Source organism: Pristiophorus japonicus, chromosome 5 (assembly GCF_044704955.1).
Source record: "Pristiophorus japonicus isolate sPriJap1 chromosome 5, sPriJap1.hap1, whole genome shotgun sequence".
In the NCBI taxonomy this organism is placed as follows: Eukaryota; Metazoa; Chordata; class Chondrichthyes; family Pristiophoridae; genus Pristiophorus; species Pristiophorus japonicus.
This window is the reverse complement of record NC_091981.1, coordinates 290,168,696-290,683,930: the sequence shown is the minus strand read 5'-3', so window position 1 is coordinate 290,683,930 and position 515,235 is coordinate 290,168,696. Positions and strand designations below refer to the sequence as shown.

At 51.3% G+C, this 515,235-nt stretch overlaps 1 protein-coding gene across 1 annotated transcript; it reads right to left on the bottom strand.

Annotated features, from left to right (window-relative positions):
• Positions 1-241,398: 241,398 nt before the first annotated feature.
• On the bottom strand, positions 241,399-514,434 carry lrrc24 (leucine rich repeat containing 24). Its single transcript, XM_070880255.1, has 6 exons — positions 514,246-514,434; positions 498,476-498,654; positions 489,352-489,517; positions 482,959-483,237; positions 476,367-476,535; positions 241,399-243,505 (listed from the first exon to the last, which is right to left on the bottom strand). Exons 1-6 carry the CDS (start codon positions 514,432-514,434, stop codon positions 242,481-242,483), a joined length of 2,007 nt encoding a protein of 668 aa, XP_070736356.1. The 3' UTR covers positions 241,399-242,480.
• Positions 514,435-515,235: the final 801 nt, after the last annotated feature.

The following is a 515,235-nucleotide window of genomic DNA, read 5'->3' as shown; positions in this document are numbered from 1 at the left end:
TGGAGTATAATGTGGGAAAATGTGAGGTTATCCACATTGGTCGGAAAAATAAAAAAGCAAATTATTATTTAAAGGGGAGAAATTAGAAAAAGCTGTGGAACAGAGGGATATGGGGGTCCTTATACATGAAACACAAAAAGTTAGCATGCAGGTACAGCAAGTACTTCGGAAGGCAAATGGAATTCTATAGATATGTGAAGAGAAAAAGATTAGTGAAGACAAATGTAGGTCTCTTGCAGTCAGAATCAGGTGAATTTATAATGGGGAACAAAGAACTGTCAGACCAACTGAACAAATACTTTGGTTCTGTCTTCACGAAGGAATACACAAATAATCTTCCGGAAATACTAGGGGACCGAGGGTCTAGCGAGAAGGAGGAACTGAAGGAAATCCTTATTAGTCAGGAAATTGTGATGGGGAAATTGATGGGATTGAAGGCTGATAAATCCCCAGGGCCTGATAGTCTGCATCCCAGAGTACTTAAGGAAGTGGCCCTAGAAATAGTGGATGCATTGGTGATCATTTTCCAACAGTCTATCGACTCTGGTCAGTTCCTATGGACTGGAGGGTAGCTAATATAACGCCACTTTTTAAAAAAGGAGGGAGAGAGAAAACGGGGAATTATAGACCAGTTAGCCTGACATCGGTAGTGGGGAAAATGTTGGAATCAATTACTAAAGAGGAAATAGCAGCGCATTTGGAAAGCAGTGACAGGATCGGTCCAAGTCAGCAGGGATTTATGAAAGGGAAATCATGTTTGACAAATCTTCTAGAATTTTTTGAGGATGTAACTAGTAGACTGGACAAGGGAGAACCAGTAGATGTGGTGTATTTGAACTTTCAAAAGGCTTTTGACAAGGTCCCACACAAGAGATTAGTGTAGAAAATTAAAGCACATGGTATTGGGGGTAATGTGTTGACGAAGATAGAGAACTGGTTGGCAGACAGGAAGCAGAGAGTCGGGATAAACGGGTCCTTTTCAGAATGGCAGGCAGTGACTAGTGGGGTGCCACAGGGTTCAGTGCTGGGACCCCAGCTATTTACAATATACGTCAATGATTTAGATGAAGGAATTGAGTGTAATATCTCCAAGTTTGCAGATGACACTAAGCTGGGTGCAGTGTGAGCTGTGAGGAGGATGCTAAGAGGCTGCAGGGTGACTTGGACAGGTTAGGTGAGTGGGCAAATGCATGGCAGATGCAGTACAATGTGAGGTTATCTACTTTGGTGGCAAAAACAGGAAGATCGAATATTATCTGAATGGCGACAGATTAGGAAAAGGGGAGGTGCAACGAGACCTGGGTGTCATGGTACATCAGTCATTGAAAGTTGGCATGCAGGTACAGCAGGCGGTGAAGAAGGCAACTGGTATGTTGGCCTTCATAGCTAGGGGATTTGAGTATAGGAACAGGGAGGTCTTACTGCAGTTGTACAGGGCCTTGGTGAGGCCTCACCTGGAATATTGTGTTCAGTTTTGGTCTCCTAATCTGAGGAAGGACGTTCTTGCTATTGAGGGAGTACAGCGAATGTTCACCAGACTGATTCCCAGGATGGCAGGACTGATGTATGAGGAGAGACTGGATCGACTGGGCCTGTATTCACTGGAGTTTAGAAGAATGAGAGAGGATCTCATAGTACCATATAAAATTCTGACGGGATTGGACAGGCTAGAGGCAGGAAGAATGTTCCCGACGTTGGGGAAGTCCAGAACCAGGGGTCACAGTCTAAGGATAAGGGGTAAGCCATTTAGGACCGAGATGAGGAGAAACTTCTTCACTCAGAGAGTTGTTAACCTGTGGAATTCTCTACTGCAGAGAGTTGTTGAGGCCGGTTCGTTAGATATATTCAAGAGGGAGTAAGATATGGCCCTTACGGCTAAAGGGATCAAGGGGTATGGGGAGAAAGCAGGAAAGGGGTACTGAGGTGAATGATTAGCCATGATCTTATTGAATGGTGGTGCAGGCTCGAAGGGCTGAATGGCCTACTCCTGCACCTATTTTCTATGTTTCTTTGAATGTTGGCCTTTATTGCAAGGGGGGTGGAGTATAAAAGTAGGGAAGTCCTGCTACAACTACAGGGATTTGGTGAGACCATTCCTGGAGTACTGCGTACAGTTTTGGTCTCCTTATTTAAGGAAGGATATACTTGCATTGGAGGCAGTTCAGAGAAGGTTCACGAGATTGATCCCTGAGATGAAGGGATTGTCCTATGAAGGAAGGTTGAGAAGGTTGGGCCTATACTCAAAGGAGTTTAGAATAATGAGAGGTGATATTATTGAAACGTATAAAATTCTGAGGGGGTTGACAGAGTAGATGCAGAGAGGATGTTTCCATTCATGGGGGAATCTAGAACTAGGGGGCATAGTTTTAGAATAGGGGGTCACCCATTTAAAACTCAGATGAGGAATTTCTTCTTTCAGAGGGTTGTGAATCTTTGGAATTCTCTACCCCAGAGAGCTGTGAAGGCTGGGTCATTGAATATATTTAAGGTGGAGATAGACAGATTTTTGAATGATAAGGGAATCAAGAGTAATGGGGAGCGGGCAGGAAAGTGGAGTTGAGGCCAAGATCAGATCAGCCATGATCTTATTGAATGGTGGAGCAGGCTCAAGGGGTCAGATGGCCTACACCTGCTCCTATTTGTTACGTTCTTATTACAACAGTGACTACACTGCAAAAGTACTTCATTGGCTGTAAAGCGCTTTGAGACCTCCAGTGGTCGTGAAAGGCGCTATATAAATGTAAAACTTTTCTTTTTTGAAAGTTACTATTAAATCTGCTTCCATTGTCCTTTCAGGCAGTGCATTCCTGATCACAACAACTCGCTGCGTAAAATAATACCTCCTCAACCCACCTCTGGTTCTTTTGCCAATTATTTTATTTTATATCTGTGTCCTCTGGTTACCAACTGTTCTGCCACTGGAAACAGTTTCTCATTATTTACTCTTGTCAAAACCCTTTATGATTTTGAATACCTCTATTAAATCTCTCCTGAACCTTCTCTGCTGTAATCCCAGCTTCTCTAGTCTCTACTTAACTGAAGTTCCTTGACATTCTTCCCGGTGTGGTGCCCAGAACTGGACACAATACTCCAGCTGGGGCCTACCCAATATTTTATAAAGGTTCAGCAGAACTTCCTTGCTTCTGTAATCTGTTCAACTTGTGCTGCCACCTTCAAAGATTTGTGCACAGACACCCCCAGGACTCCCTGTTCCTGGAAATGCTTTAGAATTGTACCATTTACTTTCTACTGCCTCTCCTCATTCTTCGTACCAAAGTGCATCACTTCACACTTCCCTGCACAAAATTTCATTTGCCATGTGTCTGCCCATTTCACCAGCCTGTCTGCCCTCTTGAGGTCTGTTAACGATCCTCCTCACTGTTTATTACAGTTCTGAGTTTCGTATCATCTGCACACTTAACCAATCCTCTATCCATGCCATGTGATGTCTCCACAAGATCCTGCAAATCCCTTGGGAGGACAGACGCACAAACATTAGCGTCCTCGTCCAGGCCAACATCCCCAGCATTGAAGCACTGGCCACACTTGATCAGCTCCTCTGGGCAGGCCACATAATCCGCATGCCAGACACGAGTCAAAGGCGGGCAGAGGAAACGTTACAAGGACACCCTCAAAGCCTCCCTGATAAAGTGCAACATCCCCACTGACACCTGAGAGTCCTTGGCCATAGACCGTCCTAAGTGGAGGAAGTGCATTCGGGAGGGCGCTGAGCTCCTCGAGTATCGTCGCCGAGAGCATGTAGAAATCAAGCGCAGGCAGCGGAAGGAGCGTGCGGCAAACCAGGACCCCTGCCCAGCCTTTCCCTCAACGACTATCTGTCCGACCTGTGACAGAGACTGTGGTTCTCGTATTGGACTGTACAGCCACCTAAGAACTTGCTAAGAGTGGAAGCAAGTCTTCCTCGATTCCGAGGGACCTGCCTATGATGATGATCCATGCTAACACATTACCTCCAATCCCATGAGCCCTTACCTTGCATAATAACCTTTCATATGGCACCTTATCGAACGTCTTTTGGAAATTCAAATATATTACATCCAGTGGTTCCCCTTTATCTACCCTGCTAGTTACATCCTCAAAAAACTCTTAATAAATTTGTAAACACGATTTTCCTTTCATAAAATCATGTTGACTCTGCCTAATCATGTTGCCAGGGTCAAGGATGTCACTGAGCAGCTGCAGGGCATTCTGGAGGGAGAGGGTGAACAGCCAGAGGTCGTGGTCCATATCGGTACCAATGACATAGGTAGAAAGAGTGATGAGGTCCTGCAGGAAGAGTTTAGGGAGCTAGGAGAGAGATTAAAAAGCAGGACCTCAAAGATAGTAATCTCTGGATGACTTCCGGTGCCACGAGCTAATGAGTACATAAATAGGAGGATAGAGCAGATGAGTACGTGGCTGGAGAGATGGTGCAGGTGGGAGGGCTTTAGTTTCCTGAGACATTGGGACCACTTCTGGGGGCGGTGGGACCTGTACAAGTCGGACAGGTTGCACCTCAACAGCCGGGACCAGTATCCTCGTGGTGGGGGGGCGGGTGTTTGCTGGTGCTGTTGGGGAGGGTTTAAACTAGCTTGGCAGGGGGATGGGAACCTGAAATTAGATTCAGTAGGGAGAGGAGTAAAGCTGGAATTAGAAAACAAAAATAAAGAAAGTGAGTTTGAAGGAGAGAGGAAACAAGCAGGAAAAAAAGGTTTAAAAAAAACAAATTCAAAGGCACTTTATCTAAATGCACATAGCATTTATAACAAAATAGACGAGTTGACGGCACAAATAGAGACAAATGGATATGATCTGATAGCCGTTCGAGATGTGGTTGCAAGGTGACCAGGACTGGGAATTAAATATTCAGGGGTACTTGACAATCCGGAAGGACAGACAGAAAGGAAAAGGAGGTGGGATAGCTCTATTGATGAAGAATGGAATCACTGCAATAGTGAGAAAGGATATTGGCTCAAATGTTCAGGATGTTGAAACAGTTTGGGTGGAGATAAGGAATAATAAGGAGAAAAAAATCACTGGTGGGTGTAGTCTATAGGCCCCCTAACAGTAGCAGCTCTGTTGATCGGAGCATAAACCAAGAAATAGTGAGGGCTTTTAAAAAGGGAACAGCAATAATCATGAGTGACTTTAACCTTCATATTGATTGGACAAATCAAATTGGTCAGGGTAGCCTTAAGGAAGGGTTCATAGAGTGCATAAGGGATGGGTTCCTTGAGCAGTATGTAATGGAACCAACCAGGGGGCAGGCTATCTTAGATCTGGTCCTGTGTAATGAGACAGGATTAATAAACAATCTCCAAGTAAAGGATCCCCTCGGAATGAATGGTCATAGCCTGATTGAATTTCAAATTCAGACGGAGGGTAAGAAAGTTGGATCTCTAACCAGTGTACTAAGCTTAAATAAAAGAGACTATGAGGGCAGAGTTGGCTAAAGTGGACTGGGAAATTAGATTAAAGTGTAGGACGGTTGATGATCAGTGGTGTACATTTAAGGAGATATTTCACAACTCTCAAGAAAAATATATTCCAGTGAGGAGGAAAGGGTGTAAGAGAAAAGATCGCCACCGTGGCTAACTAAAGAAATAAAGGACGGTATCCAATTAAAAACAAGGGCATACAAAGTGGCCAAAACTAGTGGGAGGACAGAAGGTTGGGAAGCTTTTAAAAGCCAGCAAAGAATGACTAAAAAAATAAAGAAAGGAAAGATATAGACTATGAAAGTAAACTAGCACGAAATATAAAAACAGATAGCAAGAGTTTCTATAGGTATATAAAAAGGAAAAGGGTGGCTAAAGTAAATGTCCTTAAAGGACGAGACCAGGGAATTAGTAATGGGGAACATGGAGATGGCAGAAACTCTGAACAAATATTTTGTATCAGTCTTTACGGTAGAGCACATAAACAATATCCCAACAGTGGATAGTCAAGGGACTATAGCTGGGGGGGAGGGAGGAATTTAACACAATCACAATCACTGTGGAGGTGGTACTCAGTAAGATAATGGGACTAAAGGCAGATAAATCCCCTGGACCTGATAGCTTGCACCCTAAGGTCATAAGAGAAGTAGCGGCAGGGATAATGGATGAATTGGTTGTAATTTACCAAAATTCCCTGAATTCTGGGGAGGTCCCAGCAGATTGAAAAACTGCAAATGCCCCTATTTAAAAAAGGAGGCAGACAAAAAGCAGGAAACTATAGACCAGTTAGCCTAACATCTGTGGTTGGGAAAATGTTGGAGTCCATTATTAAAGAAGCAGTAGCAGGACATTTGGAAAAGCATAATTCGGTCAGGCACAGTCAGCATGGATTTATGATAAGGAAGTCATGTTTGACAAATTTGCTGGAAGTCTTTGAGGATGTAATGAACAGGGTGGATAATGGAGAACCAGTGGATGTGGTGTATTTGGACGTCCAGAAGGCATTTGACAAGGTGCCACATAAAAGGTTACTGCACAAGATAAAATTTTACGGGGTTGGGGGTAATATATTAGCATGGATAGAGGATTGGCTAACGAACAGAAAACAGAGAGTCGGGATAAATGGTTCATTCTCGGGTTGGCAATCAGTAACCAGTGGGGTGCCGCAAGGATCACTGCTGGGACCCCAACTATTTACAATTTATATTAACGACTTGGAAGAAGGGACCGAGTGTAACGTAGCCAAGTTTGCTGATGATGCAAAGATGGGAGGAAAAGCAATGTGTGAGGAGGACACACAAAATCTACAAAAAGACAGACAGGCTAAGTGAGTGGGCAAAATTTGGCAGATGGAGTATAATATTGGAAAGTGTGAGATCATGTACTTTGGCAAAAAAAAATCAAAGAACAAGTTATTATTTAAATGGAGAAAGATTGCAAAGTGCTGCAGTACAGTGGGACCTGGGGGTAATTGTGCATGAAACACAAATGGTTAGTATGCAGGTACAGCAAGTGATCAGGAAGGCCAATGGAATCTTAGCCTTCATTGCAAAGGGGATGGAGTATAAAAGCAGGGAAGTCTTGCTACAATTATACAGGGTACTGGTGAGGCCACATCTGGAATACTGCGTGCAGTTTTGGTTTCCATATTTAAGAAAGGATATACTTGCTTTGGATGCAGTTCAGAGAAGGTTCACTAGGTTGATTCTGGGGATGAGGGGGTTGACTTATGAGGAAAGGTTGGGCCTCTACTCATTGGAATTCAGAAGAATGAGAGTTGATCTTATCGAAACGTATAAGATTATGTGAGGGCTTGACAAGGTGGATGCAGAGAGGATGTTTCCACTGATAAGGGAGACTAGAACTAGGGGGCATAATCTTAGAATAAGGGGTCACCCATTTAAAACTGAGGTGAGGAGGAATTTCTTCTCTGAGGGTTGCAAATATGTGGAATTTGCTGCCTCAGAGAGCTGTGGAAGCTGGGACATTGAATAAATTTAAGACAGAGATAGTTTCTTAACTGATAAGGGAATAAGGGGTTATGGGGAGCGGGCAGGGAAGTGGACCTGAGTCCATGATCGGATCAGCCATGATCGTATTAAATGGGGGAGCAGGCTCGAAGGACTGGATGGCCTACTCCTGTTCCTATTTCTTATGTTATGATTTTGTAGGTACCCTGATATCAACTTCCTCAGCCATGCCCTCTGCCTCCATAAGACCTCCTTTTTAGTCCCTAATCAGCCCCTCCGTTCCTTTGATTTCCCGTTTACTATTTATATGTTCATATAAGTCTTTTGGATTCCCTTTTATGTTACCCGCTGAAAAAGCTAGGTGGCAGTGTGAGCTGTGAGGAGGATGTTAAGAGGCTGCAGTGTGACTTGGACAGGTTAGGTGAGTGAGCAAATGCATGGCAGATGCAGGATAATGTGGATAAATGTGAGGTTATCCACTTTTGTGGCAAAAACAGGAAGGCAGAATATTCTCTGAATGGTGACCGATTAGGAAAACGGGAGGTGCAACGAGACCTGCGTGTCATGAAACATCAGTCATTGAAAGTTGGCATGCAGGTACAGCAGGTGGTGAAGAAGGCAAATGGCATTTGGCCTTCATAGCGAGAGGATTTGAGTATAGGAGCAGGGAGGTCTTACTGCAGTTGTACAGGACCTTGGTTCGGCCAAACCTTGAATACTGTGTACATTTTGGTCTCCTAATCTGAGGAAGGACATTCTTGCTACTGAGGGAGTGCAGCGAAGGTTCACCAGACTGATTCCCGGGATAGCAGGACTGACATATGAAGAAAGACTGGATTGACTATGCTTATATTCACTGGAGTTTATAAGAATGAGAGGGGATCTCATAGAAACATATAAATTCTGACAGGATTGGACAGGTTAGATGCAGGAAGAATGTTCCCGATGTTGGGGAAGTCGGAAACCATGAGTCACAGTCTAAGGATAAGGGGTAAGCCATTTAGGACCGAGATGAGAAGAAACTTTTTCACTCAAAGAATTGTGAACTTATGGAATTCTCTACCACAAAGTTGTTGATGCCAGTTCGTTAGATATATTCAAAAGGGAGTTAGATGTGGCCCTTACGGCTAAAGGGATCAAGGGGTATGGAGAGAAGGCAGGAATGAAGTTGTAAAAATGATCAGCCGTGATCATATTGAATGGCGGTGTAGGCTCGAAGGGCCGAATGGCCTACTCCTGCACCTATTTTCTATGTTTCTATGAATTGAACCCATAACCTTCTGACTCAGAGAGTGCTACCCACTGAGCCACGGCCGGGGTAAAGTCTCTCATGTCATCTCAGGTCAAAGGGGGCACCCAGAAAGTGATTGCAGAAGGACCTGGATCAGAATTAAACCAATAACCAGGGTCCAAACATGTCAGAGCCCAGGACACCGGCAGGCACATCAGCTGCATTCGATTGTAATCGACTTGTCTGTTTATTGTTTGTTGAGTCCAGGCTCTGTTTACAAGCATCCAGTTTCCTTATTGGAAGGGGCGAAATAACAACAGAAATAACAAGTTAAAGTGGGAGCAGGATGAGGAATTCTCGGCAATTCCTGGCTGGGGGGGATCCTGAATATAGAAACAAAGAAATTTCGCTGCTTCAGAGAAATCTGAGCAACTTTCACTCACCGGCCCCTCCCTGCAAACCCCACGCTTCAATGCAAAGCGCACTCGTTGGATTTTGTGCCTCGGTCTTACTGCAGATTTTCTCTCCCGTTTGTGTAGTTGCTATGCACTGAATAACGCCGGGGGCAGCTCCGAGCTCCTTCCGCGATCCAACAGAGCAGCAACTGGGATCGGCGTAGAGACAGCGCCCCCTGTGGACAGAGCGGGCACAGCGCCCCCTGTGGACAGAGCAGCCACAGCGCCTCTTGTGGACAGAGAGCGGGCACAGCGCCCCCTGAGGACAGAGCAGGTAAAGTGCCCCTGCGGACAGAGTGGGCACTGCACCCCTGTGGACAGAGAGTGGGCACAGCGCCCTCTGTGGACAGAGCGGGCACTGCGCCCCCTGTGGACAGAGAGCAGGCACAGCACCCCCTGAGGACAGAGCAGGTAAAGTGCCCCTGTGGACAGAGAGCGGGCACAGCGCCCCCTGTAGACAGAGCGGGCACAGCGCCCCCTGTGGACAGAGCGGGCACAGTGCCCCTTGAGGACAGAGCAGATAAAGTGCTCCTGTGGATAGATCGGGCACAGCGCCCCATGTGGGCTGAGAGCAGGCACAGTGCCCCCTGTGGGCCAAGAGCGGGCACAGCACCCCCTGTGAACAAGGCGGGCAAAGTGTCCCCTTTGGATAGAGAGTGGGCATAGCGTCCCCTGTGGACAGAGCATGTAAAGTGCCCCTGTGGACAGAGCAGGCACAGCGCCCCCTGTTGTCAGAGAGTAGGGACAGCACCCTCTGTGGACAGAGTGGAAACAGCGGCCCCTGTGGACAGAGCGGGTACAGCGCCCTCTGTGAATAGAGAGCGAGCAGTCTCTCCTGTGGACAAAGCAGGTAATGGGTTCCTGTGGTCTGAGCAGGCACAGCTCCCCCTGAGGACAGAGAGCAGGGACAGCGCCCCCTGAGGACAGAGAGCGGACACAGCGCCCCCTGTGGACAGAGCGGGCACAGCACCCCCTGTGGACAGAGCGGGCACAGAGCCCTCTTTGGACAGAGAGCGAGCACAGCGCCCCCTGTGGATAGAGAGTGAGCACAGCACCCTGTGCAGACACAGTGGCATTTCACCTGTGGGACACAGCGCCCCTGTGTCGCTACAGTGGTCACAGTGCCCCTGTGTGGACACAGAGGCACTTCACCTGTGGAGTCAAAGCTCTCCCATGTGGCTCCGAGTGGCATCTCACCTTTGGGGCCACACCTGTGGTGTGACAGCATTACCTTACCAGTGGGGTCACTGCACACCCCAATATGGCTCTAAGCAACATATCACATGCCGAGAGACGTGGCCCCTCGTGGAACAGGGCACCATCTCATTTAGAATCATCACGCCATTGTGTGGATCCAAGATCCACGTGAGGGTCGAGGGAGATAATTACTCACCAATCTGCAAAGAGGAGTGAGGTAAGGTTAACCACAATTTAATGCCCTTTATTAGCGATGTACTGAATAGCATCCGGATATTCTGCAAGAACTGTGACGCTCCTTTTCACAGATGAGATTGTGCAGTTGATGGACTCACACAGGGATTTGTTGTACTTGACTCACCGTCTTCATGCTGGCGTGTATCCCATGTGCAGAATTATGGCTTTTCACAGCTCAAGATGAGACATTGAAGATATTAATTGGAGGATAACAAGGGGGATCAAGCTCCAATTGTTGATTATGCCATGGGTGCCAACTTCAGCCTGGTCCCATCCAAAAACAAAGCGGTGGAGTCACAGCACCACCTGTGTGGTTCAGAGTGATTTCTCCCACACAATTTCTGAGGCGGATTGGCAGAGGCTGGGAACTGGTCCACTAGAAAATATCCCATGGAAGAAAAACCATAGAAAAAAAAGGGTCTCACTCTCAGAAAACATTGAATACAAAGACCCTTTTATTCATTCTCAGGATGTGGGCAACATTTATTTATTCTTGAACCACTGCGATCCTTGTGGTGAAGGTTCTCCCACAGTGCTGTTAGGGCAATGCATTTGATGTGGTGTACATGGACTTCAAAAGGCGTTTGATAAAGTCATCATCATCATAGGCAGTCCCTCGAAATCGAGGAAGACTTGCTTCCACTCCAAAAGTGAGTTCCCAGGTGACTAAACAGGAATTACAGTCTCTGTCACAGACGGCCATTGGAGGAAAGGATGGGTGGAGAGTCTGGTTTGCCGCACGCTCCTTCCGCTGCCTGTGCTTGGTTTCTGCATGCTTTCGGCAACAGGACTCGAGGTGCTCAGCACCCTCCCGGATTCTCTTCCTCCACTTAGGGCAGTTTTTGGCCAGGAACTCCCAGGTGTCAGTGGGGGTGTTGCACTTTATCAGGGAGGCTTTGAGGGTGGCCTTGATAAAGTGTGACATAATAGGCTTGCCAACAAAATTGAAGCCCATGGAATAAAGGGACAGGGGCAACATGGAAATGAAATTGACTAAGTGACAGGAAACAGAGTGTAGTGGTGAACGGTTGTTTTTCAGACTGGAGTTGGATCTGGGACCACTGCTTTTCTTGAAATATACTAATGACTTGGACTTAGGTGTATAGGGCACAATTTAAAAATTTACAGTTAACACAAAACTTGGAAGTATAATGAACAGTGAGGAGGATAATGATAGACTTCAAGAGGACATAGGCAGGCTGGTGGAATGGGCAGCTGAAATTTAATGCAGAAAAGAGTAAAGTGATAATCAATATAAACTAAAGGATACAATTCTAAAGGGAGTGCAGGAACAGAGAGACCTGGGGATATATGTGCACAAATCGTTGAAGGTGGCAGGGCAGGTTGAGAAACTGGTTAAAAAAATATATGAGATCTTGGGCTTCATAAATAGAGGCACAGAGTACAAAAACAAGGAAATTATAATACAAACATAGAAACATAGAAAATAGGTGCAGGAGTAGGCCATTCGGCCCTTCGAGCCTGCACCACCATTCAATAAGATCATGGCTGATCTTTCACCTCAGTACCCCTTTCCTGCTTTCTCCCCATACCCCTTGATCCCTTTAGCCTTAAGGGCCACATCTAACTCCCTCCTGAATATATCCAACGAACTGGCCTCAACAACTCTCTGCGGTAGGGAATTCCACAGGTTAACAACTCTCTGAGTGAAGAAGTTTGTGGAAATTTACTTTTAGAAGTTACATTTCCTGTTAAATGTACCCTTTTGTAATAAAACAAAATGGAGTCTCGGTTCTCCCAGAAGCCTCTGCAGCAGACAGCCTGCTTCTGCATAAACATACTAACCTTGACTGATAGCTGACTAAATTAAGAAAAGCAGGAGCCATCTGTGTGAGTGAGGGAACCTTGAATATATTCCCCCAGCCAGAGGCTTAACCACCAGATAACAGAAAAAATGTCCTGCTGTACTACCTACTAATAATTGTTGCTATGCTAAACCTTAGAAGTACTAGATAAAGGTTATATAGATATGTAAAGACTAAAGCAAGGATGTGGTGTTAATTAAGTGATTGAAGAACTCCTTATCTGTATTTGCTGACCGCAAGTGCAGAACTGACAGATGTGATGGAACCATAATTTGTTTGTTCTTCTGTATAAAGATATTGTGATTTTGTACCACTGTAGAAGTCTTCGCTCAGCCTTTGACTGAGTGAGGCTTTTCCTTGCAGCAAGTAAAACTTATTAAAGGAACATATACCGGAGCTGTTTGTGTCAGAGTCTTATATTGAGAGTTGAATTGAGAGTCGAGATTTCGACAGTTACTTCTTGGAGGCACCACAGAGATCGCTTACCCTCTACTTTATGAGTAAACAGATGCGAGCATAGTGCCTCTTCAGTGAAGGGCTTAACTGATCAGAATAAGGTGAGCCTTTTGCTCGCAAAGGGTTTCTTTACTGTTGAATCGCATATGTAATCTGTTGTCCACAGTGGAAGTACTGCAATCTACGAGACTCAACATTTAAGAGCTAAAGTTATTTTTATAATTATTTCCTTCTCAGCTTGTAGGCAGAAGGGATCTGATCCTGAAAAATCCGATCTGGAAACAGCCCGGGGAGATTTTCATTAGTAAAAGGTAAAAAGATCGCTATCGATCGATGATCCTTGTGCGATAGGATCAGGGTCCTTGTGCGATAGGACCATAAATTTTAGATAAGTTAAGGACTCAGTCTGTAATGGCGTATAACGCAGACTGAGAATTGACTATATGTTTAGATAAAGTTTAAGGCTATGATTTGTATACCCGTGTGGATGTTGTTTGTCTTAATTGTCCTTGTTATACTGTTGTGTTCAGTACTTTTCGCAATTAACGAAACGGGAAGAGTCACTAGGGAAAATTGTGATTCGGAAAAACAAAAATTGATTGAGAAAAGATACAGTAACTGATTGATCAACTAGAGTTTGGTTCGCGTCAACATATCTCACACACCCAGACTGAGCCCGAATTAAGAGCCTTTTCAGGCCATGTGACGGCTAGGAGAAGTGGGCGTAGAGAACTCGCTTGACCGAAAGGATTGTGAGATCAAAAACTGAAAAATCTTAATCATCCAGAATGGGTGCTGGAGCAAGTAAAACATCACTAAGGGGCACACCAGCCTATTTTATGCTCCAGAATTGTGGTCAGTCTTCAATTGCTCACCTAAAAAAATGGGTAAAATGGACCATTTCCACCCGATGGTTCATTCAATTTAGAAAGAATAATATGTCTGGAGGAGTGTCTTATAGACAGAGACCCAGGTAGAAGAGGTAAAAAGAAAGTAATAGAAAAGGCCTGGGTTCCGATTCTTCGAGCCCATGTAAAATTAACAGAGGAAGTAAATCAATATTCAAGAAAAGAAAAAAAAGGAAAACCTGATCCAAAAATAGAGCTGACCAAACAATAAACTTTGTTGAATGAAGAGAGACTGTTGTGAATGTCTGTCTTTGAATGAGAGTGCTTGTGTGATTTTTTTTTTCACTGCGGAATTTTTCATGTGTCTAAAAGCCTGTTTGGAAAGGTGGTGGAGTTGCCTGTTTGTTTTAGCTCCACCCATTTTTTCAAACAGAGTGAAGGTATTTTTAACCCTTCGTAGTGTTGCCCTGTATGTGAGAGGTTTTAAAAAAGTGTGAACCTTATTGAATTACATTTTAAGTTAGAAACGCAGGTGTGGATTTATTCGGATAAGTTCAGGAGCTAGGAAATGCACAAAGGATAGGTCTGTTGAGCAAAAGATAAAAATACATGATCCCGGTGGTTTAAAAAAAAAAGAGAATTTATTTGACACGCTCACTTACTTGTCGAAAGAAGAATGCAATCATTCATTACATTGGGTTGAAAGACATAAATTTAGTCTAGGAATGAGATAAAGAACAGGGAAGGGAAGTTGTAATGCCTTTTTTTAAAAAAAAAGCCTGCATGGGTCTCTCGAGGCTGCAGGTTAGGGTAGTACACTCCCATTTTCCTTTGTGTAAAACCTTGACGCGAAAGCTTCTAGCTCAGTAAGAAGATTTTTAAATAAAAGATTGGCAGTACAATATTTGAATTGGGATTTTGAGATATTTCAGGTGATTCTCCTTGATAAACATTTTGAGTGTATTGGAAAAATTTTGGGTTTGGAAGCCTTTTAATAAAATTACACAACTTCTGCGCCAGAAGCTGTAGCTTAAAAGGTTGTAATTTATGAGACACTGTATCATAAAATTGAAGTTACAGAGCAAAGGATTGGAGTTTTTGATGTTCAGCTTCTAAAATAGAAGTTGGGCACACAATTATAAAACAAGTACTTTACATTCTGTGATCTGTGAATCACTATAAGCATAAATGAGAAGTCCGTGTAACACACCGATTTTCCCGGTTCAGAAGCCCAGTAGTGACAAATGGAGGTTTGTCCAAGACCTACGAGTTGTGAATGAATCTACTATATTCTCACAATGCTTAAAGAAGGATTTGGAATGAAGTATTCCAGAATGCTTTCCAGAATCTTAAACAGTCCCTCATTTCAACCAGCCTTGGGATTACCGGATTACACTAAGCCATTCAACTTGTTTGTCCATCACAAGTCGGGTTTTGCACAACCTGTTATGACTCAGTTACATGGAGACAGGCAGCGACCGGTAGCGTATTTCAGTCCCCAACTAGATCCAGTGGCACGCGGACTACCAGGATGTCTTCCCTCTTTGGCAGCAGCTTATTACGCTGTACAACAGGCTCAGACAATAACTCCAAATCATCAGACTATTTTGTATATCCCACACTCTGTCTAGATTTTACTTACTAAATGTGCCACCCCACACCTAACTTCTGTAAGAACCACTAAATATGAAGTTGAACTGTTAGCAAATCTGAACCTTATCATTAAAAGATGTACTACCCTAAATCCAGCCACTTTACTCCCCATGGAAGAAGACGGCGAACCCCATTCATGCGAAATGGTGACCGAATTAGTAACTAAACCATGTATCGACTTAACACATATACCAATATGTAACCCTGATCTAGTATACTATGTTGACGGATCAGCCTTACGAAATGATAGGGGCCGACCTAAAGCGGTTTATGCAGTTGTAACCCAGTTTAATGTTGTCGAAACAGCTTCTCTTCCAGATTCCTTTTCAGCCCAACAAGCCGAATTATTTGCATTAACTCGAGCCTGCATGCTGGCTGAAGGCCAAACAGTTAATATCTACACTGACTCCAGGCATGCCTTTGGGGTAACGCATGACTATGGATAAATTTGTAAAATTTGCGGGTACCTGATTTCTTCAGGAACCACCATCAAGAATGCAGAACAAGTAGAAAATCTTCTGCGAGCCATTCAATGCCCTTTGAAACTTGCCATTATCAAATGCCAAGCACATACAGGCCAGTCGAATGAGGTGGCACTTGGGAATGCCAGAGCTGATAATGCAGCTAAGTCAGCAGCTCTGTCAAAAGGGGGGATGCAGGTGTCATTGTTTCCACTAAGAAAAAATAATTGCTCAGATCCGCCACCTATTATTAATGATGTGCTGGCCTTTCAGTCGCAGGCCAGTACGGAGGAGGTGTTGACCTGGATCAATGTTATAAAAATTCAGAAGGAATATGGGTTCACCACGACGGCCGCGTGGTGGCGCCCAGATCCTTACTTCCATGGATTGCCCGATGGGTTCATACATTCACACATACAGGCAGAGGGGGGATGGCAGATTATATTTTGGTAACTTGGTATGCACCAGGTATTTCATCAATTGCAAAACAAATCTGTGAAAATTGTGTTACCTGTCAGACAATGAATCCAGGTAAGACAGAAAAAGTAGGATCTGCCTCCCACCCAAATCCAATGGGGCTTTTTGTACATTTACAAATGGATTTTATTGAATTACCTGTGTGTATGGGATTTAAGTATATATTAGTTATTGTAGATGTGTTCTCTAGATGGATTGAAGCCTTTCCATGTAAAAAGCCCGATGCCACTACTGTCGCTAAATTTTTGTTAAAAGAAATCATACCGCGCTTCGGAATTCCAGCTAAGCTATCTAGTGATAACGGGTCACATTTTACGGGAACTGTTAAAAAAGGAATGTGTAAAGCATTATAGATCAACCAACGTTTTCATTGCAATTATTATCCACAATCAGCTGGATTTGTTGAAAGATATAATGGAATGCTTAAAAAATAAGCTGGCGAAATTATGTAATGACACTGGACTAAAATGGGTAGAACTGCTGCCCTTAGCCTTGATGGTAATGCGATCTGCAAGTAACAGAACAACAGGTCTGTCACCGCATGAGATAGTTATGGGACGTCTCCAACGACCACCTTTTACTGCACCGTTTACTGCAAAACAAATGGGCATCCATAAAATGGAAGAAAATATGTTGAATTATTGTATTGCACCAACCAAATGTATTTCCAGCTTTCATTCACAGGTAAAAGAAGCCCAAGTCAAACCAGCGGAAGGGAAGTGTCATAATCTGGAGCCCGGACAATTCGTTTACCTCAAAATCTTTAAAAGAAAAAGCAGCCTACTACCAAGATTTGAAGGATCATACCAGGTCCTGTTGACAACTAATACTGCAATCAAGGTAAAAGAAAGACCAACATGGATCCATGCGTCCCATTGCAAAAGGGCACCCGACAAGGAGGAATGAATAAGGAACTGTATGGATTATAGGGACTGATAGTGCTGTGCTCAACAGGGTTGTGCCTTGTGTCATAGTACCAGGGGTACGGAAACACGAACAAAGGGAACTACTGGAAAATGTATTTATGGCAATGAGTCATAAGTATGCTCAAGAAAGGAACTTGTCTGACTGTTGGATTTTTCCCATGGACCTGTCCACTCCAAAGGGGGTATTCCCCTCAGATCCGTCCCCTTTAATGAATCAGAAATGGCAAAATGGTTAATAGTGCAAAATAGGACAAACCTAACCAAGGTGTCAGAAACGAAGGATCTAACAGAATGGAGGTCAGCAGGATATAATCTTACAACCTTCCAGGGATGGTATCAGCCAAAATATAATAATAGCCATCAGCCACCCTTCCTAATTATTACTCCCGGAAAAGGAAATCCTGAAGGTATAATATGCTTAGTAAGTGATGAAACTAAAGGACCAAAAGTGGGACACAGCAAGTGTCCCCAAATGACTAAATGGCAAGCCACGACAAATCACACTGACGGGAGAAAGATAGCAACCTTTAACTGGACTATGGTCCATAATAAAACCTCAGGTAAAAGGTGGGACCACTCGAGTATGGATGGCACGGAAGGACCAGAGACTGACGTCCTATAATTGCACTTACTTTATTTGTGGCCATAAAGCCTACCCATGGTTACCAGTCAACGAGATGGAGTCCTGTTACTTAGGATATGTGATACCCTTTATTAGGGCAACAAAGACTCTAAGGGATGCCTATGGAAGTCATAGACCTAAACGGGATTTGACATGGTTAAATGGAATAGTCAAGGTAATGATATCACCCTATGGAATAGCATCGAACGAATGGCAGTTACGGGAACTAGCTAATTTAGTAGAATCAGTAGTCAACACAACTTCCCAGGCCTTCGAAAGGGTAAATGATGAAATGGTAGCCATTCGAACGATGGCTCTCCAAATTCGTATGGCCTTAGATTATCTCCTAGCCAGAGAGGGAGGGACATGCGCGTTAATTGGTGAAGAAGGCTGTACGTATATCCCGGATAATTCAGAAGAGATCAGAAGTCTAGCTGAATATATTAGGAAAAAGGTGATAGAGTACAAACAAACTATTGGCCAGGGAGGTACCACCTTGTTGAATTGGGTATCTGGATGGCTGGGATCCCTAGAAAAATCCTTGGTACAGGGTTTGACCATATTCTTGCTGATAATCTTTGCTCTATACCTTTTGTTTGTATTAGTTAAGTGTTGCTGTGCCAGGTTAGGAAAAACAGTGTTACCAACCGAGACCACTGCTCGGGTTATGGTAGCAACAACTACTGAAGGCTCTTGTTTGGAAATGGAAATAGAAACTGTGCAAAATTAGAATGGATTAAGTTGTCCTTGTAAAGGACAAAAGGGGGAATGTGGAAATTTACTTTTAGAAGTTACATTTCCTGTTAAATGTACCCTTTTGTAATAAAACAAAATGGAGTCTCGGTTCTCCCAGAAGCCCCTGCAGCAGACAGCCTGCTTCTGCATAAACATACTAACCTTGACTGATAGCTGACTAAATTAATAAAAGCAGGAGCCATCTGTGTGAGTGAGGCAACCTTGAATATACTCACTCAGCCAGAGGCTTAACCACCAGATAACAGAAAGAATGTCCTGCTGTACTCCCTACTAATAACTGTTGCTATGCTAAACCTTAGAAGTACTAGATAAAGGTTGTATAGATATGTAAAGACTAAAGCAAGGATGTGGTGTTAATTAAGTGACTGAAGAACTCCTTATCTGTATTTGCTGACCGCAAGTGCAGAACTGACAGACGTGATGGAACCATAATTTGTTTGTTCTTCTGTATAAAGATATTGTGATTTTGTACCACTGTAGAAGTCTTCGCTCAGCCTTTGACTGAGTGAGGCTTTTCCTTGCAGCAAGTAAAACTTATTAAAGGAACATCTACCGGAGCTGTTTGTGTCAGAGTCTTATATTGAGAGTTAAATTGAGAGTCGAGATTTTGACAAGTTTCTCCTCATCTCAGTCCTAAATGGCTTACCCCTTATCCTTAGACTGTGTCCCCTGGTTCTGGACTTCCCCAACATCGGGAACATTCTTCCTGCATCTAACCAGTCCAGTCAGAATTTTATGTTTCTATGAGATTCCCTCTCATCCTTCTAAACTCCAGTGAATAAAGGCCCAGTCGATCCAGTCTCTCCTCATATGTGTAAGGGGTTTTCACAGGGTTGTTGTGCCTTGGGTGTATCTCTCTGGGCTTCTGCCCTCACAGCTTATGCCTGGCCTGTGAGGTACTCTGAGTGCCGCAAGAGCACCCCTGGAGAGACTGTGTCCACAGCTTATGAAGGGGGTTTTGAGACTCGTGCGTCCCCACAGCTTATGCCTAGCCTGTGAGGCACCTGTGAGTGTCAAACACTCCTAACCCCTTCTTCCCTAGCCTGTGACACACAGTTGAGCGTTTTCGAGGCGCTCCTAGCTTCCCTTACACGGTTCTGACATAAGACTCACGATCAGGAGATGTAATACAATAGAACTGAGACAAGGTCCAAGAGGAACTTTAGGCTTCCAATTTATTTGACAAGGTGTAACTCAACAAACAGCAATACACCAACAAAACAATCCCCCTAAATCCCACTAAAACGGACCCAACGAAAATCTTTACACCAGTTTAGCAGTACAATGCCCAACCTCCCACCTTTCCTGGCCTAACTGAGTTGGGAGTTCTGGGGACCAGAGGTTATACTCACTACTGTGCCTTTCGCAGTCTGGTGGTTTGTTTCTTCTATCTTCGGTGTCTTCGGACACTGGTTTTCCTTCAGTGTCGAGAGGCTTGCTGGTTGTGGTTGTTGGATGACGAGGGCAGGGAAAATCATCACTTCTTTCTTCACTACGTCAGAAACCCCTTTTTTTATAGCCAGATTATCCAGTCCGCCTCTCCTGCTGAAGTCGATTCTTCTCATTGGTGGACTTTTTGATTTTGAAAAATGCAGCAGTTTTAGATTAGGGTTTTTTTTTCCACTGATGTTAACCTACTCAAGGTTTGAGTGGGTGTTGATTGCATTGGCCTCCTGTAGCCATTGTGCTAGTCTGGCCTGAGCCAGATATTTCTATGCCTGATGAAAAAGGTGTTGGAATGTGTATATGGCATTGTTTAAATGCTAATGTTTTCAAGGGGCAAGTTTCGAGGGTATACAGTTCCCAGACAATTTGAATAGTTCCAATGTCCAAACTGGCCCTTTTGATATTGACCCCACCCCTTTTCTTGCAGACCCAACATACACATTTAAAAATCCCAAATTCGATTAAAGTTCGTAGTTTCTTCCATGTACACTTTAGGATTTCAAACTTTCTGGTAGATAGTTCCAAATTAAATTCCCTTTCCTATGAGTCCATAGTGGGGGGGGGGGGTTATCCATGAATGCACCCCCTTTTATCCCCTGCAGGCCTCGTCTGCCTCTATAAAAATCATTTGTGTCCCAAAGTTTTCCTTCCATCGGTTTCAATTCACAGCACAGACTGATCCCACACCCTTTTCCTTCTGGGTAAAATGAGGGGGTTTTTGTCCTCCCCTACATATGTCAGACCAGCCATCCCGGGAATCAGTCTGGTGAACTTTCGCTGCACTCCCTCAATAGCAAGAACGTCCTTCCTCAAATTAGTAGACCAAAACTGAACACGATATTCCAGGTGAGGCCTCACCAAGGCCCTGTACAACTGCAGTAAGACCTCCCTGCTCCTATACTTAAAACCCCTAGCCATGAAGGCCAACATACCATTTGCTTTCTTCACCGCCTGCTGTACCTGCATGCCAACCTTCAACGACTGATGTACCATGACACCCAGGTCTCGTTTCACCTCCTCTTTTCCTAATTTTTCGCCATTCAGACAATATTCTGCCTTCGTGTTTTTGTCCCCAGAGTGGATAACCTCACACTTATCCACATTATACTGCATTGCCATGCATTAGCCCACTCACCTAACCTGTCCAAGTCACCCTGCAGCCTCTTAGCATCCTCCTCATAGCTCACACTGCCACCTAGTTGAGTGTCATCTGCAAACTTGGAGATATTACACTCAATTCCTTCATCTAAATCATTAATATATATTGTAAATAACTGGGGTCCCAGCACTGAGCCCTGCGGCACCCCACTAGTCACTGCCTGCCATTCTGAAAAGGGCCCTTTTATCCCAACTCTCTGCTTCCTGTCTGCCAACCAGTTCTCTATCCAAGTCAGTCCATTACCCACAATACCACGTGCTTTAATTTTGCACACCAATCTCTTGTGTGGGACCTTGTCAAAAACCTTTTGGAAGTCCAAATACACCACATCCACTGGTTCTCCCTTTTCCAGTCTACTAGTTACATCCTCAAAAAATTCCAGAAGATTTGTCAAGCATGATTTCCCTTTCATAAATCCATGTTGACTTGGACCAATCCTGTCACTGCTTTCCAAATGCACTGCTATTTCATCTTTAATAATCGATTCCAACATTTTCCCCACTACTGATGTCAGGCTAACCGGTCTATAATTATCCGTTTTCTCTCTCCCTCCTTTTTTAAAAAGTGGTGTTACTTTAGCTACCCTCCAGTCCATAGGAACTGATCCAGAGTCGATAGACTATTGGAAAATGATCACCAATGCATCCACTATTTCTAGGGCCACTTCCTTAAGTACTCTGGGATGCGGACCATCAAGCCCCGGGGATTTATCGGCCTTCAATCCCATCAATTTCCCTAACACAATTTCCCGCCTAATAAGGATATCTTTCAGTTCCTCTTCTCACTAGACCCACTGTCCCCTAGTACTTCTGGAAGGTTATTTGTGTCTTCCTTCATGAAGACAGAACCAAAGTATTTGTTCAACTGGTCTGCCATTTCTTTGTTCCCCATTATAAATTCACCTGAATCTGACTGCAAGGGACCTACGTTTGTCTTCACTAATCTTTTTCTCTTCACCTATCTATAGAAGTTTTTATGTTCCCAGCAAACTTCCTCTCATATTCTATTTTCCCTTTCCTAATTAAACCCTTTGTCCTCCTCTTCTGAATTCTAAATTTCTCCCAGTCCTCAGGTTTGCTGCTTTTTCTGGCCAATTTATGTGCCTCTTCCTTGGATTTAACTATATCCTTTATTTCCCTTGTTAGCCACGGTTGAGGCACCTTTCCCATTTTATTTTTTACTCCAGACAGGGATGTACAATTGTTGAAGTTCATCCATGTGATCTTTAAATATTTGCCATTGCCTATCCACCGTCAACCCTTTAAGTATCATTTGCCAGTCTATTCTAGCCAATTCATGTCTCATACCGTCGAAGTTACCTTTATAAAACACTGGTTCGGCCTCAACTGGAGTATTGTGTCCAATTCTGGACACTGCACTTTAGGAAGGATGTGAAGGCCATAGAGAGGGCGTAGAAAAGATTTGCAAGAATGGTTCCAGGGATGAGGGACTTCAGTTATGTGGATAGACTGGAGAAGCTGTGGTTCTCCTTGGAGGAGAGAAGGTTGAGAGGAGATTTGATAGGGGTATTCAAAATCATGAGGAGCCTAGACAGAGTAGCTAGAGAGAAACTGTTCCCATTGGTGGAGGGGTCGAGAACCAGCGGACACAGATTTAAGGTGATTGGCAGAAGGCGACATGCGAAAATAATTTTTACACAGCGAGTGGTTATGATCTGGAATGCACGGCCTGAAAGGGTGGTGAAGGCAGATTCAATCACAGCTTTCAAAAGGGAATTGGATAAGTATCTCAAGGAAAATAATTTGCAGGGCTACAGAGAAAGGGCGGAGGAGTGGGACTGGCTGAAATGCTCTTACAGAGAGTCGGCACAGGTTCAACGGGCCGAATGACCTCCTTCTGTGCTGTAACCATTCTATGATTCTAGGGAGGAAATTCCAGGATTTTGACCCAGCGTCGATGAAGGAACGGCAATATTACACAGGATTACACAGGATATATGGCACAAAACAAGCCATTCGGCCCAACCAGTACATCCCGGTGTTTATGCTCCACTCCAGCCTCCTCCCGTCTTTCCTCATCTAAATCTATCAGCATAACCCTCTATTCCTTTCTCCCTCATATGCTTGTCGAGCCTCCCCTTAAATGCATCTAAACTATTCAATTCAACCATTCCCTGTGGTAGTGAGTCCCATATTCTCACTCTTTGGGTAAAGAAGTTTCTTCTGAATTCCCTATTGGATTTCTTGGTGACTATCTTTTATTGATGGCCTCTAGTTATGCTCTTCCCCACAAGTGGAATCATTCTCTCCGTATCCACTCTATCAAAACCTTTCATAATTTTAAAGACCTCTATTAGGTCAACCTTCGGCCTTTTATTTTTCAAGAGAAAAGAGACCCAGACTGTTCATCCTTTCCTGATATGTATACCCTCGCATTCCTTGTAAATCTTCTCTGTGCCCTCTCCAGTGCCTCTATATCCTTTTTAAATTATGGCGACCAGAACTGTACGCAGTACTCTAAGTGTGGTCTAACCAAGATCCTATACAGGTTTAGCATAACTTCCCTATTTTTCAATGCTCTACCTCTAGAAATAAACCCTAGTGCTTGGTTTGCTTTTTTACGGCCTTGCTAACCTGTGTCGCAACTTTTAGTAATTTGAGTATTTGTACTCCGAGATCCCTTCGTTCCTCCACCCCACCCAGACTTGCAACCTCCCAGTAATAAGTGACCGCCCTATTATTCATATCAAAATGTAATACCTCACATTTATCTTGAACTTAATTTGTCAACTATATGCCCATTCTGCAAGTTTATTAATGTCCTCCTGTAATTTGTTGCAGTCCACCTCAGTATTGACTATCCCCCCCTAATTTGGTGTCATCCACAAATTTAGAAATTGTGTTTTTCATTCCAAAGTCTAAATCATTAATACAAATTGGGAACAGCAGTGGTCCCAGCACTGATCCTTGTGGAACACCACTACGCACTGTGCCACTGTGAATAGCTACCCTTTACCCCACTCTCTGCTTTCTGTCTTGAAGCCAGCTAGCTATCCATTCTGCTACTTGCCCCCTGACTCCGCATTCTCTGACCTTGTTCATCAGGCTATTCTGGGGCACCTTATCGAAGGCCTTTTGAAAATCTAGATAAATTACATCTACTGCATTACCCTGGTCTACTCTCTCTGTTACCTCTTCAAAAAATTCAATGAGGTCGGTCAAGCAAGACTTGCCCTTTTGAAATCCATACCGATTATTCATTATTATATTTTTGGTTTCTAGATGTTCTTTTATTTTCTCCTTTAGTAAGGATTCTTTTATTTTTCCTACCACTGATGTTAAGCTGACTGGTCTATAATCCCCTGGACATGTTCGTTCCTCCTTCTTAAATATAGGTATTACGTTAGCTGTCCGTCAGTCCTCTGGCACTACACCTTTTTCTAACGAATTATTAAATATGTGTAGTACTGCCTCTGCTATCGCTTCCCTCGATTATTTTAAAATGCCGTGGATGCAATCCATCTGGACCAGGGGCTTTATCCTCTTTGAGTTTGATTAGTTTATTTAATATATCCCCTCTTTCTATTTTAAATGCGTTTATCTCATTACTAATCTCATCATCCAATGTCATGTCCCCCTGTTCTATCTCCCTGGTAAATACTGAAGCAAAGTAATTATTTAACATTGTTGCCATCTCTGTATCTTTATCTGTGGTATTATCCTGTCTATCCCTGAATGGGCCGACTCCCATCCCAACCTTTCTTTTTTTATTGATGTGCCTGTAACATATTTTACTATTTTGTTTTATGTTCCTTGATATATTTCCGGATGATGTGCAACTTGGAGAGGAGCTTTCACGTGCTGGTGTTCCAATGTGTCTGCTGCCCTTGTCCTTCTAGGTGGCAGAGGTCGCAGGTTTGGGAGGTGCTGTCGAAGAAGCCTTGGCGAGTTGCTGCAGTGCATCTTGTAGATGGTACACACTGCAGCCACGCTGCGCCGGTGGTGGAGGGAGTGAATGTTTAAGGTGGTGGATGGGGTGCCAATCAAGTGGGCTGCTTTGTCCTGGATAGTGTCGAGCTTCTGAGTGTTGTTGGAGCTGCACTGATCCAGGCAAGTGGAGAGTATTCCATCACACCCCTGACTTGTGCCATGCAGGTGGTAAAGTGACTTTGGGGAGTCTTAAAATTAAGAATGAGGCCAATCAGCCCTCGAGACTGTTCCGTCATTCAATCCTGTCTTGGCTCCATATCCTTGGCTGGAGTGAGGAGGTGAGCCACAGATACTCAGCCTCTGACCTGCTGTCGTAGCCACAGCTGGTCCAGTGCAGTTTCTGTTCAATGGTGACCCCCCAGGATGTTGATGGTGGGGCACACAGATATGATTGTTATTTATATAGATTTCCAGAAGGCATCCAATAAGGTTCCACACAAAAGATTAATGGCAATAATGAGAGCATATGGATTTTGAGGTAGCCCTGTCACTTGGGTTGGAAACTGGTTGAGAGGTAGGAGACCGAGAGTGCGGATAAAGGGGATGTACTCATATTGGCAGGACTATTATCTGAATGGTGACAGATTAGGAAAAGGGGAGGTGCAACGAGACCTGGGTATCATGGTACATCAGTCATTGAAGGTTGGCATGCAGGTACAGCAGACGGTTAAGAAAGCAAATGGCATGTTGGCCTTCATAGCGAGAGGATTTGAGTACAGGGGCAGGGAGGTGTTGCTACAGTTGTACAGGGCCTTGGTAAGGCCAGATCTGGGGTATTGTGTACAGTTTTGGTCTCCTAACTTGAGGAAGGACATTCTTGCTATTGAGGGAGTGCAGCGAAGGTTCACCAGACTGATTCCCAGGATGGCAGGACTGACATATCAAGAAAGACTGGATCAACTGGGCTTGTATTCACTGGAGTTCAGAAGAATGAGAGGGGATCTCATAGAAACGTTTAAAATTCTGATGGGTTTAGACAGGTTAATGCAGGAAGAATTTCCCAATGTTGGGGAAGTCCAGAACCAGGGGTCACAGTCTAAGGATAAGGGGTAAGCCATTTAGGACCGAGATGAGGAGAAACTTCTTCACCCAGAGAATGGTGAACCTGTGGAATTCTCTACCACAGAAAGTTGTTGAGGCCAATTCACTAAATATATTCAAAAAGGAGTTAGATGTAGTCCTTACTACTAGGGGGATCAAGGGGTATGGCGAGAAAGCAGGAATGGGGTACTGAAGTTGCATGTTCAGCCATGAACTCATTGAATGGTGGTGCAGGCTAGAAGGGCTGAATGGCCTACTCCTGCACCTATTTTCTATGTTTCTATGTGAGAAGTGATTGTTCTGCGGCTTGAAATTCATCATATTTGTTAATGACTGAAGGAATAGAGGCGGCGAAATTGCACTGTCAGGCAGTCCCTCGAAATCGTGACATCGTCTCCACAAACTCTCGGTGCACCCCCCTCCCCTGGGAAAAATGAGTTCTTGGGTGACTGAACAGTCCAATACGGGAACTACGGTCTCTGTCACAGGTGGGACAGACAGTGGTTGAAGGAAAGTGAGGGTGGGGAGTCTGGTTTGCCGCACGCTCCTTCCGCTGCCTGCGCTTGCTTTCTGCATGCTCTCGGCGACGAGACTCAAGGTGCTCAGCGCCCTCCCGAATGCTCTTTCTCCTCTTAGAGCAGTCTTTGGCCAGGGAGTCCCAGGTATCAGTGGGGATGTTGCACTTTATCAGGGAGGCTTTGAGGGTGCCCTTGTAGTGTTTCCTCTGCACACCTGGGGCTCGCTTGCCGTGTAGGAGTTTCCGAGTAGAGCGCTTGCTTTGGGAGTCTTGAGTGCTTGTGGGCGGTGACCTTCTGGGGCAGGGGCTCTTAGAGCCTGGCACAGAAGTCCCGCCCCCACCGTGGAATTGCCCTTATCGCCCCTGAAAGGAAGCGGAGCGCAATTTCCCGCGCTCCACTTCCTTTGGGGGCAGTAACCGCTGAAGGAAATGCTGCGCGGATGCTCGACGTAGCTCTGACACGCTTCAATGCCCCTCCCCTTTGATTAAAGGGGTGGGTGACTGCTCAGTCTGCACGGCCTCTGACGGCCTCAACTAGATCACCAGGGCAGCGGGCAATCGGGCGAGCAGCACGGCACCCAAGGGGGAGCGCCAGGCTGCAAGTCGAGAGTCGGCTGACAAAAAAAGCTGGCGGCCCGGGGTGCTGGCACCCTCCTCTTTAAGCAGCACCCCGAGAGCGGATGTCTGCAAACCTCGCGGCCCGCAGGGCAATTTCCCACGCGGGGCGTTAAGGGGTCGGCGATGACGTCATCGCCGGTGGCCCGAGGCGATGTACGTGGCAGCGTGGCAGCGTGGCAGCATCTCCACAAACTCTCGGTGCACCCCCCTCCCCCGGACAAAAAGTATCTTGCCGCCCCGGAGGTGCTAACGGGGCTACAAAAAGGGGCAATTTCACCCCAAGAGAGTTGAATATCCAAGCTGCAGGTGACAATGTTAGGAGGCACCGTGAGAAATGCAGATGGGAACAGAAAGTTGCAAAGGGACATAGACAGACTGAGTGAGTGGGAAAAACTGGCAGACGGAGTTCATTGTGGGCAAGTGTGAGGTCATCCGCTTTGGACCCAAGAAAAATAAATCAGACTACATAAGAACATAAGAACATAAGAATTAGGAACAGGAGTAGGCCATCTAGCCCCTCGAGCCTGCTCCGCCATTCAACAAGATCATGGCTGATCTGGCCGTGGACTCAGCTCCACTTACCCGCCCGCTCCCCGTAACCCTTAATTCCCTTATTGGTTAAAAATCTATCTATCTGTGATTTGAATACATTCAATGAGCTAGCCTCAACTGCTTCCTTGGGCAGAGAATTCCACAGATTCACAACCCTCTGGAAGAAGAAATTCCTTCTCAACTTGGTTTTAAATTGGCTCCCCCGTATTTTGAGGCTGTGCCCCCTAGTTCTAGTCTCCCCGACCAGTGGAAACAACCTCTCTGCCTCGATCTTGTCTATCCCTTTCATTATTTTAAATGTTTCTCTAAGATCACCCCTCATCCTTCTGAACTCCAACAAGTAAAGACCCAGTCTACTCAATCTATCATCATAAGGTAACCCCCTCATCTCCTGAATCAGCCCAGTGAATTGTCTCTGTACCCCCTCCAAAGCTAGTATATCCTTAAGTAAGGTGACCAAAACTGCACACAGTACTCCAGGTGCGGCCTCACCAATACCCTATACAGTTCCAGCAGGACCTCCCTACTTTTGTACTCCATCCCTCTCACAATGAAGGCCAACATTCCATTTGCCTTCCTGATTACCTGCTGCACCTGCAAACTAACTTTTTGGGATTCATGCACAAGAACCCCCAGGTCCCTCTGCACCGCAGCATGTTGTAATTTCTCCCCATTCAAATAATATTCCCTTTTACTGTTTTTTTTCCCAAGGTGGATGACCTCACATTTTCCGACATTGTATTCCATCTACCAAACCTTAGCCCATTCGCTTAACCTATCTAAATCTCTTTGCAGCCTCTCTGTGTCCACTACACAACCTGCTTTCCCACTAACCTTTGTGTCATCTGCAAATTTTGTTACATTACACTCTGTCCCCTCTTCCAGATCATCTATGTATATTGTAAACAGTTGTGGTCCCAGCACCGATCCCTGTGGCACACCACTAACCACCGATTTCCAACCCGAAAAGGACCCATTTATCCCGACACTCTGCTTTCTGTTTGCCAGCCACTTCTTGATCCATGCTAATACATTTCCTCTGACTCCGCGTACCTTTATCTTCTGCAGTAACCTTTTGTGTGGCACCTTATCGAATGCCTTTTGGAAATCTAAATACACCACATCCATCGGTACACCTCTATCCACCATGCTCGTTATATCCTCAAAGAATTCCAGTAAATTAGTTAAACATGATTTCCCTTTCATGAATCCATGTTGCGTCGGCTTGATTGCACTATTCCTATCTAGATGTCCCGCTATTTCTTCCTTAATGATAGCTTCAAGCATTTTCCCCACTACAGATGTTAAACTAACCGGTCTATAGTTACCTGCCTTTTGTCTGCCCCCTTTTATAAACAGAGGCGTTACATTAGCTGCTTTCCAATCCGATGGTACCTCCCTAAAGTCCAGAGAACTTTGGTAGATTATAACAAATGCATCTGCTATAACTTCCAGCATCTCTTTTAATACCCTGGGATGCATTTCATCAGGACCAGGGGACTTGTCCTCCTTGAGTCCCATTAGCCTGTCCAGCACTACACCCCCTAATGATAGTGATTGTCTCAAGGTCCTCCCTTCCCACATTCCCGTGACCAGCAACTTTTGGCATGGTTTTTGTGTCTTCCACTGTGAAGACCGAAGCAAAATAATTGTTTAAGGTCTCAGCTATTTCCACATTTCCCATTATTAAATCCCCCTTCTCATCTTCTAAGGGACCAACATTTACTTTATTTTCTGAATGGTGAGAAACTGGGAATTATAGAGGAGCAAAGATATTAACAAAAATAAAGACTTGCATTTATATAGCGCTTTTTACAACCGTACAATGTCCCAATGCACTTTACAGCCAATGAAGTACTTTTGGCGTTCAAACAAATGCTGGAAATCTCAGCGGGTCAGGCAGCATCTGTGGAGAGAAACAGAGCTAACGTTTCAAGTCGATGACCCTTCGTCAGAACTGGCCATCAACCTGAAATGTTAACTCTGTTCTCTCTCCACATATGCTGCCTGACCCGCTGAGATTTTCAGCATTATCTGTTTTTATTTCAGATTCGAGCATCCGCAGTATTTTGCTTGAGTACTTTTGGAGTGTAGTCACTGTTGTAATTTGGAAACGTGGCAGCCAATTTGTGCACAGCAAGCTCGCACAAACAGCAATGTAATGATGACCAGATAATCTGAGTTAGTGATGTTGATTGAGAGATAAATATTGTCCAGAACGCCCCTGCTCTTTTTCGAAATACTGTCATGGGATCTTTTGCATCCACCTGAGGGCAGACGAGATCTCAGTTTAACGTCTCATCTGAAAGACGGCAACTCCGACAGTGCAGCACTTCCTCAGCATCGCACTGGAGTGTCAGCCTAGATTTATGCGTTCAAGTCTCTGGAGTGGGATTGTGAACACACAGCCTTTTGACTCAGAGGTGACAGTGCTACCCAATGAGCAACAGTGGATACAACCAAGTTAGGGAATCCAAGTACACAAATCATTTACAGCGAGTGCACAGTTACAAAAAGCAATGAAAGAAAGCGAATTGAATGCTCCCTTTATCTCAAGGGGGCTGGAATACAATGTGCTTCACCAGTGCAAAGCCCTGGCCAGACCCCATGTGGAATATTGCATGAAAATTCTTGGAGTGGGTGCAGTGCAGATTCACCAGAACGATACAGGGGTTAGAGGGTTAAATTATGAGGCCAGGTTGCATAAACGGCCTCGAGGTTAGAAGAGTGAGGGATGATGTGATTACGGTGTTTAAAAAGTTAAAAGGATTCAATAGGGGAGATATGGAGAAACTGTTTGATCTGAAGGGGACAAAAATGAGACAAACTTGGATAGTATGCACCTCTTTTCGCCCGGACGTGACGCCATGACCGACTCCTGTGAAATTGCACAGCAGTTTAGCGGTGGTTCTACCTGATATCGCCTCGCCCCTGTCACGATCGCCCCGCCCCTGTCACTATCGCCCCGCTCCTGTCACTATCGCCCCGCCCCTGTCACTAACGCCCCGCTCCTGTCACTAACGCCCCGCTCCTGTCACTATCGCCCCGCCCCTGTCACTAATGCCCCGCTCCTGTCACTATCGCCCTGCCCCTGTCACTATCGCCCCGCCCCTGTCACTATCGCCCCGCTCCTGTCACTATCGCCCCGCCCCTGTCACTAATGCCCCGCTCCTGTCACGATCGCTCCGCCCCCTGTCACTATCGCCCCGCCCCTGTCACTATCGCCCCGCCCCTGTCACGATCGCCCCGCCCCTGTCACTATCGCCCCGCTCCTGTCACTATCGCCCCGCCCCTGTCACTAACGCCCCGCTCCTGTCACTATCGCCCCGCCCCTGTCACTAATGCCCCGCTCCTGTCACTATCGCCCTGCCCCTGTCACTATCGCCCCGCCCCTGTCACTATCGCCCCGCTCCTGTCACTATCGCCCCGCCCCTGTCACTAATGCCCCGCTCCTGTCACGATCGCTCCGCCCCCTGTCACTATCGCCCCGCCCCTGTCACTATCGCCCCGCCCCTGTCACTATCGCCCCGCTCCTGTCACTATCGTCCCGATCCTGTCACTATCGCCCCGCCCCTGTCACTATCGCCCCGCCACTGTCACTATCGCTCCGCTCCTGTCACTATCGCCCGCCCCTGTCACTATCGCCCCGCCCCTGTCACTATCGCCCCGTTCCTGTCACTATCGCTCCGCTCCTATCACTATCGCCCGCCCCTGTCACTATCGCCCCGCCCCTGTCACTATCGCCCGCCCCTGTCACTATCGCCCCGCTCCTGTCATTATCGCCCGCCCCTGTCACTATTGCCCCACCCCTGTCACTATCGCCCCGCCCCTGTCACTATCGCCCCGCACCTGTCACTATCGCCCCGCTCCTGTCACTATCGCCACACCCCTGTCACTATCGTCCCGCCCATGTCACTATCGTCCCGCTCCTGTCATTATCGCCCCGCTCCTGTCACTATCGCCCCGCCCCTGTCACTATTGCCCCGCTCCTGTCACTAACGCCCTGCTCCTGTCACTATCGCCCCGCCCCTGTCACTATCGCCCCTGTTTCTATTGCCCCGCCCCTGTCACTATCGCCCCGCCCCTGTCACTATCGCCCCGCCCCTGTCACGATCGCCCCTGTCACTATTGCCCCGCTCCTGTCACTATCGCCCCGCCCCCTGGCACTATCGCCCCGCTCCTGTCACTATCGCCCCGCTCCTGTCACTATCGTCCAGCTTTTGTCACTATCGCCCCGCTCTTGTCACTATCGCCCCGCTCCTGTCACTATCGCCCCGCTCCTGTCACTATTGCCCCGCTCCTGTCACTATCACTCCTGTCAGTATCGTCCCGCTCCTGTCACTATCGCCTGTCCCCTGTCACTATCGCCCCGCTCCAGTCACTATCGATCCTGTCACTATCGTCCCGCTCCTGTCACTATCGCCCGTCCCCTGTCACTATCGCCCCGTTCCTGTCACTATTGCCCCACTCCTGTCACTATCGCTCCTGTCACTATCGTCCCGCTCCTGTCACTATCGCCCGTCCCCTGTCACTATCGCTCCGGTCCTGTCATTATCGCCCCGCTCCTGTCACTATCGCCCCGCTCCTGTCACTATCGCCCCGCCCCTGTCACTATCGCCCCGCTCCTGTCACTATCGCCCCGCTCCTGTCACCATCGTCCCGCTCCTGTCACCATCGCCCAGCTCCTGTCACTATCGTCCCGCTCCTGTCACTATCGTCCCGCTCCTGTCACTATCGCCCCGCTCCTGTCACTAACGCCCCGCTCCTGTCACTATCGCCCCGCCCCTGTCACTATCGCCCCTGTCTCTATTGCCCCGCCCCTGTCACTATCGCCACGCCCCGTCACTATCGCCCCGATCCTGTCACTATCGCCCCGCCCCTGTCACTATCACCGCTGTCACTATTGCCCCGCCCCTGTCACTATCGCCCCGCCCCTGTCACTATTGCTCTGCTCCTGTCACTATCGCCCCGCTCCTGTCACTATCGCACCGCCCCTGTCACTATCGCCCCGCCACTGTCACTATCGCCCCTGTCACTATCGCCCCGCTCCTGTCACTATCGCCCCGCCCCCTGTCACTATCGCCCCGCTCCTGTCACTATCGCCCCGCTCCTGTCACTATCGTACAGCTCCTGTCACTCTTGCCCTGCTCTTGTCACTATCGCCCCGCTCCTGTCACTATCGCCCCGCTCCTGTCACTATTGCCCCGCTCCTGTCACTATCGCTCCTGTCACTATCGTCCCGCTCCTGTCACTATCGCCTGTCCCCTGTCACTATCGCCCCGCTCCTGTCACTATTGCCCCACTCCTGTCACTATCGCCCCTGTCTCTATTGCCCCACCCCTGTCACTATCGCCACGCCCCGTCACTTTCGTCCCGCTCCTGTCACTATCGCCTGTCCCCTGTCACTATCGCCCCGCTCCTGTCACTATCGCCTCTCTCCTGTCACTATCGCCCCACCCCTGTCACTATCGCCCCGCTCCTGTCACTATTGCCCCACCCCTGTCACTATCGCCCCGCCCCTGTCACTATCGCCCCGCACCTGTCACTATCGCCCCGCCCCTGTCACTATCGCCCCGCTCCTGTCACTATCGCCACACCCCTGTCACTATCGTCCCGCTCCTGTCACTATCGTCCCGCCCCTGTCACTATCGCCCCGCCCCGTCACTATCGTCCCGCTCCTGTCACTATCGTCCCGCCCCTGTCACTATCGTCCCGCCCATGTCACTATCGTCCCGCTCCTGTCACTATTGCCCCGCTCCTGTCACTAACGCCCTGCTCCTGTCACTATCGCCCCGCCCCTGTCACTATCGCCCCTGTCTCTATTGCCCCGCCCCTGTCACTATCGCCCCGCCCCTGTCACTATCGCCCCGCCCCTGTCACTATCGCCCCTGTCACTATTGCCCCGCTCCTGTCACTATCGCCCCGCCCCCTGGCACTATCGCCCCGCTCCTGTCACTATCGCCCCGCTCCTGTCACTATTGTCCAGCTCTTGTCACTATCGCCCCGCTCTTGTCACTATCGCCCCGCTCCTGTCACTATCGCCCCGCTCCTGTCACTATTGCCCTGCTCCTGTCACTATCACTCCTGTCAGTATCGTCCCGCTCCTGTCACTATCGCCTGTCCCCTGTCACTATCGCCCCGCTCCAGTCACTATCGATCCTGTCACTATCGTCCCGCTCCTGTCACTATCGCCCGTCCCCTGTCACTATCGCCCCGTTCCTGTCACTATTGCCCCACTCCTGTCACTATCGCTCCTGTCACTATCGTCCCGCTCCTGTCACTATCGCCCGTCCCCTGTCACTATCGCCCCGCTCCTGTCACTATCGCTCCGGTCCTGTCATTATCGCCCCGCTCCTGTCACTATCGCCCCGCTCCTGTCACTATCGCCCCGCCCCTGTCACTATCGCCCCGCTCCTGTCACTATCGCCCCGCTCCTGTCACCATCGTCCCGCTCCTGTCACCATCGCCCAGCTCCTGTCACTATCGTCCCGCTCCTGTCACTATCGTCCCGCTCCTGTCACTATCGCCCCGCTCCTGTCACTAACGCCCCGCTCCTGTCACTATCGCCCCGCCCCTGTCACTATCGCCCCTGTCTCTATTGCCCCGCCCCTGTCACTATCGCCACGCCCCGTCACTATCGCCCCGATCCTGTCACTATCGCCCCGCCCCTGTCACTATCACCCCTGTCACTATTGCCCCGCCCCTGTCACTATCGCCCCGCCCCTGTCACTATCGCTCTGCTCCTGTCACTATCGCCCCGCTCCTGTCACTATCGCACCGCCCCTGTCACTATCGCCCCGCCACTGTCACTATCGCCCCTGTCACTATCGCCCCGCTCCTGTCACTATCGCCCCGCCCCCTGTCACAATCGCCCGGCCCCTGTCACTATCGCCCCGCTCCTGTCACTATCGTACAGCTCCTGTCACTATTGCCCCGCTCTTGTCACTATCGCCCCGCTCCTGTCACTATCGCCCCGCTCCTGTCACTATTGCCCCGCTACTGTCACTATCGCTCCTGTCACTATCGTCCCGCTCCTGTCACTATCGCCTGTCCCCTGTCACTATCGCCCCGCTCCTGTCACTATTGCCCCACTCCTGTCACTATCGCCCCTGTCTCTATTGCCCCACCCCTGTCACTATCGCCACGCCCCGTCACTATCGCCCCGATCCTGTCACTATCGCCCCGCCCCTGTCACTATCACCCCTGTCACTATTGCCCCGCCCCTGTCACTATCGCCCCGCCCCTGTCACTATCGCTCCGTTCCTGTCACCATCGACCCGCTCTTGTCACTATCGCACCGCCCCTGTCACTATCACCCCGCCCCTGTCACTATCGCCCCTGTCACTATCGCCCCGCTCCTGTCATTATCGCCCCGCCCCCTGTCACTATCGCCCCGCTCCTGTCACTATCGCCCCGCTCCTGTCACTATCGTCCAGCTCCTGTCACTATCGCCCCGCTCCTGTCACTATCTTCCCGCTCCTGTCACTATCGCTCCTGTCACTATCGTCCCGCTCCTGTCACTATCGCCTGTCCCCTGTCACTATCGCCCCGCTCCTGTCACTATCGCCCGTCCCCTGTCACTATCGCCCCGTTCCTGTCACTATTGCCCCACTCCTGTCACTATCGCTCCTGTCACTATCGCCCCGCTGCTGTCACTATCGTCCAGCTCCTGTCACTATCGCCCCGCTCTTGTCACTATCGCCCCGCTCCTGTCACTATCGCCCCGCTCCTGTCACTATTGCCCCGCTCCTGTCATTATCGCCCCGCTCCTGTCACTATCGTCCCACTCCTGTCACTATCGCCCCGCTCCTGTCACTATCGTCCCGCTCCTGTCACTATCGCCTGTCCCCTGTCACTATCGCCCCGCTCCAGTCACTATTGCCCCGCTCCTGTCACTATCGCCCGTCCCCTGTCACTATCGTCCCGTTCCAGTCACTATTGCCCCGCTCCTGTCACTATCGATCCTGTCACTATCGTCCCGCTCCTGTCACTATCGCCCGTCCCCTGTCACTATCGTCCCGTTCCTGTCACTATTGCCCCACTCCTGTCACTATCGCTCCTGTCACTATCGTCCCGCTCCTGTCACTATCGCCCGTCCCCTGTCACTATCGCCCCGCTCCTGTCACTATCGCCCCGCTCCTGTCACTATCATCCAGCTCCTGTCACTATCGCCCCGCTCTTGTCACTATCGCCCCGCTCCTGTCACTATCGCCCCGCCCCTGTCACTATCGCCCCGCTCCTGTCACTATCGCCCCACTCCTGTCACTATCGCCCCGCTCCTGTCACTATCGCCCCGCTCCTGTCACTATCGCCCCGCTCCTGTTACTATTGCCCCGCTCCTGTCACTATCGCTCCTGTCACTATCGTCCCGCTCCTGTCACTATCGCCTGCCCCTGTCACTATCGCCCCGCTCCAGTCACTATTGCCCCGCTCCTGTCACTATCGATCCTGTCACTATCGTCCCGCTCCTGTCACTATCGCCCGTCCCCTGTCACTATCGTCCCGTTCCTGTCACTATTGCCCCACTCCTGTCACTATCGCTCCTGTCACTATCGTCCCGCTCCTGTCACTATCGCCCGTCCCCTGTCACTATCGCCCCGCTCCTGTCACTATCGCCCCGCTCCTGTCACTATCATCCAGCTCCTGTCACTATCGCCCCGCTCTTGTCACTATCGCCCCGCTCCTGTCACTATCGCCACGCTCCTGTCACTATCGCCCCGCTCCTGTCACTATCGCCCCACTCCTGTCACTATCGTCCCGCTCCTGTCACAATCGCCCGGCCCCTGTCACTATCGCCTCGTTCCTGTCACTATCGTCCCGCTCCTGTCACTATCGCCTCGTTCCTGTCACTATCGTCCCGCTCCTGTCACTATCGCCCGTTCCTGTCACTATCGCCCCGCTCCTGTCACCATCGTCCCGCTCCTGTCACCATCGTCCCGCTCCTGTCACTATCGCCCCGCTCATGTCACTATCGCCCTGCTCCTGTCATTATCGCCCCGCCCCTGTCACTATCGCCCCGCTCCTGTCAATATCGCCCCACTCCTGTCAATATCGCCCCGCTCCTGTCACTATCGCCCCGCCCCGTCACAATCGCCCCGCCCCTGTCACTAACGCCCCGCTCCTGTCACTATCGCCCCGCCCCTGTCACTATCGCCCCTGTCTCTATTGCCCCGCCCCGTCACTATCGCCACGCCCCGTCACTATCGCCCCGATCCTGTCACTATCGCCCCGCCGCTGTCACTATCATCCCTGTCACTATTGCCCTGCCCCTGTCACTATCGCCCCGCCCCTGTCACTATCGCTCCGCTCCTGTCACTATCGCCCCGCTCCTGTCACTAACGCACCGCTCCTGTCACTATCGTCCAGCTCCTGTCACTATCGCCCCGCCACTGTCACTATCGCCCCTGTAACTATCGCCCCGCTCCTGTCACTATCGCCCCGCCCCCTGTCACTATCGCCCCGCTCCTGTCACTATTGCCCCGCTCCTGTCACTATCGTCCAGCTCCTGTCACTATCGCCCTGCTCTTGTCACTATCACCCCGCTCCTGTCACTATCGCCCCGCTCCTGTCACTATTGCCCCGCTCCTGTCACTATCGCTCCTGTCACTATCGCTCCTGTCACTATCGTCCCGCTCCTGTCACTATCGCCTGTCCCCTGTCACTATCGCCCCGCTCCTGTCACTATCGCCCCGCTCCTGTCACTATCGCCCCGCTCCTGTCACTATTGCCGAGCTCTTGTCACTATCGCTCCTGTCACTATCGTCCCGCTCCTGTCACTATCGCCTGTCCCCTGTCACTATCGCCCCGCTCCTGTCACTATCGCACCGCTCCTGTCACTATCGCCCCGCTCCTGTCACTATTGCCCCGCTCCTGTCACTATCGCTCCTGTCACTATTGTCCCGCTCCTGTCACTATCGCCTGTCCCCTGTCACTATCGCCCCGCTCCTGTCACTATTGCCCCGCTCCTGTCACTATCGATCCTGTCACTATCGTCCCGCTCCTGTCACTATCGCCCGTCCCCTGTCACTATCGCCCTGCTCCTGTCACTATCGCCCGTCCCCTGTCACTATCGCCCCGCTCCTGTCACTATCGCTCCTGTCACTATTGCCCCGCTCCTGTCACTATCGATCCTGTCACTATCGTCCCGCTCCTGTCACTATCGCCCATACCCTGTCACTATCGCCCCGTTCCTGTCACTATTGCCCCACTCCTGTCACTATCGACCCGCTCCTGTCACTATCGCCCGTCCCCTGTCACTATCGCCCCGCTCCTGTCACTATCGCTCCTGTCACAATCGCCCGTCCCCTGTCACTATCGCCCCGCTCCTGTCACTATCGCTCCCGTCCTGTCACTATCGCCCCGCTCCTGTCACTATCGCCCCGCTCCTGTCACTATCGTCCCGCTCCTGTCACTATCGCCCCGCTCCTGTCACTATCGTCCCGCTCCTGTCACAATCGCCCGTCCCCTGTCACTATCGCCCCGCTCCTGTCACTATCGCTCCGGTCCTGTCACTATCGCCCTGCTCCTGTCACTATCGCTCCTGTCACTATCGCCCCGCTCCTGTCACGATCGCCCCGCTCCTGTCACTATCGCCCTGCTCCTGTCACTATCGCTCCTGTCACTATCGTCTCGCTCTTGTCACTATCGCTCGTCCCCTGTCACTATCGCCCCGATCCTGTCACTATCGCCTCACTCCTGTCAATATCGCCCCGCCACTGTCACTATCGCCCCGCTCCTGTCACTATCGCCCCGCTCCTGTCATTATCGCCCCGCTCCTGTCACAATCGACCCGCTCCTGTCACTGTCGCCCCGCTCCTGTCACTATCGCACCGCTCCTGTCACTATCGCCCCGCTCCTGTCACTATCGCCCCGCTCCTGTCACTATCGTCCCGCTCCTGTCACAATCGCCCGGCCCCTGTCACTATCGCCCCGCTCCTGTCATTATCGCCTCGCTCCTGTCACTATCGTCGTGTTCCTGTCACTATCGCCCTGCTCCTGTCACTATCGCCCCGCCACTGTCACTATCGCCCCCTCCTGTCACTATCGCCTCGTTCCTGTCACTATCGTCCCGCTCCTGTCACTATCACCCCGTTCCTGTCACTATCGTCCCACTCCTGTCACTATCGTCCCGCTCCTGTCACTATCGTCCCGCTCCTGTCACTATCGCCCCGCTCCTGTCACTATCGTCCCGCTCCTGTCACTATCGCCCGTCCCCTGTCACTATCGCCCCGCTCTTGTCACTATCGCTCCGGTCCTGTCACTATCGCCCCACTCCTGTCACTATCGCCCCGCTCCTGTCACTATCGCCCCGCTCCTGTCACGATCGCTCCGCCCCTGTCACTATCGCCCCGCTCCTGTCACTATCGCCCCGCTCCTGTCATTATCGCCCCGTTCCTGTCACTATTGCCCCAGTCCTGTCACTATCGCTCCTGTCACTATCGTTCCGCTCCTGTCACTATCGCCCGTCCCCTGTCACTATCGCCCCGCTCCTGTCACTATCGCTCCTGTCACAATCGCCCGTCCCCTGTCACTATCGCCCCGCTCCTGTCACTATCGCTCCGGTCCTGTCACTATCGCCCCGCTCCTGTCACTAACGCCCCGCTCCTGTCACTATCGTCCCGCTCCTGTCACTAACGCCCCGCTCCTGTCACTATCGTCCCGCTCCTGTCACAATCGCCCGTCCCCTGTCACTATCGCTCCGGTCCTGTCACTATCGCCCCGCTCCTGTCACTATCGCCCCGCTCCTGTCACTATCGCCCCCTCCTGTCACTATCGCCTCGTTCCTGTCACTATCGTCCCGCTCCTGTCACTATCACCCCGTTCCTGTCACTATCGTCCCACTCCTGTCACTATCGTCCCGCTCCTGTCACTATCGCCCCGCTCCTGTCACTATCGTCCCGCTCCTGTCACTATCGCCCGTCCCCTGTCACTATCGCCCCGCTCTTGTCACTATCGCTCCGGTCCTGTCACTATCGCCCCACTCCTGTCACTATCGCCCCGCTCCTGTCACTATCGCCCCGCTCCTGTCACGATCGCTCCGCCCCTGTCACTATCGCCCCGCTCCTGTCACTATCGCCCCGCTCCTGTCATTATCGCCCCGTTCCTGTCACTATTGCCCCACTCCTGTCACTATCGCTCCTGTCACTATCGCCCGTCCCCTGTCACTATCGCCCCGCTCCTGTCACTATCGCTCCTGTCACAATCGCCCGTCCCCTGTCACTATCGCCCCGCTCCTGTCACTATCGCTCCGGTCCTGTCACTATCGCCCCGCTCCTGTCACTAACGCCCCGCTCCTGTCACTATCGTCCCGCTCCTGTCACAATCGCCCGTCCCCTGTCACTATCGCTCCGGTCCTGTCACTATCGCCCCGCTCCTGTCACTATCGCCCCGCTCCTGTCACTATCGCTCCTGTCACTATCGCCCCGCTCCTGTCACTATCGCCCGCTCCTGTCACGATCGCCCCGCTCCTGTCACTATCGCCCTGCTCCTGTCACTATCGCTCCTGTCACTATCGTCTCGCTCCTGTCACTATCGCTCGTCCCCTGTCACTATCGCCCCGATCCTGTCACTATCGCCTCACTCCTGTCAATATCGCCCCGCCCCTGTCAGTAACGCCCCGCTCCTGTCACTATCGCCCCGCTCCTGTCATTATCGCCCCGTTCCTGTCACAATCGACCCGCTCCTGTCACTGTTGCCCCGCTCCTGTCACTATCACACCGCTCCTGTCACTATCGCCCCGCTCCTGTCACTATCGCCCCGCTCCTGTCACTATCGTCCCGCTCCTGTCACTATCGCCCTGCTCCTGTCACTATCGCCCCGCCACTGTCACTATCGCCCCCTCCTGTCACTATCGCCTCGTTCCTGTCACTATCGTCCCGCTCCTGTCACTATCACCCCGTTCCTGTCACTATCGTCCCGCTCCTGTCACTATCGTCCCGCTCCTGTCACTATCGCCCCGCTCCTGTCACTATCGTCCCGCTCATGTCACTATCGCCCGTCCCCTGTCACTATCGCCCCGCTCTTGTCACTATCGCTCCGGTCCTGTCACTATCGCCCCACTCCTGTCACTATCGCCCCGCTCCTGTCACTATCGCCCCGCTCCTGTCACGATCGCCCCGCCGCTGTCACTATCGCCCCGCTCCTGTCACTATCGCACCGCTCCTGTCATTATCGCCCCGCTCCTGTCACTATCGCCCCGCTCCTGTCACTATCGCCCCTTCCTGTCACTATCGCCCCGCTCCTGTCATTATCGCCCTGCTCCTGTCACTATCGTCCCGCTCCTGTCACTATCGCCCCGCTCCTGTCACTATCGTCCCGCTCCTGTCACAATCGCCCGTCCCCTGTCACTATCGCTCCGGTCCTGTCACTATCGCCCCGCTCCTGTCACTATCGCCCCGCTCCTGTCACTATCGCTCCTGTCACTATCGCCCCGCTCCTGTCACTATCGCCTGCTCCTGTCACGATCGCCCCGCTCCTGTCACTATCGCCCTGCTCCTGTCACTATCGCTCCTGTCACTATCGTCTCGCTCCTGTCACTATCGCTCGTCCCCTGTCACTATCGCCCCGATCCTGTCACTATCGCCTCACTCCTGTCAATATCGCCCCGCCCCTGTCAGTAACGCCCCGCTCCTGTCACTATCGCCCCGCTCCTGTCATTATCGCCCCGTTCCTGTCACAATCGACCCGCTCCTGTCACTGTTGCCCCGCTCCTGTCACTATCACACCGCTCCTGTCACTATCGCCCCGCTCCTGTCACTATCGCCCCGCTCCTGTCACTATCGCCCCGCTCCTGTCACTATCGTCCCGCTCCTGTCACAATCGTCCCGTTCCTGTCACTATCGCCCTGCTCCTGTCACTATCGCCCCGCCACTGTCACTATCGCCCCCTCCTGTCACTATCGCCTCGTTCCTGTCACTATCGTCCCGCTCCTGTCACTATCACCCCGTTCCTGTCACTATCGTCCCGCTCCTGTCACTATCGTCCCGCTCCTGTCACTATCGCCCCGCTCCTGTCACTATCGCCCCGCTCCTGTCATTATCGCCCCGCTCCTGTCACTATCGCACCGCTCCTGTCACTATCGCCACGCTCCTGTCACTATCGCCCCACTCCTGTCATTATCGCCGCGCTCCTGTCATTATCGCCCCGCTCCTGTCACTATCGCCCCGCTCCTGTCACTATCGCCCCGCTCCTGTCACTATCGCCCCGCTCTTGTCACTATCGCACCGCTCCAGTCACTATCGCCCCGCTCCTGTCACAATCGCCCGGCCCCTGTCACTATCGCCCCGCTCCTGTCATTATCGCCTCGCTCCTGTCACTATCGTCCCGTTCCTGTCACTATTGCCCTGTCCCTGTCACTATCACCCCGCCACTGTCACTATCGCCCCCTCCTGTCACTATCGCCCCGTTCCTGTCACTATCGTCCCGCTCCTGTCACTATCGTCCCGCTCCTGTCACTATCGCCCCGTTCCTGTCACTATCGTCCCGCTCCTGTCACTATCGCCCCGCTCCTGTCACTATCGCCCCGCTCCTGTCACTATCTTCCCGCTCCTGTCACTATCGCCCGGCTACTGTCTCTATCGCCCCGCTCCTGTCACTATCGCCCCGCCCCTGTCACTATCGCCCCGCTCCTGTCACTATCGCCCCGCTCCTGTCACTATCGCCCCGCTCCTGTCACTATCGCCCCGTTCCTGTCACTATCGTCCCGCTCCTGTCACTATCGCCCCGCTCCTGTCACTATCGCCCCGCTCCTGTCACTATCTTCCCGCTCCTGTCACTATCGCCCGGCTACTGTCTCTATCGCCCCGCTCCTGTCACTATCGCCCCGCCCCTGTCACTATCGCCCCGCTCCTGTCACTATCGCCCCTCTCCTGTCACTATCGCCCCGCTCCTGTCACTATCGCCCCGCTCCTGTCACAATCGCCCGTCCCCTGTCACTATCGCCCCGCTCCTGTCACTATCGCCCCGCTCCTGTCACTATCGCCCCGCTCCTGTCACTATCGTCCCGCTCCTGTCACTATCGCCCCGCTCCTGTCACTATCGTCCCGCTCCTGTCACAATCGCCCGTCCCCTGTCACTATCGCCCCGCTCCTGTCACTATCGCTCCGGTCCTGTCACTATCGCCCCACTCCTGTCACTATCGCCCCGCTCCTGTCACTATCGCTCCTGTCACTATCGCCCCGCTCCTGTCACGATCGCCCCGCTCCTGTCACTATCGCCCTGCTCCTGTCACTATCGCTCCTGTCACTATCGTCTCGCTCCTGTCACTATCGCCCGTCCCCTGTCACTATCGCCCCGATCCTGTCACTATCGCCTCACTCCTGTCAATATCGCCCCGCTCCTGTCATTATCGCCTCGCTCATGTCACTATCGTCCCGTTCCTGTCACTATTGCCCTGTCCCTGTCACTATCACCCCGCCACTGTCACTATCGCCCCCCTCCTGTCACTATCGCCCCGTTCCTGTCACTATCGCCCCGCTCCTGTCACTATCGCCCCGCTCCTGTCACTATCGCCCCGCTCCTGTCACTATCGTCCCGCCCCTGTCAGTAACACCCGGCTCCTGTCACTATCGCCCCGCTCCTGTCATTATCGCCCCGCTCCTGTCACTATCGCCCTGCTCCTGGCACTATCGCCCCGCTCCTGTCACTATCGCCCCGCTCCTGTCACTATCGCCCCGCTCCTGTCACTATCGCCCCGCTCCTGTCATTATCGCCTCGCTCATGTCACTATCGTCCCGTTCCTGTCACTATTGCCCTGTCCCTGTCACTATCACCCCGCCACTGTCACTATCGCCCCCCTCCTGTCACTATCGCCCCGTTCCTGTCACTATCGCCCCGCTCCTGTCACTATCGCCCCGCTCCTGTCACTATCGCCCCGCTCCTGTCACTATCGTCCCGCCCCTGTCAGTAACACCCGGCTCCTGTCACTATCGCCCCGCTCCTGTCATTATCGCCCCGCTCCTGTCACTATCGCCCCGCTCCTGTCACTATCGCCCCGCTCTTGTCACTATCGCACCGCTCCAGTCACTATCGCCCCGCTCCTGTCACAATCGCCCGGCCCCTGTCACTATCGCCCCGCTCCTGTCATTATCGCCTCGCTCCTGTCACTATCGTCCCGTTCCTGTCACTATTGCCCTGTCCCTGTCACTATCACCCCGCCACTGTCACTATCGCCCCCTCCTGTCACTATCGCCCCGTTCCTGTCACTATCGTCCCGCTCCTGTCACTATCGTCCCGCTCCTGTCACTATCGCCCCGTTCCTGTCACTATCGTCCCGCTCCTGTCACTATCGCCCCGCTCCTGTCACTATCGCCCCGCTCCTGTCACTATCTTCCCGCTCCTGTCACTATCGCCCGGCTACTGTCTCTATCGCCCCGCTCCTGTCACTATCGCCCCGCTCCTGTCATTATCGCCCCGCTCCTGTCACTATCGCCCCGCTCCTGTCACTATCGCCCGGCTCCTGTCACTATCGCCCCGCTCCTGTCACTATCGCACCGCTCCTGTCACTATCGCCACGCTCCTGTCACTATCGCCCCACTCCTGTCATTATCGCCGCGCTCCTGTCATTATCGCCCCGCTCCTGTCACTATCGCCCCGCTCCTGTCACTATCGCCCCGCTCCTGTCACTATCGCCCCGCTCTTGTCACTATCGCACCGCTCCAGTCACTATCGCCCCGCTCCTGTCACAATCGCCCGGCCCCTGTCACTATCGCCCCGCTCCTGTCATTATCGCCTCGCTCCTGTCACTATCGTCCCGTTCCTGTCACTATTGCCCTGTCCCTGTCACTATCACCCCGCCACTGTCACTATCGCCCCCTCCTGTCACTATCGCCCCGTTCCTGTCACTATCGTCCCGCTCCTGTCACTATCGTCCCGCTCCTGTCACTATCGCCCCGTTCCTGTCACTATCGTCCCGCTCCTGTCACTATCGCCCCGCTCCTGTCACTATCGCCCCGCTCCTGTCACTATCTTCCCGCTCCTGTCACTATCGCCCGGCTACTGTCTCTATCGCCCCGCTCCTGTCACTATCGCCCCGCCCCTGTCACTATCGCCCCGCTCCTGTCACTATCGCCCCGCTCCTGTCACTATCGCCCCGCTCCTGTCACTATCGCCCCGTTCCTGTCACTATCGTCCCGCTCCTGTCACTATCGCCCCGCTCCTGTCACTATCGCCCCGCTCCTGTCACTATCTTCCCGCTCCTGTCACTATCGCCCGGCTACTGTCTCTATCGCCCCGCTCCTGTCACTATCGCCCCGCCCCTGTCACTATCGCCCCGCTCCTGTCACTATCGCCCCTCTCCTGTCACTATCGCCCCGCTCCTGTCACTATCGCCCCGCTCCTGTCACAATCGCCCGTCCCCTGTCACTATCGCCCCGCTCCTGTCACTATCGCCCCGCTCCTGTCACTATCGCCCCGCTCCTGTCACTATCGTCCCGCTCCTGTCACTATCGCCCCGCTCCTGTCACTATCGTCCCGCTCCTGTCACAATCGCCCGTCCCCTGTCACTATCGCCCGGCTCCTGTCACTATCGCTCCGGTCCTGTCACTATCGCCCCACTCCTGTCACTATCGCCCCGCTCCTGTCACTATCGCTCCTGTCACTATCGCCCCGCTCCTGTCACGATCGCCCCGCTCCTGTCACTATCGCCCTGCTCCTGTCACTATCGCTCCTGTCACTATCGTCTCGCTCCTGTCACTATCGCCCGTCCCCTGTCACTATCGCCCCGATCCTGTCACTATCGCCTCACTCCTGTCAATATCGCCCCGCTCCTGTCATTATCGCCTCGCTCATGTCACTATCGTCCCGTTCCTGTCACTATTGCCCTGTCCCTGTCACTATCACCCCGCCACTGTCACTATCGCCCCCCTCCTGTCACTATCGCCCCGTTCCTGTCACTATCGCCCCGCTCCTGTCACTATCGCCCCGCTCCTGTCACTATCGCCCCGCTCCTGTCACTATCGTCCCGCCCCTGTCAGTAACACCCGGCTCCTGTCACTATCGCCCCGCTCCTGTCATTATCGCCCCGCTCCTGTCACTATCGCCCTGCTCCTGGCACTATCGCCCCGCTCCTGTCACTATCGCCCCGCTCCTGTCACTATCGCCCCGCTCCTGTCACTATCGCCCCGCTCCTGTCATTATCGCCTCGCTCATGTCACTATCGTCCCGTTCCTGTCACTATTGCCCTGTCCCTGTCACTATCACCCCGCCACTGTCACTATCGCCCCCCTCCTGTCACTATCGCCCCGTTCCTGTCACTATCGCCCCGCTCCTGTCACTATCGCCCCGCTCCTGTCACTATCGCCCCGCTCCTGTCACTATCGTCCCGCCCCTGTCAGTAACACCCGGCTCCTGTCACTATCGCCCCGCTCCTGTCATTATCGCCCCGCTCCTGTCACTATCGACCCGCTCCTGTCACTGTCGCCCCGCTCCTGTCACTATCGCCCCGCTCCTGTCACTATCGCCCCGCTCCTGTCACTATCGCCCCGCTCCTGTCACTATCGCCCTGCTCCTGGCACTATCGCCCCGCTCCTGTCACTATCGCCCCGCTCCTGTCACTATCGCCCCGCTCCTGTCACTATCGCCCCGCTCCTGTCACTATCGCCCCGCTCCTGTCACTATCGCCCCGCTCCTGTCACTATCGCACCGCTCTTGTCACTATCGCACCGCTCCAGTCACTATCGCCCCGCTCCTGTCACTATCGCCCCGCTCCTGTCACTATCGCCCCGCTCCTGTCACTATCGCCCCGCTCCTGTCACTATCTTCCCGCTCCTGTCACTATCGCCCGGCTACTGTCTCTATCGCCCCGTTCCTGTCATTATCGCCCCGCCCCTGTCACTATCGCCCCGCCCCTCTAACTATCGTCCTGCTCCTGTCACTATCGCGCCGCCCCTGTCACTATCGGCCCGCTCCTGTCACTATCGCCCCGCCCCTGTCACTAACGCCCCGCTCCTGTCACTATCGCACCGCTCCTGTCAATATCGCTCCGGTCCTGTCACTATCGCCCCACTCCTGTCACTATCACCCCGCTCCTGTCACTATCGCCCCGCTCCTGTCACTATCGCCCCGCTCCTGTCACGATCGCCCCGCTCCTGTCACTATCGCCCTGCTCCTGTCACTATCGCTCCTGTCACTATCGTCTCGCTCCTGTCACTATCGCCCGTCCCCTGTCACTATCGCCCCGATCCTGTCACTATCGCCTCACTCCTGTCAATATCGCCCCGCCCCTGTCAGTAACGCCCCGCTCCTGTCACTATCGCCCCGCTCCTGTCATTATCGCCCCGCTCCTGTCACTATCGACCCGCTCCTGTCACTGTCACCCCGCTCCTGTCACTGTCACCCCGCTCCTGTCACTATCGCACCGCTCCTGTCACTATCGCCCCACTCCTGTCACTATCGCCCCGCTCCTGGCACTATCGCCCCGCTCCTGTCACTATCGCCCCGCTCCTGTCATTATCGCCCCGCTCCTGTCACTATCGCCCCGCTCCTGTCACTATCGCCCCGCTCCTGTCATTATCGCCCCGCTCCTGTCTCTATCGCCCCGCTCCTGTCACTATCGCCCCGCCCCTGTCACTATCGCCCCGCCCCTCTAACTATCGTCCTGCTCCTGTCACTATCGCCCCGCCCCTGTCACTATCGGCCCGCTCCTGTCACTATCGCCCCGCCCCTGTCACTAACGCCCCGCTCCTGTCACTATCGCACCGCTCCTGTCAATATCGCTCCGGTCCTGTCACTATTTCCCCACTCCTGTCACTATCGCCCCGCTCCTGTCACGATCGCCCCGCTCCTGTCACTATCGCCCTGCTCCTGTCACTATCGCTCCTGTCACTATCGTCTCGCTCCTGTCACTATCGCCCGTCCCCTGTCACTATCGCCCCGATCCTGTCACTATCGCCTCACTCCTGTCAATATCGCCCCGTCCCTGTCAGTAACGCCCCGCTCCTGTCACTATCGCCCCGCTCCTGTCATTATCGCCCCGCTCCTGTCACTATCGACCCGCTCCTGTCACTGTCACCCCGCTCCTGTCACTATCGCACCGCTCCTGTCACTATCGCCCCGCTCCTGTCACTATCGCCCCGCTCCTGTCACTATCGCCCCGCTCCTGGCACTATCGCCCCGCTCCTGTCACTATCGCCCCGCTCCTGTCACTGTCGCCCCGCTCCTGTCACTATCGCCCCGCTCCTGTCACTATCGCCCCGCTCCTGTCACTATCGCACCGCTCTTGTCACTATCGCACCGCTCCAGTCACTATCGCCCCGCTCCTGTCACTATCGCCCCGCTCCTGTCACTATTGCCCCGCTCCTGTCACAATCGCCCGGCCCCTGTCACTATCGCCCTGCTCCTGTCATTATCGCCTCGCTCCTGTCACTATCGTCCCGTTCCTGTCACTATTGCCCTGTCCCTGTCACTATCACCCCGCCACTGTCACTATCGCCCCCTCCTGTCACTATCGCCCCGTTCCTGTCACTATCGTCCCGCTCCTGTCACTATCGTCCCGCTCCTGTCACTATCGTCCCGTTCCTGTCATTATCGCCCCGTTCCTGTCACTATCGCCCCGCTCCTGTCACTATCTTCCCGCTCCTGTCACTATCGCCCGGCTACTGTCTCTATCGCCCCGCTCCTGTCACTATCGCCCCGCCCCTGTCACTATCGCCCCGCCCCTCTGACTATCGTCCTGCTCCTGTCACTATCGCCCCGCCCCTGTCACTATCGGCCCGCTCCTGTCACTATCGCCCCGCCCCTGTCACTAACTCCCCGCTCCTGTCACTATCGCACCGCTCCTGTCACTATCGGGCCGCTCCTGTCACTATCGCCCCGCTCCTGTCACTATCGCCCCGCTCATGTCACTATCGTCCTGCTCCTGTCACTATCGCCCCGCTCCTGTCACTATCGCCCCGCTCCTGTCACTATCGTCCCGCTCCTGTCACTATCGTCCCGCTCCTGTCACTATCGTCCCGCTCCTGTCACTATCGCCCCGCTCCTGTCACAATCGCCCGTCCCCTGTCACTATCGCCCCGCTCCTGTCACGATCGCTCCGGTCCTGTCACTATCGCCCCGCTCCTGTCACTGTCGCCCCGCTCCTGTCACTATCGTCCCGCTCCTGTCACTATCGCCCCGCTCCTGTCACTATCGCTCCTGTCACTATCGCCCCGCTCCTGTCACTATCGCCCCGCTCCTGTCACGATCGCTCCGCTCCTGTCACTATCGCCCTGCTCCTGTCACTATCGCTCCTGTCACTATCGTCTCGCTCCTGTCACTATCGCCCGTCCCCTGTCACTATCGCCCCGATCCTGTCACTATCACCTCACTCCTGTCAATATCGCCCCGCCCCTGTCATTAACGCCCCGTTCCTGTCACTATCGTCCCGCTCCTGTCACTATCGTCCCGCTCCTGTCACTATCGTCCCGTTCCTGTCATTATCGCCCCGTTCCTGTCACTATCGCCCCGCTCCTGTCACTATCTTCCCGCTCCTGTCACTATCGCCCGGCTACTGTCTCTATCGCCCCGCTCCTGTCACTATCGCCCCGCCCCTGTCACTATCGCCCCGCCCCTCTGACTATCGTCCTGCTCCTGTCACTATCGCCCCGCCCCTGTCACTATCGGCCCGCTCCTGTCACTATCGCCCCGCCCCTGTCACTAACTCCCCGCTCCTGTCACTATCGCACCGCTCCTGTCACTATCGGGCCGCTCCTGTCACTATCGCCCCGCTCCTGTCACTATCGCCCCGCTCATGTCACTATCGTCCTGCTCCTGTCACTATCGCCCCGCTCCTGTCACTATCGCCCCGCTCCTGTCACTATCGTCCCGCTCCTGTCACTATCGTCCCGCTCCTGTCACTATCGTCCCGCTCCTGTCACTATCGCCCCGCTCCTGTCACAATCGCCCGTCCCCTGTCACTATCGCCCCGCTCCTGTCACGATCGCTCCGGTCCTGTCACGATCGCTCCGGTCCTGTCACTGTCGCCCCGCTCCTGTCACTGTCGCCCCGCTCCTGTCACTATCGTCCCGCTCCTGTCACTATCGCCCCGCTCCTGTCACTATCGCTCCTGTCACTATCGCCCCGCTCCTGTCACTATCGCCCCGCTCCTGTCACGATCGCTCCGCTCCTGTCACTATCGCCCTGCTCCTGTCACTATCGCTCCTGTCACTATCGTCTCGCTCCTGTCACTATCGCCCGTCCCCTGTCACTATCGCCCCGATCCTGTCACTATCGCCTCACTCCTGTCAATATCGCCCCGCCCCTGTCATTAACGCCCCGCTCCTGTCACTATCGCCCCGCTCCTGTCATTATCGCCCTGCTCCTGTCACTATCGACCCGCTCCTGTCACTGTCGCCCCGCTCCTGTCACTATCGCACCGCTCCTGTCACTATCGCCCCGCTCCTGTCACTATCGCCCCACTCCTGTCACTATCGCACCGCTCTTGTCACTATCGCACCGCTCCAGTCACTATCGCCCCGCTCCTGTCACTATCGCCCCGCTCCTGTCACTATCGCCCCGCTCCTGTCACAATCGCCCGGCCCCTGTCACTATGGCCCCGCTCCTGTCATTATCGCCTCGCTCCTGTCACTATCGTCCCGTTCCTGTCACTATCGCGTGCCCCTGTCACTATCGCCCCGCCCCTGTCACTATCACCCCTGTCACTATTGCCCCGCCCCTGTCACTATCGCCCCGCCCCTGTCACGATCGCTCCGCTCCTGTCACAATCGCCCCGCTCCTGTCACTGTCGCACCGCCCCTGTCACTATCGCCCCGCCCCTGTCACTATCGCCCCTGTCACTATCGCCCCGCTCCTGTCACTATCGCCCCGCCCCCTGTCACTATCGCCCCGCTCCTGTCACTATCGCCCCGCTCCTGTCACTATCACCCCGCTCCTGTCACTATCGCCCCGCTCTTGTCACGATCGCCCCGCTCCTGTCACTATCGCCCCGCTCCTGTCACTATTGCCCCGCTCCTGTCACTATCGCTCCTGTCACTATCATCCCGCTCCTGTCACTATCGCCTGTCCCCTGTCACTATCGCCCCGCTCCTGTCACTATTGCCCCGCTCCTGTCACTATTGCCCCGCTCCTGTCACTATCGTCCCGCTCCTGTCACTATCGCCCGTCCCCTGTCACTATCGCCCCGTTCCTGTCACTATTGCCCCACTCCTGTCACTATTGCCCCACTCCTGTCACTATCGCTCCTGTCACTATCGTCCCGCTCCTGTCACTATCGCCCGTCCCCTGTCACTATCGCCCCGCTCCTGTCACTATCGCCACGCTCCTGTCACTATCGTCCAGCTCCTGTCACTATCGCCCCGCTCTTGTCACTATCGCCCCGCTCCTGTCACTATCGCCCTGCTCCTGTCACTATCGCCCCGCTCCTGTCACTCTCGTCCCGCTCCTGTCACAATCGCCCGGCCCCTGTCACTATCGTCCCGCTCCTGTCACCACCGCCCCGCTCCTGTCACTATCGCCCCGCTCCTGTCACCATCGTCCCGCTCCTGTCACTATCGCCCCGCTCCTGTCACTATCGCCCCGCCCCTGTCACTATCGCCCCGCTCCTGTCACTATCACCCCGCTCCTGTCACCATCGTCCCGCTCCTGTCACCATCGGCCCGCTCCTGTCACTATCGTCCCGCTCCTGTCACTATCGCCCCGCTCCTGTCACTATCGCCCCGCCCCTGTCACTATTGCCCCGCTCCTGTCACTAACGCCCCGCTCCTGTCACTATCGCCCCTGTCTCTATTGCCCCGCCCCTGTCACTATCGCCACGCCCCGTCACTATCGCCCCGATCCTGTCACTATCGCCCCGCCCCTGTCACTATCACCCCTGTCACTATTGCCTCGCCCCTGTCACTATCGCCCCGCCCCTGTCACTATCGCCCTGCTCCTGTCACTATCGTCTCGCTCCTGTCACTATCGCCCGTCCCCTGTCACTATCGCCCCGATCCTGTCACTATCGCCTCACTCCTGTCAATATCGCCCCGCCCCTGTCAGTAACGCCCCGCTCCTGTCACTATCGCCCCGCTCCTGTCATTATCGCCCCGCTCCTGTCACTATCGACCCGCTCCTGTCACTGTCACCCCGCTCCTGTCACTGTCACCCCGCTCCTGTCACTATCGCACCGCTCCTGTCACTATCGCCCCACTCCTGTCACTATCGCCCCGCTCCTGGCACTATCGCCCCGCTCCTGTCACTATCGCCCCGCTCCTGTCATTATCGCCCCGCTCCTGTCACTATCGCCCCGCTCCTGTCACTATCGCCCCGCTCCTGTCATTATCGCCCCGCTCCTGTCTCTATCGCCCCGCTCCTGTCACTATCGCCCCGCCCCTGTCACTATCGCCCCGCCCCTCTAACTATCGTCCTGCTCCTGTCACTATCGCCCCGCCCCTGTCACTATCGGCCCGCTCCTGTCACTATCGCCCCTCCCCTGTCACTAACGCCCCGCTCCTGTCACTATCGCACCGCTCCTGTCAATATCGCTCCGGTCCTGTCACTATTTCCCCACTCCTGTCACTATCGCCCCGCTCCTGTCACGATCGCCCCGCTCCTGTCACTATCGCCCTGCTCCTGTCACTATCGCTCCTGTCACTATCGTCTCGCTCCTGTCACTATCGCCCGTCCCCTGTCACTATCGCCCCGATCCTGTCACTATCGCCTCACTCCTGTCAATATCGCCCCGTCCCTGTCAGTAACGCCCCGGTCCTGTCACTATCGCCCCGCTCCTGTCATTATCGCCCCGCTCCTGTCACTATCGAACCGCTCCTGTCACTGTCACCCCGCTCCTGTCACTATCGCACCGCTCCTGTCACTATCGCCCCGCTCCTGTCACTATCGCCCCGCTCCTGTCACTATCGCCCCGCTCCTGGCACTATCGCCCCGCTCCTGTCACTATCGCCCCGCTCCTGTCACTGTCGCCCCGCTCCTGTCACTATCGCCCCGCTCCTGTCACTATCGCCCCGCTCCTGTCACTATCGCACCGCTCTTGTCACTATCGCACCGCTCCAGTCACTATCGCCCCGCTCCTGTCACTATCGCCCCGCTCCTGTCACTATTGCCCCGCTCCTGTCACAATCGCCCGGCCCCTGTCACTATCGCCCTGCTCCTGTCATTATCGCCTCGCTCCTGTCACTATCGTCCCGTTCCTGTCACTATTGCCCTGTCCCTGTCACTATCACCCCGCCACTGTCACTATCGCCCCCTCCTGTCACTATCGCCCCGTTCCTGTCACTATCGTCCCGCTCCTGTCACTATCGTCCCGCTCCTGTCACTATCGTCCCGTTCCTGTCATTATCGCCCCGTTCCTGTCACTATCGCCCCGCTCCTGTCACTATCTTCCCGCTCCTGTCACTATCGCCCGGCTACTGTCTCTATCGCCCCGCTCCTGTCACTATCGCCCCGCCCCTGTCACTATCGCCCCGCCCCTCTGACTATCGTCCTGCTCCTGTCACTATCGCCCCGCCCCTGTCACTATCGGCCCGCTCCTGTCACTATCGCCCCGCCCCTGTCACTAACTCCCCGCTCCTGTCACTATCGCACCGCTCCTGTCACTATCGGGCCGCTCCTGTCACTATCGCCCCGCTCCTGTCACTATCGCCCCGCTCATGTCACTATCGTCCTGCTCCTGTCACTATCGCCCCGCTCCTGTCACTATCGCCCCGCTCCTGTCACTATCGTCCCGCTCCTGTCACTATCGTCCCGCTCCTGTCACTATCGTCCCGCTCCTGTCACTATCGCCCCGCTCCTGTCACAATCGCCCGTCCCCTGTCACTATCGCCCCGCTCCTGTCACGATCGCTCCGGTCCTGTCACTATCGCCCCGCTCCTGTCACTGTCGCCCCGCTCCTGTCACTATCGTCCCGCTCCTGTCACTATCGCCCCGCTCCTGTCACTATCGCTCCTGTCACTATCGCCCCGCTCCTGTCACTATCGCCCCGCTCCTGTCACGATCGCTCCGCTCCTGTCACTATCGCCCTGCTCCTGTCACTATCGCTCCTGTCACTATCGTCTCGCTCCTGTCACTATCGCCCGTCCCCTGTCACTATCGCCCCGATCCTGTCACTATCGCCTCACTCCTGTCAATATCGCCCCGCCCCTGTCATTAACGCCCCGCTCCTGTCACTATCGACCCGCTCCTGTCATTATCGCCCTGCTCCTGTCACTATCGACCCGCTCCTGTCACTGTCGCCCCGCTCCTGTCACTATCGCACCGCTCCTGTCACTATCGCCCCGCTCCTGTCACTATCGCCCCACTCCTGTCACTATCGCACCGCTCTTGTCACTATCGCACCGCTCCAGTCACTATCGCCCCGCTCCTGTCACTATCGCCCCGCTCCTGTCACTATCGCCCCGCTCCTGTCACAATCGCCCGGCCCCTGTCACTATCGCCCCGCTCCTGTCATTATCGCCTCGCTCCTGTCACTATCGTCCCGTTCCTGTCACTATCGCGTGCCCCTGTCACTATCGCCCCGCCCCTGTCACTATCACCCCTGTCACTATTGCCCCGCCCCTGTCACTATCGCCCCGCCCCTGTCACGATCGCTCCGCTCCTGTCACAATCGCCCCGCTCCTGTCACTGTCGCACCGCCCCTGTCACTATCGCCCCGCCCCTGTCACTATCGCCCCTGTCACTATCGCCCCGCTCCTGTCACTATCGCCCCGCCCCCTGTCACTATCGCCCCGCTCCTGTCACTATCGCCCCGCTCCTGTCACTATCACCCCGCTCCTGTCACTATCGCCCCGCTCTTGTCACGATCGCCCCGCTCCTGTCACTATCGCCCCGCTCCTGTCACTATTGCCCCGCTCCTGTCACTATCGCTCCTGTCACTATCGTCCCGCTCCTGTCACTATCGCCTGTCCCCTGTCACTATCGCCCCGCTCCTGTCACTATTGCCCCGCTCCTGTCACTATTGCCCCGCTCCTGTCACTATCGTCCCGCTCCTGTCACTATCGCCCGTCCCCTGTCACTATCGCCCCGTTCCTGTCACTATTGCCCCACTCCTGTCACTATTGCCCCACTCCTGTCACTATCGCTCCTGTCACTATCGTCCCGCTCCTGTCACTATCGCCCGTCCCCTGTCACTATCGCCCCGCTCCTGTCACTATCGCCACGCTCCTGTCACTATCGTCCAGCTCCTGTCACTATCGCCCCGCTCTTGTCACTATCGCCCCGCTCCTGTCACTATCGCCCTGCTCCTGTCACTATCGCCCCGCTCCTGTCACTCTCGTCCCGCTCCTGTCACAATCGCCCGGCCCCTGTCACTATCGTCCCGCTCCTGTCACCACCGCCCCGCTCCTGTCACTATCGCCCCGCTCCTGTCACCATCGTCCCGCTCCTGTCACTATCGCCCCGCTCCTGTCACTATCGCCCCGCCCCTGTCACTATCGCCCCGCTCCTGTCACTATCACCCCGCTCCTGTCACCATCGTCCCGCTCCTGTCACCATCGGCCCGCTCCTGTCACTATCGTCCCGCTCCTGTCACTATCGCCCCGCTCCTGTCACTATCGCCCCGCCCCTGTCACTATTGCCCCGCTCCTGTCACTAACGCCCCGCTCCTGTCACTATCGCCCCTGTCTCTATTGCCCCGCCCCTGTCACTATCGCCACGCCCCGTCACTATCGCCCCGATCCTGTCACTATCGCCCCGCCCCTGTCACTATCACCCCTGTCACTATTGCCTCGCCCCTGTCACTATCGCCCCGCCCCTGTCACTATCGCCCCGCTCCTGTCACTATCGCCCCGCTCCTGTCACTATCGTCCAGCTGCTGTCACTATCGCCCCGCTCTTGTCACTATCGCCCCGCTCCTGTCACTCTCGCCCCGCTCCAGTCACTATTGCCCCACTCCTGTCACTATCGCTCCTGTCACTATCGTCCCGCTCCTGTCACTATCGCCTGTTCCCTGTCACTATCGCCCCGCTCCTGTCACTATTGCCCCGCTCCTGTCACTATCGCCCCTGTCTCTATTGCCCCACTCCTGTCACGATCGCCCCGCTCCTGTCACTATCGCCCTGCTCCTGTCACTATCGCTCCTGTCACTATCGTCTCGCTCCTGTCACTATCGCCCGTCCCCTGTCACTATCGCCCCGATCCTGTCACTATCGCCTCACTCCTGTCAATATCGCCCCGTCCCTGTCAGTAACGCCCCGCTCCTGTCACTATCGCCCCGCTCCTGTCATTATCGCCCCGCTCCTGTCACTATCGACCCGCTCCTGTCACTGTCACCCCGCTCCTGTCACTATCGCACCGCTCCTGTCACTATCGCCCCGCTCCTGTCACTATCGCCCCGCTCCTGTCACTATCGCCCCGCTCCTGGCACTATCGCCCCGCTCCTGTCACTATCGCCCCGCTCCTGTCACTGTCGCCCCGCTCCTGTCACTATCGCCCCGCTCCTGTCACTATCGCCCCGCTCCTGTCACTATCGCACCGCTCTTGTCACTATCGCACCGCTCCAGTCACTATCGCCCCGCTCCTGTCACTATCGCCCCGCTCCTGTCACTATTGCCCCGCTCCTGTCACAATCGCCCGGCCCCTGTCACTATCGCCCTGCTCCTGTCATTATCGCCTCGCTCCTGTCACTATCGTCCCGTTCCTGTCACTATTGCCCTGTCCCTGTCACTATCACCCCGCCACTGTCACTATCGCCCCCTCCTGTCACTATCGCCCCGTTCCTGTCACTATCGTCCCGCTCCTGTCACTATCGTCCCGCTCCTGTCACTATCGTCCCGTTCCTGTCATTATCGCCCCGTTCCTGTCACTATCGCCCCGCTCCTGTCACTATCTTCCCGCTCCTGTCACTATCGCCCGGCTACTGTCTCTATCGCCCCGCTCCTGTCACTATTGCCCCGCTCCTGTCACTATCGCTCCTGTCACTATCGTCCCGCTCCTGTCACTATCGCCTGTCCCCTGTCACTATCGCCCCGCTCCTGTCACTATTGCCCCGCTCCTGTCACTATTGCCCCGCTCCTGTCACTATCGTCCCGCTCCTGTCACTATCGCCCGTCCCCTGTCACTATCGCCCCGTTCCTGTCACTATTGCCCCACTCCTGTCACTATTGCCCCACTCCTGTCACTATCGCTCCTGTCACTATCGTCCCGCTCCTGTCACTATCGCCCGTCCCCTGTCACTATCGCCCCGCTCCTGTCACTATCGCCACGCTCCTGTCACTATCGTCCAGCTCCTGTCACTATCGCCCCGCTCTTGTCACTATCGCCCCGCTCCTGTCACTATCGCCCTGCTCCTGTCACTATCGCCCCGCTCCTGTCACTCTCGTCCCGCTCCTGTCACAATCGCCCGGCCCCTGTCACTATCGTCCCGCTCCTGTCACCACCGCCCCGCTCCTGTCACTATCGCCCCGCTCCTGTCACCATCGTCCCGCTCCTGTCACTATCGCCCCGCTCCTGTCACTATCGCCCCGCCCCTGTCACTATCGCCCCGCTCCTGTCACTATCACCCCGCTCCTGTCACCATCGTCCCGCTCCTGTCACCATCGGCCCGCTCCTGTCACTATCGTCCCGCTCCTGTCACTATCGCCCCGCTCCTGTCACTATCGCCCCGCCCCTGTCACTATTGCCCCGCTCCTGTCACTAACGCCCCGCTCCTGTCACTATCGCCCCTGTCTCTATTGCCCCGCCCCTGTCACTATCGCCACGCCCCGTCACTATCGCCCCGATCCTGTCACTATCGCCCCGCCCCTGTCACTATCACCCCTGTCACTATTGCCTCGCCCCTGTCACTATCGCCCCGCCCCTGTCACTATCGCCCCGCTCCTGTCACTATCGCCCCGCTCCTGTCACTATCGTCCAGCTGCTGTCACTATCGCCCCGCTCTTGTCACTATCGCCCCGCTCCTGTCACTCTCGCCCCGCTCCAGTCACTATTGCCCCACTCCTGTCACTATCGCTCCTGTCACTATCGTCCCGCTCCTGTCACTATCGCCTGTTCCCTGTCACTATCGCCCCGCTCCTGTCACTATTGCCCCGCTCCTGTCACTATCGCCCCTGTCTCTATTGCCCCACTCCTGTCACGATCGCCCCGCTCCTGTCACTATCGCCCTGCTCCTGTCACTATCGCTCCTGTCACTATCGTCTCGCTCCTGTCACTATCGCCCGTCCCCTGTCACTATCGCCCCGATCCTGTCACTATCGCCTCACTCCTGTCAATATCGCCCCGTCCCTGTCAGTAACGCCCCGCTCCTGTCACTATCGCCCCGCTCCTGTCATTATCGCCCCGCTCCTGTCACTATCGACCCGCTCCTGTCACTGTCACCCCGCTCCTGTCACTATCGCACCGCTCCTGTCACTATCGCCCCGCTCCTGTCACTATCGCCCCGCTCCTGTCACTATCGCCCCGCTCCTGGCACTATCGCCCCGCTCCTGTCACTATCGCCCCGCTCCTGTCACTGTCGCCCCGCTCCTGTCACTATCGCCCCGCTCCTGTCACTATCGCCCCGCTCCTGTCACTATCGCACCGCTCTTGTCACTATCGCACCGCTCCAGTCACTATCGCCCCGCTCCTGTCACTATCGCCCCGCTCCTGTCACTATTGCCCCGCTCCTGTCACAATCGCCCGGCCCCTGTCACTATCGCCCTGCTCCTGTCATTATCGCCTCGCTCCTGTCACTATCGTCCCGTTCCTGTCACTATTGCCCTGTCCCTGTCACTATCACCCCGCCACTGTCACTATCGCCCCCTCCTGTCACTATCGCCCCGTTCCTGTCACTATCGTCCCGCTCCTGTCACTATCGTCCCGCTCCTGTCACTATCGTCCCGTTCCTGTCATTATCGCCCCGTTCCTGTCACTATCGCCCCGCTCCTGTCACTATCTTCCCGCTCCTGTCACTATCGCCCGGCTACTGTCTCTATCGCCCCGCTCCTGTCACTATCGCCCCGCCCCTGTCACTATCGCCCCGCCCCTCTGACTATCGTCCTGCTCCTGTCACTATCGCCCCGCCCCTGTCACTATCGGCCCGCTCCTGTCACTATCGCCCCGCCCCTGTCACTAACTCCCCGCTCCTGTCACTATCGCACCGCTCCTGTCACTATCGGGCCGCTCCTGTCACTATCGCCCCGCTCCTGTCACTATCGCCCCGCTCATGTCACTATCGTCCTGCTCCTGTCACTATCGCCCCGCTCCTGTCACTATCGCCCCGCTCCTGTCACTATCGTCCCGCTCCTGTCACTATCGTCCCGCTCCTGTCACTATCGTCCCGCTCCTGTCACTATCGCCCCGCTCCTGTCACAATCGCCCGTCCCCTGTCACTATCGCCCCGCTCCTGTCACGATCGCTCCGGTCCTGTCACTATCGCCCCGCTCCTGTCACTGTCGCCCCGCTCCTGTCACTATCGTCCCGCTCCTGTCACTATCGCCCCGCTCCTGTCACTATCGCTCCTGTCACTATCGCCCCGCTCCTGTCACTATCGCCCCGCTCCTGTCACGATCGCTCCGCTCCTGTCACTATCGCCCTGCTCCTGTCACTATCGCTCCTGTCACTATCGTCTCGCTCCTGTCACTATCGCCCGTCCCCTGTCACTATCGCCCCGATCCTGTCACTATCACCTCACTCCTGTCAATATCGCCCCGCCCCTGTCATTAACGCCCCGTTCCTGTCACTATCGTCCCGCTCCTGTCACTATCGTCCCGCTCCTGTCACTATCGTCCCGTTCCTGTCATTATCGCCCCGTTCCTGTCACTATCGCCCCGCTCCTGTCACTATCTTCCCGCTCCTGTCACTATCGCCCGGCTACTGTCTCTATCGCCCCGCTCCTGTCACTATCGCCCCGCCCCTGTCACTATCGCCCCGCCCCTCTGACTATCGTCCTGCTCCTGTCACTATCGCCCCGCCCCTGTCACTATCGGCCCGCTCCTGTCACTATCGCCCCGCCCCTGTCACTAACTCCCCGCTCCTGTCACTATCGCACCGCTCCTGTCACTATCGGGCCGCTCCTGTCACTATCGCCCCGCTCCTGTCACTATCGCCCCGCTCATGTCACTATCGTCCTGCTCCTGTCACTATCGCCCCGCTCCTGTCACTATCGCCCCGCTCCTGTCACTATCGTCCCGCTCCTGTCACTATCGTCCCGCTCCTGTCACTATCGTCCCGCTCCTGTCACTATCGCCCCGCTCCTGTCACAATCGCCCGTCCCCTGTCACTATCGCCCCGCTCCTGTCACGATCGCTCCGGTCCTGTCACGATCGCTCCGGTCCTGTCACTGTCGCCCCGCTCCTGTCACTGTCGCCCCGCTCCTGTCACTATCGTCCCGCTCCTGTCACTATCGCCCCGCTCCTGTCACTATCGCTCCTGTCACTATCGCCCCGCTCCTGTCACTATCGCCCCGCTCCTGTCACGATCGCTCCGCTCCTGTCACTATCGCCCTGCTCCTGTCACTATCGCTCCTGTCACTATCGTCTCGCTCCTGTCACTATCGCCCGTCCCCTGTCACTATCGCCCCGATCCTGTCACTATCGCCTCACTCCTGTCAATATCGCCCCGCCCCTGTCATTAACGCCCCGCTCCTGTCACTATCGCCCCGCTCCTGTCATTATCGCCCTGCTCCTGTCACTATCGACCCGCTCCTGTCACTGTCGCCCCGCTCCTGTCACTATCGCACCGCTCCTGTCACTATCGCCCCGCTCCTGTCACTATCGCCCCACTCCTGTCACTATCGCACCGCTCTTGTCACTATCGCACCGCTCCAGTCACTATCGCCCCGCTCCTGTCACTATCGCCCCGCTCCTGTCACTATCGCCCCGCTCCTGTCACAATCGCCCGGCCCCTGTCACTATGGCCCCGCTCCTGTCATTATCGCCTCGCTCCTGTCACTATCGTCCCGTTCCTGTCACTATCGCGTGCCCCTGTCACTATCGCCCCGCCCCTGTCACTATCACCCCTGTCACTATTGCCCCGCCCCTGTCACTATCGCCCCGCCCCTGTCACGATCGCTCCGCTCCTGTCACAATCGCCCCGCTCCTGTCACTGTCGCACCGCCCCTGTCACTATCGCCCCGCCCCTGTCACTATCGCCCCTGTCACTATCGCCCCGCTCCTGTCACTATCGCCCCGCCCCCTGTCACTATCGCCCCGCTCCTGTCACTATCGCCCCGCTCCTGTCACTATCACCCCGCTCCTGTCACTATCGCCCCGCTCTTGTCACGATCGCCCCGCTCCTGTCACTATCGCCCCGCTCCTGTCACTATTGCCCCGCTCCTGTCACTATCGCTCCTGTCACTATCGTCCCGCTCCTGTCACTATCGCCTGTCCCCTGTCACTATCGCCCCGCTCCTGTCACTATTGCCCCGCTCCTGTCACTATTGCCCCGCTCCTGTCACTATCGTCCCGCTCCTGTCACTATCGCCCGTCCCCTGTCACTATCGCCCCGTTCCTGTCACTATTGCCCCACTCCTGTCACTATTGCCCCACTCCTGTCACTATCGCTCCTGTCACTATCGTCCCGCTCCTGTCACTATCGCCCGTCCCCTGTCACTATCGCCCCGCTCCTGTCACTATCGCCACGCTCCTGTCACTATCGTCCAGCTCCTGTCACTATCGCCCCGCTCTTGTCACTATCGCCCCGCTCCTGTCACTATCGCCCTGCTCCTGTCACTATCGCCCCGCTCCTGTCACTCTCGTCCCGCTCCTGTCACAATCGCCCGGCCCCTGTCACTATCGTCCCGCTCCTGTCACCACCGCCCCGCTCCTGTCACTATCGCCCCGCTCCTGTCACCATCGTCCCGCTCCTGTCACTATCGCCCCGCTCCTGTCACTATCGCCCCGCCCCTGTCACTATCGCCCCGCTCCTGTCACTATCACCCCGCTCCTGTCACCATCGTCCCGCTCCTGTCACCATCGGCCCGCTCCTGTCACTATCGTCCCGCTCCTGTCACTATCGCCCCGCTCCTGTCACTATCGCCCCGCCCCTGTCACTATTGCCCCGCTCCTGTCACTAACGCCCCGCTCCTGTCACTATCGCCCCTGTCTCTATTGCCCCGCCCCTGTCACTATCGCCACGCCCCGTCACTATCGCCCCGATCCTGTCACTATCGCCCCGCCCCTGTCACTATCACCCCTGTCACTATTGCCTCGCCCCTGTCACTATCGCCCCGCCCCTGTCACTATCGCCCTGCTCCTGTCACTATCGTCTCGCTCCTGTCACTATCGCCCGTCCCCTGTCACTATCGCCCCGATCCTGTCACTATCGCCTCACTCCTGTCAATATCGCCCCGCCCCTGTCAGTAACGCCCCGCTCCTGTCACTATCGCCCCGCTCCTGTCATTATCGCCCCGCTCCTGTCACTATCGACCCGCTCCTGTCACTGTCACCCCGCTCCTGTCACTGTCACCCCGCTCCTGTCACTATCGCACCGCTCCTGTCACTATCGCCCCACTCCTGTCACTATCGCCCCGCTCCTGGCACTATCGCCCCGCTCCTGTCACTATCGCCCCGCTCCTGTCATTATCGCCCCGCTCCTGTCACTATCGCCCCGCTCCTGTCACTATCGCCCCGCTCCTGTCATTATCGCCCCGCTCCTGTCTCTATCGCCCCGCTCCTGTCACTATCGCCCCGCCCCTGTCACTATCGCCCCGCCCCTCTAACTATCGTCCTGCTCCTGTCACTATCGCCCCGCCCCTGTCACTATCGGCCCGCTCCTGTCACTATCGCCCCTCCCCTGTCACTAACGCCCCGCTCCTGTCACTATCGCACCGCTCCTGTCAATATCGCTCCGGTCCTGTCACTATTTCCCCACTCCTGTCACTATCGCCCCGCTCCTGTCACGATCGCCCCGCTCCTGTCACTATCGCCCTGCTCCTGTCACTATCGCTCCTGTCACTATCGTCTCGCTCCTGTCACTATCGCCCGTCCCCTGTCACTATCGCCCCGATCCTGTCACTATCGCCTCACTCCTGTCAATATCGCCCCGTCCCTGTCAGTAACGCCCCGGTCCTGTCACTATCGCCCCGCTCCTGTCATTATCGCCCCGCTCCTGTCACTATCGAACCGCTCCTGTCACTGTCACCCCGCTCCTGTCACTATCGCACCGCTCCTGTCACTATCGCCCCGCTCCTGTCACTATCGCCCCGCTCCTGTCACTATCGCCCCGCTCCTGGCACTATCGCCCCGCTCCTGTCACTATCGCCCCGCTCCTGTCACTGTCGCCCCGCTCCTGTCACTATCGCCCCGCTCCTGTCACTATCGCCCCGCTCCTGTCACTATCGCACCGCTCTTGTCACTATCGCACCGCTCCAGTCACTATCGCCCCGCTCCTGTCACTATCGCCCCGCTCCTGTCACTATCGCCCCGCTCCTGTCACTATTGCCCCGCTCCTGTCACAATCGCCCGGCCCCTGTCACTATCGCCCTGCTCCTGTCATTATCGCCTCGCTCCTGTCACTATCGTCCCGTTCCTGTCACTATTGCCCTGTCCCTGTCACTATCACCCCGCCACTGTCACTATCGCCCCCTCCTGTCACTATCGCCCCGTTCCTGTCACTATCGTCCCGCTCCTGTCACTATCGTCCCGCTCCTGTCACTATCGTCCCGTTCCTGTCATTATCGCCCCGTTCCTGTCACTATCGCCCCGCTCCTGTCACTATCTTCCCGCTCCTGTCACTATCGCCCGGCTACTGTCTCTATCGCCCCGCTCCTGTCACTATCGCCCCGCCCCTGTCACTATCGCCCCGCCCCTCTGACTATCGTCCTGCTCCTGTCACTATCGCCCCGCCCCTGTCACTATCGGCCCGCTCCTGTCACTATCGCCCCGCCCCTGTCACTAACTCCCCGCTCCTGTCACTATCGCACCGCTCCTGTCACTATCGGGCCGCTCCTGTCACTATCGCCCCGCTCCTGTCACTATCGCCCCGCTCATGTCACTATCGTCCTGCTCCTGTCACTATCGCCCCGCTCCTGTCACTATCGCCCCGCTCCTGTCACTATCGTCCCGCTCCTGTCACTATCGTCCCGCTCCTGTCACTATCGTCCCGCTCCTGTCACTATCGCCCCGCTCCTGTCACAATCGCCCGTCCCCTGTCACTATCGCCCCGCTCCTGTCACGATCGCTCCGGTCCTGTCACTATCGCCCCGCTCCTGTCACTGTCGCCCCGCTCCTGTCACTATCGTCCCGCTCCTGTCACTATCGCCCCGCTCCTGTCACTATCGCTCCTGTCACTATCGCCCCGCTCCTGTCACTATCGCCCCGCTCCTGTCACGATCGCTCCGCTCCTGTCACTATCGCCCTGCTCCTGTCACTATCGCTCCTGTCACTATCGTCTCGCTCCTGTCACTATCGCCCGTCCCCTGTCACTATCGCCCCGATCCTGTCACTATCGCCTCACTCCTGTCAATATCGCCCCGCCCCTGTCATTAACGCCCCGCTCCTGTCACTATCGACCCGCTCCTGTCATTATCGCCCTGCTCCTGTCACTATCGACCCGCTCCTGTCACTGTCGCCCCGCTCCTGTCACTATCGCACCGCTCCTGTCACTATCGCCCCGCTCCTGTCACTATCGCCCCACTCCTGTCACTATCGCACCGCTCTTGTCACTATCGCACCGCTCCAGTCACTATCGCCCCGCTCCTGTCACTATCGCCCCGCTCCTGTCACTATCGCCCCGCTCCTGTCACAATCGCCCGGCCCCTGTCACTATCGCCCCGCTCCTGTCATTATCGCCTCGCTCCTGTCACTATCGTCCCGTTCCTGTCACTATCGCGTGCCCCTGTCACTATCGCCCCGCCCCTGTCACTATCACCCCTGTCACTATTGCCCCGCCCCTGTCACTATCGCCCCGCCCCTGTCACGATCGCTCCGCTCCTGTCACAATCGCCCCGCTCCTGTCACTGTCGCACCGCCCCTGTCACTATCGCCCCGCCCCTGTCACTATCGCCCCTGTCACTATCGCCCCGCTCCTGTCACTATCGCCCCGCCCCCTGTCACTATCGCCCCGCTCCTGTCACTATCGCCCCGCTCCTGTCACTATCACCCCGCTCCTGTCACTATCGCCCCGCTCTTGTCACGATCGCCCCGCTCCTGTCACTATCGCCCCGCTCCTGTCACTATTGCCCCGCTCCTGTCACTATCGCTCCTGTCACTATCGTCCCGCTCCTGTCACTATCGCCTGTCCCCTGTCACTATCGCCCCGCTCCTGTCACTATTGCCCCGCTCCTGTCACTATTGCCCCGCTCCTGTCACTATCGTCCCGCTCCTGTCACTATCGCCCGTCCCCTGTCACTATCGCCCCGTTCCTGTCACTATTGCCCCACTCCTGTCACTATTGCCCCACTCCTGTCACTATCGCTCCTGTCACTATCGTCCCGCTCCTGTCACTATCGCCCGTCCCCTGTCACTATCGCCCCGCTCCTGTCACTATCGCCACGCTCCTGTCACTATCGTCCAGCTCCTGTCACTATCGCCCCGCTCTTGTCACTATCGCCCCGCTCCTGTCACTATCGCCCTGCTCCTGTCACTATCGCCCCGCTCCTGTCACTCTCGTCCCGCTCCTGTCACAATCGCCCGGCCCCTGTCACTATCGTCCCGCTCCTGTCACCACCGCCCCGCTCCTGTCACTATCGCCCCGCTCCTGTCACCATCGTCCCGCTCCTGTCACTATCGCCCCGCTCCTGTCACTATCGCCCCGCCCCTGTCACTATCGCCCCGCTCCTGTCACTATCACCCCGCTCCTGTCACCATCGTCCCGCTCCTGTCACCATCGGCCCGCTCCTGTCACTATCGTCCCGCTCCTGTCACTATCGCCCCGCTCCTGTCACTATCGCCCCGCCCCTGTCACTATTGCCCCGCTCCTGTCACTAACGCCCCGCTCCTGTCACTATCGCCCCTGTCTCTATTGCCCCGCCCCTGTCACTATCGCCACGCCCCGTCACTATCGCCCCGATCCTGTCACTATCGCCCCGCCCCTGTCACTATCACCCCTGTCACTATTGCCTCGCCCCTGTCACTATCGCCCCGCCCCTGTCACTATCGCCCCGCTCCTGTCACTATCGCCCCGCTCCTGTCACTATCGTCCAGCTGCTGTCACTATCGCCCCGCTCTTGTCACTATCGCCCCGCTCCTGTCACTCTCGCCCCGCTCCAGTCACTATTGCCCCACTCCTGTCACTATCGCTCCTGTCACTATCGTCCCGCTCCTGTCACTATCGCCTGTTCCCTGTCACTATCGCCCCGCTCCTGTCACTATTGCCCCGCTCCTGTCACTATCGCCCCTGTCTCTATTGCCCCACTCCTGTCACTATCACCACGCCCCGTCACTATCGCCCCGATCCTGTCACTATCGCCCCGCCCCTGTCACTATCACCCCTGTCACTATTGCCCCGCCCCTGTCACTATCGCCCCGCCCCTGTCACTATCGCTCCGCTCCTGTCACCATCACCCCGCTCCTGTCACTATCGCACCGCCCCTGTCACTATCGCCCCACCCCTGTCACTATCGCCCCGCCCCTGTCACTATCGCCCCTGTCACTATCGCCCCGCTCCTGTCACTATCGCCCCGCCCCCTGTCACTATCGCCCCGCTCCTGTCACTATCGTCCAACTCCTGTCACTATCGCCCCGCTCTTGTCACTATCGCCCCGCTCCTGTCACTATAGCCCCGCTCCTGTCACTATTGCCCCGCTCCTGTCACTATCGCTCCTGTCACTATCGTCCCGCTCCTGTCACTATCGCCTGTCCCCTGTCACTATCGCCCCGCTCCTGTCACTATTGCCCCGCTCCTGTCACTATCGATCCTGTCACAATCGTCCCGCTCCTGTCACTATCGCCCGTCCCCTGTCACTATCGCCCCGTTCCTGTCACTATTGCCCCACTCCTGTCACTATCGCACCTGTCACTATCGCCCCGCTCCTGTCACTATCGTCCCGCTCCTGTCACTATCGCCCCGCTCCTGTCACCATCGCCCCTGTCACTATCGTCCCGCTCCTGTCACAATCGCCCGGCCCCTGTCACTATCTCCCCGCTCCTGTCACTATCGTCCCGCTCCTGTCACTATCGCCTCGCTCTTGTCACTATCGCCGCGCCCCTGTCACTATCGCACCGTTCCTGTCACTATCGCATAGATCCTGTCACTATCGTCCTGCTCCTGTCACTATCGCCTCGTTCCTGTCACTATCGTCCCGCTCCTGTCACTATCGCCCGTTCCTGTCACTATCGCCCCGCTCCTGTCACCATCGTCCCGCTCCTGTCACTATCGCCCCGCTCCTGTCACTATCGTCCCGCTCCTTTCATTATCGCCCCGTCCCTGTCACTATCGCCCCGCTCCTGTCAATATCGCCCTGCTCCTGTCAATATCGCCCCGCTCCTGTCACCATCGTCCCGCTCCTGTCACCACCGCCCCGCTCCTGTCACTATCGCCCCGCTCCTGTCACCATCGTCCCGCTCCTGTCACTATCGCCCAGCTCCTGTCACTATCGCCTGTCCCCTGTCACTATCGCCCCGCTCCTGTCACTATTGCCCCGCTCCTGTCACTATCGCCCCTGTCTCTATTGCCCCACCCCTGTCACTATCGCCACGCCCCGTCACTATCGCCCCGATCCTGTCACTATCGCCCCGCCCCTGTCACTATCACCCCTTTCACTATTGCCCCGCCCCTGTCACTATCGCCCCGCCCCTGTCACTATCGCTCCGCTCCTGTCACCATCGCCCCGCTCCTGTCACTATCGCACCGCCCCTGTCACTATCGCCCCGCCCCTGTCACTATCGCCCCTGTCACTATCGCCCCGCTCCTGTCACTATCGCCCCGCCCCCTGTCACTATCGCCCCGCTCCTGTCACTATCGTCCAGCTCCTGTCACTATCGCCCCGCTCTTGTCACTTTCGCCCCGCTCCTGTCACTATAGCCCCGCTCCTGTCACTATTGCCCCGCTCCTGTCACTATCGCTCCTGTCACTTTCGTCCCGCTCCTGTCACTATCGCCTGTCCCCTGTCACTATCGCCCCGCTCCTGTCACTATCGCCTCTCTCCTGTCACTATCGCCCCACCCCTGTCACTATCGCCCCGCTCCTGTCACTATTGCCCCACTCCTGTCACTATCGTCCCGCTCCTGTCACTATCGCCCCGCTCCTGTCACTATCGCCCCGCTCCTGTCACTATCGCCCCGCTCCTGTCACTATCGCCCCGCTCCTGTCACTATCGCCCCGCTCCTGTCACTATCGTCCCGCTCCTGTCACAATCGCCCGGCCCCTGTCACTATCTCCCCGCTCCTGTCACTATCGTCCTGCTCCTGTCACTATCGCCTCGTTCCTGTTACTATCGTCCCGCTCCTGTCACTATCGCCCGTTCCTGTCACTATCGCCCCGCTCCTGTCACCATCGTCCCGCTCCTGTCACTATCGCCCCGCTCCTGTCACTATCGTCCCGCTCCTTTCATTATCGCCCCGCCCCTGTCACTATCGCCCCGCTCCTGTCAATATCGCCCTGCTCCTGTCAATATCGCCCCGCTCCTGTCACCATCGTCCCGCTCCTGTCACCACCGCCCCGCTCCTGTCACTATCGCCCCGCTCCTGTCACCATCGTCCCGCTCCTGTCACCATCGCCCAGCTCCTGTCACTATCGCCTGTCCCCTGTCACTATCGCCCCGCTCCTGTCACTATTGCCCCGCTCCTGTCACTATCGCCCCTGTCTCTATTGCCCCACCCCTGTCACTATCGCCACGCCCCGTCACTATCGCCCCGCTCCTGTCAATATCGTCCCGCCCCTGTCACTATCGCCCCGCCCCTGTCACTATCGCTCCGCTCCTGTCACCATCGCCCCGCTCCTGTCACTATCGCACCGCCCCTGTCACTATCGCCCCGCCCCTGTCACTATCGCCCCTGTCACTATCGCCCCGCTCCTGTCACTATCGCCCCGCCCCCTGTCACTATCGCCCCGCTCCTGTCACTATCGTCCAGCTCCTGTCACTATCGCCCCACTCTTGTCACTATCGCCCCGCTCCTGTCACTATAGCCCCGCTCCTGTCACTATTGCCCCGCTCCTGTCACTATCGCTCCTGTCACTATCGTCCCGCTCCTGTCACTATCGCCTGTCCCCTGTCACTATCGCCACGCTCCTGTCACTATTGCCCCGCTCCTGTCACTATCGATCCTGTCACTATCGTCCCGCTCCTGTCACTATCGCCCGTCCCCTGTCACTATCGCCCCGCCCCTGTCACTATCGCCCCGCTCCTGTCACTATCGCCCCGCTCCTGTCACTATCGTCCAGCTCCTGTCACTATCGCCCCGCTCTTGTCACTATCGCCCCGCTCCTGTCACTCTCGCCCCGCTCCAGTCACTATTGCCCCACTCCTGTCACTATCGCTCCTGTCACTATCGTCCCGCTCCTGTCACTATCGCCTGTTCCCTGTCACTATCGCCCCGCTCCTGTCACTATTGCCCCGCTCCTGTCACTATCGCCCCTGTCTCTATTGCCCCACTCCTGTCACTATCACCACGCCCCGTCACTATCGCCCCGATCCTGTCACTATCGCCCCGCCCCTGTCACTATCACCCCTGTCACTATTGCCCCGCCCCTGTCACTATCGCCCCGCCCCTGTCACTATCGCTCCGCTCCTGTCACCATCACCCCGCTCCTGTCACTATCGCACCGCCCCTGTCACTATCGCCCCACCCCTGTCACTATCGCCCCGCCCCTGTCACTATCGCCCCTGTCACTATCGCCCCGCTCCTGTCACTATCGCCCCGCCCCCTGTCACTATCGCCCCGCTCCTGTCACTATCGTCCAACTCCTGTCACTATCGCCCCGCTCTTGTCACTATCGCCCCGCTCCTGTCACTATAGCCCCGCTCCTGTCACTATTGCCCCGCTCCTGTCACTATCGCTCCTGTCACTATCGTCCCGCTCCTGTCACTATCGCCTGTCCCCTGTCACTATCGCCCCGCTCCTGTCACTATTGCCCCGCTCCTGTCACTATCGATCCTGTCACTATCGTCCCGCTCCTGTCACTATCGCCCGTCCCCTGTCACTATCGCCCCGTTCCTGTCACTATTGCCCCACTCCTGTCACTATCGCACCTGTCACTATCGCCCCGCTCCTGTCACTATCGTCCCGCTCCTGTCACTATCGCCCCGCTCCTGTCACCATCGCCCCTGTCACTATCATCCCGCTCCTGTCACAATCGCCCGGCCCCTGTCACTATCTCCCCGCTCCTGTCACTATCGTCCCGCTCCTGTCACTATCGCCTCGCTCTTGTCACTATCGCCCCGCCCCTGTCACTATCGCCCCGTTCCTGTCACTATCGCATCGTTCCTGTCACTATCGTCCTGCTCCTGTCACTATCGCCTCGTTCCTGTTACTATCGTCCCGCTCCTGTCACTATCGCCCGTTCCTGTCACTATCGCCCCGCTCCTGTCACCATCGTCCCGCTCCTGTCACTATCGCCCCGCTCCTGTCACTATCGTCCCGCTCCTTTCATTATCACCCCGCCCCTGTCACTATCGCCCCGCTCCTGTCAATATCGCCCTGCTCCTGTCAATATCGCCCCGCTCCTGTCACCATCGTCCCGCTCCTGTCACCACCGCCCCGCTCCTGTCACTATCGCCCCGCTCCTGTCACCATCGTCCCGCTCCTGTCACCATCGCCCAGCTCCTGTCACTATCGCCTGTCCCCTGTCACTATCGCCCCGCTCCTGTCACTATTGCCCCGCTCCTGTCACTATCGCCCCTGTCTCTATTGCCCCACCCCTGTCACTATTGCCACGCCCCGTCACTATCGCCCCGCCCCTGTCACTATCGCCCCTGTCACTATCGCCCCGCTCCTGTCACTATCGCCCCGCCCCTGTCACTATCGCCCCTGTCACTATCGCCCCGCTCCTGTCACTATCGCCCGCCCCCTGTCACTATCGCCCCGCTCCTGTCACTATCGTCCAGCTCCTGTCACTATCGCCCCGCTCTTGTCACTTTCGCCCCGCTCCTGTCACTATAGCCCCGCTCCTGTCACTATTGCCCCGCTCCTGTCACTATCGCTCCTGTCACTTTCGTCCCGCTCCTGTCACTATCGCCTGTCCCCTGTCACTATCGCCCCGCTCCTGTCACTATCGCCTCTCTCCTGTCACTATCGCCCCACCCCTGTCACTATCGCCCCGCTCCTGTCACTATTGCCCCACTCCTGTCACTATCGTCCCGCTCCTGTCACTATCGCCCCGCTCCTGTCACTATCGCCCCGCTCCTGTCACTATCGCCCCGCTCCTGTCACTATCGTCCCGCTCCTGTCACAATCGCCCGGCCCCTGTCACTATCTCCCCGCTCCTGTCACTATCGTCCCGCTCCTGTCACTATCGCCTCGCTCTTGTCACTATCGCCCCGCCCCTGTCACTATCGCCCCGTTCCTGTCACTATCGCATCGTTCCTGTCACTATCGTCCTGCTCCTGTCACTATCGCCTCGTTCCTGTTACTATCGTCCCGCTCCTGTCACTATCGCCCGTTCCTGTCACTATCGCCCCGCTCCTGTCACCATCGTCCCGCTCCTGTCACTATCGCCCCGCTCCTGTCACTATCGTCCCGCTCCTTTCATTATCGCCCCGCCCCTGTCACTATCGCCCCGCTCCTGTCAATATCGCCCTGCTCCTGTCAATATCGCCCCGCTCCTGTCACCATCGTCCCGCTCCTGTCACCACCGCCCCGCTCCTGTCACTATCGCCCCGCTCCTGTCACCATCGTCCCGCTCCTGTCACCATCGCCCAGCTCCTGTCACTATCGCCTGTCCCCTGTCACTATCGCCCCGCTCCTGTCACTATTGCCCCGCTCCTGTCACTATCGCCCCTGTCTCTATTGCCCCACCCCTGTCACTATTGCCACGCCCCGTCACTATCGCCCCGCTCCTGTCAATATCGTCCCGCCCCTGTCACTATCGCCCCGCCCCTGTCACTATCGCTCCGCTCCTGTCACCATCGCCCCGCTCCTGTCACTATCGCACCGCCCCTGTCACTATCGCCCCGCCCCTGTCACTATCGCCCCTGTCACTATCGCCCCGCTCCTGTCACTATCGCCCCGCCTCCTGTCACTATCGCCCCGCTCCTGTCACTATTGTCCAGCTCCTGTCACTATCGCCCCACTCTTGTCACTATCGCCCCGCTCCTGTCACTATAGCCCCGCTCCTGTCACTATTGCCCCGCTCCTGTCACTATCGCTCCTGTCACTATCGTCCCGCTCCTGTCACTATCGCCTGTCCCCTGTCACTATCGCCACGCTCCTGTCACTATTGCCCCGCTCCTGTCACTATCGATCCTGTCACTATCGTCCCGCTCCTGTCACTATCGCCCGTCCCCTGTCACTATCGCCCCGTTCCTGTCACTATTGCCCCACTCCTGTCACTATCGCTCCTGTCACTATCGTCCCGCTCCTGTCACTATCGCCCGTCCCCTGTCACTATCGCCCCGCTCCTGTCACTATCGCTCCTGTCACTATCGTCCCGCTCCTGTCACTATCATCCCGCTCCTGTCACTATCGCCCGTCCCCTGTCACTATCGCCCCGCTCCTGTCACTATCGCCTCTCTCCTGTCACTATCGCCCCACCCCTGTCACTATCGCCCCGCTCCTTTCACTATCGTCCCGCTCCTGTCACTATCACCCCGCTCCTGTCACGATCGCCCCGCTCCTGTCACTATCGCCCTGCTCCTGTCACTATCGCCCGTCCCCTGTCATTATCGCCCCGTTCCTGTCACTATTGGCCCACTCCTGTCACTATCGCACCTGTCACTATCGTCCCGCTCCTGTCACTATCGCCCGTCCCCTGTCATTATCGCCCCACTCCTGTCACTATCGCTCCTGTCACTATCGTCCCGCTCCTGTCACTATCATCCCGCTCCTGTCACTATCGCCCGTCCCCTGTCACCATCGCCCCGCTCCTGTCACTATCGCCTCTCTCCTGTCACTATCGCCCCACCCCTGTCACTATCGCCCCGCTCCTGTCACTATCGCCCCGCTCCTGTCACTATCGTCCCGCTCCTGTCACTATCGCCCCGCTCCTGTCACTATCGCCCCGCTCCTGTCACTATTGCCCCGCTCCTGTCACTATCGCCCCGCTCCTGTCACTATCGTCCCGCTCCTGTCACAATCGCCCGGCCCCTGTCACTATCTCCCCGCTCCTGTCACTATCGTCCCGCTCCTGTCACTATCGCCTCGCTCTTGTCACTATCGCCCCGCCCCTGTCACTATCGCCCCGTTCCTGTCACTATCGCATCGTTCCTGTCACTATCGTCCCGCTCCTGTCACTATCGCCTCGTTCCTGTCACTATCGTCCCGCTCCTGTCACTATCGCCCGTTCCTGTCACTATCGCCCCGCTCCTGTCACCATCATCCCGCTCCTGTCTCTATCGCCCTGCTCCTGTCACTATCGCCCCGCTCCTGTCATTATCGCCCCGCCCCTGTCACTATCGCCCCGCTCCTGTCAATATCGCCCTGCTCCTGTCAATATCGCCCCGCTCCTGTCACCATCGTCCCGCTCCTGTCACCACCGCCCCGCTCCTGTCACTATCGCCCCGCTCCTGTCACCATCGTCCCGCTCCTGTCACTATCGCCCAGCTCCTGTCATTATCGCCCCGCCCCTGTCACTATCGCCCCACTCCTGGCACTATCGCCCCGCATCCTGTCACTATCGTCCCGCTCCTGTCACCATCGCCCCGCTCCTGGCACTATCGCCCCGCATCCTGTCACTATCGTCCCGCTCCTGTCACCATCGCCCCGCTCCTGTCACTATCGCCCCGCTCCTGTCACGATCGTCCCGCTCCTGTCACTATCGCCCCGCTCCTGTCACTATCGTCCCGCTCCTGTCACAATCGCCCGTCCCCTGTCACTATCGCCCTGCTCCTGTCACTATCGCTCTGGTCCTGTCACTATCGCCCCGCTCCTGTCACTATCGCCCCGCTCCTGTCACTATCGGCCCGCCCCTTTGACTATCGTCCTGCTCCTGTCACTATCGCCCCGCCCCTGTCACTATCGGCCCGCTCCTGTCACTATCGCCCCGCCCCTGTCACTAACGCCCCGCTCCTGTCACTATCGCACCGCTCCTGTCACTATCGGCCCGCTCCTGTCACTATCGCCCCGCTCCTGTCACTATCGCCCCGCTCCTGTCACTATCGTCCCGCTCCTGTCACTATCGCCCCGCTCCTGTCACTATTGCCCCGCTCCTGTCACTATCGCCCCGCTCCTGTCACTATCGTCCCGCTCCTGTCACAATCGCCCGTCCCCTGTCACTATCGCCCCGCTCCTGTCACTATCGCTCCGGTCCTGTCACTATCGCCCCGCTCCTTTCACTATCGCCCCGCTCCTGTCACTATCGCTCCTGTCACTATCACCCCGCTCCTGTCACTATCGCCCCGCTCCTGTCACGATCGCCCCGCTCCTGTCACTATCGCCCTGCTCCTGGTACTATCGCTCCTGTCACTATCATCTCGCTCCTGTCACTATCGCCCGTCCCCTGTCACTATCGCCCCGATCCTGTCACTATCGCCTCACTCCTGTCAATATCGCCCCGCTCCTGTCACTATCGCCCCGCTCCTGTCACTATCGTCCCGCTCCTGTCATTATCGCCCCGCTCCTGTCACTATCGACCCGCTCCTGTCACTGTCGCCCCGCTCCTGTCACTGTCGCACCGCTCCTGTCACTATCGCCTCGCTCCTGTCACTATCGTCCCGCTCCTGTCACTATCGCCTCGCTCTTGTCACTATCGCCCCACCCCTGTCACTATCGCCCCGTTCCTGTCACTATCGCATCGTTCCTGTCACTATCGTCCCGCTCCTGTCACTATCGCCTCGTTCCTGTCACTATCGTCCCGCTCCTGTCACTATCGCCCGTTCCTGTCACTATCGCCCCGCTCCTGTCACCATCGTCCCGCTCCTGTCTCTATCGCCCTGCTCCTGTCACTATCGCCCCGCTCCTGTCATTATCGCCCCGCCCCTGTCACTATCGCCCCGCTCCTGTCAATATCGCCCTGCTCCTGTCAATATCGCCCCGCTCCTGTCACCATCGTCCCGCTCCTGTCACCACCGCCCCGCTCCTGTCACTATCGCCCCGCTCCTGTCACCATCGTCCCGCTCCTGTCACTATCGCCCAGCTCCTGTCATTATCGCCCCGCCCCTGTCACTATCGCCCCACTCCTGGCACTATCGCCCCGCATCCTGTCACTATCGTCCCGCTCCTGTCACCATCGCCCCGCTCCTGGCACTATCGCCCCGCATCCTGTCACTATCGTCCCGCTCCTGTCACCATCGCCCCGCTCCTGTCACTATCGCCCCGCTCCTGTCACGATCGTCCCGCTCCTGTCACTATCGCCCCGCTCCTGTCACTATCGTCCCGCTCCTGTCACAATCGCCCGTCCCCTGTCACTATCGCCCTGCTCCTGTCACTATCGCTCTGGTCCTGTCACTATCGCCCCGCTCCTGTCACTATCGCCCCGCTCCTGTCACTATCGGCCCGCCCCTTTGACTATCGTCCTGCTCCTGTCACTATCGCCCCGCCCCTGTCACTATCGGCCCGCTCCTGTCACTATCGCCCCGCCCCTGTCACTAACGCCCCGCTCCTGTCACTATCGCACCGCTCCTGTCACTATCGGCCCGCTCCTGTCACTATCGCCCCGCTCCTGTCACTATCGCCCCGCTCCTGTCACTATCGTCCCGCTCCTGTCACTATCGCCCCGCTCCTGTCACTATTGCCCCGCTCCTGTCACTATCGCCCCGCTCCTGTCACTATCGTCCCGCTCCTGTCACAATCGCCCGTCCCCTGTCACTATCGCCCCGCTCCTGTCACTATCGCTCCGGTCCTGTCACTATCGCCCCGCTCCTTTCACTATCGCCCCGCTCCTGTCACTATCGCTCCTGTCACTATCACCCCGCTCCTGTCACTATCGCCCCGCTCCTGTCACGATCGCCCCGCTCCTGTCACTATCGCCCTGCTCCTGGTACTATCGCTCCTGTCACTATCATCTCGCTCCTGTCACTATCGCCCGTCCCCTGTCACTATCGCCCCGATCCTGTCACTATCGCCTCACTCCTGTCAATATCGCCCCGCTCCTGTCACTATCGCCCCGCTCCTGTCACTATCGTCCCGCTCCTGTCATTATCGCCCCGCTCCTGTCACTATCGACCCGCTCCTGTCACTGTCGCCCCGCTCCTGTCACTGTCGCCCCGCTCCTGTCACTGTCGCACCGCTCCTGTCACTATCGCCCCGCTCCTGCCACTATCGCCCCGCTCCTGTCACTGTCGCACCGCTCCTGTCACTATCGCCCCGCTCCTGCCACTATCGCCCCGCTCCTGTCACTATCGTCCCGCTCCTGTCACTATCGCCCCGCTCCTGTCACTATCGCCCCGCTCCAGTCACTATCGTCCCGCTCCTGTCACAATCGTCCAGCTCCTGTCACTATCGCCCCGCTCTTGTCACTATCGCCCCGCTCCTGTCACTATCGCCCCGCTCCTGTCACTATCGCTCCTGTCACTATCGTCCCGCTCCTATCACTATCGCCTGTCCCCTGTCACTATCGCCCCGCTCCTGTCACTATTGCCCCGCTCCTGTCACTATCGATCCTGTCACGATCGTCCCGCTCCTGTCACTATCGCCCGTCCACTGTCATTATCGCCCCGTTCCTGTCACTATTGGCCCACTCCTGTCACTATCGCACCTGTCACTATCGTCCCGCTCCTGTCACTATCGCCCGTCCCCTGTCATTATCGCCCCACTCCTGTCACTATCGCTCCTGTCACTATCGTCTCGCTCCTGTCACTATCATCCCGCTCTTGTCACTATCGCCCGTCCCCTGTCACTATCGCCCCGCTCCTGTCACTATCGCCTCTCTCCTGTCACTATCGCCCCACCCCTGTCACTATCGCCCCGTTCCTGTCACTATCGCCCCGCTCTTGTCACTATCGCACCGCTCCTGTCACTATCGCCCCGCTCCTGCCACTATCGCCCCGCTCCTGTCACTATCGTCCCGCTCCTGTCACTATCGCCCCGCTCCTGTCACTATCGCCCCGCTCCAGTCACTATCGTCCCGCTCCTGTCACAATCGTCCAGCTCCTGTCACTATCGCCCCGCTCTTGTCACTATCGCCCCGCTCCTGTCACTATCGCCCCGCTCCTGTCACTATCGCTCCTGTCACTATCGTCCCGCTCCTATCACTATCGCCTGTCCCCTGTCACTATCGCCCCGCTCCTGTCACTATTGCCCCGCTCCTGTCACTATCGATCCTGTCACGATCGTCCCGCTCCTGTCACTATCGCCCGTCCACTGTCATTATCGCCCCGTTCCTGTCACTATTGGCCCACTCCTGTCACTATCGCACCTGTCACTATCGTCCCGCTCCTGTCACTATCGCCCGTCCCCTGTCATTATCGCCCCACTCCTGTCACTATCGCTCCTGTCACTATCGTCTCGCTCCTGTCACTATCATCCCGCTCTTGTCACTATCGCCCGTCCCCTGTCACTATCGCCCCGCTCCTGTCACTATCGCCTCTCTCCTGTCACTATCGCCCCACCCCTGTCACTATCGCCCCGTTCCTGTCACTATCGCCCCGTTCCTGTCACTATCGCCCCGCTCCTGTCACTATCGTCCCGCTCCTGTCACTATCGCCCCGCTCCTGTCACTATCGCCCCGCTCCTGTCACTATCGTCCCGCTCCTGTCACAATCGCCCGGCCCCTGTCACTATCTCCCCGCTCCTGTCACTATCGTCCCGCTCCTGTCACTGTCGCCTCGCTCTTGTCACTATCGCCCCGCCCCTGTCACTATCGCCCCGTTCCTGTCACTATCGCATCGTTCCTGTCAATTTCGTCCCGCTCCTGTCACTATCGCCTCGTTCCTGTCACTATCGTCCCGCTCCTGTCACTATCGCCCGTTCCTGTCACTATCGCCCCGCTCCTGTCACCATCGTCCCGCTCCTGTCTCTATCGCCCTGCTCCTGTCACTATTGCCCCGCTCCTGTCATTATCGCCCCGCCCCTGTCACTATCGCCCCGCTCCTGTCAATATCGCCCTGCTCATGTCAATATCGCCCCGCTCCTGTCACCATCGTCCCGCTCCTGTCACCACCGCCCCGCTCCTGTCACTATCGCCCCGCTCCTGTCACCATCGTCCCGCTCCTGTCACTATCGCCCAGCTCCTGTCACTATCGCCCCGCCCCTGTCACTATCGCCCCACTCCTGGCACTATCGCCCCGCATCCTGTCACTATCGTCCCGCTCCTGTCACCATCGCCCCGCTCCTGACACTATCGCCCCGCATCCTGTCACTATCGTCCCGCTCCTGTCACCATCGCCCCGCTCCTGTCACTATCGCCCCGCTCCTGTCACGATCGTCCCGCTCCTGTCACTATCGCCCCGCTCCTGTCACTATCGTCCCGCTCCTGTCACAATCGCCCGTCCCCTGTCACTATCGCCCCGCTCCTGTCACTATCGCTCCGGTCCTGTCACTATCGCCCCGCTCCTGTCACTATCGCCCCGCTCCTGTCACTATCGGCCCGCCCCTTTGACTATCGTCCTGCTCCTGTCACTATTGCCCCGCCCCTGTCACTATCGGCCCGCTCCTGTCACTATCGCCCCGCCCCTGTCACTAACGCCCCGCTCCTGTCACTATCGCACCGCTCCTGTCACTATCGGCCCGCTCCTGTCACTATCGCCCCGCTCCTGTCACTATCGCCCCGCTCCTGTCACTATCGTCCCGCTCCTGTCACTATCGCCCCGCTCCTGTCACTATCGCCCCGCTCCTGTCACTATCGTCCCGCTCCTGTCACTATCGCCCCGCTCCTGTCACTATCGTCCCGCTCCTGTCACAATCGCCCGTCCCCTGTCACTATCGCCCCGCTCCTGTCACTATCGCTCCGGTCCTGTCACTATCGCCCCGCTCCTTTCACTATCGCCCCGCTCCTGTCACTATCGCTCCTGTCACTATCACCCCGCTCCTGTCACTATCGCCCCGCTCCTGTCACGATCGCCCCGCTCCTGTCACAATCGCCCTGCTCCTGGTACTATCGCTCCTGTCACTATCATCTCGCTCCTGTCACTATCGCCCGTCCCCTGTCACTATCGCCCCGATCCTGTCACTATCGCCTCACTCCTGTCAATATCGCCCCGATCCTGTCACTATCGCCCCGCTCCTGTCACTATCGTCCCGCTCCTGTCATTATCGCCCCGCTCCTGTCACTATCGACCCGCTCCTGTCACTGTCGCCCCGCTCCTGTCACTGTCGCACCGCTCCTGTCACTATCGCCCCGCTCCTGCCACTATCGCCCCGCTCCTGTCACTATCGTCCCGCTCATGTCACAATCGCCCGGCCCCTGTCACTATCGCCCTGCTCCTGTCATTATCGCCTCGCTCCTGTCACTATCGTCCCGCTCCTGTCACTATCGCCCTGCTCCTGTCACTATCGCCCCGCCACTGTCACTATCGCCCCCTCCTGTCACTATTGCCTCGTTCCTGTCACTATCGTCCCGCTCCTGTCACTATCGCCCTGTTCCTGTCACTATCGTCCCGCTCCTGTCACTATCGCGCCGGTCCTGTCACTATCGCCCCGCTCCTGTCACTATCGCCCCGCTCCTGTCACTATCGCCCCGCTCCTGTCACTATCGCCCGGCTACTGTCTCTATCGCCCCGCTCCTGTCACTATCGCCCCGCCCCTGTCACTATCGCCACGCCCCTCTGACTATTGTCCTGCTCCTGTCACTATCGCCACGCCCCTATCACTATCGGCCCGCTCCTGTCACTATCGCCCCGCCCCTGTCACTAACGCCCCGCTCCTGTCACTATCGCACCGCTCCTGTCACTATCGCCCCGCTCCTGTCATTATCGCCCCGCTCCTGTCACTATCGCCCCGCTCCTGTCACTATCGCCCCGCTCCTGTCACTATCGCCCCGCTCCTGTCACGATCGTCCCGCTCCTGTCACTATCGCCCCGCTCCTGTCACTATCGTCCCGCTCCTGTCACAATCGCCCGTCCCCTGTCACTATCGCCCCGCTCCTGTCACTATCGCTCCGGTCCTGTCACTATCGCCCCGCTCCTGTCACTATCGACCCGCTCCTGTCACTATCGCCCCGCTCCTGTCACTATCGCCCGGCTACTGTCTCTATCGCCCCGCTCCTGTCACTATCGCCCCGCCCCTGTCACTATCGCCCCGCCCCTCTGACTATCGTCCTGCTCCTGTCACTATCGCCACGCCCCTGTCACTATCGGCCCGCTCCTGTCACTATCGCCCAGCTCCTGTCACTATCGCCTGTCCCCTGTCACTATCGCCCCGCTCCTGTCACTATTGCCCCGCTCCTGTCACTATCGCCCCTGTCTCTATTGCCCCACCCCTGTCACTATCGCCACGCCCCGTCACTATCGCCCCGATCCTGTCACTATCGCCCCGCCCCTGTCACTATCACCCCTGTCACTATTGCCCCGCCCCTGTCACTATCGCCCCGCCCCTGTCACTATCGCTCCGCTCCTGTCACCATCGCCCCGCTCCTGTCACTATCGCACCGCCCCTGTCACTATCGCCCCGCCCCTGTCACTATCGCCCCTGTCACTATCGCCCCGCTCCTGTCACTATCGCCCCGCCCCCTGTCACTATCGCCCCGCTCCTGTCACTATCGTCCAGCTCCTGTCACTATCGCCCCGCTCTTGTCACTTTCGCCCCGCTCCTGTCACTATAGCCCCGCTCCTGTCACTATTGCCCCGCTCCTGTCACTATCGCTCCTGTCACTTTCGTCCCGCTCCTGTCACTATCGCCTGTCCCCTGTCACTATCGCCCCGCTCCTGTCACTATCGCCTCTCTCCTGTCACTATCGCCCCACCCCTGTCACTATCGCCCCGCTCCTGTCACTATCGCCCCACTCCTGTCACTATCGTCCCGCTCCTGTCACTATCGCCCCGCTCCTGTCACTATCGCCCCGCTCCTGTCACTATCGCCCCGCTCCTGTCACTATCGCTCCGCTCCTGTCACTATCGCCCCGCTCCTGTCACTATCGTCCCGCTCCTGTCACAATCGCCCGGCCCCTGTCACTATCTCCCCGCTCCTGTCACTATCGTCCCGCTCCTGTCACTATCGCCTCGCTCTTGTCACTATCGCCCCGCCCCTGTCACTATCGCCCCGTTCCTGTCACTATCGCATCGTTCCTGTCACTATCGTCCTGCTCCTGTCACTATCGCCTCGTTCCTGTTACTATCGTCCCGCTCCTGTCACTATCGCCCGTTCCTGTCACTATCGCCCCGCTCCTGTCACCATCGTCCCGCTCCTGTCACTATCGCCCCGCTCCTGTCACTATCGTCCCGCTCCTTTCATTATCGCCCCGCCCCTGTCACTATCGCCCCGCTCCTGTCAATATCGCCCTGCTCCTGTCAATATCGCCCCGCTCCTGTCACCATCGTCCCGCTCCTGTCACCACCGCCCCGCTCCTGTCACTATCGCCCCGCTCCTGTCACCATCGTCCCGCTCCTGTCACCATCGCCCAGCTCCTGTCACTATCGCCTGTCCCCTGTCACTATCGCCCCGCTCCTGTCACTATTGCCCCGCTCCTGTCACTATCGCCCCTGTCTCTATTGCCCCACCCCTGTCACTATCGCCACGCCCCGTCACTATCGCCCCGCTCCTGTCAATATCGTCCCGCCCCTGTCACTATCGCCCCGCCCCTGTCACTATCGCTCCGCTCCTGTCACCATCGCCCCGCTCCTGTCACTATCGCACCGCCCCTGTCACTATCGCCCCGCCCCTGTCACTATCGCCCCTGTCACTATCGCCCCGCTCCTGTCACTATCGCCCCGCCCCCTGTCACTATCGCCCCGCTCCTGTCACTATCGTCCAGCTCCTGTCACTATCGCCCCACTCTTGTCACTATCGCCCCGCTCCTGTCACTATAGCCCCGCTCCTGTCACTATTGCCCCGCTCCTGTCACTATCGCTCCTGTCACTATCGTCCCGCTCCTGTCACTATCGCCTGTCCCCTGTCACTATCGCCACGCTCCTGTCACTATTGCCCCGCTCCTGTCACTATCGATCCTGTCACTATCGTCCCGCTCCTGTCACTATCGCCCGTCCCCTGTCACTATCGCCCCGCCCCTGTCACTATCGCCCCGCTCCTGTCACTATCGCCCCGCTCCTGTCACTATCGTCCCGCTCCTGTCACTATCGCCCCGCTCTTGTCACTATCGCCCCGCTCCTGTCACTCTCGCCCCGCTCCAGTCACTATTGCCCCACTCCTGTCACTATCGCTCCTGTCACTATCGTCCCGCTCCTGTCACTATCGCCTGTTCCCTGTCACTATCGCCCCGCTCCTGTCACTATTGCCCCGCTCCTGTCACTATCGCCCCTGTCTCTATTGCCCCACTCCTGTCACTATCACCACGCCCCGTCACTATCGCCCCGATCCTGTCACTATCGCCCCGCCCCTGTCACTATCACCCCTGTCACTATTGCCCCGCCCCTGTCACTATCGCCCCGCCCCTGTCACTATCGCTCCGCTCCTGTCACCATCACCCCGCTCCTGTCACTATCGCACCGCCCCTGTCACTATCGCCCCACCCCTGTCACTATCGCCCCGCCCCTGTCACTATTGCCCCTGTCACTATCGCCCCGCTCCTGTCACTATCGCCCCGCCCCCTGTCACTATCGCCCCGCTCCTGTCACTATCGTCCAACTCCTGTCACTATCGCCCCGCTCTTGTCACTATCGCCCCGCTCCTGTCACTATAGCCCCGCTCCTGTCACTATTGCCCCGCTCCTGTCACTATCGCTCCTGTCACTATCGTCCCGCTCCTGTCACTATCGCCTGTCCCCTGTCACTATCGCCCCGCTCCTGTCACTATTGCCCCGCTCCTGTCACTATCGATCCTGTCACTATCGTCCCGCTCCTGTCACTATCGCCCGTCCCCTGTCACTATCGCCCCGTTCCTGTCACTATTGCCCCACTCCTGTCACTATCGCACCTGTCACTATCGCCCCGCTCATGTCACTATCGTCCCGCTCCTGTCACTATCGCCCCGCTCCTGTCACCATCGCCCCTGTCACTATCATCCCGCTCCTGTCACAATCGCCCGGCCCCTGTCACTATCTCCCCGCTCCTGTCACTATCGTCCCGCTCCTGTCACTATCGCCTCGCTCTTGTCACTATCGCCCCGCCCCTGTCACTATCGCCCCGTTCCTGTCACTATCGCATCGTTCCTGTCACTATCGTCCTGCTCCTGTCACTATCGCCTCGTTCCTGTTACTATCGTCCCGCTCCTGTCACTATCGCCCGTTCCTGTCACTATCGCCCCGCTCCTGTCACCATCGTCCCGCTCCTGTCACTATCGCCCCGCTCCTGTCACTATCGTCCCGCTCCTTTCATTATCGCCCCGCCCCTGTCACTATCGCCCCGCTCCTGTCAATATCGCCCTGCTCCTGTCAATATCGCCCCGCTCCTGTCACCATCGTCCCGCTCCTGTCACCACCGCCCCGCTCCTGTCACTATCGCCCCGCTCCTGTCACCATCGTCCCGCTCCTGTCACCATCGCCCAGCTCCTGTCACTATCGCCTGTCCCCTGTCACTATCGCCCCGCTCCTGTCACTATTGCCCCGCTCCTGTCACTATCGCCCCTGTCTCTATTGCCCCACCCCTGTCACTATTGCCACGCCCCGTCACTATCGCCCCGCCCCTGTCACTATCGCCCCTGTCACTATCGCCCCGCTCCTGTCACTATCGCCCCGCCCCTGTCACTATCGCCCCTGTCACTATCGCCCCGCTCCTGTCACTATCGCCCCGCCCCCTGTCACTATCGCCCCGCTCCTGTCACTATCGTCCAGCTCCTGTCACTATCGCCCCGCTCTTGTCACTTTCGCCCCGCTCCTGTCACTATAGCCCCGCTCCTGTCACTATTGCCCCGCTCCTGTCACTATCGCTCCTGTCACTTTCGTCCCGCTCCTGTCACTATCGCCTGTCCCCTGTCACTATCGCCCCGCTCCTGTCACTATCGCCTCTCTCCTGTCACTATCGCCCCACCCCTGTCACTATCGCCCCGCTCCTGTCACTATTGCCCCACTCCTGTCACTATCGTCCCGCTCCTGTCACTATCGCCCCGCTCCTGTCACTATCGCCCCGCTCCTGTCACTATCGCCCCGCTCCTGTCACTTTCGTCCCGCTCCTGTCACTATCGCCTGTCCCCTGTCACTATCGCCCCGCTCCTGTCACTATCGCCTCTCTCCTGTCACTATCGCCCCACCCCTGTCACTATCGCCCCGCTCCTGTCACTATTGCCCCACTCCTGTCACTATCGTCCCGCTCCTGTCACTATCGCCCCGCTCCTGTCACTATCGCCCCGCTCCTGTCACTATCGCCCCGCTCCTGTCACTATCGTCCCGCTCCTGTCACAATCGCCCGGCCCCTGTCACTATCTCCCCGCTCCTGTCACTATCGTCCCGCTCCTGTCACTATCGCCTCGCTCTTGTCACTATCGCCCCGCCCCTGTCACTATCGCCCCGTTCCTGTCACTATCGCATCGTTCCTGTCACTATCGTCCTGCTCCTGTCACTATCGCCTCGTTCCTGTTACTATCGTCCCGCTCCTGTCACTATCGCCCGTTCCTGTCACTATCGCCCCGCTCCTGTCACCATCGTCCCGCTCCTGTCACTATCGCCCCGCTCCTGTCACTATCGTCCCGCTCCTTTCATTATCGCCCCGCCCCTGTCACTATCGCCCCGCTCCTGTCAATATCGCCCTGCTCCTGTCAATATCGCCCCGCTCCTGTCACCATCGTCCCGCTCCTGTCACCACCGCCCCGCTCCTGTCACTATCGCCCCGCTCCTGTCACCATCGTCCCGCTCCTGTCACCATCGCCCAGCTCCTGTCACTATCGCCTGTCCCCTGTCACTATCGCCCCGCTCCTGTCACTATTGCCCCGCTCCTGTCACTATCGCCCCTGTCTCTATTGCCCCACCCCTGTCACTATTGCCACGCCCCGTCACTATCGCCCCGCTCCTGTCAATATCGTCCCGCCCCTGTCACTATCGCCCCGCCCCTGTCACTATCGCTCCGCTCCTGTCACCATCGCCCCGCTCCTGTCACTATCGCACCGCCCCTGTCACTATCGCCCCGCCCCTGTCACTATCGCCCCTGTCACTATCGCCCCGCTCCTGTCACTATCGCCCCGCCCCCTGTCACTATCGCCCCGCTCCTGTCACTATCGTCCAGCTCCTGTCACTATCGCCCCACTCTTGTCACTATCGCCCCGCTCCTGTCACTATAGCCCCGCTCCTGTCACTATTGCCCCGCTCCTGTCACTATCGCTCCTGTCACTATCGTCCCGCTCCTGTCACTATCGCCTGTCCCCTGTCACTATCGCCACGCTCCTGTCACTATTGCCCCGCTCCTGTCACTATCGATCCTGTCACTATCGTCCCGCTCCTGTCACTATCGCCCGTCCCCTGTCACTATCGCCCCGTTCCTGTCACTATTGCCCCACTCCTGTCACTATCGCTCCTGTCACTATCGTCCCGCTCCTGTCACTATCGCCCGTCCCCTGTCACTATCGCCCCGCTCCTGTCACTATCGCTCCTGTCACTATCGTCCCGCTCCTGTCACTATCATCCCGCTCCTGTCACTATCGCCCGTCCCCTGTCACTATCGCCCCGCTCCTGTCACTATCGCCTCTCTCCTGTCACTATCGCCCCACCCCTGTCACTATCGCCCCGCTCCTTTCACTATCGTCCCGCTCCTGTCACTATCACCCCGCTCCTGTCACGATCGCCCCGCTCCTGTCACTATCGCCCTGCTCCTGTCACTATCGCCCGTCCCCTGTCATTATCGCCCCGTTCCTGTCACTATTGGCCCACTCCTGTCACTATCGCACCTGTCACTATCGTCCCGCTCCTGTCACTATCGCCCGTCCCCTGTCATTATCGCCCCACTCCTGTCACTATCGCTCCTGTCACTATCGTCCCGCTCCTGTCACTATCATCCCGCTCCTGTCACTATCGCCCGTCCCCTGTCACCATCGCCCCGCTCCTGTCACTATCGCCTCTCTCCTGTCACTATCGCCCCACCCCTGTCACTATCGCCCCGCTCCTGTCACTATCGCCCCGCTCCTGTCACTATCGTCCCGCTCCTGTCACTATCGCCCCGCTCCTGTCACTATCGCCCCGCTCCTGTCACTATTGCCCCGCTCCTGTCACTATCGCCCCGCTCCTGTCACTATCGTCCCGCTCCTGTCACAATCGCCCGGCCCCTGTCACTATCTCCCCGCTCCTGTCACTATCGTCCCGCTCCTGTCACTATCGCCTCGCTCTTGTCACTATCGCCCCGCCCCTGTCACTATCGCCCCGTTCCTGTCACTATCGCATCGTTCCTGTCACTATCGTCCCGCTCCTGTCACTATCGCCTCGTTCCTGTCACTATCGTCCCGCTCCTGTCACTATCGCCCGTTCCTGTCACTATCGCCCCGCTCCTGTCACCATCATCCCGCTCCTGTCTCTATCGCCCTGCTCCTGTCACTATCGCCCCGCTCCTGTCATTATCGCCCCGCCCCTGTCACTATCGCCCCGCTCCTGTCAATATCGCCCTGCTCCTGTCAATATCGCCCCGCTCCTGTCACCATCGTCCCGCTCCTGTCACCACCGCCCCGCTCCTGTCACTATCGCCCCGCTCCTGTCACCATCGTCCCGCTCCTGTCACTATCGCCCAGCTCCTGTCATTATCGCCCCGCCCCTGTCACTATCGCCCCACTCCTGGCACTATCGCCCCGCATCCTGTCACTATCGTCCCGCTCCTGTCACCATCGCCCCGCTCCTGGCACTATCGCCCCGCATCCTGTCACTATCGTCCCGCTCCTGTCACCATCGCCCCGCTCCTGTCACTATCGCCCCGCTCCTGTCACGATCGTCCCGCTCCTGTCACTATCGCCCCGCTCCTGTCACTATCGTCCCGCTCCTGTCACAATCGCCCGTCCCCTGTCACTATCGCCCTGCTCCTGTCACTATCGCTCTGGTCCTGTCACTATCGCCCCGCTCCTGTCACTATCGCCCCGCTCCTGTCACTATCGGCCCGCCCCTTTGACTATCGTCCTGCTCCTGTCACTATCGCCCCGCCCCTGTCACTATCGGCCCGCTCCTGTCACTATCGCCCCGCCCCTGTCACTAACGCCCCGCTCCTGTCACTATCGCACCGCTCCTGTCACTATCGGCCCGCTCCTGTCACTATCGCCCCGCTCCTGTCACTATCGCCCCGCTCCTGTCACTATCGTCCCGCTCCTGTCACTATCGCCCCGCTCCTGTCACTATTGCCCCGCTCCTGTCACTATCGCCCCGCTCCTGTCACTATCGTCCCGCTCCTGTCACAATCGCCCGTCCCCTGTCACTATCGCCCCGCTCCTGTCACTATCGCTCCGGTCCTGTCACTATCGCCCCGCTCCTTTCACTATCGCCCCGCTCCTGTCACTATCGCTCCTGTCACTATCACCCCGCTCCTGTCACTATCGCCCCGCTCCTGTCACGATCGCCCCGCTCCTGTCACTATCGCCCTGCTCCTGGTACTATCGCTCCTGTCACTATCATCTCGCTCCTGTCACTATCGCCCGTCCCCTGTCACTATCGCCCCGATCCTGTCACTATCGCCTCACTCCTGTCAATATCGCCCCGCTCCTGTCACTATCGCCCCGCTCCTGTCACTATCGTCCCGCTCCTGTCATTATCGCCCCGCTCCTGTCACTATCGACCCGCTCCTGTCACTGTCGCCCCGCTCCTGTCACTGTCGCACCGCTCCTGTCACTATCGCCCCGCTCCTGCCACTATCGCCCCGCTCCTGTCACTGTCGCACCGCTCCTGTCACTATCGCCCCGCTCCTGCCACTATCGCCCCGCTCCTGTCACTATCGTCCCGCTCCTGTCACTATCGCCCCGCTCCTGTCACTATCGCCCCGCTCCAGTCACTATCGTCCCGCTCCTGTCACAATCGTCCAGCTCCTGTCACTATCGCCCCGCTCTTGTCACTATCGCCCCGCTCCTGTCACTATCGCCCCGCTCCTGTCACTATCGCTCCTGTCACTATCGTCCCGCTCCTATCACTATCGCCTGTCCCCTGTCACTATCGCCCCGCTCCTGTCACTATTGCCCCGCTCCTGTCACTATCGATCCTGTCACGATCGTCCCGCTCCTGTCACTATCGCCCGTCCACTGTCATTATCGCCCCGTTCCTGTCACTATTGGCCCACTCCTGTCACTATCGCACCTGTCACTATCGTCCCGCTCCTGTCACTATCGCCCGTCCCCTGTCATTATCGCCCCACTCCTGTCACTATCGCTCCTGTCACTATCGTCTCGCTCCTGTCACTATCATCCCGCTCCTGTCACTATCGCCCGTCCCCTGTCACTATCGCCCCGCTCCTGTCACTATCGCCTCTCTCCTGTCACTATCGCCCCACCCCTGTCACTATCGCCCCGCTCCTGTCACTATCGCCCCGCTCCTGTCACTATCGTCCCGCTCCTGTCACTATCGCCCCGCTCCTGTCACTATCGCCCCGCTCCTGTCACTATCGTCCCGCTCCTGTCACAATCGCCCGGCCCCTGTCACTATCTCCCCGCTCCTGTCACTATCGTCCCGCTCCTGTCACTATCGCCTCGCTCTTGTCACTATCGCCCCGCCCCTGTCACTATCGCCCCGTTCCTGTCACTATCGCATCGTTCCTGTCAATTTCGTCCCGCTCCTGTCACTATCGCCTCGTTCCTGTCACTATCGTCCCGCTCCTGTCACTATCGCCCGTTCCTGTCACTATCGCCCCGCTCCTGTCACCATCGTCCCGCTCCTGTCTCTATCGCCCTGCTCCTGTCACTATTGCCCCGCTCCTGTCATTATCGCCCCGCCCCTGTCACTATCGCCCCGCTCCTGTCAATATCGCCCTGCTCCTGTCAATATCGCCCCGCTCCTGTCACCATCGTCCCGCTCCTGTCACCACCGCCCCGCTCCTGTCACTATCGCCCCGCTCCTGTCACCATCGTCCCGCTCCTGTCACTATCGCCCAGCTCCTGTCACTATCGCCCCGCCCCTGTCACTATCGCCCCACTCCTGGCACTATCGCCCCGCATCCTGTCACTATCGTCCCGCTCCTGTCACCATCGCCCCGCTCCTGACACTATCGCCCCGCATCCTGTCACTATCGTCCCGCTCCTGTCACCATCGCCCCGCTCCTGTCACTATCGCCCCGCTCCTGTCACGATCGTCCCGCTCCTGTCACTATCGCCCCGCTCCTGTCACTATCGTCCCGCTCCTGTCACAATCGCCCGTCCCCTGTCACTATCGCCCCGCTCCTGTCACTATCGCTCCGGTCCTGTCACTATCGCCCCGCTCCTGTCACTATCGCCCCGCTCCTGTCACTATCGGCCCGCCCCTTTGACTATCGTCCTGCTCCTGTCACTATCGCCCCGCCCCTGTCACTATCGGCCCGCTCCTGTCACTATCGCCCCGCCCCTGTCACTAACGCCCCGCTCCTGTCACTATCGCACCGCTCCTGTCACTATCGGCCCGCTCCTGTCACTATCGCCCCGCTCCTGTCACTATCGCCCCGCTCCTGTCACTATCGTCCCGCTCCTGTCACTATCGCCCCGCTCCTGTCACTATCGCCCCGCTCCTGTCACTATCGTCCCGCTCCTGTCACTATCGCCCCGCTCCTGTCACTATCGTCCCGCTCCTGTCACAATCGCCCGTCCCCTGTCACTATCGCCCCGCTCCTGTCACTATCGCTCCGGTCCTGTCACTATCGCCCCGCTCCTTTCACTATCGCCCCGCTCCTGTCACTATCGCTCCTGTCACTATCACCCCGCTCCTGTCACTATCGCCCCGCTCCTGTCACGATCGCCCCGCTCCTGTCACAATCGCCCTGCTCCTGGTACTATCGCTCCTGTCACTATCATCTCGCTCCTGTCACTATCGCCCGTCCCCTGTCACTATCGCCCCGATCCTGTCACTATCGCCTCACTCCTGTCAATATCGCCCCGATCCTGTCACTATCGCCCCGCTCCTGTCACTATCGTCCCGCTCCTGTCATTATCGCCCCGCTCCTGTCACTATCGACCCGCTCCTGTCACTGTCGCCCCGCTCCTGTCACTGTCGCACCGCTCCTGTCACTATCGCCCCGCTCCTGCCACTATCGCCCCGCTCCTGTCACTATCGTCCCGCTCATGTCACAATCGCCCGGCCCCTGTCACTATCGCCCTGCTCCTGTCATTATCGCCTCGCTCCTGTCACTATCGTCCCGCTCCTGTCACTATCGCCCTGCTCCTGTCACTATCGCCCCGCCACTGTCACTATCGCCCCCTCCTGTCACTATTGCCTCGTTCCTGTCACTATCGTCCCGCTCCTGTCACTATCGCCCTGTTCCTGTCACTATCGTCCCGCTCCTGTCACTATCGCGCCGGTCCTGTCACTATCGCCCCGCTCCTGTCACTATCGCCCCGCTCCTGTCACTATCGCCCCGCTCCTGTCACTATCGCCCGGCTACTGTCTCTATCGCCCCGCTCCTGTCACTATCGCCCCGCCCCTGTCACTATCGCCACGCCCCTCTGACTATTGTCCTGCTCCTGTCACTATCGCCACGCCCCTATCACTATCGGCCCGCTCCTGTCACTATCGCCCCGCCCCTGTCACTAACGCCCCGCTCCTGTCACTATCGCACCGCTCCTGTCACTATCGCCCCGCTCCTGTCATTATCGCCCCGCTCCTGTCACTATCGCCCCGCTCCTGTCACTATCGCCCCGCTCCTGTCACTATCGCCCCGCTCCTGTCACGATCGTCCCGCTCCTGTCACTATCGCCCCGCTCCTGTCACTATCGTCCCGCTCCTGTCACAATCGCCCGTCCCCTGTCACTATCGCCCCGCTCCTGTCACTATCGCTCCGGTCCTGTCACTATCGCCCCGCTCCTGTCACTATCGACCCGCTCCTGTCACTATCGCCCCGCTCCTGTCACTATCGCCCGGCTACTGTCTCTATCGCCCCGCTCCTGTCACTATCGCCCCGCTCCTGTCACTGTCGCCCCGCTCCTGTCACTATCGCACCGCTCCTGTCACTATCGCCCCGCTCCTGTCACTATCGCCCCGCTCCTGTCACTATCGCACCGCTCCTGTCACTATCAGCCCGCTCCTGTCACTATCGCCCCGCTCCTGTCACTATCGCCCCGCTCCTGTCACTTTAGTCCTGCTCCTGTCACTATCGACCCGCTCCTGTCACTATCGCCCCGCTCCTGTCACTATCGTCCCGCTCCTGTCACTATCGCCCCGCTTCCTGTCACTATCGTCCCGCTCCTGTCACTATCGCCCCGCTCCTGTCACTATCGCCCCGCTCCTGTCACTATCGTCCCGCTCCTGTCACAATCGCCCGTCCCCTGTCACTATCGCCCCGCTCCTGTCACTATCGCTCCGGTCCTGTCACTATCGCCCCGCTCCTGTCACAATCGTCCCGCCCCTGTCATTATCGCCCTGCTCCTGTCACTATTGCCCCGCTCCTGTCATTATCGCCCTGCTCCTGTCACTATCGACCCGCTCCTGTCACTGTCGCCCCGCTCCTGTCACTATCGCACCGCTCCTGTCACTATCGCCCCGCTCCTGTCACTATCGCTCCGGTCCTGTCACTATCGCCCCGCTCCTGTCACTATCGCCCCGTTCCTGTCACTATCGCTCCTGTCACCATCGCCCCGCTCCTGTCACTATCGCCCCGCTCCTGTCACGATCGCCCCACTCCTGTCACTATCGCCCTGCTCCTGGTACTATCGCTCCTGTCACTATCGTCTCGCTCCTGTCACTATCGCCCGTCCCCTGTCACTATCGCCCCGATCCTGTCACTATCGCCTCACTCCTGTCAATATCGCCCCGCCCCTGTCACTGTCACTATCGACCCGCTCCTGTCACTGTCGCCCCGCTCCTGTCACTATCGCACCGCTCCTGTCACTATCGCCCCGCTCCTGTCACTATCGCCCCGCTCCTGTCACTATCGTCCAGCTCCTGTCATATTCGCCCGGCCCCTGTCACTATCGCCCCGCTCCTGTCATTATCGCCTCGCTCCTGTCACTATCGTCCCGCTCCTGTCACTATCGCCCCATTCCTGTCACTATCGTCCCGCTCCTGTCACTATCGTCCCGCTCCTGTCACTATCGCCTCGTTCCTGTCACTATCGTCCCGCTCCTGTCACTATCGCCCCGTTCCTGTCACTATCGCCCCGCTCCTGTCACTATCGCACCGCTCTTGTCACTATCGCACCGCTCCTGTCACTATCGCCCCGCTCCTGTCACTATCGCCACGCTCCTGTCACTAGCGCGCCGCTCCTGTCATTATCGCCCCGCTCCTGTCACTATTGCCCCGATCCTGTCACTATCGCCCCGCTCCTGTCACTATCGGCCCGCTCCTGTCACTATCGCCCCGCTCCTGTCACTATCGCTCCGGTCCTGTCACTATCGCCCCGCTCCTGTCACTATCGCCCCGCTCCTGTCACTATCGCTCCTGTCACTATCGCCCCGCTCCTGTCACTATCGCCCCGCTCCTGTCACGATCGCCCCACTCCTGTCACTATCGCCCTGCTCCTGGTACTATCGCTCCTGTCACTATCGTCTCGCTCCTGTCACTATCGCCCGTCCCCTGTCACTATCGCCCCGATCCTGTCACTATCGCCTCACTCCTGTCAATATCGCCCCGCCCCTGTCAGTAACGCCCCGCTCCTGTCACTATCGCCCCGCTCCTGTCATTATCGCCCCGCTCCTGTCACTATCGACCCGCTCCTGTCACTGTCGCCCCGCTCCTGTCACTATCGCACCGCTCCTGTCACTATCGCCCCGCTCCTGTCACTATCGCCCCGCTCCTGTCACTATCGTCCAGCTCCTGTCACATTCGCCCGGCCCCTGTCACTATCGCCCCGCTCCTGTCATTATCGCCTCGCTCCTGTCACTATCGTCCCGCTCCTGTCACTATCGCACTGCTCCTGTCACTATCGCCCCGCCACTGTCACTATCGTCCCCTCCTGTCACTATCGTCCCGCTCCTGTCACTATCGCCCCATTCCTGTCACTATCGTCCCGCTCCTGTCACTATCGTCCCGCTCCTGTCACTATCGCCTCGTTCCTGTCACTATCGTCCCGCTCCTGTCACTATCGCCCCGTTCCTGTCACTATCGCCCCGCTCCTGTCACTATCGCACCGCTCTTGTCACTATCGCACCGCTCCTGTCACTATCGCCCCGCTCCTGTCACTATCGCCACGCTCCTGTCACTAGCGCGCCGCTCCTGTCATTATCGCCCCGCTCCTGTCACTATCGCCCCGATCCTGTCACTATCGCCCCGCTCCTGTCACTATCGGCCCGCTCCTGTCACTATCGCACCGCTCTTGTCACTATCGCCCCGCTCCTGTCACTATCGCCCCACTCCTGTCACTATCGTCCCGCTCCTGTCACCATCGCCCCGCTCCTGTCACTATCGTCCCACTCCTGTCACAATCGCCCGTCCCCTGTCACTATCGCCCCGCTCCTGTCACTATCGCTCCGGTCCTGTCACTATCGTCCCGCTCCTGTCACAATCGCCCGGCCCCTGTCACTATCGCCCCGCTCCTGTCACTATCGCCCCGCTCCAGTCACTATCGTCCCGCTCCTGTCACAATCGCCCGGCCCCTGTCACTATCGCCCCGCTCCTGTCACTATCGCTCCTGTCAGTATCGTCCCGCTCCTGTCACTATCGCCCCGCTCCTGTCACTATCGCCCCGCTCCTGTCAGTATCGTCCTGCTCCTGTCAGTATCGTCCCGTTCCTGTCACTATCGTCCCGCTCCTGTCACAATCGTCCCGCTCCTTTCACTATCGTCCCGCTCCTGTCATTATCGCCCCGCTCCTGTCACTATCGTCCCGCTCCTGTCACTATCGCTCGTCCCCTGTCACTATCGCCCCGCTCCTGTCACTATCCCTCCGGTCCTGTCACTATCGCCCCGCTCCTGTCACTATCGCCCCGCTCCTGTCACTATCGCCCCGCTCCTGTCACCATCGTCCCGCTCCTGTCACTATCGCCCCGCTCCTGTCACTATCGCCCCGCTCCTGTCACTATCGCCCCGCTCCTGTCACTATCGTCCCGCTCCTGTCACTATCGGCCCGCTCCTGTCACTATCGCCCCGCTCCTGTCACTATCGTCCCGCTCCTGTCACAATCGCCCGTCCCCTGTCACTATCGCCCCGCTCCTGTCACTATCGCTCCGGTCCTGTCACTATCGCCCCGCTCCTGTCACTATCGCCCCGCCCCTGTCACTAAAGCCCCGCTCCTGTCACTATCGCACCGCTCCTGTCACTATCGGCCCGCTCCTGTCACTATCGCCCCGCTCCTGTCACTATCGTCCTGCTCCTGTCACTATCGCCCCGCTCCTGTCACTATCGCACCGCTCCAGTCACTATCGCCCTGCTCCTGTCACTATCGCCCCGCTCCTGTCACAATCGCCCGGCCTCTGTCACTATCGCCCCGCTCCTGTCATTATCGCCTCGCTCCTGTCACTATCGTCCCGTTCATGTCACTATTGCCCTGCCCCTGTCACTATCACCCCGCCACTGTCACTATCGCCCCCTCCTGTCACTATCGCCCCGTTCCTGTCACTATCGTCCCGCTCCTGTCACTATCGTCCCGCTCCTGTCGCTATCGCCCCGTTCCTGTCACTATCGTCCCGCTCCTGTCACTATCGGCCCGCTCCTGTCACTATCGCCCCGCTCCTGTCACTATCACCACGCTCCTGTCACTATCGCCCCGCTCCTGTCACTATCGCACGGATCCTGTCTCTATCGCCCCGCTCCTGTCACTATCGCCCCGCTCCTGTCACTATCGGCCCGCTCCTGTCACTATCGTCCCGCTCCTGTCACAATCGCCCGGCCCCGTCACTATCGCATCGCTCCTGTCACTATCGCCCCTCTCCTGTCACTATCGCCCCGCTCCTGTCACTATCGCCCCGCTCCTGTCACTATCGTCCCGCTCCTGTCACTATCGCCCCGCTCCTGTCACTATCGCCCCGCTCCTGTCACTATCGTCTCGCTTCTGTCACTATCGCCCTGCTCCTGTCACAATCGCCCGGCCCCTGTCACTATCGCCCCGCTCCTGTCACTATCGCTCCTGTCAGTATCGTCCCGCTCCTGTCACTATCGCCCCGCTCCTGTCACTATCGCCCCGCTCCTGTCATTATCGTCCTGCTCCTGTCACTATCGCCCCGTTCCTGTCACTATCGTCCCGCTCCTGTCACAATCGTCCCGCTCCTTTCACTATCGTCCCGCTCCTGTCACTATCGCCCCGCTCCTGTCACTATCGTCCCGCTCCTGTCACTATCGCTCGTCCCCTGTCACTATCGCCCCGCTCCTGTCACTATCGCCCCGCTCCTGTCACTATCGCCCCGCTCCTGTCACTATCGTCCTGCTCCTGTCACTATCGCCCCGCTCCTGTCACTATCGCCCCGCTCCAGTCACTATCGTCCCGCTCCTGTCACTATCGCCCCGCTCCTGTCACTATCGCCCCGCTCCTGTCACTATCGCCCCGCTCCTGTCACTATCGCTCCGCTCCTGTCACTATCGGCCCGCTCCAGTCACTATCGCCCCGCTCCTGTCACTATCGCCCCACTCCTGTCACAATCGCCCCGCTCCAGTCACTATCGTCCCGCTCCTGTCACTATCGCCCTGCTCCTGTCATTATCGCCTCGCTCCTGTCACTATCGTCCCGTTCCTGTCACTATTGCCCTGCCCCTGTCTCTATCACCCCGCCACTGTCACTATCGCCCCCTCCTGTCATTATCGCCCCGTTCCTGTCACTATCGTCCCGCTCCTGTCACTATCGTCCCGCTCCTGTCGCTATCGCCCCGTTCCTGTCACTATCGTCCCGCTCCTGTCACTATCGGCCCGCTCCTGTCACTATCGCCCCGCTCCTGTCACTATCACCCCGCTCCTGTCACTATCGCCCCGCTCCTGTCACTATCGCACGGATCCTGTCTCTATCGCCCCGCTCCTGTCACTATCGCCCCGCTCCTGTCACTATCGGCCCGCTCCTGTCACTATCGTCCCGCTCCTGTCACAATCGCCCGGCCCCGTCACTATCGCATCGCTCCTGTCACTATCGCCCCGCTCCTGTCACTATCGCCCCGCTCCTGTCACTATCGCCCCGCTCCTGTCACTATCGCTCCTGTCACTATCGTCCCGCTCCTGTCACTATCGCCCGTCCCCTGTCACTATCGCCCCGCTCCTGTCACTATCGCCACGCTCCTGTCACTATCGTCCAGCTCCTGTCACTATCGCCCCGCTCTTGTCACTGTCGCCCCGCTCCTGTCACTATCGCCCTGCTCCTGTCACTATCGCCCCGCTCCTGTCACTCTCGTCCCGCTCCTGTCACAATCGCCCGGCCCCTGTCACTATCGTCCCGCTCCTGTCACCACCGCCCCGCTCCTGTCACTATCGCCCCGCTCCTGTCACCATCGTCCCGCTCCTGTCACTATCGCCCCGCTCCTGTCACTATCGCCCCGACCCTGTCACTATCGTCCCGCTCCTGTCACCACCGCCCCGCTCCTGTCACTATCGCCCCGCTCCTGTCACCATCGTCCCGCTCCTGTCACCATCGGCCCGCTCCTGTCACTATCGTCCCGCTCCTGTCACTATCGCCCCGCTCCTGTCACTATCGCCCCGCCCCTGTCACTATTGCCCCGCTCCTGTCACTAACGCCCCGCTCCTGTCACTATCGCCCCTGTCTCTATTGCCCCGCCCCTGTCACTATCGCCACGCCCCGTCACTATCGCCCCGATCCTGTCACTATCGCCCCGCCCCTGTCACTATCACCCCTGTCACTATTGCCTCGCCCCTGTCACTATCGCCCCGCCCCTGTCACTATCGCCCCGCTCCTGTCACTATCGCCCCGCTCCTGTCACTATCGTCCAGCTCCTGTCACTATCGCCCCGCTCTTGTCACTATCGCCCCGCTCCTGTCACTCTCGCCCCGCTCCAGTCACTATTGCCCCACTCCTGTCACTATCGCTCCTGTCACTATCGTCCCGCTCCTGTCACTATCGCCTGTTCCCTGTCACTATCGCCCCGCTCCTGTCACTATTGCCCCGCTCCTGTCACTATCGCCCCTGTCTCTATTGCCCCACTCCTGTCACTATCACCACGCCCCGTCACTATCGCCCCGATCCTGTCACTATCGCCCCGCCCCTGTCACTATCACCCCTGTCACTATTGCCCCGCCCCTGTCACTATCGCCCCGCCCCTGTCACTATCGCTCCGCTCCTGTCACCATCACCCCGCTCCTGTCACTATCGCACCGCCCCTGTCACTATCGCCCCACCCCTGTCACTATCGCCCCGCCCCTGTCACTATCGCCCCTGTCACTATCGCCCCGCTCCTGTCACTATCGCCCCGCCCCCTGTCACTATCGCCCCGCTCCTGTCACTATCGTCCAACTCCTGTCACTATCGCCCCGCTCTTGTCACTATCGCCCCGCTCCTGTCACTATAGCCCCGCTCCTGTCACTATTGCCCCGCTCCTGTCACTATCGCTCCTGTCACTATCGTCCCGCTCCTGTCACTATCGCCTGTCCCCTGTCACTATCGCCCCGCTCCTGTCACTATTGCCCCGCTCCTGTCACTATCGATCCTGTCACTATCGTCCCGCTCCTGTCACTATCGCCAGTCCCCTGTCACTATCGCCCCGTTCCTGTCACTATTGCCCCACTCCTGTCACTATCGCACCTGTCACTATCGCCCCGCTCCTGTCACTATCGTCCCGCTCCTGTCACTATCGCCCCGCTCCTGTCACCATCGCCCCTGTCACTATCGTCCCGCTCCTGTCACAATCGCCCGGCCCCTGTCACTATCTCCCCGCTCCTGTCACTATCGTCCCGCTCCTGTCACTATCGCCTCGCTCTTGTCACTATCGCCCCGCCCCTGTCACTATCGCACCGTTCCTGTCACTATCGCATAGATCCTGTCACTATCGTCCTGCTCCTGTCACTATCGCCTCGTTCCTGTCACTATCGTCCCGCTCCTGTCACTATCGCCCGTTCCTGTCACTATCGCCCCGCTCCTGTCACCATCGTCCCGCTCCTGTCACTATCGCCCCGCTCCTGTCACTATCGTCCCGCTCCTTTCATTATCGCCCCGTCCCTGTCACTATCGCCCCGCTCCTGTCAATATCGCCCTGCTCCTGTCAATATCGCCCCGCTCCTGTCACCATCGTCCCGCTCCTGTCACCACCGCCCCGCTCCTGTCACTATCGCCCCGCTCCTGTCACCATCGTCCCGCTCCTGTCACTATCGCCCAGCTCCTGTCACTATCGCCTGTCCCCTGTCACTATCGCCCCGCTCCTGTCACTATTGCCCCGCTCCTGTCACTATCGCCCCTGTCTCTATTGCCCCACCCCTGTCACTATCGCCACGCCCCGTCACTATCGCCCCGATCCTGTCACTATCGCCCCGCCCCTGTCACTATCACCCCTGTCACTATTGCCCCGCCCCTGTCACTATCGCCCCGCCCCTGTCACTATCGCTCCGCTCCTGTCACCATCGCCCCGCTCCTGTCACTATCGCACCGCCCCTGTCACTATCGCCCCGCCCCTGTCACTATCGCCCCTGTCACTATCGCCCCGCTCCTGTCACTATCGCCCCGCCCCCTGTCACTATCGCCCCGCTCCTGTCACTATCGTCCCGCTCCTGTCACTATCGCCCCGCTCCTGTCACTATCGCCCCGCTCCTGTCACTATCGCCCCGCTCCTGTCACTATCGCCCCGCTCCTGTCACTATCGCCCCGCTCCTGTCACTATCGTCCCGCTCCTGTCACAATCGCCCGGCCCCTGTCACTATCTCCCCGCTCCTGTCACTATCGTCCCGCTCCTGTCACTATCGCCTCGCTCTTGTCACTATCGCCCCGCCCCTGTCACTATCGCCCCGTTCCTGTCACTATCGCATCGTTCCTGTCACTATCGTCCTGCTCCTGTCACTATCGCCTCGTTCCTGTTACTATCGTCCCGCTCCTGTCACTATCGCCCGTTCCTGTCACTATCGCCCCGCTCCTGTCACCATCGTCCCGCTCCTGTCACTATCGCCCCGCTCCTGTCACTATCGTCCCGCTCCTTTCATTATCGCCCCGCCCCTGTCACTATCGCCCCGCTCCTGTCAATATCGCCCTGCTCCTGTCAATATCGCCCCGCTCCTGTCACCACCGCCCCGCTCCTGTCACTATCGCCCCGCTCCTGTCACCATCGTCCCGCTCCTGTCACCATCGCCCAGCTCCTGTCACTATCGCCTGTCCCCTGTCACTATCGCCCCGCTCCTGTCACTATTGCCCCGCTCCTGTCACTATCGCCCCTGTCTCTATTGCCCCACCCCTGTCACTATCGCCACGCCCCGTCACTATCGCCCCGCTCCTGTCAATATCGTCCCGCCCCTGTCACTATCGCCCCGCCCCTGTCACTATCGCTCCGCTCCTGTCACCATCGCCCCGCTCCTGTCACTATCGCACCGCCCCTGTCACTATCGCCCCGCCCCTGTCACTATCGCCCCTGTCACTATCGCCCCGCTCCTGTCACTATCGCCCCGCCCCCTGTCACTATCGCCCCGCTCCTGTCACTATCGTCCAGCTCCTGTCACTATCGCCCCACTCTTGTCACTATCGCCCCGCTCCTGTCACTATAGCCCCGCTCCTGTCACTATTGCCCCGCTCCTGTCACTATCGCTCCTGTCACTATCGTCCCGCTCCTGTCACTATCGCCTGTCCCCTGTCACTATCGCCACGCTCCTGTCACTATTGCCCCGCTCCTGTCACTATCGATCCTGTCACTATCGTCCCGCTCCTGTCACTATCGCCCGTCCCCTGTCACTATCGCCCCGTTCCTGTCACTATTGCCCCACTCCTGTCACTATCGCTCCTGTCACTATCGTCCCGCTCCTGTCACTATCGCCCGTCCCCTGTCACTATCGCCCCGCTCCTGTCACTATCGCTCCTGTCACTATCGTCCCGCTCCTGTCACTATCATCCCGCTCCTGTCACTATCGCCCGTCCCCTGTCACTATCGCCCCGCTCCTGTCACTATCGCCTCTCTCCTGTCACTATCGCCCCACCCCTGTCACTATCGCCCCGCTCCTTTCACTATCGTCCCGCTCCTGTCACTATCACCCCGCTCCTGTCACGATCGCCCCGCTCCTGTCACTATCGCCCTGCTCCTGTCACTATCGCCCGTCCCCTGTCATTATCGCCCCGTTCCTGTCACTATTGGCCCACTCCTGTCACTATCGCACCTGTCACTATCGTCCCGCTCCTGTCACTATCGCCCGTCCCCTGTCATTATCGCCCCACTCCTGTCACTATCGCTCCTGTCACTATCGTCCCGCTCCTGTCACTATCATCCCGCTCCTGTCACTATCGCCCGTCCCCTGTCACCATCGCCCCGCTCCTGTCACTATCGCCTCTCTCCTGTCACTATCGCCCCACCCCTGTCACTATCGCCCCGCTCCTGTCACTATCGCCCCGCTCCTGTCACTATCGTCCCGCTCCTGTCACTATCGCCCCGCTCCTGTCACTATCGCCCCGCTCCTGTCACTATTGCCCCGCTCCTGTCACTATCGCCCCGCTCCTGTCACTATCGTCCCGCTCTTGTCACAATCGCCCCGCCCCTGTCACTATCGCCCCGTTCCTGTCACTATCGCATCGTTCCTGTCACTATCGTCCCGCTCCTGTCACTATCGCCTCGTTCCTGTCACTATCGTCCCGCTCCTGTCACTATCGCCCGTTCCTGTCACTATCGCCCCGCTCCTGTCACCATCGTCCCGCTCCTGTCTCTATCGCCCTGCTCCTGTCACTATCGCCCCGCTCCTGTCATTATCGCCCCGCCCCTGTCACTATCGCCCCGCTCCTGTCAATATCGCCCTGCTCCTGTCAATATCGCCCCGCTCCTGTCACCATCGTCCCGCTCCTGTCACCACCGCCCCGCTCCTGTCACTATCGCCCCGCTCCTGTCACCATCGTCCCGCTCCTGTCACTATCGCCCAGCTCCTGTCATTATCGCCCCGCCCCTGTCACTATCGCCCCACTCCTGGCACTATCGCCCCGCATCCTGTCACTATCGTCCCGCTCCTGTCACCATCGCCCCGCTCCTGGCACTATCGCCCCGCATCCTGTCACTATCGTCCCGCTCCTGTCACCATCGCCCCGCTCCTGTCACAATCGCCCGTCCCCTGTCACTATCGCCCTGCTCCTGTCACTATCGCTCTGGTCCTGTCACTATCGCCCCGCTCCTGTCACTATCGCCCCGCTCCTGTCACTATCGGCCCGCCCCTTTGACTATCGTCCTGCTCCTGTCACTATCGCCCCGCCCCTGTCACTATCGGCCCGCTCCTGTCACTATCGCCCCGCCCCTGTCACTAACGCCCCGCTCCTGTCACTATCGCACCGCTCCTGTCACTATCGGCCCGCTCCTGTCACTATCGCCCCGCTCCTGTCACTATCGCCCCGCTCCTGTCACTATCGTCCCGCTCCTGTCACTATCGCCCCGCTCCTGTCACTATTGCCCCGCTCCTGTCACTATCGCCCCGCTCCTGTCACTATCGTCCCGCTCCTGTCACAATCGCCCGTCCCCTGTCACTATCGCCCCGCTCCTGTCACTATCGCTCCGGTCCTGTCACTATCGCCCCGCTCCTTTCACTATCGCCCCGCTCCTGTCACTATCGCTCCTGTCACTATCACCCCGCTCCTGTCACTATCGCCCCGCTCCTGTCACGATCGCCCCGCTCCTGTCACTATCGCCCTGCTCCTGGTACTATCGCTCCTGTCACTATCATCTCGCTCCTGTCACTATCGCCCGTCCCCTGTCACTATCGCCCCGATCCTGTCACTATCGCCTCACTCCTGTCAATATCGCCCCGCTCCTGTCACTATCGCCCCGCTCCTGTCACTATCGTCCCGCTCCTGTCATTATCGCCCCGCTCCTGTCACTATCGACCCGCTCCTGTCACTGTCGCCCCGCTCCTGTCACTGTCGCACCGCTCCTGTCACTATCGCCCCGCTCCTGCCACTATCGCCCCGCTCCTGTCACTGTCGCACCGCTCCTGTCACTATCGCCCCGCTCCTGCCACTATCGCCCCGCTCCTGTCACTATCGTCCCGCTCCTGTCACTATCGCCCCGCTCCTGTCACTATCGCCCCGCTCCAGTCACTATCGTCCCGCTCCTGTCACAATCGTCCAGCTCCTGTCACTATCGCCCCGCTCTTGTCACTATCGCCCCGCTCCTGTCACTATCGTCCCGCTCCTATCACTATCGCCTGTCCCCTGTCACTATCGCCCCGCTCCTGTCACTATTGCCCCGCTCCTGTCACTATCGATCCTGTCACGATCGTCCCGCTCCTGTCACTATCGCCCGTCCACTGTCATTGTCGCCCCGTTCCTGTCACTATTGGCCCACTCCTGTCACTATCGCACCTGTCACTATCGTCCCGCTCCTGTCACTATCGCCCGTCCCCTGTCATTATCGCCCCACTCCTGTCACTATCGCTCCTGTCACTATCGTCTCGCTCCTGTCACTATCATCCCGCTCCTGTCACTATCGCCCGTCCCCTGTCACTATCGCCCCGCTCCTGTCACTATCGCCTCTCTCCTGTCACTATCGCCCCACCCCTGTCACTATCGCCCCGCTCCTGTCACTATCGCCCCGCTCCTGTCACTATCGTCCCGCTCCTGTCACTATCGCCCCGCTCCTGTCACTATCGCCCCGCTCCTGTCACTATCGTCCCGCTCCTGTCACAATCGCCCGGCCCCTGTCACTATCTCCCCGCTCCTGTCACTATCGTCCCGCTCCTGTCACTATCGCCTCGCTCTTGTCACTATCGCCCCGCCCCTGTCACTATCGCCCCGTTCCTGTCACTATCGCATCGTTCCTGTCACTATCGTCCCGCTCCTGTCACTATCGCCTCGTTCCTGTCACTATCGTCCCGCTCCTGTCACTATCGCCCGTTCCTGTCACTATCGCCCCGCTCCTGTCACCATCGTCCCGCTCCTGTCTCTATCGCCCTGCTCCTGTCACTATTGCCCCGCTCCTGTCATTATCGCCCCGCCCCTGTCACTATCGCCCCGCTCCTGTCAATATCGCCCTGCTCCTGTCAATATCGCCCCGCTCCTGTCACCATCGTCCCGCTCCTGTCACCACCGCCCCGCTCCTGTCACTATCGCCCCGCTCCTGTCACCATCGTCCCGCTCCTGTCACTATCGCCCAGCTCCTGTCACTATCGCCCCGCCCCTGTCACTATCGCCCCACTCCTGGCACTATCGCCCCGCATCCTGTCACTATCGTCCCGCTCCTGTCACCATCGCCCCGCTCCTGACACTATCGCCCCGCATCCTGTCACTATCGTCCCGCTCCTGTCACCATCGCCCCGCTCCTGTCACTATCGCCCCGCTCCTGTCACGATCGTCCCGCTCCTGTCACTATCGCCCCGCTCCTGTCACTATCGTCCCGCTCCTGTCACAATCGCCCGTCCCCTGTCACTATCGCCCCGCTCCTGTCACTATCGCTCCGGTCCTGTCACTATCGCCCCGCTCCTGTCACTATCGCCCCGCTCCTGTCACTATCGGCCCGCCCCTTTGACTATCGTCCTGCTCCTGTCACTATCGCCCCGCCCCTGTCACTATCGGCCCGCTCCTGTCACTATCGCCCCGCCCCTGTCACTAACGCCCCGCTCCTGTCACTATCGCACCGCTCCTGTCACTATCGGCCCGCTCCTGTCACTATCGCCCCGCTCCTGTCACTATCGCCCCGCTCCTGTCACTATCGTCCCGCTCCTGTCACTATCGCCCCGCTCCTGTCACTATCGCCCCGCTCCTGTCACTATCGTCCCGCTCCTGTCACTATCGCCCCGCTCCTGTCACTATCGTCCCGCTCCTGTCACAATCGCCCGTCCCCTGTCACTATCGCCCCGCTCCTGTCACTATCGCTCCGGTCCTGTCACTATCGCCCCGCTCCTTTCACTATCGCCCCGCTCCTGTCACTATCGCTCCTGTCACTATCACCCCGCTCCTGTCACTATCGCCCCGCTCCTGTCACGATCGCCCCGCTCCTGTCACTATCGCCCCGCTCCTGTCACTATCGGCCCGCCCCTTTGACTATCGTCCTGCTCCTGTCACTATCGCCCCGCCCCTGTCACTATCGGCCCGCTCCTGTCACTATCGCCCCGCCCCTGTCACTAACGCCCCGCTCCTGTCACTATCGCACCGCTCCTGTCACTATCGGCCCGCTCCTGTCACTATCGCCCCGCTCCTGTCACTATCGCCCCGCTCCTGTCACTATCGTCCCGCTCCTGTCACTATCGCCCCGCTCCTGTCACTATCGCCCCGCTCCTGTCACTATCGTCCCGCTCCTGTCACTATCGCCCCGCTCCTGTCACTATCGTCCCGCTCCTGTCACAATCGCCCGTCCCCTGTCACTATCGCCCCGCTCCTGTCACTATCGCTCCGGTCCTGTCACTATCGCCCCGCTCCTTTCACTATCGCCCCGCTCCTGTCACTATCGCCTGTCCCCTGTCACTATCGCCACGCTCCTGTCACTATTGCCCCGCTCCTGTCACTATCGATCCTGTCACTATCGTCCCGCTCCTGTCACTATCGCCCGTCCCCTGTCACTATCGCCCCGTTCCTGTCACTATTGCCCCACTCCTGTCACTATCGCTCCTGTCACTATCGTCCCGCTCCTGTCACTATCGCCCGTCCCCTGTCACTATCGCCCCGCTCCTGTCACTATCGCTCCTGTCACTATCGTCCCGCTCCTGTCACTATCATCCCGCTCCTGTCACTATCGCCCGTCCCCTGTCACTATCGCCCCGCTCCTGTCACTATCGCCTCTCTCCTGTCACTATCGCCCCACCCCTGTCACTATCGCCCCGCTCCTTTCACTATCGTCCCGCTCCTGTCACTATCACCCCGCTCCTGTCACGATCGCCCCGCTCCTGTCACTATCGCCCTGCTCCTGTCACTATCGCCCGTCCCCTGTCATTATCGCCCCGTTCCTGTCACTATTGGCCCACTCCTGTCACTATCGCACCTGTCACTATCGTCCCGCTCCTGTCACTATCGCCCGTCCCCTGTCATTATCGCCCCACTCCTGTCACTATCGCTCCTGTCACTATCGTCCCGCTCCTGTCACTATCATCCCGCTCCTGTCACTATCGCCCGTCCCCTGTCACCATCGCCCCGCTCCTGTCACTATCGCCTCTCTCCTGTCACTATCGCCCCGCCCCTGTCACTATCGCCCCGCTCCTGTCACTATCGCCCCGCTCCTGTCACTATCGTCCCGCTCCTGTCACTATCGCCCCGCTCCTGTCACTATCGCCCCGCTCCTGTCACTATTGCCCCGCTCCTGTCACTATCGCCCCGCTCCTGTCACTATCGTCCCGCTCCTGTCACAATCGCCCGGCCCCTGTCACTATCTCCCCGCTCCTGTCACTATCGTCCCGCTCCTGTCACTATCGCCTCGCTCTTGTCACTATCGCCCCGCCCCTGTCACTATCGCCCCGTTCCTGTCACTATCGCATCGTTCCTGTCACTATCGTCCCGCTCCTGTCACTATCGCCTCGTTCCTGTCACTATCGTCCCGCTCCTGTCACTATCGCCCGTTCCTGTCACTATCGCCCCGCTCCTGTCACCATCGTCCCGCTCCTGTCTCTATCGCCCTGCTCCTGTCACTATCGCCCCGCTCCTGTCATTATCGCCCCGCCCCTGTCACTATCGCCCCGCTCCTGTCAATATCGCCCTGCTCCTGTCAATATCGCCCCGCTCCTGTCACCATCGTCCCGCTCCTGTCACCACCGCCCCGCTCCTGTCACTATCGCCCCGCTCCTGTCACCATCGTCCCGCTCCTGTCACTATCGCCCAGCTCCTGTCATTATCGCCCCGCCCCTGTCACTATCGCCCCACTCCTGGCACTATCGCCCCGCATCCTGTCACTATCGTCCCGCTCCTGTCACCATCGCCCCGCTCCTGGCACTATCGCCCCGCATCCTGTCACTATCGTCCCGCTCCTGTCACCATCGCCCCGCTCCTGTCACAATCGCCCGTCCCCTGTCACTATCGCCCTGCTCCTGTCACTATCGCTCTGGTCCTGTCACTATCGCCCCGCTCCTGTCACTATCGCCCCGCTCCTGTCACTATCGGCCCGCCCCTTTGACTATCGTCCTGCTCCTGTCACTATCGCCCCGCCCATGTCACTATCGGCCCGCTCCTGTCACTATCGCCCCGCCCCTGTCACTAACGCCCCGCTCCTGTCACTATCGCACCGCTCCTGTCACTATCGGCCCGCTCCTGTCACTATCGCCCCGCTCCTGTCACTATCGCCCCGCTCCTGTCACTATCGTCCCGCTCCTGTCACTATCGCCCCGCTCCTGTCACTATTGCCCCGCTCCTGTCACTATCGCCCCGCTCCTGTCACTATCGTCCCGCTCCTGTCACAATCGCCCGTCCCCTGTCACTATCGCCCCGCTCCTGTCACTATCGCTCCGGTCCTGTCACTATCGCCCCGCTCCTTTCACTATCGCCCCGCTCCTGTCACTATCGCTCCTGTCACTATCACCCCGCTCCTGTCACTATCGCCCCGCTCCTGTCACGATCGCCCCGCTCCTGTCACTATCGCCCTGCTCCTGGTACTATCGCTCCTGTCACTATCATCTCGCTCCTGTCACTATCGCCCGTCCCCTGTCACTATCGCCCCGATCCTGTCACTATCGCCTCACTCCTGTCAATATCGCCCCGCTCCTGTCACTATCGCCCCGCTCCTGTCACTATCGTCCCGCTCCTGTCATTATCGCCCCGCTCCTGTCACTATCGACCCGCTCCTGTCACTGTCGCCCCGCTCCTGTCACTGTCGCACCGCTCCTGTCACTATCGCCCCGCTCCTGCCACTATCGCCCCGCTCCTGTCACTGTCGCACCGCTCCTGTCACTATCGCCCCGCTCCTGCCACTATCGCCCCGCTCCTGTCACTATCGTCCCGCTCCTGTCACTATCGCCCCGCTCCTGTCACTATCGCCCCGCTCCAGTCACTATCGTCCCGCTCCTGTCACAATCGTCCAGCTCCTGTCACTATCGCCCCGCTCTTGTCACTATCGCCCCGCTCCTGTCACTATCGCCCCGCTCCAGTCACTATCGCTCCTGTCACTATCGTCCCGCTCCTATCACTATCGCCTGTCCCCTGTCACTATCGCCCCGCTCCTGTCACTATTGCCCCGCTCCTGTCACTATCGATCCTGTCACGATCGTCCCGCTCCTGTCACTATCGCCCGTCCACTGTCATTGTCGCCCCGTTCCTGTCACTATTGGCCCACTCCTGTCACTATCGCACCTGTCACTATCGTCCCGCTCCTGTCACTATCGCCCGTCCCCTGTCATTATCGCCCCACTCCTGTCACTATCGCTCCTGTCACTATCGTCTCGCTCCTGTCACTATCATCCCGCTCCTGTCACTATCGCCCGTCCCCTGTCACTATCGCCCCGCTCCTGTCACTATCGCCTCTCTCCTGTCACTATCGCCCCACCCCTGTCACTATCGCCCCGCTCCTGTCACTATCGCCCCGCTCCTGTCACTATCGTCCCGCTCCTGTCACTATCGCCCCGCTCCTGTCACTATCGCCCCGCTCCTGTCACTATCGTCCCGCTCCTGTCACAATCGCCCGGCCCCTGTCACTATCTCCCCGCTCCTGTCACTATCGTCCCGCTCCTGTCACTATCGCCTCGCTCTTGTCACTATCGCCCCGCCCCTGTCACTATCGCCCCGTTCCTGTCACTATCGCATCGTTCCTGTCACTATCGTCCCGCTCCTGTCACTATCGCCTCGTTCCTGTCACTATCGTCCCGCTCCTGTCACTATCGCCCGTTCCTGTCACTATCGCCCCGCTCCTGTCACCATCGTCCCGCTCCTGTCTCTATCGCCCTGCTCCTGTCACTATTGCCCCGCTCCTGTCATTATCGCCCCGCCCCTGTCACTATCGCCCCGCTCCTGTCAATATCGCCCTGCTCCTGTCAATATCGCCCCGCTCCTGTCACCATCGTCCCGCTCCTGTCACCACCGCCCCGCTCCTGTCACTATCGCCCCGCTCCTGTCACCATCGTCCCGCTCCTGTCACTATCGCCCAGCTCCTGTCACTATCGCCCCGCCCCTGTCACTATCGCCCCACTCCTGGCACTATCGCCCCGCATCCTGTCACTATCGTCCCGCTCCTGTCACCATCGCCCCGCTCCTGACACTATCGCCCCGCATCCTGTCACTATCGTCCCGCTCCTGTCACCATCGCCCCGCTCCTGTCACTATCGCCCCGCTCCTGTCACGATCGTCCCGCTCCTGTCACTATCGCCCCGCTCCTGTCACTATCGTCCCGCTCCTGTCACTATCGCCCCGCTCCTGTCACTATCGCCCCGCTCCTGTCACTATCGCCCCGCTCCTGTCACTATCGCCCCGCTCCTGTCACTATCGGCCCGCCCCTTTGACTATCGTCCTGCTCCTGTCACTATCGCCCCGCCCCTGTCACTATCGGCCCGCTCCTGTCACTATCGCCCCGCCCCTGTCACTAACGCCCCGCTCCTGTCACTATCGCACCGCTCCTGTCACTATCGGCCCGCTCCTGTCACTATCGCCCCGCTCCTGTCACTATCGCCCCGCTCCTGTCACTATCGTCCCGCTCCTGTCACTATCGCCCCGCTCCTGTCACTATCGCCCCGCTCCTGTCACTATCGTCCCGCACCTGTCACTATCGCCCCGCTCCTGTCACTATCGTCCCGCTCCTGTCACAATCGCCCGTCCCCTGTCACTATCGCCCCGCTCCTGTCACTATCGCTCCGGTCCTGTCACTATCGCCCCGCTCCTTTCACTATCGCCCCGCTCCTGTCACTATCGCTCCTGTCACTATCACCCCGCTCCTGTCACTATCGCCCCGCTCCTGTCACGATCGCCCCGCTCCTGTCACAATCGCCCTGCTCCTGGTACTATCGCTCCTGTCACTATCATCTCGCTCCTGTCACTATCGCCCGTCCCCTGTCACTATCGCCCCGATCCTGTCACTATCGCCTCACTCCTGTCAATATCGCCCCGCTCCTGTCACTATCGCCCCGCTCCTGTCACTATCGTCCCGCTCCTGTCATTATCGCCCCGCTCCTGTCACTATCGACCCGCTCCTGTCACTGTCGCCCCGCTCCTGTCACTGTCGCACCGCTCCTGTCACTATCGCCCCGCTCCTGCCACTATCGCCCCGCTCCTGTCACTATCGTCCCGCTCCTGTCACAATCGCCCGGCCCCTGTCACTATCGCCCTGTTCCTGTCATTATCGCCTCGCTCCTGTCACTATCGTACCGCTCCTGTCACTATCGCCCTGCTCCTGTCACTATCGCCCCGCCACTGTCACTATCGCCCCCTCCTGTCACTATTGCCTCGTTCCTGTCACTATCGTCCCGCTCCTGTCACTATCGCCCTGTTCCTGTCACTATCGTCCCGCTCCTGTCACTATCGCGCCGGTCCTGTCACTATCGCCCCGCTCCTGTCACTATCGCCCCGCTCCTGTCACTATCGCCCCGCTCCTGTCACTATCGCCCGGCTACTGTCTCGATCGCCCCGCTCCTGTCACTATCGCCCCGCCCCTGTCACTATCGCCACGCCTCTCTGACTATTGTCCTGCTCCTGTCACTATCGCCACGCCCCTATCACTATCGGCCCGCTCCTGTCACTATCACCCCGCCCCTGTCACTAACGCCCCGCTCCTGTCACTATCGCACCGCTCCTGTCACTATCGCCCCGCTCCTGTCATTATCGCCCCGCTCCTGTCACTATCGCCCCGCTCCTGTCACTATCGCCCCGCTCCTGTCACTATCGCCCCGCTCCTGTCACGATCGTCCCGCTCCTGTCACTATCGCCCCGCTCCTGTCACTATCGTCCCGCTCCTGTCACAATCGCCCGTCCCCTGTCACTATCGCCCCGCTCCTGTCATTATCGCTCCGGTCCTGTCACTATCGCCCCGCTCCTGTCACTATCGCCCCGCTCCTGTCACTATCGCCCGGCTACTGTCTCTATCGCCCCGCTCCTGTCACTATCGCCCCGCCCCTGTCACTATCGCCCCGCCCCTCTGACTATCGTCCTGCTCCTGTCACTATCGCCACGCCCCTGTCACTATCGGCCCGCTCCTGTCACTATCGCCCCGCCCCTGTCACTAACGCCCCGCTCCTGTCACTATCGCACCGCTCCTGTCACTATCGTCCCGCTCCTGTCACTATCGTCCCGCTCCTGTCACAATCGCCCGTCCCCTGTCACTATCGCCCCGCTCCTGTCACTATCGCTCGGGTCCTGTCACTATCGCCCCGCTCCTGTCACTATCGCCCCGCTCCTGTCACTATCGCTCCTGTCACTATCGCCCCGCTCCTGTCACTATCGCCCCGCTCCTGTCACTATCGCCCCGCTCCTGTCACTATCGCCCCGCTCCTGTCACTATCGCCCTGCTCCTGGTACTATCGCTCCTGTCACTATCGTCTCGCTCCTGTCACTATCGCCCGTCCCCTGTCACTATCGCCCCGATCCTGTCACTATCGCCTCACTCTTGTCAATATCGTCCCGCCCCTGTCATTATCGCCCTGCTCCTGTCACTATCGCCCAGCTCCTGTCATTATCGCCCCGCCCCTGTCACTATCGCCCCACTCCTGGCACTATCGCCCCGCATCCTGTCACTATCGTCCCGCTCCTGTCACCATCGCCCCGCTCCTGGCACTATCGCCCCGCATCCTGTCACTATCGTCCCGCTCCTGTCACCATCGCCCCGCTCCTGTCACTATCGCCCCGCTCCTGTCACGATCGTCCCGCTCCTGTCACTATCGCCCCGCTCCTGTCACTATCGTCCCGCTCCTGTCACAATCGCCCGTCCCCTGTCACTATCGCCCTGCTCCTGTCACTATCGCTCTGGTCCTGTCACTATCGCCCCGCTCCTGTCACTATCGCCCCGCTCCTGTCACTATCGGCCCGCCCCTTTGACTATCGTCCTGCTCCTGTCACTATCGCCCCGCCCCTGTCACTATCGGCCCGCTCCTGTCACTATCGCCCCGCCCCTGTCACTAACGCCCCGCTCCTGTCACTATCGCACCGCTCCTGTCACTATCGGCCCGCTCCTGTCACTATCGCCCCGCTCCTGTCACTATCGCCCCGCTCCTGTCACTATCGTCCCGCTCCTGTCACTATCGCCCCGCTCCTGTCACTATTGCCCCGCTCCTGTCACTATCGCCCCGCTCCTGTCACTATCGTCCCGCTCCTGTCACAATCGCCCGTCCCCTGTCACTATCGCCCCGCTCCTGTCACTATCGCTCCGGTCCTGTCACTATCGCCCCGCTCCTTTCACTATCGCCCCGCTCCTGTCACTATCGCTCCTGTCACTATCACCCCGCTCCTGTCACTATCGCCCCGCTCCTGTCACGATCGCCCCGCTCCTGTCACTATCGCCCTGCTCCTGGTACTATCGCTCCTGTCACTATCATCTCGCTCCTGTCACTATCGCCCGTCCCCTGTCACTATCGCCCCGATCCTGTCACTATCGCCTCACTCCTGTCAATATCGCCCCGCTCCTGTCACTATCGCCCCGCTCCTGTCACTATCGTCCCGCTCCTGTCATTATCGCCCCGCTCCTGTCACTATCGACCCGCTCCTGTCACTGTCGCCCCGCTCCTGTCACTGTCGCACCGCTCCTGTCACTATCGCCCCGCTCCTGCCACTATCGCCCCGCTCCTGTCACTGTCGCACCGCTCCTGTCACTATCGCCCCGCTCCTGCCACTATCGCCCCGCTCCTGTCACTATCGTCCCGCTCCTGTCACTATCGCCCCGCTCCTGTCACTATCGCCCCGCTCCTGTCACTATCGTCCCGCTCCTGTCACAATCGCCCGTCCCCTGTCACTATCGCCCCGCTCCTGTCACTATCGCTCCGGTCCTGTCACTATCGCCCCGCTCCTGTCACTATCGCCCCGCTCCTGTCACTATCGTCCCGCTCCTGTCACTATCGCCCCGCTCCTGTCACTATCGTCCCGCTCCTGTCACAATCGCCCGTCCCCTGTCACTATCGCCCCGCTCCTGTCACTATCGCTCCGGTCCTGTCACTATCGCCCCGCTCCTGTCACTATCGCCCCGTTCCTGTCACTATCGCTCCTGTCACCATCGCCCCGCTCCTGTCACTATCGCCCCGCTCCTGTCACTATCGTCCCGCTCCTGTCACTATCGCCCCGCTCCTGTCACTATCGTCCCGCTCCTGTCACTATCGCCCCGCTCCTGTCACTATCGCCCCGCTCCTGTCACTATCGTCCCGCTCCTGTCACAATCGCCCGTCCCCTGTCACTATCGCCCCGCTCCTGTCACTATCGCTCCGGTCCTGTCACTATCGCCCCGCTCCTGTCACTATCGCCCCGCTCCTGTCACTATCGTCCCGCTCCTGTCACTATCGCCCCGCTCCTGTCACTATCGTCCCGCTCCTGTCACAATCGCCCGTCCCCTGTCACTATCGCCCCGCTCCTGTCACTATCGCTCCGGTCCTGTCACTATCGCCCCGCTCCTGTCACTATCGCCCCGTTCCTGTCACTATCGCTCCTGTCACCATCGCCCCGCTCCTGTCACTATCGCCCCGCTCCTGTCACGATCGCCCCACTCCTGTCACTATCGCCCTGCTCCTGGTACTATCGCTCCTGTCACTATCGTCTCGCTCCTGTCACTATCGCCCGTCCCCTGTCACTATCGCCCCGATCCTGTCACTATCGCCTCACTCCTGTCAATATCGCCCCGCCCCTGTCACTGTCACTATCGACCCGCTCCTGTCACTGTCGCCCCGCTCCTGTCACTATCGCACCGCTCCTGTCACTATCGCCCCGCTCCTGTCACTATCGCCCCGCTCCTGTCACTATCGTCCAGCTCCTGTCACATTCGCCCGGCCCCTGTCACTATCGCCCCGCTCCTGTCATTATCGCCTCGCTCCTGTCACTATCGTCCCGCTCCTGTCACTATCGCCCCATTCCTGTCACTATCGTCCCGCTCCTGTCACTATCGTCCCGCTCCTGTCACTATCGCCTCGTTCCTGTCACTATCGTCCCGCTCCTGTCACTATCGCCCCGTTCCTGTCACTATCGCCCCGCTCCTGTCACTATCGCACCGCTCTTGTCACTATCGCACCGCTCCTGTCACTATCGCCCCGCTCCTGTCACTATCGCCACGCTCCTGTCACTAGCGCGCCGCTCCTGTCATTATCGCCCCGCTCCTGTCACTATTGCCCCGATCCTGTCACTATCGCCCCGCTCCTGTCACTATCGGCCCGCTCCTGTCACTATCGCCCCGCTCCTGTCACTATCGCTCCGGTCCTGTCACTATCGCCCCGCTCCTGTCACTATCGCCCCGCTCCTGTCACTATCGCTCCTGTCACTATCGCCCCGCTCCTGTCACTATCGCCCCGCTCCTGTCACGATCGCCCCACTCCTGTCACAATCGCCCTGCTCCTGGTACTATCGCTCCTGTCACTATCGTCTCGCTCCTGTCACTATCGCCCGTCCCCTGTCACTATCGCCCCGATCCTGTCACTATCGCCTCACTCCTGTCAATATCGCCCCGCCCCTGTCAGTAACGCCCCGCTCCTGTCACTATCGCCCCGCTCCTGTCATTATCGCCCCGCTCCTGTCACTGTCACTATCGACCCGCTCCTGTCACTGTCGCCCCGCTCCTGTCACTATCGCACCGCTCCTGTCACTATCGCCCCGCTCCTGTCACTATCGCCCCGCTCCTGTCACTATCGTCCAGCTCCTGTCACATTCGCCCGGCCCCTGTCACTATCGCCCCGCTCCTGTCATTATCGCCTCGCTCCTGTCACTATCGTCCCGCTCCTGTCACTATCGCACTGCTCCTGTCACTATCGCCCCGCCACTGTCACTATCGTCCCCTCCTGTCACTATCGTCCCGCTCCTGTCACTATCGCCCCATTCCTGTCACTATCGTCCCGCTCCTGTCACTATCGTCCCGCTCCTGTCACTATCGCCTCGTTCCTGTCACTATCGTCCCGCTCCTGTCACTATCGCCCCGTTCCTGTCACTATCGCCCCGCTCCTGTCACTATCGCACCGCTCTTGTCACTATCGCACCGCTCCTGTCACTATCGCCCCGCTCCTGTCACTATCGCCACGCTCCTGTCACTAGCGCGCCGCTCCTGTCATTATCGCCCCGCTCCTGTCACTATCGCCCCGATCCTGTCACTATCGCCCCGCTCCTGTCACTATCGGCCCGCTCCTGTCACTATCGCACCGCTCTTGTCACTATCGCCCCGCTCCTGTCACTATCGCCCCACTCCTGTCACTATCGTCCCGCTCCTGTCACCATCGCCCCGCTCCTGTCACTATCGTCCCACTCCTGTCACAATCGCCCGTCCCCTGTCACTATCGCCCCGCTCCTGTCACTATCGCTCCGGTCCTGTCACTATCGTCCCGCTCCTGTCACTATCGCCCCGCCCCTGTCACTAAAGCCCCGCTCCTGTCACTATCGCACCGCTCCTGTCACTATCGGCCCGCTCCTGTCACTATCGCCCCGCTCCTGTCATTATCGCCCCGCTCCTGTCACTATCGTCCTGCTCCTGTCACTATCGCCCCGCTCCTGTCACTATCGCCCCGCTCCTGTCACTATCGTCCCGCTCCTGTCACTATCGCCCCGCTCCTGTCACTATCGTCCCGCTCCTGTCACTATCGCCCCGCTCCTGTCACTATCGGCCCGCTCCTGTCACTATCGTCCCGCTCCTGTCACAATCGCCCGGCCCCTGTCACTATCGCCCCGCTCCTGTCACTATCGCCCCGCTCCAGTCACTATCGTCCCGCTCCTGTCACAATCGCCCGGCCCCTGTCACTATCGCCCCGCTCCTGTCACTATCGCTCCTGTCAGTATCGTCCCGCTCCTGTCACTATCGCCCCGCTCCTGTCACTATCGCCCCGCTCCTGTCAGTATCGTCCTGCTCCTGTCAGTATCGTCCCGTTCCTGTCACTATCGTCCCGCTCCTGTCACAATCGTCCCGCTCCTTTCACTATCGTCCCGCTCCTGTCATTATCGCCCCGCTCCTGTCACTATCGTCCCGCTCCTGTCACTATCGCTCGTCCCCTGTCACTATCGCCCCGCTCCTGTCACTATCCCTCCGGTCCTGTCACTATCGCCCCGCTCCTGTCACTATCGCCCCGCTCCTGTCACTATCGCCCCGCTCCTGTCACCATCGTCCCGCTCCTGTCACTATCGCCCCGCTCCTGTCACTATCGCCCCGCTCCTGTCACTATCGTCCCGCTCCTGTCACTATCGGCCCGCTCCTGTCACTATCGCCCCGCTCCTGTCACTATCGTCCCGCTCCTGTCACAATCGCCCGTCCCCTGTCACTATCGCCCCGCTCCTGTCACTATCGCTCCGGTCCTGTCACTATCGCCCCGCTCCTGTCACTATCGCCCCGCCCCTGTCACTAAAGCCCCGCTCCTGTCACTATCGCACCGCTCCTGTCACTATCGGCCCGCTCCTGTCACTATCGCCCCGCTCCTGTCACTATCGCCCCGCTCCTGTCACTATCGTCCTGCTCCTGTCACTATCGCCCCGCTCCTGTCACTATCGGCCCGCTCCAGTCACTATCGCCCCGCTCCTGTCACTATCGCCCCACTCCTGTCACAATCGCCCCGCTCCAGTCACTATCGTCCCGCTTCTGTCACTATCGCCCCGCTCCTGTCATTATCGCCTCGCTCCTGTCACTATCGTCCCGTTCATGTCACTATTGCCCTGCCCCTGTCACTATCACCCCGCCACTGTCACTATCGCCCCCTCCTGTCATTATCGCCCCGTTCCTGTCACTATCGTCCCGCTCCTGTCACTATCGTCCCGCTCCTGTCGCTATCGCCCCGTTCCTGTCACTATCGTCCCGCTCCTGTCACTATCGTCCCGCTCCTGTCACTATCGGCCCGCTCCTGTCACTATCGCCCCGCTCCTGTCACTATCGCCCCGCTCCTGTCACTATCGCCCCGCTCCTGTCACTATCGCACGGATCCTGTCTCTATCGCCCCGCTCCTGTCACTATCGCCCCGCTCCTGTCACTATCGGCCCGCTCCTGTCACTATCGTCCCGCTCCTGTCACAATCGCCCGGCCCCGTCACTATCGCATCGCTCCTGTCACTATCGCCCCGCTCCTGTCACTATCGCCCCGCTCCTGTCACTATCGCCCCGCTCCTGTCACTATCGTCCCGCTCCTGTCACTATCGCCCCGCTCCTGTCACTATCGCCCCGCTCCAGTCACTATCGTCCCGCTCCTGTCACAATCGCCCGGCCCCTGTCACTATCGCCCCGCTCCTGTCACTATCGCCCCGCTCCTGTCACTATTGCCGCGCTCCTGTCACAATCGCCCGGCCCCTGTCACTATCGCCCCGCTCCTGTCACTATCGTCTCGCTTCTGTCACTATCGCCCTGCTCCTGTCACAATCGCCCGGCCCCTGTCACTATCGCCCCGCTCCTGTCACTATCGCTCCTGTCAGTATCGTCCCGCTCCTGTCACTATCGCCCCGCTCCTGTCACTATCGCCCCGCTCCTGTCAGTATCGTCCTGCTCCTGTCACTATCGCCCCGTTCCTGTCACTATCGTCCCGCTCCTGTCACAATCGTCCCGCTCCTTTCACTATCGTCCCGCTCCTGTCACTATCGCCCCGCTCCTGTCACTATCGTCCCGCTCCTGTCACTATCGCTCGTCCCCTGTCACTATCGCCCCGCTCCTGTCACTATCGCTCCGGTCCTGTCACTATCGCCCCACTCCTGTCACTATCGCCCCGCTCCTGTCACTATCGCCCCGCTCCTGTCACTATCGCCCCGCTCCTGTCACCATCGTCCCGCTCCTGTCACTATCGCCCCGCTCCTGTCACTATCGCCCCGCTCCTGTCACTATCGTCCCGGTCCTGTCACTATCGCCCCGCTCCTGTCACTATCATCCCGCTCCTGTCACTATCGCCCGTCCCCTGTCACTATCGCCCCGCTCCTGTCACTTTCGCTCCGGTCCTGTCACTATCGCCCCGCTCCTGTCACTATCGCCCCGCTCCTGTCAATATCGCCCCGCTCCTGTCACTATCGCCCCGCTCCTGTCACTATCGCCCGGATCCTGTCTCTATCGCCCCGCTCCTGTCAATAACGCCCCGCCCCTGTCACTATCGCCCCGCCCCTCTGACTATCGTCCTGATCTTGTCACTATCGCCCCGCCCCTGTCACTATCGGCCCGCTCCTGTCACTATCGCCCCGCTCCTGTCACTATCGCCCCGCCCCTGTCACTATCGGCCCGCCCCTGTCACTATCGCCCCGCCCCTGTCACTATCGCCCCGCCCCTGTCACTATCGGCCCGCTCCTGTCACTATCGCCCCGCTCCTGTCACTATCGCCCCGCTCCTGTCACTATCGCCCCGCTCCTGTCACTATCGCACCGCTCCTGTCACTATCGCACCACTTCTGTCACTATCGCCCCGCTCCTGTCACTATCGCCACGCTCCTGTCACTATCGCCCCGCTCCTGTCACAATCGCCCGGCCCCTGTCACTATCGCCCCGCTCCTGTCACTATCGCCTCGCTCCTGTCACTATCGCCTCGCTCCTGTCACTATCGTCCCGCTCCTGTCACTATCTCCCCGCTCCTGTCACTATCGTCCCGCTCCTGTCACTATCGCTCCGGTCCTGTCACTATCGCCCCGCTCCTGTCACTATCGCCCCGCCCCTGTCACTAAAGCCCCGCTCCTGTCACTATCGCCCCGCTCCTGTCACTATCGCCCCGCTCCTGTCACAATCGCCCGTCCCCTGTCACTATCGCCCCGCTCCTGTCACTATCGCTCCGGTCCTGTCACTATCGCCCCGCTACTGTCACAATCGTCCCGCCCCTGTCATTATCGCCCCGCTCCTGTCACTATCGCCCCGCTCCTGTCATTATCGCCCTGCTCCTGTCACTATCGACCCACTCCTGTCACTGTCGCCCCGCCCCTGTCACTATCGCACCGCTCCTGTCACTGTCGCCCCGCTCCTGTCACTATCGCACCGCTCCTGTCACTATCGCCCCGCTCCTGTCACTATCGCCCCGCTCCTGTCACTATCGCCCCGCTCCTGTCACTATCGCCCCGCTCCTGTCACTATCGCACCGCTCCTGTCACTATCAGCCCGCTCCTGTCACTATCGCCCCGCTCCTGTCACTATCGCCCCGCTCCTGTCACTTTCGTCCTGCTCCTGTCACTATCGCCCCGCTCCTGTCACTAACGCCCCGCTCCTGTCACTATCGTCCCGCTCCTGTCACTATCGCCCCGCTCCTGTCACTATCGTCCCGCTCCTGTCACTATCGCCCCGCTCCTGTCACTATCGCCCCGCTCCTGTCACTATCGTCCCGCTCCTGTCACAATGGCCCGTCCCCTGTCACTATCGCCCCGCTCCTGTCACTATCGCTCCGGTCCTGTCACTATCGCCCCGCTCCTGTCACTATCGCCCCGCTCCTGTCACTATCGTCCCGCTCCTGTCACTATCGCCCCGCTCCTGTCACTATCGTCCCGCTCCTGTCACAATCGCCCGTCCCCTGTCACTATCGCCCCGCTCCTGTCACTATCGCTCCGGTCCTGTCACTATCGCCCCGCTCCTGTCACTATCGCCCCGCTCCTGTCACTATCGCTCCTGTCACTATCGCCCCGCTCCTGTCACTATCACCCCGCTCCTGTCACGATCGCCCCACTCCTGTCACTATCGCCCTGCTCCTGGTACTATCGCTCCTGTCACTATCGTCTCGCTCCTGTCACTATCGCCCGTCCCCTGTCACTATCGCCCCGATCCTGTCACTATCGCCTCACTCCTGTCAATATCGCCCCGCCCCTGTCAGTAACGCCCCGCTCCTGTCACTATCGCCCCGCTCCTGTCATTATCGCCCCGCTCCTGTCACTGTCACTATCGACCCGCTCCTGTCACTGTCGCCCCGCTCCTGTCACTATCGCACCGCTCCTGTCACTATCGCCCCGCTCCTGTCACTATCGCCCCGCTCCTGTCACTATCGTCCAGCTCCTGTCACATTCGCCCGGCCCCTGTCACTATCGCCCCGCTCCTGTCATTATCGCCTCGCTCCTGTCACTATCGTCCCGCTCCTGTCACTATCGCACTGCTCCTGTCACTATCGCCCCGCCACTGTCACTATCGTCCCCTCCTGTCACTATCGTCCCGCTCCTGTCACGATCGCACCATTCCTGTCACTATCGTCCCGCTCCTGTCACTATCGTCCCGCTCCTGTCACTATCGCCTCGTTCCTGTCACTATCGTCCCGCTCCTGTCACTATCGCCCCGTTCCTGTCACTATCGCCCCGCTCCTGTCACTATCGCACCGCTCTTGTCACTATCGCACCGCTCCTGTCACTATCGCCCCGCTCCTGTCACTATCGCCACGCTCCTGTCACTAGCGCGCCGCTCCTGTCATTATCGCCCCGCTCCTGTCACTATCGCCCCGATCCTGTCACTATCGCCCCTCTCCTGTCACTATCGGCCCGCTCCTGTCACTATCGCACCGCTCTTGTCACTATCGCCCCGCTCCTGTCACTATCGCCCCGCTCCTGTCACTATCGCCCCGCTCCTGTCACTATCGTCCCGCTCCTGTCACCATCGCCCCGCTCCTGTCACTATCGTCCCACTCCTGTCACAATCGCCCGTCCCCTGTCACTATCGCCCCGCTCCTGTCACTATCGCTCCGGTCCTGTCACTATCGCCCCGCTCCTGTCACTATCGCCCCGCCCCTGTCACTAAAGCCCCGCTCCTGTCACTATCGCACCGCTCCTGTCACTATCGGCCCGCTCCTGTCACTATCGCCCCGCTCCTGTCATTATCGCCCCGCTCCTGTCACTATCGTCCTGCTCCTGTCACTATCGCCCCGCTCCTGTCACTATCGCCCCGCTCCTGTCACTATCGTCCCGCTCCTGTCACTATCGCCCCGCTCCTGTCACTATCGTCCCGCTCCTGTCACTATCGCCCCGCTCCTGTCACTATCGGCCCGCTCCTGTCACTATCGTCCCGCTCCTGTCACAATCGCCCGGCCCCGTCACTATCGCATCGCTCCTGTCACTATCGCCCCGCTCCTGTCACTATCGCCCCGCTCCTGTCACTATCGCCCCGCTCCTGTCACTATCGTCCCGCTCCTGTCACTATCGCCCCGCTCCAGTCACTATCGTCCCGCTCCTGTCACAATCGCCCGGCCCCTGTCACTATCGCCCCGCTCCTGTCACTATCGCTCCTGTCACGATCGCCCCGCTCCTGTCACGATCGCCCCGCTCCTGTCACTATCGCCCCGCTCCTGTCAGTATCGTCCTGCTCCTGTCACTATCGCCCCGTTCCTGTCACAATCGTCCCGCTCCTTTCACTATCGTCCCGCTCCTGTCATTATCGCCCCGCTCCTGTCACTATCGTCCCGCTCCTGTCACTATCGCTCGTCCCCTGTCACTATCGCCCCGCTCCTGTCACTATCCCTCCGGTCCTGTCACTATCGCCCCACTCCTGTCACTATCGCCCCGCTCCTGTCACTATCCCTCCGGTCCTGTCACCATCGTCCCGCTCCTGTCACTATCGTCCCGCTCCTGTCACTATCGGCCCGCTCCTGTCACTATCGCCCCGCTCCTGTCACTATCGTCCCGCTCCTGTCACAATCGCCCGTCCCCTGTCACTATCGCCCCGCTCCTGTCACTATCGCTCCGGTCCTGTCACTATCGGCCCGCTCCTGTCACTATCGTCCCGCTCCTGTCACAATCGCCCGGCCCCGTCACTATCGCATCGCTCCTGTCACTATCGCCCCTCTCCTGTCACTATCGCCCCGCTCCTGTCACTATCGCCCCGCTCCTGTCACTATCGTCCCGCTCCTGTCACTATCGCCCTGCTCCTGTCACTATCGCCCCGCTCCTGTCACTATCGTCTCGCTTCTGTCACTATCGCCCTGCTCCTGTCACAATCGCCCGGCCCCTGTCACTATCGCCCCGCTCCTGTCACTATCGCTCCTGTCAGTATCGTCCCGCTCCTGTCACTATCGCCCCGCTCCTGTCACTATCGGCCCGCTCCTGTCACTATCGCCCCGCTCCTGTCATTATCGCCCCGCTCCTGTCACTATCGTCCTGCTCCTGTCACTATCGCCCCGCTCCTGTCACTATCGCCCCGCTCCTGTCACTATCGTCCCGCTCCTGTCACTATCGCCCCGCTCCTGTCACTATCGTCCCGCTCCTGTCACTATCGCCCCGCTCCTGTCACTATCGGCCCGCTCCTGTCACTATCGTCCCGCTCCTGTCACAATCGCCCGGCCCCGTCACTATCGCATCGCTCCTGTCACTATCGCCCCGCTCCTGTCACTATCGCCCCGCTCCTGTCACTATCGCCCCGCTCCTGTCACTATCGCCCCGCTCCTGTCACTATCGTCCCGCTCCTGTCACTATCGCCCCGCTCCAGTCACTATCGTCCCGCTCCTGTCACAATCGCCCGGCCCCTGTCACTATCGCCCCGCTCCTGTCACTATCGCTCCTGTCAGTATCGTCCCGCTCCTGTCACTATCGCCCCGCTCCTGTCACTATCGCCCCGCTCCTGTCAGTATCGTCCTGCTCCTGTCACTATCGCCCCGTTCCTGTCACTATCGTCCCGCTCCTGTCACAATCGTCCCGCTCCTTTCACTATCGTCCCGCTCCTGTCATTATCGCCCCGCTCCTGTCACTATCGTCCCGCTCCTGTCACTATCGCTCGTCCCCTGTCACTATCGCCCCGCTCCTGTCACTATCCCTCCGGTCCTGTCACTATCGCCCCACTCCTGTCACTATCGCCCCGCTCCTGTCACTATCGCCCCGCTCCTGTCACTATCGCCCCGCTCCTGTCACCATCGTCCCGCTCCTGTCACTATCGCCCCGCTCCTGTCACTATCGCCCCGCTCCTGTCACTATCGTCCCGCTCCTGTCACTATCGGCCCGCTCCTGTCACTATCGCCCCGCTCCTGTCACTATCGTCCCGCTCCTGTCACAATCGCCCGTCCCCTGTCACTATCGCCCCGCTCCTGTCACTATCGCTCCGGTCCTGTCACTATCGCCCCGCTCCTGTCACTATCGCCCCGCCCCTGTCACTATCGCCCCGCCCCTGTCACTAAAGCCCCGCTCCTGTCACTATCGCACCGCTCCTGTCACTATCGGCCCGCTCCTGTCACTATCGCCCCGCTCCTGTCACTATCGCCCCGCTCCTGTCACTATCGTCCCGCTCCTGTCACTATCGCCCCGCTCCTGTCACTATCGCCCCGCTCCTGTCACTATCGCACCGCTCCAGTCACTATCGCCCCGCTCCTGTCACTATCGCCCCGCTCCTGTCACTATCGTCCCGCTCCTGTCACTATCGCCCCGCTCCAGTCACTATCGTCCCGCTCCTGTCACAATCGCCCGGCCCCTGTCACTATCGCCCCGCTCCTGTCACTATCGCTCCTGTCACGATCGCCCCGCTCCTGTCACGATCGCCCCGCTCCTGTCACTATCGCCCCGCTCCTGTCAGTATCGTCCTGCTCCTGTCACTATCGCCCCGTTCCTGTCACAATCGTCCCGCTCCTTTCACTATCGTCCCGCTCCTGTCATTATCGCCCCGCTCCTGTCACTATCGTCCCGCTCCTGTCACTATCGCTCGTCCCCTGTCACTATCGCCCCGCTCCTGTCACTATCCCTCCGGTCCTGTCACTATCGCCCCACTCCTGTCACTATCGCCCCGCTCCTGTCACTATCCCTCCGGTCCTGTCACCATCGTCCCGCTCCTGTCACTATCGTCCCGCTCCTGTCACTATCGGCCCGCTCCTGTCACTATCGCCCCGCTCCTGTCACTATCGTCCCGCTCCTGTCACAATCGCCCGTCCCCTGTCACTATCGCCCCGCTCCTGTCACTATCGCTCCGGTCCTGTCACTATCGGCCCGCTCCTGTCACTATCGTCCCGCTCCTGTCACAATCGCCCGGCCCCGTCACTATCGCATCGCTCCTGTCACTATCGCCCCTCTCCTGTCACTATCGCCCCGCTCCTGTCACTATCGCCCCGCTCCTGTCACTATCGTCCCGCTCCTGTCACTATCGCCCTGCTCCTGTCACTATCGCCCCGCTCCTGTCACTATCGTCTCGCTTCTGTCACTATCGCCCTGCTCCTGTCACAATCGCCCGGCCCCTGTCACTATCGCCCCGCTCCTGTCACTATCGCTCCTGTCAGTATCGTCCCGCTCCTGTCACTATCGCCCCGCTCCTGTCACTATCGGCCCGCTCCTGTCACTATCGCCCCGCTCCTGTCATTATCGCCCCGCTCCTGTCACTATCGTCCTGCTCCTGTCACTATCGCCCCGCTCCTGTCACTATCGCCCCGCTCCTGTCACTATCGTCCCGCTCCTGTCACTATCGCCCCGCTCCTGTCACTATCGTCCCGCTCCTGTCACTATCGCCCCGCTCCTGTCACTATCGGCCCGCTCCTGTCACTATCGTCCCGCTCCTGTCACAATCGCCCGGCCCCGTCACTATCGCATCGCTCCTGTCACTATCGCCCCGCTCCTGTCACTATCGCCCCGCTCCTGTCACTATCGCCCCGCTCCTGTCACTATCGCCCCGCTCCTGTCACTATCGTCCCGCTCCTGTCACTATCGCCCCGCTCCAGTCACTATCGTCCCGCTCCTGTCACAATCGCCCGGCCCCTGTCACTATCGCCCCGCTCCTGTCACTATCGCTCCTGTCAGTATCGTCCCGCTCCTGTCACTATCGCCCCGCTCCTGTCACTATCGCCCCGCTCCTGTCAGTATCGTCCTGCTCCTGTCACTATCGCCCCGTTCCTGTCACTATCGTCCCGCTCCTGTCACAATCGTCCCGCTCCTTTCACTATCGTCCCGCTCCTGTCATTATCGCCCCGCTCCTGTCACTATCGTCCCGCTCCTGTCACTATCGCTCGTCCCCTGTCACTATCGCCCCGCTCCTGTCACTATCCCTCCGGTCCTGTCACTATCGCCCCACTCCTGTCACTATCGCCCCGCTCCTGTCACTATCGCCCCGCTCCTGTCACTATCGCCCCGCTCCTGTCACCATCGTCCCGCTCCTGTCACTATCGCCCCGCTCCTGTCACTATCGCCCCGCTCCTGTCACTATCGTCCCGCTCCTGTCACTATCGGCCCGCTCCTGTCACTATCGCCCCGCTCCTGTCACTATCGTCCCGCTCCTGTCACAATCGCCCGTCCCCTGTCACTATCGCCCCGCTCCTGTCACTATCGCTCCGGTCCTGTCACTATCGCCCCGCTCCTGTCACTATCGCCCCGCCCCTGTCACTATCGCCCCGCCCCTGTCACTAAAGCCCCGCTCCTGTCACTATCGCACCGCTCCTGTCACTATCGGCCCGCTCCTGTCACTATCGCCCCGCTCCTGTCACTATCGCCCCGCTCCTGTCACTATCGTCCCGCTCCTGTCACTATCGCCCCGCTCCTGTCACTATCGCCCCGCTCCTGTCACTATCGCACCGCTCCAGTCACTATCGCCCCGCTCCTGTCACTATCGCCCCGCTCCTGTCACAATCGCCCGGCCTCTGTCACTATCGCCCCGCTCCTGTCATTATCGCCTCGCTCCTGTCACTATCGTCCCGTTCCTGTCACTATTGCCCTGCCCCTGTCACTATCACCCCGCCACTGTCACTATCGCCCCCTCCTGTCACTATCGCCCCGTTCCTGTCACTATCGTCCCGCTCCTGTCACTATCGTCCCGCTCCTGTCGCTATCGCCCCGTTCCTGTCACTATCGTCCCGCTCCTGTCACTATCGGCCCGCTCCTGTCACTATCGCCCCGCTCCTGTCACTATCACCCCGCTCCTGTCACTATCGCCCCGCTCCTGTCACTATCGCACGGATCCTGTCTCTATCACCCCGCTCCTGTCACTATCGCCCCGCTCCTGTCACTATCGGCCCGCTCCTGTCACTATCGTCCCGCTCCTGTCACAATCGCCCGGCCCCGTCACTATCGCATCGCTCCTGTCACTATCGCCCCTCTCCTGTCACTATCGCCCCGCTCCTGTCACTATCGCCCCGCTCCTGTCACTATCGTCCCGCTCCTGTCACTATCGCCCCGCTCCTGTCACTATCGCCCCGCTCCTGTCACTATCGTCTCGCTTCTGTCACTATCGCCCTGCTCCTGTCACAATCGCCCGGCCCCTGTCACTATCGCCCCGCTCCTGTCACTATCGCTCCTGTCAGTATCGTCCCGCTCCTGTCACTATCGCCCCGCTCCTGTCACTATCGCCCCGCTCCTGTCAGTATCGTCCTGCTCCTGTCACTATCGCCCCGTTCCTGTCACTATCGTCCCGCTCCTGTCACAATCGTCCCGCTCCTTTCACTATCGTCCCGCTCCTGTCACTATCGCCCCGCTCCTGTCACTATCGTCCCGCTCCTGTCACTATCGCTCGTCCCCTGTCACTATCGCCCCGCTCCTGTCTCTATCGCCCCGCTCCTGTCACTATCGCCCCGCTCCTGTCACTATCGTCCTGCTCCTGTCACTATCGCCCCGCTCCTGTCACTATCGCCCCGCTCCAGTCACTATCGTCCCGCTCCTGTCACTATCGCCCCGCTCCTGTCACTATCGCCCCGCTCCTGTCACTATCGCCCCGCTCCTGTCACTATCGCCCCGCTCCTGTCACTATCGGCCCGCTCCAGTCACTATCGCCCCGCTCCTGTCACTATCGCCCCGCTCCTGTCACAATCGCCCGGCCCCTGTCACTATCGCCCTGCTCCTGTCATTATCGCCTCGCTCCTGTCACTATCGTCCCGTTCCTGTCACTATTGCCCTGCCCCTGTCACTATCACCCCGCCACTGTCACTATCGCCCCCTCCTGTCATTATCGCCCCGTTCCTGTCACTATCGTCCCGCTCCTGTCACTATCGTCCCGCTCCTGTCGCTATCGCCCCGTTCCTGTCACTATCGTCCCGCTCCTGTCACTATCGGCCCGCTCCTGTCACTATCGCCCCGCTCCTGTCACTATCACCCCGCTCCTGTCACTATCGCCCCGCTCCTGTCACTATCGCACGGATCCTGTCTCTATCGCCCCGCTCCTGTCACTATCGCCCCGCTCCTGTCACTATCGGCCCGCTCCTGTCACTATCGTCCCGCTCCTGTCACAATCGCCCGGCCCCGTCACTATCGCATCGCTCCTGTCACTATCGCCCCGCTCCTGTCACTATCGCCCCGCTCCTGTCACTATCGCCCCGCTCCTGTCACTATCGTCCCGCTCCTGTCACTATCGCCCGGCTCCTGTCACTATCGCCCCGCTCCAGTCACTATCGTCCCGCTCCTGTCACAATCGCCCGGCCCCTGTCACTATCGCCCCGCTCCTGTCACTATCGCCCCGCTCCTGTCACTATTGCCGCGCTCCTGTCACAATCGCCCGGCCCCTGTCACTATCGCCCCGCTCCTGTCACTATCGTCTCGCTTCTGTCACTATCGCCCTGCTCCTGTCACAATCGCCCGGCCCCTGTCACTATCGCCCCGCTCCTGTCACTATCGCTCCTGTCAGTATCGTCCCGCTCCTGTCACTATCGCCCCGCTCCTGTCACTATCGCCCCGCTCCTGTCAGTATCGTCCTGCTCCTGTCACTATCGCCCCGTTCCTGTCACTATCGTCCCGCTCCTGTCACAATCGTCCCGCTCCTTTCACTATCGTCCCGCTCCTGTCACTATCGCCCCGCTCCTGTCACTATCGTCCCGCTCCTGTCACTATCGCTCGTCCCCTGTCACTATCGCCCCGCTCCTGTCACTATCGCTCCGGTCCTGTCACTATCGCCCCACTCCTGTCACTATCGCCCCGCTCCTGTCACTATCGCCCCGCTCCTGTCACTATCGCCCCGCTCCTGTCACCATCGTCCCGCTCCTGTCACTATCGCCCCGCTCCTGTCACTATCGCCCCGCTCCTGTCACTATCGTCCCGGTCCTGTCACTATCGCCCCGCTCCTGTCACTATCATCCCGCTCCTGTCACTATCGCCCGTCCCCTGTCACTATCGCCCCGCTCCTGTCACTTTCGCTCCGGTCCTGTCACTATCGCCCCGCTCCTGTCACTATCGCTACGCTCCTGTCAATATCGCCCCGCTCCTGTCACTATCGCCCCGCTCCTGTCACTATCGCCCGGATCCTGTCTCTATCGCCCAGCTCCTGTCAATATCGCCCCGCCCCTGTCACTATCGCCCCGCCCCTCTGACTATCGTCCTGATCCTGTCACTATCGCCCCGCCCCTGTCACTATCGGCCCGCTCCTGTCACTATCGCCCCACTCCTGTCACTATCGCCCCGCTCCTGTCACTATCGGCCCGCCCCTGTCACTATCGCCCCGCCCCTGTCACTATCGGCCCGCTCCTGTCACTATCGCCCCGCTCCTGTCACTATCGCCCCGCTCCTGTCACTATCGCCCCGCTCCTGTCACTATCGCACCGCTCCTGTCACTATCGCACCGCTTCTGTCACTATCGCCCCGCTCCTGTCACTATCGCCACGCTCCTGTCACTATCGCCCCGCTCCTGTCACAATCGCCCGGCCCCTGTCACTATCGCCCCGCTCCTGTCATTATCGCCCCGCTCCTGTCACTGTCACTATCGACCCGCTCCTGTCACTGTCGCCCCGCTCCTGTCACTATCGCACCGCTCCTGTCACTATCGCCCCGCTCCTGTCACTATCGCCCCGCTCCTGTCACTATCGTCCAGCTCCTGTCACATTCGCCCGGCCCCTGTCACTATCGCCCCGCTCCTGTCATTATCGCCTCGCTCCTGTCACTATCGTCCCGCTCCTGTCACTATCGCACTGCTCCTGTCACTATCGCCCCGCCACTGTCACTATCGTCCCCTCCTGTCACTATCGTCCCGCTCCTGTCACGATCGCACCATTCCTGTCACTATCGTCCCGCTCCTGTCACTATCGTCCCGCTCCTGTCACTATCGCCTCGTTCCTGTCACTATCGTCCCGCTCCTGTCACTATCGCCCCGTTCTTGTCACTATCGCCCCGCTCCTGTCACTATCGCACCGCTCTTGTCACTATCGCACCGCTCCTGTCACTATCGCCCCGCTCCTGTCACTATCGCCACGCTCCTGTCACTAGCGCGCCGCTCCTGTCATTATCGCCCCGCTCCTGTCACTATCGCCCCGATCCTGTCACTATCGCCCCTCTCCTGTCACTATCGGCCCGCTCCTGTCACTATCGCACCGCTCTTGTCACTATCGCCCCGCTCCTGTCACTATCGCCCCGCTCCTGTCACTATCGTCCCGCTCCTGTCACCATCGCCCCGCTCCTGTCACTATCGTCCCACTCCTGTCACAATCGCCCGTCCCCCTGTCACTATCGCCCCGCTCCTGTCACTATCGCTCCGGTCCTGTCACTATCGCCCCGCTCCTGTCACTATCGCCCCGCCCCTGTCACTAAAGCCCCGCTCCTGTCACTATCGCACCGCTCCTGTCACTATCGGCCCGCTCCTGTCACTATCGCCCCGCTCCTGTCATTATCGCCCCGCTCCTGTCACTATCGTCCTGCTCCTGTCACTATCGCCCCGCTCCTGTCACTATCGCCCCGCTCCTGTCACTATCGTCCCGCTCCTGTCACTATCGCCCCGCTCCTGTCACTATCGTCCCGCTCCTGTCACTATCGCCCCGCTCCTGTCACTATCGGCCCGCTCCTGTCACTATCGTCCCGCTCCTGTCACAATCGCCCGGCCCCGTCACTATCGCATCGCTCCTGTCACTATCGCCCCGCTCCTGTCACTATCGCCCCGCTCCTGTCACTATCGCCCCGCTCCTGTCACTATCGCCCCGCTCCTGTCACTATCGTCCCGCTCCTGTCACTATCGCCCCGCTCCAGTCACTATCGTCCCGCTCCTGTCACAATCGCCCGGCCCCTGTCACTATCGCCCCGCTCCTGTCACTATCGCTCCTGTCAGTATCGTCCCGCTCCTGTAACTATCGCCCCGCTCCTGTCACTATCGCCTCGCTCCTGTCAGTATCGTCCTGCTCCTGTCACTATCGCCCCGTTCCTGTCACTATCGTCCCGCTCCTGTCACAATCGTCCCGCTCCTTTCACTATCGTCCCGCTCCTGTCATTATCGCCCCGCTCCTGTCACTATCGTCCCGCTCCTGTCACTATCGCTCGTCCCCTGTCACTATCGCCCCGCTCCTGTCACTATCCCTCCGGTCCTGTCACTATCGCCCCACTCCTGTCACTATCGCCCCGCTCCTGTCACTATCGCCCCGCTCCTGTCACTATCGCCCCGCTCCTGTCACCATCGTCCCGCTCCTGTCACTATCGTCCCGCTCCTGTCACTATCGGCCCGCTCCTGTCACTATCGCCCCGCTCCTGTCACTATCGTCCCGCTCCTGTCACAATCGCCCGTCCCCTGTCACTATCGCCCCGCTCCTGTCACTATCGCTCCGGTCCTGTCACTATCGCCCCGCTCCTGTCACTATCGCCCCGCCCCTGTCACTAAAGCCCCGCTCCTGTCACTATCGCACCGCTCCTGTCACTATCGGCCCGCTCCTGTCACTATCGCCCCGCTCCTGTCACTATCGCCCCGCTCCTGTCACTATCGTCCTGCTCCTGTCACTATCGCCCCGCTCCTGTCACTATCGCCCCGCTCCTGTCACTATCGCACCGCTCCAGTCACTATCGCCCCGCTCCTGTCACGATCGCCCCGCTCCTGTCACAATCGCCCGGCCTCTGTCACTATCGCCCCGCTCCTGTCATTATCGCCTCGCTCCTGTCACTATCGTCCCGTTCCTGTCACTATTGCCCTGCCCCTGTCACTATCACCCCGCCACTGTCACTATCGCCCCCTCCTGTCACTATCGCCCCGTTCCTGTCACTATCGTCCCGCTCCTGTCACTATCGTCCCGCTCCTGTCGCTATCGCCCCGTTCCTGTCACTATCGTCCCGCTCCTGTCACTATCGGCCCGCTCATGTCACTATCGCCCCGCTCCTGTCACTATCACCCCGCTCCTGTCACTATCGCCCCGCTCCTGTCACTATCGCACGGATCCTGTCTCTATCGCCCCGCTCCTGTCACTATCGCCCCGCTCCTGTCACTATCGGCCCGCTCCTGTCACTATCGTCCCGCTCCTGTCACAATCGCCCGGCCCCGTCACTATCGCATCGCTCCTGTCACTATCGCCCCTCTCCTGTCACTATCGCCCCGCTCCTGTCACTATCGCCCCGCTCCTGTCACTATCGTCCCGCTCCTGTCACTATCGCCCCGCTCCTGTCACTATCGCCCCGCTCCTGTCACTATCGCCCCGCTCCTGTCACTATCGTCTCGCTTCTGTCACTATCGCCCTGCTCCTGTCACAATCGCCCGGCCCCTGTCACTATCGCCCCGCTCCTGTCACTATCGCTCCTGTCAGTATCGTCCCGCTCCTGTCACTATCGCCCCGCTCCTGTCACTATCGGCCCGCTCCTGTCACTATCGCCCCGCTCCTGTCATTATCGCCCCGCTCCTGTCACTATCGTCCCGCTCCTGTCACTATCGCCCCGCTCCTGTCACTATCGCCCCGCTCCTGTCACTATCGTCCCGCTCCTGTCACTATCGCCCCGCTCCTGTCACTATCGTCCCGCTCCTGTCACTATCGCCCCGCTCCTGTCACTATCGGCCCGCTCCTGTCACTATCGTCCCGCTCCTGTCACAATCGCCCGGCCCCGTCACTATCGCATCGCTCCTGTCACTATCGCCCCGCTCCTGTCACTATCGCCCCGCTCCTGTCACTATCGCCCCGCTCCTGTCACTATCGCCCCGCTCCTGTCACTATCGTCCCGCTCCTGTCACTATCGCCCCGCTCCAGTCACTATCGTCCCGCTCCTGTCACAATCGCCCGGCCCCTGTCACTATCGCCCCGCTCCTGTCACTATCGCTCCTGTCAGTATCGTCCCGCTCCTGTCACTATCGCCCCGCTCCTGTCACTATCGCCCCGCTCCTGTCAGTATCGTCCTGCTCCTGTCACTATCGCCCCGTTCCTGTCACTATCGTCCCGCTCCTGTCACAATCGTCCCGCTCCTTTCACTATCGTCCCGCTCCTGTCATTATCGCCCCGCTCCTGTCACTATCGTCCCGCTCCTGTCACTATCGCTCGTCCCCTGTCACTATCGCCCCGCTCCTGTCACTATCCCTCCGGTCCTGTCACTATCGCCCCACTCCTGTCACTATCGCCCCGCTCCTGTCACTATCGCCCCGCTCCTGTCACTATCGCCCCGCTCCTGTCACCATCGTCCCGCTCCTGTCACTATCGCCCCGCTCCTGTCACTATCGCCCCGCTCCTGTCACTATCGTCCCGCTCCTGTCACAATCGGCCCGCTCCTGTCACTATCGCCCCGCTCCTGTCACTATCGTCCCGCTCCTGTCACAATCGCCCGTCCCCTGTCACTATCGCCCCGCTCCTGTCACTATCGCTCCGGTCCTGTCACTATCGCCCCGCTCCTGTCACTATCGCCCCGCCCCTGTCACTAAAGCCCCGCTCCTGTCACTATCGCACCGCTCCTGTCACTATCGGCCCGCTCCTGTCACTATCGCCCCGCTCCTGTCACTATCGCCCCGCTCCTGTCACTATCGTCCTGCTCCTGTCACTATCGCCCCGCTCCTGTCACTATCGCCACGCTCCTGTCACTATCGCACCGCTCCAGTCACTATCGCCCCGCTCCTGTCACTATCACCCCGCCACTGTCACTATCGCCCCCTCCTGTCACTATCGCCCCGTTCCTGTCACTATCGTCCCGCTCCTGTCACTATCGTCCCGCTCCTGTCGATATCGCCCCGTTCCTGTCACTATCGTCCCGCTCCTGGCACTATCGGCCCGCTCCTGTCACTATCGCCCCGCTCCTGTCACTATCACCCCGCTCCTGTCACTATCGCCCCGCTCCTGTCACTATCGCACGGATCCTGTCTCTATCGCCCCGCTCCTGTCACTATCGCCCCGCTCCTGTCACTATCGGCCCGCTCCTGTCACTATCGTCCCGCTCCTGTCACAATCGCCCGGCCCCGTCACTATCGCATCGCTCCTGTCACTATCGCCCCTCTCCTGTCACTATCGCCCCGCTCCTGTCACTATCGCCCCGCTCCTGTCACTATCGTCCCGCTCCTGTCACTATCGCCCCGCTCCTGTCACTATCGCCCCGCTCCTGTCACTATCGTCTCGCTTCTGTCACTATCGCCCTGCTCCTGTCACAATCGCCCGGCCCCTGTCACTATCGCCCCGCTCCTGTCACTATCGCTCCTGTCAGTATCGTCCCGCTCCTGTCACTATCGCCCCGCTCCTGTCACTATCGCCCCGCTCCTGTCAGTATCGTCCTGCTCCTGTCACTATCGCCCCGTTCCTGTCACTATCGTCCCGCTCCTGTCACAATCGTCCCGCTCCTTTCACTATCGTCCCGCTCCTGTCACTATCGCCCCGCTCCTGTCACTATCGTCCCGCTCCTGTCACTATCGCTCGTCCCCTGTCACTATCGCCCCGCTCCTGTCACTATCGCCCCGCTCCTGTCACTATCGCCCCGCTCCTGTCACTATCGTCCTGCTCCTGTCACTATCGCCCCGCTCCTGTCACTATCGCCCCGCTCCAGTCACTATCGTCCCGCTCCTGTCACTATCGCCCCGCTCCTGTCACTATCGCCCCGCTCCTGTCACTATCGCCCCGCTCCTGTCACTATCGCCCCGCTCCTGTCACTATCGGCCCGCTCCAGTCACTATCGCCCCGCTCCTGTCACTATCGCCCCGCTCCTGTCACAATCGCCCGGCCCCTGTCACTATCGCCCTGCTCCTGTCATTATCGCCTCGCTCCTGTCACGATCGTCCCGTTCCTGTCACTATTGCCCTGCCCCTGTCACTATCACCCCGCCACTGTCACTATCGCCCCCTCCTGTCATTATCGCCCCGTTCCTGTCACTATCGTCCCGCTCCTGTCACTATCGTCCCGCTCCTGTCGCTATCGCCCCATTCCTGTCACTATCGTCCCGCTCCTGTCACTATCGGCCCGCTCCTGTCACTATCGCCCCGCTCCTGTCACTATCACCCCGCTCCTGTCACTATCGCCCCGCTCCTGTCACTATCGCACGGATCCTGTCTCTATCGCCCCGCTCCTGTCACTATCGCCCCGCTCCTGTCACTATCGGCCCGCTCCTGTCACTATCGTCCCGCTCCTGTCACAATCGCCCGGCCCCGTCACTATCGCATCGCTCCTGTCACTATCGCCCCGCTCCTGTCACTATCGCCCCGCTCCTGTCACTATCGCCCCGCTCCTGTCACTATCGTCCCGCTCCTGTCACTATCGCCCCGCTCCTGTCACTATCGCCCCGCTCCAGTCACTATCGTCCCGCTCCTGTCACAATCGCCCGGCCCCTGTCACTATCGCCCCGCTCCTGTCACTATCGCCCCGCTCCTGTCACTATTGCCGCGCTCCTGTCACAATCGCCCGGCCCCTGTCACTATCGCCCCGCTCCTGTCACTATCGTCTCGCTTCTGTCACTATCGCCCTGCTCCTGTCACAATCGCCCGGCCCCTGTCACTATCGCCCCGCTCCTGTCACTATCGCTCCTGTCAGTATCGTCCCGCTCCTGTCACTATCGCCCCGCTCCTGTCACTATCGCCCCGCTCCTGTCAGTATCGTCCTGCTCCTGTCACTATCGCCCCGTTCCTGTCACTATCGTCCCGCTCCTGTCACAATCGTCCCGCTCCTTTCACTATCGTCCCGCTCCTGTCACTATCGCCCCGCTCCTGTCACTATCGTCCCGCTCCTGTCACTATCACTCGTCCCCTGTCACTATCGCCCCGCTCCTGTCACTATCGCTCCGGTCCTGTCACTATCGCCCCACTCCTGTCACTATCGCCCCGCTCCTGTCACTATCGCCCCGCTCCTGTCACTATCGCCCCGCTCCTGTCACCATCGTCCCGCTCCTGTCACTATCGCCCCGCTCCTGTCACTATCGCCCCGCTCCTGTCACTATCGTCCCGGTCCTGTCACTATCGCCCCGCTCCTGTCACTATCATCCAGCTCCTGTCACTATCGCCCGTCCCCTGTCACTATCGCCCCGCTCCTGTCACTTTCGCTCCGGTCCTGTCACTATCGCCCCGCTCCTGTCACTATCGCCCCGCTCCTGTCACTATCGCCCCGCTCCTGTCACTATCGCCCCGCTCCTGTCACTATCGCCCGGATCCTGTCTCTATCGCCCCGCTCCTGTCAATATCGCCCCGCCCCTGTCACTATCGCCCCGCCCCTCTGACTATCGTCCTGATCCTGTCACTATCGCCCCGCCCCTGTCACTATCGGCCCGCTCCTGTCACTATCGCCCCACTCCTGTCACTATCGCCCCGCTCCTGTCACTATCGGCCCGCCCCTGTCACTATCGCCCCGCCCCTGTCACTATCGGCCCGCTCCTGTCACTATCGCCCCGCTCCTGTCACTATCGCCCCGCTCCTGTCACTATTGCCCCGCTCCTGTCACTATCGCACCGCTCCTGTCACTATCGCACCACTTCTGTCACTATCGCCCCGCTCCTGTCACTATCGCCACGCTCCTGTCACTATCGCCCCGCTCCTGTCACAATCGCCCGGCCCCTGTCACTATCGCCCCGCTCCTGTCACTATCGCCTCGCTCCTGTCACTATCGCCTCGCTCCTGTCACTATCGTCCCGCTCCTGTCACTATCTCCCCGCTCCTGTCACTATCGTCCCGCTCCTGTCACTATCGCCCTGCTCCTGTCACTATCGCCCCGCCACTGTCACTATCGCCCCCTCCTGTCACTATCGCCTCGCTCCTGTCACTATCGTCCCGCTCCTATCACTATCGCCCGTTCCTGTCACTATCGCCCCGCTCCTGTCACTATCATCCCGCTCCTGTCACTATCCCCTGGCCCCTGTCACTATCGCCCGGCCCCTGTCACTATTGCCCCACTCCTGTCACTATTGTCCCGCTCCTGTCACTATCGTCCCGCTCCTGTCACTGTCGTCCCGCTCCTGTCACTATCGCCCTGCCCCTGTCACTATCGCCCGGCCCCTGTCACTATCGCCCTGACCCTGTCACTATCGCCCTGCCCCTGTCACTATTGCCCGGCCCCTGTCACTATCGCCCGGCCCCTGTCACTATCGCCCCGCTCCTGTCATTATCGCTCCGGTCCTGTCACTGTCGTCCCACTCCTGTCACTATCGCTCCGCTCCTGACACTATCTTCTCGCTCCTGTTACTGTCGCCCCGCTCCTGTCACTATCGTCCCACTCCTGTCACTATCGCCCGGCCTCTGTCAGTATCGCCCCGCTCCTGTCACTATCGCCCCGCTCCTGTCACTATCGCCTGGCCCCTGTCACTATCGCCCGCTCCTGTCACTACCGCCCCGATCCTGTCACTATTGTCCCGCTCCTGTCACTATCGCCCTGCCCCTGTCACTATCGCCCGGCCCCTGTCACTATCGCCCGGCCCCTGTCACTATCGCCCGGCCCCTGTCACTATCACCCCGCTCCTGTCACTATCGCCCCGCTCCTGTCACTATCGCTCTGCTCCTGTCACTATCGTCCCGCTCCTGTCACTATTGCCCGGCCCCTGTCATTATCGCCCAGCCCCTGTCACTATCGCCCCGCTCCTGTTACTATTGCCCTGCCCCTGTCACTATTGCCCGGCCCCTGTCATTATCGCCCAGCCCCTGTCACTATCGCCCCGCTCCTGTTACTATTGCCCTGCCCCTGTCACTATCGTCCCGCTCCAGTCACTATCGCCCAGCTCCTGTCACTATCGCCCAGCTCCTGTCACTATCGTCCCGCTCCTGTCACTATCGTCCCGCTCCTGTCACTATTGCCCGTCCCCTGTCACTATCGCCCCGCTCCTGTCACTATCGCCCGGCCTCTGTCAGTATCGCTCCGCTCCTGTCACTATCACCCGGCCCCTGTCACTATCGCCCTGCCCCTGTCACTATCACCCTGCCCCTGTCACTATCGCCCCGCTCCTGTCACTATCGTACAGCTCCTGTCACTATTGCCCCGCTCTTGTCACTATCGCCCCGCTCCTGTCACTATCGCCCCGCTCCTGTCACTATTGCCCCGCTCCTGTCACTATCGCTCCTGTCACTATCGTCCCGCTCCTGTCACTATCGCCTGTCCCCTGTCACTATCGCCCCGCTCCTGTCACTATTGCCCCACTCCTGTCACTATCGCCCCTGTCTCTATTGCCCCACCCCTGTCACTATCGCCACGCCCCGTCACTATCGCCCCGATCCTGTCACTATCGCCCCGCCCCTGTCACTATCACCCCTGTCACTATTGCCCCGCCCCTGTCACTATCGCCCCGCCCCTGTCACTATCGCTCCGCTCCTGTCACCATCGACCCGCTCTTGTCACTATCGCACCGCCCCTGTCACTATCACCCCGCCCCTGTCACTATCGCCCCTGTCACTATCGCCCCGCTCCTGTCACTATCGCCCCGCCCCCTGTCACTATCGCCCCGCTCCTGTCACTATCGCCCCGCTCCTGTCACTATCGTCCAGCTCCTGTCACTATCGCCCCGCTCCTGTCACTATCTTCCCGCTCCTGTCACTATCGCTCCTGTCACTATCGTCCCGCTCCTGTCACTATCGCCTGTCCCCTGTCACTATCGCCCCGCTCCTGTCACTATCGCCCGTCCCCTGTCACTATCGCCCCGTTCCTGTCACTATTGCCCCACTCCTGTCACTATCGCTCCTGTCACTATCGCCCCGCTGCTGTCACTATCGTCCAGCTCCTGTCACTATCGCCCCGCTCTTGTCACTATCGCCCCGCTCCTGTCACTATCGCCCCGCTCCTGTCACTATTGCCCCGCTCCTGTCACTATCGCTCCTGTCACTATCGTCCCGCTCCTGTCACTATCGCCTGTCCCCTGTCACTATCGCCCCGCTCCAGTCACTATTGCCCCGCTCCTGTCACTATCGATCCTGTCACTATCGTCCCGCTCCTGTCACTATCGCCCGTCCCCTGTCACTATCGTCCCGTTCCTGTCACTATTGCCCCACTCCTGTCACTATCGCTCCTGTCACTATCGTCCCGCTCCTGTCACTATCGCCCGTCCCCTGTCACTATCGCCCCGCTCCTGTCACTATCGCCCCGCTCCTGTCACTATCGCCCCGCTCCTGTCACTATCGCCCCACTCCTGTCACTATCGCCCCGCTCCTGTCACTATCGCCCCGCTCCTGTCACTATCGCCCCGCTCCTGTTACTATTGCCCCGCTCCTGTCACTATCGCTCCTGTCACTATCGTCCCGCTCCTGTCACTATCGCCTGTCCCCTGTCACTATCGCCCCGCTCCAGTCACTATTGCCCCGCTCCTGTCACTATCGATCCTGTCACTATCGTCCCGCTCCTGTCATTTTCGCCCGTCCCCTGTCACTATCGTCCCGTTCCTGTCACTATTGCCCCACTCCTGTCACTATCGCTCCTGTCACTATCGTCCCGCTCCTGTCACTATCGCCCGTCCCCTGTCACTATCGCCCCGCTCCTGTCACTATCGCCCCGCTCCTGTCACTATCATCCAGCTCCTGTCACTATCGCCCCGCTCTTGTCACTATCGCCCCGCTCCTGTCACTATCGCCCCGCTCCTGTCACTATCGCCCCGCTCCTGTCACTATCGCCCCACTCCTGTCACTATCGTCCCGCTCCTGTCACAATCGCCCGGCCCCTGTCACTATCGCCTCGTTCCTGTCACTATCGTCCCGCTCCTGTCACTATCGCCTCGTTCCTGTCACTATCGTCCCGCTCCTGTCACTATCGCCCATTCCTGTCACTATCGCCCCGCTCCTGTCACCATCGTCCCGCTCCTGTCACCATCGTCCCGCTCCTGTCACTATCGCCCCGCTCATGTCACTATCGCCCCGCTCCTGTCACCATCGTCCCGCTCCTGTCACCATCGTCCCGCTCCTGTCACTATCGCCCCGCTCATGTCACTATCGCCCCGCTCCTGTCAATATCGCCCCACTCCTGTCAATATCGCCCCGCTCCTGTCACCATCGTCCCGCTCCTGTCACTATCGCCCCGCCCCTGTCACTATCGCCCCGCTCCTGTCACTATCGCCCCGCTCCTGTCACCATCGCCCCGTGCCTGTCACTATCGTCCCGCTCCTGTCAATATCGTCCCGCCCCTGTCACTATCGCCCCGCCCCTGTCACAATCGCCCCGCCCCTGTCACTAACGCCCCGCTCCTGTCACTATCGCCCCGCCCCTGTCACTATCGCCCCTGTCTCTATTGCCCCGCCCCGTCACTATCGCCACGCCCCGTCACTATCGCCCCGATCCTGTCACTATCGCCCCTCCGCTGTCACTATTATCCCTGTCACTATTGCCCTGCCCCTGTCACTATCGCCCCGCCCCTGTCACTATCGCTCCGCTCCTGTCACTATCGCCCCGCTCCTGTCACTAACGCACCGCTCCTGTCACTATCGTCCAGCTCCTGTCACTATCGCCCCGCCACTGTCACTATCGCCCCTGTAACTATCGCCCCACTCCTGTCACTATCGCCCCGCTCCTGTCACTATCGGCCCGCCCCTGTCACTATCGCCCCGCCCCTGTCATATCGGCCCGCTCCTGTCACTATCGCCCCGCTCCTGTCACTATCGCCCCGCTCCTGTCACTATCGCCCCGCTCCTGTCACTATCGCACCGCTCCTGTCACTATCGCACCACTTCTGTCACTATCGCCCCGCTCCTGTCACTATCGCCACGCTCCTGTCACTATCGCCCCGCTCCTGTCACAATCGCCCGGCCCCTGTCACTATCGCCCCGCTCCTGTCATTATCGCCCCGCTCCTGTCACTGTCACTATCGACCCGCTCCTGTCACTGTCGCCCCGCTCCTGTCACTATCGCACCGCTCCTGTCACTATCGCCCCGCTCCTGTCACTATCGCCCCGCTCCTGTCACTATCGTCCAGCTCCTGTCACATTCGCCCGGCCCCTGTCACTATCGCCCCGCTCCTGTCATTATCGCCTCGCTCCTGTCACTATCGTCCCGCTCCTGTCACTATCGCACTGCTCCTGTCACTATCGCCCCGCCACTGTCACTATCGTCCCCTCCTGTCACTATCGTCCTGCTCCTGTCACGATCGCACCATTCCTGTCACTATCGTCCCGCTCCTGTCACTATCGCCTCGTTCCTGTCACTATCGTCCCGCTCCTGTCACTATCGCCCCGTTCCTGTCACTATCGCCCCGCTCCTGTCACTATCGCACCGCTCTTGTCACTATCGCACCGCTCCTGTCACTATCGCCCCGCTCCTGTCACTATCGCCACGCTCCTGTCACTAGCGCGCCGCTCCTGTCATTATCGCCCCGCTCCTGTCACTATCGCCCCGATCCTGTCACTATCGCCCCTCTCCTGTCACTATCGGCCCGCTCCTGTCACTATCGCACCGCTCTTGTCACTATCGCCCCGCTCCTGTCACTATCGCCCCGCTCCTGTCACTATCGTCCCGCTCCTGTCACCATCGCCCCGCTCCTGTCACTATCGTCCCACTCCTGTCACAATCGCCCGTCCCCCTGTCACTATCGCCCCGCTCCTGTCACTATCGCTCCGGTCCTGTCACTATCGCCCCGCTCCTGTCACTATCGCCCCGCCCCTGTCACTAAAGCCCCGCTCCTGTCACTATCGCACCGCTCCTGTCACTATCGGCCCGCTCCTGTCACTATCGCCCCGCTCCTGTCATTATCGCCCCGCTCCTGTCACTATCGTCCTGCTCCTGTCACTATCGCCCCGCTCCTGTCACTATCGCCCCGCTCCTGTCACTATCGTCCCGCTCCTGTCACTATCGCCCCGCTCCTGTCACTATCGTCCCGCTCCTGTCACTATCGCCCCGCTCCTGTCACTATCGGCCCGCTCCTGTCACTATCGTCCCGCTCCTGTCACAATCGCCCGGCCCCGTCACTATCGCATCGCTCCTGTCACTATCGCCCCGCTCCTGTCACTATCGCCCCGCTCCTGTCACTATCGCCCCGCTCCTGTCACTATCGCCCCGCTCCTGTCACTATCGTCCCGCTCCTGTCACTATCGCCCCGCTCCAGTCACTATCGTCCCGCTCCTGTCACAATCGCCCGGCCCCTGTCACTATCGCCCCGCTCCTGTCACTATCGCTCCTGTCAGTATCGTCCCGCTCCTGTAACTATCGCCCCGCTCCTGTCACTATCGCCCCGCTCCTGTCAGTATCGTCCTGCTCCTGTCACTATCGCCCCGTTCCTGTCACTATCGTCCCGCTCCTGTCACAATCGTCCCGCTCCTTTCACTATCGTCCCGCTCCTGTCATTATCGCCCCGCTCCTGTCACTATCGTCCCGCTCCTGTCACTATCGCTCGTCCCCTGTCACTATCGCCCCGCTGCTGTCACTATCCCTCCGGTCCTGTCACTATCGCCCCACTCCTGTCACTATCGCCCCGCTCCTGTCACTATCGCCCCGCTCCTGTCATTATCGCCCCGCTCCTGTCACTATCGTCCTGCTCCTGTCACTATCGCCCCGCTCCTGTCACTATCGCCCCGCTCCTGTCACTATCGTCCCGCTCCTGTCACTATCGCCCCGCTCCTGTCACTATCGTCCCGCTCCTGTCACTATCGCCCCGCTCCTGTCACTATCGGCCCGCTCCTGTCACTATCGTCCCGCTCCTGTCACAATCGCCCGGCCCCGTCACTATCGCATCGCTCCTGTCACTATCGCCCCGCTCCTGTCACTATCGCCCCGCTCCTGTCACTATCGCCCCGCTCCTGTCACTATCGCCCCGCTCCTGTCACTATCGTCCCGCTCCTGTCACTATCGCCCCGCTCCAGTCACTATCGTCCCGCTCCTGTCACAATCGCCTGGCCCCTGTCACTATCGCCCCGCTCCTGTCACTATCGCTCCTGTCAGTATCGTCCCGCTCCTGTAACTATCGCCCCGCTCCTGTCACTATCGCCCCGCTCCTGTCAGTATCGTCCTGCTCCTGTCACTATCGCCCCGTTCCTGTCACTATCGTCCCGCTCCTGTCACAATCGTCCCGCTCCTTTCACTATCGTCCCGCTCCTGTCATTATCGCCCCGCTCCTGTCACTATCGTCCCGCTCCTGTCACTATCGCTCGTCCCCTGTCACTATCGCCCCGCTCCTGTCACTATCCCTCCGGTCCTGTCACTATCGCCCCACTCCTGTCACTATCGCCCCGCTCCTGTCACTATCGCCCCGCTCCTGTCACTATCGCACCGCTCCTGTCACCATCGTCCCGCTCCTGTCACTATCGTCCCGCTCCTGTCACTATCGGCCCGCTCCTGTCACTATCGCCCCGCTCCTGTCACTATCGTCCCGCTCCTGTCACAATCGCCCGTCCCCTGTCACTATCGCCCCGCTCCTGTCACTATCGCTCCGGTCCTGTCACTATCGCCCCGCTCCTGTCACTATCGCCCCGCCCCTGTCACTAAAGCCCCGCTCCTGTCACTATCGCACCGCTCCTGTCACTATCGCCTCGTTCCTGTCACTATCGTCCCGCTCCTGTCACTATCGCCCCGTTCCTGTCACTATCGCCCCGCTCCTGTCACTATCGCACCGCTCTTGTCACTATCGCACCGCTCCTGTCACTATCGCCCCGCTCCTGTCACTATCGCCACGCTCCTGTCACTAGCGCGCCGCTCCTGTCATTATCGCCCCGCTCCTGTCACTATCGCCCCGATCCTGTCACTATCGCCCCTCTCCTGTCACTATCGGCCCGCTCCTGTCACTATCGCACCGCTCTTGTCACTATCGCCCCGCTCCTGTCACTATCGCCCCGCTCCTGTCACTATCGTCCCGCTCCTGTCACCATCGCCCCGCTCCTGTCACTATCGTCCCACTCCTGTCACAATCGCCCGTCCCCCTGTCACTATCGCCCCGCTCCTGTCACTATCGCTCCGGTCCTGTCACTATCGCCCCGCTCCTGTCACTATCGCCCCGCCCCTGTCACTAAAGCCCCGCTCCTGTCACTATCGCACCGCTCCTGTCACTATCGGCCCGCTCCTGTCACTATCGCCCCGCTCCTGTCATTATCGCCCCGCTCCTGTCACTATCGTCCTGCTCCTGTCACTATCGCCCCGCTCCTGTCACTATCGCCCCGCTCCTGTCACTATCGTCCCGCTCCTGTCACTATCGCCCCGCTCCTGTCACTATCGTCCCGCTCCTGTCACTATCGCCCCGCTCCTGTCACTATCGGCCCGCTCCTGTCACTATCGTCCCGCTCCTGTCACAATCGCCCGGCCCCGTCACTATCGCATCGCTCCTGTCACTATCGCCCCGCTCCTGTCACTATCGCCCCGCTCCTGTCACTATCGCCCCGCTCCTGTCACTATCGCCCCGCTCCTGTCACTATCGTCCCGCTCCTGTCACTATCGCCCCGCTCCAGTCACTATCGTCCCGCTCCTGTCACAATCGCCCGGCCCCTGTCACTATCGCCCCGCTCCTGTCACTATCGCTCCTGTCAGTATCGTCCCGCTCCTGTAACTATCGCCCCGCTCCTGTCACTATCGCCCCGCTCCTGTCAGTATCGTCCTGCTCCTGTCACTATCGCCCCGTTCCTGTCACTATCGTCCCGCTCCTGTCACAATCGTCCCGCTCCTTTCACTATCGTCCCGCTCCTGTCATTATCGCCCCGCTCCTGTCACTATCGTCCCGCTCCTGTCACTATCGCTCGTCCCCTGTCACTATCGCCCCGCTGCTGTCACTATCCCTCCGGTCCTGTCACTATCGCCCCACTCCTGTCACTATCGCCCCGCTCCTGTCACTATCGCCCCGCTCCTGTCATTATCGCCCCGCTCCTGTCACTATCGTCCTGCTCCTGTCACTATCGCCCCGCTCCTGTCACTATCGCCCCGCTCCTGTCACTATCGTCCCGCTCCTGTCACTATCGCCCCGCTCCTGTCACTATCGTCCCGCTCCTGTCACTATCGCCCCGCTCCTGTCACTATCGGCCCGCTCCTGTCACTATCGTCCCGCTCCTGTCACAATCGCCCGGCCCCGTCACTATCGCATCGCTCCTGTCACTATCGCCCCGCTCCTGTCACTATCGCCCCGCTCCTGTCACTATCGCCCCGCTCCTGTCACTATCGCCCCGCTCCTGTCACTATCGTCCCGCTCCTGTCACTATCGCCCCGCTCCAGTCACTATCGTCCCGCTCCTGTCACAATCGCCCGGCCCCTGTCACTATCGCCCCGCTCCTGTCACTATCGCTCCTGTCAGTATCGTCCCGCTCCTGTAACTATCGCCCCGCTCCTGTCACTATCGCCCCGCTCCTGTCAGTATCGTCCTGCTCCTGTCACTATCGCCCCGTTCCTGTCACTATCGTCCCGCTCCTGTCACAATCGTCCCGCTCCTTTCACTATCGTCCCGCTCCTGTCATTATCGCCCCGCTCCTGTCACTATCGTCCCGCTCCTGTCACTATCGCTCGTCCCCTGTCACTATCGCCCCGCTCCTGTCACTATCCCTCCGGTCCTGTCACTATCGCCCCACTCCTGTCACTATCGCCCCGCTCCTGTCACTATCGCCCCGCTCCTGTCACTATCGCACCGCTCCTGTCACCATCGTCCCGCTCCTGTCACTATCGTCCCGCTCCTGTCACTATCGGCCCGCTCCTGTCACTATCGCCCCGCTCCTGTCACTATCGTCCCGCTCCTGTCACAATCGCCCGTCCCCTGTCACTATCGCCCCGCTCCTGTCACTATCGCTCCGGTCCTGTCACTATCGCCCCGCTCCTGTCACTATCGCCCCGCCCCTGTCACTAAAGCCCCGCTCCTGTCACTATCGCACCGCTCCTGTCACTATCGGCCCGCTCCTGTCACTATCGCCCCGCTCCTGTCACTATCGCCCCGCTCCTGTCACTATCGTCCTGCTCCTGTCACTATCGCCCCGCTCCTGTCACTATCGCCCCGCTCCTGTCACTATCGCACCGCTCCAGTCACTATCGCCCCGCTCCTGTCACTATCGCCCCGCTCCTGTCACAATCGCCCGGCCTCTGTCACTATCGCCCCGCTCCTGTCATTATCGCCTCGCTCCTGTCACTATCGTCCCGTTCCTGTCACTATTGCCCTGCCCCTGTCACTATCACCCCGCCACTGTCACTATCGCCCCCTCCTGTCACTATCGCCCCGTTCCTGTCACTATCGTCCCGCTCCTGTCACTATCGTCCCGCTCCTGTCGCTATCGCCCCATTCCTGTCACTATCGTCCCGCTCCTGTCACTATCGGCCCGCTCCTGTCACTATCGCCCCGCTCCTGTCACTATCACCCCGCTCCTGTCACTATCGCCCCGCTCCTGTCACTATCGCACGGATCCTGTCTCTATCGCCCCGCTCCTGTCACTATCGCCCCGCTCCTGTCACTATCGGCCCGCTCCTGTCACTATCGTCCCGCTCCTGTCACAATCGCCCGGCCCCGTCACTATCGCATCGCTCCTGTCACTATCGCCCCTCTCCTGTCATTATCGCCCCGCTCCTGTCACTATCGCCCCGCTCCTGTCACTATCGTCCCGCTCCTGTCACTATCGCCCCGCTCCTGTCACTATCGCCCCGCTCCTGTCACTATCGTCTCGCTTCTGTCACTATCGCCCTGCTCCTGTCACAATCGCCCGGCCCCTGTCACTATCGCCCCGCTCCTGTCACTATCGCTCCTGTCAGTATCGTCCCGCTCCTGTCACTATCGCCCCGCTCCTGTCACTATCGGCCCGCTCCTGTCACTATCGCCCCGCTCCTGTCATTATCGCCCCGCTCCTGTCACTATCGTCCTGCTCCTGTCACTATCGCCCCGCTCCTGTCACTATCGCCCCGCTCCTGTCACTATCGTCCCGCTCCTGTCACTATCGCCCCGCTCCTGTCACTATCGTCCCGCTCCTGTCACTATCGCCCCGCTCCTGTCACTATCGGCCCGCTCCTGTCACTATCGTCCCGCTCCTGTCACAATCGCCCGGCCCCGTCACTATCGCATCGCTCCTGTCACTATCGCCCCGCTCCTGTCACTATCGCCCCGCTCCTGTCACTATCGCCCCGCTCCTGTCACTATCGCCCCGCTCCTGTCACTATCGTCCCGCTCCTGTCACTATCGCCCCGCTCCAGTCACTATCGCTCCTGTCAGTATCGTCCCGCTCCTGTCACTATCGCCCCGCTCCTGTCACTATCGCCCCGCTCCTGTCAGTATCGTCCTGCTCCTGTCACTATCGCCCCGTTCCTGTCACTATCGTCCCGCTGCTGTCACAATCGTCCCGCTCCTGTCACTATCGCCCCGCTCCTGTCACTATCGCCCCGCTCCTGTCACTATCGTCCCGCTCCTGTCACAATCGGCCCGCTCCTGTCACTATCGCCCCGCTCCTGTCACTATCGTCCCGCTCCTGTCACAATCGCCCGTCCCCTGTCACTATCGCCCCGCTCCTGTCACTATCGCTCCGGTCCTGTCACTATCGCCCCGCTCCTGTCACTATCGCCCCGCCCCTGTCACTAAAGCCCCGCTCCTGTCACTATCGGCCCGCTCCTGTCACTATCGCCCCGCTCCTGTCACTATCGCCCCGCTCCTGTCACTATCGTCCTGCTCCTGTCACTATCGCCCCGCTCCTGTCACTATCGCCACGCTCCTGTCACTATCGCACCGCTCCAGTCACTATCGCCCCGCTCCTGTCACTATCACCCCGCCACTGTCACTATCGCCCCCTCCTGTCACTATCGCCCCGTTCCTGTCACTATCGTCCCGCTCCTGTCACTATCGTCCCGCTCCTGTCGATATCGCCCCGTTCCTGTCACTATCGTCCCGCTCCTGGCACTATCGGCCCGCTCCTGTCACTATCGCCCCGCTCCTGTCACTATCACCCCGCTCCTGTCACTATCGCCCCGCTCCTGTCACTATCGCACGGATCCTGTCTCTATCGCCCCGCTCCTGTCACTATCGCCCCGCTCCTGTCACTATCGCCCCGCTCCTGTCACCATCGTCCCGCTCCTGTCACTATCGCCCCGCTCCTGTCACTATCGCCCCGCTCCTGTCACTATCGTCCCGCTCCTGTCACAATCGGCCCGCTCCTGTCACTATCGCCCCGCTCCTGTCACTATCGTCCCGCTCCTGTCACAATCGCCCGTCCCCTGTCACTATCGCCCCGCTCCTGTCACTATCGCTCCGGTCCTGTCACTATCGCCCCGCTCCTGTCACTATCGCCCCGCCCCTGTCACTAAAGCCCCGCTCCTGTCACTATCGCACCGCTCCTGTCACTATCGGCCCGCTCCTGTCACTATCGCCCCGCTCCTGTCACTATCGCCCCGCTCCTGTCACTATCGTCCTGCTCCTGTCACTATCGCCCCGCTCCTGTCACTATCGCCACGCTCCTGTCACTATCGCACCGCTCCAGTCACTATCGCCCCGCTCCTGTCACTATCACCCCGCCACTGTCACTATCGCCCCCTCCTGTCACTATCGCCCCGTTCCTGTCACTATCGTCCCGCTCCTGTCACTATCGTCCCGCTCCTGTCGATATCGCCCCGTTCCTGTCACTATCGTCCCGCTCCTGGCACTATCGGCCCGCTCCTGTCACTATCGCCCCGCTCCTGTCACTATCACCCCGCTCCTGTCACTATCGCCCCGCTCCTGTCACTATCGCACGGATCCTGTCTCTATCGCCCCGCTCCTGTCACTATCGCCCCGCTCCTGTCACTATCGGCCCGCTCCTGTCACTATCGTCCCGCTCCTGTCACAATCGCCCGGCCCCGTCACTATCGCATCGCTCCTGTCACTATCGCCCCTCTCCTGTCACTATCGCCCCGCTCCTGTCACTATCGCCCCGCTCCTGTCACTATCGTCCCGCTCCTGTCACTATCGCCCCGCTCCTGTCACTATCGCCCCGCTCCTGTCACTATCGTCTCGCTTCTGTCACTATCGCCCTGCTCCTGTCACAATCGCCCGGCCCCTGTCACTATCGCCCCGCTCCTGTCACTATCGCTCCTGTCAGTATCGTCCCGCTCCTGTCACTATCGCCCCGCTCCTGTCACTATCGCCCCGCTCCTGTCAGTATCGTCCTGCTCCTGTCACTATCGCCCCGTTCCTGTCACTATCGTCCCGCTCCTGTCACAATCGTCCCGCTCCTTTCACTATCGTCCCGCTCCTGTCACTATCGCCCCGCTCCTGTCACTATCGTCCCGCTCCTGTCACTATCGCTCGTCCCCTGTCACTATCGCCCCGCTCCTGTCACTATCGCCCCGCTCCTGTCACTATCGCCCCGCTCCTGTCACTATCGTCCTGCTCCTGTCACTATCGCCCCGCTCCTGTCACTATCGCCCCGCTCCAGTCACTATCGTCCCGCTCCTGTCACTATCGCCCCGCTCCTGTCACTATCGCCCCGCTCCTGTCACTATCGCCCCGCTCCTGTCACTATCGCCCCGCTCCTGTCACTATCGGCCCGCTCCAGTCACTATCGCCCCGCTCCTGTCACTATCGCCCCGCTCCTGTCACAATCGCCCGGCCCCTGTCACTATCGCCCTGCTCCTGTCATTATCGCCTCGCTCCTGTCACTATCGTCCCGTTCCTGTCACTATTGCCCTGCCCCTGTCACTATCACCCCGCCACTGTCACTATCGCCCCCTCCTGTCATTATCGCCCCGTTCCTGTCACTATCGTCCCGCTCCTGTCACTATCGTCCCGCTCCTGTCGCTATCGCCCCGTTCCTGTCACTATCGTCCCGCTCCTGTCACTATCGGCCCGCTCCTGTCACTATCGCCCCGCTCCTGTCACTATCACCCCGCTCCTGTCACTATCGCCCCGCTCCTGTCACTATCGCACGGATCCTGTCTCTATCGCCCCGCTCCTGTCACTATCGCCCCGCTCCTGTCACTATCGCCCCGCTCCTGTCACTATCGCCCCGCTCCTGTCACTATCGTCTCGCTTCTGTCACTATCGCCCTGCTCCTGTCACAATCGCCCGGCCCCTGTCACTATCGCCCCGCTCCTGTCACTATCGCTCCTGTCAGTATCGTCCCGCTCCTGTCACTATCGCCCCGCTCCTGTCACTATCGCCCCGCTCCTGTCAGTATCGTCCTGCTCCTGTCACTATCGCCCCGTTCCTGTCACTATCGTCCCGCTCCTGTCACAATCGTCCCGCTCCTTTCACTATCGTCCCGCTCCTGTCACTATCGCCCCGCTCCTGTCACTATCGTCCCGCTCCTGTCACTATCACTCGTCCCCTGTCACTATCGCCCCGCTCCTGTCACTATCGCTCCGGTCCTGTCACTATCGCCCCACTCCTGTCACTATCGCCCCGCTCCTGTCACTATCGCCCCGCTCCTGTCACTATCGCCCCGCTCCTGTCACCATCGTCCCGCTCCTGTCACTATCGCCCCGCTCCTGTCACTATCGCCCCGCTCCTGTCACTATCGTCCCGGTCCTGTCACTATCGCCCCGCTCCTGTCACTATCATCCCGCTCCTGTCACTATCGCCCGTCCCCTGTCACTATCGCCCCGCTCCTGTCACTTTCGCTCCGGTCCTGTCACTATCGCCCCGCTCCTGTCACTATCGCCCCGCTCCTGTCAATATCGCCCCGCTCCTGTCACTATCGCCCCGCTCCTGTCACTATCGCCCGGATCCTGTCTCTATCGCCCCGCTCCTGTCAATATCGCCCCGCCCCTGTCACTATCGCCCCGCCCCTCTGACTATCGTCCTGATCCTGTCACTATCGCCCCGCCCCTGTCACTATCGGCCCGCTCCTGTCACTATCGCCCCACTCCTGTCACTATCGCCCCGCTCCTGTCACTATCGGCCCGCCCCTGTCACTATCGCCCCGCCCCTGTCACTATCGGCCCGCTCCTGTCACTATCGCCCCGCTCCTGTCACTATCGCCCCGCTCCTGTCACTATTGCCCCGCTCCTGTCACTATTGCACCGCTCCTGTCACTATCGCACCACTTCTGTCACTATCGCCCCGCTCCTGTCACTATCGCCACGCTCCTGTCACTATCGCCCCGCTCCTGTCACAATCGCCCGGCCCCTGTCACTATCGCCCCGCTCCTGTCACTATCGCCTCGCTCCTGTCACTATCGCCTCGCTCCTGTCACTATCGTCCCGCTCCTGTCACTATCTCCCCGCTCCTGTCACTATCGTCCCGCTCCTGTCACTATCGCCCTGCTCCTGTCACTATCGCCCCGCCACTGTCACTATCGCCCCCTCCTGTCACTATCGCCTCGTTCCTGTCACTATCGTCCCGCTCCTATCACTATCGCCCGTTCCTGTCACTATCGCCCCGCTCCTGTCACTATCATCCCGCTCCTGTCACTATCCCCTGGCCCCTGTCACTATCGCCCGTCCCCTGTCACTATTGCCCCACTCCTGTCACTATTGTCCCGCTCCTGTCACTATCGTCCCGCTCCTGTCACTGTCGTCCCGCTCCTGTCACTATCGCCCTGCCCCTGTCACTATCGCCCGGCCCCTGTCACTATCGCCCCACTCCTGTCACTATCGCTCCTATCACTGTCGCCCGGCCCCTGTCACTATCGCCCTGACCCTGTCACTATCGCCCTGCCCCTGTCACTATTGCCCGGCCCCTGTCACTATCGCCCGGCCCCTGTCACTATCGCCCCGCTCCTGTCACTATCGTCCCGCTCCTGTCACTATCACTCGTCCCCTGTCACTATCGCCCCGCTCCTGTCACTATCGCTCCGGTCCTGTCACTATCGCCCCACTCCTGTCACTATCGCCCCGCTCCTGTCACTATCGCCCCGCTCCTGTCACTATCGCCCCGCTCCTGTCACCATCGTCCCGCTCCTGTCACTATCGCCCCGCTCCTGTCACTATCGCCCCGCTCCTGTCACTATCGTCCCGGTCCTGTCACTATCGCCCCACTCCTGTCACTATCATCCCGCTCCTGTCACTATCGCCCGTCCCCTGTCACTATCGCCCCGCTCCTGTCACTTTCGCTCCGGTCCTGTCACTATCGCCCCGCTCCTGTCACTATCGCCCCGCTCCTGTCAATATCGCCCCGCTCCTGTCACTATCGCCCCGCTCCTGTCACTATCGCCCGGATCCTGTCTCTATCGCCCCGCTCCTGTCAATATCGCCCCGCCCCTGTCACTATCGCCCCGCCCCTCTGACTATCGTCCTGATCCTGTCACTATCGCCCCGCCCCTGTCACTATCGGCCCGCTCCTGTCACTATCGCCCCACTCCTGTCACTATCGCCCCGCTCCTGTCACTATCGGCCCGCCCCTGTCACTATCGCCCCGCCCCTGTCACTATCGGCCCGCTCCTGTCACTATCGCCCCGCTCCTGTCACTATCGCCCCGCTCCTGTCACTATTGCCCCGCTCCTGTCACTATTGCACCGCTCCTGTCACTATCGCACCACTTCTGTCACTATCGCCCCGCTCCTGTCACTATCGCCACGCTCCTGTCACTATCGCCCCGCTCCTGTCACAATCGCCCGGCCCCTGTCACTATCGCCCCGCTCCTGTCACTATCGCCTCGCTCCTGTCACTATCGCCTCGCTCCTGTCACTATCGTCCCGCTCCTGTCACTATCTCCCCGCTCCTGTCACTATCGTCCCGCTCCTGTCACTATCGCCCTGCTCCTGTCACTATCGCCCCGCCACTGTCACTATCGCCCCCTCCTGTCACTATCGCCTCGTTCCTGTCACTATCGTCCCGCTCCTATCACTATCGCCCGTTCCTGTCACTATCGCCCCGCTCCTGTCACTATCATCCCGCTCCTGTCACTATCCCCTGGCCCCTGTCACTATCGCCCGTCCCCTGTCACTATTGCCCCACTCCTGTCACTATTGTCCCGCTCCTGTCACTATCGTCCCGCTCCTGTCACTGTCGTCCCGCTCCTGTCACTATCGCCCTGCCCCTGTCACTATCGCCCGGCCCCTGTCACTATCGCCCCACTCCTGTCACTATCGCTCCTATCACTGTCGCCCGGCCCCTGTCACTATCGCCCTGACCCTGTCACTATCGCCCTGCCCCTGTCACTATTGCCCGGCCCCTGTCACTATCGCCCGGCCCCTGTCACTATCGCCCCGCTCCTGTCATTATCGCTCCGGTCCTGTCACTGTCGTCCCACTCCTGTCACTATCGCTCCGCTCCTGACACTATCTTCTCGCTCCTGTTACTGTCGCCCCGCTCCTGTCACTATCGTCCCACTCCTGTCACTATCGCCCGGCCTCTGTCAGTATCGCCCCGCTCCTGTCACTATCGCCCCGCTCCTGTCACTATCGCCTGGCCCCTGTCACTATCGCCCGCTCCTGTCACTACCGCCCCGATCCTGTCACTATTGTCCCGCTCCTGTCACTATCGCCCTGCCCCTGTCACTATCGCCCGGCCCCTGTCACTATCGCCCGGCCCCTGTCACTATCGCCCGGCCCCTGTCACTATCACCCCGCTCCTGTCACTATCGCCCCGCTCCTGTCACTATCGCTCTGCTCCTGTCACTATCGTCCCGCTCCTGTCACTATTGCCCGGCCCCTGTCATTATCGCCCAGCCCCTGTCACTATCGCCCCGCTCCTGTTACTATTGCCCTGCCCCTGTCACTATTGCCCGGCCCCTGTCATTATCGCCCAGCCCCTGTCACTATCGCCCCGCTCCTGTTACTATTGCCCTGCCCCTGTCACTATCGTCCCGCTCCAGTCACTATCGCCCAGCTCCTGTCACTATCGCCCAGCTCCTGTCACTATCGTCCCGCTCCTGTCACTATCGTCCCGCTCCTGTCACTATTGCCCGTCCCCTGTCACTATCGCCCCGCTCCTGTCACTATCGCCCCGCTCCTGTCACTATCGCCCGGATCCTGTCTCTATCGCCCCGCTCCTGTCAATATCGCCCCGCCCCTGTCACTATCGCCCCGCCCCTCTGACTATCGTCCTGATCCTGTCACTATCGCCCCGCCCCTGTCACTATCGGCCCGCTCCTGTCACTATCGCCCCACTCCTGTCACTATCGCCCCGCTCCTGTCACTATCGGCCCGCCCCTGTCACTATCGCCCCGCCCCTGTCACTATCGGCCCGCTCCTGTCACTATCGCCCCGCTCCTGTCACTATCGCCCCGCTCCTGTCACTATTGCCCCGCTCCTGTCACTATTGCACCGCTCCTGTCACTATCGCACCACTTCTGTCACTATCGCCCCGCTCCTGTCACTATCGCCACGCTCCTGTCACTATCGCCCCGCTCCTGTCACAATCGCCCGGCCCCTGTCACTATCGCCCCGCTCCTGTCACTATCGCCTCGCTCCTGTCACTATCGCCTCGCTCCTGTCACTATCGTCCCGCTCCTGTCACTATCTCCCCGCTCCTGTCACTATCGTCCCGCTCCTGTCACTATCGCCCTGCTCCTGTCACTATCGCCCCGCCACTGTCACTATCGCCCCCTCCTGTCACTATCGCCTCGTTCCTGTCACTATCGTCCCGCTCCTATCACTATCGCCCGTTCCTGTCACTATCGCCCCGCTCCTGTCACTATCATCCCGCTCCTGTCACTATCCCCTGGCCCCTGTCACTATCGCCCGTCCCCTGTCACTATTGCCCCACTCCTGTCACTATTGTCCCGCTCCTGTCACTATCGTCCCGCTCCTGTCACTGTCGTCCCGCTCCTGTCACTATCGCCCTGCCCCTGTCACTATCGCCCGGCCCCTGTCACTATCGCCCCACTCCTGTCACTATCGCTCCTATCACTGTCGCCCGGCCCCTGTCACTATCGCCCTGACCCTGTCACTATCGCCCTGCCCCTGTCACTATTGCCCGGCCCCTGTCACTATCGCCCGGCCCCTGTCACTATCGCCCCGCTCCTGTCATTATCGCTCCGGTCCTGTCACTGTCGTCCCACTCCTGTCACTATCGCTCCGCTCCTGACACTATCTTCTCGCTCCTGTTACTGTCGCCCCGCTCCTGTCACTATCGTCCCACTCCTGTCACTATCGCCCGGCCTCTGTCAGTATCGCCCCGCTCCTGTCACTATCGCCCCGCTCCTGTCACTATCGCCTGGCCCCTGTCACTATCGCCCGCTCCTGTCACTACCGCCCCGCTCCTGTCACTATTGTCCCGCTCCTGTCACTATCGCCCTGCCCCTGTCACTATCGCCCGGCCCCTGTCACTATCGCCCGGCCCCTGTCACTATCGCCCGGCCCCTGTCACTATCACCCCGCTCCTGTCACTATCGCCCCACTCCTGTCACTATCGCTCTGCTCCTGTCACTATCGTCCCGCTCCTGTCACTATTGCCCGGCCCCTGTCATTATCGCCCAGCCCCTGTCACTATCGCCCCGCTCCTGTTACTATTGCCCTGCCCCTGTCACTATTGCCCGGCCCCTGTCATTATCGCCCAGCCCCTGTCACTATCGCCCCGCTCCTGTTACTATTGCCCTGCCCCTGTCACTATCGTCCCGCTCCTGTCACTATCGCCCAGCTCCTGTCACTATCGCCCAGCTCCTGTCACTATCGTCCCGCTCCTGTCACTATCGTCCCGCTCCTGTCACTATTGCCCGTCCCCTGTCACTATCGCCCCGCTCCTGTCACTATCGCCCGGCCTCTGTCAGTATCGCTCCGCTCCTGTCACTATCACCCGGCCCCTGTCACTATCGCCCTGCCCCTGTCACTATCACCCTGCCCCTGTCACTATCGCCCCGCTCCTGTCACTATCGTACAGCTCCTGTCACTATTGCCCCGCTCTTGTCACTATCGCCCCGCTCCTGTCACTATCGCCCCGCTCCTGTCACTATTGCCCCGCTCCTGTCACTATCGCTCCTGTCACTATCGTCCCGCTCCTGTCACTATCGCCTGTCCCCTGTCACTATCGCCCCGCTCCTGTCACTATTGCCCCACTCCTGTCACTATCGCCCCTGTCTCTATTGCCCCACCCCTGTCACTATCGCCACGCCCCGTCACTATCGCCCCGATCCTGTCACTATCGCCCCGCCCCTGTCACTATCACCCCTGTCACTATTGCCCCGCCCCTGTCACTATCGCCCCGCCCCTGTCACTATCGCTCCGCTCCTGTCACCATCGACCCGCTCTTGTCACTATCGCACCGCCCCTGTCACTATCACCCCGCCCCTGTCACTATCGCCCCTGTCACTATCGCCCCGCTCCTGTCACTATCGCCCTGCCCCCTGTCACTATCGCCCCGCTCCTGTCACTATCGCCCCGCTCCTGTCACTATCGTCCAGCTCCTGTCACTATCGCCCCGCTCCTGTCACTATCTTCCCGCTCCTGTCACTATCGCTCCTGTCACTATCGTCCCGCTCCTGTCACTATCGCCTGTCCCCTGTCACTATCGCCCCGCTCCTGTCACTATCGCCCGTCCCCTGTCACTATCGCCCCGTTCCTGTCACTATTGCCCCACTCCTGTCACTATCGCTCCTGTCACTATCGCCCCGCTGCTGTCACTATCGTCCAGCTCCTGTCACTATCGCCCCGCTCTTGTCACTATCGCCCCGCTCCTGTCACTATCGCCCCGCTCCTGTCACTATTGCCCCGCTCCTGTCACTATCGCTCCTGTCACTATCGTCCCGCTCCTGTCACTATCGCCTGTCCCCTGTCACTATCGCCCCGCTCCAGTCACTATTGCCCCGCTCCTGTCACTATCGATCCTGTCACTATCGTCCCGCTCCTGTCACTATCGCCCGTCCCCTGTCACTATCGTCCCGTTCCTGTCACTATTGCCCCACTCCTGTCCCTATCGCTCCTGTCACTATCGTCCCGCTCCTGTCACTATCGCCCGTCCCCTGTCACTATCGCCCCGCTCCTGTCACTATCGCCCCGCTCCTGTCACTATCGCCCCGCTCCTGTCACTATCGCCCCACTCCTGTCACTATCGCCCCGCTCCTGTCACTATCGCCCCGCTCCTGTCACTATCGCCCCGCTCCTGTTACTATTGCCCCGCTCCTGTCACTATCGCTCCTGTCACTATCGTCCCGCTCCTGTCACTATCGCCTGTCCCCTGTCACTATCGCCCCGCTCCAGTCACTATTGCCCCGCTCCTGTCACTATCGATCCTGTCACTATCGTCCCGCTCCTGTCACTATCGCCCGTCCCCTGTCACTATCGTCCCGTTCCTGTCACTATTGCCCCACTCCTGTCACTATCGCTCCTGTCACTATCGTCCCGCTCCTGTCACTATCGCCCGTCCCCTGTCACTATCGCCCCGCTCCTGTCACTATCGCCCCGCTCCTGTCACTATCATCCAGCTCCTGTCACTATCGCCCCGCTCTTGTCACTATCGCCCCGCTCCTGTCACTATCGCCCCGCTCCTGTCACTATCGCCCCGCTCCTGTCACTATCGCCCCACTCCTGTCACTATCGTCCCGCTCCTGTCACAATCGCCCGGCCCCTGTCACTATCGCCTCGTTCCTGTCACTATCGTCCCGCTCCTGTCACTATCGCCTCGTTCCTGTCACTATCGTCCCGCTCCTGTCACTATCGCCCGTTCCTGTCACTATCGCCCCGCTCCTGTCACCATCGTCCCGCTCCTGTCACCATCGTCCCGCTCCTGTCACTATCGCCCCGCTCATGTCACTATCGCCCCGCTCCTGTCACCATCGTCCCGCTCCTGTCACCATCGTCCCGCTCCTGTCACTATCGCCCCGCTCATGTCACTATCGCCCCGCTCCTGTCAATATCGCCCCACTCCTGTCAATATCGCCCCGCTCCTGTCACCATCGTCCCGCTCCTGTCACTATCGCCCCGCCCCTGTCACTATCGCCCCGCTCCTGTCACTATCGCCCCGCTCCTGTCACCATCGCCCCGTGCCTGTCACTATCGTCCCGCTCCTGTCAATATCGTCCCGCCCCTGTCACTATCGCCCCGCCCCTGTCACAATCGCCCCGCCCCTGTCACTAACGCCCCGCTCCTGTCACTATCGCCCCGCCCCTGTCACTATCGCCCCTGTCTCTATTGCCCCGCCCCGTCACTATCGCCACGCCCCGTCACTATCGCCCCGATCCTGTCACTATCGCCCCTCCGCTGTCACTATTATCCCTGTCACTATTGCCCTGCCCCTGTCACTATCGCCCCGCCCCTGTCACTATCGCTCCGCTCCTGTCACTATCGCCCCGCTCCTGTCACTAACGCACCGCTCCTGTCACTATCGTCCAGCTCCTGTCACTATCGCCCCGCCACTGTCACTATCGCCCCTGTAACTATCGCCCCGCTCCTGTCACTATCGCCCCGCCCCCTGTCACTATCGCCCCGCTCCTGTCACTATTGCCCCGCTCCTGTCACTATCGTCCAGCTCCTGTCACTATCGCCCTGCTCTTGTCACTATCACCCCGCTCCTGTCACTATCGCCGCGCTCCTGTCACTATTGCCCCGCTCCTGTCACTATCGCTCCTGTCACTATCGTCCCGCTCCTGTCACTATCGCCTGTCCCCTGTCACTATCGCCCCGCTCCTGTCACTATCGCCCCGCTCCTGTCACTATCGCCCCGCTCCTGTCACTATTGCCGAGCTCTTGTCACTATCGCTCCTGTCACTATCGTCCCGCTCCTGTCACTATCGCCTGTCCCCTGTCACTATCGCCCCGCTCCTGTCACTATCGCACCGCTCCTGTCACTATCGCCCCGCTCCTGTCACTATTGCCCCGCTCCTGTCACTATCGCTCCTGTCACTATTGTCCCGCTCCTGTCACTATCGCCTGTCCCCTGTCACTATCGCCCCGCTCCTGTCACTATTGCCCCGCTCCTGTCACTATCGATCCTGTCACTATCGTCCCGCTCCTGTCACTATCGCCCGTCCCCTGTCACTATCGCCCCGTTCCTGTCACTATTGCCCCACTCCTGTCACTATCGCTCCTGTCACTATCGTCCCGCTCCTGTCACTATCGCCCGTCCCCTGTCACTATCGCCCCGCTCCTGTCACTATCGCTCCTGTCACTATTGCCCCGCTCCTGTCACTATCGATCCTGTCACTATCGTCCCGCTCCTGTCACTATCGCCCGTACCCTGTGACTATCGCCCCGTTCCTGTCACTATTGCCCCACTCCTGTCACTATCGACCCGCTCCTGTCACTATCGCCCGTCCCCTGTCACTATCGCCCCGCTCCTGTCACTATCGCTCCTGTCACAATCGCCCGTCCCCTGTCACTATCGCCCCGCTCCTGTCACTATCGCTCCCGTCCTGTCACTATCGCCCCGCTCCTGTCACTATCGCCCCGCTCCTGTCACTATCGTCCCGCTCCTGTCACTATCGCCCCGCTCCTGTCACTATCGTCCCGCTCCTGTCACAATCGCCCGTCCCCTGTCACTATCGCCCCGCTCCTGTCACTATCGCTCCGGTCCTGTCACTATCGCCCTGCTCCTGTCACTATCGCTCCTGTCACTATCGCCCCGCTCCTGTCACGATCGCCCCGCTCCTGTCACTATCGCCCTGCTCCTGTCACTATCGCCCTGCTCCTGTCACTATCGCCCCGCCACTGTCACTATCGCCCCCTCCTGTCACTATCGCCTCGTTCCTGTCACTATCGTCCCGCTCCTGTCACTATCACCCCGTTCCTGTCACTATCGTCCCACTCCTGTCACTATCGTCCCGCTCCTGTCACTATCGCCCCGCTCCTGTCACTATCGTCCCGCTCCTGTCACTATCGCCCGTCCCCTGTCACTATCGCCCCGCTCTTGTCACTATCGCTCCGGTCCTGTCACTATCGCCCCACTCCTGTCACTATCGCCCCGCTCCTGTCACTATCGCCCCGCTCCTGTCACGATCGCTCCGCCCCTGTCACTATCGCCCCGCTCCTGTCACTATCGCCCCGCTCCTGTCATTATCGCCCCGTTCCTGTCACTATTGCCCCACTCCTGTCACTATCGCTCCTGTCACTATCGTCCCGCTCCTGTCACTATCGCCCGTCCCCTGTCACTATCGCCCCGCTCCTGTCACTATCGCTCCTGTCACAATCGCCCGTCCCCTGTCACTATCGCCCCGCTCCTGTCACTATCGCTCCGGTCCTGTCACTATCGCCCCGCTCCTGTCACTAACGCCCCGCTCCTGTCACTATCGTCCCGCTCCTGTCACTAACGCCCCGCTCCTGTCACTATCGTCCCGCTCCTGTCACAATCGCCCGTCCCCTGTCACTATCGCTCCGGTCCTGTCACTATCGCCCCGCTCCTGTCACTATCGCCCCGCTCCTGTCACTATCGCCCCCTCCTGTCACTATCGCCTCGTTCCTGTCACTATCGTCCCGCTCCTGTCACTATCACCCCGTTCCTGTCACTATCGTCCCACTCCTGTCACTATCGTCCCGCTCCTGTCACTATCGCCCCGCTCCTGTCACTATCGTCCCGCTCCTGTCACTATCGCCCGTCCCCTGTCACTATCGCTCCGCTCTTGTCACTATCGCTCCGGTCCTGTCACTATCGCCCCACTCCTGTCACTATCGCCCCGCTCCTGTCACTATCGCCCCGCTCCTGTCACGATCGCTCCGCCCCTGTCACTATCGCCCCGCTCCTGTCACTATCGCCCCGCTCCTGTCATTATCGCCCCGTTCCTGTCACTATTGCCCCACTCCTGTCACTATCGCTCCTGTCACTATCGTCCCGCTCCTGTCACTATCGCCCGTCCCCTGTCACTATCGCCCCGCTCCTGTCACTATCGCTCCTGTCACAATCGCCCGTCCCCTGTCACTATCGCCCCGCTCCTGTCACTATCGCTCCGGTCCTGTCACTATCGCCCCGCTCCTGTCACTAACGCCCCGCTCCTGTCACTATCGTCCCGCTCCTGTCACAATCGCCCGTCCCCTGTCACTATCGCTCCGGTCCTGTCACTATCGCCCCGCTCCTGTCACTATCGCCCGCTCCTGTCACGATCGCCCCGCTCCTGTCACTATCGCCCTGCTCCTGTCACTATCGCTCCTGTCACTATCGTCTCGCTCCTGTCACTATCGCCCGTCCCCTGTCACTATCGCCCCGATCCTGTCACTATCGCCTCACTCCTGTCAATATCGCCCCGTCCCTGTCAGTAACACCCCGCTCCTGTCACTATCGCCCCGCTCCTGTCATTATCGCCCCGCTCCTGTCACTATCGACCCGCTCCTGTCACTGTCGTCCCGCTCCTGTCACTATCGCCCTGCTCCTGTCACTATCGCCCCGCTCCTGTCACTATCGCCCCGCTCCTGTCACTATCGCCCCGCTCCTGGCACTATCGCCCCGCTCCTATCACTATCGCCCCGCTCCTGTCATTATCGCCCCGCTCCTGTCACTATCGCCCCGCTCCTGTCACTATCGCCCCGCTCCTGTCACTATCGCCCCGCTCCTTTCACTATCGCACCGCTCTTGTCACTATCGCACCGCTCCAGTCACTATCGCCCCGCTCCTGTCACTATCGCCCCGCTCCTGTCACTATCGCCCCGCTCCTGTCACTATCGCCCCGCTCCTGTCACAATCGCCCGGCACCTGTCACTATCGCCCTGCTCCTGTCATTATCGCTTCGCTCCTGTCACTATCATCCCGTTCCTGTCACTATTGCCCTGTCCCTGTCACTATCACCCCGCCACTGTCACTATCGCCCCCTCCTGTCACTATCGCCCCGTTCCTGTCACTATCGTCCCGCTCCTGTCACTATCGTCCCGCTCCTGTCACTATTGCCCCATTCCTGTCACTATCGTCCCGCTCCTGTCACTATCGCCCCACTCCTGTCACTATCGCCCCGCTCCTGTCACTATCTTCCCGCTCCTGTCACTATCGCCCGGCTACTGTCTCTATCGCCCCGCTCCTGTCACTATCGCCCCGCCCCTGTCACTATCGCCCCGCCCCTCTAACTATCGTCCTGCTCCTGTCACTATCGCCCCGCCCCTGTCACTATCGGCCCGCTCCTGTCACTATCGCCCCGCCCCTGTCACTAACGCCCCGCTCCTGTCACTATCGCACCGCTCCTGTCAATATCGCTCCGGTCCTGTCACTATCGCCCCACTCCTGTCACTATCACCCCGCTCCTGTCACTATCGCTCCTGTCACTATCGCCCCGCTCCTGTCACTATCGACCCGCTCCTGTCACGATCGCCCCGCTCCTGTCACTATCGCCCTGCTCCTGTCACTATCGCTCCTGTCACTATCGTCTCGCTCCTGTCACTATCGCCCGTCCCCTGTCACTATCGCCCCGATCCTGTCACTATCGCCTCACTCCTGTCAATATCGCCCCGTCCCTGTCAGTAACGCCCCGCTCCTGTCACTATCGCCCCGCTCCTGTCATTATCGCCCTGCTCCTGTCACTGTCACCCCGCTCCTGTCACTATCGCACCGCTCCTGTCACTATCGCCCCGCTCCTGTCACTATCGCCCCGCTCCTGTCACTATCGCCCCGCTCCTGTCACTATCGCCCCGCTCCTGTCATTATCGCCCCGCTCCTGTCACTATCGTCCCACTCCTGTCACTATCGCCCCGCTCCTGTCACTATCGTCCCGCTCCTGTCACAATCGCCCGTCCCCTGTCACTATCGCTCCGGTCCTGTCACTATCGCCCCGCTCCTGTCACTATCGCCCCGCTCCTGTCACTATCGCTCCTGTCACTATCGCCCCGCTCCTGTCACTATCGCCCGCTCCTGTCACGATCGCCCCGCTCCTGTCACTATCGCCCTGCTCCTGTCACTATCGCTCCTGTCACTATCGTCTCGCTCCTGTCACTATCGCTCGTCCCCTGTCACTATCGCCCCGATCCTGTCACTATCACCTCACTCCTGTCAATATCGCCCCGCCCCTGTCAGTAACGCCCCGCTCCTGTCACTATCGCCCCGCTCCTGTCATTATCGCCCCGTTCCTGTCACAATCGACCCGCTCCTGTCACTGTTGCCCCGCTCCTGTCACTATCACACCGCTCCTGTCACTATCGCCCTGCTCCTGTCACTATCGCCCCGCTCCTGTCACTATCGTCCCGCTCCTGTCACAATCGTCCCGTTCCTGTCACTATCGCCCTGCTCCTGTCACTATCGCCCCGCCACTGTCACTATCGCCCCCTCCTGTCACTATCGCCTCGTTCCTGTCACTATCGTCCCGCTCCTGTCACTATCACCCCGTTCCTGTCACTATCGTCCCGCTCCTGTCACTATCGTCCCGCTCCTGTCACTATCGCCCCGCTCCTGTCACTATCGTCCCGCTCCTGTCACTATCGCCCGTCCCCTGTCATTATCGCCCCGCTCTTGTCACTATCGCTCCGGTCCTGTCACTATCGCCCCACTCCTGTCACTATCGCCCCGCTCCTGTCACTATCGCCCCGCTCCTGTCACGATCGCCCCGCCGCTGTCACTATCGCCCCGCTCCTGTCACTATCGCCCCGCTCCTGTCATTATCGCCCCGCTCCTGTCACTATTGACCCGCTCCTGTCACTGTCGCCCCGCTCCTGTCACTATCGCCCTGCTCCTGTCACTATCGCCCCGCTCCTGTCACTATCGCCCCGCTCCTGTCACTATCGCCCCGCTCCTGGCACTATCGCCCCGCTCCTATCACTATCGCCCCGCTCCTGTCATTATCGCCCCGCTCCTGTCACTATCGCCCCGCTCTTGTCACTATCGCCCCGCTCCTGTCACTATCGCACTGCTCTTGTCACTATCGCACCGCTCCAGTCACTATCGCCCCGCTCCTGTCACTATCGCCCCGCTCCTGTCACTATCGCCCCGCTCCTGTCACAATCGCCCGGCCCCTGTCACTATCGCCCTGCTCCTGTCATTATCGCTTCGCTCCTGTCACTATCATCCCGTTCCAGTCACTATTGCCCTGTCCCTGTCACTATCACCCCGCCACTGTCACTATCGCCCCCTCCTGTCACTATCGCCCCGTTCCTGTCACTATCGTCCCGCTCCTGTCACTATCGTCCCGCTCCTGTCACTATTGCCCCATTCCTGTCACTATCGTCCCGCTCCTGTCACTATCGCCCCGCTCCTGTCACTATCGCCCCGCTCCTGTCACTATCTTCCCGCTCCTGTCACTATCGCCCGGCTACTGTCTCTATCGCCCCGCTCCTGTCACTATCGCCCCGCCCCTGTCACTATCGCCCCGCCCCTCTAACTATCGTCCTGCTCCTGTCACTATCGCCCCGCCCCTGTCAATATCGGCCCGCTCCTGTCACTATCGCCCCGCCCCTGTCACTAACGCCCCGCTCCTGTCACTATCGCACCGCTCCTGTCAATATCGCTCCGGTCCTGTCACTATCGCCCCACTCCTGTCACTATCACCCCACTCCTGTCACTATCGCTCCTGTCACTATCGCCCCGCTCCTGTCACTATCGCCCCGCTCCTGTCACGATCGCCCCGCTCCTGTCACTATCGCCCTGCTCCTGTCACTATCGCTCCTGTCACTATCGTCTCGCTCCTGTCACTATCGCCCGTCCCCTGTCACTATCGCCCCGATCCTGTCACTATCGCCTCACTCCTGTCAATATCGCCCCGTCCCTGTCAGTAACGCCCCGCTCCTGTCACTATCGCCCTGCTCCTGTCACTATCGACCCGCTCCTGTCACTGTCACCCCGCTCCTGTCACTGTCACCCCGCTCCTGTCACTGTCACCCCGCTCCTGTCACTATCGCACCGCTCCTGTCACTATCGCCCCGCTCCTGTCACTATCGCCCCGCTCCTGTCACTATCGCCCCGCTCCTGTCACTATCGCCCCACTCCTGTCATTATCGCCCCGCTCCTGTCACTATCGTCCCACTCCTGTCACTATCGCCCCGCTCCTGTCACTATCGTCCCGCTCCTGTCACAATCGCCCGTCCCCTGTCACTATCGCTCCGGTCCTGTCACTATCGCCCCGCTCCTGTCACTATCGCCCCGCTCCTGTCACTATCGCTCCTGTCACTATCGCCCCGCTCCTGTCACTATCGCCCGCTCCTGTCACGATCGCCCCGCTCCTGTCACTATCGCCCTGCTCCTGTCACTATCGCTCCTGTCACTATCGTCTCGCTCCTGTCACTATCGCTCGTCCCCTGTCACTATCGCCCCGATCCTGTCACTATCGCCTCACTCCTGTCAATATCGCCCCGCCCCTGTCAGTAACGCCCCGCTCCTGTCACTATCGCCCCGCTCCTGTCATTATCGCCCCGTTCCTGTCACAATCGACCCGCTCCTGTCACTGTTGCCCCGCTCCTGTCACTATCACACCGCTCCTGTCACTATCGCCCTGCTCCTGTCACTATCGCCCCGCTCCTGTCACTATCGTCTCGCTTCTGTCACTATCGCCCTGCTCCTGTCACAATCGCCCGGCCCCTGTCACTATCGCCCCGCTCCTGTCACTATCGCCGCGCTCCTGTCACTATTGCCCCGCTCCTGTCACTATCGCTCCTGTCACTATCGTCCCGCTCCTGTCACTATCGCCTGTCCCCTGTCACTATCGCCCCGCTCCTGTCACTATCGCCCCGCTCCTGTCACTATCGCCCCGCTCCTGTCACTATTGCCGAGCTCTTGTCACTATCGCTCCTGTCACTATCGCCCCGCTCCTGTCACTATTGCCCCGCTCCTGTCACTATCGATCCTGTCACTATCGTCCCGCTCCTGTCACTATCGCCCGTCCCCTGTCACTATCGCCCCGTTCCTGTCACTATTGCCCCACTCCTGTCACTATCGCTCCTGTCACTATCGTCCCGCTCCTGTCACTATCGCCCGTCCCCTGTCACTATCGCCCCGCTCCTGTCACTATCGCTCCTGTCACTATTGCCCCGCTCCTGTCACTATCGATCCTGTCACTATCGTCCCGCTCCGTTCACTATCGCCCGTACCCTGTGACTATCGCCCCGTTCCTGTCACTATTGCCCCACTCCTGTCACTATCGACCCGCTCCTGTCACTATCGCCCGTCCCCTGTCACTATCGCCCCGCTCCTGTCACTATCGCTCCTGTCACAATCGCCCGTCCCCTGTCACTATCGCCCCGCTCCTGTCACTATCGCTCCCGTCCTGTCACTATCGCCCCGCTCCTGTCACTATCGCCCCGCTCCTGTCACTATCGTCCCGCTCCTGTCACTATCGCCCCGCTCCTGTCACTATCGTCCCGCTCCTGTCACAATCGCCCGTCCCCTGTCACTATCGCCCCGCTCCTGTCACTATCGCTCCGGTCCTGTCACTATCGCCCTGCTCCTGTCACTATCGCTCCTGTCACTATCGCCCCGCTCCTGTCACGATCGCCCCGCTCCTGTCACTATCGCCCTGCTCCTGTCACTATCGCTCCTGTCACTATCGTCTCGCTCTTGTCACTATCGCTCGTCCCCTATCACTATCGCCCCGATCCTGTCACTATCGCCTCACTCCTGTCAATATCGCCCCGCCACTGTCACTATCGCCCCGCTCCTGTCACTATCGCCCCGCTCCTGTCATGATCGCCCCGCTCCTGTCACAATCGACCCGCTCCTGTCACTGTCGCCCCGCTCCTGTCACTATCGCCCCGCTCCTGTCACTATCGCCCCGCTCCTGTCACTATCGTCCCGCTCCTGTCACAATCGCCCGGCCCCTGTCACTATCGCCCCGCTCCTGTCATTATCGCCTCGCCCCTGTCACTATCGTCGTGTTCCTGTCACTATCGCCCTGCTCCTGTCACTATCGCCCCGCCACTGTCACTATCGCCCCCTCCTGTCACTATCGCCTCGTTCCTGTCACTATCGTCCCGCTCCTGTCACTATCACCCCGTTCCTGTCACTATCGTCCCACTCCTGTCACTATCGTCCCGCTCCTGTCACTATCGCCCCGCTCCTGTCACTATCGTCCCGCTCCTGTCACTATCGCCCGTCCCCTGTCACTATCGCCCCGCTCTTGTCACTATCGCTCCGGTCCTGTCACTATCGCCCCACTCCTGTCACTATCGCCCCGCTCCTGTCACTATCGCCCCGCTCCTGTCACGATCGCTCCGCCCCTGTCACTATCGCCCCGCTCCTGTCACTATCGCCCCGCTCCTGTCATTATCGCCCCGTTCCTGTCACTATTGCCCCACTCCTGTCACTATCGCTCCTGTCACTATCGTCCCGCTCCTGTCACTATCGCCCGTCCCCTGTCACTATCGCCCCGCTCCTGTCACTATCGCTCCTGTCACAATCGCCCGTCCCCTGTCACTATCGCCCCGCTCCTGTCACTATCGCTCCGGTCCTGTCACTATCGCCCCGCTCCTGTCACTAACGCCCCGCTCTTGTCACTATCGTCCCGCTCCTGTCACTAACGCCCCGCTCCTGTCACTATCGTCCCGCTCCTGTCACAATCGCCCGTCCCCTGTCACTATCGCTCCGGTCCTGTCACTATCGCCCCGCTCCTGTCACTATCGCCCCGCTCCTGTCACTATCGCCCCCTCCTGTCACTATCGCCTCGTTCCTGTCACTATCGTCCCGCTCCTGTCACTATCACCCCGTTCCTGTCACTATCGTCCCACTCCTGTCACTATCGTCCCGCTCCTGTCACTATCGCCCCGCTCCTGTCACTATCGTCCCGCTCCTGTCACTATCGCCCGTCCCCTGTCACTATCGCCCCGCTCTTGTCACTATCGCTCCGGTCCTGTCACTATCGCCCCACTCCTGTCACTATCGCCCCGCTCCTGTCACTATCGCCCCGCTCCTGTCACGATCGCTCCGCCCCTGTCACTATCGCCCCGCTCCTGTCACTATCGCCCCGCTCCTGTCATTATCGCCCCGTTCCTGTCACTATTGCCCCACTCCTGTCACTATCGCTCCTGTCACTATCGTCCCGCTCCTGTCACTATCGCCCGTCCCCTGTCACTATCGCCCCGCTCCTGTCACTATCGCTCCTGTCACAATCGCCCGTCCCCTGTCACTATCGCCCCGCTCCTGTCACTATCGCTCCGGTCCTGTCACTATCGCCCCGCTCCTGTCACTAACGCCCCGCTCCTGTCACTATCGTCCCGCTCCTGTCACAATCGCCCGTCCCCTGTCACTATCGCTCCGGTCCTGTCACTATCGCCCCGCTCCTGTCACTATCGCCCCGCTCCTGTCACTATCGCTCCTGTCACTATCGCCCCGCTCCTGTCACTATCGCCCGCTCCTGTCACGATCGCCCCGCTCCTGTCACTATCGCCCTGCTCCTGTCACTATCGCTCCTGTCACTATCGTCTCGCTCCTGTCACTATCGCCCGTCCCCTGTCACTATCGCCCCGATCCTGTCACTATCGCCTCACTCCTGTCAATATCGCCCCGTCCCTGTCAGTAACACCCCGCTCCTGTCACTATCGCCCCGCTCCTGTCATTATCGCCCCACTCCTGTCACTATCGACCCGCTCCTGTCACTGTCGTCCCGCTCCTGTCACTATCGCCCTGCTCCTGTCACTATCGCCCCGCTCCTGTCACTATCGCCCCGCTCCTGTCACTATCGCCCCGCTCCTGGCACTATCGCCCCGCTCCTGTCACTATCGCCCCGCTCCTGTCATTATCGCCCCGCTCCTGTCACTATCGCCCCGCTCCTGTCACTATCGCCCCGCTCCTGTCACTATCGCCCCGCTCCTTTCACTATCGCACCGCTCTTGTCACTATCGCACCGCTCCAGTCACTATCGCCCCGCTCCTGTCACTATCGCCCCGCTCCTGTCACTATCGCCCCGCTCCTGTCACTATCGCCCCGCTCCTGTCACAATCGCCCGGCCCCTGTCACTATCGCCCTGCTCCTGTCATTATCGCTTCGCTCCTGTCACTATCATCCCGTTCCTGTCACTATTGCCCTGTCCCTGTCACTATCACCCCGCCACTGTCACTATCGCCCCCTCCTGTCACTATCGCCCCGTTCCTGTCACTATCGTCCCGCTCCTGTCACTATCGTCCCGCTCCTGTCACTATTGCCCCATTCCTGTCACTATCGTCCCGCTCCTGTCACTATCGCCCCGCTCCTGTCACTATCGCCCCGCTCCTGTCACTATCTTCCCGCTCCTGTCACTATCGCCCGGCTACTGTCTCTATCGCCCCGCTCCTGTCACTATCGCCCCGCCCCTGTCACTATCGCCCCGCCCCTCTAACTATCGTCCTGCTCCTGTCACTATCGCCCCGCCCCTGTCACTATCGGCCCGCTCCTGTCACTATCGCCCCGCCCCTGTCACTAACGCCCCGCTCCTGTCACTATCGCACCGCTCCTGTCAATATCGCTCCGGTCCTGTCACTATCGCCCCACTCCTGTCACTATCACCCCGCTCCTGTCACTATCGCTCCTGTCACTATCGCCCCGCTCCTGTCACTATCGCCCCGCTCCTGTCACGATCGCCCCGCTCCTGTCACTATCGCCCTGCTCCTGTCACTATCGCTCCTGTCACTATCGTCTCGCTCCTGTCACTATCGCCCGTCCCCTGTCACTATCGCACCGCTCCTGTCACTATCGCCCCGCTCCTGTCACTATCGCCCCGCTCCTGTCACTATCGCCCCGCTCCTGTCACTATCGCCCCGCTCCTGTCATTATCGCCCCGCTCCTGTCACTATCGTCCCACTCCTGTCACTATCGCCCCGCTCCTGTCACTATCGTCCCGCTCCTGTCACAATCGCCCGTCCCCTGTCACTATCGCTCCGGTCCTGTCACTATCGCCCCGCTCCTGTCACTATCGCCCCGCTCCTGTCACTATCGCTCCTGTCACTATCGCCCCGCTCCTGTCACTATCGCCCGCTCCTGTCACGATCGCCCCGCTCCTGTCACTATCGCCCTGCTCCTGTCACTATCGCTCCTGTCACTATCGTCTCGCTCCTGTCACTATCGCTCGTCCCCTGTCACTATCGCCCCGATCCTGTCACTATCACCTCACTCCTGTCAATATCGCCCCGCCCCTGTCAGTAACGCCCCGCTCCTGTCACTATCGCCCCGCTCATGTCATTATCGCCCCGTTCCTGTCACAATCGACCCGCTCCTGTCACTGTTGCCCCGCTCCTGTCACTATCACACCGCTCCTGTCACTATCGCCCTGCTCCTGTCACTATCGCCCCGCTCCTGTCACTATCGTCCCGCTCCTGTCACAATCGTCCCGTTCCTGTCACTATCGCCCTGCTCCTGTCACTATCGCCCCGCCACTGTCACTATCGCCCCCTCCTGTCACTATCGCCTCGTTCCTGTCACTATCGTCCCGCTCCTGTCACTATCACCCCGTTCCTGTCACTATCGTCCCGCTCCTGTCACTATCGTCCCGCTCCTGTCACGATCGCCCCGCTCCTGTCACTATCGTCCCGCTCCTGTCACTATCGCCCGTCCCCTGTCACTATCGCCCCGCTCTTGTCACTATCGCTCCGGTCCTGTCACTATCGCCCCACTCCTGTCACTATCGCCCCGCTCCTGTCACTATCGCCCCGCTCCTGTCACGATCGCCCCGCCGCTGTCACTATCGCCCCGCTCCTGTCACTATCGCCCCGCTCCTGTCATTATCGCCCCGCTCCTGTCACTATTGACCCGCTCCTGTCACTGTCGCCCCGCTCCTGTCACTATCGCCCTGCTCCTGTCACTATCGCCCCGCTCCTGTCACTATCGCCCCGCTCCTGTCACTATCGCCCCGCTCCTGGCACTATCGCCCCGCTCCTATCACTATCGCCCCGCTCCTGTCATTATCGCCCCGCTCCTGTCACTATCGCCCCGCTCCTGTCACTATCGCCCCGCTCCTGTCACTATCGCCCCGCTCCTATCACTATCGCACCGCTCTTGTCACTATCGCACCGCTCCAGTCACTATCGCCCCGCTCCTGTCACTATCGCCCCGCTCCTGTCACTATCGCCCCGCTCCTGTCACAATCGCCCGGCCCCTGTCACTATCGCCCTGCTCCTGTCATTATCGCTTCGCTCCTGTCACTATCATCCCGTTCCAGTCACTATTGCCCTGTCCCTGTCACTATCACCCCGCCACTGTCACTATCGCCCCCTCCTGTCACTATCGCCCCGTTCCTGTCACTATCGTCCCGCTCCTGTCACTATCGTCCCGCTCCTGTCACTATTGCCCCATTCCTGTCACTATCGTCCCGCTCCTGTCACTATCGCCCCGCTCCTGTCACTATCGCCCCGCTCCTGTCACTATCTTCCCGCTCCTGTCACTATCGCCCGGCTACTGTCTCTATCGCCCCGCTCCTGTCACTATCGCCCCGCCCCTGTCACTATCGCCCCGCCCCTCTAACTATCGTCCTGCTCCTGTCACTATCGCCCCGCCCCTGTCAATATCGGCCCGCTCCTGTCACTATCGCCCCGCCCCTGTCACTAACGCCCCGCTCCTGTCACTATCGCACCGCTCCTGTCAATATCGCTCCGGTCCTGTCACTATCGCCCCACTCCTGTCACTATCACCCCACTCCTGTCACTATCGCTCCTGTCACTATCGCCCCGCTCCTGTCACTATCGTCCCGCTCCTGTCACTATTGCCCCTTTCCTGTCACTATCGTCCCGCTCCTGTCACTATCGCCCCGCTCCTGTCACTATCGCCCCGCTCCTGTCACTATCTTCCCGCTCCTGTCACTATCGCCCGGCTACTGTCTCTATCGCCCCGCTCCTGTCACTATCGCCCCGCCCCTGTCACTATCGCCCCGCCCCTCTAACTATCGTCCTGCTCCTGTCACTATCGCCCCGCCCCTGTCAATATCGGCCCGCTCCTGTCACTATCGCCCCGCCCCTGTCACTAACGCCCCGCTCCTGTCACTATCGCACCGCTCCTGTCAATATCGCTCCGGTCCTGTCACTATCGCCCCACTCCTGTCACTATCACCCCACTCCTGTCACTATCGCTCCTGTCACTATCGCCCCGCTCCTGTCACTATCGCCCCGCTCCTGTCACGATCGCCCCGCTCCTGTCACTATCGCCCTGCTCCTGTCACTATCGCTCCTGTCACTATCGTCTCGCTCCTGTCACTATCGCCCGTCCCCTGTCACTATCGCCCCGATCCTGTCACTATCGCCTCACTCCTGTCAATATCGCCCCGTCCCTGTCAGTAACGCCCCGCTCCTGTCACTATCGCCCCGCTCCTGTCATTATCGCCCTGCTCCTGTCACTATCGACCTGCTCCTGTCACTGTCACCCCGCTCCTGTCACTGTCACCCCGCTCCTGTCACTGTCACCCCGCTCCTGTCACTATCGCACCGCTCCTGTCACTATCGCCCCGCTCCTGTCACTATCGCCCCGCTCCTGTCACTATCGCCCCGCTCCTGTCACTATCGCCCCGCTCCTGTCATTATCGCCCCGCTCCTGTCACTATCGTCCCACTCCTGTCACTATCGCCCCGCTCCTGTCACTATCGTCCCGCTCCTGTCACAATCGCCCGTCCCCTGTCACTATCGCTCCGGTCCTGTCACTATCGCCCCGCTCCTGTCACTATCGCCCCGCTCCTGTCACTATCGCTCCTGTCACTATCGCCCCGCTCCTGTCACTATCGCCCGCTCCTGTCACGATCGCCCCGCTCCTGTCACTATCGCCCTGCTCCTGTCACTATCGCTCCTGTCACTATCGTCTCGCTCCTGTCACTATCGCTCGTCCCCTGTCACTATCGCCCCGATCCTGTCACTATCGCCTCACTCCTGTCAATATCGCCCCGCCCCTGTCAGTAACGCCCCGCTCCTGTCACTATCGCCCCGCTCCTGTCATTATCGCCCCGTTCCTGTCACAATCGACCCGCTCCTGTCACTGTTGCCCCGCTCCTGTCACTATCACACCGCTCCTGTCACTATCGCCCTGCTCCTGTCACTATCGCCCCGCTCCTGTCACTATCGTCCCGCTCCTGTCACAATCGTCCCGTTCCTGTCACTATCGCCCTGCTCCTGTCACTATCGCCCCGCCACTGTCACTATCGCCCCCTCCTGTCACTATCGCCTCGTTCCTGTCACTATCGTCCCGCTCCTGTCACTATCACCCCGTTCCTGTCACTATCGTCCCGCTCCTGTCACTATCGTCCCGCTCCTGTCACTATCGCCCCGCTCCTGTCACTATCGTCCCGCTCCTGTCACTATCGCCCGTCCCCTGTCACTATCGCCCCGCTCTTGTCACTATCGCTCCGGTCCTGTCACTATCGCCCCACTCCTGTCACTATCGCCCCGCTCCTGTCACTATCGCCCCGCTCCTGTCACGATCGCCCCGCCGCTGTCACTATCGCCCCGCTCCTGTCACTATCGCCCCGCTCCTGTCACTATCGCCCCGCTCCTGTCACTATCGCCCGGCTCCTGTCACTATCGCCCCGCTCCTGTCACTATCGCACCGCTCCTGTCACTATCGCCACGCTCCTGTCACTATCGCCCCACTCCTGTCATTATCGCCGCGCTCCTGTCATTATCGCCCCGCTCCTATCACTATCGCCCCGCTCCTGTCACTATCGCCCCGCTCCTGTCACTATCGCCCCGCTCTTGTCACTATCGCACCGCTCCAGTCACTATCGCCCCGCTCCTGTCACTATCGCCCCGCTCCTGTCACTATCGCCCCGCTCCTGTCACAATCGCCCGGCCCCTGTCACTATCGCCCCGCTCCTGTCATTATCGCCTCGCTCCTGTCACTATCGTCCCGTTCCTGTCACTATTGCCCTGTCCCTGTCACTATCACCCCGCCACTGTCACTATCGCCCCCTCCTGTCACTATCGCCCCGTTCCTGTCACTATCGTCCCGCTCCTGTCACTATCGTCCCGCTCCTGTCACTATCGCCCCGTTCCTGTCACTATCGTCCCGCTCCTGTCACTATCGCCCCGCTCCTGTCACTATCGCCCCGCTCCTGTCACTATCTTCCCGCTCCTGTCACTATCGCCCGGCTACTGTCTCTATCGCCCCGCTCCTGTCACTATCGCCCCGCCCCTGTCACTATCGCCCCGCTCCTGTCACTATCGCCCCGCTCCTGTCACTATCGCCCCGCTCCTGTCACTATCGTCCCGCTCCTGTCACTATCGCCCCGCTCCTGTCACTATCGTCCCGCTCCTGTCACAATCACCCGTCCCCTGTCACTATCGCCCCGCTCCTGTCACTATCGCTCCGGTCCTGTCACTATCGCCCCACTCCTGTCACTATCGCCCCGCTCCTGTCACTATCGCTCCTGTCACTATCGCCCCGCTCCTGTCACGATCGCCCCGCTCCTGTCACTATCGACCCGCTCCTGTCACTATCGCCCCGCTCCTGTCACGATCGCCCCGCTCCTGTCACTATCGCCCTGCTCCTGGTACTATCGCTCCTGTCACTATCGTCTCGCTCCTGTCACTATCGCCCGTCCCCTGTCACTATCGCCCCGATCCTGTCACTATCGCCTCACTCCTGTCAATATCGCCCCGTCCCTGTCAGTAACGCCCCGCTCCTGTCACTATCGCCCCGCTCCTGTCATTATCGCCCCGCTCCTGTCACTATCGACCCGCTCCTGTCACTGTCACCCCGCTCCTGTCACTGTCACCCCGCTCCTGTCACTATCGCCCCACACCTGTCACTATCGCCCCGCTCCTGGCACTATCGCCCCGCTCCTGTCACTATCGCCCCGCTCCTGTCATTATCGCCCCGCTCCTGTCACTATCGCCCCGCTCCTGTCACTATCGCCCCGCTCCTGTCATTATCGCCCCGCTCCTGTCTCTATCGCCCTGCTCCTGTCACTATCGCCCCGCCCCTGTCACTATCGCCCCGCCCCTCTAACTATCGTCCTGCTCCTGTCACTATCGCCCCGCCCCTGTCACTATCGGCCCGCTCCTGTCACTATCGCCCCGCCCGTGTCACTAACGCCCCGCTCCTGTCACTATCGCACCGCTCCTGTCAATATCGCTCCGGTCCTGTCACTATTTCCCCACTCCTGTCACTATCGCCCCGCTCCTGTCACGATCGCCCCGCTCCTGTCACTATCGCCCTGCTCCTGTCACTATCGCTCCTGTCACTATCGTCTCGCTCCTGTCACTATCGCCCGTCCCCTGTCACTATAGCCCCGATCCTGTCACTATCGCCTCACTCCTGTCAATATCGCCCCGTCCCTGTCAGTAACGCCCCGCTCCTGTCACTATCGCCCCGCTCCTGTCATTATCGCCCCGCTCCTGTCACTATCGACCCGCTCCTGTCACTGTCACCCCGCTCCTGTCACTATCGCACCGCTCCTGTCACTATCGCCCCGCTCCTGTCACTATCGCCCCGCTCCTGTCACTATCGCCCCGCTCCTGGCACTATCGCCCCGCTCCTGTCACTATCGCCCCGCTCCTGTCACTGTCGCCCCGCTCCTGTCACTATCGCCCCGCTCCTGTCACTATCGCCCCGCTCCTGTCACTATCGCACCGCTCTTGTCACTATCGCACCGCTCCAGTCACTATCGCCCCGCTCCTGTCACTATCGCCCCGCTCCTGTCACTATCGCCCCGCTCCTGTCACAATCGCCCGGCCCCTGTCACTATCGCCCTGCTCCTGTCATTATCGCCTCGCTCCTGTCACTATCGTCCCGTTCCTGTCACTATTGCCCTGTCCCTGTCACTATCACCCCGCCACTGTCACTATCGCCCCCTCCTGTCACTATCGCCCCGTTCCTGTCACTATCGTCCCGCTCCTGTCACTATCGTCCCGCTCCTGTCACTATCGTCCCGCTCCTGTCATTATCGCCCCGTTCCTGTCACTATCGCCCCGCTCCTGTCACTATCTTCCCGCTCCTGTCACTATCGCCCGGCTACTGTCTCTATCGCCCCGCTCCTGTCACTATCGCCCCGTCCCTGTCACTATCGCCCCGCCCCTCTGACTATTGTCCTGCTCCTGTCACTATCGCCCCGCCCCTGTCACTATCGGCCCGGTCCTGTCACTATCGCCCCGCCCCTGTCACTAACTCCCCGCTCCTGTCACTATCGCACCGCTCCTGTCACTATCGGGCCGCTCCTGTCACTATCGCCCCGCTCCTGTCACTATCGCCCCGCTCCTGTCACTATCGTCCCGCTCCTGTCACTATCGTCCCGCTCCTGTCACTATCGTCCCGCTCCTGTCACTATCGCCCCGCTCCTGTCACAATCGCCCGTCCCCTGTCACTATCGCCCCGCTCCTGTCACGATCGCTCCGGTCCTGTCACTATCGCCCCGCTCCTGTCACTGTCGCCCCGCTCCTGTCACTATCGTCCCGCTCCTGTCACTATCGCCCCGCTCCTGTCACTATCGCTCCTGTCACTATCGCCCCGCTCCTGTCACTATCGCCCCGCTCCTGTCACGATCGCTCCGCTCCTGTCACTATCGCCCTGCTCCTGTCACTATCGCTCCTGTCACTATCGTCTCGCTCCTGTCACTATCGCCCGTCCCCTGTCACTATCGCCCCGATCCTGTCACTATCGCCTCCCTCCTGTCAATATCGCCCCGCCCCTGTCATTAACGCCCCGCTCCTGTCACTATCGCCCCGCTCCTGTCATTATCGCCCTGCTCCTGTCACTATCGACCCGCTCCTGTCACTGTCGCCCCGCTCCTGTCACTATCGCACCGCTCCTGTCACTATCGCCCCGCTCCTGTCACTATCGCCCCACTCCTGTCACTATCGCACCGCTCTTGTCACTATCGCACCGCTCCAGTCATTATCGCCCCGCTCCTGTCACTATCGCCCCGCTCCTGTCACTGTCGCCCCGCTCCTGTCACAATCGCCCGGCCCCTGTCACTATCGCCCCGCTCCTGTCATTATCGCCTCGCTCCTGTCACTATCGTCCCGTTCCTGTCACTATCGCGTGCCCCTGTCACTATCGCCCCGCCCCTGTCACTATCACCCCTGTCACTATTGCCCCGCCCCTGTCACTATCGCCCCGCCCCTGTCACGATCGCTCCGCTCCTGTCACAATCGCCCCGCTCCTGTCACTGTCGCACCGCCCCTGTCACTATCGCCCCGCCCCTGTCACTATCGCCCCTGTCACTATCGCCCCGCTCCTGTCACTATCGCCCCGCCCCCTGTCACTATCGCCCCGCTCCTGTCACTATCGCCCCGCTCCTGTCACTATCACCCCGCTCCTGTCACTATCGCCCCGCTCTTGTCACGATCGCCCCGCTCCTGTCACTATCGCCCCGCTCCTGTCACTATTGCCCCGCTCCTGTCACTATCGCTCCTGTCACTATCGTCCCACTCCTGTCACTATCGCCTGTCCCCTGTCACTATCGCCCCGCTCCTGTCACTATTGCCCCGCTCCTGTCACTATTGCCCCGCTCCTGTCACTATCGTCCCGCTCCTGTCACTATCGCCCGTCCCCTGTCACTATCGCCCCGTTCCTGTCACTATTGCCCCACTCCTGTCACTATTGCCCCACTCCTGTCACTATCGCTCCTGTCACTATCGTCCCGCTCCTGTCACTATCGCCCGTCCCCTGTCACTATCGCCCCGCTCCTGTCACTATCGCCACGCTCCTGTCACTATCGTCCAGCTCCTGTCACTATCGCCCCGCTCTTGTCACTATCCCCCCGCTCCTGTCACTATCGCCCTGCTCCTGTCACTATCGCCCCGCTCCTGTCACTCTCGTCCCGCTCCTGTCACAATCGCCCGGCCCCTGTCACTATCGTCCCGCTCCTGTCACCACCGCCCCGCTCCTGTCACTATCGCCCCGCTCCTGTCACCATCGTCCCGCTCCTGTCACTATCGCCCCGCTCCTGTCACTATCGCCCCGCCCCTGTCACTATCGCCCCGCTCCTGTCACTATCACCCCGCTCCTGTCACCATCGTCCCGCTCCTGTCACCATCGGCCCGCTCCTGTCACTATCGTCCCGCTCCTGTCACTATCGCCCCGCTCCTGTCACTATCGCCCCGCCCCTGTCACTATTGCCCCGCTCCTGTCACTAACGCCCCGCTCCTGTCACTATCGCCCCTGTCTCTATTGCCCCGCCCCTGTCACTATCGCCACGCCCCGTCACTATCGCCCCGATCCTGTCACTATCGCCCCGCCCCTGTCACTATCACCCCTGTCACTATTGCCTCGCCCCTGTCACTATCGCCCCGCCCCTGTCACTATCGCCCCGCTCCTGTCACTATCGCCCCGCTCCTGTCACTATCGTCCAGCTCCTGTCACTATCGCCCCGCTCTTGTCACTATCGCCCCGCTCCTGTCACTCTCGCCCCGCTCCAGTCACTATTGCCCCACTCCTGTCACTATCGCTCCTGTCACTATCGTCCCGCTCCTGTCACTATCGCCTGTTCCCTGTCACTATCGCCCCGCTCCTGTCACTATTGCCCCGCTCCTGTCACTATCGCCCCTGTCTCTATTGCCCCACTCCTGTCACTATCACCACGCCCCGTCACTATCGCCCCGATCCTGTCACTATCGCCCCGCCCCTGTCACTATCACCCCTGTCACTATTGCCCCGCCCCTGTCACTATCGCCCCGCCCCTGTCACTATCGCTCCGCTCCTGTCACCATCACCCCGCTCCTGTCACTATCGCACCGCCCCTGTCACTATCGCCCCACCCCTGTCACTATCGCCCCGCCCCTGTCACTATCGCCCCTGTCACTATCGCCCCGCTCCTGTCACTATCGCCCCGCCCCCTGTCACTATCGCCCCGCTCCTGTCACTATCGTCCAACTCCTGTCACTATCGCCCCGCTCTTGTCACTATCGCCCCGCTCCTGTCACTATAGCCCCGCTCCTGTCACTATTGCCCCGCTCCTGTCACTATCGCTCCTGTCACTATCGTCCCGCTCCTGTCACTATCGCCTGTCCCCTGTCACTATCGCCCCGCTCCTGTCACTATTGCCCCGCTCCTGTCACTATCGATCCTGTCACTATCGTCCCGCTCCTGTCACTATCGCCCGTCCCCTGTCACTATCGCCCCGTTCCTGTCACTATTGCCCCACTCCTGTCACTATCGCACCTGTCACTATCGCCCCGCTCCTGTCACTATCGTCCCGCTCCTGTCACTATCGCCCCGCTCCTGTCACCATCGCCCCTGTCACTATCGTCCCGCTCCTGTCACAATCGCCCGGCCCCTGTCACTATCTCACCGCTCCTGTCACTATCGTCCCGCTCCTGTCACTATCGCCTCGCTCTTGTCACTATCGCCCCGCCCCTGTCACTATCGCACCGTTCCTGTCACTATCGCATAGATCCTGTCACTATCGTCCTGCTCCTGTCACTATCGCCTCGTTCCTGTCACTATCGTCCCGCTCCTGTCACTATCGCCCGTTCCTGTCACTATCGCCCCGCTCCTGTCACCATCGTCCCGCTCCTGTCACTATCGCCCCGCTCCTGTCACTATCGTCCCGCTCCTTTCATTATCGCCCCGCCCCTGTCACTATTGCCCCGCTCCTGTCAATATCGCCCTGCTCCTGTCAATATCGCCCCGCTCCTGTCACCATCGTCCCGCTCCTGTCACCACCGCCCCGCTCCTGTCACTATCGCCCCGCTCCTGTCACCATCGTCCCGCTCCTGTCACTATCGCCCAGCTCCTGTCACTATCGCCTGTCCCCTGTCACTATCGCCCCGCTCCTGTCACTATTGCCCCGCTCCTGTCACTATCGCCCCTGTCTTTATTGCCCCACCCCTGTCACTATCGCCACGCCCCGTCACTATCGCCCCGATCCTGTCACTATCGCCCCGCCCCTGTCACTATCACCCCTGTCACTATTGCCCCGCCCCTGTCACTATCGCCCCGCCCCTGTCACTATCGCTCCGCTCCTGTCACCATCGCCCCGCTCCTGTCACTATCGCACCGCCCCTGTCACTATCGCCCCGCCCCTGTCACTATCGCCCCTGTCACTATCGCCCCGCTCCTGTCACTATCGCCCCGCCCCCTGTCACTATCGCCCCGCTCCTGTCACTATCGTCCAGCTCCTGTCACTATCGCCCCGCTCTTGTCACTTTCGCCCCGCTCCTGTCACTATAGCCCCGCTCCTGTCACTATTGCCCCGCTCCTGTCACTATCGCTCCTGTCACTTTCGTCCCGCTCCTGTCACTATCGCCTGTCCCCTGTCACTATCGCCCCGCTCCTGTCACTATCGCCTCTCTCCTGTCACTATCGCCCCACCCCTGTCACTATCGCCCCGCTCCTGTCACTATTGCCCCACTCCTGTCACTATCGTCCCGCTCCTGTCACTATCGCCCCGCTCCTGTCACTATCGCCCCGCTCCTGTCACTATCGCCCCGCTCCTGTCACTATCGTCCCGCTCCTGTCACAATCGCCCGGCCCCTGTCACTATCTCCCCGCTCCTGTCACTATCGTCCCGCTCCTGTCACTATTGCCTCGCTCTTGTCACTATCGCCCCGCCCCTGTCACTATCGCCCCGTTCCTGTCACTATCGCATCGTTCCTGTCACTATCGTCCTGCTCCTGTCACTATCGCCTCGTTCCTGTTACTATCGTCCCGCTCCTGTCACTATCGCCCGTTCCTGTCACTATCGCCCCGCTCCTGTCACCATCGTCCCGCTCCTGTCACTATCGCCCCGCTCCTGTCACTATCGTCCCGCTCCTTTCATTATCGCCCCGCCCCTGTCACTATCGCCCCGCTCCTGTCAATATCGCCCTGCTCCTGTCAATATCGCCCCGCTCCTGTCACCATCGTCCCGCTCCTGTCACCACCGCCCCGCTCCTGTCACTATCGCCCCGCTCCTGTCACCATCGTCCCGCTCCTGTCACCATCGCCCAGCTCCTGTCACTATCGCCTGTCCCCTGTCACTATCGCCCCGCTCCTGTCACTATTGCCCCGCTCCTGTCACTATCGCCCCTGTCTCTATTGCCCCACCCCTGTCACTATCGCCACGCCCCGTCACTATCGCCCCGCTCCTGTCAATATCGTCCCGCCCCTGTCACTATCGCCCCGCCCCTGTCACTATCGCTCCGCTCCTGTCACCATCGCACCGCCCCTGTCACTATCGCCCCGCCCCTGTCACTATCGCCCCTGTCACTATCGCCCCTCTCCTGTCACTATCGCCCCGCCCCCTGTCACTATCGCCCCGCTCCTGTCACTATCGTCCAGCTCCTGTCACTATCGCCCCGCTCTTGTCACTATCGCCCCGCTCCTGTCACTATAGCCCCGCTCCTGTCACTATTGCCCCGCTCCTGTCACTATCGCTCCTGTCACTATCGTCCCGCTCCTGTCACTATCGCCTGTCCCCTGTCACTATCGCCACGCTCCTGTCACTATTGCCCCGCTCCTGTCACTATCGATCCTGTCACTATCGTCCCGCTCCTGTCACTATCGCCCGTCCCCTGTCACTATCGCCCCGTTCCTGTCACTATTGCCCCACTCCTGTCACTATCGCTCCTGTCACTATCGTCCCGCTCCTGTCACTATCGCCCGTCCCCTGTCACTATCGCCCCGCTCCTGTCACTATCGCTCCTGTCACTATCGTCCCGCTCCTGTCACTATCATCCCGCTCCTGTCACTATCGCCCGTCCCCTGTCACTATCGCCCCGCTCCTGTCACTATCGCCTCTCTCCTGTCACTATCGCCCCACCCCTGTCACTATCGCCCCGCTCCTTTCACTATCGTCCCGCTCCTGTCACTATCACCCCGCTGCTGTCACGATCGCCCCGCTCCTGTCACTATCGCCCTGCTCCTGTCACTATCGCCCGTCCCCTGTCATTATCGCCCCGTTCCTGTCACTATTGGCCCACTCCTGTCACTATCGCATCTGTCACTATCGTCCCGCTCCTGTCACTATCGCCCGTCCCCTGTCATTATCGCCCCACTCCTGTCACTATCGCTCCTGTCACTATCGTCCCGCTCCTGTCACTATCATCCCGCTCCTGTCACTATCGCCCGTCCCCTGTCACTATCGCCCCGCTCCTGTCACTATCGCCTCTCTCCTGTCACTATCGCCCCACCCCTGTCACTATCGCCCCGCTCCTGTCACTATCGCCCCGCTCCTGTCACTATCGTCCCGCTCCTGTCACTATCGCCCCGCTCCTGTCACTATCGCCCCGCTCCTGTCACTATCGCCCCGCTCCTGTCACTATCGCCCCGCTCCTGTCACTATCGTCCCGCTCCTGTCACAATCGCCCGGCCCCTGTCACTATCTCCCCGCTCCTGTCACTATCGTCCCGCTCCTGTCACTATCGCCTCGCTCTTGTCACTATCGCCCCGTTCCTGTCACTATCGCATCGTTCCTGTCACTATCGTCCCGCTCCTGTCACTATCGCCTCGTTCCTGTCACTATCGTCCCGCTCCTGTCACTATCGCCCGTTCCTGTCACTATCGCCCCGCTCCTGTCACCATCGTCCCGCTCCTGTCTCTATCGCCCTGCTCCTGTCACTATCGCCCCGCTCCTGTCATTATCGCCCCGCCCCTGTCACTATCGTCCCGCTCCTGTCAATATCGCCCTGCTCCTGTCAATATCGCCCCGCTCCTGTCACCATCGTCCCGCTCCTGTCACCACCGCCCCGCTCCTGTCACTATCGCCCCGCTCCTGTCACCATCGTCCCGCTCCTGTCACTATCGCCCAGCTCCTGTCACTATCGCCCCGCCCCTGTCACTATCGCCCCACTCCTGGCACTATCGCCCCGCATCCTGTCACTATCGTCCCGCTCCTGTCACCATCGCCCCGCTCCTGGCACTATCGCCCCGCATCCTGTCACTATCGTCCCGCTCCTGTCACCATCGCCCCGCTCCTGTCACTATCGCCCCGCTCCTGTCACGATCGTCCCGCTCCTGTCACTATCGCCCCGCTCCTGTCACTATCGTCCCGCTCCTGTCACAATCGCCCGTCCCCTGTCACTATCGCCCCGCTCCTGTCACTATCGCTCCGGTCCTGTCACTATCGCCCCGCTCCTGTCACTATCGCCCCGCTCCTGTCACTATCGGCCCGCCCCTTTGACTATCGTCCTGCTCCTGTCACTATCGCCCCGCCCCTGTCACTATCGGCCCGCTCCTGTCACTATCGCCCCGCCCCTGTCACTAACGCCCCGCTCCTGTCACTATCGCACCGCTCCTGTCACTATCGGCCCGCTCCTGTCACTATCGCCCCGCTCCTGTCACTATCGCCCCGCTCCTGTCACTATCGTCCCGCTCCTGTCACTATCGCCCCGCTCCTGTCACTATTGCCCCGCTCCTGTCACTATCGCCCCGCTCCTGTCACTATCGTCCCGCTCCTGTCACAATCGCCCGTCCCCTGTCACTATCGCCCCGCTCCTGTCACTATCGCTCCGGTCCTGTCACTATCGCCCCGCTCCTTTCACTATCGCCCCGCTCCTGTCACTATCGCTCCTGTCACTATCACCCCGCTCCTGTCACTATCGCCCCGCTCCTGTCACGATCGCCCCGCTCCTGTCACTATCGCCCTGCTCCTGGTACTATCGCTCCTGTCACTATCATCTCGCTCCTGTCACTATCGCCCGTCCCCTGTCACTATCGCCCCGATCCTGTCACTATCGCCTCACTCCTGTCAATATCGCCCCGCTCCTGTCACTATCGCCCCGCTCCTGTCACTATCGTCCCGCTCCTGTCATTATCGCCCCGCTCCTGTCACTATCGACCCGCTCCTGTCACTATCGCCCCGCTCCTGTCACGATCGCCCCGCTCCTGTCACTATCGCCCTGCTCCTGGTACTATCGCTCCTGTCACTATCGTCTCGCTCCTGTCACTATCGCCCGTCCCCTGTCACTATCGCCCCGATCCTGTCACTATCGCCTCACTCCTGTCAATATCGCCCCGTCCCTGTCAGTAACGCCCCGCTCCTGTCACTATCGCCCCGCTCCTGTCATTATCGCCCCGCTCCTGTCACTATCGACCCGCTCCTGTCACTGTCACCCCGCTCCTGTCACTGTCACCCCGCTCCTGTCACTATCGCCCCACACCTGTCACTATCGCCCCGCTCCTGGCACTATCGCCCCGCTCCTGTCACTATCGCCCCGCTCCTGTCATTATCGCCCCGCTCCTGTCACTATCGCCCCGCTCCTGTCACTATCGCCCCGCTCCTGTCATTATCGCCCCGCTCCTGTCTCTATCGCCCCGCTCCTGTCACTATCGCCCCGCCCCTGTCACTATCGCCCCGCCCCTCTAACTATCGTCCTGCTCCTGTCACTATCGCCCCGCCCCTGTCACTATCGGCCCGCTCCTGTCACTATCGCCCCGCCCCTGTCACTAACGCCCCGCTCCTGTCACTATCGCACCGCTCCTGTCAATATCGCTCCGGTCCTGTCACTATTTCCCCACTCCTGTCACTATCGCCCCGCTCCTGTCACGATCGCCCCGCTCCTGTCACTATCGCCCTGCTCCTGTCACTATCGCTCCTGTCACTATCGTCTCGCTCCTGTCACTATCGCCCGTCCCCTGTCACTATAGCCCCGATCCTGTCACTATCGCCTCACTCCTGTCAATATCGCCCCGTCCCTGTCAGTAACGCCCCGCTCCTGTCACTATCGCCCCGCTCCTGTCATTATCGCCCCGCTCCTGTCACTATCGACCCGCTCCTGTCACTGTCACCCCGCTCCTGTCACTATCGCACCGCTCCTGTCACTATCGCCCCGCTCCTGTCACTATCGCCCCGCTCCTGTCACTATCGCCCCGCTCCTGGCACTATCGCCCCGCTCCTGTCACTATCGCCCCGCTCCTGTCACTGTCGCCCCGCTCCTGTCACTATCGCCCCGCTCCTGTCACTATCGCCCCGCTCCTGTCACTATCGCACCGCTCTTGTCACTATCGCACCGCTCCAGTCACTATCGCCCCGCTCCTGTCACTATCGCCCCGCTCCTGTCACTATCGCCCCGCTCCTGTCACAATCGCCCGGCCCCTGTCACTATCGCCCTGCTCCTGTCATTATCGCCTCGCTCCTGTCACTATCGTCCCGTTCCTGTCACTATTGCCCTGTCCCTGTCACTATCACCCCGCCACTGTCACTATCGCCCCCTCCTGTCACTATCGCCCCGTTCCTGTCACTATCGTCCCGCTCCTGTCACTATCGTCCCGCTCCTGTCACTATCGTCCCGCTCCTGTCATTATCGCCCCGTTCCTGTCACTATCGCCCCGCTCCTGTCACTATCTTCCCGCTCCTGTCACTATCGCCCGGCTACTGTCTCTATCGCCCCGCTCCTGTCACTATCGCCCCGTCCCTGTCACTATCGCCCCGCCCCTCTGACTATCGTCCTGCTCCTGTCACTATCGCCCCGCCCCTGTCACTATCGGCCCGGTCCTGTCACTATCGCCCCGCCCCTGTCACTAACTCCCCGCTCCTGTCACTATCGCACCGCTCCTGTCACTATCGGGCCGCTCCTGTCACTATCGCCCCGCTCCTGTCACTATCGCCCCGCTCCTGTCACTATCGTCCCGCTCCTGTCACTATCGTCCCGCTCCTGTCACTATCGTCCCGCTCCTGTCACTATCGCCCCGCTCCTGTCACAATCGCCCGTCCCCTGTCACTATCGCCCCGCTCCTGTCACGATCGCTCCGGTCCTGTCACTATCGCCCCGCTCCTGTCACTGTCGCCCCGCTCCTGTCACTATCGTCCCGCTCCTGTCACTATCGCCCCGCTCCTGTCACTATCGCTCCTGTCACTATCGCCCCGCTCCTGTCACTATCGCCCCGCTCCTGTCACGATCGCTCCGCTCCTGTCACTATCGCCCTGCTCCTGTCACTATCGCTCCTGTCACTATCGTCTCGCTCCTGTCACTATCGCCCGTCCCCTGTCACTATCGCCCCGATCCTGTCACTATCGCCTCACTCCTGTCAATATCGCCCCGCCCCTGTCATTAACGCCCCGCTCCTGTCACTATCGCCCCGCTCCTGTCATTATCGCCCTGCTCCTGTCACTATCGACCCGCTCCTGTCACTGTCGCCCCGCTCCTGTCACTATCGCACCGCTCCTGTCACTATCGCCCCGCTCCTGTCACTATCGCCCCACTCCTGTCACTATCGCACCGCTGTTGTCACTATCGCACCGCTCCAGTCATTATCGCCCCGCTCCTGTCACTATCGCCCCGCTCCTGTCACTGTCGCCCCGCTCCTGTCACAATCGCCCGGCCCCTGTCACTATCGCCCCGCTCCTGTCATTATCGCCTCGCTCCTGTCACTATCGTCCCGTTCCTGTCACTATCGCGTGCCCCTGTCACTATCGCCCCGCCCCTGTCACTATCACCCCTGTCACTATTGCCCCGCCCCTGTCACTATCGCCCCGCCCCTGTCACGATCGCTCCGCTCCTGTCACAATCGCCCCGCTCCTGTCACTGTCGCACCGCCCCTGTCACTATCGCCCCGCCCCTGTCACTATCGCCCCTGTCACTATCGCCCCGCTCCTGTCACTATCGCCCCGCCCCCTGTCACTATCGCCCCGCTCCTGTCACTATCGCCCCGCTCCTGTCACTATCACCCCGCTCCTGTCACTATCGCCCCGCTCTTGTCACGATCGCCCCGCTCCTGTCACTATCGCCCCGCTCCTGTCACTATTGCCCCGCTCCTGTCACTATCGCTCCTGTCACTATCGTCCCGCTCCTGTCATTATCGCCTGTCCCCTGTCACTATCGCCCCGCTCCTGTCACTATTGCGCGGCTCCTGTCACTATTGCCCCGCTCCTGTCACTATCGTCCCGCTCCTGTCACTATCGCCCGTCCCCTGTCACTATCGCCCCGTTCCTGTCACTATTGCCCCACTCCTGTCACTATTGCCCCACTCCTGTCACTATCGCTCCTGTCACTATCGTCCCGCTCCTGTCACTATCGCCCGTCCCCTGTCACTATCGCCCCGCTCCTGTCACTATCGCCACGCTCCTGTCACTATCGTCCAGCTCCTGTCACTATCGCCCCGCTCTTGTCACTATCACCCCGCTCCTGTCACTATCGCCCTGCTCCTGTCACTATCGCCCCGCTCCTGTCACTCTCGTCCCGCTCCTGTCACAATCGCCCGGCCCCTGTCACTATCGTCCCGCTCCTGTCACCACCGCCCCGCTCCTGTCACTATCGCCCCGCTCCTGTCACCATCGTCCCGCTCCTGTCACTATCGCCCCGCTCCTGTCACTATCGCCCCGCCCCTGTCACTATCGCCCCGCTCCTGTCACTATCACCCCGCTCCTGTCACCATCGTCCCGCTCCTGTCACCATCGTCCCGCTCCTGTCACCATCGGCCCGCTCCTGTCACTATCGTCCCGCTCCTGTCACTATCGCCCCGCTCCTGTCACTATCGCCCCGCCCCTGTCACTATTGCCCCGCTCCTGTCACTAACGCCCCGCTCCTGTCACTATCGCCCCTGTCTCTATTGCCCCGCCCCTGTCACTATCGCCACGCCCCGTCACTATCGCCCCGATCCTGTCACTATCGCCCCGCCCCTGTCACTATCACCCCTGTCACTATTGCCTCGCCCCTGTCACTATCGCCCCGCCCCTGTCACTATCGCCCCGCTCCTGTCACTATCGCCCCGCTCCTGTCACTATCGTCCAGCTCCTGTCACTATCGCCCCGCTCTTGTCACTATCGCCCCGCTCCTGTCACTCTCGCCCCGCTCCAGTCACTATTGCCCCACTCCTGTCACTATCGCTCCTGTCACTATCGTCCCGCTCCTGTCACTATCGCCTGTTCCCTGTCACTATCGCCCCGCTCCTGTCACTATTGCCCCGCTCCTGTCACTATCGCCCCTGTCTCTATTGCCCCACTCCTGTCACTATCACCACGCCCCGTCACTATCGCCCCGATCCTGTCACTATCGCCCCGCCCCTGTCACTATCACCCCTGTCACTATTGCCCCGCCCCTGTCACTATCGCCCCGCCCCTGTCACTATCGCTCCGCTCCTGTCACCATCACCCCGCTCCTGTCACTATCGTCCAGCTCCTGTCACTATCGCCCCGCTCTTGTCACTTTCGCCCCGCTCCTGTCACTATAGCCCCGCTCCTGTCACTATTGCCCCGCTCCTGTCACTATCGCTCCTGTCACTTTCGTCCCGCTCCTGTCACTATCGCCTGTCCCCTGTCACTATCGCCCCGCTCCTGTCACTATCGCCTCTCTCCTGTCACTATCGCCCCACCCCTGTCACTATCGCCCCGCTCCTGTCACTATTGCCCCACTCCTGTCACTATCGTCCCGCTCCTGTCACTATCGCCCCGCTCCTGTCACTATCGCCCCGCTCCTGTCACTATCGCCCCGCTCCTGTCACTATCGTCCCGCTCCTGTCACAATCGCCCGGCCCCTGTCACTATCTCCCCGCTCCTGTCACTATCGTCCCGCTCCTGTCACTATCGCCTCGCTCTTGTCACTATCGCCCCGCCCCTGTCACTATCGCCCCGTTCCTGTCACTATCGCATCGTTCCTGTCACTATCGTCCTGCTCCTGTCACTATCGCCTCGTTCCTGTTACTATCGTCCCGCTCCTGTCACTATCGCCCGTTCCTGTCACTATCGCCCCGCTCCTGTCACCATCGTCCCGCTCCTGTCACTATCGCCCCGCTCCTGTCACTATCGTCCCGCTCCTTTCATTATCGCCCCGCCCCTGTCACTATCGCCCCGCTCCTGTCAATATCGCCCTGCTCCTGTCAATATCGCCCCGCTCCTGTCACCATCGTCCCGCTCCTGTCACCACCGCCCCGCTCCTGTCACTATCGCCCCGCTCCTGTCACCATCGTCCCGCTCCTGTCACCATCGCCCAGCTCCTGTCACTATCGCCTGTCCCCTGTCACTATCGCCCCGCTCCTGTCACTATTGCCCCGCTCCTGTCACTATCGCCCCTGTCTCTATTGCCCCACCCCTGTCACTATCGCCACGCCCCGTCACTATCGCCCCGCTCCTGTCAATATCGTCCCGCCCCTGTCACTATCGCCCCGCCCCTGTCACTATCGCTCCGCTCCTGTCACCATCGCACCGCCCCTGTCACTATCGCCCCGCCCCTGTCACTATCGCCCCTGTCACTATCGCCCCTCTCCTGTCACTATCGCCCCGCCCCCTGTCACTATCGCCCCGCTCCTGTCACTATCGTCCAGCTCCTGTCACTATCGCCCCGCTCTTGTCACTATCGCCCCGCTCCTGTCACTATAGCCCCGCTCCTGTCACTATTGCCCCGCTCCTGTCACTATCGCTCCTGTCACTATCGTCCCGCTCCTGTCACTATCGCCCGTCCCCTGTCACTATCGCCCCGTTCCTGTCACTATTGCCCCACTCCTGTCACTATCGCTCCTGTCACTATCGTCCCGCTCCTGTCACTATCGCCCGTCCCCTGTCACTATCGCCCCGCTCCTGTCACTATCGTCCCGCTCCTGTCACTATCATCCCGCTCCTGTCACTATCGCCCGTCCCCTGTCACTATCGCCCCGCTCCTGTCACTATCGCCTCTCTCCTGTCACTATCGCCCCACCCCTGTCACTATCGCCCCGCTCCTTTCACTATCGTCCCGCTCCTGTCACTATCACCCCGCTGCTGTCACGATCGCCCCGCTCCTGTCACTATCGCCCTGCTCCTGTCACTATCGCCCGTCCCCTGTCATTATCGCCCCGTTCCTGTCACTATTGGCCCACTCCTGTCACTATCGCATCTGTCACTATCGTCCCGCTCCTGTCACTATCGCCCGTCCCCTGTCATTATCGCCCCACTCCTGTCACTATCGCTCCTGTCACTATCGTCCCGCTCCTGTCACTATCATCCCGCTCCTGTCACTATCGCCCGTCCCCTGTCACTATCGCCCCGCTCCTGTCACTATCGCCTCTCTCCTGTCACTATCGCCCCACCCCTGTCACTATCGCCCCGCTCCTGTCACTATCGCCCCGCTCCTGTCACTATCGTCCCGCTCCTGTCACTATCGCCCCGCTCCTGTCACTATCGCCCCGCTCCTGTCACTATCGCCCCGCTCCTGTCACTATCGCCCCGCTCCTGTCACTATCGTCCCGCTCCTGTCACAATCGCCCGGCCCCTGTCACTATCTCCCCGCTCCTGTCACTATCGTCCCGCTCCTGTCACTATCGCCTCGCTCTTGTCACTATCGCCCCGTTCCTGTCACTATCGCATCGTTCCTGTCACTATCGTCCCGCTCCTGTCACTATCGCCTCGTTCCTGTCACTATCGTCCCGCTCCTGTCTCTATCGCCCTGCTCCTGTCACTATCGCCCCGCTCCTGTCATTATCGCCCCGCCCCTGTCACTATCGTCCCGCTCCTGTCAATATCGCCCTGCTCCTGTCAATATCGCCCCGCTCCTGTCACCATCGTCCCGCTCCTGTCACCACCGCCCCGCTCCTGTCACTATCGCCCCGCTCCTGTCACCATCGTCCCGCTCCTGTCACTATCGCCCAGCTCCTGTCACTATCGCCCCGCCCCTGTCACTATCGCCCCACTCCTGGCACTATCGCCCCGCATCCTGTCACTATCGTCCCGCTCCTGTCACCATCGCCCCGCTCCTGGCACTATCGCCCCGCATCCTGTCACTATCGTCCCGCTCCTGTCACCATCGCCCCGCTCCTGTCACTATCGCCCCGCTCCTGTCACGATCGTCCCGCTCCTGTCACTATCGCCCCGCTCCTGTCACTATCGTCCCGCTCCTGTCACAATCGCCCGTCCCCTGTCACTATCGCCCCGCTCCTGTCACTATCGCTCCGGTCCTGTCACTATCGCCCCGCTCCTGTCACTATCGCCCCGCTCCTGTCACTATCGGCCCGCCCCTTTGACTATCGTCCTGCTCCTGTCACTATCGCCCCGCCCCTGTCACTATCGGCCCGCTCCTGTCACTATCGCCCCGCCCCTGTCACTAACGCCCCGCTCCTGTCACTATCGCACCGCTCCTGTCACTATCGGCCCGCTCCTGTCACTATCGCCCCGCTCCTGTCACTATCGCCCCGCTCCTGTCACTATCGTCCCGCTCCTGTCACTATCGCCCCGCTCCTGTCACTATTGCCCCGCTCCTGTCACTATCGCCCCGCTCCTGTCACTATCGTCCCGCTCCTGTCACAATCGCCCGTCCCCTGTCACTATCGCCCCGCTCCTGTCACTATCGCTCCGGTCCTGTCACTATCGCCCCGCTCCTTTCACTATCGCCCCGCTCCTGTCACTATCGCTCCTGTCACTATCACCCCGCTCCTGTCACTATCGCCCCGCTCCTGTCACGATCGCCCCGCTCCTGTCACTATCGCCCTGCTCCTGGTACTATCGCTCCTGTCACTATCATCTCGCTCCTGTCACTATCGCCCGTCCCCTGTCACTATCGCCCCGATCCTGTCACTATCGCCTCACTCCTGTCAATATCGCCCCGCTCCTGTCACTATCGCCCCGCTCCTGTCACTATCGTCCCGCTCCTGTCACCATCGTCCCGCTCCTGTCACCACCGCCCCGCTCCTTTCATTATCGCCCCGCCCCTGTCACTATTGCCCCGCTCCTGTCAATATCGCCCTGCTCCTGTCAATATCGCCCCGCTCCTGTCACCATCGTCCCGCTCCTGTCACCACCGCCCCGCTCCTGTCACTATCGCCCCGCTCCTGTCACCATCGTCCCGCTCCTGTCACTATCGCCCAGCTCCTGTCACTATCGCCTGTCCCCTGTCACTATCGCTCCGCTCCTGTCACCATCGCCCCGCTCCTGTCACTATCGCACCGCCCCTGTCACTATCGCCCCGCCCCTGTCACTATCGCCCCTGTCACTATCGCCCCGCTCCTGTCACTATCGCCCCGCCCCCTGTCACTATCGCCCCGCTCCTGTCACTATCGTCCAGCTCCTGTCACTATCGCCCCGCTCTTGTCACTTTCGCCCCGCTCCTGTCACTATAGCCCCGCTCCTGTCACTATTGCCCCGCTCCTGTCACTATCGCTCCTGTCACTTTCGTCCCGCTCCTGTCACTATCGCCTGTCCCCTGTCACTATCGCCCCGCTCCTGTCACTATCGCCTCTCTCCTGTCACTATCGCCCCACCCCTGTCACTATCGCCCCGCTCCTGTCACTATTGCCCCACTCCTGTCACTATCGTCCCGCTCCTGTCACTATCGCCCCGCTCCTGTCACTATCGCCCCGCTCCTGTCACTATCGCCCCGCTCCTGTCACTATCGTCCCGCTCCTGTCACAATCGCCCGGCCCCTGTCACTATCTCCCCGCTCCTGTCACTATCGTCCCGCTCCTGTCACTATCGCCTCGCTCTTGTCACTATCGCCCCGCCCCTGTCACTATCGCCCCGTTCCTGTCACTATCGCATCGTTCCTGTCACTATCGTCCTGCTCCTGTCACTATCGCCTCGTTCCTGTTACTATCGTCCCGCTCCTGTCACTATCGCCCGTTCCTGTCACTATCGCCCCGCTCCTGTCACCATCGTCCCGCTCCTGTCACTATCGCCCCGCTCCTGTCACTATTGTCCCGCTCCTTTCATTATCGCCCCGCCCCTGTCACTATCGCCCCGCTCCTGTCAATATCGCCCTGCTCCTGTCAATATCGCCCCGCTCCTGTCACCATCGTCCCGCTCCTGTCACTATCGCCCCGCTCCTGTCACCATCGTCCCGCTCCTGTCACCATCGCCCAGCTCCTGTCACTATCGCCTGTCCCCTGTCACTATCGCCCCGCTCCTGTCACTATTGCCCCGCTCCTGTCACTATCGCCCCTGTCTCTATTGCCCCACCCCTGTCACTATCGCCACGCCCCGTCACTATCGCCCCGCTCCTGTCAATATCGTCCCGCCCCTGTCACTATCGCCCCGCCCCTGTCACTATCGCTCCGCTCCTGTCACCATCGCACCGCCCCTGTCACTATCGCCCCGCCCCTGTCACTATCGCCCCTGTCACTATCGCCCCTCTCCTGTCACTATCGCCCCGCCCCCTGTCACTATCGCCCCGCTCCTGTCACTATCGTCCAGCTCCTGTCACTATCGCCCCGCTCTTGTCACTATCGCCCCGCTCCTGTCACTATAGCCCCGCTCCTGTCACTATTGCCCCGCTCCTGTCACTATCGCTCCTGTCACTATCGTCCCGCTCCTGTCACTATCGCCCGTCCCCTGTCACTATCGCCCCGTTCCTGTCACTATTGCCCCACTCCTGTCACTATCGCTCCTGTCACTATCGTCCCGCTCCTGTCACTATCGCCCGTCCCCTGTCACTATCGCCCCGCTCCTGTCACTATCGCTCCTGTCACTATCGTCCCGCTCCTGTCACTATCATCCCGCTCCTGTCACTATCGCCCGTCCCCTGTCACTATCGCCCCGCTCCTGTCACTATCGCCTCTCTCCTGTCACTATCGCCCCACCCCTGTCACTATCGCCCCGCTCCTTTCACTATCGTCCCGCTCCTGTCACTATCACCCCGCTGCTGTCACGATCGCCCCGCTCCTGTCACTATCGCCCTGCTCCTGTCACTATCGCCCGTCCCCTGTCATTATCGCCCCGTTCCTGTCACTATTGGCCCACTCCTGTCACTATCGCATCTGTCACTATCGTCCCGCTCCTGTCACTATCGCCCGTCCCCTGTCATTATCGCCCCACTCCTGTCACTATCGCTCCTGTCACTATCGTCCCGCTCCTGTCACTATCATCCCGCTCCTGTCACTATCGCCCGTCCCCTGTCACTATCGCCCCGCTCCTGTCACTATCGCCTCTCTCCTGTCACTATCGCCCCACCCCTGTCACTATCGCCCCGCTCCTGTCACTATCGCCCCGCTCCTGTCACTATCGTCCCGCTCCTGTCACTATCGCCCCGCTCCTGTCACTATCGCCCCGCTCCTGTCACTATCGCCCCGCTCCTGTCACTATCGCCCCGCTCCTGTCACTATCGTCCCGCTCCTGTCACAATCGCCCGGCCCCTGTCACTATCTCCCCGCTCCTGTCACTATCGTCCCGCTCCTGTCACTATCGCCTCGCTCTTGTCACTATCGCCCCGTTCCTGTCACTATCGCATCGTTCCTGTCACTATCGTCCCGCTCCTGTCACTATCGCCTCGTTCCTGTCACTATCGTCCCGCTCCTGTCTCTATCGCCCTGCTCCTGTCACTATCGCCCCGCTCCTGTCATTATCGCCCCGCCCCTGTCACTATCGTCCCGCTCCTGTCAATATCGCCCTGCTCCTGTCAATATCGCCCCGCTCCTGTCACCATCGTCCCGCTCCTGTCACCACCGCCCCGCTCCTGTCACTATCGCCCCGCTCCTGTCACCATCGTCCCGCTCCTGTCACTATCGCCCAGCTCCTGTCACTATCGCCCCGCCCCTGTCACTATCGCCCCACTCCTGGCACTATCGCCCCGCATCCTGTCACTATCGTCCCGCTCCTGTCACCATCGCCCCGCTCCTGGCACTATCGCCCCGCATCCTGTCACTATCGTCCCGCTCCTGTCACCATCGCCCCGCTCCTGTCACTATCGCCCCGCTCCTGTCACGATCGTCCCGCTCCTGTCACTATCGCCCCGCTCCTGTCACTATCGTCCCGCTCCTGTCACAATCGCCCGTCCCCTGTCACTATCGCCCCGCTCCTGTCACTATCGCTCCGGTCCTGTCACTATCGCCCCGCTCCTGTCACTATCGCCCCGCTCCTGTCACTATCGGCCCGCCCCTTTGACTATCGTCCTGCTCCTGTCACTATCGCCCCGCCCCTGTCACTATCGGCCCGCTCCTGTCACTATCGCCCCGCCCCTGTCACTAACGCCCCGCTCCTGTCACTATCGCACCGCTCCTGTCACTATCGGCCCGCTCCTGTCACTATCGCCCCGCTCCTGTCACTATCGCCCCGCTCCTGTCACTATCGTCCCGCTCCTGTCACTATCGCCCCGCTCCTGTCACTATTGCCCCGCTCCTGTCACTATCGCCCCGCTCCTGTCACTATCGTCCCGCTCCTGTCACAATCGCCCGTCCCCTGTCACTATCGCCCCGCTCCTGTCACTATCGCTCCGGTCCTGTCACTATCGCCCCGCTCCTTTCACTATCGCCCCGCTCCTGTCACTATCGCTCCTGTCACTATCACCCCGCTCCTGTCACTATCGCCCCGCTCCTGTCACGATCGCCCCGCTCCTGTCACTATCGCCCTGCTCCTGGTACTATCGCTCCTGTCACTATCATCTCGCTCCTGTCACTATCGCCCGTCCCCTGTCACTATCGCCCCGATCCTGTCACTATCGCCTCACTCCTGTCAATATCGCCCCGCTCCTGTCACTATCGCCCCGCTCCTGTCACTATCGTCCCGCTCCTGTCATTATCGCCCCGCTCCTGTCACTATCGACCCGCTCCTGTCACTGTCGCCCCGCTCCTGTCACTGTCGCACCGCTCCTGTCACTATCGCCCCGCTCCTGCCACTATCGCCCCGCTCCTGTCACTGTCGCACCGCTCCTGTCACTATCGCCCCGCTCCTGCCACTATCGCCCCGCTCCTGTCACTATCGTCCCGCTCCTGTCACTATCGCCCCGCTCCTGTCACTATCGCCCCGCTCCAGTCACTATCGTCCCGCTCCTGTCACAATCGTCCAGCTCCTGTCACTATCGCCCCGCTCTTGTCACTATCGCCCCGCTCCTGTCACTATCGCCCCGCTCCTGTCACTATCGCTCCTGTCACTATCGTCCCGCTCCTATCACTATCGCCTGTCCCCTGTCACTATCGCCCCGCTCCTGTCACTATCGCCCCGCTCCTGTCACTATCGCTCCTGTCACTATCGTCCCGCTCCTATCACTATCGCCTGTCCCCTGTCACTATCGCCCCGCTCCTGTCACTATTGCCCCGCTCCTGTCACTATCGATCCTGTCACGATCGTCCCGCTCCTGTCACTATCGCCCGTCCACTGTCATTATCGCCCCGTTCCTGTCACTATTGGCCCACTCCTGTCACTATCGCACCTGTCACTATCGTCCCGCTCCTGTCACTATCGCCCGTCCCCTGTCATTATCGCCCCACTCCTGTCACTATCGCTCCTGTCACTATCGTCTCGCTCCTGTCACTATCATCCCGCTCCTGTCACTATCGCCCGTCCCCTGTCACTATCGCCCCGCTCCTGTCACTATCGCCTCTCTCCTGTCACTATCGCCCCACCCCTGTCACTATCGCCCCGCTCCTGTCACTATCGCCCCGCTCCTGTCACTATCGACCCGCTCCTGTCACTATCGCCCCGCTCCTGTCACTATCGCCCCGCTCCTGTCACTATCGTCCCGCTCCTGTCACAATCGCCCGGCCCCTGTCACTATCTCCCCGCTCCTGTCACTATCGTCCCGCTCCTGTCACTATCGCCTCGCTCTTGTCACTATCGCCCCGCCCCTGTCACTATCGCCCCGTTCCTGTCACTATCGCATCGTTCCTGTCACTATCGTCCCGCTCCTGTCACTATCGCCTCGTTCCTGTCACTATCGTCCCGCTCCTGTCACTATCGCCCGTTCCTGTCACTATCGCCCCGCTCCTGTCACCATCGTCCCGCTCCTGTCTCTATCGCCCTGCTCCTGTCACTATCGCCCCGCTCCTGTCATTATCGCCCCGCCCCTGTCACTATCGCCCCGCTCCTGTCAATATCGCCCTGCTCCTGTCAATATCGCCCCGCTCCTGTCACCATCGTCCCGCTCCTGTCACCACCGCCCCGCTCCTGTCACTATCGCCCCGCTCCTGTCACCATCGTCCCGCTCCTGTCACTATCGCCCAGCTCCTGTCACTATCGCCCCGCCCCTGTCACTATCGCCCCACTCCTGGCACTATCGCCCCGCATCCTGTCACTATCGTCCCGCTCCTGTCACCATCGCCCCGCTCCTGGCACTATCGCCCCGCATCCTGTCACTATCGTCCCGCTCCTGTCACCATCGCCCCGCTCCTGTCACTATCGCCCCGCTCCTGTCACGATCGTCCCGCTCCTGTCACTATCGCCCCGCTCCTGTCACTATCGTCCCGCTCCTGTCACAATCGCCCGTCCCCTGTCACTATCGCCCCGCTCCTGTCACTATCGCTCCGGTCCTGTCACTATCGCCCCGCTCCTGTCACTATCGCCCCGCTCCTGTCACTATCGGCCCGCCCCTTTGACTATCGTCCTGCTCCTGTCACTATCGCCCCGCCCCTGTCACTATCGGCCCGCTCCTGTCACTATCGCCCCGCCCCTGTCACTAACGCCCCGCTCCTGTCACTATCGCACCGCTCCTGTCACTATCGGCCCGCTCCTGTCACTATCGCCCCGCTCCTGTCACTATCGCCCCGCTCCTGTCACTATCGCCCCGCTCCTGTCACTATCGTCCCGCTCCTGTCACAATCGCCCGTCCCCTGTCACTATCGCCCCGCTCCTGTCACTATCGCTCCGGTCCTGTCACTATCGCCCCGCTCCTTTCACTATCGCCCCGCTCCTGTCACTATCGCTCCTGTCACTATCACCCCGCTCCTGTCACTATCGCCCCGCTCCTGTCACGATCGCCCCGCTCCTGTCACTATCGCCCTGCTCCTGGTACTATCGCTCCTGTCACTATCATCTCGCTCCTGTCACTATCGCCCGTCCCCTGTCACTATCGCCCCGATCCTGTCACTATCGCCTCACTCCTGTCAATATCGCCCCGCTCCTGTCACTATCGCCCCGCTCCTGTCAATATCGCCCCGCTCCTGTCACTATCGCCCCGCTCCTGTCACTATCGTCCCGCTCCTGTCATTATCGCCCCGCTCCTGTCACTATCGACCCGCTCCTGTCACTGTCGCCCCGCTCCTGTCACTGTCGCACCGCTCCTGTCACTATCGCCCCGCTCCTGCCACTATCGCCCCGCTCCTGTCACTATCGTCCCGCTCCTGTCACAATCGTCCGGCCCCTGTCACTATCGCCCTGCTCCTGTCATTATCGCCTCGCTCCTGTCACTATCGTCCCGCTCCTGTCACTATCGCCCTGCTCCTGTCACTATCGCCCCGCCACTGTCACTATCGCCCCCTCCTGTCACTATTGCCTCGTTCCTGTCACTATCGTCCCGCTCCTGTCACTATCGCCCTGTTCCTGTCACTATCGTCCCGCTCCGGTCACTATCGTCCCGCTCCTGTCACTATCGCGCCGGTCCTGTCACTATCGCCCCGCTCCTGTCACTATCGCCCCGCTCCTGTCACTATCGCCCCGCTCCTGTCACTATCGCCCGGCTACTGTCTCTATCGCCCCGCTCCTGTCACTATCGCCCCGCCCCTGTCACTATCGCCACGCCCCTCTGACTATTGTCCTGCTCCTGTCACTATCGCCACGCCCCTATCACTATCGGCCCGCTCCTGTCACTATCGCCCCGCCCCTGTCACTAACGCCCCGCTCCTGTCACTATCGCACCGCTCCTGTCACTATCGCCCCGCTCCTGTAATTATCGCCCCGCTCCTGTCACTATCGCCCCGCTCCTGTCACTATCGCCCCGCTCCTGTCACTATCGCCCCGCTCCTGTCATGATCGTCCCGCTCCTGTCACTATCGCCCTGCTCCTGTCACTATCGTCCCGCTCCTGTCACAATCGCCCGTCCCCTGTCACTATCGCCCCGCTCCTGTCACTATCGCTCCGGTCCTGTCACTATCGCCCCGCTCCTGTCACTATCGCCCCGCTCCTGTCACTATCGCCCCGCTCCTGTCACTATCGCCCGGCTACTGTCTCTATCGCCCCGCTCCTGTCACTATCGCCCCGCCCCTGTCACTATCGCCCCGCCCCTCTGACTATCGTCCTGCTCCTGTCACTATCGCCACGCCCCTGTCACTATCGGCCCGCTCCTGTCACTATCGCCCCGCCCCTGTCACTAACGCCCCGCTCCTGTCACTATCGCACCGCTCCTGTCACTATCGTCCCGCTCCTGTCACTATCGTCCCGCTCCTGTCACAATCGCCCGTCCCCTGTCACTATCGCCCCGCTCCTGTCACTATCGCTCGGGTCCTGTCACTATCGCCCCGCTCCTGTCACTATCGCCCCGCTCCTGTCACTATCGCTCCTGTCACTATCGCCCCGCTCCTGTCACTATCGCCCCGCTCCTGTCACTATCGCCCCGCTCCTGTCACTATCGCCCCGCTCCTGGTACTATCGCTCCTGTCACTATCGTCTCGCTCCTGTCACTATCGCCCGTCCCCTGTCACTATCGCCCCGATCCTGTCACTATCGCCTCACTCTTGTCAATATCGTCCCGCCCCTGTCATTATCGCTCTGCTCCTGTCACTATCGCCCCGCTCCTGTCATTATCGCCCTGCTCCTGTCACTATCGACCCGCTCCTGTCACTGTCGCCCCGCTCCTGTCACTATCGCACCGCTCCTGTCACTATCGCCCCGCTCCTGTCACTATCGCCCCGCTCCTGTCACTATCGCACCGCTCCTGTCACTATCAGCCCGCTCCTGTCACTATCGCCCCGCTCCTGTCACTATCGCCTCGCTCCTGTCACTTTAGTCCTGCTCCTGTCACTATCGCCCCGCTCCTGTCACTATCGCCCCGCTCCTGTCACTATCGTCCCGCTCCTGTCACTATCGCCCCGCTTCCTGTCACTATCGTGCCGCTCCTGTCACTATCGCCCCGCTCCTGTCACTATCGCCCCGCTCCTGTCACTATCGTCCCGCTCCTGTCACAATCGCCCGTCCCCTGTCACTATCGCCCCGCTCCTGTCACTATCGCTCCGGTCCTGTCACTATCGCCCCGCTCCTGTCACAATCGTCCCGCCCCTGTCATTATCGCCCTGCTCATGTCACTATTGCCCCGCTCCTGTCATTATCGCCCTGCTCCTGTCACTATCGACCCGCTCCTGTCACTGTCGCCCCGCTCCTGTCACTATCGCACCGCTCCTGTCACTATCGCCCCGCTCCTGTCACTATCGCCCCGCTCCTGTCACTATCGCACCGCTCCTGTCACTATCAGCCCGCTCCTGTCACTATCGCCCCGCTCCTGTCACTATCGCCCCGCTCCTGTCACTTTCGTCCTGCTCCTGTCACTATCGCCCCGCTCCTGTCACTATCGCCCCGCTCCTGTCACTATCGTCCCGCTCCTGTCACTATCGCCCCGCTCCTGTCACTATCGTCCCGCTCCTGTCACTATCGCCCCGCTCCTGTCACTATCGCCCCGCTCCTGTCACTATCGTCCCGCTCCTGTCACAATCGCCCGTCCCCTGTCACTATCGCCCCGCTCCTGTCACTATCGCTCCGGTCCTGTCACTATCGCCCCACTCCTGTCACTATCGCCCCGCTCCTGTCACTATCGTCCCGCTCCTGTCACTATCGCCCCGCTCCTGTCACTATCGTCCCGCTCCTGTCACAATCGCCCGTCCCCTGTCACTATCGCCCCGCTCCTGTCACTATCGCTCCGGTCCTGTCACTATCGCCCCGCTCCTGTCACTATCGCCCCGCTCCTGTCACTATCGCTCCTGTCACTATCGCCCCGCTCCTGTCACTATCGCCCCGCTCCTGTCACGATCGCCCCACTCCTGTCACTATCGCCCTGCTCCTGGTACTATCGCTCCTGTCACTATCGTCTCGCTCCTGTCACTACCGCCCGTCCCCTGTCACTATCGCCCCGATCCTGTCACTATCGCCTCACTCCTGTCAATATCGCCCCGCCCCTGTCACTGTCACTATCGACCCGCTCCTGTCACTGTCGCCCCGCTCCTGTCACTATCGCACCGCTCCTGTCACAATCGCCCCGCTCCTGTCACTATCGCCCCGCTCCTGTCACTATCGTCCAGCTCCTGTCACATTCGCCCGGCCCCTGTCACTATCGCCCCGCTCCTGTCATTATCGCCTCGCTCCTGTCACTATCGTCCCGCTCCTGTCACTATCGCCCCATTCCTGTCACTATCGTCCCGCTCCTGTCACTGTCGTCCCGCTCCTGTCACTATCGCCTCGTCCTGTCACTATCGTCCCGCTCCTGTCACTATCGCCCCGTTCCTGTCACTATCGCCCCGCTCCTGTCACTATCGCACCGCTCTTGTCACTATCGCACCGCTCCTGTCACTATCGCCCCGCTCCTGTCACTATCGCCACGCTCCTGTCACTAGCGCGCCGCTCCTGTCATTATCGCCCCGCTCCTGTCACTATCGCCCCGATCCTGTCACTATCGCCCCGCTCCTGTCACTATCGGCCCGCTCCTGTCACTATCGCCCCGCTCCTGTCACTATCGTCCCGCTCCTGTCACTATCGCCCCGCTCCTGTCAGTATCGCCCCGCTCCTGCCACTATCGTCCCGCTCCTGTCACAATCGCCCGTCCCCTGTCACTATCGCCCCGCTCCTGTCACTATCGCTCCGGTCCTGTCACTATCGCCCCGCTCCTGTCACTATCGCCCCGCTCCTGTCACTATCGTCCCGCTCCTGTCACTATCGCCCCGCTCCTGTCACTATCGTCCCGCTCCTGTCACAATCGCCCGTCCCCTGTCACTATCGCCCCGCTCCTGTCACTATCGCTCCGGTCCTGTCACTATCGCCCCGCTCCTGTCACTATCGCCCCGCTCCTGTCACTATCGCTCCTGTCACTATCGCCCCGCTCCTGTCACTATCGCCCCGCTCCTGTCACGATCGCCCCACTCCTGTCACTATCGCCCTGCTCCTGGTACTATCGCTCCTGTCACTATCGTCTCGCTCCTGTCACTATCGCCCGTCCCCTGTCACTATCGCCCCGATCCTGTCACTATCGCCTCACTCCTGTCAATATCGCCCCGCCCCTGTCAGTAACGCCCCGCTCCTGTCACTATCGCCCCGCTCCTGTCATTATCGCCCCGCTCCTGTCACTGTCACTATCGACCCGCTCCTGTCACTGTCGCCCCGCTCCTGTCACTATCGCACCGCTCCTGTCACTATCGCCCCGCTCCTGTCACTATCGCCCCGCTCCTGTCACTATCGTCCAGCTCCTGTCACATTCGCCCGGCCCCTGTCACTATCGCCCCGCTCCTGTCATTATCGCCTCGCTCCTGTCACTATCGTCCCGCTCCTGTCACTATCGCACTGCTCCTGTCACTATCGCCCCGCCACTGTCACTATCGTCCCCTCCTGTCACTATCGTCCCGCTCCTGTCACGATCGCACCATTCCTGTCACTATCGTCCCGCTCCTGTCACTATCGTCCCGCTCCTGTCACTATCGCCTCGTTCCTGTCACTATCGTCCCGCTCCTGTCACTATCGCCCCGTTCCTGTCACTATCGCCCCGCTCCTGTCACTATCGCACCGCTCTTGTCACTATCGCACCGCTCCTGTCACTATCGCCCCGCTCCTGTCACTATCGCCACGCTCCTGTCACTAGCGCGCCGCTCCTGTCACTATCGCCCCGCTCCTGTCACTATCGCCCCGATCCTGTCACTATCGCCCCTCTCCTGTCACTATCGGCCCGCTCCTGTCACTATCGCACCGCTCTTGTCACTATCGCTCCTGTCACTATCGCCCCGCTCCTGTCACTATCGGCCCGCCCCTTTGACTATCGTCCTGCTCCTGTCACTATCGCCCCGCCCCTGTCACTATCGGCCCGCTCCTGTCACTATCGCCCCGCCCCTGTCACTAACGCCCCGCTCCTGTCACTATCGCACCGCTCCTGTCACTATCGGCCCGCTCCTGTCACTATCGCCCCGCTCCTGTCACTATCGCCCCGCTCCTGTCACTATCGCCCCGCTCCTGTCACTATCGCCCCGCTCCTGTCACTATCGTCCCGCTCCTGTCACTATCGCCCCGCTCCTGTCACTATCGTCCCGCTCCTGTCACAATCGCCCGTCCCCTGTCACTATCGCCCCGCTCCTGTCACTATCGCTCCGGTCCTGTCACTATCGCCCCGCTCCTTTCACTATCGCCCCGCTCCTGTCACTATCGCTCCTGTCACTATCACCCCGCTCCTGTCACTATCGCCCCGCTCCTGTCACGATCGCCCCGCTCCTGTCACTATCGCCCTGCTCCTGGTACTATCGCTCCTGTCACTATCATCTCGCTCCTGTCACTATCGCCCGTCCCCTGTCACTATCGCCCCGATCCTGTCACTATCGCCTCACTCGTGTCAATATCGCCCCGCTCCTGTCACTATCGCCCCGCTCCTGTCACTATCGTCCCGCTCCTGTCATTATCGCCCCGCTCCTGTCACTATCGACCCGCTCCTGTCACTGTCGCCCCGCTCCTGTCACTGTCGCACCGCTCCTGTCACTATCGCCCCGCTCCTGCCACTATCGCCCCGCTCCTGTCACTATCGTCCCGCTCCTGTCACTATCGCCCGGCCCCTGTCACTATCGCCCCGCTCCTGTCACTATCGTCCCGCTCCTGTCACTATCGCCCCGCTCCTGTCACTATCGTCCCGCTCCTGTCACAATCGCCCGTCCCCTGTCACTATCGCCCCGCTCCTGTCACTATCGCTCCGGTCCTGTCACTATCGCCCCGCTCCTGTCACTATCGCCCCGCTCCTGTCACTATCGCTCCTGTCACTATCGCCCCGCTCCTGTCACTATCGCCCCGCTCCTGTCACGATCGCCCCACTCCTGTCACTATCGCCCTGCTCCTGGTACTATCGCTCCTGTCACTATCGTCTCGCTCCTGTCACTATCGCCCGTCCCCTGTCACTATCGCCCCGATCCTGTCACTATCGCCTCACTCCTGTCAATATCGCCCCGCCCCTGTCAGTAACGCCCCGCTCCTGTCACTATCGCCCCGCTCCTGTCATTATCGCCCCGCTCCTGTCACTGTCACTATCGACCCGCTCCTGTCACTGTCGCCCCGCTCCTGTCACTATCGCACCGCTCCTGTCACTATCGCCCCGCTCCTGTCACTATCGCCCCGCTCCTGTCACTATCGTCCAGCTCCTGTCACATTCGCCCGGCCCCTGTCACTATCGCCCCGCTCCTGTCATTATCGCCTCGCTCCTGTCACTATCGTCCCGCTCCTGTCACTATCGCACTGCTCCTGTCACTATCGCCCCGCCACTGTCACTATCGTCCCCTCCTGTCACTATCGTCCCGCTCCTGTCACGATCGCACCATTCCTGTCACTATCGTCCCGCTCCTGTCACTATCGTCCCGCTCCTGTCACTATCGCCTCGTTCCTGTCACTATCGTCCCGCTCCTGTCACTATCGCCCCGTTCCTGTCACTATCGCCCCGCTCCTGTCACTATCGCACCGCTCTTGTCACTATCGCACCGCTCCTGTCACTATCGCCCCGCTCCTGTCACTATCGCCACGCTCCTGTCACTAGCGCGCCGCTCCTGTCATTATCGCCCCGCTCCTGTCACTATCGCCCCGATCCTGTCACTATCGCCCCTCTCCTGTCACTATCGGCCCGCTCCTGTCACTATCGCACCGCTCTTGTCACTATCGCTCCTGTCACTATCGCCCCGCTCCTGTCACTATCGGCCCGCCCCTTTGACTATCGTCCTGCTCCTGTCACTATCGCCCCGCCCCTGTCACTATCGGCCCGCTCCTGTCACTATCGCCCCGCCCCTGTCACTAACGCCCCGCTCCTGTCACTATCGCACCGCTCCTGTCACTATCGGCCCGCTCCTGTCACTATCGCCCTGCTCCTGTCACTATCGCCCCGCTCCTGTCACTATCGCCCCGCTCCTGTCACTATCGCCCCGCTCCTGTCACTATCGTCCCGCTCCTGTCACTATCGCCCCGCTCCTGTCACTATCGTCCCGCTCCTGTCACAATCGCCCGTCCCCTGTCACTATCGCCCCGCTCCTGTCACTATCGCTCCGGTCCTGTCACTATCGCCCCGCTCCTTTCACTATCGCCCCGCTCCTGTCACTATCGCTCCTGTCACTACCACCCCGCTCCTGTCACTATCGCACCGCTCCTGTCACGATCGCCCCGCTCCTGTCACTATCGCCCTGCTCCTGGTACTATCGCTCCTGTCACTATCATCTCGCTCCTGTCACTATCGCCCGTCCCCTGTCACTATCGCCCCGATCCTGTCACTATCGCCTCACTCCTGTCAATATCGCCCCGCTCCTGTCACTATCGCCCCGCTCCTGTCACTATCGTCCCGCTCCTGTCATTATCGCCCCGCTCCTGTCACTATCGACCCGCTCCTGTCACTGTCGCCCCGCTCCTGTCACTGTCGCACCGCTCCTGTCACTATCGCCCCGCTCCTGCCACTATCGCCCCGCTCCTGTCACTATCGTCCCGCTCCTGTCACAATCGCCCGGCCCCTGTCACTATCGCCCTGCTCCTGTCATTATCGCCTCGCTCCTGTCACTATCGTCCCGCTCCTGTCACTATCGCCCTGCTCCTGTCACTATCGCCCCGCCACTGTCACTATCGCCCCCTCCTGTCACTATTGCCTCGTTCCTGTCACTATCGTCCCGCTCCTGTCACTATCGCCCTGTTCCTGTCACTATCGTCCCGCTCCGGTCACTATCGTCCCGCTCCTGTCACTATCGCGCCGGTCCTGTCACTATCGCCCCGCTCCTGTCACTATCGCCCCGCTCCTGTCACTATCGCCCCGCTCCTGTCACTATCGCCCGGCTACTGTCTCTATCGCCCCGCTCCTGTCACTATCGCCCCGCCCCTGTCACTATCGCCACGCCCCTCTGACTATTGTCCTGCTCCTGTCACTATCGCCACGCCCCTATCACTATCGGCCCGCTCCTGTCACTATCGCCCCGCCCCTGTCACTAACGCCCCGCTCCTGTCACTATCGCACCGCTCCTGTCACTATCGCCCCGCTCCTGTCATTATCGCCCCGCTCCTGTCACTATCGCCCCGCTCCTGTCACTATCGCCCCGCTCCTGTCACTATCGCCCCGCTCCTGTCATGATCGTCCCGCTCCTGTCACTATCGCCCTGCTCCTGTCACTATCGTCCCGCTCCTGTCACAATCGCCCGTCCCCTGTCACTATCGCCCCGCTCCTGTCACTATCGCTCCGGTCCTGTCACTATCGCCCCGCTCCTGTCACTATCGCCCCGCTCCTGTCACTATCGCCCCGCTCCTGTCACTATCGCCCGGCTACTGTCTCTATCGCCCCGCTCCTGTCACTATCGCCCCGCCCCTGTCACTATCGCCCCGCCCCTCTGACTATCGTCCTGCTCCTGTCACTATCGCCACGCCCCTGTCACTATCGGCCCGCTCCTGTCACTATCGCCCCGCCCCTGTCACTAACGCCCCGCTCCTGTCACTATCGCACCGCTCCTGTCACTATCGTCCCGCTCCTGTCACTATCGTCCCGCTCCTGTCACAATCGCCCGTCCCCTGTCACTATCGCCCCGCTCCTGTCACTATCGCTCGGGTCCTGTCACTATCGCCCCGCTCCTGTCACTATCGCCCCGCTCCTGTCACTATCGCTCTTGTCACTATCGCCCCGCTCCTGTCACTATCGCCCCGCTCCTGTCACTATCGCCCCGCTCCTGTCACTATCGCCCCGCTCCTGGTACTATCGCTCCTGTCACTATCGTCTCGCTCCTGTCACTATCGCCCGTCCCCTGTCACTATCGCCCCGATCCTGTCACTATCGCCTCACTCTTGTCAATATCGTCCCGCCCCTGTCATTATCGCCCTGCTCCTGTCACTATCGCCCCGCTCCTGTCATTATCGCCCTGCTCCTGTCACTATCGACCCGCTCCTGTCACTGTCGCCCCGCTCCTGTCACTATCGCACCGCTCCTGTCACTATCGCCCCGCTCCTGTCACTATCGCCCCGCTCCTGTCACTATCGCCCCGCTCCTGTCACTATCAGCCCGCTCCTGTCACTATCGCCCCGCTCCTGTCACTATCGCCCCGCTCCTGTCACTTTAGTCCTGCTCCTGTCACTATCGCCCCGCTCCTGTCACTATCGCCCCGCTCCTGTCACTATCGTCCCGCTCCTGTCACTATCGCCCCGCTTCCTGTCACTATCGTCCCGCTCCTGTCACTATCGCCCCGCTCCTGTCACTATCGCCCCGCTCCTGTCACTATCGTCCCGCTCCTGTCACAATCGCCCGTCCCCTGTCACTATCGCCCCGCTCCTGTCACTATCGCTCCGGTCCTGTCACTATCGCCCCGCTCCTGTCACAATCGTCCCGCCCCTGTCATTATCGCCCTGCTCCTGTCACTATTGCCCCGCTCCTGTCATTATCGCCCTGCTCCTGTCACTATCGACCCGCTCCTGTCACTGTCGCCCCGCTCCTGTCACTATCGCACCGCTCCTGTCACTATCGCCCCGCTCCTGTCACTATCGCCCCGCTCCTGTCACTATCGCACCGCTCCTGTCACTATCAGCCCGCTCCTGTCACTATCGCCCCGCTCCTGTCACTATCGCCCCGCTCCTGTCACTTTCGTCCTGCTCCTGTCACTATCGCCCCGCTCCTGTCACTATCGCCCCGCTCCTGTCACTATCGTCCCGCTACTGTCACTATCGCCCCGCTCCTGTCACTATCGTCCCGCTCCTGTCACTATCGCCCCGCTCCTGTCACTATCGCCCCGCTCCTGTCACTATCGTCCCGCTCCTGTCACAATCGCCCGTCCCCTGTCACTATCGCCCCGCTCCTGTCACTATCGCTCCGGTCCTGTCACTATCGCCCCGCTCCTGTCACTATCGCCCCGCTCCTGTCACTATCGTCCCGCTCCTGTCACTATCGCCCCGCTCCTGTCACTATCGTCCCGCTCCTGTCACAATCGCCCGTCCCCTGTCACTATCGCCCCGCTCCTGTCACTATCGCTCCGGTCCTGTCACTATCGCCCCGCTCCTGTCACTATCGCCCCGCTCCTGTCACTATCGCTCTTGTCACTATCGCCCCGCTCCTGTCACTATCGCCCCGCTCCTGTCACGATCGCCCCACTCCTGTCACTATCGCCCTGCTCCTGGTACTATCGCTCCTGTCACTATCGTCTCGCTCCTGTCACTACCGCCCGTCCCCTGTCACTATCGCCCCGATCCTGTCACTATCGCCTCACTCCTGTCAATATCGCCCCGCCCCTGTCACTGTCACTATCGACCCGCTCCTGTCACTGTCGCCCCGCTCCTGTCACTATCGCACCGCTCCTGTCACTATCGCCCCGCTCCTGTCACTATCGCCCCGCTCCTGTCACTATCGTCCAGCTCCTGTCACATTCGCCCGGCCCCTGTCACTATCGCCCCGCTCCTGTCATTATCGCCTCGCTCCTGTCACTATCGTCCCGCTCCTGTCACTATCGCCCCATTCCTGTCACTATCGTCCCGCTCCTGTCACTATCGTCCCGCTCCTGTCACTATCGCCTCGTTCCTGTCACTATCGTCCCGCTCCTGTCACTATCGCCCCGTTCCTGTCACTATCGCCCCGCTCCTGTCACTATCGCACCGCTCTTGTCACTATCGCACCGCTCCTGTCACTATCGCCCCGCTCCTGTCACTATCGCCACGCTCCTGTCACTAGCGCGCCGCTCCTGTCATTATCGCCCCGCTCCTGTCACTATCGCCCCGATCCTGTCACTATCGCCCCGCTCCTGTCACTATCGGCCCGCTCCTGTCACTATCGCCCCGCTCCTGTCACTATCGTCCCGCTCCTGTCACTATCGCCCCACTCCTGTCACTATCGCCCCGCTCCTGTCACTATCGTCCCGCTCCTGTCACAATCGCCCGTCCCCTGTCACTATCGCCCCGCTCCTGTCACTATCGCTCCGGTCCTGTCACTATCGCCCCGCTCCTGTCACTATCGCCCCGCTCCTGTCACTATCGTCCCGCTCCTGTCACTATCGCCCCGCTCCTGTCACTATCGTCCCGCTCCTGTCACAATCGCCCGTCCCCTGTCACTATCGCCCCGCTCCTGTCACTATCGCTCCGGTCCTGTCACTATCGCCCCGCTCCTGTCACTATCGCCCCGCTCCTGTCACTATCGCTCCTGTCACTATCGCCCCGCTCCTGTCACTATCGCCCCGCTCCTGTCACGATCGCCCCACTCCTGTCACTATCGCCCTGCTCCTGGTACTATCGCTCCTGTCACTATCGTCTCGCTCCTGTCACTATCGCCCGTCCCCTGTCACTATCGCCCCGATCCTGTCACTATCGCCTCACTCCTGTCAATATCGCCCCGCCCCTGTCAGTAACGCCCCGCTCCTGTCACTATCGCCCCGCTCCTGTCATTATCGCCCCGCTCCTGTCACTGTCACTATCGACCCGCTCCTGTCACTGTCGCCCCGCTCCTGTCACTATCGCACCGCTCCTGTCACTATCGCCCCGCTCCTGTCACTATCGCCCCGCTCCTGTCACTATCGTCCAGCTCCTGTCACATTCGCCCGGCCCCTGTCACTATCGCCCCGCTCCTGTCATTATCGCCTCGCTCCTGTCACTATCGTCCCGCTCCTGTCACTATCGCACTGCTCCTGTCACTATCGCCCCGCCACTGTCACTATCGTCCCCTCCTGTCACTATCGTCCCGCTCCTGTCACTATCGCCCCATTCCTGTCACTATCGTCCCGCTCCTGTCACTATCGTCCCGCTCCTATCACTATCGCCTCGTTCCTGTCACTATCGCACCGCTCCTGTCACTATCGCCCCGCTCCTGTCACTATCGCCACGCTCCTGTCACTAGCGCGCCGCTCCTGTCATTATCGCCCCGCTCCTGTCACTATCGCCCCGATCCTGTCACTATCGCCCCGCTCCTGTCACTATCGGCCCGCTCCTGTCACTATCGGCCCGCTCCTGTCACTATCGCACCGCTCTTGTCACTATCGCCCCGCTCCTGTCACTATCGCCCCGCTCCTGTCACTATCGTCCCGCTCCTGTCACCATCGCCCCGCTCCTGTCACTATCGTCCCACTCCTGTCACAATCGCCCGTCCCCTGTCACTATCGCCCCGCTCCTGTCACTATCGCTCCGGTCCTGTCACTATCGCCCCGCTCCTGTCACTATCGCCCCGCCCCTGTCACTAAAGCCCCGCTCCTGTCACTATCGCACCGCTCCTGTCACTATCGGCCCGCTCCTGTCACTATCGCCCCGCTCCTGTCATTATCGCCCCGCTCCTGTCACTATCGTCCTGCTCCTGTCACTATCGCCCCGCTCCTGTCACTATCGCCCCGCTCCTGTCACTATCGTCCCGCTCCTGTCACTATCGCCCCGCTCCTGTCACTATCGTCCCGCTCCTGTCACTATCGCCCCGCTCCTGTCACTATCGGCCCGCTCCTGTCACTATCGTCCCGCTCCTGTCACAATCGCCCGGCCCCTGTCACTATCGCCCCGCTCCTGTCACTATCGCCCCGCTCCAGTCACTATCGTCCCGCTCCTGTCACAATCGCCCGGCCCCTGTCACTATCGCCCCGCTCCTGTCACTATCGCTCCTGTCAGTATCGTCCCGCTCCTGTCACTATCGCCCCGCTCCTGTCACTATCGCCCCGCTCCTGTCAGTATCGTCCTGCTCCTGTCAGTATCGTCCCGTTCCTGTCACTATCGTCCCGCTCCTGTCACAATCGTCCCGCTCCTTTCACTATCGTCCCGCTCCTGTCATTATCGCCCCGCTCCTGTCACTATCGTCCCGCTCCTGTCACTATCGCTCGTCCCCTGTCACTATCGCCCCGCTCCTGTCACTATCCCTCCGGTCCTGTCACTATCGCCCCACTCCTGTCACTATCGCCCCGCTCCTGTCACTATCGCCCCGCTCCTGTCACTATCGCCCCGCTCCTGTCACCATCGTCCCGCTCCTGTCACTATCGCCCCGCTCCTGTCACTATCGCCCCGCTCCTGTCACTATCGTCCCGCTCCTGTCACTATCGGCCCGCTCCTGTCACTATCGCCCCGCTCCTGTCACTATCGTCCCGCTCCTGTCACAATCGCCCGTCCCCTGTCACTATCGCCCCGCTCCTGTCACTATCGCTCCGGTCCTGTCACTATCGCCCCGCTCCTGTCACTATCGCCCCGCCCCTGTCACTAAAGCCCCGCTCCTGTCACTATCGCACCGCTCCTGTCACTATCGGCCCGCTCCTGTCACTATCGTCCCGCTCCTGTCACTATCGCCCTGCTCCTGTCACTATCGTCCTGCTCCTGTCACTATCGCCCCGCTCCTGTCACTATCGCCCCGCTCCTGTCACTATCGCACCGCTCCAGTCACTATCGCCCCGCTTCCTGTCACTATCGTCCCGCTCCTGTCACTATCGCCCCGCTCCTGTCACTATCGCCCCGCTCCTGTCACTATCGTCCCGCTCCTGTCACAATCGCCCGTCCCCTGTCACTATCGCCCCGCTCCTGTCACTATCGCTCCGGTCCTGTCACTATCGCCCCGCTCCTGTCACAATCGTCCCGCCCCTGTCATTATCGCCCTGCTCCTGTCACTATTGCCCCGCTCCTGTCATTATCGCCCTGCTCCTGTCACTATCGACCCGCTCCTGTCACTGTCGCCCCGCTCCTGTCACTATCGCACCGCTCCTGTCACTATCGCCCCGCTCCTGTCACTATCGCCCCGCTCCTGTCACTATCGCACCGCTCCTGTCACTATCAGCCCGCTCCTGTCACTATCGCCCCGCTCCTGTCACTATCGCCCCGCTCCTGTCACTTTCGTCCTGCTCCTGTCACTATCGCCCCGCTCCTGTCACTATCGCCCCGCTCCTGTCACTATCGTCCCGCTCCTGTCACTATCGCCCCGCTCCTGTCACTATCGTCCCGCTCCTGTCACTATCGCCCCGCTCCTGTCACTATCGCCCCGCTCCTGTCACTATCGTCCCGCTCCTGTCACAATCGCCCATCCCCTGTCACTATCGCCCCGCTCCTGTCACTATCGCTCCGGTCCTGTCACTATCGCCCCGCTCCTGTCACTATCGCCCCGCTCCTGTCACTATCGTCCCGCTCCTGTCACTATCGCCCCGCTCCTGTCACTATCGTCCCGCTCCTGTCACAATCGCCCGTCCCCTGTCACTATCGCCCCGCTCCTGTCACTATCGCTCCGGTCCTGTCACTATCGCCCCGCTCCTGTCACTATCGCCCCGCTCCTGTCACTATCGCTCCTGTCACTATCGCCCCGCTCCTGTCACTATCGCCCCGCTCCTGTCACGATCGCCCCACTCCTGTCACTATCGCCCTGCTCCTGGTACTATCGCTCCTGTCACTATCGTCTCGCTCCTGTCACTACCGCCCGTCCCCTGTCACTATCGCCCCGATCCTGTCACTATCGCCTCACTCCTGTCAATATCGCCCCGCCCCTGTCACTGTCACTATCGACCCGCTCCTGTCACTGTCGCCCCGCTCCTGTCACTATCGCACCGCTCCTGTCACTATCGCCCCGCTCCTGTCACTATCGCCCCGCTCCTGTCACTATCGTCCAGCTCCTGTCACATTCGCCCGGCCCCTGTCACTATCGCCCCGCTCCTGTCATTATCGCCTCGCTCCTGTCACTATCGTCCCGCTCCTGTCACTATCGCCCCATTCCTGTCACTATCGTCCCGCTCCTGTCACTATCGTCCCGCTCCTGTCACTATCGCCTCGTTCCTGTCACTATCGTCCCGCTCCTGTCACTATCGCCCCGTTCCTGTCACTATCGCCCCGCTCCTGTCACTATCGCACCGCTCCTGTCACTATCGCACCGCTCCTGTCACTATCGCCCCGCTCCTGTCACTATCGCCACGCTCCTGTCACTAGCGCGCCGCTCCTGTCATTATCGCCCCGCTCCTGTCACTATCGCCCCGATCCTGTCACTATCGCCCCGCTCCTGTCACTATCGGCCCGCTCCTGTCACTATCGCCCCGCTCCTGTCACTATCGTCCCGCTCCTGTCACTATCGCCCCGCTCCTGTCACTATCGCCCCGCTCCTGTCACTATCGTCCCGCTCCTGTCACAATCGCCCGTCCCCTGTCACTATCGCCCCGCTCCTGTCACTATCGCTCCGGTCCTGTCACTATCGCCCCGCTCCTGTCACTATCGCCCCGCTCCTGTCACTATCGTCCCGCTCCTGTCACTATCGCCCCGCTCCTGTCACTATCGTCCCGCTCCTGTCACAATCGCCCGTCCCCTGTCACTATCGCCCCGCTCCTGTCACTATCGCTCCGGTCCTGTCACTATCGCCCCGCTCCTGTCACTATCGCCCCGCTCCTGTCACTATCGCTCCTGTCACTATCGCCCCGCTCCTGTCACTATCGCCCCGCTCCTGTCACGATCGCCCCACTCCTGTCACTATCGCCCTGCTCCTGGTACTATCGCTCCTGTCACTATCGTCTCGCTCCTGTCACTATCGCCCGTCCCCTGTCACTATCGCCCCGATCCTGTCACTATCGCCTCACTCCTGTCAATATCGCCCCGCCCCTGTCAGTAACGCCCCGCTCCTGTCACTATCGCCCCGCTCCTGTCATTATCGCCCCGCTCCTGTCACTGTCACTATCGACCCGCTCCTGTCACTGTCGCCCCGCTCCTGTCACTATCGCACCGCTCCTGTCACTATCGCCCCGCTCCTGTCACTATCGTCCAGCTCCTGTCACATTCGCCCGGCCCCTGTCACTATCGCCCCGCTCCTGTCATTATCGCCTCGCTCCTGTCACTATCGTCCCGCTCCTGTCACTATCGCACTGCTCCTGTCACTATCGCCCCGCCACTGTCACTATCGTCCCCTCCTGTCACTATCGTCCCGCTCCTGTCACTATCGCCCCATTCCTGTCACTATCGTCCCGCTCCTGTCACTATCGTCCCGCTCCTATCACTATCGCCTCGTTCCTGTCACTATCGTCCCGCTCCTGTCACTATCGCCCCGTTCCTGTCACTATCGCCCCGCTCCTGTCACTATCGCACCGCTCTTGTCACTATCGCACCGCTCCTGTCACTATCGCCCCGCTCCTGTCACTATCGCCACGCTCCTGTCACTAGCGCGCCGCTCCTGTCATTATCGCCCCGCTCCTGTCACTATCGCCCCGATCCTGTCACTATCGCCCCGCTCCTGTCACTATCGGCCCGCTCCTGTCACTATCGGCCCGCTCCTGTCACTATCGCACCGCTCTTGTCACTATCGCCCCGCTCCTGTCACTATCGCCCCGCTCCTGTCACTATCGTCCCGCTCCTGTCACCATCGCCCCGCTCCTGTCACTATCGTCCCACTCCTGTCACAATCGCCCGTCCCCTGTCACTATCGCCCCGCTCCTGTCACTATCGCTCCGGTCCTGTCACTATCGCCCCGCTCCTGTCACTATCGCCCCGCCCCTGTCACTAAAGCCCCGCTCCTGTCACTATCGCACCGCTCCTGTCACTATCGGCCCGCTCCTGTCACTATCGCCCCGCTCCTGTCATTATCGCCCCGCTCCTGTCACTATCGTCCTGCTCCTGTCACTATCGCCCCGCTCCTGTCACTATCGCCCCGCTCCTGTCACTATCGTCCCGCTCCTGTCACTATCGCCCCGCTCCTGTCACTATCGTCCCGCTCCTGTCACTATCGCCCCGCTCCTGTCACTATCGGCCCGCTCCTGTCACTATCGTCCCGCTCCTGTCACAATCGCCCGGCCCCTGTCACTATCGCCCCGCTCCTGTCACTATCGCCCCGCTCCAGTCACTATCGTCCCGCTCCTGTCACAATCGCCCGGCCCCTGTCACTATCGCCCCGCTCCTGTCACTATCGCTCCTGTCAGTATCGTCCCGCTCCTGTCACTATCGCCCCGCTCCTGTCACTATCGCCCCGCTCCTGTCAGTATCGTCCTGCTCCTGTCAGTATCGTCCCGTTCCTGTCACTATCGTCCCGCTCCTGTCACAATCGTCCCGCTCCTTTCACTATCGTCCCGCTCCTGTCATTATCGCCCCGCTCCTGTCACTATCGTCCCGCTCCTGTCACTATCGCTCGTCCCCTGTCACTATCGCCCCGCTCCTGTCACTATCCCTCCGGTCCTGTCACTATCGCCCCACTCCTGTCACTATCGCCCCGCTCCTGTCACTATCGCCCGGCTCCTGTCACTATCGCCCCGCTCCTGTCACCATCGTCCCGCTCCTGTCACTATCGCCCCGCTCCTGTCACTATCGCCCCGCTCCTGTCACTATCGTCCCGCTCCTGTCACTATCGGCCCGCTCCTGTCACTATCGCCCCGCTCCTGTCACTATCGTCCCGCTCCTGTCACAATCGCCCGTCCCCTGTCACTATCGCCCCGCTCCTGTCACTATCGCTCCGGTCCTGTCACTATCGCCCCGCTCCTGTCACTATCGCCCCGCCCCTGTCACTAAAGCCCCGCTCCTGTCACTATCGCACCGCTCCTGTCACTATCGGCCCGCTCCTGTCACTATCGTCCCGCTCCTGTCACTATCGCCCCGCTCCTGTCACTATCGTCCTGCTCCTGTCACTATCGCCCCGCTCCTGTCACTATCGCGCCGCTCCTGTCACTATCGCACCGCTCCAGTCACTATCGCCCCGCTCCTGTCACTATCGCCCCGCTCCTGTCACAATCGCCCGGTCTCTGTCACTATCGCCCCGCTCCTGTCATTATCGCCTCGCTCCTGTCACTATCGTCCCGTTCCTGTCACTATTGCCCTGCCCCTGTCACTATCACCCCGCCACTGTCACTATCGCCCCCTCCTGTCACTATCGCCCCGTTCCTGTCACTATCGTCCCGCTCCTGTCACTATCGTCCCGCTCCTGTCGCTATCGCCCCGTTCCTGTCACTATCGTCCCGCTCCTGTCACTATCGGCCCGCTCCTGTCACTATCGCCCCGCTCCTGTCACTATCACCCCGCTCCTGTCACTATCGCCCCGCTCCTGTCACTATCGCACGGATCCTGTCTCTATCGCCCCGCTCCTGTCACTATCGCCCCGCTCCTGTCACTATCGGCCCGCTCCTGTCACTATCGTCCCGCTCCTGTCACAATCGCCCGGCCCCGTCACTATCGCATCGCTCCTGTCACTATCGCCCCTCTCCTGTCACTATCGCCCCGCTCCTGTCACTATCGTCTCGCTTCTGTCACTATCGCCCTGCTCCTGTCACAATCGCCCGGCCCCTGTCACTATCGCCCCGCTCCTGTCACTATCGCTCCTGTCAGTATCGTCCCGCTCCTGTCACTATCGCCCCGCTCCTGTCACTATCGCCCCGCTCCTGTCAGTATCGTCCTGCTCCTGTCACTATCGCCCCGTTCCTGTCACTATCGTCCCGCTCCTGTCACAATCGTCCCGCTCCTTTCACTATCGTCCCGCTCCTGTCACTATCGCCCCGCTCCTGTCACTATCGTCCCGCTCCTGTCACTATCGCTCGTCCCCTGTCACTATCGCCCCGCTCCTGTCACTATCGCCCCGCTCCTGTCACTATCGCCCCGCTCCTGTCACTATCGTCCTGCTCCTGTCACTATCGCCCCGCTCCTGTCACTATCGCCCCGCTCCTGTCACTATCGTCCCGCTCCTGTCACAATCGCCCGTCCCCTGTCACTATCGCCCCGCTCCTGTCACTATCGCTCCGGTCCTGTCACTATCGCCCCGCTCCTGTCACTATCGCCCCGCTCCTGTCACTATCGTCCCGCTCCTGTCACTATCGCCCCGCTCCTGTCACTATCGTCCCGCTCCTGTCACAATCGCCCGTCCCCTGTCACTATCGCCCCGCTCCTGTCACTATCGCTCCGGTCCTGTCACTATCGCCCCGCTCCTGTCACTATCGCCCCGCTCCTGTCACTATCGCTCCTGTCACTATCGCCCCGCTCCTGTCACTATCGCCCCGCTCCTGTCACGATCGCCCCACTCCTGTCACTATCGCCCTGCTCCTGGTACTATCGCTCCTGTCACTATCGTCTCGCTCCTGTCACTATCGCCCGTCCCCTGTCACTATCGCCCCGATCCTGTCACTATCGCCTCACTCCTGTCAATATCGCCCCGCCCCTGTCAGTAACGCCCCGCTCCTGTCACTATCGCCCCGCTCCTGTCATTATCGCCCCGCTCCTGTCACTGTCACTATCGACCCGCTCCTGTCACTGTCGCCCCGCTCCTGTCACTATCGCACCGCTCCTGTCACTATCGCCCCGCTCCTGTCACTATCGCCCCGCTCCTGTCACTATCGTCCAGCTCCTGTCACATTCGCCCGGCCCCTGTCACTATCGCCCCGCTCCTGTCATTATCGCCTCGCTCCTGTCACTATCGTCCCGCTCCTGTCACTATCGCACTGCTCCTGTCACTATCGCCCCGCCACTGTCACTATCGTCCCCTCCTGTCACTATCGTCCCGCTCCTGTCACTATCGCCCCATTCCTGTCACTATCGTCCCGCTCCTGTCACTATCGTCCCGCTCCTATCACTATCGCCTCGTTCCTGTCACTATCGTCCCGCTCCTGTCACTATCGCCCCGTTCCTGTCACTATCGCCCCGCTCCTGTCACTATCGCACCGCTCTTGTCACTATCGCACCGCTCCTGTCACTATCGCCCCGCTCCTGTCACTATCGCCACGCTCCTGTCACTAGCGCGCCGCTCCTGTCATTATCGCCCCGCTCCTGTCACTATCGCCCCGATCCTGTCACTATCGCCCCGCTCCTGTCACTATCGGCCCGCTCCTGTCACTATCGGCCCGCTCCTGTCACTATCGCACCGCTCTTGTCACTATCGCCCCGCTCCTGTCACTATCGCCCCGCTCCTGTCACTATCGTCCCGCTCCTGTCACCATCGCCCCGCTCCTGTCACTATCGTCCCACTCCTGTCACAATCGCCCGTCCCCTGTCACTATCGCCCCGCTCCTGTCACTATCGCTCCGGTCCTGTCACTATCGCCCCGCTCCTGTCACTATCGCCCCGCCCCTGTCACTAAAGCCCCGCTCCTGTCACTATCGCACCGCTCCTGTCACTATCGGCCCGCTCCTGTCACTATCGCCCCGCTCCTGTCATTATCGCCCCGCTCCTGTCACTATCGTCCTGCTCCTGTCACTATCGCCCCGCTCCTGTCACTATCGCCCCGCTCCTGTCACTATCGTCCCGCTCCTGTCACTATCGCCCCGCTCCTGTAACTATCGTCCCGCTCCTGTCACTATCGCCCCGCTCCTGTCACTATCGGCCCGCTCCTGTCACTATCGTCCCGCTCCTGTCACAATCGCCCGGCCCCTGTCACTATCGCCCCGCTCCTGTCACTATCGCCCCGCTCCAGTCACTATCGTCCCGCTCCTGTCACAATCGCCCGGCCCCTGTCACTATCGCCCCGCTCCTGTCACTATCGCTCCTGTCAGTATCGTCCCGCTCCTGTCACTATCGCCCCGCTCCTGTCACTATCGCCCCGCTCCTGTCAGTATCGTCCTGCTCCTGTCAGTATCGTCCCGTTCCTGTCACTATCGTCCCGCTCCTGTCACAATCGTCCCGCTCCTTTCACTATCGTCCCGCTCCTGTCATTATCGCCCCGCTCCTGTCACTATCGTCCCGCTCCTGTCACTATCGCTCGTCCCCTGTCACTATCGCCCCGCTCCTGTCACTATCCCTCCGGTCCTGTCACTATCGCCCCACTCCTGTCACTATCGCCCCGCTCCTGTCACTATCGCCCCGCTCCTGTCACTATCGCCCCGCTCCTGTCACCATCGTCCCGCTCCTGTCACTATCGCCCCGCTCCTGTCACTATCGCCCCGCTCCTGTCACTATCGTCCCGCTCCTGTCACTATCGGCCCGCTCCTGTCACTATCGCCCCGCTCCTGTCACTATCGTCCCGCTCCTGTCACAATCGCCCGTCCCCTGTCACTATCGCCCCGCTCCTGTCACTATCGCTCCGGTCCTGTCACTATCGCCCCGCTCCTGTCACTATCGCCCCGCCCCTGTCACTAAAGCCCCGCTCCTGTCACTATCGCACCGCTCCTGTCACTATCGGCCCGCTCCTGTCACTATCGTCCCGCTCCTGTCACTATCGCCCCGCTCCTGTCACTATCGTCCTGCTCCTGTCACTATCGCCCCGCTCCTGTCACTATCGCGCCGCTCCTGTCACTATCGCACCGCTCCAGTCACTATCGCCCCGCTCCTGTCACTATCGCCCCGCTCCTGTCACAATCGCCCGGCCTCTGTCACTATCGCCCCGCTCCTGTCATTATCGCCTCGCTCCTGTCACTATCGTCCCGTTCCTGTCACTATTGCCCTGCCCCTGTCACTATCACCCCGCCACTGTCACTATCGCCCCCTCCTGTCACTATCGCCCCGTTCCTGTCACTATCGTCCCGCTCCTGTCACTATCGTCCCGCTCCTGTCGCTATCGCCCCGTTCCTGTCACTATCGTCCCGCTCCTGTCACTATCGGCCCGCTCCTGTCACTATCGCCCCGCTCCTGTCACTATCACCCCGCTCCTGTCACTATCGCCCCGCTCCTGTCAATATCGCACGGATCCTGTCTCTATCGCCCCGCTCCTGTCACTATCGCCCCGCTCCTGTCACTATCGGCCCGCTCCTGTCACTATCGTCCCGCTCCTGTCACAATCGCCCGGCCCCGTCACTATCGCATCGCTCCTGTCACTATCGCCCCTCTCCTGTCACTATCGCCCCGCTCCTGTCACTATCGCCCCGCTCCTGTCACTATCGTCCCGCTCCTGTCACTATCGCCCCGCTCCTGTCACTATCGCCCCGCTCCTGTCACTATCATCTCGCTTCTGTCACTATCGCCCTGCTCCTGTCACAATCGCCCGGCCCCTGTCACTATCGCCCCGCTCCTGTCACTATCGCTCCTGTCAGTATCGTCCCGCTCCTGTCACTATCGCCCCGCTCCTGTCACTATCGCCCCGCTCCTGTCAGTATCGTCCTGCTCCTGTCACTATCGCCCCGTTCCTGTCACTATCGTCCCGCTCCTGTCACAATCGTCCCGCTCCTTTCACTATCGTCCCGCTCCTGTCACTATCGCCCCGCTCCTGTCACTATCGCCCCGCTCCTGTCACTATCGTCCCGCTCCTGTCACTATCGCTCGTCCCCTGTCACTATCGCCCCGCTCCTGTCACTATCGCCCCGCTCCTGTCACTATCGCCCCGCTCCTGTCACTATCGTCCTGCTCCTGTCACTATCGCCCCGCTCCTGTCACTATCGCCCCGCTCCAGTCACTATCGTCCCGCTCCTGTCACTATCGCCCCGCTCCTGTCACTATCGCCCCGCTCCTGTCACTATCGCCCCGCTCCTGTCACTATCGGCCCGCTCCAGTCACTATCGCCCCGCTCCTGTCACTATCGCCCCGCTCCTGTCACAATCGCCCGGCCCCTGTCACTATCGCCCTGCTCCTGTCATTATCGCCTCGCTCCTGTCACTATCGTCCCGTTCCTGTCACTATTGCCCTGCCCCTGTCACTATCACCCCGCCACTGTCACTATCGCCCCCTCCTGTCATTATCGCCCCGTTCCTGTCACTATCGTCCCGCTCCTGTCACTATCGTCCCGCTCCTGTCGCTATCGCCCCGTTCCTGTCACTATTGTCCCGCTCCTGTCACTATCGGCCCACTCCTGTCACTATCGCCCCGCTCCTGTCACTATCACCCCGCTCCTGTCACTATCGCCCCGCTCCTGTCACTATCGCACGGATCCTGTCTCTATCGCCCCGCTCCTGTCACTATCGCCCCGCTCCTGTCACTATCGGCCCGCTCCTGTCACTATCGTCCCGCTCCTGTCACAATCGCCCGGCCCCGTCACTATCGCATCGCTCCTGTCACTATCGCCCCGCTCCTGTCACTATCGCCCCGCTCCTGTCACTATCGCCCCGCTCCTGTCACTATCGTCCCGCTCCTGTCACTATCGCCCCGCTCCAGTCACTATCGTCCCGCTCCTGTCACAATCGCCCGGCCCCTGTCACTATCGCCCCGCTCCTGTCACTATCGCCCCGTTCCTGTCACTATTGCCGCGCTCCTGTCACAATCGCCCGGCCCCTGTCACTATCGCCCCGCTCCTGTCACTATCGTCTCGCTTCTGTCACTATCGCCCTGCTCCTGTCACAATCGCCCGGCCCCTGTCACTATCGCCCCGCTCCTGTCACTATCGCTCCTGTCAGTATCGTCCCGCTCCTGTCACTATCGCCCCGCTCCTGTCACTATCGTCCCGCTCCTGTCAGTATCGTCCTGCTCCTGTCACTATCGCCCCGTTCCTGTCAATATCGTCCCGCTCCTGTCACAATCGTCCCGCTCCTTTCACTATCGTCCCGCTCCTGTCACTATCGCCCCGCTCCTGTCACTATCGTCCCGCTCCTGTCACTATCGCTCGTCCCCTGTCACTATCGCCCCGCTCCTGTCACTATCGCTCCGGTCCTGTCACTATCGCCCCACTCCTGTCACTATCGCCCCGCTCCTGTCACTATCGCCCCGCTCCTGTCACTATCGCCCCGCTCCTGTCACTATCGCCCCGCTCCTGTCACCATCGTCCCGCTCCTGTCACTATCGCCCCGCTCCTGTCACTATCGCCCCGCTCCTGTCACTATCGTCCCGGTCCTGTCACTATCGCCCCGCTCCTGTCACTATCATCCCGCTCCTGTCACTATCGCCCGTCCCCTGTCACTATCGCCCCGCTCCTGTCACTTTCGCTCCGGTCCTGTCACTATCGCCCCGCTCCTGTCACTATCGCCCCGCTCCTGTCAATATCGCCCCGCTCCTGTCACTATCGCCCCGCTCCTGTCACTATCGCCCGGATCCTGTCTCTATCGCCCCGCTCCTGTCAATATCGCCCCGCCCCTGTCACTATCGCCCCGCCCCTCTGACTATCGTCCTGATCCTGTCACTATCGCCCCGCCCCTGTCACTATCGGCCCGCTCCTGTCACTATCGCCCCACTCCTGTCACTATCGCCCCGCTCCTGTCACTATCGGCCCGCCCCTGTCACTATCGCCCCGCCCCTGTCACTATCGGCCCGCTCCTGTCACTATCGCCCCGCTCCTGTCACTATCGCCCCGCTCCTGTCACTATTGCCCCGCTCCTGTCACTATCGCCCCGCCCCTGTCACTAAAGCCCCGCTCCTGTCACTATCGCTCCGGTCCTGTCACTATCGTCCCGCTCCTGTCACAATCGCCCGTCCCCTGTCACTATCGCCCCGCTCCTGTCACTATCGCTCCGGTCCTGTCACTATCGCCCCGCTCCTGTCACAATCGTCCCGCCTCTGTCATTATCGCCCTGCTCCTGTCACTATTGCCCCGCTCCTGTCATTATCACCCTGCTCCTGTCACTATCGCCCCGCTCCTGTCACTATCGCCCCGCTCCTGTCACTATCGTCCCGCTCCTGTCACAATGGCCCGTCCCCTGTCACTATCGCCCCGCTCCTGTCACTATCGCTCCGGTCCTGTCACTATCGCCCCGCTCCTGTCACTATCGCCCCGCTCCTGTCACTATCGTCCCGCTCCTGTCACTATCGCCCCGCTCCTGTCACTATCGTCCCGCTCCTGTCACAATCGCCCGTCCCCTGTCACTATCGCCCCGCTCCTGTCACTATCGCTCCGGTCCTGTCACTATTGCCCCGCTCCTGTCACTATCGCCCCCCTCCTGTCACTATCGCTCCTGTCACTATCGCCCCGCTCCTGTCACTATCGCCCCGCTCCTGTCACGATCGCCCCACTCCTGTCACTATCGCCCTGCTCCTGGTACTATCGCTCCTGTCACTATCGTCTCGCTCCTGTCACTATCGCCCGTCCCCTGTCACTATCGCCCCGATCCTGTCACTATCGCCTCACTCCTGTCAATATCGCCCCGCCCCTGTCAGTAACGCCCCGCTCCTGTCACTATCGCCCCGCTCCTGTCATTATCGCCCCGCTCCTGTCACTGTCACTATCGACCCGCTCCTGTCACTGTCGCCCCGCTCCTGTCACTATCGCACCGCTCCTGTCACTATCGCCCCGCTCCTGTCACTATCGCCCCGCTCCTGTCACTATCGTCCAGCTCCTGTCACATTCGCCCGGCCCCTGTCACTATCGCCCCGCTCCTGTCATTATCGCCTCGCTCCTGTCACTATCGTCCCGCTCCTGTCACTATCGCACTGCTCCTGTCACTATCGCCCCGCCACTGTCACTATCGTCCCCTCCTGTCACTATCGTCCCGCTCCTGTCACTATCGCACCATTCCTGTCACTATCGTCCCGCTCCTGTCACTATCGTCCCGCTCCTGTCACTATCGCCTCGTTCCTGTCACTATCGTCCCGCTCCTGTCACTATCGCCCCGTTCCTGTCACTATCGCCCCGCTCCTGTCACTATCGCACCGCTCTTGTCACTATCGCACCGCTCCTGTCACTATCGCCCCGCTCCTGTCACTATCGCCACGCTCCTGTCACTAGCGCGCCGCTCCTGTCATTATCGCCCCGCTCCTGTCACTATCGCCCCGATCCTGTCACTATCGCCCCTCTCCTGTCACTATCGGCCCGCTCCTGTCACTATTGCACCGCTCTTGTCACTATCGCCCCGCTCCTGTCACTATCGCCCCGCTCCTGTCACTATCGTCCCGCTCCTGTCACCATCGCCCCGCTCCTGTCACTATCGTCCCACTCCTGTCACAATCGCCCGTCCCCTGTCACTATCGCCCCGCTCCTGTCACTATCGCTCCGGTCCTGTCACTATCGCCCCGCTCCTGTCACTATCGCCCCGCCCCTGTCACTAAAGCCCCGCTCCTGTCACTATCGCACCGCTCCTGTCACTATCGGCCCGCTCCTGTCACTATCGCCCCGCTCCTGTCATTATCGCCCCGCTCCTGTCACTATCGTCCTGCTCCTGTCACTATCGCCCCGCTCCTGTCACTATCGCCCCGCTCCTGTCACTATCGTCCCGCTCCTGTCACTATCGCCCCGCTCCTGTCACTATCGTCTCGCTCCTATCACTATCGCCCCGCTCCTGTCACTATCGGCCCGCTCCTGTCACTATCGTCCCGCTCCTGTCACAATCGCCCGGCCCCGTCACTATCGCATCGCTCCTGTCACTATCGCCCCGCTCCTGTCACTATCGCCCCGCTCCTGTCACTATCGCCCCGCTCCTGTCACTATCGCCCCGCTCCTGTCACTATCGTCCTGCTCCTGTCACTATCGCCCCGCTCCAGTCACTATCGTCCCGCTCCTGTCACAATCGCCCGGCCCCTGTCACTATCGCCCCGCTCCTGTCACTATCGCTCCTGTCAGTATCGTCTCCCGCTCCTGTCACTATCGCCCCGCTCCTGTCACTATCGCCCCGCTCCTGTCAGTATCGTCCTGCTCCTGTCACTATCGCCCCGTTCCTGTCACTATCGTCCCGCTCCTGTCACAATCGTCCCGCTCCTTTCACTATCGTCCCGCTCCTGTCATTATCGCCCCGCTCCTGTCACTATCGTCCCGCTCCTGTCACTATCGCTCGTCCCCTGTCACTATCGCCCCGCTCCTGTCACTATCCCTCCGGTCCTGTCACTATCGCCCCACTCCTGTCACTATCGCCCCGCTCCTGTCACTATCGCCCCGCTCCTGTCACTATCGCCCCGCTCCTGTCACCATCGTCCCGCTCCTGTCACTATCGCCCCGCTCCTGTCACTATCGCCCCGCTCCTGTCACTATCGTCCCGCTCCTGTCACTATCGGCCCGCTCCTGTCACTATCGCCCCGCTCCTGTCACTATCGTCCCGCTCCTGTCACAATCGCCCGTCCCCTGTCACTATCGCCCCGCTCCTGTCACTATCGCTCCGGTCCTGTCACTATCGCCCCGCTCCTGTCACTATCGCCCCGCCCCTGTCACTAAAGTCCCGCTCCTGTCACTATCGCACCGCTCCTGTCACTATCGGCCCGCTCCTGTCACTATCGCCCCGCTCCTGTCACTATCGCCCCGCTCCTGTCACTATCGTCCTGCTCCTGTCACTATCGCCCCGCTCCTGTCACTATCGCCCCGCTCCTGTCACTATCGCACCGCTCCAGTCACTATCGCCCCGCTCCTGTCACTATCGCCCCGCTCCTGTCACAATCGCCCGGCCTCTGTCACTATCGCCCCGCTCCTGTCATTATCGCCTCGCTCCTGTCACTATCGTCCCGTTCCTGTCACTATTGCCCTGCCCCTGTCACTATCACCCCGCCACTGTCACTATCGCCCCCTCCTGTCACTATCGCCCCGTTCCTGTCACTATCGTCCCGCTCCTGCCACTATCGTCCCGCTCCTGTCGCTATCGCCCCGTTCCTGTCACTATCGTCCCGCTCCTGTCACTATCGGCCCGCTCCTGTCACTATCGCCCCGCTCCTGTCACTATCACCTCGCTCCTGTCACTATCGCCCCGCTCCTGTCACTATCGCACGGATCCTGTCTCTATCGCCCCGCTCCTGTCACTATCGCCCCGCTCCTGTCACTATCGGCCCGCTCCTGTCACTATCGTCCCGCTCCTGTCACAATCGCCCGGCCCCGTCACTATCGCATCGCTCCTGTCACTATCGCCCCTCTCCTGTCACTATCGCCCCGCTCCTGTCACTATCGCCCCGCTCCTGTCACTATCGTCCCGCTCCTGTCACTATCGCCCCGCTCCTGTCACTATCGCCCCGCTCCTGTCACTATCGTCTCGCTTCTGTCACTATCGCCCTGCTCCTGTCACAATCGCCCGGCCCCTGTCACTATCGCCCCGCTCCTGTCACTATCGCTCCTGTCAGTATCGTCCCGCTCCTGTCACTATCGCCCCGCTCCTGTCACTATCGGCCCGCTCCTGTCACTATCGCCCCGCTCCTGTCATTATCGCCCCGCTCCTGTCACTATCGTCCTGCTCCTGTCACTATCGCCCCGCTCCTGTCACTATCGCCCCGCTCCTGTCACTATCGTCCCGCTCCTGTCACTATCGCCCCGCTCCTGTCACTATCGTCCCGCTCCTGTCACTATCGCCCCGCTCCTGTCACTATCGGCCCGCTCCTGTCACTATCGTCCCGCTCCTGTCACAATCGCCCAGCCCCGTCACTATCGCATCGCTCCTGTCACTATCGCCCCGCTCCTGTCACTATCGCCCCGCTCCTGTCACTATCGCCCCGCTCCTGTCACTATCGCCCCGCTCCTGTCACTATCGTCCCGCTCCTGTCACTATCGCCCCGCTCCAGTCACTATCGTCCCGCTCCTGTCACAATCGCCCGGCCCCTGTCACTATCGCCCCGCTCCTGTCACTATCGCTCCTGTCAGTATCGTCCCGCTCCTGTCACTATCGCCCCGCTCCTGTCACTATCGCCCCGCTCCTGTCAGTATCGTCCTGCTCCTGTCACTATCGCCCCGTTCCTGTCACTATCGTCCCGCTCCTGTCACAATCGTCCCGCTCCTTTCACTATCGTCCCGCTCCTGTCATTATCGCCCCGCTCCTGTCACTATCGTCCCGCTCCTGTCACTATCGCTCATCCCCTGTCACTATCGCCCCGCTCCTGTCACTATCCCTCCGGTCCTGTCACTATCGCCCCACTCCTGTCACTATCGCCCCGCTCCTGTCACTATCGCCCCGCTCCTGTCACTATCGCCCCGCTCCTGTCACCATCGTCCCGCTCCTGTCACTATCGCCCCGCTCCTGTCACTATCGCCCCGCTCCTGTCACTATCGTCCCGCTCCTGTCACTATCGGCCCGCTCCTGTCACTATCGCCCCGCTCCTGTCACTATCGTCCCGCTCCTGTCACAATCGCCCGTCCCCTGTCACTATCGCCCCGCTCCTGTCACTATCGCTCCGGTCCTGTCACTATCGCCCCGCTCCTGTCACTATCGCCCCGCCCCTGTCACTAAAGCCCCGCTCCTGTCACTATCGCACCGCTCCTGTCACTATCGGCCCGCTCCTGTCACTATCGCCCCGCTCCTGTCACTATCGCCCCGCTCCTGTCACTATCGTCCTGCTCCTGTCACTATCGCCCCGCTCCTGTCACTTTCGCCCCGCTCCTGTCACTATCACACCGCTCCAGTCACTATCGCCCCGCTCCTGTCACTATCGCCCCGCTCCTGTCACAATCGCCCGGCCTCTGTCACTATCGCCCCGCTCCTGTCATTATCGCCTCGCTCCTGTCACTATCGTCCCGTTCCTGTCACTATTGCCCTGCCCCTGTCACTATCACCCCGCCACTGTCACTATCGCCCCCTCCTGTCACTATCGCCCCGTTCCTGTCACTATCGTCCCGCTCCTGTCACTATCGTCCCGCTCCTGTCGCTATCGCCCCGTTCCTGTCACTATCGTCCCGCTCCTGTCACTATCGGCCCGCTCCTGTCACTATCGCCCCGCTCCTGTCACTATCACCCCGCTCCTGTCACTATCGCCCCGCTCCTGTCACTATCGCACGGATCCTGTCTCTATCGCCCCGCTCCTGTCACTATCGCCCCGCTCCTGTCACTATCGGCCCGCTCCTGTCACTATCGTCCCGCTCCTGTCACAATCGCCCGGCCCCGTCACTATCGCATCGCTCCTGTCACTATCGCCCCTCTCCTGTCACTATCGCCCCGCTCCTGTCACTATCGCCCCGCTCCTGTCACTATCGTCCCGCTCCTGTCACTATCGCCCCGCTCCTGTCACTATCGCCCCGCTCCTGTCACTATCGTCTCGCTTCTGTCACTATCGCCCTGCTCCTGTCACAATCGCCCGGCCCCTGTCACTATCGCCCCGCTCCTGTCACTATCGCTCCTGTCAGTATCGTCCCGCTCCTGTCACTATCGCCCCGCTCCTGTCACTATCGGCCCGCTCCTGTCACTATCGCCCCGCTCCTGTCATTATCGCCCCGCTCCTGTCACTATCGTCCTGCTCCTGTCACTATCGCCCCGCTCCTGTCACTATCGCCCCGCTCCTGTCATTATCGTCCCGCTCCTGTCACTATCGTCCCGCTCCTGTCACTATCGCCCCGCTCCTGTCACTATCGGCCCGCTCCTGTCACTATCGTCCCGCTCCTGTCACAATCGCCCAGCCCCGTCACTATCGCATCGCTCCTGTCACTATCGCCCCGCTCCTGTCACTATCGCCCCGCTCCTGTCACTATCGCCCCGCTCCTGTCACTATCGCCCCGCTCCTGTCACTATCGTCCCGCTCCTGTCACTATCGCCCCGCTCCAGTCACTATCGTCCCGCTCCTGTCACAATCGCCCGGCCCCTGTCACTATCGCCCCGCTCCTGTCACTATCGCTCCTGTCAGTATCGTCCCGCTCCTGTCACTATCGCCCCGCTCCTGTCACTATCGCCCCGCTCCTGTCAGTATCGTCCTGCTCCTGTCACTATCGCCCCGTTCCTGTCACTATCGTCCCGCTCCTGTCACAATCGTCCCGCTCCTTTCACTATCGTCCCGCTCCTGTCATTATCGCCCCGCTCCTGTCACTATCGTCCCGCTCCTGTCACTATCGCTCGTCCCCTGTCACTATCGCCCCGCTCCTGTCACTATCCCTCCGGTCCTGTCACTATCGCCCCACTCCTGTCACTATCGCCCCGCTCCTGTCACTATCGCCCCGCTCCTGTCACTATCGCCCCGCTCCTGTCACCATCGTCCCGCTCCTGTCACTATCGCCCCGCTCCTGTCACTATCGCCCCGCTCCTGTCACTATCGTCCCGCTCCTGTCACTATCGGCCCGCTCCTGTCACTATCGCCCCGCTCCTGTCACTATCGTCCCGCTCCTGTCACAATCGCCCGTCCCCTGTCACTATCGCCCCGCTCCTGTCACTATCGCTCCGGTCCTGTCACTATCGCCCCGCTCCTGTCACTATCGCCCCGCCCCTGTCACTAAAGCCCCGCTCCTGTCACTATCGCACCGCTCCTGTCACTATCGGCCCGCTCCTGTCACTATCGCCCCGCTCCTGTCACTATCGCCCCGCTCCTGTCACTATCGTCCTGCTCCTGTCACTATCGCCCCGCTCCTTTCACTATCGCCCCGCTCCTGTCACTATCGCACCGCTCCAGTCACTATCGCCCCGCTCCTGTCACTATCGCCCCGCTCCTGTCACAATCGCCCGGCCTCTGTCACTATCGCCCCGCTCCTGTCATTATCGCCTCGCTCCTGTCACTATCGTCCCGTTCCTGTCACTATTGCCCTGCCCCTGTCACTATCACCCCGCCACTGTCACTATCGCCCCCTCCTGTCACTATCGCCCCGTTCCTGTCACTATCGTCCCGCTCCTGTCACTATCGTCCCGCTCCTGTCGCTATCGCCCCGTTCCTGTCACTATCGTCCCGCTCCTGTCACTATCGGCCCGCTCCTGTCACTATCGCCCCGCTCCTGTCACTATCACCCCGCTCCTGTCACTATCGCCCCGCTCCTGTCACTATCGCACGGATCCTGTCTCTATCGCCCCGCTCCTGTCACTATCGCCCCGCTCCTGTCACTATCGGCCCGCTCCTGTCACTATCGTCCCGCTCCTGTCACAATCGCCCGGCCCCGTCACTATCGCATCGCTCCTGTCACTATCGCCCCTCTCCTGTCACTATCGCCCCGCTCCTGTCACTATCGCCCCGCTCCTGTCACTATCGTCCCGCTCCTGTCACTATCGCCCCGCTCCTGTCACTATCGCCCCGCTCCTGTCACTATCGTCTCGCTTCTGTCACTATCGCCCTGCTCCTGTCACAATCGCCCGGCCCCTGTCACTATCGCCCCGCTCCTGTCACTATCGCTCCTGTCAGTATCGTCCCGCTCCTGTCACTATCGCCCCGCTCCTGTCACTATCGGCCCGCTCCTGTCACTATCGCCCCGCTCCTGTCATTATCGCCCCGCTCCTGTCACTATCGTCCTGCTCCTGTCACTATCGCCCCGCTCCTGTCACTATCGCCCCGCTCCTGTCACTATCGTCCCGCTCCTGTCACTATCGTCCCGCTCCTGTCACTATCGCCCCGCTCCTGTCACTATCGGCCCGCTCCTGTCACTATCGTCCCGCTCCTGTCACAATCGCCCAGCCCCGTCACTATCGCATCGCTCCTGTCACTATCGCCCCGCTCCTGTCACTATCGCCCCGCTCCTGTCACTATCGCCCCGCTCCTGTCACTATCGCCCCGCTCCTGTCACTATCGTCCCGCTCCTGTCACTATCGCCCCGCTCCAGTCACTATCGTCCCGCTCCTGTCACAATCGCCCGGCCCCTGTCACTATCGCCCCGCTCCTGTCACTATCGCTCCTGTCAGTATCGTCCCGCTCCTGTCACTATCGCCCCGCTCCTGTCACTATCGCCCCGCTCCTGTCAGTATCGTCCTGCTCCTGTCACTATCGCCCCGTTCCTGTCACTATCGTCCCGCTCCTGTCACAATCGTCCCGCTCCTTTCACTATCGTCCCGCTCCTGTCATTATCGCCCCGCTCCTGTCACTATCGTCCCGCTCCTGTCACTATCGCTCGTCCCCTGTCACTATCGCCCCGCTCCTGTCACTATCCCTCCGGTCCTGTCACTATCGCCCCACTCCTGTCACTATCGCCCCGCTCCTGTCACTATCGCCCCGCTCCTGTCACTATCGCCCCGCTCCTGTCACCATCGTCCCGCTCCTGTCACTATCGCCCCGCTCCTGTCACTATCGCCCCGCTCCTGTCACTATCGTCCCGCTCCTGTCACTATCGGCCCGCTCCTGTCACTATCGCCCCGCTCCTGTCACTATCGTCCCGCTCCTGTCACAATCGCCCGTCCCCTGTCACTATCGCCCCGCTCCTGTCACTATCGCTCCGGTCCTGTCACTATCGCCCCGCTCCTGTCACTATCGCCCCGCCCCTGTCACTAAAGCCCCGCTCCTGTCACTATCGCACCGCTCCTGTCACTATCGGCCCGCTCCTGTCACTATCGCCCCGCTCCTGTCACTATCGCCCCGCTCCTGTCACTATCGTCCTGCTCCTGTCACTATCGCCCCGCTCCTGTCACTATCGCCCCGCTCCTGTCACTATCGCACCGCTCCAGTCACTATCGCCCCGCTCCTGTCACTATCGCCCCGCTCCTGTCACAATCGCCCGGCCTCTGTCACTATCGCCCCGCTCCTGTCATTATCGCCTCGCTCCTGTCACTATCGTCCCGTTCCTGTCACTATTGCCCTGCCCCTGTCACTATCACCCCGCCACTGTCACTATCGCCCCCTCCTGTCACTATCGCCCCGTTCCTGTCACTATCGTCCCGCTCCTGTCACTATCGTCCCGCTCCTGTCGCTATCGCCCCGTTCCTGTCACTATCGTCCCGTTCCTGTCACTATCGTCCCGCTCCTGTCACTATCGCCCCGCTCCTGTCACTATCGCACGGATCCTGTCTCTATCGCCCCGCTCCTGTCACTATCGCCCCGCTCCTGTCACTATCGGCCCGCTCCTGTCACTATCGTCCCGCTCATGTCACAATCGCCCGGCCCCGTCACTATCGCATCGCTCCTGTCACTATCGCCCCTCTCCTGTCACTATCGCCCCGCTCCTGTCACTATCGCCCCGCTCCTGTCACTATCGTCCCGCTCCTGTCACTATCGCCCCGCTCCTGTCACTATCGCCCCGCTCCTGTCACTATCGTCTCGCTTCTGTCACTATCGCCCTGCTCCTGTCACAATCACCCGGCCCCTGTCACTATCGCCCCGCTCCTGTCACTATCGCTCCTGTCAGTATCGTCCCGCTCCTGTCACTATCGCCCCGCTTCTGTCACTATCGCCCCGCTCCTGTCAGTATCGTCCTGCTCCTGTCACTATCGCCCCGTTCCTGTCACTATCGTCCCGCTCCTGTCACAATCGTCCCGCTCCTTTCACTATCGTCCCGCTCCTGTCACTATCGCCCCGCTCCTGTCACTATCGTCCCGCTCCTGTCACTATCGCTCGTCCCCTGTCACTATCGCCCCGCTCCTGTCACTATCGCCCCGCTCCTGTCACTATCGCCCCGCTCCTGTCACTATCGCCCCGCTCCTGTCACTATCGTCCCGCTCCTGTCACTATCGCCCCGCTCCTGTCACTATCGCCCCGCTCCAGTCACTATCGTCCCGCTCCTGTCACTATCGCCCCGCTCCTGTCACTATCACCCCGCCACTGTCACTATCGCCCCCTCCTGTCATTATCGCCCCGTTCCTGTCACTATCGTCCCGCTCCTGTCACTATCGTCCCGCTCCTGTCGCTATCGCCCCGTTCCTGTCACTATCGTCCCGCTCCTGTCACTATCGGCCCGCTCCTGTCACTATCGCCCCGCTCCTGTCACTATCACCCCGCTCCTGTCACTATCGCCCCGCTCCTGTCACTATCGCACGGATCCTGTCTCTATCGCCCCGCTCCTGTCACTATCGCCCCGCTCCTGTCACTATCGGCCCGCTCCTGTCACTATCGTCCCGCTCCTGTCACAATCGCCCGGCCCCGTCACTATCGCATCGCTCCTGTCACTATCGCCCCGCTCCTGTCACTATCGCTCCTGTCAGTATCGTCCCGCTCCTGTCACTATCGCCCCGCTCCTGTCACTATCGGCCCGCTCCTGTCACTATCGCCCCGCTCCTGTCATTATCGCCCCGCTCCTGTCACTATCGTCCTGCTCCTGTCACTATCGCCCCGCTCCTGTCACTATCGCCCCGCTCCTGTCACTATCGTCCCGCTCCTGTCACTATCGTCCCGCTCCTGTCACTATCGCCCCGCTCCTGTCACTATCGGCCCGCTCCTGTCACTATCGTCCCGCTCCTGTCACAATCGCCCAGCCCCGTCACTATCGCATCGCTCCTGTCACTATCGCCCCGCTCCTGTCACTATCGCCCCGCTCCTGTCACTATCGCCCCGCTCCTGTCACTATCGCCCCGCTCCTGTCACTATCGTCCCGCTCCTGTCACTATCGCCCCGCTCCAGTCACTATCGTCCCGCTCCTGTCACAATCGCCCGGCCCCTGTCACTATCGCCCCGCTCCTGTCACTATCGCTCCTGTCAGTATCGTCCCGCTCCTGTCACTATCGCCCCGCTCCTGTCACTATCGCCCCGCTCCTGTCAGTATCGTCCTGCTCCTGTCACTATCGCCCCGTTCCTGTCACTATCGTCCCGCTCCTGTCACAATCGTCCCGCTCCTTTCACTATCGTCCCGCTCCTGTCATTATCGCCCCGCTCCTGTCACTATCGTCCCGCTCCTGTCACTATCGCTCGTCCCCTGTCACTATCGCCCCGCTCCTGTCACTATCCCTCCGGTCCTGTCACTATCGCCCCACTCCTGTCACTATCGCCCCGCTCCTGTCACTATCGCCCCGCTCCTGTCACTATCGCCCCGCTCCTGTCACCATCGTCCCGCTCCTGTCACTATCGCCCCGCTCCTGTCACTATCGCCCCGCTCCTGTCACTATCGTCCCGCTCCTGTCACTATCGGCCCGCTCCTGTCACTATCGCCCCGCTCCTGTCACTATCGTCCCGCTCCTGTCACAATCGCCCGTCCCCTGTCACTATCGCCCCGCTCCTGTCACTATCGCTCCGGTCCTGTCACTATCGCCCCGCTCCTGTCACTATCGCCCCGCCCCTGTCACTAAAGCCCCGCTCCTGTCACTATCGCACCGCTCCTGTCACTATCGGCCCGCTCCTGTCACTATCGCCCCGCTCCTGTCACTATCGCCCCGCTCCTGTCACTATCGTCCTGCTCCTGTCACTATCGCCCCGCTCCTGTCACTATCGCCCCGCTCCTGTCACTATCGCACCGCTCCAGTCACTATCGCCCCGCTCCTGTCACTATCGCCCCGCTCCTGTCACAATCGCCCGGCCTCTGTCACTATCGCCCCGCTCCTGTCATTATCGCCTCGCTCCTGTCACTATCGTCCCGTTCCTGTCACTATTGCCCTGCCCCTGTCACTATCACCCCGCCACTGTCACTATCGCCCCCTCCTGTCACTATCGCCCCGTTCCTGTCACTATCGTCCCGCTCCTGTCACTATCGTCCCGCTCCTGTCGCTATCGCCCCGTTCCTGTCACTATCGTCCCGTTCCTGTCACTATCGTCCCGCTCCTGTCACTATCGCCCCGCTCCTGTCACTATCGCACGGATCCTGTCTCTATCGCCCCGCTCCTGTCACTATCGCCCCGCTCCTGTCACTATCGGCCCGCTCCTGTCACTATCGTCCCGCTCATGTCACAATCGCCCGGCCCCGTCACTATCGCATCGCTCCTGTCACTATCGCCCCTCTCCTGTCACTATCGCCCCGCTCCTGTCACTATCGCCCCGCTCCTGTCACTATCGTCCCGCTCCTGTCACTATCGCCCCGCTCCTGTCACTATCGCCCCGCTCCTGTCACTATCGTCTCGCTTCTGTCACTATCGCCCTGCTCCTGTCACAATCACCCGGCCCCTGTCACTATCGCCCCGCTCCTGTCACTATCGCTCCTGTCAGTATCGTCCCGCTCCTGTCACTATCGCCCCGCTCCTGTCACTATCGCCCCGCTCCTGTCAGTATCGTCCTGCTCCTGTCACTATCGCCCCGTTCCTGTCACTATCGTCCCGCTCCTGTCACAATCGTCCCGCTCCTTTCACTATCGTCCCGCTCCTGTCACTATCGCCCCGCTCCTGTCACTATCGTCCCGCTCCTGTCACTATCGCTCGTCCCCTGTCACTATCGCCCCGCTCCTGTCACTATCGCCCCGCTCCTGTCACTATCGCCCCGCTCCTGTCACTATCGTCCCGCTCCTGTCACTATCGCCCCGCTCCTGTCACTATCGCCCCGCTCCAGTCACTATCGTCCCGCTCCTGTCACTATCGCCCCGCTCCTGTCACTATCGCCCCGCTCCTGTCACTATCGCCCCGCTCCTGTCACTATCGCCCCGCTCCTGTCACTATCGGCCCGCTCCAGTCACTATCGCCCCGCTCCTGTCACTATCGCCCCGCTCCTGTCACAATCGCCCGGCCCCTGTCACTATCGCCCTGCTCCTGTCATTATCGCCTCGCTCCTGTCACTATCGTCCCGTTCCTGTCACTATTGCCCTGCCCCTGTCACTATCACCCCGCCACTGTCACTATCGCCCCCTCCTGTCATTATCGCCCCGTTCCTGTCACTATCGTCCCGCTCCTGTCACTATCGTCCCGCTCCTGTCGCTATCGCCCCGTTCCTGTCACTATCGTCCCGCTCCTGTCACTATCGGCCCGCTCCTGTCACTATCGCCCCGCTCCTGTCACTATCACCCCGCTCCTGTCACTATCGCCCCGCTCCTGTCACTATCGCACGGATCCTGTCTCTATCGCCCCGCTCCTGTCACTATCGCCCCGCTCCTGTCACTATCGGCCCGCTCCTGTCACTATCGTCCCGCTCCTGTCACAATCGCCCGGCCCCGTCACTATCGCATCGCTCCTGTCACTATCGCCCCGCTCCTGTCACTATCGCCCCGCTCCTGTCACTATCGCCCCGCTCCTGTCACTATCGTCCCGCTCCTGTCACTATCGCCCCGCTCCTGTCACTATCGCCCCGCTCCAGTCACTATCGTCCCGCTCCTGTCACAATCGCCCGGCCCCTGTCACTATCGCCCCGCTCCTGTCACTATCGCCCCGCTCCTGTCACTATTGCCGCGCTCCTGTCACAATCGCCCGGCCCCTGTCACTATCGCCCCGCTCCTGTCACTATCGTCTCGCTTCTGTCACTATCGCCCTGCTCCTGTCACAATCGCCCGGCCCCTGTCACTATCGCCCCGCTCCTGTCACTATCGCTCCTGTCAGTATCGTCCCGCTCCTGTCACTATCGCCCCGCTCCTGTCACTATCGCCCCGCTCCTGTCAGTATCGTCCTGCTCCTGTCACTATCGCCCCGTTCCTGTCACTATCGTCCCGCTCCTGTCACAATCGTCCCGCTCCTTTCACTATCGTCCCGCTCCTGTCACTATCGCCCCGCTCCTGTCACTATCGTCCCGCTCCTGTCACTATCGCTCGTCCCCTGTCACTATCGCCCCGCTCCTGTCACTATCGCTCCGGTCCTGTCACTATCGCCCCACTCCTGTCACTATCGCCCCGCTCCTGTCACTATCGCCCCGCTCCTGTCACTATCGCCCCGCTCCTGTCACCATCGTCCCGCTCCTGTCACTATCGCCCCGCTCCTGTCACTATCGCCCCGCTCCTGTCACTATCGTCCCGGTCCTGTCACTATCGCCCCGCTCCTGTCACTATCATCCCGCTCCTGTCACTATCGCCCGTCCCCTGTCACTATCGCCCCGCTCCTGTCACTTTCACTCCGGTCCTGTCACTATCGCCCCGCTCCTGTCACTATCGCCCCGCTCCTGTCAATATCGCCCCGCTCCTGTCACTATCGCCCCGCTCCTGTCACTATCGCCCGGATCCTGTCTCTATCGCCCCGCTCCTGTCAATATCGCCCCGCCCCTGTCACTATCGCCCCGCCCCTCTGACTATCGTCCTGATCCTGTCACTATCGCCCCGCCCCTGTCACTATCGGCCCGCTCCTGTCACTATCGCCCCACTCCTGTCACTATCGCCCCGCTCCTGTCACTATCGGCCCGCCCCTGTCACTATCGCCCCGCCCCTGTCACTATCGGCCCGCTCCTGTCACTATCGCCCCGCTCCTGTCACTAGCGCCCCGCTCCTGTCACTATTGCCCCGCTCCTGTCACTATCGCACCGCTCCTGTCACTATCGCACCACTTCTGTCACTATCGCCCCGCTCCTGTCACTATCGCCACGCTCCTGTCACTATCGCCCCGCTCCTGTCACAATCGCCCGGCCCCTGTCACTATCGCCCCGCTCCTGTCACTATCGCCTCGCTCCTGTCACTATCGCCTCGCTCCTGTCACTATCGTCCCGCTCCTGTCACTATCTCCCCGCTCCTGTCACTATCGTCCCGCTCCTGTCACTATCGCCCTGCTCCTGTCACTATCGCCCCGCCACTGTCACTATCGCCCCCTCCTGTCACTATCGCCTCGTTCCTGTCATTATCGTCCCGCTCCTATCACTATCGCCCGTTCCTGTCACTATCGCCCCGCTCCTGTCACTATCATCCCGCTCCTGTCACTATCCCCTGGCCCCTGTCACTATCGCCCGGCCCCTGTCACTATTGCCCCACTCCTGTCACTATTGTCCCGCTCCTGTCACTATCGTCCCGCTCCTGTCACTGTCGTCCCGCTCCTGTCACTATCGCCCTGCCCCTGTCACTATCGCCCGGCCCCTGTCACTATCGCCCCACTCCTGTCACTATCGCTCCTGTCACTGTCGCCCGGCCCCTGTCACTATCGCCCTGACCCTGTCACTATCGCCCTGCCCCTGTCACTATTGCCCGGCCCCTGTCACTATCGCCCGGCCCCTGTCACTATCGCCCCGCTCCTGTCATTATCGCTCCGGTCCTGTCACTGTCGTCCCACTCCTGTCACTATCGCTCCGCTCCTGACACTATCTTCTCGCTCCTGTTACTGTCGCCCCGCTCCTGTCACTATCGTCCCACTCCTGTCACTATCGCCCGGCCTCTGTCAGTATCGCCCCGCTCCTGTCACTATCGCCCCGCTCCTGTCACTATCGCCTGGCCCCTGTCACTATCGCCCGCTCCTGTCACTATCGACCCGCTCCTGTCACTATTGTCCCGCTCCTGTCACTATCGCCCTGCCCCTGTCACTATCGCCCGGCCCCTGTCACTATCGCCCGGCCCCTGTCACTATCGCCCGGCCCCTGTCACTATCACCCCGCTCCTGTCACTATCGCCCCGCTCCTGTCACTATCGCTCTGCTCCTGTCACTATCGTCCCGCTCCTGTCACTATTGCCCGGCCCCTGTCATTATCGCCCAGCCCCTGTCACTATCGCCCCGCTCCTGTTACTATTGCCCTGCCCCTGTCACTATTGCCCGGCCCCTGTCATTATCGCCCAGCCCCTGTCACTATCGCCCCGCTCCTGTTACTATTGCCCTGCCCCTGTCACTATCGTCCCGCTCCTGTCACTATCGCCCAGCTCCTGTCACTATCGCCCAGCTCCTGTCACTATCGTCCCGCTCCTGTCACTATCGTCCCGCTCCTGTCACTATTGCCCGTCCCCTGTCACTATCGCCCCGCTCCTGTCACTATCGCCCGGCCTCTGTCAGTATCGCTCCGCTCCTGTCACTATCACCCGGCCCCTGTCACTATCGCCCTGCCCCTGTCACTATCGCCCTGCCCCTGTCACTATCACCCTGCCCCTGTCACTATCGCCCCGCTCCTGTCACTATCGCTCCGGTCCTGTCACTGTCGTCCCACTCCTGTCACTATCGCTCCGCTCCTGACACTATCTCCTCGCTCCTGTCACTATCGCCCCGCTCCTGTCACTATCGTCCCACTCCTGTCACTATCGCCCGGCCTCTGTCAGTATCGCCCCGCTCCTGTCACTATCATCCCGCTCCTGTCACTATCGCCTGGCCCCCGTCACTATCGCCCCGCTCCTGTCACTATCGTCCCGCTCCTGTCACTATCGTCCCGCTCCTGTCACTATCGCCCTGCCCCTGTCACTATCGCCCGGCCCCTGTCACTATCGCCCGGCCCCTGTCACTATCACCCCGCTCCTGTTACTATCGCCCCGCTCCTGTCACTATCGCTCTGCTCCTGTCACTATCGTCCCGCTCCTGTCACTATCGCCCTGCCCCTATCACTATCGTCCCGCTCCTGTCACTATCGCCCAGCTCCTGTCACTATCGCCCCACTCCTGTCACTATCGCCCCGCCCTCTGTCACTATCGCCCCGCCCCTGTCACTATCGCCCGGCCCCTGTCACTATCGCCCGGCCCCTGTCACTATTGCCCCGCTCCTGCCGGTATCTCCTAGGGCCTCTGCACCGGCGACGACCTCATCACCGTGCCCAGCGATCCGTTTCATCCCGGAGCGAAAATTCGGTCACGCCCATGGAGGCTGCCGCGGGCATTGCCTTCGCGGGGCGCGTCCCGGGGTGTAGGCCGCTCGCACGGCGCAAATTAAAGGGGAGGTGCGTGCATTGAAAATGTAAAAAATTGCCGACTTACCAGTGGCGGCTTTCTGATCTTGATATCGCGAGAGCCGTGATGTGATTTTGCAGCCCGGCACTCTGCTTCTGTGCCGGGCTGCTGCTACGGCACTCCACTCACTGGTGGTCCAGTGATGACCCCTTCTCCCTGCTGCAGAGTCGGCAGGGGGCGTGCCCCTTTAATGGACGAGGAGGGCCCTGTGTTCCCGCCAGTGCTACACATCCCTCCACGTGGCGCTGGAAATTTCGTGTTGTTTAGCGCCACGGACCTGCCCCCGAGAGGAAGCGCAACGCGGAATTCTGTGCCCCACTTCCCCTCGGGGGCGGTAAGCCCACTTTCGCTCGGGGGGGGGCGGGACTTGTGCCCTGGCCGCAGGAAGTTCCGCCTCGCTGCTGTGACCACCTTCAACCGGGACGATACGCAACTTCATGCCGTTCATCTTAAAATTAGAGCCGTTCAGGAGGGAAATCAGGAAGCGCTTTTATACAGAGGGCGGTGAAAATCTGGAACTCTTCCCATCCCGCCACAAAACGCTGTGGATTCTGGGAGTCAATTCAGCTTTCAAAACTGAGATCGATGTATTTTATTATTTAAGGGTATCAAAGGAGATGGAGCAAAGGTGGGCAAATAGAGTTGAGATGCAGACCAGCCGTGATCTGATTGAATGGCAGAGCAGGCTCGAGGGGCGGAATGGCCTCCTCCTGAGTGTTGAGCTGCACAGAGTCCTGGGGGCCCCACTCGATGTGGTGGACTGCAGGTCCTGTCCAGCCCCTCGGTCAGAATGCACACCGGGTGGCAACCACACTGCTGCAGGGAGCAGGAGACCACCAATCACGGGCGGCGTTCCTCAGCTGCTGGCTCGTCACTCAGCAGCCAATCACACTGCCAGATTGGCAGACGAATCAGAACTTGACCACTGCAGAATGGCAATGAGAGAGAGAGAGAGAGAGGACAATACCATTTCAGTATTAGAATAACAAACACTGTGCATCAGTAACAGGGCTCTCTTACGTAGAATTATATCGAACGTACAGCGTAGAAACAGGCCATTTGGCCCAACTGGTCCATTCCGGTGTTTGTGCTCCACAAGATTCTCCTGCCCCCCCCCATCTTTATCGAACTCTATCAGTATAATCTTCCACTCCTGTCTCCCTGATTGTGCTTATCTAGTTTCCCCTTAAGTACATCAAGCTATTCGCCTCAACTACTCCCCGTGGTCATGAGTTCCACATTCTAACCCCTTTTCTTCTCTTCGACAGTCCCTCGGAATCGAGCATGACTTGTTTCTCATGTGACTAGTGAGTCCTCTGTGGGACCTGCAGTCTCTGTCACAGGTGGGGCAGACGATGCGGGAAGGAAAGGGTGGGTGGAGTACTTGGGATACTGTGCGCTCCTTCCGCTGTTTACGTTTGGTTTCAGCTTGCTCTCGGCGTAGCGACTCGAGATGCTCAGCGCCTTCCCGGATGGTTTTTCTCCACTTTGTACGGTTGTACAGGGCCTTGGTGAGGCCCCACCTGGAATATTGTGTTCAGTTTTGGTCTCCTAATCTGAGGAAGGACGTTCTTGCTATTGAGGGAGTGCAGCGAAGGTTCACCAGACTGATTCCAGGGATGGCAGGAATGACATATGAGAAGAGACTGGATCAACTGGGCCTTTATTCACTGGCGTTTAGAAGGATGAGAGGGGATCTCATAGAAACACATAAGATTCTGACGGGACTAGACAGGTTAGATGCGGGAAGAATGTTCCCGATGTTGGGGAAATCCAGAACCAGGGGACATAGTCTTAGGATAAGGGGCAGGCCGTTTAGGACTGAGATGAGGAGAAACTTCTTCACTCAGAGAGTTGTTAACCTGTGGAATTCCCTGCCGCAGAGAGTTGTTGATGCCAGTTCATTGGATATATTCAAGAGGGAGTTAGATATGGCCCTTACGGTTAAGGGGATCAAGGGGCATGGAGAGAAAGCAGGAAAGGGGTACTGAGGGAATGATCAGCCATGATCTTATCGAATGGTGGTGCAGGCTCGAAGGGCCGAATGGCCTACTCCTGCACCTATTTTCTATGTTTTGGGTCAGGGATTCCCAGGAGTCGGCGGGGTTGTTGCACTTTTTCAAGGAGGCTTTGAAGCGTTTCCTCTGCCCACCTGGGGCTCACTTGCCGTGTCGGAGCTCTGAGTAGCGCGCTTGTTTTGGGAGTCTTGTATCGGGCATGTGAACGATGTGGCCCACCCAACGGAACTGATCGAGTGTGGTCAGTGCTTCGATGCTGGGGATGTTGGCCTAACCGAGAACACCGACATTGGTGCGTCTATCCTGCCAATGGATTTACAGCATCTTGCTGAGGCAGTGCTGGTGGTACTTCTCCAGTGCTTTGAGGTGCCTGCTGTACATGGTCCATGTCTCTGAGGGATATAGGAGGGTTGGTATCACTACTGCTCTGTAGACCATGAGTTTGCCGCCGGGTTTGAGGTCCTGATCTCCAAACACTCTCTTCCTCAGGCGACCGAAGGCTGCACTGGCACACTGGAGGCGGTGTTGGACTTCATTATCGATGTCTGCCCTTGCTGATAGTAGGTTCCTGAGGTATGGAAAATGGTCCACGTTGTCCAAGGCCTCGTCATGGATTTTGATAATTGGGGAGCAGTGCTGCGTAGTGAGGGCAGGTTGGTAAAGCATCTTTGACTTACGGATGTTTAGTGTAAGGCCCATGCACTCGTACACTTCGGTGAAAGTGCTGACGGTGGTTTGGAGTTCGACCTCCAAGTGTGCGCAGGTGCAGGCGTTGTCTGCGTACTGTAGTTCGATGACAGAGGATGGGACGACCTTGGATCTGACCTGGAGGCGGTGGAGGTTGACTCCTGCTTGTCCTGTAATTTAGCTCCACTCCAGCGGGGAGCTTGCTGAGGGTGAGATGGAGCATTGCAGCAAGGAAGATCAAGAAGAGCGTTGGTGAGATGACACAGCCTTGCTTGACCCCTGGTTCGCACGTGTATTGGGTCTGTGGTGGATCCGTTGGTCAGGATCACGGCCTGCATGTCATCGTGATACAGGCGAAGGATGGTGACAAACTTTTGGGGGCATCCGAATTTGAGGAGAACCCTCCATAATCCTTCATGGTTGACAGTGTCAAAGCCCTTTGTGAGGTCAAAGAAGGCCATGTACAGGGGATGTTCCCTGCATTTCTCTTGGATTTGCCGCGTGGTGAAGATCATGTCTATTGTGCCCCTTATTGGGTAGAATCCACATTGCGGCTCTGAGAGGAGCTCTTCAGCCACTGGGAGAAGGTGATTCAGGAGGAATCTTGTGATAACTTTCCCAGTGGTCGATAGTAGGGAAGATTCCTCTGTAGTTACCGCAATCGGACTTGTCGCCTTTCTTGAAGATGGTCACGATTACAGCATCTCTGAGATCCTCTAGCCTGCTTTCCAGATAAGGGAAATGAGATTGTGTATTCACGCCAGAAGTATTTCTCCGCCATGTTTTAGTGCTTCGGCGGGATTCCATCCGCTCCTGTACCTTGCTGATCTTCAGTTGTCGGATGGCCTTTTCAACCTCGTGCCAGTCTGGGATTGTGCTGAGACGGTGGTGAGGGGCATGCTGTGGGATGGAGTCGAGGACACTCACGTCGAAGACGGAGTTTTGGTTGAGGAGGTCTTCGAAGTGCTCCTTCCAGCGAGCACTGACTGCCTCTCTGTCCTTGATGAGAACTTCTCTGTTCTTGGCCAGCAGTGGGGTAGGGCCTTGGGTGCTTGGGCCATAGGTGGCCTTGACTGCGATGAAGAATCCTTGCACGTCGGGATTGTCGGCCAGCTGCTGTATCTCCTACGCTTTCTCCACCCACCATCTGTTCTTTAGGTCATGAGTTTTTTGTTGGACCTCGGCCTTTAGGCGTCTGTAGAGCTGCTTTCTTGCTCCCGAGTTGTGTTGCTGTTTCCAGGTCAAGAGTGCCTTGCGCTTGCGGTTTATTAGCTCCTGGGTCTCTTGATCATTCTCGTCAAACGAGTCGTGGAGTTTCCTGGTCGAGTGATCGAGCGTCTCTTCGCAGGTGCTAATTATGGAGGCCTTGAGGGAAGACCAGACACTGTGGACACTCTGGGTCACTGGGCGTCGCCAGGTTGGCTGAATAGTGCTTTCTTAGCTGGGTCTTGGAGTGCTCCAGTGTTGATTTTCCTGCGGCATTGTTTCTGTTGCCATCGCTGTTTTGGGGCTACGTTGATAGTGATGATGGAGCGGATTAGGCGGTGGTCCATCCAGCAGTCGTCAGCTCTTGCCATGGCGCGGGTGATGCGCACGTTCTAACCACTCTCTGGGTAAATAAGTTCCTCCTGAATTCCCCATTGGATTTATTAGAGCATTTTCAGCCATTGAGAGCGATATAAAACAGACAAAAAGTTTAAGAAATCCATAGTTTTATTAGCAACTGATGTAACGCAGATATTGTACAAGAGTGGGCCTAACGCGGTTCATTCAATGAGAACACCTTTCTGGTACCTGTGCCCATTTAGATTGGGACAGACAGTCGTTCCTTGGTTGTTTGACCCAAGGGATAAAGAGCAGAGTGAGATATACATCAATGGGATTAACACACTGCTAGGCCGCCCGCCTGGGGTTCAGTCTCCTCTCTCGGCCTTGAAAGACTGAAGCTATCGTATCACTCACTGCTCTACTGCCTCTCAGAACCAGGGTCCATCACAGAGTCAGACTATCAGCCGACTATCTAGAAAACTAGAATAGGGTGAATGGAGGCCACTCTGATATCAGTCACCGTTCATTATGAGCGTGTTCTCATTGCTCAGTGATGAGTAATCCCGCTCTGAAACCCACGCCAGTGCTCCTGGGTCTCCCTTCTGCTCTGGCGCATTGCCTTGTCTGCAGTTCATAGAATCATAGAAAAATTACGACACAGGAGGTCATTCGGCCCATCGTATCCGTGCCGGTCGAAAAAGAGCTACCCAGCCTAATCCCACCTCCCAGCACTAGGTCCGTAGCCCTGTAGGTCACGGCTCAGCCAAGTACTTTTTAAATGTGATGAAGGTTTCTGGCACCCATACAGGCCGGTGAGTTTCAGACTCCCACCAGCCTTTGGGTGAGGAAATGTTTCCTTATCTCCCCTCTAATCCTTCTACCAACTACTTTAAATCAATTCCCCCTGGTTATTGACCCCTCTGCTAAGTTGTTTCCAGAGTGTTGAAAGGACAGCAGGATTCCAGTGAGTCCGTCATTCAGAAACAGTTAAAACCAAACTTCTGTTATCACAAAGTGGGGGCGGGTAATATTTATGAAATAACCTCCGATTTTTATTTTGGGCTGGGGGGGGAGGGGAGATCGAGGGAGCTTGGCATTCACCTCCCCGACAGTTGGTTTTGTTATTTATGTCCTCGCAAGGATGCTCAGAGCCTTTGCTGCCATCTCTGGCTTTGGTGGTCAGAAACACCAAATAAAACAGTACCGCATTGAGAGCCGCTGGAAATACCAGTCCTGATTAATTCTTTCACAACACATTTCCCATGCAAGCTCATTCGTACGAGGGAGGGGGAGGGGGATGGGGAGGGGGGAAGGGAAGGTAGGGATGGGGGTGGGATGGGAGCAGGGAGGGAAGGGGGGAAGGGAAGGATGGGGAGGGGGGAAGGGAATGTAGGGGTGGGGGAGGGATGGGAGCAGGGAGGGAATGGGGGAGGGAAGGTGGGAAAGGAAGGATGAGAGGGGGAAAGGGAAGGTAGGGATGGGGGAGGGATGGGAGCAGGGAGGGAATGGGGGAGGGAAGGGGGGAAAGGAAGGATGGGGAGGGGGAAAGGGAAGGTAGGGGTGGGGAGGGATGGGAGCAGGGAGGGAATGGGGGAGGGAAGGGGGGAAGGGAAGGATGGGGAGGGGCGAGCGGGGAGGAAAAGAGGGGAGTGGGAAGGGGGAATGAGGAGGCGGTATGGGAGTGGGTGGATGTGGGATGTTGGAGGGGCTGGGTGTGGGTGGGAGGGGTGGTGGATATTGGTGGGGGAGGGAAGGTGAGGGAGGGTGTGGGGGGAGGGGAGGGGGAGATGGAAGGGGAGGCGTGGGAGGGAGGGTGGGGAAGGGTGTGGGGGGAGGGGAGGGGGAGATGGAAGGGGAGGCATGGGTGGAAGGGTGGGGGAGGGATAATTTTACCCATAAGTGCTTGCTTTCATTTTTTCAATCCTTCCTTTTTCCTTGTCTTACTCTTTCTCTCCCTCGTGCATTCTCTTGACCTGCTCAGTGTCTGACTGTGGACTGCTGGTAGGTGGGCTGTGGGAGTTGCTCAGATTGTGACGGAGGGTAATGTGAGTGATGTAGTTTTACTGCCCCGTCTCCTCTGTGGCCCTGGGCCAAGACAGGTGCCTCAACTGCCCCAAACACCAAAATAGAAAGAACTTGCATTTCTGTAGCCCCTTTCCCGACTTCAGAATGTCCCAGAGTGCTTCATAGCTAATGGAGTACTTTTGGAGTGTAGTCACTGTTGTAATGTGGGAAACGTGGCAGCCAACTTGTGCACAGCAAGCTCCCACAAACAGCAATGTGATAATGACCAGATAATCTGTTTTTTTTAGTGACGTTGATTGAGGGTAAAGTATTGGCCAGGACTCCGGGATAACTCCCCTGCTCTTCTTTGAAGTAGTGCCACGGGATCTTTTACGTCCACCTGAGAGAGCAGACGGGGCCTCGGTTTAATGTCACATCGGCACCTCCGGAAGTGCAGCGCTCCGTCGGCACTGCGCTGGAGTGTCAGTCTGGATTCTGCGCACACTCCCAACACAAGCACGGTCTATCCATAACTTTCCATCGCCCCCCCCGCTTTTTCTGGTCTCAGCAGTGGATTTCGTACTCGATCTCCTGCCTGAACACCACGGCCCGGTTCTCGAAAAGCTCATCGCCGTCCGGCCTGCATGACCTGTGACCCCCGGCCTGGGCCTGGGCCTGGGTCTGGGTGGCCTGGTCCTGTGGCGGCCCCAGCCGGAGCAGCTTGCCCAGCTCGGCCGCGTCCTTGTAGGTGCAGAAGTCCCGCTTGCTGCGGTCGATGACGAACATCTCGCGGCCGGCGGCGTCGCGGAACTCCTCCAGCTGGGCGAAAGTGGTGGGCCCGTCGGAGTAGTCGTTGAGGTAGAGGCCGTTCTCCGCCCCCTGCCCCTCGTCCTCCCGGCCCGCCTTCCACCGCCCGCCGTGCCTGCGGCAGATCACCGCCACCAGCAGCAGGGCGACGAGCGCCAGCAGCGAGATGCCGGCAGCGATGCCGGTCTGGGTGGCGGTGCCCAGCGAGGTGAAGTCCATGCTGTCCACGCTCTCGTACAGCGGCTCGCGGCTGAGCCCCGGGGCCGGCGGTGGCGGCTGGCCGCGGGGGGGCCGGCCCCAGCTCGACAGGTTGACCGACAGCTCGAAGGTGGCGCTTGCCCGCCCCCCGGGGTTGCGGGCCTCGCACACGTACCTGCCCGCCTGGGACGCCGTCACGTTGCGCAGCGACAGCGTCCCGCCGTCGCCGGGGGCCGCCCCCGGGCCGGCCCGCAGGCCGGAGGATCGGGCGGCCGCCTGGGGCCTACCCGGCACCGCCCCGGCCTCGCTCACCCGCCGCCAGCCCACCGCCGGCTGTGGGTAGCCGGACGCTCGGCAGGTGACCTGCAGGTCGTCCCCAGGGCGCGCCGACACCGCACGGCGGTCCAGCCGAACAGCCGGCGGGATGCAGATCAGGCTGTTGCTGGGGATGTCCAGCAGGCTCTGGCCGGCCAGCCGTGGCGGTTCGGAGCACAGAACCCTCTTGCCGAGCAGGAGCCGGTGACCTTCCTGGATTATCCACGCCCTCAGCCAGTGCAGGGCACAGTCGCATCGCCACGGGTTTCCTGTAACCGGGAGAAAAATAGGAGCCATTAAACATTCTTCATCGCCCCGTGACCCTCTTTCCTTCAATACATCTGTCCACAACAACAGCAACAACACATTTCTTTTACACAGTGCCTTTAAAAAACGTCCCAAGGTGCTTCACAAGAGCGATTATCAAACTAAATTTGACACCGAGCCACATAAGGAGGTATTAGAGCGGATGACCAAAAAACCCGGTCACAGAGGGAAGTTTTAAGAAGCGTCTGAAAGGAGAAAAGAGAGTTAGAGAGCTTTAGGTTGGTAATTCCAGAGCTTAGCGTCTTGAAGGGCAGCTGAAGGCACGGCCACCAATGGTGGAGCGATTAAAATCGGGGATGCACAAGAGGTCAGCGTTAGGGGGTCGCAGATATCTTGGAGGGCTGGAGGAGATTACCGAGATTAATTGTTTCCTATTTGTTTTTTGGGATGTGGGTGTCGCCGGTAAGGCCGGCATTTATTGCCCATCCCTAATTGCCCCTTGAGAAGGTGGTGGTGAGCCGCCTTCTTGAACCGCTGCAGACCGTGTGGTGACTGAGTGGCTTGCTCGGCCATTTGCGAGGGCAGTTAAAAGTCGATTACATTGCTGTGGGTCTGGAGTCACATATAGGCCAGACCAGGTAAGGACGGCAGATTTCTTTCCCCAATGAGACATTAGTGAACCAGATGGGTTTTTACGACAATCCGATAGTTTCATGATCACCATGACTGACACTAGTTTTATATCCCAAATTTATTTAATGAACTGAATTTAAATTCCCCAGCTGCCATGGTGGGATTAAACTCGTGCCTCTGGATCAATAGTCCAGGCCTCTGGATTGGATTATCGAGTCCAGTAACATAACCACGATGTTACTGTTCCCGTATCAACTTATTAAGCACTTCAATTAGATCACCCCTTAATCAAAGGAAACTACGAAGTATGTATTTAATTGTTCTGCCATTTCCTTGGTCCCCATTACAAATTTTCCCGTTTCTGTCTGTAAAGGACCTACATTTGTCTCCACTAATCTTTTTCTTTTTACCTACTTGTAGAAACTTTTGCAGTCATTTTTTAATGTTCCTTGCAAGTTTACTCTCATGCTCTATTTTCGCCCCTCTGAATCAATCTCTTGGTCCTTTTTTGCTGTAAATAACCCCAGTCTCTCACTGTGTGGGGTATAACTGTAAATAACCCCAGTCTCTCATTGTGGGGTATAACTGTAAATAACACCAGTCTCTCATTGTGGGGTATAACTGTAAATAACCCCAGTCTCACACTGTGTGGGGTATAACTGTAAATAACGCCAGTCTCTCACTGTGTGGGTATAACTGTAAATAACCTCAGTCTCTCACTGTGTGGTGTGTAACTGTAAATAACCCCAGTCTCTCACTGTGGGGTATAACTGTAAATAACCACAGTCCGACACTGTGTGGGCTTTAACTGTAAATAACCCCAGTCTCTCACTGTGGGTTATAACTGTCAATAACCGCAGTCTCGCTCACTGTTTGGGGTATAACTGTTAATAACCCCAGTGTCTCACTGTGCGGGGTATAACTATAAATAACCCCAGTCTCTCACCGTGTTGGTTATAACTGTAAATAACCCCCAGTCTCTCACTGTGGGGTATAACTGTAAATAAACTCAGTCTCTCACTGTGTGGTGTATAACTGTAAATAACCCCAGTCTCTCACTGTGCGGGGTATAACTGTAAATAACCCCAGTCTCTCACTGTGTGGGGTACAAATGAAAATAACCCCCAGTCTCTCACTGTGTGGGGTAGAACTGTTAATAACCCCCAATCACTCACTGTGTGGGATATAACTGTAAATAACCCCAGTCTCTCACTGTGTGGGGTATAACTGTAAATAACCCCAGTCTCTCACTGTGTGGGGTATAACTGGAAATGACCCCAGTCTCTCACTGTGTGGGATATAACTGTAAATAACTGTCTGGCGTAAACATAAAAAAGGGAAGGTGGCTCAACCGTGGCTATCTAGGGAAATCAGGGATAGTATTAAAGCCAAGGAAATGGCATACAAATTGGCCAGAAATAGCAGCGAACCTGGGGACTGGGAGAAATTTAGAACTCAGCAGAGGAGGACAAAGGGTTTGATTAGGGCAGGGAAAATGAAGTACGAGAAGAAGCTTGCAGGGAACATTAAGGCGGATTGCAAAAGTTTCTATAGGTATGTAAAGAGAAAAAGGTTAGTAAAGACAAACATAGGTCCCCTGCAGTCAGAATCAGGGGAAGTCATAACGGGGAACAAAGAAATGGCAGACCAATTGAACAAGTACTTTGGTTCAGTATTCACTAAGGAGGACACAAACAACCTTCCGGATATAAAAGTGGTCAGAGGGTCTAGTAAGGAGGAGGAACTGAGGGAAATCTTTATTAGTCGGGAAATTGTGTTGGGGAAATTGATGGGATTGAAGGCCGATAAATCCCCAGGGCCTGATGGACTGCATCCCAGAGTACTTAAGGAGGTGGCCTTGGAAATAGCGGATGCATTGACAGTCATTTCCCAACATTCCATTGACTCTGGATCAGTTCCTATCGATTGGAGGGTAGCCAATGTAACCCCACTTTTTAAAAAAGGAGGGAGAGAGAAAGCAGGGAATTATCGACCGGTCAGCCTGACCTCAGTAGTGGGTAAAATGATGGAATCAATTATTAAGGATGTCATAGCAGCGCATTTGGAAAATGGTGACATGATAGGTCCAAGTCAGCATGGATTTGTGAAAGGGAGATCATGCTTGACAAATCTTCTGGAATTTTTTGAGGATGTTTCCAATAAAGTGGACAAAGGAGTACCAGTTGATGTGGTATATTTGGACTTTCAGAAGGCTTTCGACAAGGTCCCACACAGGAGATTAATGTGCAAAGTTAAAGCACATGGGATTGGGGGTAGTGTGCTGACGTGGATTGAGAACTGGTTGTCAGACAGGAAGCAAAGAGTAGGAGTAAATGGGTACTTTTCGGAATGGCAGGCAGTGACTAGTGGGGTACCGCAGGGTTCTGTGCTGGGGCCCCAGCTGTTTACATTGTACATTATTGATTTAGATGAGGGGATTAAATGTAGTATCTCCAAATTTGCGGATGACACTAAGTTGGGTGGCAGTGTGAGCTGCGAGGAGGATGCTATGAGGCTGCAGAGTGACGTGGATAGGTTAGGTGAGTGGGCAAATGCGTGGCAGATGAACTATAATGTGGATAAATGTGAGGTTATCCACTTTGGTGGTAAAAACAGAGAGACAGACTATTATCTGAATGGTGACAGATTAGGAAAAGGGAAGGTGCAACGAGACCTGGGTGTCATGGTACATCAGTCATTGAAGGTTGGCATGCAGGTACAGCAGGCGGTTAAGAAAGCAAATGGCATGTTGGCCTTCATAGCGAGGGGATTTGAGTACAGGGGCAGGGAGGTGTTGCTACAGTTGTACAGGGCCTTGGTGAGGCCACACCTGGAGTATTGTGTACAGTTTTGGTCTCCTAACTTGAGGAAGGACATTCTTGCTATTGAGGGAGTGCAGCGAAGATTCACCAGACTGATTCCTGGGATGGTGGGAGTGACCTATCAAGAAAGACTGGATCAACTGGGCTTGTATTCACTGGAGTTCAGAAGAGTGAGAGGGGACCTCATAGAAACGTTTAAAATTCTGACAGGTTTGGACAGGTTGGATGCAGGAAGAATGTTCCCAATGTTGGGGAAGTCCAGAACCAGGGGTCACAGTCGAAGGATAAGGGGTAAGCCATTTAGGACCGAGATAAGGAGAAACTTCTTCACCCAGAGAGTGGTGAACCTGTGGAATTCTCGACCACAGAAAGTAGTTGAGGCCAATTCACTAAATATATTCAAAAGGGAGTTAGATGAAGTCCTTACTACTTGGGGGATCAAGGGGTATGGCGTGAAAGCAGGAAGGGGGTACTGAAACTCATGTTCAGCCATGAACTCATTGAATGGCGGTGCAGCCTAGAAGGGCTGAATGGCCTGCTCCTGCACCTATTTTCTATGTTTCTATGTTTCTAACCCCAGTTCTCACTGTGAGGGGTATAACTGTAAATAACCCCAGTCTCTCACTGTGTGGGGTATAACTGTAAATGACCCCAGTCTCTCACTGTGTAGGATATAACTGTAAATAACCCCAGTCTCTCACTGTGTGAGGTATAACTGTAAATAACCCCAGTCGCTCACTGTGTGGGGTATAACTGTAAATAACACCAGTCTCTCACTGTGTGGGGTATAACTGTAAATGACCCCAGTCTCTCACTGTGTAGGATATAACTGTAAATAACCCCAGTCTCTCACTGTGTGAGGTATAACTGTAAATAACCCCAGTCCGACACTGTGTGGGGTATAACTGTAAATAACGCCAATCTCCCACTGTTTGGGGTATAACTGTAAATAACGCCAGTCTCTCACTGTGTGGGGTATAACTGTAAATAACCTCAGTCTCTCACTGTGTGGTGTATAACTGTAAATAACCCCAGTCTCTCACTGTGTGGGGTATAACTGTAAATAACCCCAGTCTCTCACTGTGGGGTATAACTGTAAATAACCACAGTCCGACACTGTGTGGGCTTTAACTGTAAATAACCCCAGTCTCTCACTGTGGGGTATAACTGTCAATAACTGCAGTCTCGCTCAGTGTTTGGGGTATAACTGTAAATAACCTCAGTCTCTCACTGTGTGGGGTATAACTGTAAATAACCCCAGTCTCTCACTGTGTGGGGTATAACTGAAAATAACACCAGCCTCTCACTGTGTCGGGTATAACTGTTAATAACCCCCAATCACTCACTGTGTGGGGTATAACTGTAAATAACCCCAGTCTCTCACTGTGTGGGGTTTAACTGGAAATAACCCCAGTCTCTCACTGCGTGGTATATAACTGTAAATAACCCCAGTCTCTCACTGTGTGGGGTATAATTGTAAATAACCCCAGTGTCTCACTGTGTGGGGTATAACTGTAAATAACCCCCAGTCTCGCACTGTGTGGGATATAACCATAAATAACCCCAGTCTCTCACTGTGTGGGTTATAACTGTAAATAACCCCAGTCTCTCACTGTGTGGGGTATAACTGTAAATAACACCAGTCTCTCACACTGTGTGGGGAAAAACTGTAAATAACCCAAGTCTCTCACTGTGTGGGTTATAACTGTAAATAAGTCCAGTTTCTCACTATGTGGGGTATAACTGTAAATAACCCCAGTCTCTCACTGTGTGAGGTATAACTGTAAATAACCCCAGTCTCTCACTGTGTGGGATATAACTGTAAATAACCCCAGTCTCTCACTGTGTGGGTTATAACTGTAAATAACCACAGTCTCACACTGTTTGGGGTATAACTGTAAATAACCCCAGTCTCTCACTGTGTGGGGTATAACTGTAAATAACCCCAATCTCTCACTGTGTGAGGTGTAACTGTAAATAACCCCAGTCTCTCACTGTGTGGGATATAACTGTAAATAACCCCAGTCTCTCACTGTATGGAGTATAACTGTAAATAACCCCAGTCTCTCACACTGTGTGGGGAAAAACTGTAAATAACCCAAGTCTCTCACTGTGGGGTATAACTGTAAATAAACCCAGTCTCTCACTGTGTGGTGTATAATTGTAAATAACCCCAGTCTCTCACTGTGCGGGGTATAACTGTAAATAACCCCAGTCTCTCACTGTGTGGGGTACAAATGAAAATAACCCCAGTCTCTCACTGTGTGGGGTATAACTGAAAATAACCCCAGTCTCTCACTGTGTGGGGTATAACTGTAAATGACCAGAGCCTCTCACTGTGTGGGGTATAACTGTAAATAACCCCAGTCTCTCACTGTGTGGGGTATAACCGAAAATAACTCCAGTCTCTCACTGTGTGGGATATAACTGTAAATAACCCCAGTTCTCACTGTGTGGGGTATAACTGTAAATAACCCCCAGTCTCTCACTGTGTGGGGTATAACTGTAAATAACCCCAGTCTCTCACTGTGTGGGATATAACTGTAAATAACTCCAGTCTCTCACTGTGTGGGGTATAACTGTAAATAACCCCAATCTCTCACTGTGTGGGTTATAACTGTAAATAACCACAGTCTCACACTGTGTGGGTATAACTGTAAATAACCCCAGTCTCTCACTGTGTGGGGTATAACTGTAAATAACCCCAATCTCTCACTGTGTGAGGTGTAACTGTAAATAACCCCAGTCTCTCACTGTGTGGGATATAACTGTAAATAACCCCAGTCTCTCACTGTATGGAGTATAACTGTAAATAACCCCAGTCTCTCACTGTGTGGGGTATAACTGTAAATAACCCCAATCTCTCACTGTGTGAGGTGTAACTGTAAATAACCCCAGTCTCTCACTGTGTGGGATATAACTGTAAATAACCCCAATCTCTCACTGTGTGAGGTGTAACTGTAAATAACCCCAGTCTCTCACTGTGTGGGGTATAACTGTAAATAACCCCAGTCTCTCACACTGTGTGGGGAAAAACTGTAAATAACCCAAGTCTCTCACTGTGTGGTGTATAACTGTAAATAACCCCAGTCTCTCACTGTGTGGGGTATAACTGTAAATAACCCCAGTCTCTCACTGTGTGGGGTACAAATGAAAATAACCCCAGTCTCTCACTGTGTGGGGTAGAACTGAAAATAACCCCAGTCTCTCACTGTGTGGGGTATAACTGTAAATAACCAGAGTCTCTCACTGTGTGGGGTATAACTGAAAATAACCCCAGTCTCTCACTGTGTCGGGTATAACTGTAAATAACCCCAGTCTCTCACTGTGTGAGGTATAACTGTAAATAACCCCAGTCTCTCACTGTGTGGGGTATAACTGTTAATAACCCCCAATCACTCACTGTGTGGAGTATAACTGTAAATAACCCCAGTCTCTCACTGTGTGGGGTATAACTGTAAATAACCACAGTCTCACACTGTGTGGGGTATGACTGTAAATAACCCCAGTCTCTCACTGTGTGGGGTATAACTGTAAATAACCCCAGTCTCTCACTGTGTGAGGTATAACTGTAAATAACCCCAGTCTCTCACTGTGTGGGATATAACTGTAAATAACCCCAGTCTCTCACTGTATGGAGTATAACTGTGAATAACCAGAGTCTCTCACTGTGTGGGGTATAACTGTAAATAACCCCAGTCTCTCACTGTGTGGGGTATAACTGTAAATAACCCCAGTCTCTCACTGTGTGGGGTATAACTGTAAATGACCCCAGTCTCTCACTGTGTGGGATATAACTGTAAATAACTGTCTGGCGTAAAAATAAAAAAGGGAAGGTGGCTCAACCGTGGCTATCTAGGGAAATCAGGGATAGTATTAAAGCCAAGGAAATGGCATACAAATTGGCCAGAAATAGCAGCGAACCTGGGGACTGGGAGAAATTTAGAACTCAGCAGAGGAGGACAAAGGGTTTGATTAGGGCAGGGAAAATGGAGTACGAGAAGAAGCTTGCAGGGAACATTAAGGCGGATTGCAAAAGTTTCTATAGGTATGTAAAGAGAAAAAGGTTAGTAAAGACAAACGTAGGTCCCCTGCAGTCAGAATCAGGGGAAGTCATAACGGGGAACAAAGAAATGGCAGACCAATTGAACAAGTACTTTGGTTCAGTATTCACTAAGGAGGACACAAACAACCTTCCGGATATAAAAGGGGTAAGAGGGTCTAGTAAGGAGGAGGAACTGAGGGAAATCTTTATTAGTCGGGAAATTGTGTTGGGGAAATTGATGGGATTGAAGGCCGATAAATCCCCAGGGCCTGATGGACTGCATCCCAGAGTACTTAAGGAGGTGGCCTTGGAAATAGCGGATGCATTGACAGTCATTTCCCAACATTCCATTGACTCTGGATCAGTTCCTATCGATTGGAGGGTAGCCAATGTAACCCCACTTTTTAAAAAAGGAGGGAGAGAGAAAGCAGGGAATTATCGACATGTCAGCCTGACCTCAGTAGTGGGTAAAATGATGGAATCAATTATTAAGGATGTCATAGCAGCGCATTTGGAAAATGGTGACATGATAGGTCCAAGTCAGCATGGATTTGTGAAAGGGAGATCATGCTTGACAAATCTTCTGGAATTTTTTGAGGATGTTTCCAATAAAGTGGACAAAGGAGTACCAGTTGATGTGGTATATTTGGACTTTCAGAAGGCTTTCGACAAGGTCCCACACAGGAGATTAATGTGCAAAGTTAAAGCACATGGGATTGGGGGTAGTGTGCTGACGTGGATTGAGAACTGGTTGTCAGACAGGAAGCAAAGAGTAGGAGTAAATGGGTACTTTTCGGAATGGCAGGCAGTGACTAGTGGGGTACCGCAGGGTTCTGTGCTGGGGCCCCAGCTGTTTACATTGTACATTAATGATTTAGACGAGGGGATTAAATGTAGTATCTCCAAATTTGCGGATGACACTAAGTTGGGTGGCAGTGTGAGCTGCGAGGAGGATGCTATGAGGCTGCAGTGTGACTTGGATAGGTTAGGTGAGTGGGCAAATGCGTGGCAGATGAACTATAATGTGGATAAATGTGAGGTTATCCACTTTGGTGGTAAAAACAGAGAGACAGACTATTATCTGAATGGTGACAGATTAGGAAAAGGGAAGGTGCAACGAGACCTGGGTGTCATGGTACATCAGTCATTGAAGGTTGGCATGCAGGTACAGCAGGCGGTTAAGAAAGCAAATGGCATGTTGGCCTTCATAGCGAGGGGATTTCAGTACAGGGGCAGGGAGGTGTTGCTACAGTTGTACAGGGCCTTGGTGAGGCCACACCTGGAGTATTGTGTACAGTTTTGGTCTCCTAACTTGAGGAAGGACATTCTTGCTATTGAGGGAGTGCAGCGAAGATTAACCAGACTGATTCCCGGGATGGTGGGACTGACCTATCAAGAAAGACTGGATCAACTGGGCTTGTATTCACTGGAGTTCAGAAGAGTGAGAGGGGACCTCATAGAAACGTTTAAAATTCTGACGGGTTTGGACAGGTTGGATGAGGAAGAATGTTCCCAATGTTGGGGAAGTCCAGAACCAGGGGTCACAGTCTAAGGATAAGGGGTAAGCCATTTAGGACCGAGATAATGAGAAACTTCTTCACCCAGAGAGTGGTGAACCTGTGGAATTCTCGACCACAGAAAGTAGTTGAGGCCAATTCACTAAATATATTCAAAAGGGAGTTAGATGAAGTCCTTACTACTCGGGGGATCAAGGGGTATGGCGTGAAAGCAGGAAGGCGGTACTGAAGTTTCATGTTCAGCCATGAACTCATTGAATGGCGGTGCAGGCTAGAAGGGCTGAATGGCCTGCTCCTGCACCTATTTTCTATGTTTCTATGTTTCTAACCCCAGTTCTCACTGTGAGGGGTATAACTGTAAATAACCCCAGTCTCTCACTGTGTGGGGTATACCTGTAAATGACCCCAGTCTCTCACTGTGTAGGATATAACTGTAAATAACCCCAGTCTCTCACTGTGTGAGGTATAACTGTAAATAACCCCAGTCTCTCACTGTGTGAGGTATAACTGTAAATAACCCCAGTCGCTCACTGTGTGGGGTATAACTGTAAATAACCCCAATCTCTCACTGTGTGGGGTATAACTGTAAATAACCTCAGTCTCTCACTGTGTGGTGTACAAATGTAAATAACCCCAGTCTCTCACTGTGTGGGGTATAACTGTAAATAACCCCAGTCTCTCACTGTGTGAGGTATAACTGTAAATAACCCCAGTCTCTCACTGTGGGGTATAACTGTCAATAACCGCAGTCTCCCTCAGTGTTTGGGGTATAACTGTAAATAACCCCAGTGTCTCACTGTGCGGGGTATAACTATAAATAACCCCAGTCTCTCACCGTGTTGGTTATAACTGTAAATAACCCCCAGTCTCTCACTGTGGGGTATGAATGTAAATAAACCCAGTCTCTCACTGTGTGGTGTATAACTGTGAATAACCCTAGTCTCTCACTGTGTGGGGTATAACTGTAAATAACCCCAGTCTCTCACTGTGTGGGATATAACTGTAAATAACCCCAGTTCTCACTGTGTGGGGTATAACTGTAAATAACCCCCAGTCTCTCACTGTGTGGGGTATAACTGTAAATAACCCCAGTCTCTCACTGTGTGGGCTATAACTGTAAATAACCCCAGTCTCTCACTGTGTGGCGTATAACTGTAAATAACCCCAGTCTCTCACTGTGTGGGGTTTAACTGGAAATAACCCCAGTCTCTCACTGTGTGGTATATAACTGTAAATAACCCCAGTCTCTCACTGTGTGGGGTATAATTGTAAATAACCCCAGTGTCTCACTGTGTGGGGTATAACTGTAAATAACCCCCAGTCTCGCACTGTGTGGGATATAACCATAAATAACCCCAGTCTCTCACTGTGTGGGTTATAACTGTAAATAACCCCAGTCTCTCACTGTGTGGGGTATAACTGTAAATAACCCCAGTCTCTCACACTGTGTGGGGAAAAACTGTAAATAACCCAAGTCTCTCACTGTGTGGGTTAGAACTGTAAATAAGTCCAGTCTCTCACTATGTGGGGTATAACTGTAAATAACCCCAGTCTCTCACTGTGTGAGGTATAACTGTAAATAACCCCAGTCAATCACTGTGTGGGTTATAACTGTAAATAACCCCAGTCTCTCACTGTGTGGGGTATAACTGTAAATAACCCCAATTTCTCACTGTGTGAGGTGTAACTGTAAATAACCCCAATCTCTCACTGTGTGAGGTGTAACTGTAAATAACCCCAGTCTCTCACTGTATGGAGTATAACTGTAAATAACCCCAGTCTCTCACTGTGTGAGGTGCAACTGTAAATAACCCCAGTCTCTCACTGTGTGGGATATAACTAAATAACCCCAATCTCTCACTGTGGGGTATAACTGTAAATAAACCCAGTCTCTCACTGTGTGGTGTATAACTGTAAATAACCCCAGTCTCTCACTGTGCGGGGTATAACTGTAAATAACCCCAGTCTCTCACTGTGTGGGGTACAAATGAAAATAACCCCAGTCTCTCACTGTGTGGGGTACAAATGAAAATAACCCCAGTCTCTCACTGTGTGGTGTAGAACTGAAAATAACCCCAGTCTCTCACTGTGTGGGGTATAACTGTAAATAACCAGAGTCTCTCACTGTGTGGGATATAACTGTAAATAACCCCAGTCTCTCACTGTGTGGGTTATAACTGTAAATAAGCACAGTCTCACACTGTGTGGGGTATAACTGTAAATAACCCCAGTCTCTCACTGTGTGGGGTATAACTGTAAATAACCTAAATCTCTCACTGTGTGAGGTGTAACTGTAAATAACCCCAGTCTCTCACTGTGTGGGATATAACTGTAAATAACACCAGTCTCTCACTGTATGGAGTATAACTGTAAATAACCCCAGTCTCTCACTGTGTGGGGTATAACTGTAAATAACCCCAATCTCTCACTGTGTGGGGTATAACTGTAAATAACCCCAGTCTCTCACACTGTGTGAGGAAAAACTGTAAATAACCCAAGTCTCTCACTGTGTGGGTTATAACTGCAAATAAGTCCAGTCTCTCACTATGTGGGGTATAACTGTAAATAACCCCAGTCTCTCACTGTGTGAGGTATAACTGTAAATAACCCCAGTCAATCACTGTGTGGGTTATAACTGTAAATAACCACAGTCTCACACTGTGTGGGGTATAACTGTAAATAACCCCAGTCTCTCACTGTGTGGGGTATAACTGTAAATAACCCCAATCTCTCACTGTGTGAGGTGTAACTGTAAATAACCCCAGTCTCTCACTGTGTGGGATATAACTGTAAATAACCCCAGTCTCTCACTGTATGGAGTATAACTGTAAATAACCCCAGTCTCTCACTGTGTGGGGTATAACTGTAAATAACCCCAATCTCTCACTGTGTGAGGTGTAACTGTAAATAACACCAGTCTCTCACTGTGTGGTATAGAACTGAAAATAACCCCAGTCTCTCACTGTGTGGGGTATAACTGTAAATAACCAGAGTCTCTCACTGTGTGGGATATAACTGTAAATAACACCAATCTCTCACTGTGTGGGGTATAACTGTAAATAACCCCAGTCTCTCACTGTGTGGGGTATAACTGTAAATAACCCCAATCTCTCACTGTGTGAGGTGTAACTGTAAATAACTCCAATCTCTCAATGTGTGAGGTGTAACTGTAAATAACCCCAGTCTCTCACTGTATGGAGTATAACTGTAAATAACCCCAGTCTCTCACTGTGTGGGGTATAACTGTAAATAACCCCAATCTCTCACTGTGTGAGGTGTAACTGTAAATAACCCCAGTCTCTCACTGTGTGGGATATAACTAAATAACCCCAATCTCTCACTGTGGGGTATAACTGTAAATAAACCCAGTCTCTCACTGTGTGGTGTATAACTGTAAATAACCCCAGTCTCTCACTGTGCGGGGTATAACTGTAAATAACCCCAGTCTCTCACTGTGTGGGGTACAAATGAAAATAACCCCAGTCTCTCACTGTGTGGGGTACAAATGAAAATAACCCCAGTCTCTCACTGTGTGGGGTATAACTGTAAATAACCAGAGTCTCTCACTGTGTGGGATATAACTGTAAATAACCCCAGTCTCTCACTGTGTGGGTTATAACTGTAAATAACCACAGTCTCACACTGTGTGGGGTATAACTGTAAATAACCCCAGTCTCTCACTGTGTGGGGTATAACTGTAAATAACCTAAATCTCTCACTGTGTGAGGTGTAACTGTAAATAACCCCAGTCTCTCACTGTGTGGGATATAACTGTAAATAACACCAGTCTCTCACTGTATGGAGTATAACTGTAAATAACCCCAGTCTCTCACTGTGTGGGGTATAACTGTAAATAACCCCAATCTCTCACTGTGTGGGGTATAACTGTAAATAACCCCAGTCTCTCACACTGTGTGAGGAAAAACTGTAAATAACCCAAGTCTCTCACTGTGTGGGTTATAACTGTAAATAAGTCCAGTCTCTCACTATGTGGGGTATAACTGTAAATAACCCCAGTCTCTCACTGTGTGAGGTATAACTGTAAATAACCCCAGTCAATCACTGTGTGGGTTATAACTGTAAATAACCACAGTCTCACACTGTGTGGGGTATAACTGTAAATAACCCCAGTCTCTCACTGTGTGGGGTATAACTGTAAATAACCCCAATCTCTCACTGTGTGAGGTGTAACTGTAAATAACCCCAGTCTCTCACTGTGTGGGATATAACTGTAAATAACCCCAGTCTCTCACTGTATGGAGTATAACTGTAAATAACCCCAGTCTCTCACTGTGTGGGGTATAACTGTAAATAACCCCAATCTCTCACTGTGTGAGGTGTAACTGTAAATAACACCAGTCTCTCACTGTGTGGTATAGAACTGAAAATAACCCCAGTCTCTCACTGTGTGGGGTATAACTGTAAATAACCAGAGTCTCTCACTGTGTGGGATATAACTGTAAATAACACCAATCTCTCACTGTGTGGGGTATAACTGTAAATAACCCCAGTCTCTCACTGTGTGGGGTATAACTGTAAATAACCCCAATCTCTCACTGTGTGAGGTGTAACTGTAAATAACTCCAATCTCTCACTGTGTGAGGTGTAACTGTAAATAACCCCAGTCTCTCACTGTATGGAGTATAACTGTAAATAGCCCCAGTCTCTCACTGTGTGGGGTATAACTGTAAATAACCCCAATCTCTCACTGTGTGAGGTGTAACTGTAAATAACCCCAGTCTCTCACTGTGTGGGATATAACTAAATAACCCCAATCTCTCACTGTGGGGTATAACTGTAAATAAACCCAGTCTCTCACTGTGTGGTGTATAACTGTAAATAACCCCAGTCTCTCACTGTGCGGGGTATAACTGTAAATAACCCCAGTCTCTCACTGTGTGGGGTACAAATGAAAATAACCCCAGTCTCTCACTGTGTGGGGTACAAATGAAAATAACCCCAGTCTCTCACTGTGTGGTGTAGAACTGAAAATAACCCCAGTCTCTCACTGTGTGGGGTATAACTGTAAATAACCAGAGTCTCTCACTGTGTGGGATATAACTGTAAATAACCCCAGTCTCTCACTGTGTGGGTTATAACTGTAAATAACCACAGTCTCACACTGTGTGGGGTATAACTGTAAATAACCCCAGTCTCTCACTGTGTGGGGTATAACTGTAAATAACCTAAATCTCTCACTGTGTGAGGTGTAACTGTAAATAACCCCAGTCTCTCACTGTGTGGGATATAACTGTAAATAACACCAGTCTCTCACTGTATGGAGTATAACTGTAAATAACCCCAGTCTCTCACTGTGTGGGGTATAACTGTAAATAACCCCAATCTCTCACTGTGTGGGGTATAACTGTAAATAACCCCAGTCTCTCACACTGTGTGAGGAAAAACTGTAAATAACCCAAGTCTCTCACTGTGTGGGTTATAACTGTAAATAAGTCCAGTCTCTCACTATGTGGGGTATAACTGTAAATAACCCCAGTCTCTCACTGTGTGAGGTATAACTGTAAATAACCCCAGTCAATCACTGTGTGGGTTATAACTGTAAATAACCACAGTCTCACACTGTGTGGGGTATAACTGTAAATAACCCCAGTCTCTCACTGTGTGGGGTATAACTGTAAATAACCCCAATCTCTCACTGTGTGAGGTGTAACTGTAAATAACCCCAGTCTCTCACTGTGTGGGATATAACTGTAAATAACCCCAGTCTCTCACTGTATGGAGTATAACTGTAAATAACCCCAGTCTCTCACTGTGTGGGGTATAACTGTAAATAACCAGAGTCTCTCACTGTGTGGGATATAACTGTAAATAACCCCAGTCTCTCACTGTGTGGGTTTTCACTGTAAATAACCACAGTCTCACACTGTGTGGGGTATAACTGTAAATAACCCCAATCTCTCACTGTGTGAAGTGTAACTGTAAATAACCCCAGTCTCTCACTGTGTGGGATATAACTGTAAATAACCCCAATCTCTCACTGTGTGAGGTGTAACTGTAAATAACCCCAGTCTCTCACTGTGTGGGGTATAACTGTAAATAACCCTAGTCTCTCACACTGTGTGGGGAAAAACTGTAAATAACCCAAGTCTCTCACTGTGGGGTGTAACTGTAAATAAACCCAGTCTCTCACTGTGTGGTGTATAACTGTAAATAACCCCAGTCTCTCACTGTGCGGGGTATAACTGTAAATAACCCCAGTCTCTCACTGTGTGGGGTACAAATGAAAATAACCCCAGTCTCTCACTGTGTGGGGTAGAACTGAAAATAACCCCAGTCTCTCACTGTGTGGGGTATAACTTTAAATAACCAGAGTCTCTCACTGTGTGGGGTATAACTGAAAATAACCCCAGTCTCTCACTGTGTGGGATATAACTGTAAATAACCCCAGTCTCTCACTGTATGGAGTATAACTGTAAATAACCCCAGTCTCTCACTGTGTGGGGTATAACTGTAAATAACCCCAATCTCTCACTGTGTGAGGTGTAACTGTAAATAACACCAGTCTCTCACTGTGTGGTATAGAACTGAAAATAACCCCAGTCTCTCACTGTGTGGGGTATAACTGTAAATAACCAGAGTCTCTCACTGTGTGGGATATAACTGTAAATAACACCAATCTCTCACTGTGTGGGGTATAACTGTAAATAACCCCAGTCTCTCACTGTGTGGGGTATAACTGTAAATAACCCCAATCTCTCACTGTGTGAGGTGTAACTGTAAATAACTCCAATCTCTCAATGTGTGAGGTGTAACTGTAAATAACCCCAGTCTCTCACTGTATGGAGTATAACTGTAAATAACCCCAGTCTCTCACTGTGTGGGGTATAACTGTAAATAACCCCAATCTCTCACTGTGTGAGGTGTAACTGTAAATAACCCCAGTCTCTCACTGTGTGGGATATAACTAAATAACCCCAATCTCTCACTGTGGGGTATAACTGTAAATAAACCCAGTCTCTCACTGTGTGGTGTATAACTGTAAATAACCCCAGTCTCTCACTGTGCGGGGTATAACTGTAAATAACCCCAGTCTCTCACTGTGTGGGGTACAAATGAAAATAACCCCAGTCTCTCACTGTGTGGGGTACAAATGAAAATAACCCCAGTCTCTCACTGTGTGGGGTATAACTGTAAATAACCAGAGTCTCTCACTGTGTGGGATATAACTGTAAATAACCCCAGTCTCTCACTGTGTGGGTTATAACTGTAAATAACCACAGTCTCACACTGTGTGGGGTATAACTGTAAATAACCCCAGTCTCTCACTGTGTGGGGTATAACTGTAAATAACCTAAATCTCTCACTGTGTGAGGTGTAACTGTAAATAACCCCAGTCTCTCACTGTGTGGGATATAACTGTAAATAACACCAGTCTCTCACTGTATGGAGTATAACTGTAAATAACCCCAGTCTCTCACTGTGTGGGGTATAACTGTAAATAACCCCAATCTCTCACTGTGTGGGGTATAACTGTAAATAACCCCAGTCTCTCACACTGTGTGAGGAAAAACTGTAAATAACCCAAGTCTCTCACTGTGTGGGTTATAACTGTAAATAAGTCCAGTCTCTCACTATGTGGGGTATAACTGTAAATAACCCCAGTCTCTCACTGTGTGAGGTATAACTGTAAATAACCCCAGTCAATCACTGTGTGGGTTATAACTGTAAATAACCACAGTCTCACACTGTGTGGGGTATAACTGTAAATAACCCCAGTCTCTCACTGTGTGGGGTATAACTGTAAATAACCCCAATCTCTCACTGTGTGAGGTGTAACTGTAAATAACCCCAGTCTCTCACTGTGTGGGATATAACTGTAAATAACCCCAGTCTCTCACTGTATGGAGTATAACTGTAAATAACCCCAGTCTCTCACTGTGTGGGGTATAACTGTAAATAACCCCAATCTCTCACTGTGTGAGGTGTAACTGTAAATAACACCAGTCTCTCACTGTGTGGTATAGAACTGAAAATAACCCCAGTCTCTCACTGTGTGGGGTATAACTGTAAATAACCAGAGTCTCTCACTGTGTGGGATATAACTGTAAATAACACCAATCTCTCACTGTGTGGGGTATAACTGTAAATAACCCCAGTCTCTCACTGTGTGGGGTATAACTGTAAATAACCCCAATCTCTCACTGTGTGAGGTGTAACTGTAAATAACTCCAATCTCTCACTGTGTGAGGTGTAACTGTAAATAACCCCAGTCTCTCACTGTATGGAGTATAACTGTAAATAGCCCCAGTCTCTCACTGTGTGGGGTATAACTGTAAATAACCCCAATCTCTCACTGTGTGAGGTGTAACTGTAAATAACCCCAGTCTCTCACTGTGTGGGATATAACTAAATAACCCCAATCTCTCACTGTGGGGTATAACTGTAAATAAACCCAGTCTCTCACTGTGTGGTGTATAACTGTAAATAACCCCAGTCTCTCACTGTGCGGGGTATAACTGTAAATAACCCCAGTCTCTCACTGTGTGGGGTACAAATGAAAATAACCCCAGTCTCTCACTGTGTGGGGTACAAATGAAAATAACCCCAGTCTCTCACTGTGTGGTGTAGAACTGAAAATAACCCCAGTCTCTCACTGTGTGGGGTATAACTGTAAATAACCAGAGTCTCTCACTGTGTGGGATATAACTGTAAATAACCCCAGTCTCTCACTGTGTGGGTTATAACTGTAAATAACCACAGTCTCACACTGTGTGGGGTATAACTGTAAATAACCCCAGTCTCTCACTGTGTGGGGTATAACTGTAAATAACCTAAATCTCTCACTGTGTGAGGTGTAACTGTAAATAACCCCAGTCTCTCACTGTGTGGGATATAACTGTAAATAACACCAGTCTCTCACTGTATGGAGTATAACTGTAAATAACCCCAGTCTCTCACTGTGTGGGGTATAACTGTAAATAACCCCAATCTCTCACTGTGTGGGGTATAACTGTAAATAACCCCAGTCTCTCACACTGTGTGAGGAAAAACTGTAAATAACCCAAGTCTCTCACTGTGTGGGTTATAACTGTAAATAAGTCCAGTCTCTCACTATGTGGGGTATAACTGTAAATAACCCCAGTCTCTCACTGTGTGAGGTATAACTGTAAATAACCCCAGTCAATCACTGTGTGGGTTATAACTGTAAATAACCACAGTCTCACACTGTGTGGGGTATAACTGTAAATAACCCCAGTCTCTCACTGTGTGGGGTATAACTGTAAATAACCCCAATCTCTCACTGTGTGAGGTGTAACTGTAAATAACCCCAGTCTCTCACTGTGTGGGATATAACTGTAAATAACCCCAGTCTCTCACTGTATGGAGTATAACTGTAAATAACCCCAGTCTCTCACTGTGTGGGGTATAACTGTAAATAACCAGAGTCTCTCACTGTGTGGGATATAACTGTAAATAACCCCAGTCTCTCACTGTGTGGGTTTTCACTGTAAATAACCACAGTCTCACACTGTGTGGGGTATAACTGTAAATAACCCCAATCTCTCACTGTGTGAAGTGTAACTGTAAATAACCCCAGTCTCTCACTGTGTGGGATATAACTGTAAATAACCCCAATCTCTCACTGTGTGAGGTGTAACTGTAAATAACCCCAGTCTCTCACTGTGTGGGGTATAACTGTAAATAACCCTAGTCTCTCACACTGTGTGGGGAAAAACTGTAAATAACCCAAGTCTCTCACTGTGGGGTGTAACTGTAAATAAACCCAGTCTCTCACTGTGTGGTGTATAACTGTAAATAACCCCAGTCTCTCACTGTGCGGGGTATAACTGTAAATAACCCCAGTCTCTCACTGTGTGGGGTACAAATGAAAATAACCCCAGTCTCTCACTGTGTGGGGTAGAACTGAAAATAACCCCAGTCTCTCACTGTGTGGGGTATAACTTTAAATAACCAGAGTCTCTCACTGTGTGGGGTATAACTGAAAATAACCCCAGTCTCTCACTGTGTGGGGTATAACTGTAAATAACCCCAGTCTCTCACTGTGTGGGGTATAACTGTAAATAACCCCAGTCTCTCACTGTGTGGGGTATAACTGTAAATAACCCCAGTCTCTCACTGTGTGGTTTATAACTGTAAATAACCCCAGTCTCTCACTGTGTGAGGTATAACTGTAAATAACACCAGTCTCTCACTGTGTGGGATATAACTGTAAATAACCTCAGTCTCTCACTGTATGGAGTATAACTGTGAATAACCAGAGTCTCTCACTGTGTGGGGTATAACTGTAAATGACCCCAGTCTCTCACTGTGTGGGATATAACTGTAAATAACTGTCTGGCGTAAAAATAAAAAAGGGAAGGTGGCTCAACCGTGGCTATCTAGGGAAATCAGGGATAGTATTAAAGCCAAGGAAATGGCATACAAATTGGCCAGAAATAGCAGCGAACCTGGGGACTGGGAGAAATTTAGAACTCAGCAGAGGAGGACAAAGGGTTTGATTAGGGCAGGGAAAATGGAGTACGAGAAGAAGCTTGCAGGAAACATTAAGGCGGATTGCAAAAGTTTCTATAGGTATGTAAAGAGAAAAAGGTTAGTAAAGACAAACGTAGGTCCCCTGCAGTCAGAATCAGGGGAAGTCATAACGGGGAACAAAGAAATGGCAGACCAATTGAACAAGTACTTTGGTTCAGTATTCACTAAGGAGGACACAAACAACCTTCCGGATATAAAAGGGGTCAGAGGGTCTAGTAAGGAGGAGGAACTGAGGGAAATCTTTATTAGTCGGGAAATTGTGTTGGGGAAATTGATGGGATTGAAGGCCGATAAATCCCCAGGGCCTGATGGACTGCATCCCAGAGTACTTAAGGAGGTGGCCTTGGAAATAGCGGATGCATTGACAGTCATTTTCCAACATTCCATTGACTCTGGATCAGTTCCTATCGATTGGAGGGTAGCCAATGTAACCCCACTTTTTAAAAAAGGAGGGAGAGAGAAAGCAGGGAATTATCGACCGGTCAGCCTGACCTCAGTCGTGGGTAAAATGATGGAATCAATTATTAAGGATGTCATAGCAGCGCATTTGAAAAATGGTGACATGATAGGTCCAAGTCAGCATGGATTTGTGAAAGGGAGATCATGCTTGACAAATCTTCTGGAATTTTTTGAGGATGTTTCCAATAAAGTGGACAAAGGAGTACCAGTTGATGTGGTATATTTGGACTTTCAGAAGGCTTTCGACAAGGTCCCACACAGGAGATTAATGAGCAAAGTTAAAGCACATGGGATTGGGGGTAGTGTGCTGACGTGGATTGAGAACTGATTGTCAGACAGGAAGCAAAGAGTAGGAGTAAATGGGTACTTTTCGGAATGGCAGGCAGTGACTAGTGGGGTACCGCAGGGTTCTGTGCTGGGGCCCCAGCTGTTTACATTGTACATTAATGATTTAGACGAGGGGATTAAATGTAGTATCTCCAAATTTGCGGATGACACTAAGTTGGGTGGCAGTGTGAGCTGCGAGGAGGATGCTATGAGGCTGCAGAGTGACTTGGATAGGTTAGGTGAGTGGGCAAATGCGTGGCAGATGAACTATAATGTGGATAAATGTGAGGTTATCCACTTTGGTGGTAAAAACAGAGAGACAGACTATTATCTGAATGGTGACAGATTAGGAAAAGGGAAGGTGCAACGAGACCTGGGTGTCATGGTACATCAGTCATTGAAGGTTGGCATGCAGGTACAGCAGGCGGTTAAGAAAGCAAATGGCATGTTGGCCTTCATAGCGAGGGGATTTCAGTACAGGGGCAGGGAGGTGTTGCTACAGTTGTACAGGGCCTTGGTGAGGCCACACCTGGAGCATTGTGTACAGTTTTGGTCTCCTAACTTGAGGAAGGACATTCTTGCTATTGAGGGAGTGCAGCGAAGATTCACCAGACTGATTCCCGGGATGGTGGGACTGACCTATCAAGAAAGACTGGATCAACTGGGCTTGTATTCACTGGAGTTCAGAAGAGTGAGAGGGGACCTCATAGAAACGTTTAAAATTCTGACGGGTTTGGACAGGTTGGATGCAGGAAGAATGTTCCCAATGTTGGGGAAGTCCAGAACCAGGGGTCACAGTCTAAGGATAAGGGGTAAGCCATTTAGGACCGAGATAAGGAGAAACTTCTTCACCCAGAGAGTGGTGAACCTGTGGAATTCTCTACCACAGAAAGTAGTTGAGGCCAATTCACTAAATATATTCAAAAGGGAGTTCGATGAAGTCCTTACTACTCGGGGGATCAAGGGGTATGGCGAGAAAGCAGGAAGGGGGTACTGAAGTTTCATGTTCAGCCATGAACTCATTGAATGGCGGTGCAGGCTAGAAGGGCTGAATGGCCTGCTCCTGCACATATTTTCTATGTTTCTATGATTCTAACCCCAGTTCTCACTGTGAGGGGTATAACTGTAAATAACCCCAGTCTCTCACTGTGTGGGGTATAACTGTAAATGACCCCAGTCTCTCACTGTGTAGGATATAACTGTAAATAACCCCAGTCTCTCACTGTGTGAGGTATAACTGTAAATAACCCCAGTCTCTCACTGTGTGAGGTATAACTGTAAATAACCCCAGTCGCTCACTGTGTGGGGTATAACTGTAAATAACACCAGTCTCTCACTGTGTGGGGTATAACTGTAAATGACCCCAGTCTCTCACTGTGTAGGATATAACTGTAAATAACCCCAGTCTCTCACTGTGGGGTATAACTGTAAATAAACCCAGTCTCTCACTGTGTGGTGTATAACTGTAAATAACCCCAGTCTCTCACTGTGCGGGGTATAACTGTAAATAACCCCAGTCTCTCACTGTGTGGGGTACAAATGAAAATAACCCCAGTCTCTCACTGTGTGGGGTACAAATGAAAATAACCCCAGTCTCTCACTGTGTGGTGTAGAACTGAAAATAACCCCAGTCTCTCACTGTGTGGGGTATAACTGTAAATAACCAGAGTCTCTCACTGTGTGGGGTATAACTGTAAATAACCCCAGTCTCTCACTGTGTGGGATATAACTGTAAATAACACCAGTCTCTCACTGTATGGAGTATAACTGTAAATAACCCCAGTCTCTCACTGTGTGGGGTATAACTGTAAATAACCCCAATCTCTCACTGTGTGGGGTATAACTGTAAATAACCCCAGTCTCTCACACTGTGTGAGGAAAAACTGTAAATAACCCAAGTCTCTCACTGTGTGGGTTATAACTGTAAATAAGTCCAGTCTCTCACTATGTGGGGTATAACTGTAAATAACCCCAGTCTCTCACTGTGTGAGGTATAACTGTAAATAACCCCAGTCAATCACTGTGTGGGTTATAACTGTAAATAACCACAGTCTCACACTGTGTGGGGTATAACTGTAAATAACCCCAGTCTCTCACTGTGTGGGGTATAACTGTAAATAACCCCAATCTCTCACTGTGTGAGGTGTAACTGTAAATAACCCCAGTCTCTCACTGTGTGGGATATAACTGTAAATAACCCCAGTCTCTCACTGTATGGAGTATAACTGTAAATAACCCCAGTCTCTCACTGTGTGGGGTATAACTGTAAATAACCAGAGTCTCTCACTGTGTGGGATATAACTGTAAATAACCCCAGTCTCTCACTGTGTGGGTTTTCACTGTAAATAACCACAGTCTCACACTGTGTGGGGTATAACTGTAAATAACCCCAATCTCTCACTGTGTGAAGTGTAACTGTAAATAACCCCAGTCTCTCACTGTGTGGGATATAACTGTAAATAACCCCAATCTCTCACTGTGTGAGGTGTAACTGTAAATAACCCCAGTCTCTCACTGTGTGGGGTATAACTGTAAATAACCCTAGTCTCTCACACTGTGTGGGGAAAAACTGTAAATAACCCAAGTCTCTCACTGTGGGGTGTAACTGTAAATAAACCCAGTCTCTCACTGTGTGGTGTATAACTGTAAATAACCCCAGTCTCTCACTGTGCGGGGTATAACTGTAAATAACCCCAGTCTCTCACTGTGTGGGGTACAAATGAAAATAACCCCAGTCTCTCACTGTGTGGGGTAGAACTGAAAATAACCCCAGTCTCTCACTGTGTGGGGTATAACTTTAAATAACCAGAGTCTCTCACTGTGTGGGGTATAACTGAAAATAACCCCAGTCTCTCACTGTGTGGGGTATAACTGTAAATAACCCCAGTCTCTCACTGTGTGGGGTATAACTGTAAATAACCCCAGTCTCTCACTGTGTGGGGTATAACTGTAAATAACCCCAGTCTCTCACTGTGTGGGGTATAACTGTAAATAACCCCAGTCTCTCACTGTGTGAGGTATAACTGTAAATAACACCAGTCTCTCACTGTGTGGGATATAACTGTAAATAACCTCAGTCTCTCACTGTATGGAGTATAACTGTGAATAACCAGAGTCTCTCACTGTGTGGGGTATAACTGTAAATGACCCCAGTCTCTCACTGTGTGGGATATAACTGTAAATAACTGTCTGGCGTAAAAATAAAAAAGGGAAGGTGGCTCAACCGTGGCTATCTAGGGAAATCAGGGATAGTATTAAAGCCAAGGAAATGGCATACAAATTGGCCAGAAATAGCAGCGAACCTGGGGACTGGGAGAAATTTAGAACTCAGCAGAGGAGGACAAAGGGTTTGATTAGGGCAGGGAAAATGGAGTACGAGAAGAAGCTTGCAGGAAACATTAAGGCGGATTGCAAAAGTTTCTATAGGTATGTAAAGAGAAAAAGGTTAGTAAAGACAAACGTAGGTCCCCTGCAGTCAGAATCAGGGGAAGTCATAACGGGGAACAAAGAAATGGCAGACCAATTGAACAAGTACTTTGGTTCAGTATTCACTAAGGAGGACACAAACAACCTTCCGGATATAAAAGGGGTCAGAGGGTCTAGTAAGGAGGAGGAACTGAGGGAAATCTTTATTAGTCGGGAAATTGTGTTGGGGAAATTGATGGGATTGAAGGCCGATAAATCCCCAGGGCCTGATGGACTGCATCCCAGAGTACTTAAGGAGGTGGCCTTGGAAATAGCGGATGCATTGACAGTCATTTTCCAACATTCCATTGACTCTGGATCAGTTCCTATCGATTGGAGGGTAGCCAATGTAACCCCACTTTTTAAAAAAGGAGGGAGAGAGAAAGCAGGGAATTATCGACCGGTCAGCCTGACCTCAGTCGTGGGTAAAATGATGGAATCAATTATTAAGGATGTCATAGCAGCGCATTTGAAAAATGGTGACATGATAGGTCCAAGTCAGCATGGATTTGTGAAAGGGAGATCATGCTTGACAAATCTTCTGGAATTTTTTGAGGATGTTTCCAATAAAGTGGACAAAGGAGTACCAGTTGATGTGGTATATTTGGACTTTCAGAAGGCTTTCGACAAGGTCCCACACAGGAGATTAATGAGCAAAGTTAAAGCACATGGGATTGGGGGTAGTGTGCTGACGTGGATTGAGAACTGGTTGTCAGACAGGAAGCAAAGAGTAGGAGTAAATGGGTACTTTTCGGAATGGCAGGCAGTGACTAGTGGGGTACCGCAGGGTTCTGTGCTGGGGCCCCAGCTGTTTACATTGTACATTAATGATTTAGACGAGGGGATTAAATGTAGTATCTCCAAATTTGCGGATGACACTAAGTTGGGTGGCAGTGTGAGCTGCGAGGAGGATGCTATGAGGCTGCAGAGTGACTTGGATAGGTTAGGTGAGTGGGCAAATGCGTGGCAGATGAACTATAATGTGGATAAATGTGAGGTTATCCACTTTGGTGGTAAAAACAGAGAGACAGACTATTATCTGAATGGTGACAGATTAGGAAAAGGGAAGGTGCAACGAGACCTGGGTGTCATGGTACATCAGTCATTGAAGGTTGGCATGCAGGTACAGCAGGCGGTTAAGAAAGCAAATGGCATGTTGGCCTTCATAGCGAGGGGATTTCAGTACAGGGGCAGGGAGGTGTTGCTACAGTTGTACAGGGCCTTGGTGAGGCCACACCTGGAGCATTGTGTACAGTTTTGGTCTCCTAACTTGAGGAAGGACATTCTTGCTATTGAGGGAGTGCAGCGAAGATTCACCAGACTGATTCCCGGGATGGTGGGACTGACCTATCAAGAAAGACTGGATCAACTGGGCTTGTATTCACTGGAGTTCAGAAGAGTGAGAGGGGACCTCATAGAAACGTTTAAAATTCTGACGGGTTTGGACAGGTTGGATGCAGGAAGAATGTTCCCAATGTTGGGGAAGTCCAGAACCAGGGGTCACAGTCTAAGGATAAGGGGTAAGCCATTTAGGACCGAGATAAGGAGAAACTTCTTCACCCAGAGAGTGGTGAACCTGTGGAATTCTCTACCACAGAAAGTAGTTGAGGCCAATTCACTAAATATATTCAAAAGGGAGTTCGATGAAGTCCTTACTACTCGGGGGATCAAGGGGTATGGCGAGAAAGCAGGAAGGGGGTACTGAAGTTTCATGTTCAGCCATGAACTCATTGAATGGCGGTGCAGGCTAGAAGGGCTGAATGGCCTGCTCCTGCACATATTTTCTATGTTTCTATGATTCTAACCCCAGTTCTCACTGTGAGGGGTATAACTGTAAATAACCCCAGTCTCTCACTGTGTGGGGTATAACTGTAAATGACCCCAGTCTCTCACTGTGTAGGATATAACTGTAAATAACCCCAGTCTCTCACTGTGTGAGGTATAACTGTAAATAACCCCAGTCTCTCACTGTGTGAGGTATAACTGTAAATAACCCCAGTCGCTCACTGTGTGGGGTATAACTGTAAATAACACCAGTCTCTCACTGTGTGGGGTATAACTGTAAATGACCCCAGTCTCTCACTGTGTAGGATATAACTGTAAATAACCCCAGTCTCTCACTGTGTGAGGTATAACTGTAAATAACCCCAGTCCGACACTGTGTGGGGTATAACTGTAAATAACGCCAATCTCTCACTGTTTGGGGTATAACTGTAAATAACGCCAGTCTCTCACTGTGTGGGGTATAACTGTAAATAACCTCAGTCTCACACTGTGTGGTGTATAACTGTAAATAACCCCAGTCTCTCACTGTGTGAGGTATAACTCTAAATAACCCCAGTCTCTCACTGTGGGGTATAACTGTAAATAAACCCAGTCTCTCACTGTGTGGGGTATAACTGTAAATAACCCCAGTCTCTCACTGTGTGGGGTATAACTGTAAATAACCCCAGTCTCTCACTGTGTGGGGTATAACTGTAAATAACCCCAGTCTCTCACTGTGTGGGGTATAACTGTAAATAACCCCAGTCTCTCACTGTGTGAGGTATAACTGTAAATAACCCCAGTCTCTCACTGTATGGATGATAACTGTAAATAACCCCAGTCTCTCACTGTGTGAGGTATAACTGTAAATAACCCCAGTCGCTCACTGTGTGGGGTATAACTGTAAATAACACCAGTCTCTCACTGTGTGGGGTATAACTGTAAATGACCCCAGTCTCTCACTGTGTAGGATATAACTGTAAATAACCCCAGTCTCTCACTGTGGGGTATAACTGTAAATAACCACAGTCTGACACTGTGGGCTTTAACTGTAAATAACCCCAGTCTCTCACTGTGGGGTATAACTGTCAATAACCGCAGTCTCGCTCAGTGTTTGGGGTATAACTGTAAATAACCCCAGTGTCTCACTGTGCGGGGTATAACTATAAATAACCCCAGTCTCTCACCGTGTTGGTTATAACTGTAAATAACCCCCAGTCTCTCACTGTGGGGTATGAATGTAAATAACCCCAGTCTCTCACTGTGTGGGGTATAACTGAAAATAACTCCAGTCTCTCACTGTGTGGTGTATAACTGTAAATAACCACAGTCCGACACTGTGTGGGTTTTAACTGTAAATAACCCCAGTCTCTCACCGTGTTGGTTATAACTGTAAATAACCCCCAGTCTCTCACTGTGGGGTATGACTGTAAATAAACCCAGTCTCTCACTGTGTGGTGTATAACTGTAAATAACACCAGCCTCTCACTGTGTGGGGTATAACTATTAATAACCCCCAATCACCACCTGTGTGGAGTATAACTGTAAATAACCCCAGTCTCTCACTGTGTGGGGTATAACTGTAAATAACCACAGTCTCACACTATGTGGGGTATAACTGTAAATAACCCCAGTCTCTCACTGGGTGGGGTATAAATGTAAATAACCCCAATCTCTCACTGTGTGAGGGATACCTGTAAATAACCCCAGTCTCTCACTGTGTGGGATATAACTGTAAATAACCCCAGTCTCTCACTGTATGGAGTATAACTGTGAATAACCCTAGTCTCTCATTGTGTGGGTTATAACTGTAAATAATCCCAGTCTCTCACTGTGTGGGGTATAACTGTAAATAACCCCAGTCCCTCACTGTGTGGGGTATAACTGTAAATGACCCCAGTCTCTCACTGTGTGGGATATAACTGTAAATAACCCCAGTTCTCACTGTGTGGGGTATAACTGTAAATAACCCCCAGTCTCTGACTGTGTGGGGTATAACTGTAAATAACCCCAGTCTCTCACTGTGTGGGGTATAACTGTAAATAACCCCAGTCTCTCACTGTGTGGTATATAACTGTAAATAACCCCAGTCTCTCACTGTGTGGTGTATAATTGTAAATAACCCCAGTCTCTCACTGTGTGGGGTATAACTGTAAATAACCCCCAGTCTCGCACTGTGTGGGATATAACCATAAATAACCCGTCTCTCACTGTGTGGGTTATAACTGTAAATAACCCCAGTCTCTCACTGTGTGGGGTATAACTGTAAATAACCCCAGTCTCTCACACTGTGTGGGGAAAAACTGTAAATAGCACAAGTCTCTCACTGTGTGAGTTATATCTGTAAATAAGTCCAGTCTCTCACTATGTGGGGTATAACTGTAAATAACCCCAGTCTCTCACTTTGTGGGATAGAACTGTAATTAACTCCAGTCTCTTACACTGTGTGGGATATAACTGTAAATAACCACAGTCTCACACTGTGTGGGGTATAACTGTAAATAACCCCAGTCTCTCACTGTGTGGGGTATAACTGTAAATAACCCCAATCTCTCACTGTGTGAGGTGTAACTGTAAATAACCCCAGTCTCTCACTGTGTGGGATATAACTGTAAATAACCCCAGTCTCTCACTGTATGGATGATAACTGTAAATAACCCCAGTCTCTCACTGTGTGGGGTATAACTGTAAATAACCCCAGTCTCTCACTGTGTGGGATATACTGTAAATAACCCCAGTCTCTCACTGTATGGATGATAACTGTAAATAACCCCAGTCTCTCACTGTGTGGGGTATAACTGTAAATAACCCCAGTGTCTCACTGTGTGGGTTATAGCTGTAAATAACCCCAGTCTCTCACTGTGTGAGGTATAACTGTAAATAACCCCAGTCTCTCACTGTGGGGTATGACTGTAAATAAACCCAGTCTCTCACTGTGTGGTGTATAACTGTAAATAACCCCAGTCTCTCACTGTGTGGGGAAAAAGTAAAAATAACCCCAGTCTCTCACTGTGTGAGATATAACTTTAATAACCGCAATCTCTCACTGTGTGGGGTGTAACTGTTAATAACCCCAGTCTCTCACTGTGTGGGGTATAACTGTAAATAACCCCAGTCTCTCACTGTGTGGGGTATAACTGTAAATAACCCCAGTCTCTCACTATGTGAGGTATAACTGTAAATAACCCCAGTCTCTCACTGTGTGGGGTATAACTGTAAATAACCCCAGTCTCTCACTATGTGGGGTATAACTGTAAATAACACCAGTCTCTCACTGTGTGGGGTATAACTATAAATAACCCCAGTCTCTCACTGTGTGGGGAATAACTGTAAATAACCCCAGTCTCTCACTGTGTGGGGTATAACTGTAAATAACCCCAGTCTCTCACTGTGTGGGGTATAACAGTAAATAACCCCAGTCTCTCACTGTGTGGGGTATAACTGTAAATAACACCAGTCTCTCTCTGTGTGGGGTATAACTGTAAATAACCCCAGTCTCTCACTGTGTCGGGTATAACTGTAAATAGCCCCAGTCTCTCACTGTGTGAGGTATAACTGTAAATAACCCCAGTCTCTCACTGTGTGGGGTATAACTGTAAATAACCCCAGTCTCTCACTATGTGAGGTATAACTGTAAATAACCCCAGTCTCTCACTGTGTGGGGTATAACTGTAAATAACCCCAGTCTCTCACTATGTGAGGTATAACTGTAAATAACCCCAGTCTCTCAATATGTGAGGTATAACTGTAAATAACCCCAGTCTCTCAGTGTGTAGGGTATAACTGTAAATAACCCCAGTCTCTTACTGTGTGGGTTATAACTGTAAATAACCCCAGTCTCTCACTGTGTGGGGTACTACTGTAAATAACCCCAGTCTCTCACTGTGTGGGGTATAACTGTAAATAACCCCAGTCTCTCATTATGTGAGGTATAACTGTAAATAACCCCAGTCGCTCACTGTGTGGGGTATATCTGTAAATAACCCCAGTCTCTCACTGTGTGGGGTATGACATTAAATAACCCCAGTCTCTCACTGTGTGGGGTATAACTGTAAATAACCCCAGTCTCTCACTGTGTGGGGTATAACTGTAAATAACCCCAGTCTCTCACTGTGTGGGGTATAACTGTAAATAACCCCAGTCTCTCACTGTGTGGGTTATAACTGTAAATAACCCCAGTCTCTCACACTGTGTGCGGTATGATTGTAAATAACCCCAGTCTCTCACTGTGTGAGGTATAACTGTAAATAACCCCAGTCTCTCACTATGTGAGGTTTCACTGTAAATAACCCCAGTCGCTCACTGTGTGGGGTATAACTGTAAATAACCCCAGTCTCTCACTGTGTGGGGTACAACTGTAAATAACCCCAGTCTCTCACTGTGTGGGGTATAACTGTAAATAACACCAGTCTCTCACACTATGTGGGGTATAACTGTAAATAACCCTAGTCTCTCACACTCTGTGGGGTATAATTGTAAATAACCCCAGTCTCTCACACTATGTGGGGTATAACTGTAAATAACCCCATTCTATCACTATGTGAGGTATAACTGTAAATAACCACAGTCTCTCACTGTGTGGAGTATAACTGTAAATAACCCCAGTCTCTCACTGTGTGGGGTATAACTGTAAATAACCCCAGTCTCTCACTGTGGGGTATAACTGTAAATAACCACAGTCCGACACTGTTTGGGGTATAACTGTAAATAACCCCAGTCTCTCACTGTGGGGTATAACTGTCAATAACCGCAGTCTCGCTCACTGTTTGGGGTATAACTGTAAATAACCCCAGTGTCTCACGGTGCGGGGTATAACTATAAATAAACTCAGTCTCTCACTGTGTTGGTTATAACTGTAAATAACCCCCAGTCTCTCACTGTGGGGTATGACTGTAAATAAACCCAGTCTCTCACTGTGTGGTGTATAACTGTAAATAACCCCAGTCTCTCACTGTGTGGGGAAAAAGTATAAATTACCCCAGTCTCTCACTGTGTGAGGTATAACTGTAAATAACCCCAATCTCTCACTGTGTGGGGTGTAACTGTAAATAACCCCAGTCTCTCACTGTGTGGGGTATAACTGTAAATAACCCCAGTCTCTCACTGTGTGGGGTATAACTGTAAATGACCCCAGTCTCTCACTGTGTGAGATATAACTGTAAATAACCCCAGTCTCTCACTGTGTGGGGTATAACTGTAAATAGCCCCAGTCTCTCACTGTGTGGGGTATAACTGTAAATAACCCCAGTCTCTCACTATGTGAGGTATAATTGTAAATAACCCCAGTCTCTCACTATGTGAGGTATAACTGTAAATAACCCCAGTCTCTCAGTGTGTGGGGTATAACTGTAAATAACCCCAGTCTCTCACTGTGTGGGGTACAACTGTAAATAACCCCAGTCTCTCACTGTGTGGGGTATAACTGTAAATAACACCAGTCTCTCACACTATGTGGGGTATAACTGTAAATAACCCTAGTCTCTCACACTCTGTGGGGTATAATTGTAAATAACCCCAGTCTCTCACACTATGTGGGGTATAACTGTAAATAACCCCATTCTATCACTATGTGAGGTATAACTGTAAATAACCACAGTCTCTCACTGTGTGGAGTATAACTGTAAATAACCCCAGTCTCTCACTGTGTGGGGTATAACTGTAAATAACCCCAGTCTCTCACTGTGGGGTATAACTGTAAATAACCACAGTCCGACACTGTTTGGGGTATAACTGTAAATAACCCCAGTCTCTCACTGTGGGGTATAACTGTCAATAACCGCAGTCTCGCTCACTGTTTGGGGTATAACTGTAAATAACCCCAGTGTCTCACGGTGCGGGGTATAACTATAAATAAACTCAGTCTCTCACTGTGTTGGTTATAACTGTAAATAACCCCCAGTCTCTCACTGTGGGGTATGACTGTAAATAAACCCAGTCTCTCACTGTGTGGTGTATAACTGTAAATAACCCCAGTCTCTCACTGTGTGGGGAAAAAGTATAAATTACCCCAGTCTCTCACTGTGTGAGGTATAACTGTAAATAACCCCAATCTCTCACTGTGTGGGGTGTAACTGTAAATAACCCCAGTCTCTCACTGTGTGGGGTATAACTGTAAATAACCCCAGTCTCTCACTGTGTGGGGTATAACTGTAAATAACCCCAGTCTCTCACTATGTGAGATATAACTGTAAATAACCCCAGTCTCTCACTGTGTGGGGTATAACTGTAAATAGCCCCAGTCTCTCACTGTGTGGGGTATAACTGTAAATAACCCCAGTCTCTCACTATGTGAGGTATAATTGTAAATAACCCCAGTCTCTCACTATGTGAGGTATAACTGTAAATAACCCCAGTCTCTCAGTGTGTGGGGTATAACTGTAAATAACCCCAGTCTTTTACTGTGTGGGGTATAACTGTAAATAACCCCAGTCTCTCACTGTGTGGGGTATAACTGTAAATAACACCAGTCTCTCTCTGTGTGAGGTATAACTGTAAATAACCCCAGTCTCTCACTATGTGAGGTATAACTGTAAATAACCCCAGTCTCTCACTATGTGAGGTATAACTGTAAATAACCCCAGTCTCTCAGTGTGTGGGGTATAACTGTAAATAACCCCAGTCTCTCACTGTGTGGAGTACTACTGTAAATAACCCCAGTCTCTCACTGTGTGGGGTATTACTGTAAATAACCCCAGTCTCTCACTATGTGAGGTATAACTGTAAATAACCCCAGTCGCTCACTGTGTGGGGTATATCTGTAAATAACCCCAATCTCTCACTGTGTGGGGTATGACATTAAATAACCCCAGTCTCTCACTGTGTGTAGTACAACTGTAAATAACCCCAGTCTCTCACTGTGTGGGGTATAACTGTAAATAACCCCAGTCTCTCATTGTGTGGGGTATAACTGTAAATAACCCCAGTCTCTCACTGTGTGGGTTATAACTGTAAATAACCCCAGTCTCTCACACTGTGTGCGGTATGATTGAAAATAACCCCAGTATCTCATTATGTGAGGTTTCACTGTAAATAACCCCATTCGCTCACTGTGTGGGGTATAACTGTAAATAACCCCAATCTCTCACTGTGTGGGGTATAACTGTAAATAACCCGAGTCTCTCACTGTGTGGGGAAAAACTGTAAATAACTCCAGTCTCTCACTGTGTGGGGTATAACTGTAAATAACCCCAGTCTCTCACTGTGTGGGGTACAACTGTAAATAATCCCAGTCTCTCACTGTGTGAGGTATAACTGTAAATAACCCCAGTCCGACACTGTGTGGGGTATAACTGTAAATAACGCCAATCTCTCACTGTTTGGGGTATAACTGTAAATAACGCCAGTCTCTCACTGTGTGGGGTATAACTGTAAATAACCTCAGTCTCTCACTGTGTGGTGTATAACTGTAAATAACCCCAGTCTCTCACTGTGTGGGGTATAACTGTAAATAACCCCAGTCTCTCACTGTGGGGTATAACTGTAAATAACCACAGTCTGACACTGTGTGAGGTTTCACTGTAAATAACCCCAGTCTCTCACTGTGGGGTATAACTGTCAATAACCGCAGTCTCGCTCAGTGTTTGGGGTATAACTGTAAATAACCCCAGTGTCTCACTGTGCGGGGTATAACTGTAAATAACACCAGTCTCTCACACTATGTGGGGTATAACTGTAAATAACCCCAGTCTCTCACACTCTGTGGGGTATAATTGTAAATAACCCCAGTCTCTCACACTATGTGGGGTATAACTGTAAATAACCCCATTCTATCACTATGTGAGGTATAACTGTAAATAACCACAGTCTCTCACTGTGTGGAGTATAACTGTAAATAACCCCAGTCTCTCACTGTGTGGGGTATAACTGTAAATAACTCCAGTCTCTCACTGTGGGGTATAACTGTAAATAACCACAGTCCGACACTGTTTGGGGTATAACTGTAAATAACCCCAGTCTCTCACTGTGGGGTATAACTGTCAATAACCGCAGTCTCGCTCACTGTTTGGGGTATAACTGTAAATAACCCCAGTGTCTCACGGTGCGGGGTATAACTATAAATAAACTCAGTCTCTCACTGTGTTGGTTATAACTGTAAATAACCCCCAGTCTCTCACTGTGGGGTATGACTGTAAATAAACCCAGTCTCTCACTGTGTGGTGTTTAACTGTAAATAACCCCAGTCTCTCACTGTGTGGGGAAAAAGTATAAATAACCCCAGTCTCTCACTGTGTGAGGTATAACTGTAAATAACCCCAATCTCTCACTGTGTGGGGTGTAACTGTAAATAACCCCAGTCTCTCACTGTGTGGGGTATAACTGTAAATAACCCCAGTCTCTCACTGTGTGGGGTATAACTGTAAATAACCCCAGTCTCTCACTATGTGAGGTATAACTGTAAATAACCCCAGTCTCTCACTGTGTGGGGTATAACTGTAAATAGCCCCAGTCTCTCACTGTGTGGGGTATAACTGTAAATAACCCCAGTCTCTCACTATGTGAGGTATAATTGTAAATAACCCCAGTCTCTCACTATGTGAGGTATAACTGTAAATAACCCCAGTCTCTCAGTGTGTGGGGTATAACTGTAAATAACCCCAGTCTTTTACTGTGTGGGGTATAACTGTAACTAACCCCAGTCTCTCACTGTGTGGGGTATAACTGTAAATAACACCAGTCTCTCTCTGTGTGGGGTATAACTGTAAATAACCCCGGTCTCTCACTATGTGAGGTATAACTGTAAATAACCCCAGTCTCTCACTATGTGAGGTATAACTGTAAATAACCCCAGTCTCTCAGTGTGTGGGGTATAACTGTAAATAACCCCAGTCTCTCACTGTGTGGAGTACTACTGTAAATAACCCCAGTCTCTCACTGTGTGGGGTATTACTGTAAATAACCCCAGTCTCTCACTATGTGAGGTATAACTGTAAATAACCCCAGTCGCTCACTGTGTGGGGTATATCTGTAAATAACCCCAATCTCTCACTGTGTGGGGTATGACATTAAATAACCCCAGTCTCTCACTGTGTGGGGTATAACTGTAAATAACCCCAGTCTCTCACTGTGTGGGGTATAACTGTAAATAACCCCAGTCTCTCATTGTGTGGGGTATAACTGTAAATAACCCCAGTCTCTCACTGTGTGGGTTATAACTGTAAATAACCCCAGTCTCTCACACTGTGTGCGGTATGATTGAAAATAACACCAGTCTCTCATTATGTGAGGTTTCACTGTAAATAACCCCATTCGCTCACTGTGTGGGGTATAACTGTAAATAACCCCAGTCTCTCACTGTGTGGGGTATAACTGTAAATAACCCGAGTCTCTCACTGTGTTTGGGCATAACTGTAAATAACTCCAGTCTCTCACTGTGTGGGGAAAAACTGTAAATAACTCCAGTCTCTCACTGTGTGGGGTATAACTGTAAATAACCCCAGTCTCTCACTGTGTGGGGTACAACTGTAAATAATCCCAGTCTCTCACTGTGTGAGGTATAACTGTAAATAACCCCAGTCCGACACTGTGTGGGGTATAACTGTAAATAACGCCAATCTCTCACTGTTTGGGGTATAACTGTAAATAACGCCAGTCTCTCACTGTGTGGGGTATAACTGTAAATAACCTCAGTCTCTCACTGTGTGGTGTATAACTGTAAATAACCCCAGTCTCTCACTGTGAGGGGTATAACTGTAAATAACCCCAGTCTCTCACTGTGGGGTATAACTGTAAATAACCACAGTCTGACACTGTGTGGGCTTTAACTGTAAATAACCCCAGTCTCTCACTGTGGGGTATAACTGTCAATAACCGCAGTCTCGCTCAGTGTTTGGGGTATAACTGTAAATAACCCCAGTGTCTCACTGTGCGGGGTATAACTATAAATAACCCCAGTCTCTCACCGTGTTGGTTATAACTGTAAATAACCCCCAGTCTCTCACTGTGGGGTATGAATGTAAATAACCCCAGTCTCTCACTGTGTGGGGTATAACTGAAAATAACTCCAGTCTCTCACTGTGTGGTGTATAACTGTAAATAACCACAGTCCGACACTGTGTGGGTTTTAACTGTAAATAACCCCAGTCTCTCACCGTGTTGGTTATAACTGTAAATAACCCCCAGTCTCTCACTGTGGGGTATGACTGTAAATAAACCCAGTCTCTCACTGTGTGGTGTATAACTGTAAATAACACCAGCCTCTCACTGTGTGGGGTATAACTATTAATAACCCCCAATCACCACCTGTGTGGAGTATAACTGTAAATAACCCCAGTCTCTCACTGTGTGGGGTATAACTGTAAATAACCACAGTCTCACACTGTGTGGGGTATAACTGTAAATAACCCCAGTCTCTCACTGGGTGGGGTATAAATGTAAATAACCCCAATCTCTCACTGTGTGAGGGATACCTGTAAATAACCCCAGTCTCTCACTGTGTGGGATATAACTGTAAATAACCCCAGTCTCTCACTGTATGGAGTATAACTGTGAATAACCCTAGTCTCTCATTGTGTGGGTTATAACTGTAAATAATCCCAGTCTCTCACTGTGTGGGGTATAACTGTAAATAACCCCAGTCCCTCACTGTGTGGGGTATAACTGTAAATGACCCCAGTCTCTCACTGTGTGGGATATAACTGTAAATAACCCCAGTTCTCACTGTGTGGGGTATAACTGTAAATAACCCCCAGTCTCTGACTGTGTGGGGTATAACTGTAAATAACCCCAGTCTCTCACTGTGTGGGGTATAACTGTAAATAAACCCCAGTCTCGCACTGTGTGGGATATAACCATAAATAACCCGTCTCTCACTGTGTGGGTTATAACTGTAAATAACCCCAGTCTCTCACTGTGTGGGGTATAACTGTAAATAACCCCAGTCTCTCACACTGTGTGGGGAAAAACTGTAAATAGCACAAGTCTCTCACTGTGTGAGTTATAACTGTAAATAAGTCCAGTCTCTCACTATGTGGGGTATAACTGTAAATAACCCCAGTCTCTCACTTTGTGGGATAGAACTGTAATTAACTCCAGTCTCTTACACTGTGTGGGATATAACTGTAAATAACCACAGTCTCACACTGTGTGGGGTATAACTGTAAATAACCCCAGTCTCTCACTGTGTGGGGTATAACTGTAAATAACCCCAATCTCTCACTGTGTGAGGTGTAACTGTAAATAACCCCAGTCTCTCACTGTGTGGGATATAACTGTAAATAACCCCAGTCTCTCACTGTATGGATGATAACTGTAAATAACCCCAGTCTCTCACTGTGTGGGGTATAACTGTAAATAACCCCAGTCTCTCACTGTGTGGGATATACTGTAAATAACCCCAGTCTCTCACTGTATGGATGATAACTGTAAATAACCCCAGTCTCTCATTGTGTGGGGTATAACTGTAAATAACCCCAGTGTCTCACTGTGTGGGGTATAGCTGTAAATAACCCCAGTCTCTCACTGTGTGAGGTATAACTGTAAATAAACCCAGTCTCTCACTGTGGGGTATGACTGTAAATAAACCCAGTCTCTCACTGTGTGGTGTATAACTGTAAATAACCCCAGTCTCTCACTGTGTGGGGAAAAAGTATAAATAACCCCAGTCTCTCACTGTGTGAGATATAACTGTAAATAACCGCAATCTCTCACTGTGTGGGGTGTAACTGTAAATAACCCCAGTCTCTCACTGTGTGGGGTATAACTGTAAATAACCCCAGTCTCTCACTGTGTGGGGTATAACTGTAAATAACCCCAGTCTCTCACTATGTGAGGTATAACTGTAAATAGCCCCAGTCTCTCACTGTGTGGGGTATAACTGTAAATAACCCCAGTCTCTCACTATGTGGGGTATAACTGTAAATAACACCAGTCTCTCACTGTGTGGGGTATAACTATAAATAACCCCAGTCTCTCACTGTGTGGGGAATAACTGTAAATAACCCCAGTCTCTCACTGTGTGGGGTATAACTGTAAATAACCCCAGTCTCTCACTGTGTGGGGTATAACTGTAAATAACCCCAGTCTCTCACTGTGTGGGGTATAACTGTAAATAACACCAGTCTCTCTCTGTGTGGGGTATAACTGTAAATAACCCCAGTCTCTCACTGTGTCGGGTATAACTGTAAATAACCCCAGTCTCTCACTGTGTGGGGTATAACTGTAAATAACCCCAGTCTCTCACTGTGGGGTATAACTGTAAATAACCACAGTCTGACACTGTGTGGGCTTTAACTGTAAATAACCCCAGTCTCTCACTGTGGGGTATAACTGTCAATAACCGCAGTCTCGCTCAGTGTTTGGGGTATAACTGTAAATAACCCCAGTGTCTCACTGTGCGGGGTATAACTATAAATAACCCCAGTCTCTCACCGTGTTGGTTATAACTGTAAATAACCCCAGTCTCTCACTATGTGAGATATAACTGTAAATAACCCCAGTCTCTCACTGTGTGGGGTATAACTGTAAATAGCCCCAGTCTCTCACTGTGTGGGGTATAACTGTAAATAACCCCAGTATCTCACTATGTGAGGTATAATTGTAAATAACCCCAGTCTCTCACTATGTGAGGTATAACTGTAAATAACCCCAGTCTCTCAGTGTGTGGGGTATAACTGTAAATAACCCCAGTCTCTCACTGTGTGGGGTACAACTGTAAATAACCCCAGTCTCTCACTGTGTGGGGTATAACTGTAAATAACACCAGTCTCTCACACTATGTGGGGTATAACTGTAAATAACCCTAGTCTCTCACACTCTGTGGGGTATAATTGTAAATAACCCCAGTCTCTCACACTATGTGGGGTATAACTGTAAATAACCCCATTCTATCACTATGTGAGGTATAACTGTAAATAACCACAGTCTCTCACTGTGTGGAGTATAACTGTAAATAACCCCAGTCTCTCACTGTGTGGGGTATAACTGTAAATAACCCCAGTCTCTCACTGTGGGGTATAACTGTAAATAACCACAGTCCGACACTGTTTGGGGTATAACTGTAAATAACCCCAGTCTCTCACTGTGGGGTATAACTGTCAATAACCGCAGTCTCGCTCACTGTTTGGGGTATAACTGTAAATAACCCCAGTGTCTCACGGTGCGGGGTATAACTATAAATAAACTCAGTCTCTCACTGTGTTGGTTATAACTGTAAATAACCCCCAGTCTCTCACTGTGGGGTATGACTGTAAATAAACCCAGTCTCTCACTGTGTGGTGTATAACTGTAAATAACCCCAGTCTCTCACTGTGTGGGGAAAAAGTATAAATTACCCCAGTCTCTCACTGTGTGAGGTATAACTGTAAATAACCCCAATCTCTCACTGTGTGGGGTGTAACTGTAAATAACCCCAGTCTCTCACTGTGTGGGGTATAACTGTAAATAACCCCAGTCTCTCACTGTGTGGGGTATAACTGTAAATAACCCCAGTCTCTCACTATGTGAGATATAACTGTAAATAACCCCAGTCTCTCACTGTGTGGGGTATAACTGTAAATAGCCCCAGTCTCTCACTGTGTGGGGTATAACTGTAAATAACCCCAGTCTCTCACTATGTGAGGTATAATTGTAAATAACCCCAGTCTCTCACTATGTGAGGTATAACTGTAAATAACCCCAGTCTCTCAGTGTGTGGGGTATAACTGTAAATAACCCCAGTCTTTTACTGTGTGGGGTATAACTGTAAATAACCCCAGTCTCTCACTGTGTGGGGTATAACTGTAAATAACACCAGTCTCTCTCTGTGTGAGGTATAACTGTAAATAACCCCAGTCTCTCACTATGTGAGGTATAACTGTAAATAACCCCAGTCTCTCACTATGTGAGGTATAACTGTAAATAACCCCAGTCTCTCAGTGTGTGGGGTATAACTGTAAATAACCCCAGTCTCTCACTGTGTGGAGTACTACTGTAAATAACCCCAGTCTCTCACTGTGTGGGGTATTACTGTAAATAACCCCAGTCTCTCACTATGTGAGGTATAACTGTAAATAACCCCAGTCGCTCACTGTGTGGGGTATATCTGTAAATAACCCCAATCTCTCACTGTGTGGGGTATGACATTAAATAACCCCAGTCTCTCACTGTGTGTAGTACAACTGTAAATAACCCCAGTCTCTCACTGTGTGGGGTATAACTGTAAATAACCCCAGTCTCTCATTGTGTGGGGTATAACTGTAAATAACCCCAGTCTCTCACTGTGTGGGTTATAACTGTAAATAACCCCAGTCTCTCACACTGTGTGCGGTATGATTGAAAATAACCCCAGTCTCTCATTATGTGAGGTTTCACTGTAAATAACCCCATTCGCTCACTGTGTGGGGTATAACTGTAAATAACCCCAATCTCTCACTGTGTGGGGTATAACTGTAAATAACCCGAGTCTCTCACTGTGTGGGGCATAACTGTAAATAACTCCAGTCTCTCACTGTGTGGGGAAAAACTGTAAATAACTCCAGTCTCTCACTGTGTGGGGTATAACTGTAAATAACCCCAGTCTCTCACTGTGTGGGGTACAACTGTAAATAATCCCAGTCTCTCACTGTGTGAGGTATAACTGTAAATAACCCCAGTCCGACACTGTGTGGGGTATAACTGTAAATAACGCCAATCTCTCACTGTTTGGGGTATAACTGTAAATAACGCCAGTCTCTCACTGTGTGGGGTATAACTGTAAATAACCTCAGTCTCTCACTGTGTGGTGTATAACTGTAAATAACCCCAGTCTCTCACTGTGTGGGGTATAACTGTAAATAACCCCAGTCTCTCACTGTGGGGTATAACTGTAAATAACCACAGTCTGACACTGTGTGGGCTTTAACTGTAAATAACCCCAGTCTCTCACTGTGGGGTATAACTGTCAATAACCGCAGTCTCGCTCAGTGTTTGGGGTATAACTGTAAATAACCCCAGTGTCTCACTGTGCGGGGTATAACTATAAATAACCCCAGTCTCTCACCGTGTTGGTTATAACTGTAAATAACCCCCAGTCTCTCACTGTGGGGTATGAATGTAAATAACCCCAGTCTCTCACTGTGTGGGGTATAACTGTAAATAACCCCAGTCTCTCACTGTGTGGGTTATAACTGTAAATAACCCCAGTCTCTCACACTGTGTGCGGTATGATTGTAAATAACCCCAGTCTCTCACTGTGTGAGGTTTCACTGTAAATAACCCCAGTCTCTCACTATGTGAGGTTTCACTGTAAATAACCCCAGTCGCTCACTGTGTGGGGTATAACTGTAAATAACCCCAGTCTCTCACTGTGTGGGGTATAACTGTAAATAACACCAGTCTCTCACACTATGTGGGGTATAACTGTAAATAACCCCAGTCTCTCACACTCTGTGGGGTATAATTGTAAATAACCCCAGTCTCTCACACTATGTGGGGTATAACTGTAAATAACCCCATTCTATCACTATGTGAGGTATAACTGTAAATAACCACAGTCTCTCACTGTGTGGAGTATAACTGTAAATAACCCCAGTCTCTCACTGTGTGGGGTATAACTGTAAATAACCCCAGTCTCTCACTGTGGGGTATAACTGTAAATAACCACAGTCCGACACTGTTTGGGGTATAACTGTAAATAACCCCAGTCTCTCACTGTGGGGTATAACTGTCAATAACCGCAGTCTCGCTCACTGTTTGGGGTATAACTGTAAATAACCCCAGTGTCTCACGGTGCGGGGTATAACTATAAATAAACTCAGTCTCTCACTGTGTTGGTTATAACTGTAAATAACCCCCAGTCTCTCACTGTGGGGTATGACTGTAAATAAACCCAGTCTCTCACTGTGTGGTGTTTAACTGTAAATAACCCCAGTCTCTCACTGTGTGGGGAAAAAGTATAAATAACCCCAGTCTCTCACTGTGTGAGGTATAACTGTAAATAACCCCAATCTCTCACTGTGTGGGGTGTAACTGTAAATAACCCCAGTCTCTCACTGTGTGGGGTATAACTGTAAATAACCCCAGTCTCTCACTGTTTGGGGTATAACTGTAAATAACCCCAGTCTCTCACTATGTGAGGTATAACTGTAAATAACCCCAGTCTCTCACTGTGTGGGGTATAACTGTAAATAGCCCCAGTCTCTCACTGTGTGGGGTATAACTGTAAATAACCCCAGTCTCTCACTATGTGAGGTATAATTGTAAATAACCCCAGTCTCTCACTATGTGAGGTATAACTGTAAATAACCCCAGTCTCTCAGTGTGTGGGGTATAACTGTAAATAACCCCAGTCTTTTACTGTGTGGGGTATAACTGTAACTAACCCCAGTCTCTCACTGTGTGGGGTATAACTGTAAATAACACCAGTCTCTCTCTGTGTGGGGTATAACTGTAAATAACCCCGGTCTCTCACTATGTGAGGTATAACTGTAAATAACCCCAGTCTCTCACTATGTGAGGTATAACTGTAAATAACCCCAGTCTCTCAGTGTGTGGGGTATAACTGTAAATAACCCCAGTCTCTCACTGTGTGGAGTACTACTGTAAATAACCCCAGTCTCTCACTGTGTGGGGTATTACTGTAAATAACCCCAGTCTCTCACTATGTGAGGTATAACTGTAAATAACCCCAGTCGCTCACTGTGTGGGGTATATCTGTAAATAACCCCAATCTCTCACTGTGTGGGGTATGACATTAAATAACCCCAGTCTCTCACTGTGTGGGGTATAACTGTAAATAACCCCAGTCTCTCACTGTGTGGGGTATAACTGTAAATAACCCCAGTCTCTCATTGTGTGGGGTATAACTGTAAATAACCCCAGTCTCTCACTGTGTGGGTTATAACTGTAAATAACCCCAGTCTCTCACACTGTGTGCGGTATGATTGAAAATAACCCCAGTCTCTCATTATGTGAGGTTTCACTGTAAATAACCCCATTCGCTCACTGTGTGGGGTATAACTGTAAATAACCCCAGTCTCTCACTGTGTGGGGTATAACTGTAAATAACCCGAGTCTCTCACTGTGTGGGGCATAACTGTAAATAACTCCAGTCTCTCACTGTGTGGGGAAAAACTGTAAATAACTCCAGTCTCTCACTGTGTGGGGTATAACTGTAAATAACCCCAGTCTCTCACTGTGTGGGGTACAACTGTAAATAATCCCAGTCTCTCACTGTGTGAGGTATAACTGTAAATAACCCCAGTCCGACACTGTGTGGGGTATAACTGTAAATAACGCCAATCTCTCACTGTTTGGGGTATAACTGTAAATAACGCCAGTCTCTCACTGTGTGGGGTATAACTGTAAATAACCTCAGTCTCTCACTGTGTGGTGTATAACTGTAAATAACCCCAGTCTCTCACTGTAAGGGGTATAACTGTAAATAACCCCAGTCTCTCACTGTGGGGTATAACTGTCAATAACCGCAGTCTCGCTCACTGTTTGGGGTATAACTGTAAATAACCCCAGTGTCTCACGGTGCGGGGTATAACTATAAATAAACTCAGTCTCTCACTGTGTTGGTTATAACTGTAAATAACCCCCAGTCTCTCACTGTGGGGTATGACTGTAAATAAACCCAGTCTCTCACTGTGTGGTGTTTAACTGTAAATAACCCCAGTCTCTCACTGTGTGGGGAAAAAGTATAAATAACCCCAGTCTCTCACTGTGTGAGGTATAACTGTAAATAACCCCAATCTCTCACTGTGTGGGGTGTAACTGTAAATAACCCCAGTCTCTCACTGTGTGGGGTATAACTGTAAATAACCCCAGTCTCTCACTGTGTGGGGTATAACTGTAAATAACCCCAGTCTCTCACTATGTGAGGTATAACTGTAAATAACCCCAGTCTCTCACTGTGTGGGGTATAACTGTAAATAGCCCCAGTCTCTCACTGTGTGGGGTATAACTGTAAATAACCCCAGTCTCTCACTATGTGAGGTATAATTGTAAATAACCCCAGTCTCTCACTATGTGAGGTATAACTGTAAATAACCCCAGTCTCTCAGTGTGTGGGGTATAACTGTAAATAACCCCAGTCTTTTACTGTGTGGGGTATAACTGTAACTAACCCCAGTCTCTCACTGTGTGGGGTATAACTGTAAATAACACCAGTCTCTCTCTGTGTGGGGTATAACTGTAAATAACCCCGGTCTCTCACTATGTGAGGTATAACTGTAAATAACCCCAGTCTCTCACTATGTGAGGTATAACTGTAAATAACCCCAGTCTCTCAGTGTGTGGGGTATAACTGTAAATAACCCCAGTCTCTCACTGTGTGGAGTACTACTGTAAATAACCCCAGTCTCTCACTGTGTGGGGTATTACTGTAAATAACCCCAGTCTCTCACTATGTGAGGTATAACTGTAAATAACCCCAGTCGCTCACTGTGTGGGGTATATCTGTAAATAACCCCAATCTCTCACTGTGTGGGGTATGACATTAAATAACCCCAGTCTCTCACTGTGTGGGGTATAACTGTAAATAACCCCAGTCTCTCACTGTGTGGGGTATAACTGTAAATAACCCCAGTCTCTCATTGTGTGGGGTATAACTGTAAATAACCCCAGTCTCTCACTGTGTGGGTTATAACTGTAAATAACCCCAGTCTCTCACACTGTGTGCGGTATGATTGAAAATAACCCCAGTCTCTCATTATGTGAGGTTTCACTGTAAATAACCCCATTCGCTCACTGTGTGGGGTATAACTTTAAATAACCCCAGTCTCTCACTGTGTGGGGCATAACTGTAAATAACTCCAGTCTCTCACTGTGTGGGGAAAAACTGTAAATAACTCCAGTCTCTCACTGTGTGGGGTATAACTGTAAATAACCCCAGTCTCTCACTGTGTGGGGTACAACTGTAAATAATCCCAGTCTCTCACTGTGTGAGGTATAACTGTAAATAACCCCAGTCCGACACTGTGTGGGGTATAACTGTAAATAACGCCAATCTCTCACTGTTTGGGGTATAACTGTAAATAACGCCAGTCTCTCACTGTGTGGGGTATAACTGTAAATAACCTCAGTCTCTCACTGTGTGGTGTATAACTGTAAATAACCCCAGTCTCTCACTGTGAGGGGTATAACTGTAAATAACCCCAGTCTCTCACTGTGGGGTATAACTGTAAATAACCACAGTCTGACACTGTGTGGGCTTTAACTGTAAATAACCCCAGTCTCTCACTGTGGGGTATAACTGTCAATAACCGCAGTCTCGCTCAGTGTTTGGGGTATAACTGTAAATAACCCCAGTGTCTCACTGTGCGGGGTATAACTATAAATAACCCCAGTCTCTCACCGTGTTGGTTATAACTGTAAATAACCCCCAGTCTCTCACTGTGGGGTATGAATGTAAATAACCCCAGTCTCTCACTGTGTGGGGTATAACTGAAAATAACTCCAGTCTCTCACTGTGTGGTGTATAACTGTAAATAACCACAGTCCGACACTGTGTGGGTTTTAACTGTAAATAACCCCAGTCTCTCACCGTGTTGGTTATAACTGTAAATAACCCCCAGTCTCTCACTGTGGGGTATGACTGTAAATAAACCCAGTCTCTCACTGTGTGGTGTATAACTGTAAATAACACCAGCCTCTCACTGTGTGGGGTATAACTATTAATAACCCCCAATCACCACCTGTGTGGAGTATAACTGTAAATAACCCCAGTCTCTCACTGTGTGGGGTATAACTGTAAATAACCACAGTCTCACACTGTGTGGGGTATAACTGTAAATAACCCCAGTCTCTCACTGGGTGGGGTATAAATGTAAATAACCCCAATCTCTCACTGTGTGAGGGATACCTGTAAATAACCCCAGTCTCTCACTGTGTGGGATATAACTGTAAATAACCCCAGTCTCTCACTGTATGGAGTATAACTGTGAATAACCCTAGTCTCTCATTGTGTGGGTTATAACTGTAAATAATCCCAGTCTCTCACTGTGTGGGGTATAACTGTAAATAACCCCAGTCCCTCACTGTGTGGGGTATAACTGTAAATGACCCCAGTCTCTCACTGTGTGGGATATAACTGTAAATAACCCCAGTTCTCACTGTGTGGGGTATAACTGTAAATAACCCCCAGTCTCTGACTGTGTGGGGTATAACTGTAAATAACCCCAGTCTCTCACTGTGTGGGGTATAACTGTAAATAACCCCAGTCTCTCACTGTGTGGTATATAACTGTAAATAACCCCAGTCTCTCACTGTGTGGTGTATAATTGTAAATAACCCCAGTCTCTCACTGTGTGGGGTATAACTGTAAATAAACCCCAGTCTCGCACTGTGTGGGATATAACCATAAATAACCCGTCTCTCACTGTGTGGGTTATAACTGTAAATAACCCCAGTCTCTCACTGTGTGGGGTATAACTGTAAATAACCCCAGTCTCTCACACTGTGTGGGGAAAAACTGTAAATAGCACAAGTCTCTCACTGTGTGAGTTATAACTGTAAATAAGTCCAGTCTCTCACTATGTGGGGTATAACTGTAAATAACCCCAGTCTCTCACTTTGTGGGATAGAACTGTAATTAACTCCAGTCTCTTACACTGTGTGGGATATAACTGTAAATAACCACAGTCTCACACTGTGTGGGGTATAACTGTAAATAACCCCAGTCTCTCACTGTGTGGGGTATAACTGTAAATAACCCCAATCTCTCACTGTGTGAGGTGTAACTGTAAATAACCCCAGTCTCTCACTGTGTGGGATATACTGTAAATAACCCCAGTCTCTCACTGTATGGATGATAACTGTAAATAACCCCAGTCTCTCATTGTGTGGGGTATAACTGTAAATAACCCCAGTGTCTCACTGTGTGGGGTATAGCTGTAAATAACCCCAGTCTCTCACTGTGTGAGGTATAACTGTAAATAAACCCAGTCTCTCACTGTGGGGTATGACTGTAAATAAACCCAGTCTCTCACTGTGTGGTGTATAACTGTAAATAACCCCAGTCTCTCACTGTGTGGGGAAAAAGTATAAATAACCCCAGTCTCTCACTGTGTGGGGTATAACTGTAAATAACCCCAGTCTCTCACTGTGTGGGGTATAACTGTAAATAACCCCAGTCTCTCACTATGTGAGGTATAACTGTAAATAGCCCCAGTCTCTCACTGTGTGGGGTATAACTGTAAATAACCCCAGTCTCTCACTATGTGGGGTATAACTGTAAATAACACCAGTCTCTCACTGTGTGGGGTATAACTATAAATAACCCCAGTCTCTCACTGTGTGGGGAATAACTGTAAATAACCCCAGTCTCTCACTGTGTGGGGTATAACTGTAAATAACCCCAGTCTCTCACTGTGTGGGGTATAACTGTAAATAACCCCAGTCTCTCACTGTGTGGGGTATAACTGTAAATAACACCAGTCTCTCTCTGTGTGGGGTATAACTGTAAATAACCCCAGTCTCTCACTGTGTCGGGTATAACTGTAAATAGCCCCAGTCTCTCACTGTGTGAGGTATAACTGTAAATAACCCCAGTCTCTCACTGTGTGAGGTATAACTGTAAATAACCCCAATCTCTCACTGTGTGGGGTGTAACTGTAAATAACCCCAGTCTCTCACTGTGTGGGGTATAACTGTAAATAACCCCAGTCTCTCACTGTGTGGGGTATAACTGTAAATAACCCCAGTCTCTCACTATGTGAGATATAACTGTAAATAACCCCAGTCTCTCACTGTGTGGGGTATAACTGTAAATAGCCCCAGTCTCTCACTGTGTGGGGTATAACTGTAAATAACCCCAGTCTCTCACTGTGTGAGTTATAACTGTAAATAAGTCCAGTCTCTCACTATGTGGGGTATAACTGTAAATAACCCCAGTCTCTCACTTTGTGGGATAGAACTGTAATTAACTCCAGTCTCTTACACTGTGTGGGATATAACTGTAAATAACCACAGTCTCACACTGTGTGGGGTATAACTGTAAATAACCCCAGTCTCTCACTGTGTGGGGTATAACTGTAAATAACCCCAATCTCTCACTGTGTGAGGTGTAACTGTAAATAACCCCAGTCTCTCACTGTGTGGGATATAACTGTAAATAACCCCAGTCTCTCACTGTATGGATGATAACTGTAAATAACCCCAGTCTCTCACTGTGTGGGGTATAACTGTAAATAACCCCAGTCTCTCACTGTGTGGGATATACTGTAAATAACCCCAGTCTCTCACTGTATGGATGATAACTGTAAATAACCCCAGTCTCTCACTGTGTGGGGTATAACTGTAAATAACCCCAGTGTCTCACTGTGTGGGGTATAGCTGTAAATAACCCCAGTCTCTCACTGTGTGAGGTATAACTGTAAATAACCCCAGTCTCTCACTGTGGGGTATGACTGTAAATAAACCCAGTCTCTCACTGCGTGGTGTATAACTGTAAATAACCCCAGTCTCTCACTGTGTGGGGAAAAAGTATAAATAACCCCAGTCTCTCACTGTGTGAGATATAACTGTAAATAACCGCAATCTCTCACTGTGTGGGGTGTAACTGTAAATAACCCCAGTCTCTCACTGTGTGGGGTATAACTGTAAATAACCCCAGTCTCTCACTGTGTGGGGTATAACTGTAAATAACCCCAGTCTCTCACTATGTGAGGTATAACTGTAAATAACCCCAGTCTCTCACTGTGTGGGGTATAACTGTAAATAACCCCAGTCTCTCACTATGTGGGGTATAACTGTAAATAACACCAGTCTCTCACTGTGTGGGGTATAACTATAAATAACCCCAGTCTCTCACTGTGTGGGGAATAACTGTAAATAACCCCAGTCTCTCACTGTGTGGGGTATAACTGTAAATAACCCCAGTCTCTCACTTTGTGGGGTATAACTGTAAATAACCCCAGTCTCTCACTGTGTGGGGTATAACTGTAAATAACACCAGTCTCTCTCTGTGTGGGGTATAACTGTAAATAACCCCAGTCTCTCACTGTGTCGGGTATAACTGTAAATAGCCCCAGTCTCTCACTGTGTGAGGTATAACTGTAAATAACCCCAGTCTCTCACTGTGTGGGGTATAACTGTAAATAACCCCAGTCTCTCACTATGTGAGGTATAACTGTAAATAACCCCAGTCTCTCACTGTGTGGGGTATAACTGTAAATAACCCCAGTCTCTCACTATGTGAGGTATAACTGTAAATAACCCCAGTCTCTCAATATGTGAGGTATAACTGTAAATAACCCCAGTCTCTCAGTGTGTAGGGTATAACTGTAAATAACCCCAGTCTCTTACTGTGTGGGTTATAACTGTAAATAACCCCAGTCTCTCACTGTGTGGGGTACTACTGTAAATAACCCCAGTCTCTCACTGTGTGGGGTATAACTGTAAATAACCCCAGTCTCTCATTATGTGCCGTATAACTGTAAATAACCCCAGTCGCTCACTGTGTGGGGTATATCTGTAAATAACCCCAGTCTCTCACTGTGTGGGGTATGACATTAAATAACCCCAGTCTCTCACTGTGTGGGGTATAACTGTAAATAACCCCAGTCTCTCACTGTGTGGGGTATAACTGTAAATAACCCCAGTCTCTCACTGTGTGGGGTATAACTGTAAATAACCCCAGTCTCTCACTGTGTGGGTTATAACTGTAAATAACCCCAGTCTCTCACACTGTGTGCGGTATGATTGTAAATAACCCCAGTCTCTCACTGTGTGAGGTATAACTGTAAATAACCCCAGTCTCTCACTATGTGAGGTTTCACTGTAAATAACCCCAGTCGCTCACTGTGTGGGGTATAACTGTAAATAACCCCAGTCTCTCACTGTGTGGGGTACAACTGTAAATAACCCCAGTCTCTCACTGTGTGGGGTATAACTGTAAATAACACCAGTCTCTCACACGATGTGGGGGATAACTGTAAATAACCCCAGTCTCTCACACTCTGTGGGGTATAATTGTAAATAACCCCAGTCTCTCACACTATGTGGGGTATAACTGTAAATAACCCCATTCTATCACTATGTGAGGTATAACTGTAAATAACCACAGTCTCTCACTGTGTGGAGTATAACTGTAAATAACCCCAGTCTCTCACTGTGTGGGGTATAACTGTAAATGACCCCAGTCTCTCACTGTGGGGTATAACTGTAAATAACCACAGTCCGACACTGTTTGGGGTATAACTGTAAATAACCCCAGTCTCTCACTGTGGGGTATAACTGTCAATAACCGCAGTCTCGCTCACTGTTTGGGGTATAACTGTAAATAACCCCAGTGTCTCACGGTGCGGGGTATAACTATAAATAAACTCAGTCTCTCACTGTGTTGGTTATAACTGTAAATAACCCCCAGTCTCTCACTGTGGGGTATGACTGTAAATAAACCCAGTCTCTCACTGTGTGGTGTATAACTGTAAATAACCCCAGTCTCTCACTGTGTGGGGAAAAAGTATAAATAACCCCAGTCTCTCACTGTGTGAGGTATAACTGTAAATAACCCCAATCTCTCACTGTGTGGGGTGTAACTGTAAATAACCCCAGTCTCTCACTGTGTGGGGTATAACTGTAAATAACCCCAGTCTCTCACTGTGTGGGGTATAACTGTAAATAACCCCAGTCTCTCACTATGTGAGGTATAACTGTAAATAACCCCAGTCTCTCACTGTGTGGGGTATAACTGTAAATAGCCCCAGTCTCTCACTGTGTGGGGTATAACTGTAAATAACCCCAGTCTCTCACTATGTGAGGTATAATTGTAAATAACCCCAGTCTCTCACTATGTGAGGTACAACTGTAAATAACCCCAGTCTCTCAGTGTGTGGGGTATAACTGTAAATAACCCCAGTCTTTTACTGTGTGGGGTATAACTGTAAATAACCCCAGTCTCTCACTGTGTGGGGTATAACTGTAAATAACACCAGTCTCTCTCTGTGTGGGGTATAACTGTAAATAACCCCAGTCTCTCACTATGTGAGGTATAACTGTAAATAACCCCAGTCTCTCACTATGTGAGGTATAACTGTAAATAACCCCAGTCTCTCAGTGTGTGGGGTATAACTGTAAACAACCCCAGTCTCTCACTGTGTGGAGTACTACTGTAAATAACCCCAGTCTCTCACTGTGTGGGGTATTACTGTAAATAACCCCAGTCTCTCACTATGTGAGGTATAACTGTAAATAACCCCAGTCGCTCACTGTGTGGGGTATATCTGTAAATAACCCCAATCTCTCACTGTGTGGGGTATGACATTAAATAACCCCAGTCTCTCACTGTGTGGGGTATAACTGTAAATAACCCCAGTCTCTCACTGTGTGGGGTATAACTGTAAATAACCCCAGTCTCTCATTGTGTGGGGTATAACTGTAAATAACCCCAGTCTCTCACTGTGTGGGTTATAACTGTAAATAACCCCAGTCTCTCACACTGTGTGCGGTATGATTGAAAATAACCCCAGTCTCTCATTATGTGAGGTTTCACTGTAAATAACCCCATTCGCTCACTGTGTGGGGTATAACTGTAAATAACCCCAGTCTCTCACTGTGTGGGGTATAACTGTAAATAACCCGAGTCTCTCACTGTGTGGGGCATAACTGTAAATAACTCCAGTCTCTCACTGTGTGGGGAAAAACTGTAAATAACTCCAGTCTCTCACTGTGTGGGGTATAACTGTAAATAACCCCAGTCTCTCACTGTGTGGGGTACAACTGTAAATAATCCCAGTCTCTCACTGTGTGAGGTATAACTGTAAATAACCCCAGTCCGACACTGTGTGGGGTATAACTGTAAATAACGCCAATCTCTCACTGTTTGGGGTATAACTGTAAATAACGCCAGTCTCTCACTGTGTGGGGTATAACTGTAAATAACCTCAGTCTCTCACTGTGTGGTGTATAACTGTAAATAACCCCAGTCTCTCACTGTGTGGGGTATAACTGTAAATAACCCCAGTCTCTCACTGTGGGGTATAACTGTAAATAACCACAGTCTGACACTGTGTGGGCTTTAACTGTAAATAACCCCAGTCTCTCACTGTGGGGTATAACTGTCAATAACCGTAGTCTCGCTCAGTGTTTGGGGTATAACTGTAAATAACCCCAGTGTCTCACTGTGCGGGGTATAACTATAAATAACCCCAGTCTCTCACCGTGTTGGTTATAACTGTAAATAACCCCCAGTCTCTCACTGTGGGGTATGAATGTAAATAACCCCAGTCTCTCACTGTGTGGGGTATAACTGAAAATAACTCCAGTCTCTCACTGTGTGGTGTATAACTGTAAATAACCACAGTCCGACACTGTGTGGGTTTTAACTGTAAATAACCCCAGTCTCTCACCGTGTTGGTTATAACTGTAAATAACCCCCAGTCTCTCACTGTGGGGTATGACTGTAAATAAACCCAGTCTCTCACTGTGTGGTGTATAACTGTAAATAACACCAGCCTCTCACTGTGTGGGGTATAACTATTAATAACCCCCAATCACCACCTGTGTGGAGTATAACTGTAAATAACCCCAGTCTCTCACTGTGTGGGGTATAACTGTAAATAACCACAGTCTCACACTGTGTGGGGTATAACTGTAAATAACCGCAGTCTCTCACTGGGTGGGGTATAAATGTAAATAACCCCAATCTCTCACTGTGTGAGGGATACCTGTAAATAACCCCAGTCTCTCACTGTGTGGGATATAACTGTAAATAACCCCAGTCTCTCACTGTATGGAGTATAACTGTGAATAACCCTAGTCTCTCATTGTGTGGGTTATAACTGTAAATAATCCCAGTCTCTCACTGTGTGGGGTATAACTGTAAATAACCCCAGTCCCTCACTGTGTGGGGTATAACTGTAAATGACCCCAGTCTCTCACTGTGTGGGATATAACTGTAAATAACCCCAGTTCTCACTGTGTGGGGTATAACTGTAAATAACCCCCAGTCTCTGACTGTGTGGGGTATAACTGTAAATAACCCCAGTCTCTCACTGTGTGGGGTATAACTGTAAATAACCCCAGTCTCTCACTGTGTGGTATATAACTGTAAATAACCCCAGTCTCTCACTGTGTGGTGTATAATTGTAAATAACCCCAGTCTCGCACTGTGTGGGATATAACCATAAATAACCCGTCTCTCACTGTGTGGGTTATAACTGTAAATAACCCCAGTCTCTCACTGTGTGGGGTATAACTGTAAATAACCCCAGTCTCTCACACTGTGTGGGGAAAAACTGTAAATAGCACAAGTCTCTCACTGTGTGAGTTATAACTGTAAATAAGTCCAGTCTCTCACTATGTGGGGTATAACTGTAAATAACCCCAGTCTCTCACTTTGTGGGATAGAACTGTAATTAACTCCAGTCTCTTACACTGTGTGGGATATAACTGTAAATAACCACAGTCTCACACTGTGTGGGGTATAACTGTAAATAACCCCAGTCTCTCACTGTGTGGGGTATAACTGTAAATAACCCCAATCTCTCACTGTGTGAGGTGTAACTGTAAATAACCCCAGTCTCTCACTGTGTGGGATATAACTGTAAATAACCCCAGTCTCTCACTGTATGGATGATAACTGTAAATAACCCCAGTCTCTCACTGTGTGGGGTATAACTGTAAATAACCCCAGTCTCTCACTGTGTGGGATATACTGTAAATAACCCCAGTCTCTCACTGTATGGATGATAACTGTAAATAACCCCAGTCTCTCACTGTGTGGGGTATAACTGTAAATAACCCCAGTGTCTCATTGTGTGGGGTATAGCTGTAAATAACCCCAGTCTCTCACTGTGTGAGGTATAACTGTAAATAACCCCAGTCTCTCACTGTGGGGTATGACTGTAAATAAACCCAGTCTCTCACTGTGTGGTGTATAACTGTAAATAACCCCAGTCTCTCACTGTGTGGGGAAAAAGTATAAATAACCCCAGTCTCTCACTGTGTGAGATATAACTGTAAATAACCGCAATCTCTCACTGTGTGGGGTGTAACTGTAAATAACCCCAGTCTCTCACTGTGTGGGGTATAACTGTAAATGACCCCAGTCTCTCACTGTGTGGGGTATAACTGTAAATAACCCCAGTCTCTCACTATGTGAGGTATAACTGTAAATAACCCCAGTCTCTCACTGTGTGGGGTATAACTGTAAATAACCCCAGTCTCTCACTATGTGGGGTATAACTGTAAATAACACCAGTCTCTCACTGTGTGGGGTATAACTATAAATAACCCCAGTCTCTCACTGTGTGGGGAATAACTGTAAATAACCCCAGTCTCTCACTGTGTGGGGTATAACTGTAAATAACCCCAGTCTCTCACTGTGTGGGGTATAACTGTAAATAACCCCAGTCTCTCACTGTGTGGGGTATAACTGTAAATAACACCAGTCTCTCTCTGTGTGGGGTATAACTGTAAATAACCCCAGTCTCTCACTGTGTCGGGTATAACTGTAAATAGCCCCAGTCTCTCACTGTGTGAGGTATAACTGTAAATAACCCCAGTCTCTCACTGTGTGGGGTATAACTGTAAATAACCCCAGTCTCTCACTATGTGAGGTATAACTGTAAATAACCCCAGTCTCTCACTGTGTGGGGTATAACTGTAAATAACCCCAGTCTCTCACTATGTGAGGTATAACTGTAAATAACCCCAGTCTCTCAATATGTGAGGTATAACTGTAAATAACCCCAGTCTCTCAATATGTGAGGTATAACTGTAAATAACCCCAGTCTCTCAGTGTGTAGGGCATAACTGTAAATAACCCCAGTCTCTTACTGTGTGGGTTATAACTGTAAATAACCCCAGTCTCTCACTGTGTGGGGTACTACTGTAAATAACCCCAGTCTCTCATTATGTGAGGTATAACTGTAAATAACCCCAGTCGCTCAGTGTTTGGGGTATATCTGTAAATAACCCCAGTCTCTCACTGTGTGGGGCATGACATTAAATAACCCCAGTCTCTCACTGTGTGGGTTATAACTGTAAATAACCCCAGTCTCTCACTGTGTGGGGTATAACTGTAAATAACCCCAGTCTCTCACTGTGTGGGGTATAACTGTAAATAACCCCAGTCTCTCACTGTGTGGGTTATAACTGTAAATAACCCCAGTCTCTCACACTGTGTGCGGTATGATTGTAAATAACCCCAGTCTCTCACTGTGTGAGGTATAACTGTAAATAACCCCAGTCTCTCACTATGTGAGGTTTCACTGTAAATAACCCCAGTCTCTCACTGTGTGGGGTACAACTGTAAATAACCCCAGTCTCTCACTGTGTGGGGTATAACTGTAAATAACACCAGTCTCTCACACTATGTGGGGTATAACTGTAAATAACCCCAGTCTCTCACACTCTGTGGGGTATAATTGTAAATAACCCCAGTCTCTCACACTATGTGGGGTATAACTGTAAATAACCCCATTCTATCACTATGTGAGGTATAACTGTAAATAACCACAGTCTCTCACTGTGTGGAGTATAACTGTAAATAACCCCAGTCTCTCACTGTGTGGGGTATAACTGTAAATAACCCCAGTCTCTCACTGTGGGGTATAACTGTAAATAACCACAGTCCGACACTGTTTGGGGTATAACTGTAAATAACCCCAGTCTCTCACTGTGGGGTATAACTGTCAATAACCGCAGTCTCGCTCACTGTTTGGGGTATAACTGTAAATAACCCCAGTGTCTCACGGTGCGGGGTATAACTATAAATAAACTCAGTCTCTCACTGTGTTGGTTATAACTGTAAATAACCCCCAGTCTCTCACTGTGGGGTATGACTGTAAATAAACCCAGTCTCTCACTGTGTGGTGTATAACTGTAAATAACCCCAGTCTCTCACTGTGTGGGGAAAAAGTATAAATAACCCCAGTCTCTCACTGTGTGAGGTATAACTGTAAATAACCCCAATCTCTCACTGTGTGGGGTGTAACTGTAAATAACCCCAGTCTCTCACTGTGTGGGGTATAACTGTAAATAACCCCAGTCTCTCACTGTGTGGGGTATAACTGTAAATAACCCCAGTCTCTCACTATGTGAGGTATAACTGTAAATAACCCCAGTCTCTCACTGTGTGGGGTATAACTGTAAATAGCCCCAGTCTCTCACTGTGTGGGGTATAACTGTAAATAACCCCAGTCTCTCACTATGTGAGGTATAATTGTAAATAACCCCAGTCTCTCACTATGTGAGGTATAACTGTAAATAACCCCAGTCTCTCAGTGTGTGGGGTATAACTGTAAATAACCCCAGTCTCTCACTGTGTGGAGTACTACTGTAAATAACCCCAGTCTCTCACTGTGTGGGGTATTACTGTAAATAACCCCAGTCTCTCACTATGTGAGGTATAACTGTAAATAACCCCAGTCGCTCACTGTGTGGGGTATATCTGTAAATAACCCCAATCTCTCACTGTGTGGGGTATGACATTAAATAACCCCAGTCTCTCACTGTGTGGGGTATAACTGTAAATAACCCCAGTCTCTCACTGTGTGGGGTATAACTGTAAATAACCCCAGTCTCTCATTGTGTGGGGTATAACTGTAAATAACCCCAGTCTCTCACTGTGTGGGTTATAACTGTAAATAACCCCAGTCTCTCACACTGTGTGCGGTATGATTGAAAATAACCCCAGTCTCTCATTATGTGAGGTTTCACTGTAAATAACCCCATTCGCTCACTGTGTGGTGTATAACTGTATATAACCCCAGTCTCTCACTGTGTGGGGTATAACTGTAAATAACCCGAGTCTCTCACTGTGTGGGGCATAACTGTAAATAACTCCAGTCTCTCACTGTGTGGGGAAAAACTGTAAATAACTCCAGTCTCTCACTGTGTGGGGAAAAACTGTAAATAACCCCAGTCTCTCACTGTGTGGGGTACAACTGTAAATAACCCCAGTCTCTCGCTGTGTGGGGTATAACTGTAAATAACACCAGTCTCTCACACTATGTGGGGTATAACTGTAAATAACCCCAGTCTCTCACACTCTGTGGGGTATAACTGTAAATAACCCCAGTCTCTCACACTATGTGGGGTATAACTGTAAATAACCACATTCTATCACTATGTGAGGTATAACTGTAAATAACCACAGTCTCTCACTGTGTGGAGTATAACTGTAAATAACCCCAGTCTCTCACTGTGTGGGGTATAACTGTAAATAACCCCAGTCTCTCACTGTGGGGTATAACTGTAAATAACCACAGTCCGACACTGTTTGGGGTATAACTGTAAATAACCCCAGTCTCTCACTGTGGGGTATAACTGTCAATAACCGCAGTCTCGCTCACTGTTTGGGGTATAACTGTAAATAACCCCAGTGTCTCACTGTGCGGGGTATAACTATAAATAAACTCAGTCTCTCACTGTGCTGGTTATAACTGTAAATAATCCCCAGTCTCTCACTGTGGGGTATGACTGTAAATAAACTCAGTCTCTCACTGTGTGGGGTATAACTGTAAATAGCCCCAGTCTCTCACTGTGTGGGGTATAACTGTAAATAACCCCAGTCTCTCACTATGTGAGGTATAATTGTAAATAACCCCAGTCTCTCACTATGTGAGGTATAACTGTAAATAACCCCAGTCTCTCAGTGTGTGGGGTATAACTGTAAATAACCCCAGTCTTTTACTGTGTGGGGTACAACTGTAAATAACCCCAGTCTCTCACTGTGTGGGATATAACTGTAAATAACCCCAGTCTCTCACTGTATGGATGATAACTGTAAATAACCCCAGTCTCTCACTGTGTGGGGTATAACTGTAAATAACCCCAGTCTCTCACTGTGTGGGATATACTGTAAATAACCCCAGTCTCTCACTGTATGGATGATAACTGTAAATAACCCCAGTCTCTCACTGTGTGGGGTATAACTGTAAATAACCCCAGTGTCTCACTGTGTGGGGTATAGCTGTAAATAACCCCAGTCTCTCACTGTGTGAGGTATAACTGTAAATAACCCCAGTCTCTCACTGTGGGGTATGACTGTAAATAAACCCAGTCTCTCACTGTGTGGTGTATAACTGTAAATAACCCCAGTCTCTCACTGTGTGGGGAAAAAGTATAAATAACCCCAGTCTCTCACTGTGTGAGATATAACTGTAAATAACCGCAATCTCTCACTGTGTGGGGTGTAACTGTAAATAACCCCAGTCTCTCACTGTGTGGGGTATAACTGTAAATGACCCCAGTCTCTCACTGTGTGGGGTATAACTGTAAATAACCCCAGTCTCTCACTATGTGAGGTATAACTGTAAATAACCCCAGTCTCTCACTGTGTGGGGTATAACTGTAAATAACCCCAGTCTCTCACTATGTGGGGTATAACTGTAAATAACACCAGTCTCTCACTGTGTGGGGTATAACTATAAATAACCCCAGTCTCTCACTGTGTGGGGAATAACTGTAAATAACCCAAGTCTCTCACTGTGTGGGGTATAACTGTAAATAACCCCAGTCTCTCACTGTGTGGGGTATAACTGTAAATAACCCCAGTCTCTCACTGTGTGGGGTATAACTGTAAATAACACCAGTCTCTCTCTGTGTGGGGTATAACTGTAAATAACCCCAGTCTCTCACTGTGTCGGGTATAACTGTAAATAGCCCCAGTCTCTCACTGTGTGAGGTATAACTGTAAATAACCCCAGTCTCTCACTGTGTGGGGTATAACTGTAAATAACCCCAGTCTCTCACTATGTGAGGTATAACTGTAAATAACCCCAGTCTCTCACTGTGTGGGGTATAACTGTAAATAACCCCAGTCTCTCACTATGTGAGGTATAACTGTAAATAACCCCAGTCTCTCAATATGTGAGGTATAACTGTAAATAACCCCAGTCTCTCAGTGTGTAGGGTATAACTGTAAATAACCCCAGTCTCTTACTGTGTGGGTTATAACTGTAAATAACCCCAGTCTCTCACTGTGTGGGGTACTACTGTAAATAACCCCAGTCTCTCACTGTGTGGGGTATAACTGTAAATAACCCCAGTCTCTCATTATGTGAGGTATAACTGTAAATAACCCCAGTCGCTCAGTGTTTGGGGTATATCTGTAAATAACCCCAGTCTCTCACTGTGTGGGGCATGACATTAAATAACCCCAGTCTCTCACTGTGTGGGTTATAACTGTAAATAACCCCAGTCTCTCACTGTGTGGGGTATAACTGTAAATAACCCCAGTGTCTCACTGTGTGGGGTATAGCTGTAAATAACCCCAGTCTCTCACTGTGTGAGGTATAACTGTAAATAACCCCAGTCTCTCACTGTGGGGTATGACTGTAAATAAACCCAGTCTCTCACTGTGTGGTGTATAACTGTAAATAACCCCAGTCTCTCACTGTGTGGGGAAAAAGTATAAATAACCCCAGTCTCTCACTGTGTGAGATATAACTGTAAATAACCGCAATCTCTCACTGTGTGGGGTGTAACTGTAAATAACCCCAGTCTCTCACTGTGTGGGGTATAACTGTAAATGACCCCAGTCTCTTACTGTGTGGGTTATAACTGTAAATAACCCCAGTCTCTCACTGTGTGGGGTACTACTGTAAATAACCCCAGTCTCTCACTGTGTGGGGTATAACTGTAAATAACCCCAGTCTCTCATTATGTGAGGTATAACTGTAAATAACCCCAGTCGCTCAGTGTTTGGGGTATATCTGTAAATAACCCCAGTCTCTCACTGTGTGGTGTATAACTGTAAATAACCCCAGTCTCTCACTGTGTGGGGAAAAAGTATAAATAACCCCAGTCTCTCACTATGTGAGGTATAACTGTAAATAACCCCAGTCTCTCAATATGTGAGGTATAACTGTAAATAACCCCAGTCTCTCAGTGTGTAGGGTATAACTGTAAATAACCCCAGTCTCTTACTGTGTGGGTTATAACTGTAAATAACCCCAGTCTCTCACTGTGTGGGGTACTACTGTAAATAACCCCAGTCTCTCACTGTGTGGGGTATAACTGTAAATAACCCCAGTCTCTCATTATGTGAGGTATAACTGTAAATAACCCCAGTCGCTCAGTGTTTGGGGTATATCTGTAAATAACCCCAGTCTCTCACTGTGTGGGGCATGACATTAAATAACCCCAGTCTCTCACTGTGTGGGTTATAACTGTAAATAACCCCAGTCTCTCACTGTGTGGGGTATAACTGTAAATAACCCCAGTGTCTCACTGTGTGGGGTAAAGCTGTAAATAACCCCAGTCTCTCACTGTGTGGTGTATAACTGTAAATAACCCCAGTCTCTCACTGTGTGGGGAAAAAGTATAAATAACCCCAGTCTCTCACTGTGTGAGATATAACTGTAAATAACCGCAATCTCTCACTGTGTGGGGTGTAACTGTAAATAACCCCAGTCTCTCACTGTGTGGGGTATAACTGTAAATGACCCCAGTCTCTCACTGTGTGGGGTATAACTGTAAATAACCCCAGTCTCTCACTATGTGAGGTATAACTGTAAATAACCCCAGTCTCTCACTGTGTGGGGTATAACTGTAAATAACCCCAGTCTCTCACTATGTGGGGTATAACTGTAAATAACACCAGTCTCTCACTGTGTGGGGTATAACTGTAAATAACCCCAGTCTCTCACTGTGTGGGGTATAACTGTAAACAACACCAGTCTCTCTCTGTGTGGGGTATAACTGTAAATAACCCCAGTCTCTCACTGTGTCGGGTATAACTGTAAATAGCCCCAGTCTCTCACTGTGTGAGGTATAACTGTAAATAACCCCAGTCTCTCACTGTGTGGGGTATAACTGTAAATAACCCCAGTCTCTCACTATGTGAGGTATGACTGTAAATAACCCCAGTCTCTCACTGTGTGGGGTATAACTGTAAATAACCCCAGTCTCTCACTATGTGAGGTATAACTGTAAATAACCCCAGTCTCTCAATATGTGAGGTATAACTGTAAATAACCCCAGTCTCTCAGTGTGTAGGGTATAACTGTAAATAACCCCAGTCTCTTACTGTGTGGGTTATAACTGTAAATAACCCCAGTCTCTCACTGTGTGGGGTACTACTGTAAATAACCCCAGTCTCTCACTGTGTGGGGTATAACTGTAAATAACCCCAGTCTCTCATTATGTGAGGTATAACTGTAAATAACCCCAGTCGCTCAGTGTTTGGGGTATATCTGTAAATAACCCCAGTCTCTCACTGTGTGGGGCATGACATTAAATAACCCCAGTCTCTCACTGTGTGGGTTATAACTGTAAATAACCCCAGTCTCTCACTGTGTGGGGTATAACTGTAAATAACCCCAGTGTCTCACTGTGTGGGGTATAGCTGTAAATAACCCCAGTCTCTCACTGTGTGAGGTATAACTGTAAATAACCCCAGTCTCTCACTGTGGGGTATGACTGTAAATAAACCCAGTCTCTCACTGTGTGGTGTATAACTGTAAATAACCCCAGTCTCTCACTGTGTGGGGAAAAAGTATAAATAACCCCAGTCTCTCACTGTGTGAGATATAACTGTAAATAACCGCAATCTCTCACTGTGTGGGGTGTAACTGTAAATAACCCCAGTCTCTCACTGTGTGGGGTATAACTGTAAATGACCCCAGTCTCTTACTGTGTGGGTTATAACTGTAAATAACCCCAGTCTCTCACTGTGTGGGGTACTACTGTAAATAACCCCAGTCTCTCACTGTGTGGGGTATAACTGTAAATAACCCCAGTCTCTCATTATGTGAGGTATAACTGTAAATAACCCCAGTCGCTCAGTGTTTGGGGTATATCTGTAAATAACCCCAGGCTCTCACTGTGTGGTGTATAACTGTAAATAACCCCAGTCTCTCACTGTGTGGGGAAAAAGTATAAATAACCCCAGTCTCTCACTGTGTGAGGTATAACTGTAAATAACCCCAGTCTCTCAATATGTGAGGTATAACTGTAAATAACCCCAGTCTCTCAGTCTGTAGGGTATAACTGTAAATAACCCCACTCTCTTACTGTGTGGGTTATAACTGTAAATAACCCCAGTCTCTCACTGTGTGGGGTACTACTGTAAATAACCCCAGTCTCTCACTGTGTGGGGTATAACTGTAAATAACCCCAGTCTCTCATTATGTGAGGTATAACTGTAAATAACCCCAGTCGCTCAGTGTTTCGGGTATATCTGTAAATAACCCCAGTCTCTCACTGTGTGGGGCATGACATTAAATAACCCCAGTCTCTCACTGTGTGGGTTATAACTGTAAATAACCCCAGTCTCTCACTGTGTGGGGTATAACTGTAAATAACCCCAGTGTCTCACTGTGTGGGGTATAGCTGTAAATAACCCCAGTCTCTCACTGTGTGAGGTATAACTGTAAATAACCCCAGTCTCTCACTGTGGGGTATGACTGTAAATAAACCCAGCCTCTCACTGTGTGGTGTATAACTGTAAATAACCCCAGTCTCTCACTGTGTGGGGAAAAAGTATAAATAACCCCAGTCTCTCACTGTGTGAGATATAACTGTAAATAACCGCAATCTCTCACTGTGTGGGGTGTAACTGTAAATAACCCCAGTCTCTCACTGTGTGGGGTATAACTGTAAATGACCCCAGTCTCTCACTGTGTGGGGTATAACTGTAAATAACCCCAGTCTCTCACTATGTGAGGTATAACTGTAAATAACCCCAGTCTCTCACTGTGTGGGGTATAACTGTAAATAACCCCAGTCTCTCACTATGTGGGGTATAACTGTAAATAACACCAGTCTCTCACTGTGTGGGGTATAACTATAAATAACCCCAGTCTCTCACTGTGTGGGGAATAACTGTAAATAACCCCAGTCTCTCACTGTGTGGGGTATAACTGTAAATAACCCCAGTCTCTCACTGTGTGGGGTATAACTGTAAATAACCCCAGTCTCTCACTGTGTGGGGTATAACTGTAAATAACACCAGTCTCTCTCTGTGTGGGGTATAACTGTAAATAACCCCAGTCTCTCACTGTGTCGGGTATAACTGTAAATAGCCCCAGTCTCTCACTGTGTGAGGTATAACTGTAAATAACCCCAGTCTCTCACTGTGTGGGGTATAACTGTAAATAACCCCAGTCTCTCACTATGTGAGGTATAACTGTAAATAACCCCAGTCTCTCACTGTGTGGGGTATAACTGTAAATAACCCCAGTCTCTCACTATGTGAGGTATAACTGTAAATAACCCCAGTCTCTCAATATGTGAGGTATAACTGTAAATAACCCCAGTCTCTCAGTGTGTAGGGTATAACTGTAAATAACCCCAGTCTCTTACTGTGTGGGTTATAACTGTAAATAACCCCAGTCTCTCACTGTGTGGGGTACTACTGTAAATAACCCCAGTCTCTCACTGTGTGGGGTATAACTGTAAATAACCCCAGTCTCTCATTATGTGAGGTATAACTGTAAATAACCCCAGTCGCTCAGTGTTTGGGGTATATCTGTAAATAACCCCAGTCTCTCACTGTGTGGGGCATGACATTAAATAACCCCAGTCTCTCACTGTGTGGGTTATAACTGTAAATAACCCCAGTCTCTCACTGTGTGGGGTATAACTGTAAATAACCCCAGTCTCTCACTGTGTGGGGTATAACTGTAAATAACCCCAGTCTCTCACTGTGTGGGTTATAACTGTAAATAACCCCAGTCTCTCACACTGTGTGCGGTATGATTGTAAATAACCCCAGTCTCTCACTGTGTGAGGTATAACTGTAAATAACCCCAGTCTCTCACTATGTGAGGTTTCACTGTAAATAACCCCAGTCTCTCACTGTGTGGGGTACAACTGTAAATAACCCCAGTCTCTCACTGTGTGGGGTATAACTGTAAATAACACCAGTCTCTCACACTATGTGGGGTATAACTGTAAATAACCCCAGTCTCTCACACTCTGTGGGGTATAATTGTAAATAACCCCAGTCTCTCACACTATGTGGGGTATAACTGTAAATAACCCCATTCTATCACTATGTGAGGTATAACTGTAAATAACCACAGTCTCTCACTGTGTGGAGTATAACTGTAAATAACCCCAGTCTCTCACTGTGTGGGGTATAACTGTAAATAACCCCAGTCTCTCACTGTGGGGTATAACTGTAAATAACCACAGTCCGACACTGTTTGGGGTATAACTGTAAATAGCCCCAGTCTCTCACTGTGGGGTATAACTGTCAATAACCGCAGTCTCGCTCACTGTTTGGGGTATAACTGTAAATAACCCCAGTGTCTCACGGTGCGGGGTATAACTATAAATAAACTCAGTCTCTCACTGTGTTGGTTATAACTGTAAATAACCCCCAGTCTCTCACTGTGGGGTATGACTGTAAATAAACCCAGTCTCTCACTGTGTGGTGTATAACTGTAAATAACCCCAGTCTCTCACTGTGTGGGGAAAAAGTATAAATAACCCCAGTCTCTCACTGTGTGAGGTATAACTGTAAATAACCCCAATCTCTCACTGTGTGGGGTGTAACTGTAAATAACCCCAGTCTCTCACTGTGTGGGGTATAACTGTAAATAACCCCAGTCTCTCACTGTGTGGGGTATAACTGTAAATAACCCCAGTCTCTCACTATGTGAGGTATAACTGTAAATAACCCCAGTCTCTCACTGTGTGGGGTATAACTGTAAATAGCCCCAGTCTCTCACTGTGTGGGGTATAACTGTAAATAACCCCAGTCTCTCACTATGTGAGGTATAATTGTAAATAACCCCAGTCTCTCACTATGTGAGGTATAACTGTAAATAACCCCAGTCTCTCAGTGTGTGGGGTATAACTGTAAATAACCCCAGTCTTTTACTGTGTGGGGTATAACTGTAAATAACCCCAGTCTCTCACTGTGTGGGGTATAACTGTAAATAACACCAGTCTCTCTCTGTGTGGGGTATAACTGTAAATAACCCCAGTCTCTCACTATGTGAGGTATAACTGTAAATAACCCCAGTCTCTCACTATGTGAGGTATAACTGTAAATAACCCCAGTCTCTCAGTGTGTGGGGTATAACTGTAAATAACCCCAGTCTCTCACTGTGTGGAGTACTACTGTAAATAACCCCAGTCTCTCACTGTGTGGGGTATTACTGTAAATAACCCCAGTCTCTCACTATGTGAGGTATAACTGTAAATAACCCCAGTCGCTCACTGTGTGGGGTATATCTGTAAATAACCCCAATCTCTCACTGTGTGGGGTATGACATTAAATAACCCCAGTCTCTCACTGTGTGGGGTATAACTGTAAATAACCCCAGTCTCTCACTGTGTGGGGTATAACTGTAAATAACCCCAGTCTCTCATTGTGTGGGGTATAACTGTAAATAACCCCAGTCTCTCACTGTGTGGGTTATAACTGTAAATAACCCCAGTCTCTCACACTGTGTGCGGTATGATTGAAAATAACCCCAGTCTCTCATTATGTGAGGTTTCACTGTAAATAACCCCATTCGCTCACTGTGTGGTGTATAACTGTATATAACCCCAGTCTCTCACTGTGTGGGGTATAACTGTAAATAACCCGAGTCTCTCACTGTGTGGGGCATAACTGTAAATAACTCCAGTCTCTCACTGTGTGGGGAAAAACTGTAAATAACTCCAGTCTCTCACTGTGTGGGGAAAAACTGTAAATAACCCCAGTCTCTCACTGTGTGGGGTACAACTGTAAATAACCCCAGTCTCTCACTGTGTGGGGTATAACTGTAAATAACACCAGTCTCTCACACTATGTGGGGTATAACTGTAAATAACCCCAGTCTCTCACACTCTGTGGGGTATAACTGTAAATAACCCCAGTCTCTCACACTATGTGGGGTATAACTGTAAATAACCCCATTCTATCACTATGTGAGGTATAACTGTAAATAACCACAGTCTCTCACTGTGTGGAGTATAACTGTAAATAACCCCAGTCTCTCACTGTGTGGGGTATAACTGTAAATAACCCCAGTCTCTCACTGTGGGGTATAACTGTAAATAACCACAGTCCGACACTGTTTGGGGTATAACTGTAAATAACCCCAGTCTCTCACTGTGGGGTATAACTGTCAATAACCGCAGTCTCGCTCACTGTTTGGGGTATAACTGTAAATAACCCCAGTGTCTCACTGTGCGGGGTATAACTATAAATAAACTCAGTCTCTCACTGTGCTGGTTATAACTGTAAATAATCCCCAGTCTCTCACTGTGGGGTATGACTGTAAATAAACTCAGTCTCTCACTGTGTGGGGTATAACTGTAAATAGCCCCAGTCTCTCACTGTGTGGGGTATAACTGTAAATAACCCCAGTCTCTCACTATGTGAGGTATAATTGTAAATAACCCCAGTCTCTCACTATGTGAGGTATAACTGTAAATAACCCCAGTCTCTCAGTGTGTGGGGTATAACTGTAAATAACCCCAGTCTTTTACTGTGTGGGGTACAACTGTAAATAACCCCAGTCTCTCACTGTGTGGGATATAACTGTAAATAACCCCAGTCTCTCACTGTATGGATGATAACTGTAAATAACCCCAGTCTCTCACTGTGTGGGGTATAACTGTAAATAACCCCAGTCTCTCACTGTGTGGGATATACTGTAAATAACCCCAGTCTCTCACTGTATGGATGATAACTGTAAATAACCCCAGTCTCTCACTGTGTGGGGTATAACTGTAAATAACCCCAGTGTCTCACTGTGTGGGGTATAGCTGTAAATAACCCCAGTCTCTCACTGTGTGAGGTATAACTGTAAATAACCCCAGTCTCTCACTGTGGGGTATGACTGTAAATAAACCCAGTCTCTCACTGTGTGGTGTATAACTGTAAATAACCCCAGTCTCTCACTGTGTGGGGAAAAAGTATAAATAACCCCAGTCTCTCACTGTGTGAGATATAACTGTAAATAACCGCAATCTCTCACTGTGTGGGGTGTAACTGTAAATAACCCCAGTCTCTCACTGTGTGGGGTATAACTGTAAATGACCCCAGTCTCTCACTGTGTGGGGTATAACTGTAAATAACCCCAGTCTCTCACTATGTGAGGTATAACTGTAAATAACCCCAGTCTCTCACTGTGTGGGGTATAACTGTAAATAACCCCAGTCTCTCACTATGTGGGGTATAACTGTAAATAACACCAGTCTCTCACTTTGTGGGGTATAACTATAAATAACCCCAGTCTCTCACTGTGTGGGGAATAACTGTAAATAACCCCAGTCTCTCACTGTGTGGGGTATAACTGTAAATAACCCCAGTCTCTCACTGTGTGGGGTATAACTGTAAATAACCCCAGTCTCTCACTGTGTGGGGTATAACTGTAAATAACACCAGTCTCTCTCTGTGTGGGGTATAACTGTAAATAACCCCAGTCTCTCACTGTGTCGGGTATAACTGTAAATAGCCCCAGTCTCTCACTGTGTGAGGTATAACTGTAAATAACCCCAGTCTCTCACTGTGTGGGGTATAACTGTAAATAACCCCAGTCTCTCACTATGTGAGGTATAACTGTAAATAACCCCAGTCTCTCACTGTGTGGGGTATAACTGTAAATAACCCCAGTCTCTCACTATGTGAGGTATAACTGTAAATAACCCCAGTCTCTCAATATGTGAGGTATAACTGTAAATAACCCCAGTCTCTCAGTGTGTAGGGTATAACTGTAAATAACCCCAGTCTCTTACTGTGTGGGTTATAACTGTAAATAACCCCAGTCTCTCACTGTGTGGGGTACTACTGTAAATAACCCCAGTCTCTCACTGTGTGGGGTATAACTGTAAATAACCCCAGTCTCTCATTATGTGAGGTATAACTGTAAATAACCCCAGTCGCTCAGTGTTTGGGGTATATCTGTAAATAACCCCAGTCTCTCACTGTGTGGGGCATGACATTAAATAACCCCAGTCTCTCACTGTGTGGGTTATAACTGTAAATAACCCCAGTCTCTCACTGTGTGGGGTATAACTGTAAATAACCCCAGTCTCTCACTGTGTGGGGTATAACTGTAAATAACCCCAGTCTCTCACTGTGTGGGTTATAACTGTAAATAACCCCAGTCTCTCACTGTGTGGGGTACAACTGTAAATAACCCCAGTCTCTCACTGTGTGGGGTATAACTGTAAATAACACCAGTCTCTCACACTATGTGGGGTATAACTGTAAATAACCCCAGTCTCTCACACTCTGTGGGGTATAATTGTAAATAACCCCAGTCTCTCACACTATGTGGGGTATAACTGTAAATAACCCCATTCTATCACTATGTGAGGTATAACTGTAAATAACCACAGTCTCTCACTGTGTGGAGTATAACTGTAAATAACCCCAGTCTCTCACTGTGTGGGGTATAACTGTAAATAACCCCAGTCTCTCACTGTGGGGTATAACTGTCAATAACCGCAGTCTCGCTCACTGTTTGGGGTATAACTGTAAATAACCCCAGTGTCTCACGGTGCGGGGTATAACTATAAATAAACTCAGTCTCTCACTGTGTTGGTTATAACTGTAAATAACCCCCAGTCTCTCACTGTGGGGTATGACTGTAAATAAACCCAGTCTCTCACTGTGTGGTGTATAACTGTAAATAACCCCAGTCTCTCACTGTGTGGGGAAAAAGTATAAATAACCCCAGTCTCTCACTGTGTGAGGTATAACTGTAAATAACCCCAATCTCTCACTGTGTGGGGTGTAACTGTAAATAACCCCAGTCTCTCACTGTGTGGGGTATAACTGTAAATAACCCCAGTATCTCACTGTGTGGGGTATAACTGTAAATAACCCCAGTCTCTCACTATGTGAGGTATAACTGTAAATAACCCCAGTCTCTCACTGTGTGGGGTATAACTGTAAATAGCCCCAGTCTCTCACTGTGTGGGGTATAACTGTAAATAACCCCAGTCTCTCACTATGTGAGGTATAATTGTAAATAACCCCAGTCTCTCACTATGTGAGGTATAACTGTAAATAACCCCAGTCTCTCAGTGTGTGGGGTATAACTGTAAATAACCCCAGTCTTTTACTGTGTGGGGTATAACTGTAAATAACCCCAGTCTCTCACTGTGTGGGGTATAACTGTAAATAACACCAGTCTCTCTCTGTGTGGGGTATAACTGTAAATAACCCCAGTCTCTCACTATGTGAGGTATAACTGTAAATAACCCCAGTCTCTCACTATGTGAGGTATAACTGTAAATAACCCCAGTCTCTCAGTGTGTGGGGTATAACTGTAAATAACCCCAGTCTCTCACTGTGTGGAGTACTACTGTAAATAACCCCAGTCTCTCACTGTGTGGGGTATTACTGTAAATAACCCCAGTCTCTCACTATGTGAGGTATAACTGTAAATAACCCCAGTCGCTCACTGTGTGGGGTATATCTGTAAATAACCCCAATCTCTCACTGTGTGGGGTATGACATTAAATAACCCCAGTCTCTCACTGTGTGGGGTATAACTGTAAATAACCCCAGTCTCTCACTGTGTGGGGTATAACTGTAAATAACCCCAGTCTCTCATTGTGTGGGGTATAACTGTAAATAACCCCAGTCTCTCACTGTGTGGGTTATAACTGTAAATAACCCCAGTCTCTCACACTGTGTGCGGTATGATTGAAAATAACCCCAGTCTCTCATTATGTGAGGTTTCACTGTAAATAACCCCATTCGCTCACTGTGTGGTGTATAACTGTATATAACCCCAGTCTCTCACTGTGTGGGGTATAACTGTAAATAACCCGAGTCTCTCACTGTGTGGGGCATAACTGTAAATAACTCCAGTCTCTCACTGTGTGGGGAAAAACTGTAAATAACTCCAGTCTCTCACTGTGTGGGGAAAAACTGTAAATAACCCCAGTCTCTCACTGTGTGGGGTACAACTGTAAATAACCCCAGTCTCTCACTGTGTGGGGTATAACTGTAAATAACACCAGTCTCTCACACTATGTGGGGTATAACTGTAAATAACCCCAGTCTCTCACACTCTGTGGGGTATAACTGTAAATAACCCCAGTCTCTCACACTATGTGGGGTATAACTGTAAATAACCCCATTCTATCACTATGTGAGGTATAACTGTAAATAACCACAGTCTCTCACTGTGTGGAGTATAACTGTAAATAACCCCAGTCTCTCACTGTGTGGGGTATAACTGTAAATAACCCCAGTCTCTCACTGTGGGGTATAACTGTAAATAACCACAGTCCGACACTGTTTGGGGTATAACTGTAAATAACCCCAGTCTCTCACTGTGGGGTATAACTGTCAATAACCGCAGTCTCGCTCACTGTTTGGGGTATAACTGTAAATAACCCCAGTGTCTCACTGTGCGGGGTATAACTATAAATAAACTCAGTCTCTCACTGTGCTGGTTATAACTGTAAATAATCCCCAGTCTCTCACTGTGGGGTATGACTGTAAATAAACTCAGTCTCTCACTGTGTGGGGTATAACTGTAAATAGCCCCAGTCTCTCACTGTGTGGGGTATAACTGTAAATAACCCCAGTCTCTCACTATGTGAGGTATAATTGTAAATAACCCCAGTCTCTCACTATGTGAGGTATAACTGTAAATAACCCCAGTCTCTCAGTGTGTGGGGTATAACTGTAAATAACCCCAGTCTTTTACTGTGTGGGGTACAACTGTAAATAACCCCAGTCTCTCACTGTGTGGGATATAACTGTAAATAACCCCAGTCTCTCACTGTATGGATGATAACTGTAAATAACCCCAGTCTCTCACTGCGTGGGGTATAACTGTAAATAACCCCAGTCTCTCACTGTGTGGGATATACTGTAAATAACCCCAGTCTCTCACTGTATGGATGATAACTGTAAATAACCCCAGTCTCTCACTGTGTGGGGTATAACTGTAAATAACCCCAGTGTCTCACTGTGTGGGGTATAGCTGTAAATAACCCCAGTCTCTCACTGTGTGAGGTATAACTGTAAATAACCCCAGTCTCTCACTGTGGGGTATGACTGTAAATAACCCCAGTCTCTCACTGTGTGGGGAAAAAGTATAAATAACCCCAGTCTCTCACTGTGTGAGATATAACTGTAAATAACCGCAATCTCTCACTGTGTGGGGTGTAACTGTAAATAACCCCAGTCTCTCACTGTGTGGGGTATAACTGTAAATGACCCCAGTCTCTCACTGTGTGGGGTATAACTGTAAATAACCCCAGTCTCTCACTATGTGAGGTATAACTGTAAATAACCCCAGTCTCTCACTGTGTGGGGTATAACTGTAAATAACCCCAGTCTCTCACTATGTGGGGTATAACTGTAAATAACACCAGTCTCTCACTGTGTGGGGTATAACTATAAATAACCCCAGTCTCTCACTGTGTGGGGAATAACTGTAAATAACCCCAGTCTCTCACTGTGTGGGGTATAACTGTAAATAACCCCAGTCTCTCACTGTGTGGGGTATAACTGTAAATAACCCCAGTCTCTCACTGTGTGGGGTATAACTGTAAATAACACCAGTCTCTCTCTGTGTGGGGTATAACTGTAAATAACCCCAGTCTCTCACTGTGTCGGGTATAACTGTAAATAGCCCCAGTCTCTCACTGTGTGAGGTATAACTGTAAATAACCCCAGTCTCTCACTGTGTGGGGTATAACTGTAAATAACCCCAGTCTCTCACTATGTGAGGTATAACTGTAAATAACCCCAGTCTCTCACTGTGTGGGGTATAACTGTAAATAACCCCAGTCTCTCACTATGTGAGGTATAACTGTAAATAACCCCAGTCTCTCACTGTGTGAGGTATAACTGTAAATAACCCCAGTCGCTCACTGTGTGGGGTATATCTGTAAATAACCCCAATCTCTCACTGTGTGGGGTATGACATTAAATAACCCCAGTCTCTCACTGTGTGGGGTATAACTGTAAATAACCCCAGTCTCTCACTGTGTGGGGTATAACTGTAAATAACCCCAGTCTCTCATTGTGTGGGGTATAACTGTAAATAACCCCAGTCTCTCACTGTGTGGGTTATAACTGTAAATAACCCCAGTCTCTCACACTGTGTGCGGTATGATTGAAAATAACCCCAGTCTCTCATTATGTGAGGTTTCACTGTAAATAACCCCATTCGCTCACTGTGTGGTGTATAACTGTATATAACCCCAGTCTCTCACTGTGTGGGGTATAACTGTAAATAACCCGAGTCTCTCACTGTGTGGGGCATAACTGTAAATAACTCCAGTCTCTCACTGTGTGGGGAAAAACTGTAAATAACTCCAGTCTCTCACTGTGTGGGGAAAAACTGTAAATAACCCCAGTCTCTCACTGTGTGGGGTACAACTGTAAATAACCCCAGTCTCTCACTGTGTGGGGTATAACTGTAAATAACACCAGTCTCTCACACTATGTGGGGTATAACTGTAAATAACCCCAGTCTCTCACACTCTGTGGGGTATAACTGTAAATAACCCCAGTCTCTCACACTATGTGGGGTATAACTGTAAATAACCCCATTCTATCACTATGTGAGGTATAACTGTAAATAACCACAGTCTCTCACTGTGTGGAGTATAACTGTAAATAACCCCAGTCTCTCACTGTGTGGGGTATAACTGTAAATAACCCCAGTCTCTCACTGTGGGGTATAACTGTAAATAACCACAGTCCGACACTGTTTGGGGTATAACTGTAAATAACCCCAGTCTCTCACTGTGGGGTATAACTGTCAATAACCGCAGTCTCGCTCACTGTTTGGGGTATAACTGTAAATAACCCCAGTGTCTCACTGTGCGGGGTATAACTATAAATAAACTCAGTCTCTCACTGTGCTGGTTATAACTGTAAATAATCCCCAGTCTCTCACTGTGGGGTATGACTGTAAATAAACTCAGTCTCTCACTGTGTGGGGTATAACTGTAAATAGCCCCAGTCTCTCACTGTGTGGGGTATAACTGTAAATAACCCCAGTCTCTCACTATGTGAGGTATAATTGTAAATAACCCCAGTCTCTCACTATGTGAGGTATAACTGTAAATAACCCCAGTCTCTCAGTGTGTGGGGTATAACTGTAAATAACCCCAGTCTTTTACTGTGTGGGGTACAACTGTAAATAACCCCAGTCTCTCACTGTGTGGGATATAACTGTAAATAACCCCAGTCTCTCACTGTATGGATGATAACTGTAAATAACCCCAGTCTCTCACTGTGTGGGGTATAACTGTAAATAACCCCAGTCTCTCACTGTGTGGGATATACTGTAAATAACCCCAGTCTCTCACTGTATGGATGATAACTGTAAATAACCCCAGTCTCTCACTGTGTGGGGTATAACTGTAAATAACCCCAGTGTCTCACTGTGTGGGGTATAGCTGTAAATAACCCCAGTCTCTCACTGTGTGAGGTATAACTGTAAATAACCCCAGTCTCTCACTGTGGGGTATGACTGTAAATAAACCCAGTCTCTCACTGTGTGGTGTATAACTGTAAATAACCCCAGTCTCTCACTGTGTGGGGAAAAAGTATAAATAACCCCAGTCTCTCACTGTGTGAGATATAACTGTAAATAACCGCAATCTCTCACTGTGTGGGGTGTAACTGTAAATAACCCCAGTCTCTCACTGTGTGGGGTATAACTGTAAATGACCCCAGTCTCTCACTGTGTGGGGTATAACTGTAAATAACCCCAGTCTCTCACTATGTGAGGTATAACTGTAAATAACCCCAGTCTCTCACTGTGTGGGGTATAACTGTAAATAACCCCAGTCTCTCACTATGTGGGGTATAACTGTAAATAACACCAGTCTCTCACTGTGTGGGTTATAACTGTAAATAACCCCAGTCTCTCACTATGTGGGGTATAACTGTAAATAACACCAGTCTCTCACTTTGTGGGGTATAACTATAAATAACCCCAGTCTCTCACTGTGTGGGGAATAACTGTAAATAACCCCAGTCTCTCACTGTGTGGGGTATAACTGTAAATAACCCCAGTCTCTCACTGTGTGGGGTATAACTGTAAATAACCCCAATCTCTCACTGTGTGAGGTGTAACTGTAAATAACCCCAGTCTCTCACTGTGTGGGATATAACTGTAAATAACCCCAATCTCTCACTGTGTGGGGTATAACTGTAAATAACCCCAGTCTGTCACTGTGTGGGGTATAATTGTAAACATCCCCAGTTTCTCACTGTGTGGGGTATAACTGTAAATAACCCCAGTCTCTCACTATGTGAGGTATAACTGTAAATAACCCCAGTCTCTCACTATGTGAGGTATAACTGTAAATAACCCCAGTCTCTCAGTGTGTGGGGTATAACTGTAAATAACCCCAGTCTCTCACTGTGTGGAGTACTACTGTAAATAACCCCAGTCTCTCACTGTGTGGGGTATTACTGTAAATAACCCCAGTCTCTCACTATGTGAGGTATAACTGTAAATAACCCCAGTCGCTCACTGTGTGGGGTATATCTGTAAATAACCCCAATCTCTCACTGTGTGGGGTATGACATTAAATAACCCCAGTCTCTCACTGTGTGGGGTATAACTGTAAATAACCCCAGTCTCTCACTGTGTGGGGTATAACTGTAAATAACCCCAGTCTCTCATTGTGTGGGGTATAACTGTAAATAACCCCAGTCTCTCACTGTGTGGGTTATAACTGTAAATAACCCCAGTCTCTCACACTGTGTGCGGTATGATTGAAAATAACCCCAGTCTCTCATTATGTGAGGTTTCACTGTAAATAACCCCATTCGCTCACTGTGTGGTGTATAACTGTATATAACCCCAGTCTCTCACTGTGTGGGGTATAACTGTAAATAACCCGAGTCTCTCACTGTGTGGGGCATAACTGTAAATAACTCCAGTCTCTCACTGTGTGGGGAAAAACTGTAAATAACTCCAGTCTCTCACTGTGTGGGGAAAAACTGTAAATAACCCCAGTCTCTCACTGTGTGGGGTACAACTGTAAATAACCCCAGTCTCTCACTGTGTGGGGTATAACTGTAAATAACACCAGTCTCTCACACTATGTGGGGTATAACTGTAAATAACCCCAGTCTCTCACACTCTGTGGGGTATAACTGTAAATAACCCCAGTCTCTCACACTATGTGGGGTATAACTGTAAATAACCCCATTCTATCACTATGTGAGGTATAACTGTAAATAACCACAGTCTCTCACTGTGTGGAGTATAACTGTAAATAACCCCAGTCTCTCACTGTGTGGGGTATAACTGTAAATAACCCCAGTCTCTCACTGTGGGGTATAACTGTAAATAACCACAGTCCGACACTGTTTGGGGTATAACTGTAAATAACCCCAGTCTCTCACTGTGGGGTATAACTGTCAATAACCGCAGTCTCGCTCACTGTTTGGGGTATAACTGTAAATAACCCCAGTGTCTCACTGTGCGGGGTATAACTATAAATAAACTCAGTCTCTCACTGTGCTGGTTATAACTGTAAATAATCCCCAGTCTCTCACTGTGGGGTATGACTGTAAATAAACTCAGTCTCTCACTGTGTGGGGTATAACTGTAAATAGCCCCAGTCTCTCACTGTGTGGGGTATAACTGTAAATAACCCCAGTCTCTCACTATGTGAGGTATAATTGTAAATAACCCCAGTCTCTCACTATGTGAGGTATAACTGTAAATAACCCCAGTCTCTCAGTGTGTGGGGTATAACTGTAAATAACCCCAGTCTTTTACTGTGTGGGGTACAACTGTAAATAACCCCAGTCTCTCACTGTGTGGGATATAACTGTAAATAACCCCAGTCTCTCACTGTATGGATGATAACTGTAAATAACCCCAGTCTCTCACTGCGTGGGGTATAACTGTAAATAACCCCAGTCTCTCACTGTGTGGGATATACTGTAAATAACCCCAGTCTCTCACTGTATGGATGATAACTGTAAATAACCCCAGTCTCTCACTGTGTGGGGTATAACTGTAAATAACCCCAGTGTCTCACTGTGTGGGGTATAGCTGTAAATAACCCCAGTCTCTCACTGTGTGAGGTATAACTGTAAATAACCCCAGTCTCTCACTGTGGGGTATGACTGTAAATAACCCCAGTCTCTCACTGTGTGGGGAAAAAGTATAAATAACCCCAGTCTCTCACTGTGTGAGATATAACTGTAAATAACCGCAATCTCTCACTGTGTGGGGTGTAACTGTAAATAACCCCAGTCTCTCACTGTGTGGGGTATAACTGTAAATGACCCCAGTCTCTCACTGTGTGGGGTATAACTGTAAATAACCCCAGTCTCTCACTATGTGAGGTATAACTGTAAATAACCCCAGTCTCTCACTGTGTGGGGTATAACTGTAAATAACCCCAGTCTCTCACTATGTGGGGTATAACTGTAAATAACACCAGTCTCTCACTGTGTGGGGTATAACTATAAATAACCCCAGTCTCTCACTGTGTGGGGAATAACTGTAAATAACCCCAGTCTCTCACTGTGTGGGGTATAACTGTAAATAACCCCAGTCTCTCACTGTGTGGGGTATAACTGTAAATAACCCCAGTCTCTCACTGTGTGGGGTATAACTGTAAATAACACCAGTCTCTCTCTGTGTGGGGTATAACTGTAAATAACCCCAGTCTCTCACTGTGTCGGGTATAACTGTAAATAGCCCCAGTCTCTCACTGTGTGAGGTATAACTGTAAATAACCCCAGTCTCTCACTGTGTGGGGTATAACTGTAAATAACCCCAGTCTCTCACTATGTGAGGTATAACTGTAAATAACCCCAGTCTCTCACTGTGTGGGGTATAACTGTAAATAACCCCAGTCTCTCACTATGTGAGGTATAACTGTAAATAACCCCAGTCTCTCAATATGTGAGGTATAACTGTAAATAACCCCAGTCTCTCAGTGTGTAGGGTATAACTGTAAATAACCCCAGTCTCTTACTGTGTGGGTTATAACTGTAAATAACCCCAGTCTCTCACTGTGTGGGGTACTACTGTAAATAACCCCAGTCTCTCACTGTGTGGGGTATAACTGTAAATAACCCCAGTCTCTCATTATGTGAGGTATAACTGTAAATAAACCCAGTCGCTCAGTGTTTGGGGTATATCTGTAAATAACCCCAGTCTCTCACTGTGTGGGGCATGACATTAAATAACCCCAGTCTCTCACTGTGTGGGTTATAACTGTAAATAACCCCAGTCTCTCACTGTGTGGGGTATAACTGTAAATAACCCCAGTCTCTCACTGTGTGGGGTATAACTGTAAATAACCCCAGTCTCTCACTGTGTGGGTTATAACTGTAAATAACCCCAGTCTCTCACACTGTGTGCGGTATGATTGTAAATAACCCCAGTCTCTCACTGTGTGAGGTATAACTGTAAATAACCCCAGTCTCTCACTATGTGAGGTTTCACTGTAAATAAGCCCAGTCTCTCACTGTGTGGGGTACAACTGTAAATAACCCCAGTCTCTCACTGTGTGGGGTATAACTGTAAATAACACCAGTCTCTCACACTATGTGGGGTATAACTGTAAATAACCCCAGTCTCTCACTGTGGGGTATAACTGTCAATAACCGCAGTCTCGCTCACTGTTTGGGGTATAACTGTAAATAACCCCAGTGTCTCACGGTGCGGGGTATAACTATAAATAAACTCAGTCTCTCACTGTGTTGGTTATAACTGTAAATAACCCCCAGTCTCTCACTGTGGGGTATGACTGTAAATAAACCCAGTCTCTCACTGTGTGGTGTATAACTGTAAATAACCCCAGTCTCTCACTGTGTGGGGAAAAAGTATAAATAACCCCAGTCTCTCACTGTGTGAGGTATAACTGTAAATAACCCCAATCTCTCACTGTGTGGGGTGTAACTGTAAATAACCCCAGTCTCTCACTGTGTGGGGTATAACTGTAAATAACCCCAGTCTCTCACTGTGTGGGGTATAACTGTAAATAACCCCAGTCTCTCACTATGTGAGGTATAACTGTAAATAACCCCAGTCTCTCACTGTGTGGGGTATAACTGTAAATAGCCCCAGTCTCTCACTGTGTGGGGTATAACTGTAAATAACCCCAGTCTCTCACTATGTGAGGTATAATTGTAAATAACCCCAGTCTCTCACTATGTGAGGTATAACTGTAAATAACCCCAGTCTCTCAGTGTGTGGGGTATAACTGTAAATAACCCCAGTCTTTTACTGTGTGGGGTATAACTGTAAATAACCCCAGTCTCTCACTGTGTGGGGTATAACTGTAAATAACACCAGTCTCTCTCTGTGTGGGGTATAACTGTAAATAACCCCAGTCTCTCACTATGTGAGGTATAACTGTAAATAACCCCAGTCTCTCACTATGTGAGGTATAACTGTAAATAACCCCAGTCTCTCAGTGTGTGGGGTATAACTGTAAATAACCCCAGTCTCTCACTGTGTGGAGTACTACTGTAAATAACCCCAGTCTCTCACTGTGTGGGGTATTACTGTAAATAACCCCAGTCTCTCACTATGTGAGGTATAACTGTAAATAACCCCAGTCGCTCACTGTGTGGGGTATATCTGTAAATAACCCCAATCTCTCACTGTGTGGGGTATGACATTAAATAACCCCAGTCTCTCACTGTGTGGGGTATAACTGTAAATAACCCCAGTCTCTCACTGTGTGGGGTATAACTGTAAATAACCCCAGTCTCTCATTGTGTGGGGTATAACTGTAAATAACCCCAGTCTCTCACTGTGTGGGTTATAACTGTAAATAACCCCAGTCTCTCACACTGTGTGCGGTATGATTGAAAATAACCCCAGTCTCTCATTATGTGAGGTTTCACTGTAAATAACCCCATTCGCTCACTGTGTGGTGTATAACTGTAAATAACTCCAGTCTCTCACTGTGTGGGGAAAAACTGTAAATAACCCCAGTCTCTCACTGTGTGGGGTACAACTGTAAATAACCCCAGTCTCTCACTGTGTGGGGTATAACTGTAAATAACACCAGTCTCTCACACTATGTGGGGTATAACTGTAAATAACCCCAGTCTCTCACACTCTGTGGGGTATAACTGTAAATAACCCCAGTCTCTCACACTATGTGGGGTATAACTGTAAATAACCCCATTCTATCACTATGTGAGGTATAACTGTAAATAACCACAGTCTCTCACTGTGTGGAGTATAACTGTAAATAACCCCAGTCTCTCACTGTGTGGGGTATAACTGTAAATAACCCCAGTCTCTCACTGTGGGGTATAACTGTAAATAACCACAGTCCGACACTGTTTGGGGTATAACTGTAAATAACCCCAGTCTCTCACTGTGGGGTATAACTGTCAATAACCGCAGTCTCGCTCACTGTTTGGGGTATAACTGTAAATAACCCCAGTGTCTCACTGTGCGGGGTATAACTATAAATAAACTCAGTCTCTCACTGTGCTGGTTATAACTGTAAATAATCCCCAGTCTCTCACTGTGGGGTATGACTGTAAATAAACTCAGTCTCTCACTGTGTGGGGTATAACTGTAAATAGCCCCAGTCTCTCACTGTGTGGGGTATAACTGTAAATAACCCCAGTCTCTCACTATGTGAGGTATAATTGTAAATAACCCCAGTCTCTCACTATGTGAGGTATAACTGTAAATAACCCCAGTCTCTCAGTGTGTGGGGTATAACTGTAAATAACCCCAGTCTTTTACTGTGTGGGGTACAACTGTAAATAACCCCAGTCTCTCACTGTGTGGGGTATAACTGTAAATAACACCAGTCTCTCTCTGTGTGGGGTATAACTGTAAATAACCCCAGTCTCTCACTATGTGAGGTATAACTGTAAATAACCCCAGTCTCTCACTATGTGAGGTATAACTGTAAATAACCCCAGTCTCTCAGTGTGTGGGGTATAACTGTAAATAACCCCAGTCTCTCACTGTGTGGAGTACTACTGTAAATAACCCCAGTCTCTCACTGTGTGGGGTATTACTGTAAATAACACCAGTCTCTCTCTGTGTGAGGTATAACTGTAAATAACCCCAGTCGCTCACTGTGTGGGGTATATCTGTAAATAACCCCAATCTCTCACTGTGTGGGGTATGACATTAAATAACCCCAGTCTCTCACTGTGTGGGGTATAACTGTAAATAACCCCAGTCTCTCACTGTGTGGGGTATAACTGTAAATAACCCCAGTCTCTCATTGTGTGGGGTATAACTGTAAATAACCCCAGTCTCTCACTGTGTGGGTTATAACTGTAAATAACCCCAGTCTCTCACACTGTGTGCGGTATGATTGAAAATAACCCCAGTCTCTCATTATGTGAGGTTTCACTGTAAATAACCCCAGTCTCTCACTGTGTGGGGTATAACTGTAAATAACCCCAGTCTCTCACTGTGTGGGGTATAACTGTAAATAACCCGAGTCTCTCACTGTGTGGGGCATAACTGTAAATAACTCCAGTCTCTCACTGTGTGGGGAAAAACTGTAAATAACTCCAGTCTCTCACTGTGTGGGGAAAAACTGTAAATAACCCCAGTCTCTCACTGTGTGAGGTATAACTGTAAATAACCCCAATCTCTCACTGTGTGGGGTATAACTGTAAATAACCCCAGTCTGTCACTGTGTGGGGTATAATTGTAAACATCCCCAGTTTCTCACTGTGTGGGGTATAACTGTAAATAACCCCAGTCTCTCACTGTGTGAGGTATAACTGTAAATAACCCCAGTCTCTCACTGTGTGGGGTATAACTGTAAATAACACCAGTCTCTCACTATGTGGGGTATAACTGTAAATAACCCCAGTCTCTCACTGTGTGGGGTATAACTTTAAATAACCAGAGTCTCTCACTGTGTGGGGTATAACTGAAAATAACCCCAGTCTCTCACTGTGTGGGGTATAACTGTAAATAACCCCAGTCTCTCACTGTGTGGGGTATAACTGTAAATAACCCCAGTCTCTCACTGTGTGAGGTATAACTGAACATAACACCAGTCTCTCACTGTGTGGGATATAACTGTAAATAACCCCAGTCTCTCACTGTATGGAGTATAACTGTGAATAACCAGAGTCTCTCACTGTGTGGGGTATAACTGTAAATAACCCCAGTCTCTCACTGTGTGGGGTATAACTGTAAATGACCCCAGTCTCTCACTGTGTGGGATATAACTGTAAATAACTGTCTGGCGTAAAAATAAAAAAGGGAAGGTGGCTCAACCGTGGCTATCTAGGGAAATCAGGGATAGTATTAAAGCCAAGGAAATGGCATACAAATTGGCCAGAAATAGCAGCGAACCTGGGGACTGGGAGAAATTTAGAACTCAGCAGAGGAGGACAAAGGGTTTGATTAGGGCAGGGAAAATGGAGTACGAGAAGAAGCTTGCAGGAAACATTAAGGCGGATTGCAAAAGTTTCTATAGGTATGTAAAGAGAAAAAGGTTAGTAAAGACAAACGTAGGTCCCCTGCAGTCAGAATCAGGGGAAGTCATAACGGGGAACAAAGAAATGGCAGACCAATTGAACAAGTACTTTGGTTCAGTATTCACTAAGGAGGACACAAACAACCTTCCGGATATAAAAGGGGTCAGAGGGTCTAGTAAGGAGGAGGAACTGAGGGAAATCTTTATTAGTCGGGAAATTGTGTTGGGGAAATTGATGGGATTGAAGGCCGATAAATCCCCAGGGCCTGATGGACTGCATCCCAGAGTACTTAAGGAGGTGGCCTTGGAAATAGCGGATGCATTGACAGTCATTTTCCAACATTCCATTGACTCTGGATCAGTTCCTATAGATTGGAGGGTAGCCAATGTAACCCCACTTTTTAAAAAAGGAGGGAGAGAGAAAGCAGGGAATTATCGACCGGTCAGCCTGACCTCAGTAGTGGGTAAAATGATGGAATCAATTATTAAGGATGTCATAGCAGCGCATTTGGAAAATGGTGACATGATAGGTCCAAGTCAGCATGGATTTGTGAAAGGGAGATCATGCTTGACAAATCTTCTGGAATTTTTTGAGGATGTTTCCAATAAAGTGGACAAAGGAGTACCAGTTGATGTGGTATATTTGGACTTTCAGAAGGCTTTCGACAAGGTCCCACACAGGAGATTAATGAGCAAAGTTAAAGCACATGGGATTGGGGGTAGTGTGCTGACGTGGATTGAGAACTGGTTGTCAGACAGGAAGCAAAGAGTAGGAGTAAATGGGTACTTTTCGGAATGGCAGGCAGTGACTAGTGGGGTACCGCAGGGTTCTGTGCTGGGGCCCCAGCTGTTTACATTGTACATTAATGATTTAGACGAGGGGATTAAATGTAGTATCTCCAAATTTGCGGATGACACTAAGTTGGGTGGCAGTGTGAGCTGCGAGTAGGATGCTATGAGGCTGCAGAGTGACTTGGATAGGTTAGGTGAGCAAATGCGTGGCAGATGAACTATAATGTGGATAAATGTGAGGTTATCCACTTTGGTGGTAAAAACAGAGAGACAGACTATTATCTGAATGGTGACAGATTAGGAAAAGGGAAGGTGCAACGAGACCTGGGTGTCATGGTACATCAGTCATTGAAGGTTGGCATGCAGGTACAGCAGGCGGTTAAGAAAGCAAATGGCATGTTGGCCTTCATAGCGAGGGGATTTCAGTACAGGGGCAGGGAGGTGTTGCTACAGTTGTACAGGGCCTTGGTGAGGCCACACCTGGAGCATTGTGTACAGTTTTGGTCTCCTAACTTGAGGAAGGACATTCTTGCTATTGAGGGAGTGCAGCGAAGATTCACCAGACTGATTCCCGGGATGGTGGGACTGACCTATCAAGAAAGACTGGATCAACTGGGCTTGTATTCACTGGAGTTCAGAAGAGTGAGAGGGGACCTCATAGAAACGTTTAAAATTCTGACGGGTTTGGACAGGTTGGATGCAGGAAGAATGTTCCCAATGTTGGGGAAGTCCAGAACCAGGGGTCACAGTCTAAGGATAAGGGGTAAGCCATTTAGGACCGAGATAAGGAGAAACTTCTTCACCCAGAGAGTGGTGAACCTGTGGAATTCTCTACCACAGAAAGTAGTTGAGGCCAATTCACTAAATATATTCAAAAGGGAGTTCGATGAAGTCCTTACTACTCGGGGGATCAAGGGGTATGGCGAGAAAGCAGGAAGGGGGTACTGAAGTTTCATGTTCAGCCATGAACTCATTGAATGGCGGTGCAGGCTAGAAGGGCTGAATGGCCTGCTCCTGCACATATTTTCTATGTTTCTATGATTCTAACCCCAGTTCTCACTGTGAGGGGTATAACTGTAAATAACCCCAGTCTCTCACTGTGTGGGGTATAACTGTAAATGACCCCAGTCTCTCACTGTGTAGGATATAACTGTAAATAACCCCAGTCTCTCACTGTGTGAGGTATAACTGTAAATAACCCCAGTCTCTCACTGTGTGAGGTATAACTGTAAATAACCCCAGTCGCTCACTGTGTGGGGTATAACTGTAAATAACACCAGTCTCTCACTGTGTGGGGTATAACTGTAAATGACCCCAGTCTCTCACTGTGTAGGATATAACTGTAAATAACCCCAGTCTCTCACTGTGTGAGGTATAACTGTAAATAACCCCAGTCCGACACTGTGTGGGGTATAACTGTAAATAACGCCAATCTCTCACTGTTTGGGGTATAACTGTAAATAACGCCAGTCTCTCACTGTGTGGGGTATAACTGTAAATAACCTCAGTCTCACACTGTGTGGTGTATAACTGTAAATAACCCCAGTCTCTCACTGTGTGGGGTATAACTCTAAATAACCCCAGTCTCTCACTGTGGGGTATAACTGTCAATAACCGCAGTCTCGCTCAGTGTTTGGGGTATAACTGTAAATAACCCCAGTGTCTCACTGTGCGGGGTATAACTATAAATAGCCCCAGTCTCTCACCGTGTTGGTTATAACTGTAAATAACCCCCAGTCTCTCACTGTGGGGTATGAATGTAAATAACCCCAGTCTCTCACTGTGTGGGGTATAACTGAAAATAACTCCAGTCTCTCACTGTGTGGTGTATAACTGTAAATAACCACAGTCCGACACTGTGTGGGTTTTAACTGTAAATAACCCTAGTCTCTCACCGTGTTGGTTATAACTGTAAATAACCCCCAGTCTCTCACTGTGGGGTATGACTGTAAATAAACCCAGTCTCTCACTGTGTGGTGTATAACTGTAAATAACACCAGCCTCTCACTGTGTGGGGTATAACTGTTAATAACCCCCAATCACCACCTGTGTGGAGTATAACTGTAAATAACCCCAGTCTCTCACTCTGTGGGGTATAACTGTAAATAACCACAGTCTCACACTGTGTGGGGTATAACTGTAAATAACCCCAGTCTCTCACTGGGTGGGGTATAAATGTAAATAACCCCAATCTCTCACTGTGTGAGGGATACCTGTAAATAACCCCAGTCTCTCACTGTGTGGGATATAACTGTAAATAACCCCAGTCTCTCACTGTATGGAGTTTAACTATGAATAACCCTAGTCTCTCATTGTGTGGGTTATAACTGTAAATAATCCCAGTCTCTCACTGTGTGGGGTATAACTGTAAATAACCCCAGTCCCTCACTGTGTGGGGTATAACTGTAAATGACCCCAGTCTCTCACTGTGTGGGATATAACTGTAAATAACCCCAGTTCTCACTGTGTGGGGTATAACTGTAAATAACCCCCAGTCTCTGACTGTGTGGGTTATAACTGTAAATAACCCCAGTCTCTCACTGTGTGGGGTATAACTGTAAATAATCCCAGTCTCTCACTGTGTGGGGTTTAACTGGAAATAACCCCAGTCTCTCACTGTGTGGTATATAACTGTAAATAACCCCAGTCTCTCACTGTGTGGTGTATAATTGTAAATAACCCCAGTCTCTCACTGTGTGGGGTATAACTGTAAATAACCCCCAGTCTCGCACTGTGTGGGATATAACCATAAATAACCCGTCTCTCACTGTGTGGGTTATAACTGTAAATAACCCCAGTCTCTCACTGTGTGGGGTATAACTGTAAATAACCCCAGTCTCTCACACTGTGTGGGGAAAAACTGTAAATAACACAAGTCTCTCACTGTGTGAGTTATAACTGTAAATAAGTCCAGTATCTCAATATGTGGGGTATAACTGTAAATAACCCCAGTCTCTCACTTTGTGGGATAGAACTGTAATTAACTCCAGCCTCTTACACTGTGTGGGATATAACTGTAAATAACCACAGTCTCACACTGTGTGGGGTATAACTGTAAATAACCCCAGTCTCTCACTGTGTGGGGTATAACTGTAAATAACCCCAATCTCTCACTGTGTGAGGTGTAACTGTAAATAACCCCAGTCTCTCACTGTGTGGGATATAACTGTAAATAACCCCAGTCTCTCACTGTATGGATGATAACTGTAAATAACCCCAGTCTCTCACTGTGTGGGGTATAACTGTAAATAACCCCAGTCTCTCACTGTGTGGGATATAACTGTAAATAACCCCAGTCTCTCACTGTATGGATGATAACTGTAAATAACCCCAGTCTCTCACTGTGTCGGGTATAACTGTAAATAACCCCAGTGTCTCACTGTGTGGGGTATAACTGTAAATAAACCCAGTCTCTCACTGTGTGGTGTATAACTGTAAATAACCCCAGTCTCTCACTGTGTGGGGAAAAAGTATAAATAAACCCAGTCTCTCACTGTGTGAGGTATAACTGTAAATAACCCCAATCTCTCACTGTGTGGGGTGTAACTGTAAATAACCCCAGTCTCTCACTGTGTGGGGTATAACTGTAAATAACCCCAGTCTCTCACTGTGTGGGGTATAACTGTAAATAACCCCAGTCTCTCACTGTGTGGGGTATAACTGTAAATAACCCCAATCTCTCACTGTGTGAGGTGTAACTGTAAATAACCCCAGTCTCTCACTATGTGGGGTATAACTGTAAATAACACCAGTCTCTCACTGTGTGGGGTATAACTATAAATAACCCCAGTCTCTCACTGTGTGGGGAATAACTGTAAATAACCCCAGTCTCTCACTGTGTGGGGTATAACTGTAAATAACCCCAGTCTCTCACTGTGTGGGGTATAACTGTAAATAACCCCAGTCTCTCACTGTGTGGGGTATAACTGTAAATAACACCAGTCTCTCTCTGTGTGGGGTATAACTGTAAATAACCCCAGTCTCTCACTGTGTCGGGTATAACTGTAAATAACCCCAATCTCTCACTGTGTGGGGTATAACTGTAAATAACACCAGTCTCTCACTGTGTGAGGTATAACTGTAAATAACCCCAGTCTCTCACTATGTGAGGTATAACTGTAAATAACCCCAGTCTCTCAATATGTGAGGTATAACTGTAAATAACCCCAGTCTCTCAGTGTGTAGGGTATAACTGTAAATAACCCCAGTCTCTTACTGTGTGGGTTATAACTGTAAAAAACCCCAGTCTCTCACTGTGTGGGGTACTACTGTAAATAACCCCAGTCTCTCACTGTGTGGGGTATAACTGTAAATAACCCCAGTCTCTCACTATGTGAGGTATAACTGTAAATAACCCCAGTCGCTCACTGTGTGGGGTATATCTGTAAATAACCCCAGTCTCTCACTGTGTGGGGTATGACATTAAATAACCCCAGTCTCTCACTGTGTGGGGTATAACTGTAAATAACCCCAGTCTCTCACTGTGTGGGGTATAACTGTAAATAACCCCAGTCTCTCACTGTGTGGGGTATAACTGTAAATAACCCCAGTCTCTCACTGTGTGGGTTATAACTGTAAATAACCCCAGTCTCACACTGTGTGGGGTATAACTGTAAATAACCCCAGTCTCTCACTGTGTGGGGTATAACTGTAAATAACCCCAGTCTCTCACTGTGTGGGGTATAACTGTAAATAACCCCAGTCTCTCACACTGTGTGGGGAAAAACTGTAAATAACACAAGTCTCTCACTGTGTGAGTTATAACTGTAAATATCCCCAGTCTCTCACTTTGTGGGATAGAACTGTAATTAACTCCAGTCTCTTACACTGTGTGGGATATAACTGTAAATAACCACAGTCTCACACTGTGTGGTGTATAACTGTAAATAACCCCCAGTCTCTCACTGTGTGGGGTATAACTGAAAATAACTCCAGTCTCTCACTGTGTGGTGTATAACTGTAAATAACCACAGTCCGACACTGTGTGGGTTTTAACTGTAAATAACCCCAGTCTCTCACCGTGTTGGTTATAACTGTAAATAACCCCCAGTCTCTCACTGTGGGGTATGACTGTAAATAAACCCAGTCTCTCACTGTGTGGTGTATAACTGTAAATAACACCAGCCTCTCACTGTGTGGGGTATAACTGTTAATAACCCCCAATCACCACCTGTGTGGAGTATAACTGTAAATAACCCCAGTCTCTCACGGTGTGGGGTATAACTGTAAATAACCACAGTCTCACACTGTGTGGGGTATAACTGTAAATAACCCCAGTCTCTCACTGGGTGGGGTATAAATGTAAATAACCCCAATCTCTCACTGTGTGAGGGATACCTGTAAATAACCCCAGTCTCTCACTGTGTGGGATATAACTGTAAATAACCCCAGTCTCTCACATATGGAGTATAACTGTGAATAACCCTAGTCTCTCATTGTGTGGGTTATAACTGTAAATAATCCCAGTCTCTCACTGTGTGGGGTATAACTGTAAATAACCCCAGTCCCTCACTGTGTGGGGTATAACTGTAAATGACCCCAGTCTCTCACTGTGTGGGATATAACTGTAAATAACCCCAGTTCTCACTGTGTGGGGTATAACTGTAAATAACCCCCAGTCTCTGACTGTGTGGGGTATAACTGTAAATAACCCCAGTCTCTGACTGTGTGGGGTATAACTGTAAATAACCCCAGTCTCTCACTGTGTGGTATATAACTGTAAATAACCACAGTCTCACACTGTGTGGGGTATAACTGTAAATAACCCCAGTCTCTCACTGTGTGGGGTATAACTGTAAATAACCCCAGTCTCTCACTGTGTGGGGTATAACTGTAAATTACCCCAGTCTCTCACACTGTGTGGGGAAAAACTGTAAATAACACAAGTCTCTCACTGTGTGAGTTATAACTGTAAATAACCCCAGTCTCTCACTTTGTGGGATAGAACTGTAATTAACTCCAGTCTCTTACACTGTGTGGGATATAACTGTAAATAACCACAGTCTCACACTGTGTGGGGTATAACTGTAAATAACCCCCAGTCTCTCACTGTGGGGTATGAATGTAAATAACCCCAGTCTCTCACTGTGTGGGGTATAACTGAAAATAATTCCAGTCTCTCACTGTGTGGTGTATAACTGTAAATAACCACAGTCCGACACTGTGTGGGTTTTAACTGTAAATAACCCCAGTCTCTCACCGTGTTGGTTATAACTGTAAATAACCCCCAGTCTCTCACTGTGGGGTATGACTGTAAATAAACCCAGTCTCTCACTGTGCGGTGTATAACTGTAAATAACACCAGCCTCTCACTGTGTGGGGTATAACTGTTAATAACCCCCAATCACCCCCTGTGTGGAGTATAACTGTAAATAACCCCAGTCTCTCACTGTGTGGGGTATAACTGTAAATAACCACAGTCTCACACTGTGTGGGGTATAACTGTAAATAACCCCAGTCTCTCACTGGGTGGGGTATAAATGTAAATAACCCCAATCTCTCACTGTGTGGGGTATAACTGTAAATAACCCCAGTCCCTCACTGTGTGGGGTATAACTGTAAATGACCCCAGTCTCTCACTGTGTGGGATATAACTGTAAATAACCCCAGTTCTCACTGTGTGGGGTATAACTGTAAATAACCCCCAGTCTCTGACTGTGTGGGGTATAACTGTAAATAACCCCAGTCTCTCACTGTGTGGGGTATAACTGAAAATAACTCCAGTCTCTCACTGTGTGGTGTATAACTGTAAATAACCACAGTCCGACACTGTGTGGGTTTTAACTGTAAATAACCCCAGTCTCTCACCGTGTTGGTTATAACTGTAAATAACCCCCAGTCTCTCACTGTGGGGTATGACTGTAAATAAACCCAGTCTCTCACTGTGCGGTGTATAACTGTAAATAACACCAGCCTCTCACTGTGTGGGGTATAACTGTTAATAACCCCCAATCACCCCCTGTGTGGAGTATAACTGTAAATAACCCCAGTCTCTCACTGTGTGGGGTATAACTGTAAATAACCACAGTCTCACACTGTGTGGGGTATAACTGTAAATAACCCCAGTCTCTCACTGGGTGGGGTATAAATGTAAATAACCCCAATCTCTCACTGTGTGAGGGATACCTGTAAATAACCCCAGTCTCTCACTGTGTGGGATATAACTGTAAATAACCCCAGTCTCTCACTGTATGGAGTATAACTGTGAATAACCCTAGTCTCTCATTGTGTGGGTTATAACTGTAAATAATCCCAGTCTCTCACTGTGTGGGGTATAACTGTAAATAACCCCAGTCCCTCACTGTGTGGGGTATAACTGTAAATGACCCCAGTCTCTCACTGTGTGGGATATAACTGTAAATAACCCCAGTTCTCACTGTGTGGGGTATAACTGTAAATAACCCCCAGTCTCTGACTGTGTGGGGTATAACTGTAAATAATCCCAGTCTCTCACTGTGTGGGGTATAACTGTAAATAATCCCAGTCTCTCACTGTGTGGGGTTTAACTGGAAATAACCCCAGTCTCTCACTGTGTGGTATATAACTGTAAATAACCCCAGTCTCTCACTGTGTGGTGTATAATTGTAAATAACCCCAGTCTCTCACTGTGTGGGGTATAACTGTAAATAACCCCCAGTCTCGCACTGTGTGGGATATAACCATAAATAACCCGTCTCTCACTGTGTGGGTTATAACTGTAAATAACCCCAGTCTCTCACTGTGTGGGGTATAACTGTAAATAACCCCAGTCTCTCACACTATGTGGGGTATAACTGTAAATAACCCCAGTTCTCACTGTGTGAGGTATAACTGTAAATAACCCCAGTTCTCACTGTGTGAGGTATAACTGTAAATAACCCCAGTCTCTCACACTATGTGGGGTATAACTGTAAATAACCCCAGTCTCTCACTTTGTGGGATAGAACTGTAATTAACTCCAGTCTCTTACACTGTGTGGGATATAACTGTAAATAACCACAGTCTCACACTGTGTGGGGTATAACTGTAAATAACCCCAGTCTCTCACTGTGTGGGGTATAACTGTAAATAACCCCAATCTCTCACTGTGTGAGGTGTAACTGTAAATAACCCCAGTCTCTCACTGTGTGGGATATAACTGTAAATAACCCCAGTCTCTCACTGTGTGGGGTATAACTGTAAATAACCCCAGTCTCTCACTATGTGAGGTATAACTGTAAGTAACCCCAGTTGCTCACTGTGTGGGGTATACCTGTAAATAACCCCAGTCTCTCACTGTGTGAGGTATAACTGTAAATAACCCCAGTCTCTCACACGATGTGGGGTATAACTGTAACTAACCCCTGTCTCTCACTGTGTGGGATATAACTGGAAATAACCAAAGTCTCTCACTGTGTGAGGTATAACTGTAAATAACCCCAGTCTCTCACTGTGTGGGGTTTAACTGTAAATAACCCCAGTCACCACTGTGTGGGGTATAACTGTAAATAACCCCAGTCTCTCACTGTGTGGGGTATAACTGTAAATAACACCAGTCTCTCACACTATGTGGGGTATAACTGTAAATAACCCCAGTCTCTCACTGTGTGGGGTATAACTGTAAATAACCCCAGTCTCTCACACTATGTGGGGTATAACTGTAAATAACCCCAGTTCTCACTGTGTGAGGTACAACTGTAAATAACCCCAGTTCTCACTGTGTGAGGTATAACTGTAAATAACCCCAGTCTCTCACTGAGTGAGGTATAACTGTAAATAACCCCAGTCTCTCACTGTGTGAGGTATAACTGTAAATAACCCCAGTCTCTGACTGTGTGGGGTATAACTGTAAATAACCCCAGTCTCTCACTTTGTGGGATAGAACTGTAATTAACTCCAGTCTCTCACTGTGTGGTATATAACTGTAAATAACCACAGTCTCACACTGTGTGGGGTATAACTGTAAATAACCCCAGTCTCTCACTGTGTGGGGTATAACTGTAAATAACCCCAGTCTCTCACTGTGTGGGGTATAACTGTAAATAACCCCAGTCTCTCACACTGTGTGGGGAAAAACTGTAAATAACACAAGTCTCTCACTGTGTGAGTTATAACTGTAAATAACCCCAGTCTCTCACTTTGTGGGATAGAACTGTAATTAACTCCAGTCTCTTACACTGTGTGGGATATAACTGTAAATAACCACAGTCTCACACTGTGTGGGGTATAACTGTAAATAACCCCCAGTCTCTCACTGTGGGGTATGAATGTAAATAACCCCAGTCTCTCACTGTGTGGGGTATAACTGAAAATAACTCCAGTCTCTCACTGTGTGGTGTGTAATTGTAAATAACCCCAGTCTCTCACTGTGTGGGGTATAACTGTAAATAACCCCCAGTCTCGCACTGTGTGGGATATAACCATAAATAACCCGTCTCTCACTGTGTGGGTTATAACTGTAAATAACCCCAGTCTCTCAGTGTGTGGGGTATAACTGTAAATAACCCCAGTCTCTCACACTGTGTGGGGAAAAACTGTAAATAACACAAGTCTCTCACTGTGTGAGTTATAACTGTAAATAAGTCCAGTCTCTCACTATGTGGGGTATAACTGTAAATAACCACAGTCTCACACTGTGTGGGGTATAACTGTAAATAACCCCAGTCTCTCACTGGGTGGGGTATAAATGTAAATAACCCCAATCTCTCACTGTGTGAGGGATACCTGTAAATAACCCCAGTCTCTCACTGTGTGGGATATAACTGTAAATAACCCCAGTCTCTCACATATGGAGTATAACTGTGAATAACCCTAGTCTCTCATTGTGTGGGTTATAACTGTAAATAATCCCAGTCTCTCACTGTGTGGGGTATAACTGTAAATAACCCCAGTCCCTCACTGTGTGGGGTATAACTGTAAATGACCCCAGTCTCTCACTGTGTGGGATATAACTGTAAATAACCCCAGTTCTCACTGTGTGGGGTATAACTGTAAATAACCCCCAGTCTCTGACTGTGTGGGGTATAACTGTAAATAACCCCAGTCTCTGACTGTGTGGGGTATAACTGTAAATAACCCCAGTCTCTCACTGTGTGGTATATAACTGTAAATAACCACAGTCTCACACTGTGTGGGGTATAACTGTAAATAACCCCAGTCTCTCACTGTGTGGGGTATAACTGTAAATAACCCCAGTCTCTCACTGTGTGGGGTATAACTGTAAATTACCCCAGTCTCTCACACTGTGTGGGGAAAAACTGTAAATAACACAAGTCTCTCACTGTGTGAGTTATAACTGTAAATAACCCCAGTCTCTCACTTTGTGGGATAGAACTGTAATTAACTCCAGTCTCTTACACTGTGTGGGATATAACTGTAAATAACCACAGTCTCACACTGTGTGGGGTATAACTGTAAATAACCCCCAGTCTCTCACTGTGGGGTATGAATGTAAATAACCCCAGTCTCTCTCTGTGTGGGGTATAACTGAAAATAACTCCAGTCTCTCACTGTGTGGTGTATAACTGTAAATAACCACAGTCCGACACTGTGTGGGTTTTAACTGTAAATAACCCCAGTCTCTCACCGTGTTGGTTATAACTGTAAATAACCCCCAGTCTCTCACTGTGGGGTATGACTGTAAATAAACCCAGTCTCTCACTGTGCGGTGTATAACTGTAAATAACACCAGCCTCTCACTGTGTGGGGTATAACTGTTAATAACCCCCAATCACCCCCTGTGTGGAGTATAACTGTAAATAACCCCAGTCTCTCACTGTGTGGGGTATAACTGTAAATAACCACAGTCTCACACTGTGTGGGGTATAACTGTAAATAACCCCAGTCTCTCACTGGGTGGGGTATAAATGTAAATAACCCCAATCTCTCACTGTGTGAGGGATACCTGTAAATAACCCCAGTCTCTCACTGTGTGGGATATAACTGTAAATAACCCCAGTCTCTCACTGTATGGAGTATAACTGTGAATAACCCTAGTCTCTCATTGTGTGGGTTATAACTGTAAATAATCCCAGTCTCTCACTGTGTGGGGTATAACTGTAAATAACCCCAGTCCCTCACTGTGTGGGGTATAACTGTAAATGACCCCAGTCTCTCACTGTGTGGGATATAACTGTAAATAACCCCAGTTCTCACTGTGTGGGGTATAACTGTAAATAACCCCCAGTCTCTGACTGTGTGGGGTATAACTGTAAATAACCCCAGTCTCTCACTGTGTGGGGTATAACTGAAAATAACTCCAGTCTCTCACTGTGTGGTGTATAACTGTAAATAACCACAGTCCGACACTGTGTGGGTTTTAACTGTAAATAACCCCAGTCTCTCACCGTGTTGGTTATAACTGTAAATAACCCCCAGTCTCTCACTGTGGGGTATGACTGTAAATAAACCCAGTCTCTCACTGTGCGGTGTATAACTGTAAATAACACCAGCCTCTCACTGTGTGGGGTATAACTGTTAATAACCCCCAATCACCCCCTGTGTGGAGTATAACTGTAAATAACCCCAGTCTCTCACTGTGTGGGGTATAACTGTAAATAACCACAGTCTCACACTGTGTGGGGTATAACTGTAAATAACCCCAGTCTCTCACTGGGTGGGGTATAAATGTAAATAACCCCAATCTCTCACTGTGTGAGGGATACCTGTAAATAACCCCAGTCTCTCACTGTGTGGGATATAACTGTAAATAACCCCAGTCTCTCACTGTATGGAGTATAACTGTGAATAACCCTAGTCTCTCATTGTGTGGGTTATAACTGTAAATAATCCCAGTCTCTCACTGTGTGGGGTATAACTGTAAATAACCCCAGTCCCTCACTGTGTGGGGTATAACTGTAAATGACCCCAGTCTCTCACTGTGTGGGATATAACTGTAAATAACCCCAGTTCTCACTGTGTGGGGTATAACTGTAAATAACCCCCAGTCTCTGACTGTGTGGGGTATAACTGTAAATAACCCCAGTCTCTCACTGTGTGGGGTATAACTGTAAATAATCCCAGTCTCTCACTGTGTGGGGTTTAACTGGAAATAACCCCAGTCTCTCACTGTGTGGTATATAACTGTAAATAACCCCAGTCTCTCACTGTGTGGTGTATAATTGTAAATAACCCCAGTCTCTCACTGTGTGGGGTATAACTGTAAATAACCCCCAGTCTCGCACTGTGTGGGATATAACCATAAATAACCCGTCTCTCACTGTGTGGGTTATAACTGTAAATAACCCCAGTCTCTCACTGTGTGGGGTATAACTGTAAATAACCACAGTCTCACACTGTGTGGGGTATAACTGTAAATAACCCCAGTCTCTCACTGTGTGGGGTATAACTGTAAATAACCCCAATCTCTCACTGTGTGAGGTGTAACTGTAAATAACCCCAGTCTCTCACTGTGTGGGATATAACTGTAAATAACCCCAGTCTCTCACTGTGTGGGGTATAACTGTAAATAACCCCAGTCTCTCACTATGTGAGGTATAACTGTAAGTAACCCCAGTTGCTCACTGTGTGGGGTATACCTGTAAATAACCCCAGTCTCTCACTGTGTGAGGTATAACTGTAAATAACCCCAGTCTCTCACACGATGTGGGGTATAACTGTAACTAACCCCTGTCTCTCACTGTGTGGGATATAACTGGAAATAACCAAAGTCTCTGACTGTGTGGGGTATAACTGTAAATAACCCCAGTCTCTCACTGTGTGGTATATAACTGTAAATAACCACAGTCTCACACTGTGTGGGGTATAACTGTAAATAACCCCAGTCTCTCACTGTGTGGGGTATAACTGTAAATAACCCCAGTCTCTCACTGTGTGGGGTATAACTGTAAATTACCCCAGTCTCTCACACTGTGTGGGGAAAAACTGTAAATAACACAAGTCTCTCACTGTGTGAGTTATAACTGTAAATAACCCCAGTCTCTCACTTTGTGGGATAGAACTGTAATTAACTCCAGTCTCTTACACTGTGTGGGATATAACTGTAAATAACCACAGTCTCACACTGTGTGGGGTATAACTGTAAATAACCCCCAGTCTCTCACTGTGGGGTATGAATGTAAATAACCCCAGTCTCTCACTGTGTGGGGTATAACTGAAAATAACTCCAGTCTCTCACTGTGTGGTGTATAACTGTAAATAACCACAGTCCGACACTGTGTGGGTTTTAACTGTAAATAACCCCAGTCTCTCACCGTGTTGGTTATAACTGTAAATAACCCCCAGTCTCTCACTGTGGGGTATGACTGTAAATAAACCCAGTCTCTCACTGTGCGGTGTATAACTGTAAATAACACCAGCCTCTCACTGTGTGGGGTATAACTGTTAATAACCCCCAATCACCCCCTGTGTGGAGTATAACTGTAAATAACCCCAGTCTCTCACTGTGTGGGGTATAACTGTAAATAACCACAGTCTCACACTGTGTGGGGTATAACTGTAAATAACCCCAGTCTCTCACTGGGTGGGGTATAAATGTAAATAACCCCAATCTCTCACTGTGTGAGGGATACCTGTAAATAACCCCAGTCTCTCACTGTGTGGGATATAACTGTAAATAACCCCAGTCTCTCACTGTATGGAGTATAACTGTGAATAACCCTAGTCTCTCATTGTGTGGGTTATAACTGTAAATAATCCCAGTCTCTCACTGTGTGGGGTATAACTGTAAATAACCCCAGTCCCTCACTGTGTGGGGTATAACTGTAAATGACCCCAGTCTCTCACTGTGTGGGATATAACTGTAAATAACCCCAGTTCTCACTGTGTGGGGTATAACTGTAAATAACACCCAGTCTCTGACTGTGTGGGGTATAACTGTAAATAACCCCAGTCTCTCACTGTGTGGGGTATAACTGAAAATAACTCCAGTCTCTCACTGTGTGGTGTATAACTGTAAATAACCACAGTCCGACACTGTGTGGGTTTTAACTGTAAATAACCCCAGTCTCTCACCGTGTTGGTTATAACTGTAAATAACCCCCAGTCTCTCACTGTGGGGTATGACTGTAAATAAACCCAGTCTCTCACTGTGCGGTGTATAACTGTAAATAACACCAGCCTCTCACTGTGTGGGGTATAACTGTTAATAACCCCCAATCACCCCCTGTGTGGAGTATAACTGTAAATAACCCCAGTCTCTCACTGTGTGGGGTATAACTGTAAATAACCACAGTCTCACACTGTGTGGGGTATAACTGTAAATAACCCCAGTCTCTCACTGGGTGGGGTATAAATGTAAATAACCCCAATCTCTCACTGTGTGAGGGATACCTGTAAATAACCCCAGTCTCTCACTGTGTGGGATATAACTGTAAATAACCCCAGTCTCTCACTGTATGGAGTATAACTGTGAATAACCCTAGTCTCTCATTGTGTGGGTTATAACTGTAAATAATCCCAGTCTCTCACTGTGTGGGGTATAACTGTAAATAACCCCAGTCCCTCACTGTGTGGGGTATAACTGTAAATGACCCCAGTCTCTCACTGTGTGGGATATAACTGTAAATAACCCCAGTTCTCACTGTGTGGGGTATAACTGTAAATAACCCCCAGTCTCTGACTGTGTGGGGTATAACTGTAAATAACCCCAGTCTCTCACTGTGTGGGGTATAACTGTAAATAATCCCAGTCTCTCACTGTGTGGGGTTTAACTGGAAATAACCCCAGTCTCTCACTGTGTGGTATATAACTGTAAATAACCCCAGTCTCTCACTGTGTGGTGTATAATTGTAAATAACCCCAGTCTCTCACTGTGTGGGGTATAACTGTAAATAACCCCCAGTCTCGCACTGTGTGGGATATAACCATAAATAACCCGTCTCTCACTGTGTGGGTTATAACTGTAAATAACCCCAGTCTCTCACTGTGTGGGGTATAACTGTAAATAACCCCAGTCTCTCACACTATGTGGGGTATAACTGTAAATAACCCCAGTTCTCACTGTGTGAGGTATAACTGTAAATAACCCCAGTTCTCACTGTGTGAGGTATAACTGTAAATAACCCCAGTCTCTCACACTATGTGGGGTATAACTGTAAATAACCCCAGTCTCTCACTTTGTGGGATAGAACTGTAATTAACTCCAGTCTCTTACACTGTGTGGGATATAACTGTAAATAACCACAGTCTCACACTGTGTGGGGTATAACTGTAAATAACCCCAGTCTCTCACTGTGTGGGGTATAACTGTAAATAACCCCAATCTCTCACTGTGTGAGGTGTAACTGTAAATAACCCCAGTCTCTCACTGTGTGGGATATAACTGTAAATAACCCCAGTCTCTCACTGTGTGGGGTATAACTGTAAATAACCCCAGTCTCTCACTATGTGAGGTATAACTGTAAGTAACCCCAGTTGCTCACTGTGTGGGGTATACCTGTAAATAACCCCAGTCTCTCACTGTGTGAGGTATAACTGTAAATAACCCCAGTCTCTCACACGATGTGGGGTATAACTGTAACTAACCCCTGTCTCTCACTGTGTGGGATATAACTGGAAATAACCAAAGTCTCTCACTGTGTGAGGTATAACTGTAAATAACCCCAGTCTCTCACTGTGTGGGGTTTAACTGTAAATAACCCCAGTCACCACTGTGTGGGGTATAACTGTAAATAACCCCAGTCTCTCACTGTGTGGGGTATAACTGTAAATAACACCAGTCTCTCACACTATGTGGGGTATAACTGTAAATAACCCCAGTCTCTCACTGTGTGGGGTATAACTGTAAATAACCCCAGTCTCTCACACTATTTGGGGTATAACTGTAAATAACCCCAGTTCTCACTGTGTGAGGTATAACTGTAAATAACCCCAGTTCTCACTGTGTGAGGTATAACTGTAAATAACCCCAGTCTCTCACTGAGTGAGGTATAACTGTAAATAACCCCAGTCTCTCACTGTGTGAGGTATAACTGTAAATAACCCCAGTCTCTGACTGTGTGGGGTATAACTGTAAATAACCCCAGTCTCTCACTTTGTGGGATAGAACTGTAATTAACTCCAGTCTCTCACTGTGTGGTATATAACTGTAAATAACCACAGTCTCACACTGTGTGGGGTATAACTGTAAATAACCCCAGTCTCTCACTGTGTGGGGTATAACTGTAAATAACCCCAGTCTCTCACTGTGTGGGGTATAACTGTAAATAACCCCAGTCTCTCACACTGTGTGGGGAAAAACTGTAAATAACACAAGTCTCTCACTGTGTGAGTTATAACTGTAAATAACCCCAGTCTCTCACTTTGTGGGATAGAACTGTAATTAACTCCAGTCTCTTACACTGTGTGGGATATAACTGTAAATAACCACAGTCTCACACTGTGTGGGGTATAACTGTAAATAACCCCCAGTCTCTCACTGTGGGGTATGAATGTAAATAACCCCAGTCTCTCACTGTGTGGGGTATAACTGAAAATAACCCCAGTCTCTCACTGTGTGGTGTATAACTGTAAATAACCACAGTCCGACACTGTGTGGGTTTTAACTGTAAATAACCCCAGTCTCTCACCGTGTTGGTTATAACTGTAAATAACCCCCAGTCTCTCACTGTGGGGTATGACTGTAAATAAACCCAGTCTCTCACTGTGCGGTGTATAACTGTAAATAACACCAGCCTCTCACTGTGTGGGGTATAACTGTTAATAACCCCCAATCACCACCTGTGTGGAGTATAACTGTAAATAACCCCAGTCTCTCACTGTGTGGGGTATAACTGTAAATAACCACAGTCTCACACTGTGTGGGGTATAACTGTAAATAACCCCAGTCTCTCACTGGGTGGGGTATAAATGTAAATAACCCCAATCTCTCACTGTGTGAGTGATACCTGTAAATAACCCCAGTCTCTCACTGTGTGGGATATAACTGTAAATAACCCCAGTCTCTCACTGTATGGAGTATAACTGTGAATAACCCTAGTCTCTCATTGTGTGGGTTATAACTGTAAATAATCCCAGTCTCTCACTGTGTGGGGTATAACTGTAAATAACCCCAGTCCCTCACTGTGTGGGGTATAACTGTAAATAACCCCAGTCTCTCACTATGTGAGGTATAACTGTAAGTAACCCCAGTTGCTCACTGTGTGGGGTATACCTGTAAATAACCCCAGTCTCTCACTGTGTGAGGTATAACTGTAAATAACCCCAGTCTCTCACACGATGTGGGGTATAACTGTAACTAACCCCTGTCTCTCACTGTGTGGGATATAACTGGAAATAACCAAAGTCTCTCACTGTGTGAGGTATAACTGTAAATAACCCCAGTCTCTCACTGTGTGGGGTTTAACTGTAAATAACCCCAGTCACCACTGTGTGGGGTATAACTGTAAATAACCCCAGTCTCTCACTGTGTGGGGTATAACTGTAAATAACACCAGTCTCTCACACTATGTGGGGTATAACTGTAAATAACCCCAGTCTCTCACTGTGTGGGGTATAACTGTAAATAACCCCAGTCTCTCACACTATTTGGGGTATAACTGTAAATAACCCCAGTTCTCACTGTGTGAGGTATAACTGTAAATAACCCCAGTTCTCACTGTGTGAGGTATAACTGTAAATAACCCCAGTCTCTCACTGAGTGAGGTATAACTGTAAATAACCCCAGTCTCTCACTGTGTGAGGTATAACTGTAAATAACCCCAGTCTCTGACTGTGTGGGGTATAACTGTAAATAACCCCAGTCTCTCACTTTGTGGGATAGAACTGTAATTAACTCCAGTCTCTCACTGTGTGGTATATAACTGTAAATAACCACAGTCTCACACTGTGTGGGGTATAACTGTAAATAACCCCAGTCTCTCACTGTGTGGGGTATAACTGTAAATAACCCCAGTCTCTCACTGTGTGGGGTATAACTGTAAATAACCCCAGTCTCTCACACTGTGTGGGGAAAAACTGTAAATAACACAAGTCTCTCACTGTGTGAGTTATAACTGTAAATAACCCCAGTCTCTCACTTTGTGGGATAGAACTGTAATTAACTCCAGTCTCTTACACTGTGTGGGATATAACTGTAAATAACCACAGTCTCACACTGTGTGGGGTATAACTGTAAATAACCCCCAGTCTCTCACTGTGGGGTATGAATGTAAATAACCCCAGTCTCTCACTGTGTGGGGTATAACTGAAAATAACCCCAGTCTCTCACTGTGTGGTGTATAACTGTAAATAACCACAGTCCGACACTGTGTGGGTTTTAACTGTAAATAACCCCAGTCTCTCACCGTGTTGGTTATAACTGTAAATAACCCCCAGTCTCTCACTGTGGGGTATGACTGTAAATAAACCCAGTCTCTCACTGTGCGGTGTATAACTGTAAATAACACCAGCCTCTCACTGTGTGGGGTATAACTGTTAATAACCCCCAATCACCACCTGTGTGGAGTATAACTGTAAATAACCCCAGTCTCTCACTGTGTGGGGTATAACTGTAAATAACCACAGTCTCACACTGTGTGGGGTATAACTGTAAATAACCCCAGTCTCTCACTGGGTGGGGTATAAATGTAAATAACCCCAATCTCTCACTGTGTGAGTGATACCTGTAAATAACCCCAGTCTCTCACTGTGTGGGATATAACTGTAAATAACCCCAGTCTCTCACTGTATGGAGTATAACTGTGAATAACCCTAGTCTCTCATTGTGTGGGTTATAACTGTAAATAATCCCAGTCTCTCACTGTGTGGGGTATAACTGTAAATAACCCCAGTCCCTCACTGTGTGGGGTATAACTGTAAATGACCCCAGTCTCTCACTGTGTGGGATATAACTGTAAATAACCCCAGTTCTCACTGTGTGGGGTATAACTGTAAATAACCCCCAGTCTCTGACTGTGTGGGGTATAACTGTAAATAACCCCAGTCTCTGACTGTGTGGGGTATAACTGTAAATAACCCCAGTCTCTCACTGTGTGGTATATAACTGTAAATAACCACAGTCTCACACTGTGTGGGGTATAACTGTAAATAACCCCAGTCTCTCACTGTGTGGGGTATAACTGTAAATAACCCCAGTCTCTCACTGTGTGGGGTATAACTGTAAATTACCCCAGTCTCTCACACTGTGTGGGGAAAAACTGTAAATAACACAAGTCTCTCACTGTGTGAGTTATAAGTGTAAATAACCCCAGTCTCTCACTTTGTGGGATAGAACTGTAATTAACTCCAGTCTCTTACACTGTGTGGGATATAACTGTAAATAACCACAGTCTCACACTGTGTGGGGTATAACTGTAAATAACCCCCAGTCTCTCACTGTGGGGTATGAATGTAAATAACCCCAGTCTCTCACTGTGTGGGGTATAACTGAAAATAACTCCAGTCTCTCACTGTGTGGTGTATAACTGTAAATAACCACAGTCCGACACTGTGTGGGTTTTAACTGTAAATAACCCCAGTCTCTCACCGTGTTGGTTATAACTGTAAATAACCCCCAGTCTCTCACTGTGGGGTATGACTGTAAATAAACCCAGTCTCTCACTGTGCGGTGTATAACTGTAAATAACACCAGCCTCTCACTGTGTGGGGTATAACTGTTAATAACCCCCAATCACCCCCTGTGTGGAGTATAACTGTAAATAACCCCAGTCTCTCACTGTGTGGGGTATAACTGTAAATAACCACAGTCTCACACTGTGTGGGGTATAACTGTAAATAACCCCAGTCTCTCACTGGGTGGGGTATAAATGTAAATAACCCCAATCTCTCACTGTGTGAGGGATACCTGTAAATAACCCCAGTCTCTCACTGTGTGGGATATAACTGTAAATAACCCCAGTCTCTCACTGTATGGAGTATAACTGTGAATAACTCTAGTCTCTCATTGTGTGGGTTATAACTGTAAATAATCCCAGTCTCTCACTGTGTGGGGTATAACTGTAAATAACCCCAGTCCCTCACTGTGTGGGGTATAAATGTAAATGACCCCAGTCTCTCACTGTATGGGATATAACTGTCAATAACCCTAGTTCTCACTGTGTGGGGTATAACTGTAAATAACCCCCAGTCTCTGACTGTGTGGGGTATAACTGTAAATAACCCCAGTCTCTCACTGTGTGGGGTATAACTGTAAATAATCCCAGTCTCTCACTGTGTGGGGTTTAACTGGAAATAACCCCAGTCTCTCACTGTGTGGTATATAACTGTAAATAACCCCAGTCTCTCACTGTGTGGTGTACAATTGTAAATAACCCCAGTCTCTCACTGTGTGGGGTATAACTGTAAATAACCCCCAGTCTCGCACTGTGTGGGATATAACCATAAATAACCCGTCTCTCACTGTGTGGGTTATAACTGTAAATAACCCCAGTCTCTCACTGTGTGGGGTATAACTGTAAATAACCCCAGTCTCTCACACTATGTGGGGTATAACTGTAAATAACCCCAGTTCTCACTGTGTGAGGTATAACTGTAAATAACCCCAGTTCTCACTGTGTGAGGTATAACTGTAAATAACACCAGTCTCTCACACTATGTGGGGTATAACTGTAAATAACCCCAGTCTCTCACTTTGTGGGATAGAACTGTAATTAACTCCAGTCTCTTACACTGTGTGGGATATAACTGTAAATAACCACAGTCTCACACTGTGTGGGGTATAACTGTAAATAACCCCAGTCTCTCACTGTGTGGGGTATAACTGTAAATAACCCCAATCTCTCACTGTGTGAGGTGTAACTGTAAATAACCCCAGTCTCTCACTGTGTGGGATATAACTGTAAATAACCCCAGTCTCTCACTGTGTGGGGTATAACTGTAAATAACCCCAGTCTCTCACTATGTGAGGTATAACTGTAAGTAACCCCAGTTGCTCACTGTGTGGGGTATACCTGTAAATAACCCCAGTCTCTCACTGTGTGAGGTATAACTGTAAATAACCCCAGTCTCTCACACGATGTGGGGTATAACTGTAACTAACCCCTGTCTCTCACTGTGTGGGATATAACTGGAAATAACCAAAGTCTCTCACTGTGTGAGGTATAACTGTAAATAACCCCAGTCTCTCACTGTGTGGGGTTTAACTGTAAATAACCCCAGTCACCACTGTGTGGGGTATAACTGTAAATAACCCCAGTCTCTCACTGTGTGGGGTATAACTGTAAATAACACCAGTCTCTCACACTATGTGGGGTATAACTGTAAATAACCCCAGTCTCTCACTGTGTGGGGTATAACTGTAAATAACCCCAGTCTCTCACACTATGTGGGGTATAACTGTAAATAACCCCAGTTCTCACTGTGTGAGGTATAACTGTAAATAACCCCAGTTCTCACTGTGTGAGGTATAACTGTAAATAACCCCAGTCTCTCACTGAGTGAGGTATAACTGTAAATAACCCCAGTCTCTCACTGTGTGAGGTATAACTGTAAATAACCCCAGTCTCTGACTGTGTGGGGTATAACTGTAAATAACCCCAGTCTCTCACTTTGTGGGATAGAACTGTAATTAACTCCAGTCTCTCACTGTGTGGTATATAACTGTAAATAACCACAGTCTCACACTGTGTGGGGTATAACTGTAAATAACCCCAGTCTCTCACTGTGTGGGGTATAACTGTAAATAACCCCAGTCTCTCACTGTGTGGGGTATAACTGTAAATAACCCCAGTCTCTCACACTGTGTGGGGAAAAACTGTAAATAACACAAGTCTCTCACTGTGTGAGTTATAACTGTAAATAACCCCAGTCTCTCACTTTGTGGGATAGAACTGTAATTAACTCCAGTCTCTTACACTGTGTGGGATATAACTGTAAATAACCACAGTCTCACACTGTGTGGGGTATAACTGTAAATAACCCCCAGTCTCTCACTGTGGGGTATGAATGTAAATAACCCCAGTCTCTCACTGTGTGGGGTATAACTGAAAATAACTCCAGTCTCTCACTGTGTGGTGTATAACTGTAAATAACCACAGTCCGACACTGTGTGGGTTTTAACTGTAAATAACCCCAGTCTCTCACCGTGTTGGTTATAACTGTAAATAACCCCCAGTCTCTCACTGTGGGGTATGACTGTAAATAAACCCAGTCTCTCACTGTGCGGTGTATAACTGTAAATAACACCAGCCTCTCACTGTGTGGGGTATAACTGTTAATAACCCCCAATCACCACCTGTGTGGAGTATAACTGTAAATAACCCCAGTCTCTCACTGTGTGGGGTATAACTGTAAATAACCACAGTCTCACACTGTGTGGGGTATAACTGTAAATAACCCCAGTCTCTCACTGGGTGGGGTATAAATGTAAATAACCCCAATCTCTCACTGTGTGAGTGATACCTGTAAATAACCCCAGTCTCTCACTGTGTGGGATATAACTGTAAATAACCCCAGTCTCTCACTGTATGGAGTATAACTGTGAATAACCCTAGTCTCTCATTGTGTGGGTTATAACTGTAAATAATCCCAGTCTCTCACTGTGTGGGGTATAACTGTAAATAACGCCAGTCCCTCACTGTGTGGGGTATAACTGTAAATGACCCCAGTCTCTCACTGTGTGGGATATAACTGTAAATAACCCCAGTTCTCACTGTGTGGGGTATAACTGTAAATAACCCCCAGTCTCTGACTGTGTGGGGTATAACTGTAAATAACCCCAGTCTCTGACTGTGTGGGGTATAACTGTAAATAACCCCAGTCTCTCACTGTGTGGTATATAACTGTAAATAACCACAGTCTCACACTGTGTGGGGTATAACTGTAAATAACCCCAGTCTCTCACTGTGTGGGGTATAACTGTAAATAACCCCAGTCTCTCACTGTGTGGGGTATAACTGTAAATTACCCCAGTCTCTCACACTGTGTGGGGAAAAACTGTAAATAACACAAGTCTCTCACTGTGTGAGTTATAAGTGTAAATAACCCCAGTCTCTCACTTTGTGGGATAGAACTGTAATTAACTCCAGTCTCTTACACTGTGTGGGATATAACTGTAAATAACCACAGTCTCACACTGTGTGGGGTATAACTGTAAATAACCCCCAGTCTCTCACTGTGGGGTATGAATGTAAATAACCCCAGTCTCTCACTGTGTGGGGTATAACTGAAAATAACTCCAGTCTCTCACTGTGTGGTGTATAACTGTAAATAACCACAGTCCGACACTGTGTGGGTTTTAACTGTAAATAACCCCAGTCTCTCACCGTGTTGGTTATAACTGTAAATAACCCCCAGTCTCTCACTGTGGGGTATGACTGTAAATAAACCCAGTCTCTCACTGTGCGGTGTATAACTGTAAATAACACCAGCCTCTCACTGTGTGGGGTATAACTGTTAATAACCCCCAATCACCCCCTGTGTGGAGTATAACTGTAAATAACCCCAGTCTCTCACTGTGTGGGGTATAACTGTAAATAACCACAGTCTCACACTGTGTGGGGTATAACTGTAAATAACCCCAGTCTCTCACTGGGTGGGGTATAAATGTAAATAACCCCAATCTCTCACTGTGTGAGGGATACCTGTAAATAACCCCAGTCTCTCACTGTGTGGGATATAACTGTAAATAACCCCAGTCTCTCACTGTATGGAGTATAACTGTGAATAACTCTAGTCTCTCATTGTGTGGGTTATAACTGTAAATAATCCCAGTCTCTCACTGTGTGGGGTATAACTGTAAATAACCCCAGTCCCTCACTGTGTGGGGTATAAATGTAAATGACCCCAGTCTCTCACTGTATGGGATATAACTGTCAATAACCCTAGTTCTCACTGTGTGGGGTATAACTGTAAATAACCCCCAGTCTCTGACTGTGTGGGGTATAACTGTAAATAACCCCAGTCTCTCACTGTGTGGGGTATAACTGTAAATAATCCCAGTCTCTCACTGTGTGGGGTTTAACTGGAAATAACCCCAGTCTCTCACTGTGTGGTATATAACTGTAAATAACCCCAGTCTCTCACTGTGTGGTGTACAATTGTAAATAACCCCAGTCTCTCACTGTGTGGGGTATAACTGTAAATAACCCCCAGTCTCGCACTGTGTGGGATATAACCATAAATAACCCGTCTCTCACTGTGTGGGTTATAACTGTAAATAACCCCAGTCTCTCACTGTGTGGGGTATAACTGTAAATAACCCCAGTCTCTCACACTATGTGGGGTATAACTGTAAATAACCCCAGTTCTCACTGTGTGAGGTATAACTGTAAATAACCCCAGTTCTCACTGTGTGAGGTATAACTGTAAATAACACCAGTCTCTCACACTATGTGGGGTATAACTGTAAATAACCCCAGTCTCTCACTTTGTGGGATAGAACTGTAATTAACTCCAGTCTCTTACACTGTGTGGGATATAACTGTAAATAACCACAGTCTCACACTGTGTGGGGTATAACTGTAAATAACCCCAGTCTCTCACTGTGTGGGGTATAACTGTAAATAACCCCAATCTCTCACTGTGTGAGGTGTAACTGTAAATAACCCCAGTCTCTCACTGTGTGGGATATAACTGTAAATAACCCCAGTCTCTCACTGTGTGGGGTATAACTGTAAATAACCCCAGTCTCTCACTATGTGAGGTATAACTGTAAGTAACCCCAGTTGCTCACTGTGTGGGGTATACCTGTAAATAACCCCAGTCTCTCACTGTGTGAGGTATAACTGTAAATAACCCCAGTCTCTCACACGATGTGGGGTATAACTGTAACTAACCCCTGTCTCTCACTGTGTGGGATATAACTGGAAATAACCAAAGTCTCTCACTGTGTGAGGTATAACTGTAAATAACCCCAGTCTCTCACTGTGTGGGGTTTAACTGTAAATAACCCCAGTCACCACTGTGTGGGGTATAACTGTAAATAACCCCAGTCTCTCACTGTGTGGGGTATAACTGTAAATAACACCAGTCTCTCACACTATGTGGGGTATAACTGTAAATAACCCCAGTCTCTCACTGTGTGGGGTATAACTGTAAATAACCCCAGTCTCTCACACTATGTGGGGTATAACTGTAAATAACCCCAGTTCTCACTGTGTGAGGTATAACTGTAAATAACCCCAGTTCTCACTGTGTGAGGTATAACTGTAAATAACCCCAGTCTCTCACTGAGTGAGGTATAACTGTAAATAACCCCAGTCTCTCACTGTGTGAGGTATAACTGTAAATAACCCCAGTCTCTGACTGTGTGGGGTATAACTGTAAATAACCCCAGTCTCTCACTTTGTGGGATAGAACTGTAATTAACTCCAGTCTCTCACTGTGTGGTATATAACTGTAAATAACCACAGTCTCACACTGTGTGGGGTATAACTGTAAATAACCCCAGTCTCTCACTGTGTGGGGTATAACTGTAAATAACCCCAGTCTCTCACTGTGTGGGGTATAACTGTAAATAACCCCAGTCTCTCACACTGTGTGGGGAAAAACTGTAAATAACACAAGTCTCTCACTGTGTGAGTTATAACTGTAAATAACCCCAGTCTCTCACTTTGTGGGATAGAACTGTAATTAACTCCAGTCTCTTACACTGTGTGGGATATAACTGTAAATAACCACAGTCTCACACTGTGTGGGGTATAACTGTAAATAACCCCCAGTCTCTCACTGTGGGGTATGAATGTAAATAACCCCAGTCTCTCACTGTGTGGGGTATAACTGAAAATAACTCCAGTCTCTCACTGTGTGGTGTATAACTGTAAATAACCACAGTCCGACACTGTGTGGGTTTTAACTGTAAATAACCCCAGTCTCTCACCGTGTTGGTTATAACTGTAAATAACCCCCAGTCTCTCACTGTGGGGTATGACTGTAAATAAACCCAGTCTCTCACTGTGCGGTGTATAACTGTAAATAACACCAGCCTCTCACTGTGTGTGGTATAACTGTTAATAACCCCCAATCACCACCTGTGTGGAGTATAACTGTAAATAACCCCAGTCTCTCACTGTGTGGGGTATAACTGTAAATAACCACAGTCTCACACTGTGTGGGGTATAACTGTAAATAACCCCAGTCTCTCACTGGGTGGGGTATAAATGTAAATAACCCCAATCTCTCACTGTGTGAGGGATACCTGTAAATAACCCCAGTCTCTCACTGTGTGGGATATAACTGTAAATAACCCCAGTCTCTCACTGTATGGAGTATAACTGTGAATAACCCTAGTCTCTCATTGTGTGGGTTATAACTGTAAATAATCCCAGTCTCTCACTGTGTGGGGTATAACTGTAAATAACCCCAGTCCCTCACTGTGTGGGGTATAACTGTAAATGACCCCAGTCTCTCACTGTGTGGGATATAACTGTAAATAACCCCAGTTCTCACTGTGTGGGGTATAACTGTAAATAACCCCCAGTCTCTGACTGTGTGGGGTATAACTGTAAATAACCCCAGTCTCTCACTGTGTAGGGTATAACTGTAAATAATCCCAGTCTCTCACTGTGTGGGGTTTAACTGGAAATAACCCCAGTCTCTCACTGTGTGGTATATAACTGTAAATAACCCCAGTCTCTCACTGTGTGGTGTATAATTGTAAATAACCCCAGTCTCTCACTGTGTGGGGTATAACTGTAAATAACCCCCAGTCTCGCACTGTGTGGGATATAACCATAAATAACCCGTCTCTCACTGTGTGGGTTATAACTGTAAATAACCCCAGTCTCTCAGTGTGTGGGGTATAACTGTAAATAACCCCAGTCTCTCACACTGTGTGGGGAAAAACTGTAAATAACACAAGTCTCTCACTGTGTGAGTTATAACTGTAAATAAGTCCAGTCTCTCACTATGTGGGGTATAACTGTAAATAACCCCAGTCTCTCACTTTGTGGGATAGAACTGTAATTAACTCCAGTCTCTTACACTGTGTGGGATATAACTGTAAATAACCACAGTCTCACACTGTGTGGGGTATAACTGTAAATAACCCCAGTCTCTCACTGTGTGGGGTATAACTGTAAATAACCCCAATCTCTCACTGTGTGAGGTGTAACTGTAAATAACCCCAGTCTCTCACTGTGTGGGATATAACTGTAAATAACCCCAGTCTCTCACTGTATGGATGATAACTGTAAATAACCCCAGTCTCTCACTGTGTGGGGTATAACTGTAAATAACCCCAGTCTCTCACTGTGTGGGATATAACTGTAAATAACCCCAGTCTCTCACTGTATGGATGATAACTGTAAATAACCCCAGTCTCTCACTGTGTGGGGTATAACTGTAAATAACCCCAGTCTCTCACTGTGTGGGGTATAACTGTAAATAACCCCAGTCTCTAACTGTGTGAGGTATAACTGTAAATAACCCCAGTCTCTCACTGTGGGGTATGACTGTAAATAAACCCAGTCTCTCACTGTGTGGTGTACAACTGTAAATAACCCCAGTCTCTCACTGTGTGGGGAAAAAGTATAAATAACCCCAGTCTCTCACTGTGTGAGGTATAACTGTAAATAACCCCAATTTCTCACTGTGTGGGGTGTAACTGTAAATAACCCCAGTCTCTCACTGTGTGGGGTATAACTGTAAATAACCCCAGTCTCTCGCTGTGTGGGGTATAACTGTAAATAACCCCAGTCTCTCACTATCTGAGGTATAACTGTAAATAACCCCAGTCTCTCACTGTGTGGGGTATAACTGTAAATAACCCCAGTCTCTCACTATGTGGGGTATAACTGTAAATAACACCAGTCTCTCACTGTGTGGGGTATAACTATAAATAACCCCAGTCTCTCTCTGTGTGGGGTATAACTGTAAATAACCCCAGTCTCTCACTGTGTGGGGTACAACTGTAAATAACCCCAGTCTCTCACTATGTGAGGTATAACTGTAAATAACCCCAGTCTCTCACTGTGAGGGGTATAACTGTAAATAACCCCAGTCTCTCACTGTGTGGGGTATAACTGTAAATAACCCCAGTCTCTCACTATGTGAGGTATAACTGTAAATAACCCCAGTCGCTCACTGTGTGGGGTATAACTGTAAATAACCCCAGTCTCTCACTGTGAGGGGGATAACATTAAATAACCCCAGTCTCTCACTGTGTGAGGTATAACTGTAAATAACCCCAGTCTCTCACTCTGTGGGGTATAACATTAAATAACCCCAGTCTCTCACACTATGTGGGGTATAACTGTAAATAACCCCAGTCTCTCACTGTGTGGGATATAACTGGAAATAACCAAAGTCTCTCACTGTGTGAGGTATAACTGTAAATAACCCCAGTCTCTCACACTATGTGGGGTATAACTGTAAATAACCCCAGTCTCTCACACTATGTGGGGTATAACTGTAAATAACCCCATTCTATCACTATGTGAGGTATAACTGTAAATAACCCCAGTCTCTCACTGTGGGGTATAACTGTAAATAACCCCAGTCTATCACTATGTGAGGTATAACTGTAAATAACCCCAGTCTCTCACTGTGTGGGGTATAACTGTAAATAACCCCAGTCTCTCACTGTGTGGGGTAGAACTGTAAATAACCCCAGTCTCTCACTGTGTGGGGTATAACTGTAAATAACCTCAGTCTCTCACTGTGTGGGGTATAACTGTAAATAACCCCAGTCTCTCACTGGGTGGGGTATAACTGTAAATAACCCCAGTCTCACTGTGTGGGATATAACTGTAAATAACCCCAGTCTCTCACACTGTGTGCGGTATAATTGTAAATTACCCCAGTCTCTCACTGTGTGAGGTATAACTGTAAATAACCCCAGACTCTCACTGTGTGAGGTATAACTGTAAATAACCCCAGTCTCTCACTGTGTGAGGTATAACTGTAAATAAGCCCTGTCTCTCACTGTGTGGGGTATGACTGTAAATAACCCCAGTCTCTCACTGTGTGGGGTATAACTGTAAATATCCCCAGTCTCTCACTGTGTGAGGTATAACTGTAAATAACCCCAGTCTCTCACTGTGTGAGGTATAACTGTAAATAAGCCCTGTCTCTCACTGTGTGGGGTATGACTGTAAATAACCCCAGTCTCTCACTGTGTGGGGTATAACTGTAAATAACCCCAGTCTCTCACTGTGTGAGGTATAACTGTAAATTACCCCAGTCTCTCACTGTGTGAGGTATAACTGTAAATAACCCCAGTCTCTCACTGTGTGAGGTATAACTGTAAATAAGCCCTGTCTCTCACTGTGTGGGGTATGACTGTAAATAACCCCAGTCTCTCACTGTGTGGGGTATAACTGTAAATAACCCCAGTCTCTCACTGTGTGAGGTATAACTGTAAATAACCCCAGTCTCTCACTGTGTGGGGTATAACTGTAAATAACCTCAGTCTCTCACTTTGTGAGGTATAACTGTAAATAACCCCAGTCTCTCACTGTGTGGGGTATAAATGTAAATAACCCCAGTCTCTCACTGTGTGGGGTATAACTGTAAATAACCCCAGTCTCTCACTGTGTGGGGTATAACTGTAAATAACCCCAGTCTCTCACTGTGTGGGGTATAACTGTAAATAACCCCAGTTTCTCACTGTGTGGGGTATAACTGTAAATAATCCCAGTCTCTCACTGTGTGGGGTATAACTGTAAATAACCCCAGTCTCTCACTATGTGAGATATAACTGTAAGTAACCCCAGTTGCTCACTGTGTGGGGTATACCTGTAAATAACCCCAGTCTCTCACTGTGTGGGGTATAACATTAAATAACCCCAGTCTCTCACACGATGTGGGGTATAACTGTAACTAACCCCAGTCTCTCACTGTGTGGGATATAACTGGAAATAACCAAAGTCTCTCACTGTGTGAGGTATAACTGTAAATAACCCCAGTCTCTCACTGTGTGGGGTATAACTGTAAATAACCCCAGTCACCACTGTGTGGGGTATAACTGTAAATAACCCCAGTCTCTCACTGTGTGGGGTATAACTGTAAATAACACCAGTCTCTCACACTATGTGGGGTATAACTGTAAATAACCCCAGTCTCTCACTGTTTGGGGTATAACTGTAAATATCCCCAGTCTCTCACACTATGTGGGGTATAACTGTAAATAACTCCAGTTCTCACTGTGTGAGGTATAACTGTAAATAACCCCAGTTCTCACTGTGTGAGGTATAACTGTAAATAACCCCAGTCTCTCACTGAGTGAGGTATAACTGTAAATAACCCCAGTCTCTCACTGTGTGAGGTATAACTGTAAATAACCCCAGTCTCTCACTGTGTGGGGTATCACTGTAAATAACCCCAGTCTCTCACTGTGTGGGGTATAACTGTAAATAACCCCAGTCTCTCACTGTGTGGGGTATAACTGTAAATAACCCCAGTCTCTCACTATGTGAGGTATAACTGTAAATAACCCCAGTCTCTCACACTATGTGGGGTATAACTGTAACTAACCCCAGTCTCTCACTGTGTGGGATATAACTGGAAATAACCAAAGTCTCTCACTGTGTGAGGTATAACTGTAAATAACCCCAGTCTCTCACACTATGTGGGGTATAACTGTAAATAACCCCAGTCTCTCACACGATGTGGGGTATAACTGTAAATAACCCCATTCTATCACTATGTGAGGTATAACTGTAAATAACCACTGTATCTCACTGTGTGAGGTATAACTGTAAATAACCCCAGTCTCTCACACTATCTGAGGTATAACTGTAAATAACCCCAGTCTCTCACTGTGTGGGGTATAACTGTAAATAACCCCAGTCTCTCACTATGTGGGGTATAACTGTAAATAACACCAGTCTCTCACTGTGTGGGGTATAACTATAAATAACCCCAGTCTCTCTCTGTGTGGGGTATAACTGTAAATAACCCCAGTCTCTCACTGTGTGGGGTATAACTGTAAATTACCCCAGTCTCTCACTATGTGAGGTATAACTGTAAATAACCCCAGTCTCTCACTGTGAGGGGTATAACTGTAAATAACCCCAGTCTCTCACTGTGTGGGGTATAACTGCAAATAACCCCAGTCTCTCACTATGTGAGGTATAACTGTAAATAGCCCCAGTCGCTCACTGTGTGGGGTATAACTGTAAATAACCCCAGTCTCTCACTGTGAGGGGGATAACATTAAATAACCCCAGTCTCTCACTGTGTGAGGTATAACTGTAAATAACCCCAGTCTCTCACTCTGTGGGGTATAACATTAAATAACCCCAGTCTCTCACACTATGTGGGGTATAACTGTAAATAACCCCAGTCTCTCACTGTGTGGGATATAACTGGAAATAACCAAAGTCTCTCACTGTGTGAGGTATAACTGTAAATAACCCCAGTCTCTCACACTATGTGGGGTATAACTGTAAATAACCCCAGTCTCTCACACTATGTGGGGTATAACTGTAAATCACCCCATTCTATCACTATGTGAGGTATAACTGTAAATAACCCCAGTCTCTCACTGTGGGGTATAACTGTAAATAACCCCAGTCTATCACTATGTGTGGTATAACTGTAAATAACCCCAGTCTCTCACTGTGTGGGGTATAACTGTAAATAACCCCAGTCTCTCACTGTGTGGGGTAGAACTGTAAATAACCCCAGTCTCTCACTGTGTGGGGTATTACTGTAAATAACCCCAGTCTATCACTATGTGTGGTATAACTGTAAATAACCCCAGTCTCTCACTGTGTGGGGTATAACTGTAAATAACCCCAGTCTCTCACTGTGTGGGGTAGAACTGTAAATAACCCCAGTCTCTCACTGTGTGGGGTATAACTGTAAATAACCTCAGTCTCTCACTGTGTGGGGTATAACTGTAAATAACCCCAGTCTCTCACTGTGTGGGGTATAACTGTAAATAACCCCAGTCTCACTGTGTGGGATATAACTGTAAATAACCCCAGTCTCTCACACTGTGTGCGGTATAATTGTAAATTACCCCAGTCTCTCACTGTGTGAGGTATAACTGTAAATAACCCCAGACTCTCACTGTGTGAGGTATAACTGTAAATAACCCCAGTCTCTCACTGTGTGAGGTATAACTGTAAATAACCCCAGTCTCTCACTGTGTGGGGTATAACTGTAAATAACCCCAGTCTCTCACACTGTGTGGGGAAAAACTGTAAATAACACAAGTCTCTCACTGTGTGAGTTATAACTGTAAATAACCCCAGTCTCTCACTTTGTGGGATAGAACTGTAATTAACTCCAGTCTCTTACACTGTGTGGGATATAACTGTAAATAACCACAGTCTCACACTGTGTGGGGTATAACTGTAAATAACCCCCAGTCTCTCACTGTGGGGTATGAATGTAAATAACTCCAGTCTCTCACTGTGTGGTGTATAACTGTAAATAACCACAGTCCGACACTGTGTGGGTTTTAACTGTAAATAACCCCAGTCTCTCACCGTGTTGGTTATAACTGTAAATAACCCCCAGTCTCTCACTGTGGGGTATGACTGTAAATAAACCCAGTCTCTCACTGTGCGGTGTATAACTGTAAATAACACCAGCCTCTCACTGTGTGGGGTATAACTGTTAATAACCCCCAATCACCCCCTGTGTGGAGTATAACTGTAAATAACCCCAGTCTCTCACTGTGTGGGGTATAACTGTAAATAACCACAGTCTCACACTGTGTGGGGTATAACTGTAAATAACACCAGTCTCTCACTGGGTGGGGTATAAATGTAAATAACCCCAATCTCTCACTGTGTGAGGGATACCTGTAAATAACCCCAGTCTCTCACTGTGTGGGATATAACTGTAAATAACCCCAGTCTCTCACACTATGTGGGGTATAACTGTAAATAACCCCAGTCTCTCACTTTGTGGGATAGAACTGTAATTAACTCCAGTCTCTTACACTGTGTGGGATATAACTGTAAATAACCACAGTCTCACACTGTGTGGGGTATAACTGTAAATAACCCCAGTCTCTCACTGTGTGGGGTATAACTGTAAATAACCCCAATCTCTCACTGTGTGAGGTGTAACTGTAAATAACCCCAGTCTCTCACTGTGTGGGATATAACTGTAAATAACCCCAGTCTCTCACTGTGTGGGGTATAACTGTAAATAACCCCAGTCTCTCACTATGTGAGGTATAACTGTAAGTAACCCCAGTTGCTCACTGTGTGGGGTATACCTGTAAATAACCCCAGTCTCTCACTGTGTGAGGTATAACTGTAAATAACCCCAGTCTCTCACACGATGTGGGGTATAACTGTAACTAACCCCTGTCTCTCACTGTGTGGGATATAACTGGAAATAACCAAAGTCTCTCACTGTGTGAGGTATAACTGTAAATAACCCCAGTCTCTCACTGTGTGGGGTTTAACTGTAAATAACCCCAGTCACCACTGTGTGGGGTATAACTGTAAATAACCCCAGTCTCTCACTGTGTGGGGTATAACTGTAAATAACACCAGTCTCTCACACTATGTGGGGTATAACTGTAAATAACCCCAGTCTCTCACTGTGTGGGGTATAACTGTAAATAACCCCAGTCTCTCACATTATTTGGGGTATAACTGTAAATAACCCCAGTTCTCACTGTGTGAGGTATAACTGTAAATAACCCCAGTTCTCACTGTGTGAGGTATAACTGTAAATAACCCCAGTCTCTCACTGAGTGAGGTATAACTGTAAATAACCCCAGTCTCTCACTGTGTGAGGTATAACTGTAAATAACCCCAGTCTCTGACTGTGTGGGGTATAACTGTAAATAACCCCAGTCTCTCACTTTGTGGGATAGAACTGTAATTAACTCCAGTCTCTCACTGTGTGGTATATAACTGTAAATAACCACAGTCTCACACTGTGTGGGGTATAACTGTAAATAACCCCAGTCTCTCACTGTGTGGGGTATAACTGTAAATAACCCCAGTCTCTCACTGTGTGGGGTATAACTGTAAATAACCCCAGTCTCTCACACTGTGTGGGGAAAAACTGTAAATAACACAAGTCTCTCACTGTGTGAGTTATAACTGTAAATAACCCCAGTCTCTCACTTTGTGGGATAGAACTGTAATTAACTCCAGTCTCTTACACTGTGTGGGATATAACTGTAAATAACCACAGTCTCACACTGTGTGGGTTATAACTGTAAATAACCCCCAGTCTCTCACTGTGGGGTATGACTGTAAATAAACCCAGTCTCTCACTGTGCGGTGTATAACTGTAAATAACACCAGCCTCTCACTGTGTGGGGTATAACTGTTAATAACCCCCAATCACCCCCTGTGTGGAGTATAACTGTAAATAACCCCAGTCTCTCACTGTGTGGGGTATAACTGTAAATAACCACAGTCTCACACTGTGTGGGGTATAACTGTAAATAACCCCAGTCTCTCACTGGGTGGGGTATAAATGTAAATAACCCCAATCTCTCACTGTGTGAGGGATACCTGTAAATAACCCCAGTCTCTCACTGTGTGGGATATAACTGTAAATAACCCCAGTCTCTCACTGTATGGAGTATAACTGTGAATAACCCTAGTCTCTCATTGTGTGGGTTATAACTGTAAATAATCCCAGTCTCTCACTGTGTGGGGTATAACTGTAAATAACCCCAGTCCCTCACTGTGTGGGGTATAAATGTAAATGACCCCAGTCTCTCACTGTATGGGATATAACTGTAAATAACCCTAGTTCTCACTGTGTGGGGTATAACTGTAAATAACCCCCAGTCTCTGACTGTGTGGGGTATAACTGTAAATAACCCCAGTCTCTCACTGTGTGAGGTATAACTGTAAATAAGCCCTGTCTCTCACTGTGTGGGGTATGACTGTAAATAACCCCAGTCTCTCACTGTGTGGGGTATAACTGTAAATAACCCCAGTCTCTCACTGTGTGGGGTATAACTGTAAATAACCTCAGTCTCTCACTTTGTGAGGTATAACTGTAAATAACCCCAGTCTCTCACTGTGTGGGGTATAAATGTAAATAACCCCAGTCTCTCACTGTGTGGGGTATAACTGTAAATAACCCCAGTCTCTCACTGTGTGGGGTATAACTGTAAATAACCCCAGTCTCTCACTGTGTGGGGTATAACTGTAAATAACCCCAGTTTCTCACTGTGTGGGGTATAACTGTAAATAATCCCAGTCTCTCACTGTGTGGGGTATAACTGTAAATAACCCCAGTCTCTCACTATGTGAGGTATAACTGTAAGTAACCCCAGTTGCTCACTGTGTGGGGTATACCTGTAAATAACCCCAGTCTCTCACTGTGTGGGGTATAACATTAAATAACCCCAGTCTCTCACACGATGTGGGGTATAACTGTAACTAACCCCAGTCTCTCACTGTGTGGGATATAACTGGAAATAACCAAAGTCTCTCACTGTGTGAGGTATAACTGTAAATAACCCCAGTCTCTCACTGTGTGGGGTATAACTGTAAATAACCCCAGTCACCACTGTGTGGGGTATAACTGTAAATAACCCCAGTCTCTCACTGTGTGGGGTATAACTGTAAATAACACCAGTCTCTCACACTATGTGGGGTATAACTGTAAATAACCCCAGTCTCTCACTGTGTGGGGTATAACTGTAAATATCCCCAGTCTCTCACACTATGTGGGGGATAACTGTAAATAACTCCAGTTCTCACTGTGTGAGGTATAACTGTAAATAACCCCAGTTCTCACTGTGTGAGGTATAACTGTAAATAACCCCAGTCTCTCACTGAGTGAGGTATAACTGTAAATAACCCCAGTCTCTCACTGTGTGAGGTATAACTGTAAATAACCCCAGTCTCTGACTGTGTGGGGTATCACTGTAAATAACCCCAGTCTCTCACTGTGTGGGGTATAACTGTAAATAACCCCAGTCTCTCACTGTGTGGGGTATAACTGTAAATAACCCCAGTCTCTCACTATGTGAGGTATAACTGTAAATAACCCCAGTCTCTCACTATGTGAGGGATAACTGTAAATAACCCCAGTCTCTCACTGTGTGGGGTATAACTGTAAATAACCCCAGTCTCTCACTGTGTGGGGTATAACTGTAAATAACCCCAGTCTCTCACTATGTGAGGTATAACTGTAAATAACCCCAGTCGCTCACTGTGTGGGGTATAACTGTAAATAACCCCAGTCTCTCACTGTGTGGGGTATAACATTAAATAACCCCAGTCTCTCACACTATGTGGGGTATAACTGTAACTAACCCCAGTCTCTCACTGTGTGGGATATAACTGGAAATAACCAAAGTCTCTCACTGTGTGAGGTATAACTGTAAATAACCCCAGTCTCTCACACTATGTGGGGTATAACTGTAAATAACCCCAGTCTCTCACACGATGTGGGGTATAACTGTAAATAACCCCATTCTATCACTATGTGAGGTATAACTGTAAATAACCACTGTATCTCACTGTGTGAGGTATAACTGTAAATAACCCCAGTCTCTCACACTATCTGAGGTATAACTGTAAATAACCCCAGTCTCTCACTGTGTGGGGTATAACTGTAAATAACCCCAGTCTCTCACTATGTGGGGTATAACTGTAAATAACACCAGTCTCTCACTGTGTGGGGTATAACTATAAATAACCCCAGTCTCTCTCTGTGTGGGGTATAACTGTAAATAACCCCAGTCTCTCACTGTGTGGGGTATAACAGAAAATAACCCCAGTCTCTCACTATGTGAGGTATAACTGTAAATAACCCCAGTCTCTCACTGTGAGGGGTATAACTGTAAATAACCCCAGTCTCTCACTGTGTGGGGTATAACTGTAAATAACCCCAGTCTCTCACTATGTGAGGTATAACTGTAAATAACCCCAGTCGCTCACTGTGTGGGGTATAACTGTAAATAACCCCAGTCTCTCACTGTGAGGGGGATAACATTAAATAACCCCAGTCTCTCACTGTGTGAGGTATAACTGTAAATAACCCCAGTCTCTCACTCTGTGGGGTATAACATTAAATAACCCCAGTCTCTCACACTATGTGGGGTATAACTGTAAATAACCCCAGTCTCTCACTGTGTGGGATATAACTGGAAATAACCAAAGTCTCTCACTGTGTGAGGTATAACTGTAAATAACCCCAGTCTCTCACACTATGTGAGGTATAACTGTAAATAACCCCAGTCTCTCACACTATGTGGGGTATAACTGTAAATAACCCCATTCTATCACTATGTGAGGTATAACTGTAAATAACCCCAGTCTCTCACTGTGGGGTATAACTGTAAATAACCCCAGTCTATCACTATGTGTGGTATAACTGTAAATAACCCCAGTCTCTCACTGTGTGGGGTATAACTGTAAATAACCCCAGTCTCTCACTGTGTGGGGTAGAACTGTAAATAACCCCAGTCTCTCACTGTGTGGGGTATAACTGTAAATAACCTCAGTCTCTCACTGTGTGGGGTATAACTGTAAATAACCCCAGTCTCTCACTGTGTGGGGTATAACTGTAAATAACCCCAGTCTCACTGTGTGGGATATAACTGTAAATAACCCCAGTCTCTCACACTGTGTGCGGTATAATTGTAAATTACCCCAGTCTCTCACTGTGTGAGGTATAACTGTAAATAACCCCAGACTCTCACTGTGTGAGGTATAACTGTAAATAACCCCAGTCTCTCACTGTGTGAGGTATAACTGTAAATAACCCCAGTCTCTCACTGTGTGGGGTATAACTGTAAATAACCCCAGTCTCTCACACTGTGTGGGGAAAAACTGTAAATAACACAAGTCTCTCACTGTGTGAGTTATAACTGTAAATAACCCCAGTCTCTCACTTTGTGGGATAGAACTGTAATTAACTCCAGTCTCTTACACTGTGTGGGATATAACTGTAAATAACCACAGTCTCACACTGTGTGGGGTATAACTGTAAATAACCCCCAGTCTCTCACTGTGTGGGGTATAACTGAAAATAACTCCAGTCTCTCACTGTGTGGTGTATAACTGTAAATAACCACAGTCCGACACTGTGTGGGTTTTAACTGTAAATAACCCCAGTCTCTCACCGTGTTGGTTATAACTGTAAATAACCCCCAGTCTCTCACTGTGGGGTATGACTGTAAATAAACCCAGTCTCTCACTGTGTGGTGTATAACTGTAAATAACACCAGCCTCTCACTGTGTGGGGTATAACTGTTAATAACCCCCAATCACCACCTGTGTGGAGTATAACTGTAAATAACCCCAGTCTCTCACGGTGTGGGGTATAACTGTAAATAACCACAGTCTCACACTGTGTGGGGTATAACTGTAAATAACCCCAGTCTCTCACTGGGTGGGGTATAAATGTAAATAACCCCAATCTCTCACTGTGTGAGGGATACCTGTAAATAACCCCAGTCTCTCACTGTGTGGGATATAACTGTAAATAACCCCAGTCTCTCACATATGGAGTATAACTGTGAATAACCCTAGTCTCTCATTGTGTGGGTTATAACTGTAAATAATCCCAGTCTCTCACTGTGTGGGGTATAACTGTAAATAACCCCAGTCCCTCACTGTGTGGGGTATAACTGTAAATGACCCCAGTCTCTCACTGTGTGGGATATAACTGTAAATAACCCCAGTTCTCACTGTTAGGGGTATAACTGTAAATAACCCCCAGTCTCTGACTGTGTGGGGTATAACTGTAAATAACCCCAGTCTCTCACTGTGTGGTGTATAACTGTAAATAACACCAGCCTCTCACTGTGTGGGGTATAACTGTTAATAACCCCCAATCACCACCTGTGTGGAGTATAACTGTAAATAACCCCAGTCTCTCACGGTGTGGGGTATAACTGTAAATAACCACAGTCTCACACTGTGTGGGGTATAACTGTAAATAACCCCAGTCTCTCACCGTGTTGGTTATAACTGTAAATAACCCCCAGTCTCTCACTGTGGGGTATGACTGTAAATAAACCCAGTCTCTCACTGTGTGGTGTATAACTGTAAATAACACCAGCCTCTCACTGTGTGGGGTATAACTGTTAATAACCCCCAATCACCACCTGTGTGGAGTATAACTGTAAATAACCCCAGTCTCTCACGGTGTGGGGTATAACTGTAAATAACCACAGTCTCACACTGTCTGGGGTATAACTGTAAATAACCCCAGTCTCTCACTGGGTGGGGTATAAATGTAAATAACCCCAATCTCTCACTGTGTGAGGGATACCTGTAAATAACCCCAGTCTCTCACTGTGTGGGATATAACTGTAAATAACCCCAGTCTCTCACATATGGAGTATAACTGTGAATAACCCTAGTCTCTCATTGTGTGGGTTATAACTGTAAATAATCCCAGTCTCTCACTGTGTGGGGTATAACTGTAAATAACCCCAGTCCCTCACTGTGTGGGGTATAACTGTAAATGACCCCAGTCTCTCACTGTGTGGGATATAACTGTAAATAACCCCAGTTCTCACTGTGTGGGGTATAACTGTAAATAACCCCCAGTCTCTGACTGTGTGGGGTATAACTGTAAATAACCCCAGTCTCTGACTGTGTGGGGTATAACTGTAAATAACCCCAGTCTCTCACTGTGTGGTATATAACTGTAAATAACCACAGTCTCACACTGTGTGGGGTATAACTGTAAATAACCCCAGTCTCTCACTGTGTGGGGTATAACTGTAAATAACCCCAGTCTCTCACTGTGTGGGGTATAACTGTAAATTACCCCAGTCTCTCACACTGTGTGGGGAAAAACTGTAAATAACACAAGTCTCTCACTGTGTGAGTTATAAGTGTAAATAACCCCAGTCTCTCACTTTGTGGGATAGAACTGTAATTAACTCCAGTCTCTTACACTGTGTGGGATATAACTGTAAATAACCACAGTCTCACACTGTGTGGGGTATAACTGTAAATAACCCCCAGTCTCTCACTGTGGGGTATGAATGTAAATAACCCCAGTCTCTCACTGTGTGGGGTATAACTGAAAATAACTCCAGTCTCTCACTGTGTGGTGTATAACTGTAAATAACCACAGTCCGACACTGTGTGGGTTTTAACTGTAAATAACCCCAGTCTCTCACCGTGTTGGTTATAACTGTAAATAACCCCCAGTCTCTCACTGTGGGGTATGACTGTAAATAAACCCAGTCTCTCACTGTGCGGTGTATAACTGTAAATAACACCAGCCTCTCACTGTGTGGGGTATAACTGTTAATAACCCCCAATCACCCCCTGTGTGGAGTATAACTGTAAATAACCCCAGTCTCTCACTGTGTGGGGTATAACTGTAAATAACCACAGTCTCACACTGTGTGGGGTATAACTGTAAATAACCCCAGTCTCTCACTGGGTGGGGTATAAATGTAAATAACCCCAATCTCTCACTGTGTGAGGGATACCTGTAAATAACCCCAGTCTCTCACTGTGTGGGATATAACTGTAAATAACCCCAGTCTCTCACTGTATGGAGTATAACTGTGAATAACCCTAGTCTCTCATTGTGTGGGTTATAACTGTAAATAATCCCAGTCTCTCACTGTGTGGGGTATAACTGTAAATAACCCCAGTCCCTCACTGTGTGGGGTATAACTGTAAATGACCCCAGTCTCTCACTGTGTGGGATATAACTGTAAATAACCCCAGTTCTCACTGTGTGGGGTATAACTGTAAATAACCCCCAGTCTCTGACTGTGTGGGGTATAACTGTAAATAACCCCAGTCTCTCACTGTGTGGGGTATAACTGTAAATAATCCCAGTCTCTCACTGTGTGGGGTTTAACTGGAAATAACCCCAGTCTCTCACTGTGTGGTATATAACTGTAAATAACCCCAGTCTCTCACTGTGTGGTGTATAATTGTAAATAACCCCAGTCTCTCACTGTGTGGGGTATAACTGTAAATAACCCCCAGTCTCGCACTGTGTGGGATATAACCATAAATAACCCGTCTCTCACTGTGTGGGTTATAACTGTAAATAACCCCAGTCTCTCACTGTGTGGGGTATAACTGTAAATAACCCCAGTCTCTCACACTATGTGGGGTATAACTGTAAATAACCCCAGTTCTCACTGTGTGAGGTATAACTGTAAATAACCCCAGTTCTCACTGTGTGAGGTATAACTGTAAATAACCCCAGTCTCTCACACTATGTGGGGTATAACTGTAAATAACCCCAGTCTCTCACTTTGTGGGATAGAACTGTAATTAACTCCAGTCTCTTACACTGTGTGGGATATAACTGTAAATAACCACAGTCTCACACTGTGTGGGGTATAACTGTAAATAACCCCAGTCTCTCACTGTGTGGGGTATAACTGTAAATAACCCCAATCTCTCACTGTGTGAGGTGTAACTGTAAATAACCCCAGTCTCTCACTGTGTGGGATATAACTGTAAATAACCCCAGTCTCTCACTGTGTGGGGTATAACTGTAAATAACCCCAGTCTCTCACTATGTGAGGTATAACTGTAAGTAACCCCAGTTGCTCACTGTGTGGGGTATACCTGTAAATAACCCCAGTCTCTCACTGTGTGAGGTATAACTGTAAATAACCCCAGTCTCTCACACGATGTGGGGTATAACTGTAACTAACCCCTGTCTCTCACTGTGTGGGATATAACTGGAAATAACCAAAGTCTCTCACTGTGTGAGGTATAACTGTAAATAACCCCAGTCTCTCACTGTGTGGGGTTTAACTGTAAATAACCCCAGTCACCACTGTGTGGGGTATAACTGTAAATAACCCCAGTCTCTCACTGTGTGGGGTATAACTGTAAATAACACCAGTCTCTCACACTATGTGGGGTATAACTGTAAATAACCCCAGTCTCTCACTGTGTGGGGTATAACTGTAAATAACCCCAGTCTCTCACACTATTTGGGGTATAACTGTAAATAACCCCAGTTCTCACTGTGTGAGGTATAACTGTAAATAACCCCAGTTCTCACTGTGTGAGGTATAACTGTAAATAACCCCAGTCTCTCACTGAGTGAGGTATAACTGTAAATAACCCCAGTCTCTCACTGTGTGAGGTATAACTGTAAATAACCCCAGTCTCTGACTGTGTGGGGTATAACTGTAAATAACCCCAGTCTCTCACTTTGTGGGATAGAACTGTAATTAACTCCAGTCTCTCACTGTGTGGTATATAACTGTAAATAACCACAGTCTCACACTGTGTGGGGTATAACTGTAAATAACCCCAGTCTCTCACTGTGTGGGGTATAACTGTAAATAACCCCAGTCTCTCACTGTGTGGGGTATAACTGTAAATAACCCCAGTCTCTCACACTGTGTGGGGAAAAACTGTAAATAACACAAGTCTCTCACTGTGTGAGTTATAACTGTAAATAACCCCAGTCTCTCACTTTGTGGGATAGAACTGTAATTAACTCCAGTCTCTTACACTGTGTGGGATATAACTGTAAATAACCACAGTCTCACACTGTGTGGGGTATAACTGTAAATAACCCCCAGTCTCTCACTGTGGGGTATGAATGTAAATAACCCCAGTCTCTCACTGTGTGGGGTATAACTGAAAATAACTCCAGTCTCTCACTGTGTGGTGTATAACTGTAAATAACCACAGTCCGACACTGTGTGGGTTTTAACTGTAAATAACCCCAGTCTCTCACCGTGTTGGTTATAACTGTAAATAACCCCCAGTCTCTCACTGTGGGGTATGACTGTAAATAAACCCAGTCTCTCACTGTGCGGTGTATAACTGTAAATAACACCAGCCTCTCACTGTGTGGGGTATAACTGTTAATAACCCCCAATCACCACCTGTGTGGAGTATAACTGTAAATAACCCCAGTCTCTCACTGTGTGGGGTATAACTGTAAATAACCACAGTCTCACACTGTGTGGGGTATAACTGTAAATAACCCCAGTCTCTCACTGGGTGGGGTATAAATGTAAATAACCCCAATCTCTCACTGTGTGAGTGATACCTGTAAATAACCCCAGTCTCTCACTGTGTGGGATATAACTGTAAATAACCCCAGTCTCTCACTGTATGGAGTATAACTGTGAATAACCCTAGTCTCTCATTGTGTGGGTTATAACTGTAAATAATCCCAGTCTCTCACTGTGTGGGGTATAACTGTAAATAACCCCAGTCCCTCACTGTGTGGGGTATAACTGTAAATGACCCCAGTCTCTCACTGTGTGGGATATAACTGTAAATAACCCCAGTTCTCACTGTGTGGGGTATAACTGTAAATAACCCCCAGTCTCTGACTGTGTGGGGTATAACTGTAAATAACCCCAGTCTCTGACTGTGTGGGGTATAACTGTAAATAACCCCAGTCTCTCACTGTGTGGTATATAACTGTAAATAACCACAGTCTCACACTGTGTGGGGTATAACTGTAAATAACCCCAGTCTCTCACTGTGTGGGGTATAACTGTAAATAACCCCAGTCTCTCACTGTGTGGGGTATAACTGTAAATTACCCCAGTCTCTCACACTGTGTGGGGAAAAACTGTAAATAACACAAGTCTCTCACTGTGTGAGTTATAACTGTAAATAACCCCAGTCTCTCACTTTGTGGGATAGAACTGTAATTAACTCCAGTCTCTTACACTGTGTGGGATATAACTGTAAATAACCCCAGTTCTCACTGTGTGGGGTATAACTGTAAATAACCCCAGTCTCTCACTGTGTGGGATATAACTGTAAATAACCACAGTCTCACACTGTGTGGGGTATAACTGTAAATAACCCCCAGTCTCTCACTGTGGGGTATGAATGTAAATAACCCCAGTCTCTCACTGTGTGGGGTATAACTGAAAATAACTCCAGTCTCTCACTGTGTGGTGTATAACTGTAAATAACCACAGTCCGACACTGTGTGGGTTTTAACTGTAAATAACCCCAGTCTCTCACTGTGGGGTATGACTGTAAATAAACCCAGTCTCTCACTGTGCGGTGTATAACTGTAAATAACACCAGCCTCTCACTGTGTGGGGTATAACTGTTAATAACCCCCAATCACCCCCTGTGTGGAGTATAACTGTAAATAACCCCAGTCTCTCACTGTGTGGGGTATAACTGTAAATAACCACAGTCTCACACTGTGTGGGGTATAACTGTAAATAACCCCAGTCTCTCACTGGGTGGGGTATAAATGTAAATAACCCCAGTCTCTCACTGTGAGTGGGATACCTGTAAATAACCCCAGTCTCTCACTGTGTGGGATATAACTGTAAATAACCCCAGTCTCTCACTGTATGGAGTATAACTGTGAATGACCCTAGTCTCTCATTGTGTGGGTTATAACTGTAAATAATCCCAGTCTCTCACTGTGTGGGGTATAACTGTAAATAACCCCAGTCCCTCACTGTGTGGGGTATAAATGTAAATGACCCCAGTCTCTCACTGTATGGGATATAACTGTAAATAACCCTAGTTCTCACTGTGTGGGGTATAACTGTAAATAACCCCCAGTCTCTGACTGTGTGGGGTATAACTGTAAATAACCCCAGTCTCTCACTGTGTGGGGTATAACTGTAAATAATCCCAGTCTCTCACTGTGTGGGGTTTAACTGGAAATAACACCAGTCTCTCACTGTGTGGTATATAACTGTAAATAACCCCAGTCTCTCACTGTGTGGTGTATAATTGTAAATAACCCCAGTCTCTCACTGTGTGGGGTATAACTGTAAATAACCCCCAGTCTCGCACTGTGTGGGATATAACCATAAATAACCCGTCTCTCACTGTGTGGGTTATAACTGTAAATAACCCCAGTCTCTCACTGTGTGGGGTATAACTGTAAATAACCCCAGTCTCTCACACTATGTGGGGTATAACTGTAAATAACCCCAGTTCTCACTGTGTGAGGTATAACTGTAAATAACCCCAGTTCTCACTGTGTGAGGTATAACTGTAAATAACCCCAGTCTCTCACACTATGTGGGGTATAACTGTAAATAACCCCAGTCTCTCACTTTGTGGGATAGAACTGTAATTAACTCCAGTCTCTTACACTGTGTGGGATATAACTGTAAATAACCACAGTCTCACACTGTGTGGGGTATAACTGTAAATAACCCCAGTCTCTCACTGTGTGGGGTATAACTGTAAATAACCCCAATCTCTCACTGTGTGAGGTGTAACTGTAAATAACCCCAGTCTCTCACTGTGTGGGATATAACTGTAAATAACCCCAGTCTCTCACTGTGTGGGGTATAACTGTAAATAACCCCAGTCTCTCACTATGTGAGGTATAACTGTAAGTAACCCCAGTTGCTCACTGTGTGGGGTATACCTGTAAATAACCCCAGTCTCTCACTGTGTGAGGTATAACTGTAAATAACCCCAGTCTCTCACACGATGTGGGGTATAACTGTAACTAACCCCTGTCTCTAACTGTGTGGGATATAACTGGAAATAACCAAAGTCTCTCACTGTGTGAGGTATAACTGTAAATAACCCCAGTCTCTCACTGTGTGGGGTTTAACTGTAAATAACCCCAGTCACCACTGTGTGGGGTATAACTGTAAATAACCCCAGTCTCTCACTGTGTGGGGTATAACTGTAAATAACACCAGTCTCTCACACTATGTGGGGTATAACTGTAAATAACCCCAGTCTCTCACTGTGTGGGGTATAACTGTAAATAACCCCAGTCTCTCACACTATGTGGGGTATAACTGTAAATAACCCCAGTTCTCACTGTGTGAGGTACAACTGTAAATAACCCCAGTTCTCACTGTGTGAGGTATAACTGTAAATAACCCCAGTCTCTCACTGAGTGAGGTATAACTGTAAATAACCCCAGTCTCTCACTGTGTGAGGTATAACTGTAAATAACCCCAGTCTCTGACTGTGTGGGGTATAACTGTAAATAACCCCAGTCTCTCACTTTGTGGGATAGAACTGTAATTAACTCCAGTCTCTCACTGTGTGGTATATAACTGTAAATAACCACAGTCTCACACTGTGTGGGGTATAACTGTAAATAACCCCAGTCTCTCACTGTGTGGGGTATAACTGTAAATAACCCCAGTCTCTCACTGTGTGGGGTATAACTGTAAATAACCCCAGTCTCTCACACTGTGTGGGGAAAAACTGTAAATAACACAAGTCTCTCACTGTGTGAGTTATAACTGTAAATAACCCCAGTCTCTCACTTTGTGGGATAGAACTGTAATTAACTCCAGTCTCTTACACTGTGTGGGATATAACTGTAAATAACCACAGTCTCACACTGTGTGGGGTATAACTGTAAATAACCCCCAGTCTCTCACTGTGGGGTATGAATGTAAATAACCCCAGTCTCTCACTGTGTGGGGTATAACTGAAAATAACTCCAGTCTCTCACTGTGTGGTGTATAATTGTAAATAACCCCAGTCTCTCACTGTGTGGGGTATAACTGTAAATAACCCCCAGTCTCGCACTGTGTGGGATATAACCATAAATAACCCGTCTCTCACTGTGTGGGTTATAACTGTAAATAACCCCAGTCTCTCAGTGTGTGGGGTATAACTGTAAATAACCCCAGTCTCTCACACTGTGTGGGGAAAAACTGTAAATAACACAAGTCTCTCACTGTGTGAGTTATAACTGTAAATAAGTCCAGTCTCTCACTATGTGGGGTATAACTGTAAATAACCCCAGTCTCTCACTTTGTGGGATAGAACTGTAATTAACTCCAGTCTTTTACACTGTGTGGGATATAACTGTAAATAACCACAGTCTCACACTGTGTGGGGTATAACTGTAAATAACCCCAGTCTCTCACTGTGTGGGGTATAACTGTAAATAACCCCAATCTCTCACTGTGTGAGGTGTAACTGTAAATAACCCCAGTCTCTCACTGTGTGGGATATAACTGTAAATAACCCCAGTCTCTCACTGTATGGATGATAACTGTAAATAACCCCAGTCTCTCACTGTGTGGGGTATAACTGTAAATAACCCCAGTCTCTCACTGTGTGGGATATAACTGTAAATAACCCCAGTCTCTCACTGTATGGATGATAACTGTAAATAACCCCAGTCTCTCACTGTGTGGGGTATAACTGTAAATAACCCCAGTCTCTCACTGTGTGGGGTATAACTGTAAATAACCCCAGTCTCTAACTGTGTGAGGTATAACTGTAAATAACCCCAGTCTCTCACTGTGGGGTATGACTGTAAATAAACCCAGTCTCTCACTGTGTGGTGTACAACTGTAAATAACCCCAGTCTCTCACTGTGTGGGGAAAAAGTATAAATAACACCAGTCTCTCACTGTGTGAGGTATAACTGTAAATAACCCCAATTTCTCACTGTGTGGGGTGTAACTGTAAATAACCCCAGTCTCTCACTGTGTGGGGTATAACTGTAAATAACCCCAGTCTCTCACTGTGTGGGGTATAACTGTAAATAACCCCAGTCTCTCACTATCTGAGGTATAACTGTAAATAACCCCAGTCTCTCACTGTGTGGGGTATAACTGTAAATAACCCCAGTCTCTCAGTGTGTGGGGTATAACTGTAAATAACACCAGTCTCTCACTGTGTGGGGTATAACTATAAATAACCCCAGTCTCTCTCTGTGTGGGGTATAACTGTAAATAACCCCAGTCACTCACTGTGTGGGGTATAACTGTAAATAACCCCAGTCTCTCACTATGTGAGGTATAACTGTAAATAACCCCAGTCTCTCACTGTGAGGGGTATAACTGTAAATAACCCCAGTCTCTCACTGTGTGGGGTATAACTGTAAATAACCCCAGTCTCTCACTATGTGAGGTATAACTGTAAATAACCCCAGTCGCTCACTGTGTGGGGTATAACTGTAAATAACCCCAGTCTCTCACTGTGAGGGGGATAACATTAAATAACCCCAGTCTCTCACTGTGTGAGGTATAACTGTAAATAACCCCAGTCTCTCACTCTGTGGGGTATAACATTAAATAACCCCAGTCTCTCACACTATGTGGGGTATAACTGTAAATAACCCCAGTCTCTCACTGTGTGGGATATAACTGGAAATAACCAAAGTCTCTCACTGTGTGAGGTATAACTGTAAATAACCCCAGTCTCTCACACTATGTGGGGTATAACTGTAAATAACCCCAGTCTCTCACACTATGTGGGGTATAACTGTAAATAACCCCATTCTATCACTATGTGAGGTATAACTGTAAATAACCCCAGTCTCTCACTGTGGGGTTTAACTGTAAATAACCCCAGTCTATCACTATGTGAGGTATAACTGTAAATAACCCCAGTCTCTCACTGTGTGGGGTATAACTGTAAATAACCCCAGTCTCTCACTGTGTGGGGTAGAACTGTAAATAACCCCAGTCTCTCACTGTGTGGGGTATAACTGTAAATAACCTCAGTCTCTCACTGTGTGGGGTATAACTGTAAATAACCCCAGTCTCTCACTGTGTGGGGTATAACTGTAAATAACCCCAGTCTCACTGTGTGGGATATAACTGTAAATAACCCCAGTCTCTCACACTGTGTGCGGTATAATTGTAAATTACCCCAGTCTCTCACTGTGTGAGGTATAACTGTAAATAACCCCAGACTCTCACTGTGTGAGGTATAACTGTAAATAACCCCAGTCTCTCACTGTGTGAGGTATAACTGTAAATAAGCCCTGTCTCTCACTGTGTGGGGTATGACTGTAAATAACCCCAGTCTCTCACTGTGTGGGGTATAACTGTAAATATCCCCAGTCTCTCACTGTGTGAGGTATAACTGTAAATAACCCCAGTCTCTCACTGTGTGAGGTATAACTGTAAATAAGCCCTGTCTCTCACTGTGTGGGGTATGACTGTAAATAACCCCAGTCTCTCACTGTGTGGGGTATAACTGTAAATAACCCCAGTCTCTCACTGTGTGAGGTATAACTGTAAATTACCCCAGTCTCTCACTGTGTGAGGTATAACTGTAAATAACCCCAGTCTCTCACTGTGTGAGGTATAACTGTAAATAAGCCCTGTCTCTCACTGTGTGGGGTATGACTGTAAATAACCCCAGTCTCTCACTGTGTGGGGTATAACTGTAAATAACCCCAGTCTCTCACTGTGTGAGGTATAACTGTAAATAACCCCAGTCTCTCACTGTGTGGGGTATAACTGTAAATAACCTCAGTCTCTCACTTTGTGAGGTATAACTGTAAATAACCCCAGTCTCTCACTGTGTGGGGTATAAATGTAAATAACCCCAGTCTCTCACTGTGTGGGGTATAACTGTAAATAACCCCAGTCTCTCACTGTGTGGGGTATAACTGTAAATAACCCCAGTCTCTCACTGTGTGGGGTATAACTGTAAATAACCCCAGTTTCTCACTGTGTGGGGTATAACTGTAAATAATCCCAGTCTCTCACTGTGTGGGGTATAACTGTAAATAACCCCAGTCTCTCACTATGTGAGGTATAACTGTAAGTAACCCCAGTTGCTCACTGTGTGGGGTATACCTGTAAATAACCCCAGTCTCTCACTGTGTGGGGTATAACATTAAATAACCCCAGTCTCTCACACGATGTGGGGTATAACTGTAACTAACCCCAGTCTCTCACTGTGTGGGATATAACTGGAAATAACCAAAGTCTCTCACTGTGTGAGGTATAACTGTAAATAACCCCAGTCTCTCACTGTGTGGGGTATAACTGTAAATAACCCCAGTCACCACTGTGTGGGGTATAACTGTAAATAACCCCAGTCTCTCACTGTGTGGGGTATAACTGTAAATAACACCAGTCTCTCACACTATGTGGGGTATAACTGTAAATAACCCCAGTCTCTCACTGTGTGGGGTATAACTGTAAATATCCCCAGTCTCTCACACTATGTGGGGGATAACTGTAAATAACTCCAGTTCTCACTGTGTGAGGTATAACTGTAAATAACCCCAGTTCTCACTGTGTGAGGTATAACTGTAAATAACCCCAGTCTCTCACTGAGTGAGGTATAACTGTAAATAACCCCAGTCTCTCACTGTGTGAGGTATAACTGTAAATAACCCCAGTCTCTCACTGTGTGGGGTATCACTGTAAATAACCCCAGTCTCTCACTGTGTGGGGTATAACTGTAAATAACCCCAGTCTCTCACTGTGTGGGGTATAACTGTAAATAACCCCAGTCTCTCACTATGTGAGGTATAACTGTAAATAACCCCAGTCTCTCACTATGTGAGGTATAACTGTAAATAACCCCAGTCTCTCACTGTGTGGGGTATAACTGTAAATAACCCCAGTCTCTCACTGTGTGGGGTATAACTGTAAATAACCCCAGTCTCTCACTATGTGAGGTATAAGTGTAAATAACCCCAGTCGCTCACTGTGTGGGGTATAACTGTAAATAACCCCAGTCTCTCACTGTGTGGGGTATAACATTAAATAACCCCAGTCTCTCACACTATGTGGGGTATAACTGTAACTAACCCCAGTCTCTCACTGTGTGGGATATAACTGGAAATAACCAAAGTCTCTCACTGTGTGAGGTATAACTGTAAATAACCCCAGTCTCTCACACTATGTGGGGTATAACTGTAAATAACCCCAGTCTCTCACACGATGTGGGGTATAACTGTAAATAACCCCATTCTATCACTATGTGAGGTATAACTGTAAATAACCACTGTATCTCACTGTGTGAGGTATAACTGTAAATAACCCCAGTCTCTCACACTATCTGAGGTATAACTGTAAATAACCCCAGTCTCTCACTGTGTGGGGTATAACTGTAAATAACCCCAGTCTCTCACTATGTGGGGTATAACTGTAAATAACACCAGTCTCTCACTGTGTGGGGTATAACTATAAATAACCCCAGTCTCTCTCTGTGTGGGGTATAACTGTAAATAACCCCAGTCTCTCACTGTGTGGGGTATAACTGTAAATAACCCCAGTCTCTCACTATGTGAGGTATAACTGTAAATAACCCCAGTCTCTCACTGTGAGGGGTATAACTGTAAATAACCCCAGTCTCTCACTGTGTGGGGTATAACTGTAAATAACCCCAGTCTCTCACTATGTGAGGTATAACTGTAAATAACCCCAGTCGCTCACTGTGTGGGGTATAACTGTAAATAACCCCAGTCTCTCACTGTGAGGGGGATAACATTAAATAACCCCAGTCTCTCACTGTGTGAGGTATAACTGTAAATAACCCCAGTCTCTCACTCTGTGGGGTATAACATTAAATAACCCCAGTCTCTCACACTATGTGGGGTATAACTGTAAATAACCCCAGTCTCTCACTGTGTGGGATATAACTGGAAATAACCAAAGTCTCTCACTGTGTGAGGTATAACTGTAAATAACCCCAGTCTCTCACACTATGTGGGGTATAACTGTAAATAACCCCAGTCTCTCACACTATGTGGGGTATAACTGTAAATAACCCCATTCTATCACTATGTGAGGTATAACTGTAAATAACCCCAGTCTCTCACTGTGGGGTATAACTGTAAATAACCCCAGTCTATCACTATGTGTGGTGTAACTGTAAATAACCCCAGTCTCTCACTGTGTGGGGTATAACTGTAAATAACCCCAGTCTCTCACTGTGTGGGGTAGAACTGTAAATAACCCCAGTCTCTCACTGTGTGGGGTATAACTGTAAATAACCTCAGTCTCTCACTGTGTGGGGTATAACTGTAAATAACCCCAGTCTCTCACTGTGTGGGGTATAACTGTAAATAACCCCAGTCTCACTGTGTGGGATATAACTGTAAATAACCCCAGTCTCTCACACTGTGTGCGGTATAATTGTAAATTACCCCAGTCTCTCACTGTGTGAGGTATAACTGTAAATAACCCCAGACTCTCACTGTGTGAGGTATAACTGTAAATAACCCCAGTCTCTCACTGTGTGAGGTATAACTGTAAATAAGCCCTGTCTCTCACTGTGTGGGGTATGACTGTAAATAACCCCAGTCTCTCACTGTGTGGGGTATAACTGTAAATATCCCCAGTCTCTCACTGTGTGAGGTATAACTGTAAATAACCCCAGTCTCTCACTGTGTGAGGTATAACTGTAAATAAGCCCTGTCTCTCACTGTGTGGGGTATGACTGTAAATAACCCCAGTCTCTCACTGTGTGGGGTATAACTGTAAATAACCCCAGTCTCTCACTGTGTGAGGTATAACTGTAAATTACCCCAGTCTCTCACTGTGTGAGGTATAACTGTAAATAACCCCAGTCTCTCACTGTGTGAGGTATAACTGTAAATAAGCCCTGTCTCTCACTGTGTGGGGTATGACTGTAAATAACCCCAGTCTCTCACTGTGTGGGGTATAACTGTAAATAACCCCAGTCTCTCACTGTGTGAGGTATAACTGTAAATAACCCCAGTCTCTCACTGTGTGGGGTATAACTGTAAATAACCTCAGTCTCTCACTTTGTGAGGTATAACTGTAAATAACCCCAGTCTCTCACTGTGTGGGGTATAAATGTAAATAACCCCAGTCTCTCACTGTGTGGGGTATAACTGTAAATAACCCCAGTCTCTCACTGTGTGGGGTATAACTGTAAATAACCCCAGTCTCTCACTGTGTGGGGTATAACTGTAAATAACCCCAGTCTCTCACTGTGTGGGGTATAACTGTAAATAACCCCAGTTTCTCACTGTGTGGGGTATAACTGTAAATAATCCCAGTCTCTCACTGTGTGGGGTATAACTGTAAATAACCCCAGTCTCTCACTATGTGAGGTATAACTGTAAGTAACCCCAGTTGCTCACTGTGTGGGGTATACCTGTAAATAACCCCAGTCTCTCACTGTGTGGGGTATAACATTAAATAACCCCAGTCTCTCACACGATGTGGGGTATAACTGTAACTAACCCCAGTCTCTCACTGTGTGGGATATAACTGGAAATAACCAAAGTCTCTCACTGTGTGAGGTATAACTGTAAATAACCCCAGTCTCTCACTGTGTGGGGTATAACTGTAAATAACCCCAGTCACCACTGTGTGGGGTATAACTGTAAATAACCCCAGTCTCTCACTGTGTGGGGTATAACTGTAAATAACACCAGTCTCTCACACTATGTGGGGTATAACTGTAAATAACCCCAGTCTCTCACTGTGTGGGGTATAACTGTAAATATCCCCAGTCTCTCACACTATGTGGGGTATAACTGTAAATAACTCCAGTTCTCACTGTGTGAGGTATAACTGTAAATAACCCCAGTTCTCACTGTGTGAGGTATAACTGTAAATAACCCCAGTCTCTCACTGAGTGAGGTATAACTGTAAATAACCCCAGTCTCTCACTGTGTGAGGTATAACTGTAAATAACCCCAGTCTCTCACTGTGTGGGGTATCACTGTAAATAACCCCAGTCTCTCACTGTGTGGGGTATAACTGTAAATAACCCCAGTCTCTCACTGTGTGGGGTATAACTGTAAATAACCCCAGTCTCTCACTATGTGAGGTATAACTGTAAATAACCCCAGTCTCTCACTATGTGAGGTATAACTGTAAATAACCCCAGTCTCTCATACTATGTGGGGTATAACTGTAACTAACCCCAGTCTCTCACTGTGGGGTATAACTGTAAATAACCCCAGTCTCTCACTGTGTGGGGTATAACTGTAAATAACCCCAGTCTCTCACTATGTGAGGTATAACTGTAAATAACCCCAGTCTCTCACTGTGTGGGGGGGTATAACTGTAAATAGCCCCAGTCTCTCACTATGTGAGGTATAACTGTAAATAACCCCAGTCGCTTACTGTGTGGGGTATAACTGTAAATAACCCCAGTCTCTCACTGTGTGGGGTATAACATTAAATAACCCCAGTCTTTCACACTATGTGGGGTATAACTGTAACTAACCCCAGTCTCTCACTGTGTGGGATATAACTGGAAATAACCAAAGTCTCTCACTGTGTGAGGTATAACTGTAAATAACCCCAGTCTCTCACACTATGTGGGGTATAACTGTAAATAACCCCAGTCTCTCACACTATGTGGGGTATAACTGTAAATAACCCCATTCTATCACTATGTGAGGTATAACTGTAAATAACCACTGTATCTCACTGTGTGGAGTGTAACTGTAAATAACCCCAGTCTCTCACTGTGGGGTATAACTGTAAATAACCCCAGTCTATCACTATGTGAGGTATAACTGTAAATAACCCCAGTCTCTCACTGGGTGGGGTAGAACTGTAAATAACCCCAGTCTCTCACTGTGTGGGGTATAACTGTAAATAACCTCAGTCTCTCACTGTGTGGGGTATAACTGTAAATAACCCCAGTCTCTCAATGTGTGGGGTATAACTGTAAATAACCCCAGTCTCACTGTGTGGGATATAACTGTAAATAACCCCAGTCTCTCACACTGTGTGCGGTATAATTGTAAATTACACCAGTCTCTCACTGTGTGAGGTATAACTGTAAATAACCCCAGTCTCTCACTGTTTGGGTTATAACTGTAAATAACCCCAGTCTCTCACACTGTGTGTGGTATAATTGTAAATAACCCCAGTCTCTTACTGTGTGAGGTATAACTGTAAATAACCCCAGTCTCAATGTGTGGGTTCTAATTGTAAATAACCCCAGACTCTCACTGTGTGAAGTATAACTGTAAATAAGCCCAGTCTCTCACTGTGTGGGGTATAACTGTAAATAACCCCAGTCTCTCACTGTGTGAGGTATAACTGTAAATAACCCCAGTCTCTCACTGTGTGAGGTATAACTGTAAATAAGCCCTGTCTCTCACTGTGTGGGGAATGACTGTAAATAACCCCAGTCTCTCACTGTGTGGGGTATAACTGTAAATAACCCCAGTCTCTCACTGTGTGAGGTATAACTGTAAATAACCCCAGTCTCTCACTGTGTGAGGTATAACTGTAAATTACCCCAGACTCTCACTGTGTGGGTTCTAATTGTAAATAACCCCCGTCTCTCACTGTGTGAGGTATAACTGTAAATAAGCCCTGTCTCTCACTGTGTGGGGTATGACTGTAAATAACCCCAGTCTCTCACTGTGTGGGATATAACTGTAAATAACCCCAGTCTCTCACTGTGTGAGGTATAACTGTAAATAACCCCAGTCCGACACTGTGTGGGGTATAACTGTAAATAACGCCAATCTCTCACTGTTTGGGGTATAACTGTAAATAACGCCAGTCTCTCACTGTGTGGGGTATAACTGTAAATAACCTCAGTCTCTCACTGTGTGGTGTATAACTGTAAATAACCCCAGTCTCTCACTGTGTGGGGTATAACTGTAAATAACCCCAGTCTCTCACTGTGGGGTGCAACTGCAAATAACCACAGTCTGACACTGTGTGGGCTTTAACTGTAAATAACCCCAGTCTCTCACTGTGGGGTATAACTGTCAATAACCGCAGTCTCCCTCAGTGTTTGGGGTATAACTGTAAATAACCCCAGTGTCTCACTGTGCGGGGTATAACTATAAATAACCCCAGTCTCTCACCGTGTTGGTTATAACTGTAAATAACCCCCAGTCTCTCACTGTGGGGTATGAATGTAAATAAACCCAGTCTCTCACTGTGTGGTGTATAACTGTAAATAACCGCAGTCTCTCACTGTGTGGGGTATAACTGTAAATAACCCCAGTCTCTCACTGTATGGAGTATAACTGTGAATTACCCTAGTCTCTCACTGTGTGCGGTATAACTGTAAATAACCCCAGTCTCTCACTGTGTGGGGTATAACTGTAAATAACCCCAGTCTCTCACTGTGTGGGGTATAACTGTAAATGACCCCAGTCTCTCACTGTGTGGGATATAACTGTAAATAACCCCAGTTCTCACCGTGTGGGGTATAACTGTAAATAACCCCCAGTCTCTCACTGTGTGGGGTATAACTGTAAATAACCCCAGTCTCTCACTGTGTGGGGTATAACTGTAAATAACCCCAGTCTCTCACTGTGTGGCGTATAACTGTAAATAACCCCAGTCTCTCACTGTGTGGGGTTTAACTGGAAATAACCCCAGTCTCTCACTGTGTGGTATATAACTGTAAATAACCCCAGTCTCTCACTGTGTGGGGTATAATTGTAAATAACCCCAGTCTCTCACTGTGTGGGTTATAACTGTAAATAACCCCAGTCTCTCACTGTGTGGGGTATAACTGTAAATAACCCCAGTCTCTCACACTGTGTGGGGAAAAACTGTAAATAACCCAAGTCTCTCACTGTGTGGGTTAGAACTGTAAATAAGTCCAGTCTCTCACTATGTGGGGTATAACTGTAAATAACCCCAGTCTCTCACTGTGTGAGGTATAACTGTAAATAACCCCAGTCAATCACTGTGTGGGTTATAACTGTAAATAACCACAGTCTCACACTGTGTGGGGTATAACTGTAAATAACCCCAGTCTCTCACTGTGTGGGGTATAACTGTAAATAACCCCAATCTCTCACTGTGTGAGGTGTAACTGTAAATAACCCCAGTCTCTCACTGTGTGGGATATAACTGTAAATAACCCCAGTCTCTCACTGTATGGAGTATAACTGTAAATAACCCCAGTCTCTCACTGTGTGGGGTATAACTGTAAATAACCCCAATCTCTCACTGTGTGAGGTGTAACTGTAAATAACCCCAGTCTCTCACTGTGTGGGATATAACTAAATAACCCCAATCTCTCACTGTGGGGTATAACTGTAAATAAACCCAGTCTCTCACTGTGTGGTGTATAACTGTAAATAACCCCAGTCTCTCACTGTGCGGGGTATAACTGTAAATAACCCCAGTCTCTCACTGTGTGGGGTACAAATGAAAATAACCCCAGTCTCTCACTGTGTGGGGTACAAATGAAAATAACCCCAGTCTCTCACTGTGTGGGGTAGAACTGAAAATAACCCCAGTCTCTCACTGTGTGGGGTATAACTGTAAATAACCAGAGTCTCTCACTGTGTGGGATATAACTGTAAATAACCCCAGTCTCTCACTGTATGGAGTATAACTGTAAATAACCCCAGTCTCTCACTGTGTGGGGTATAACTGTAAATAACCCCAATCTCTCACTGTGTGAGGTGTAACTGTAAATAACCCCAGTCTCTCACTGTGTGGGATATGACTAAATAAACCCAATCTCTCACTGTGGGGTATAACTGTAAATAAACCCAGTCTCTCACTGTGTGGTGTATAACTGTAAATAACCCCAGTCTCTCACTGTGCGGGGTATAACTGTAAATAACCGCAGTCTCTCACTGTGTGGGGTATAACTGTAAATAACCCCAGTCTCTCACTGTGTGGGGTAGAACTGAAAATAACCCCAGTCTCTCACTGTATGGATGATAACTGTAAATAACCCCAGTCTCTCACTGTGTGGGGTATAAGTGTAAATAACCCCAGTGTCTCACTGTGTGGGGTATAACTGTAAATAACCACAGTCTCACACTGTGTGGGGTATAACTGTAAATAACCCCAGTCTCTCACTGTGTGGGGTATAACTGTAAATAACCCCAATCTCTCACTGTGTGAGGTGTAACTGTAAATAACCCCAGTCTCTCACTGTGTGGGATATAACTGTAAATAACCCCAGTCTCTCACTGTATGGAGTATAACTGTAAATGACCCCAGTCTCTCACTGTGTGGGGTATAACTGTAAATAATCCCAATCTCTCACTGTGTGGGGTATAACTGTAAATAACCCCAGTCTCTCACACTGTGTGAGGAAAAACTGTAAATAACACAAGTCTCTCACTGTGTGGGTTATAACTGTAAATAAGTCCAGTCTCTCACTATGTGGGGTATAACTGTAAATAACCCCAGTCTCTCACTGTGTGAGGTATAACTGTAAATAACCCCAGTCAATCACTGTGTGGGTTATAACTGTAAATAACCACAGTCTCACACTGTGTGGGGTATAACTGTAAATAACCCCAGTCTCTCACTGTGTGGGGTATAACTGTAAATAACCCCAATCTCTCACTGTGTGAGGTGTAACTGTAAATAACCCCAGTCTCTCACTGTGTGGGATATAACTGTAAATAACCCCAGTCTCTCACTGTATGGAGTATAACTGTAAATAACCCCAGTCTCTCACTGTGTGGGGTATAACTGTAAATAACCCCAATCTCTCACTGTGTGAGGTGTAACTGTAAATAACCCCAGTCTCTCACTGTGTGGGATATAACTGTAAATAACCCCAGTCTCTCACTGTGTGGGGTAGAACTGAAAATAACCCCAGTCTCTCACTGTATGGATGATAACTGTAAATAACCCCAGTCTCTCACTGTGCGGGGTATAACTGTAAATAACCCCAGTCTCTCACTGTGCGGGGTATAACTGTAAATAACCGCAGTCTCTCACTGTGTGGGGTATAACTGTAAATAACCCCAGTCTCTCACTGTGTGGGGTACAAATGAAAATAACCCCAGTCTCTCACTGTGTGGGGTAGAACTGAAAATAACCCCAGTCTCTCACTGTGTGGGGTATAACTGTAAATAACCAGAGTCTCTCACTGTGTGGGATATAACTGTAAATAACCCCAGGCTCTCACTGTATGGAGTATAACTGTAAATAACCCCAGTCTCTCACTGTGTGGGGTATAACTGTAAATAACCCCAATCTCTCACTGTGTGAGGTGTAACTGTAAATAACCCCAGTCTCTCACTGTGTGGGATATGACTAAATAAACCCAATCTCTCACTGTGGGGTATAACTGTAAATAAACCCAGTCTCTCACTGTGTGGTGTATAACTGTAAATAACCCCAGTCTCTCACTGTGCGGGGTATAACTGTAAATAACCGCAGTCTCTCACTGTGTGGGGTATAACTGTAAATAACCCCAGTCTCTCACTGTGTGGGGTAGAACTGAAAATAACCCCAGTCTCTCACTGTATGGATGATAACTGTAAATAACCCCAGTCTCTCACTGTGTGGGGTATAACTGTAAATAACCCCAGTGTCTCACTGTGTGGGGTATAACTGTAAGTAACCACAGTCTCACACTGTGTGGGGTATAACTGTAAATAACCCCAGTCTCTCACTGTGTGGGGTATAACTGTAAATAACCCCAATCTCTCACTGTGTGAGGTGTAACTGTAAATAACCCCAGTCTCTCACTGTGTGGGATATAACTGTAAATAACCCCAGTCTCTCACTGTATGGAGTATAACTGTAAATGACCCCAGTCTCTCACTGTGTGGGGTATAACTGTAAATAATCCCAATCTCTCACTGTGTGGGGTATAACTGTAAATAACCCCAGTCTCTCACACTGTGTGAGGAAAAACTGTAAATAACACAAGTCTCTCACTGTGTGGGTTATAACTGTAAATAAGTCCAGTCTCTCACTATGTGGGGTATAACTGTAAATAACCCCAGTCTCTCACTGTGTGAGGTATAACTGTAAATAACCCCAGTCAATCACTGTGTGGGTTATAACTGTAAATAACCACAGTCTCACACTGTGTGGGGTATAACTGTAAATAACCCCAGTCTCTCACTGTGTGGGGTATAACTGTAAATAACCCCAATCTCTCACTGTGTGAGGTGTAACTGTAAATAACCCCAGTCTCTCACTGTGTGGGATATAACTGTAAATAACCCCAGTCTCTCACTGTATGGAGTATAACTGTAAATAACCCCAGTCTCTCACTGTGTGGGGTATAACTGTAAATAACCCCAATCTCTCACTGTGTGAGGTGTAACTGTAAATAACCCCAGTCTCTCACTGTGTGGGATATAACTAAATAACCCCAGTCTCTCACACTCTGTGGGGTATAACTGTAAATAACCCCAGTCTCTCACTGTGTGGGGTAGAACTGAAAATAACCCCAGTCTCTCACTGTATGGATGATAACTGTAAATAACCCCAGTCTCTCACTGTGTGGGGTATAACTGTAAATAACCCCAGTGTCTCACTGTGTGGGGTATAACTGTAAATAACCCCAGTCTCTCACTGTGTGAGGTATAACTGTAAATAACCCCAGTCTCTCACTGTGGGGTATGACTGTAAATAAACCCAGTCTCTCACTGTGTGGGGTAAAAGTATAAATAACCCCAGTCTCTCACTGTGTGAGGTATAACTGTAAATAACCCCAATCTCTCACTGTGTGGGGTGTAACTGTAAATAACCCCAGTCTCTCACTGTGTGGGGTATAACTGTAAATAACCCCAATCTCTCACTGTGTGGGGTATAACTGTAAATAACCCCAGTCTCTCACTGTGTGAGGTATAACTGTAAATAACCCCAGTCTCTCACTGTGTGGGGTATAACTGTAAATAACCCCAATCTCTCACTGTGTGGGGTATAACTGTAAATAACCCCAGTCTCTCACTGTGTGAGGTATAACTGTAAATAACCCCAATCTCTCATTGTGTGGGGTATAACTGTCAATAACCGCAGTCTCGCTCACTGTTTGGGGTATAACTGTAAATAACCCCAGTGTCTCACTGTGCGGGGTATAACTAAAAATAAACTCAGTCTCTCACTGTGTTGGTTATAACTGTAAATAACCCCCAGTCTCTCACTTTGGGGTATGACTGTAAATAAATCCAGTCTCTCACTGTGTGGTGTATAACTGTAAATAACCCCAGTCTCTCACTGTGTGGGGAAAAAGTATAAATAACCCCAGTCTCTCACTGTGTGAGGTATAACTGTAAATAACCCCAATCTCTCACTGTGTGGGGTGTAACTGTACATAACCCCAGTCTCTCACTGTGTGGGGTATAACTGTAAATAACCCCAGTCTCTCACTGTGTGGGCTATAACTGTAAATAACCCCAGTCTCTCACTATGTGAGGTATAACTGTAAATAACCCCAGTCTCTCACTATGTGAGGTTTAACTGTAAATAACCCCAGTCTCTCAGTGTGTGGGGTATAACTGTAAATAACCCCAGTCTTTTACTGTGTGGGGTATAACTGTAAATAACCCCAGTCTCTCACTGTGTGGGGTATAACTGTAAATAACACCAGTCTCTCTCTGTGTGGGGTATAACTGTAAATAACCCCAGTCTCTCACTATGTGAGGTATAACTGTAAATAACCCCAGTCTCTCACTATGTGAGGTATAACTGTAAATAACCCCAGTCTCTCAGTGTGTGGGGTATAACTGTAAATAACCCCAGTCTCTCACAGTGTGGAGTACTACTGTAAATAACCCCAGTCTCTCACTGTGTGGGGTATTACTGTAAATAACCCCAGTCTCTCACTATGTGAGGTATAACTGTAAATAACCCCAGTCGCTCACTGTGTGGGGTATATCTGTAAATAACCCCAATCGCTCACTGTGTGGGGTATGACATTAAATAACCCCAGTCTCTCACTGTGTGGGGTATAACTGTAAATAACCCCAGTCTCTCACTGTGTGGGGTATAACTGTAAATAACCCCAGTCTCTCACTGTGTGGGGTATAACTGTAAATAACCCCAGTCTCTCACTGTGTGAGTTATAACTGTAAATAAGTCCAGTCTCTCATTATGTGGGGTATAACTGTAAATAACCCCAGTCTCTCACTTTGTGGGATAGAACTGTAATTAACTCCAGTCTCTTACACTGTGTGGGATATAACTGTAAATAACCACAGTCTCACACTGTGTGGGGTATAACTGTAAATAACCCCAGTCTCTCACTGTGTGGGGTATAACTGTAAATAACCCCAATCTCTCACTGTGTGAGGTGTAACTGTAAATAACCCCAGTCTCTCACTGTGTGGGATATAACTGTAAATAACCACAGTCTCTCACTGTATGGATGATAACTGTAAATAACCCCAGTCTGTCACTGTGTGGGGTATAACTGTAAATAACCCCAGTCTCTCACTGTGTGGGATATAACTGTAAATAACCCCAGTCTCTCACTGTATGGATGATAACTGTAAGTAACCCCAGTCTCTCACTGTGTGGGGTATAACTGTAAATAACCCCAGTGTCTCACTGTGTGGGGTATAACTGTAAATAACCCCAGTCTTTCACTGTGTGAGGTATAACTGTAAATAACCCCAGTCTCTCACTGTGGGGTATGACTGTAAATAAACCCAGTCTCTCACTGTGTGGGGAAAAAGTATAAATAACCCCAGTCTCTCACTGTGTGAGGTATAACTGTAAATAACCCCAATCTCTCACTGTGTGGGGTGCAACTGTAAATAACCCCAGTCTCTCACTGTGTGGGGTATAACTGTAAATAACCCCAGTCTCTCACTGTGTGGGGGAAAACTGTAAATAACCCCAGTCTCTCACTATGTGAGGTATAACTGTAAATAACCCCAGTCTCTCACTGTGTGGGGTATAACTGTAAATAACCCCAGTCTCTCACTATGTGGGGTATAACTGTAAATAACACCAGTCTCTCACTGTGTGGGGTATAACTGTAAATAACACCAGTCTCTCTCTGTGTGGGGTATAACTGTAAATAACCCCAGTCTCTCAATATGTGAGGTATAACTGTAAATAACCCCAGTCTCTCAGTGTGCAGGGTATAACTGTAAATAACCCCAGTCTCTCACTGTGTGGGTTATAACTGTAAATAACCCCAGTCTCTCACTATGTGGGGTATAACTGTAAATAACCCTAGTCTCTCACTATGTGAGGTATAACTGTAAATAACCCCAGTCGCTCACTGTGTGGGGTATATCTGTAAATAACCCCAGTCTCTCACTGTGTGGGGTATGACATTAAATAACCCCAGTCTCTCACTGTGTGGGGTATAACTGTAAATAACCCCAGTCTCTCACTGTGTGGGGTATAACTGTAAATAACCCCAGTCTCTCACTGTGTGGGGTATAACTGTAAATAACCCCAGTCTCTCACTGTGTGGGTTATAACTGTAAATAACCCCAGTCTCTCACACTGTGTGCGGTATGATTGTAAATAACCCCAGTCTCTCACTGTGTGAGGTATAACTGTAAATAACCCCAGTCTCTCACTATGTGAGGTTTCACTGTAAATAACCCCAGTCGCTCACTGTGTGGGGTATAACTGTAAATAACCCCAGTCTCTCACTGTGTGGGGTACAACTGTAAATAACCCCAGTCTCTCACTGTGTGGGGTATAACTGTAAATAACACCAGTCTCTCACACTATGTGGGGTATAACTGTAAATAACCCCATTCAATCACTATGTGAGGTATAACTGTAAATAACCACAGTCTCTCACTGTGTGGAGTATAACTGTAAATAACCCCAGTCTCTCACTGTGTGGGGTGTAACTGTAAATAACCCCAGTCTCTCACTGTGGGGTATAACTGTAAATAACCACAGTCCGACACTGTTTGGGGTATAACTGTAAATAACCCCAGTCTCTCACTGTGCGGGGTATAACTATAAATAAACTCAGTCTCTCACTGTGTTGGTTATAACTGTAAATAACCCCCAGTCTCTCACTGTGGGGTATGACTGTAAATAAACCCAGTCTCTCACTGTGTGGTGTATAACTGTAAATAACCACAGTCTCTCACTGTGTGGGGAAAAAGTATAAATAACCCCAGTCTCTCACTGTGAGGTATAACTGTAAATAACCCCAATCACTCACTGTGTGGGGTGTAACTGTAAATAACCCCAGTCTCTCACTGTGTGGGGTATAACTGTAAATAACCCCAGTCTCACACTGTGTGGGGTACAACTGTAAATAACCCCAGTCTCTCACTATGTGAGGTATAACTGTAAATAACCACAGTCTCTCACTGTGTGGGGTATAACTGTAAATAGCCCCAGTCTCTCACTGTGTGGGGTATAACTGTAAATAACCCCAGTCGCTCACTGTGTGGGGTATATCTGTAAATAACCCCAATCGCTCACTGTGTGGGGTATGACATTAAATAACCCCAGTCTCTCACTGTGTGGGGTATAACTGTAAATAACCCCAGTCTCTCACTGTGTGGGGTATAACTGTAAATAACCCCAGTCTCTCACTGTGTGGGGTATAACTGTAAATAACCCCAGTCTCTCACTGTGTGAGTTATAACTGTAAATAAGTCCAGTCTCTCATTATGTGGGGTATAACTGTAAATAACCCCAGTCTCTCACTTTGTGGGATAGAACTGTAATTAACTCCAGTCTCTTACACTGTGTGGGATATAACTGTAAATAACCACAGTCTCACACTGTGTGGGGTATAACTGTAAATAACCCCAGTCTCTCACTGTGTGGGGTATAACTGTAAATAACCCCAATCTCTCACTGTGTGAGGTGTAACTGTAAATAACCCCAGTCTCTCACACTATGTGGGGTATAACTGTAAATAACCCCAGTCTCTCACTGTGTGGGGTATAACTGTAAATAACCCAGTCTCTCACTGTGTGGGGTATAACTGTAAATAACCCCAGTCTCTCACTGTGTGGGATATAACTGTAAATAACCCCAGTCTCTCACTGTATGGATGATAACTGTAAATAACCCCAGTCTCTCACTGTGTGGGGTATAACTGTAAATAACCCCAGTGTCTCACTGTGTGGGGTATAACTGTAAATAACCCCAGTCTTTCACTGTGTGAGGTATAACTGCAAATAACCCCAGTCTCTCACTGTGGGGTATGACTGTAAATAAACCCAGTCTCTCACTGTGTGGGGAAAAAGTATAAATAACCCCAGTCTCTCACTGTGTGAGGTATAACTGTAAATAACCCCAATCTCTCACTGTGTGGGGTGTAACTGTAAATAACCCCAGTCTCTCACTGTGTGGGGTATAACTGTAAATAACCCCAGTCTCTCACTGTGTGGGGGAAAACTGTAAATAACACCAGTCTCTCACTGTGTGGGGTATAACTGTAAATAACACCAGTCTCTCTCTGTGTGGGGTATAACTGTAAATAACCCCAGTCTCTCAATATGTGAGGTATAACTGTAAATAACCCCAGTCTCTCACTATGTGAGGTATAACTGTAAATAACCCCAGTCTCTCACTGTGTGGGGTATAACTGTAAATAACCCCAGTCGCTCACTGTGTGGGGTATATCTGTAAATAACCCCAATCGCTCACTGTGTGGGGTATGACATTAAATAACCCCAGTCTCTCACTGTGTGGGGTATAACTGTAAATAACCCCAGTCTCTCACTGTGTGGGGTATAACTGTAAATAACCCCAGTCTCTCACTGTGTGGGGTATAACTGTAAATAACCCCAGTCTCTCACTGTGTGAGTTATAACTGTAAATAAGTCCAGTCTCTCATTATGTGGGGTATAACTGTAAATAACCCCAGTCTCTCACTTTGTGGGATAGAACTGTAATTAACTCCAGTCTCTTACACTGTGTGGGATATAACTGTAAATAACCACAGTCTCACACTGTGTGGGGTATAACTGTAAATAACCCCAGTCTCTCACTGTGTGGGGTATAACTGTAAATAACCCCAATCTCTCACTGTGTGAGGTGTAACTGTAAATAACCCCAGTCTCTCACACTATGTGGGGTATAACTGTAAATAACCCCAGTCTCTCACTGTGTGGGGTATAACTGTAAATAACCCAGTCTCTCACTGTGTGGGGTATAACTGTAAATAACCCCAGTCTCTCACTGTGTGGGATATAACTGTAAATAACCCCAGTCTCTCACTGTATGGATGATAACTGTAAATAACCCCAGTCTCTCACTGTGTGGGGTATAACTGTAAATAACCCCAGTGTCTCACTGTGTGGGGTATAACTGTAAATAACCCCAGTCTTTCACTGTGTGAGGTATAACTGCAAATAACCCCAGTCTCTCACTGTGGGGTATGACTGTAAATAAACCCAGTCTCTCACTGTGTGGGGAAAAAGTATAAATAACCCCAGTCTCTCACTGTGTGAGGTATAACTGTAAATAACCCCAATCTCTCACTGTGTGGGGTGTAACTGTAAATAACCCCAGTCTCTCACTGTGTGGGGTATAACTGTAAATAACCCCAGTCTCTCACTGTGTGGGGGAAAACTGTAAAAAACCCCAGTCTCTCACTATGTGAGGTATAACTGTAAATAACCCCAGTCTCTCACTGTGTGGGGTATAACTGTAAATAACCCCAGTCCGACACTGTGTGGGGTATATCTGTAAATAACCCCAATCGCTCACTGTGTGGGGTATGACATTAAATAACCCCAGTCTCTCACTGTGTGGGGTATAACTGTAAATAACCCCAGTCTCTCACTGTGTGGGGTATAACTGTAAATAACCCCAATCTCTCACTGTGTGAGGTGTAACTGTAAATAACACCAGTCTCTCACTGTGTGGGATATAACTAAATAACCCCAATCTCTCACTGTGGGGTATAACTGTAAATAAACCCAGTCTCTCACTGTGTGGTGTATAACTGTAAATAACCCCAGTCTCTCACTGTGCGGGGTATAACTGTAAATAACCCCAGTCTCTCACTGTGTGGGGTACAAATGAAAATAACCCCAGTCTCTCACTGTGTGGGGTACAAATGAAAATAACCCCAGTCTCTCACTGTGTGGGGTAGAACTGAAAATAACCCCAGTCTCTCACTGTGTGGGGTATAACTGTAAATAACCAGAGTCTCTCACTGTGTGGGATATAACTGTAAATAACCCCAGTCTCTCACTGTATGGAGTATAACTGTAAATAACCCCAGTCTCTCACTGTGTGGGGTATAACTGTAAATAACCCCAATCTCTCACTGTGTGAGGTGTAACTGTAAATAACCCCAGTCTCTCACTGTGTGGTGTATAACTGTAAATAACCCCAGTCTCTCACTGTGCGGGGTATAACTGTAAATAACCGCAGTCTCTCACTGTGTGGGGTATAACTGTAAATAACCCCAGTCTCTCACTGTATGGATGATAACTGTAAATAACCCCAGTCTCTCACTGTGTGGGGTATAACTGTAAATAACCCCAGTGTCTCACTGTGTGGGGTATAACTGTAAATAACCACAGTCTCACACTGTGTGGGGTATAACTGTAAATAACCCCAGTCTCTCACTGTGTGGGGTATAACTGTAAATAACCCCAATCTCTCACTGTGTGAGGTGTAACTGTAAATAACCCCAGTCTCTCACTGTGTGGGATATAACTGTAAATAACCCCAGTCTCTCACTGTATGGAGTATAACTGTAAATGACCCCAGTCTCTCACTGTGTGGGGTATAACTGTAAATAATCCCAATCTCTCACTGTGTGGGGTATAACTGTAAATAACCCCAGTCTCTCACACTGTGTGAGGAAAAACTGTAAATAACACAAGTCTCTCACTGTGTGGGTTATAACTGTAAATAAGTCCAGTCTCTCACTATGTGGGGTATAACTGTAAATAACCCCAGTCTCTCACTGTGTGAGGTATAACTGTAAATAACCCCAGTCAATCACTGTGTGGGTTATAACTGTAAATAACCACAGTCTCACACTGTGTGGGGTATAACTGTAAATAACCCCAGTCTCTCACTGTGTGGGGTATAACTGTAAATAACCCCAATCTCTCACTGTGTGAGGTGTAACTGTAAATAACCCCAGTCTCTCACTGTGTGGGATATAACTGTAAATAACCCCAGTCTCTCACTGTATGGAGTATAACTGTAAATAACCCCAGTCTCTCACTGTGTGGGGTATAACTGTAAATAACCCCAATCTCTCACTGTGTGAGGTGTAACTGTAAATAACCCCAGTCTCTCACTGTGTGGGATATAACTAAATAACCCCAATCTCTCACTGTGGGGTATAACTGTAAATAAACCCAGTCTCTCACTGTGTGGGGTATAACTGTAAATAACCCCAGTCTCTCACTGTGCGGGGTATAACTGTAAATAACCCCAGTCTCTCACACTCTGTGGGGTATAACTGTAAATAACCCCAGTCTCTCACTGTGTGGGGTAGAACTGAAAATAACCCCAGTCTCTCACTGTATGGATGATAACTGTAAATAACCCCAGTCTCTCACTGTGTGGGGTATAACTGTAAATAACCCCAGTGTCTCACTGTGTGGGGTATAACTGTAAATAACCCCAGTCTCTCACTGTGTGAGGTATAACTGTAAATAACCCCAGTCTCTCACTGTGGGGTATGACTGTAAATAAACCCAGTCTCTCACTGTGTGGGGAAAAAGTATAAATAACCCCAGTCTCTCACTGTGTGAGGTATAACTGTAAATAACCACAATCTCTCAATGTGTGGGGTGTAACTGTAAATAACCCCAGTCTCTCACTGTGTGGGGTATAACTGTAAATAACCCCAATCTCTCACTGTGTGGGGTATAACTGTAAATAACCCCAGTCTCTCACTGTGTGAGGTATAACTGTAAATAACCCCAGTCTCTCACTGTGTGGTGTATAACTGTAAATAACCCCAATCTCTCACTGTGTGGGGTATAACTGTAAATAACCCCAGTCTCTCACTGTGTGAGGTATAACTGTAAATAACCCCAATCTCTCATTGTGTGGGGTATAACTGTCAATAACCGCAGTCTCGCTCACTGTTTGGGGTATAACTGTAAATAACCCCAGTGTCTCACTGTGCGGGGTATAACTATAAATAAACTCAGTCTCTCACTGTGTTGGTTATAACTGTAAATAACCCCCAGTCTCTCACTTTGGGGTATGACTGTAAATAAACCCAGTCTCTCACTGTGTGGTGTATAACTGTAAATAACCCCAGTCTCTCACTGTGTGGGGAAAAAGTATAAATAACCCCAGTCTCTCACTGTGTGAGGTATAACTGTAAATAACCCCAATCTCTCACTGTGTGGGGTGTAACTGTACATAACCCCAGTCTCTCACTGTGTGGGGTATAACTGTAAATAACCCCAGTCTCTCACTGTGTGGGCTATAACTGTAAATAACCCCAGTCTCTCACTATGTGAGGTATAACTGTAAATAACCCCAGTCTCTCACTGTGTGGGGTATAACTGTAAATAGCCCCAGTCTCTCACTGTGTGGGGTATAACTGTAAATAACCCCAGTCTCTCACTATGTGAGGTATAACTGTAAATAACCCCAGTCTCTCACTATGTGAGGTTTAACTGTAAATAACCCCAGTCTCTCAGTGTGTGGGGTATAACTGTAAATAACCCCAGTCTTTTACTGTGTGGGGTATAACTGTAAATAACCCCAGTCTCTCACTGTGTGGGGTATAACTGTAAATAACACCAGTCTCTCTCTGTGTGGGGTATAACTGTAAATAACCCCAGTCTCTCACTATGTGAGGTATAACTGTAAATAACCCCAGTCTCTCACTATGTGAGGTATAACTGTAAATAACCCCAGTCTCTCAGTGTGTGGGGTATAACTGTAAATAACCCCAGTCTCTCACAGTGTGGAGTACTACTGTAAATAACCCCAGTCTCTCACTGTGTGGGGTATTACTGTAAATAACCCCAGTCTCTCACTATGTGGGGTATAACTGTAAATAACCCCAGTCGCTCACTGTGTGGGGTATATCTGTAAATAACCCCAATCGCTCACTGTGTGGGGTATGACATTAAATAACCCCAGTCTCTCACTGTGTGGGGTATAACTGTAAATAACCCCAGTCTCTCACTGTGTGGGGTATAACTGTAAATAACCCCAGTCTCTCACTGTGTGGGGTATAACTGTAAATAACCCCAGTCTCTCACTGTGTGAGTTATAACTGTAAATAAGTCCAGTCTCTCATTATGTGGGGTATAACTGTAAATAACCCCAGTCTCTCACTTTGTGGGATAGAACTGTAATTAACTCCAGTCTCTTACACTGTGTGGGATATAACTGTAAATAACCACAGTCTCACACTGTGTGGGGTATAACTGTAAATAACCCCAGTCTCTCACTGTGTGGGGTATAACTGTAAATAACCCCAATCTCTCACTGTGTGAGGTGTAACTGTAAATAACCCCAGTCTCTCACTGTGTGGGATATAACTGTAAATAACTCCAGTCTCTCACTGTATGGATGATAACTGTAAATAACCCCAGTCTGTCACTGTGTGGGGTATAACTGTAAATAACCCCAGTCTCTCACTGTGTGGGATATAACTGTAAATAACCCCAGTCTCTCACTGTATGGGTGATAACTGTAAGTAACCCCAGTCTCTCACTGTGTGGGGTATAACTGTAAATAACCCCAGTGTCTCACTGTGTGGGGTATAACTGTAAATAACCCCAGTCTTTCACTGTGTGAGGTATAACTGTAAATAACCCCAGTCTCTCACTGTGGGGTATGACTGTAAATAAACCCAGTCTCTCACTGTGTGGGGAAAAAGTATAAATAACCCCAGTCTCTCACTGTGTGAGGTATAACTGTAAATAACCCCAATCTCTCACTGTGTGGGGTGCAACTGTAAATAACCCCAGTCTCTCACTGTGTGGGGTATAACTGTAAATAACCCCAGTCTCTCACTGTGTGGGGGAAAACTGTAAATAACCCCAGTCTCTCACTATGTGAGGTATAACTGTAAATAACCCCAGTCTCTCACTGTGTGGGGTATAACTGTAAATAACCCCAGTCTCTCACTATGTGGGGTATAACTGTAAATAACACCAGTCTCTCACTGTGTGGGGTATAACTGTAAATAACACCAGTCTCTCTCTGTGTGGGGTATAACTGTAAATAACCCCAGTCTCTCAATATGTGAGGTATAACTGTAAATAACCCCAGTCTCTCAGTGTGCAGGGTATAACTGTAAATAACCCTAGTCTCTCACTATGTGAGGTATAACTGTAAATAACCCCAGTCGCTCACTGTGTGGGGTATATCTGTAAATAACCCCAGTCTCTCACTGTGTGGGGTATGACATTAAATAACCCCAGTCTCTCACTGTGTGGGGTATAACTGTAAATAACCCCAGTCTCTCACTGTGTGGGGTATAACTGTAAATAACCCCAGTCTCTCACTGTGTGGGGTATAACTGTAAATAACCCCAGTCTCTCACTGTGTGGGTTATAACTGTAAATAACCCCAGTCTCTCACACTGTGTGCGGTATGATTGTAAATAACCCCAGTCTCTCACTGTGTGAGGTATAACTGTAAATAACCCCAGTCTCTCACTATGTGAGGTTTCACTGTAAATAACCCCAGTCGCTCACTGTGTGGGGTATAACTGTAAATAACCCCAGTCTCTCACTGTGTGGGGTACAACTGTAAATAACCCCAGTCTCTCACTGTGTGGGGTATAACTGTAAATAACCCCAGTCTCTCACTGTGTGGGGTATAACTGTAAATAACCCCAGTCTCTCACACTATGTGGGGTATAACTGTAAATAACCCCATTCAATCACTATGTGAGGTATAACTGTAAATAACCACAGTCTCTCACTGTGTGGAGTATAACTGTAAATAACCCCAGTCTCTCACTGTGTGGGGTGTAACTGTAAATAACCCCAGTCTCTCACTGTGGGGTATAACTGTAAATAACCACAGTCCGACACTGTTTGGGGTATAACTGTAAATAAACCCAGTCTCTCACTGTGCGGGGTATAACTATAAATAAACTCAGTCTCTCACTGTGTTGGTTATAACTGTAAATAACCCCCAGTCTCTCACTGTGGGGTATGACTGTAAATAAACCCAGTCTCTCACTGTGTGGTGTATAACTGTAAATAACCACAGTCTCTCACTGTGTGGGGAAAAAGTATAAATAACCCCAGTCTCTCACTGTGAGGTATAACTGTAAATAACCCCAATCACTCACTGTGTGGGGTGTAACTGTAAATAACCCCAGTCTCACACTGTGTGGGGTACAACTGTAAATAACCCCAGTCTCTCACTATGTGAGGTATAACTGTAAATAACCACAGTCTCTCACTGTGTGGGGTATAACTGTAAATAGCCCTAGTCTCTCACTGTGTGGGGTATAACTGTAAATAACCCCAGTCGCTCACTGTGTGGGGTATATCTGTAAATAACCCCAATCGCTCACTGTGTGGGGTATGACATTAAATAACCCCAGTCTCTCACTGAGTGGGGTATAACTGTAAATAACCCCAGTCTCTCACTGTGTGGGGTATAACTGTAAATAACCCCAGTCTCTCACTGTGTGGGGTATAACTGTAAATAACCCCAGTCTCTCACTGTGTGAGTTATAACTGTAAATAAGTCCAGTCTCTCATTATGTGGGGTATAACTGTAAATAACCCCAGTCTCTCACTTTGTGGGATAGAACTGTAATTAACTCCAGTCTCTTACACTGTGTGGGATATAACTGTAAATAACCACAGTCTCACACTGTGTGGGGTATAACTGTAAATAACCCCAGTCTCTCACTGTGTGGGGTATAACTGTAAATAACCCCAATCTCTCACTGTGTGAGGTGTAACTGTAAATAACCCCAGTCTCTCACACTATGTGGGGTATAACTGTAAATAACCCCAGTCTCTCACTGTGTGGGGTATAACTGTAAATAACCCAGTCTCTCACTGTGTGGGGTATAACTGTAAATAACCCCAGTCTCTCACTGTGTGGGATATAACTGTAAATAACCCCAGTCTCTCACTGTATGGATGATAACTGTAAATAACCCCAGTCTCTCACTGTGTGGGGTATAACTGTAAATAACCCCAGTGTCTCACTGTGTGGGGTATAACTGTAAATAACCCCAGTCTTTCACTGTGTGAGGTATAACTGCAAATAACCCCAGTCTCTCACTGTGGGGTATGACTGTAAATAAACCCAGTCTCTCACTGTGTGGGGAAAAAGTATAAATAACCCCAGTCTCTCACTGTGTGAGGTATAACTGTAAATAACCCCAATCTCTCACTGTGTGGGGTGTAACTGTAAATAACCCCAGTCTCTCACTGTGTGGGGTATAACTGTAAATAACCCCAGTCTCTCACTGTGTGGGGGAAAACTGTAAAAAACCCCAGTCTCTCACTATGTGAGGTATAACTGTAAATAACCCCAGTCTCTCACTGTGTGGGGTATAACTGTAAATAACCCCAGTCTCTCACTATGTGGGGTATAACTGTAAATAACACCAGTCTCTCACTGTGTGGGGTATAACTGTAAATAACACCAGTCTCTCTCTGTGTGGGGTATAACTGTAAATAACCCCAGTCTCTCAATATGTGAGGTATAACTGTAAATAACCCCAGTCTCTCACTATGTGAGGTATAACTGTAAATAACCCCAGTCTCTCACTGTGTGGGGTATAACTGTAAATAACCCCAGTCGCTCACTGTGTGGGGTGTATCTGTAAATAACCCCAATCGCTCACTGTGTGGGGTATGACATTAAATAACCCCAGTCTCTCACTGTGTGGGGTATAACTGTAAATATCCCCAGTCTCTCACTGTGTGGGGTATAACTGTAAATAACCCCAGTCTCTCACTGTGTGGGGTATAACTGTAAATAACCCCAGTCTCTCACTGTGTGAGTTATAACTGTAAATAAGTCCAGTCTCTCATTATGTGGGGTATAACTGTAAATAACCCCAGTCTCTCACTTTGTGGGATAGAACTGTAATTAACTCCAGTCTCTTACATTGTGTGGGATATAACTGTAAATAACCACAGTCTCACACTGTGTGGGGTATAACTGTAAATAACCCCAGTCTCTCACTGTGTGGGGTATAACTGTAAATAACCCCAATCTCTCACTGTGTGAGGTGTAACTGTAAATAACCCCAGTCTCTCACACTAAGTGGGGTATAACTGTAAATAACCCCAGTCTCTCACTGTGTGGGGTATAACTGTAAATAACCCAGTCTCTCACTGTGTGGGGTATAACTGTAAATAACCCCAGTCTCTCACTGTGTGGGATATAACTGTAAATAACCCCAGTCTCTCACTGTATGGATGATAACTGTAAATAACCCCAGTCTCTCACTGTGTGGGGTATAACTGTAAATAACCCCAGTGTCTCACTGTGTGGGGTATAACTGTAAATAACCCCAGTCTTTCACTGTGTGAGGTATAACTGCAAATAACCCCAGTCTCTCACTGTGGGGTATGACTGTAAATAAACCCAGTCTCTCACTGTGTGGGGAAAAAGTATAAATAACCCCAGTCTCTCACTGTGTGAGGTATAACTGTAAATAACCCCAATCTCTCACTGTGTGGGGTGTAACTGTAAATAACCCCAGTCTCTCACTGTGTGGGGTATAACTGTAAATAACCCCAGTCTCTCACTGTGTGGGGGAAAACTGTAAAAAACCCCAGTCTCTCACTATGTGAGGTATAACTGTAAATAACCCCAGTCTCTCACTGTGTGGGGTATAACTGTAAATAACCCCAGTCTCTCACTATGTGGGGTATAACTGTAAATAACACCAGTCTCTCACTGTGTGGGGTATAACTGTAAATAACACCAGTCTCTCTCTGTGTGGGGTATAACTGTAAATAACCCCAGTCTCTCAATATGTGAGGTATAACTGTAAATAACCCCAGTCTCTCAGTGTGTAGGGTATAACTGTAAATAACCTCAGTCTCTTACTGTGTGGGTTATAACTGTAAATAACCCCAGTCTCTCACTGTGTGTGGTACTACTGTAAATAACCCCAGTCTCTCACTGTGTGGGGTATAACTGTAAATAACCCCAGTCTCTCACTATGTGAGGTATAACTGTAAATAACCCCAGTCGCTCACTGTGTGGGGTATATCTGTAAATAACCCCAGTCTCTCACTGTGTGGGGTATGACATTAAATAACCCCAGTCTCTCACTGTGTGGGGCATAACTGTAAATAACCCCAGTCTCTCACTGTGTGGGGTATAACTGTAAATAACCCCAGTCTCTCACTGTGGGGTATAACTGTAAATAACCACAGTCCGACACTGTTTGGGGTATAACTGTAAATAACCCCAGTCTCTCACTGTGGGGTATAACTGTCAATAACCGCAGTCTCGCTCACTGTTTGGGGTATAACTGTAAATAACCCCAGTGTCTCACTGTGCGGGGTATAACTATAAATAAACTCAGTCTCTCACTGTGTTGGTTATAACTGTAAATAACCCCCAGTCTCTCACTGTGGGGTGTGACTGTAAATAAACCCAGTCTCTCACTGTGTGGTGTATAACTGTAAATAACCCCAGTCTCTCACTGTGTGGGGAAAAAGTATAAATAACCCCAGTCTCTCACTGTGTGAGGTATAACTGTAAATAACCCCAATCTCTCACTGTGTGGGGTGTAACTGTAAATAACCCCAGTCTCTCACTGTGTGGGGTATAACTGTAAATAATCCCAGTCTCTCACTGTGTGGGGTATAACAGTAAATAATCCCAGTCTCTCACTGTATGGATGATAACTGTAAATAACCCCAGTCTCTCACTGTGTGGGGTATAACTGTAAATAACCCCAGTGTCTCACTGTGTGGGGTATAACTGTAAATAACCCGAGTCTCTCACTGTGTGAGGTATAACTGTAAATAACCCCAGTCTCTCACTGTGGGGTATGACTGTAAATAAACCCAATCTCTCACTGTGTGGGGAAAAAGTATAAATAACCCCAGTCTCTCACTGTGTGAGGTATAACTGTAAATAACACCAATCTCTCACTGTGTGGGGTGTAACTGTAAATAACCCCAGTCTCTCACTGTGTGGGGTATAACTGTAAATAACCCCAGTCTCTCACTGTGTGGGGTATAACTGTAAATAACACCAGTCTCTCACTGTGTGGGGTATAACTGTAAATAACACCAGTCTCTCTCTGTGTGGGGTATAACTGTAAATAACCCCAGTCTCTCACTGTGTCGGGTATAACTGTAAATAGCCCCAGTGTCTCACTGTGTGGGGTATAACTGTAAATAACCCCAGTCTCTCACTATGTGAGGTATAACTGTAAATAACCCCAGTCTCTCACTATGTGAGGTATAACTGTAAATAACCCCAGTCTCTCACTGTGTGAGGTATAACTGTAAATAACCCCAGTCTCTCACTGTGGGGTATGACTGTAAATAAACCCAGTCTCTCACTGTGTGGGGAAAAAGTATAAATAACCCCAGTCTCTCACTGTGTGAGGTATAACTGTAAATAACCCCAATCTCTCACTGTGTGGGGTATAACTGTCAATAACCGCAGTCTCGCTCACTGTTTGGGGTATAACTGTAAATAACCCCAGTGTCTCACTGTGCGGGGTATAACTATAAATAAACTCAGTCTCTCACTGTGTTGGTTATAACTGTAAATAACCCCCAGTCTCTCACTTTGGGGTATGACTGTAAATAAACCCAGTCTCTCACTGTGTGGTGTATAACTGTAAATAACCCCAGTCTCTCACTGTGTGGGGAAAAAGTATAAATAACCCCAGTCTCTCACTGTGTGAGGTATAACTGTAAATAACCCCAATCTCTCACTGTGTGGGGTGTAACTGTAAATAACCCCAGTCTCTCACTGAGTGGGGTATAACTGTAAATAACCCCAGTCTCTCACTGTGTGGGGTATAACTGTAAATAACCCCAGTCTCTCACTATGTGAGGTATAACTGTAAATAACCCCAGTCTCTCACTGTGTGGGGTATAACTGTAAATAGCCCCAGTCTCTCACTGTGTGGGGTATAACTGTAAATAACCCCAGTCTCACACTATGTGAGGTATAACTGTAAATAACCCCAGTCTCTCACTATGTGAGGTATAACTGTAAATAACCCCAGTCTCTCAGTGTGTGGGGTATAACTGTAAATAACCCCAGTCGCTCACTGTGTGGGGTATAACTGTAAATAACCCCAGTCTCTCAGTGTGTGGGGTATAACTGTAAATAACCCCAGTCGCTCACTCTGTGGGGTATAACTGTAAATAACCCCAGTCTCTCACTGTGTGGGGTATAACTGTAAATAACCCCAGTCTCTCACAGTGTGGAGTACTACTGTAAATAACCCCAGTCTCTCACTGTGTGGGGTATTACTGTAAATAACCCCAGTCTCTCACTATGTGAGGTATAACTGTAAATAACCCCAGTCGCTCACTGTGTGGGGTATATCTGTAAATAACCCCAATCGCTCACTGTTTGGGGTATGACATTAAATAACCCCAGTCTCTCACTGTGTGGGGTATAACTGTAAATAACCCCAGTCTCTCACTGTGTGGGGTATAACTGTAAATAACCCCAGTCTCTCACTGTGTGGGGTATAACTGTAAATAACCCCAGTCTCTCACTGTGTGAGTTATAACTGTAAATAAGTCCAGTCTCTCATTATGTGGGGTATAACTGTAAATAACCCCAGTCTCTCACTTTGTGGGATAGAACTGTAATTAACTCCAGTCTCTTACACTGTGTGGGATATAACTGTAAATAACCACAGTCTCACACTGTGTGGGGTATAACTGTAAATAACCCCAGTTTCTCACTGTTTGGGGTATAACTGTAAATAACCCCAATCTCTCACTGTGTGAGGTGTAACATGTAAATAACCCCAGTCTCTCACTGTGTGGGATATAACTGTAAATAACCCCAGTCTCTCACTGTATGGATGATAACTGTAATTAACCCCAGTCTGTCACTGTGTGGGGTATAACTGTAAATAACCCCAGTCTCTCACTGTGTGGGATATAACTGTAAATAAATCCAGTCTCTCACTGTATGGATGATAACTGTAAATAACCCCAGTCTCTCACTGTGTGGGGTATAACTGTAAATAACCCCAGTGTCTCACTGTGTGGGGTATAACTGTAAATAACCCCAGTCTTTCACTGTGTGAGGTATAACTGTAAATAACCCCAGTCTCTCACTGTGGGGTATGACTGTAAATAAACCCAGTCTCTCACTGTGTGGGGAAAAAGTATAAATAACCCCAGTCTCTCACTGTGTGAGGTATAACTGTAAATAACCCCAATCTCTCACTGTGTGGGGTGTAACTGTAAATAACCCCAGTCTCTCACTGTGTGGGGTATAACTGTAAATAACCCCAGTCTCTCACTGTGTGGGGGAAAACTGTAAATAACCCCAGTCTCTCACTCTGTGAGGTATAACTGTAAATAACCCCAGTCTCTCACTGTGTGGGGTATAACTGTAAATAACCCCAGTCTCTCACTATGTGGGGTATAACTGTAAATAACACCAGTCTCTCACTGTGTGGGGTATAACTGTAAATAACACCAGTCTCTCTCTGTGTGGGGTATAACTGTAAATAACCCCAGTCGCTCACTGTGTGGGGTATATCTGTAAATAACCCCAATCGCTCACTGTTTGGGGTATGACATTAAATAACCCCAGTCTCTCACTGTGTGGGGTATAACTGTAAATAACCCCAGTCTCTCACTATGTGGGGTATAACTGTAAATAACACCAGTCTCTCACTGTGTGGGGTATAACTGTAAATAACACCAGTCTCTCTCTGTGTGGGGTATAACTGTAAATAACCCCAGTCTCTCAATATGTGAGGTATAACTGTAAATAACCCCAGTCTCTCAGTGTGTAGGGTATAACTGTAAATAACCCCAGTCTCTCACTGTGTGGGTTATAACTGTAAATAACCCCAGTCTCTCACTATGTGGGGTATAACTGTAAATAACACCAGTCTCTCACTGTGTGGGGTATAACTGTAAATAACACCAGTCTCTCTCTGTGTGGGGTATAACTGTAAATAACCCCAGTCTCTCACTGTGTGGGGTACTACTGTAAATAACCCCAGTCTCTCACTGTGTGGGGTATAACTGTAAATAACCCCAGTCTCTCACTATGTGAGGTATAACTGTAAATAACCCCAGTCGCTCACTGTGTGGGGTATATCTGTAAATAACCCCAGTCTCACACTATGTGAGGTATAACTGTAAATAACCCCAGTCTCTCACTATGTGAGGTATAACTGTAAATAACCCCAGTCTCTCAGTGTGTGGGGTATAACTGTAAATAACCCCAGTCGCTCACTGTGTGGGGTATAACTGTAAATAACCCCAGTCTCTCACTGTGTGGGGTATAACTGTAAATAACACCAGTCTCTCTCTGTGTGGGGTATAACTGTAAATAACCCCAGTCTCTCACTATGTGAGGTATAACTGTAAATAACCCCAGTCTCTCACTATGTGAGGTATAACTGTAAATAACCCCAGTCTCTCAGTGTGTGGGGTGTCACTGTAAATAACCCCAGTCTCTCACAGTGTGGAGTACTACTGTAAATAACCCCAGTCTCTCACTGTGTGGGGTATTACTGTAAATAACCCCAGTCTCTCACTATGTGAGGTATAACTGTAAATAACCCCAGTCGCTCACTGTGTGGGGTATATCTGTAAATAACCCCAATCGCTCACTGTTTGGGGTATGACATTAAATAACCCCAGTCTCTCACTGTGTGGGGTATAACTGTAAATAACCCCAGTCTCTCACTGTGTGGGGTATAACTGTAAATAACCCCAGTCTCTCACTGTGTGGGGTATAACTGTAAATAACCCCAGTCTCTCACTGTGTGAGTTATAACTGTAAATAAGTCCAGTCTCTCATTATGTGGGGTATAACTGTAAATAACCCCAGTCTCTCACTTTGTGGGATAGAACTGTAATTAACTCCAGTCTCTTACACTGTGTGGGATATAACTGTAAATAACCACAGTCTCACACTGTGTGGGGTATAACTGTAAATAACCCCAGTTTCTCACTGTGTGGGGTATAACTGTAAATAACCCCAATCTCTCACTGTGTGAGGTGTAACTGTAAATAACCCCAGTCTCTCACTGTGTGGGATATAACTGTAAATAACCCCAGTCTCTCACTGTATGGATGATAACTGTAAATAACCCCAGTCTGTCACTGTGTGGGGTATAACTGTAAATAACCCCAGTCTCTCACTGTGTGGGATATAACTGTAAATAAATCCAGTCTCTCACTGTATGGATGATAACTGTAAATAACCCCAGTCTCTCACTGTGTGGGGTATAACTGTAAATAACCCCAGTGTCTCACTGTGTGGGGTATAACTGTAAATAACCCCAGTCTTTCACTGTGTGAGGTATAACTGTAAATAACCCCAGTCTCTCACTGTGGGGTATGACTGTAAATAAACCCATACTCTCTCACTGTGTGGGGAAAAAGTATAAATAACCCCAGTCTCTCACTGTGTGAGGTATAACTGTAAATAACCCCAATCTCTCACTGTGTGGGGTGTAACTGTAAATAATCCCAGTCTCTCACTGTGTGGGGTATAACTGTAAGTAACCCCAGTCTCTCACTGTGTGGGGGAAAACTGTAAATAACCCCAGTCTCTCACTCTGTGAGGTATAACTGTAAATAACCCCAGTCTCTCACTGTGTGGGGTATAACTGTAAATAACCCCAGTCTCTCACTATGTGGGGTATAACTGTAAATAACACCAGTCTCTCACTGTGTGGGGTATAACTGTAAATAACACCAGTCTCTCTCTGTGTGGGGTATAACTGTAAATAACCCCAGTCTCTCAATATGTGAGGTATAACTGTAAATAACCCCAGTCTCTCAGTGTGTAGGGTATAACTGTAAATAACCCCAGTCTCTCACTGTGTGGGTTATAACTGTAAATAACCCCAGTCTCTCACTATGTGGGGTATAACTGTAAATAACACCAGTCTCTCACTGTGTGGGGTATAACTGTAAATAACACCAGTCTCTCTCTGTGTGGGGTATAACTGTAAATAACCCCAGTCTCTCACTGTGTGGGGTACTACTGTAAATAAACCCAGTCTCTCACTGTGTGGGGTATAACTGTAAATAACCCCAGTCTCTCACTATGTGAGGTATAACTGTAAATAACCCCAGTCGCTCACTGTGTGGGGTATATCTGTAAATAACCCCAGTCTCTCACTGTGTGGGGTATGACATTAAATAACCCCAGTCTCTCACTGTGTGGGGTATAACTGTAAATAACCCCAGTCTCTCACTGTGTGGGGTATGACTGTAAATAACCCCAGTCTCTCACTGTGTGGGGTATAACTGTAAATAACCCCAGTCTCTCACTGTGTGGGTTATAACTGTAAATAACCCCAGTCTCTCACACTGTGTGCGGTATGATTGTAAATAACCCCAGTCTCTCACTGTGTGAGGTATAACTGTAAATAACCCCAGTCTCTCACTATGTGAGGTTTCACTGTAAATAACCCCAGTCGCTCACTGTGTGGGGTATAACTGTAAATAACCCCAGTCTCTCACTGTGTGGGGTATAACTGTAAATAACCCCAGTCTCTCACACTATGTGGGGTATAACTGTAAATAACCCCATTCAATCACTATGTGAGGTATAACTGTAAATAACCACAGTCTCTCACTGTGTGGAGTATAACTGTAAATAACCCCAGTCTCTCACTGTGTGGGGTATAACTGTAAATAACCCCAGTCTCTCACTGTGGGGTATAACTGTAAATAACCACAGTCCGACACTGTTTAGGGTATAACTGTAAATAACCCCAGTCTCTCACTGTGCGGGGTATAACTATAAATAAACTCAGTCTCTCACTGTGTTGGTTATAACTGTAAATAACCCCCAGTCTCTCACTGTGGGGTATGACTGTAAATAAACCCAGTCTCTCACTCTGTGGTGTATAACTGTAAATAACCACAGTCTCTCACTGTGTGGGGAAAAAGTATAAATAACCCCAGTCTCTCACTGTGTGAGGTATAACTGTAAATAACCCCAATCACTCACTGTGTGGGGTGTAACTGTAAATAACCCCAGTCTCTCATTATGTGGGGTATAACTGTAAATAACCCCAGTCTCTCACTTTGTGGGATAGAACTGTAATTAACTCCAGTCTCTTACACTGTGTGGGATATAACTGTAAATAACCACAGTCTCACACTGTGTGGGGTATAACTGTAAATAACCCCAGTCTCTCACTGTGTGGGGTATAACTGTAAATAACCCCAATCTCTCACTGTGTGAGGTGTAACTGTAAATAACCCCAGTCTCTCACACTATGTGGCGTATAACTGTAAATAACCCCAGTCTCTCACTGTGTGGGGTATAACTGTAAATAACCCAGTCTCTCACTGTGTGGGGTATAACTGTAAATAACCCCAGTCTCTCACTGTGTGGGATATAACTGTAAATAACCCCAGTCTCTCACTGTATGGATGATAACTGTAAATAACCCCAGTCTCTCACTGTGTGGGGTATAACTGTAAATAACCCCAGTGTCTCACTGTGTGGGGTATAACTGTAAATAACCCCAGTCTTTCACTGTCTGAGGTATAACTGCAAGTAACCCCAGTCTCTCACTGTGGGGTATGACTGTAAATAAACCCAGTCTCTCACTGTGTGGGGAAAAAGTATAAATAACCCCAGTCTCTCACTGTGTGAGCTATAACTGTAAATAACCCCAATCTCTCACTGTGTGGGGTGTAACTGTAAATAACCCCAGTCTCTCACTGTGTGGGGTATAACTGTAAATAACCCCAGTCTCTCACTGTGTGGGGGAAAACTGTAAATAACCCCAGTCTCTCACTATGTGAGGTATAACTGTAAATAACCCCAGTCTCTCACTGTGTGGGGTATAACTGTAAATAACCCCAGTCTCTCACTATGTGGGGTATAACTGTAAATAACACCAGTCTCTCACTGTGTGGGGTATAACTGTAAATAACACCAGTCTCTCTCTGTGTGGGGTATAACTGTAAATAACCCCAGTCTCTCAATATGTGAGGTATAACTGTAAATAACCCCAGTCTCTCAGTGTGTAGGGTATAACTGTAAATAACCCCAGTCTCTTACTGTGTGGGTTATAACTGTAAATAACCCCAGTCTCTCACTGTGTGGGGTACTACTGTAAATAACCCCAGTCTCTCACTGTGTGGGGTATAACTGTAAATAACCCCAGTCTCTCACTATGTGAGGTATAACTGTAAATAACCCCTGTCGCTCACTGTGTGGGGTATATCTGTAAATAACCCCAGTCTCTCACTGTGTGGGGTATGACATTAAATAACCCCAGTCTCTCACTGTGTGGGGTATAACTGTAAATAACCCCAGTCTCTCACTGTGTGGGGTATAACTGTAAATAACCCCAGTCTCTCACTGTGTGGGGTATAACTGTAAATAACCCCAGTCTCTCACTGTGTGGGTTATAACTGTAAATAACCCCAGTCTCTCACACTGTGTGCGGTATGATTGTAAATAACCCCAGTCTCTCACTGTGTGAGGTATAACTGTAAATAACCCCAGTCTCTCACTATGTGAGGTTTCACTGTAAATAACCCCAGTCGCTCACTGTGTGGGGTATAACTGTAAATAACCCCAGTCTCTCACTGTGTGGGGTACAACTGTAAATAACCCCAGTCTCTCACTGTGTGGGGTATAACTGTAAATAACACCAGTCTCTCACACTATGTGGGGTATAACTGTAAATAACCCCAGTCTCTCACTGTGTGGGGTATAACTGTAAATAACCCCAGTCTCTCACACTATGTGGGGTATAACTGTAAATGACCCCATTCAATCACTATGTGAGGTATAACTGTAAATAACCACAGTCTCTCACTGTGTGGAGTATAACTGTAAATAACCCCAGTCTCTCACTGTGTGGGGTATAACTGTAAATAACCACAGTCCGACACTGTTTGGGGTATAACTGTAAATAACCCCAGTGTCTCACTGTGCGGGGTATAACTATAAATAAACTCAGTCTCTCACTGTGTTGGTTATAACTGTAAATAACCCCCAGTCTCTCACTGTGGGGTATGACTGTAAATAAACCCAGTCTCTCACTGTGTGGTGTATAACTGTAAATAACCCCAGTCTCTCACTGTGTGGGGAAAAAGTATAAATAACCCCAGTCTCTCACTGTGTGAGGTATAACTGTAAATAACCCCAATCTCTCACTGTGTGGGGTGTAACTGTAAATAACCCCAGTCTCTCACTGTGTGGGCTATAACTGTAAATAACCCCAGTCTCTCACTGTGTGGGGTACAACTGTAAATAACCCCAGTCTCTCACTATGTGAGGTATAACTGTAAATAACCCCAGTCTCTCACTGTGTGGGGTATAACTGTAAATAGCCCCAGTCTCTCACTATGTGAGGTATAACTGTAAATAACCCCAGTCTCTCACTATGTGAGGTATAACTGTAAATAACCCCAGTCTCTCAGTGTGTGGGGTATAACTGTAAATAACCCCAGTCTTTTACTGTGTGGGGTATAACTGTAAATAACCCCAGTCTCTCACTGTGTGGGGTATAACTGTAAATAACACCAGTCTCTCTCTGTGTGGGGTATAACTGTAAATAACCCCAGTCTCTCACTATGTGAGGTATAACTGTAAATAACCCCAATCTCTCAATATGTGAGGTATAACTGTAAATAACCCCAGTCTCTCAGTGTGTGGGGTATAACTGTAAATATCCCCAGTCTCTCACTGTGTGGAGTACTACTGTAAATAACCCCAGTCTCTCACTGTGTGGGGTATTACTGTAAATAACCCCAGTCTCTCACTATGTGAGGTATAACTGTAAATAACCCCAGTCGCTCACTGTGTGGGGTATATCTGTAAATAACCCCAATCGCTCACTGTGTGGGGTATGACATTAAATAACCCCAGTCTCTCACTGTGTGGGGTATAACTGTAAATAACCCCAGTCTCTCACTGTGTGGGGTATAACTGTAAATAACCCCAGTCTCTCACTGTGTGGGGTATAACTGTAAATAACCCCAGTCTCTCACTGTGTGGGTTATAACTGTAAATAACCCCAGTCTCTCACACTGTGTGCGGTATGATTGTAAATAACCCCAGTCTCTCACTGTGTGAGGTATAACTGTAAATAACCCCAGTCTCTCACTATGTGAGGTTTCACTGTAAATAACCCCATTCGCTCACTGTGTGGGGTATAACTGTAAATAACCCCAGTCTCTCACTGTGTGGGGTATAACTGTAAATAACCCGAGTCTCTCACTGTGTGGGGCATAACTGTAAATAACTCCAGTCTCTCACTGTGTGGGGAAAAACTGTAAATAACTCCAGTCTCTCACTGTGTAAGAAAAACTGTAAATAACCCCAGTCTCTCACTGTGTGAGGTATAACTGTAAATAACCCCAATCTCTCACTGTGTGGGGTATAACTGTAAATAACCCCAGTCTGTCACTGTGTGGGGTATAATTGTAAACATCCCCAGTTTCTCACTGTGTGGGGTATAACTGTAAATAACCCCAGTCTCTCACTATGTGAGGTATAACTGTAAATAACCCCAGTCTCTCACTGTGTGGGGTATAACTGTAAATAACACCAGTCTCTCACTATGTGGGGTATAACTGTAAATAACCCCAGTCTCTCACTGTGTGGGGTATAACTGAAAAAAACCCCAGTCTCTCACTGTGTGGGGTATAACTGAAAATAACCCCAGTCTCTCACTGTGTGGGGTATAACTGTAAATAACCCCAGTCTCTCACTGTGTGGGGTATAACTGTAAATAACCCCAGTCTCTCACTGTGTGGGGTATAACTGTAAATAACCCCAGTCTCTCACTGTGTGCGGTATAACTGTAAATAACCCCAGTCTCTCAGTGTGTGGGTTATAACTGTAAATAACCCCAGTCTCTCACTTTGTGGGGTATAACTGTAAATAACCCCAGTCTCTCACTGTGTGGGGTATAACTGTAAATAACCCCAGTCTCTCACTGTGTGGGGTATAACTGTAAATAACCCCAGTCTCTCACTGTGTGAGGTATAACTGTAAATAACCCCAGTCTCTCACTGTGTGGGGTATAACTGTAAATAACCCCAGTCTCTCACACTATGTGGGGTATAACTGTAAATAACCCCAGTCTCTCACTGTGTGGGTTATAACTGTAAATAACCCCAGTCTCTCACTGTGTGTGGTATAACTGTAAATAACCCCAGTCTCTCACACTCTGTGGGGTATAACTGTAAATAACCCCAGTCTCTCACTGTGTGGGGTATAACTGTAAATAACCCCAGTCTCTCACACTATGTGGGGTATAACTGTAAATAACCCCATTCTATCACGATGTGAGATATAACTGTAAATAACCACAGTCTCTCACTGTGTGGGGTATAACTGCAAATAACCCCAGTCTCTCACTGTGTGGGGTATAACTGTAAATAACCCCATTCTCTCACTGTGTGGGGTATAACTGTAAATAACCCCAGTCTCTCACTGTGTGGGGTATAACTGTAAATAACCCCAGTCTCTCACTGTGTGGGGTATAACTGTAAATAACCCCAGTCTCTCACTATGTGAGGTATAACTGTAAATAAACACAGTCTCTCACTGTGTGGGGTATAACTGTAAATAACCCCAGTCTCTCACTGTGTGGGGTATAACTGTAAATAACCACAGTCTCTCACTGTGTAGGGTATAACTGTAAATAACCACAGTCTCTCACTGTGTGTGGTATAACTGTAAATAACCCCAGTCTCTCACTGTGTGGGGTATAACTGTAAATAACCCCAGTCTCTCACTGTGTGGGGTATAACTGTAAATAAGCCCAGTCTCTTACACTATGTGGGGTATAACTGTAACTAACCCCAGTCTCTCACTGTGTGGGATATAACTGTCAATAACCAAAGTCTCTCACTGTGTGAGGTATAACTGTAAATAACCCCAGTCTCTCACACTATGTGGGGTATAACTGTAAATAACCCCAGTCTCTCACTTTGTGGGGTATAACTGTAAATAACCCCAGTCTCTCACTGTGTGGGGTATAACTGTAAATAACCCCAGTCTCTCACACTCTGTGGGGTATAACTGTAAATAACCCCAGTCTCTCACTGTGTGGGGTATAACTGTAAATAACCCCAGTCTCTCACACTATGTGGGGTATAACTGTAAATAACCCCATTCTATCACTATGTGAGGTATAACTGTAAATAACCATAGTCTCTCACTGTGTGGAGTATAACTGTAAATAACCCCAGTCTCTCACTGTGTGGGGTACAACTGTAAATAACCCCAGTCTCTCACTGTGTGGGGTATAACTGTAAATAACCCCAGTCTATCACTGTGTGGGTTATAACTGTAAATAACCCCAGTCTTTCACTGTGTGGTGTATAACTGTAAATAACCCCAGTCTCTCACTGTGTGGGATATAACTGTAAATAACCCCAGTCTCTCACTGTGTGGTGTATAACTGTAAATAACCCGTCTCCCACTGTATGAGGTATAACTGTAAATAACCCCAGTCTCTCACTGTGTGCGGTATAATTGTAAATAACCCCAGTCTCTCACTGAGTGAGGTATAACTGTAAATAACCCCAGTCTCTCACTGTGTGAGGTATAACTGGAAATAACCCCAGTCTCTCACTGTGTGGGGTATCACTGTAAATAACCCCAGTCTCTCACAGTGTGGGGTATAACTGTAAATAACCCCAGTCTCTCACTGTGTGGGGTATAACTGTAAATAACCCCAGTCTCTGACTATGTGAGGTATAACTGTAAATAACCCCAGTCTCTCACTATGTGAGGTATAACTGTAAATAACCCCAGTCTCTCACTGTGTGGGGTATAACTGTAAATAACCCCAGTCTCTCACACTATGTGGGGTATAACTGTAAATAACCCCAGTCTCTCACACTATGTGGGGTATAACTGTAAATAACCCCAGTCGCTCACTGTGTGGGGTATAACTGTAAATAACCCCAGTCTCTCACTGTGTGAGGTATAACTGTAAATAACCCCAGTCTCTCACTGTGTGAGGTATAACTGCAAATAACCCCAGTCTCTCACTGTGTGGGGTATAACTGTAAATAACCCCAGTCTCTCACTGTGTGAGGTATAACTGTAAATAACCCCATTCTCTCACTGTGTGAGGTATAACTGTAAATAACCCCAGTCTCTCACTGTGTGAGGTATAACTGTAAATAAGCCCTGTCTCTCACTGTGTGGGGTATGACTGTAAATAACCCCAGTCTCTCACTGTGTGTGGTATAACTGTAAATAACCCCAGTCTCTCACTGTGTGAGGTATAACTGTAAATAACCCCAGTCTCTCACTGTGTGAGGTATCACTGTAAATAAGCCCTGTCTCTCACTGTGTGGGGTATGACTGTAAATAACCCCAGTCTCTCACTGTGTGGGGTATAACTGTAAATAACCCCAGTCTCTCACTGTGTGGGTTCTAATTGTAAATAACCCCAGTCTCTCACTGTGTGAGGTATAACTGTAAATAACCCCAGACTCTCACTGTGTGGGGTATAACTGTAAATAACCCCAGTCTCTCACTGTGTGAGGTATAACTGTAAATAACCCCAGTCTCTCACTGTGTGAGGTATAACTGCAAATAACCCCAGTCTCTCACTGTGTGGGGTATAACTGTAAATAACCCCAGTCTCTCACTGTGTGAGGTATAACTGTAAATAACCCCATTCTCTCACTGTGTGAGGTATAACTGTAAATAACCCCAGTCTCTCACTGTGTGAGGTATAACTGTAAATAAGCCCTGTCTCTCACTGTGTGGGGTATGACTGTAAATAACCCCAGTCTCTCACTGTGTGTGGTATAACTGTAAATAACCCCAGTCTCTCACTGTGTGAGGTATAACTGTAAATAACCCCAGTCTCTCACTGTGTGAGGTATCACTGTAAATAAGCCCTGTCTCTCACTGTGTGGGGTATGACTGTAAATAACCCCAGTCTCTCACTGTGTGGGGTATAACTGTAAATAACCCCAGTCTCTCACTGTGTGGGTTCTAATTGTAAATAACCCCAGTCTCTCACTGTGTGAGGTATAACTGTAAATAACCCCAGACTCTCACTGTGTGGGGTATAACTGTAAATAACCCCAGTCTCTCACTGTGTGAGGTATAACTGTAAATAACCCCAGTCTCTCACTGTGTGAGGTACAACTGTAAATAACCCCAGTCTCTCACTGTGTGGGGTATAACTGTAAATAACCCCAGTCTCTCACTGTGTGAGGTATAACTGTAAATAAACCCAGTCTCTCACTGTGTGGTGTATAACTGTAAATAACCACAGTCTCTCACTGTGTGGGGAAAAAGTATAAATAACCCCAGTCTCTCACTGTGTGAGGTAGAACTGTAAATAACCCCAATCTCTCACTGTGTGGGGTGTAACTGTAAATAACCCCAGTCTCTCACCATGTGGGGTATAACTTTAAATAACCCCAGTCTCTCACTGTGTGGGGTACAACTGTAAATAACCCCAGTCTCTCACTATGTGAGGTATAACTGTAAATAACCCCAGTCTCTCACTGTGTGGGGTATAACTGTAAATAGCCCCAGTCTCTCACTGTGTGGGGTATAACTGTAAATAACCCCAGTCTCTCACTATGTGAGGTATAACTGTAAATAACCCCAGTCTCTCACTATGTGAGGTATAACTGTAAATAACCCCAGTCTCTCAGTGTGTGGGGTATAACTGTAAATAACCCCAGTCTTTTACTGTGTGGGGTATAACTGTAAATAACCCCAGTCTCTCACTGTGTGGGGTATAACTGTAAATAACACCAGTCTCTCTCTGTGTGGGGTATGACATTAAATAACCCCAGTCTCTCACTGTGTAAGAAAAACTGTAAATAACCCCAGTCTCTCACTGTGTGGGGTACAACTGTAAATAACCCCAGTCTCTCACTATGTGAGGTATAACTGTAAATAACCCCAGTCTCTCACTGTGTGGGGTATAACTGTAAATAACACCAGTCTCTCACTATGTGGGGTATAACTGTAAATAACCCCAGTCTCTCACTGTGTGGGTTCTAATTGTAAATAACCCCAGTCTCTCACTGTGTGAGGTATAACTGTAAATAACCCCAGACTCTCACTGTGTGGGGTATAACTGTAAATAACCCCAGTCTCTCACTGTGTGAGGTATAACTGTAAATAACCCCAGTCTCTCACTGTGTGAGGTATAACTGTAAATAACCCCAGTCTCTCACTGTGTGGGGTATAACTGTAAATAACCCCAGTCTCTCACTGTGTGAGGTATAACTGTAAATAAACCCAGTCTCTCACTGTGTGGTGTATAACTGTAAATAACCACAGTCTCTCACTGTGTGGGGAAAAAGTATAAATAACCCCAGTCTCTCACTGTGTGAGGTATAACTGTAAATAACCCCAATCTCTCACTGTGTGGGGTGTAACTGTAAATAACCCCAGTCTCTCACTGTGTGGGGTATAACTGTAAATAACCCCAGTCTCTCACAGTGTGGGGTACAACTGTAAATAACCCCAGTCTCTCACTATGTGAGGTATAACTGTAAATAACCCCAGTCTCTCACTGTGTGGGGTATAACTGTAAATAGCCCCAGTCTCTCACTGTGTCGGGTATAACTGTAAATAACCCCAGTCTCTCACTATGTGAGGTATAACTGTAAATAACCCCAGTCTCTCACTATGTGAGGTATAACTGTAAATAACCCCAGTCTCTCAGTGTGTGGGGTATAACTGTAAATAACCCCAGTCTTTTACTGTGTGGGGTATAACTGTAACTAACCCCAGTCTCTCACTGTGTGGGGTATAACTGTAAATAACACCAGTCTCTCTCTGTGTGGGGTATAACTGTAAATAACCCCAGTCTCTCACTATGTGAGGTATAACTGTAAATAACCCCAGTCTCTCACTATGTGAGGTATAACTGTAAATAACCCCAGTCTCTCAGTGTGTGGGGTATAACTGTAAATAACCCCAGTCTCTCACTGTGTGGAGTACTACTGTAAATAACCCCAGTCTCTCACTGTGTGGGGTATTACTGTAAATAACCCCAGTCTCTCACTATGTGAGGTATAACTGTAAATAACCCCAGTCGCTCACTGTGTGGGGTATATCTGTAAATAACCCCAATCGCTCACTGTGTGGGGTATGACATTAAATAACCCCAGTCTCTCACTGTGTGGGGTATAACTGTAAATAACCCCAGTCTCTCACTGTGTGGGGTATAACTGTAAATAACCCCAGTCTCTCACTGTGTGGGGTATAACTGTAAATAACCCCAGTCTCTCACTGTGTGGGTTATAACTGTAAATAACCCCAGTCTCTCACACTGTGTGCGGTATGATTGTAAATAACCCCAGTCTCTCACTGTGTGAGGTATAACTGTAAATAACCCCAGTCTCTCACGATGTGAGGTTTCACTGTAAATAACCCCATTCGCTCACTGTGTGGGGTATAACTGTAAATAACCCCAGTGTCTCACTGTGTGGGGTATAAGTGTAAATAACCCGAGTCTCTCACTGTGTGGGGCATAACTGTAAATAACTCCAGTCTCTCACTGTGTGGGGAAAAACTGTGAATAACTCCAGTCTCTCACTGTGTAAGAAAAACTGTAAATAACCCCAGTCTCTCACTGTGTGAGGTATAACTGTAAATAACCCCAATCTCTCACTGTGTGGGGTATAACTATAAATAACCCCAGTCTGTCACTGTGTGGGGTATAATTGTAAACATCCCCAGTTTCTCACTGTGTGGGGTATAACTGTAAATAACCCCAGTCTCTCACTGTGTGGGGTATAACTGTAAATAACCCCAGTCTCTCACTGTGTGGGGTATAACTGTAAATAACCCCAGTCTCTCACTGTGTGGGTTATAACTGTAAATAACCCCAGTCTCTCACACTGTGTGCGGTATGATTGTAAATAACCCCAGTCTCTCACTGTGTGAGGTATAACTGTAAATAAGCCCTGTCTCTCACTGTGTGGGGTATGACTGTAAATAACCCCAGTCTCTCACTGTGTGTGGTATAACTGTAAATAACCCCAGTCTCTCACTGTGTGAGGTATAACTGTAAATAACCCCAGTCTCTCACTGTGTGAGGTATCACTGTAAATAAGCCCTGTCTCTCACTGTGTGGGGTATGACTGTAAATAACCCCAGTCTCTCACTGTGTGGGGTATAACTGTAAATAACCCCAGTCTCTCACTGTGTGGGTTCTAATTGTAAATAACCCCAGTCTCTCACTGTGTGAGGTATAACTGTAAATAACCCCAGACTCTCACTGTGTGGGGTATAACTGTAAATAACCCCAGTCTCTCACTGTGTGAGGTATAACTGTAAATAACCCCAGTCTCTCACTGTGTGAGGTACAACTGTAAATAACCCCAGTCTCTCACTGTGTGGGGTATAACTGTAAATAACCCCAGTCTCTCACTGTGTGAGGTATAACTGTAAATAAACCCAGTCTCTCACTGTGTGGTGTATAACTGTAAATAACCACAGTCTCTCACTGTGTGGGGAAAAAGTATAAATAACCCCAGTCTCTCACTGTGTGAGGTAGAACTGTAAATAACCCCAATCTCTCACTGTGTGGGGTGTAACTGTAAATAACCCCAGTCTCTCACCATGTGGGGTATAACTTTAAATAACCCCAGTCTCTCACTGTGTGGGGTACAACTGTAAATAACCCCAGTCTCTCACTATGTGAGGTATAACTGTAAATAACCCCAGTCTCTCACTGTGTGGGGTATAACTGTAAATAGCCCCAGTCTCTCACTGTGTGGGGTATAACTGTAAATAACCCCAGTCTCTCACTATGTGAGGTATAACTGTAAATAACCCCAGTCTCTCACTATGTGAGGTATAACTGTAAATAACCCCAGTCTCTCAGTGTGTGGGGTATAACTGTAAATAACCCCAGTCTTTTACTGTGTGGGGTATAACTGTAAATAACCCCAGTCTCTCACTGTGTGGGGTATAACTGTAAATAACACCAGTCTCTCTCTGTGTGGGGTATGACATTAAATAACCCCAGTCTCTCACTGTGTAAGAAAAACTGTAAATAACCCCAGTCTCTCACTGTGTGGGGTACAACTGTAAATAACCCCAGTCTCTCACTATGTGAGGTATAACTGTAAATAACCCCAGTCTCTCACTGTGTGGGGTATAACTGTAAATAACACCAGTCTCTCACTATGTGGGGTATAACTGTAAATAACCCCAGTCTCTCACTGTGTGGGTTCTAATTGTAAATAACCCCAGTCTCTCACTGTGTGAGGTATAACTGTAAATAACCCCAGACTCTCACTGTGTGGGGTATAACTGTAAATAACCCCAGTCTCTCACTGTGTGAGGTATAACTGTAAATAACCCCAGTCTCTCACTGTGTGAGGTATAACTGTAAATAACCCCAGTCTCTCACTGTGTGAGGTATCACTGTAAATAAGCCCTGTCTCTCACTGTGTGGGGTATGACTGTAAATAACCCCAGTCTCTCACTGTGTGGGGTATAACTGTAAATAACCCCAGTCTCTCACTGTGTGGGTTCTAATTGTAAATAACCCCAGTCTCTCACTGTGTGAGGTATAACTGTAAATAACCCCAGACTCTCACTGTGTGGGGTATAACTGTAAATAACCCCAGTCTCTCACTGTGTGAGGTATAACTGTAAATAACCCCAGTCTCTCACTGTGTGAGGTACAACTGTAAATAACCCCAGTCTCTCACTGTGTGGGGTATAACTGTAAATAACCCCAGTCTCTCACTGTGTGAGGTATAACTGTAAATAAACCCAGTCTCTCACTGTGTGGTGTATAACTGTAAATAACCACAGTCTCTCACTGTGTGGGGAAAAAGTATAAATAACCCCAGTCTCTCACTGTGTGAGGTAGAACTGTAAATAACCCCAATCTCTCACTGTGTGGGGTGTAACTGTAAATAACCCCAGTCTCTCACCATGTGGGGTATAACTTTAAATAACCCCAGTCTCTCACTGTGTGGGGTACAACTGTAAATAACCCCAGTCTCTCACTATGTGAGGTATAACTGTAAATAACCCCAGTCTCTCACTGTGTGGGGTATAACTGTAAATAGCCCCAGTCTCTCACTGTGTGGGGTATAACTGTAAATAACCCCAGTCTCTCACTATGTGAGGTATAACTGTAAATAACCCCAGTCTCTCACTATGTGAGGTATAACTGTAAATAACCCCAGTCTCTCAGTGTGTGGGGTATAACTGTAAATAACCCCAGTCTTTTACTGTGTGGGGTATAACTGTAAATAACCCCAGTCTCTCACTGTGTGGGGTATAACTGTAAATAACACCAGTCTCTCTCTGTGTGGGGTATGACATTAAATAACCCCAGTCTCTCACTGTGTAAGAAAAACTGTAAATAACCCCAGTCTCTCACTGTGTGGGGTACAACTGTAAATAACCCCAGTCTCTCACTATGTGAGGTATAACTGTAAATAACCCCAGTCTCTCACTGTGTGGGGTATAACTGTAAATAACACCAGTCTCTCACTATGTGGGGTATAACTGTAAATAACCCCAGTCTCTCACTGTGTGGGTTCTAATTGTAAATAACCCCAGTCTCTCACTGTGTGAGGTATAACTGTAAATAACCCCAGACTCTCACTGTGTGGGGTATAACTGTAAATAACCCCAGTCTCTCACTGTGTGAGGTATAACTGTAAATAACCCCAGTCTCTCACTGTGTGAGGTATAACTGTAAATAACCCCAGTCTCTCACTGTGTGGGGTATAACTGTAAATAACCCCAGTCTCTCACTGTGTGAGGTATAACTGTAAATAAACCCAGTCTCTCACTGTGTGGTGTATAACTGTAAATAACCACAGTCTCTCACTGAGTGGGGAAAAAGTATAAATAACCCCAGTCTCTCACTGTGTGAGGTATAACTGTAAATAACCCCAATCTCTCACTGTGTGGGGTGTAACTGTAAATAACCCCAGTCTCTCACTGTGTGGGGTATAACTGTAAATAACCCCAGTCTCTCACAGTGTGGGGTATAACTGTAAATAACCCCAGTCTCTCACTATGTGAGGTATAACTGTAAATAACCCCAGTCTCTCACTGTGTGGGGTATAACTGTAAATAGCCCCAGTCTCTCACTGTGTCGGGTATAACTGTAAATAACCCCAGTCTCTCACTATGTGAGGTATAACTGTAAATAACCCCAGTCTCTCACTATGTGAGGTATAACTGTAAATAACCCCAGTCTCTCAGTGTGTGGGGTATAACTGTAAATAACCCCAGTCTTTTACTGTGTGGGGTATAACTGTAACTAACCCCAGTCTCTCACTGTGTGGGGTATAACTGTAAATAACACCAGTCTCTCTCTGTGTGGGGTATAACTGTAAATAACCCCAGTCTCTCACTATGTGAGGTATAACTGTAAATAACCCCAGTCTCTCACTATGTGAGGTATAACTGTAAATAACCCCAGTCTCTCAGTGTGTGGGGTATAACTGTAAATAACCCCAGTCTCTCACTGTGTGGAGTACTACTGTAAATAACCCCAGTCTCTCACTGTGTGGGGTATTACTGTAAATAACCCCAGTCTCTCACTATGTGAGGTATAACTGTAAATAACCCCAGTCGCTCACTGTGTGGGGTATATCTGTAAATAACCCCAATCGCTCACTGTGTGGGGTATGACATTAAATAACCCCAGTCTCTCACTGTGTGGGGTATAACTGTAAATAACCCCAGTCTCTCACTGTGTGGGGTATAACTGTAAATAACCCCAGTCTCTCACTGTGTGGGGTATAACTGTAAATAACCCCAGTCTCTCACTGTGTGGGTTATAACTGTAAATAACCCCAGTCTCTCACACTGTGTGCGGTATGATTGTAAATAACCCCAGTCTCTCACTGTGTGAGGTATAACTGTAAATAACCCCAGTCTCTCACGATGTGAGGTTTCACTGTAAATAACCCCATTCGCTCACTGTGTGGGGTATAACTGTAAATAACCCCAGTGTCTCACTGTGTGGGGTATAAGTGTAAATAACCCGAGTCTCTCACTGTGTGGGGCATAACTGTAAATAACTCCAGTCTCTCACTGTGTGGGGAAAAACTGTGAATAACTCCAGTCTCTCACTGTGTAAGAAAAACTGTAAATAACCCCAGTCTCTCACTGTGTGAGGTATAACTGTAAATAACCCCAATCTCTCACTGTGTGGGGTATAACTATAAATAACCCCAGTCTGTCACTGTGTGGGGTATAATTGTAAACATCCCCAGTTTCTCACTGTGTGGGGTATAACTGTAAATAACCCCAGTCTCTCACTATGTGAGGTATAACTGTAAATAACCCCAGTCTCTCACTGTGTGGGGTATAACTGTAAATAACACCAGTCTCTCACTATGTGGGGTATAACTGTAAATAACCCCAGTCTCTCACTGTGTGGGGTATAACTGAAAAAAACCCCAGTCTCTCACTGTGTGGGGTATAACTGAAAATAACCCCAGTCTCTCACTGTGTGGGGTATAACTGTAAATAACCCCAGTCTCTCACTGTGTGGGTTCTAATTGTAAATAACCCCAGTCTCTCACTGTGTGAGGTATAACTGTAAATAACCCCAGTCTCTCACTGTGTGGGGTATAACTGTAAATAACCCCAGTCTCTCACTGTGTGCGGTATAACTGTAAATAACCCCAGTCTCTCAGTGTGTGGGTTATAACTGTAAATAACCCCAGTCTCTCACTTTGTGGGGTATAACTCTGAATAACCCCAGTCTCTCACTGTGTGGGGTATAACTGTAAATAACCCCAGTCTCTCACTATGTGAGGTATAACTGTAAATAACCCCAGTCTCTGACTGTTAGGGGTATAACTGTAAATAAGCCCAGTCTCTTACACTATGTGGGGTATAACTGTAACTAACCCCAGTCTCTCACACTCTGTGGGGTATAACTGTAAATAACCAAAGTCTCTCACTGTGTGAGGTATAACTGTAAATAACCCCAGTCTCTCACACTATGTGGGGTATAACTGTAAATAACCCCAGTCTCTCACTGTGTGGGGTATAACTGTAAATAACCCCAGTCTCTCACACTCTGTGGGGTATAACTGTAAATAACCCCAGTCTCTCACTGTGTGAGGTATAACTGTAAATAAGCCCTGTCTCTCACTGTGTGGGGTATGACTGTAAATAACCCCAGTCTCTCACTGTGTGTGGTATAACTGTAAATAACCCCAGTCTCTCACTGTGTGAGGTATAACTGTAAATAACCCCAGTCTCTCACTGTGTGAGGTATAACTGTATATAAGCCCTGTCTCTCACTGTGTGGGGTATGACTGTAAATAACCCCAGTCTCTCACTGTGTGGGGTATAACTGTAAATAACCCCAGTCTCTCACTGTGTGGGTTCTAATTGTAAATAACCCCAGTCTCTCACTGTGTGAGGTATAACTGTAAATATCCCCAGACTCTCACTGTGTGGGGTATAACTGTAAATAACCCCAGTCTCTCACTGTGTGAGGTATAACTGTAAATAACCCCAGTCTCTCACTGTGTGAGGTATAACTGTAAATAACCCCAATCTCTCACTGTGTGGGGTGTAACTGTAAATAACCCTAGTCTCTCACTGTGTGGGGTATAAATGTAAATAACCCCAGTCTCTCACTGTGTGGGGTACAACTGTAAATAACCCCAGTCTCTCACTATGTGAGGTATAACTGTAAATAACCCCAGTCTCTCACTGTGTGGGGTATAACTGTAAATAGCCCCAGTCTCTCACTGTGTGGGGTATAACTGTAAATAACCCCAGTCTCTCACTATGTGAGGTATAACTGTAAATAACCCCAGTCTCTCACTATGTGAGGTATAACTGTAAATAACCCCAGTCTCTCAGTGTGTGGGGTATAACTGTAAATAACCCCAGTCTTTTAATGTGTGGGGTATAACTGTAAATAACCCCAGTCTCTCACTGTGTGGGGTATAACTGTAAATAACACCAGTCTCTCTCTGTGTGGGGTATAACTGTAAATAACCCCAGTCTCTCACTATGTGAGGTATAACTGTAAATAACCCCAGTCTCTCACGATGTGGGGTATAACTGTAAATAACCCCAGTCTCTCAGTGTGTGGGATATAACTGTAAATAACCCCAGTCTCTCACTGTGTGGAGTACTACTGTAAATAACCCCAGTCTCTCACTGTGTGGGGTATTACTGTAAATAACCCCAGTCTCTCACTATGTGAGGTATAACTGTAAATAACCCCAGTCGCTCACTGTGTGGGGTATATCTGTAAATAACCCCAATCGCTCACTGTGTGGGGTATGACATTAAATAACCCCAGTCTCTCACTGTGTGGGGTATAACTGTAAATAACCCCAGTCTCTCACTGTGTGGGGTATAACTGTAAATAACCCCAGTCTCTCACTGTGTGGGGTATAACTGTAAATAACCCCAGTCTCTCACTGTGTGTGTTATAACTGTAAATAACCCCAGTCTCTCACACTGTGTGCGGTATGATTGTAAATAACCCCAGTCTCTCACTGTGTGAGGTATAACTGTAAATAACCCCAGTCTCTCACTATGTGAGGTTTCACTGTAAATAACCCCATTCGCTCACTGTGTGGGGTATAACTGTAAATAACCCCAGTCTCTCACTGTGTGGGGTATAACTGTAAATAACCCGAGTCTCTCACTGTGTGGGGCATAACTGTAAATAACTCCAGTCTCTCACTGTGTGGGGAAAAACTGTAAATAACTCCAGTCTCTCACTGTGTAAGAAAAACTGTAAATAACCCCAGTCTCTCACTGTGTGAGGTATAACTGTAAATAACCCCAATCTCTCACTGTGTGGGGTATAACTGTAAATAACCCCAGTCTGTCACTGTGTGGGGTATAATTGTAAACATCCCCAGTTTCTCACTGTGTGGGGTATAACTGTAAATAACCCCAGTCTCTCACTATGTGAGGTATAACTGTAAATAACCCCAGTCTCTCACTGTGTGGGGTATAACTGTAAATAACACCAGTCTCTCACTATATGGGGTATAACTGTAAATAACCCCAGTCTCTCACTGTGTGGGTTCTAATTGTAAATAACCCCAGTCTCTCACTGTGTGAGGTATAACTGTAAATAACCCCAGACTCTCACTGTGTGGGGTATAACTGTAAATAACCCCAGTCTCTCACTGTGTGAGGTATAACTGTAAATAACCCCAGTCTCTCACTGTGTGAGGTATAACTGTAAATAACCCCAGTCTCTCACTGTGTGGGGTATAACTGTAAATAACCCCAGTCTTTCACTGTGTGAGGTATAACTGTAAATAAACCCAGTCTCTCACTGTGTGGTGTATAACTGTAAATAACCACAGTCTCTCACTGTGTGGGGAAAAAGTATAAATAACCCCAGTCTCTCACTGTGTGGGTTCTAATTGTAAATAACCCCAGACTCTCACTGTGTGGGGTATAACTGTAAATAACCCCAGACTCTCACTGTGTGGGGTATAACTGTAAATAACCCCAGTCTTTCACTGTGTGGGGTATAACTGTAAATAACCCCAGTCTCTCACTGTGTGGGGTATAACTGTAAATAACCCCAGACTCTCACTGTGTGGGGTATAACTGTAAATAACCCCAGTCTCTCACTGTGTGGGTTCTAATTGTAAATAACCCCAGTCTCTCACTGTGTGAGGTATAACTGTAAATAACCCCAGTCTCTCACTGTGTGAGGTATAACTGTAAATAACCCCAATCTCTCACTGTGTGGGGTATAACTGTAAATAACCCCAATCTCTCACTGTGTGGGGTGTAACTGTAAATAACCCCAGTCTCTCACTGTGTGAGGTATAACTGTAAATAACCCCAGTCTCTCACTGTGTGGGGTATAACTGTAAATAACCCCAGTCTCTCACTGTGTGGGGTATAACTGTAAATAACCCCAGTCTCTCACTATGTGAGGTATAACTGTAAATAACCCCAGTCGCTCACTGTGTGGGGTATATCTGTAAATAACCCCAATCGCTCACTGTGTGGGGTATGACATTAAATAACCCCAGTCCCTCACTGTGTGGGGTATAACTGTAAATAACCCCAGTCTCTCACTGTGTGGGGTATAACTGTAAATAACCCCAGTCTCTCACTGTGTGGGGTATAACTGTAAATAACCCCAGTCTCTCACTGTGTGGGTTATAACTGTAAATAACCCCAGTCTCTCACACTGTGTGCGGTATGATTGTAAATAACCCCAGTCTCTCACTGTGTGAGGTATAACTGTAAATAACCCCAGTCTCTCACTATGTGAGGTTTCACTGTAAATAACCCCATTCGCTCACTGTGTGGGGTATAACTGTAAATAACCCCAGTCTCTCACTGTGTGGGGTATAACTGTAAATAACCCGAGTCTCTCACTGTGTGGGGCATAACTGTAAATAACTCCAGTCTCTCACTGTGTGGGGAAAAACTGTAAATAACTCCAGTCTCTCACTGTGTAAGAAAAACTGTAAATAACCCCAGTCTCTCACTGTGTGAGGTATAACTGTAAATAACCCCAATCTCTCACTGTGTGGGGTATAACTATAAATAACCCCAGTCTGTCACTGTGTGGGGTATAATTGTAAACATCCCCAGTTTCTCACTGTGTGGGGTATAACTGTAAATAACCCCAGTCTCTCACTATGTGAGGTATAACTGTAAATAACCCCAGTCTCTCACTGTGTGGGGTATAACTGTAAATAACCCCAGTCTCTCACTGTGTGGGGTATAACTATAAATAACCCCAGTCTGTCACTGTGTGGGGTATAATTGTAAACATCCCCAGTTTCTCACTGTGTGGGGTATAACTGTAAATAACCCCAGTCTCTCACTATGTGAGGTATAACTGTAAATAACCCCAGTCTCTCACTGTGTGGGGTATAACTGTAAATAACCCCAGTCTCTCACTGTGTGCGGTATAACTGTAAATAACCCCAGTCTCTCAGTGTGTGGGTTATAACTGTAAATAACCCCAGTCTCTCACTTTGTGGGGTATAACTGTGAATAACCCCAGTCTCTCACTGTGTGGGGTATAACTGTAAATAACCCCAGTCTCTCACTATGTGAGGTATAACTGTAAATAACCCCAGTCTCTGACTGTTTGGGGTATAACTGTAAATAAGCCCAGTCTCTTACACTATGTGGGGTATAACTGTAACTCACCCCAGTCTCTCACTGTGTGGGATATAACTGTCAATAACCAAAGTCTCTCACTGTGTGAGGTATAACTGTAAATAACCCCAGTCTCTCACACTATGTGGGGTATAACTGTAAATAACCCCAGTCTCTCACTGTGTGGGGTATAACTGTAAATAACCCCAGTCTCTCACTGTGTGGGGTATAACTGTAAATAACCCCAGTCTCTCACACTCTGTGGGGTATAACTGTAAATAACCCCAGTCTCTCACTGTGTGGGGTATAACTGTAAATAACCCCAGTCTCTCACACGATGTGGGGTATAACTGTAAATAACCCCAGTCTCTCACTGTGTGAGGTATAACTGTAAATAACCCCATTCTCTCACTGTGTGAGGTATAACTGTAAATAACCCCAGTCTCTCACTGTGTGAGGTATAACTGTAAATAAGCCCTGTCTCTCACTGTGTGGGGTATGACTGTAAATAACCCCAGTCTCTCACTGTGTGTGGTATAACTGTAAATAACCCCAGTCTCTCACTGTGTGAGGTATAACTGTAAATAACCCCAGTCTCTCACTGTGTGAGGTATAACTGTAAATAAGCCCTGTCTCTCACTGTGTGGGGTATGACTGTAAATAACCCCAGTCTCTCACTGTGTGGGGTATAACTGTAAATAACCCCAGTCTCTCACTGTGTGGGTTCTAATTGTAAATAACCCCAGTCTCTCACTGTGTGAGGTATAACTGTAAATAACCCCAGACTCTCACTGTGTGGGGTATAACTGTAAATAACCCCAGTCTCTCACTGTGTGAGGTATAACTGTAAATAACCCCAGTCTCTCACTGTGTGAGGTATAACTGTAAATAACCCCAATCTCTCACTGTGTGGGGTGTAACTGTAAATAACCCCAGTCTCTCACTGTGTGGGGTATAACTGTAAATAACCCCAGTCTCTCACTGTGTGGGGTACAACTGTAAATAACCCCAGTCTCTCACTATGTGAGGTATAACTGTAAATAACCCCAGTCTCTCACTGTGTGGGGTATAACTGTAAATAGCCCCAGTCTCTCACTGTGTGGGTTACAACTGTAAATAACCCCAGTCTCTCACTATGTGAGGTATAACTGTAAATAACCCCAGTCTCTCACTATGTGAGGTATAACTGTAAATAACCCCAGTCTCTCAGTGTGTGGGGTATAACTGTAAATAACCCCAGTCTTTTACTGTGTGGGGTATAACTGTAAATAACCCCAGTCTCTCACTGTGTGGGGTATAACTGTAAATAACACCAGTCTCTCTCTGTGTGGGGTATAACTGTAAATAACCCCAGTCTCTCACTATGTGAGGTATAACTGTAAATAACCCCAGTCTCTCACGATGTGGGGTATAACTGTAAATAACCCCAGTCTCTCAGTGTGTGGGATATAACTGTAAATAACCCCAGTCTCTCACTGTGTGGAGTACTACTGTAAATAACCCCAGTCTCTCACTGTGTGGGGTATTACTGTAAATAACCCCAGTCTCTCACTATGTGAGGTATAACTGTAAATAACCCCAGTCGCTCACTGTGTGGGGTATATCTGTAAATAACCCCAATCGCTCACTGTGTGGGGTATGACATTAAATAACCCCAGTCTCTCACTGTGTGGGGTATAACTGTAAATAACCCCAGTCTCTCACTGTGTGGGGTATAACTGTGAATAACCCCAGTCTCTCACTGTGTGGGATATAACTGTAAATAACTCCAGTCTCTCACTATGTGAGGTATAACTGTAAATAACCCCAGTCTCTGACTGTTTGGGGTATAACTGTAAATAAGCCCAGTCTCTTACACTATGTGGGGTATAACTGTAACTAACCCCAGTCTCTCACTGTGTGGGATATAACTGTCAATAACCAAAGTCTCTCACTGTGTGAGGTATAACTATAAATAACCCCAGTCTCTCACACTATGTGGGGTATAACTGTAAATAACCCCAGTCTCTCAGTGTGTGGGGTATAACTGTAAATAACCCCAGTCTCTCACTGTGTGGGGTATAACTATAAATAACCCCAGTCTCTCACACTCTGTGGGGTATAACTGTAAATAACCCCAGTCTCTCACTGTGTGGGGTATAACTGTAAATAACCCCAGTCTCTCACACTATGTGGGGTATAACTGTAAATGACCCCAGTCTCTCACTGTGTGAGGTATAACTGTAAATAACCCCATTCTCTCACTGTGTGAGGTATAACTGTAAATAACCCCAGTCTCTCACTGTGTGAGGTATAACTGTAAATAAGCCCTGTCTCTCACTGTGTGGGGTATGACTGTAAATAACCCCAGTCTCTCACTGTGTGTGGTATAACTGTAAATAACCCCAGTCTCTCACTGTGTGAGGTATAACTGTAAATAACCCCAGTCTCTCACTGTGTGAGGTATAACTGTAAATAAGCCCTGTCTCTCACTGTGTGGGGTATGACTGTAAATAACCCCAGTCTCTCACTGTGTGGGGTATAACTGTAAATAACCCCAGTCTCTCACTGTGTGGGTTCTAATTGTAAATAACCCCAGTCTCTCACTGTGTGAGGTATAACTGTAAATAACCCCAGACTCTCACTGTGTGGGGTATAACTGTAAATAACCCCAGTCTCTCACTGTGTGAGGTATAACTGTAAATAACCCCAGTCTCTCACTGTGTGAGGTATAACTGTAAATAACCCCAATCTCTCACTGTGTGGGGTGTAACTGTAAATAACCCCAGTCTCTCACTGTGTGGGGTATAACTGTAAATAACCCCAGTCTCTCACTGTGTGGGGTACAACTGTAAATAACCCCAGTCTCTCACTATGTGAGGTATAACTGTAAATAACCCCAGTCTCTCACTGTGTTGGGTATAACTGTAAATAGCCCCAGTCTCTCACTGTGTGGGGTATAACTGTAAATAACCCCGTTCTCTCACTATGTGAGGTATAACTGTAAATAACCCCAGTCTCTCACTATGTGAGGTATAACTGTAAATAACCCCAGTCTCTCAGTGTGTGGGGTATAACTGTAAATAACCCCAGTCTTTTACTGTGTGGGGTATAACTGTAAATAACCCCAGTCTCTCACTGTGTGGGGTACAACTGTAAATAACACCAGTCTCTCTCTGTGTGGGGTATAACTGTAAATAACCCCAGTCTCTCACTGTGTGGGGAAAAACTGTAAATAACTCCAGTCTCTCACTGTGTAAGAAAAACTGTAAATAACCCCAGTCTCTCACTGTGTGGGGTATAACTGTAAATAACCCCAATCTCTCACTGTGTGGGGTATAACTATAAATAACCCCAGTCTGTCACTGTGTGGGGTATAATTGTAAACATCCCCAGTTTCTCACTGTGTGGGGTATAACTGTAAATAACCCCAGTCTCTCACTATGTGAGGTATAACTGTAAATAACCCCAGTCTCTCACTGTGTGGGGTATAACTGTAAATAACCCCAGTCTCTCACTGTGTGGGGTATAACTATAAATAACCCCAGTCTGTCACTGTGTGGGGTATAATTGTAAACATCCCCAGTTTCTCACTGTGTGGGGTATAACTGTAAATAACCCCAGTCTCTCACTATGTGAGGTATAACTGTAAATAACCCCAGTCTCTCACTGTGTGGGGTATAACTGTAAATAACCCCAGTCTCTCACTGTGTGCGGTATAACTGTAAATAACCCCAGTCTCTCAGTGTGTGGGTTATAACTGTAAATAACCCCAGTCTCTCACTTTGTGGGGTATAACTGTGAATAACCCCAGTCTCTCACTGTGTGGGGTATAACTGTAAATAACCCCAGTCTCTCACTATGTGAGGTATAACTGTAAATAACCCCAGTCTCTGACTGTTTGGGGTATAACTGTAAATAAGCCCAGTCTCTTACACTATGTGGGGTATAACTGTAACTCACCCCAGTCTCTCACTGTGTGGGATATAACTGTCAATAACCAAAGTCTCTCACTGTGTGAGGTATAACTGTAAATAACCCCAGTCTCTCACACTATGTGGGGTATAACTGTAAATAACCCCAGTCTCTCACTGTGTGGGGTATAACTGTAAATAACCCCAGTCTCTCACTGTGTGGGGTATAACTGTAAATAACCCCAGTCTCTCACACTCTGTGGGGTATAACTGTAAATAACCCCAGTCTCTCACTGTGTGGGGTATAACTGTAAATAACCCCAGTCTCTCACACGATGTGGGGTATAACTGTAAATAACCCCAGTCTCTCACTGTGTGAGGTATAACTGTAAATAACCCCATTCTCTCACTGTGTGAGGTATAACTGTAAATAACCCCAGTCTCTCACTGTGTGAGGTATAACTGTAAATAAGCCCTGTCTCTCACTGTGTGGGGTATGACTGTAAATAACCCCAGTCTCTCACTGTGTGTGGTATAACTGTAAATAACCCCAGTCTCTCACTGTGTGAGGTATAACTGTAAATAACCCCAGTCTCTCACTGTGTGAGGTATAACTGTAAATAAGCCCTGTCTCTCACTGTGTGGGGTATGACTGTAAATAACCCCAGTCTCTCACTGTGTGGGGTATAACTGTAAATAACCCCAGTCTCTCACTGTGTGGGTTCTAATTGTAAATAACCCCAGTCTCTCACTGTGTGAGGTATAACTGTAAATAACCCCAGACTCTCACTGTGTGGGGTATAACTGTAAATAACCCCAGTCTCTCACTGTGTGAGGTATAACTGTAAATAACCCCAGTCTCTCACTGTGTGAGGTATAACTGTAAATAACCCCAATCTCTCACTGTGTGGGGTGTAACTGTAAATAACCCCAGTCTCTCACTGTGTGGGGTATAACTGTAAATAACCCCAGTCTCTCACTGTGTGGGGTACAACTGTAAATAACCCCAGTCTCTCACTATGTGAGGTATAACTGTAAATAACCCCAGTCTCTCACTGTGTGGGGTATAACTGTAAATAGCCCCAGTCTCTCACTGTGTGGGTTACAACTGTAAATAACCCCAGTCTCTCACTATGTGAGGTATAACTGTAAATAACCCCAGTCTCTCACTATGTGAGGTATAACTGTAAATAACCCCAGTCTCTCAGTGTGTGGGGTATAACTGTAAATAACCCCAGTCTTTTACTGTGTGGGGTATAACTGTAAATAACCCCAGTCTCTCACTGTGTGGGGTATAACTGTAAATAACACCAGTCTCTCTCTGTGTGGGGTATAACTGTAAATAACCCCAGTCTCTCACTATGTGAGGTATAACTGTAAATAACCCCAGTCTCTCACGATGTGGGGTATAACTGTAAATAACCCCAGTCTCTCAGTGTGTGGGATATAACTGTAAATAACCCCAGTCTCTCACTGTGTGGAGTACTACTGTAAATAACCCCAGTCTCTCACTGTGTGGGGTATTACTGTAAATAACCCCAGTCTCTCACTATGTGAGGTATAACTGTAAATAACCCCAGTCGCTCACTGTGTGGGGTATATCTGTAAATAACCCCAATCGCTCACTGTGTGGGGTATGACATTAAATAACCCCAGTCTCTCACTGTGTGGGGTATAACTGTAAATAACCCCAGTCTCTCACTGTGTGGGGTATAACTGTGAATAACCCCAGTCTCTCACTGTGTGGGATATAACTGTAAATAACTCCAGTCTCTCACTATGTGAGGTATAACTGTAAATAACCCCAGTCTCTGACTGTTTGGGGTATAACTGTAAATAAGCCCAGTCTCTTACACTATGTGGGGTATAACTGTAACTAACCCCAGTCTCTCACTGTGTGGGATATAACTGTCAATAACCAAAGTCTCTCACTGTGTGAGGTATAACTATAAATAACCCCAGTCTCTCACACTATGTGGGGTATAACTGTAAATAACCCCAGTCTCTCAGTGTGTGGGGTATAACTGTAAATAACCCCAGTCTCTCACTGTGTGGGGTATAACTATAAATAACCCCAGTCTCTCACACTCTGTGGGGTATAACTGTAAATAACCCCAGTCTCTCACTGTGTGGGGTATAACTGTAAATAACCCCAGTCTCTCACACTATGTGGGGTATAACTGTAAATGACCCCAGTCTCTCACTGTGTGAGGTATAACTGTAAATAACCCCATTCTCTCACTGTGTGAGGTATAACTGTAAATAACCCCAGTCTCTCACTGTGTGAGGTATAACTGTAAATAAGCCCTGTCTCTCACTGTGTGGGGTATGACTGTAAATAACCCCAGTCTCTCACTGTGTGTGGTATAACTGTAAATAACCCCAGTCTCTCACTGTGTGAGGTATAACTGTAAATAACCCCAGTCTCTCACTGTGTGAGGTATAACTGTAAATAAGCCCTGTCTCTCACTGTGTGGGGTATGACTGTAAATAACCCCAGTCTCTCACTGTGTGGGGTATAACTGTAAATAACCCCAGTCTCTCACTGTGTGGGTTCTAATTGTAAATAACCCCAGTCTCTCACTGTGTGAGGTATAACTGTAAATAACCCCAGACTCTCACTGTGTGGGGTATAACTGTAAATAACCCCAGTCTCTCACTGTGTGAGGTATAACTGTAAATAACCCCAGTCTCTCACTGTGTGAGGTATAACTGTAAATAACCCCAATCTCTCACTGTGTGGGGTGTAACTGTAAATAACCCCAGTCTCTCACTGTGTGGGGTATAACTGTAAATAACCCCAGTCTCTCACTGTGTGGGGTACAACTGTAAATAACCCCAGTCTCTCACTATGTGAGGTATAACTGTAAATAACCCCAGTCTCTCACTGTGTTGGGTATAACTGTAAATAGCCCCAGTCTCTCACTGTGTGGGGTATAACTGTAAATAACCCCGTTCTCTCACTATGTGAGGTATAACTGTAAATAACCCCAGTCTCTCACTATGTGAGGTATAACTGTAAATAACCCCAGTCTCTCAGTGTGTGGGGTATAACTGTAAATAACCCCAGTCTTTTACTGTGTGGGGTATAACTGTAAATAACCCCAGTCTCTCACTGTGTGGGGTACAACTGTAAATAACACCAGTCTCTCTCTGTGTGGGGTATAACTGTAAATAACCCCAGTCTCTCACTATGTGAGGTATAACTGTAAATAACCCCAGTCTCTCACGATGTGGGGTATAACTGTAAATAACCCCAGTCTCTCAGTGTGTGGGATATAACTGTAAATAACCCCAGTCTCTCACTGTGTGGAGTACTACTGTAAATAACCCCAGTCTCTCACTGTGTGGGGTATTACTGTAAATAACCCCAGTCTCTCACTATGTGAGGTATAACTGTAAATAACCCCAGTCGCTCACTGTGTGGGGTATATCTGTAAATAACCCCAATCGCTCACTGTGTGGGGTATGACATTAAATAACCCCAGTCTCTCACTGTGTGGGGTATAACTGTAAATAACCCCAGTCTCTCACTGTGTGGGGTATAACTGTAAATAACCCCAGTCTCTCACTGTGTGGGTTATAACTGTAAATAACCCCAGTCTCTCACACTGTGTGCGGTATGATTGTAAATAACCCCAGTCTCTCACTGTGTGAGGTATAACTGTAAATAACCCCAGTCTCTCACTATGTGAGGTTTCACTGTAAATAACCCCATTCGCTCACTGTGTGGGGTATAACTGTAAATAACCCCAGTCTCTCACTGTGTGGGGTATAACTGTAAATAACCCGAATCTCTCACTGTGTGGGGCATAACTGTAAATAACTCCAGTCTCTCACTGTGTGGGGAAAAACTGTAAATAACTCCAGTCTCTCACTGTGTAAGAAAAACTGTAAATAACCCCAGTCTCTCACTGTGTGGGGTATAACTGTAAATAACCCCAGTCTGTCACTGTGTGGGGTATAATTGTAAACATCCCCAGTTTCTCACTGTGTGGGGTATAACTGTAAATAACCCCAGTCTCTCACTATGTGAGGTATAACTGTAAATAACCCCAGTCTCTCACTATGTGGGGTATAACTGTAAATAACCCCAGTCTCTCACTATGTGGGGTATAACTGTAAATAACCCCAGTCTCTCACTGTGTGGGTTCTAATTGTAAATAACCCCAGTCTCTCACTGTGTGAGGTATAACTATAAATAACCCCAGACTCTCACTGTGTGGGGTATAACTGTAAATAACCCCAGTCTCTCACTGTGTGAGGTATAACTGTAAATAACCCCAGTCTCTCACTGTGTGAAGTATAACTGTAAATAACCCCAGTCTCTCACTGTGTGGGGTATAACTGTAAATAACCCCAGTCTCTCACTGTGTGAGGTATAACTGTAAATAAACCCAGTCTCTCACTGTGTGGTGTATAACTGTAAATAACCACAGTCTCTCACTGTGTGGGGAAAAAGTATAAATAGCCCCAGTCTCTCACTGTGTGAGGTATAACTGTAAATAACCCCAATCTCTCACTGTGTGGGGTGTAACTGTAAATAACCCCAGTCTCTCACTGTGTGAGGTATAACTGTAAATAACCCCAGTCTCTCACTGTGTGGGGTATAACTGTAAATAACCCCAGTCTCTCACTGTGTGGGGTATTACTGTAAATAACCCCAGTCTCTCACTATGTGAGGTATAACTGTAAATAACCCCAGTCTCTCACTGTGTGGGTTATAACTGTAAATAACCCCAGTCTCTCACACTGTGTGCGGTATGATTGTAAATAACCCCAGTCTCTCACTGTGTGAGGTATAACTGTAAATAACCCCAGTCTCTCACTATGTGAGGTTTCACTGTAAATAACCCCATTCGCTCACTGTGTGGGGTATAACTGTAAATAACCCCAGTCTCTCACTGTGTGGGGTATAACTGTAAATAACCCGAGTCTCTCACTGTGTGGGGCATAACTGTAAATAACTCCAGTCTCTCACTGTGTAAGAAAAACTGTAAATAACCCCAGTCTCTCACTGTGTGAGGTATAACTGTAAATAACCCCAATCTCTCACTGTGTGGGGTATAACTGTAAATAACCCCAGTCTGTCACTGTGTGGGGTATAATTGTAAACATCCCCAGTTTCTCACTGTGTGGGGTATAACTGTAAATAACCCCAGTCTCTCACTGTGTGAGGTATAACTGTAAATAACCCCAGTCTCTCACTGTGTGGGGTATAACTGTAAATAACACCAGTCTCTCACTATGTGGGGTATAACTGTAAATAACCCCAGTCTCTCACTGTGTGGGTTCTAATTGTAAATAACCCCAGTCTCTCACTGTGTGAGGTATAACTGTAAATAACCCCAGATTCTCACTGTGTGGGGTATAACTGTAAATAACCCCAGTCTCTCACTGTGTGAGGTATAACTGTAAATAACCCCAGTCTCTCACTGTGTGAGGTATAACTGTAAATAACCCCAGTCTCTCACTGTGTGGGGTATAACTGTAAATAACCCCAGTCTCTCACTGTGTGAGGTATAACTGTAAATAAACCCAGTCTCTCACTGTGTGGTGTATAACTGTAAATAACCACAGTCTCTCACTGTGTGGGGAAAAAGTATAAATAACCCCAGTCTCTCACTGTGTGAGGTATAACTGTAAATAACCCCAATCTCTCACTGTGTGGGGTGTAACTGTAAATAACCCCAGTCTCTCATTGTGTGAGGTATAACTGTAAATAACCCCAGTCTCTCACTGTGTGGAGTATAACTGTAAATAACCCCAGTCTCTCACTGTGTGGGGTATTACTGTAAATAACCCCAGTCTCTCACTATGTGAGGTATAACTGCAAATAACCCCAGTCGCTCACTGTGTGGGGTATATCTGTAAATAACCCCAATCGCTCACTGTGTGGGGTATGACATTAAATAACCCCAGTCTCTCACTGTGTGAGGTATAACTGTAAATAACCCCAGTCTCTCACTGTGTGAGGTATAACTGTAAATAACCCCAGTCTCTCACTATGTGAGGTTTCACTGTAAATAACCCCATTCGCTCACTGTGTGGGGTATAACTGTAAATAACCCCAGGCTCTCACTGTGTGGGGTTTAACTGTAAATAACCCGAGTCTCTCACTGTGTGGGGCATAACTGTAAATAACTCCAGTCTCTCACTGTGTGGGGAAAAACTGTAAATAACTCCAGTCTCTCACTGTGTAAGAAAAACTGTAAATAACCCCAGTCTCTCACTGTGTGAGGTATAACTGTAAATAACCCCAATCTCTCACTGTGTGAGGTATAACTGTAAATAACCCCAGTCTCTCACTGTGTGGGGTATAACTGTAAACATCCCCAGTTTCTCACTGTGTGGGGTATAACTGTAAATAACCCCAGTCTCTCACTATGTGGGGTGTAACTGTAAATAACCCCAGTCTCTCACTGTGTGGGTTATAACTGTAAATAACCCCAGTCTCTCACACTGTGTGCGGTATGATTGTAAATAACCCCAGTCTCTCACTGTGTGAGGTATAACTGTAAATAACCCCAGTCTCTCACTATGTGAGGTTTCACTGTAAATAACCCCATTCGCTCACTGTGTGGGGTATAACTGTAAATAACCCCAGTCTCTCACTGTGTGGGGTATAACTGTAAATAACCCGAGTCTCTCACTGTGTGGGGCATAACTGTAAATAACTCCAGTCTCTCAATGTGTGGGGAAAAACTGTCAATAACTCTAGTCTCTCACTGTGTAAGAAAAACTGTAAATAACCCCAGTCTCTCACTGTGTGAGGTATAACTGTAAATAACCCCAATCTCTCACTGTGTGGGGTATAACTATAAATAACCCCAGTCTGTCACTGTGTGGGGTATAATTGTAAACATCCCCAGTTTCTCACTGTGTGGGGTATAACTGTAAATAACCCCAGTCTCTCACTATGTGAGGTATAACTGTAAATAACCCCAGTCTCTCACTGTGTGGGGTATAACTGTAAATAACACCAGTCTCTCACTATGTGGGGTATAACTGTAAATAACCCCAGTCTCTCACTGTGTGGGGTATAACTGAAAAAAACCCCAGTCTCTCACTGTGTGGGGTATAACTGAAAATAACCCCAGTCTCTCACTGTGTGGGGTATAACTGTAAATAACCCCAGTCTCTCACTGTGTGGGGTATAACTGTAAATAACCCCAGTCTCTCACTGTGTGGGGTATAACTGTAAATAACCCCAGTCTCTCACTGTGTGCGGTATAACTGTAAATAACCCCAGTCTCTCAGTGTGTGGGTTATAACTGTAAATAACCCCAGTCTCTCACTTTGTGGGGTATAACTGTGAATAACCCCAGTCTCTCACTGTGTGGGGTATAACTGTAAATAACCCCAGTCTCTCACTATGTGAGGTATAACTGTAAATAACCCCAGTCTCTGACTGTTTGGGGTATAACTGTAAATAAGCCCAGTCTCTTACACTATGTGGGGTATAACTGTAAATAACCCCAGTCTCTCACTGTGTGGGGTATAACTGTAAATAACCCCAGTCTCTCACTGTGTGGGGTATAACTGTAAATAACCCCAGTCTCTCACACTCTGTGGGGTATAACTGTAAAAACCCCAGTCTCTCACTGTGTGGGGTATAACTGTAAATAACCCCAGTCTCTCACACTATGTGGGGTATAACTGTAAATAACCCCAGTCTCTCACTGTGTGAGGTATAACTGTAAATAACCCCATTCTCTCACTGTGTGAGGTATAACTGTAAATAACCCCAGTCTCTCACTGTGTGAGGTATAACTGTAAATAAGCCCTGTCTCTCATTGTGTGGGGTATGACTGTAAATAACCCCAGTCTCTCACTGTGTGTGGTATAACTGTAAATAACCCCAGTCTCTCACTGTGTGAGGTATAACTGTAAATAACCCCAGTCTCTCACTGTGTGAGGTATAACTGTAAATAAGCCCTGTCTCTCACTGTGTGGGGTATGACTGTAAATAACCCCAGTCTCTCACTGTGTGGGGTATAACTGTAAATAACCCCAGTCTCTCACTGTGTGGGTTCTAATTGTAAATAACCCCAGTCTCTCACTGTGTGAGGTATAACTGTAAATAACCCCAGACTCTCACTGTGTGGGGTATAACTGTAAATAACCCCAGTCTCTCACTATGTGAGGTATAACTGTAAATAACCCCAGTCTCTCACTGTGTGGGGTATAACTGTAAATAGCCCCAGTCTCTCACTGTGTGGGGTATAACTGTAAATAACCCCAGTCTCTCACTATGTGAGGTATAACTGTAAATAACCCCAGTCTCTCACTATGTGAGGTATAACTGTAAATAACCCCAGTCTCTCAGTGTGTGGGGTATAACTGTAAATAACCCCAGTCTTTTACTGTGTGGGGTATAACTGTAAATAACCCCAGTCTCTCACTGTGTGGGGTATAACTGTAAATAACACCAGTCTCTCTCTGTGTGGGGTATAACTGTAAATAACCCCAGTCTCTCACTATGTGAGGTATAACTGTAAATAACCCCAGTCTCTCACGATGTGGGGTATAACTGTAAATAACCCCGGTCTCTCAGTGTGTGGGATATAACTGTAAATAACCCCAGTCTCTCACTGTGTGGAGTACTACTGTAAATAACCCCAGTCTCTCACTGTTTGGGGTATTACTGTAAATAACCCCAGTCTCTCACTATGTGAGGTATAACTGTAAATAACCCCAGTCGCTCACTGTGTGGGGTATATCTGTAAATAACCCCAATCGCTCACTGTGTGGGGTATGACATTAAATAACCCCAGTCTCTCACTGTGTGGGGTATAACTGTAAATAACCCCAGTCTCTCACTGTGTGGGGTATAACTGTAAATAACCCCAGTCTCTCACTGTGTGGGGTATAACTGTAAATAACCCCAGTCTCTCACTGTGTGGGTTATAACTGTAAATAACCCCAGTCTCTCACACTGTGTGCGGTATGATTGTAAATAACCCCAGTCTCTCACTGTGTGAGGTATAACTGTAAATAACCCCAGTCTCTCACTATGTGAGGTTTCACTGTAAATAACCCCATTCGCTCACTGTGTGGGGTATAACTGTAAATAACCCCAGTCTCTCACTGTGTGGGGTATAACTGTAAATAACCCGAGTCTCTCACTGTGTGGGGCATAACTGTAAATAACTCCAGTCTCTCACTGTGTGGGGAAAAACTGTAAATAACTCCAGTCTCTCACTGTGTAAGAAAAACTGTAAATAACCCCAGTCTCTCACTGTGTGAGGTATAACTGTAAATAAGCCCTGTCTCTCACTGTGTGGGGTATGACTGTAAATAACCCCAGTCTGTCACTGTGTGGGGTATAATTGTAAACATCCCCAGTTTCTCACTGTGTGGGGTATAACTGTAAATAACCCCAGTCTCTCACTATGTGAGGTATAACTGTAAATAACCCCAGTCTCTCACTGTGTGGGGTATAACTGTAAATAACACCAGTCTCTCACTATGTGGGGTATAACTGTAAATAACCCCAGTCTCTCACTGTGTGGGGTATAACTGAAAAAAAACCCAGTCTCTCACTGTGTGGGGTATAACTGAAAATAACCCCAGTCTCTCACTGTGTGGGGTATAACTGTAAATTACCCCAGTCTCTCACTGTGTGGGGTATAACTGTAAATAACCCCAGTCTCTCACTGTGTGGGGTATAACTGTAAATAACCCCAGTCTCTCACTGTGTGCGGTATAACTGTAAATAACCCCAGTCTCTCAGTGTGTGGGTTATAACTGTAAATAACCCCAGTCTCTCACTTTGTGGGGTATAACTGTAAATAACTCCAGTCTCTCACTGTGTGGGGTATAACTGTAAATAACCCCAGTCTCTCACTATGTGAGGTATAACTGTAAATAACCCCAGTCTCTGACTGTGTGGGGTATAACTGTAAATAAGCCCAGTCTCTTACACTATGTGGGGTATAACTGTAACTAACCCCAGTCTCTCACTGTGTGGGATATAACTGTCAATAACCAACGTCTCTCAATGTGTGAGGTATAACTGTAAATAACCCCAGTCTCTCACACTATGTGGGGTATAACTGTAAATAACCCCAGTCTCTCACTGTGTGGGGTATAACTGTAAATAACCCCAGTCTCTCACTGTGTGGGGTATAACTGTAAATAACCACAGTCTCTCACTGTGTGGGGTATAACTGCAAATAACCCCAGTCTCTCACTGTGTGGGGTATAACTGTAAATAACCCCAGTCTCTCACTGTGTGGGGTATAACTGTAAATAACCCCAGTCTCTCACTGTGTGGGGTATAACTGTAAATAACCCCAGTCTCTCACTGTGTGGGGTATAACTGTAAATAACCCCAGTCTCTCACTATGTGAGGTATAACTGTAAATAACCCCAGTCTCTCACTGTGTGGGGTATAACTGTAACTAACCCCAGTCTCTCACTGTGTGGGATATAACTGTCAATAACCAAAGTCTCTCACTGTGTGAGGTATAACTGTAAATAACCCCAGTCTCTCACACTATGTGGGGTATAACCGTAAATAACCCCAGTATCTCACTTTGTGGGGTATAACTGTAAATAACCCCAGTCTCTCACTGTGTGGGGTATAACTGTAAATAACCCCAGTCTCTCACACTCTGTGGGGTATAACTGTAAATAACCCCAGTCTCTCACTGTGTGGGGTATAACTGTAAATAACCCCAGTCTCTCAAACTATGTGGGGTATAACTGTAAATAACTCCATTCTATCACCATGTGAGGTATAACTGTAAATAACCACAGTCTCTCACTGTGTGGAGTATAACTGTAAATAACCCCAGTCTCTCACTGTGTGGGGTACAACTGTAAATAACCCCAGTCTCTCACTGTGTGGGGTATAACTGTAAATAACCCCAGTCTCTCACTGTGTGGGTTATAACTGTAAATAACCCCAGTCTTTCACTGTGTGGTGTATAACTGTAAATAACCCCAGTCTCTCACTGTGTGGGGTATAACTGTAAATAACCCCAGTCTCTCACTGTGTGGTGTATAACTGTAAATAACCCGTCTTTCACTGTGTGAGGTATAACTGTAAATAACCCCAGTCTCTCACTGTGTGCGGTATAATTGTAAATAACCCCAGTCTCTCACTGAGTGAGGTATAACTGTAAATAACCCCAGTCTCTCACTGTGTGAGGTATAACTGTAAATAACCCCTGTCTCTCACTGTGTGGGGTATCACTGTAAATAACCCCAGTCTCTCACAGTGTGGGGTATAACTGTAAATAACCCCAGTCTCTCACTGTGTGGGGTATAACTGTAAATAACCCCAGTCTCTCACACTATGTGGGGTATAACCGTAAATAACCCCAGTATCTCACTTTGTGGGGTATAACTGTAAATAACCCCAGTCTCTCACTGTGTGGGGTATAACTGTAAATAACCCCAGTCTCTCACACTCTGTGGGGTATAACTGTAAATAACCCCAGTCTCTCACTGTGTGGGGTATAACTGTAAATAACTCCATTCTATCACCATGTGAGGTATAACTGTAAATAACCACAGTCTCTCACTGTGTGGAGTATAACTGTAAATAACCCCAGTCTCTCACTGTGTGGGGTACAACTGTAAATAACCCCAGTCTCTCACTGTGTGGGGTATAACTGTAAATAACCCCAGTCTCTCACTGTGTGGGTTATAACTGTAAATAACCCCAGTCTTTCACTGTGTGGTGTATAACTGTAAATAACCCCAGTCTCTCACTGTGTGGGATATAACTGTAAATAACCCCAGTCTCTCACTGTGTGGTGTATAACTGTAAATAACCCGTCTTTCACTGTGTGAGGTATAACTGTAAATAACCCCAGTCTCTCACTGTGTGCGGTATAACTGTAAATAACCCCAGTCTCTCACTGAGTGAGGTATAACTGTAAATAACCCCAGTCTCTCACTGTGTGAGGTATAACTGTAAATAACCCCAGTCTCTCACTGTGTGGGGTATCACTGTAAATAACCCCAGTCTCTCACAGTGTGGGGTATAACTGTAAATAACCCCAGTCTCTCACTGTGTGGGGTATAACTGTAAATAACCCCAGTCTCTCACTGTGTGGGGTATAACTGTAAATAACACCAGTCTCTCACTATGTGGGGTATAACTGTAAATAACCCCAGTCTCTCACTGTGTGGGGTATAACTGAAAAAAAACCCAGTCTCTCACTGTGTGGGGTATAACTGAAAATAACCCCAGTCTCTCACTGTGTGGGGTATAACTGTAAATTACCCCAGTCTCTCACTGTGTGGGGTATAACTGTAAATAACCCCAGTCTCTCACTGTGTGGGGTATAACTGTAAATAACCCCAGTCTCTCACTGTGTGCGGTATAACTGTAAATAACCCCAGTCTCTCAGTGTGTGGGTTATAACTGTAAATAACCCCAGTCTCTCACTTTGTGGGGTATAACTGTAAATAACTCCAGTCTCTCACTGTGTGGGGTATAACTGTAAATAACCCCAGTCTCTCACTATGTGAGGTATAACTGTAAATAACCCCAGTCTCTGACTGTGTGGGGTATAACTGTAAATAAGCCCAGTCTCTTACACTATGTGGGGTATAACTGTAACTAACCCCAGTCTCTCACTGTGTGGGATATAACTGTCAATAACCAAAGTCTCTCAATGTGTGAGGTATAACTGTAAATAACACCAGTCTCTCACACTATGTGGGGTATAACTGTAAATAACCCCAGTCTCTCACTGTGTGGGGTATAACTGTAAATAACCCCAGTCTCTCACTGTGTGGGGTATAACTGTAAATAACCACAGTCTCTCACTGTGTGGGGTATAACTGCAAATAACCCCAGTCTCTCACTGTGTGGGGTATAACTGTAAATAACCCCAGTCTCTCACTGTGTGGGGTATAACTGTAAATAACCCCAGTCTCTCACTGTGTGGGGTATAACTGTAAATAACCCCAGTCTCTCACTGTGTGGGGTATAACTGTAAATAACCCCAGTCTCTCACTATGTGAGGTATAACTGTAAATAACCCCAGTCTCTCACTGTGTGGGGTATAACTGTAACTAACCCCAGTCTCTCACTGTGTGGGATATAACTGTCAATAACCAAAGTCTCTCACTGTGTGAGGTATAACTGTAAATAACCCCAGTCTCTCACACTATGTGGGGTATAACCGTAAATAACCCCAGTATCTCACTTTGTGGGGTATAACTGTAAATAACCCCAGTCTCTCACTGTGTGGGGTATAACTGTAAATAACCCCAGTCTCTCACACTCTGTGGGGTATAACTGTAAATAACCCCAGTCTCTCACTGTGTGGGGTATAACTGTAAATAACCCCAGTCTCTCAAACTATGTGGGGTATAACTGTAAATAACTCCATTCTATCACCATGTGAGGTATAACTGTAAATAACCACAGTCTCTCACTGTGTGGAGTATAACTGTAAATAACCCCAGTCTCTCACTGTGTGGGGTACAACTGTAAATAACCCCAGTCTCTCACTGTGTGGGGTATAACTGTAAATAACCCCAGTCTCTCACTGTGTGGGTTATAACTGTAAATAACCCCAGTCTTTCACTGTGTGGTGTATAACTGTAAATAACTCCAGTCTCTCACTGTGTGGGGTATAACTGTAAATAACCCCAGTCTCTCACTGTGTGGTGTATAACTGTAAATAACCCGTCTTTCACTGTGTGAGGTATAACTGTAAATAACCCCAGTCTCTCACTGTGTGCGGTATAATTGTAAATAACCCCAGTCTCTCACTGAGTGAGGTATAACTGTAAATAACCCCAGTCTCTCACTGTGTGAGGTATAACTGTAAATAACCCCTGTCTCTCACTGTGTGGGGTATCACTGTAAATAACCCCAGTCTCTCACAGTGTGGGGTATAACTGTAAATAACCCCAGTCTCTCACTGTGTGGGGTATAACTGTAAATAACCCCAGTCTCTCACACTATGTGGGGTATAACCGTAAATAACCCCAGTATCTCACTTTGTGGGGTATAACTGTAAATAACCCCAGTCTCTCACTGTGTGGGGTATAACTGTGAATAACCCCAGTCTCTCACACTCTGTGGGGTATAACTGTAAATAACCCCAGTCTCTCACTGTGTGGGGTATAACTGTAAATAACCCCAGTCTCTCACACTATGTGGGGTATAACTGTAAATAACTCCATTCTATCACCATGTGAGGTATAACTGTAAATAACCACAGTCTCTCACTGTGTGGAGTATAACTGTAAATAACCCCAGTCTCTCACTGTGTGGGGTACAACTGTAAATAACCCCAGTCTCTCACTGTGTGGGGTATAACTGTAAATAACCCCAGTCTCTCACTGTGTGGGTTATAACTGTAAATAACCCCAGTCTTTCACTGTGTGGTGTATAACTGTAAATAACCCCAGTCTCTCACTGTGTGGGATATAACTGTAAATAACCCCAGTCTCTCACTGTGTGGTGTATAACTGTAAATAACCCGTCTTTCACTGTGTGAGGTATAACTGTAAATAACCCCAGTCTCTCACTGTGTGCGGTATAATTGTAAATAACCCCAGTCTCTCACTGAGTGAGGTATAACTGTAAATAACCCCAGTCTCTCACTGTGTGAGGTATAACTGTAAATAACCCCAGTCTCTCACTGTGTGGGGTATCACTGTAAATAACCCCAGTCTCTCACAGTGTGGGGTATAACTGTAAATAACCCCAGTCTCTCACTGTGTGGGGTATAACTGTAAATAACCCCAGTCTCTCACACTATGTGGGGTATAACCGTAAATAACCCCAGTATCTCACTTTGTGGGGTATAACTGTAAATAACCCCAGTCTCTCACTGTGTGGGGTATAACTGTAAATAACCCCAGTCTCTCACACTCTGTGGGGCATAACTGTAAATAACCCCAGTCTCTCACTGTGTGGGGTATAACTGTAAATAACCCCAGTCTCTCACACTATGTGGGGTATAACTGTAAATAACCCCAGTCTCTCACTGTGTGGGACATAACTGTAAATAACCCCAGTCTCTCACTGTGTGGTGCATAACTGTAAATAACCCGTCTTTCACTGTGTGAGGTATAACTGTAAATAACCCCAGTCTCTCACTGTGTGCGGTATAATTGTAAATAACCCCAGTCTCTCACTGAGTGAGGTATAACTGTAAATAACCCCAGTCTCTCACTGTGTGAGGTATAACTGTAAATAACCCCAGTCTCTCACTGTGTGGGGTATCACTGTAAATAACCCCAGTCTCTCACAGTGTGGGGTACAACTGTAAATAACCCGTCTCTCACTGTGTGAGGTATAACTGTAAATAACCCCAGTCTCTCACTGTGTGCGGTATAATTGTAAATAACCCCAGTCTCTCACTATGTGAGGTATAACTGTAAATAACCCCAGTCTCTCACTGTGTGGGGTATAACTGTAAATAACCCCAGTCTCTCACTGTGTGGGGTATAACTGTAAATAACCCCAGTCTCTCACTGTGTGGTGTATAACTGTAAATAACCCGTCTTTCACTGTGTGAGGTATAACTGTAAATAACCCCAGTCTCTCACTGTGTGCGGTACAATTGTAAATAACCCCAGTCTCTCACTGAGTGAGGTATAACTGTAAATAACCCCAGTCTCTCACTGTGTGAGGTATAACTGTAAATAACCCCAGTCTCTCACTGTGTGGGGTATCACTGTAAATAACCCCAGTCTCTCACAGTGTGGGGTATAACTGTAAATAACCCCAGTCTCTCACTGTGTGGGGTATAACTGTAAATAACCCCAGTCTCTCACACTATGTGGGGTATAACCGTAAATAACCCCAGTATCTCACTTTGTGGGGTATAACTGTAAATAACCCCAGTCTCTCACTGTGTGGGGTATAACTGTAAATAACCCCAGTCTCTCACACTCTGTGGGGTATAACTGTAAATAACCCCAGTCTCTCACTGTGTGGGGTATAACTGTAAATAACCCCAGTCTCTCACACTATGTGGGGTATAACTGTAAATAACTCCATTCTATCACCATGTGAGGTATAACTGTAAATAACCACAGTCTCTCACTGTGTGGAGTATAACTGTAAATAACCCCAGTCTCTCACTGTGTGGGGTACAACTGTAAATAACCCCAGTCTCTCACTGTGTGGGGTATAACTGTAAATAACCCCAGTCTCTCACTGTGTGGGTTATAACTGTAAATAACCCCAGTCTTTCACTGTGTGGTGTATAACTGTAAATAACCCCAGTCTCTCACTGTGTGGGATATAACTGTAAATAACCCCAGTCTCTCACTGTGTGGTGTATAACTGTAAATAACCCGTCTTTCACTGTGTGAGGTATAACTGTAAATAACCCCAGTCTCTCACTGTGTGCGGTATAATTGTAAATAACCCCAGTCTCTCACTGAGTGAGGTATAACTGTAAATAACCCCAGTCTCTCACTGTGTGAGGTATAACTGTAAATAACCCCAGTCTCTCACTGTGTGGGGTATCACTGTAAATAACCCCAGTCTCTCACAGTGTGGGGTATAACTGTAAATAACCCCAGTCTCTCACTGTGTGGGGTATAACTGTAAATAACCCCAGTCTCTCACTATATGAGGTATAACTGTAAATAACCCCAGTCTCTCACTATGTGAGGTATAACTGTAAATAACCCCAGTCTCTCACTGTGTGGGGTATAACTGTAAATAACCCCAGTCTCTCACTGTGTGGGGTATAACTGTAAATAACCCCAGTCTCTCACTATGTGAGGTATAACTGTAAATAACCCCAGTCGCTCACTGTGTGGGGTATTACTGTAAATAACCCCAGTCTCTCACTGTGTGGGGTATAACATTAAATAACCCCAGTCTCTCACACTATGTGGGGTATAACTGTAACTAATCCCAGTCTCTCACTGTGTGGGATATAACTGGAAATAACCAAAGTCTCTCACTGTGTGAGGTATAACTGTAAATAACCCCAGTCTCTCACACTATGTGGGGTATAACTGTAAATAACCCCAGTCTCTCACACTATGTGGGGTATAACTGTAAATAACCCCAGTCGCTCATTGTGTGGGGTATAACTGTAAATAACCCCAGTCTCTCACTGTGTGAGGTATAACTGTAAATAACCCCAGTCTCTCACTGTGTGAGGTATAACTGTAAATAACCCCAGTCTCTCACTGTGTGGGGTATAACTGTAAATAACCCCAGTCTCTCACTGTGTGAGGTATAACTGTAAATAACCCCATTCTCTCACTGTGTGAGGTATAACTGTAAATAAGCCCTGTCTCTCACTGTGTGGGGTATGACTGTAAATAACCCCAGTCTCTCACTGTGTGGGGTATAACTGTAAATAACCCCAGTCTCTCACTGTGTGAGGTATAACTGTAAATAACCCCAGTCTCTCACTGTGTGAGGTATAACTGTAAATAAGCCCTGTCTCTCACTGTGTGGGGTATGACTGTAAATAACCCCAGTCTCTCACTGTGTGGGGTATAACTGTAAATAACCCCAGTCTCTCACTTTGTGGGGTATAACTGTAAATAACCCCAGTCTCTCACTGTGTGGGGTATAACTGTAAATAACCCCAGTCTCTCACACTCTGTGGGGTATAACTGTAAATAACCCCAGTCTCTCACTGTGTGGGGTATAACTGTAAATAACCCTAGTCTCTCACACTATGTGGGGTATAACTGTAAATAACCCCATTCTATCACTATGTGTGGTATAACTGTAAATAACCACAGTCTCTCACTGTGTGGAGTATAACTGTAAATAACCCCAGTCTCTCACTGTGTGGGGTACAACTGTAAATAACCCCAGTCTCTCACTGTGTGGGGTATAACTGTAAATAACCCCAGTCTCTCACTGTGTGGGTTATAACTGTAAATAACCCCAGTCTTTCACTGTGTGGTGTATAACTGTAAATAACCCCAGTCTCTCACTGTGTGGGATATAACTGTAAATAACCCCAGTCTCTCACTGTGTGGTGTATAACTGTAAATAACCCGTCTCTCACTGTGTGAGGTATAACTGTAAATAACCCCAGTCTCTCACTGTGTGCGGTATAATTGTAAATAACCCCAGTCTCTCACTGAGTGAGGTATAACTGTAAATAACCCCAGTCTCTCACTGTGTGAGGTATAACTGTAAATAACCCCAGTCTCTCACTGTGTGGGGTATCACTGTAAATAACCCCAGTCTCTCACAGTGTGGGGTATAACTGTAAATAACCCCAGTCTCTCACTGTGTGGGTTATAACTGTAAATAACCCCAGTCTCTCACTATGTGAGGTATAACTGTAAATAACCCCAGTCTCTCACTATGTGAGGTATAACTGTAAATAACCCCAGTCTCTCACTGTGTGGGGTATAACTGTAAATAACCCCAGTCTCTCACTGTGTGGGGTATAACTGTAAATAACCCCAGTCTCTCACTATGTGAGGTATAACTGTAAATAAGCCCTGTCTCTCACTGTGTGGGGTATGACTGTAAATAACCCCAGTCTCACTGTGTGTGGTATAACTGTAAATAACCCCAGTCTCTCACTGTGTGAGGTACAACTGTAAATAACCCCAGTCTCTCACTGTGTGAGGTATAACTGTAAATAAGCCCTGTCTCTCACTGTGTGGGGTATGACTGTAAATAACCCCAGTCTCTCACTGTGTGGGGTATAACTGTAAATAACCCCAGTCTCTCACTGTGTCAGTTCTAATTGTAATTAACCCCAGTCTCTCACTGTGTGAGGTATAACTGTAAATAACCCCAGACTCTCACTGTGTGGGGTATAACTGTAAATAACCCCAGTCTCTCACTGTGTGAGGTATAACTGTAAATAACCCCAGTCTCTCACTGTGTGGGGTATAACTGTAAATAACCCCAGTCTCTCACTATGTGAGGTATAACTGTAAATAACCCCTGTCTCTCACTATGTGAGGTATAACTGTAAATAACCCCAGTCTCTCACTGTGTGGGGTATAACTGTAAATAACACCAGTCTCTCTCTGTGTGGGGTATAACTGTAAATAACCCCAGTCTCTCACTATGTGAGGTATAACTGTAAATAACCCCAGTCTCTCACGATGTGGGGTATAACTGTAAATAACCCCAGTCTCTCAGTGTGTGGGATATAACTGTAAATAACCCCAGTCTCTCACTGTGTGGAGTACTACTGTAAATAACCCCAGTCTCTCACTGTGTGGGGTATTACTGTAAATAACCCCAGTCTCTCACTATGTGAGGTATAACTGTAAATAACCCCAGTCGCTCACTGTGTGGGGTATATCTGTAAATAACCCCAATCGCTCACTGTGTGGGGTATGACATTAAATAACCCCAGTCTCTCACTGTGTGGGGTATAACTGTAAATAACCCCAGTCTCTCACTGTGTGGGGTATAACTGTAAATAACCCCAGTCTCTCACTGTGTGGGGTATAACTGTAAATAACCCCAGTCTCTCACTGTGTGGGTTATAACTGTAAATAACCCCAGTCTCTCACACTGTGTGCGGTATGATTGTAAATAACCCCAGTCTCTCACTGTGTGAGGTATAACTGTAAATAACCCCAGTCTCTCACTATGTGAGGTTTCACTGTAAATAACCCCATTCGCTCACTGTGTGGGGTATAACTGTAAATAACCCCAGTCTCTCACTGTGTGGGGTATAACTATAAATAACCCGAGTCTCTCACTGTGTGGGGCATAACTGTAAATAACTCCAGTCTCTCACTGTGTGGGGAAAAACTGTAAATAACTCCAGTCTCTCACTGTGTAAGAAAAACTGTAAATAACCCCAGTCTCTCACTGTGTGAGGTATAATTGTAAATAAGCCCTGTCTCTCACTGTGTGGGGTATGACTGTAAATAACCCCAGTCTGTCACTGTGTGGGGTATAATTGTAAACATCCCCAGTTTCTCACTGTGTGGGGTATAACTGTAAATAACCCCAGTCTCTCACTATGTGAGGTATAACTGTAAATAACCCCAGTCTCTCACTGTGTGGGGTATAACTGTAAATAACACCAGTCTCTCACTATGTGGGGTATAACTGTAAATAACCCCAGTCTCTCACTGTGTGGGGTATAACTGAAAAAAACCCCAGTCTCTCACTGTGTGGGGTATAACTGAAAATAACCCCAGTCTCTCACTGTGTGGGGTATAACTGTAAATTACCCCAGTCTCTCACTGTGTGGGGTATAACTGTAAATAACCCCAGTCTCTCACTGTGTGGGGTATAACTGTAAATAACCCCAGTCTCTCACTGTGTGCGGTATAACTGTAAATAACCCCAGTCTCTCAGTGTGTGGGTTATAACTGTAAATAACCCCAGTCTCTCACTTTGTGGGGTATAACTGTAAATAACCCCAGTCTCTCACTGTGTGGGGTATAACTGTAAATAACCCCAGTCTCTCACTATGTGAGGTATAACTGTAAATAACCCCAGTCTCTGACTGTGTGGGGTATAACTGTAAATAAGCCCAGTCTCTTACACTATGTGGGGTACAACTGTAACTAACCCCAGTCTCTCACCGTGTGGGATATAACTGTCAATAACCAAAGTCTCTCACTGTGTGAGGTATAACTGTAAATAACCCCAGTCTCTCACACTATGTGGAGTATAACTGTAAATAACCCCAGTCTCTCACTGTGTGGGGTATAACTGTAAATAACCCCAGTCTCTCACTGTGTGGGGTATAACTGTAAATAACCACAGTCTCTCACTGTGTGGGGTATAACTGCAAATAACCCCAGTCTCTCACTGTGTGGGGTATAACTGTAAATAACCCCAGTCTCTCACTATGTGAGGTATAACTGTAAATAACCCCAGTCTCTCACTGTGTGGGGTATAACTGTAACTAACCCCAGTCTCTCACTGTGTGGGATATAACTGTCAATAACCAAAGTCTCTCACTGTGTGAGGTATAACTGTAAATAACCCCAGTCTCTCACACTATGTGGGGTATAACCGTAAATAACCCCAGTATCTCACTTTGTGGGGTATAACTGTAAATAACCCCAGTCTCTCACTGTGTGGGGTATAACTGTAAATAACCCCAGTCTCTCACACTCTGTGGGGTATAACTGTAAATAACCCCAGTCTCTCACTGTGTGGGGTATAACTGTAAATAACCCCAGTCTCTCACACTATGTGGGGTATAACTGTAAATAACCCCATTCTATCACCATGTGAGGTATAACTGTAAATAACCACAGTCTCTCACTGTGTGGAGTATAACTGTAAATAACCCCAGTCTCTCACTGTGTGGGGTACAACTGTAAATAACCCCAGTCTCTCACTGTGTGGGGTATAACTGTAAATAACCCCAGTCTCTCACTGTGTGGGTTATAACTGTAAATAACCCCAGTCTTTCACTGTGTGGTGTATAACTGTAAATAACCCCAGTCTCTCACTGTGTGGGATATAACTGTAAATAATCCCAGTCTCTCACTGTGTGGTGTATAACTGTAAATAACCCGTCTTTCACTGTGTGAGGTATAACTGTAAATAACCCCAGTCTCTCACTGTGTGCGGTATAATTGTAAATAACCCCAGTCTCTCACTGAGTGAGGTATAACTGTAAATAACCCCAGTCTCTCACTGTGTGAGGTATAACTGTAAATAACCCCAGTCTCTCACTGTGTGGGGTATCACTGTAAATAACCCCAGTCTCTCACAGTGTGGGGTATAACTGTAAATAACCCCAGTCTCTCACTGTGTGGGGTATAACTGTAAATAACCCCAGTCTCTCACTATGTGAGGTATAACTGTAAATAACCCCAGTCGCTCACTGTGTGGGGTATAACTGTAAATAACCCCAGTCTCTCACTGTGTGGGGTATAACATTAAATAACCCCAGTCTCTCACACTATGTGGGGTATAACTGTAACTAATCCCAGTCTCTCACTGTGTGGGATATAACTGGAAATAACCAAAGTCTCTCACTGTGTGAGGTATAACTGTAAATAACCCCAGTCTCTCACACTATGTGGGGTATAACTGTAAATAACCCCAGTCTCTCACACTATGTGGGGTATAACTGTAAATAACCCCAGTCGCTCACTGTGTGGGGTATAACTGTAAATAACCCCAGTCTCTCACTGTGTGAGGTATAACTGTAAATAACCCCAGTCTCTCACTGTGTGAGGTATAACTGTAAATAACCCCAGTCTCTCACTGTGTGGGGTATAACTGTAAATAACCCCAGTCTCTCACTGTGTGAGGTATAACTGTAAATAACCCCATTCTCTCACTGTGTGAGGTATAACTGTAAATAAGCCCTGTCTCTCACTGTGTGGGGTATGACTGTAAATAACCCCAGTCTCTCACTGTGTGGGGTATAACTGTAAATAACCCCAGTCTCTCACTGTGTGAGGTATAACTGTAAATAACCCCAGTCTCTCACTGTGTGGGGTATAACTGTAAATAACCCCAGTCTCTCACTATGTGAGGTATAACTGTAAATAACCCCAGTCTCTCACTATGTGAGGTATAACTGTAAATAACCCCAGTCTCTCACTGTGTGGGGTATAACTGTAAATAACCCCAGTCTCTCACTATGTGAGGTATAACTGTAAATAACCCCAGTCGCTCACTGTGTGGGGTATAACTGTAAATAACCCCAGTCTCTCACTGTGTGGGGTATAACATTAAATAACCCCAGTCTCTCACACTATGTGGGGTATAACTGTAACTAATCCCAGTCTCTCACTGTGTGGGATATAACTGGAAATAACCAAAGTCTCTCACTGTGTGAGGTATAACTGTAAATAACCCCAGTCTCTCACACTATGTGGGGTATAACTGTAAATAACCCCAGTCTCTCACACTATGTGGGGTATAACTGTAAATAACCCCAGTCGCTCACTGTGTGGGGTATAACTGTAAATAACCCCAGTCTCTCACTGTGTGAGGTATAACTGTAAATAACCCCAGTCTCTCACTGTGTGAGGTATAACTGTAAATAACCCCAGTCTCTCACTGTGTGGGGTATAACTGTAAATAACCCCAGTCTCTCACTGTGTGAGGTATAACTGTAAATAACCCCATTCTCTCACTGTGTGAGGTATAACTGTAAATAAGCCCTGTCTCTCACTGTGTGGGGTATGACTGTAAATAACCCCAGTCTCTCACTGTGTGGGGTATAACTGTAAATAACCCCAGTCTCTCACTGTGTGAGGTATAACTGTAAATAACCCCAGTCTCTCACTGTGTGAGGTATAACTGTAAATAAGCCCTGTCTCTCACTGTGTGGGGTATGACTGTAAATAACCCCAGTCTCTCACTGTGTGGGGTATAACTGTAAATAACCCCAGTCTCTCACTTTGTGGGGTATAACTGTAAATAACCCCAGTCTCTCACTGTGTGCGGTATAACTGTAAATAACCCCAGTCTCTCACACTCTGTGGGGTATAACTGTAAATAACCCCAGTCTCTCACTGTGTGGGGTATAACTGTAAATAACCCGAGTCTCTCACACGATGTGGGGTATAACTGTAAATAACCCCATTCTATCACTATGTGTGGTATAACTGTAAATAACCACAGTCTCTCACTGTGTGGAGTATAACTGTAAATAACCCCAGTCTCTCACTGTGTGGGGTACAACTGTAAATAACCCCAGTCTCTCACTGTGTGGGGTATAACTGTAAATAACCCCAGTCTCTCACTGTGGGTTATAACTGTAAATAACCCCAGTCTTTCACTGTGTGGTGAATAACTGTAAATAACCCCAGTCTCTCACTGTGTGGGATATAACTGTAAATAACCCCAGTCTCTCACTGTGTGGTGTATAACTGTAAATAACCCGTCTCTCACTGTGTGAGGTATAACTGTAAATAACCCCAGTCTCTCACTGTGTGCGGTATAATTGTAAATAACCCCAGTCTCTCACTGAGTGAGGTATAACTGTAAATAACCCCAGTCTCTCACTGTGTGAGGTATAACTGTAAATAACCCCAGTCTCTCACTGTGTGGGGTATCACTGTAAATAACCCCAGTCTCTCACAGTGTGGGGTATAACTGTAAATAACCCCAGTCTCTCACTGTGTGGGTTATAACTGTAAATAACCCCAGTCTCTCACTATGTGAGGTATAACTGTAAATAACCCCATTCTCTCACTATGTGAGGTATAACTGTAAATAACCCCAGTCTCTCACTGTGTGGGGTATAACTGTAAATAACCCCAGTCTCTCACTGTGTGGGGTATAACTGTAAATAACCCCAGTCTCTCACTATGTGAGGTATAACTGTAAATAACCCCAGTCGCTCACTGTGTGGGGTATAACTGTAAATAACCCCAGTCTCTCACTGTGTGGGGTATAACATTAAATAACCCCAGTCTCTCACACTATGTGGGGTATAACTGTATCTAATCCCAGTCTCTCACTGTGTGGGATATAACTGGAAATAACCAATGTCTCTCACTGTGTGAGGTATAACTTTAAATAACCCCAGTCTCTCACACTATGTGGGGTATAACTGTAAATAACCCCAGTCTCTCACACTATGTGGGGTATAACTGTAACTAACCCCTGTCTCTCACTGTGTGGGATATAACTGGAAATAACCAAAGACTCTCACTTTGTGAGGTATAACTGTCAATAACCCCAGTCTCTCACTGTGTGGGGTATAACTGTAAATAACCCCAGTCACCACTGTGTGGGGTATAACTGTAAATAACCCCAGTTCTCACTGTGTGAGGTATCACTGTAAATAACCCCAGTCTCTCACTGTGTGCGGTATAATTGTAAATAATCCCAGTCTCTCACAGTGTGAGGTATAACTGTAAATAACCCCAGTCTCTCACTGTGTGGGGTATAACTGTAAATAACCCCAGTCTCTCACTGTGTGGGGTATAACTGTAAATAACCCCAGTCTCTCACTGTGTGGGGTATAACTGTAAATAACCCCAGTCTCTCACTATGTGAGGTATAACTGTAAATAACCCCAGTCTCTCACTGTGTGGGGTATAAATGTAAATAACCCCAGTCTCTCACTGTGTGGGGTATAACTGTAAATAACCCCAGTCTCTCACTGTGTGGGGTATAACTGTAAATAACCCCAGTCTCTCACTATGTGAGGTATAACTGTAAATAACCCCAGTCTCTCACTGTGAGGGGTATAACTGTAAATAACCCCAGTCTCTCACTGTGTGGGGTATAACTGTAAATAACCCCAGTCTCTCACTATGTGAGGTATAACTGTAAATAACCCCAGTCTCTCACTGTGAGGGGTATAACTGTAAATAACTCCGGTCTCTCACTGTGTGGGGTATAACTGTAAATAACCCCAGTCTCTCACTATGTGAGGTATAACTGTAAATAACCCCAGTCTTTCACTGTGTGGGGTATAACTGTAAATAACCCCAGTCTCTCACTGTGTGTGGTATAACTGTAAATAACCCCAGTCTCTCACTATGTGAGGTATAACTGTAAATAACCCCAGTCTCTCACTATGTGAGGTATAACTGTAAATAACCCCAGTCGCTCACTGTGTGGTGTATAACTGTAAATAACCCCAGTCTCTCACTGTGTGGGGTATAACATTAAATAACCCCAGTCTCTCACACTATGTGGGGTATAACTGTACCTAACCCCAGTCTCTCACTGTGTGGGATATAACTGGAAATAACCAAAGTCTCTCACTGTGTGAGGTATAACTGTAAATAACCCCAGTCTCTCACACTATGTGGGGTATAACTGTAAATAACCCCAGTCTCTCACACTATGTGGGGTATAACTGTAAATAACCCCATTCTATCACTATGTGAGGTATAACTGTAAATAACCACTGTCTCTCACTGTGTGGAGTATAACTGTAAATAACCCCAGTCTCTCACTGTGGGGTATAACTGTAAATAACCCCAGTCTATCACTATGTGAGGTATAACTGTAAATAACCCCAGTCTCTCACTGTGTGGGGTATAACTGTAAATAACCCCAGTCTCTCACTGTGTGGGGTAGAACTGTAAATAACCCCAGTCTCTCACTGTGTGGGGTATAACTGTAAATAACCTCAGTCTCTCACTGTGTGGGGTATAACTGTAAATAACCCCAGTCTCTCACTGTGTGAGGTATAACTGTAAATAACCCCAGTCTCACTGTGTGGGATATAACTGTAAATAACCCCAGTCTCTCACACTGTGTGCGGTAAATTGTAAATTACCCCAGTCTCTCACTGTGTGGGGTATAACTGTAAATAACCCCAGTCTCTCACTGTGTGAGGTATAACTGTAAATAACCCCATTCTCTCACTGTGTGAGGTATAACTGTAAATAAGCCCTGTCTCTCACTGTGTGGGGTATGACTGTAAATAACCCCAGTCTCTCACTGTGTGGGGTATAACTGTAAATAACCCCAGTCTCTCACTGTGTGAGGTATAACTGTAAATAACCCCAGTCTCTCACTGTGTGAGGTATAACTGTAAATAAGCCCTGTCTCTCACTGTGTGGGGTATGACTGTAAATAACCCCAGTCTCTCACTGTGTGGGGTATAACTGTAAATAACCCCAGTCTCTCACTTTGTGGGGTATAACTGTAAATAACCCCAGTCTCTCACTGTGTGGGGTATAACTGTAAATAACCCCAGTCTCTCACACTCTGTGGGGTATAACTGTAAATAACCCCAGTCTCTCACTGTGTGGGGTATAACTGTAAATAACCCGAGTCTCTCACACGATGTGGGGTATAACTGTAAATAACCCCATTCTATCACTATGTGTGGTATAACTGTAAATAACCACAGTCTCTCACTGTGTGGAGTATAACTGTAAATAACCCCAGTCTCTCACTGTGTGGGGTACAACTGTAAATAACCCCAGTCTCTCACTGTGTGGGGTATAACTGTAAATAACCCCAGTCTCTCACTGTGTGGGTTATAACTGTAAATAACCCCAGTCTTTCACTGTGTGGTGAATAACTGTAAATAACCCCAGTCTCTCACTGTGTGGGATATAACTGTAAATAACCCCAGTCTCTCACTGTGTGGTGTATAACTGTAAATAACCCGTCTCTCACTGTGTGAGGTATAACTGTAAATAACCCCAGTCTCTCACTGTGTGCGGTATAATTGTAAATAACCCCAGTCTCTCACTGAGTGAGGTATAACTGTAAATAACCCCAGTCTCTCACTGTGTGAGGTATAACTGTAAATAACCCCAGTCTCTCACTGTGTGGGGTATCACTGTAAATAACCCCAGTCTCTCACAGTGTGGGGTATAACTGTAAATAACCCCAGTCTCTCACTGTGTGGGTTATAACTGTAAATAACCCCAGTCTCTCACTATGTGAGGTATAACTGTAAATAACCCCAGTCTCTCACTATGTGAGGTATAACTGTAAATAACCCCAGTCTCTCACTGTGTGGGGTATAACTGTAAATAACCCCAGTCTCTCACTGTGTGGGGTATAACTGTAAATAACCCCAGTCTCTCACTATGTGAGGTATAACTGTAAATAACCCCAGTCGCTCACTGTGTGGGGTATAACTGTAAATAACCCCAGTCTCTCACTGTGTGGGGTATAACATTAAATAACCCCAGTCTCTCACACTATGTGGGGTATAACTGTATCTAATCCCAGTCTCTCACTGTGTGGGATATAACTGGAAATAACCAATGTCTCTCACTGTGTGAGGTATAACTTTAAATAACCCCAGTCTCTCACACTATGTGGGGTATAACTGTAAATAACCCCAGTCTCTCACACTATGTGGGGTATAACTGTAACTAACCCCTGTCTCTCACTGTGTGGGATATAACTGGAAATAACCAAAGACTCTCACTTTGTGAGGTATAACTGTCAATAACCCCAGTCTCTCACTGTGTGGGGTATAACTGTAAATAACCCCAGTCACCACTGTGTGGGGTATAACTGTAAATAACCCCAGTTCTCACTGTGTGAGGTATCACTGTAAATAACCCCAGTCTCTCACTGTGTGCGGTATAATTGTAAATAATCCCAGTCTCTCACAGTGTGAGGTATAACTGTAAATAACCCCAGTCTCTCACTGTGTGGGGTATAACTGTAAATAACCCCAGTCTCTCACTGTGTGGGGTATAACTGTAAATAACCCCAGTCTCTCACTGTGTGGGGTATAACTGTAAATAACCCCAGTCTCTCACTATGTGAGGTATAACTGTAAATAACCCCAGTCTCTCACTGTGTGGGGTATAACTGTAAATAACCCCAGTCTCTCACTGTGTGGGGTATAACTGTAAATAACCCCAGTCTCTCACTGTGTGGGGTATAACTGTAAATAACCCCAGTCTCTCACTATGTGAGGTATAACTGTAAATAACCCCAGTCTCTCACTGTGAGGGGTATAACTGTAAATAACCCCAGTCTCTCACTGTGTGGGGTATAACTGTAAATAACCCCAGTCTCTCACTATGTGAGGTATAACTGTAAATAACCCCAGTCTCTCACTGTGAGGGGTATAACTGTAAATAACTCCGGTCTCTCACTGTGTGGGGTATAACTGTAAATAACCCCAGTCTCTCACTATGTGAGGTATAACTGTAAATAACCCCAGTCTTTCACTGTGTGGGGTATAACTGTAAATAACCCCAGTCTCTCACTGTGTGGGGTATAACTGTAAATAACCCCAGTCTCTCACTATGTGAGGTATAACTGTAAATAACCCCAGTCTCTCACTATGTGAGGTATAACTGTAAATAACCCCAGTCGCTCACTGTGTGGTGTATAACTGTAAATAACCCCAGTCTCTCACTGTGTGGGGTATAACATTAAATAACCCCAGTCTCTCACACTATGTGGGGTATAACTGTACCTAACCCCAGTCTCTCACTGTGTGGGATATAACTGGAAATAACCAAAGTCTCTCACTGTGTGAGGTATAACTGTAAATAACCCCAGTCTCTCACACTATGTGGGGTATAACTGTAAATAACCCCAGTCTCTCACACTATGTGGGGTATAACTGTAAATAACCCCATTCTATCACTATGTGAGGTATAACTGTAAATAACCACTGTCTCTCACTGTGTGGAGTATAACTGTAAATAACCCCAGTCTCTCACTGTGGGGTATAACTGTAAATAACCCCAGTCTATCACTATGTGAGGTATAACTGTAAATAACCCCAGTCTCTCACTGTGTGGGGTATAACTGTAAATAACCCCAGTCTCTCACTGTGTGGGGTAGAACTGTAAATAACCCCAGTCTCTCACTGTGTGGGGTATAACTGTAAATAACCTCAGTCTCTCACTGTGTGGGGTATAACTGTAAATAACCCCAGTCTCTCACTGTGTGGGGTATAACTGTAAATAACCCCAGTCTCACTGTGTGGGATATAACTGTAAATAACCCCAGTCTCTCACACTGTGTGCGGTAAATTGTAAATTACCCCAGTCTCTCACTGTGTGAGGTATAACTGTAAATAACCCCAGTCTCTCACTGTTTGGATTATAACTGTAAATAACCCCAGTCTCTCACACTGTGTGTGGTATAATTGTAAATAACCCCAGTCTCTCACTGTGTGAGGTATAACTGTAAATAACCCCAGACTCTCACTGTGTGGGTTCTAATTGTAAATAACCCCAGTCTCTCACTGTGTGAAGTATAACTGTAAATAAGCCCTGTCTCTCACTGTGTGGGGTATGACTGTAAATAACCCCAGTCTCTCACTGTGTGGTGTATAACTGTAAATAACCCCAGTCTCTCACTGTGTGAGGTATAACTGTAAATAACCCCAGTCTCTCACTGTGTGAGGTATAACTGTAAATAACCCCAGTCTCTCACTGTGTGGGTTCTAATTGTAAATAACCCCAGTCTCTCACTGTGTGAGGTATAACTGTAAATAAGCCCTGTCTCTCACTGTGTGGGGTATGACTGTAAATAACCCCAGTCTCTCACTGTGTGGGGTATAACTGTAAATAACCCCAGTCTCTCACTGTGTGAGGTATAACTGTAAATAACCCCAGTCTCTCACTGTGTGAGGTATAACTGTAAATAACCCCAGTCTCTCACTGTGTGGGGTATAACTGTAAATAACCCCAGTCTCTCACTGTGTGGGGTATAACTGTAAATAACCCCAGTCTCTCACTGTGTGGGTTCTAATTGTAAATAACCCCAGTCTCTCACTGTGTGAGGTATAACTGTAAATAACCCCAGTCTCTCACTGCGTGGGGTATAACTGTAAATAACCCCAGTCTCTCACTGTGTGAGGTATAACTGTAAATAACCCCAGTCTGTCACTGTGTGAGGTATAACTGTAAATAACCCCAGTCTCTCACTGTGTGGGGTATAACTGTAAATAACCCCAGTCTCCCACTGTGTGAGGTATAACTGTAAATAACCCCAGTCACTCACTGTGTGAGGTATAACTGTAAATAACCCCAGTCTCTCACTTTGTGAGGTATAACTGTAAATAAGCCCTGTCTCTCACTGTGTGGGGTATGACTGTAAATAACCCCAGTCTCTCACTGTGTGGGGTATAACTGTAAATAACCCCAGTCTCTCACTGTGTGAGGTATAACTGTAAATAACCCCAGTCTCTCACTGTGTGAGGTATAACTGTAAATAAGCCCTGTCTCTCACTGTGTGGGGTATGACTGTAAATAACCCCAGTCTCTCACTGTGTGGGGTATAACTGTAAATAACCCCAGTCTCTCACTGTGTGAGGTATAACTGTAAATAACCCCAGTCTCTCACTGTGTGGGGTATAACTGTAAATAACCTCAGTCTCTCACTTTGTGAGGTATAACTGTAAATAACCCCAGTCTCTCACTGTGTGGGGTATAAATGTATATAACCCCAGTCTCTCACTGTGTGGGGTATAACTGTAAATAACCCCAGTCTCTCACTGTGTGGGGTATAACTGTAAATAACCCCAGTCTCTCACTGTGTGGGGTATAACTGTAAATAACCCCAGTCTCTCATTGTGTGAGTTATAACTGTAAATAAGTCCAGTCTCTCATTATGTGGGGTATAACTGTAAATAACCCCAGTCTCTCACTTTGTGGGATAGAACTGTAATTAACTCCAGTCTCTTACACTGTGTGGGATATAACTGTAAATAAGCCCTGTCTCTCACTGTGTGGGGTATGACTGTAAATAACCCCAGTCTCTCACTGTGTGGGGTATAACTGTAAATAACCCCAGTCTCTCACTGTGTGAGGTATAACTGTAAATAACCCCAGTCTCTCACTGTGTGGGGTATAACTGTAAATAACCTCAGTCTCTCACTTTGTGAGGTATAACTGTAAATAACCCCAGTCTCTCACTGTGTGGGGTATAAATGTATATGACCCCAGTCTCTCACTGTGTGGGGTATAACTGTAAATAACCCCAGTCTCTCACTGTGTGGGGTATAACTGTAAATAACCCCAGTCTCTCACTGTGTGGGGTATAACTGTAAATAACCCCAGTCTCTCACTGTGTGAGTTATAACTGTAAATAAGTCCAGTCTCTCATTATGTGGGGTATAACTGTAAATAACCCCAGTCTCTCACTTTGTGGGATAGAACTGTAATTAACTCCAGTCTCTTAAACTGTGTGGGATATAACTGTAAATAACCACAGTCTCACACTGTGTGGGGTATAACTGTAAATAAACCCAGTCTCTCACTGTGTGGGGTATAACTGTAACTAACCCCTGTCTCTCACTGTGTGGGATATAACTGGAAATAACCAAAGTCTCTCACTGTGTGAGGTATAACTGTAAATAACCCCAGTCTCTCACTGTGTGGGGTATAACTGTAAATAACCCCAGTCACCACTGTGTGGGGTATAACTGTAAATAACCCCAGTCTCTCACTGTGTGGGGTATAACTGTAAATAACACCAGTCTCTCACACTATGTGGGGTATAACTGTAAATAACCCCAGTCTCTCACTGTGTGGGGTATAACTGTAAATAACCCCAGTCTCTCACACTATGTGGGGTGTAACTGTAAATTACCCCAGTTCTCACTGTGTGAGGTATAACTGTAAATAACCCCAGTCTCTCACTGTGTGAGGTATACATGTAAATAACCCCAGTCTCTCACTGTGTGGGGTATCACTGTAAATAACCCCAGTCTCTCACTGTGTGGGGTATAACTGTAAATAACCCCAGTCTCTCACTGTGTGGGGTATAACTGTAAATAACCCCAGTCTCTCACTATGTGAGGTATTACTGTAAATAACCCCAGTCTCTCACTATGTGAGGTATAACTGTAAATAACCCCAGTCGCTCACACTATGTGGGGTATAACTGTAACTAACTCCAGTCTCTCACTGTGTGGGATATAACTGGAAATAACCAAAGTCTCTCACTGTGTGAGGTATAACTGTAAATAACCCCAGTCTCTCACACTATGTGGGGTATAACTGTAAATAACCCCAGTCTCTCACACTATGTGGGGTATAACTGTAAATAACCCCATTCTATCACTATGTGAGGTATAACTGTAAATAACCACTGTATCTCACTGTGTAGAGTGTAACTGTAAATAACCCCAGTCTCTCACTGTGGGGTATAACTGTAAATAACCCCAGTCTCTCACTGTGTGGGGTATAACTGTAAATAACCACAGTCTCTCACTATGTGCGGTATAACTGTAAATAACCCCAGTCTCTCACTGTGTGGGGTATAACTGTAAATAACCCCAGTCTCTCACTGTGTGGGGTATAACTGTAAATAACCTCAGTCTCTCACTATGTGAGGTATAAGTGTAAATAACCCCAGTCGATCACTGTGTGGGGTATAACTGTAAATAACCCCAGTCTCTCACTGTGTGGGGTATAACATTAAATAACCCCAGTCTCTCACACTATGTGGGGTATAAATGTAACTAACCCCAGTCTCTCACTGTGTGGGATATAACTGGAAATAACCAAAGTCTCTCACTGTGTGAGGTATAACTGTAAATAACCCCAGTCTCTCACACTATGTGGGGTATAACTGTAAATAACCCCAGTCTCTCACACTATGTGGGGTATAACTGTAAATAACCCCATTCTATCACTATGTGAGGTATAACTGTAAATAACCACTGTATCTCACTGTGTGGAGTGTAACTGTAAATAACCCCAGTCTCTCTCTGTGGGGTATAACTGTAAATAACCCCAGTCTATCACTATGTGAGGTATAACTGTAAATAACCCCAGTCTCTCACTGTGTGGGGTATAACTGTAAATAACCCCAGTCTCTCACTGTGTGGGGTAGAACTGTAAATAACCCCAGTCTCTCACTGTGTGGGGTATAACTGTAAATAACCTCAGTCTCTCACTGTGTGGGGTATAACTGTAAATAACCCCAGTCTCACTGTGTGGGATATAACTGTAAATAACCCCAGTCTCTCACACTGTGTGCGGTATAATTGTAAATTACCCCAGTCTCTCACTGTGTGAGGTATAACTGTAAATAACCCCAGTCTCTCACACTGTGTGTGGTATAATTGTAAATAACCCCAGTCTCTCACTGTGTGAGGTATAACTGTAAATAACCCCAGTCTCACTGTGTGGGTTCTAATTGTAAATAACCCCAGTCTCTCACTGTGTGAAGTATAACTGTAAATAAGCCCAGTCTCTCACTGTGTGGGGTATAACTGTAAATAACCCCAGTCTCTCACTGTGTGAGGTATAACTGTAAATAACCCCAGTCTCTCACTGTGTGAGGTATAACTGTAAATAAGCCCTGTCTCTCACTGTGTGGGGTATGACTGTAAATAACCCCAGTCTCTCACTGTGTGGGGTATAACTGTAAATAACCCCAGTCTCTCACTGTGTGAGGTATAACTGTAAATAACCCCAGTCTCTCACTGTGTGAGGTATAACTGTAAATAACCCCAGACTCTCACTGTGTGGGTTCTAATTGTAAATAACCCCCGTCTCTCACTGTGTGAGGTATAACTGTAAATAAGCCCTGTCTCTCACTGTGTGGGTTATGACTGTAAATAACCCCAGTCTCTCACTGTGTGGGGTATAACTGTAAATAACCCCAGTCCCTCACTGTGTGAGGTATAACTGTAAATAACCCCAGTCTCTCACTGTGTGAGGTATAACTGTAAATAACCCCAGTCTCTCACTGTGTGGGGTATAACTGTAAATAACCCCAGTCTCTCACTGTGTGGGTTCTAATTGTAAATAACCCCAGTCTCTCACTGTGTGAGGTATAACTGTAAATAAGCCCTGTCTCTCACTGTGTGGGGTATGACTGTAAATAACCCCAGTCTCTCACTGTGTGGGGTGTAACTGTAAATAACCCCAGTCTCTCACTGTGTGAGGTATAACTGTAAATAACCCCAGTCTCTCACTGTGTGAGGTATAACTGTAAATAAGCCCTGTCTCTCACTGTGTGGGGTATGACTGTAAATAACCCCAGTCTCTCACTGTGTGGGGTATAACTGTAAATAACCCCAGTCCCTCACTGTGTGAGGTATAACTGTAAATAACCCCAGTCTCTCACTGTGTGAGGTATAACTATAAATAACCCCAGACTCTCACTGTGTGGGGTATAACTGTAAATAACCCCAGTCTCTCACTGTGTGGGGTATAACTGTAAATAAGCCCTGTCTCTCACTGTGTGGGGTATGACTGTAAATAACCCCAGTCTCTCACTGTGTGGGGTATAACTGTAAATAACCCCAGTCTCTCACTGTGTGAGGTATAACTATAAATAACCCCAGTCTCTCACTGTGTGGGGTATAACTGTAAATAACCCCAGTCTCTCACTGTGTGGGTTCTAATTGTAAATAACCCCAGTCTCTCACTGTGTGAGGTATAACTGTAAATAAGCCCTGTCTCTCACTGTGTGGGGTATGACTGTAAATAACCCCAGTCTCTCACTGTGTGGGGTATAACTGTAAATAACCCCAGTCTCTCACTGTGTGAGGTATAACTGTAAATAACCCCAGTCTCTCACTGTGTGAGGTATAACTGTAAATAACCCAGACTCTCACTGTGTGAGTTCTAATTGTAAATAACCCCAGTCTCTCACTGTGTGAGGTGTAACTGTAAATAAGCCCTGTCTCTCACTGTGTGGGGTATGACTGTAAATAACCCCAGTCTCTCACACTATGTGGGGTATAACTGTAACTAACCCCTGTCTCTCACTGTGTGGGATATAACTGGAAATAACCAAAGTCTCTCACTGTGTGAGGTATAACTGTAAATAACCCCAGTCTCTCACACTATGTGGGGTATAACTGTAAATAACCCCAGTCACCACTGTGTGGGGTATAACTGTAAATAACCCCAGTCTCTCACTGTGTGGGGTATAACTGTAAATAACACCAGTCTCTCACACTATGTGGGGTATAACTGTAAATAACCCCAGTCTCTCACTGTGTGGGGTATAACTGTAAATAACCCCAGTCTCTCACACTATGTGGGGTATAACTGTAAATAACCCCAGTCTCTCACTGTGTGGGGTATAACTGTAAATAACCCCAGTCTGTCACTGTGTGGGGTATAACTGTAAATAACCCCAGTATCTCACTGTGTGGGGTATAACTGTAAATAACCTCAGTCTCCCACTGTGTGGGGTATAACTGTAAATAACCCCAGTCTCTCACTGTGTGGGGTATAACTGTAAATAACCCCAGTCTCTCACTGTGTGCGGTATAACTGTAAATAACCCCAGTCTCTCACTGTGTGAGGTATAACTGTAAATAACCCCAGTCTCTCACACTATGTGGGGTATAACTGTAAATAACCCCAGTCACCACTGTGTGGGGTATAACTGTAAATAACTCCAGTCTCTCACTGTGTGGGGTATAACTGTAAATAACCCCAGTCTCTCACTGTGTGGGGTATAACTGTAAATAACCCCAGTCTCTCACTGTGTGGGGTATAACTGTAAATAACCTCAGTCTCTCACTATGTGAGGTATAACTGTAAATAACCCCAGTCTCTCACTGTGTGGGGTATAACTGTAAATAACCCCAGTCTCTCACTGTGTGGGGTATAACTGTAAATAACCCCAGTATCTCACTGTGTGGGGTATAACTGTAAATAACCTCAGTCTCTCACTGTGTGGGGTATAACTGTAAATAACCCCAGTCTCTCACTGTATGAGGTATAACTGTAAATAACCCCAGTCTCTCACTATGTGCGGTATAACTGTAAATAACCCCAGTCTCTCACTATGTGAGGTATAACTGTAAATAACCCCAGTCTCTCACTGTGTGGGGTATAACTGTAAATAACCCCAGTCTCTCACTATGTGAGGTATAACTGTAAATAACCCCAGTCTCTCACTGTGTGGGGTATAACTGTAAATAACCCCAGTCTCTCACTGTGTGGGGTATAACTGTAAATAACCCCAGTCTCTCACTGTGTGGGGTATAACTGTAAATAACCCCAGTCTCTCACTGTGTGGGGTATAACTGTAAATAACCCCAGTCTCTCACTGTGTGAGGTATAACTGTAAATAACCTCAGTCTCTCACTATGTGCGGTATAACTGTAAATAACCCCAGTCTCTCACTGTGTGGGGTATAACTGTAAATAACCCCAGTCTCTCACTGTGTGGGGTATAACTGTAAATAACCCCAGTCTCTCACTATGTGAGGTATAACTGTAAATAACCCCAGTCTCTCACTGTGTGAGGTATAACTGTAAATAACCCCAGTCTCTCACTGTGTGGGGTATCACTGTAAATAACCCCAGTCTCTCACAGTGTGGGGTATAACTGTAAATAACCCCAGTCTCTCACTGTGTGGGTTATAACTGTAAATAACCCCAGTCTCTCACTATGTGAGGTATAACTGTAAATAACCCCAGTCTCTCACTATGTGAGGTATAACTGTAAATAACCCCAGTCTCTCACTGTGTGGGGTATAACTGTAAATAACCCCAGTCTCTCACTGTGTGGGGTATAACTGTAAATAACCCCAGTCTCTCACTATGTGAGGTATAACTGTAAATAACCCCAGTCGCTCACTGTGTGGGGTATAACTGTAAATAACCCCAGTCTCTCACTGTGTGGGGTATAACATTAAATAACCCCAGTCTCTCACACTATGTGGGGTATAACTGTATCTAATCCCAGTCTCTCACTGTGTGGGATATAACTGGAAATAACCAATGTCTCTCACTGTGTGAGGTATAACTTTAAATAACCCCAGTCTCTCACACTATGTGGGGTATAACTGTAAATAACCCCAGTCTCTCACACTATGTGGGGTATAACTGTAACTAACCCCTGTCTCTCACTGTGTGGGATATAACTGGAAATAACCAAAGACTCTCACTTTGTGAGGTATAACTGTCAATAACCCCAGTCTCTCACTGTGTGGGGTATAACTGTAAATAACCCCAGTCACCACTGTGTGGGGTATAACTGTAAATAACCCCAGTTCTCACTGTGTGAGGTATCACTGTAAATAACCCCAGTCTCTCACTGTGTGCGGTATAATTGTAAATAATCCCAGTCTCTCACAGTGTGAGGTATAACTGTAAATAACCCCAGTCTCTCACTGTGTGGGGTATAACTGTAAATAACCCCAGTCTCTCACTGTGTGGGGTATAACTGTAAATAACCCCAGTCTCTCACTGTGTGGGGTATAACTGTAAATAACCCCAGTCTCTCACTATGTGAGGTATAACTGTAAATAACCCCAGTCTCTCACTGTGTGGGGTATAACTGTAAATAACCCCAGTCTCTCACTGTGTGGGGTATAACTGTAAATAACCCCAGTCTCTCACTGTGTGGGGTATAACTGTAAATAACCCCAGTCTCTCACTATGTGAGGTATAACTGTAAATAACCCCAGTCTCTCACTGTGAGGGGTATAACTGTAAATAACCCCAGTCTCTCACTGTGTGGGGTATAACTGTAAATAACCCCAGTCTCTCACTATGTGAGGTATAACTGTAAATAACCCCAGTCTCTCACTGTGAGGGGTATAACTGTAAATAACTCCGGTCTCTCACTGTGTGGGGTATAACTGTAAATAACCCCAGTCTCTCACTATGTGAGGTATAACTGTAAATAACCCCAGTCTTTCACTGTGTGGGGTATAACTGTAAATAACCCCAGTCTCTCACTGTGTGGGGTATAACTGTAAATAACCCCAGTCTCTCACTATGTGAGGTATAACTGTAAATAACCCCAGTCTCTCACTATGTGAGGTATAACTGTAAATAACCCCAGTCGCTCACTGTGTGGTGTATAACTGTAAATAACCCCAGTCTCTCACTGTGTGGGGTATAACATTAAATAACCCCAGTCTCTCACACTATGTGGGGTATAACTGTACCTAACCCCAGTCTCTCACTGTGTGGGATATAACTGGAAATAACCAAAGTCTCTCACTGTGTGAGGTATAACTGTAAATAACCCCAGTCTCTCACACTATGTGGGGTATAACTGTAAATAACCCCAGTCTCTCACACTATGTGGGGTATAACTGTAAATAACCCCATTCTATCACTATGTGAGGTATAACTGTAAATAACCACTGTCTCTCACTGTGTGGAGTATAACTGTAAATAACCCCAGTCTCTCACTGTGGGGTATAACTGTAAATAACCCCAGTCTATCACTATGTGAGGTATAACTGTAAATAACCCCAGTCTCTCACTGTGTGGGGTATAACTGTAAATAACCCCAGTCTCTCACTGTGTGGGGTAGAACTGTAAATAACCCCAGTCTCTCACTGTGTGGGGTATAACTGTAAATAACCTCAGTCTCTCACTGTGTGGGGTATAACTGTAAATAACCCCAGTCTCTCACTGTGTGGGGTATAACTGTAAATAACCCCAGTCTCACTGTGTGGGATATAACTGTAAATAACCCCAGTCTCTCACACTGTGTGCGGTAAATTGTAAATTACCCCAGTCTCTCACTGTGTGAGGTATAACTGTAAATAACCCCAGTCTCTCACTGTTTGGATTATAACTGTAAATAACCCCAGTCTCTCACACTGTGTGTGGTATAATTGTAAATAACCCCAGTCTCTCACTGTGTGAGGTATAACTGTAAATAACCCCAGACTCTCACTGTGTGGGTTCTAATTGTAAATAACCCCAGTCTCTCACTGTGTGAAGTATAACTGTAAATAAGCCCTGTCTCTCACTGTGTGGGGTATGACTGTAAATAACCCCAGTCTCTCACTGTGTGGTGTATAACTGTAAATAACCCCAGTCTCTCACTGTGTGAGGTATAACTGTAAATAACCCCAGTCTCTCACTGTGTGAGGTATAACTGTAAATAACCCCAGTCTCTCACTGTGTGGGTTCTAATTGTAAATAACCCCAGTCTCTCACTGTGTGAGGTATAACTGTAAATAAGCCCAGTCTCTCACTGTGTGGGGTATAACTGTAAATAACCCCAGTCTCTCACTGTGTGGGGTATAACTGTAAATAACCCCAGTCTCTCACTGTGTGGGGTATAACTGTAAATAACCCCAGTCTCTCACTGTGTGGGGTATAACTGTAAATAACCCCAGTCTCTCACTATGTGAGGTATAACTGTAAATAACCCCAGTCTCTCACTGTGTGGGGTATAACTGTAAATAACCCCAGTCTCTCACTGTGTGCGGTATAACTGTAAATAACCCCAGTCTCTCACTGTGTGAGGTATAACTGTAAATAACCCCAGTCTCTCACACTATGTGGGGTATAACTGTAAATAACCCCAGTCACCACTGTGTGGGGTATAACTGTAAATAACTCCAGTCTCTCACTGTGTGGGGTATAACTGTAAATAACCCCAGTCTCTCACTGTGTGGGGTATAACTGTAAATAACCCCAGTCTCTCACTGTGTGGGGTATAACTGTAAATAACCTCAGTCTCTCACTATGTGAGGTATAACTGTAAATAACCCCAGTCTCTCACTGTGTGGGGTATAACTGTAAATAACCCCAGTCTCTCACTGTGTGGGGTATAACTGTAAATAACCCCAGTATCTCACTGTGTGGGGTATAACTGTAAATAACCTCAGTCTCTCACTGTGTGGGGTATAACTGTAAATAACCCCAGTCTCTCACTGTATGAGGTATAACTGTAAATAACCCCAGTCTCTCACTATGTGCGGTATAACTGTAAATAACCCCAGTCTCTCACTATGTGAGGTATAACTGTAAATAACCCCAGTCTCTCACTGTGTGGGGTATAACTGTAAATAACCCCAGTCTCTCACTATGTGAGGTATAACTGTAAATAACCCCAGTCTCTCACTGTGTGGGGTATAACTGTAAATAACCCCAGTCTCTCACTGTGTGGGGTATAACTGTAAATAACCCCAGTCTCTCACTGTGTGGGGTATAACTGTAAATAACCCCAGTCTCTCACTGTGTGGGGTATAACTGTAAATAACCCCAGTCTCTCACTGTGTGAGGTATAACTGTAAATAACCTCAGTCTCTCACTATGTGCGGTATAACTGTAAATAACCCCAGTCTCTCACTGTGTGGGGTATAACTGTAAATAACCCCAGTCTCTCACTGTGTGGGGTATAACTGTAAATAACCCCAGTCTCTCACTATGTGAGGTATAACTGTAAATAACCCCAGTCTCTCACTGTGTGAGGTATAACTGTAAATAACCCCAGTCTCTCACTGTGTGGGGTATCACTGTAAATAACCCCAGTCTCTCACAGTGTGGGGTATAACTGTAAATAACCCCAGTCTCTCACTGTGTGGGTTATAACTGTAAATAACCCCAGTCTCTCACTATGTGAGGTATAACTGTAAATAACCCCAGTCTCTCACTATGTGAGGTATAACTGTAAATAACCCCAGTCTCTCACTGTGTGGGGTATAACTGTAAATAACCCCAGTCTCTCACTGTGTGGGGTATAACTGTAAATAACCCCAGTCTCTCACTATGTGAGGTATAACTGTAAATAACCCCAGTCGCTCACTGTGTGGGGTATAACTGTAAATAACCCCAGTCTCTCACTGTGTGGGGTATAACATTAAATAACCCCAGTCTCTCACACTATGTGGGGTATAACTGTATCTAATCCCAGTCTCTCACTGTGTGGGATATAACTGGAAATAACCAATGTCTCTCACTGTGTGAGGTATAACTTTAAATAACCCCAGTCTCTCACACTATGTGGGGTATAACTGTAAATAACCCCAGTCTCTCACACTATGTGGGGTATAACTGTAACTAACCCCTGTCTCTCACTGTGTGGGATATAACTGGAAATAACCAAAGACTCTCACTTTGTGAGGTATAACTGTCAATAACCCCAGTCTCTCACTGTGTGGGGTATAACTGTAAATAACCCCAGTCACCACTGTGTGGGGTATAACTGTAAATAACCCCAGTTCTCACTGTGTGAGGTATCACTGTAAATAACCCCAGTCTCTCACTGTGTGCGGTATAATTGTAAATAATCCCAGTCTCTCACAGTGTGAGGTATAACTGTAAATAACCCCAGTCTCTCACTGTGTGGGGTATAACTGTAAATAACCCCAGTCTCTCACTGTGTGGGGTATAACTGTAAATAACCCCAGTCTCTCACTGTGTGGGGTATAACTGTAAATAACCCCAGTCTCTCACTATGTGAGGTATAACTGTAAATAACCCCAGTCTCTCACTGTGTGGGGTATAACTGTAAATAACCCCAGTCTCTCACTGTGTGGGGTATAACTGTAAATAACCCCAGTCTCTCACTGTGTGGGGTATAACTGTAAATAACCCCAGTCTCTCACTATGTGAGGTATAACTGTAAATAACCCCAGTCTCTCACTGTGAGGGGTATAACTGTAAATAACCCCAGTCTCTCACTGTGTGGGGTATAACTGTAAATAACCCCAGTCTCTCACTATGTGAGGTATAACTGTAAATAACCCCAGTCTCTCACTGTGAGGGGTATAACTGTAAATAACTCCGGTCTCTCACTGTGTGGGGTATAACTGTAAATAACCCCAGTCTCTCACTATGTGAGGTATAACTGTAAATAACCCCAGTCTTTCACTGTGTGGGGTATAACTGTAAATAACCCCAGTCTCTCACTGTGTGGGGTATAACTGTAAATAACCCCAGTCTCTCACTATGTGAGGTATAACTGTAAATAACCCCAGTCTCTCACTATGTGAGGTATAACTGTAAATAACCCCAGTCGCTCACTGTGTGGTGTATAACTGTAAATAACCCCAGTCTCTCACTGTGTGGGGTATAACATTAAATAACCCCAGTCTCTCACACTATGTGGGGTATAACTGTACCTAACCCCAGTCTCTCACTGTGTGGGATATAACTGGAAATAACCAAAGTCTCTCACTGTGTGAGGTATAACTGTAAATAACCCCAGTCTCTCACACTATGTGGGGTATAACTGTAAATAACCCCAGTCTCTCACACTATGTGGGGTATAACTGTAAATAACCCCATTCTATCACTATGTGAGGTATAACTGTAAATAACCACTGTCTCTCACTGTGTGGAGTATAACTGTAAATAACCCCAGTCTCTCACTGTGGGGTATAACTGTAAATAACCCCAGTCTATCACTATGTGAGGTATAACTGTAAATAACCCCAGTCTCTCACTGTGTGGGGTATAACTGTAAATAACCCCAGTCTCTCACTGTGTGGGGTAGAACTGTAAATAACCCCAGTCTCTCACTGTGTGGGGTATAACTGTAAATAACCTCAGTCTCTCACTGTGTGGGGTATAACTGTAAATAACCCCAGTCTCTCACTGTGTGGGGTATAACTGTAAATAACCCCAGTCTCACTGTGTGGGATATAACTGTAAATAACCCCAGTCTCTCACACTGTGTGCGGTAAATTGTAAATTACCCCAGTCTCTCACTGTGTGAGGTATAACTGTAAATAACCCCAGTCTCTCACTGTTTGGATTATAACTGTAAATAACCCCAGTCTCTCACACTGTGTGTGGTATAATTGTAAATAACCCCAGTCTCTCACTGTGTGAGGTATAACTGTAAATAACCCCAGACTCTCACTGTGTGGGTTCTAATTGTAAATAACCCCAGTCTCTCACTGTGTGAAGTATAACTGTAAATAAGCCCTGTCTCTCACTGTGTGGGGTATGACTGTAAATAACCCCAGTCTCTCACTGTGTGGTGTATAACTGTAAATAACCCCAGTCTCTCACTGTGTGAGGTATAACTGTAAATAACCCCAGTCTCTCACTGTGTGAGGTATAACTGTAAATAACCCCAGTCTCTCACTGTGTGGGTTCTAATTGTAAATAACCCCAGTCTCTCACTGTGTGAGGTATAACTGTAAATAAGCCCAGTCTCTCACTGTGTGGGGTATAACTGTAAATAACCCCAGTCTCTCACTGTGTGAGGTATAACTGTAAATAACCCCAGTCTCTCACTGTGTGAGGTATAACTGTAAATAAGCCCTGTCTCTCACTGTGTGGGGTATGACTGTAAATAACCCCAGTCTCTCACTGTGTGGGGTATAACTGTAAATAACCCCAGTCTCTCACTGTGTGAGGTATAACTGTAAATAACCCCAGTCTCTCACTGTGTGAGGTATAACTGTAAATAACCCCAGACTCTCACTGTGTGGGTTCTAATTGTAAATAACCCCCGTCTCTCACTGTGTGAGGTATAACTGTAAATAAGCCCTGTCTCTCACTGTGTGGGTTATGACTGTAAATAACCCCAGTCTCTCACTGTGTGGGGTATAACTGTAAATAACCCCAGTCCCTCACTGTGTGAGGTATAACTGTAAATAACCCCAGTCTCTCACTGTGTGAGGTATAACTGTAAATAACCCCAGTCTCTCACTGTGTGGGGTATAACTGTAAATAACCCCAGTCTCTCACTGTGTGGGTTCTAATTGTAAATAACCCCAGTCTCTCACTGTGTGAGGTATAACTGTAAATAAGCCCTGTCTCTCACTGTGTGGGGTATGACTGTAAATAACCCCAGTCTCTCACTGTGTGGGGTGTAACTGTAAATAACCCCAGTCTCTCACTGTGTGAGGTATAACTGTAAATAACCCCAGTCTCTCACTGTGTGAGGTATAACTGTAAATAAGCCCTGTCTCTCACTGTGTGGGGTATGACTGTAAATAACCCCAGTCTCTCACTGTGTGGGGTATAACTGTAAATAACCCCAGTCTCTCACTGTGTGAGGTATAACTGTAAATAACCCCAGTCTCTCACTGTGTGAGGTATAACTATAAATAACCCCAGACTCTCACTGTGTGGGGTATAACTGTAAATAACCCCAGTCTCTCACTGTGTGGGGTATAACTGTAAATAAGCCCTGTCTCTCACTGTGTGGGGTATGACTGTAAATAACCCCAGTCTCTCACTGTGTGGGTTCTAATTGTAAATAACCCCAGTCTCTCACTGTGTGAGGTATAACTGTAAATAAGCCCTGTCTCTCACTGTGTGGGGTATGACTGTAAATAACCCCAGTCTCTCACTGTGTGGGGTATAACTGTAAATAACCCCAGTCTCTCACTGTGTGAGGTATAACTGTAAATAACCCCAGTCTCTCACTGTGTGAGGTATAACTGTAAATAACCCAGACTCTCACTGTGTGAGTTCTAATTGTAAATAACCCCAGTCTCTCACTGTGTGAGGTGTAACTGTAAATAAGCCCTGTCTCTCACTGTGTGGGGTATGACTGTAAATAACCCCAGTCTCTCACTGTGTGGGGTATAACTGTAAATAACCCCAGTCTCTCACTGTGTGAGGTATAACTGTAAATAACCCCAGTCTCTCACTGTGTGAGGTATAACTGTAAATAACCCCAGTCTCTCACTGTGTGGGGTATGACTGTAAATAACCCCAGTCTCTCACTGTGTGGGGTATAACTGTAAATAACCCCAGTCTCTCACTGTGTGAGGTATAACTGTAAATAACCCCAGTCTCTCACTGTGTGAGGTATAACTGTAAATAACCCCAGTCTCTCAGTGTGTGGGGTATAACTGTAAATAACCACAGTCTCTCACTGTGTGGGGTATAACTGTAAATAACCCCAGTCTCTCACTGTGTGGGGTATAACTGTACATAACCCCAGTCTCTCACTGTGTGGGGTATAACTGTAAATAACCCCAGTCTCTCACTATGTGAGGTATAACTGTAAGTAACCCCAGTCGCTCACTGTGTGGGGTATACCTGTAAATAACCCCAGTCTCTCACTGTGTGGGGTATATCATTAAATAACCCCAGTCTCTCACACTATGTGGGGTATAACTGTAACTAACCCCTGTCTCTCACTGTGTGGGATATAACTGGAAATAACCAAAGTCTCTCACTGTGTGAGGTATAACTGTAAATAACCCCAGTCTCTCACACTATGTGGGGTATAACTGTAAATAACCCCAGTCACCACTGTGTGGGGTATAACTGTAAATAACCCCAGTCTCTCACTGTGTGGGGTATAACTGTAAATAACACCAGTCTCTCACACTATGTGGGGTATAACTGTAAATAACCCCAGTCTCTCACTGTGTGGGGTATAACTGTAAATAACCCCAGTCTCTCACACTATGTGGGGTATAACTGTAAATAACCCCAGTCTCTCACTGTGTGGGGTATAACTGTAAATAACCCCAGTCTGTCACTGTGTGGGGTATAACTGTAAATAACCCCAGTATCTCACTGTGTGGGGTATAACTGTAAATAACCTCAGTCTCCCACTGTGTGGGGTATAACTGTAAATAACCCCAGTCTCTCACTGTGTGGGGTATAACTGTAAATAACCCCAGTCTCTCACTGTGTGCGGTATAACTGTAAATAACCCCAGTCTCTCACTGTGTGAGGTATAACTGTAAATAACCCCAGTCTCTCACACTATGTGGGGTATAACTGTAAGTAACCCCAGTCACCACTGTGTGGGGTATAACTGTAAATAACTCCAGTCTCTCACTGTGTGGGGTATAACTGTAAATAACCCCAGTCTCTCACTGTGTGGGGTATAACTGTAAATAACCCCAGTCTCTCACTGTGTGGGGTATAACTGTAAATAACCTCAGTCTCTCACTATGTGAGGTATAACTGTAAATAACCCCAGTCTCTCACTGTGTGGGGTATAACTGTAAATAACCCCAGTCTCTCACTGTGGGGTATAACTGTAAATAACCCCAGTCTCTCACTGTGTGGGGTATAACTGTAAATAACCCCAGTATCTCACTGTGTGGGGTATAACTGTAAATAACCTCAGTCTCTCACTGTGTGGGGTATAACTGTAAATAACCCCAGTCTCTCACTGTGTGGGGTATAACTGTAAATAACCTCAGTCTCTCACTGTGTGGGGTATAACTGTAAATAACCCCAGTCTCTCACTGTATGAGGTATAACTGTAAATAACCCCAGTCTCTCACTGTGGGGTATAACTGTAAATAACCCCAGTCTCTCACTGTGTGGGGTATAACTGTAAATAACCTCAGTCTCTCACTGTGGGGTATAACTGTAAATAACCCCAGTCTCTCACTGTGTGGGGTATAACTGTAAATAACCTCAGTCTCTCACTGTGGGGTATAACTGTAAATAACCTCAGTCTCTCACTGTGTGAGGTATAACTGTAAATAACCCCAGTCTCTCACTGTGTGGGGTATAACTGTAAATAACCCCAGTCTCTCACTGTGTGGGGTATAACTGTAAATAACCCCAGTCTCTCACTATGTGAGGTATAACTGTAAATAACCCCAGTCTCTCACTGTGTGGGGTATAACTGTAAATAACCCCAGTCTCTCACTATGTGAGGTATAACTGTAAATAACCCCAGTCTCTCACTATGTGAGGTATAACTGTAAATAACCCCAGTCTCTCACTGTGTGGGGTATAACTGTAAATAACCCCAGTCTCTCACTGTGTGGGGTATAACTGTAAATAACCCCAGTCTCTCACTATGTGAGGTATAACTGTAAATAACCCCAGTCTCTCACTATGTGAGGTATAACTGTAAATAACCCCAGTCTCTCACTGTGTGGGGTATAACTGTAAATAACCCCAGTCTCTCACTATGTGAGGTATAACTGTAAATAACCCCAGTCTCTCACTATGTGGGGTATAACTGTAAATAACCCCAGTCTATCACTATGTGGGGTATAACTGTAAATAACCCCAGTCTCTCACTGTGTGGGTTATAACTGTAAATAACCCCAGTCTCTCACTGTGTGGGTTATAACTGTAAATAACCTCAGTCTCTCACTGTATGAGGTATAACTGTAAATAACCCCAGTCTCTCACTGTGTGGGGTATAACTGTAAATAACCCCAGTCTCACTGTGTGGGGAATAACTGTAAATAACCTCAGTCTCTCACTATGTGGGGTATAACTGTAAATAACCCCAGTCTCTCACTGTGTGGGGTATAACTGTAAATAACCCCAGTCTCTCACTGTGTGGGGTATAACTGTAAATAACCCCAGTCTCTCACTGTGTTGGTTGTAACCCCATGCGGACCATTGCGGGAAATGCGGAGGCAGTGAGGCCACTTTCTCACCGGTCAGCCTGAGCTCCTGGAGACTCCGGAGGGGTTGGATGGATGCCCTTTGCAGTGTTCGCAGGGAATTGCTGCTCAGGTCCAGCAAGGCCAGCGAGGAGAGCCCGACGAAAGCTTGGTCATCCAAGGACTCCAGATTGTTCTCCTGGAGATGCAGCTCCTGTAACCTCTGAAAAATAAACGTAGAATCATTGAAGAAACTATCATCAGGTTTTTCAAAAGCCGAGTCGTCATTCAGCGCTGCTTCCTTATTTACTTCAATGTCCCGTTGACCGTGATGTTCGCACCATGGACTCCGCCCTCTGCCATTTGCCCTTTACCCTTCACCCTTCACCCTCCCCCATTCACCCTCTGTACTTCACCCTCCGCCATTCGCGCTTGGCTTCTGCCCTCTGCCCTCCGCCCTTCACCCTCCGCCATTCGCCCTCTGCCCTCTCCCCTGCCCTTCACCCTCCGCCATTCGCCCTCTGCCCTTTGCCTTCTGCCATTCGCCCTCTGCCCTCCGCCCTTCGCCCTCTGCCCTCCGCCAGTCGCCCTCTGCCCCTCACCATCTGCCATTCGCTCCCCGCAGCGCGAGAGCGGAGCGGCACATGAGGATAAAGGACGGTGGCAGCGACTGGGAGCGGTGGCAGGTCGGGAGGCCAGCATCGCGAGAACAGACTGGCGCAGGAGGATAAAGGGTGATGGCAGCAATCGGGAGCGGCGGCAGATCATGAGGCCAGCATCACAAGAGTGGAGAGGCGCAGAAGGATGAAGGGCGGCAGTCTGGAGGAGACCAGCTGGTGCAGAGGCAGAAAGTAAACAAAGAAGTAAAAAGAAATCGAAGTGTGATGTCACAGCCAAGCGGGTAAGTGATTGGCTGGTGGATTGGTGAGTATTTAATCTTTTTCTTCTTTTTATTTCCTTATCAGTCGGTAACCTTTGGCATTGCTGCCAAATTCAGTTAATTTAAGGGTTAAGTCATGACAGGAGAGCCCAGACAATGTCATGCTCTCCCTGTGCTAGCTGGGAAGTCAGGGACCCTTCCAGTGTGCAGGAAGTGTGTCAAGCTGCAGCTCCTGACAGACCGCATTGCGGCACTGGAGCTGCGCATGGACTCACTCTGGAGCATCCGCGATGCTGAGAATGTCGTGAATCGTATGTTTAGTCAGTTGGTCACACCGCAGGTAAAGGTTATGCAGGCAGATAGGGAATGGGTGACCATCAGGCAGAGCAGTGGAAGGAAGGTAGTGCAGGGGTCCCCTGCGGTCATCTCACTCCAAAACAGATACCCAGTTTTTGGTACTGTTGGGGGAGATGATTCACCAGGGGAAGGCAGCAGCAGCCAAGTTCATGGCACCATGGGTGGTTCTGCTGCACAGGAGGGCAGGAAAAAGAGTGGGAGAGCTATAATGTAGGGAATTCTATTGTAAGGGGACCAGCTAGGCGTTTCTGCGGCCGCAATCGAGACTCCTGGATGGTATGTTGCCTCCCTAGTGCAAGGGTCAAGGATGTCTCGGAGCAGCTGCAGGGCATTCTGGAGGGGGAGGGTGAACAGCCAGTTGTTGTCATGCATATAGGTACCAACGATATAGGTCAAAAACGGGATGAGGTCCTACAAGCTGAATTTAGGGAGCTAGGAGTTCAATTAAAAAGTGTGACCTCAAAGGTAGTAATCTCAGGATTGAAACATAGAAACATAGAAAATAGGTGCAGGAGTAGGCCATTCGGCCCTTCGAGCCTGCACCGCCGTTCAATGAGTTCATGGCTGAACATGCAACTTCAGTACGCCATTCCCCTTGATTCCCCCCAGTAGTAAGGACTACATCTAACTCCTTTTTGAATATCTCCTTTTGAACATCTAACTCCTTTTTGCTACCAGTGCCACATGCTAGTCAGAGTAGAAGTAGTAGGATAGTTAAAATGAATATGTGGCTTGAGGAATGGTGCAAGAGGGAAGGATTCAAATTCCTGGGGCATTGGAACCGGTTCTGGGGGAGGTGGGACCAGTACAAACCGGACGGTCTGCACCTGGGCAGGACTGGAACCAATGTCCTAGGCGGAGTGTTTGCTAGTGCTGTTGAGGAGGGGTTAAACTAATATGGCAGGGGGATGGGAATCTATGCAGGGAGACAGATGGAAGTAAAATGGGGGCAGAAGCAAAAGGTAGAAAGGAGATGAAGAAAAGTGGAGAGCAGAGAAATCAAAGGCAAAAATCAAAAATGGCCACATTACGACATAATTCTAAAAGGACAAAGAGTGTTAAAAAAACAAGACTGAAGGCTCTGTGTCTCAATGCGAGGAGCATTCGTAATAAGGTGGATGAATTAACTGCGCAGATAGCTGTTAACGGATATGATGTAATTAGGATTACGGAGACATGGCTCCAGGGTGACCAAGACTGGGAACTCAACATCCAGTGGTATTTAATATTCAGGAATGATCGACAGAAAGGAAAAGGAGGTGGGGTAGTGTTGGTGGCTGAAGAGGAGATTAACACAATAGAAAGGAAGGATATTAGCTTGGATGATATGGGTAGAGCTGCGGAACACTAAAGGGCAGAAAACGTTAGTGGGAGTTGTGTACAGACCACCAAACAGTGGTAGTGAGGTTGGGGATGGCATCAAACAGGAAATTAGGGATGCGTGCAATAAAGGTACAGCAATTATCATGGGTGACTTTAATCTACATATAGATTGGGCTAACCAAACTGGTAGCAATACAGTGGAGGACGATTTCCTGGAGTGTATAAGGTATGGTTTTATAGACCAATATGTCGAGGAACCAACTAGAGAGCAGGCCATCCTGGACTGGGTCTTGTGTAATGAGAGAGGATTAATTAGCAATCTTGTTGTGCGAGGCCCCTTGGGGAAGAGTGACCATAATATGGTAGAATTCTTCATTAAGATGGAGAGTGACAAAGTTAATTCAGAGACTAGGGTCCTGAACTTAAAGAAAGGTAACTTCGATGGTATGAGACGTGAATTGGCTAGAATAGACTGGCGAATGACACTTAAAGGTTGACGGTGGATAGGCAATGGCAGACTATCACATGGATGAACTTCAACAATTGTACATCCCTGTCTGCCGTAAAAATAAAATGGAGAAGGTGGCTCAACCATGGCTAACAAGGGAAATTAGGGATAGTGTTAAATCTATGGAAGAGGCATATAAATTGGCCAGAAAAAGCAGCAAACCTGAGGACTGGGAGAAATTTAGAATTCAGCAGAAGAGGACAAAGGGTTTAATTAGAAGGGAACTTAAGTTGCAGGGAATTTAAAAACTGACTGCAAAAGTTTCTATAGATATGTGAAGAGAAAACGATTAGTGAAGACAAATGTAGGTCCCTTGCAGTCAGAATCAGGTGAATTTATAATGGGGAACAAAGAAATGGCAGACCAATTGAACAAATACTTTGGCTCTGTCTTCACCAAGGAAGACACAAATAACCTTCTGGAAATACGAGGGGACCGAGGGTCTAGTGAGAAGGAGGAACTGAAGGAAATCCTTAATAGTTAGGAAATTGTGTTAGGGAAATTGATGGGATTGAAGGCCGATAAATCCCCAGAGCCTGATAGTCTGCATCCCAGAGTACTTAAGGAAGTGGCCCTAGAAATAGTGGATGCATTGGTGGTCATTTTCCAACATTCTATAGACTCTGGATCAGTTCCTATGGATTGAAGGGTAGCTAATGTAACCCCACTTTTTAAAAAAGGAGGGAGAAAGAAAACAGGGAATTATAGAGCGGTTATCCTTACATCGGTAGTGGGGAAAATGTTGGAATCAATTATTAAAGATGTAATAGCAGCGCAGTTGAAAAGCAGTGACAGGATTGGTCCAAGTCAGCATGGATTTATGAAACAGAAATCATGCTTGACAAATCTTCTAGAATTTTTTGAGGATGTAACTAGTCGAGTGGACAAGGGAGAACCAGTGAATGTGGTGTGGTTGGACTTTCAAAAGGCTTTTGACAAGGTCCCACACAAGAGAATAGTGCGCAAAATTAAAGCACATGGTATTGGGGGTAATGGATTGACATGGATAGAGGACTGGTTGGCAGACAGGAAGCATAGAGTAGGAATAAACAGGTCATTTTCAGAATGGCAGGCAGTGACGAGTGGGGTACTGCAAGGTTCAGTGCTGGGACCCCAGCTATTGACAATATACATTAATGATCTGAACAAAGTAATTTAATGTAATATCTCCAAGTTTGCAGATGACACTAAGCTGGGTGGCAGTGTGAGCTGTGAGGAGGATGCTAAGAGGCTGCAGGGTGACTTGGACAGGTTAGGTGAATGGACAAATGCATGGCAGATGCAGTATAATGTAGATAAATGTGAGGTTATCCACTTTGGTGGCAAAAACAGGAAGGCAGAATATTATCTGAATGGTGACAGATTAGGAAAAGGGGAAGTGCAACGAGACCTGGGTATCATGGTACATCAGTCATTGAAAGTTGGCATGCAGGTATAACAGGCGGTGAAGAAGGCAAATGGTATGTTGGCCTTCATAGCGAGGGGATTTGAGTATAGGAGCAGGGAGGTCTTACTGCAGTTGTACAGGGCCTTCGTAGGCCACACCTTGAATATTGTGTATAGTTTTGGTCTCCTAATCTGAGGAAGGACATTCTTGCTATTGAGGGAGTGCAGCGAAGGTTCACCAGACTGATTCCCGGGATGGCGGGACTGACATATGGATCGACTAGGCTTATATTCACTGGAATTTAGAAGAATGAGAGGGGATCTCATAGAAACTTATAAAATACTGACGGGATTGGACAGGTTAGATGCAGGAATAATGTTCCCGATGTTGGGGAAGTCCAGAACCAGGGGTCACAGTCTAAGGGTAAGGGGTAAGACATTTAGGACCGAGATGAGGAGAATCTTCTTCACTCAGAGAATTGTGAACCTGTGGAATTCTCTACCACAGAAAGTTGTTGAGGCCAGTTTCGTTAGATATATTCAAAAGGGAGTTAGATGTGGCCCTTGCGGCTAAGGGATCAAGAGGTCTGGAGAGAAAGCAGGAAAGGGGTACTGAGTGAATGATCAGCCATGATCTTATTGAATGGTGGTGCAGACTCGAAGGGCCGAATGGCCCACTCCTGCACCTATTTTGTATGTTTCTATGTTTCTATGCCCTTCGCTCTCTGCCCTTCGCCCTCTGCCCTTTGCCATCCGCCCTTCGCCCTTCTCTCAGGTTTCTCAACACAAATGCAGGTCATGAAATGAGGCATGTCAAAAACAACTTTTTTTAACTCTCTGTTCACTTTTTCTTTGTCAGAACAGTCCTAACACCAGAATATCTACTTTGCTCCCGGACTCCATCAGGTGTCTCACCTGCTAATTGTCTCTCCCTTTCTGGGGATGTGGCTGATTGTCCCTCCATCCAGTTCCAGGCAACTCCCCTTCCCCCTCCCCACCGCCCACCAGTACCCACTCCCCCCCTCCCCCATTGCCCACACGCCCCCAGTGCCCACTCTCCCCCCCTCAGAGCCCACACTCCTACCCCTCACAGTGCCCACTTTCCCCCCAGTGCCCTCTCCCCCCAGAGCCCACTCTCCCCCGTGTCCCCTCCCCTGTGCCCTCCCCCTCCAGTACCCACTCCCCCCCATACCTTCTTCCCCATCAGTGCTCTCTCCCCTCCCCCCATGCCCTCCCCCCCCCAGTACCCACTCCCTCCCCAGTACCCTCTCCCCCACAGTACCCACACCCTCCCCCCCCCCGTGCTCTCCCCCCTCTCAGTGCCCACTTGCAACCATGCCCACTCTCCTTCCCCCTCACTGTACCCTTCCCCCCCCCCGTGTCCTCTCCCTCAGTACCCACTCTCTCTCCCCCCCACCCACCCAGTACCCACTCTCCCCCCCCCACCCACCCAGTACCCACTCTCCCCCCCCACCCACCCAGTACCCACTCTCCCCCCCTCACCCACCCAGTACCCACTCTCCCCCCCCCACCCACCCAGTACCCACTCTCCCCCCCCACCCACCCAGTACCCACTCTCCCCCCCCACCCACCCACCCAGTACCCACTCTCCCCCCCCCACCCACCCAGTACCCACTCTCCCCCCCACCCACCCACCCAGTACCCACTCTCCCCCCCACCCACCCAGTACCCACTCTCCCCCCCCTCACCCACCCAGTACCCACTCTCCCCCCCCCACCCACCCAGTACCCACTCTCCCCCCCCCACCCACCCAGTACCCACTCTCCCCCCCACCCACCCACCCAGTACCCACTCTCCCCCCCCCCCACCCACCCAGTACCCACTCTCCCCCCACCCACCCACCCAGTACCCACTCTCCCCCCCCACCCACCCAGTACCCACTCTCCCCCCCCTCACCCACCCAGTACCCACTCTCCCCCCCCCCACCCACCCAGTACCCACTCTCCCCCCCCACCCACCCAGTACCCACTCTCCCCCCCACCCACCCACCCAGTACCCACTCTCCCCCCCCCCCACCCAGTACCCACTCTCTCCCCCCCACCCACCCACCCAGTACCCACTCTCCCCCCCACCCACCCAGTACCCACTTTCCCCCCACCCGTGCCCTCCCCCCCAAGTACCCACTCTCCCACCCCCCCCCCCAGGGCCCCCCTCCGCTCCGCATGCTGTACCTGAAGACCATGAAAGGTGAAGTCTGCCAGCTGTGTGATGCGGTTTCCTGCCAGGTACAAGACCCGAAGGTGATCCAACCCTTCAAAGACGCTGTGGTTGAGCTGGCGGATGCGATTGCCGTTCAGTGCCAGCTCCACCAGTGAGCGTTGCCGGGACAGGGCGCCAGGCTCGATGGTGCTGAGGCTGTTGTTCTGAATGTAGAGGTTCTGCAGTTTGGTGAGATGGGCAAAGTCCTGCTGGCTGATGCAAGTGATGTCATTGTCTTGCAGGAATAGCGTCTGAGGGAATCAAACCAAAAACACAATTAGCTGCTGAGGCCGACAGAGAAAGAGCAGGGAGCAGGCAGGAAAACATCACTGGCAAGCAGACAAAGCACAGGAGAGAAGGAAGAACAGAGCACAGGGCAAACCCCGCAGTGACAGAGTACGGCAGCAGCAGGGAGACAGCATGAAACAGACGGGGACAGAGCAGGAAACAAGCAGAGAAACAACATGAAACAAGCACATCAATTACAGAACAGAAAGGGACAGAACGTGAACATAGCAGAGAAACAGCATCTAACAGAGAGAGTCTGCACAGGATAGGCAGAGAGAGAGAGAGAGGATGTAACAGGGAGAGTCTGCACAGGACAGGCAGAGAGAGAGAGAGAGAGAGGATGTAACAGGGAGAGTCTGTGCATGGGACAGGCAGAGAGAGAGGATGTAACAGAGAGAGTCTGTGCATGGGACAGGCAGAGAGAGAGAGAGGATGTAACAGGGAGAGTCTGTGCATGGGACAGGCAGAGAGAGAGAGAGAGGATGCAACAGGGAGAGTCTGTGCATGGGACAGGCAGAGAGAGAGGATGTAACAGAGAGAGTCTGTGCATGGGACAGGCAGAGAGAGAGAGAGAGAGGATGTAACAGGGAGAGTCTGTGCATGGGACAGGCAGAGAGAGAGAGGATGTAACAGGGAGAGTCTGCACAGGACAGGCAGAGAGAGAGAGAGAGGATGTAACAGGGAGAGTCTGCACAGGACAGGCAGAGAGAGAGAGAGAGGATGTAACAGGGAGAGTCTGTACATGGGGCAGGCAGAGAGAGAGAGAGAGAGGATGTAACAGGGAGAGTCTGCACAGGACAGGCAGAGAGAGAGAGAGAGAGAGGATGTAACAGGGAGAGTCTGTGCATGGGACAGGCAGAGAGAGAGAGAGAGAGGATGTAACAGGGAGAGTCTGCACAGGACAGGCAGAGAGAGAGGATGTAACAGGGAGAGTCTGTGCATGGGACAGGCAGAGAGAGAGAGGATGTAACAGGGAGAGTCTGCACAGGACAGGCAGAGAGAGAGAGAGGTTGTAACAGGGAGAGTCTGTGCATGGGGCAGGCAGAGAGAGAGAGAGAGGATGTAACAGGGAGAGTCTGTGCATGGGACAGGCAGAGAGAGAGAGAGAGGATGTAACAGGGAGAGTCTGTGCATGAGGCAGGCAGACAGAGAGAGAGAGGTTGTAACAGGGAGAGTCTGTGCATGGGGCAGGCAGAGAGAGAGAGAGAGGATGTAACAGGGAGAGTCTGTGCATGAGGCAGGCAGACAGAGAGAGAGAGAGGATGTAACAGGGAGAGTCTGTGCATGGGACAGGCAGAGAGAGAGAGAGGTTGTAACAGGGAGAGTCTGTGCATGGGACAGGCAGAGAGAGAGAGAGGATGCAACAGAGAGAGTCTGCACAGGACAGGCAGAGAGAGAGGATGTAACAGGGAGAGTCTGTGCATGAGGCAGGCAGAGAGAGAGAGAGGATGCAACAGGGAGAGTCTGTGCATGGGACAGGCAGAGAGAGAGGATGTAACAGAGAGAGTCTGTGCATGGGACAGGCAGAGAGAGAGAGAGAGGATGTAACAGAGAGAGTCTGTGCATGGGACAGGCAGAGAGAGAGGATGTAACAGAGAGAGTCTGTGCATGGGACAGGCAGAGAGAGAGGATGTAACAGAGAGAGTCTGTGCATGGGACAGGCAGAGAGAGAGAGAGAGGATGCAACAGGGAGAGTCTGTGCATGGGACAGGCAGAGAGAGAGGATGTAACAGAGAGAGTCTGTGCATGGGACAGGCAGAGAGAGAGAGAGAGGATGCAACAGGGAGAGTCTGCACAGGACAGGCAGAGAGAGAGAGAGAGGATGTAACAGGGAGAGTCTGTGCATGGAATAGGCAAGGACAAAGCACACAACATAAAATATTGCTCCAACATCAAATCTGCAGTCAGAGAATTTGTTTTATGTTCATCAATGTGAAGGATGTCAGAGTGGAAATGGAATATTTTCAATCTTTTTACCCCAAGCAAAGGTTCAGTTTGAGTAATGGTACAATATCCTGGAATCCCCAACTGAACATCACCTTCACCACATGGACTGCAACGGTTTAAGGAGAAGGCCCATCACCTCCTTCTCAGGGCAACTAAGAATGGGTGATGAATGCAGCCTTGCCAACATCACCCCATGAAAAAATAAAAATAAATCAATACATTTTCTTTCACTCTTTGCTAACAATGGCTGGATAGATGGATTTGGATCTCATAGAAACATACCAATTTACAGCACGGAAGGAGGCCATTTCGGCCCATCGTGTCCATGCCGGCCACCAAGAGGCTATCCAGCCTAATCCCACTTTCCAGCTCTTGGTCTGTAGCCCTGCAGGTTACAACATTTCAGGTGCACATCCAAGTACTTTTTAAATGTGGTGAGTGTTTCTGCCTCTACCACCCTTTCAGGCAGTGAGTTCCAGACCCCCACCACCCTCTGAGTGAAAAAAGTGCCCCTCATATCTCCTCTATACCTCCCCCTAATCTATGACCCCTGGTTGTTGACCCCTCTGCCAAGGGAAACAGGTCCTTCCTATCCACTCTATCTAGGCCCCTCATAATTTTATACATCTCAATCAGGTCTCCCCTCAGCCTCCTCTATTCCAAAGAAAACACACCCAACATCTCCAATCTTTCCTCATCGCCAAAATTCTCCAGTCCAGGCAACATTTGGAGACCAGTCAGCAGTGGTGTCCTGCAGGGGTCAGTGTCAGGACCGTAGCTCTTCACTATTTTTATTAATGACCTGTATGTAGGTTTCGGAGGCATGATCTTCACATTTACAGATGATACTAAGATCTGTGCAAGTATTAGGACCGTAGACGATGCTTGTTTGCTTCAGGCGGGTCTTAATCTGTTGAGAGACTGGGCTCATGACTGGAAAATGATGTGTAACTTAGATGAGTGCCGTATTATTCATGTGGGCAGGGCAAATGCTCAACATTCATACACCCTCCAGGGAAAGGCATTAAAGAAGGTGGAGATAGAAAGAGATTTGGGCATTCTAGTGCATACATCTTTAAAGGTACACGAGCAATGCCGTGCAGCGATAGCTAGAGCCAATATGGTATATACATAGGACAGTTAAATATAAGACGAGGCGTATTATTTTGTCCTTGTCCAAGACCTTAGTCAGTTCACACTTGGAATACTGTGTCCATGGTGGGTGATATTAAGGCTCTGGAAAGGGTGCAGAGGAGGGCTACAAGACTAATTCGCAATTTAAAGCATCTTAGTTATCAAGATAGGCTAAAAGAGTCAGGACTCCACAATTTAGAGAAGTATAGTCTTAGAGGTGATCTGATTGAGATACTAAAGGGAATAGATGGTTTTCCAGTTTGTTCCAATTAAATAGGTTAGGCAGGATCAGGGGTCACAAATTTAAGTTGTGTAATATCTCCAAGTTTGCAGATGACACTAAGCTGGGTAGCAATGTGAGCTGCGAGGAGGATGCTATGAGGCTGCAGAGTGACTTGGACAGGTTAGGTGAATGGGCAAATGCATGGCAGATGCAGTATAGTGTGGATTAAATGTGAGATTATCCACTTTGGTGGCAAAACCAGGAAGGCAGATTATTATCTTCATGGTGACAGATTAGGAAAAGGGGAGGTGCAACGAGACCTGGGTGTCATGGTACATCAGTCACTGAAGGTAAGCATGCAGGTACAGCAGGCAGTGGAGAAGGCAAATGGCATGCTGGCCTTCATAGTGAGAGGATTTGAGTATAGGAGCAGGGAGGTCTTACTGCAGTTGTACAGAGCCTTGGTGAGACCACACTTTGAGTATTGCAGTTTTGGTCTCCTAATCCGAGGAAGGACATTCTTGCTATTGAGGGAGTTCAGTGAAGGTTCACCAGACTGATTCCCGGGATGGCAGGACTGACATATGAAGAAAGACTGGATCGACTAGGCTTATATTCACTGGAATTTAGAAGAATGAGAGGGGATCTCATAGAAACATATAAAATTCTGACGGGATTGGACAGGTTAGATGCGGGAAGAATGTTCCCAATGTTGGGGAAGTCTAGAACCAGGGGTAACAGTCTAAGAATAAGGGGTAAGCCATTTAGGACCGAGATGAGGAGAAACTTCTTCACTCAGAGAATTGTGAACCTGTGGAATTCTCTACCACAGAAAGTTGTTGAGGCCAGTTCGTTAGATATATTCAAAAGGGAGTTAGATGTGTCCTTTACAGCTAAAGGGATCAAGGGGTATGGAGAGAAAGCAGGAATGGGGTACTGAGGTGAATGATCAGCCATGATCTTATTGAATGGCGGTGCAGGCTCGAAGGGCCGAATGGCCCACTCCTGCACCTATTTTCTATGTTTCTATGTTTCTATGTAAGGCCAGATCTAGGTTAGACGTTAGGAGGTGGCTCTTTTCCCACCGAATAGTAGACCTCTGTAACAGGCTGCAGTCTCATGCGGTAAATGCTGATTCGCTGAATTCCTTCAAGTAAGAGCTGGTTCTGATTGTGGCTGGGGCGGCGATCAGCTCTTACAGAAGGTAGGTACTGCAGGGAATTCAGGGCCCGAGTGATCTCCTGGACTACTTTTGATCGCCTAGATAGGTCGGAATGGAATTTCCCAGATTTTTCCCCCCAAATTGGCCTGGGTTTTTTTTTTTAACCTGTTTTTTTTTTCCTCTCCCAGGTGCTCACATGGTTTGGGGTGGGGTGGAGTGTACATGTTGTGATACACAAGGTATCACAGTTGTGTGGGACAGGCTCAATGGACCAGATGGTCTTTGCATGTCCGTCATTGTTCGTATCTTCGTATGTAATGTGGCTTAACTACGACCTCAGATGTTTACCCCTCATCACAATCTTTGGGTTTTGGTGCATGATATTTACCCGGGTTCAGCCTTAGTGGCCACTCCCATAAGAACATCAGAAATAGGTGCAGGAGTAGGCCATACGGCCCCGCGAGCCTGCTCCGCCATTTAATAAGATCATGGCTGATCCGATCATGGACTCAGCTCCACTTCCCTGCCCACTCCCCATAACCCCTTATTCCTTTCATGTCCCTTACAATCTGGAGTGCACCCTTTTCTTCCCTTTATCTAGTTAAACAGCAGCATGGCCCAGGGATTGGAACAGAAACTTCTTACTTCTTAAACTGGCTCCACATGAATTCACCTCTCTTTACGAAAGGAGGACTAAAGCAGCACTTTACCAAGATGGGCCACAGCTTTGGCTTGTCCACTGAAGGAGACCATTCAACCCGTGCCAGCCTTCTGACACAGCCATTCCACTGCCCACATTTTTGTTTTTCAAATATTTATGCACTACCTTTCTCAGCCGTGAATCAGCGGGTAGCACTCTCTCCACCGAGTCAGAAGGCCGTGGGTTTAAGTCACACTCCAGCGACTTGAGCACATAATCCAGACTGACACAGAGTACTGAAGGACTTCCTGCACCGTCGGAGGTGCCAGCTTTCAGATGAGACATTAAACCGAGGCTCCGCCTGCCCTCTCTCAGGTGGATGGAAAAGATCCCTGGCACTATTTGAAGAAGAGCAGGGGAGTACTCCCCAGTGATTGCCAACATTTATCCTCAACCAACACCTAAAAACAGATGATCTGGTTATTTATGTTTTTGCTGTTTGTGGGAGTTTGCTGTGTGCAAATTGGCTGCTGCGGTTTCTACACTAAAACAGTGACTACACTTCAAAAGTACTTCACTGACTGCAAAGCGCTTTGGGAGGTTGTGAAAGGCGCTACATAAATGCAATATCTTTCTTTCTTTTATAAGTTACGATGGATTCTGCTTCCACCACAGGAACTGTGTTTCTCGTATTGGACTGTTCAGTCACTGAAGGACTCATTTTTAGAGTGGAAGCAAGTCTTCCTCGATTCTGAGGGACTGCCTCTGATGATGATGAGGGGGCATTCCAGGTCCTAACAACACTCTGGATTAAAATAATCCTCCTGACCTTTCCCTTTGTATTTTTATTTTGGTGGCGAGCTTGAATTTATAGCCTCTAGTTACTGGCTCAGTAAGAATGGCATTCTGCATCATGTACCACATGGTGCGGTACTGCTGGAATTTTTGCACGAATCAGCTCATGACCTTACCTGGGTGAAGGCAGGAATATTGGACGGCACAGTTGTCAATCCCAGTGATCCACACTCCACCGTTGTACTGTAGCACCGGCATCCCGCCAGACAGCCCTGGGACCTCAGCACCTGGACACTGAGTATTACAAGTGTGGCGATGAAGTCCATTGGGTCAGAGTCAGTCCTGTGTGCAAATAAATAGCAGAGCAATTAAGAACATAAGAACATAAGAATTAGGAACAGGAGTAGGCCATCTAGCCCCTCGAGCCTGCTCCGCCATTCAACAAGATCATGGTTGATCTGGCCGTGGACTCAGCTCCACTTACCCGCCCGCTCACCATAACCCTTAATTCCCTTATTGGTTAAAAATCCATCTATCTGTGATTTGAATACATTCAATGAGCTAGCCTCAACTGCTTCCCTGGGCAGAGAATTCCACAGATTCACAACCCTCTGGGAGAAGAAATTCCTTCTCAACTCGGTTTTAAATTGGCTCCTCCATATTTTGAGGCTGTGCCCCCTTGCTCTAGTCTCCCCGACCAGAGGAAACAACCTCTCTGCCTCTATCTTGTCTATCCCTTTCATTATTTTAAATGTTTCTATAACATCACCCCTCATCCTTCTGAACTCCAACGAGTAAAGACCCAGTCTACTCAATCTATCATCATAAGGTAACCCTCTCATCTCCGGAATCAGCCTCCTGAATCGTCTCTGTACCCCCTCCAAAGCTAGTATATCCTTCCTGAAGTAAGGTGACCACAACTGCACGCAGTACTCCAGGTGCGGCCTCACCAATACCCTATACAGTTGCAGCAGGACCTCCCTGCTTTTGTACTCCATCCCTCTCGCAATGAAGGCCAACATTCCATTCGCCTTCCTGATTACCTGCTGCACCTGCAAACTAACCTTTTGGGATTCATGCACAAGGACCCCCAGGTCCCTCTGCACCGCAGCATGTTGTAATTTCTTCCCATTCAAATAATATTCCTTTGACTGTTTTTTTTTCCCAATGTGGATGACCTCACACTTTCCGACATTGTATTCCATCTGCCAAACCTTAGCCCATTCGCTTAACCTATCTAAATCTCTTTGCAGCCTTTCTGTGTCCTCTACACAACCCGCTTTCCCACTAATCTTTGTGTCATCTGCAAATTTTGTTACACTACACTCTGTCCCCTCTTCCAGGTCATCTATGTATATTGTAAACAGTTGTGGTCCCAGCACCGATCCCTGTGGCACACCACTAACCACCAATTTCCAACCCGAAAAGGACCAATTTATCCCGACTCTCTGCTTTCTGTTCGCCAGCCAATTCTCTATCCATGCTAATACATTTCCTCTGACTCCGCGTACCTTTATCTTCTGCAGTAACCTTTTGTGTGGCACCTTATCGAATGCCTTTTGAAAATCTAAATATACCACATCCATCGGTACACCTCTATCCACCATGCTCGTTATATCCTCAAAGAATTCCAGTAAATTAGTTAAACTTATGAATCCATGCTGCGTCTGCTTGATTGCACTATTCCTATCTAGATGTCCCGCTATTTCTTCCTGAATGATAGTTTCAAGCAATATCACCACCACGGATGTTAAACTAACCGGCCTATAGTTACCTGCCTTTTGTCTGCTCCCTTTTTTAAACAGAGGCGTTACATTAGCTGCTTTCCAATCCGATGGTACCTCCCCAGAGTCCAGAGAATTTTGGTAGATTATAACAAATGCATCTGCTATAACTTCCGCCATCTCTTTTAATAGCCTGGGATGCATTTCATCAGGACCAGGGGACTTGTCTACCTTGAGTCCCATTAGCCTGTCCAGCACTACCCCCCTAGTGATAGTGATTGTCTCAAGGTCCTCCCTTCCCACATTCCTGTGACCAGCAATTTTTGAAATGGTTTTTGTGTCTTCCACTGTGAAGACCAAAGCAAAATAATTGTTTAAGGTCTCAGCCATTTCTACATTTCCCATTATTAAATCCCCCTTCTCATCTTCTAAGGGACCAACATTTACTTTAGTCACTCTTTTCCGTTTTATATATCTGTAAAAGCTTTTACTATCTGTTTTTATGTTTTGGCAAGTTTACCTTCGTAATCTATCTTTCCTTTCTTTATTGCTTTCTTAGTCATTCTTTGCTGTCGTTTAAAACTTTCCCAATCTTCTATTTTCCCACTAATCTTGGCCACCTTATACGCATTGGTTTTTAATTTGATACTCCCCTTTATTTCCTTGGTTATCCACGGCTGGTTATCCCTTCTCTTACCGCCCTTCTTTTTCACTGGAATATATTGTTGTTGAGCACTATGAAAGAGCTCCTTAAAAGTCCTCCACTGTTCCTCAATTGCGCCACCGTTTAGTCTGTGTTTCCAGTCTACTTTAGCCAACTCTGCCCTCATCCCACTGTAGTCCCCTTTGTTTAAGCATAGTACGCTCATTTCAGACACTACTTCCTCACCCTCAATCTGTATTACAAATTCAACCATTCTGTGATCACTCATTCCGAGAGGATCTTTTACTAGGAGATCGTTTATTATTCCTGTCTCATTACACAGGACCAGATCTAAGATAGCTTGCTCCCTTATAGGTTCTGTAACATACTGTTCTAAGAAACAATCCCGTATGCATTCTATGAATTCCTCCTCCAGGCTACCCCATGCGATTTGATTTGACCAATCGATATGTAGGTTAAAATCCCTCATGATTACTGCCGTTCCTTTTTCACATGCCTCCATTATTCCCTTGATTATTGTCCGCCCCACCGTGAAGTTATTATTTGGGGGCCTATAAACTACGCCCACCAGTGACTTTTTCCCCTTACTATCCCTAATCTCCACCCACAATGATTCAACATTTTGTTCATTAGAGCCAATATTGTCTCTCACAACTGCCCTGATATCATCCTTTATTAACATAGCTATCCCACCTCCTTTCCCTTCCTGTCTATCTTTCCGAATCATCAGATACCGCTGTATGTTTAATTCCCAGTCTTGGCCACCCTGCAACCACATTTCTGTAATGGCCACCAAATCATACCCATTTGTAATGCTTTGTGCCGACAACTCATTTACTTTATTTCGAATGCTGCGTGCATTTAGGTAGAGTGTTTTAATACTAGTTTTTAAACCATGATTTTTAGTTTTGACCCCTCCTGCAGCCCCTTTATATTCATTGGCCCTTTTTGTTTTTTGCATTAATACCCCAATAAATTCAATCCGCACTCAAAGGGTCTTCCCAACAATGAGGCTAACACTTAATATCCAAGTCATTTTCATTTCTCTATTTGCTCTCATGCCTTCTTGCCCTGGAGAAGGTTGTGGTCAGCCGCCTTCTTGAACCTCTGCAATGTGTGTGTTGAAAGGACTCCCACAGTGCTGTTAGGGAGAGAGTTCCATGATTTTGACGCAGCGATGATGAAGGCGAGATATGTACAAGTCAGGATGATGTGTGATTTGGAGGTGCTGTCAACGGCCAACGTGCTCTACTCAGCTTCTCATAGTTCTCAATCCCTTCTCTCTCAACAACAACTTGTATTTATAAGAACATAAGTATTGTGTTCCTAACACAGATGAGACTGCACACAGGGAGGTTAAAGTAACAGTGACCTCAGTCTTTATTAAGACACTCCAGAGTGAGGAACAGACCTTAGGGGCAGGCTTATATACAGTTCTCCCAAGGGATGTTGGGATCCCTTGGGACTTCAGGGGATGAGCTCCCTGGTGGCAGAACATGGGAGTGCATGCTTTACAGATACACAACATCACTCCCCCCACAAAGTCAAAGTGAAAACTATTTACAAGGTGAGGCGGTCGGGAGCCTATCTTTCCCTGGTGGACCGCCTTGGTACAAATGTCTGTTATGGTGTGTTGGCTGTGCCCTCGCTGGGCTGACGTGTTGTTGGCCCTGCAGGGCTGCTGGGTGAGCCTGGCCTTGCTGGGCTGTTGGGCGTGATGGGTTCAATTTCCTGGTCCGGCGTGGTGTCGTTGATCCTTTGGGTGGGTGTTGTGGGCTCGAAAAAGGTGGTGTCTGCTGTGGGTTGTTCAGGGCAGTCTGAGAACTGCAGCCTCGTTTGGTCCAGGTGTTTTCTGCAAATTTTTCCATTGTCTAGTTTGACTACAAACACCCTACTCCCTTCTTTAGCTATCACCGTGCCCGCGATCCACTTGGGACCATAGTTTAGCACATACGCAGGGTCATTCAGATCAATTTCCCGTGACACAGTGGCGCGATCATAGTTTACATTTTGTTGCTGCTGCCTGCTCTCTACCTGATCGTGCAGATTGGGGTGAACCAGCGAGAGACTGGTTTTAAATGTCCTTTTCATGAGTAGCTCAGCTGGGGGCACCTCTGTGAGTAAGTGGGGTCTCGTGCGGTAGCTGAGCAGTACTCGGGGCAGGCGGGTTTGGAGTGAGCCTTCTGTGACTCGTTTAAGGCTCTGTTTGATTGTTTGTACTGCCCGCTCTGCCTGCCCATTGGAGGCTGGTTTAAACAGGGCAGAGGTGACATGTTTGATCCCATTGTGGGTCATGAATTCTTTAAATTCGGCACTGGTGAAACACGGCCCATTGTCACTGACCAGTATGTCAGGTAGGCCGTGGGTGGCAAACATGGCCCTCAGGCTTTCAATGGTGGCAGTGGCGGTGCTTCCCGACATTATTTCACATTCAATCCATTTTGAAAAAGCATCCACCACCACCAGGAACATTTTACCGAGAAATGGGCCCGCATAGTTGACATGGATCCTCGACCATGGTATTGAGGGCAAGGACCACAGACTTAGTGGTGCCTCTCTGGGCGCGTTGCTCAACTGAGCACATACGCTGCATTGCAGTACACAGGACTCTAAGTCAGAGTCGATACCGGGCCACCACATGTGGGATCTGGCTATCGCTTTCATAATTATTATACCTGGGTGTGTGCTGTGGAGATCCGAGATGAACGTCTCCCTGCCCTTTTTTGGTAGCACTACGCGGTTACCCCACAACAGGCAGTCTGCTTGAATGGACAGCTCGTCCTTTCGCCGCTGGAACGGCTTGATTGGCTCTTGCATTTCAACGGGGATGCTGGCCCAGCTCCCAAGCATTACACAGTTTTTTACTAGGGACAGCAGAGGATCTTGACTGGTCCAAGTCCTAATCTGGCGGGCCATGACAGGTGATTTATCATTTTCAAACGCTTCCATAACCATCAACAAGTCTGCGGGCTGCGCCACTATCAACAAGTTTGCAGGCTGCGCCATTTCCACCTCCGTGGTGGGCAATGGTAACCGACTGAGAGCATCCGCACTGTTCTCGGTGCCTGGCCTGTGGCAGATGGTATAGTTATACGCTGATAGCGCGAGTGCCCACCTTTGTATGCGGGCTGAGGCATTAGTATTTATCCCCTTATTTTCAGCAAACAGGGATGTGAGGGGCTTGTGATCGGTTTCCAGCTCAAGTTTGAGGCCAAACAGGTACTGATGCATTTTCTTTACCCCGAACACACATGCTAATGTCTCTTTCTCAATCATGCTGTCGGCCCTCTCGGCCTTAGACAAGCTCCTGGAAGCATAGGCGACAGGTTGCAATTTCCCCGCAACGTTAGCTTGTTGTAATACACACCCGACTCTGTACGACGACACGTCACATGCTTTTATATGGATTATACAATACAAGCAGCTTGTTGGAGCATAAAATGTTTCTGGCTTTCTCAAAAGCAATTACTTGGTTTTTTTCCCCATACCCAGTTCTCACCTTTATGCAATAACACATATAGGGGCTCTAAAAGGGTGCTTAACCCCGGTAGGAAGTTACCAAAATAGTTGAGGAGTCCCAGGAACGGCCGCAGCTCCGTGACGTTCTGTGGCCTGGGCGCGTTCCTGATAGCCTCTGTCTTGGCGTATGTGGGCCGAATGCCGTCCGCCGCGATCTTTCTCCCCAAAACCTCCACTTCTGTTGCCATGAAGACGCATTTCAATCTCTTCAGCCGCAGCCCTACACGATCCAGTCGCTGGATGACCTCCTCCATGTTTTGTAGGTGCTTGGCGGTGTCCTGACCCGTGACTAATATGTCGTCCTGAAAGACCACCGTGTGTGATACCAACTTGAGTAGGCTCTCCATGTTTCTCTGGAAGATCGCTGCAACCGACCGAATTCCAAACGGGCATCTGTTTTAGATGAACAGTCCCTTGGGCGTGTTGATGCAGGTGAGGCCCTTCAAAGACTCCTCCAGCTCCTGCGTCATGTAGGCCGAAGTTAGGTCGAGCTTGGTGAATATCTTGCCTCCTGCCAGCGTCGCAAATAGGTCGTCTGCCTTAGGTAACGTGTATTGGTCCTGTAGCGAGAAATGGTTAATAGTTACTTTATAATTGCCGCAAATCCTGACCGTGCCATCACTTTTGAGTACTGGAACAATCGGGCTGGCCCACTCACTGAATTCCACTGGGAAGATGATGCCTTCGCATTGCAGCCTGTCCAGCTCGATTTCCACTCTCTCCCTCATCATGTGAGGTACCGCTCGCGCTTTGTGGTGAATGGGTCGTGCCTCTGGGACCAAGTGGATCTGCATCTTCGCCCCGGAAAAGATTCCAATGCCTGGCTCAAAAAGGGAAGGAAATTTGTTAAGAACCTGGGTACATGAGGCCTCATCGACATGTGATAGCGCTCGGATGTCATCCCAGTTCCAGCGGATTTTGCCCAGCCAGCTCCTTCCAAGCAGTATGGGGCCATCACCCGGGACAATCCAGAGTGGCAGTTCGTGCACCATGCCCTCGTAGGTGACCTTGACCATGGAGCTGCCCAGGACAGTGATAAGCTCTTTGGTATACGTTCTCAGTTTCGTGTGGATGGGGCTCAGGGCTGGTCTGAGTGCCTTGTTGCGCCACAGTCTCTCAAACATCTTTTTACTCAAGATGGATTGGCTAGCGCCAGTGTCCAGTTCCATGGCTACGGGTAAGCCATTCAATTTTACGTTTCGCATTATAGGTGGACATTTCATCGAAAATGTGTGCACTCCGTGTACTTCAGCATCTGCCTCCTCTCTCTGAGGCTCAAAATTGCTTTGATCCACCATGGACCGATCTTCCTCTGACACGTGGTGGTTAGTAGGTTTTGCAGAGCTTGCAGCTCGTTTGCAAGCTCGTTGGAGGTGCCCCATTGTTCCACAGCTTTTGCGAACATACCCTTTGAAGCGGCATGAATAGGCTGAATGGAAGCCTCCACAATGCCAACAAGGTGTGAATTGCCTTGCATTCATCCTTTGTTACAGACTCTGAGTCATCTGGGTCACCTGAGGCCTGCTGGCAGTTGCAGACTCGTGGTTTCTGCCCTGTACATTTCTGCTCGCAAACACAGTTCCAGTTAATTAATGAACATTGCTAGCACTTGTGTGCTGAGAGATTTGTTTGGTGTTATCACTGGTGGACATAAACGCCTGTGCTATCGCAATGGCCTTACTGAGGGTTGGTGTCTCTACAGTCAAAAGTTTTCGTAGGACGGTCTCATGGCCAATGCCCAGGACAAAAAAGTCTCCAGGTAGCCATCAAACTCACATTGTCCTGCAAGTTGCCTTAGCTCGGCGACGTAGCTCGCCACTTCCTGACCTGGCACGAGGTAGAACCGATACCTCGCCATTCGCACACTCTCCCTCGGGTTAAGATGCTCCCGAACCAGTGTACACAGCTCCTCATCCGACTTATCTGTGGGTTTCACCGGAGCCAGAAGATTCTTCATGAGGCTGTAGGTCGGTGCCCCGCAAACTGTGAGGAGGACCGCTCTCCTTTTTGCAGCGCTTCCTTCTCCATCCAGCTCGTTGGCTGCAAAGTACTGGTCTAGCAGGTCGACATCGGCTTCCCAGTCCTCACCCTCCGAGAACTTCTCCAGGATGCCCACAGTTTGCTGCACCTTTACATTGGATTCGTATTCTCGTCGCCAGTTATTGTGTTCCAAACACAGATGAGGCTGCACACAGGGAGGTTAAAGTAACAGTGACCTCAGTTTTTAATAAGACACTCCAGAGTGAGGAACAGGCCTGAGGGGGCGGCTTATACAGTGCTCCCAAGGGATGCTGGGATCCCTTGGGACTTCAGGGGATGAGCTCCCTGGTGGCTGAACATGGGAGTGCATGCTTTACAGATACACAACAATAAGAACATAAGAAATAGGAGTAGGAGTAGGCCATACAGCCCCTCAAGCCTGCTCCGCCATTCAATATGATCATGGCTGATCCGATCATGGACTCAGGTCCACTTCCCTACCCGCTCCCCATAACCCCTTAATTCCTTATCGGTTTAGATTTATATAGTGCCTTTAACATAGTGAAATGTCGCAAGGCGCTTCACAGGAGTATTATGAGATCAAAAATTTGACACCTTGCCGCATAGGGAGAAATTAGCGCAGGTGACCAAAAGCTTGGTCAAAGAGGTAGGTTTTAAGGAGTGTCTTGAAGGAGGAAAGAGAGGTAGAGAGGCGGAGAGGTTTAGGCAGGGAGTTCCAGAGTTTAGGGCCTAGGCAACAGAAGGCACGGCCACCAATGGAGAGGTGAAGATTGTGTGAGCAGCCTATATGAGGGGGAGAGGAGGGGAAGGGATTGTACTCTTCAGGGCAGAGCATCTGTCCATCATCTCCTTATCTCGCCCCACCCCCCAACCTTGACTCACCTCATGGGATAGGGGGGGGGCCACTGCATGTACACAGCGCGATCCGAGTATCATTTCCACCATCAAGAGGGAGCCCGCCAGTACAAGCAAGAAAACTCCAGTGGTGGTGTAGTCCCTGCTTCAAGGCTCCCACCGCAGGCCTCGGCTAAAGCTCAGGCCTCTGGCAGCTAAACCTTTTTGGGTCCGACTGGAGGGTGAAGAGGCCTCTTCAAGGACCCCTCTCTCCATTGGGGGGGGAATCTCGAAACTGTTGCCACCATTTCCCATGGGCCCACCTTCGGCAAGGCTGCCGAGGGTCACTAACTCTGATCCGACGGATTCCTGGAGGTTTCATCACATGACCTCCCGCCTCCAACCGCTCCGCCCCCACCATTGGCTGCCCGACACATCCATCGTCGCGGCGACCCGTCTTCCCACAGCCAATTGGAAAGCAAGATAAAGCTCTTCACTACCCTGTTGGTCCCTGACTCTCAGTCAAACAGCCCTTCATCCCATCGTCAATCATCTCACAATGAGTTGAAGTGCGCAAAGAAAATGTGAAAGGCACACGTTTCTTTTTCTACCTCTATGACTACATCTCCCGGGTGCTGCTCGATGGCATGTTTCGGAGATGAATCTTCGATTCCTGGCGACTCCAGACTTACCCTGGAGAGCAGCAGGCTGGTGGTCCCGCGGAGGCCGCTCACCAGCTTTTAAGTGGAAGAACCCGCAGGAGTGTGAACATTTAAATAGGCCGAGCAGCCAGTTAAGGGGGCCGCGTATGAAAAAAACAATTACAGGGAACATTGCCCACTATCACCTTCTCAAGGACACTCCCAGTGCCGTGCTGAGGGAGCGCTGCACTGTCGGAGGTGCCGTCTTTCGGATGAGACGTTAAACCGAGGCCCTGTCTGCCCTCTCAGGTGGACGTAAAAGATCCCATGGCACTATTTCAAAGAAGAGCAGGCGAGTTATCCCCGGTGTCTTGTCGCCAATATTTATCCCTCAATCGACATCACAAAAACAGATTATCTGGTCATTATCACATCGCTGTTTGTGGGAGCTTGCTGTGCGCAAATTGGCTGCCGCGTTTCCCACATTACAACAGTGGCTGCACTCCAAAAGTACTTCATTGGCTGTAAAGCGCTCTGGGACGTCCGGTGGTTGTGAAAGGCACTCTGGAAATGTAAGTCTTTCTTTTCTCGGGACGGGCAATAAATGCCAGCCTTGCCTGCGACTCACAAAGCCTGAGAATTGTATGAATATAAAAGAAGAGCCGACACTGAGCTATAACTTACCAGACAGTTAAATCACTCCTCGGTGAATAGGGCACCTGTACAGAAGCTGAGCCTGGGTCACACGCGTGTTGTACAGTCCCAGACAGGACGGAATCAATCCCCGCCATGTCAGTCCATAGCAGTCCTTAGGGTTCAGCATTGAATAGAAACATAGAAACATAGAAAATAGAAACAAGAGCAGGCCATTCGACCCTTCGAGCCTGCACCACCATTCAATATGATCATGGCTGATCATGCAACTTCAGTACCCCACTCTCTCTCCATACCTCTGATCACTTTAGCCGTCAGGGCCACATCTAACTCCCTTTTGAATATATCTAACGAAACTGGCCTCAACAACTTTCTGTGGTAGAGAATTCCACAGGTTCACAATTCTCTGGGTGAAAAAGTTTCTCCTCATCGCGGTCCTATATGGCTTAACCTTTCCCCTGCTGCAGTCACTCACTGTTAGATGCGATAACCGATCCGGATCTTACTTCTCCGCTCCTCGTGAATCGATAACTCGGCGAGAGGTGTAAATGCACAACTGTGCCAGCACCTCCTGGTCTATCCCGACCTTCAGTATCAGGCTGTGCTTTATTGCTTCCTCATTGCAAAACTGCAGCACGCAGCAAAGGTGTACCTTGCGCTGTAGCGCTGTCCTCCTGTCACACCTTTGTGTACATTTGGTGACTTACAAGTCTGAGAGAATAAATTACACCTTCTCAATACAAGTCCTTGTTTAGAAATAGCTCCCCCCCACCCTCCCACCCATCACCACCACACATGCCCCGGGCTACCCACCGAGACAAGCAGACATGCACAGCAAAACGTGCAGCCAAGCCAAGCCCGCACGGATTACTGTCTCAGATCCAGGAGGCAGCCCTCTGGTGGGATTTATCCTCAGATAAAGAACGGTGGAGTTTTCGTTTGTAAATGACATTTTCTCACTTGTACCCTCAATCTCTCTGGCACGGTGGGTGGGCTCAGGTGAATAACAGGACTATTTTCTTTTGTTTTTTTGCTTGACAGCAGACAGAGACACTCACTGTGAATAACTAGCGAGCAGGAGAGTCGGCAGATAGCCAGGCCTCGCAGCTGTTTTGTAGAGCAGCCAATGATACCACGGGGACATGAGGCGGAGACTTCAATCTCCCGTCAAACATTGACAGGGATTGTTCAATGCTCATCGCGCCTAATATTTAATGCAACAAAAAAACAATCTAACAGCACTTGCAAACTGCCCAACCCCTCCCCCCACTCCCAATCCGTTGACCCACATGTATAAATTAAGCTGCAGACTCCCGGGTACCTGGGTTGTTAGCGGTAATGCCTTTGCTTGTGTGCGGGGGGCAGATGATAAGTGACTGAAGCACAAAGGATTGTGGCATGTGCGATGGGGAGACGGAGCAAACTGCTTCCCCATCGCTCCCTCTCAAATGCGATACTGCGCCTGTTTTCTGTTAGCAGCGTGCGCCAGGTCTGACATTATCTGCCAGGAAGGAGCAGGCAGCACTCTTGTCTCTGAGTCAGAAGGTTGTGCGGTCGAGTCCCACTCTAGAGACTTGAGCACAAAAATCTAGGCCGACGCTCCAGTGCAGTGCTAACAGAGCGCTGCACTGTCTTTCAGATGAGGTGTTAAAGAAAAAAGACTTGCATTTATATAGCACCTTTCACAACCACCGAACGTCGCAAAGCACTTTACAGACAATGAAGTACTTTTGGAGTGTAGTCACTGTTGTAATATGGGAAACGCGGCAGCCAACTTGCGCACAGCAAGCTCCCACAAACTGCAATGTGATAATGACCAGATAATCTGTTTTTGTTATGTTGATTGAGGGATAAATATCGGCCAGGACACCGGAGATAACTCCCCTGCTCTTCTTTGAAATAGTGCCGTGGGATCTTTTATGTCCACCTGAGAGCAGACAGGGCCTCGGTTTAACGTCTCATTCAAAAGATGGTATCTCCTGTGATATATTCTTTACAACATCACAAACACACACATACACAAGATGTCTCTACACGAACTTGTCATGTGACCTTGTCACATGATCCTTTTATTAGATACACCAGCAGTTGAATTACCTCAGTAGCCCACTAGGTGCAACAGTAGCCCACTAGGTGGAGCTCTATATTACATTGCTCCCTCCTTAATGAAGAAGTAATCATAACAAAATAATCATCATACATAATTTGCATGATTATACACAACAAAAGATATGGACTTATTTGGCCATATTTACAAATCAAACTTAACCACTGGTTTTCTATTTCTAAGAGGATATCTTCGCTCCCGAACAGAACTTTCCAAATGTGGTGTCGAACTTAGACATTCTAGGCTGATCCTGAGGAGAATCTTTTGGACTCTCTACAACTTCAGATTGTTTATCTGCCTGACTCAGGCTCAGACTTAAATTCTGACCTTCTCTTGGACTTCTTTCTAGTACATCTGATATAGGATTTGCTATTGGTACTTTACTTGTAACAAGACTATCTGACTCATGAGCAAAAGTCAAATCATCCCAACTTTCAACTCCTTCCACATCTGTCGGTAAAATATGATCTATATGAACAAACCTAACCTTTCCATGATCAACATCATGACCAAATATGTGCGAGGACCACATATCTTCACTATTCTTCCTGGTAACCACTTTAACCATTTATGTGATCATTCTTTACTCTAACCTTCTGATTCAGTTTCACACTTCTCTCTCCGATTCTTTTTCTGTCTTAATTGTTTCTCTTCTCTGACTGTGCTAAGTTTGGCTTTAACAACGAGAACCTGGTTTGTGGCTGTCGTTTGAAAAACAACTCTGCTGATGTTCTATCAGTAGTTATATGAGGATTATTACGATAATAATTAGAAAATTTGTCAATTTGTGGTCCAACACTAACTGGCGTTTCTTTGGATTTGGATCCAACATTTATATGATGGGGCACATTTTACAATTTGTACTGTGCATTCTGCTACACAATTTGAAGCAGGATGGTACGGTAGAACTTGGGTATTTTTCACACCATTCCTGCTCATGAACTGTGCAAATTTTTCTGAACAAAATTGTGGCCCATTAACAGACACAATTTCTTCTGGGAGGCCATATGAAGAAAACAATCTTCGCAAATTGTCTAGTGTTTTACTTGTTATTTTCAACACCGGAAACACCTCTACCCACTTCAAATGGCTATGAATCGCAATGAACAATTGTTGTCCTTCTAGCTCAGCAAAATCTACATGTAACCTTTGCCACACCCTGGGAGGCCATTTCCATGGTTAAAGTGGTTACCAGGAAGAATAGTGAAGATATGTGGTCCTCGCATGGAAATGGTACTGATGGTGGCTTTTTTCTTACCAATTGACATATTGTACCCTGAGTAATGATGTATACTATATCTTTATCTAGACCTGGCCACCATAAGTAACTGCATGCAAAACACTTGGTCAAGCACATTCCCAGGTGCTGGTCATGAAGATCTCCTAACAATTTGGACTTGAACTTATTTCGAATAACTACTCTTGCACCCCACATGATACAATCTTTATCCACTGATAATTCATTTCTACGAACAAAGTAAAGGTGAATATATTTCTCTGATACCTGGTTTGGCCAGCCATTTGCTATGTAATTATAGAAACATAGAAACATAGAAACATAGAAAATAGGTGCAGGAGTAGGCCATTCGGCCCTTCGAACCTGCACCGCCATTCAATGAGTTCATGGCTGAACATGCAACTTTAGTACCCCATTCCTGCTTTCTTGCCATAACCCTTGATCCCCCTAATAGTAAGGACTACATCTAACTCCTTTTTGAATATATTTAGTGAATTGGCCTCAACAACTTTCTGTGGTAGAGAATTCCACAGGTTCACCACTCTCTGGGTGAAGAAGTTTCTCCTCATCTCGGTCCTAAATGGCTTACCCCTTATCCTTAGACTGTGACCCCTGGTTCTCGACTTTCCCAACATTGGGAACATTCTTCCTGCATCTAACCTGTCTAAACCCGTCAGAATTTTAAATGTTTCTATGAGATCCCCTCTCATTCTTCTGAACTCCAGTGAATACAAGCCCAGTTGATCCAATCTTTCTTGATATGTCAGTCCCGCCATCCCAGGAATCAGTCTGGTGAACCTTCGCTGCACTCTCTCAATAGCAAGAACGTCCTTCCTCAAGTTAGGAGACCAAAACTGTACACAATACTCCAGGTGTGGCCTCACCAAGGCCCTGTACAACTGTAGTAACACCTCCCTGCCCCTGTACTCAAATCCCCTCGCTATGAAGGCCAACATGCCATTTACTTTCTTAACTGCCTGCTATATCTGCATGCCAACCTTCAATGACTGATGTACCATGACACCCAGGTCTCGTTGCACCTCCCCTTTTCCTAATCTGTCACCATTCAGATAATAGTCTGTCTCTCTGTTTTTACCACCAAAGTGGATAACCTCACATTTATCCACATTATACTTCATCTGCCATACATTTGCCCACTCACCTAACCTATCCAAGTCGCTCTGCAGCCTCATAGCATCTTCCTCGCAGTTCACACTGCCACCCAACTTAGTGTCATCCGCAAATTTGGAGATACTACATTTAATCCCCTCGTCTAAATCATTAATGTACAATGTAAACAGCTGGGGCCCCAGCACAGAACCTTGCGGTACCCCACTAGTCACTGCCTGCCATTCTGAAAAGTACCCATTTACTCCTACTCTTTGCTTCCTGTCTGCCAACCAGTTTTCAATCCAATAGACATAGAAACATAGAAACATAGAAAATAGGTGCAGGAGTGGGCCATTCGACCCTTCGAGCCTGCACCGCCATTCAATAAGATCATGGCTGATCATTCCCTCAGTACCCCTTTCCTGCTTTCTCTCCATACCCCTTGATCCCCTTAGCCATAAGGGCCATATCTATCTCCCTCTTGAATATATCCAATGAACTGGCATCAACAACTCTCTGCGGTAGGGAATTCCACAGGTTAACAACTCTGAGTGAAGAAGTTTCTCCTCATCTCAGTCCTAAATGGCCTACACCTTATCCTAAGACTATGTCCCCTGGTTCTGGACTTCCCCAACATCGGGAACATTCTTTCCGCATCTAACCTGTCTAGTCCCGTCAGAATCTTATACGTTTCTATGAGATCCTCTCTCATCCTTCTAAACTCAAGTGAATAAAGGCCCAGTTGATCCAGTCTTTCCTCATATGTCAATCCAGCCATCCCTGGAACCAGTCTGGTGAACCTTCGCTGCACTCCCTCAATAGCAAGAACGTCCTTCCTCAGATTAGGAGACCAAAACTGAACACAATATTCCAGGTGCGGTCTCAATACCAAGGCCCTGTACAACTGCAGTAAGACCTCCCTGCTCCTATACTCAAATCCCCTAGCTATGAAGGCCAACATACCATTTGCCTTCTTCACCGCCTGCTGTACCTGCATGCCAACTTTCAGTGACTGATGAACCATGACACCCAGGTCTCATTGCACCTCCCCTTTTCCTAATCTGCCGCCATTCAGATAATATATTTCTGCCTTCTTGTTTTTGCCCCCAAAAAGGATAACCTCACATTTATCCACATTATACTGCATCTGCCATGTATTTGCCCACTCACCTAACCTGTCCAAGTCACCCTGCAGCCTCTTAGCATCCTCCTCACAGCTCACACCGCCACCCAGTTTAGTGTCATCTGCAAGCTTGGAGATATTACACTCAATTCCTTCATCTAAATTGTTAATGTATATTGTGAAGAGCTGGGGTCCCAGCACTGAGCCCTGCGGCACACCACTAGTCACTGCCTGCCATTCTGAAAAGGACCTGTTTATCCCGACTCTCTGCTTCCTGTGTGCCAACCAGTTCTCTATCCAAATCAGTACATTACTCCCAATACCATGCGCTTTGATTTTGCACACCAATCTCTTGTGCGGGACCTTGTCAAAAGCCTTTTGAAAGTCCAAATACACCACATCCACTGGTTCTCCCTTGTCCACTCTGCTATTTACATCCTCAAAAAATTCCAGAAGATTCGTCAAGCATGATTTCACCTTTGATATAACTGGGTCACGTTTGGTTGCTCTACCAATCTCTTCAGCTGTAACTGGCAATTCATCGATGTATAAAAAATAGAACACTTCTTCCTTATTGAGTGTAACTTGTGATGAGGATGGCAACCTGGACATAGCATCAGCATTACCATCTGACTTAGGTACAACAACAATGGGTGTAGCCCAATTACTTAGATCTACCTTAGAGATAATATTCTTAGTTTCTAGTCTTTTAAGTTCTTGCTCAACTTTCTCCTTGAGTGTGTTTGGTATGGGACGTGGCTTGCAGTAAACTGGTCTTGCGTCCTTCGGTACTCTGATATTTGCCTTGAAGCTTTAGGTCGTACTGCCTGGTTCACGAAACACCTTCAGATACTGCTTGATGACATCATCCTTCAATGCAAATCTCATTTCAACATGAAAAATCTCATTCCAATCCACCTTCAGTGATCCCAATCAATTGCTACCTATTAAGGTAGGCTCGTCTCCTGACACTACTAAGAGAGGCAAGCTCTGAAACTGATCCTTGTATTTCACCGATACAGTGATACGTCCTACAACAGGAATTTGGCTCTCCAGAGTAGCCTCGCAGCTCTACAATTTCTCCATTGGATAATCACTCAACTTGTCAAGATATAGCAATTCCGGCACTACGCCCATGGATGCACCAGTGTTGAGTTCCATGGGTACCCTGGTTCCTGCAATGTCTACTTGGAAGACAATACATCGCAAATTGTTGTTAGATATTCTGGTGCTCCTGATGACGTATATCTCCAGAACCTCCTTGTTCTGTTGCTTCTCTTCAATGCTATGTAGTGCTTGGCGATTTCTACTTCTCGCATTGAACATAGGTTTACTTTCCAGTTGACATGCCTTCGCCAGATGCCCAGTTTTCTTGCAGAAGAAATACTCTGCCTTCACATATAGACAACTTTGAGTGAGGTGTTGTCTCAGACACTGATCACATGACTTCAATGCGCTGTTATCTTGGCCAGTTGCTAAGGCCTTGGGACCCAACTACCTTTTCCTTTTAATCTGCAGGCAATTCACTTCGATTGTCTGATGACTGGAAATGGAGCAAAATTTTTGGGAGTATTGGTCGGCCATATCCATCGACATAGCTGTCTGACAAACTAAATCAAAAGTCAAGTTCGGGGCTATCAACAATTTTCTTCTGATTGCTTCATTTTTCATCCCACAAACAAAGTGGTCACGCAATGCTCGGTCCTGAAAGATTCTGAAATGACAGTGAATGGATAGCCTCTTTAAAGCTACAATGTACTCACTGATACTCTCGTCAATTAATTGATGTCATATTCTAAAATGACAACTTTCAACAATTTCCAGGGGCTCATGAATATAGTGCTGTTCTAATTTGGTTAGAATCTCCATCAGTGGCGTGTCCTTTAGCTTCACAGGAACATCAACATTTTCAGGGTTTCATACACCTTGGGGCCTGCTTCAGTCAGGAAAATAGCTCATTTTCTTTCTAACTCCACCCGGTTACGGTTTCCATCATCGGGCACGCTGACGGTACTATTTGCGGTGAAAAACATTTCTAGCCGCTCCACATATGCTCCGAAAATTTCTCGGTCGCGATGGAACTCACCCAAGCACCCAATTAGTTCCATAGGCGCAGCCATCTGGACTCTGGCAATGTCAATAGTGTGCTTGAAGTTTACCTTGGATTTTTAGCTGAGCTGCAAAACAAAAAACCTCTCAAAGTCTCTCTGCTGTTTGGCAGGAATCAGCCACCAACAAAAATTTCAGCTAGGCTGTACAGGAACTTGTCATGTGACCTTGTCACGTGATCCGTTTATTGTATACATCAGTAGTTGTATTACCACAGTAGTCCACTAGGTGGAGCAGTAGTCCACTAGGGGGAGCTCTATATTACACCTCCGACAGTGCAGCACTCCCTCAGCAGAGCACTGGAGTGTCAGCCTCGTTAGATCGAGGCCCCGCCCTCCATCTCAGTTTGGTCATAAAAGATCCCATTGTACTTTTTCGAAGAAGCACAGTGGACTTCTCCCCGGTGTCCTGGCCAATATTTATCCCTCACCCAACATCACTAAAACAGATTATGTCTGGTCACTAGCATATTTCTGTTTGTAGGAGCTTACTGTGCGCAAATTGGCTGCAGCGTTTTTTTTATTCGTTCAGAGGATGTGGATGTCGCTGGCAAGGCCAGCGTTGATTGCCCAACCCAAATTGCCCTCGAGAAGGTGAGCAGCCTTCTTGAACCGCTGCAGCCCGTGTGGTGAAGAAATTACCACAGTGCTGTTAGGGAGGGCGTTCCAGGATTTTGACCCAGTGACGATGAAGGAACGGTGATATATTTCCAAGTCAGCATGGTGTGTGACGTGAAGGGGAACTTGCAGGTGATGGTGCTCCCATGCGCCTGCTGCCCTTGTCCTTCTAGGTAGTAGAGGTCGCGGGTTTGGGAGATGTGTACTTTACAACAGTGACTACACTTCAAAATTGGCTGACAAGTGCTCTGGGGCGCCCAGAGGTCGTGAAAGGCGCTATATAAATACAGGTTCTGTCTTGTTTCTCTCCCTTCCTGACAGGACTGATTTAGCGCTGCAGCACAATTCCATGGGACACCAGCAGCACTTTCTTACTGCAGCCGTGGCCATTCTTCATGTGTGAGCGGCAACAGGCCATTCGACCATGGTAGGAGGGAACATCAGAGACAGGCGAGCAAGTCTTACATGATCTTCCTCGTCCTCCCACCCCCTCTCTCTTACTCCACCTCCCTCTTCCCATCTTCCTCCTCTTCCTCTGATTCCCTACCTCTCTCCCCCTCTCCCCTTTCTCTCTCTCTCCCCTTCTGCTTCCCCGCTCTCCCATTCCCCCCCTTCCCCACCCACTCCCTGCATCTTCCCCTTCGCCATCTCCTCATTCTTCCCCTCCTCTCTCCTCTCCCCTCCTGCCGTGCACCTCCCCTCCAACTTCCTCTCCCCCTCCTCCCTCACTCTTCCCTCTCCCTCCCCTTCCCCTCCCCTCCTCTCCCTCTCCTCTCCCCCTCTTCCCCATCTCCCTCCTCTGTCCTCTCCCCTCCTCCCTCCTTTCCCCTCCTCTCCCTCTTCTCCCCCCCACCACCCTCCTCCCCCTCCTCCCCCTCCTCTTCCTTCCTCTCCACCTCCTCCTTCCTCCCTTTTCCCCCTCCTCCCTCTCCCTCTTCCTCCCTCTCTCTCCCCCTCCTTCCACACTCTCCTCCTCCTTCCTCTCCTCCCCCTACTTCCTCCTCTCCTCGCTCTCCCCCTCCTTCTGCTCCTCCCCCTCCTCCCTCACTCACCCCCTCCTCCCTCCCCCCCCCCTGTCTCCCCCCCCCCCCCCTCAGTCTCACCATATTCTCACATTGCCACACGAGGGCAGACAATGTGGAGAGACAAAAGGACGCTGATTAAACGCAGTGAACTGCACCAAAGTTAAACGATTGAGGTACTGTCTCAGTCTCTCTCTCCATTGTGAAGCAAATATTGACACTGTTTCTCACGACAGTCCCTCTGCCGAGACAGAGAGAACAAAGATGGTTGTTTGTCTTTATCAGACTGCTCACAGCATGGACACCTCTAAATTGCTCGAATGCTCCAGGCAATATTTTAGCCCTGCATCACTGTGAAAGTCCCCTGTGTCAACACTGAACTGTCGTCGTCACCGAGTGACAATCTAATCAGGAGAGGATTTGTGGGCAATGAGAAATGAGAGCTTCTGCTGCTTACACACCATGTTTGTGAAAGTATTCAATCCCTTCCCGGATCGATCACCTTCCACTAGACTAGTCCTGGGCAGTGTTCCCTCTGCGCTGTGCGTGTGCGTGGCCATGCAGTGATCTGCAAGGTCCCACGCAGGCCGCTCACAAACCTTTCCATTGCGAATACCGGGCACGCGCTGAAATCTAACGGGACCGTGCATTGAAAGTAACAGGACGCGCAGAGCAAAGTGCGGCCTACAGGGAATGTTGGCCCTGGGCATTAAACTCAGCGCTCAAAGAGACTCAAAGGGTTCCACTCAGCGTGACGAGGGCGTAACGATGGGTAGCTGGGAACTCACCCAGTCACCCCCCGAAATGCAGGCATGGCAGTCAGCAGACTTGCCCACTCCCAACTGAATGGGGTGGAAGTTTAATGGATGCTGGATCTGCCTGAAATCCTGCTCCCTCCCCACCCGCCTCACCAGGCAATCTACCCACTCTCCTCCCTCTCTCTGACTGCTCGAGTTTTTCCCCCAACGCCTTTCTCTGTTTTATAATGCTACCATTCTGTCCTCTTCCTGGCGAAGCTCTAGATAGGGTAGTGTTCAGACTGTTCGCAACCTTGGTGTCATATTTGACCCCGAAATGGGCTTCCGACCACATATCGCGCCTTCACTAAGACCACCTTTTTCCACCTCCGGAACATCGACCGTCTCAGCTCATCCGCTGCTGAAGCCCTCATCCATGCCTTTGTTACCACTAGACTTGACTATTCCAGCGCATTCCTGGCTGGCCTCCCACATGCCACTAGAAGTGATCCAAAACACGGCTGCCCGTGTCCTAACTTGCACCAAGTCCCGCTCCCCCATCACCCCTGTGCTTGCTGACCTACATTGGCTTCCAGTTAAGCAAAGCCCTCCAAGGCCTCTCTATCCCTCCCTACCTCTGTAATCTCCTTCAGCCTCACAACCCCCCCCCCCCCACCGCCCCGAGATGTCTGCACTCCTCCAAATCTGGCCTCTTGAGCATCCCTGATTATAATTGCTCCACCAGTGATAGCCGTGCATTCAGCTGCCTGGGCCCTAAGCTTTGGAATTCCCTGCCTAAACCTCTCCGCCTCTCTACCTCTGTTTCCTCCTTAAACATTCCTCTTTCACCAAGCTTTTGGTCATCTGCCCTAAATTCTTCTTCTATGGCTTGGTGTCAAATTGTGGTTTGATAACACCACTGTGAAGGCCTTGGGATGTTTGACTATGTTAAAGGCACTACCAGTTGTTGTTGTTGTTGTTAGGGTACTAGGCTAGTCAACCCTGCGAGCCCAAATCCCACCTGAACAAGTTGTGAAATTGAATTTATAAAAATTAGTAGGCTGGCACCAGGAAAGAAGAATGACCATGTAAACGGCTGGAGTGTTGCTACAAAAACCTAACTGGCACATTAATGTCCTTCAGGGAAGGGAACCTGTCACCCCTACCCGGTCTGGCCTGCATGTAACTCCAGTCCCAGGCTATGTGACTGACCGGTGTGGGGGGGGGTAATGCTGTGAGGCGGGGCCAGGTTGTTGGATGATCTTTGTCTTACTGATGTTTAGCGTAAGGCCCATGCTTTCGTACGCCTCGGGGAAGGTGTTGATGATGGCTTGGAGTTGGGCCTCTGAGTGTGTGCAGACGCAAGCGTCATCTGTGTACTATCGTTCAATGACAGAGGATGGGACGACCTTGGATCTAGCCTGGAGGCGACGAAGGGTTGAACAGGTTCGCATTGGTTCTATAATTTCATTCCACTCCAGCGGGGAGCTTGTTGCTAGCGAGATGGAGCATTGCAGCGAGGAAGATCGAGAAGAGGGTTGGTGCAATGACACAGCCCTGCTTGACCCCGGTCCGGACGTGGATTGGGTCTGTGGTGGATCCGTTGGTCCGTTGGCAAGCGAGCTCCAGGTGGGCAGAGGAACCGTTTCAAGGACACCCTCAAAGCCTCCTTGATAAAGTGCAACATCCCCACCGGCACCTGGGAATCCCTGGCCCAAGACTGCCCAAAGTGGAGGAAGAGCATCCGGGAGGGGGCTGAGCACCTCGAGTCTCGTCGTCGAGAGCATGCAGAAATCAAGTGCGGCAAACCAGTCCCACCCTCCCTTTCCTTCAACCACTGTCTGTCCCACCTGTGACAGAGACTGTAATTCCCGTATTGGACTGTACAGCCACCTGAGAACTCACTTTTAGAGTGGAACCAAGCCTTCCTCTTTTTTGAGGGACTGCCTATGATGATGATGCGATTGACTCAGGGCTGGGCAATAAATGCTGCCTTGCCAAGGTAACCCACATCCCAGGAACAAATCCAATACAAAAAGGCTCCCTACAAACTCTTCAGTCCCCTTCGACTGTTCTGCTCAAGGTCCATTGCCCCCTATCCCAGTTTAACCTATTCATCCCTATGACCTAAAACACTCTTACATAAGGACTCCATACTTCCCTCATTTCCCCAAACAAGATACATAGGAACAGGAGGAGGCCATTAATCCCTCGAGCCTGTTCCGCCATTCAATGAGATCATGGCTGATCTGTATCTTAACTCCCACCTTGGTTCCGTCACCCTTAATGCCCTTGCCGAACAAAAATCTATCATTCACACTTTTAAAATATTTCAATTGACCCCCCAGCCTCAACAGATGTTTTGGGGGAGAGAGTTCCAGATTTCCAGTAAACTTTGTGTGGAGAAGTGCTTCCTGGCATCACCCCTGAACGGCCTGGCTCTAATTTTAAGGGCTAGGCGAGATTGCTCAATATTAGCACCAGTCTTTGGCTAGCGAGCATCGCCACATCGCTGCACATTTTCTGGTTCAGAAGCAACCGATTGAGAAAATGTTTAACTTTGACTGGGAAGCCTAATGTGTAAGATGACCCAAAGTATTGATCTCAGCAGAGAAGAGCCCCAGTGGAGTCTGTCAAAGGAAACTTGCACAGATTTGACTTGACTTGACAGACTGTGACATTGTTCAAAGTGGCTCTTGAGAAAAGGAGTCGGCTTTGTTGCGATGGGCTCCAGTGGGGAGTTGCAGATTAAAAGCAGCAGCAGCTTTTCAGTCCCCAGTATGCCAAAGCTGAAGAACATGTAACAGTAAAACCAGTGGTCCTCTCTCCCCTTTGTTATGTTTTCATCCGCTTTCCCCTGTCTCTGGAGTCCTTTGTTCTCCTCTTACTGTCCTGTCTTTGGTGTCTGTAATGCAATGCATTTGCTTCATGGGTTCTTTGCTTAATAATTCATAGCAGCACATTGCTATTAAGAACTGGTTGCTTTATTAGCAGAGGATTAACAATCACACGACACATTACCAGTTCATCCACTAGGCTCACTTTGGATCCCCCAAACCCGACTGGCTGGGGTTTTACTGAGTCTTGTGAACATCATGTGACTGGCTAAGCCACTCCCAACTCAACAGCTCTACAACTATTTGAGTAGAAAACGTTTAATCAAAAGCCCCCTTTTGGCACTACAACCCACAAATTAACAATTTAAAACTATAACGAAATCCTTTAATCTCAACAGCTCTACAACTATTTTACGTTGCACCTGTAAATCTGCACCTGATTAAAGGGGGGCACTAAAACCGACAAACTTAAACAAATTAAATTTTAGACATTGATGGATCAAATTAAAATTTGGTTGCCGGGGGTGATGATGCACTCCAGTCCCTCCGGCGCCCACCTCTCGCGGAAGGCCTCGAGCGTACCGGTGGATACCACGTGCTCCATCTCCAGGGACACCCTGGCCCGGATGTAGGCACGGAAGAGAGGCAGTCAGTCAGGCGAACGACCCCCTCGACCGCCCGCTGCCTGGACCGGCTGATGGCCCCCTTGGCTGTGCCCAGGAGCAGTCCTACGAGGAGGCCCTCGGACCTACCCGCTCCCCTCCGCACTCAACAGCTCTACAACTCTTTTGGGGGGAACAAAATAAACATTAGATCAAGTGCCCCCCAATCTGGGGGACACTCCAAACATTTTTCAACTGCCCTTTTTTTTTTGTTTTTTTAAACTTTTTTGGGGGGGTTTTTTTGTGATTTTTTTGGGCAATAAAATCATAAATTTTACAAGTGCCCCCTATAAAAGGGGAGGGGGACACTAAAAACCCCGGCAATTAAAACAAATTAAACTTTAAAACATAAAATCAAATAAAAATTTGGTTGCCGGGGGTGATGATGCACTCCAGTCCCTCCGGTGCCCACCTCTCGCGGAAGGCCGCGAGCGTACCGGTGGACACCGCGTGCTCCATCTCTAAGGACACCCTGGCCCGGATGTAGGCGCGGAAGAGAGGCAGGCAGTCGGGCTGAACGACCCCCTCGACCGCCCGCTGCCTGGACCGGCTGATGGCCCCCTTGGCCGTGCCCAGGAGCAGTCCTACGAGGAGGCCCTCGGACCTACCCGCTCCCCTCCGCACTCAACAGCTCTACAACTCTTTTGGGGGGAACAAAATAAACATTAGATCAAGTGCCCCCCAATCTGGGGGACACTCCAAACATTTTTCAACTGCCCTTTTTTTTTTGTTTTTTTAAACTTTTTTGGGGGGGTTTTTTTGTGATTTTTTTGGGCAATAAAATCATAAATTTTACAAGTGCCCCCTATAAAAGGGGAGGAGGACACTAAAAACCCCGGCAATTAAAACAAATTAAACTTTAAAACATAAAATCAAATAAAAATTTGGTTGCCGGGGGTGATGATGCACTCCAGTCCCTCCGGCGCCCACCTCTCGCGGAAGGCCGCGAGCGTACCGGTGGACACCGCGTGCTCCATCTCCAGGGACACCCTGGCCCGGATGTAAGCGCGGAAGAGAGGCAGGCAGTCGGGCTGAACGACCCCCTCGACCGCCCGCTGCCTGGACCGGCTGATGGCCCCCTTGGCCATGCCCAGGAGCAGTCCGACGAGGAGGCCCTCGGACCTACCCGCTCCCCTCCGCACTCAACAGCTCTACAAACCCGTGAGCATACTCACAGGTGCATACATTTCATTAAATTTTTTTTTTTTAAAGTGGGGTTTGCGCTCCTGGAAGGAAATGGATCACTAAATCAAGCGCTCCCCTTCCTTTCCTGGAGCGCGTGAGGCAGCAGGCAGGGAAGGGCCATCGCTGCAAGCTCTGCACAGCAAAAACTGACCTGGTCCCCGACGACAGCCGCGATCCAGCCGCGATCCAGCCCGGTGCACTGCAGCAGAGTGCCGGGCTGATTGATCGGGAGTGAAGGTGATTAAAAAAATTGACTGAGAACATTCCAGAAGTTTTTTTTTACTTACCTTGGCCACCTCACCTTTAAGCACTGGCCCCTGAAACCCCCGATCAACGCCTCCTGCAGCTGCTGGTGTTTTCGCCCAGTGATGCTGCAGAGGGCGGAACCGAAGTTCGGGTCTGGGACGCGACTGGGGAACGGCGCACGGCGATGATGTCATGATCTCCAGGCGAAGGGGATCGGGACACAACGCCATACGGCCGCAAAATTCCTGCCGACTATGGGGGGAGTCGACCTTCACGCTGCGCCCGGTCGGGAAGTGAAGGCGATAACAGGAGGCCATAGAATCATAGGCTAGTACAACATAGAAAGAGGCTATTTAGCCCATCGACTCTGAGCTGGCTCTTTCAAACAGCCATCCAGTCAGTCCCACATCCCCGCTCTTTCCCTGTATCACTGTCATTTTTCTCCATATTTATCCAATTCCCTTTTGAAGGCTACTACTAAATCTGTCTTTCTTTTTTATCTCTTCTTTCCCCATTCTCTCTATCTTGTCTGTTTCCTCTTTCTTATGTTTTTTCTTTCTTTCTCTTTCCCCCGTCTCACTTGTTATTTTCTGCATTTCTATCCTCTCTTGCTCTCTCAATCTTACGTGCTTTGCTTTCTTCCTTTTCACACTGTCTTTGCTTCCATTGTGTTTGTCATTCTCCAATTTGTTTTTCTCTGTTTTTTCTTCCTCACACCTGTCTCTCTCTCTCTGTGTCCCTGTCTCTCTCTCTCTCTCGTGCGCCCTGTCTCTCTCACTCTCTCTCTGTCCCTGTCTCTCTCTCTCTCTCTCGTGCAGTCTCTCTCTCTCTCTCTCTCTCTCTGTCCCTGTCTCTCTCTCTCTCTGTCCCTGTCTCTCTCTCTCTCTCTCTCGCCGTCTCTCTCTCTCTCTCTCTCTCTCTGTGTCCCTGTATCTCTCTCTCTCTCTGTCCCTGTCCCTCTCTCTGTCCCTGTCCCTGTCTCTCTCTCTCTTTCTCTGTCCCTGTCTCTCTCTCTCTCTCTCTCTGTCCGT

Coding starts and splice junctions, on each gene's coding strand:
- lrrc24 (XM_070880255.1), bottom strand. CDS start 514,434: ATGGCGTTGTGTCCCGATCCCCTTCGCCTGGAGATCATGACATCATCG. Junction 498,655..514,245: donor TTAAAGGTGAGGTGGCCAAG/GTAAGTAAAAAA, acceptor TCCACTTAAAAG/CTGGTGAGCGGCCTCCGCGG. Junction 483,238..489,351: donor ATATTCCTGCCTTCACCCAG/GTAAGGTCATGA, acceptor TGATTCCCTCAG/ACGCTATTCCTGCAAGACAA.